Raw genomic sequence first — 576,716 nt, 5'->3', positions numbered from 1 at the left:
TCTGATTGGCTGGCCACAGCATCAGAACAAAATGTTGCGTCCACCATTATAGGACTCATGTGACCTAAAGAAAACAAAAGGGCACATTAAAGAGCATAATGATCACACCATGACCCTTCGGCCCATGAAGTGAGGGATCCCATATGGTATCTCACAAGTGTTTTAATTAAAAGAAATCTGTTTTTGCTGCCAGTAACACCACAGGACCTAGAGAGGGACCTGTGTGGTACCACAGTTTTGATGGCCCCGTAGAGCGTGGCTGCCCCACGAATATGTTGCCAGGTACATATTTTAGTACAAAATCATATTCCTGTAACCAGTATATCCATTTTGCAATTCTTTGACTGTCTCTCCTAGCACCTCTAGTGGTCAATATCTCTATTAAAGTTTTATGACTTGTGCACAACTCGAAAGCGGTTCTCAAAATATATGTTTTGAAGTGGTTCACACCCCACCAACATGCCAGAGCTTCTCTCTCAATTATAGAAAATGTTTTCTCAGCCCTCTTCAATGTTTGAGAAGCAAAGGCCACCACACATTCTTGCTCATTCTTATCTTGCACCAGCACTGCCCCTAAACCATAAGCGCTCGCATCCACCATTACTAGAGTTTAATCTCTAGGGTCAAAGGGTTTTAAAGCTACTGCTCCCACAATTTCACACTTTATTTCCTAGAATGCTTGCTGACACACACTCGTCCATTTAAATTTTATCCCTTTCTTCATCAATTTCCTCAAATCATGTACTTTATCAGCAAAATGCTGTACAAACTTCAAATAATATTCGGCTAGGCCCAGAAACGAGTGAAGTTGCTCCTTATCAGTGGGTCGAGGTGCATATTCAATCGCCTCTACTAATTTTACCTTGGGCTTCGCTCTCTCCCTACACAACATATGACCAAGGTAATCAATTTGTGATACTCCAGATTTCCTGTCTTTGCTTACTGTTAATCCTGCTTTTTGCAATCTGGCCAGCACTTCATTCAAACTAAAATTGTGACTATTCACATCTCTACCCCACACTAAGATGTCATCTTGGAACATAAGAACATTATCAATTCCCTTCAATACGCTGCTCATGAGCCTTTGGAATACAGCGAATGCTGACGCCAATCCAAATGGCATGCATATAAATTGAACTGCACCTTCCCACCGGAAGAAATTAGGAAAGAAGTGAGATGTAGTCAGATTTGGTGGTACGCATTGGATACGTCAATAGAGGAAAAGTATTTGGAATCCTTAATGGTGGAAATCATTTTGTTTATGTGTGGTAGAGGATGGCAGTCAATCCAGATGTTTTGATTGAGGTCTCTCAAGTTCACACACATGCGTAACTTTCCATTGGCCTTACACACTAATACAATGGGACTAAGCCTTTCCGAAGACTCAGTTGATTCGATCACTCCAGCCACATACAATCAATTTAATTCTTCCTCCAGTTGTGCTTAGTGCCAGAGGAACATTCCTCACCTTGTGCACCTTGGGTATGTTTCCTGACTTTAATATAATAAAATGCTCAAATTTCTCCAAATATCCTAGGTTATTAGCAAACAACATGGGATATTTCACCTTCCAATCCGTTCTCTGTGCGTCCTCCGTTAGCAACACCTGATGTAAGTGGTTAGGATAAAAAACAATACCTAACACTTTTTGTTCTCTCCACCCTAATAGAGCTCTTTCCTCCTTTACTACGTACACCTTTCCTGTTTCATGCCTTTTCTTATATGACAATTCGCAATTGAAGTATCCTAAAAGTGGTAGCTTTACTGCACCATACCCCTCAGGTTCGTTGTCAGGTGGTGATAACTTGCATTTGCATAGATTCTCCCATATGTCTTTGCTTACTATGGTGACGGGGAACATGAATCGGCCCATACAATCACATAATTCTTATTAATCTTTAGAATACACTTGGGAGGTCGATAACATTCCTTTATTTCCCCCACCATATATTGCTAATACCTCAATCTCTTTTGCTTCATCCACTGAATAACTTTCGCTTCCATCATTGACCACATTCACTACATGTTTGTTCACATTCTGACTGCCAGATTTACATACCTGTGAAAAGTGTCCACTTTCTTTACCCTTGAAGCACTTTGCTTTCATAGCTGGACTTGTTTCAGAATCTTCAGTATGCTTGTAACTACCACACCTGTAACAATTGTGGTTATCCGTTGATAGAGATTTTTTGGGATACTGACACCTCTTTGTTTTCCGTTTGTGCCACACTCACTTTGTCTTTCTCGCTTCTCTCCTTATATTGTCCCTCATTCAATTCCTTCACATACCTAGATGTGTTCTCTATATGCCTTGGTGTATTACATTTTTTTTTGTGAAAACAGGTCCTTTAATTCTAATAGTCTCTCTTGTATTTTAACATTATTTGTACTATTTATAAACTAGTCTCTTATTATCTCTTCTTGTAAATCTCTGAATTTACATGTTGAGGCTAACGTTCTTAATATTGATACATATTGTTCAACACTTTCAACTGTCAATTGAGCCCTGGAGAAAAATGTGTGCCTTTCTACCACTATGCCAGTTTTTTTCCATAATTGTCCTCACCAGCTTTTATGGCATCCATATATTCATCACTAACTAATTCTTTCGATTCTGATATTTCTTCCCCATCCCCATCTTGATTGGGTGTAGCTTTACGTGTAGATTTTGGTAATGTTTTTAATACATTCCTTCCCTCAACACCAAGATTGTGTTTCAACAAAGCTAATTTGCGCGATGCTACAGAGGTTTCTCCATCTATGGCCTGCAATTGTGTTACAAAAAACTCACACCAGCCTTCCCCAATCATTGCTGGACAACCAGGATTTTGCAAAAACTTTGGAGGTGCAACTACTGAGAATACCTCCATGACACTTATACAGGATGTTGCACCTAAGCTGCTTATACTTCAACAATGAAGTATTATTACCTGCAATTAATTCTCATAACGTAATATGCATGTAACAATTTTCAGATGCTAATACTACACTTCAATTAACTCTCATAACATGTGATTTGCATGTAAGAATTTAAGATGCTCAAATGTGAGAAGCTTCCCAAAAAAAACAAATAAAAACAAAGTAGTCACCATCGTCTTTTCCTTTTTCTGATCCATTCACCAATGCATCCAATAGTACAAAAATGCCGGTACTCCACAATGAACACTTCACAATGAATATCTCTTCCATTTTTGTTTGAGTAATTAAACAGTGTGTTTAATTCAAGTATATAATCAATTCAGCATTGTTTGCTAACTCCTTGCGGATTGTTGATCCAACACTGCCTGTCAGTTCCAAGTTGTGTAGTATCCTCCAATGGCTTCCGCTTCTGAGAGTCACAATTATGACGTTATCTGCTTGGTCCAATCGCAATGCACAATTCGCCCTCCAATAGAAGCACTGTAGAGACTCTGGCATATACACGTCGGTGACGTTGGTACAGCGAAGTCAAAACCAGAAGACTATGGTAGTCATTACAACATTGGTGGTAAAAGCCTCTTACCGCTGTGCAGAAGACCGTTAACACACCGCTGCGGCAGCGGAATTCCGCCACGGTCATTATGACCCACAGCTCGGAATCTGCCAAAATTGAGACACCCACACAAGTCTGCCACACCAAAGGTCAGTGATAAACTGGCGATAACAAAACCTCCACCGTCACACCAACAGAAATACGCCCACACTATCACGACCCACGAATCCATGCGGCGGTCTTTCAACCGCGGTATTCCATTGGCGGTACACACCGCCGCGCTCAAAATACACACACTCTTACAAAACACTACCACATTGAACAAATCAAAATACACACACCTGATACACATACACACACCACTCCCACACACCCAATACAATATAAAACACACACCCACATCACCCACAAACCCCTACGACCACAATTGCGACAGAAGGCCAGAGAGAGACACTACAATCTACAACCAAGCATCCACAGGCACACAATACCATCACACACATAACATCCACGCACCTCACACAAACACACCACTAAATATCACCCCACATATCACAACACACACCACCCCACACATCACCCACACCACCCCATGGCACGGTAAAGACACCCCAGGTTCCCTGAGGAGGAGCTCAGGGTCATGGTGGAGGAAATCATCAGTGTAGAGCCACAGCTATTCGGATCACAGGTGCAGCACACCTTCATAGCTAGGAAGATGGAGCTATGGCGAAGAATAGTGGACAGGGTCAACGCAGTGGGACAGCACCCAAGAAATAGGGATGACATCAGGAAGAGGTGGAACGACCTACGGGGGAAGGTGCGTACTGTGGTATCAAGACACCACCTTGCGGTTCAGAGGACTGGCGGCGGACCCTCACCTCCTCCCCCACAACTAACAACATGGGAGGAGCAAGTCTTGGCTATTCTGCATCCTGAGGGCCTCGAAAGGGGTAGCTGGAGGAATGGACTCTGGTAAGTCAAACCTTAACTACTATATCCCCAACCTACCTGCATGCTATCACCTACCCCCACCCTCACCCCCATCACTCCTACTCCTCACTAATGTACTAATAACACAAACCACACATCCCAACACCAAGCCCTGCATTCAACAACAAAGCATGGACACCCATCACCAATGCATGACCACTGCACATACCCATACACCCCCCTAAACCATCATCACACAAGGTCCCACACAGGAATGCAAGCACTGGGGTACAAGGTCACCCACCCATTGCACACCATAGTACACCCAGATGCAGTAATCATGCTTTTACACCCCTGCAGGACCCCTACCCAACGTCACCGCACAGGAGGGTCTACACATGTCCACACCACCAACAGAAGAGGCCCACAGTGATGACAGCAGCTCTGTCCAACTGGATCTAGACGACCAGCCCGGCCCATCTGGGACCTCTGGACAGTCGGTTCCCCTCACACTGGCACAGGCCACTACAGAGCTTGCCCCCTCTGGAAACACCAGCACAGCACCCACCCAGCGGGCCCATACCTCTGTCCCCAGGACACGTCAAGCAGCAGTGTGTCCACCACTACAGGAAACCCAGGCTAACCCACCACCCCAACAACAACAGGGACCTGGGGGCAGTGGCAGTGGGCACACCGTTCAGGGGACAGAGGCCCAGGGAAACAGGGGAACAGGGAGGGCTGCTGTGCGACAGGGGGAGGACAGGCCCAGGGAACCCACTCTCCACAAGGCCCTTTCCAACATCATGGGAGCGTACCATCATTCCCAGGAGACGATGACAACGGTACTGGCCAAGTTTCAGGAGACCCAGCGGCTGCAGGAGGAACAGTATTTGGGCTTCAGGGAGGAACTCAGATCCATCAATTTCACCTTGGGCACCATCGTAGGGATGGTGAAGGAAGTCCTCAACACCAGGAGGGACACTGTGGCACAACAAGGGGCCCTGACACTAGCCTGGACGATGAACTGCCCACCACCTCTGCCGGCGCTAGCGCAAACGGTCCCTGAGATCCAGGACAAAGACAGAGAATGATGCCAAGACCCCGCCAAGAAATGAGACCTCCCTGAATGTCATCCTTTTGTCCCACCTTTTCACCCTGTCCATCCTCAAACTGCCCCAGCTCCAATTCCTATGCCCCTTTGGACAATGCACTTGTGAGACTAATAGACTGGACTCTGCCATGGACATTCCTCCACCATCACCCCTCACCATTTTACAACCACCTCCAATAATGAGCACTTAAATAAACACCCTTAAAGCACAAAACAATCTGCAGTCTGTCTGTGATTTCGAAATAGTGTATTAGCAATTACAGTGACAACATTCTCTTTCAATTGTAATGTCAACATACCTATGTCACACAGCTCTAGTCCATGAGGAAACAAAGCAGATGTCACACAGTGGGACCCACATCTGTGAAATCGTAAGGGAAAGGGACAACTCAGTGACCATACACTGGGTGAAAAGGACAGACAGTGTAGAGGTAGTAGTGTTAAAGTACATGTAGTAGGCAGGTTTGTATTCTTACCTGTGTCTCACTGGAAGTATTGCAGGATCACAGAGGTCCTGTTGTCGATGTCCTCTTCTTCTGCTTCCTCGTCTTCGCTGTCCACAGGCTCCACAGCTGCCACAACACCTCCATCTGGACCATCCTCCTGCAGAAAAGGCACCTGTCGTCACAAAGCTAAGTTGTGAAGCATACAGCAGGCCACGATGATCTGGCACACCTTCTTTGGTGAGTAGAATAGGAAGCCACCTGTCATATGGAGGCACTGGAACCTGGCCTTCAGGAGGCCGAAGGTCCGCTCTATAATCCTCCTAGTTCGCCCATGGGCCTCATTATAGCGTTCCTCTGCCCTTGTCCTGGGATTCCTCACTGGGGTCAGTAGCCATGACAGGTTGGGGTAGCCAGAGTCAGCTGCAAATGGCGAGGGACAACTGTTCCCACTGATTTGGTTCCAGCTGCTCACCTAATAGCCACACACGGTGCCTCTGGAGTTGCCCCATCACATAAGGGATGCTACTATTCCGCAGGATGTAAGCGTCATGCCCTGAGCCAGGGAATTTGGCATTAACATGGGAGATGTACTGGTCGGCCCAACACACAATCTGCACATTCATCGAATGGTAACTCTTCCGGTTTCTGTACACCTGTTCACTCCTGCGGGGGGGACCAAGACCACATGTGTCCCATCAATAGCATCTATGATGTTGGGGATATGTCCAATGGCATAGAAGTCACCTTTCACTGTAGGCAAATCCTCCACCTGAGGGAACACGATGTAGCGCCGCATGTGTTTCAGCAGGGCAGACAAGACTCGGGACAACACTTTGGAGAACATAGGCTGGGACATCCCTAATGCTATGGCCACTGTAGTTTGAAAAGACCCACTTGCAAGGAAATGCAGCACCTGCACTTGAGGGGGATTCCTGTGGGATGGCGGATAGCTGACATCAGGTCTGGCTCCAACTGGGCACACAGTTCCAGGATTGTGGCACGATCAAGCCTGTAGGTGATGATTTCACTCCATTTCGACAGGTCCACCAGCGGTCTGTACACTGGAGGATGCCGACATCTCCTCACATGTCCCAGCGGACGGTGCCTATAAAGGACAACAGCGAGCACAGAGTCAACCAACTCAGGTACGTAAACACAGCTTACTCAGAAAACCATTCATAACCCGAATTTTGACTGTATGAGTGTTGAGCCAAGGCCTAGGTATGTGTGACGCAGTTCAAAATGAAGCCATGTGGGCCCCTGAAATGGCGGCTGCCTGACCTGTAAAGTGGGACAATGGGATGTGAGGTAACTGCGCTGGCGTTGTACACCGTCGTGGTAGGCGGTCAAAGACCGCAGCGCAATTCTGCATTGGTTAACATTGGACCCTATGGGTCCCAGGAGCCAATGACGATGTACGCCGGCGGTGATGGTACGCACCGTCGCAGACGTGACCGCCATTTTCTATTTGTTCAATCACTCGATACCTGATCTTCGCCAGGAGAGGACCTACACTGCAAGTGCTACTGTGACCTCAGTCTGGAAGAGACAATGGCTTGTGCGTCTGGGGAAAGGGCCCCTGCCTTCAGCACGGAGGAGTTGGAAAAACTTGTGAATGGGGTCCTCCCCCAGTACACGCTACTCTACGGTCCTCCTGACAAACAGGTAAGTACACTGTGAGCATGCTGTATGGGCAATGCCTGTGTGGAGTGGTATGGATGAAAGATAGGGGTGGGGGAATGATGCGTGTATGAAACAACGGTGAGTGCATGTGCCACATGGCAAGGATAGGGATGCGGGCCAATGACTGTGACGGTGCAGTTGGTAATAACTTCTCTTTTTCCCCTGTACAATTCATGTAGGTCAGCGCCCACCAGAAGAAGGATATTTGGCGTGCCATTGCCAAGGACGTCCGGACCCTGGGGGTCTATCACAGACGGAGCACCCACTGCCGAAAAAGATTGGAGGACATTCGCCGCTGGAGCAAGAAGACGGCGAAGGCCCAGCTGGGCATGGCCTCCCAACGTGGGAGGGGAGCCCGTCGCACCATGACCCCCCCGCACCATGACCCCCCTGATGTTCAGGATCCTGGTGGTGGCGTACCCGTTGTTGGATGTGCGTTTGAGGCCATCACAGCAGCAACAAGGGGGTGAGAACACTCTAATTCTGCTGATTCAGCGCGCAGTGGAAGTGTCTGGGTGGGGGAGGTGGGCTGTTGGTTTCCCTAGGCCAGGGCGAGTGTGCTAGTTAAGTCCCCTTTTTCGGTCAGACCCTGTGGCACCCCACCCCACCTGGATACAGTGCCAACTACACCTAGTCAGGCTCCTGTGACATCCATGTGTGCAGCTATCGGCCATAGCCTTGTAGCCTTGAATAGTGGACCCTAAGTGCGCAGCGTAGTGCAGGGGGCTTCTGTGTCTGTCGTGTCCGCCAACGGTAGCGGTAATGCATGCACTCAACATGTCTTTCTTCTCCCCCCCCCTTTTTGTGGTCTCCCTGTACATGTGTGCATTAGCATCATCAGGTGGAGGAGCAGTGGCACCGGAGCAGGAGGGTGCTGCATCCCACATGGCCCTGAAGGGCGACACTACGGAGTCTGATTTCACCAGTGGGACGGAGGGCGAGGGGAGCTCCACGGCGGGGACAGGAGCTGACACCAGCGATACGGACTCCTACTCTGATGGGAGCTCCCTTGTGGTGGCGGCCCCATCTGTGCCCCCCGCATCTACAGGTACAGCCGCCACACCCCCATCCAGCACCGCCCTCCCAGCAGCCCCTCAACCTTTGCCCCGTGCCTGCTCACCCAGGAGGGTGGGCATCTCCTTCGCCCCAGGCACCTCAGCCCCTGCCCCAGTCACCCCTGCTGCCGTCAGTGAGGAGGCCATTGACCTCCTCAGGTCCCTCACTGTTGGGCAGTCTACCATTTTGAATGCCATCCAGGGTGTAGAGAGACAGTTGCAACAAACCAATGCATTCCTGGTGGGCATTCATTCTGGTCAGGCAGCCCTTCAGTGAGCTTTTCAGACTCTGGCCTCAGCACTGATGGCAGCCATTGTCCCTGTCTCTAGCCTCCCCCCTCCAACTTCCTCCACCCAGACCCAATTCCCTGTACCTCAGCCTACCCCTAGCAGACCATCAGACCAGCATGCACACACCTCAACACACAAAGGAAGCTCAGGCAAACATAAGCACCACACATCCCACAGGCACTCACGCAAGCATCACACACATGCAGACATAGCAACATCCACTGCCTCCACTGTGTCCCCCTCCTCCTCATCTCCCTCCCAGTCTCGTCTCAACTCACACCTGCATGCACTACATCTACCAACAATACTTCCATCACCAGCACACCCACCACCACACCCCGCTCACGTGCAGTCACCACCCCCACTACCATTCACACATCCCCTGTGTCCTCTCCCAGTGTGTCTGTGACGCCACCTCCCAAGGTACACAAACGCAGGCACACACCCACCCAACAGCCATCCACCTCACGACAGCCTCCAGCGCATGCACCTTCACCCAAAGTCACCAAATTACACCTCCACAACCACAACCTCTTCCTCCACTCCCAAACCCCCCCCAGCTACCCGTCCCAGTGTTCCTAAGAAACTTTTCCTGTCCACCCTTGACCTCTTTCCCTCACCTCCCCCACCCCGTCAGTCTCCTAGGGCCCGACTCTCCAGGTCCCAACCTAGTACCTCAGCTACAACATCGGCGGGACCAGTGGTACCAGTAGTCACCGGATTCTGGAGTGCACCAGGCAGCAGGGCAGCCAGTGTGGCAAGGAGCCACAGCACGGACAGTCTCCCACCTATCAAGCATCAAAAGTTGGCCAGTGCCCGGCGGGAGAGGAGGAAGACAACAGCCAGCAAAGCCGCTCCCCGGGGTACAGGTGGGAGTGTGGAGTCAGCAGCGACACCTTCCAAGGTGCGGGAAGGGGCACAAGAAACCCGGCAAGTCTGGGAAGATCAGCATGGCGGAGAAGACCGCCATCGGCCCCGCTGCCCAGGAGGCGGCCGCCAGCAGCCCTGCTGGCCCAGACAGGACCGCCAGCATCAGCCCTGCTGCCCAGGAAGTGACCGCCAGCAGCCCCGCTGGCCCAGATAGGACCACCAGCAGCAGCCCCGCTGCCCAGGAGGCGACCGCCAGCAGCCCCGCTGTCCCAGACAGGACCGCCAGCATCAGCCCGCTGCCCAGGAGGCGACCGCCAGCAGCCCTGCTGGCCCAGACAGGACCGCCAGCGTCAGCCCCGCTGCCCAGGAGGCGACCGCCAGCAGCCTCGCTGGCCCAGACAGGACCGCCAGCAGCAGCCCCGCTGCCCAAGACAGGACCCCCACAAGCACCGCTGCCAAAGACAGGACCATCACAAGCTGAAGTGCTGCCCAAGACAGGACCGCTGCCAAGGACACCGCTGCCACAAGCACAGCTGCCAAAGACACTGCCACCACAATCACCGCTGCCAACATCGCCGCCACAAGCACCGCTGCCAAGGACACCACCGCCACAAGTACCGCAGGCCCATGAGCGCCAAAAGCACTGACGCTACTGACGCCGCAACAAGCAGGATGAAGCACTCTGGGTACCAAGCCCCCTCCAGAACCAGTGGAGACTTACATCCACTACCTCTGTCCTTGGCAGGATGAAGCACTCTGGGCACCAAGCTCCCTCCAGAAGCAGTGGAGATTTACATCCACTACCTCTGTCCTTGGCAGGATGAAGCACTCTGGGCACCAAGCCCCCTCCAGAACCAGTGGAGACTGTTATCCACTTGAGAGACTGTGGCTTTGCACTCCCAAGGATTGAACAGTGGGCAAACCACCCACTGTGGAGACTTGAGAGACTGTGGCTTTGCACTCCCCAGGATTGAACAGTGGGCAAACCACCCACTGTAGAGACTTGAGAGACTGTGCTTTGCACTCCCCAGGATTGAACAGTGGGCAAACCACCCACTGTAGAGACTTGAGAGACTGTGGCTTTGCACTCCCCAGGATTGAACAGTGGGCAAACCACCCACTGTAGAGACTAGAGAGACTGTGGCTTTGCACTCCCCAGGATTGAACAGTGGGCATGGGGCCCCCTCGTGGATTTGTCGTTGTGCACTCAACCGGCTGAGGTGCCCACCCTTTCCCTTCCCCCTGAGGTGCCTGTTTTATTTCTATCTGATGCCCCTGCAGTGTTCTCTCCGTCATGTTCGGGTATCTTGTGTGGGCCTCGCCCATGCAGTGTGGGCCCAGTGGTCCACGGACTTTAAGGGTGAAATACCATGGACTAATATTCTTGGTGTATAAATTTGTAAATAGCTCATGTATATTATTTGACTACTGAATTTTAATATATTACAATCGTTCACCTCATTTCCTTTTGTGTTTGCATTTTTCCGGGGGGGTTGAGGGGTGTAACTGTAATATATCATGCTGTATTAGTGTGTGTGTTGTTGTGGGTGAGGGTGGGGGTGTTGCGTGTGTGTGTCACTGTTTTTTCCCTCCCCCCTCCCCTGTGTCATAGGTGCAGTACTCACCATGGTCTTCGCCACCAGCGTTTGTGCTCCTGGTAGAGGAGAAAGAAGATAAACGCTAGTAAAATGTGGAGCTCTGGTTCCATGGCGTCCTGGTTCCTCGTGGGGTGTGCAGAGGTGAGTGTTTTCCCTTCGAAGTCCTGTTTCCGCCGTGTTTTTGTTTGCGGTGAATCCGCCCCAGAAAAGGTGGCGGATTGGTAGGTTGTGATACTGTAGGCGGTACATTGTCTCCAGCGCTGCGCTGTTTGTTTGTACCGCCGTGGCGGTCGGAGTTTTAAAATGGCTGTCTTTGTTGGTGGTTTCCGCCACGGTCGTAATTCCTTTTTTTTTTCCGCCGGCCTGTTGGCGGTCTTACCGCTGCTTTAACACCGACCGCCAGGGTTGTAATGAGGGCCTATGTAACTCACGCAATTGCACAGAACGGTGTGTTCGTTGCGCACCAAGGCCATTACTCAAACAGTGCTCCAACTTTGCAATACATACTCATGGTCACTCTAGGGGCCTATGAACGGTAAGTCTGTCATGCAGTGAGCTCATTATTTAAACAGCGCATCCAACTTTGCAACACACGCACTTGTCCTCACAGGGGCTACGAACGGCAAGCCGGTTGCGTATCGAGCACATCGTTCAACGATATGTCCTAACGCTTCAACTTCCACGGTGCAATACACGTTATATTCAATTACTCCTTAGAACTCCGTCTTCATCAATAACGTGCATAAAGAACAGCACACACAACAGCACTTCCCGTAGGCAAATTATATCCTACAGACGCATGGCAGGCAGCACATCCCGTTTTTTATTTTCCAAAAGGCAAAGCGTATCTACCAAGCAATCACATGCAGCACAACACAAATATTTTCCTTTTTGACTGCTGAAGGTAACTCACAATTTCACTGCAGGCATCTTCTTTTCCATCTTCCAGACTCCTTTTTTTTTTCAAAGAACAGCAAGACCCAGGGGTTGTTCACCAAATGAATTTAGTGTCAGGTCCAATGTAGTCAATTCGTTCTGGAGACAGTCCTTGCCTTGACTTTGTAACCCATCCTCATCACCATTTTTAAGAAGAAGGAATGCAAAATGTTTGTAGTAATCTACTTTTATTAGCTAGGAGAAACAACCCCTTGTGCGTCCTCTCCTTTCAGCAACTGCCTACTTTTCACCTCTTGGAGTACCACAATCTAGACCCCATTAGGAGAAGCATCCAGTTGCTAAGATACAACAATTATAGTAAGGTATAGTAATAATATCTTAAATTACATTAAAAATAATTCACTAAAAATGTTGGTTAAAGCGACATTATAGTCAGGAGATGGAATAAAACAAGAACTAGTGTTTACAAACCAAAAAGCACTGACATTTGACAGCTGTAGTACTTTATTAAATCCACTATAACTTGCACCCTGTCATGGTTCTGTTTTCACATATTACATCACTCATGACATGTTAATGACATCATTTTGACATCGCTGATGACATCTCAAATAACATTGATGACATCACTGATTACATCACCCTTTATACTGATAAGAGGCAGTGGGCAGCACCTTGTAGGCAAAAAGTGTGAATTAATCACCTTCATCCTTCCTACTAATCATTATAGGGAGAGCTTGTCTTAGGGGTCTTCTCACTTTGTGACCTTTATTTTCCAGAGTGCCTCTGATGCAAGTTAGTGTGGACATGGCTACCACGGCATGTCTTAGTATTTTTCACAGTGTGAGTTTGGAGAAGAACATAATTATTATGTGGATAAACCACTGTTTGAAGCCTTTGACGCCTCCTTGCAGGCCTCTGTCCACAAAGCTATCTTTACAAACATGAAGCCAATCAGGGAACACCTCAAAGCCATCTAGGCACCCCAGGGTATACTACTTATACAGGGAAACTGGGCACAACACCTCTTTTTGTGTATGACATGGCCATAGAGCTGGAGCCTATTAGACACTCTAAAGCCTTGAACAAGTCTAAGCACTTTGTTCATTCTTAAACACTTAACAGAGAATTGCACACTTATAGGATTGGTTCATGGGAACGTGACATAAATGATACAGATTCCTCACCGGTTGAGGTTCAGACCAAGCAGTACTCAGATGAAAGGGCCCTGCACTCATAGTATCCATACAGTTCAGGCTCTGACAAACATTCCAGGAGATATTGGTGGTCCTCGCCATCTGTCACGCACTCACCTGACTCCTACAACAGAGATAATGCTGGAACCGCAATCCAGCTCAAGGCAGGGAAGAAAATCAGGTAACCCTAATTCACCCACTGTCTCCTGGGGCGGGGTGATGGGATAAAACAAGAAAAGATGGACTGGATTCACTGTTCTGCTCAGCTGTGTTTACCCCACTGCCTAAAAGGGTCTCAACTCCCTGGGCCTCAATATTTTGATGCAGATGCAAAGCAATAGAAATTACAAGAAGCATAGTTTACCAGCAACTCTCCGCTCATACCATCTTAGCAATTGTTTACAAATAATGTACACTTACAGGTTTCATCATTAATATTAAGTAAGAGAGCAGGAACCATTTCTAAAATAAACTGGAGTTTTCTGACACTTCCAAGAAGGTCATAACATACAAGTTTCTGATCAGAATTCAAATGCAAGTTTGTGCGCTAGAAGCTTCTTCAATGCTCAAAACAACACATCAAGAAATACTGTAGACAAAAACCTTCAGTTCAGGTAGAATAAAGTTTGGAAACCCCCCAAAGAAGAGTCCAGTGTCTGATCTCCAAGAAAACATATTCACACCTTCACAAAACACAGGCCCTCATTACGACTTTGGCGGTCCATGGACAGCTACAGTGGAGGTAGCGGTCGCACTGGCACGCCGTGGCAGAGCATACCACCATATCATAAGCAAGGGGATAGAACCAACAGAACACCGGCAAGTCGCAGCTCGAACCGCCACTGCGGACAGACTGCCGCGGCCGGCGGCAGGTATATCCAGGCTGTCGGTGAGGCTGTTTCCCACAACCCTATTACGAGACTGCACAACGTCAGGATTTCCGGGGCGGACGCACCGCCACAAAAAGCCTGGAGATAACGATTCACTCAAAAGGGATCACTCATCTTCAGGAACAGAGGCACGTCTGCAGGTGCCATCGCACATGAATTGCAAGTCTTCCCTATGCTCCTGCTGGCTATTGAACTCCAGGACCAGCGACGGTGACAAAGACACTGACCGTAAGTACACCTGCTTAGCACACACTGAAGGGAAGGATATCAGTACACACACGCGCACACACAGTACGGCAAGCCACGCCCACACACACACGCAAACACACTTGTACCAAAACACACATACACACACTCACACACGCCCAAACACATATACCCCACACAAACATGTGGGAGGAAAGCCAGGACAAGGGACTTACCATCTACACCAACTGCAGTACTGTATAAAATACATATAAGTACAAAAACAACATAAGCAACAAATAAAACAATGTACAATGGGGGCCCAAGTCCCAGTCCATCTTGTCCATTGTGCCCCTTGCACACAGGGCATAGAATGAGGGCCCAACTTGACTCCTGACTGAAAATTGCTGGCCTCCACTGGGCAAGGGCAATAATGGGGCATGCAGGTACCTCAGGGGCGGGCGGGGTGGTGGTTTGGGTTGGGGTGGGGTCTTTAGACTTGGAAGGGGGGCGTTTGGGCTTGGACTTTGATTCAGGTGGAGTGGGTTTAGGATGGGTGACAGTTGACTTGTTGGGGGTGGAAATCTTAGGCAGGGGTGGGGCAGGGCGATGACCAGGGGAGGACTGGGAGGCGGAAGGCAAGGGTTGTGCGGAGGGTAACATGGTGCTTGGCAGGGCAGGGACAAGATCACTGGTGGGGCTCAGGGAAAATTCTCTTAGGAAACATTTATTAGGGGCACGGGACGGTCATGGGAGTAAGGTATGGGAGTGGAGGTAGAGGGAGTGGTTGAGAGGCGAGTTCATGGAGGTGATTTGGGTGCAGGTGCATGCTTGGATGCCATGTGTGTGCTGTGTGACTGTTGGGTGGGTGACTGTGGGTGCTTAGATGTAGTGGTAGGAGGGGGGAAGACTTGCAGGGAGATGGCAGGGGGGATGTGTGAACGTATGTTGTGGTGGTGTCTGCAGGTAAGGTGGGTGTCCTGCATGTGGGGGTGTAGACAGTCGTGCTGAGTGCGTATGTGGTGTATGGGGTGCATGTGTGTGGGTCTGATGTTGTGGTGACGGTGGCAGTGAGGGCACTTGTGGCAGGATCTGGAACTGATTAGGTGGTGACTGCAGGTGTGAGTGGTGTAGTGCCTGTGAGGGAGGTGGTGGTGGGGGAGTTGGTCTAGAGAGTGGATGTTGTCATGTCTGCATCTGAATGTTGTGTCTGTGCATGGCGGTGGTGGCGTTTGTGGTGCTTATGTCTGTCCTTGCGTACCGTGTCTGTAGATGTGGATGCATGTGGGTCAGGAAATGTGCCTTGGAAGGGTGAGGGGAGAGGGATGTGCGAATGAGAACAGGTAGAGGGGAGGGGGGATGGAAAAAGCAGGGACACTGGCTGCAATCTCTGAGGAGGCCAGAGCCTGAAATGATCTCTGCAGGCCAGCCACAGCCCGTGACTGCCTTCCAGGAATGCATTGGACTGCTGCATCTGCGATGCCAGTCCCTGGATGGCATTCACAATGGTTGACTGTCCCACAGAAATGGACCTCAGGAGGTCAATAGCCTCCTCATGGAGGGCAGCAGGGCAGACTGGGTGGGGAGCTACTGGGAGGGAGGTGCTGGAAAGTGGGGTGGCAGACAAGGATGTAACCGGAGTGGTCCCAGATGGGTCTGCCACCACCAGGGAGCCGCCATCAGAGAAGGAATCTGATGATGGTGGGGCCGATCCTGTCTCTCCTGTGGCACTCCCCTCACCCTCTGTCCCACTGGTCCCCTCGGCTCCGCTGGAGTCAGCCTCCTAGGTCCCGTGGGCTGCAGCTTCCCCACTCGCCGGTGCCCCTTCTCCTTTGCCAGATGATGCTGATGCACACAAAGACAGAGGAGTGCAGGGAGGGAAGGAGGATGGGAGAGAGAGAGAGACAGGGTGCAATGGGTCAATGCAGGCACAACAGTCACCAAAGCAACACATTAACGAGCTGAGAGTGTGTACTTACCCTCTTGTGGCTACTGAGATGCCATGATGCGCCCATCCCCCTGGGGGAAGGCCACTGCCAGAATGAGGGCCATTAAGGGCGTCAGGGTCCGACAGGCACCCCTCCCTCGTTGGGAGGATGTCCCCAGCTGGGCCTCTGCGGTCTTCCAGGCACATCGCTTCAGGTCTTCCCACCTCTTTCTGCAGTGGGTGCTCACCGGGCATGGACCACCAGGGTCCGCACTTGCTTGGCGATGGCCCGCAATATCCCCTTCTGATGGGTGCTGACCTGCATGGGTGACACAGACAGAAGGACAAAGTCATGTAGAGTGACATCACAGGAACAGCGGTGGACAGCACACATTTCATAGCGTCACACACACGTCTAAACACAAATGACTGTCAGACTTCTCACCCATCTCCATGCATCCACTTTATCTGCCACGTCCCAATGCCTTACATCCACATACACATCGCTATCAGACAGGGCGGTGACAATAGACTCACCTGCTGCTCTGGTGCCCCATACAACTGTCCATACAAGTTTAGGACCCCGTCCAAAAGCTCCTCTAGTTCCTCCTGGGAGAAGGCTGGGGGCCCTATCACCTGCAAGACGTGGCATCTGGCTACCAGAGTCAGAACACAGCAGCACAGGAGGTCTTGTGTGCAGGATTGTGAGGAGTCAAGTGAGCATTGCCACATGAAATGGCAGTCATGCCCGCCACAGACATCGCCATCAATGGGGGAGGCAATCACCATTGGCTCCAGTCTCCCGTAGACAACCATGTTATCCAATGAGGAGCTGCATGGCGGTTGCAACCGCCTACCGCCATGACGTCTAACGCCGGCGGGATTAGGCCACTTCCATCTGTCCTGTGCTTGCAGGACAGGCGACTGCCATTTTAGGTGTATGTTGTGAATAGGGGCTGAATGTTAGCAGTGTCATAAGTGAAAATTGTTAGTTATACACAGCTTTACTGTGTCCACACAGTCAATGCACCTTTTTCTGACTTCTCCCCCTTCTATTTCCAGATACGGTGCTATGTTGAGGATAATACATGTTCCGGTGTACCGGCCCCTAGTCGACCTTGCCACCCTGGAGGAGCGACACATCATTCAAATGTATCGCCTAAACTGTCAGACCATCATGGAGTTGGTGACACAGTTGGATCTTGATCTACTGCCTGCCACCCTTCATCCCAATGCCATACCTCCCACAGTACAGGTGTTGTCAGTCCTCCACTTTCTTGCCACAGGCTCATTCCAGACGACAGTGGGCTTGGCCACAGGGCTGTCTCAGCCGATGTTCAGAAACATATTGAGGGATGTACTGCTTGCCCTGTTAAGACATCTGCCCTTTTACATCAGGTTACCCCAACATGCTGATTTAGACACTGTTAAAAGTGCCTTCTACGATTTTGCACATGTCCCTCATGTGATATGGGCCATAGATGGCACACACATTGCCTTGGTGCCTCCCAGGAGGAATGAACAAGTGTTCAGGAACTGTAAACATTTCTATTCTATCAATGTGCAGGTGGTGTGTTTCGCTGACCAAATGATCTCACAAGTACTGTGTCAGGGAGTCCGGATCCTGGGGGTTTGCGTCTGTTCCCAATATGCCCACCTATTGACAGTTCCAAACTCTACTAGCCGTTATAGCACAGAGTTAAAGAATGGCCAAGTTGGGGAAGGGGTTTTAGGTTGGGAACAGCGTGGAAGGAAAAGTTAAGAACACAATAATCAGATTATGCACTTTGACGTTCATAAGCTTTGTTCAGGATAGCTATGGACTGATGACATGAATTATAAGAGCCTTCATTCATCAAACTTATTAGCTCTGAGTACCTGGAAAATAAATAAGGATTATGCAAACATCCATATAAGAGTTTCCTTTGAATACAATCTGAGGCTCAGAACCTTGATTTAAATCAACTTATTTCTTTGAATAGAAACAGTGATCAATAAACATATTAATTTTCAGGAATAATCTGCATTAGGTTCATGAATGACCGACTCTGCAAAGACACTCTCTATCAGTAATCATTGAACACATTGATTGCAAAGATGCACTTTGTCTAAATTTTGAAGATGCAATTGCTTAAGAATTATTATACACTTTAAATATCAAAAATGTGCATCAAGATTTCAATGTCTAGAAATGATCGCGCTTTCCGCTGATCTGAAACACAAGGGTTAAATGCCAAGAATGACTTTCACATTCTGTCATTGATTCAACCATCAGGATTCAAATGTCAAAATATGATCGCGCACTCTGCCGATCCGAACTGTGGAAGTTAAATGTCAAGAATGAATTGCGCACACTGCTGCCAATTCAGCCACCAACGTTTAAATGCCAGGATACACTCGCGCACTCTGCTGATCCGAACTGTGAAAGTTAAAGGCCAAGAACGAATCGCGCACACTGCTGCCGATTCAACCATCAAGGTTTAAATACCAGGAATACAATAGCGCACTATGACGATCCGAACTGTGAAAGTTAAATGCCAAGAATGAATCACGCACACTGCTGCCGATTCAACCACCAAGATTTAAATGCCAGGATACGATCGTGCACTCTGATGATCCGAACTGTGAAAATTATAGGCCAAGAATGAATCGCGCACACTGCTGCCGATTCAACCATCAAGGTTTAAATGCCAAAAATACAATCGAGCACTCTGCCGATCCGAACTGTGCAAGTTAAATGCCAAGAATGAATCGTGCACACTGTTGCCGATTCAACCATCAAGGTTTAAATGCCTAAATAAGATTGCGCACTCTGACGATCTGAACTGTGAAAGTTAAATGCCAAAAATGAATTGTGCACACTGTTGCCGATTCAGCCATCAAGAGTTAAATGACAAGATACGATAGCGCACTGTGACGATCCAAACTGCAGGAGTTAAATGCCAAGAAAACCATTGCACACGCGATGTAACCAAAAGGCCCAAAACTCAAGTATTTCTGAAAATGGAGTCGGGGCCTAACCCGACCTCCGCCTTACCGCCCTGCTTGAAGATCACCAAGGAAATGAAGCCAGGGCCTGGAAATCCTAGGTAGGCCTTCGGAACAGGAGCTCAGGAAAATGCTGCTGCTTTGCACCGGGACCTCTGAATAGTGAGCACGTGGAGCTGGGCTGGGTCCCTTAAATAGACCCAGGCCCCCCCACGTGCCACACCCAGCCAGGCTGCAGGAAGGGATTCTAGAAAGGCTTAGAATAGGGACCACACCCTAACCACACCTTGTAATACTGCATTGAAAATGAGCAATACATAGTAAACAGCATTAATGATATTTTAACATGAATCTCTGCAATGCAAAAGTGTAACATACCTCATTAATACATAAATGCATGAATTATTACATTTCACAAGAGTCAGTTTAATGCATTACGATGCCCATAGAACGTGCACTGTCCTGATGTTGACAAACTGCCAAGTTCCCAGGTTCTGTGCACGACTCCTACATTCGGTGGAACAGCAACGTCCCACACATGATGGCACCACTACAGAGAGACTGAGCCTGACTCATCGGTATGTATCCAAATGTATGTGTGCCCCGGTACACTCAACTCTCTTCACACCATGGCCTATCTCCCTCCTGGTCTTGACATGGTTCCTGCCTCTGTGCACACAGGTGACTCTGGCTATCCCAATCTTCCCTAGCTAATGACACCTGTGAGACATCCGACTACAGATGCTGAACATCGTTTCAATGTGGCCCATTGTAGGACAAGACGTGTGACGGAGAGAATCTTCGGGCTACTGAAGGCCAGATTCTGGTGTCTACACATCTCTGGAGGTACCCTACTCTACATACCACAGAAGGTTTGCCAGATTGTGGTTGCCTGCTGCCTGCTGCATGCTACACAATCTGACCCAGAGATGTCACATCCCGTTGCTGGATGCAGAGGAGGTGGCAGCTGGACCAGTAGCTGGTGAAGGGGACATGAGGAGTGAAGAGGATGATGAGAATGCAGCTGACTCCAGAGCAGAGTTGATACGACAATACTTTCACTGAGCTACGGGTATGTGTCAAGGGTATGCAATGTGACCTGTACTCCTGGCTGCCTTCTCACATTGATCCTCCTGGAGTCTGTTAGCACTGGTGTAACTGGGTTCAGCCCTGCCTCTGGGTGGTTTGGGAGGGTCACATTTCACCATCAGTAGGGTTGTTACTATACACATTTCAGTTCAATCGTCTCCCTGTTGTTGTGTTGCTTCACATGTGACATGTTTGTGCTTTACAATTGCTCCCTGTATTGCCTCTTCAACTGCAATATATGTGTTACACATTGTGGTGTCAACAGTATTGCTGCCCCCTCCTAAGTGTACACATCGGGAGGCAGTGCAACATTACTGTATTGACTGTGGTACATGCCTTGTGTTTAGCTTTGTGTTTAGCTTTGTCTGCTGTGATGGAGGGACCATTGGGGATGGTTGTCTTGATAATGTGGGTCTCACATGGGCACATGGCCAGAGCTGACACTTGCCAAATCACTCTTGGGACTTTGTTATTGTGGTGCATGTGTGTTGTATGGACATTTTTTACTTCTATAGTAAATTTTGTTTCTGTCTTGTTCTACTTGCAGAACATTGGTGTGGTGCACTCTAGTTCATGCATCACCTGTTACCTCCCTTGACACATGTGTCCAGCCCCTGCCTGCTCCACCATTATCTATGCTGCATATTGGTCCTCCTTCTATCACTTACACATACTTTGGCAGAACAGTGGGTTGACAGTTAAACATGCAATACCACAGTAAATGTTACTTCTTGTAATAAAGCACGTAGACAGTAGTTGTGCTCAATAGTGTTTATTTGTGCCTGACACTTTCAAGGGGGAACTGTAGGGTCATGGTGGATGAACTCATCACAGTAGTCTGGCCAGCTGTGTGTAGACCGGGTCCAGTATATGGGGCCATGGGAGAACGGAGAGATGACAGTGGACAGTTAACAGGGTGTCTCTGTGGCATACAAGGGAGAATGTTCAGGAGAGGGTCACTTCCTGGCGGTGGTGTTGGTTTTGGCATCAGATCCTGCAGAATGTCTGGTTGGACGTCCTCGCTTGTGTGGGGGTCCCTCAGCTACAGGGGAAGAGGTGCTGGTGGTCTGCAGGTCCTCAGCATGGCCTCCATTCCAATAGCTGCCGCTGTAGTGGAGGGCTTTGTTTGGATGTGGCTTGTGGAAGGGGTTTGCTGGTGGGTGGAGGACTCATGCAGGATGCTGGTCAGTTCCTTGAGCACCCCTGCAAAGGTAGCCATGGTGGCATTGAGGGCCTGCTACTGCTGCATTGCCTCTTGATGATGTTCCACCTGCGGCCACTGGTTCTCCTGGACGGCAGTGAGTATCTGGCTCATCATGTCCTGGGTTTCGTGGTATGCATCCAGGACTTGGGAGAGAGCTGCCTGGGTAGTCTGTTGTTGTGCCTGCCCAGTCCTTGGACCACATGTCCCCTCCCACTGTCCCTGGTCCCCTGTGCCTGTGCCCCTGGCACAGCGTGCCCACTCCCTTTTGCACCTGGACCTTCATTGTACTGAGTGTGTGCCCTTGCCTCTGGCCCCTGTACTGTGGTGCACCTTTCTGATTGAGCCGTCCCTAGGGCAATGGTTTGGGGAGGTAAGCCTGGCTGAGGTGTGGCAACCACATGGGAGAGGGAGTCTGGTATGTCCAGGGTGGGGCTGGTGGGTATGGACTGACCAGTCGTCCCTGATGGGCCAGGCAAGTCGTCACTGTATGGACATCCACTGGGGCCTTCAGCCTGGGGAGGGCTGTCTGACCCTGGCATCCGCTGGCGTGTGGCAGCCAGACCTGTGGATGGGAAGGGAGTGGGTTTAATATTGTAGATGTCTGTTTTTGGCCACATTGTGTGATGCCTGGTGTAGCCTAACTTGCTTCCCAGTGATGGCAATGACAGCTGCAGTAATGCAGATATTGTTTGAGGGATGCAGATTGTGTCATTGTTTCTATGTGCCATTGAGGGTTGAGGATAGTGGATGACATTGCCATCATTGCCATGTGTTGGAACGCAGTCGAGGCTGCCAGTTGGTGTGGCATGTGGATTGGTTGTCCATGCAGGGGTTCCACTGGCAAGTGTGACTGTCTTCCTCTGATGTGTAGGGAGTGTTGCATTGTGGTAGGTGTGGTGCTTGGCGTTGTGCTTGGTATCCATGCATTTGGGGGTGACTGTGTGGGGATGGTGTGGCATGCAGGGAAAGGGCGTGGTGTGGCTGAGGGGGTGCAGAGGTGTGGGATGGGATTGATTGGGGAGAGATGGGTGGTGAGGACACATGCTAGGCAGTGTCTGATGGAATGCAGAGTTGATCCCTCCAATGATTCCAGTCAGGCCCTCAGGATGCATGATGTCCATGACCTTCTCGCCCCCCAGGATGTCAGCTCAAGGGGTGGAGGTGGGAGCCCACTGCCAGTCTTGTTCAGTGCGATCTGCTGCCTGGACGCCATGGAACGCATCTTCCCCCACCTCTTCCTGATGTCCTCCATTGTGCGGGATGTGTGCCCACTGAGTTGACCCTGTCAACATTTCTCTGCCACAACTCAGTTTCCTTGCCAACGATGTTTGCTGGACCTGGGCTTCGAAAAGGTGTTGATCTACCCTGATGATTTCATCTGCCATGACCCTCACCTCATTGTCAGTGAAGCATGGGTGCTTTTGAGGTGCCATTTTGGTGGGGTGGGGGTGTTTGGTTGTGAATGCAGGTGGGTTGTGGTGTTGGAATGTGTGTGTGATGTGTGCCTTGTGCAAAACGTGAAGTTGCGTGGTGTGTGCTGAGTGTTCAGTGTGAATATGCCTGTGATGTATGGGTTCTGTGTAACTGGGTCGTCGCTATGTGTGCTGTTCGTAGGGTTCGCAAGGGATTGTGGGTGTGTGAGGGGCTGATTTATAGTGCTGTGAGCAGGTATGTGTGGTTTGTGTATGTGTCTCACGTGTGGCGTTTTCTAACTGGCCAATGTGGTGTTGCTTACTATTGGTTGTACCTTTATTGAACTGTGGTGGTGCGCACTGCCAATCGTGTTCTACCATGCATGGTCCCCTGGGCAGGGATTTGACACGTAATAAGGCGAACGGAATGGTGTTGGTGTGGCAGGGCTGGTGGTTGTACAGTCATTCTTTTGCCATTGGTCGGCCTGGCGGTGTGGCATTTATTGCTGAATTTGGGCGTTTTTTTCACTTTGTTGCTCGTAATACGGCGGTCACTGTACCACCGGCACTGACAGTATGGTGGCAGTATTCTGCACAGCGGTCTTGCGTGGATACCGCCGAAATCATAATGAGGACCTCAGTCTTGGATTATATAACTAACCTATGGATTAGTGCGCACTAACCTGAGGATCATGTACTTAACCTGGAATCCAAAGGAAGACAGGAGGTTGTGGTGCAAGAAGCCCAAGAACAGGTGGAATCATAGCCAACCATGTAGAGTCGCAGGATTCAGGATCACAGGTTCAGGAGGAAGGCTTGAAAGACTAGAGTGCTGGAGGTTCTGGGTGACTTGGGAGGTGATTGAAGGAAAGATGATTGCACAGGACTGAAATGAGGCCAAGCCCCGATTCAGAGTCAGATACGGTATTTTTGCTGGAAAGAAAGACTGTTCCAGAAAGACACATGTCTCATGTAGAAGACTGGAAGTTTCCAAGGAACCTCCGGAAGAGCATGTGTTATACAAACATATAACTTTTTAAAGGCGGCAGGTGTGGGTGGCAATTACAAACAACAGTTTAACGGAACCCAAGAGATTAATGGAAAAAGCCAACAGGTCAGGGCTGATACAGCTAATTTTCACACATGGCTCAACTGCAAGTAGCAAGACAGAACAAACTAGCAACAAGGCAGGAGGTTCAGTGGTTCAAGAGCTCTGCAAGACCTGTGAGTTGCATGAGACAAAAAGGTGCCACAGTGGAAGGATTACATAGGCCCGGTTTGTAAAACCCACAGCACAGAGGGCACAAGAGGGGGTTGTCACAGTAGGGTTTGTGACACAATTACAGCTGTAAAGTACCTTTGGATGTCTCAGGAGAATATACTGGGGATGTGGCCAAATGTGCTCTTTTAGAAATGTTTTTGCCTGAAGACTTAATGGATTTTATATCTTCTGACTGGTCCCCTTCTCCTAAAGTGGTGTTGCATGTGCAGTTGCATCGTAGGAAGGCCCTGAATAGGGATGTAAGGAATAAGCTTTAACAGAATGTCCGTGGCATTCCTTATAAAATGTTGGAAGACTGAGGTCCATAACTTTATTGTGGAAACAAGAACATCCCACAATGACTTTTGCAGATCCCGTCAACAACTGACTAGAATCTGGAATCCTCATCAATAGATGCCACTGAAAAATTCTAACACAGACCTCTAGTACTTAAAGTGATAAAAGTAGATACAATACACCATAAACATAACACACCTCCCCCTTAAGTAAAAACAATAGAAGCACAAATTCTTAAGGCAACAATAGAGTACAAATATAAGCACCTATGAAAAAAACTAAGGGGGTCATTACAACATTGGCGGTAAAAGCTGCTTACCGCCATGCAGAAGACCGCCAATACACCGCCGCGGAAATCCGCCACAGCTATTATGACCCACATCTTGGAATCCGCCGAAATTCAGACACCCACACAACTCCGCCACACCAAAGGTCAGTGATAAACTAGCGAAAACAAATCCTCCACCGTCACGCCAACAGAAACACGCCCATGCTATCACGACCCACGAATCCACGCGGCGATCTTTCAACCACGGTATTCCATTGGCGGTACACACCGCCGCGCTCAAAATACACACACATCTCCAAAACACCGCCACATTGGACAATTCCAAATACACACACCTGATACACATACAAACACCACTCCCACACACCCAATACAATATAAAACACACACCCACATCACCCACAAACCCCTACGACCAAAAGTTATTGACGAAGGCCAGAGAGAGAGCACAGCATAGACAACCCCACCACACAGAGTCACAGGACACCATCACCCACACAACATCCACGCACAAAACACCACACACCACTACACATCACCACACTCATCACCACATACACCACCCCACACATCACCTACACCACCCCATGGCACAGCAAAGACACCCCAGGTTCTCTGAGGAGGAGCTCAGGGTCATGGTGGAGGAAATCGTACAGGTAGAGCCACAGCTATTTGGCTCACAGGTGCAGCACACTCCCATAGCTAGGAAGATGGAGCTATGGCGAAGAATAGTGGACAGGGTCAACGCAGTGGGGCAGCACCCAAGAAATCGGGAGGACATCAGGAAGAGGTGGAACGACCTACTGGGGAAGGTGCGTTCCGTGGTCTCCAGGCACAACATTGCGGTACAGCGGACTGGCGGCGGACCCCCACTTCCTCCCCCACAACTAACAACATGGGAGGAGCAGGTCTTGACCATCATGCATCCTGAGGGCCTCGGAGGAGTCGGTGGAGGAATGGACACTGGTAAGTCAAATCTTAACTATCATATCCCCCACCCTACCTGCATGCTATCACACACCCCCACCCTCACCCCTTCCCCTATCACTCCAACTCCTCACTAATGTACTAATAACACAAACCACCCATCCCAACACCAAGCCCTGCATGACAAAACAAAGCATGGTCACCCCTCACTAAAGCATGCCCACAGCACATCCCACAACACCCCCCAACCATCATCACACAAGCCCCCACACTGGAATGCTAGCACTGGGGTACACGGTCACCCACCCATTGCACACCATGACACACACAGATGCAATAATCATGCATTTATACCCCTGTAGGACCACTACCCAACGTCACCAGACAGGAGGGTCCAGACATCTCTACCCCACCCACAGAAGAGGCCCACAGTGATGACAGCAGCTCTGGCCAACTGGATCCAGATGATCAGCCCGGACCATCGTGGGCCTCAGGACAGTCGGTTCCCCTCGCACAGGCACAGCCCAACACTGACCTTCCACCCTTTAGAAACACCAGCACAGCACCCACCCAGCGGGCCCATACCTCCGTCCCCAGGACACGTCAATCAGTTGTGTGTCCACCACTACAGGGAACCCAGGATAACCCACCACCCCAACAACAACAGGGACCTGGGGGCAGTGGTAGTGGGCACACGGTCCAGGGGACGGAGGCCCAGGAACACAGGGGAACTGGGAGGGCTGGGAGGGCTGCTGTGCGACAGGGGACGGACAGGCCAAGGGAACCCACTCTCCACGAGGCCCTCTCCTCCATCATGGGAGCATACCACCACTCCCAGGAGACGATGGCTACGGTCCTGGCCAAGTTTCAGGAGACCCAGCGCATGCAGGAGGAACAGCATTTGGGGTTCAGGGAGGAACTCAGAACCATCAGCTCCACCCTGGTCACCATTGTAGAGGTGCTGAAGGACATACAGAACACGATGAGGGACACCGTGGCACTCCAAGGGCCCCCTGACACTAGCATGGACGAAGAACTGCCCACCACCTCCGTCGGCGCTAGTGGACAGGACGACCCGCCACAGGACCACCAAACCAGCACCCCACCCCCTGCAGACAGAGAACCACCCTGCATGCGGTCCCTGAGATCCAGGAACAGGACAGAGCACGATGGCAAGACCCCGTCAAGAAATGAGACCACCCTGATTGTCATCCCACTGTCCCACTTTGTAACTCTGTCCATATTTGAACTGCCCCAGCTCCACTTCCTATGCCCACATGGGCAGTGCACCTCTGAGACTAATAGACTGGACTCTGCCATGGACATTCTTCCACCATCACCCATCACCATTTTACCACCACCTCCAATAATTAGCACTTCAATAAACACCCTTGAAGCACAAAACAATCTGGAGTCAGTCTGTGATTTTTAAAATGTGTATTAGCAATGACAGTGACAAAAAGCATTTTCAAATGTAATGTCAACATACCTATGTCACACATCACAAGTCCATGAAGGTTGCAAGCAGATGACACACGTTGGTAACCACACCTGTGAAACCGTAATGGATATGTACAACTCAGTTACCAAATACTGCTTGAAACAGACAGACAGGATAAAGGTAGAAGTGTGAAAGTACTTGTAGTAGGCAGGAATGTGTTCTCACCTGTGTGTCACTTTAAATATTGCTGGATGACTGAGTCCCTGTTGTCAATGTCTTTGTCCTCTGCTTCCTCCTCATCACTGTCCACAGGCTCCACAGCTGCCACAACACCATCATCTGGACCATCCTCCTGCAGAAAAGGCACCTGGTGTCGCAAAGCAAGATTGTGAAGCATACAGCAGGCGATGATGATCTGGCACACCTTCCTTAGTGAGTAGAATAGGGAACCACCTGTCATATGGAGGCACCTGAACCTGGCCTTCAGGAGCCCGAAGGTGCATACGATCACCCTCCTAGTCCGCCTATGGGCCAAATTTGTAGCATTCCTCTGCCCTGGTCCTGGGATTCCTCACTGGGGTCAGTAGCCATGACAGGTTGGGATAACCAGAGTCCCCTAATAGCCACACCCGGTGCCTCTGGAGTTGACCCATCACATAAGGGATGCTGCTATTCCACAGGATGTAGGCGTCATGCACAGAGCCAGGGAACATAGCATTTACCTGGGAGATGTACTGGTCTGCCAAACATACCATCTGTACATTAATCGGATGATAACTCTTCCGGTTCCTGTACACCTGTTCACTCCTGTGGTGGGGGAACAGAGCTACATGGGTCCCATCATTGGCACCTATGATGTTGGGGATATGTCCGAGGGCATAGAAGTCACCTTTAACAGTAGCCAAATCCTCCACCTGAGGGAAAACTATGTAGCTCCTTATGTGTTTCAGCAGGGCAGACAACACTCTGGACAACACGTTGAAAAACATAGGCTGGTACATCCCTGATGCCATGGCCACTGTTGTTTGAAATTACCCACTTGCAAGGAAATGGAGCACTGACAGCACCTGCACTTGAGGGGGGATTTCTGTGGGATGGCGGATTGCTGACATCAGGTCAGGCTCCAACTGGGTACACAGTTCCTGGATTGTGGCACGGTCAAACCTGTAGGTGATGATTAAATGTCGCTCCTCCATTGTCAACAGGTCCACCAGTGGTCGGTACACCGGAGGATTCCGCCATCTCCTCACATGTCCCAGCTGACGGTGCCTAGGAAGGACAACAGCGACCACAGAGTCAAGCTACTCAGAGGTATGTACCCACAGCTACACAGAACACGAAACATAATCCAAAAAGTTGTCTGTAAGTGTGTTGAGTCCAGGCCTAGGTATGTGTGATGCAGTTAAAAATGAAGCCATGTGGGCCCCTGAAATGGCCGCTGCCTGACCAGTAAACTGGGACAATGGGATGTGAGGTAACTGCGCTGGCGTTGTACACCGTCGCGGTAGGCGGTAGAAGACCGCGGCGCAATGCTGCATTGGTTAACATTGGACCCTATGGGTCCCAAGAGCCAATGACGAAGTGCGCCGGCGGTGATGATACGCACCGCCGCGGACGTGAAAGCCATTTTCTATCTGTTCAATCACTCGATACCTGATCTTCAACAGGAGAGGACCTATACTGCAAGTGCTGCTGTGACCTCGGTCTGGAAGAGACAATGGCTTGTGCGTCTGGGGAAAGGGCCCCTGCCTTCACTGCACTGGAGTTGGAGAAGCTCGTGGACGGGGTCCTCCCCTAGTACACGCTACTCTAAGGTCCTCCAGACCAACAGGTGAGTACATAGGGTGCAAGTTGTATGGGCTATGCCTGGGTGGAGAGGGCTGGTTGTAAGAAGGAAGGGGACAGAGTTCTACGAGCATGAAGGACTGTGAATGCATGTGCCACATGGCAAGGGCAGGGATGTGGGCCACTCACTTCGACGGTGCAGTTGGTAATGACTTTTCTTCTCCCCCTGTACATGTCATGTAGGTCAGCGCCCACCAGAAGAAGGATATTTGTCGTGCCATCGCCAAGGACGTCCGGACCCTGGGGGTCCACCAGAGACGGAGCACCCATTGCCGTAAAAGATGGGAGGACATTCGCCGCTGGAGCAAGAAGACGGCGGAGGCTCAGCTGGGGATGGCCTCCCAACGTGGGAGGGGTGCCCGTCGCACCATGACCCCCCTGATGTTCCGGATCCTGGCGGTGGCCTACCCTGAGTTGGATGGGCGCTTGAGGGCATCACAGCAGACACAAGGGGGTGAGTACAACATCATTCTGCAGAAGTTGCGCGCAGTGAAGGTGTCTGGGTGGGGGAGGAGAGCTGTGGGTTTTCCTAGGCCAGGACGAGTTCCGTAGACTAGGCCCCTCCGTAATGCAGGCCATGTGGCACTCCACCCCACCTCTGTAGAAAGCCAAGTACAGGTATACATGCCCCTGTGTCATCTATGTGTGCTGATGTCCACCATAGCCATGTGGGGCATTTCCCAGGAACTGCATCAGTATAGCCCAATAGCGCTGCTTAGTGCAGGGGGCTGCTGTGTCTGTATTGTCCGCCAACGGTAGCGGTAAGCCATTCACTCAACCTGTCTTTCTTCTGTCATTCCCCCCCCCCCTTTTTGTTGTCTCCCTGTTCTTTTGTGCATCAGCATCATCAGGCAGAGGTACAGTGGCACCGGAGCACGAGGGAGCTGCATCCCACATGGCCATGGAGGGCCACACCACGGACTCTGAATACACCAGTGGGACGGAGGGCGAGGGGAGCTTCACGTCAGTCACCAGATCAGCAACCAGCGACACGGACTCGTCCTCCGATGGGAGCTCCCTTGTGGTGGCGGCAAAATCTGTGCCCCCCACTTCTACAGGTACAGCCGCCACCCCCCTTACCGCCCTCCCAGCAGCCCCTCAGCCTTCGCCCCATGAACCCGCTCAGCCAGGAGGGTGGGCATCACCTTCACCCCAGGCACCTCAGCCCCTGCCCTTGTCACCTCTGCTGCCCTCAGTGAGGAGGCCATTGACCTCCTCAGGTCACTCACTGTTGGGCAGTCTACCATTGTGAATGCCATCCAGGGTGTAGAAAGGGAGTTGCAACACACTAATGCATTCCTGGAGGGCATTCATTCTGGTCAGGCTGCCCATCATCGAACCCTGCAATCTCTGGCCTCAGCACTGATGGCAGCCATTGTCCCTGTCTCTAGCCTCCCCCCTCCAACTTCCTCCACCCAGACCCAATCCCCTGTACCTCTGCCTATCCCAAGCACACCATCAGACCAGCCTGCACACACGTCAACACACAAGGGAAGCTCAGGCAAAAATAGGCACCACACATCCCACAGGCACTCACACAAGCATCACACACATACAGACACAGCAACATCCACTGCCTCCACTCTGTCCCCCTCGTCGTCGTCTCCCTCCTCCCTCCCAGTGTCGTCTACACTCTCACCTGCATGCACTACCACTACAGCCACTAGGACCCGCACCAGCACACCCACCAGCACACCCCGCTCACCTGGACTCACCACCCCCACTACCATTTACACGTCCCCTGTGTCCTCTCCCAGTGTGTCTGTGACGCCCCCTCCCAAAGTACACAAATGCGGGCACACACACCCAACATCCATCCACCTCACAATAGCCTCCAGAACATGCACCTGCACCCAAATCATCAAAAGTTACACCTCCTACAACCACCTCCTCTTCCTCCACTCCCAGACCCCCTCCAGCTACCCGTTCCAGTGCTCGTCAGAAACTTTTCCTGAGCAACGTTGACCTCTTTCCCACCACCCCCCCTCCAATTCATAGGTCCCGTACTAGCACCTCAGCCAAAAAATCTCTGGTACCAGTGGTGCCTGTTAGAGGTATGTGGAGTGCACCGGGCACAAGGGCAGCCAGTGTGAAACGGAGCCAAAGCACAGCCAGTCCCCCCCTCTGTGAAGCACCAGAAGTTGGACAGTGCCCGAAGGGATAGGGGGAAGAATCCAGTCGGCAAAGCCGCTCACAAGGGTCCCGGGGGGAGTGTCGAGTCAGCTGTGACTCCTCCCATGGTGGGGAAGGGGCAGAAGAAAGCGCCAAGGTCTGGGAAGAGCAGCACAGCGGAGAAGGCCGCCATCATCCCCGCTGCCCAGGAGGCCACCACCAGCCCGATCGTCACTGGTCAGGAGACCACCGCCAGAGTCAGTGCCCAGGAGGGCAGTCCCATCGTCACTGGTCAGGAGACCACCACCAGAGTCAGTGCCAAGGAGGGCCCCGGCAGCCAGAGCCCCGGTGGGCAATGAGGGACCGCCATGGCAAACACTGCTGCACAGGTCAGAGACAGCAAAGTCAAGCACCGCTGAACAGGGCAAGCACCGCTGAACAGGGCAAAGACCGCCATGGCAAGCACCGCTGAACAGGGCAAGCACCGCCAACTCAAGCACCGCTAGCCCATGTGCGGCAGGGGCAGTGACGGAACTGGGACCGTCACGGTGAGAGTGATGCACTCTGGGCACCAGTCCCCCTCCAGAACCAGTGGAGACATGCATCCACTACCTCAGTCCTTGGCAGGATGAAGCACTCTGGGCACCAGTCCCCCTCCAGAACCAGTGGAGACATGCATCCACTCCGTCTGTCCTGCACAGGATGAAGCACTCTGGGCACCAGTCCCCCTCCAGAACCAGTGGAGACATGCATCCACTCCATCTGTCCTGCACAGGATGAAGCACTCTGGGCACCAGTCCCCCTCCAGAACCAGTGGAGACATGCATCCACTACCTCAGTCCTTGGCAGGATGAAGCACTCTGGGCACCAGTCTGTAGGAGGCTGGCCTGGTTTGTAGTGGTACCAAGGGGTACTTACACTCTGCACCAGGTCCAGTTATCCCTTATTAGTGTAGAAGAGGTGTCTAGCAGCTTAGGCTGATAGAAAAGGGTAGCTTAGCAGAGCAGCTTGGGCTGAACTAGGAGACATGCAAAGCTCCCACTATACCACTGGTGTCATATGCACAATATCATAAGAAAACACAATACACAGATATACTAAAAATAAAGGTACTTTATTTTTATGACAATATGCCAAAAGTATCTCAGTGAGTACCCTCAGTATGAGGATAGCAAATATACACAAGATATATGTACACAATACCAAAATATGCAGTAATAGCAATAGAAAACAGTGCAAGCAATGTATAGTCACAATAGATTGCAATGGGAGCACATAGGTATAGGGGGCAACACAAACCATATACTCTAGAAGTGGAATGCGAACCACGAATGGACCCCAAACCTATGTGAGCTTGTAGAGGTTCGCTGGGACTGTAAGAAAACAGTGAGGGTTAGAAAAATAGCTCACCCCAAGACCCTGAAAAGTGGGTGCAAACTGCACCTAAGTTCCCCAGAGAGCACAGAAGTCGTGATAGGGGAATTCTGCCAGAAAGACAAACACCAGCAATGCAACAACGATAGATTTCCAGACGAGAGTACCTGTGGAACAAGGGGACCAAGTCCAAGAGTCACGATCAAGTCGAGAGTGGGCAGATGCCCAGGAAATGCCAGCTGTTGGTGCAAAGAAGCTGCCACCGGATGGTAGAAGCTGTGGATTCTGCAAGAACGAAGAGGGCTAGAGACTTCCCCTTTGGAGGATGGATGTCCCACGTTGTGAAGAAGCTTGCAGAGGTGTTTCCGTGCAGAAAGACCTTAAACAAGCCTTGCTAGCTGCAAGGGTCGCGGTTAGGGTTTTTGGATGCTGCTGTGGCCCAGGAGGGACCTGGATGTCCTCAATTACGTGAGGAGACCGAGGGGGCGTCCAGCAAGACAAAGAGCTCACTCAGAAGCAAGCAGCACCCGCAGAAGTGCCGGAACAGGCACTATGAAGTGGAGTGAACCAGAGCTCACCCGAAGTCACAAAGGAAGGTCCCACGACGCCGGAGGACAACTCAGGAGGTCGTGCACTGCAGGTTAGAGTGTCGGGGACCCAGACTTGGCTGTGCACAAAGGAAATCCTGGAAGAGTGCACAGGAGCCGGAGCAGCTGCAAATCACGCGTTACCCAGCAATGCAGTCTAACGTGGGGAGGCAAGGACTTACCTCCACCAAACTTGGACTAAAGAGTCACTGGACTGTGAGAGTCACTTGGACAGAGTTGCTGAGTTCCAGGGACCTCGCTCGTCGTGCTGAGAGGAGACCCAGAGGACCGGTGATGCAGTCTTTTGGTGCCTGCGGTTGCAGGGGGAAGATTCCTGTCGACCCACGGGAGATTTCTTCGGAGCTTCTAGTGCAGAGAGGAGGCAGACTACCCCCACAGCATGCACCACCAGGAAAACAGTTGAGAAGGCGGCCGGATCAGCGTTACAAGGTCACAGTAGTCGTCTTTGCTACTTTGTTGCAGTTTTGCAGGCTTCCAGAGCAGTCAGCGGTCGATTCCTTGGCAGAAGGTGAAGAGAGAGATGCAGAGGAACTCTGATGAGCTCTTGCATTCGTTATCTAAAGAATTCCCCAAAGCAGAGACCCTAAATAGAAAAGGAGGTTTGGCTACTTAGGAAGGAGGATAGGCTAGCAACACAGGTAAGAGCCTATCAGAAGGAGTCTCTGACGTCACCTGCTTGCCCTGGCCACTCAGAGCAGTCCAGTGTGCCAGCAGCACCTCTGTTTCCAAGATGGCAGAGGTCTGGAGCACACTGGAGGAGCTCTGGGCACCTCCCAGGGGAGGTGCAGGTCAGGGGAGTGGTCACTCCCCTTTCCTTTGTCCAGTTTCGCGCCAGAGCAAGGCTGGGGGATCCCTGAACCGGTGTAGACTGGCTTATGCAGAGATGGGCACCATCTGTGCCCATCAAAGCATTTCCAGAGGCTGGGGGAGGCTACTCCTCCTCAGCCCTGACACCTTTTTCCAAAGGGAGAGGGTGTAACACCCTCTCTCTGAGGAAGTCCTTTGTTCTGCCTTCCTGGGCCAAGCCTGGCTGGACCCCAGGAGGGCAGAAACCTGTCTGAGGGGTTGGCAGCAGCAGCAGCTGCAGTGAAACCCCGGGAAAGGTAGTTTGGCAGTACCCGGGTCTGTGCTAGAGACTCGGGGGATCATGGAATTGTCTCCCCAATGCCAGAATGGCATTGGGGTGACAATTCCATGATCTTAGACATGTTACATGGCCATGTTCGGAGTTACCATTGTGACGCTATACATATGTCTTGACATATGTATAGTGCACGTGTGTAATGGTGTCCCCGCACTCACAAAGTCCGGGGAATTTGCCCTGAACAATGTGGGAGCACCTTGGCTAGTGCCAGGGTGCCCACACACTAAGTAACTTAGCACCCAACCTTTACCAGGTAAAGGTTAGACATATAGGTGACTTATAAGTTACTTAAGTGCAGTGGTAAATGGCTGTGAAATAACGTGGACGTTATTTCACTCAGGCTGCAATGGCAGGCCTGTGTAAGAATTGTCAGAGCTCCCTATGGGTGGCAAAAGAAATGCTGCAGCCCATAGGGATCTCCTGGAACCCCAATACCCTGGGTACCTCAGTACCATATACTAGGGAATTATAAGGGTGTTCCAGTATGCCAATGTAAATTGGTGAAATTGGTCACTAGCCTGTTAGTGACAATTTGGAAAGAAATGAGAGAGCATAACCACTGAGGTTCTGGTTAGCTGAGCCTCAGTGAGACAGTTAGTCATAACACAGGTAACACATACAGGGCACACTTATGAGCACTGGGGCCCTGGCTGGCAGGGTCGCAGTGACACATACAACTAAAACAACTTATATACAGTGAAATATGGGGGTAACATGCCAGGCAAGATGGTACTTTCCTACACAGTCCCCCTCCAGAACCAGTGGAGAACAGCATCCACTACCTCAATCCTTAACAGGATGAAGCACTCTGGGCACCAGTCCCCCTCCAGAACCAGTGGAGACTGTCATCCACTTGAGAGACTGTGGCTTTGCACTCCCCAGGATATGGCAGTGGGCAACCCACCCACTGTAGAGACTTGAGAGACTGTGGCTTTGCACTCCCCAGGATGGTCCAGTGGGCAACCCACCCACTGTAGAGACTTGAGAGACTGTGGCTTTGCACTCCCCAGGACTGAACAGTGGGCAAGCCACCCACTGTAGAGACTTGAGAGACTGTGGCTTTGCACTCCCCAGGATTGAACAGTGGGCAACCCACCCACTGTAGAGACTTGAGAGACTGTGGCTTTGCACTCCCCAGGATTGAACAGTGGGCAACCTACCCCCTGTAGAGACTTGAGAAACTGTGGCTTTGCACTCCCCAGGATACATCAGTGGGCATGGAGCCCCCTCGTGGATCTGGCGTGGTGCTGTCATCTGGCTGTGGTGCCCCCCCCTTCCCTTCCCCCTGAGGTGCCTGTTGTATTTCGATCTGATGCCCCAGCAGTGTTCTCTCAGTTTTGCTCAGGTATCGTGTGTGGGCTCGCCCATGCATTTTGGGCCCAGTGGTCCACGGACATTGAATGGTGCATACCTGCACTACTAATCGTGATGTATCTTTTGTTGAATGTGTATATATATATGTATATATTTGGTTACTGTATTTTGATACATTACAATGGTTGCACTCATTTCCTTTTGTCTTTGCATTCTTCCGGGGTTTTTTGAGGTTGTTACTGTTATGTTTGGATTTGCATTGGTGTGTGTGTTGTAGTGGGTGAGGGTCGGGGTGGGGGTGTTGCATGTGTGTCCCTGACTTTTGCCTCCCCCCTCCCCTATGTCGTAGGTGCAGTACTCACGTTGTCTTCGACGCCGGCATTGATGATGATCGTACAGAAGCAGGTAGACTATCGCAGGGAGTATTTGGAGTTCCGGCTCCATGGTGCCCTCGTTCCTCGCGGAGTGGGTAGAGGAGAGCGTTTTCCCATTGAAATGGTTGTGTCCGCCGTGTTTCTATCCACGGTGAATCGGCCCCGGAAAAGGTGCCGGATTGGTAGGTTGTGATACTGTGGGCGGTACTTTGTCTCCCGCCTGTCTGTTGGCGGTGCTCGCCGCGCTGCTTGTCTGTACCGCCGTGGCGGTCGGAGTGTTAAAGTGGCTGTCTTTGTTGGCTGTTTCCACCACAGTCATAATTCCCTTTTTTTTTCCGCCGGCCTGTTTGCGGTCTTACCGCCGCTTTAACACCGTCCGCCAGGGTTGTAATGACCCCCTAAATAAGTTTAATATGAGTTACTATCTGACATTATACCTTCAAACCCCTTAAAATAAAAGAAAAATCCCTTACATTGTTAAGAGCTCCAACAAACCTTTTAAGCCTCTCCACTAAAATGGCCTTCCCAAACAGTTTTGTCAATGGAAATGTCATTGGAACCATCAGACGAAACATTCATCCAACCATCAAAACCTTAAATAAAAACAGCCTTCACATCACCTTCCCTTATATGATCCTCACCCCAGGGGTTGCCTACCTCACCACTGGTGCCTTCCACCACACTGATCTTTAAGCACCATCAAACTTGTCTACCCATAAGTCGTCTGACGCTGACTAATTCACTTATTCACCAATCTCACTTTCTACATTGGGCTTGTTTAAGTCCCTCTCTGCTTTGACCATACTGCATTCCTTTTGCTCCGCCGCTTACCATTTTCAACTCAAATTGCATACTTTGAAATCTTAACATGTGTACATGGATAAAATTTAGACTTCCCTTTTTTCAAACCAGATGGCCTTTTAATTCTCACAGTATCTCTCACTTGAAAATCAATTTTTTTTACTTTATGTGAATTGTCATATCTCTGCTTACTTTTAGATTGTGCAAATTCTGCTGTATTATGCACCTCACTCATGTTGGTCATGCAGCCACTCACTCAGCATGCATCCTCACCAAGACCCACCCATGAGATAGCTCATTAGTCGAGTGTCAACCTTTTAACAAGACAAGAGGTGCAACCCCTGTGTTAGGATAGGGAGTATTGTGATAATCCCAAAGCCTCTTTAACACCATGTCAACCACATTCAATTCAGACGATGTAGCCAGTTGAATAATTGCTTTCAACATTCGGTTCACTCTCTTGATCATACAGCTGCTTTGGGAACTATACAAAGACACAGTCAAATGCTTGATACCATAAGAAGTAAGAAAAGATTGCATAGCTAATGACCTGAATTGAACACCATTATCAGTCATGATCCACTTAGGGATACCTTCTCTCTGAAACAAATCCCTCAGATAATCAACAACAATCTTCATGGTTGGTTCTCTCATAATCTTGCATTCAACCCACTTGGAAGGGCAACCTATCACAACTAAAGCATAGCTTAAACTCTCATTCAATCCATACACAGACCCAATACAATCCATTTCCAGCTTTTCCAGTAGCATCTTGAGGAACTCCATGGGAGATAGAGGCTACAACTCACAACATAGGCACCAAACTCAGTGTCCATGCCTGGCCACCAATAATATGCACACAGTCTTTTTCGTCTCAGTCAAACTTACATGACCCTGATGAGCAAATTTCACCATTCTTGATCTTAATTCCATAGGGGTATTAAACAACTCCATCTCAGTATTAAGTCATTTGGAATAGACAGATCATCTTTCACTTTGTAAACAATATGCATCAAACTCTCTATATTTCGTTCTCTTTGGATCCATTGGAAATAACATTTCTCATGGATTTCAAACATTTGTCACATTCAAAAATACATGTCCTCTCTTGGGACGAAATCGCATTCTCTGAAAACGTAACCCTATCAACCAAACACATTCTACCTCATCATTCAGAACAGATTCGCTCGAAGACTCCCCCTCAGGGCATCTTGACAAAAAATGTGCTCTCAAATGTTTTCCTCCTGGGCTAGGTCTCACACAGAAAGTAACATCTTACATATTTGATAACAATCTTACCAATCTAGGACTTGCTATTTCACAACTCCTTTCTGTTAGCAAATATACTAAAGGCTTATTATCTGTTACCAAAGGAAACTTTTTACCCAGTAAATACATAAAGAAATGGTTAGACACCCAGACATAGGCTATTGCTTCTCTTTCTGTTGTGCTATCATTAGGTTCTGCCTTGGACAAACACAAAGAAGCAAATTCAGTGGTGTTCTTTTTCCCAACAATGAACTGACTAAGCACAGCTCCTATGCCCATACCACTAGCATCTGCATTCACCACACAATCTACATCATCCGTGAAAGCCTGCAGAGCTGGAACATCAATGATGGCAGGCATCACATCTTCAAAGGAATGTTTCTCCTTGCTTCCCCAAATGAATCTAATTCCACACCTCAGCAATTTTCTCAGCAGTTCAGTTTTCAAGGCAAAATTGTCAACAAATCAAGAATAAAATTCACGTAGTCTTAGAAAATACAGAAGTTGATCGTTGTCTTTGGGACATGGGCTATTCTTAATAGCCTCTACCAATCCTGTTCTATGTTTGTTGCCCTCAGCCGAAATGTGAGGATCCAAATATTCAATTTATTTTAACAGAAACAGACATTTCTCCCACTAGACAAGTGGTCTCGAAACTTTTTTGTGACGCCCCCCCCCACCCCGTTGAAAAATAAAAATCATTCGGCCCCCCTCAGAATTTTTCATAATTATTTTATAAACATGGCAATGTTTAAATATGTTTAGACGTATTTAAACATTGCAGTTAAGTACTGTTACCTTTTAAAGGTGCAATAACATGTTTCTGCTTAAAACAAATCACTGTTATCTGTGTAATGCTTCTTTTGGCCAGAGCCTGGTGCCCCCTCCCCTGGGATCACTTGAGGCCCTCCTAGGGGGGCTCGCCCCCCAGTTTGAAGACCACTGCTCTAGACTATGATACTTGTCTTGAAAAATAAACAATATATCACATAACACTGACAAATGATTCCCTTCTGTGTCTGTAAAAATAAATATGTTTTCTTGATAGACTTACACATTTTCCTGCTTCCAAACAAGGTGAACTCATTGTCTGGAAAACAGACGCACCCAAAGAAAGACCAAACAGCATGAGAAGGAACCTGGAATCTCCAAAATACATAATAAAAGTATTTAAATATCTTGATTCCTTACTTCAACTTGAAGGTAAGCCGATCTCAGGCCAGTGGGAGAGAAAACCTTAGCCACTCCCAACAGCTCTATAATTTCATGAATCTTGGATAGGGAAAAAAAAACAACCTGGATGTTTTTATTCAATGACCTAAGAGCAACACACAGCTTTAAATCGTCTGATCTTTTTAACCACTACAATGGGGTAAATCCATTTCAATGACTGCATGTTCAATCAACTTTTCCTTGCAAAGCATGTCCAGATACTCCATCAATTCCCTTCTGGTACTTGAAGGGACATTGCACACTTTGTGAATTATAGGAAGGGCATTGGGCTTGAAGATATTATTATGTTCATACCCCTTCACCATACCAAGTTTGTCCTCAAGTAAGGGTTTATTGCTTGCCAAAAGACGAGCTAAGCGAGTGGACTGCCCGGACCCCAAATCAACCAGTGAAACAGGACAAACCATCCCTGACAATAAAACCATCTCAAATTCCACTTGATCACGCCAACCTAGCATGTTATACCACCTCTCTGTGTCCTTGTAAGTAACTTGCTCTTGAAAATAACCCAACATGTCTATGTTAAAGCTTCTAAAACCCATAGTACATTTGGTAGGTGGGTAAAACTCAAATTACCTCCAATCCTTAAAATATAATTTATTTGTTATAATGGTAACTGGAGACCCTGAAACCACAGGGACGTCAACTTCAACATCACCAATCTTTATCATACATATAGCATCCTCACTTTTCCCATTAGCAAATGAGTGACTCACCATTTTGATAGACAATGCCACTCTGCTGGCAATATCTCCTCCTGTAGCACTTTTCTATGCATGTAATTCTTGTTCATTCACTAATACTACTTTTAGCACCCTTACAAACTCTGGAAATGTATCCCTCTTTTTTGCATTTCAAGTAGATTTAGCCCAATACAGTACTATGTTTGGAATTTTCTAAATGATATTTTGATCCAGATTTATAACACATAGTGGTCGATGATGCATTCAACTTGTCAACTCTTTTGAGTCTAGATGTGAAGAAGACTGTAAAGAAGACATGATTTCAAATCAAAACTGTTAATACTATCAACATCATAAGCTTGTTTACATTTCCCTATCTCCTTAGAGGCCATAATAGACCTTTCAACACACCTGGCTATTTGCAGTTTTTCTTAGAGGCTGGTATTTCTGTTGCAGAGCAGCTTCTCCTGGATCCCCTATTGAAACAGTTGACCACCAACTGGTCTCTCAAACAATTATCCAAATTTCTATCAAACTCACAAGTTGAAGCCAGAACTCAGAGTTCTGCTAAAAAAAAAATCAATGAATTTTGCCAGGCTGATCTTCACGAATCCGGCTCAGCAGTACCCCGGGGGCACCATCGCGTCTCGGGGGATTACCCGGATGTGCCTCAACCACGGACCAATCCAGAGCCGGCTGCATTACCAGGCAGGGTTTTTAAAAACCAGCTTGTCATACAGGAAGTGAGGCGCGTCGGCAGCGACAGCACCAGCAGAGGGACGACAGAGCAAAAGAGATGAGCGGAAGATTGCCAGGATGGGACCAGAGGCTTGCAGACTCCAGTGGAAGGTGGAGATGAGGAGAAGTGCCAAGACGAGGAGAACGAGAGGGACGACTCAACCATCGTAGCGACGTTCCGGTGAAAGCCCTGGAGGCGGCAAAACTTACAGACCGGCCACGCTCTGGGGAGAGCGTGGCCTCACCAGGTATGGTCCTATAACAGACAGGGTAACACTAGAAGGAAAACGGGAACGGAGGGAGGCGGGACAGTTAAGCAAGGGAAAACATTGAGTTATTTTCCATCGTGTTCGTATTTTTGAGTAGAAAACCTCATATCAGTACTATGACCTGCATCTAACGTGCCGACACAGGGCAAGGAGTGTGGCCACATTTGGTTGTGTCTTTAAAAAAAGAGAAAAAGCAAGAGATATAAATAGGGAAATTAGACTTGGTAACCAGCCAGATAGAGAGCTACAGCGTTAAAATCCTACAAAGAAAGAAAAGGACAGCCAAGACAGGAGAAGAGATAAACAAGGAAAGAAATAAAAGAACAGAAAAGGAAAGAAGAGAAAAAAGAACCCAGTTAGAGTAGGTAAAAAAAAGAAGATAAGAAAGAAGAGAGAGAGAAGAGAGAGACAGAGCAGGGAAAAGAGTAATAGCGCTAAGTTACCAATTCACCAACGATCTTGCCCTTTTCTTTTTCCCCATACGCCTCCTGAGTCGCCATCTGGGAATAAGAAGAAGAAGAGGAACAGAAGATGAAGATCCCATGATTGATCCAAGAAGATGGAAAGCAAAAACACCTTAACAACCAAAAATAGAAAGAAAAGAGCAACCAAAGAACTGTTATTTGATTAACTAAACTTAATAAAAGCATATACAAAGTAAAGCGCCTGCAAGTCTCCATTACTCGGACCCTAGGACAGGATTCTTGTAATCTGCGGACAAGTGAAAAAATCTGTATCTTTAAACAACAATACTGTCATCCTTGAACTGGTTTTGTAATCAATTATTAGCTTCTGTAAAACATGCCATTGAAAAGTGGCCGGAGGAATAAGCTCAGGTAAGTGATAAAAAATTCTTTGATCTTCTGAACCTGAGAAATTGTATAATATAGCAAGTTTCCTCACAGGGCAAAGTTAGTACCATTAGTTGCTATCAATAGCTGGCCAAAGATTTGAATCATTTAGGTTTCTAAGTGCCTGGTTCAGCTTAAAAAGAAGAAGGAATGTTTGAATGCTGCATAATAACCAATCCAAAAATAAGAGTGTAGGCTTTGGTTCTTTGGTCAGGCTGGCAGGAGTTAGATTCAAAAATCCCTTGCAAGAGAACCTAATGAGCCACCCATGGATAAACCAATCCAAATAAAGGTTAAATCATCAAATGAGGAACAACAGAGAAGTACTGGCCAATCAAAAGAAGATTTAAAACTGTGCACCATGTGATCTGTCTGGTTGAAGGAATTTGAAGTGAGGGTAATCATATATGTCAGGGCAGAACAACGAAATCCGAAAGGTGAGCCAAACGTTTCTTTAATACATTCTTATAAAGGCCGGCAATAGGGATACTACCATATAGCAGAAAAAGCCAGATCGAGCACATGTATATCGAAAAAGTTACATGCTGTTCATGAGATAATGCCTCTCAATCACTTCAGGTTCAAGTTGAGCCCGCTCGGCAAACAATCTGCTCGAGCACTCAAGTAGCAGAGAGCAGAATATCGAGCTAACACGACTGTTGAGATGTGACTGCGAAACAATCCACTCAAGGGTGAGGAACCGGGGGCAGGAGCAAATGATTTGCTGAGGTGCCAGTGCAAGGATGGCATTGTGAGGCCAAACAGTCCACTTGCAAGGATGAACATGAGGCCAAACAGTCTGCTTGAGTGCTCAAGGCCAGCAGGCCATAACTCCCACTAATGCCAAAAGCACTGAAAACTCTAAAACGCTCTCACCAGACTTGAAGAAAGCACAGGAAACCTGGGTGGGTTTTCTCACCCAGCAGGCTGAAATATAGGCTGCAGTTATGAAAAGTGGTATTCTTCATTAAAGTAAATCCCATGGTCCTTTCCACTCATCGCTAAGTTCATGTGGCATTCCTAATAAATAAGAGGAGTCAGTGAATGAGGTTCATAAATTTATTGTTGAGACAGGAGAAAGTACAACACACATCCCATGATGCCTCTTCCAGATCCAGCCAACATCTAACTGGAATCTAGAATCCTCATCAACCTAACAATTCTAACATAGAGCTCTGATACTTGAAGTGACAACAGTAGATAAAATGCACCATAAAGATAACAATGTCCTGACCATCTCTAGCAGGGAAGGTGGCAGCAACCCAATAGATCTTTATCTTTATGGGCTAGTTCCCTCAAGACCCAAAGAAAGGTGTTGACAGTGCTGGGGTAGGGGGAGCCTACAGTACAAGCTCCTCGATCTGGCTGGCAACCCTACTTAGATTTTAGATCTAGGCATTACAGTTAGGGACCAGGGCCTAACAATTCACCCTAATGCAGAATGGATACAGAGCTGTGTGCCTCCTTGGAAATGCAAATTGTGCTATATCTGTGGAAAGACAGTATATGATCCTTATTAGGGTTGGCCCTAAACTGGACGACAGTGTCGTCCGAAGGGGGTCCTGTAGCGGAGGATCATTTGTTTGGAGACCACCTTTGTGAAGGTTCACTGCATTTGACAAAGCCCAATTCGATATTAAGAAGGTTTTCAATCAGGGCCTTTTTGGGAAGGCCGGATATGGTTGGGGACTGGGGTGGCTCCTTCGTTAAGGCAGAGGAGCGTCGCCCCCCTGCCAACAGAGGTAAAACATGAAAAATAAAATGATATTAAACCAGGTTTATTATCACTTTATTTTTCGTTCCTGTTTGAGTCTTGGGGGTGGGTTCATCATCCTGATGACAGCCATGGCGGGGTGTGGTGTGCACCCCCCTTAGTGCACATGTGTGTTTGGTTGGCCTTCTAAGGATGGCCAAACCGACATGCGCACTGAGCTGCCTCCAACCCGAGGTGTGTTGCTGGATTGGAGACAGCAGGCACAGTCTCCCAGCCTGCCTGGGAGCGCAAATCAAGGATGCTCAGACCAATTCTGATGCTGCTCTCATGCTGCCAGCAAGTGGAGAAGTGTGGCACAATGGTTAGAGTGGCAGACCCTGATGCAGAGATTTGGCCCGGGACCAGGGTTCAATTCCCACCTCAGTGGGTCTTGGGCTCAATTCCCTTGGACAGATAATTCTCGCCTCGGTGCCTAATCTAATTAATGGGTTCCACTCTGTAACTCTGGGCAATAGCTTGCTTAATCTCCACAACGGCCCTGACAGCGCTTGGATGCCTGGCTTCACTTTGGGGGTTGCCCAGGAGTGGGCACCTCACAGGGAAAAGCCAGGAGGGGTTCCACAGCGGTATGCATACAGCGCCTTGAGACCCTAACAGGTGAGTAGTGCGCTATACAAGTGCAAAGTTTACAGTTGTTTTACAAGTTTACAGCAACATGAGAGCAGCGTTAGGATTGGCGGCGGCTGGGAACCTGTGTCTGCCATGGAGTTGGAGGAGCAGAAAAGCAGCAATCCCTTGGGAGTCAGGTAAGTTCTTCTTTTATTATTTCCGCCCCCACCCCCTGAACCCTCATAATCACCACCCACCGCCCCATCATCCTTCCCTGACATCTTCCGCTAATGTTGGGGACGTTCAGACAACTGGTTCCTGCATCCCAGTGCCGCACAAGAGTGTAGGAGGAGATATGTCTGGGACCACTAGAAGCGGCTTGACAACATCTTCCCTTGTAGGTAGAGGTAACAGAGGCCGTTTCCCAAGAAGGAATTCAAGAGGAGCCAGCAACAGAAGCTAGACCCAAGGCATTACAGATGAGAATTACTCCATATTCACAAGTGTGCCTAGGAGTCCATGTGAGCTTGTTTGTTGATCATTGGCGGGTTCTGACAAAGAATGCATAGATCCTCAAGACGTGCAAGGGTTTTGACTGGAGTTTGTGGGTTCTCCACAGCGGACTTGCTGACCAAAACCTTTAAGGATTCCTATACCAAGAGAACATCATCTCTCAATCAACTCCTGCTCAGAGGTATCATTCAAGAGATGTGGTACTATCCAACAGGTTTTCTCAGCAATATTTTTGTCATACATGAAAAAGAGTGGTGATAAATTTAAATTCCTGCTTAAAGTGCAGACACTTTAAAATGGAGGGATTGAATCCCCTCAGAGACATTTTGATGATTAGATGGTTCATCTCGGCTCAAAAGATGCTTTTCTGACCATACCCATTTTTGAACCTCACCACAGATTACTGCAGTTCCAGTGATGGAATCAGAACTACAAGTTTATGGCCCTCCTGTTCAGGCTGTCCTCTGGCCCATGGTGCTTCATTAATCTGATGAAGGTGGTGGGGTAAGCTTTGAGCACCAACTTGGTCTTGGGTCATCCTTAGATGACATTCTGTGGATGTTACATGGTCGTTGTCTTCTCATTCAGCACCTTTTCATGATGATCAGTCTCTTGCAGGAGATTGGGTTCCTGGTCAATGTTCTGAAATCACAATTGTCTCCGACACAACAACTGATTTTTTGTGGATCCAGATAAACTCAGTGAGAGCTTTCTTTTGGGGTGCCAGGTGCAAGACTCTTTCTACGCTAGATCAATGGTCATCAAAGAAATTGGAATTGCATTCAACTGCCTGGAGCTCTGAGGAGGCTGCTTTGTGGTGAAATCACTTGTGAAAATCAGGTTAAAAAATTTTGTTTTTTGAAGATGGATAACATTTTGGTGTTGAAGTATATAAGCAAATTGGGAAGCATGAATTCCAAGATACTGGCTGAGCTGGCCAAGAATTTATGGTACCACAAGACTACAGTCCGAGTGAGTCATTTGCTATGCAACTCCAGTGTGGTTGCAAATTGGATTTCCAGGTTTCTAATGGACAGCAGCAACAGGGGGTTGAAGAGAGTGATCTTCCTGATTCTAGTACAGTGGTTCCCAACCTGGGGTCCGGGGACCCCTGGGAAGCCTGTGAAGCCTTTTCAGGGGGTCCACGATGACTCAGAAAATTACATAAAATTAAAAGATTAAAAAGGGTATATAAACAAAGACGCTAAATGTATAACTGAACATTTTAAAACATACTGTAAATGTGAAGGAATTTTAAATTGGAGGCTAAAAATGTAAATTAGTATTCTCAGATTGAATCATGGGAGCAGTGCAGGTGCATCCAACAGAATATAGAATGGATGATGAGTGGCCTCAATTGAATTTAGAAAAGCTCTAACCTTTCTACTAAAATTAGTTTTTTTGTGCAAATTACATATATGTCATCATTTGTGCATTTGTTTGATTTGATGAATGTTTTTTTCTGTCTTTTTTCTGTATTGTTTTGCAGTTCAAATCATCGTCAATGCTTAGGCCCAGGTCCCTGGCTTCCAGTAATGATTCACAGGTTCCAATAATAATTAAGTGGGGGTCCCTAGAAGTCAAAAGGTTGGGAACCACTGTTCGCCATCTATTATTGTTGCTCCCAAATCATCTGTCAACTTCTCAGATTCTTCAGTTGGAAGCTTGATCCAGAAGTGATAGTGTTGTATGCCTTTGTTCAGGATTGACCATCAGCTCTCCTTTCTGTCCTTCATCAATCTCCCCCGAGTGTCAGCTCAGGTGTGCAGACAAGCTGCTGAGTTGCTCCTAATTGCACCCCTGTGCAGATCAGAGGTCTGATTTCTGTTGGAACTCTTGTGTGACTTTCCAGTCCCATTGCCAAGTGTTCTGGCTATGCTCTTAGGTCAACGGGGAATTATAATTCCTTAATACTCAAAAGTCGTCTAGTCACTTGGGGGATGTCTGTGCCATATGTCAGGCTTGTAGACAGAGCTGCTGAATACATCTCAGGCCCTTGGGCAGATAGCACCCAGAAACACAACAGATCTTCATGGCAACATCAATGTTGGTGTTTAGAATGGCATTGAAATCCCAATCTAACAGATATTGTTCATAAACGTCCCTTCCTTTTAGAATCTGCTAGTTCTGGTTTGGCCTACAGGTCTCTAAATATTTTACGTTTGCTATCCTGGTGGGACATACTACAATTTTACATGTTCCCATTGAACAACAGCCTTTGGTTTGCAAGCTTCTCAGGGGGATTAGGTTTACAATATACAGTACCAAGGTAGGTGATATATTTGAGGCTTTGGGATGTTAATATAGTGCTCCGATTCCTACAAGAGTAGCCCTTTAATGAGGATCTGTTTCAAGAAGCAATTATCTGCTAAATTGATGGTACTGCAAGGTTTAATCTCATATAGAACAGCTTTGGATGTTCATGATAGAATTCTCCACTAGAAGTTGTCCTTTAAAGTGGGTGACTTTCAACATTGGGAGGCACACAAAGAGTTCCTCAGGTTTGATTTCATACCCAAGCTTCCTGGTACTCTAGTGAGTACAGACCTCGTAATGGAAATAGCTCTTCATCTCTTTTTGAAGCCTTTTTGCCACAATTATTGCGGCCACATTGTTCAAGTGTGTAAGATGGATTCTATTTATGGGACACACTTGACTAGAGGATCTGTGGCCTTAAACTCTGTGATGGCTGGGGTCCATCTAGAGAAGATCATAGATTGTGCAGATTGGTCCTCTGAGTCTGCATTCAAGTGTTTTTACTTTAAATCTGTTTCACACATGGCTGAATTGGGTAATACATAGCTTTAAACAGGCACAATGCTCGTCTCCAGTCCTGCATGGAACATACAATTTCACAGCTTTCAATCTGAAAATTTTCAGTTCTACGAAAGCACTGAGGCGCTGTTTTATTTAAAGAAACAAAATCAGCATGGCTCTGAGTCTTTTTTATAAACATTTTTGAGCCCAGAAAATGCAATCATAAAATCAACCACAAAATGGCCTTGTGTTCAGCTGAAGAGCATAGCTCCAGCTAGGAGTACTTTACAAAAATATGCTAAGTTTTCATGGGCTTATAGATTTAATGACCCCAAAGACTTACTGCTTTTTCCAATGTTGCTGGAGGGCTGCTGAGCATCCTGCAGCCCCACAAAACATTACAAATGTTTAATTATGCCCATGGTTCTTCTAGGAGTACCACCAGCAAGAAAATATTTATTAAAAAAAGGCATAGGGCAGTGGTTCCCAAACTTTTCGGAACCACAAAGCACTTTTCAGAACAACAAACTTTTGCAACCCACCTTCCTTTAATGTACAAGAGAAGGCGCAGATTTTGAATGTAATTAAAGCATCATGTGGCATTTTTAGTTACAGACAACACATTTTCCTATTGAAATGGGCACTAATGATTCACAGACATACAGTTTTACTGATAAAACTACATAGGAATTAAATGATAATATGTGGAACTCCTGTTTCAGTGAATATTTATCATTTTTGCATTACCATGTAAAGTGTCTTGATTTGTTTGATCCTATTAAAATCTAAGTTTCCAGTACACTTCAGAATTACAAAAAATTGCTTCATTTTTGCTTTCCTAACTGCTGACTGCTTACAGTTCATTCACAGGTATTTACATTTTGTTGTGTGTTGCAAAGAAATCAACACCTACAGGCTTTCCTTTCTCGCTACCTGTACTTCAGCAAGATTGTCACATAATTCATATTAAAAACTCCTCTCGGTTTGCGTCAGAGAATGAAAAGTGAACACTAACCTTTTGACCTTGTTGAAAGAATAAGCAGCAGTTTGTCAGAAGTGATAGCCTGTCTTTTTACCTCTGTCTTTGTAACACTGGTGAATGTGACAAGATAAACACAAAATTTAAAGGCATCTTTATTTATTGTTCAGACTTTCCTGACCTACCAAAAATCGGCTTATGACCCACAGTTGGCTGAGGCCCGCAGTTCGGAAAACTCTGCCATGGGGGATTATGGGAAGCCCTTGGTGAGAGGTGAATAATAAACTATTTATATATTATTATTCCCTTTTTCTTTTTAAAATTTTTTGTGGGTGTTCCGCTGCCCATTCGAGACACGCACATCTTTATTTTTGGTTGGGGGCTGTGAGAGAACCTCAGGTCCCCCACTACCCAAGTCGATTAACCCAGCCAACACTCTTCGTGGGTCTCTGTAGGAGCTGGCTTTGTTGTTCTTTATTGGGTGCCCAAGTGCCCTCGCGGGCACCCACAACTCAATTTCTGTTGGAGATCACAGTGGAGCACATGGGCCCCATGCCCTCGTTTGGCTGCCCTGGAGAGAGGTGTCTATTTTGTAAGTTTTAGGCACCCACGATGCAGGGCACGTGTCACTCACCTGGAAACACAGGGATCTGCAGGAGTAAAGACGTTCCACCCAAGCACTTTGAGAACAACCGTCACCTCTACACTGAAAATAGAAGTGCTATAAATTGACCCCCAGGGGAAAAGTGGTTACAGTAGGGTAGTTGGAAGAAAGGAGGGTTGACAAGTCTTCTGGTTTTCTAAACTCCGAGACAATGTGTGGTCAATCAATTGCCTGAGTCTTTTTTCTCCTCTCACAGGCATTCCACTGGATACACTGAAACACAGGTACACCTATTAAGTAGCAGCAATATTTAACACACATAAGTTCCACAGCCTCTTGTCTTATTAACACCACTTTTTCTCTCTTTCACTCATCCGAAATTCTTCAAGGTCCTAACTCAAGTTCCACTAATTTAAAACAGGGAATTAATTTTTTTATTCACTCACTTCTAAATGTCCCAGAATATTTCTTCTTATTCCTGAAGTACTTTACTTAAACCTTCTGTTTTGTGTGTGTGTCCACAAGTTAACTCTAAAGTTAAATTTAGTGCACTGACCTCTATGCAGTCATTAACACTCTTTTCTTTTCCGCGTACTTGTTCCTTACAGGTGGTCATGTCAGGGTGATGTCCAAAGAATCGGTGCTGATACGGGAAAGCTGGATCTAAGAGGTTCACCAAACAGGTACATTGGGGCAGGTTCACCAACCTTTTGGAAAGGAATTTTGAAGCCAATCAGAGGCTTTACGCGTTAGGCGCGGAACTTATAGTACTGCACCCAAGGTGGCCACCAAGGCTCACGAGATTCTCACCTTTTGAGGGATTCCAGCCTTTGTACAAAATCGGGGAGAAAGAAGGAGGGTTGCGCTAGCATGCAGGAGGAAAGGGTGGTCAATGGTTGAGCCACAAGTTCAAAGGTGCAAAGGTGCTTAACATCAGGTGAATCATTGGTATGCCATAACATGGGAAAGGCAGGAATATCTACGGGGTAACTTTCTGTAGTATGTGAGTGAATCGTTCTGTGGATTCCTGGCCTTGAGGGTCACATTGTTTCACACGGCGTTCCAATTCCCCATAGCCCAAATGGCATACTAGGCGTTGGTGGAGTGGAGCGTAACACACTTTGGGGAATGCAGGGGGACCCCTAAGGTTCCCGCAGCCCCGGCCAGCTCCCTGATCAGCACAATGCTGGGTGCTGACAGGAGCCCGCACCCTTCCTTTACTCCTGCCCGGGATTTTTTTTGTGCTAGCGCCAGGTGGGAACAAAGTTCTGTTCCCTGCCCGGGAGAGTGCTGAAAGGGCATTTCTTCACTCTCCTAGACAGGAAACAACACTCAGTGTCCCGTGGTGGGCTTCCCAAGATACTGCAGAGTATCAGGCCCCCGGAGGATGGGGTGCCTGGGTCGATCTCACCTCAAGGAGAGGGAGTCAAAACCAGATATTGTGAACTCTTACCTTGTGGTTCACAATGTGGCCTTTCGAGGACAATATGGATACAACTCCTTGTCCTGACTGTTCCTACTCGTGGTTTGTTAACTGTACAGCGAACAAGGAAAGATCAGGAATGAGGAATAGGATCTGGTGAAGTGGTGCTTCTTTTACTGGTAAGCTGTCAATCTGCAAAGCAGCTGCCACTCCTTCAATATCAAAAGGAAGGATGGGCGTTTGTTGCTTAATGCTGCTCCTTAACACACTGTGGGTGAGTTTTAGATTAGCTTTCTTTTTCTACCGGAATGATAACTTCCAATGTTGACTTTACATTAGAAGATTGGTTTCTCCACCTTATCCCTCTTTGTACAACTAAGGATAGTATTTTTATTATTAAAATTAAGTCACTAAACTGCTCTTGATTTGCTAAATATGTCTTAGACTGTTCTGTAAAGGTAAAACAATTGTCCCTACTTCAGCCCAAGTTGTCTTGAATAATTTTTCCTTTTCCTTTCTTATATATAGTGTGGGCTTTCAGCGGGGGCTGACTGAAAGAGACAGCCTTGAAGCAGGATCAGGCTGTAAGAAGGTGTGCAGTGGGAGACAGCCAAAGTCTGGACGATGAGAAGGGATGAAACACCAATAGGGTAAGCAGAGGTCCTTCTTCCTTCGGATTCCTTTAGGCAAAGCAGACGCACACCCTGATCAACCCATAACAGGAGATGTCCTAGGGCTGAAATAAATCATGAAAAACCTATAACGGGATGTGCTCGGGGGCTGAGATATTTCTCTTTCAAACAGTATACTCCTGTGGAGCTCGGATTATGTGAGGCACACATGGACTAGTAGAGGATTTACGCTTGATTTGTGATGGGGTGAACAGGACCAGTAAGGGTAGGATCATGATAGAGGGGAATGTGGTCTCTCTTCCCTTATTAAACAAAATTGATCTCAGGGGTGGGATCACCAGAGCCGGAAGAGGCTTGGGGGAGGGGGCAGGAAGCCCCCTCCAATTCTTAACAAATCGGTCCCAGGTGATGGGGTCTCTAGAGCTTGAAGAGGCTTGGGGAGAGGGACCACACTCCCCATCCCCTTATTATTTCATTCAGCCCTAGGGAATGGGGACCCCAGGATCTGAAGATAATCGGAGTGCGGGGGCCACATGCCTGCTCCCCTTATGAACTGATTTGGCCCATGGAGACAGGGTACCCGGGGCCTGAAGAAGCCTCAGCTAGTGGGACTACATGCCCCCTCCCTATAAAATCCTTTGCCCTAATCCCTGGGCCCTGACCCATACAGGGATTTGTTTTTTTGAATGTAGGAGAAAAAAAATGTTCCTGCAGATTCGCTGATCCACTGCAAATTCACAGCAAAATTGTTTTAAAAATGTTTTTGGCCACAGGGGGGGCATTCCAGGACCTCATCAAACATGAGGCCTAACGGGGCATGGTATACCTATCCTGTCCCTTATATATATATATTTTTTTTAATTTCGAGGACAAGGGACTAAGGGGGTCATTATAGGGTAGGGGACGGAGGAAGCACCGCCAACAGGCTGGCGGTGCTTCTGGGGCAATTCTGACTGCAGCGGTAAAGCCGCGGTCAGAAAAGGGAAGCCGGCGGTTTCCCGCCGGTTTCCCGCTGCCCCTGTGAATCCTCCACGGCGGCGCTGAAAGCAGCGCCGCCATGGGGATTCCGACCCCCTTCCCGCCAGCCTGGTTCTGGGTGTCGTGGGGCCCCTGGGGGCCCCTGCAGTGCCCATGCCACTGGCATGGGCACTGCAGGGGCCCCCTAACAGGGCCCCACATTGATTTTCAGTGTCTGCTTGGCAGACACTGAAAATCGCGACGGGCGCAACTGCACCCGTCGCACACCAGCAACTCCGCCGGCTCCATTTGGAGCCGGCTTCCTCGTTGCTGGTGCTTTCCCGCTCGGCGGGCGGTCGGGCGGCCTTTTGGCGGTCGCCCGCCAGCCCAGTGGGAAAGTCAGAATGACCGCTGCGGTCTTTTGACCACGGTACGGTCTTCTGGCGGTTCCCGCTTGGCGGGCGGCGGTCGAGAATCAGGCCCTAAGTCTCAAGTCCTAAGATGGCAGCCCCCACATCGTTGTTGATGGGGTGGCAGCCAATCACATCTTATCTTGAGGTCCGTTGGTGATGCTGATCCTCCGAGGAGTGATATATACAGACTTTTTGAGCTTTCATTTCTCAGAATCTACTGAACAGATTTAAACCAAATCACAAACAAGTACTCGTTGTGGACCAGGATTTAACTTTCTGCCAAATTTGGTGTAATTCTGCTCAGCAGGTTTTGCGGTATTACTGTTCAATTTTCCTATGTAAAAATGAATGGGAAAAATGTGTTTTGAGACTCCCCCTTTTCCTTGGCCCTGGCGTGAAGGATCACCCTGAAACTTTCCAGTAAGGAGCTGAGGTGGATGAGACTTTTTTTAAAAAGTTTTGTGAAGATTTGTCAAATGCTGCCACATTGAAAGCAAACCAAAACATACGTTTCCTATGTAAATCATCAGTTTTCTTGCACCTGTAGCATTTTACGGGGCTAGAGACCTAACTTGTGGCTTTTTAAAGTACTTGAGGTTTTTAATTTTGAAAGCAATTACTTTTTTTGAGTTTTGGTTTTTATTGTAGAAGTTTGGAGGCAGACACATTTTCCCTTGCTATGTCTCCTCAAACTCAGAGGCCATCTTGGTTTGTGCTCCAGTCTTTTGCTTATGCCTGGGACCCCATTTTGGTTTGTAATCCAGTCTTTTTCCTATGCCACAATACTTAAGTCTGCCTGCAGCATGACGCAACTCTAGGATTTTCCCTGGAGCATCTGACAGATGTATTAAATGTGCTGCTCCGGCTGCTGACCTGAAGCACATCCTTTGGGGCTGTCTTCAAACCCGGCCCTGGGGATGTCTTTCAACCCGGCCCTTCTGGGACGAGGTCCCTAGCTGCATCAAGGGTGTCACGGAGAAGAGAGTGATCAATTCCTGGGATGTTTGTGCACTAAGCATTGTTCCCTTTCCAAAAACTTGCAAGATGGCGACAAGTTTTTTAGACATAGACCTCATTCTGGCCCAGCACTTCATCATAAGCAACATAAGCAAATGGAAGCGCCCCGAATCGGGCTCGTCACTACCATTGTTTGTATTGTTTTCATTTGTATTAACAATCGATACAAAATGTTTTTAAAAAGTCTGCCTGCAGTGCGGCTACGCAGCAGGTGCCTCTAAACCGCACCAAAGGCAAGCTGTTCTGTGCCCTTATGTGCTCTTTCCACGCTCCTCCTGCGCTCAGCGCCAGAAATGCTGCCTGTATCGCCAGGGAGGATATATCTGAGAATCAGGTAGTAGCAGACTTCAACATTATTTGCACCATAACTTAGCTTTATAAGATCAGATCTGAGTATTTGAGCCTTTTCCTTCCTTTAAACCTACTTCTAGGTATCAATACAATAATCTGCTAGCAGGTGTCGAAACCCATCACCCTAAATTTGTTTACTTCTGCCCAAGTTAAGTAATTTGCCCTTGAAATGCAACTTACTATTGTGCGCTCACTCGTTGAAGTATGGAGTGGAGATCAAACTCGTAAGATCAATGGTTGGCCTTGATATCCTCTTTGTTACAGAAACCTGGACAACCCATGACTCGAATTCTGATATGGGGGAAGTAGGCCCAGAATGGTACAATATTGTTCACCTTCTCCATCCTCTTCACAGGGGCGGAAGATTGGCTATTATTTTCAAATGTCATTTAAAAACTTTGAGACAAATGACCTTACGCAGGCTCAACTATTATGATTTAGCTTGAGTTTATCAGCTTTAAACTCAGTGACAGGAGTAGTTTGCTACCGCCACCTGCCCTCCTCCTACCATACATTGATTTTGTACAGGATATTTGCTCATTTTATCTCGTCTTATATGTTCACTTATCCCACTTTTTTGTACTAGGAGATTTTAACATCTTGGCAGAAATTTTGAATACCTCAGTCAGGGTTTATCTGGTTAATTCTATGACAGGACTATGACTTCATTAATTAGTTATGGGACCCACACAGATTCAGGGCCAAAAGATGTACTTCATTCTTTCCTCCCCTGAGCTGATAAAACTGGGTGAGATATGTCCTGTAGTATGGTACGATCGTTCATTGATTTCTTTTCATCTACGATCAGTGGATAGCACTCAATCAAGTGACATAGACAGGAGGAGGACGTTTATGGGACCAACACATTTTTGGTCCAAATTAGTACCAGAAACAATAGGGAATTTTCTTCAATCCTCCTTCCCAACTGGCAATCCCGAGATGGTGCTGAGGCTTATGATAATTATAAAGGGTAGATCTTAAAATCTCTCCACAATAACCTGCCTCAAAAAAATAGCCCACTCTGTCAGAGTCCCTTTGCTTCATGGTTTAATAATGAACTACAGGAGGCCAGAAGTGACTGTAAGAAATTGGAAAACATATGGCAGGTGGACTTTGCAACTGTCTTAAAATCTGAGTTTAAGCTGGTGTTAAGAAAATATAAAATCCAGATTAAATATGCCAAAATTGAATTCTATGTAAATGAAATTCTGACAGCCTCGAATCCTACCTGGGCAATGTTTTCAATCACACAGAATGTGTTAAATCCAATCTGTGTGTCTCATCAACCGATGCCTCCTCACTCTTTATGTTGCAATTTAGCTGCCTATTTTGAGAAGAAGATAGATGATATTCTTGCAACCTTCTCTAGTGAGTCTAAGCCTCTGAGTACTATCTCTTAGGCAGAGAAAAATTTGCGCGTAAGTCCAAATACAGATTGTACGGTAACTGCACTTGATGATCTTGGTCAACAATCAAATATTGAGCTGCTAATGTTCATCGGCTAAATTGCGTCTGGCTCGCTGTTATATTCACCACCTCCTAGAGCCTGGAAGCTGTCTGACTATGTGCCAGACCCACTAGCAACTGTATGTAATCAACTGTTGCAGACAGCGAAGGTGACTTCAGATTGAAAAAAGGCACTTGTACGCCCCCTTCTGAAGAAACCCTAACCCTATAGTTCTTTGTAACTTCAGACCCATGGCTCTTCTGCCTTTTTCCAGTAAAATTCTAGAAAAGATTGTCAATAATGAAGTTTCAAATTTTCTAGAGGAGCATAGTTAATTAGATAAGGCTCAGTTTGGTCTTCCACCGCTCCATGGTACGGGAGGATAATTGGTTATGACCATGAATGACCTACGCATGGCAGCAGGCGGAGGTAATCATGCAGTGTTGGTAATGCTTGATTTGTCTGCGCATTTGATTTTGTTGATCAGAACATGTTACTCTCAAGTTTATCAAAAATAGGGATAAAGGGAACAGAGCTGAAGTGGCTGCCTTCTTTTGGGATGGAAGAACTCAGGCTAGCTACTTTTGTACATTTCGCTCATTGTTTAGATCAGTTAATCAGGGAGTACCTCAAGGCTCCTCTCTAAGTCCAACCCTACTTAAAATATACTTAAGACCCTTTGCTAGATTGATTAGATCTCACAGCCTTAAATTTGTAAATCATGTTGATGACACCCAGCTAATCCTGAGACTAGACTGTACGTCTGCCATTCTAATTATTTCCTTTCACAAATGTATGAGAGACATTTCTCAATGGCTCAAAATCATTTCCCTCAAGTTTAATGGGGATAAAACTGAAGTAATGATTTGCTTCACTGGAACTCCGGAGTGGTCTCTAACAGTAGACTTCTGGCCTCCGGAGGAGAATGCAGCCCTATCACAACCGGGTCGGTGAAGAATTTGGAAGTATACATGGATAATGACTCATTTGTAAATATAATGATCGTCTGCTTGCTTTGGAATAATGAATGCATTGCACAAAATACTACTTCTGCTGCCCAATCAATAATGTCCCTTGGGGATACTTTGTGCCTGAGTGAACCTAATTACCTTATCCAACACCTACAGCACATTCAGACTGCAGCAGCAAAACGTGTGCTTTCACTGCCTCAACACTCCTCTACCTCAGCTGCTCTTGACTCCCTTCAATGGCTTCCTGTCAGTAAAACATATTATGTTCAAATCCTTATGTATCGTCATCCTCTTCCACTTATAGGTAATTTTTATGTCAAGACTGCAGGCTCCTATTATGCTTCTCTAATCTTGCCTTTATTTACATAGCAGCAGTCAAGAACAGTATAACTAAAAAACCTCAAGAGGCTTAGCAACGGACTGGCCAATGGGATAGAAAAATGCAATCATAGTAACCACCAATAGGTTACCAGTAACATGTACATCCCTTTTTTCTTGTTGCTCGCAGTCAAGATAAGTACCTTGTTTATGCATATTGTCACATTTCTCTTGTAGCATTATGGCATATTGACATATTTAAAACTGTTGTTATTGCCTCATTGTTCTTTCATTTTATTACCATTGTTGAGTGCTGCTTGCTCTCAGCGACTGTTTCCGTTTGCACGCCCCCTGCTACACTTCTCCTCTCAGCGGCTCCTGCATCTGCCATCTTATTGCATTCCTGCTCGTCCTGTTTAGCACTTGGGTCACGTCTTTCCTGGCGGTTTGTTAGGCAGCTAGAGTTCTTCTACCCTCTTCCTCCCTTACGCTATCGGACTGTGGCTCACACTCCTCGTCATTGAAGGGGAGCGACCTTTATTCCTGCCTTTCAGCTATAACTTTGGTTTGCTTGGCGTGTACATGTCTCAGGGGACTGTTTTATGCCGTTGTCTCCGCTGCCTTTGTTTTTCTCCTTTTTAACCCTATTTCTGCCTGAACTTTGTGGTTTGTGCTAAATAACATGGAATAAGACAGCTCTACCTTGATTAATGATGACAAAGATGACGATGATGGGGAAGCCTTTAAGAATGATTTAAGTTACTTCATTCATTCTTCGTTCAAACAGGCCGCTGCGGCCTTCATGGATAAGATGCCTAAAAATATTGAAACTTCTGTGATGAGCATGATGTTTAAAACTCTATTGGCCCGTTGTGCGGGGGGAAGCAGAAAATGTAAGACACTTTCCCTACCTCTTAAAAAGAAACAAGTAACGATCCCCAATCCTGAAGTTTCACTTTTTAACAGTGAGATTTCCTCACACCAGACTGAGAACATCGTTCCTCCTAGGCCTCCTCCCAATGAGGGCAATTCCAAAACTCATTCTAAGTGCAAAAGTAAGTCTAGGATTTTTCAGGACGCTCCCCATCAAATAGTTATTTCCAATATTATGGATACTGATGATGACATGGGGGATCCAGATGGCAATACAGATATTCTTGGGGATAATGATCCTTCTTCTCCTCCTCCACCGAAAAAGTCAAAAATGCTTCCCTCCACGTCTGATTCTTTCCTGCACAAAATAGTTCTGGATACAGAAGGAACTCCTATGTTCGATCCAACCCTTAATCACCATCCAAATTCAATGGAATGGTTTCTCGCTGCCAATGTAGGGGATTATATATCTTCTAGGGTACGTCTTTCCCTGGACAAACAAACAAAAACTAAATTAAAATCAGAATGTCCTAGGCCTTATCTTTCCTCCAACATTACTTCTACTCCAACGATCTATCATTCTTTACTTACCTTCCTCTCAAAATTTGGTAAAGGTTCCCGTAAGGAAGTTGATAAGGCCTGGTCGACTTGTCAGGACAAGTTACTAGACTTAGTAGGTCATTTGGCTTGTATTTTTGGTATGGCAGAAGCAGCCAGGTTGGACAATATGGATGGTGATCCTCTAGCTCTCTCTTTGTGGATACAGAGAGCTTTTTGCTTGCTTAGCAATGCCAACTCCGCAATAACGCATGAATGGAGGAAAAGACTATTATCAAAGTTGGATCCAAAACTGGCAAATTTGGTGACTCTTGACCCAGGCATCAAGGCGGATGGTTTTCTGTTTGGGGACTCCTTTATCAAAGGCCTTTGTCGTTATGTTACAACTCTTTCATCTATTGACAAAGTCTAACAACCTCTCAAAAAAGTGTTTTCCCAGTGTGCACAGGCTGTTGGAGGCAGGAGCCACTTTATCAGCTATTCCTACCATAACCAAGGAACCAGAGGCTGTTTCAATTGAAGCTATGGCTACCAAGACTACAAACCTCAATTCTACCCCCATAGAGGTAGAGGATATCAAGGTAGCAGACAAAACAATTTCAGAACCAACAGTCAACAATGTGAGTTTCTGGCCCTCCTCCTGTAGGAGGCCGTCTTCAGTATTTCCTCACAAAGTGGCAAATTAACTACAGATCCGTGGGTTTTAAATACAATACAAGATTATCTTATAGAGTTTTGCACAACACCTGTTCCACCCTCCTCCAAGGTTTTCATCAGAATTGTCCAATTTAATTTCCATTGAAATTCAGTCACTATCGCTAAAGCAGGCAATTCAAATTTCCATCCCACATCCCTAGGGATTCTTCAGCTCCCTGTTTTTAGTCCAGAAGAAAAATAAAAAGATGAGACTGGTTATCAACCTCAGTTTCTTCAACCAGCTTGTGGTTTACCGTCACTTCAAAATGGAAACTATCATACACCTCAGAGACTCTGCTTCAATAAGACTGGATGGTAAGATTAGACTTGCAAGATGATTACCTCACAATCCCCATTCATCTTCCTTACCGAAAATGTCTTCAATTTCAGTGGCAAGGACACATACCAGTTTTTGTCTCTTCCCTTTGGTTCTTTTTTCAGCACCATGGTGCTTTACAAAAGTAACTAACCAGTAGTTGCATACTTCAGGTCTCTGGATATCAGACTGATCATTTACCTGGACAACATTTTGCTATTGAGTCACAATATAGATTCTACGTTCTGATCTTCATTTACCTTGTTCTCTTCTTTCAGAGGTGGGTTTCCTAGTAAACACAGAGAAACAAATTATGATTTCCACTCAACAGATAGTTTCTAGGTTTTCTGGTAAATTCTTCAAGCATTACTCTTCACCTTCTTTAGCCAAAGGTTAAAGCGAAATTCTTCAGACACTTCACAGTTCTCAAATTTCACCTCACAACTCTGGCAAGGGTGGTAGGCCTCCCATCATTTTCAATTCAGGCCATCTTTCCAGTTCCACTTCATTACCAGGCCCTTCAACACCTAAAGATTCATCACCTGCGCAAAGGTCTCGCTTATTCCGATTCTGTCAGCTTGGATCCATATTGTTGTTTATAGCTTCCATTGTGGATAGACCATTTAGACACCTGAAATGGGAGGACTATCTTTGCGTCAGCCCCAGATCTTGTGCTAGAATCTGATGCAAGTCAGTCGGGATGGGGTGCCGAGAGTGGATTAATCTCGACTGCGGGTGCATGGTCTCTCAAGGAGTCCAAATTGCATATCAACTGTTTAGAGAGGCTTGCAGGCTCCTTTGCAGTCAAGAGTCTTGCAAAAGACAGGGTGTAATATTCCATTCTCCTCCGCATGGACAACGTTTCCGTGGTCTGTTACGTCAGTCATCTGGATGGCACCAGATCCAAGCCTTTGGTGGAATTGGTGAACGTTTTTGGGAATTCTGCCTTCTCAACAAGATGTCAGTCCAAGCAGAATACTTACTGTGCAATCTCAGTCCCATAGCAGACTGGCACTCCTGTCATCTGTAGGACTCCAGCGAATGGAGACTTCATCCCTCAGTGTTCCAGTCTCTGTTCCACAAATGAGGTCTTTCAGCATCAAACTTTTTGCATCCATTCTCAGTTCCCATTTACCTTTTCAGCTGGTGTCCAGATCCCCAGCTTTAGTAATAGATGCTTTCTTACACGATTGGTCCCATTTAGTCAACTACGCCTTTCCACCTTTTCTCATGATCAGCAGACTTCCTGCTCAAGTAAGACGTCAGCAAGCTACTCTGGTAATAATGGTCCCGTTCTGGCAATCACAGGTATGGTTTCCCCCCTTCTGGAACTGACAATTGACTTCCATGTCCTCCTACCGTCCTTTCTGAATGTTCTTCTAGATCCTTTAGGCCATCCTCACAAACTACTGCTCAACAACTCCCTCATTCTCTCTGTTTGGAAAATAGTGGGTCAGCCCAGTCTATCAACTTCAGCTATCCAGACGTTTCAGAATTTATTAGCAAAGCCTGGGCTCTAGGAAACACCAAAGCTTACAAATCTGCTTGGGCTTTATGGTCAAGCTGGTGTCTGGGAAAATGTCTTGATCTCATTTCATACTAGATAATTTATATTGTCAATTTCCTGGCAGCTGAAGATAGTGGAGGTAAGTCTTATAGGACCATCAACCTATATAGATTTGCAATTTCCGTGAATTATTCCTATGTCAAGGGCAAACCAGTGGGAGAGCATCCACTCATCTGTCGAGTAAAGTTTTCTAATCCTCCTCTTCCAAAGTATACCAAGTTGTGGTATGTAAATGTGGTTTTGAATTTATTTCCTGGCCTGACAATGCAAATCTTTCTCTAAAAATGCTTTGGGTATTTAAAAGTTTATCGGATTTGAAGGCGTTGGATGTTTCCTCTCGCCAATACACTCCTACTGGGGTGATGTTCACCATTAACAAACGCACAAAGACTAATTTAAACATAATGTTTTACCCTTATTACATTGATGCACAAAGACTTATTTAAACATAGTGTTTTACCCTTATTTCTTGGATCAACCCAAACTTTGTGTTGGACGATGCCTGAAAGTGTGTGAACAATAGACTTTTGATCTCAGAATGTCCTCTCATTCCCAGTTCCTTATTTCCTTTCAGAAACCCCATAATCCAGGTTCTTCCACTACACTGGCTCGCTGGGTCAGATGAGTTATGTCCTCAGCAGGCATTGATACCTCTGTTTTGGGTTTCATTCTTTTTGGTTGGGTTCCAGTCTAGAGGACATTCTGAGATCAGCTGACTGGTCTAAAAATAACTTATTTAGCACATTTTATTGTAAACCTTTTCATACTGCAGCTTCTATTGTAATTAACATGCTTTGAACAGGCATAATAGGAGCCTTGCATCTTGACATAAAATGTAGATTTTCCTAGTAAATTTGAAGGAAAGTCTTAATTTTATTAAAGACATGGAGGCGAGTATTATCCCACCGCAACACATGGTAATTGATGTTTGTTTCCTTCCCTAACAGCGTCTCCGGCGTTACCACCTGCTTCCTCTTAAGGACATCACAGTACTAGCAGGATTCCCATCTTCCACTGCCTCTTCGGCCGATCTCCATGGTGTTTTTCCTCCTTTTCCATTGGATTCTTCGAGGTGTTTTGTTTTCATGAGCTCTTGCCAAGAACTCTTTACGTTTACGCTAGCAGTTGCTCTTATGTTTTCTATTTTTCTTTTGTTTTCTCGTTCCATCTAACTTCTTGCACAAAAAAAGAGGGCTTTTCGCAGCCAAGTATGGGGGTTATACATATTACTGTTATCCAATCGGTGGTTACTATAATTACGGCTAGTCTGTTACTAAGCCTCATGGGATTTGTAGTTCTACTGTTCTTGACTGGTGCTACATAAATAAACGCAAGATTAGAGAAGCATAATACTCGCCTTCATGTCTTTAATAATATTAAGGCTTTCCTTCATAAATTACTAACAAAATCTACATTGCAACGGTATGTGTTATCCAGACTACTGCGCTCACCACTGCAAATCTGCTGAATGTTTGTTTTGCTTTTCTTTTGACTGAGCCAAAATATACACACTGAAAGGAGTCGAAAAGATTCTCTGGAATGCACTTCTTAATCTGAAGAAGACATTTATTATAGCTTTTTGCAAGGTTTTTGAAGGAAGGTTTGAATAGTAAAAAGTGTACTTTCAAAATGTCCAACAATAACGTGGGACCATGTACAAAGAATCTCCAGTCTATAAACAGCAAATATATACATGCAAGGATACAAACACTTATATTGATATATAGATATATATTCATAAACAGTGCAAAGCAAATAATTAATAAAAATTCATCACCGTAGGGTCTATCAGATGCTTCATCTTTCTCATGCCAGCAAGAAGATGACCCCATTCAACTGCGAGAAAGAGATCTCCACCCTCACGGGACAGGTGTCAGGCATTTGACGTCTAAATCCTGACTGAGGTCTCGGAATTCACGACTGCCGAGCAGGGCCATCTTTTATATCTTAAAGAACTGGAGAAGGGCTTTCTAGAAAAACCCTTCCCATAAAAAAGAAATATTTAAAACTGCTGGCTAATGCAGCTTTCCTGGTACCACGCACATCTAGTAAAAATTCAGATAAAGCAATAGAAGTATGGTTAATATTTGTAACTATTAGACAAGCGAGTTTGTTAATTACCCTAGTATTGTATACAGTTAAACCAGGCACCCCTACAATGGAAAGACTTAAGCTTAGTTACTCTGATTGGGATAATAATTGAATATATGAATCACAATTTTCATCTAGTTGCATATTGTCTCTAGGATAACAAGTATGTATAGAGCTAGATGGAAACATCATGAGTCCTAGGCATGTAAAAGTACACGGCCCGCCGGTTATGTTAGCTGGAATATAAGTAAAGGTCAGGTTTCCACACGAAAACAGCCAGCCAATTGGCAACTTGACATGTTTAATGTGACTGGCAGCAGTCACTAGATGATGACAAACCATATGATTCGACATATTTTTGCAATGTCTGTCCGTTGGGTAAAAGCACAAAACTCTGTGTTCCCACAGTAAGTTTTGAGAGGTTGATGTTTTCTTTTCTAAGCGCAATTGAATGCATTTTCCAATGTCACAAAAATTGCAGGACATGTAGGAACACACATCACCGGTAGTAATGTTGTAGGTAATTATCTGAGTGAGATTGTCCTACTTTTCATCGGTTGTTTCCTGACAGTCCCTGCAATACTCATAGGGACTGAAGTGGGTTCCAACATCATGTTCTTGCACATCTTTATTGCGGTTAGTAGCATTCAACATTTCTAACAAGATGCTTGTTGGCTTTGGTATGGCGATCAAACATGTTGACAAAAACATCCACAGTGCTTCGCATCATGCCCATGCAGAAGTCAGATCTGTTGAGCACGGTTTGCGCCAAATAAATCCAAATATTGTCATTCAGATGCAGTAAAGGTGTTGCACGATGTGGTCGATTAATCAAGTTGAGATTAGGGGGTATTAGGTCTCTCCTGACCCCACACGCACACGCCCAAAAGGAGACCACACAGAATACTCACAGCAAAAACAAGTTGTAGTATGATCTGTAAAAGAAACAAGTATGATAATTCTCGCAAATAACATTTATCAGCTGGAATATGTTACCATTTTTCCTTTCCTGATTTCATAATCAACAGGACATTATTGGGGCCCTTTGCTATAATTTCTGCAGGTTCTGGAGGGCCATTTGGGGATTCCCCCCATACGTTAGCACCAGGGTTTTTATCAGTGGAACCGAAGCCTCCCTCCCCACGTACAGTAAGAAGGGCTGGGGCAGTCCCCTTCCTCACCAATCCTCCATACACTGGAATTATGATAAGTTGGATAATTCTGTCTCTCAATTTCTCCACTATTTAACAGAATAACTTTCATTTCTCCTTGGTAATCTGCATCAATCACTCCCTCTAAAATCTGAATACCTTTGAGGGCCAACCCAGATGTGGGAGCAATTAATCCAAAATGCTCTGGGGGAATCTGTACTCCAACACCTGTTTCACACAGTGCTATTTCTCGGGGTTTCAGTCAGTAAGCTTGTTTAGCATGTAAGTCAAGAACTTCAGATTTGGGTGTGGCTCTGGAAGGAGCTACGGCTCCCGGTTTTATTTCCCAGTAGGTGATGGTATTGGTGGCCACACATGGTTGTATTTGCAAAGCTGGAGTTAACATTCGCATCAAAGGTGTTTCAGCAATTGTTAATGGTCTATTTTTCAGAATCTGGAGGGCTTCATTAAGCAGTAATGAATCTCATTGGTTCACTTCACCCTGGATTAAATTCTACATATATAAAGTTAGATATGTTAAGCAGGAAGTTCTCTCTCTCTAGTTTTTCCATCAGATAATTTTCGCAATTCAGTAAACCATTCATTCTCTCAATCAGTCCTGAGGCCTGTGGATTATAAGGAATATGATATATCCACTCAATATTGTGCTGAAAACAGTAGTCGTGCACCAATGTGCCTTTGAAGTGTGACCCATTGTCACTCTGGACCTGGAGTAGTACTCCATTGTTTAACATTAACAAGTCCAAAGTTCTGATAGTATTGTGCTGAGTATTACGTTTGCAAGGGACGCAATCAGGTATCCAGAATAAGTGTCCACTAAGGTGCAGGGGCATTGACACCCGCTTGGTCCAATGTAATCAATTTGCCATATCTGTCCTGGTAACTTTCCTCTCCCCAATTGACCTTTAACTGTTTGCGGGACAGATCTCTGTTGTGTGTGCTGACAAATAGGACATTGCAAACTTACAGTTTTCATCAAGTCTAGGGGAATGTGCATCCCTCTAATCTCTGCCCACCTGTAAGTGGCTTTTTCTCCCAGGTATCCACATTTTTGGTGCGGACATTTAGCCATCCCCACCAAGTCAGAATCCGGTATTGCCACTTCTGTCTCTGAAATTTTGGCTTTATCGCCTGCAAGGGAATTGAACCATTGTTCTAATGAGTCAATGGGACAATGAGCATCCACATGATAAACTGTGACTTTAATTTGTTCTAACATTTCCCAAATTTCCTGCCACAACTCTCTGCCCCACACCTCCTTTGAGTGGATAAACCAGTTATGTGCATGCCACGTGGGAAGCCAGGTGGCTAACCCATTGGCGTTGGACCAAGAATCAGTGACAAGTCCCAGGCAGCTCTTGCTTTAGAACCTGATACACAGCGTACAATTCTGCATATTGGCTACTATTTCCTTCTCCTGTGGTGGTCAGCAAATTTTTGGTAACTGGATTGTATGACACTGCTTTCCAATGTCTTTTGGTACCCACATATTTGGATGAACCATCCGTGAACCATACATGTTTCCTATCCTCAGGGGACAAGGATTCAAATGGCGCACCCCATCTTACTGGTGACTCTTTTACCTGTGGTACCTCCTGCACCCTCTCCTCATTCTGTATAGGGGCTTGTGACACCTGTTCTTGTAGGGCTGCAGTCCATGCTGGTCCTATTCGAGCCCTATCTTGTATGTACCATTTCCAGCGAATGATGCTAGCCTCTTGTACATGTCTTATATGGTGAGATTTAGGTGACCTCATTACCCACTGCATGATTGGTATTTCAGGTCTCAGAATTACACTATGACCTTGTGTTGTTTGCTCATTATCCACTAGAGCTCAATAACAGGCCAAAAGCTGTTTTTCAAAAGGAGTATAGCGCTCCCCAGAGTCAGGCAGGTTTCTGGTCCAAAACCCCAAGGCTACCCTCGTCCTTCCCTGTTTTTGCCACATATTCCAATTTGCATATTGTCCCTGGACAGTTGCATGTAACTCAATGTCGCTCTCCTGCTCTGGCCACAAGTCTAAGGCCTGTTGAATTGCTTCCTTTGCCAAATCAAAAGCATGCTGCTGCTCTTCACCCCATTCAAACTCATGTTTCTTACTTGTCACTTTATACAGAGGGGCCAAGATCTGACTCAAATGAGGAATGTGCTGTCTCCAAAAACCAAATAATCCAATACATTTCTGTGTCTTCTGCTTAGTGCGGGGTGTGGCAAACTCGAGAATCTTTTGCTTTGCTTGTGGTAGTACCTCTCTGTGTCCCTGATTCCAGTGAATTCCTAAAAACGTAACATTTTGGGATGGTCCTTGTGTCTTATCTGTGTTAATCATCCACCCCTTACTCTGCAAGAGTTCTACTACTCTCTCAAACTGAATCTGCACCTGTTCTTCGGTCTCTCCCTGAATCATCACATCATCAATGTAATGGGTCAGTTGCACACATCTGGAATGACAGATACTTTATCCAGGTGCTCTACCACTAGCTGGTGACAGATAGTGGGACTATGTATGTACCCCATTGGCAAAGATAACATCTTAAATTGCCTGCCTCAGTGGGAGACCGAAAATTGCTCTTGGCATTCTGGCGCCAAGGGTATAGAGAAGAATGCGTTGGCAATGTCGATAGTGGCATACAATGTCCCTGTATGTTTCTGTATCTGTTCAATCAAAGTGATGGTGTCTGGGGCCGCAGCTGTCAAAGGAGGTGTATGTTTATTCAGCTCGTGGTAATCAATTGTCATTCTGTACCGCCCATCAGGTTTACACACGGGCCACAGAGGATTGTTCCATTCAGTGGTAGTTGGAGCTATTACACCAGCCTCAAACATGTCTTTTATAGTTTCACATATGTCATCCTGCCCTCCAGGAAAGCGGTACTGTTTCAAATGCCAAGGGCACCTTCACTGGCGGAATCTTTAATTGGCAGCCACTGAAATGTACCTTTTTAATCCAAACTGATAACAATCATCATCCAAATACAAAGTCATTCCTTTCAAAATGTCAATTCCAAGTATGTATTCCAAAAGAGGCACAATCAGCACAATATATTCTCTTTTTGCTGTTCTCTCTATTTTCATTTGTACTGTGGTTTGTACAGCGGGGGTCTGCATTCCCACCAACCCTGTGATGGTGTAATGCGGTCCGTTAAACTTCTTAGGGTTCCCATAAATCAAGGAGGCCTCTCGAACGTTTTGCATATTTTTGGGTTTCCAATGTATTTCTAACATGAGGTCTGTTATCTTGATGAGCCCAACGTTGTACCGAAGCTTGGCCAGTTTCCTAGCCTGATTTAAACCTACAACCTTTGCCCAAGTGAGATCTGAATATATGCTTTCATATTTGCGAGCAGGCTCGCCCCCTTCTCTGTTATTAAAAGTTAACCAGTCACTGTCCAGGTTTTTCTCACTCTCTCGTGAGGAAATATTTTTCTCCCTTTTCTTTCCTTCCCTTCATATCTGTGACTGTCTCTGCGTTTCACGCTTGTTATCTTGCTTGTTTATCTTTTTGCTGCTTTCCTTTCTATCTGAGCCCCTTTTACGATACTTTTCCCACAAGCTTTTGGTATCTGTCCCATCAATCTGTTCTTTTTTTACACCATCTTTTAGTAGCGCTGTAAACATGTCTTTTCTGGACACTTTGTTGTTATCTGTGCGACCCTCAGACCTTGAAGATCTCTCAAGTTTATCCTAAATGCCTAATTCACCTAACTCGCTGCCTGCTTCTAGTACATCTTTCAAAGCCTGCCCTGTCTGATCGATTAATAAAGTTAAGATTACTTGCTTATGGGCAGGTGGAGCAAGACAAATTATTTTGTTTCCTATTGACACAGTAAGCTGTCCATCTAACAATTGGTGTGCATTGCCCAAGAAAATGGCAGATTTCATTGCTCCTCCTTAATTCTTTGTATTGCATCACGTAAAGTATACCAGGGTTTCTCATTGGGAGGCCACTTTGAATCAGTGGGGTACTTCAAATTACATCCGTCAACAACAAGTTGTAACAAAGTAGTCTGGTGGTCTCTTTGAAAACCCCAGAACTGTTCCTGTATTACTGGATCAGAACTTAGAGTACAGAACTTGCGAGAGTCCCCAACCTCTAACACAACACCAGAAGCACTAGTTTCAAACAGCCTCACAACCCAAGCAAGTAGGGACTCCCCTGTTCTCTGTTTAAAACGATCCATAATGTCATTCACTTCTTGCTGAGTGTAATCTTCTAAAGCATGTAATGCAACCCCTGCTGGATCTTGTGGTGAGTGCTGCAATTTTCGTCTAAAAATTGGCTGCGCACGCACCACATTGTGCTCATGTAGGTCCTCCTGTTCCCCACCTTTTTCACTCTCCTCTTCACTAGAGTTTGATGGCTCACTGCTGGTTCAAACGCTATCCATCCAAGACAAATCTGAGCACCCATCCAAACCAGCATTAGCAATGACTAAATTAACCTTTTTCTGATTTATCCTTCCTCTACGTTTACGATATCTGTTTTGAGCTATTTTGATCGCAGCTCGTTCTGCAGTGGTTTGATACGTGTCTGCCTTATCTTGCAATAATTTATTTTGGCAAGACAACATAGTAACACTATTCTTTGAATCCGCAAGCTGCTTTTCCAGTTGCTCGTTTACCTTTTCTAACTGTTTATATTTGTCACACATTTTTCTGTAGGCAGACAAAAGTATCCACCCCCGTCTGCCAAGAACTGAAAGATCATTCCCTTCAACTGGTACTTTTCTTAAGCAAGATAAAACATCTGCTGGTTCTGCTTCATTCAAACATTCATCCCAGCTTTCTGATAAACCAGCCAAATGTGAAAATTCACCAGCTAACTCATCATAAGGTGCGCAGCACCATCCAGGAATTTGAAAAACACTCTTTTCACACACATTTTTAGAAGCAGATGCTTTAGTCTTCCTGCCAAATATATTTTCACTTTTAAATGTACACTTTTGACCTACAAACCCTCCCCTTGCCGGCCTACACCAAAGTGTTTTGCTTTACTTTTGACTGAGCCAAAATATACACACTGAAAGGAGTCGAAAAGATTCTCTGGAATGCACTTCTTAATCTGAAGAAGACATTTATTATAGCTTTTTGCAAGGTTCGTGAAGGAAGGTTTGAATAGCAAAAAGTGTACTTTCAAAATGTGCAACAATAACGTGAGACCATGTACAAAGAATCTCCAATCTATAAACAGCAAATATATATATGCAAGGATACAAACACTTATATTGATATATAGATATATATTCATACACAACGCAAAGCAAATAATTAATAAAAATTAATCACTGTAGGGCCTGTCAGATGCTTAATCTTTCTCATGCCAGCAAGAAGGTGACCCCGTTCAACTGTGAGAAAGAGATCTCCATCCTCACGGGACAGGCGTCAGACATTTGACGTCTAAATCCTGACTGAGGTCTCGGAACTCACAACTGCCGAGCAGGGTTATCTTTTATATCTTAAAGAACCAGAGAAGAGCTTTCTAGAAAAACCCCTCCCATAAAAAAGAAATATTCAAAACTGCTGGCTAGTTTAAGTAAGCTTTGAAAGAAATGCTTTGGGACCTGGCCAGAATCCCAAGGCACCACTCCCAAAGTCAAACCATTCCCTGCTTGCACTATAAATATCAGTCTGGTACGTTCTTATTGTGCCGACTGCCTAACTCAGTAGTTCCCAAACTTATTTGACCTGTGGCTCCCTTGACCTATTGGCCATTGGCCGTGGCTCACCATTATCTTATGGTTTTTTGGCAGGTGGGGGATGTAACCCTGGCTTTGGGTGTGCTTCCATTTTCCTCCCTGAAAATAGTTGGGATGAAGACGATGAAAGTATTATAATCATTATGCACTGCACCATCATTGAGGCAGTTCGGTTTTCCCCCCACCTGTGAAGGATTGCAGAACACAGTGGCCTTATTAAGGCATATTTTGGTGAAACCTGCAGTTTTTGTTTCAATTTTGCCTGACCACACGTTTTAAAACACCCACCTTCTTTTTCTGAAATAAGTGTCTGATGCCTCTGAAATCACCCTTCAAAAAAAGCCCTTCAAGTGGAGGAAAGAAGCTTGGTAGGATGAAGAGAGAGAGAGAAAGGGAGGGGGAGAGAGAAGGGGGGAGAAAGAGGTAGACAGGGGAAAAGAGAGACATTTTGTGTGAGTGTATGTTTCATCTGTCTTCTAGGTTCCCAAACCATCATGAAGCATAAAAATTGCTTAGTGACGCTATATGGGTGCATTGCTGCCAAGGTGTCAGCCTGCTTATGTGTGACATTTTGGGGTTTTTAGTGTGTGTATGAGTGACATTCTACTGTCAAATGGTTGACACTTTGAGTGACATTTTCTTGCAAGTAAATCAAAGCAGTAAGTAGTACTCAAGTGCTCTCTGTGAATTTTCTATACTTATATCTAGACATATTCCAAAAGTGTACACACGCTTGAAACAAGTCAGACCTATTGGCACTGCTAACCCTTGATAACAGTAGCAACTATGTGAATCAAATAATAACATTTGAAAATATTTAGAGTATGAAAAGATGTAAATGTGATTCAATATTACTAGGATTTGTGAAAGGGCTAGTGGTCTTCGGAGTTTCTCAATCCGATCACTCCTGTGGTCTCTTTCAAATACTCACATCCGCTGTGTTTCACTGTTAGCCACTTACACCCTGTTTTTCCTTGCATCTGAAATCATCTTCTGCATACCTTAGATGTTGTCTCTTTCCTCTTCATCACTGTTTTTTTACTGTGTCCTAAATAACTATTTGGGCGGCCCCTTTCACCACACAACCACCCACCCTCTCTCCTCACCTGTAAACATACCATTTTCTGTTCATGCTGCCAGTATTTCAGCATCTATGTATTACTACTTCAGACACTTTCATATAAAATGAAAGTTGCTATTGCCACATATGTGAATATCACTCTGCAGAAAGGCCGAAGGGTGGACAGGCTGATCACCTCTTTGTTATCCACGGACAGGCACTGTGAGAAGCTCTGGCCATAAGCTTTAACTGACCCAGACACTATAATTACTCCAAAAAATACAACATTGTCTGGAAAATTCAAATGCTTTTAGGGTGCGTTACTGAAGGTTTTTTAAGGTTTGGATTTCCTCGTAATGCATCAGGAAGGGAACCGCCTGAAACCTAGGTGAAAAAAACTTGCAGAGTGCGACAGGTTCATTTCTCTATCAGACCAACCCACCTGGGGAGTGGCCCAAATACCTCGAGTCAGATCATGTGTCTTATCATGACTCTGTCATGATAAGCGGTTTCCATAGCATCTTCCACGCAGGATAAGATCTGCCTTAGTGGAGATAGTGCAGCGCATCCTGCCATACACATACACTAGCAGCCGCCCTACAGGATCATGCAGCTGATGTGAGCACGAGCAGCATGAAAAAACCCCAGAAGTAATATGACCTAAAACATGTGAATATGGAGCGCAAGATAACATAAAAAAAATGGTTTTATTGCTGAGTTACATTACTAGAGGCTGCTGCTGCCAGTTTCAATTTCGTTTTGGAGCTGAATGCAAATATATGTCTTTGACCTGCTCTCTCATCGGAAATTCACTGGGTGTGAGAGGGGCCCCGAGAGGCACTGACCAGGAACACTTTTATAAAATAATTGCAGTACAGCTGGAACCATCATCCGAGACTGGGATTACGCTTGATATTATTAGTTTATCTAACTCTGTCACAGTTTAGCCAGCCCCCAGTCCGGTGCTCCAGCAGCACTTGGTGCCTCAGAGGGGCGGGGCCGCCAGAGCACAAATGATTTTTGCCGCGCAACATAACACAGCAACTGCTGCACAGGCTGCTTTCATTCAGCCTGGAAGCTCCTCTTGTGATCCTCCTCTGCCTTGAGGAGCTGTTAGGCCAGTGGTTATTAAACTGTGTGCGGCGCCCCTGGCTAGTTGTGACGGCGCACCAGGGTGCCGCGGCGCACAGATTGGGAACCACTGGCCTAACTCCTCCATATTATGTACTAGCTCTTTGGTGATAATATGCCCTCGCTCTCCGGTGAGAAAGAGAACATGCGGAAATAGAAAACACATTGCATAACATGTTTGTATGGAAAACTACTCGCAACTCTAACATAGCAGTTAGGCTAAGCTGAACACAAAATGGAGTCTAAGATGAATACAAAATGGAGTCTATAACTAGTGACCACTAAAGTGACAGTGGGCAGCTAAGCCAAGTGCAAAGTGGTGCGACACAAAGTCATGGTCAACACACAAATATCACTACAAGGTTCCAAAATTCAAGAAAACGTGGATGGGAGGCACATATTTTCCTACTCAAGTGGCTATTCTATAGAACAGCCTACCTGCCTTCCTGCTGGACTGATCTGGATTAGGAATCTGATATTTAGCACCCAGGGGCCTTTTGGTAACAGTTTCCCCCATTATTAGCTATGTTAATCACAATAATAATAATAATAATAATAATAATAATATTATTATAATAATAATAAATGCAACCCTAACAATAACTACCCAGTGCCAACTGCAGCTGGGTAATGTCTACTGCCCCTTACCCTTAACCATCCCTGAATTCCAATAATCCATTACCATCTCTTACCCTTACCCATCCCCAAACTCTAAAAACCTGTACTAGGCCATACCTTTAACTATATCTGAATCCTAAAAATCCTTACAACCTGTTACCCTTACCCATACCGGAACCCTAGAAACTTCTTACTACTCATTACTACACCCTACCCTTAACCATTCCTAAATCCTTAAAACCCCTTACACCCCTTTAATTCCCTTAAAACACACTTACCTTCATAGTAAAGTCCCATGTGGTAAAGTGCCAAATAATTGCATGTTTGGTACTTACCTGCATGGTAACAGTAACACGTGGTAATACCAGCTTTGTAAAGTCTGTGTACCGTGCTAAGCATTGTGGTTGTAATGATTTGTTTATTGGTGATTTCTAATTTGTTGATGGCGCAGTGATACTAGTGCATCAGTTGTAATTAGTATAATTTATTGTACATGTGTATACTGGATCATCACTTCATCATTCGTCTGTCTCTCAGAAAAAAAGAGGACAATTGTCTTGTAATTGATGCCTGTGAAGTTTGGAATTGTTGTCTGTCTTCTAGAATCATTGATGTCAGCTGGGTATGTAGGGCTGTGGAAGTTCTAGATGTGGCAGCTGGAGCCTGGAGCTGAAGCTGGAAGCTGCCCTAAGTAGTTGGTGTCTCACTACCACTCAATAAGTCTTCAAGGCTCTTGTGTATTTCCTGGAGTGACCATTGTAACAAACTGGAATGCAGAAAGCCCCTTTATGTACCTCATCATGTCCTGATTGGCTGCTTGTTTATGTCATGCTTCTCTAAAGCCTCATGGGACTTTTAATTTTATTGTTATTTGGATTTTGGATATTGTGTTTTAAAGGCTGCTGAGTATGCAAAATAAAGAAAAGAAGGCATAATCCTGTCCGCTATTGCTTTAATAGATTTGAAAACTTTCAGATATGAACTCTAGGAAATTACATTTCTGTGGTGCTGCATGAGTGAGGCATGGCAGAACTGCAGGCGGCTCTTTAAACAACTTCAATTCTATCTCTTTTGTGAAGAGAGAGCTGATGGAAATATGAGCCTGCACCACACTGTGGTTAGTCTGATCCTCTCTGAAAAATCAAGGCATGTTTTTCTTTCAGCAAAAAGTGTTGGGACGTTGGAACAGTCCTTGCAAAACCAGGATTGTCTGGGATGTCTAATCACCCTAGTTGCTTAACAATGATGAACAAATTCTTAGCTATTGTGAAGGAAAAGTACAGTTCTGTTGAGGATATGGAGGTGAATATTATGCTTGTTTATTCCTTTGCTGTAATTACAATAGCCAATATATATTAATGGTGAACTACATTACCCAGAAGGCATGTGAATAAAGTACTACAAAACACATGGCTGCAAACAACCACTAGACAGTATCACAGCTCCATAAAACTAGTCTTTTATGTTTCCCTCTCCTCTTACTTTGTACAAAGACATGTCCAGAAATCCTGTGCAGATCATCTGTTGTCTTCCTTCACAGCTCTCCTCTCTGAAGCTATAGATCCGACAATTGAGATGAATTAGATATCGAACTTATTGAAAAGAGATACATTCCACCCTCAAAAGCACAACAGTGAGACATGCTTGAAATGTAACTCCTGCTTTCTGCAAGCAACTACGGTGATCAAGTCATATAAACCTCACTGTTTCCACAGGGGACAGAAAAACAGTACACAAGTATGCAATGGGTGGGATAATTTTTTCCTCCATGTGCTTAATAGAAATGAAACTTTCCTACACAATTCTGAGTCAGTACCAAAGGCTTAGATTATGCTCCTTTAAAACACGTTTATGCTTCTGGTTGAAAAACCTGAGAGTGTTTAAAAACGTCGAAAGCCTTGAATGCCACAACACCCCAGGCCGTGTGTGCACCAAAGATGGACCGATTAATGCTCTCTTTTTGCCTAATGTTAAGAGAACAAGGGGTTGGGTCTGTAGATTCAAGAGAGGTTCTACCACTCATATACTCAAAACAAAGAAATGTATATCTTGTGTGATATTCCTTAATAGTATCACCTTATAATGACCAAGACAATAATTTCATGATCAAAAATATCAAATTAATTTACTTCAAAACTTAGAAAAGTTATTGCTACGTATTATTAGACCCATAAACAGTAGTCTATGTTGATAGCATACTCAGGAATCTAATAATTCTAATAAACCAATCACCACCAAGGGGGGCATTCTGACCCCGGCGGGCGGCGGGAGCCGCCCGCCTGGAGGGAACCGCCAAATGACTGCACCGCGGTCAAAAGACCGCGGCGGCCATTCTGGCTTTCCCGCTGGGCCGGCGGGCGACCGTCAGAAGGCCGCCCACCGGCCCAGTGGGAAACCCCCCTCAACAATGAAGCCGGCTCCGAATGGAGCCGGCGGAGTTGTAGGGGTGCGACGGGTGCAGTGGCACCCGTCGCGATTTTCAGTGTCTGCAAAGCAGACACTGAAAATCTTTATGGGGCCCTGTTAGGGGGCCCCTGCACTGCCCATGCCAGTGGCATGGGCAGTGCAGGGGCCCCCAGGGGCCCCACAACACCCGTTCCCGCCTGCCAGGAACAGGATGGCGAGAAGGGGGTCGGAATCCCCATGGCAGCGCTGCAAGCAGCGCCGCCATGGAGGATTCCCTGGGCCAGGGGTAAACCGGCGGGAAACCGCTGGTTGCCCTTTTCTGACCGCGGCTTTTCCGCCGCGGTCAGTATGGCCCAGGAAGCACCGCCAGCCTGTTGGCGGTGCTTCCGCGGTCCCCGGCCCTGGCGGTCATGGACCGCCAGGGTCGGAATGACCCCCCAAGTGTTGGCATAAACAAACTAAGGGGGTCATTCTGACCCTGGCGGCCGGTGGCCGCCAGGGCCACCGACCACGGGAGCACCGCCAACAGGCTGGCGGTGCTCCCACGAGCATTCTGACCGCGGCGGTTCAGCCGCGGTCAGAAGCGGCAAGTCGGCGGGCTCCCGCCGACTTACCGCTGCTCGGGGGAATCCTTCATGGCGGCGGAGCGCGCTCCGCCGCCATGAGGATTCTGACCCCCCCTACCGCCATCCTGTTCATGGCGGGAAAGCCGCCATGAACAGGATGGCGGTAGGGGGGGTCGCGGGGCCCCTCGGGGCCCCTGCCGTGCCCATGCCGATGGCATGGGCACGGCAGGGGTCCCCGTAAGAGGGCCCCGCAAAGTATTTCAGTGTCTGCCTTGCAGACACTGAAATACGCGACGGGTGCCACTGCACCCGTCGCACCTTCCCACTCCGCCGGCTCGATTACGAGCCGGCATCCTCGTGGGAAGGGAGTTTTTCCCTGGGCTGGCGGGCGGTCTTTTGGAGACCGCCCGCCAGCCCAGGGAAAAACTCATAATACCCTCCGCGGTCTTCTGACCGCGGAGCGGTATAATGGGGGCGGAATTTTGGCGGGCGGCCTCCGCCGCCCGCCAGAATCAGAATCACTCCCTAAATGCCCATGTGTGATATGCGGTCAACCGTCACCAGTATTCTTGTGAACAAACAAGTAAGATAATTTTTAAAAGCCCAATTCATTTCCACTGTTTCCGAAGTCTTTGGTACGGTCAATGCTGTTGAAGAAATGCCTTGCCAACTGTGCTATAATCATAGCATAGAAGAAAAACAGGGGGCTGTGGGTCGCCAAATCCTTTTTTATATACTTTTTATTGTTGGCTCTCCTTAAATGTCCTTTAAGCTCAGTGCCACTAGTTGAGAGGGTCAATGCTTTTTGACCTCTCTGTTTTGGGGGTCTCCTCAGGGCAAGGAACTGGAGAATATTAAGTGACTGCTAGGTGTGAAGTTGCATATGATACCTTGTTGATTGATATCAAGGCAACAAACCCATTCCAGGGCCGACCCATCTTGCATAACCCATCTGACCTAATGAGCCTGAGTAGGAGAAGAAACTGCTTTAAATGGCTTCTTGAACAAGATCAACAGTTGATTAACTCCTCAAGGTCTCAGATTCTGTAGTTCGCTCTCAAAATCTTGCAGACATTTCACAACACACAGTTTAGGATTGCCAGTAAGGCTGAATTGTACACTGTCTATGTGTTGGACTTCATACGTTTGGCAATTGTGAAGATCACCCCCTTGGTGGGTAAACAATTGCCCAGCCAAATCCAATGCTTGATCGTCAGACACCTTCCTACATGAAATCAGGCACAGAAGCATGGTCAGGTTCATAAACAGTTGTTTCCATGATAAGTTATCATTTTCTAGTCACTCAAAGAAGTAACACAGGTCCTGATTTATTTCACATAGTCTTTAGTATCTAGGCAAGGGTTGGTTAGAAAGTCTGATTTCTTTAATCAATTTGCACACCATAGGATGTCTGCCCACTGGTATGTTTGCCACTATCACATGACCGCCTTATGTAGCTGATCTGAAGGAACTTACCATGCAATAGGCTTTCCCTTCTCTTGCCAATTCTAGCCATAGTGAATATCATGTGTCTGTGCCTGCAGACCAGGACTGTTTGATATACTAGGAGGCCCTCTGCAAGATTCCCCTAAAACTCCTGCTGCCCTTGAACTCTGCCTCACTAGGAGAGACAGATAGTTGTCTTTAATCATGTGGTATATCTCTTCCCCGGACCCAGAATAAGTTAATGAAAGAGGGAAAAAAAGACAGGTTCGCTGCCTGACCTCTTCAGGGTAACCAGGATCAATGGGTGGGCAGGGTAACCAGGATCAATGGGTGGGCTCTCCACGAAGAATAATTTAGCCTTATGTTTCCTGTCTTGAGCTGCTGCTCGGGTGATCATCAAAAAAGGAGAAAAGGTATAGCTCAACCCTTCCCTTCAAGTCCTGAAGAAAGACATCCACTTGATATTTATTTGGATCTAGTCTATAACTGAAAACCACAGGAAATTGCACACTCAGGCTGGTGGCAAATAAATCCCTCTGAGGGACTCCCCATTTGCTTCCAGCTTGTCAAAGATCTAAGGGTAAAGCTGCCAATATCTGGAATCCCTCAGGAAGCAGAAGTTATGGTCCTTGACTGAGGTGTCTCGATCCGGTAAGTGAACCTTCTTGAATGATATTCCTTTCTCCAGATAAAGGTGCCAGAATTCCTTAGCTAGGTCCGCCAACCTTTTGGAAATGGTCCCTCAAGACAGTTGACATACCTCAAAGCTGAGATGTCCATCCTCAGCAGCATGCAACACTTCACCCTTCTCTTCGAGAATGAGAGGATTACAAATTACCTGACCAGTAGTTCTAAGTAGTTGATGTGAAGTTGCCTCAAGTTAATTACCCTGCTAACTAGCTGGAGGACTAAAGGGCTCCCGACACAATAGTGCCATTGGCCAGTACTAATGCCTGCTCCTAGGAGAGGAGAGAGCTGGGATGGAATATGCATGTGCTAATTAATTTTCACACTGCACTTCGCCAGTAAAGGCTGAACCCCACAGACACCAGCATGTCATAGGTGGGGGGCTTCTCTTTGAAGATGTGGTAGGGACCAGCTGAGGCAGTTAGAGGCATTGCTTAGGCTCTCAGAGAAGGTCTTTCAACAGACCACTCGACTGTACCATCATGGAAGTCCCAAAATGATGTACACAAGGGTTTGGGCAGGGGTGGAGTGTTGTTGTGTCACCCAAGATTGAACAGAGGTGCCTAGGTTCTTGTGTAGTCCAAGCAGGCTGTGTTTTCCAGCACAATTATGATTTCCGCAATCTTTAACTTTGATAAGTCACATCATGCACCGTACACAGCTTTCTCGCTGTAGTTGTCTGTGTCCAACTGCAACTATAAAGAGTCTCTTTACACAAGAAAATAAAGTACCTCTACGCACACCTTGGATGTTTTATGGTTCTTAAATTGGCCAAACCATGACAACACAAGGCCAGATTTTTAAACCCTAAATTTTGGTTCACTTTTTGAAAGAATGTTTCGTTGTCTTTATTACATCAAGTCTGTGATATTACAAATTCCCAGTAATAGCTTGGAGAAGGTCCAAAGATTGGACGAAGCACTTGTCGGCTACATCATTTGTATTTCATCATTATGGGAACAACCATTATTTGCTACTGGCTGAATCATCTGTATCGGAACAACTATTCTGTGATATTGAATGTACCAAGAAGAAGTAAAACCATCATTTGATTACAATATATAACGTCTGGACTTTGTGTTTGTTGAAATAATGTTGCACTATTGAAATCCTGCTAGAATACTGATCACATTGGCTTATGATAGGGTGCTGGTCTTATAGATCTTGATGTGTTTACATGCATTATGAGTGCTCCACTATTATCAATACCCCACTTAGGGTCCTTGATGAATTTACCAAAAACTTTAACCATGTTTAAGTCCAGATCTGTGGTGGCAGTGACTTTGCCCTCGATGGAGTGTCTCAGGCATTTTGTCCTAAACATATTCAGTACCTCTTTATCAAGAGGCTATCTGCTTCTGCTATGTATATAGTATGCAATTTTTGGAGCAGGCTCCCACTCCACTGAGAAGGGTTGCCCAATTTGTTTGGGTTTAAGGAAGCCATACATGAGACCCTGGTCTTTTGTGGGGGTTGTCAGCTTTTCAGACCCTTGTTTTCCTGGGCCAGTGCTCTGAAACATTTGACTCTTTTGTGTCAGTGTTGCCAGGATCCTGATTAAATGGATCCTTAAGCCCCTATCAACACCGGAGGGGAAAAGAATAGCGCTGGGCCTGCCACCTCATTGTCTTGTAGGGTTAACCCATGACTAGAAACTCCCTGCAGATGTTATTGGAAGGGATTTGCACTCTTTAGTTCCCAGATGCCTACTGGGGAACAGTCCTGAACCTGCATGGTGTGTGCTTGCAGGACTGCCTTCCGAACTCTTCGAGTTGGGGCGGGGGCCTCCTGCAATTTCTTCAGGGCCTTAATAGCCAATTCACCCGACCTGGACATAGCTATATCCAGCATTATCTGGAAACCACTATCCAATACTGTAAGACCTCTCTGTAGATTCACTTTGTATGTAATACACATTGTCCTCTGCCATGTGTGAGGTCCACTCTGCAGCCTCTTATCTGCAGAATAACCTCTCGAATAATCTCGGTCAAAACTACTCCCCAGTCTTTACAGGGGAAACTAGCAAATAAAAACTTAACAAAAATATCAGTGAAGAAAAAGTTAAAGGAAATCTGAACTGTAAAATAGCCATGGGAGCCCAGTAGGTTAGATTATTCGGACCTCTTGATCCCCATTTGAGTCCATATTTTATGCCTGAGAGAAAATGGCCAGTGCACACCCAAGCCGGGACGCGGGAAGCTCGGGGAGAAATAGCAACTGAAAGGGCCTACCACAGAGAATTGCCCCACTCTAACAGTCTTCCTGCGTAAGCTCCACCTGCACCCCTCAACCCCCAGAGAGACAGGAAGTAAGAACGCATGAAAGAAGTGAGGGAAAAGTTGAAGGAAGGGGAGAAGGGCTGTCAGAGTGTCCAGAAAAGGTCAAATTGGTGACGAGGACTGAACTCCCAATGCAACAAAAGGGGCACAACCATTAGCAGCACGAGCACAATGATTACCAGATTCCAAGAAATACATCATCAGTTGGAACAAATGTCATCTCGCCAATCAGCAGACATGTCAACTGCCCCGATTCTGTCGAGAAACTCCCGATTTCTGAAGCAAATATTTACTTTATTTTAGGTATCTCCCGACTAAAATTGCCTCTGCTTCAATGTAAGCCAGTGGCAAAATACTTTTCACCGATTTCTTTTTCAAACTAGCCCACTTAGACAATGTTGACGTATGAATCATAAACAAGAGGCCAGCAGCAAATCGCGAGGACCAACATGGCAGACTAGCTTTATGGGACTGTGGTAAAAGATATTGGCTGTTTGTAACTAAACAAAGCAATTTTACATTCTTTCTGCTAGGTGTAGCGTGGAGCATGTTGTTCCATCTAAATCCATAGAGGTCTTAAGTGTGCACGTCAATCCTTCATTTCAGATTTAAAGAGCCTTTATGGCTGTTCGGGGGTGGGGCGTACCGCTGTGTTATTGGAGGCTATGGAGAGACAAGTTGAATCGCTTTCTGACATTTTTTTCGAGGTAGTATGAGCCTCAGCTTTAGCATCTTAAGAATTTTGAGGATCCTGGGTCAAAAGTGTTTTGGGGGTACTTGTTCGGAACAGCTTTGACCTTATAATCCAATTTCAGGTTGTTCATATCCTCGTTGGCCAGATCACGAACACCTCACAGGCACACTGGTCCAAATTCTAAATGAATTCGGGATAGTAAAGTTGTACTATAGCAGTATCTCAGTAATACTACTGCAAATAATCTCTACTACCAACTGCCATTTATCATATGTAAGTTCCTGTTTTGGTCTAAAAGGAACTTTTTTATGGATTTCGAATGGTGTTGAAAAACAAACATTTATCTGCAAAATGTCTGTAATAGATTCCCACACATAACTCCCATTAAACATATATTAAAGGAAATTTATATTTAAAACAATCTTTGTTTAAGAATCATTCAAGGTCATGAGGGCAGGACTCTGTGGAGAACAGAGCCTGCTCTATCGGAGGCCTCCTGATAGGCTGTGGCCCTGAGCCAAAACCCACTTTGCCCATGCCTTAAAATGTCTGGCCAAAATAGTCTCTAGAAGGTTCCTGTACTGGAAAGACTGGCATACTGAATTCTGATGGTTTAGAAGGAGTCAAATTATCTGGGGTCGAACTTGAAGATAAACTACATACATTTTTAAGTTGAAAAGCACTCCTCTTCATTCTGATAACCTGCAGGTTCGGGGTATCCTTTGGTCTACCGCAGGGCTGTTTATGAAGATGATGGTTCTTCTGTTAGCATCTTTATATCTACAGGGCTGGAATGCCTTATTCCTACGTGGGCAGTTGATTCCTTCACGTTCCATCAGAGGAAGGGGAGACACTAGCTGTTTTTCAGGCTGTTCAGAAATGCCATCAGCAGGCCTGGCTGCCCACCAACCTCTCAAAGTGCAAAATGAAGCCGCTCAGGATACAATTTTCATAGCAGCACACCTGAGAATGGATGTAAGAATGGTGTGCATACCATCAGAGAGAGTACAGGAAATGAGACAGGTGTTTTCGAGGATGTAGTCACGGTATCAAGCTCCAGCTCGATTTTGGTTAGGGGTACATGGGTACATGGTATCTTGTGTGTTCCAAGTATTACGGACAAGACTTCATCTCAGACCTTTTGCGATGCATCCTCTCAAGTACTGGAATCCTGCTTCCATGAAAGTCAAGAAGGAAATTCCATTAAGCCTCCATTCCCCCAAAACCTCGCATGCAGTGGTGCTTATTCAGGGATATCTAGAGAGAGTGCTCCCACTTAATTCTCGCCCACCAAGATTGGTAACTGTAGATACAGTGGAAGGGCTTGGAGTGCATCCATGACTCATGTCATACAAGAAAGATGGATTTACGAGGAAAAACTGATTTTTTCAAATCGGCCAGAACAGTTTTAATTACCTTGTTCCTTGTTTCATTTTCAACACTTTCAGCAGCATCAACACTTACATCAGACAGACAATCTGGTGAAAATATCTTACATAGACACAAAGGGCCAAACCAGATAAACTGAAGTCAATCTACTAGCCTTAATGTTTCGGACATGGGCGGAAAAGCGTCTTCTCCCATTGAAGTCTGTATGTATCAAGGAGAAAGGCAGTATTGCAGCATACACTTTAAGAAGTCTTCCTCTCCTCTGAAGATCTGTCCCTCTCTCCGAAGATGTTCAGAATAATGTGTCAAACTTTCAGGGAATATTTTCTGGACCTCTTTGCCTCTTCCTAGAACACTCAGACTCCCAGATTCTGTTCTGGCTTTCCTTTTCATGAAGCTTGGGGAGTGAATGGCCTTTATACACCTTTGCCTCCTCAACGTCTGTGTGCCTTTCCTCCTTCTGAACCCTCAGCTGCTTCTGAAGATTCAAGAAGAAACAGTGGGTATAGCAACTCTTCCCTTCTGCCCTTGCAAAACATGGATTCCACTCTTGAACACCATAGCACTGTCTTCACTTTGGAGGATTCCACTGTACACTTTCCTGTTCGAACACCGGAGTGGCTTTCTCTCCTGCATTTATCCCTGTCGGTGTGGAGGTTAAAAGGCATGGACTTCAGAGCAGGGGTTTTCCAGTCCACTTGAGTTAAGCTATTCAAGATGACCTTGAACTCAGAAGTCCTATTCTGAATAGTGGAGTAACTTTTAGTGCTTACGTTTTCTAAAGTTTCTGTCTCCTATTAACTCTGATGTCTCTGCTGGACTACAGTTTTTGTATGATGGTTTGGAAAGAGTTTGTCAGTGGCTACTCTTAGAGCTTGATGATCAGCAATTAGACCTTTTCATGAGCCCTGGGGGAATATGGACCAAGATGCAAATCTTGCTTTCAGGCTTCTTAAGGGGATTTCTACCTCTAGACCTTTGATGCACCTTGTTTTATATCTTTGGGATTTGCTGCTGGATTTAGAGTCCCTTCTGGAGTTTCCTTTTAAGCCCTTGAACTTATTGATTTTGAAATACTTAACAATGAAGGAAGGTGGCTTTTTTGTGATAATCACTTCCGCAAGGAGGGTTGGTGAACTTGAGGACTTAGGTCCAGATTTACAAAAACCTTGTGCCGCCATTGCGTCACACAAGACAATTCAAGGGAACTCAGGCCTGTAAGTCAGATTTACAATACAACTTATGTGTCTCTGCGTGAAATAGTAAATCAGGAGTATAGCAAGGCAAAGCATGTCACTGCCTTGCTTTACTTTTTTTTGCTGGAAAGACATTCAATGGATGGAAGAATGGGTATTCCCATGCATCCACCCATGTTTTTGGCGCGTTCACAGATTTGCTCACTATATTAATCCTGGGAATGCGTCAAAATGTTACACCTTCCCAGATGCAGCGTAATGAGGAGATATATGTTTATGCCTCCTTTTTTGTTCCTCTTTCTACGTGTGTTGCATTATGTAGCACATATAGAAGGAGGAAAATGCATCAGAGGTTTGTTTTTGTGCAGGAAGGTTCCCCTCAGGACAAAGTCAAATAACAAAAGGGATGTTTTGTTAATGCCAACTCCTTGTTTTTAAAAGACAAGGCTGGGGCTGAAAGCTCCTCTTTTTCTTTTCATCTGAGTTATGAGATGCCTCAGCTGAAGTGGAAAGGGAGGGCATCTCTAGTGCTGTGAAGCCCAGGGAGGAACAGACAGCTAAAAAAGAGGCATGCCTTCTTGCACAGGTGTCTGATGCCTGAAAGAAATATAAATGTGCGCATTCGGTTTTGTCTGCAAGTGTAAAGGCTGCTTAGAAGCCGGTATTGGCTTTAATGGATGAGAGTAATTGACGAATATTGTTTTTGAGTGGTATTGTAAGCTGATGAGCTGGGAGTGAATGCTTTTAATGGACAGTTATAAAAAATATTTGTACTAGTTACAGTCTGCATATTACTCAGATCCACATTTTGGAAGTTGTTTTTTTTAATAAAAAAAAATGTATGCGCTTGGTGGCAGTAATGTAAGTTTGAAATAATGATGTGCCCATTCGCAGTGCTTTTTGCCACAGGCTGGGACCTTGTAACACTAAAACACACAAGTCACTGTTCCCCACTGCACCAACCAAAATGCAATTATGTGGCTCTTTGGTTACAGACACAGATATCTGAGGTGATCACATTGACCAATAGAGCTCTTATAGTGTAAAATAGTGTCTCTCTCTCTAATAAATGTAATTTGAATTTATTTTTCATTTAAGGTTAGTACTATTTTATCTGCAGTTTTGTGAAGGTGAAATACCAACAAAGTAGTTAGAGAACATTTGATTCTTTTTGGCCACGCCTTTGATTCTTTCCCCTCGCTCACGTACTGTTTGTGGGCAATTTTATGGTCTACTGAGCCTGTTTTTACTGTTGAGTTTCCTGATATTCAAAGAAATATTGCCTGCAGCAAGGTCAAATCCTTGCAGTTTTCCATACTTTGTAGAACACTTATTATGCATGTCTTTACAAGATCAAAACTGCCATATTTTACACACATGGACCACTTTTTAGGTTTTGCCTACAACACGTATATGTTGTCAGTGAAAGGTATTGTAAATAAACAAAACCTTTAAAAACAAGTTTAAAGCCTGCCAATCAGTTATCAATACTTGCCATTGGTTGGCTTCCTCATCACTCCCATTTCATTGCTTCTCACTCGTTATACCTCCTGCTTCCTGCTCAAATCCTTTTGTACTCTTTGTGGGGTTTCTGTCCAGCAGTGGGGTATGGACCTAGCACAGCTTCCCATTCAGGTCCAGTGCCCTTCCAGTGACCGCACACTGCACCTGGTACCTTTTTAAAAATAAATTGCCATGCACTATAAGGTCTGTCCACCCCTCCTACTGCCCTTTGTTGCTTCTTCCTCCCCCACAACACATCTGTGTTGCTCCCCCTGCTCTCCTCCTGCTGTTTGTTTTGTTCCCCTCCAACCTCACCCTCGTATCGCTGTCTATTTACTTTCCTGCCACCTCTCCCCCTCCTGCTGTCCATTTTGTTGCCTCCCTTCTCTCTTCCAACTGTCCATTTTGTCCCACCCCCATGGTACTACGCCACTGTCCATTGCAAAACATTGACAAAGCCAGTAGGCAAAACCTAATGGCCTTGCCATTGCTTGTTAGCTGTTGGATTCACTAATGGGGCCAATTTTATTTTCGTGCCTGGGCCTATTTTCTGTCCCAGTCCAACCCTGGACTTGCACAGTCTTTTATTCTATAATTATATTTAATGACCTTCTGCCTGTTAAGGGAAATCTTATTTCTAAAGCTAGTGATCCCTACAACTAGGAGTCTAGTATGTATGGTTTTTAAAGACATTTGAGTAGCAAAACTGTTAATTGAACTTCAGGAACTGGTTTCTGCACAGCAGAACCAACCACGTAGTGACTCTGTGCTGCAAGGGTTTCACTACAAGGATAGATTTACTCCGATTTGACACCAAGCAACATAGCAACCCAGTTTCTGTACTTCACTTAGCCTCACTTGGCCCAACACACACACCCTTCCACCACAACGCAAGGGTGCGTGCATTCCGGCAAGCATGTATTTTCTGCAGGAAGACAACACTTTCAGTACAAAAACTATGCTGCACTCTTTCCCCACTTAGTGTGTGTACCGTACAGTGCAAAACACATGCAATGTTTTAAAAAGGTGGATTCTTTAAAAAGTTGCACAACTGTTATGCCTGCCTCAAGGAGGTGTAATTTGTTAGGCTCAAATCCCTGTTAACAGATGCTAGTAGACCGGGATTTTTCTCTAACCCGTCGGTGGTTGCATGAGAATGCCCATCCACCACCCGTTGTACATTTCCATGTCTCCTACTTGTATGACCTCCCTCATCCTCTCCAGTTGACCCCTATCTCTGCGACCAGATATACTTTGCTATCTCCATGTACACAGGTGATTATGACATTTTCCCCGTGTTTCCTGTCTCGCAGTTCCTGGTTACTCTCCTGCTCCTCGCTCCGCTCCAGCTGCCGCTACTGTTAGCACTGCCTCCTTTTCTGCCAAGCCCACTTCCTCAGTGCGTTCCAGTGACGTCAATGGTGTGCCCTCCTGTCCAGTCCAGGAAATGCCCCCAACAGTGTTGCCAGATTGGGCTATTTCCCACACAAATGGGCGACATTTTTCCCATTTGTGCGAGAAAATAGTCAACTGGCTGGTGGCTATTTTTTGGGCTTCTCTTTCAATGTTGTGCGGATTTTTTTTTACCCTGGGCGGCGCCTCTGCTCCAGTGCAAGTTCATTGCCATCATGGTCCATGAACTTGCACTTCAGTGAGGACGCGTCACGTCACTCCATCACTGTGATGGTCACACGAGTCAGACAGACTTTTGCCACTGTGCGCCTGCGCAGCAGTGCAGCACGCCGCCGCGCTGAGATGACTGACAACATCACTGACACTAAGCCTGCCTCTGAGGCAGCGTGGGCTGCACGGCACAGACAGTGGATGCCTGTGCCAGCCAGGCAGGCCAGGCAGCGCTGCACATTGTGCGCAGTGAAGTTGTTGGGTGGGTGGGGGTCACACGACAACTCACATCACGTGCATCATTCTCTCTTGCGAGTGAGAGTCGTTGCCGTGACTGATGGTGAGTCGTTGTGTGATCATGAAATTGTTGTTGGGGCAGAGGGCCATCAATCTAGGAGTGCGCGAAAGCACTACCAATTGACGGCCCTGCCAAAAAATTATTGGCCTGCCCCACGGCATTATTTAAAATGCTGGCTACGACTCGTGCGCAGTGTCACTCTCTGGCTGCGCACGGGCCACGTGGTGGTGTCTGGTGTGTGTGGGTGGCTCTGCACACGTGTGGTGGAGTGCCCCCCCTGGAAAAGTCTCTTCTTTTCTGCGCTTGGACCCCGAATTAATGCCAGCCCCAGAGTGCGAGATTGGGGCCCGAGAGAGGGGACACAACCCCCTAGCCCCTTCCTGTTGTGTAGGCGCTACCTACAGCCCCTATGTGCCTTTGTGACTTGTGAGTAGATGTATTCCTTATTTTATTATTCAGGGGCTGGATTGAGAGTGCATAGGATGTAAAGCATAGCAGGATTGAATAAGAATGAGTGGCATCCATGGTGGCATAGCAAGTGCTTGATTTGTAAATAAAAATGTGCCGGTGTCCAAAGCTCTCCTCTTAAAAATGCGGCTGCTGCAATTAAATGTGCAAACACGAATACTAGGGCAGCGTAATGCTGAAGCCATGTTGGGCCTCTTTAGTCCATTTTAAGCCAGTCCCTGCCATTTCACCTCACTCCTGTAGCTCTCTGCTCTCTCCCTTTCTGATGCTTTTTTTCATTTTTTCATTCCTCCGTCTTTCCCATATGTGTCTTTTGCTCACAGTAAATGCTTGAGGCAGGAAAAAAGAGTGCCGTCCATCAAAAATAAGTGCCGGTGCTCCGCAACGGAAACAACAAGCACAAATTAAGCACTGGATGGAATCACATGAAGGTTGGTGATGACAAAGAGTTATTGTTTTCAACTCGTAATGCAAGGGGGTTACCAGCTGAGTTGTGCAGTGCGTGCTTTGCAGGGCAGTGAAATAAAAATAAATCATTCAGTTTGGGTATACTTAAACCATTTTATCTGAAACCTTTTTGCACGTTTGGTAGCAGTCTATCTTATATTGCCAGTAATGCAAGTTTAACCTAATGACTTACATTTGCACAACACACAATTCTCCATTGCATCAACGAAGATTTCATTCTGTGGCTTTTTGGTTACACACAGACCTTTCAGTGCATTAACTAATAGAGGTTTCATAATATACAGTGATTAACTTAACTTTTTTATTTTTTAGTTTAAGGCATGAGTTATGTATGTGGCTACCTGAAAAAGAATATTTGTTTTTTTTTTAGCCACACGTTTAACCCCACCCCATTGCATGCAGCATCACTGGTCCCATACTTTTTTAATGCACTTTGAGCTGTGAGCTCAGCTGATTTATTCATTTATTTCACTCCAGTTGCAGACAGTGCAAGCACAAATGTGGTCTCATTTGCTGAGCTAAGCGAAATTAGGGTACATGGTCAGTGCTCAGCCTCACTGCATGGTTCTGTTCGTGATCTTAGTGCCTAAATTATTTACATCACTTGTTGTCATGCTCTGCTCAGTGCAGCCATTGCTTACATTTGACGAAAAACAGTAGCCTTTACCAATAATTTAAGTTCACGGAGTTTGGGTCACTGTGTTCTGGCCTCTAGTAGCAATTTGCAGAAGGGTGTCTATTGCCTCACACAAACAGCCTTTTTCACCTCACACAAGGATATATTTTTCTCAGGGGCCCTGTTGACCTCCAAAGTCCAGGGTAGAGGTAGCCCGCTAATACAGGTGTATGGGTAGTGCATGAGTAGTCTGAACGAGGCAGGAAATGAGTGAAATAAGCATCTTGCGGCCTAGGAAGTGGCTACTGCCCTTGCTTTCTATCTGCAAACAAAAGAAAATGATCGGCCTGCTACAAAGGGCTCCAATGCCAAAACTGGTGTCAAAGGGACTGCTGTGAACTTGATCAAAGCGATGTTCATCTTTCTGTCTCCAAACAAAAGAAAATAAAGTAGCTGCTACAGGCTTCAATGTCAAAAGGTTTGTCAAAGAAGGACTGCTGTGCACATAATCAAAGATTTACGTGTCTCACCAAGTCCATAAGTTCCAATTTGCTGCTCATCATAAGAAGTGAGTGACCGTTTTTCCATGTTTATTTCCATTTTTAGTGTGTAATGCAATGAATAATCTAGGCACTGTGAGTTTCACATGTTTGCTTACAATAGAAATTAGATTTATGCTTTAAAATGTTTGCTTCAGCCTACGAATGCATTAGTTCAGTGTTAAAAGTTTGGGCTACTTTTTGGGCTGGGACCAGTTCATTTGGGCTTACTTTGGGCTGGTCGGTCCACAGCTTTGGGCTTTAGAAGGCTTTTAAAATCTGGCAACACTGACCCCCAAGGTACTGGATAGGTGTGTCAGGCAGCATGATGTCTCTCCCCGACGTGCCTTCCTGTCACATCCAGAAAAAACAGCAGTTGTGGCTATCAATGTCATAGGAGCCAGCAATGACACACTAGGTTTCGTCAGCGTGAGACAGCATAAAATACTGTCTTCACTTACCCCACAATTGTCCTAATTCTCTCAATGCCAGGCATCTTTGGGGGGCTATCAGGCTTAATTTTTTCCAATTCCTTTAGAAGTTCCTTGTTTGGGTGTGTTTTGGTGTGTGGTATGCCGATATGTCAGCTCTTTCATATTATTTTCAACGGTTGTCTGTTTATCCCACGCTTGTTTTTCAGCAATAGCAGTAACTCTCATAATCATATCTCTCACTGTGACTTTTGCTGTGGCCCATAGTGTTAGGAGCATTGGTTGTTTTCTGTGAAGCATTGGATGTGGTCACACATCTGTTCTTTCCTCTTCAGGCATCCTATACTGTTCTAGATTCATCAGCCACCTCATTCACGTTGGTTGTATTCTGTTGATATCTATTTCTAGCAAATGGCCAGACAGGCCATATTCCATGATTTCACACAGCAAGCTCTTGGCTAATATTAAACTGGTGGTTAATAAATAATCAGTCCTGGAACTTGTACCACACGCACAAGAAAAGAAGGCATACTCTATGTCTAATAGATGGACCAACAGTGTGTCTTGGGCAAGGGCCCTTTCTACGAAGTTCTCAATATCAGTGGGTCCTGTTGTATCCAAAATGGGATCAATGGCCATGTTCCAATCACCCCTAATGATAACCCATGTATTCCAAATTCTGTATGCACCGATCTATGGTTGGGTAAAAAAGGATTACGATAAGTGTCAGGGACATATGTAGATCCTATGAGGATGATGCCTATGCTGGCTATCTTGACTTGAACAAAAACAAAACACCCTTGATCATCATTCCCCCACGACTGGAGCTGAAAGGTGTTTCCTACATAAAGTCGCAGCCCCTCTGGTTTTCGAAGATATGTGTGGATGTGGTGAAGTGTCAGGTTCTGGGTTGGTATAACTGCTCCCCACAAGGGTCCCTACCTAGTCCTTTTTCAGTTTATCTGTGTCTGCCGGGTTACATCTTCATTTTTTAAAGCTAAGTATCGGAGTATCTTTTTGCTTTGATATAAAATTAGACTCCTTTAACATGTAAAGATATACATGTTGAGAGCATTGCATGGCTGGTGGAGGATACGCAAAAGCATTAAATATAACAATTGTCTACGGTGACTTGAATGATAAGATCTTACATAATAGGTGTAGTCAAGTTGTTGATTTGGATCAATAGTCAGACTAGAATGCTTGAAATGGTAGTCTAAAGCAGGAATACCTCTTGTTGCCGCAGCAATTGAGTTGTTTAATTTGAGCCATGTCCTTCAGCAGTGGGAGATTTCCAGGTGTGTATTTGTGATAGGGCGCTGCTGCTGTACTTGATTTAACTGGTGCTTCCATTACCTGTGAGTGTGGAAGAGGTAAGCGCAGTAAAAAGTGGGGGAGGGCAATGTGCACAGTAATGTTATTTGTTAAATTAATTATGTTTTTCCAAATGGGTAGTGATAGAATTCTCGTATTTACGCCAGTGGGGCCTGCTTCCTTTCTGAGGGAGTTCCAGTCCCCCTGTGCTTATGCCTGAATGTGAATGTGTTATTTAGTAAGCCATTGATACTTACAGAGGGGTGGTGAATGAGTGGTAGGTATGTGGCAGGAATAGTTGCAGTGACTTGGATTTTTTATGTCAGTAGGGCCTCTGCCTTTCCCTGGTCATTAAGGATATATTCAAGCAAAGGAGCTGGTTTCTGCCTTTATATCCCTCACCATGTGCATGCTGACTGTTAGGGCCTTTCTAGCTACACCCTTCTACGCCTAGATATACTAAGCAGTCTTCGGGTTAGTCTTAAGCACATGCCTTGGTAGAATCTGCTATCTCAGTTTTGGCTTAGCACCACTGAAGCACAGGACATTTAACATTTTACATTACCCTCCAGTTCTATATAAGGAAACATGAAGTCTAAGAAGACGAAAGAAAATAGCACTTGTGGTTTGGGTGGAGTTTTGAGCCACATGGGCAGCATCTGCTTTCAGTGGGCCCTAGACTTGTATCTTTGCTTATGCAGTAAGTCCTTCTATATGTTGTAGGCCTTCCCTGCCTCAGTGTTTGTAGCTGGGTTGTTTAGACCTCTTCTTGGGGTGCTGCATGAAGGTGGCTGATTGCCAAGAACATTATCCTGCGGTTCTTTGAAAGGCTGTGAGTCAATTTCAAAGAGGCAACACGCTTCCAGGTATCTTTCGTCTATTTCTAAGAGTTCCAGTGTTTTCCCCTCCACAGTGATAATCATGATTGCCAGGTCAAAGAGGCCATACGTTATGTTCTTCTGTCATATTTGGAAGTCACAAAGTCAACAATTGTTTACACTTTGAGTTTGTCTCTGGAGAGAACTCCAATGTGCCCTGTATCTTGTGGCCCTCCAGTTCAAATAGTCCATTCTTCTTTGCTGCAACGATCAGCTGTCTAACTTGTGAGAAATGTGAGAAGCCGACAATAGTTGGCATGGGCCACTCAATTCAATCAGTGCATCAAGATTTCATGCTGTGCACTTCTTCAAAATTAAGCTCTAGGAGATTTTCATATTTAATAAGCAGGGGATAAATCTGCATTTCCTGTACATCCTTTACAATCCCTCCAGGCACTCCATGATAACAAGTGTTATCATGCCTTGATCTGTCCTCTAAGTTTATGATCTTGTTGCAGGATGCCGAAATTCTTGTCCCAGCCTTCGATATTACCAGAGACAAGTTTTAGACTGTCAATGTCCGTCTAGTGTGGATACTCATTATCACCTCTTCTTTCACCACAAGTTGTGGTTGATAAATTCTAATAAGTATCTGATCAGTTCTCCAGTATTGGATCTTTCATAGATTCACATGCTTGAATCATCCCCGTCGTCGAGGTGGGAGCCTCACGGTAAACTTAAATACATAAAGCAGTAAGTCAGTAAAAGTAAAACCAGTAGGCCTTAGTAGGCCTCATAGGGTATTTTACAGTCTATCCAGTTTGTTTTGTGAAAAAGACCCAAACTTCAGTATCAACCAATCAGGATTCAGCCCCTCCCAAACACTCCCAACAGAGGCTGAATTCCCTCAGATTTTCTACCGCACGTCGTGTGAAGGGAGTCTCCCTGAGCTCTGCTCAGTTCTTTCCTTATTTCTGACTGAAGATTGTTTTTTCTCTCAGGAAACTAGCCACAGCTTCACTATGTCTGAAAAGACAAAGAAGGGTCTGTTCAGAGACTGTGACAATTGTGGGAAGAAGAGACTGCATGTTGATGACCCCCACAAGAAGTGTATCTACTGCCTCCATCCAGACCACAAGGTGAGAGACTGCAAAATCTGTCGCCCTTTAGTCAAAAAACCCTTAAAGACCGTGAGGGTAGACTTCTCTTATGGCTGCAAAAGCAAAAAGCCATGGAACATCCTTCCTCAGATGACAGCGAACCGTCATCACATACTTCTCGCCCTCATAAAAGAACAGGTGAGAGAAGTAGAGGATCTGATGAACCACCTAGGAAGGTGCCCAAAAAGACAAAACAAGTCTCTACTGAAGCGAAAAAGGATGTTTCCCACTCAGAGACATTTAAACATTTGCCAAAAAAGGTTCATTCAGAACCTACGACGCCTTTGCACCGAAAAAGCACCTCAAAAAAGCCATCTCTGTCTCTGTCACCACAGAAAGAGCCAGAAAAACTCTTTTCGGTGAAAAAACAACTGTCGCCGACCACCCCGTCGACGACGGTGTCGACGACAACAGCGACTACAGTATCGTCGACGTTCACAACACCGGTCGCACCGATGATTATGACGTCGTCACCGTTATCATCGACGACGATAATTACGGCAAAGATTTTTAAGAAAGCTTCGTCGGCAACCACATCGTTGACAGCGGAGGCCTCCTGGGTTCACCAATCAACCAGGGCACTCCCATCTACGAAGCACCTCTCAATGAGGTTTAAAAAGGCACTGCCGACGACGGCACCTATAGAAGATACGTCGGCGAAACGACCGTTGTCTATAAAGGGCCCGTCGACGAAGGGGCCATCGACAAAAGACCTGTTAGCAAAGACGCCGTCAATGTCTGAACCGTCGACGAGAGATCCGTCGACGAGAGATCCGTTGACGAGGGATCTGTCGACGAGGGAACCGTCGACGAGTGAACCGTCGGCGAGGGGACCGTCGACGATGGAACCGTCGACGAGGGAACCGTCGACGAGGGAACCGTCGACGATTATGTCGTCAACACAACTAACAGTGTACAAGCCATCCACCTACCTGGATACTTCGCCACACCATTCCTCATACCATCAGGACGACTCTACCAGATTCTTACCCCTTTCACTTATTGATATGGGTGACAAGGCATCCAATATTCTGCCAATGCATACCTCGCCAAGTAAAGTGTTGCCATATCCACCACAACATCTTTTTGAGGATGAGGACGATGATGCATACTCTCAAAACAATGGAATGTTTGGGGCAGCTAGTAGCCCGTCCTAACTCAATGTCAAATGCCAAGAGTTTGATGAAGAGGAGGATCAACATTACCAGCCTAGTTACGCCTCAACATCTTATCCACAGGCAGAACAACCATCGCCCCTCGCTATGCCTAGCACACTGGTAGCAGATTTACAGTATATGTTGAAGGACTACTATAAAAGGTTTCCACCATCAACTCAGTCCACGCCACCTAGACCTGAGAGCTACCAGACACCTCGTCAGACTCACACTTCTAATTTTTCGGAAACGCTACAGGCTAGTATACCGATAACTAACCAAACTCAGGAAGCTTGCCCCTCGTCAGATGACGAAAGGGAAGAGGGTGAGTTAAGAGATTCGGCGGCTAGTGAATGGGATGATTATCTCGTCCCCACACCATCTCCACCGCCAGCAGGTCCAGTAGATTCTCCTCCAGAGGACATAGGAGGTTTCCATAATTTAATAGAGAGGGCGGCAAAATGTTTTGGACTTGCAATTGTTTCTCATGAAACCGAATGTTTTTTGTACGACTTTAAAGAACCATCAAAGAGATCTGTAAGAGCCATACCCATTGTAGATTTCTTATGGCAGGAGGGTTTGAAGGCAATGAAAAACCCGGCAACAGTGCCTTCTCAAATGCCAAGACTAGAGAAGAAGTACAAGGCCCCAGATGATTCTCCGGCCTGTCTAGTCTCACAGCCAAAACCTGACTCTGTTATATCACAGGCGGCTCAGCGGCGTTCCAAAAACCCCTCCACACCTATTGCGTCTCCCCCAGACAAGGAAGGAAGGAGATTAGACAATATCGGCAAAAAATTCTCCTCTGTTGCTGCAGTCACAGTTAAGGCGGCTAATTCCCTCGCCATCCTGGGACGGTACGATCGCCAAATGTGGGCAGACATGTCTGCCTTTTTAGATTTACTGCCAGAAGACGTCAAGGTGGAAGCAAAAAAGGTCTTGCAGGAGGGAGAAAGGGTCTCCGCGGAGATTATAGACAGCGCAATAGACGTTTCTCTCACTGGCTTTAGACAATTAGCTGGCGCAGCAGTCCTGCGCAGACAAGGATGGCTTAAAGCTACTTCATTCAGACAAGAAGTCCAGAGTCGTGTTCTCGATATGCCTTTCGATGGAGAGAGTCTGTTTGGTAAACATGTCGACAACATGTTGCAGGCTATCAAGACGGATACCGATACGGCAAAATCCCTTGGTACCCTGCAATATAAAAAACAACCCTTTCGTGGAGCAAGGGGTAGAGGTAATTACTCCTTTCGAGGTGGATACCAACAATACAGATCACAATATCAGTCTTCCTCCACAGGATCACGACATCAGTACCATCAGCAACAGCAGCATTATAGATTACCACCGGCCGCAGCTTACAAACATCCAGCTAGAGGAAGAGGAGCTGCCCGAGGAAGAGATACAGGCAGAAAGCAATGACCCGCCGATCATCTCAGCGCTTCCCCACCAACCAACATCGAGGGTCGGAGGTCGCATCACTTCCTATTTCCCCATATGGAAGACTATTACATCGGACAGATGGGTACTCAATGTAGTGGCCAGAGGTCATACTCTGGAATTCACACAAACACCACCAATTGTTCCTCCATCGGGCCCACCGCCTCCGAGATTGAACCAACTCCTCAGGGAAGTAAGAGTAATGTTGAGAAAAGGAGCAGTAGAACCAGTCCCTTTATCTCAAAAGAACAGAGGATTCTACTCCCGTTTTTTCCTTGTAAAGAAACCCTCAGGAGACTGGCGTCCCATCCTAGACTTGAGAGCACTAAACAAGTTTCTAAAGAAACAGTCGTTCAGGATGGTAACACTGCAGGATGTCCTGCGTCTGTTAAATACCGGGGATCGGATGGCATCCCTAGACCTCCAGGATGCTTATTTTCATATCCCCATATATTGCAACCATCGCAAATTCCTAAGGTTCAGAGTGGGAAGTATGCACCTCCAATTCCGGGTTCTCCCATTCGGTCTCAAATCAGCCCCCAGAATCTTCACAAAAATGTTGGCTCCGGTAGCAGCACATCTCCGTCACTCAGGTATCCAGGTCTTCCCTTACCTGGACGACTGGCTTATAAAGGCACCCTCAAAATCACAAGTGACAAGTCATATCTCCTATTGCCTTCAATTGTTACACAGCCTGGGGTTTGTAATCAACTACCAGAAATCTCACCTCCACCCCAAACAGGTATTAAGTTTCTTGGGAGCAATTCTAGACACAGTCCGCAACAAAGCGTACCCATCTCACGAGAGGAAACAAAAATGAACCTCCTTGGCAGACAGCCTCTCCAGAAAAAGGTTTGTTTCAGTCTGCATCTACAAGTCATTGCTCGGGATGATATCATCATTCATTCCGCTAGTCCCAGATTGCAGGCTCCATATGTGACCCCTGCAAGAGCAATTAGACATACAATGGACCCAGGTCAACGGTTCCTTCGAAGACAAGATCCGCATAACGCCTCTAATGAAGAACACCATGAGGTGGTGGGCGACTCTAACCAATTTGTCAAACGGACTCTCATTTCTTCTTCAAACACCAAGTTACATAGTAACAACGGATGCCTCTCTCGAAGGATGGGGGGCACACTGCCAGGACCTGCAAATCAGTGGAATCTGGAATGTGAAAGACACTCAGCTCCACATCAATTATCTAGAACTCAATGCAATACACTTAGCTCTAAAAGCTTTCTTGCCAAAAATACAAAATTCAAGCGTCTTAATCAGGACAGACAACACAACCAGCATGTTTTATCTAAACAAGCAAGGAGGCACGAGATCCCTACAACTCTCGCAGCTAGCACAGCAAATTTGGACATGGGCCATCAAGCACAATATTTCACTCAAAGCGGAGCATGTGCCAGGACAAACCAATGTTCTAGCAGACACCCTGAGCAGGACAGTGATTCCTTATCACGAGTGGGAACTAGACCAAAAAACTCTCAACAGTCTTTTTCTATTATGGGGCAAACCGGACCTAGACCTATTTGCCACTCTCGAGAACAAGAAATACCAGTTCTACGCAAGTTGGCTTCCCCAAAATGATTCGTGGGGGAATGTGTTTTCGATGAGATGGTCCGGAGTTTATGCCTACGCTTTTCCTCCGATCCCACTCATTCCGAGAGTCATCAACAAACTGAAGGTGGAGGGGTGTCGCCTTCTCCTCATAGCTCCCAGATGGCTCAGACAAGTCTGGTATACAGAGCTCCTCATGCTCTCCGAACGACCACATCTACGACTCAGACGGAGTCCGACTCTTTTAACAATGCACCAGGGACAAGTCAGACACCCGGATCCGTCTTCTCTTCATTTGTCGGCTTGGCTCCTGAATACAATGAATACTTGAATCTCAACATTTCCCAGGAGTGTAGAGACATCTTGGCAAAAGCTAGAGCTGACACCAACAACAAAACCTATAAACTGAAATAGAAGCGTTTTTGTATATGGTGTGCAGCAAAAGATATACATCCTTTGTCCTCTACTCCGGAACAGATACTTCCATATCTCCTGCTCCTGGCAAAATCAGGACTTGCATATTCTTCCATTCGGGTACATCTGGCTGCAATCTCCAGATACCGCAGATCTCCAGACAGAGTCTCATTGTGTTCTACAAGAATTGTCAAACAATTCATGAAGGGCCTTTTTCGGGCCTTCCCGCCAGTTAGGAAGCCTCCACCATTATGGTCCCTAAATGTTGTCTTGATGCAGCTCATGAAAGCTCCTTTTGAGCCGATCCACAAGGCTGATCTAAAATTCATTTCATGGAAAACAGCGTTACTGCTAGCTCTTACTTCAGCAAAAAGAGTCAGTGACATTCAGGCTTTCACTGTCAAACAGCCTTTCCTCCAATTCACAAACTCGGGTGTCATCCTGCGAACAAATCCTAAATTCATCCCGAAAGTTCCTTCAACGTTTCACTTGAATGAACCAGTCATCTTAAAAACCTTCTTTCCAAATCCGCAAACAATAGCAGAGAAGACGTTACATTCTCTTGATATTAAAAGATGTTTAAAGTTTTATCTACAGAAAACTCAAGCCATCCGCCAATCTGATCAATTATTTGTAGCATTTGGCGGCACAAGAAAGGGACATGCGGTGTCCAAACAGACTATAGCAAGATGGATTGGCCTGGCAATTCAATTCTGCCATTCAAAAGCAGGAAAACCGCTCCACACCAAGGTGAGAGCCCACTCTACAAGATCGGTAGCCACTTCAGCTGCACTCTTTGCAGGTGTACCACTACATAGCATCTGTAGAGCAGCAACATGGTCCAGCCAGCACACATTTACGAGGCATTACTGTCTCAAGGAAAATTACAACGTCGATACAGCAGTGGGACAGGCAGTGCTGAGGCATCTATTTCGTTAAAGTGAGCCTCTTACACATCCCACCACCACACTCGAGGTATGTTCGTTATTGGTTCTTAGTCTCATTAGTAGCTACGGTGTGTTTTACTCTAATTTTGTGCTTCGGATTGCTCACTTTGTTATACTTGGTTAACTTGTAGTAGACTTCATAATAATAACAAAACAAATTGTGTCAGGAATTTCTGCCACACAGCTTTTATTGCTCTTCTATTCGGATGTCTATGGATATATATATATATGTGTAGATATGTATATATATATATATATATATATATATGTATGTTTTGATATATATAGATCGTTACGTGGATTTTAAAGCTGAACTAAAGTGACACATCACTTATAAAATTCAGACAAAATTACAGTCAATGTAATTCACTAATTAAGAAGACATTACTGCTCGTTATTCTGATTCAAGCATGTGAATCTATGAAAGATCCAATACTGGAGAAGAAAATTAGTTACTTACCTGTAACTGCAGTTCTCTAGTATTGGTATCTTTCATAGATTCACATGCAACCCACCCTCCTCCCCTCAGAGGCTCCCCTATTATACAGATATTAAACTTCACACTCCTACTAGAAAATCTGAGGGAATTCAGCCTCTGTTGGGAGTTTTTGGGAGGGGCTGAATCCTGATTGGTTGATACAGAAGTTTGGGTCTTTTTCACAAAACAAAGTGGATAGACTGTAAAATACCCTATGAGGCCTACTAGGGCCTACTGGTTTTACTTTTACTGACTTACTGCTTTATGTATTTAAGTTTACCATGAGGCTCCCACCTCGACGACGGGGATGATTCAAGCATGTGAATCTATGAAAGATACCAATACTGGAGAACTGCAGTTACAGGTAAGTACCTAATTTTCTTACTTCATAATCATTTTCATCATTAAAATCTCAGTTGCAGGCACTGGTCAGGAGAGAGGAGCAGAACACTCTGGCAATGTTCATCTGTCATTTCTCTGGCGATGTAGTGGCCTTGCCTTGTACACCAAGGGCGGGCTGTCTCCAAAGTCCCACCAGTGGCATATCTTTAATATGGCTGTAATACATTAAGCAGGGAGGTGTCCCCAATGTAACCACAGTAACAGTCTGTAATGCTGAGCGTGCCAGTTAGTGTGGCAGTTGTCTGCATGTCTGAAGTATGCATGCATTACTAGTTCAATCCTATCCAGCCAATGAATGCTAGCGCACCACCCTATTCTCATGCCTAATCATTGGGTTGTCAGCCTTTCACCCAGTTATCCAGCACATGCATGCATCTGTTGTGTGGGACTTACAGTGTAAGATGGACAAATTGGGGATCATCCAAAGAGATACACCTTCTGAGATTTGCAGGACTTCACGGCGGCCTCAATCAGGTCTCATGTTATCAAAATATGGTATTTCTGTACCAGACGTTTTCTGCAGACTGAATTTAATTACAGTGCTCTATGGCAACATCTGGAATCTAGGCTCCATGGACAGAATATTCTTCCCAAAGTTTTCATTCAGTGTTGGGTGTAACACCGCACCCATCTCCTCATGCAGTCTGACTTTCTATAACTGGTTAATGCTGAGCACATATTTCTCCTATTCTTTGTTGCAGTCACTGCCCTTTCTCTTTGGTGACACAAACAGTCCTGGAATGGCATGCCCTCTATCTGGAAGGTCATGCTGATATAGACTAACTTGGTCTCTCCACTGGCCTTGTTGCGTCTCCTCTCCACTTCCAAAATGTGCCTTAGCTTCCTCTCCTTTTCTGATGGTTAACAGGTGTCACGTATGATGCCCATCAAGCCCCCTTGACACTGTAGTTCTGTTGGGAGACATGTATTCCCCAGAGCTCTACAGCAAAGCAACAATCTTTCTTTGCGGCCAGGCTCCTCCCCTTCCCTAATTGTAATACTACATCACTTAGAGGCCAGGTAATTGTCATGGGATCTCATGTCTTATCCAGTCTGGAACAGAAAGCAGAGTGTGATCCAGAATCACCTCCCATAATTCTGGCAATCAGGTCTCATCAGAAGAGTGAAAGAGAACAAAATTTAAAAAAGACTGAGGAGGAACAGAGGAAATTGATTGCCAAAAAGTAGGTCCAAAATAGACTGAAATTATGGAAAGAGCATAATGGACCTTTGTTTTTTTATGCTTGTTCATTACTGACTAGGCAATACAAAAATAAGTCATCCAGTGGTGTCATTATGTTCCAACATATTCCATGTGTTCCGTGTGTTCCATAAATATTTAGGGAAAGGAAGATGGAGGAAATGATTAACAAGCTTTTTTGAAAACCGAAATCCTATTAGATCACGTTTAGAACTGCGTTATTTGTGTACAGTCAAAGCAGAGCACAGAAAATTGGTGGAATCGCTACACCATCTGCCAACAACAACATTACCATTGTACCAAATATTTTTGGATTTTGTTGTGGAGCTACCTAAATCACAAGATTATTCAGTGTAAATGGTAATAATAGATCACTTATCTAAATCACTGCATTTCATCCTTTCCACTAAGTTGCCTATAGCATCAGAATTCCGTTTATAGAAATGGTTCTCTTCAGTATTGGTTTGGACTTTTGGCATTTTGAACAATAAACCATTGTTGGCTACATATCAAATACATTTCTTTATTATAATATTTTATGTCATTATTTTCAATGTGTCCTTGGTGTCCATCAGTTGTTACTATATGAGAACGTATTTTTGGCCACATACAGTTGTTTTCATTTTAAACAGGAATATTGAATATTCCGTTTTCTTGTTACTCTATTGCAGAATAGGTATACAGCAATTACGTGCCATTTTATCAGAACACAGTCCAGTATAAATAATCTTCACAGGCTGTATGCACATTTCTCTTTTGTCAATAAATGCAACCAAAGGTAGTTTGATGGATACAAGCATCATAATTGGCAGTTTACTTCCTGGAGGAAATTGAAAAATGGCATGGGTTGGCCAAAGTATTTTTTTCAGATAGGGACTTTCAATTTATCTCTCGATTTTGGAATGCATTGCTGAATAGATTAGGTTTTATCAGTTTCAAATTATCAAGTTACCATTCACAGACGGATAGGTATGCTGAAAGATTGAACCAGGCTATTGAAAAACACCTCAGTTGTTTCATTGTGGAACATCAGAAAGGCTGGGTATCCTGGGCTCTTCTGGCAAAGTTTGCACCTAGCTTACTGGAAAGTGCATTAGGATTGTCACCTTTCTTCTGCACTTATGCTTTTCACCTGAATGCGTTGCGTCCTCTTTTGTGGCAATGGAAGTTTCATCTGTTCAGAACCCACCCAGTTCATTTATCAAATTCCAATCATTTGTTGTTAGAAATCTATCAACGGCTAACGCAACATACAAAAAATATGCAGCAAGGCATAGCTATCCAGCACAAAGGGGGGGGATAATGTATGGCTGTCAACCACTCATTTAGTCATTCAAGTCACATATCTTATGTTTTCACCACATTTTGTGGGGCCTTTTAATGTAGAAAGGAAAGTATGCATTGCAGCAGTTCAGTTGAAAGTACCTAATACATGGGGATTACTACCTACTAAATGGGAAGTATACCCGATTTTCCATATTTCCATGGTTATGAAAGCTCAAGAATCTCCACAATCTCAATGCCCCACAGGGTTCAGGTACAAGGTTATCCAAAATATGAGGTTGATGCTATCTTACATTCTAGATAGAACATGGGGTATTGCAGCATTGGACAGCATGTAAGACTTATGGCTCATCAGAAAGATCATAGGATCCAGTGTATATTGAGCAAGATTGTTTGATTATGGAATTTCATAAGTGCTTTCCCCACAAACCACCTCCTACAAATAGGAGGGGGATATTTTTGCTTGGGCCGTATTGTCAAGAAACACAGAGTTCAGAAGACTAGACAAGTCAGCAAAAAGTGAAAAAGAAATACCAGTAGTTTGATGTGTATGAACACAGAATAGAAATGGAAAACTTGTAGAGCGAGTCCCGGGCTAAATACGAGAAGGCTGGCAGACAGGCCTATGAAGGCTGAGGATGAGGAGTGACTATCAGTACAAACTCAATAAAAAAAAAAACAATCAGAAACACTCTCCCTGTAAACAGAATAGGCCATTTAACTCCAGGTGGAAACAATCATGGCCTTACAACCTGCTCTATTGTATGATGTTTACTTCATTTAGTTCACCCACTGTTACTGTTTCCTGCATTTTTCTTGTTTTTCTCCTCTCTCTTTGTGCTTCCTTTCTTTAGAATTGTATTACTTTATCTAAGTATTGAGAATTACCTGTATTTACCATACTGCAGTTCACGCTGCTGCCTCCTACTGCCTCATGCGCTCACAAATCTGGAAAGGGTCTCCTGGTACTTTTCTGGATTTGCCACCCACATGTTACCTGAAGCATGGGTTAAGTAAGTTCACTGTCTGATGCAAACAACCTGTCACACCATCCTTATCCCTTATTTAATTAAACCATATCTCTTAAAAGATCACAAACTCATATTGTCAGCCATATTGATTATCTTTTAATGTCAGAACTTTATTCTGCATCCAGTAGAACAAGTGCTGCAGCAGTGTTTTGACTTCTCACTCTCTTTAAATCTCTTACCCCAATTTTCCCCTGGCAAGGATACAGTAGTGAGCCTCTATATCTGTGTTCATTTATCTCTCCTCTGAGAGAGACGATTGCTGGAATATCGCTGAAATGTGTCACAAGTTTACCCAGCAGCCAGAGCAGTGACAGTTCATCCCTTAATAATAAAATATAATAACTATTTTTTTTCCCCATTTTTGCAAATAGTTCCTATTTAATATATCTGCCTTTAGCCCATGCAGGATTGCCATGTATACATCTGTCCAATTCTTTTCATAAAGGATGGGCAACATTAAGCTGTACAAAGGATTCGCCCATTCAAAGAGATGTAGCAGATAAGTCCCTCCAAAATTCAAGAATCCCATTAGGGCTTGTAATTCTCTTACTGTGTTTTGGCAATGAAAAGTAGCACCTTTTATAGGAAATCATGTGCCAGTCTTTTGTCTTCACTGAATAATTCATATTTGATTTACAAAAATGTTTTTTATATCCAGACTGGGCTAAAATAGTCACTGTTTTATCCACTTTCTCTAAATGTTCACCTAAGTCATTTTCAGAGAAATATTTCATCAGTGTTTGGCACCAAGGTGGGTTGTCCCATAGTATTTTCATCATTCTCACTGTGAGAAAGCCTACACTACTTTTATGCCGTATTGGTAATCTCCGATATGCATACTGGATACCACCAAATGTGAATGCCTTCAGGTATTGTGATTCAGGTGCTATGTTCTGACTATAGAAGCCATTAATGATGTAAAGAGTCGTCTTTTATCTTTTTCATAGTAGATTTATCATTAATTCAGTACTATGAACAGTGTGCACTGCACTCGTATTTCACATTTCAATTGTCTAGTACAGTAAGTTTTATCTGGTTTAAAGTGAGCAATTTGCATGGTCAAGTGACAAGGTATTCTGACTCCTTGGTACTGCAGCTGTGTCAGAATCATTTTTATATTGTGCTTTACCTCTGGCTTCAATGGATCTTGAGCCTGCACCTGTGGCTCACTCTGAAGAGGAGTCATATGTGGCACAGAGTGTTTATCCCAGTCTGTTTAATCATGCGAAGCTGGAGCTTGCTTCTTAGCTGCCTCTCATACACATTTGTCTCTGAGATCCTCCGGCACTAGGAAAGAGAATGATTCCAGTATCACCTCCTCCACACCTCCTCAGCTATGATAATATCAGAGGAGTCTGACAAGTATTGACCAGGAAACTACTTGTGTAGTAGTGATATGTCACGCTCATTCTGCATTTCTACTTTATAAACTATATTGGGAGAATGTATGTGATCATCTGGTGTTTCCATTTGAGTGTGTTAACAGTAACAGTCATAACTAGATGATTGTTGTGCATCTGACAAACTATTGTTATTTCTTCAACACTGTCCACAAGAACTGCCTGCTGCTCGCGTCCAGTTCGGTACTTTATATGCAAGTGGCGTTCATATGATAACCAGGTCTCTTCTGTAGATGTTGTGTTACCTCTTAATCTCCATCTACACCTTTTCTTGCTGATATCAGATTCTATAGTCACATCTACTTGAATGAGAAGATCAGTCTTCTGTTCCATGCTATATGTCATGCCTCCATATCATGCAGCCACCACCAGGTCTCTTTTACGACCTTGTTGGACAGTGATATAAAATATATATGTAATTTGAGACTTTCTGCAGGTAACTGGTCTTCAATGGCTTTATTAGATCTTTTAACAATAAACATTTGAGACCTATGGCATCGGACATAACCTTTCTTAGTGAACCAATAAGGTCTGTTGCCTTTAACATTGAAGTTCTAACATAATCAGCTCAAGTCTACTGTAATGAGCATAAGTGTCCCATAGTCACAGAAGTGTAAGTATAGACAAAATTATATTTGGCGAAGCACAACACCCTTTCTCTTAAGAAGGTGTAACACAGTTCAAATCACAGTTCAAATCTTCTATACTCATGGTTTGTCAGAGGGGGTAACCAACACCTAAACTCTTGCCTACTATAGTAATCTGTATGATTTTATGTAACAAATTGCATCAATTGCATCATCTGTACAGGATTTACTACAGAATAAAAACCATCCATAAACGCTTCTTCATTTTAACACATGCTTTTCACAATACAAACTCAAGGCTTACTATCTTTACCGTTATTTTTCATAATAAACAGTTCAGGACTATTGCTTTGATCATTGGCTTGCCACTATAACTAACACAGCGGGACAAGATGGCCACAGCACACAGAGAGTAATGTCCAACAGTAAAACCCAGGGCTGTATCTCCATGATGACTCAATGATTTCTAACACTTACAAATAAAGATACCATCTGCAAACAGGATTTGAGACTCGCTTCAACTTCATACTTCTCCCAACTCATTACGACACCAGGATTACCTATTCTCGTTTTACTGTTGGACATTACTCTCTGTGTGCTGTGGCCGTCTTGTCCCACTTTGTTCTAGGGTACTTCTAGCACCCGTTTGGTGCCTACCGGGTAGTAAGGCACAGGGCCGCTTTGCACCAAACTTCGTTTATACTTCTGTATTCTGTAAAACTTTTTGTTTACTACCTAGAGGTGCGGCGCCTCTCACCCTTACTACCCTCTTTTCTCTTTCATGTTATGTTATAACTAACACAGCATTGGATTGCCACTAGAACTAACATAGTCCTGCTGTATTGAACATGCGCTTTCCTATAATGCAAAAAAAAGTGCAATACAGGCACAATTTTTCAGTGGAAGCACACATCTTGTGCTCAGCAAAATCCTGAACTTATGGCTGCATTGCGCCATCGGGTACTAGCACAACTCTGATCAAACATCGACACACACTGATGGTGAACTCGATGTCAAGTTATAAATGATGGGTCACTGAGCACATTGGCTTAGAGGACGTTATGGACATGCAAAGCTGTGCCTTTGTGTTAATCGAGTATCCCTATGCATAACTTTAAAATGGCATACATGCCAATAGATCCGATTCAGGTGTGAGACTAATGATTTTTGATGCTGATAATGGCTTTATTTTATTAAAATTGCCTTTGTTTCAATTTAAGCCTAAGGAGAAAATATATTCATCTAACTAAGATCCCAAAGTTGGTTGACAGTGAGCTAAAGTTTGCAGCCACAGCTGACACAGCCTCTCCCTTCCTAAAGTGTGGCACCATCCCTTCACCTGTGCTATCTACAGAGGCTTGCCTCACACCAGTGAGGGCACCCCGACTGAAACTGGCCACATCACATTGTGAAGCGGTGCCACTGGAAGACTTGGGCATGCATTTGGTAGCACGTCTCCAGTGCAAAGCCAACACCAAGGAGACTGAAGTGGGCGTGCAAAGGTGGCTGCCGCCTCTTTTGTGTCTGATCAAGAACACAAGACATCAGCATACGTAAGACTGGCCCATGCACATGCAGGCCCCCAATAAAACAGTGCATCAGGCGTGGGGAAGAGGGCTCATAATTATAAAGAAGGCAGAAACAAGAGGTACAGGGAAAGTACCAGTAAGGGGCAAAAGGGTATTCAAACCATCCATTAAAGAGATTCAAACAGGAGCAACTGATGTTGCCGTCTCAGAGAAGGGGTAGTGAAGACACTAGAAAACAAGCACAGAAAAAAATGTTCAATTACGCTCCAAATCACCTTACAGAGCAATCACCGTCTGTAAAACACAAACTAGTAGGAGGCAACACTAACCACCTGATACCTTGCAACAAACTGAGTGGCCGAGCTGCAGCAGCACCTAGGTAGAACTGTGAGTTGCTAGACTCAACAACTATTTTAAGGCCATGAAAGAGACTGATGGCTCAGTAACATGCTGGCTCCTGCTTCTCTTATTAGTCGGGGATCATCAATGTAGCTTTAGAACATTTTTTTATGATTTCTATTTACATTTTCTGTTTGAATTATTTACAGGTGACTTAAAATACTGGCTTTAGGTGATTTTGCTTATTTTAGTACCGGTCAGGGCATGAAAGTACAAGTGGTGCTGGTAGAAAAACGATCAGGTGGCAACTGTAAGGGGAAGCAAAACATATACATGGTGTAGACAGTGACTTGTGGACTTCATTTGACAGTTTAATTCCATAATGCCTTCTAAATTGATAATATCTGGAAGACTCATAGATTTGACAATACTGTGTTATGCTATATCTGAGTTGCTATCCTTCTTCTGCACCCTGGGGTAAACAAAATCTGCTTGCTATTGCTACCTTTAGTGAGTCAAGAATACAAAGTAAGTAACTTTATTATTAAACTGGAATTAAATACAATCTTAGGCCATACAATTTCCTTATTTTTTTGTGGCTTATCGGTAAGCATGAAGAGTGCTTACACACAGGCTTTGTTAAGGTACTGAGGTCTAGAAACTAACCTTGAAATCGGTAGTCTCCTGACTGAACTAGGAGGGTTGGCGTGTATGCCATGATGTACAACAGCACTAAAAGCCATTAACAAATCCAGTAGGTCCCAAAGGGGAGACCTTTTGGCTTTGGCAATGCTTGTTTCTTTACTTGTCCATTTAGAACCATTCAGAATATTAGTGCTTGGTCAAGCAAACAGCAGCTCAGTCCTGCTGTTCACCAGGGGACCACATGCAAAGGTCATGAGGCCCCCAAGTGGTCCCTAGGAGTATTTGGAGTATCCAATCTCCAATCCCGTTAGCGTCACATGACTGACTTGGCCCACTAAGGACTGGCTAAAACCAGGCCAGGAATGGGCATCTTGGTCGGCCAAGTAGTATGGAATGCAGGGGTTACCATGTCACTGGTAACCCAAAGTCACACACACACACATCATCACAGAAGAAGAAAGCACAGAATCCTGGCAAGAAATACTAGTTATTATTCCTTTTGATCACCCCCACGTGGACGGCTACTACTGGTCATCATAGATGCATACAACAAATTCGACGTTGTAGAAATAATACAGTCAATGGCCAATATTTTATTGCTATTACTAGTTGGTTAATAACCGTGTTGGTGGGTGGGGAGGGCGAATTCATCCAGCACTGAACCACGCACCTAGTGTTATCTTAAGGGTCAGTGGTTCCCGACCTTTTGACTTCTGTGGATCCCCACTTTATCCTTACGGGAACCCAGGAACCCACACTGAATTGTTATTGGAATCCGGGGACCCCCCACCGAGTCATTACTGAAAGTTGGGGACCTAATCTGATAATATTATTTAATTTTCTGAGCAGTCGTGGATCCCCTGAGGAGTTTTGGCGACAGATGCACTGTTAAGTTGGACGTAAAAAGAACAACATTTTCACATTTCATTCAGGTATAATACATATGGTTGTTCCTTTTCGAAATATGAGGTTAAATGTCGAGTATAAATATGTGTGTGTGTTGTTGTGCACGTTTACATCCTTATGTGGAACTAGGGTTGTTTCGATCATTTTTTACATGACGTTGGCTTGTTTTCTGGCATGATAATCTAAGATGGCAGCGGCCATGCAGCGGAGCCGGACCTAGAGCCATTGATCAATTTTTCTTTTTTCATTGCCTGGCTCGACACATCTGTTGTACAAACTTAAAGCCAGGACAGACACGACATGTTCGCCAAAGCTTTTAGGGTTAAATCCAACACCGCCATTAAAGGCTCAGACCGGTGAGTTCAGGAGTGCGCTCTCGGGAGTGATTAGTGATTTCTACAGGCGAAAGATTAGAGCTCAATTCATCATCCGGAAATCTCTCGTTCTGATCGTTGACAACAAATGTATCCCAGCTACGTAGGCTTACTGTCAAAATGTGTATACCTGATTTTTTCAGACTGCATCAGTGTCAATTGTCGAAAAGTTTGAAGTGTTTTTGTTTTCAGATAGCTCTTCTGAACGTGACTGTTTATAGACTCCTGGCACTTTTTCTGCCCGTTTTTGGACAATGGTGCCATAGCATGGCTTTTTTTTTTAGGTTTGGCGTTTGCCAAAATCTTTTAAATTTTATATATATATCTATGTATAATACATATGTATAATACACATTTAAATGAGCTTCCAGCCATCTGTCTCTTCACACATTGGTCTGTGTGCGTGCCATTCCCATGTTGCTTCCACCCACTACAGGGTACAGCATGGGCCAAGGGCTCAGCCTACTTTCAGCCACTGGATAACTTTACTTTAAGTGACTGCGTTTGCCTCTCACAAGGAGCACACACACACAGAATGTGGTTCTTTTCAATGCCAGTATTTATTTTTAGTTTATTACTTTAGTGTCACCTTTGTGTTTAGAGTCTGTTGAGATATGAGGGTGCCTTCTACTAGCTCTCGGTGTTAAGCAGGGGACACATTCCAGCTTTATCAGTTCCTGCTGATGGGGGTGGAGTTGTCTTTTTATGTTTTATCTGACTGCCGCTATTTCACAGTGTTCCAAAACTGGGTTAATTTGAACCAGTTCTCCATGAAATTGTACTTTTTTTTTCGTATGCACGCAATGAAGTGCTCTTCTAATTGCTCCCCGTATGCCATGGTTGTATGTATTTTAACTGGGGACTGCGGTTATATTTGTAAACCAATTTAGGCTGTATGTCAGTCTTGCAAGGCCTTCTAGTTTGCTTTCTGTGCTCTTGTATGTTGTTATATTTGAAAAACAATTTTGTCTGTATGTCGGCTTATATGGCTTGCTTTCTGTGCTCTTGTATGTTGTGCTTATATGGACTTTTAACTTTTATATTACTAATTTCAGCTCTGCTGTTTATTTCTGTACTATCTATCTATGCAGCCATACCTGTCTGTCTACCTAATTACCTGTCTGTCAGTCTACCTGCCTGTCTATCTATTGTTGTGCCTGTCTGTCTTTCTGTTTGACTGTCTAGCTTTGCCTGCCTACCTATCTACCTGCTTGCCTGTCTGTCTACCTGCCTGTCAGTCTACCTGTTTAAATATCTACCTACCTATCACCCCCTCTTACCTACCTGTCTATCAACTTGTCTGTATTTCTACTTGTCTGTCTGTCTTTCTATTTGCCTGTCTGTCTATATCTATCTATCTGAGCAACCCTTTCCATCTATGCAATCTTTTCTATGCATGAAACGTTATCTACCTGTCTGTTTAGCGACTTGTGTGGCTGTTTTTCTACCTGCCTGTTTTTCTATCTGTTAGAAATGGGGTCTTTGGTTGGCAGTCAGGTTACCCCCTGTCTAAGCAAGGGCCCTCACTCTAGCCAGGGTAAAAGAGAATCACCCTCAGCTAATCCCTGCTTTCCCGCTTAGTAGCTTGGCACGAGCAGTAGGCTTAACGTCAGAGTGCTAGGTGTAAAGTATTTGTACCAACACACACAGCAGCTTAATGAAAACACTTCAAAATGACACAACACCGGTTTAGAGAAATAGGAAATATTTATCTAAACAAAACAAGACCAAAATGACAAAAATCCAAAATACACAAGTCAAGTTATCAATCAAAAAGCAAAAAGAGTCTTTATGTAGTTTAAAACACACACTAACACTGTTAGTGTGAAAATGTACCTTGGGTGCATCAAAAATAACCCCCCACGGTTGAGTGTGTGTCAGAAAGGGCTTGCGATGCGTCAATTTCACTCACTCACGAGACTTTTCGCTGTTTCTCCTTTCGTCGGGTCGGGCGCGTCATTTCTTCTCTCCGCAGGAGAGCGTTGCGTCGATCCGGTCAGCACTCTCAGGTCTGGGCAGGCCTTGTGTTGTTTTTACACGCCCAGCAGTGTTTGCATCGGAAATCCAGCCGCACGATGATCCGAAAAGCACGCAGCGCCGGTTGCGATCTCACCAGCCTCCGTCAGTGATGCTGCACGTTGTTTCTCCAGCTCCGTGCATCGATTCTTCGGTCGCGTTATAGGCGAGCATCGATTTTCAGCAGGGAAGCCAACTGCACGTCGATTTCATAGCCGTAGATCGTAGTAGCGTCGATCTTTTCCCTGCACGGTGTTCTTTGCGTGGATTTCTTCCTCTTAGGTTGCCAGCTTCTCCTTTCAGGCTCCCAGGACCTGGATGGGCACCACAGGGCAGAGAGAAGTCTTTGATGTCCCTGAGACTTCAAACAACAGGTGGCAAGCTCTAAATCAAGCCCATGGAGATCTTCACAAGATGGAAGGCACACAAAGTCCAGTCTTTGCCCTCTTACTCTGGCAGAAGCAGCAACTGTAGGATAGCTCTACAAAGCACAGTCACAGGCAGAGCAGCTCTTCTTCCTCAGCTCTTCTCCAGGCAGAGGTTCCCCTTGGTTTCCAGAAGTGCTCTAAAGTCTGTGGTTTTGGATTCCCTTCTTAAACCCAGTTTTCTCCTTTTGAAGTAGGCCTACTTCAAAGCAAAGTCTCTTTTGAATGTGAAATCCTGCCTTGCTCTGGCCAGGCTCCAGACAGTCACCACGGGGGTTGGAGACTGCATTGTGTGAGGGCAGGCACAGCTCTTTCAGGTGTGAGTGACCACTTCTCCCCTCCCTCCTAGCACCGATGGCTCATCAGGAAATGCAGACTACAACCCAGCTCCCTTTGTGTCACTGTCTAGTGTGAGGTGCAACCAGCCCAACTGTCAAACTGACCCAGACAGGGAATCCACAAACAGGCAGAGTCACAGAAATGGTATCAGCAAGAAAATGCTCACTTTCTAAAAGTGGCATTTTCAAACACACAATCTTAAAATAAACTTTACTAAAAGATGTATTTTTAAATTGTGAGCTCAGAGACCCCAAACTCCACATGTCCATCCGCTCCCAAAGGGCATCTACACTTTAATCATATTTAAAGGTAGCCCTCTTGTTAACTTATGAGAGGGACAGGCCTTGCAATAGTGAAAAACAAATTTAGCAGTATTTCACTGTCAGGACATATAAAACACATTACTATATGTCCTACCTTAACCATACACTGCACCCTTAGGGGTGTCTGACATGTAAGAAAAGGGAAGTTTTAGGCCTGGCAAGTGGGTACACTTGCCAAGTCGAATTTACAGTTACAACTGTACACACAGACACTGCAGTGCCAGGTCTGAGACATGATTACAGAGCTACTAATGTGGGTGGCACAACCAGTGCTGCAGGCCCACTAGTAGCATTTGATTTACATGCCCTGGGCACCTCTATTGCACTGTACTAGGGACTTAAAGGAGCACTTGCACTTTAGCACTTGTAAGCAGCGTTAAAGTGCCATGAGTAACAAAAACAGCAAAATCAGAGTCCAGCACACATCAGCAACCTGGGAAACAGAGGCAAAAAGTTAAGGGAGACCACGCCAAGTATGAAAAGACTTATAGACTAACACTATCTATGACCTGCCTACCTGTATCTGTCTGTCTGTTTGTCTAGGTACCAAACTCTGTCTGTCTAGCAACCTGTCTGGCTGCCTATCTACCTGCCATTTTTAACTCGCTATCTGTGAAGTGCCTATCTGGCTATCTACGTACCTAACTCTGTCTGTCGACCCACCTGTCTGTCTGGCTATCTACCCATCTGGCTGTCTCTCTGTCTGTCTATGACCTGCCTACTTGTCTCTCTGTCTATGACCTGCTTGTCTGTCTGTCTATCTAACTCTGTCTACCTGTGACTATCTATCTATTTATCAACTCTCTCTATCTGTCTTTGCAAGCCTCCCTTTTTACCTATCCTTTCAACGCGTCTTATCTGTTTGTAATGTAGAATTACCAAAACATTGCAAACAAAAGCATTTGCAAAGAGTCTGCTAGCCAGCAGAAGATCAGTTGTTTGTTTTAGGTCTGGTATTATCCAGGACATTTTGGTTTTACTATGTGTGTAACATATTACCAGGGCCGTAGCTTGGTCAGTAAGATTTGGGGTGGACTTCAGATTTTTGAACAATGACATTGGCATACAATGCTAAAATACATAATACATCAAGCACAGCGCATGAGAGGGACTTAATGGCCATTGAAAATGAATGTGGATTGATAGGGGTATTAAGTGAGAGTAAACACAATATTTGGTAAAATAACCAACAATTTTGAAGATTTTCAAGACAGAGATGGATCACTTGTGTGCCTGTTTGTGTGTAAAAATCTGTGGTGAAATCTGACAGACACCCCACCATACCCTACTGAAAGCACTTGTACCTCATCATTTACCAGAAAATATATTTATTGGGGGCAGTGTAACATGTGTCTCTTCACCCCCCAAAAGCTACACCCCTGGTTAGTATTAGGGCTTTTCAGCCAGACTTCATCAGCCTGTTGTTGTCATTCACATTTTTGTTCCACCCACTCCACCATGTATCATGGGGCAATGAGCCAATACCCTACAACCTTTGGCTGACTTCAGTGAGTTACGGCTTGCTCCCCTTTCACAAGGAATGAACCCAACTCAAAGTAGTTGTCTTTGGGGCCGGTGTCTGCAATGGTAATGTGCCCGTTTTGCAGACTAAGAAATATTCTTGCATTTATTTTTATTTTTTTAGATTGATGAGGGCCTAACAGCATCTCCAATGAAAATGTTGTGCTAAAACTATGACAGAACAAAACAAAAATAGCCCAAGCAAAAAGGCTGTCGGTCAGCACCAGGCTTCTTGGCTTTGCCAGTACTTGTTTTCTATTGGTGGTACTGAGCTTGGTCATTTTCAACGTGTTACAATGGCTATATGTGCTATGCATAGGATACATTTCTGGGCTTTATTTAAAAAATGGCTACATTATGGGGGACTGTAGTTTGCTTTTAGTAGAACTTGCGCACCTCACAACAATGATTTGTAAAAGGAAAGTCCAGAGCTGTATGCTTTGTGTTTAAGAGCATTATAGCAGCTCTACAATATTTGGGGTGATCCCAAATCTCAGAACATTTTATACATTGTAGGAGTATTGCAGTTTTTCATGTTTTATGCAGATTTGGAGTTTAATTTGTAATTTTATCAAGATTTGATGTATTTGTTTTGATTTGTATCTGGAAGGTTAGTATTTGATGGTTGTTAGCCTTGGTCTCAAGGCTTTAGGAATTAAAAATGCACACAGTCAGAGATGTGCTGCAGGGATTTCCACCAATGGAAACCTGTAATCTTGTTTGAAGATTGGGATGTAGCAGTCTGCTCGTCCTGCATTGTTTTGATCAAATCAACGAACTGCACATGCTAACAATTGATGTCATCATTACTATATAATATTTTCTGTAGTGTTTTCCAGTGCAGCCGGAAGATTGTCCCATTAAATAGAAAAGGCATTTTTGGTCCACTTGGATGGGTCTGCAACAAATTTGTACTGTGCCAGCGTATGCTGCTAAGGTCTGGCATGCAAAAGTGTGTGCAGTTCCATGCAGGGAATTTTTTTTTAGAGGGGTTTATAAAAAATACTATTTCCCATTTTAACTCCATAGTCAATTTTGCTTGCAAAATCAGATTTACATTAAGCATGTACAAAAAAAATGCGGTTGTTGAAGATAATTGCTTAGTTGTTACACATTTACTAACCCTAGCCACTTCCTTTTTAGGTTGAGCATAGCAGCACACAAGTACTGCTCTCTTCAGCATGTTGTAATGTATTCTGTGGGCTTTAACCACAACCATCATTTTCATTCATTCCTGGCCTGCCTTTCAAAAATCCCTCGATTTCATTGGTAAATGCTTTACGTTTGTCCCGCCTTGAGGCTGTTTAGTTACACCCTGCAGACAGACCATGTTACATGGATTATTGCACAATGGGCCATATACTTTAGAGTGGACATACTCCTTTTTTTCTTTTGTTTGTCCCTTTTGCGCTCCGTGGTGGCCATGGCACTTTGAAGTTTCATATAGCGAAAAACCCGATCGGAGGTATTCTTCAAAGCTTGCTAGTCGTGCCATTTCCCTCACCTGCCCTGCTTATTTTTGTAGTTGTTCCATAGGTTCAAATGAAAAAGACAAGCAAGCGTTTGATTACGTTGACTGGAAAGTAGGTCTGTGCATGTCGCTTACAACATCTGCAGAATCACAGGTTCTCTGGGTCAAAAATCAGCCGAGGCAACCCAGCCAGTCATGTTTCTGATGTGTAGTAAAGGCTTAATTGGCATTAATAACCCGCTTGTTTTAAATACTATACACGTCCCCAACTTTCAGAGGGCATGAGATAGTGCTCTTTAGAAACAATGTTTCTCAGTTCCACTGGTTCGTTCATTTAATTAGAGCAATAAAATAACTTTACAACTGGCTGTTAAGCTACCTGCGGCAGCCAAGATTTAAATCGGTAGAGACTGGCTGCAGTGTCTTCGGTCTCGCATTTGTTAAAGTTCGAGCTCTTGGTGTTGAAAATGGCATTTTTTTAATATTTACTTTTGTTTTTTGTATGCAGTGACTTCAGCGTCGCAAGGTCATACGAATGGCAGCAGAGTTATGTAAATATCATCACTCCACTGATTACAACAACAAAAAATGCAATTTTCAACGCCAAGAGCTCAGACTTTCACAAATGCGAGACTGATTGCATTTCAAATGCTTGTTAATATTTTCTTTATTATCTGCTACATGTATTCTTGACACTGATATGAAGCATAACATGGGGCTTGGTTCCCAGTTCCGAAGGCAATCACTGGTATACTCTGTTTGTTTCTGGCAACCTTATGTGGATGATTGTTTTCCATTCCTGAGATCAAATCTGGAGTGTTTTAATCTCTGTGTGTTGCATTGTGAGGGTTGTATCCAGTTCTGTGTGCAATATAGGAGCATTATATTTCCAGATTCTGTAGGCACATGTAATTTGTTATGTTCAAATGTGAATGTGATCAAGAAGTTTTTCAACATAATTTTGCTAATTAATTTTAAGACTAGAAATAAAACTTGTAATTTTGTCCCATTGTTAGGCTACAGCTAAATGATTGGGTAGAGTTTTGCAGCCCATATTTGGAATGTTGTGTCCACTTCTAGAGGCAAGAGTAATACTGTGCCTGCTTCTAAAGGCCTCGTGTGGTATAGTGTTAAACCCAATCAAAGAGCCTTATGTACAGTGGCAGAGGTCAAATCTGGAGATTATTTTTTAGGACTTGCCAGACATCGAGAGGATTGTGTCGTCTTCTGGTCATCACGTTTGTAATATTGAGTGGCCCTCATTAGTGAAGTATTATGTTTGCTTCTAGAGACTGCTTCTGTAGGGTACTGTCTCAATTATGTCATTTGTGAATATCACGTCTGGCTTTGCCTGTTTTTTGGATATCACAGCTGGAAGTTTCTGTAAAATTTTGGTTGCTACATTTGGACTATTCTGCCAGTTCTGAAGGTTGTGTTTGGTGGTGTGTCTTTTTATCCGGAAGTTCTGCCTGGAAGATTGTGTCCTTTTCAAAAGGCCGCTGAAGACAAACTGAGTAGCCGTTGCTAAAAGAGCAGGTAAAACGTTGCACACTTTTCGCAGCAGGTCTTGTATGGGAATATTTGTAGAGCGGAGAAAATGCTGCATATGAAAGGTATGATAAAGACATTAAAATTCACCAACATTAATAAATGCATTAGCCTTAAGATACCCAACAAGGTTTTGAAGTGGGGTGCATTGCACTCTACTCTTGCAAGTTAGAGTAAAAAAAATTCAATTGAGTAAGAATGTAACACATTCAAGTTTTATGTATTTTAGTTGCATAGAGGGGTCCTGAAATCTGGGGGCCACACAGATAAGTTTCCTTTGCGCACAGCCAGAATATGCGGTGACCTATATTTGCACATTCCTTTGCTTACACAAGCATCAGAATACAGTCTCCACACCCATGCAGTTCCTGGAGGAATGCAATGCCAATCTTATAGCGTCGTAAATAAGCAAACGCCTTTTATGTTTATCGAACTGAGCTAGCCCTCAGACATTCCAGGTAATCTATTTGCTCCTATTAGCAGCCATACTCTGCACTGCCCAGCAATATACCACTCACTCTCCCACAGCTGTCCATAGCCATACCTCCTATACACAGACTTCATCAGCCTTTTCCATGGGCCCCATTTACACAAAAGCAGTGCCAACTTTCCCAACAGTACCCAAATGAAAAATGTAATACACAAACACCCACTCCCCCTCCAATTCCCCCTCAATGGGCAGTGTCGCCTGCCCACCCGGTCCAAACACAGACAAGATGGGAGTCAACGAACCCTGCCCCATACTTTAAATTAAAGTTAGTTGAGAATAAACACTATAACATAACACTCCCACCCAGCCACTCTTTGCAACCTGTGCTTTGCAAGAGGCTAAGTCGTCGGGGAAGGTGGGAGGCCAAGGCACACAGGCCCCCTCCTTGTGGTTGCTAGCTCTAAGATTTTGGCACTCCCCTCGACGTATATATGTAAATAAAGAAAAAGGAAATTGAACACGGCATCCCACCAACAAGGAAGTTCAAAGTTAACTCACAGAATATCACATGACTAACCCCTACACATCATGTCCTCAGTGGGTTCAAACTGTGCCCCATTACCAGGGAAAAAAAGGAAAGGTATCCGCAGGAAACTCAGGCTTGTAGTTACCTTCTCAGACTCACATTTGGGTCTGTACTAGGCAGTGTTCAGGCTCGAGTTGAATCATTGTCCTTGAGGTCCTGGTCTCCCTGTAGATCCTGGGAGACTTGAGCTGAGTCGGGTACCACCTCCTCAGTTTGTAGAGTGCCATCTGAGCCAACCACTATTTTCTTCGGTCATCTGCTTTCATCTAGGCTTCTCCACTGTCTCAGGTGCATCAACTGACTCTGTGCGGATGGATGAGACAAACTCGCTTGAGATGATTCCTGGATGAATCTGCCCCCTCTTGAGTCTAGCCAGTCATTGGCATCTTTAACAGTAAAAAAGAAGAGAGCCTTCCTTTTGTTTTGGACCCTCAGTTTCACAGGGAACATAAGGCTGTATTTCAGGTTAAGGTCTCACAATCGTTTCTTAACTGATAGAAAAGTTTTCCTTTGTTTCTGTACTCTGAGTGTAACCTATTATATAGATAGGAAAGCCCTCGAACATTGAGGGGGCTCCTTACACAGGCATTCTGTAGGATAGAGCCTCTGTCGTGAAAATTAAACAGATGAGCGATCGCTCGAGGTGGAGTCCGAGGCTTTGGAGGTGGGTGAGTGCTCTATGTGCCTGCTCAATTGTAAAAGGAACTTTGAAAGGCTTTTTGGGAGAAGTACCATGGTAATCCAGTCCTCTAAGAATAGTTCAGCGGACACTGCCTCCGCTCTCTCTGGAAATCATACAAAAATTAACTTATTCCTGCGGGACCGTCCCTCAGAATCCTCTACCTGGTCATCCAGGGGGGCTGTCTGCTTTTGAAGACGAATTACAGTGTCCCTGAGGATACAGACCTCGTGTTATAGACTGCTTAAATTCTGTTCTGTGGTGGTCACCTGTTCCGTCAATTTACATAAGTCGGCCCACAGTAGATTGACATCTGTGGAGACGGCGCCAGCTCTTTGCACGAAGTTTGGATCACATCCATTAAATCCAATAGAGGGGGGGGTCGCCTCAGGTTACTCCTCCACACCATCAGGTTGGGACTTGCCCCTTGTCTGTCCTCCCGAAGAGGATGGCTGCTTGTAGTTTAATTTCTTATTTGCTCGCTCCGCTTTGGTGCTTTTATCTTTCACAATGGTGGGGGTTGACGATATTACAGAGGGCTGGTAAGTTGGGATGTACTTAAAGCGTTGTGGCCATTGGCTGCACTAGTTTACCCTGTAAAAAACGGGGCCTCTTCTCTTCACCGAAGGCAACTCCGTCTCGCAGAGGGGGTCCAGACCACCCAAGATGTCCCCCCCCCATACAAATTTATGACCCCTGAACCGACGGCGTCAATGGGCATCGGGATAATTCAGTTGGTGTATTGTGGGAGCCAATGCCCTGTGGGGCAGGGACACTTTCATGATTTCGCCCTGGCCATTCGTCTTTTGGTGCTCACGGGCTCCCCCAATCTGCCCAGGGGAAGATCATAGGTCCTCTTTGTAGGGGTAGGTCACATGGCCACAACAGTGTCACGCCAGCAGGTCAAGGTGTGAACGCTGCCAGGGAGGCCCAAGTTTTCAAAGGTGTCTTGAGGGGCCCCCGCAAGCAGCCAATGGGTGACCCTGATTCAGTTGGTTGCTTCCTCCACATAGGAACACTCCGCGCAGGTCTCCAGTAGCACCGATCTGTGGACTTCGGATGGAGTTGCCTCTCGCTCGGCACCCAGGGATGCCGGAGAGTGGATACTGCTGGTGCGGACAGGGGCCAACTCCTTACCTCTCTCTCCCCGCAGGGCACTCGTCTCGCTGACATCCTCACCTCCAGCTGCAGGCCAGGTCACGACTGCGCCAAGCTTCACTTTATGCCTCCTCTGGGACCCCTCGGCTCACGTATCAGTGCCTCTCGTGAAGTGGCTTCAGTGGACCGCTCCCTTCAGTCACACAGGGTCATCCGGCCTCTGGGGAGTAATGTGACATTAGCCCTCATTGTCAGGGCCCGCGTTTAAATCGGGACATTGAACGGCACCCATCTTTGTTCGGGGGCCCCCAAGCATGCCGTAGTGGGTCCACAGCACAATGCCATTGAATCTGGGGCCAGATCCCCCAAGGATAACATAGACTATGGGTATGATTATTTAGACGCCGGCAGTAGTGCCGAGAAGAGGGTCTAGTCAGTCATCTTGCTTCGAAAGGTGTTTCTCCGTGGCAAATCGTTTTGGCCCTTGCAAGCTGTGACAAGGGGGAAGGTCCTATGTGGCCAGAAGGAGCTGCTGGTTGGGTTGAGCATTACGAAGGTGCTGGATAGCCAGACTTGGATAAAGTTCAAACAGTGTTTGAGGCATTGGATGTCAGAAGCATAGGAGACTTTCAAGTATAGTTGTGTATCATCTGCATGTTGGTGATTCTTGGTGGGTGTAATCTGTGATTAGAGCACCAATGTTAAAGATGGCAGGAGTTAGTATGGATCCCACAGGAATTTCCTTTGTTGACTGGAATCTTATGTGACCTGGAGGTGCCAGATAGCAATCTCAAGTTGATTGGAAAGGTAGAAGGAGAACCAATGAAGAACACTGCCTGAGAATCAAATTTGGAACTCCATGGTGTATATGAGGGTAAGATGGTCTGCTCTGTCGAAAGCAGCTGAGGTCCAGCAATATCACACAGCAGGGATATCTTCATCTGTGATCAAGGTGGTATCATCTATTATGGTTATGATGGCGATCTTTATGCTGTGGCATGTTCTGAAGCCAGACTGATAGTTGTGGAATAGATGGATAGCATTGATGTGATCTTGAAGTTGAACATAGACTACTTTTTCAATTATATTGGCGATAAATGGTATGTGAATGATGGGCTGATAGTGGACAAGGTCATCAGGGTCTAGGGTGGGTTTTTATTTTTAGGCGTGGGAGAATCTCACCTCTACGGAAAGCTTCTACAAAGATGCCTTGAGTGAATGAAGGAGGCATTGGCAGTGAGAATTAGGGGCAGAAGAGCATCCCCAGAGAGAGCTTTGAAGAAGGACAGTATTAAGACATCCTTAAGTGGCTTTGAGGGAATTGAGCATGTTTATGAGGTCTGGTAGACACAGTGTTTTACAGGCTAATCAGTGCAGAATTCTACAGGAAGAGTTGGGTGTAACATGTGAGGCAGGCTCGATGTCCTTAATGTGCAGTTGGATGTTCTGTATTTATTCTCTAAAGAAGAAGGTGATGACATTGCACCTTTCTGTGGAATGAGAAAGGCTGCTTCTGGTGGGAGTTGATGCTGTGCTTGATTGTCTTGAACAGCCTTCTGCTTTTGTTGGAGGATAAACTGATGGTGATGGTATAGTACTTTTGCTGTTGTGACAAACTGGCTGAGTGTTGCATAGAGTGACTTCACTATCAGGCGGTCCTCTTGAGTCTTTTCTTTCTAAGGACCATGTTAGCAAACTGCTGCTGATTCGTATTTCCAGAGTCCTGCCATTTGGTAAATGGAAGGAATCCAGGTTGGGAATGTAGTTTCTGTTGTGTGAAAGAATGGAAACGTCTGCTTAGAGCCAGCACTTACTAATTGCGGTGAGAGCCACCACATTGGCACAAAAGCTATGTCTGCGTAACATCCAGGAAATGAAATTGGAAGAGAACAGCCCAAATCAGTTCTGAGACCTTAGATGGTAGATTCACATCCCATGTCGGGAAAATAAGGGTAACAGTATAATACAAACCACCCCACTTTATTCCAGTTCCTAGTTCTTTTTGACCAAGGAAGGGAGTGCTCCACCGAGTACTCAAAGGACTGTTGTGTGTTTATGGCTTGTGTCTGCATGATAGCCGGTTTCCCAGATGTGAGAGGGCAACACTTCAAGTCTTCAAGCTACTGGAGAGGTTGAGGGTTAGCCTAAAGTATTTAAAGGCCCTCTTTCCTGTTGAGAAAGGTAACAAGTTCCTGGCCCTGCAGTAGAAGACTGTCCAGGAGCAGAAATGCTAGTGGTGTCAGCATGTGGAACATCCAGAAGTAGCTGACTGTTGACAGGGAGTGAATCCGGACCTGACCCAAGTGTAAGGAGTCTCCTCTATTTCCTGGCACAGTTCTGCTGCGGACTGCATGAGGTTATGTATCAACTTGTCATCGTCTGGCATTTCCACCACTGACCCTGCCTGGTGCTGCTTTTGCCACTCAAGAAGCCAGTGTATCAACCTGGAGGCTGCAACTGCCAGAGACTAGCACCACCTGCATTGGCCTGAAAGTCTCAACTGCTGAGGATGAGTACCCACCTGCATCGCTCCCAGTGACTGCACCTGCAGAAGACGAGTGCCTGCCTCTATGGGCTGGAGGGGCTGCATCTGCTGAATACGAACACCCGCCCTCATTGGCTGGAGTCTGCAAGTGCTGATAAGCCAGCTAATTGCATTGTTCAACCCGAGTGGAGCAGGGAGGTGCCCGACTGCCCTCCACAGTTCCCCATTGCTGATGCTAAAGCACAGAGGTGCACTGTTGTTGAAGGCACTGGCCCCCACAGCTAAGTCACCACACTCTTCGACCAGGGAATGTAGGGCTCTGTCTGACCTAACATACAAAGTAGAGGTTTGAAGGTAGAACACTAATCTTTGCCAATGTAAATGATTTGTGCCTAAAGGATTATTATTGTACTGACCCACAAGTTAACATTTTGGGCTAAATAATGGTGATGTACTCTGTGCCTAGTCTACACCGTTCTTGTATCTTTGCTTGGGGGCTACCTCTGAAGTGTGTATTATTTCATTGTAAGATTAAAGGACTTTCATTTAACAAAAAGATATGCTCTGGGCTGTGCAATATATTATTGTCTCCTTTGTTTGACTAATGACTTCTGTGTTCTTGCTCCACTTCCACACTACCCTTATAGCTTTTGACTGCTTGTCCTCACTACCTTGAAGATCAAGTGCAGAAAGAATGTACTTGGCCCAATTTGCACAGCTACAGCTCCCCAAACAATATCTAATAGAAAAAAGTAATGTAATATATGATCATTGTAAGTACGTTTGGGATGTTTGTTTTAAACCTTTATTTTGGGGCTTTGAATGAAAATCCAGTGTGTTCACAGTGCAAAGAAAAAGTAATGATGTCACTTTAGCAGTACAGGGTATGGTGCAGAGCTGCATGAAATATACATGGAAGCATCAATCCAATAGGCTACTGTTAAACAGAGTTTCAAAGCAAAAAACAGTACATGATAGTTTATCGTCAGAAGCTCTATCTGAGAATGAGAGCCCCCCCTCCATCACAGCTCCCCCCCCCCAATCCCAGCTGGGCCCCCCCAGCCGGGCTTGCTGCAGGGTGGGCGGCATAGTCGTATTTGTCTTCACCTGGTCTTTGTCCCTCTCGATATAGGTTTTGAAAAGTGATCAAGTTCTCTCGAGCAGTCCGGTGTTCCATAGCGTAAACATGCCACACATTGGTCCACCATAGTGTAAGACTATGGGTGGGTGTGGAGCCCGGGTTTTTTTTTTCTCCCAAATATGGGCTGTCAGTAACCTTGCTGCCAGGAGAAGGGATGTGATCAGTCTGCCCCTAGGAGTAGTCTATGGGCAGATCGAGTCCTAGGAACACCAATATGTCTGAGGGGCACTGAGCATATCTGATGAATTTTCTGCAGCACTGCTAACCAAAACTGCTTTACCTGTACACACTACCACCACATGTGTAAGTAGGTCCCACAGGTCCCACATACCCTCCAACAGAGATCAGACATTCCCGGTATAGCATTGAGGCGCACTGGGGTAACGTACCATCTGGTAAGGATTTTATGTGAATTAGCTTTATGCTGCAGGCAAATAGAAGTCGTGGTTGCTCTCGACCAGAGCTGCTGCCACTTGGCATCTGTCAGTGGTGCCTAAGTCCAGCTCCCAGTTTCGACTGGTGGAGGGTGCATGTGTGGTTGTGATAGGTTACACTAGGCTGAATAGAGTCAGGTGATACCCTTCTTCGTAGATCCTTAGGTGAAGAGCTGTTCTAGGGGTATATTGGGTCTGCTGCCGTTAGCCTTTCCTATTGTTGTGTCGCCCAGTAGAGGAGTGGAGTAAGGCAGAACCCACCTGCCCCAGTTAATTGAAAAGTTGTCTGCATGTGGACCTGTCTAGAGTGGTCCCATCCCTGAAAGGATCCCTCCGCAGTGGAGGCGCTAACCCTTCTCCAACCCTCAAAGCTTGAATCCATTGGGCTTTTGAGATGTTTGAACATGTGCTTGATTCTTTACAGACCAAGCATCCTAAAGGAGGTAGAATGATGCACAAAATGACCAATAGCATGCTAGTTGTCAGAGAAATACTCCCCTCACCAGAGACAAATCCCACTGTATGTATATCTAAAGGATTGTAACAATAGGTCTGCAGACAGCTGTGCTACCAAGGCAGACCTAAAAAGGAAACCTGTCTTTATCTGTTTTCAAAATTGCTGTATCAGTTGTCCACGTATGACAAATGGCAGCACCGAATTGTATACAGCGCACTTGGCACTCTGCATCGTTACATACTGTGGTTGGTTTTTCTTGGAGCATTTTTGTCTTCATCATTTTTTTTGATCCAGGTAATCACCCACTAGGGGTACCCAACTACTTGACGGCTAAAATGGTTATCTTTACTGAGAGAGATATTTACCTTTACATTAGTATTCTTGATTTATTTTCCCCTCTATTTAAAAGTATTGTGTGCTTAGGTAATTTTTTTCAATATTGTTGTTATGGTGGTTATTTTTGCCTGATGAATAATTAATTTTGTGTGTTTTTTTTTTTTTTTTTTTAATACGATTGTTCAATACACTTCTTTTGAAAAAATATTTGTACAGGAGATTTTTTCTTTCATTATTTTTGGCTTTTATTTAATTTTAAATGTGCCATGGAGCACTTCTGTTCTTTCATTTTGTCACAATTCGCCTCTCCTTTAACAGTCCTTCTTTTTTATTTATTTTTTAATCAAATTGATTTTTTTTAAATAATCTCAATGAGTATTATTAGAGTTTTAATTAATATATTTTTGTTGTTATGGTGGTTTGTTTTGTACACTCACTAAAAGTATTTTCCTGGATACTTGATTTGTCTCTTGGAGTTAGCTATCAAAGAGGAGTAAAGTTTACCTTCCCTGAAGCTTGCTTATCTGTAGGGATTGATCTGTGGAATAAAAGGCCAGTTTGTTACAGCTGTATCCTTTGTCATGTTTTAATTTCTCCTGGCAATCTTGTGCACGCGCTATGGTTTCTTTTCTTTTTTCTCAAAGGGAAAGATGTGTTGGGTCTTACTACATGTTCATTGACCTCTCCTCCACTGCTCATCCTTCTGCAATGGTAACATAAGCAACAGAAAACAACAAAATGATGGAAGGAATGCTTGAATTAATCGGAGCCACTGGCGAGTGGTAAAAATAAATTCCAGACCAACCCTGTTTTCCAACTGTGCTGCTCTTAAGGAAGAACAGCCAGATGCAAATCAGTGTGGGCCTATCATACAACTCTAGACAATATTGTTTTCATTAAACGTTTGATTACATTTGTACATGGAATTACTGCACCATGGATGGTCCTTTGATCCGTCAGTCTTAATTTGGTTGATACTTCTTTAGCATAGCTACAACAGAGGCCAGATACTGATGACACATTGCCATGAGTCTTGCAGCTTTATTTCAATGAAAAGAGCAGACGTGATTGTGCAGGTGGCCTTCATGTGTATCCATATTTTGTGTTTCTGCAAATCTACACCTGTTACAGCTCTCCATCTGGTAATATCATATGCTTTGTTCATGCAGGAGAAAGCTGAGGTCAGATGTTGCTGCTGCCTTCCCCAGGTTGAGCTCTGAGGCGCTATCCGAACTTGTGTCAAATAAAGAGGAACTGAATGTGGTGAAGGTGTATGCACACAAGGGGGAAGCAATCACAATCTATGTCCGCCAACGGAACCCAGTCTTTTTTGAAGTGGAAGGTCGCCTCTACCCAACAGGTACCCTCCGTGTAATGCATATAAGCCCAGGTGTACACATGTAAATCCTCTAACATGAGGGTTACCATAGGTTGCTATTGCATAGGGTCACACCTTGTACCTATATCTAGCCTTTATTTAATAATGTAACATATGCTGGGATTTATAGCCTATGTTGGCATTTAATTGAATACTTGTGATATGGAATCAAATAATAACCACATAGGATGGAAAACAGTGCAGATAGCCAAAGTCTGCTTTACTCCAATGAGCGCCCGTCTTCAGCTTAAATTCTTCTGGCAAAGAAATTGACCCTTCAGTTAAATGGAAAGTTAGATAACAAGACTGATTCTACCTGGAGAAAAAAAAGAAAAAAAATCACAGTGAAACTTGCTGAATTAACATGTAATGTAAAGCACATAAAATTCTTTCAACATTGGCTTTCCCGAGTTTTCCACATTTTGGTTTTCTCAAAGTATTTTCTCTTATGAAAAATTGACAGTCACATGGTTAGATTAAACTAACAGCAGCCTTTTCCCTGCCATCAACCCAGTGGCATTATTTACTTTTGGATGGATATTTACTATCAGGGAACAAGAATTCTCGAACTGAAAGATCTGTTTGAACATGTACATGTCAATTGGAACCTTCATATCAAGGTTATTGAATTTAATGCAAACCCAGCCAGAGGTGGTCTGGACTATAGTGACCCATGAGGCTTTTAGGAAAGCTGCCCCTAGTAGTGCCTGGGCAGAGTTTGAAGCACGTTTGTGACTGCTTGCTTTTGGCCACTTTCATGGGCACTAATTGTAAGACTTTCTTTTCCATTGCCTTATTTTGTTCATGAGTTCAGTGGGTATTCTAGTTGAGCTTGCATAGCATAAAGTAGTACATGAGATCTGTAACACCTTAACCTAGACTTTTGCAGAACGTATTGATGTTGTGCAGTGTACACACATGTTTATTTCAATTCTCCCTGCAGTGTACACGCTTTGGTCGAATCCAGACCTGTTGCCAGCCTTTATTACATGGCCTCCGGTTCTGCAGAAGCTTATTGGAGGGGCAGGTAATCTTTCTTTCTTTGTTACTCACCACAATCCTTTTGTCTATGGATGGGCCTCCGTCTTTCGTGGTCATCACTTCTGGCCATGTGCAGGTTGTTTCTTCATTCCACTGATTGCGTCTTATAGACAGGGATGGCTCTTTCCTGTTAATCAACCTTTGGCATCCATCCATTACTATGCATGACAACTGTAAAGCATGTCTTTCAGTGTGTCAGTGTATCTACATCTACCATGTTGTAAGTTATAGCGTGTTATATTTTCAATACATTATCGAGGGGTTTATGGTAATGTGCTTTTAAGGTTCAGGGATAGGTAGTGCTGAATGGTGTAAGGGGTGTTTAGGGTTAAGGGAAGGGTAATGTTGAGGAGTAGTAAAGAGTTTCAGGGTTCAGAAATTGGTTGTGTTTATGTTTAGTAAGGAGTTTTTAGGGGCCAGGGATGGGTAATGCTAAGGAAAAGTAAGGAATTTCTAGGGTTTAGGGATGGGTAGTGTTTAGGGGTAGCAAATATATTTTAGGGTTCAGGGAAGTGTAATTTGCACAGGTAGAAGAGTTTTTTTAGGGCACAGTGAAAGGTAGTATCAAGGGTTAGTAAAGGGTTTTCAAGGTTAAAGGAAGGGTAGTGTTGAGGGGTAGTAAGGAGTTTTTAGGGTTCAAGTATCAGACAAGGAGATTTTAGTGTTCAGGGATGGATAATGCTGAGTGGTATTAAGGATTATTTAGGGTTCAGGGATGGATAGTGCTAATGGATAATTTTAGAGTTCAGGGGAGGGTAGCATTGAAGGGTAGTAAGCATATTTTATGCTTCAGAGTTTGTATATGGATATACAACATTTGTGTACATCTGTGCGAGTGTGTGTATATATGTATATAGATATATATAGATATCTCACTGAAAAATACAAAGGTTACAGGGACGTTCTAGTTAGGAAATAGAAATAAAAACAAAAAACCTAGAAAAACACAGGTTACAGGGATATTATAGTTAGACTTACATTTTAGCTTGGTGCGGATGTGAGGTTGATTGAGAGAGTCTGCTATCTCTCTTAGGTGTAAGTTTACTTCAGTGAGTTTGGGAGAGAGTTGGGGTCCTCAATGGTCCCTCTTGGGACACACATCATGACCTCCAAGTCGGGATTGAGTGGGCCGTGAAATTGTATGGAACGGAGGGCAGAATGATTAATCTTATAGGTTTACTGAATAAAGAATCGCAATTTTATTAAAGACAAGTAGACTAGCATTATACATAAACTTGTATTCACTTCTTCTAAGTAGCAACTCTTAAAAGCTTCCAAAACAGAACTCTGTACACATCACAATTAAAAAATAATCTTCAGTCCCATAAATATTCCTCCTCTTTTGTTTGACTCTTCTCTCTAATATTATTTGTTCTCCTCTTGATGTCATTATTTACCTTTTCTAATCTGTAAAGTATAGCAAAATCATCTCTCTGATTCCTAATTGTTTCTGCTGTTTAAATCAATAACTTACTGTTCAATACAAACTCTTCAATTCTCAACAGCACACTTTTATTTATTTTTGCAAATTACACTTCTGTTTGCAAGTCACCTAACCTCCTTTATTCTATGGGAGGGGTGGGCGAGATAACGCTAGCCTCCGTCTTACACAAAATTGCGATTCTAACATTAGTAAACCTTGAAAAATCATCATTTTATGGTAAGACAGGAGGCTAGCCTTATGAATGTTCAAAGTCTTTCAAAGCACAGCTTGAAACCGCTCTAAAATAAATCCTCCTAAATGTATCAGCATTAGACCAATCTGCTGCCTTCAAAATTTCTTCCAGTCGTCCTCCCATCATAAAAACCTACTTGCCATAGCACCCTTGACAAAGTGTGCTGTACATTTTGACAAATCTATGCCTGCTTCACTCAATACAGCCTTCACCCATCTTGCAATTGTCACATTTGTTACAGATTTAAATGGTTTCATATATTAAATCAAAAATGTATCCACTCCATCATATCTCTTATCCATCACCATAGTTTCATACTCTCTAATACATCTCCCGCACACAAATTTGGTGACTTGGCAAATCTTGGATAAAATATTGAACCAAACTTTGCCTTAGTTATTTTCCAAATTTAAAAAATCACTTCATCTGATTGAAAAAAATCTATTGGACACTTCTAACACCCTTTATCAGAAACCCATCTGATTGATATTAAACATAGTAATGTTTGTAATTTCCATGTTAACTTTCTTACTCCTAAATATTTATTGCTTGGCCATCATTCAAATAGCTTTAGTATCAAATCAGTATTCCATAATGTTTGATATTTTGCTCTAGGCAGTCTCCTCAGCCGAATCCCTTTCATTACCCTGCATATCAACAGATGTCAGACAATCCTTACTGTAAAGAATGTCCTGCTGCAACAACTGATCTATAACAACTGTTCTATATGATAGTCATTTTTCAAATAAATCAGTCAAAAAATTTGCCATTTCTGTTTCACCTGCTCCCAGGGCATCCATGTACCTGCCATGCACCGCTGTACCTGTTTTTAGTGCCTGGAACCCATGACTCAATGAGCAAGTTTGTAGCTGTGCGCGAACGGCCTGAGACTGTACCTGAACTCCTGATATCCTCCATACTAGTAGGTTGAGCAAACCCAACTCCACCAAAAGGTGTTCTTCCTTTGCCACTCCTCTTAAAAGTCCTTTGCATCACTTGATCAAATATGGAATCTCTAACGCCATTTCGATAATTGTTGGAAACCATGCTTGTGTTTTCCAAAAAGGTGTGACAAGTACTATTTAACATTTCTGCCTCCTCACCTCTACTACCACTCTCTGAATCATTGAAAATGGAGGAAATGCATAACCTTTCATTCCCTTCTAATCCTTCAAAAAAGCTTCTGCTGCTATTGCTCCCGGGTCTGCTCTCCAACTGTAATAGCATGGTAACTGCAAAGTCAACCCGGAAGCAAATAGGTCCACCACAGATGGACACATAATTTTCTGATTAAAAAAATAATAATAATAACATTCCTTTTATTTTCAATCGCTTTAGTCTGTCAGATTCCGCTAATTCCACTCCGCTACACATTGTGTATTCCTGGTAAATGTTCTGCTTTCAGTCCTATCTTTTGTTCCGCCCACAACTCCCACCTTTCTTTTGTTAAATCTGGTAGTCTCGAGGGCATGTCCAGGATGACCCGCGGATGGTAGTGGATCCTCGGAGCTCTGCCGTCGGCTTGCTAACACTGGCAGAGATCGGGCCACCTGTGCACAGGTGACCAGAGGCACGGTCTTCAGACCAGTGTATGAAGGTGGGGGCACATCTATACAATGGTGAAAAAAGCCTTGTGTTCCATCTCCGAGGCTCAGACGATGCGCTCTGCAGCTTTTTTGACATTAAAATGGCAGCTGCCTGGAGCTAATTGCAGAGTGACCTAGCTGATAAACGGGATGACGCACAGCGGAGTCTCCGATGCCAGTGGCCTTTACACCCCGGAAGATGGGACACGACTGATGCATGACAATAGGGCTCTCCTGGCTGAAACGGTGGACGGCCATAAGTGGCAAAGTGGCCTGCCCTGGGGGACATTAGTAGGGCAAAACACAACTTTGGCCACAATGAGCAGAAGCCTGGTTGGGGTTTCCCCCTGAGGGCCACGTGGGGCAGGCACAGCTATAAGGTACCGCAGCGCCCAGGCGCTCTGGGGCACTGGGTGGCATACTTACATCTGACAGAGGCAACATTGAGGCCCCTACTTCTGCTTTGCACGCTATAGCACCACCTTGCTATGGTTGTGGATGGTTACTCTCTGGGGGTGTGGTAGGCAGCGCTGAAAGCCCTGGAGAGAAGTGCTGCTTAATTGTCAGCTGCGTACTCCAGTTTGGCAGCGCACATTGACTTGAACTCGAGCATAACCGGGTGGATCAGGCATCCTGGCCTGACTGAAAGCTGCATAATCATTTATTGAATGGCTGGAACTTTGCGCTATCATTGGAATATCCACAGCCGAACCAAACCAACCCCTGTGGTGCCATGGAAGTGGCGGACACAGAGATCTATACGTTCCTAATCCTGGGACAAGCTTGGCGGGCCCACGCACCCCTAAGAAAGACACCTCCATTAGAGATTTACTTAGCAAGCCAATGGGCCAAAGGGTGGATCATCACGAGGAAGCCACCTCCCTGGCACTCCCAGCAACTGATGGCGACACTACAGAAGTGTCTGACAGTGCCTAGCCCAACACAAGCGCCTTCCTGGAGACTCTCTTTGGAGCCCTGCACGCGGATATCTCAACACTGAAACAGTACATTACAGCGGACATCAAAGACCTCACGAAAGAAATGAATGAACTGGGAGATCGGGTGTCCGGCCTTTAACAAACTAGCAATGCGCATGGAGAAGAATTGGGCGCCCATCGTCTTGAAATACTGGACTTACAAAACAAAAACGCAGAGTTACGCTACCAGGTGGGGGACCTCGAAAATAGGTCCAGATGGGCTATCATAAGAATCAAGAGGGCCCACTGCAAGCTGCCGGAGGGTATCTGGATGACTACATCCACAAACTCTTCCACCATGTCGTAACAGAACTCGCACCCCAAGATATTGTATTGGACAGAACTCGTTGGGCGGGGAAACCTGCTACATCACCTGTGCAACCCCAAGACATCTTAACCTGCTTTCCACTACTATCAGCAAAAATAAATCATTATGGCAGCAGTGCAGGATCGCACCTACATAGACTTTGAAGGCAACAAGGTCTGGTTATATCAAGATCTCTTACCCATTACTTTGCAACATTGCCGCTAATTGCAATCTGCTACACAACTCCTACAAAAGAAAGGTGTGCGATATCAATGGGGGTCACCCCTCCACCTTACATTCCTCTGGGACAATGAGACAAGCAGCGTGCGCACCTTGGAAAAGGCACAGGCAATACTACCTATTACGAGTCGACAAGCCGAAGACGTATCTCCCTCACCCATGCAGAGTCCCTCACACTGGTCTGCGACCGTCGGGTGCTCTCCAAAGAAGAAGAAGGTGAATTTGTTCGGACCCTCTGAAACAGAGAGCCGGAGTGAAAGAGCAGCCCTTCTATGCCAGTTACAACCCCTTAATCGGGCCTCCGATCCAGAAAACGATTAATAACTGATCACACAGCCATAGTGGTACTGAAGGACTTAACACTGCTATAAATTAACGCTCACTACGTTACACAGAAGGATAGCCGACTTGAGCCCCATCTGCATTGCCCAGGAACGATATCTACTGATCTCTGCATCATCTGCGATGCTCCAACATGGAGCCCAACCTGTTTGTTTGATGCAGTGCTGGGAGAGATTGCTTTCTTCTTATTTCTGGCATCTGCCACTTTTTTCCTTCCCTTTTCTTACTTATCATTAAAGGCAGGAAACAGATGGCCTGTGTCACAAGCGCACACCTCCACACCATTTTTCCAATGGGACACGTTACTTGTTATAATGTATGGGGGAATAATGCACCCGCAAAACATTTAGCATTTGTGTTGCTGCTCCGAGAGTCCAAATGTGATATCTATCTCGTGCAGGAGACACCTCCTACAGGCAGATTGGAAGCTTCTGCGATCCAAGTGGTTTGATCAACAGTACCTTTTTTCTGGCATGGGGAAAAAGGCAGGGGTGGTCATTCAACTGGCCTCTCACTTCCCTGTCAAAGTGGTTCAGACACAGGCTGATATCCACGGTAGGCTTTTATCATTTGCATCACAATACAACAATATACCTTTACGCTCACTACCTTCTACTCACCTAATGAGCACCAGGAGGCTTTTATCCTAGAGGCATTGGGTTGGGTGATGGCCACCAAAGATAAGGACGTACTAATTGGGGGGGGGCTTCAACTTGGTACCAAAACGGGGCTGGACAGACCTCCGCAACGGGTGGGACAAACAGAGGAGTTCTCCACGCAGAGTTTAGAACTGCTGAATAAATATGGGCTCACAGATGTCTGGCGCAGTCGCGACCTCGCACAGAGGGAATACACCCTCTTTTCGGCAGCTCACCAGACGTACACATGAATAGATTTCTATCTAGCTATGCCCCATCTCTTGACATCCACCACTCATGTAGATATATGGACAGCTGCACTTTCAGACCACGCCCCTCTTCACACCACCATACATCTTTCAGGCCTAGTCCTTCAACACCGCACCTTGCGCCTTAATCATAGACTCCTAACTAGTGAAGTGCATGTCAAAGACTTAACAGGTCATTTGCATAGTTTTTGTGACCTAATGATCAACCAGACACACCCATTGCAACGCTCTGGGATACATTGACATCAGTCTTTCGTGGCCACCAGATTGCCTGGTGACACATCTTAACAGATAAAGAAGGGATAAAATGGCTAAGCTTGAGAGGCAGGTGAAAGAGCTAGAAACAGACCACAAGTGGACAGGGTCTCATAAGACATGCCAACAATTGACTACAGTGCGCAAATAACTTCAGGTGCTCAACATGGACTGAGAGGCATACACCCTCGTACGCACCAAACAAAAATTTATGTAGGGAGCAATAAAGCTGGGCAACTCCTAGCACATCTCTTCCAGACCCAAGCCACCCGACAACAGATAGCGGAGCTGGAGGGCTTCCAGGGTGAGCGCCTGGATCAAGATGAACAAATTGATCACTCCCTTGAGCAATTCTATGCCCAACTCTACACTGCTGAACACTAAGCGGAAGGAGAATTTTTGTCATAATTAATGCACACCCCGTTAGAAAATTTATCCTTATCAGAAGCTCTGCGTTTAGACCAAGATAACAGTGAGGATGAAGTGCTGTCTGCGATTTCCTATTTGCAATCAGGTAAGGCACCCAGGCATGATGGTTACACCTCAGAATTTTACAAACTATTTGCCGGCCAATTGGCCTCTATACTCACTCGCCTGTATAACGCCTTCAGCACCACAGGCACCAGATTCAATACACTGCTCCTCCTGCCGGCCAATCTTGTTACTAAGCGTGGACGCCAAGATATTTACCTCTGTCTTGGCGAACCGGCTGGCCCCTTATACGCAAGGCCTTATTGACCCGGACCAAGCGGGATTTATCCCCAAATGCAATTGCAGTGATAACACAAAATGCATATTCCACCTGCTGGATAAAACTCAGCGCTCCCAGATACCAGCTCTGCTGTTATCAGTTTACGCTGAAAAGGCATTTGACTAGGTGCATTGGCCTTATTTATTTGCAGTGCTTCAGAAGGTAGGCTTGGGTGAGCGGTTCATCAACTGGGTACAGTGTAGTTACACTGGTCCTAAAGTGGTGGTTCAGGTGAAGGGGCTAACATCCTCCCCTTTCCAGGTTGCTTGGGGCACTACACAAGGTTACCCTTTATCCCCACTACTTTTTGCTCTGTACATGGAGACCCTTGCAGAACGTATTTGTTGAAACCCCACAATAACGGGCATTCGTATAGGAGGAAGGGATCACCAGTTAACTCTCTATGTGGACGATGTCATGGTCGCCCTGATGCATCCACTCCAGTCTTTGCTCCGGCTAGTGGAGATGTTGGAGACTTTTGGAAGGGTCTCTGGGTTTAAGGTGACCCTACAAAAGCCTCAAATTCTGAACCTGACAGTTCCGGCTGCAGATCTAAGTTTTCTACAATACCACTTTCCCTTATCCTGGGCTATACATGGAGTGCTGTACCTGGGACTTTGCATTCACTCCACTATGGTTCAAACTGCAGTTTCTATGGTGCCGTACTGTCCAACGTGCGCTCGGACGTTCACTCCTGGAAGGCCTGTGCACTGTCCTGGCTGTGCCGTATTTCAGCGATTAAGATGACATTACTATCCAGAATTCTATACGCCATTCAGACGTTACCTTTGCCCCCCCCCACCCCCCACGTACTGAATAAATTACCATGTTAAATGGAGGATTACTTTTGAGAGGGTGAAAAGCCCCCCCCGCCACCCCCCAACTGCTTATCAGGGATCTAGTTATGTGTTATGGCAGCAGGCCAATTGCAAAAGAATGGGTGACTTGTTCGATGAATCAAAGCTTTTAACCTTTGCCCAGAGCCAACAACAATATGGCATCTCGGAAGTTGACAGCATTTAACCGTATGCCACTGGGTCACTTAGCCTTCCTTTTGCCCACACGCTAGCCATCCTCTATTAACATTCGAGAAATGGTGTCTGACTACAGATTCCAATAAACACCTACTCTCAGACATTTATACCTTTATTAACACAGTACAGGCCACAACAATATCCTCAGCACAGCGGCATTGGGAGAAGGGGTGTGAGCTTTCTTTCACACCTAAGGAGTGGTCGGCGGAAATCCTCAAACGGGCTAACTCGTCAGCACATTGCACCTCAGAATAAGAGACCCTTCTGAAGATGGTCCACTGTTGGTATTACACACCGGCACATATCGCCCGATGGAAGAGGGATGGGAATGTCCACTGCTGGCGGGGCTGTAGTCGGGATGGAACCTTAACACACCTCCTCTGCAGATGCCTGAAACTCCAACGCTTTTGGTCTAAAGTCGTGGACACCATTGACAAAATATACGACACAGCGATTCCTAGGTTTCCAAGCTATATCCTTTTAAACTACCCCTTTAAATCTCTACAGGGACGGGCAATCACACTGGCCCTATGTGCTGTCAAACAGGTCTTGATAACACGATGGGCACTGAAACCATACCCACACTGTTGGATTAGCTATACAAATTCTGGGATTTACTAATTATGGAGAAACTGACGGCCACAGTCGAAACAAGATTGCCACAATTTTATAAAACATAGGGGCCATGTTTGCAATAACTTTCGCAGGAATTCTTGGAACTCACGGAACTCACATGCCCTGCTTTTTTTTGCAAATTCTCGCACACCCACAGACTCAGTTCCTGGCTTAACTATATATAATACTGGGGGAGCGCATTGGCTTGATCAACAACATGCTTTGCAACTCAGTTTCATCACTTCAGTCACCTAGCCAGCCTTATAGGTACTTATCCTCCTCTCCCCTGTATCTCTATCCTTCTCTGTTCTTTTGTTCCTCACCGGCCAGTGGTTGTAGGTGAGATGTTTCGTACTGTTTCGTATCTATCTCAAAACTCAATAAAAAGATTTTAACCTCAGTCTGGTAGTCTCTTTCATCTGCCTTCACCCAATTTGTTTATATATGTAACCGCATATTTCTCTAGTGGCTTTCTTATTCTGCTCTTAATATAATCAGCACATGGTCTAAGGGCCACCAAGCCTTACCCTTTGGGTGTCCTATAACCCTTGGGTCCAATAACTTGTCTCCTAATGGGCCCATAATTGTTGTAATTTCTTCATACCTTTTTTCATTATTATCATCTAATCAAAAACAGTCTTTATAATCCAGGTCCTTAATACACTCATCCAAATTGGATGTTTTGCCTGTCATATCCATTTCATTCTCACTTTCACTGTAAACTGACTTTACATTGTGCCACTTTGGACAGTAGCTCTTACTGAGGTACTTAGGACTCCCTTCTTGTTGGATAAAACATCCATATGTTTCTTCTTCTTTATACAATTTCCTCCTGGACCTCTTTTTAGTTCTTCTTCTGACACTGATAAGTATTCCTTACCCTCTACTTGTGTAAACTCTCTTTTCTTGCTTAGTACCTCCTTCACTGTTTTCTGGACTACATCATGCAGCTCCTAAGTTACAATCTTTCTAATAATGCATTCCTGGCTTGCATACTCATTAGCCTTCTCAGTCATAATAACCATTTGAATGTTATATTTTTATATAAATATTGATTTAATACACTTCATAGCCTTTCCTCATTTAATTTCACTCTTAATCAACTCCTCACACCTCCCAACTGCCGCTAGGACTGTTTCCCACAATGAACAGCAAACTGAAGTGTTCCGTTGCCAGAAAACACACCTCACAAGGCTAACTTATTTAGAAGCAACCCCAGTTGTTTCTAAACAAGCACTATTTTCTGTGAAAACACGTTCTGACGTAACACGTCAGACACGTCTTCACAGACGTATTGTAGACCATATTTACTCTTGAAAACCAGTGTTCTAAATTGGAATGTCAGACGCACTTACATGGCGTGTCCAAAAAAAACATGGTTGCTGCTACCTGATCACACCGAAGGTGTAGCTCTCAAATGGTGTGCGAGGTGACTTTCAAACGGCTCCTGCTCTTAAGAGAGTGCCAAAACGGCGCGTGATGGCACTAACCGCCCTTTTTTACAGGGAAAATAAGCCTCTCAACAAGATGCAATACATTTCTTCAAATAGTGTCTCCTTAAAAAAGTGAAAACATACTGACTATACAATTGAATGTTAAAATATTATCTTTTAACTACTTTTTTATTTTAATGGCAAAATCTATAAAGGCAATACTTATTAAAACAGAACCATAATACATCTCTATCAAATGAACAATATTACCCATAAATTGGGTACTGACTATAATTACAGTACAATACATAATCATCCAGACACAATATTAACCTCACATGTAATGATACTTATCTGCTGAGAACCAAAACGGCAAACAAAAGAGGAAGAATATGGGGGACAAGGACTATTTATGGGACTTAAGATTCTTTTTTCATTGTGATGCGTTTTGAGTTCTGTTTTGGAAACTTTTAAGATTTGCTGTCAGAAGCAGTGAATAAAGGTTTATGCATAATGCTAGCCTTCTGTCATGCCATAAAATCATGGTTCATGTGCTTGCAGCAAGAGATGCAATTTCATCAAAGACAAAGGTCTTGTGCTCTTTCATGGCCCACACTTACAACCAGTTGGGTTCAGACTTTGAGTTAATCCCTGTTCTACAGAATGCCGCTCTTCATGCCACCACCACCACCACCCTCCTCTAAGGGTGTTAATCTCACTGTGGTCAAATCTGTATATGGGTTGCATCTATTGTCTGGGAAACTCTTCCTTACTCTGAGTTGCACTCCGTTTCTCTCAGTGGAGTTTGTCTTTTTATGGGTCTGCTCCTTCAACCTGTGGTCCTCTTCTCACACCTTCCTGGTAGTGACTCTGTATTTTTAGGCTGTTTCTTTCTCATGGTGGCTCAGAACTGGGAGTGGCTTCCTCTGACTGCAGGTGGCTGCCACACTCCTTGTGTCTCCCCTACAGTTCTAAAAGCTTTCTGTCACTGCTCTTGGCTCCCTCTCTCTGAGTTATTGTTCCCTTTCTCCGCGTCACCCACACTCAAGAATATATCCTCTTTCAGTTGCTCCATCTAAATATGGTTTGCTCCATCAGTATATATGGGCTGTTCCTTTTTGTGTAGATCCCTCACATCAAAAGACTGCGGTCCATTTATTTCTTACAAGCCTGCTTAGTCATGTTTTCTGAAAACGTTGTCAGTTGTTGGTTTGTTTATTTATTATTTTTTTCATTGCAGATTTGATGTTGCCAGGAGTCGTGGTACCACCATCCGGTCTCCCTCAGGTACTGCCGGATCATCTCTGTGCCATTACCTTGGTGGGAAACAGGTATAGATATTGAGCACAATTCTTTTCTCCTTGCACTTCTATATGTCTTTGTTGTTTATAAGAAACTCTGTGGGCAGGTTATGTTTGGTTAGTGGAAAGAGGGCCATCTAAGCAGTTGCTCTGTCTGGGATGGAACATTGTCATTTACAGTTGCCCACTAAGCTAAAAAAAAACTCTGTTGCAGCAAAGAGCCGTTTGATTTGTGTTTATCTTTGTCACACATCAGTAGTGTGGTCTCGTGTGGAGAAATGAATCCATTTAAGGAGGTCACAATCCAAGTATGTTGTCCAGTTCTGGTGGTGACCTCGGGTGTATTCTGTCCAATTCTCGAGGCTACTCTAGAAGTATTGTCACATTCAGGAGGCCACCTCTGTATTGTGCTTTGTTCTGGATGATGTGAAATTGTGTCCAGTATTTGAAGTCATACCTGAAGTATAGCGTCCAATTCTGTGTTTCATATGAAGTATTACGTTTTGTTCTAAACACCACATCTGGAGCATTTGGTTTGGTTCTGAAAAGTGCTTTTGGAGTTGTGGGTCCTGCTTTGAAGGTCATATCTCCAGAAATTGAAGCATCAGGAGTGGTTGGAAACAGCCCAGACACAAGCAGTCAAAGTGGTGCATACTTGAACCTCAAGATTTTATGAGGAGGGGCAGAATAATCTAAACATGCACTGTAGCTGAATTAGAAGTATAGGGGATGCTTCAGTGACTGCTTTAATTGGCAGTAGAATAGCTCTATTTGAGGAGTCACAATATGTTAGAATGGAAGAATGCTCAAAACTAATTATTCACAGTGGATACAGAATTGCTGATTTAGAACTAGCAAGTTATTTTTCCCAAAATGACATTGATCATAAGGAACAGCTTAACACAGGTGATGAAGACAAAAGCACAAGTGAGCAAAAGTGCTGACAAATTGATGAAATGGGCAAATGTTATGTTTTGGTTGTTTACCAAGCATATGTATAAAAGTAGTTTTCTGTGCTAGTTAGAATCTACTTTAGAACTCCTAAGATTCCTGAGCCGTCACCACTGTTCTATAGCCACTCTTCATTTAAACAACACAAAACTACATTACAGTGCCCCCTGTCTCCCCAGCAACCACTTCTAAGCGTCTGTACCAACCATTGATGTTCACCTGAATTATGAAGTGCTACATGGGCCAAAAGAATGGAGGATGGGTGGGTTTCTGGCTAACTAACTGTTCCAGGAACTCAGTAACCATTTGTTTCTCCAGTAATAAAGTCCATTACATAATTAGTATGCCAGTAATCATGTCCTTTCAGGCAGGTATTATGCCTCTATTAAAGACCCTTAGTTGTAATGCCGTTAGTCATTCCTGATCACACAGCTATTTTTCTCGTAATCCTTTTCAACCATTTTGCTAGTAATAATGTTTTACTAAACAATTATTTTGCTTATAAACACGCCCTAATCAAATAGTTAATACAACACTAATTAGCTTTTATTGGACGAAGAGTAAGTAGGAAGCTGATTCTGTATCTGTTGTTCTGCTTTCATAAATAAATAGAAAAAGAAACGCTTTGAAAAATTGATATGGACAGCGAAACGCACTTCCATCTACTTTTGCCCACTTAAGGTTGAATCATAGTATAGAACACTTTTCTTGTTACTTAAAACATAGTTTAACAAAAGCAAACACATTTCACGTAATACTTTTCCTCCTTGATCTTTCATGGAGAAAGTATTTACGTTGTATGTTGCAGCAGAATAATTTGCTAACGTTTTACCCTGTCTAACACAGAACTTTAAGACTTTTCATTGAGGTAAATATATTTCACAGCAAACAAATTGTCCTTATTACAGTGACCTGTCTAAGCTGACTGCCTCCTGTGTCCTCACTAGCTGGCTTGTGGGCATAAGCGTTCTGTTTCCTGACATGCGGTTAATTTTCTCCCACAGGGCTCCAGTAGCTGTTGGCTCTGTGACGATGTCTACAGCCGAGATGCTGGGTGCGGGCATGAGAGGAAAAGGTGTGACGATTTTCCACACCTACTCTGATCAGCTATGGTAAGTACATAGTGTCCTGGTGCATGTTGACAACAACAGATGCCCTTACTCTTTTGAGATTTACAACAGTAGCTAAGTTTACTGCAGATTATGGAAGTTCAGAGGGTAAGTTAGCTTTAATTTCATTTTGACAGGGAAGAGTAGAATAGCCTGTGCTACTCTGTGTGTTAGAGTGGGATGTGGCCATTGCCAGACTCTCCTTGCTAATGTTCTATGGCAGCTCTTAGATTTTAGTGTATGCTGACTAAGGGTGTGAACAATGTAGTGTTCCTGAGTAGTGTGAGAATGTTAGGACGCATGGACAGAATGTAAGGAGCTTGGGTCACATGGACAGACATTGTGAGCAACGTGGGCTAATAGACCCTTTATGTGACTATTTCTCCATTAGCAGATTGTTAGGAATTTGACTTACCTAACCATGCACAGTGGGGAGCTTGATTACGTGGCCATACAGTGCACGTGTTATGGCATGTTAGTGTGATGCAATGAGATACATGGATGGACAGTGTGAAAAAGTATGTAACAAAGTAACAGATTGTATGAGCAGTTTGGAGTAGGTGGCAGACGAAGTGTGCATGTCATTTGGCTAGGTGAGGGTGTGTAGACCTTGGATAGGATACACGGCCTGGCAGTGAGAGAAGCGATGATCAGAGGGAGTGACATTTGAAGTAGCATGAGGCTCCTGGACCTATTACGGGGGGGGGGGGGGGGTGGAGGATGGGGAAGGGAAGGGAAGCTCAAGGTTCATGGCCTGACAGTATGATGAGCCTGGGACACATGCAGAGCAATAATATGAAGAGTTTACGGAATATGAAGAGACCTTCTGATTAAAAAAGTGGGAGACAAATGGGTAGACTGTGCAAGGTTCGAGGAAATGTAGGCATGTGAACTGACAAAGTAATTAGTTTTTTGTTTTTTTTTACACATTGAAAAACAGTGTCACGAACTTACAGTGCTATGGACAAGATATTTTATTTCACATTAATATTCTCTCCCTCTTGCTATCTCTCGCTGTCACTCTTGCTCTTTTTCTCTTCCTTTGGGGGAGGATGTTAGAGCCACTAAGTCCTGCTCACCATTCTGTGAGGTTAGATTGGATCGAAAACTATAATATCCTACCACCTGGGCACCTCTGGCAGGTACCATGATTCATTGTCCATTAAAACTATACCCTTAAAAACAATGCATAAAAAATGCCACCCCCTATGGAAAGTCCAGTCCGTAATATGTTCATGTAAAATAAAATGTGCGTCCACTAACAGTTTTCAGAAAGTTTTCACAGATTTTTTGCTAAGACAAGAACACCCATAAAATACAATGGAATACTAAATGAAATATTAAAATGCTCCAGATTAAGATTTTCAGTGCTTGTTTTTAATGACCTAAGAAGGTATCTGCAGAAGTGCCTTTCTTTTAGGGGGGAGAATCACAGGAGTCTCCCACTACCCGAGGGGCAAAGTCTGCAAATTTTATGTAATTTCGTGTGCTGCACAAAACACAGGGCCTGGTACTTTTTAACACCTTACTGAGAATACATCTTTGAAAAGTAACTTAATGAGAAATGGAACGCATGAGAATTCTAGAATATTCTAGGAGTGGAGTTAGAATTAGTACAATCTTCCTCGCAGTTTGGGATGGGCTGGACTGCACCTATTGTAGCAGAATGAAGACTGATTTGCATTTGGCTGGTTCCAAACTGAGATAGCATGGTGGGCTGAAAAACGATAGCTTGGAATGCTTCCCTGAGTGATTGTCAGTGGTTATACTTATAGTAAGCTTTCCTCCCACTATTTATTGTGTGTTTAAGAACGTTTTTGTAGTCTGGGTTATGACTTTCCAAACATTTCCTTCATCAACAGGAGTTTGGTTTTGTTGAGGCGTGCAGTTAGGATGGTGAGTATGTCAGATTTTGGGCCTGATTACGACCTTTGCAGATGAGATACTCCGTCACAAACGTGACAGGTATCGTGCCCACCGTATTACAAGTTCCATAGGATAGAATGGTTCTTATGGCCTGATTACGACCTTGGCAGAGGGGATTACTCCATCACAAACGTGACAGATATCCCGCCCACCGTATTACAAGTTCCATTATATCGTGTGGAACTTGTAAAGCGGCGGGTGGGATATCCGTCACGTTCGTGACGGAGTATCCCATCTGCCAAGGTCGTAATCAGGCCCTAAGTCAGTAGTAGGTTTTCCGGCTGGTTAACACAAGTGCCTTTTGCCCATTAAATCTATACGTGGTAAATGGCTGATAATAGCAACTGCTGTTGAAGCCCTACTTTCAAGTATACAATTGCTTCTTGGCTGATTGTTTTTTTGTATTGATTGTTTTTCTATAGTCTCTCTATATTTAAGATTTTAGAACAAAGATAAAGCCAACTTAAAGTGAAATAGGTGCAACAGACAAAAATAATTTTTAATACCAGTTAAAAATGCCACCAATTGATGTTTAACCCATTAAAAGTATTCTAAGAAACAAATACAATTACTTAGCCATGTAAATATCAGGCGTTGTTATTACCCAATGTCGGTTGCACTCATTTTTATCAACATTAAAAGAATAGAAGTCTCTGTAAATCCTGTTGTAATTTGAATATTTGACCAGTATGTTACTTTGTTTTTCTTGTAGCAGCACCAGTAACACAGTAGGCTATATTAGTGTCAGTTTACCAAGATTGTGAATTCTGGTGCATGTTAAATTCTAATGGGATTTGGGTTTCTCTTCAAAGGATGTTTGGGGACAAGTCTTCACCTCCCATCATCGCACCCTTTGAGGAAAGTCCTGCGGAGGGAGATGGTAATGAAGAAGATGATCAAGAGGATTACACCGACAACATGTCCCCAGACTCCTGTCTAGGTCCCAGCCTTGAAAACTTACATCTTAGAGTGGAGGGCACTGCTTCGGCATCAGCACAGTATAATGATATGGTTAACACTGCGTTGACTGAGGATGTGAAACTGGATGGAGAAGACCCAGTAAGAACTGTAGAAACAGAGGACCACCGGACGCCACAAGGTACTACTCTATCTGGTCAAAGACCTGTATTTTACTCTTTGGTCAGTGTTTCACCTGGTCATCCTTAAATGTCCTAATTTGTGCTAATACAAAAGAGTCTGTCTCCCTTTGAAGCTAACTAGTAAGCGTCCCGTCTGGACTGCAGATTTTATTGTAGAAGTAGCACGTGGAAGAGTTAGCCTGCAGACTAAAGTTTTGGATACACATTTAAAAATCTTCCCTCTGATCCTCTACAGACAGGATGTCTAAAGTATATATTATGCACTGTACTGATCGTGCAACAGGCAATGACGAGTAAGTGAACTCTATAACCGAGCCAACACTCCCCAAAGACACTTCACCCACCAAGTACATTTTTGATTAAAAAATATGTGCTATAAAGCATTTTAAAGCACGTTATGCCAGATATTTTGGCTAAAATATCATAGATTTTAGACATGGTTCTCGAGGGAGAACAAAAAAGTTATCATATTCTTCTAGCAACATTTATTTTTCTACAGCTGGAAATAAGTTTAGTAGCAGCTCAAATTATGTGCCTTAAAGAAACGCGTAGTATACAGCAGACAAATATATACTACACCTGAAATTAGTAACTATCTGCTATGGTGTGCCATGAGAAATTATGTCAATTTTTCTGCTGTATCAGTGAACATCCTTGTATAATATCTGTTGTAGACAAGAAAATGGAATCAGATTTGACGCCCTTGTTTTTCCAAGTATTGGAGGAGAGTAATGAAGTGGGCTGGTAGCTTTGGTCCTGCTCCAATAGGAAAATTCCACCCTGAACTGCCAAGCAATGTCCCATCTGAATAGGAACATAAGCAACTACAGATGAGTTTCGACCTGATGGAGCCCTTCAGTTTTGTACAGCTTAAGTCTTATAGCACAGTGAACATGGTATATTCATTAAAACACCCTACCCATTGCACATAGGGCGTTTCAGTGAGTAAAACACAATGCAAATCTCCTCTGAATGGGGAAACGGTTAACTCTAGACTGATTTTGGCATCTGTGGACTTCATCAGTTTGAGATAGGCAGCATGCACATTTACTACAGTAACCGTAAACATGATGGCAGAGGGATTACAGCCCCTCCTGGCATTCCACCAACCAGCCATGCTAAAGCATACTGTACTGACAGTCAGCTATCAGAGATCAGCTGTTCAGAGAGGGACCTTAGGCTTTCTCAAACGTGAAATATGAGGTACACTCTTCCCTTCATGCAGGGCAGGACATCAGGCTTCCCTAAGCTGCTCACGCAGGGCAAGTAGAACCAGTGTCCTGAAACTGAAGAGGTAGAGCATACATCCCTAAACATTTTGGTGCAGGACAGGTAATATATATTTCCCTGTACATAGGTGCAGAACAAGCACCACATAGTCATAGATTTGATACATAGGAAGATTTCTGAAGTTACCCATAGGTACATGGACAGTATAGCAGTTGTCTCTAAACCATAGGTGCAGGACCAATAAAGTATGCTTCCCTACACCAAGTTTAGGATAGCACTTTTACCTAAACCATTAATGCAAGTTAAGTAGAGCACGCTTCCCTAAACCACAGAGTCTCCTTGAATTGGCATATAGGAGGCAAAAGTGACAGAGCAAGCATTGTTAAATCAAAGGTACAGGTCAGACAGAGCAACTCTGATAAACCACGCATGCAGCGCCTCTAAATCCTTGTCACTTTTTCTCCTGAATCTGCTGGTTGTAGGAGCCACCTAACAGTGTCAGATGTAAGGCTGTATGTTCATCTTAGTGGTTTAAATTCAAGACACTAGCTCTGCAGTTGTTCGCCATGATTCTAGCTTACTTGACTATCCAGGAGTACAAATGTGTAAGCTGACTAGGCCAAATACAAGGGAGGTGCTGTGAAGGCTGGTATCAAAAACGAGCAGTCGCAATCCCATATGACTTCCTCAACATGACCTCACTTTTACCTTAACAAATCGTACAAAAAAGCAAAGATATCAACTACTTACTATGAGATGAATTAGGTATTTTAAGCTTTGCAAAGCCTCACAAACTCACTGATCCACAATCTCTGTGAACCATTCAGGTTCACAACTTCATAGGCAGCCACTGAGTCAGTGGTATGCTAGTTAGATGTAAAGTCGCACAAAGTTAAAATAAAAAAGAAAATTAAGTAGCAATAGTGCCAAAAAGCGATAGGTGCAGTGATAGTCTATGGTTATGGTAGACCAGCACCTACACAGCTTCAAGCTGACCGTGATGGAACGCAGGTCGATACACTCACCAGGTTTATCCCGGTCAAAGGTTTTACTTTCCGACTTAGTCCAGGTCCATAGAACTGTGGTCAGATGGGTACTTCTAGGAAATGGCCTCATGCAGCCTGTTGTCTCCCTGTAGCCACAGTGGAGGTCAGTTGACTGACCCTTGAAGTCAACTTTTTTGTCCTGAGCCCAAAAGGAGCAGGTCCAGTCCTTTATCACTCCTCAAGTCAGTAACAGCAGGTCCAGTCCTCTTCTTATGTTATGTAGGTCCAGAAAGTGGGTGCCTGGAGGTGCTCTATAGGATCAAGCAAAAAAACTAACAATCAAGGGTGACCACGCAGAAAGGGCGGATTTTGTACACACATATGGTTGTGCTTCTCATGATTCCAGACATAAGTCATTTTCAGCATTATTAAAAATATTGATGACTCCATAGATACAATGAAGAGAGCTACAGAAGCAGCAATGGTGAAGCAATGGTGAAAGGGGCTTTTCAAGTAGTGGGAAACTTTTCATAGAGCTGACTCTAGCCCAAGATGAAGAAATTCACATCCTTTCTTACTGTACACCCAAGCGCTTAAGGTCAAGGAGCATCATACGTAACATCACAGTGTCAACACAGCTCACTCTGTTATTTACTAAAGCCAGTCTTGTCCCTCTAATTATGTAACAAGTTTGTCAAGATACATAACTTCCATAACTTCAAAATGACAACCCTTCAGGAAGTAATTCCACTAATAGAAGAAGTTGTCTACCTAACCTCGGTTGACTTGAAAGATTCATCGTCTACCAGTGAACCAGCATCTCTCCAACTACTTAAATTTATGATGGGAGATACTTTCAGTTCAAAGAGTTAGCTTATTGAATGAAGTCAGCACCAAGGTCGGTCACAAAATGCCAAGCTGTGGAGAAAGCAGTCAGGTCATGTGTATCCATATGTAGATGAATGATTGGTAAAGAGTAACTAATTTCAACAAAGACTGAACAATATCAGGATAGGGATTAGGCTATTGTACGAATTGGGTTTCAGAGTCCACATGAAAAAGTAATCCATGTTTCCTGCTCAACACAAGATTTTTGTGGGAGCGGAACTACATTTCAAAACAAGGTTTGCAGTACCAACAGAGAAGATGATGCAAACATTGCAGGAACATGTTTTCCTTTACCGGACGTTATGGTATCTTACAGCTAAAATGGTAATGAGGCTGCTAGGGATGTTGGGGTAACATAGCATAAGCAAGGCTTCACAGGAGACCACTTTAGAATTGGGTGGTCTATTGGCTGTTAATAGCATATTACAAATATAACTAAAATGATGGACATTTCACCCTGAAAAGGGGGAAGACTGCTGTATAATCTGTGTATACGATAGGGTCATGCTACAAAAAACACAGTTTGTGACCAGTAACATTAGGTTCGATGGCATCTGTCGCTGTAGATACGCATGTTCTGCAATAGCTCGCCATCTGGTGTTGGGCCGGAGTGTTACAAGTTGTTTTTCTTCGAAGAAGTCTTTCGAGTCACGGGACCGAGTGACTCCTCCTTTTGTCTCCATTGCGCATGGGCGTCGACTCCATCTTCGATTGTTTTTTTTCCGCCATCGGGTTCGGACGTGTTCCTGTCGCTCCGAGTTTCGGAACGGAAAAAATAGTTAATTTCGGAAGATTTTCGTCGGTATTGTTGCGTTCGGGATCGGCGTACTTAGATTCAACACCGCATCGAAGATCGAAGAGCTCCGGTGCCCTTCGGGGTAGTTTTTCGATCCTCCGTCGGGGCCTGGTCGGCCCGACCGCGTGCTGAGGAACGCCGATGGAACGGACCCCGTTCCGTTTCTGCCCCAAATGCCACAATAAATACCCCTACACAGACCAACACTTGGTCTGCAACCTGTGCCTGTCACCTGAGCACAGCGAAGACACCTGCGAGGCCTGTCGTGCGTTCCGGTCCCGAAAAACACTCCGAGACCGTCGAGCCAGAAGACTTCAAATGGCGTCCGCACCGACAGCCCGACGGGAGTTCGAGGAACAGGAGGAGGAAGGTACCTTCTCGATCCAAGACTCAGACTCCGAAGGATTCGACGATACACAAACCGTGAGTAAGACGTCGAAAAACACACAGAGAAACATTTACAAGGCCCAGGGGACGCCACTGCCACCAGGCCATGGCTCGACCCATAAATTCGGTGACCGACCGTCGGCACCGAAAAAGGCCAAAACAGTGCCGAGATCGTCCGACTCCGGTCGAGACACCGGCACGCAGCCTTCTCGGGACCGAGAAAGTGCTGGAGACAAGCCTCGACACCGAGATACCGGTGTGGACACGGCTCGACGCCGAGAAAGCGGCACCGAAACAGATCGACGCCGAGAGGTTTCGGCCCCGAAAAGGAAAAAAGTCACCTCGGAGCCGAAAAAACACGCAGACAAAGTTTCGACGCCGAAACAAACTGCAAGCGACCCAGCTTCAGGCTCTTATACAGAAGAGCACTCGCTAACCTCCCAAATGCAAAAGCATAGGTTTGAGGAAGAGCTACAAGCAACTGATGTGGACCATACGCAAAAGCGTATCTTCATTCAGCAGGGGACAGGAAAAATAAGCACCCTTCCCCCCATTAGGAGAAAGAGAAGGTTGGAGTTCCAGACGGAACAAGCACCACAACCAAAAGTGGTTAAAACAATTACACCACCACCCTCTCCTCCGCCCGTGATTAACGTTTCACCAGCACAAACTCCATCTCACTCCCCAGCTCACACCACCATGAGCCAGGGTGACCAAGATCAGGACGCATGGGACCTATACGACGCCCCAGTGTCAGATAACAGCCCGGAGGCCTACCCTACAAAGCCATCTCCACCAGAAGACAGCACCGCGTACTCTCAGGTGGTGGCTAGAGCAGCACAATTTCATAACGTAAGCCTCCACTCAGAACAGGTCGAGGATGATTTCTTGTTCAACACACTCTCCTCCACCCACAGCTCCTACCAAAGCCTGCCTATGCTCCCTGGTATGCTCCGGCACGCAAAAGACATATTTAAGGAGCCGGTCAAAAGTAGGGCAATCACACCACGGGTGGAAAAGAAGTATAAGCCGCCTCCTACGGACCCGGTTTTCATCACTACACAGCTGCCACCAGACTCTGTTGTTGTAGGAGCAGCTAGGAAAAGGGCCAACTCTCACACATCTGGAGATGCACCACCCCCAGACAAAGAAAGCCGCAAGTTCGATGCAGCTGGTAAAAGAGTCGCAGCACAAGCTGCAAACCAGTGGCGCATCGCGAACTCCCAGGCACTACTTGCGCGCTATGACAGAGCCCACTGGGACGAGATGCAACATCTCATTGAACATCTGCCCAAGGACTTCCAAAATAGGGCGAAACAAGTGGTTGAGGAGGGACAGACCATCTCCAACAACCAGATACGTTCCTCCATGGACGCTGCAGATACAGCTGCACGGACAATTAATACATCTGTAACTATCAGACGGCATGCATGGCTCCGAACGTCTGGATTTAAACCAGAGATTCAACAAGCAGTTCTCAATATGCCTTTTAATGAAAAAGAACTGTTCGGTCCAGAAGTGGACACAGCGATTGAGAAACTCAAAAAAGATACGGACACTGCCAAAGCCATGGGCGCACTCTACTCCCCGCAGAGCAGAGGGAATTACAGCACATTCCGTAAAACGCCCTTTCGAGGGGGGTTTCGGGGTCAAAGCACACAAGCCAGCACCTCACAAGCAACACCGTCCACTTACCAGGGACAGTATAGAGGAGGTTTTCGGGGACAATATAGAGGAGGGCAATTCCCTAGAAATAGAGGGAGATTTCAAAGCCCCAAAACCCCTACTACTAAACAATGACTCACATGTCACTCACCCCCTCCACACAACACCAGTGGGGGGAAGAATAGGTCATTATTACAAAGCATGGGAGGAAATCACTACAGACACTTGGGTTCTAGCAATTATCCAACATGGTTATTGCATAGAATTTCTACAATTCCCTCCAAACATACCACCAAAAGCACAAAATTTAACAACACACCATTCCAATCTCCTGGAGATAGAAGTGCAGGCACTATTGCAAAAGAATGCAATCGAATTAGTGCCAAACACACAAATAAACACAGGAGTTTACTCACTGTACTTTCTGATACCAAAGAAGGACAAAACGCTGAGACCAATCCTAGACCTCAGAGTAGTGAACACTTTCATCAAATCAGACCACTTCCACATGGTCACACTACAAGAAGTATTGCCATTGCTAAAACTACACGACTACATGGCAACTTTAGACCTCAAGGATGCTTATTTCCATATACCAATACACCCATCTCACAGGAAATACCTAAGGTTCGTATTCAAAGGAATACATTACCAATTCAAGGTACTGCCTTTCGGATTAACAACCGCACCAAGAGTCTTTACCAAATGTCTAGCGGTAGTCGCTGCACACATAAGAAGGCAGCAAATACATGTGTTCCCATATTTGGACGACTGGCTAATCAAGGCCCATTCGTTCATACAGTGCTCAAATCACACAAATCAGATCATACAAACCCTCTTCAAACTCGGGTTCACCGTCAATTTCACAAAATCCAAAATTCTGCCACGCAAGGTACAACAATACCTGGGAGCCATAATAGACACATCAAAGGGAGTAGCCACTCCAAGTCCACAAAGAATTCAAAATTTCAACACCATCATACAACGCATGTATCCAACACAAAAGATACAGGCAAAGATGGTATTACAACTCCTAGGCATGATGTCATCATGCATAGCCATTGTCCCAAACGCAAGACTGCACATGAGGCCCTTACAACAATGCCTAGCATCACAGTGGTCTCAAGCACAGGGTCACCTTCTAGATCTGGTGTTAATAGACCGCCAAACTTACCTCTCGCTTCTATGGTGGAACAACATAAATTTAAACAAGGGGCGGCCTTTCCAAGACCCTGTGCCACAATACGTAATAACAACAGATGCTTCCATGACAGGGTGGGGAGCACACCTCAATCAACACAGCATACAAGGACAATGGAACGTACATCAAACAAAACTGCATATCAATCACCTAGAACTGCTAGCAGTTTTTCAAGCACTAAAAGCTTTCCAACCAATAATAGTTCACAAATACATTCTCGTCAAAACAGACAACATGACAACAATGTATTATCTAAACAAGCAGGGAGGGACGCACTCCACGCAGTTAAGCCTGCTAGCACAAAAAATTTGGCATTGGGCAATTCACAACCAAATTCGCCTAATTGCACAGTTTATACCAGGGATACAAAATCAACTCGCAGACAATCTCTCTCGAGATCACCAACAGGTCCACGAATGGGAAATTCACCCCCAAATTCTGAACACTTATTTCCAACTCTGGGGAACACCTCAGATAGACTTGTTTGCGACAAAGGAGAACGCAAAATGCCAAAACTTCGCATCCAGGTACCCACACAAACAATCCCAAGGCAATGCCCTATGGATGAACTGGTCAGGGATGTTTGCTTACGCTTTTCCTCCTCTCCCTCTCCTTCCTTACCTGGTAAACAAACTCAGTCAAAGCAAACTCAAACTCATATTGATAGCACCAACTTGGGCAAGGCAACCCTGGTACACAACGCTGCTAGACCTATCAGTGGTACCCTGCATCAAATTGCCCAACAGGCCAGATCTGTTGACACAGCACAACCAAAAGATCAGACACCCAGATCCAGCATCGCTGAATCTAGCAATCTGGCTCCTGAAATCCTAGAATTCGGGCACTTACAACTTACCCAAGAATGTATGGAAGTCATAAAACAAGCAAGAAGGCCATCCACCAGGCACTGCTATGCAAGTAAATGGAAGAGGTTTGTTTGCTACTGCCATATTAATCAAATACAACCATTACACACAACTCCAGAACATGTAGTGGGTTACTTGCTTCACTTACAAAAATCTAACCTGGCTTTCTCTTCCATTAAAATACACCTTGCAGCAATATCTGCATACCTGCAAACTACCTATTCAACTTCCCTATATAAAATACCAGTCATTAAAGCATTCATGGAGGGCCTTAGGAGAATTATACCACCAAGAACACCACCTGTTCCTTCATGGAACCTAAATGTTGTCCTAACTAGACTTATGGGTCCACCTTTTGAACCCATGCACTCCTGCGACATACAGTTCCTAACCTGGAAGGTGGCATTTCTCATCGCCATTACTTCCCTGAGAAGAGTAAGCGAGATTCAGGCGTTTACTATACAGGAACCTTTTATACAACTACACAAAAATAAAGTCGTCCTAAGGACCAATCCTAAATTTTTGCCAAAGGTTATTTCACCGTTCCATCTAAATCAAACAGTGGAACTTCCAGTGTTCTTTCCACAGCCAGATACCGTAGCTGAAAGGGCACTACATACATTAGATGTCAAAAGAGCATTAATGTATTACATTGACAGAACAAAAAACATCAGAAAGACTAAACAACTCTTTATTGCATTTCAAAAACCTCACGCAGGAAACCCAATTTCAAAACAAGGTATAGCCAGATGGATAGTTAAATGCATCCAAATCTGCTACCTTAAAGCTAAACGACAGCTGCCCATTACACCAAGGGCACACTCAACCAGAAAGAAAGGTGCTACCATGGCCTTTCTAGGAAACATCCCAATGCAAGAAATATGTAAGGCAGCCACATGGTCTACGCCTCACACATTCACCAAGCACTACTGTGTAGACGTGTTATCCGCACAACAAGCCACAGTAGGTCAAGCTGTATTAAGGACATTATTTCAGACTACTTCCACTCCTACAGGCTGATCCACCGCTTTTGGGGAAATAACTGCTTACTAGTCTATTGCAGAACATGCGTATCTACAGCGACAGATGCCATCGAACTGAAAATGTCACTTACCCAGTGTACATCTGTTCGTGGCATCAGTCGCAGTAGATTCGCATGTGCCCACCCGCCTCCCCGGGAGCCTGTAGCAGTTTGGAAGTTACCTTCAATTATTTATATATGTATCATCTCAACCTTAAATAGGTGCATACTTAGTCACTCCATTGCATGGGCACTATTACTACAATTCAACTCCTACCTCACCCTCTGCGGGGAAAAACAATCGAAGATGGAGTCGACGCCCATGCGCAATGGAGACAAAAGGAGGAGTCACTCGGTCCCGTGACTCGAAAGACTTCTTCGAAGAAAAACAACTTGTAACACTCCGGCCCAACACCAGATGGCGAGCTATTGCAGAACATGCGAATCTACTGCGACTGATGCCACGAACAGATGTACACTGGGTAAGTGACATTTTCATTTTGCATCTTAAAACTCTTTTAGATCCGCATATGAAACCCCTGCCTCCTTGTTGAGCAATATAAGTTGGTGATCTAGAAGATTTTCATGCTGCAAAGATATTGTTACAAAATATAGTAAAAGAAAAAAAAAGGAAGAATATGTATTGTTGCTGTATTGTGATGTGCGCTTATAGCTTGATCTAGGTGTGCTTATTGATGCATCAGTCAACTAGATAGCTGGAGCCTTTTGTACGCTTGATATTGCTAGGAGTTGTGTAAGGTTTCTTCTTGGTCTGATGCAGTTGTTCTGTCCACAAAGATCTACTGGTTGTAAAGCCACCCTGTGGGAAAGAAGTGTAGAAAGACAGTTTCTCCAGTATTGGATCTTTCATAGATTAGCGAGGCAGTGTTTTGAGATCGGCGGTACCTTGAAATTGCTTCTACATGCACTCGGATGGAGGAATACGAGAGCCCATATTTTGCCAAGTGTAACAAACTGCCACAGTCTCTGAAAAGTCCTTCTTAGCCTGTTGGGACATTCTGTGCACTGTAAAGCTGGGTTCTCTGAGAGAAAATAATCCTGTCAGAAGAATAAACAGAGCAGAGCTCAGTGAGACTCCTTTCACACGTAATGTGGTAGAAAATCTGAGGGAAACAGCCTCTGTCGGGAGGGTTCTGGAGGGTGTTGACGCCTGATTGGCTGTATCTCAAGCTTGGTTCTTTTTTATAAAAGAACATGGATAGGCTACAACAGGGCCTATTTAGTCCATTGGGGCCTAGTGTGTTTACTGCTGTATGTATTTGAAGTTACTGTGAGGCTCCTGCCTCGACGACGTGGATGGTTCAAGCATGTGAATCTATGAAAGATACCAATACTGGAGAACCACAGTTACAGGTAAGTAACCAATTTCCTTAGTCTCTACAGTTACAGATGCATAGCTTCCATATCAGTTGTATTTTTTAAGTAATAGTAAAGACTAAATAATCAAAGGACTTGATATTGATTGCTCTTCCTTGACTGTGGTGCATTCAAAGTAGGGAAACCTGACATTTGAGACCTCCTTTGCTTTGGATGTGCAGATCCAGCACAGGCCGCTTTCTTCTACAGTTAATGTTTTGTTCCTCATTGTGCCTTTCTATATTCTTAGTCCGGCGACCTGGTACCCATACTGATGTTCACCCATGTTCTAGAGACAATGCAGACAATCTGTTTGACAGCAGGAGCACCCCGAGATACCCATGCTGCCTTCTGAAAGACTTTTAACTTCCTATTTCTCACCTTTTGAATATTCCCCAGGCATCAGACTGGATCTGGTAACTTTCATCACTTCCCTCCAGAAATGACTTGCAGAGCCTTTATAGATGCCACCCCCACATGCAGTTCCTTTCTTTCCACGCCACCAGACACGGATCTGGAGCTACCTCTTGTCTCTTCGATACCTCTTTTAGTTCAGAAATCTTATAGTTTGCAAGGAAAATGCCCTTCCTAAGGCAACAGGTTTTAAAAGCTTTAAGGACTGTCTCAAACAAATGTCTGTGTCAGATCCTCATCGGGTTTGCCTGTGGTGCCTAGGTTCATCACAGCCCTAAAGCCTGCTGTGACTACGTGTCAATGAAACCAAAGGACATACAGGGCGGCAAGGCAAAACTCACCATGCATCAAAATAACTCTCTTCAAAATTGGTCTCCGTCCTGTTTATGGTCCCGTTCATGGTTCAGAAGTCTCTGGAGTTGATCCAGAGGTCCTTCGTCATTGTGCTCCAAATCATCAGGCAAGTCAAAGGAAAAAAATATAAACATTTCAAGAGGTACCCACCCTCTTCCATTATCCTTTGTATTCCCAAAAGGTTGCAAGGGCATCACCATTCTTCTAACTTTCACTCCAGATGTCGGTCAGCTTCGGAGCAAATCCCACAAATTGTCTCTGTACAACCCAAGTTATGGGGTCACAGAGGCAGATCCAAGAGTTCTGTGAAGCCATGGTCCAACTTCTGGGATCCCTTCTGAGTCCTTTAGGTGTGCTGTAGGCCCCAAGAAGCAGAGAGGCCTCCATCTGGGATATTGCATATGGATTTCCTCTTGGTGGCAGTTCGACCATATGACACTCAAACTTGGCCTCCCCCTTCTCCTGTAACCACTCCGCATTCAGCTCCTTGAGCATTAGCACTGATGTCGACTACATCGCTTCCAGAGGATGAAGTACCCATTATACTCAGTCGGTGGTGCCACGATTTCGGCCGAGGCTGCACTCTACTTGGCATAATACTTCCACAGGTAATATCTCATACATTGCACTGCTTATTTGGCACAGATTCTGACAAATATTGTGGCACAGGTGATGACATTGGCTGAACGGGATGTCCAAAGGAGTGGAGACCTTTGGGGAAGAAGATATTTTTTACAACCAATTTTGCACTAAGGTCTGCTAATGCCAGTTACCTGCTGGGCCTCTATTCCCATGCTCATTGGGATTTGGTGGGATTCGATGGTTCAGGTCTTCCCAGGTGTCCCAGAAGACCTTCAGAAGACCTTCAGACTTTGCTGACCCTAGCTAAACATTATGCTCGTGATGCTGTCAAATTCTCACTTCATTGTGATCTAGACGCAACCGATTCTATCAGGTGAGCAATTGTTAGCAATGTTGCCATTCATCGCTATGCTTGGCAGTTGTCAACTGTTTATTTTTTTTAGGTGATGTCCAGCCGTCCCTAATGGTATGCCCTTTGACAGGACTTGCTTTTTGAGGACAAGACAGATTCTGCTCTTAAGCGGTACAAAGATAGCAAGGCCACTGCATGCTCCCTGGGCCTCTCTGCCCTGCCTCGCCAGCTACATCAGCCTTACCATTTTTTTTGTGGTTTTGGCAGAGTCACCCCACACTGGCAGCCACTTCAGCCTCAGCACGGTGCCCAGCAATTTCATAGTCGATGCTGTTGCACCACTGACTCCGTGATCGGAGTCAATGAGCCAGTCAGCCTACTCCTCCGTCCATCCCCCATAGCCCCACTTGTCAAGCCCCTTTAACATACCCTTAGTGGAGCACAGCCACCTGGTTGGAGGCAGGATCAAATGACTCTTGTTTGGTTTGCAGGACATAACACCAGATAGTTGGGTCCTGCAGCTTGTTGAGAAGGAATACAACTTACCCTTTATAGCCACTGTGCTGCACCTTCTACTGACCCTGGACCGACTGATGGAGGACCATCTGTCCATCTTACAGCAGGAAGTCCAAGCCCTTTTGTCAAAGGGACCTTCAGCAGAAGTGGGTTGTGGTTGTTATTCCTGCTACTTTCTTGTCACAGAAAAGGACAGAGGCCTTCTATCTGTTTTAGACTTACGCCCTGTCAACACCTTTCTCCAGAAGGACAAACTCAGAATGCTGACCTTGCACCAGGGCTTGTCTGCCCATGACTCTGGAGACTTGATGGTGGCATTGGATGATATGCAGGACATCTACTTCCATATTCGCAACCTGCCGGCCCATCTGCACTGCCTGCCATTCTTGGTGGGACAGGAGCATTTTCAGATTGCAGTGCTCCCCTTTGGACTCGCCACCGCTCCTTGGGTGTTCAGGAAAGTGGTAATGGTAGCAGCACACCTTCAGGGGTTTGGGTTTCCAGTCTTAATGTACCTCTATGACTGGCTGTTAAAGGCAGATTCAACCCCAGACAGTTGTCAACCACATCAAGACTATGGCGAACCTCCTGTCTTCTTTGGGGTTCACTATCAACGTTGCCAAAGTCACACCTGACTCCTCAGATGCTCTCCTTCCTCAGAGCCTTTCTGAGCATGGTTCAGTTTCATGCCTTTCCCACCTGAAAAGAGAGGCCCGGACATTCAGGGTCTTATCCCACTTTTTCAGCCTCTATCCCAGATTTCAGTGAGATTGACTCTGTGGCTGCTGGGATTGCTGGCCACCTATATCCTGCTGGTCAAGCGCACTAGGTGGCATATACTTTCTAAGTGGGCTTAACATCAAGGGGAGATCTGCAGTGCTGATTGTTGGACCGCAATTGGATCACTGGTAGACCCCTCTTCCCACCCCACCCAGAGTTGACATTGGTCACTGCTAGAATGGGGTGGCCACCTGGGAGAGGAGGAGATCAGCAGTATCTGTTCTTTGGTGGAGTCCTGGCTCCACATCAACAGTGTGGAAGTGAGGGCCATCCACTTAGCATTTAAAGCTTTCCTTCCATCCATCAAGGGCAGCCCGGTACAGGTGCTTACAGACACCACCACCAAGGTATCGCAACAAACTGGGTTAAGTGGGAGGCCCGGTGTCTTTGGAAATAGCTAAACTATCAAGGCATTTTTCTGATGGCGAACTATGTGGCAGGATCCTTCGAGTCCCAGAGTGCATGAACTCTGCAGTTGACACCAAGCGGATCTCGAATAGCAGTTGCACCCAGAAGTGATGTAATGTCTCTTCCACAAATGGGGAGAACACTGGCTAGATTTGCCACAGTTGAGAAGCCTAATGTCAGCAGTTCTGCACATTGGATTTTCTAAGGCGTCTTTCTCTCTCGAAGAAGTGTTCCTCCTACCATGGTCCTCGGTACTCCTGCATGCCTTACCACAGATACCTTTTCTGCCTCGAGTTCTTAAGATCAGGACCGGCCAGCCTAAGTTGTCCTAGTACCCCTGATTGGGCACTGAGAATATGGCATAGAGAGCTCCTGGGCATGGGCATCTGTCCTTTGAACAAGCTGCCCCTTCTTGAGGATCTGCTGTCGCAGCAGTGTGTCACGGTTCTACACTCAGGTCTTCCCAGTCTCATCCTTCATGCATGGAGATCCAGCAGTGATGTCTGAACACCGTTGACTTTTTTCTGGAGGTGGTTGATGTCATCTTGGAAGCAGGGTGTATCTCAACAAAAGCTGTATATGTCTGTTGTTGAGACAAATTTGTGGCTTGGTGCGTCATGCAGCAGATAGAACTTATTCTAGGCAAAGTTATCTGATGTTTGTTTTGTCCCTCACCCAACAAGGCTTTGCTCTAGACAGAACTAAAGACCGGGTGGACAATCAGCTCTTTGTGGGGTTCGCTGGAGTGAACAAAAGACAGGGCTATACAGAAGCGAAGCATCTCCCTCTGGATCATGCTCTGTATTAAGCTCTGGTACGCTTTAGCCAAGAAGCCTCCAGGAGGACTGTAAGCTTTTTCCGCCAGGGCAAAAGTTGATACCACTGCCTTGGCACACGGAATTCCTGTTCTATGCATTTGTAAGTCAGCATGCGTTCACAGAGCACTACTGTCTCAAAACCCAGGTTCACTGAGAGGGGCATTTTGCTTGCTTGGTCTTATATGACTTTATGCTTTAAATTAATTCAAAGATCCACCTCTAAATAGGTACTGCTGTGGTATCTCGTCAAAAGGTGAGAAGTCTGTGGTTAGAAGTCTCTATCAGAAAAATAATTTGCTTACCTTCAGTAATGCTCTTTCAGCTAGAAACTCTACCTAAGCGCAGATTCCTCACTGACCCTCCCATCTTACAAATTCTGTGAATTTGACTCTATCCCCTAATAAGATCTAAAATTTAGGAATCTGCACACTGTTCACAACAAAATTGCTTTTGGGGCTCTGCATCTGGGGTGCGGACAGCTGTGAAAGCAACTGACGTCCGTGAGCAGGAGTGACGCCTTAGCAGGCTGTTCTTCTTACCTTGCAACTCATCTTACCACTGGAATAAGTTTCCCTTTCATATCCTTTCTTTTCACAGCTTTATTATCTTCAAAAGTTGCTAAAGCGTGGCTCTTTTAGCCATTTGTACCCTTTTCTCTGTATTAGGCTAAAGTACTGGGATAGTCCTGTTGGAGTGAGCTGTTTGTGCTTTATCAAACGTAGGTGACATAATATAGGTTCTGCACGTCATTTCCTGAGTTCAATAGCGTTCGTGTGGATCCACAGTCTGACACCTAGGGGAATATTCAAAAGGTGAGGAATCTGCAGTTTAATAGAGTCTCTAACAGAACTTTACAGAGGGTTTCAAATTATACTATAATGGGCTATAATTGCAACTCATAAAGATGCCCTTCATCAGCAACTGGTATTAAAGCTTTTTTCCTCTACTGTGATCCTATATTAGAAAGGAAATCTGTTCTAATGTAGGATTGCAAGAGTGGAAGACTTTTATATTGCCGGTTGTTGATAAAATTTGGTAACTTTTACTTCTCTTTTCGATCTGTTATAACATCGGATCAGCAGAACTTCGCAATTACAATACCAGGAGTAAACACTAAATTCAAATAAGTGACTGGGATTTTTTGCAGACCAGGCTTTTTAATAAGTAATACGTTTTTGGCCCTAAAGAGGAAGATTAAATAAATAACTAACCGCTATTGTTAGTCTGACTGATGCTCAAGGAATGTTAGCTTTGACATAAACCTCAAAACAACTTGACTTCCAGTATTTGAGGAAACCAGCGCTAGGGGAGTGGAGAGCTATATTTGTTTCCAGAGGTCTGATAGTCTTTTAAATAGAACCACTATCCCTCCCACCTTTTTCTGCCACTGTAGCTGTATTGCGAGCCTCATGTAAAAAAATAATAATAATAAAAACACATACATGCAGGGGTTTTCGACCAGCCCTCTTCATCCATTGGTCTGTTAAATTCCAATTCAAATTTTGCTTCTGCCACCAAAGCATACAACATGTGGCAGTGGGTCCACCCACTTTGTCTATTGACTGCTTTGTGCTGCAGATGACAGCAATCTTCCTGATCACATGTGCAAAGCAGCTTAAAGTGCACTTCATTCATTTTTTTGCTTATTGCTTATGTTTGCAGAAAAAAATAAAACAAGGGAAGCATTTCAAAGCCATACCTGTTGCTTTTGCTTTGATTGCAAGCTTGTGTTATAAGTGCGAGTTGACAGCATTTACTATTTTGGTCTGACCTAAAGAATGATTTAACTGTTTTCCCATTTCATGTGATCTAAAAAACTAATAGTCATATTCTAGTTATGCTAAAAGGGCTTTGGCTTAGCATTTTTCATACACTTGTCAGTTGAGACACCATTACAATGTTATATATATATATATATATATATATATATATATATATATATATATATATATATATATATATATATGGAAAATGTCACTTACCCAGTGTACATCTGTTCGTGGCATGAGACGCTGCAGATTCACATGCTTTGCACATCCCGCCATCTAGTTTTGGGCTCGGAGTGCTACAAGTTGTTTTTCTTCGAAGAAGTCTTTTCGAGTCACGAGATCGAGGGACTCCTCCCCTTTCGGCTCCATTGCGCATGGGCGTCGACTCCATCTTAGATTGTTTTTCCCGCAGAGGGTGAGGTAGGAGTTGTGTATTATAGTAATAGTGCCCATGCAATGGAGTAAATATGTATGTACATAATGGTGTTTAAAGTGATATATTTAAAAATTTACAAATGTTCAAGATCAACTTCGAAACGGCTACAGGCTCCCGGGGAGGCGGGTGGGCGCATGTGAATCTTCAGCGTCTCATGCCCCGAACAGATGTACACTGGGTAAGTGACATTTTCCGTTCAATGGCATGTGTAGCTGCAGATACACATGCTTTGCATAGACTAGTAAGCAGTTATCTCCCAAAAGCGGTGGCTCAGCCTGTAGGAGTTGAAGTTGTTTGAAATAAAGTTCTTAGTACTACTTGTCCTACTGTGGCTTGTTGTGTTGTTAACACATCCACGCAGTAATGTTTGGTGAATGTATGAGGCGTAGACCATGTGGCTGCCTTACATATTTCAGTCATTGGAATGTTCCCTAGAAAGGCCATAGTAGCACCTTTCTTCCTAGTTGAATGTGCCTTTGGTGTTATAGGCAGTTCTCTTTTTGCTTTGAGATAACAGGTTTGAATACATTTAACTATCCATCTGGCAATGCCTTGTTTGGATATTGGATTCCCTGTATGAGGTTTTTGAAAAGCAATGAACAGTTGTTTTGTTTTTCTTATTTGTTTTGTTCTATCAATGTAGTACATTAAAGCTCTTTTGATGTCTAATGTATGTAGTGCTCTTTCAGCTACAGAATCTGGTTCTGGAAAAAACACTGGTAGTTCTACTGTTTGATTTAAGTGAAACGGTGATATACTTTTGGTAAGAATTTTGGGTTAGTTCGTAAAACTACTTTATGCTTGTGTAGCTGAATAAAGGGTTCTTGTATGGTAAATGCCTGTATTTCACTTACTCGTCTTAGAGATGTGATGGCAATGAGAAACGCTACTTTCCATGTTAAATATTGTATCTCACATGAGTGCATGGGTTCAAAAGGTGGGCCCATGAGTCGTGTTAAGACAATGTTAAGGTTCCACGAAGGAACTGGTGGCGTTCTTGGTGGAATAATTCTTTTTAGGCCATCCATAAATTCTTTTATGACTGGGATCCTAAATAATGAGGTTGAGTGCGTAATTTGCAGATAAGCTGAAATTGCGGTAAGATGTATTTTAATGGATGAAAAAGCTAGCTTTGACTTTTGTAAATGCAGTAAGTAGCTTACGATGTCTTTAGCAGATGCGTGTAATGGTTGAATTTGATGATTATGGCAATAATAAAAAAATCTTTTCCACTTATTTGCATAGCAATGTCTTGTGTTGGTTTCCTTGCTTGTTTTATGACCTCCATACATTCCTGTGTAAGGTCTAGATGTCCGAATTCTAAGACTTCAGGAGCCAAATTGCTAGATTCAGTGATGCTGGATTTTGATGCCTGATCTGTTGTTTGTGTTGAGTTAACAGATCTGGTCTGTTTGGAAGCTTGATATGAGGCACTACTAAGAGGTCTAGTAGTGTTGTGTACCAAGGTTGTCTTGCCCAGGTTGGTGCTATTAGTATGAGTTTGTTTTGACTCAATTTGTTTACTAGATACGGAAGGAGTGGGAGAGGGGGAAAAGCGTATGCAAATATCCCTGACCAGCTCATCCATAACGCATTGCCCTGAGATTGATCTTGTGGGTACCTGGATGCGAAGTTTTGGCATTTTGCGTTTTCTTTCGTTGCAAATAGATCTATTTGTGGTGTTCCCCATCTTTGGAAGTAAGTGTGTAGTATTTGGGGGTGAATCTCCCATTCGTGGATTTGTTGGTGATCCAGAGAGAGATTGTCTGCTAACTGATTCTGAATCCCTGGAATAAACTGTGCTATTAGACGAATGTGGTTGTGAATCGCCCAATGCCATATTCTCTGTGCCAGGAGACACAACTGTGTTGAGTGTGTTCCTTCCTGTTTGTTCAGATAATACATCGTTGTCATGTTGTCTGTTTTGACAAGAATGTGTTTGTGTCTTATTATGGGTTGAAATGCCTTCAACGCTAGAAATACTGCCAGTAATTCTAAGTGATTTATGTGAAACTGTCTCTGCTGAGTGTCCCATTGTCCTTGGATGCTGTGTTGATTGAGGTGTGCTCCCCACCCTATCATCGAGGCATCTGTCGTTATTACGTATTGAGGCACTGGGTCTTGGAAAGGCCGCCCTTGGTTTAAATTTATATTGTTCCACCATTGAAGCGAGGTGTATGTTTGGCGGTTTATCAACACTAGATCTAGAAGTTGACCCTGTGCCTGTGACCATTGTGATGCTAGGCACTGTTGTAAGGGCCGCATGTGCAACCTTGCGTTTGGGACAATGGCTATGCATGAGGACATCATGCCTAGTTGTTTCATCACCATCTTGACTTGTATCTTCTGTTTTGGATACATGTTCTGTATTACATTGTGAAATGCCTGTACCCTTTGTGGACTTGGAGTGGCAATCCCTTTTGTTGCGTTGATTGTCGCTCCTAAGTATTGCTGTGTTTGACACGGCTGAAGGTGTGATTTTGTGTAGTTGAGTGAGAAACCTAGTTTGTGGAGGGTTTCTATGACATATTTTGTGTGTTGTGAACACCGTTCTTGCGTGTTGGTTTTGATTAACCAATCGTCTAGGTACGGGAACACATGTATTTGCTGCCTCCTGATATGTGCAGCCACTACTGCCAGGCATTTTGTAAAAACTCTTGGCGCAGTTGTTATCCCGAATGGCAACACTTTGAATTGGTAATGTACCCCTTGGAATACAAACCTTAAGTACTTTCTGTGTGAAGGATGTATCGGTATATGGAAGTATGCATCCTTTAGGTCTAGTGTTGTCATGTAGTCTTGTTGTTTGAGCAATGGGATTACGTCCTGTAATGTCACCATGTGAAAGTGATCTGATTTGATGTAGGTATTTATTGTTCTGAGATCTAATATAGGTATTAGAGTTTTGTCCTTTTTGGGTATGAGAAAGTACAGCGAGTAAACTCCTGTTCCTCTCTGATGAATTGGTATCAGTTCTATTGCATCTTTTTGTAACAACGCTTGGATTTCTAGTTCTAGAAGATCTATGTGTTGTTTTGACATATTGTGTGTTTTTGGTGGGACATTTGGAGGGAATTTGAGAAATTCTATGTAATAACCATGCTGGATAATTGCTAGGACCCAAGTGTCTGTTGTTATTTCCTCCCAATGTTTGTAGAACTTGGTTAGTCTCCCCCCCACAGGTGTTATGTGTTGGGGATTTGTAACGTCAAAGTCACTGCTTGTTTTGAGGAGTTTTGGGACTTTGGAACTTCCCTCTACTCTTTTGGAATTGGCTTCCTCTATATTGTCCCCGAAAACTTCCCCGCTGATATTGGCTCTGATAAGTGTGCCTTGTTTGTGAGGTTGAGGGTTCTGTGCTTTGTCCCCGAAACCCCCCTCGAAACTGTGTTTTACGAAACGTGCCTCTGCTCTGTGGGAAGTAGAGTGCGCCCATGGCTTTGGCCGTATCAGTGTCCTTTTTAAGTTTTTCGATAGCAGTGTCCACCTCCGGCCCAAACAACTGCTGTCCGTTAAATGGCATATTCAGCACGGCTTGTTGTATTTCCGGCTTGAATCCTGATGTACGCAGCCATGCATGTCTCCTTATGGTCACTGCTGTATTTACTGTTCTAGCAGCTGTATCTGCTGCATCCATTGCCGAGCGTATCTGATTGTTCGAGATACTCTGTCCTTCCTCCACCACCTGTTGTGCCCTTTTTTGGAACTCTTTGGGTAAGTGTTCAATGAAATGTTGCATTTCGTCCTAATGAGCCCTATCATATCTCGCCAGCAATGCCTGTGAGTTGGCAATGCGCCATTGGTTGGCCGCTTGTGCTGCAACCCTTTTCCCTGCAGCGTCGAACTTGCGACTCTCCTTGTCTGGAGGTGGTGCGTCTCCCGAGGTGTGTGAGTTCGCTCTCTTGTGAGCTGCCCCTACTACCACAGAGTCTGGTGTTAATTGCTGAGTGATGTATACAGGGTCTGTTGGCGGTGGCTTGTATTTCTTCTCCACCCTTGGAGTTATGGCCCTGCCCTTCACAGGCTCCTGAAACACCTGTTTGGAGTGTTTTAGCATTCCAGGTAGCATAGGGAGACTTTGGTATTGGCTATGTGTGGAGGATAGAGTGTTAAATAAAAAGTCATCCTCAATAGGCTCTGCATGCAGGGTGACATTATGAAACGCCGCTGCTCTTGACACCACCTGTGTGTAGGCTGTACTGTCCTCAGGTGGCGACGGTCTCGCTGGATAACAGTCTGGGCTGTTATCTGATACTGGCACATCATAAAGATCCCATGCGTCAGGATCATCCTGACTCATTCCAGTATGAGTTGGGGACTGCATCAGTGGTGGAGTGGCTACCGGTGATGTGTGCATTGAGCGTGGTGGAGATGGTGGCGGTGTTACTTGTCTTGTCACCTTTGCCTGTGGCTGCTTGTCTTTTCCTTGAAAGGCAAGTCTTCTTTTCATCCTAATTGGGGGAAGAGTACTTATCTTCCCTGTGTCCTTTTGGATGTGGAGCCTTCTCTGAGTGTAGTATGGCTCCATTGACTCTAGTTCTTGTCCGAACTTATGTCCTTGCATTTGTGAGGACAGTCCCTGTTCCTCTGTGTAGGAACCTGTTTTCGGTTTCGAGGCCGGATGTTTCGGAATGGAAACTTTTTCTGCAGTCTTTTTCGGTTCCGACGACACTTTTTAAAAAAAATTCGGCGTTCCGGTCTCTCGGTGCCGACTCGTTTCGGTACTGCCCTCTCGGTGCCGAACTTGCTCTGACCCGCTGTCTCGGGTTCGAGTCTGCTCTGTGCCGGTATCTCGACCGGAGTTGGATGTCTTCGACACATGCGTGCCCTTTTTCGGTGCCGATGATCGGTCACCTATTTTTCGGGTTAAGCCATGGCCTGCTGGCGGTGGCGTCCCCTGGGCTTTAGTGGTCTTTCCGTGAGTTTTGTGTGTCGACGTCTTACTCACGGTTTTCGGCGTCTGTTCGGGATCGACCTCGTCCGAGTCCGAATCCTCGATGGAGAAGGTTTCTTCTTCCTCCTCCAAGTGTTTTTGTCCTGTCGGCGCCGACGCCATCTGTAGTCTTCTTGCTCTTCGGTCTCTTAATGTCTTCCTCGACCGAAACGCTCGACAGGCTTCACAAGTATCTTCTTTGTGTTCTGGAGACAAACACAATTTACAGACCAGATGCTGATCTGTATAAGGATACTTGTTGTGACATTTGGGGCAGAAGCGGAATGGGGTCCGTTCCATTAGCCTTGAAGAGACACGTGGTCGGGCCGACCAGGCCCGACAGGGGATCGAAAACCCCGAAGGGCCACCGGGGCTCTTCAAAATTCGGTGTCGATCTGTTGTAACTAACCCGATACCGAACGCAAACAATACCGTCGAATTTTCCGAGATTCTAACTATCTTTCCGAACCGAAACGCGGAGCGAAAAGGAACACGTCCGAACCCTATGGCGGAAAGAAAATAATCTAAGATGGAGTCGACGCCCATGCGCAATGGAGCCGAAAGGGGAGGAGTCCCTCGATCTCGTGACTCGAAAAGACTTCTTCGAAGAAAAACAACTTGTAACACTCCGAGCCCAACACTAGATGGCGGGATGTGCAAAGCATGTGTATCTGCAGCTACACATGCCATCGAACATATATAATAATATATATATATATATATACGCAGTGGGTCATCCCTTTCCATCTTTGACCATGTAAGAAGTTTAGATCAGTCACAGGAGAATCATTTGAGAGTTAGAACGACAATCTTGTTGAGTGATAGCATTTTGCATGTTTGTGTGTGCTTCAAAGCAAAGGAGTCCATTGTTGGGACACCCCCATGGAGCCCACACATGTAGCAGAATCCATCTTGAAACACCATGGCCTCCTGTGCACGGATACAGAGTGACCGAATATCCTTCTCACTCTCCTCTCAGTGTTGGACCCAGTAAAGCCAGTTACTGCTTTTATCCGACACCTAGGCTTATAGTAAATCACCCCACGTCAGCAGCCCTGCATTGTGGGTCCCTGTTGCATGTGTGACAACTGTCACCCCACCCCATGCTCATAATAAATCAGCCAACTGTATTTGTGCTACATCTTAACCGGGGATCCATGTAACTGCTTTCACCCAAGCCTTCTTGCTGATAATTAAGATGGTGCTGTGACAACTTTCACCCAAGCCTCCTTGTTCAGAATAAAACATCTCACGGGCGGTGCAGCATTTAGGCCTATGATGGTGCCCATGTACAGGGCACTATTACTTTGGCGAGTATACCTCTCAAAAACCTTCAAGAATGTTGTTAGTCACTGAATTCAGGAAAAAAGGGGGTCTTTAAAGGGCTTTTCTGATAGACTGTGATATCAGGTAGGTCTTCTGTCATGGAGGAAGTCTTTTAGATGGATTTTGCTGTGTATATTAAATAAGGTATTACTGTTTCTCCTTGGCACTTTAGTGAATAAGCAGACCTCTTGATACCTCACAGCTAGAGCCTCTTCAACTTGGAGACAATTGGCTACCTGGTAAAATATCACAGGTTCATGAGTCAAGAACCATGTTTAGTGATCTTAAGCTGTGTTGCAATATTTTGCTATATACCCAGGTCAGTAGAAACAGGCTTCATGACAGTATCCTGTATGGTTCTCCTGACACAAGAAATCAAGATTGTTCTGTTTTTGCATTCTTTCAGTTTATCACATTTGATCTGTTGTAGAACACTTGGGAAAGTATAGCAAACTATCATCGACTAGCTGATCTGTACACAAAGCTTTAGCAATTTGTGTGTTCTTTGGTAGTGAATAAATCCATCTGGGGAGGATCCAGATGTCAGGGAGATGTCTGTGTACGCTGTTCTTTGGAACCATTAATGTCTTCCCACATGTTAAAACTTTTTTGGCTGTGTTGCCCATCTGAATCCATTTTTTTACTTTCTTGCATCAGTGTAAGGTCCACAGTTTTGTCCTTCAGTAGAATGTCCTTCAGGACCATTACAAGTCTATCTGCGACTCTCTGAAATGTCCTCCCCATCCCAGTCCAAAAGCATTTGTGACAATGTTTGTGCTTGTAGCTTATGTTGGAATCGTCACCTTTGATCAAGTTCTGTCATTATGTCCATGCGAACAGGTGACACTGGCAACACAGAAGGAGTTTTATCTCAAATTCCTGCATCACGCCGCACCTAATGCTTACTCAAAAGAAGCCCAATTGAAGGCATACACATAAATCATTCAGCATAGTTGTTTTTCATTCCTCCTTAAAACTAGGTGTTGGAAGATGAGTAATAGTATTAGTGCTCAAAGAACTCCCTCGTGTACTTATTCATAATTGTGCTAGAAATAGTTTTAGCTCATCTGTATGGCTACATTCACAAGTATGTAAAAGGAGACACTTCACAGTAGCTGCTGTGGACAACACTGATAATGCTTAACCGGTGCCCTGGGCTTCTCATCATTGCTGTTCTCCTGTGTCTTGTCGGTTGGGGAGATTGCCAGTCAAGACTTAATCATACTTTTTCAGTGGTCAATATCTGTTGGAACGCCAGTGTTTTAGGATTGGCATATTTGTTTCTTGCTTTTGCTTTGCAAGGTATAATGGTGTGATCTGTCTAATCAGCAACGTGTTTTATCAATCGTTGAGGAGAATAAATTGTTGACATACTGGATCCACGACAGGTGTCTTTGCCTGTCATTTTTCACAGTCCACCATGGTAAAGAATCCAGTGTTGTATCTAATGGTGTCAAGTTCTGTCACCATTTCCCATAGTGGTTTCTACATAGCTTCTCTAGTCACTCCTTTAAAAGTCATATATGAAGTCTGGTATTGGGAGTTTCAGGAGTCCATTGATCTTGGAGAGCTAAGATCTGGTGCGCTGTTGGTTGCTGTCACTCCAAAGGTGACCCATTTTCCTGCATTTTCAATAGAGGTGTTCCTAGGGACTGTACTGGAACGGCTGTGGATTTTTCATTGTTTATGGGAACAACCCATTCTCTCATTATAAAAATTGCACCTTGTAATTCCTAAAAAATCTTCTGTTGTGAATTGGTTTTCAGACACCAATTATCTAGGTATGGGTAGACAATAAGCCATGTGCTTTGTTAATTCTCAATGAGGTTTCGAGACTGAATTGGTCAGTTTCTGAACTGGAGGTCCGAATTCTGAGTTACTGACCTCAGGAACTTTCTGTGCACTTGGCACATAAAAGTACGCATCACAAACATCCATAGTGCAAGCTAATTACTTAGTTAGAGCTGGATAATGATATGCTGAAGTGTTAACACTGTCACCTACGTGTTGCTACACCTAAAGTTACTCTCTTCTCCATTTCCGGCTTTTCTCTCACTAGTATTTCGAGTAGATAGATGCCACCTCGCTTTTCTTATTTCTTTTTCCAATATAAGGCTATTTGATTGTATAGCTTGCACATTTGGAGTTAATGTTTTAAGCTCCACTCTATATGTTACTTCAAAAGAGGTCGCTTCTGTTATTTTTTGCCACTGTCACTTTTCCACTGTACCAGAGAAAGGAGCGGAAATGCTCCAGAAGTGGAAGTGGTTGTGCTTTTAATTTATTGTTTGGGATTTGCATGAGGGTGCAGGTTGAGGCTTTCCTGCTGTAACCAATGGCTGCTGCCTTCCTCTTCTGTGTGAGGATAGCAGTTGGAATTTGCATCTCAGCTGATATTGCATAACCTGCTTTAGGATGTATTCTCGAATTAGGGTGAGTGAAAGTAATGACTGTGGCTGCATTGTGCATGCCAACTGTACTCTTAATGTTCTTGGTTTTGATTTTAACTAGTGTTTTATTGTCTGCATGCAGTCTAACAAGTGATGCCCCCAAAAAAGGGAAAACTCAGATTCTTTGTTTCAGCATTGAGCTAGTAAGGTAGGGTCACACTGAGTGCTTCAAGGAGAGATCATGTCTGTACCCACTGGCCAGGAATTCCACATCTGCCGATGCACTAATAATTTGGTTAGAAAACAGCTTCCCTTATACAAATTCCAGGAAATCCTTACATTTACCATTAGAAAGGTATTCTGCTAAGTGAACTACAAAAAATGACCAGTCATATATTTTAAAGAGAGCCATTGAAGTAGCTGTTTGTATTGTATCAACGTTTTGGAGTACTTCATACCTCTACTAGCTCCTTAAAGTGCTTGTGGTGAGTGGAGGAAGAGGTCATTGTGCTTATTGGTGGAGGTTGATGAGTTTTGGGTTGGTTGTGTGGCCTCCCTGGGACATTTGTGAGTGAGTTTTGAATGAGGTGTTTGCAACACTTGTGCAATTTTGCTGAGAGCCTTTTTAGTAAGAAGACCCTCACACCCTACTACCATGTTTTTGTGTATTGATTACTAGTCTAATTCAAAAGGCTTCATCTCTGAAAAGACCACTGCAGAGTAGAAGTTACTTACTGGTGTCTGCAGTTCTGCAGCATTAATATCGTTCATGGATGCACATTACAGTTTACCTCCTCTCCAAAATGATGTGTGTTGGTAGTACACTTGTGGTATAAATATCTGTAGCAAAGTTTAAGTCTGTCCACGATATTGACCAGAAGGACCAAGTAGTGCTATTGATAGACTAAATGTATACTTTTAAGCTAGTGTGTAATCACACTGACGATTTAGTCAGAGTTAGTTGAGGCAATGGTAAATAATTGTTGAGCTTGTGAATCTGGGAAAGATACCAATGATGGAGAACTTGTGACAGGTAAGTAACATTTACAAGCAGACGTTTGCTTCCTACAGGAGACTGATTTGTGTCTTAAGTGTATGAATACCTTTTATGAAAAATACAGTTCTTCTTTTCACAAATATTCAATTATTAAAACACAGCATAAAAAACCTAAAAAACAAAAATCTACGAAGTCGGTAAATGACTCATCATGATTTCAACAGCTGAAATAAAAGTGTGTTTTTTTTCCTTGATGTTTCACTCACACAGAGAAAATGGATGAATTGCTTCACCAATGCTTTTTCCACGCTCTGAAATGCAAAGTGAAAAAGGATGATCTGCCACTGCTCACCAGCACCTTTCTACGAAATCACCTCTTTGCCTGCTGGTAGGTGGTGGTGGTGGGTGGTGGTGGTGGTAGGGCGGGCTTTGTTTTTTACCAGCCGGACGGATTTCCTATTAATTTGTCAAGTTTTAAATATCTGCTAAAGTCACAAGCACTTCAGAAAAGAAAAATGACCCTTTGAATCAGGATGTGTAACACACAAGAATTACTTTAATCTTCAGTTTTACAATACGTTTCGTCATGTCCAGTGTCACTAACATAAAAGATATGAAGTCACTTTATGCATTATTGTTTTGAAAAGGGAACTTAAAACATATTCTGAAATGGGAACTGTAGAAGGTGTGCAAAATGGCAAGAAAATACAAAATATCAAGCATGTGCAAACTGGCAAGGGTGTTCAAAGGTTTTACTAACAGTTTCCTTCTCAAGTCTGTGGGACCTGTTAAGGATGTGTGCATCAACTCTCCGTGCTACTTTAGGGTGCGTCTAGCTCAAATGTGCAGGACTTACCATGGTCCCATTTCTGGTTCTTTGATGACTTTCTTTATCATGCACGGATGATACAAATTCATAGTTTTTTTATTACTCTGAATCACCTGTACACTATACTTACTCGCTCACCCAATTGGGATACAATTGGTTTTCTTTCACTCTGTTCCCGTTACAGTTGTTTCACACCATTTGTTTAGATGGACATGTTGCTATTTCGTCTACAGTCTAGCCTTGAAAAAGTCACTGAGTGACGAAACACGTGTTGGCTGTACATGAACACATATATATTCCAAGTATTTGTTGATCCTAATAAATTACTTTCTGGAATACTAAGAAGACCACTGTACTATACACTTACGGACCTCTTACTTCAGACTTTACATTTGTAAATATTTGTGTTGTGAGTACTGTGGTCTGAGCTGTTTTCCTGTACATTGTGTATATTTCTGTACATCATTTTTTTTTGCCTTAGGGCAATTGACCACTGAGCACCATTCTGTTTAGACTTACTCATAGACTAACTTGGACAGGAGGTGCAGTTTTCTGCCATTACTACCTTTGCTCAGTTGTATGCATAAGGATGTGTGCATATAGGAAGGGAGTGTTAAAGCTGCAAGAATATGCAACCATACCCCTACAAGGTTGTGTGATCTGGAAATGGGCAAAAGCGTGTAGACTTGTAGGTGTGTACACAGTGGAAACCAGTAGATGGGTGCCGTCCTGAATATGGCCAGTGCTGTGATAACTGTGAACAAAGAGTGTTTTGCAAACTGGGAAGTGAAAACTGTGTGCCTGCTTGGAACTGGCAAATGTGTGCCTACAAAGAACTGGCTCAGGTTTATAAACTGAAGGCTGGTAAGAGGATAAACTAGGAAATGGCAACAGCACAGTGTTAGACCTTGAAACAGTGTGTGTAAACGGAGTAATGGCAATATTTAGTGTGCTGACTCCGAGCTGTCAAAGATGAGTACCCATGATGTGCAGTTGGTGGAGGGGAGGAATATTGGGCATCTTGAATCAGGAGTTAAATGAAGGCAAGTGCACATCCCCCTCCCAGTTCCTCCATTGCAGATCAGAGGATTGGTGTTTCCAAGGTCATTGATTGTACCAATTCTTTTTCCTTAACCATGCCCACATGCTGATTCTCATTTTTATTGCTGACACCTGAGGAGAGATGATGGGTGATGAGGAAGGAGCTTGCAACTTACGTATGGGGTGCAAATGTTGAAAAGTATGGTTTGGATATGTTTCCTTGTTGCCCCCGTGTTGAACAACTGCAGCAAAATGACAGTAACTTGTTTCTGTAAGTGACTTCTTTGTCTGCATCCGATGTGGTATATAAACAACTCCAAACCCCTGAAAGCCTCTAGAGTAACATATATATGGTGTGCCCTTTGAGTAAAGGAGGTTTTACTTCAGCTTTGTACCAGCAAAGTATAAATGTCAAGAATGTTGGCAGAACCCTTTCAGAGGGCCACGAGGCAAGCAGGATTTACTGGGCCGAACCATGGGGTAAAGGCCTTATAGACTTGATGTCCTGGGGTCTGACCTACTATGGATTCTGAGCATTACTTGACTCTGAGGACTAAGCAGTCCAAGGATCCCCCTGGGGATGGAGGTGTGGATGCAGGGGAGTGAACACAGGCTCACAACTGAAATGTGCATAGCAGCAATAAGTCTTTGTCCTCCCAAAAACTCTTTCTAATGAAAAAAGAAAAGTATTTGATTTTCTACAGCTACAAACTCAAAGGTTAAATAGGACTGCCACAAACAACTACACAATCCCCCTGAAGTCAGGTCTTTAGCATTTCCTTGGTGGTTCCCTGTCCCACTTCCTCCTTGCTTTAGCAATAGTGGTTATTCCCCATTCACTCTAGTCATTGTCCAGGGTAGGCCCCACTTGTTATCCGAGTCTCAAGAGACCACTAGTAGTCTATTTTTAAAGCCAGCAGTGTTCCTGCACTGCAGCACTAATTAGGAGCAAGTCCTTCCGGGTCCGACTGACCTAAAATCAGTATTACCTGCACCTCGCAGGTTTGGCGCGACCGGAGTTTCTTCAGGCGCTTGAGCGGCAGCAGTCGATTTAGGTGAATTTGCTTACACAGGCCTGTGGTCTCTCCTCCAACGCGACAACAGGTTCTCATTGGCTTCTCTGCACAGGGTAAGTTTCTGGTTCCTCACACACTGAGGGGGTGGGGAATGGCTGAAACCTAGGTCATGATGCGATTCATTCATCCAAGGCAGGTGCGAAGGACCAACATCGGCCTCACTCCTATCTGTGATGACTCCAATCAAATGACTAGCTTGTCCCGATTACTCCCCCCTTCTCGCATACCAGGTTACCATATCATCACTGGTATGGACCCATCGCCACAGTGAAGTCATTATAGCTGGCCCCTTCTGGCATATGGGTTTCACGGCCACCTACTGCACCCACGCTACAGCCCTTACTGCACGACAGTCTTCTAACAGCTGCCCCTCCTGACACATGTGGATTCTGCTATCCCACTATGCATGGCCTACAGCCTGATCAGCGGATCGATACACACAAATCAGTTCACAGCGGCACTCCTCTGGCGTACGAGGGCTGCCCAGATACATCTACAAAAGGGGAGTGATCGAATGGGTGCAGCAGCGTCTCCTCAAAGCTTGCAAATGGAGTCCACTCAACAGGGCTTTCTCAATGGACCTCATTCACTGCAACGCTCTACTCTTCCTTACAGGGCATGCTAGTCTTCGCAAGCAGGCAGGCGCTAGTGCACCAGGTTCCGGGCTAAGTGGGCTTGGATTCCCTGAGTGATGTCTCCTCACCCAGCAGTGAGATTAGCAGGCCTTGGCCCCAGTCCCGGTTACAGGCATAAGTCTTGCAGAACTTCCCCTCCACACACAGCTCATCTGCTGGCTTGGCAGATGACAATTTTTGGTGTCTTCACCCCTTTTGAAAATCCTTTTCCAGATACCAAATGTAATTTTGAGTTTGAGTCTTTGAAGGTTATTTTGGGGGTCTGCTTCTTTAGAAGTGCCCACTCCTCTGCTCTCTTCTTCCTCTTGAAAGCAGTCTCTCAGAGCAGGAGTGACTTCAAAGCTGACAGTACCACAAGACAGGCCATGGGAGTGAATAGAGTTCACACCTGGATGTCAGCTAGAATGATGTGTGTCAAAAGGTTAGCCAAGGGCCCCAGCCCTACTCTTTATGATTCTCTCGTCATCTCCATCTCCTTCTTGAGATGTTCCCAGGCCCCTTTCGTGTAACCTCTCACTGAATCAAGGAGCACCCTTTAAAGTGTACTGGGAAAGTTTTGCTCCTCCTTCTTCATTGTGTCTCACTCAGCTTACAGGTATGCAGCAATACACAAAGCTGGGGAGATATATATTCCTCCTATCCATGTTTGAGGCCTGGGTTTCCAAAATGGAACCTAGTACCCCTCCATGTATTGTACCATTCACAGGTACACATACACCCAGCGTGTGTATACATCCTACATACACTGCTCAGTACTGTATCCTTCATGTACTCTACCACTCATAGACGCACATACGTCCAGCACATACATTTAACATGCACGCACGGCACAGTATGTATCCTTTATGCACCCTACCACTCATAGACACACATACTTCCAGCACATGCAGTTAAAATGCATGCGCTGCACAGCACTACAGCAGAACTTTAAAAAAGCATTAGCCTGTAGGCCTTGCTCTAGTGACACAGGTTAAAAAGGACTTGCTAATTTTAACTGATCACTAAACCGTATGCTGCCACCACCATGCTTGTGCTGCTTAACTCTTGGTGAAGGCAGTAGCTTCTCACCAGTATCAAAGTAGTGCTGTGGAGCACCTCTCCCGATCCAGCAAGACTAGAGTCCATGAGACAGGCCTAGGTTATGGTGCACACGCATGATCCGTATTTGTGTCTGCCAACAAAAAGCAGCATTAGAGATCCAGACATCAGTACAGTTGGGCACTCAGGGCTGGGGTGCATGTCCATTACAATGCAGAGACATTTCTGTCCCAACAAACGTCCATTGTACTTTAAGGTTGTCATGTTCACTGAATGAAGAACAAGACAGAAAATGTGAACAGGGCAAGGCAACACAGCATTTCCAAACCTTTCAGAAGACATTCATCCCACTAACTCTGCAAATTGACAAAGTGTATACATTTAGAACTGTAAATTGTGAGTATACAACTGGCAATTGTGTGCAGGTTGGAAAATTGTAAAGTGGTTCAAACTGGGAATGGGCAAAGTGTGCTAATTCGGAACTGGCAAGTCTAAGCGTGTACTAATCTAAAACTAGTCCCCAAGGCCCATTCAATAACCATCACATACCATCACTACCACATATGCTGTGAAAGGTTCTTGGTGCTCAATCAGCAAACATCTAGAAGGTGCCTTTTATGATGTGAGACTCAATGGAAAGGTGAAAAGCTAAAGCTTTTTCCCTAAAGTAATTTACAACATTCTGGGTTACTACAGATGAGACAAAGCGCCAAGGCTGTAAGCTAACCAGTCATTTCTGCTAGCTTTGCTCCTCCCTCTTAATGAACATTACTAATTCAGACCTGGCTATTGCGTCACAACTTCAAACTTAACCTGAATGAATTTCACCTGCTAACCCCACCAAGCACCTCTATCTCGATTCAAATATGACTTAATTCCTGGTCATCATAGTGGCTTCACATTGAAGCAAGAAGCACCTTTATATTTGTTTGCTATCTACTCTGCAAAAAAATGAACCCTCTCAAGTGGACATCACCTATGTAGAGTAGAGAGAACCTGACACATGAAACACTTGGACTCAACCAAAGAAAACTCATAAAGCAGCCATTTTCTGTTTTGGAATTCCATTCCCCTACTCTTTAGAGTAACCTGATCATATAACATCTTTAAAAAATAACTGAACACCCTGTTGTTTCAGTGTTATTCCAAAATTGAGTGACCCTTTTTTTTCCATCTATGAAACATTTGAAAATGACACTTATTTTAGTTATGTTTTGATACGCTATTATTTTATCTTGTCTACTTACCTGATACCTATACATGACCAGTTTCACAGATAATTTACAATACTCGTTCCACTGTTTATTTTGATGTCCTATATATACGAATAACAAAATGGCTAATAAATACACGCTCTAGTCGAGGCAGAATCATGCTAGGTAGAACTAACCATTGATATGATTCACCTACCATTATAACTCCAGAGGGACATAATACATATATCTCCGGAGACAAAAACAACCAGACAAGATTCGGAATATGTTGCCCCAAGGCCCTGATTACACGGGGCTAGAGGTACTTAAGGGTTACTAGAATACAGAGAATCCATAAATAACAGTTAAAAAAAAACTAAGAATGAAAACAAAATTATTCCAAAATAGGTTAACTCCTAAAATTGTACCAGAAACTGTACTAATGAAAATTCATTCTAAAAACAAAAGCATTGTTCAAACAAAGAAGGCCAACGTGAGAAAAAAGACATCTCACTAATCTGGAGCTCCTCTAAGCAATTATCCAGACAGCATCCTATTCACCTACCAAAGGATGCAAATCATCCTCTACAAAAGGTAAACAGATCTTCCGACCTACAAGTGGGATGTCTATATAGGAAGCAAATGTATTCTTAGCAGAAATGTGTAATAAGTGTTAAGGATATAAACAGGATGTAGACAAAGAAATGGGGCTAAGCAGGGCTTTCACAGATCACAAGAATCTAAGAAATACTGCTTTCCTGTTTTAATCAGTGAGCCATATACGAAACATAAACAACACCACCACAAACAAGAAAAACAGTGGAGGATATACAAGGAAATGTCCAAAGTATGTTGAATCAAAACTCGCCGCAAAGTGGACATAGTTGCATCCAGCTTACCTAAAAATACATCTGAAAAGTCTTGCTTAGGAAATGGAAAATCAAACCATCGCTGCCATCCACTCGGACAAAATGCCATAGGAACACAAGCTAATCGGGTATCACAATATATGCAATTAATTCTTAGGCATCCGCAGAGATGTAAAAGGGACTAAGAATAAGTCGTGGAAGGCAAGGAAAGCATATATAAAACTGCGCCACACTGCAGCTGCGCAAATGAAGACGCCATATTAAGAGGGTGACTGATCTAACAAAACCTAAACTCCTCGTCTCATCAGACAAAAACAGTAAACAGGAACCTAAACTAAAACAGACTCCCTCACTTTCAGATTACCTTCAAGCTTTAACCAAAGCTTATTCCTCAAAAAGCAAAGAATCAGTGCATCGCTGCCACCTACATGGTCGTAATGCCGTGAGATCAAGAGCTCATAAAAGATCCCCAATATAATTCATTGGTTGGAACCAGTAACTCATTCTTTGGCGTCAAACAAAAGAGGAAAAAAGACTGGGAGTGAAACATTGGAGCTGAGAGTAGCACTTACAGTAGAATGCCACATTGCACCTGCACAGATGGTAGTGCCCTGTAGGGGGATACCCAACCTTTTCTGCTCGCCTCAGACTAAAAATAGTTAACAGAGACACAGCGAAACCATGCCTAATGAAGAATGCTGATAAACTGTAAAAATAAAAATTATAATACTAAAAAAGCACAAAATCTCACCCACCTTACATCAAACAAACCTTATTTCAGACTTAAGACACCATTTACAGGACATCAAGGAGCTTTTAAGATTCTAACTATCCATATATCTAACCCTATAAACATCAAAATGAACCTCCTAAAAAAACAGTCAGACAGTAATCTAAAGACTAAATCCAATCACACACAACAAAACTGCAACCAAGATAGAGAAGAACAAATAACAACACACCTCGGCGACTATATCTATAGTATTGGGTTGACGAAAGCTGTTTCCTTCGATAAATGACAGGAGGTAAGGAAGATTCACACAAGACCAAATAATATGTACAAAGGACCTTTGAAAGGCCAATAAGCTTTCTTAAAAAAAGAGAATATTCCAGAGAAATGTTTTATGGGATAAGCAAAGAGGTCCCTGAGCTCCATATGTAAAATATGGGACCAGTCGCAAGCTCCCATGGAATCATTTCATTGAGGCCTTTTTCAAAGGTCCCCAATGTATAAATCCAGAATTCTTCTCTCTTTTTGTGTTTTTCATTAATGTCTTTGTCCCGTAGTATGTGCAATTTTTTCAAGGATTGTCCATGTCAGATGTTGGTCAGTGTGGCCTGCTTGTATCCTATGTTGTAAGAATGGAGGTGAGTGTCTGTGGTACTGTATCGCCAACATATGTTTACTGTACCGGATGCAGAACTCTCTGCTAGTTTGTCCTTTGTATTCTAGGCCACACAGACAAATAATCAGGTATACCACATTTGTAGATCTGCGATTCGGCATGGTTGTCAGCTTAATGATCGTAACTTGTTCAGCGACAGTGGCACTATCACAGGCGTGACATGTTCCACATTTGTGAATCCCAGTTATGGGATTCTGTCCTCTGATGGATGTTTGACTGAACTTATTTTGTTCAGGTATACGTGCTTTCACTGATTGCTTTCAAGAGATATCGCAATCTAAGAAATCTAACATACGTTTAGCAAGTGTTCCTTCTTCAGAATTAGTATTCAGAATATGCCATTGTGAGTTTTCTGGCTCACCTTCTGTTCTACACTAGAATGATGTACTGCAAACACAAGTCTGTCTTCTTTTTCCATGAAACATACTGTCTCTGTTATACTATTGTGCACTTTTGAGGGAGTCACTCACTAATCTCTTTGGGTAACCCCGATTCAGTAATTATTTCTTTATCATCATAGCATTCTCCAAATAATCTTGCATGTTGGTGCAATGTCGACGTAAGCGAAGAAACTGGCTGAATGAAATGCTCTCCTTTTGGCAATAAGGATGAAAACTATGATAGTGTAAAATAGTGTTCTTGTCAGTATGCTTGGTATATAGAGAAACAAAAGTTGTTGTTCATGATGTTTAATCCAGATATCAAGCACTTCTAATTGTTCACTACTCAATTTACTGGTGAACTTAAGGTTCTGATCACATACATTTAACCATAAGCAGAATTCTTCCAATTGCTCTTTCTCTCCCTTCCAGATGCAAAAAATGTTGTCTGTATATCTAGACCATTGCTTGACATTTTCGTAAAAAGGAGCCATCTCATTGTAGATGAATTTCTCTTCAAATGGTACCATATACGAGCTAGCCACAGGCCGCACCCATGCGGACTCCTTTTATTTGCTGGTATTTGTCTCCGTCAAAATTGAAAAAGTTCTCATTGAGAATTGGTTCTAAACACTGGATTATAAATTGATATTGAGAATTATCTCCTGACTTAAAAAGGATTTCTTTCACAGTATGAAGTGCTTGTTGTTGCGGGATGTTCGTGCGGGGAGGGGGGTGCTCTATATCCATTGGTACTAAGATTTCTGTTTGAGGTTTGTAATTCATGGCTTACACCTTCACAGTCATGTGCCCTGTGTCCTTCATATACGATGGCAGTTGACTAACAATTGGTTTGAGAAACACATCAGTATACTTTGATAGTGGTTCTGTTACCGCACCAATAGTAGACACAATGGGACGTAGAGGAGGGTCTTGTACATTCTAACGAGTTTCAGAGACACCATAAATAACAGGAACACAGGTATAAGTTCAATTAATATATTCATATTCCTGCTGGTAAATGATGCTTTTATGTATAGCATCCTCAATTAGAGTTAGAATTTGTTGAGTAACTATTTTCCAGGGTCCCCTGAAACTTTTTATAGTGTTCTGATACCTGTAACGTAGCATTCATATTAGCTTTATATGTTCAGCAAGGCACTTCCTCTTCTTTTACCACATGGCTTGATTGAAAAATCTTCAGAAGAAGGACAAAATAACAAAGTCAAGGTTTTCTTGTTTGGATAGATTATATGTAGGTTTAAAGTACATATTGCATCATTTTGCGAACCTTGAAGAGATCAGGCTTCTCAAAAGTCTCCACTTCTGGACCTAGCTTGTCCAAGCTAAGTTGGAACGTGGAGACCTGACTGATTTTCTTCACCAATGTGCTCAGATGTTTCAAAGTATTTCTTAAATCTTTTACGTCTGAAAAACACAATCAGAATTGTGGTAAATTCGAATTAATACAAGCCCACACTCGGTACATAAGATAATCCTTTAGGGAGAGGGTCTCTAGTGGTATCGGCGATATACTGTCCTAAGAGATTAATAAATATCTTTTCTGTTTGTCATTTTGCAGTTGATTGTTTATTGGGTTTTTGAGGCTCTTACATAGGATAAAACAAATGAATGTAGAAATTACATTTAGTAGAAATAATTGAGTGTGCAGGATTTCCTTTTTTTGTCTTATGGTTTCCCCTGGTCTGCTGCTCGTATGAATCTTCAGGGACCATCTGTTTTTCTTGGATACGTCAATTAGAACAGCTATAGACCTGATAGGTTCCCAAGCAAAAGATATTGCAGATCTCTTCAATATTAAACGTTATGGCAAAGGATGTAGACTTTCTTTATTATACATGTAATACATATGGTAAAGCCAGTAGGCATTTAAGGGTGAATTATTTTGCACCATGTTAAAGTCTGCAGGTAGAAATTTTGGTGCATAAAATCTCACAGATCACCTTTGTTTGGAAGGGCTTTGGATCTGGTCGGTTACCCCTCTGACAGACTAGGGATAGAATATTTACACTTTAATAATTAATGCTAGGCTTACTTTCAAAGACCTGACAGGTGTAGCTGTCTGACAGGATCTTGTAATAAAAAATAAAAAAATGCATACATCCATGTATAAAAATATGCATCCACATAGATACATAGAGGGCCTTGGCGTCAGCTGCCTTCAGCCCTACACCTGCCTGTCGTTTACTCTCTGCTTCCATGCAGGGCAATTCACTATATGGGGTAATGGTGCAGCCCACATCAGTCATTGGCTCTCTGGCTCTGTAAAAGAGGGCATTTTCAGATCACATTTGTACATCCACCTTCAAAGGAGTGCACTGCAGTGTCGGGGCTGGTTGGCCAGTCCATTAGTTTTCAGTTTTCTCCTTTTTTATACTTCCTCTTATATGTATTTGCCTCTCCTCTTTTTATTTCAGTTTTTCTTAAGAGGATAGTACGATACTCCAAACGGTGCCAAAGAGCGGCTTGCTTGTCACTTGTTTCATATGCAGTGCGCTGGCTCTCACATGGCCTCTTCCTCTAAACATGACAACCATTTCGGAATGCTGTTTTCCATAGTGTATTGTTGTTTTACTACTATAGGATGGCCAACATATTGTCTCTAAATGTGACAGCCAGGCTGGAACTTTAAAACAGCAAAAAACTATTTGAAATACATCTGCAAGTTGGACATACACTCTTATGTTTAGTTTCATTAGTGTGGACATATGCCTGCGGTTTTTAGATCGTAGCATATTTCTTTTTATTTTTTTTGCAACTTGTATTCTCTTAATGTACCTTACATATATTGGATCACTTTTTGGTGTAAATCCCGATTTTTCCCCTCTACCGTCGTCCGTCTCAGCCATTGTAGGAGTCCCCACCCAAGGAGTCACACCGGTGGAAAGGACAGCTCCCAGCGAACATTCGCCGGTACCGGGAGACCCCAGGCAGCCCCGGTGAACCTACGTCATCTGTTGGTCCTGGCGCTTCCACAGCTCCTGCTTCCCTCAAGAAAGAAGCAGTCAGCCTGGGGAGAGAACATCGCCTCGTACCGGGGCCGGAGCTAAGGGGGGCAGCGCTCCCGGCGGAGAGCCCGGTCTCTTGCGGCGTCCGCAGCTTCGGATTGCTGCTGAGGAAGCGTCCTCACCTGGAGCAGTCGGGCATCCGGGATTCGGCCGGGATCCGACATCCTCACACAGCCTCCGTCCGTCTGTCCGGGGAAGGCACCAGACGCAGTCGAGCACCGGGGAGCGATCAGGGACAGTCCTGCGTCCCAGACACGGCCAGAGGGAGGGCTGGGTTCAGGGAAAGCCTCTCTGGAGCTCCAGTCCTTTCAGTCCTGGGGTGGCAGTAAGGGCTGCCTGGGATTTCACCCCCCTGCCTGGGGCCGTAGGTCCCTGGATCCAGCAGGGCACTAGAGCTGTTGCTGGCCCCGAGTCCTGGTGGAGTGGAGGATCCGCCGTGGGTCTCTGAGAGCCATCGATCAGGGGAGGGCTGAGGACTGCTCCGCATCTTCTCCTGGCAGCCACAGAGGAAGGCAGCTCCTTCGGGTTTGAGACCACGATACCGCCCTGGCGCTGCTTCCCTTCATTTACGAGCCGCCTCTCCCTCCGGCCCTCTGTCGCTCCCTTGCCCACTGGGGAGCCCTCCCTGGATGTATGGTTTTCACCGCAGATCCTGGCAGCTTTAACAAGATTGCCGCCGCGACGGACGCACCTCGAGGAGCTCCTGAGGGTTGGGATCACTTTTTGATGTAAGTCCTGATTCTCCTCCTTCCCTCTGGTGCCCCCCCCTCTACCACTGACCGCCCTTGATCCTCCTGACTCGGACAGGGCTTTTGGGGGTTAGTTGATGCCTTTGAGCCCTGCACGTGAGGACTGAGGATCGATTGACGTCCAGGTCCCCGGCGCCCCGCCCACCCCTGCAGTTGGGCTGCCTTTGCACTGACGCAGCCGTGGGCATTTTTCAGCATCTTTGGTCCCACCGGATGAGACTGATGCCGGACCTGGTCTCCGCTCTCCCGGAGCCTCACCTGCCCCCGCAGTCGGGCTGTCTTTGCACTGAGACAGCTGAGGGTATCTTTTTCAGTGTCTTTGGTCCCGCCGGGAGAGTCAGACACTGGTCTAAGTCTCCGCTCTCCCGGAGCCTTGTCTCTTGCCCCTACCTCTGAGGAGCTGTTATCGCCAGCTTCTGCTCGTGGGAACCTACCCGACGCCATCTGTACTGAGGCGGCAAATGGGCATTCTTCTGCGTCCCTGATCCCGCTGCCGGGCTGCCGGCGTGTGCTGCCCTTGCCGAACAGTTTGGGTCTAAGGCAGGACCGGACTCCCACCTCCCGGAGCCTCATCTCTGGCTCCAACTGTTTAGGAGTCACCTCCCCTGACTCTGACCCGCGAGGAGCCACCTGACTACACCGTCCCTAGAGGCCCCTAACCTGGGTTGGTCTACTGGAGCCCCTTCTCTGGCCCCAGCCTTGGAGGAGCCCCCATCTCCGGCTTTCACCTGTGAGGAGCTGCCCGTCAGCCATCTTTGCCGACGCTGAAGACCCCTAACCTGGGGTAGTCTACTGGAGCTAATCTTGGGCCGACCTAGGCACTAGTCTCCTCGTTGTAAAGGTTGTCTTGCGCCGCCTGCAGCTCGCGAGGAGCTTCTTACCCAGGAGGCGCTGCTTCGCCATCCCTGACTCGCTATTGGGGACATTTAGTTTCACCGCCTGAACTACGGGAGGAGCTATACTTCTAGAAGGTGCTGCTTCACCACCCCTGACTCTAGCTTGGGAGGAATCTTCCATATGGTCCCGCCCGTCCGAGATAGGGAGTGTCCTTGAACTTTGATCTGACTGCTGGGCTGACTCCCCAAGGTCCCGGAGGGGCAGGAGCTCCGGGTTCTTCTGTCCTTCCCATGTGTGTCCTTTCCGCGCAGCGTTTTGCGTGAGGCAAGTGAGTTGGCCCCACCCCTTTCTGATGCTTACCAGTGTTCACCAATGGGCTTAGATCGGGCATCGAGTTCTGCATGTTCCCTGTGACCCTTGGATCTGGGTGATCTGCTATTTGACTGATCTTCTCGTCCACCATCTTCATGCGTTCCTCACCCAACTTTTCTACTAGCAGTGAGGCTGCCTATCCTGACCCTGTGTGTTGGTCCTAAGTGATCCCCTGAAGTGGAGTCCTCTACCCCCTTGCCTGCCCCACCTTTCCTTCCTCCTTTAACTAGTGGTCTCCCTTCCCCACTTTGTGTCCGCCCATCTTCCTACAAGTCCACTCCTTTCTAGATCTCCCCTCTTTCCCTCCTTGTCGCTATCTGCGGAGCTTCTCTATCTCAGTTCGAGCCCCCTACCCTTGATTTTCCTCCTGTCAACCCCCCCTAGATCCTTGGCCTCCTTCTTGACCCCTCCCGCCTTATCCCCTTCCCCTTTTCCACCCTACCCTGAGTCCCCTTTTTAACCCCCTCACGAGCATTAGCCTCACCTCGTCCTCCTGATGTCGCCCCCCCACAGGATACTCCTCCTCTCCCATTTCCCCCTTCCTTAAACCCCATGGGCCCAACTCCTTCTCCATTTCTCCCCCTAATCACCTCTCCCCCTCTGCGCTGAAAAACTTCAAACGCAAACTTTCCAGGCAACATCCGGAGCTACTTCTTGTGGACACCTACTTCACTACCCATAAAGGCTCGAAAAAGACTGATCTCATCTTCTTCACTAAACGCCCGGCTAAATGGAACACCCTCCTCACTACTCACCTCCACCCCTTTAAGACTACTAATATCCCTTACGGTTGCAAACTCTCTATCTCCTGCTCCCCGGCTTTCCAGGGAAATGTCATCATCTCCATCTTCAGAAATGGAACCATCATGATTCAAGCTAATGACTCCAACCTCCGTGCCTTTGAATCCTTATTCCCCTCCCTTAAGTCTACACTCCCTCCCCCCCATCCACCCCCTGCCCATTGACACCCCACCCCCATTATCTCCCCCACCACCACCCCCTGCCCCCCCGGCTCCCAGTGCCGACAACCCCATCCTGTCTGACCCACTCATCCCCATTTTCCCCTCTCACCTCAATCATGCCTCTTACTCCCTTAACCTCAATACCCCCTGTCACTACGCCCACTCTGTCTCCTCCTCCCAAACTCCCTTGATCCTCCCCCACAACTCCTCTCTTTTTCCCCGAACCCCCCTTCGGCTCCCCCCCCCTCCATCACCCCTCATTCCCCCCCCTCACCCCCGGATCCCCTCTAGACCCAACTTGTTGACCTGTAGAGACTTTCATATCAAGCCTGCCCCCCCCTTTCTCCCCTAACCCTTACTCTGACTCTAACCCCTCCCACCCCTTGACAGCCTCCTTTAACCTTCTGCCCAATGATCCTATATCCCATCTGAATCAATCTCCCCAGCCCCTACCTAAGAAGAACTTTTCCTCCCACTCCTCCACCCCTAATTCCTCTCCCTCCACTAATATTAATTCACGACTCTCCAACCTTGAATCCCAACTAAAACTCATCATTCAAGGCATTAACAAATTAGCGAAAAGCCTCGACTCACTGTTTCCCCCAGTGCCGACCCAGACACTCACGCTTCTGTCGGCCAACAACTCTTCACAGAGTATCCACTGGCCCTCCAGACCCCTTCCTCGTAACACCTCGAGACCTAGAAGAACCATCCCTCCTTTATCCCACAAGGAAGCCACCATACTCGCTCTCTCCTATAACCCGTCCCTCCCCACCCTGATCCCCCCCTTCTAACATACAAGTCATCACCGGTTTCAGGAGACAACGTATACAACCTCCCTCTCCCAGACCCCCTGCCCACCTTGTTAATATACCCCCTCTCCCCTCCAAACCTGAGCCTAAGATCCATCCTTGCACCAACTGCATGCTCATAAACTGTAGATCAGCAGTCAAACACGCTACGGATCTTGCTGACGCTATCCTCAACCATAACATTGCCTTCATCACAGAGACCTGGCTAACCGAACTCTCTCAACCAATCTTGGACACCCTTGTCCCTCCCGGCTACTCTATCTACAACAAAGAGAGAAAGAACCGACCGGGGGGAGGTATTGCCATCATCCACAAAAATACCATAGAAATTGATTTCAAAGAAGCTCTCATTTTCAATTCCTGTGAACACTTGAACGCCTCCTTGAAGACCTGCGTCAACTCTAAGGTGACCTTCCACCTTCTCTACCACCCCCCGGGTAATACCCAACCTTTTGCGGATCACCTAGCTGACCTAATAACTCACTGCTCCCTCTCTGACCCCAACTTTATCATCTTGGGCGATCTTAACCTTCGCTGGAATGATGAGAACAATGCACTCATTCAATCCCTACATGACCTCCTTCACAGCAACAACCTTCCCAACACTGCAAGGGCCAAACCCACAGCAAAGGCGCTACACTAGATGCGATTATAGCACATAAAGATTCCCTCAAGGTCGTTGATATCCTTCCTGTCGACTGGTCAGATCATCATATCATCCTTTTCCATCTCAACTATATCCCCAACTCACTCCCTATCCCCAAAAATCCTTTAGTTGGAAAAGAAATGTCAGCCAAATCCCCCTATCTACCTTCGAAGAAAAAATCACCTCTCTTCTTCCCCCCCTTCGACCATCCTCTCCACGACGGACTTAACCACCCACTACAACTCGACTATAACTACCATATTGGATCAGCTTGCCCCTCTGAAAAGACTGCGAAACATCCCATCCAGAGCTTGGTTCAACAATGACCTCAACTCAGAGAGAAGACAACTCAGAGCCATGGAAAGACTTTGGAGATCTGACCCCTCCTCTACACACTTAGATCAGCTCAGAAGTGCACTGAGAAGTTACAAAAAACACATATATAATGAAAAAAATCCTTCTTCCAGAATACCCTTGACAGAGCCATAAACCGCCCGAAAGAGCTCTTTAACATCATTAAACAACAAACGACCAATCCTGCTCCCAACCCCTTACCCACTACTGAGGCCACCTGCGTTAACTTTGCCAATTTCTTCAACGATAAAATCACTGAGATTGAACGTTCCTTAGCAAGGGACTCTCCCCCCAACATTGTGCCCTCCTCCCATCCACTGTCAATCTTATCCCCGCTCTATACCTCCCCGACAACCCTTCCCCCCTAACTGAAATCACTCTCCCAGCCCGAAAGCATCGGCCGGCCTCCGCTAACTGGAGTTCTTTCCAACCCCTCCTGGTATCGGACATCTCCAAACTCATGTCCTCCTCCAAAACCTCCTCCCACCTAGCTGACCGCCTCCCTTCCTCCTTGGCAAAAAAACTCCACCAGTCCCTCTCCCCTACTTGGACAATGATCATCAATAGCTCCCTTCAGACGGGCGCATTCCCAGACTGCCTAAAACTAGGCCAAATCACGCCAATTTTAAAGAAACCAGGAGCAGACCCGAACAACCTCCACAACTACAGACCGGTCTCCAACCTTCCCTTCCTGGCCAAAGTTCTCGAAAAATGTGCTCTCCAACAATTAACCCAACATATTGATTCCAACAGCCTCCTAAACCCTCTTCAATCTGGTTTCCGGAAAGGCTGCAGCACTGAATCAGCCATCCTCAACATTGTAGATGACCTCCTCATCTCTCTTGACTCTGACAGACCCTGCCTACTCATTCTCCTTGATCTTACAGCAGCCTTTGACACTGTCGACCACAAACTCCTTCTCGACTCCCTCCAAAAGAGAGTAGGCATTGAAGGCACTGTCCTCCGCTGGTTTTCCTCCTTCCTACAAAACCGTACACAGCTAGTAAAACTTCTTAACTTGACCTCGCCCAACTCCCCCATTACCAGAGGGGTCCCCCAGGGTTCTGTCCTCTCTCCAACCCTCTTCAACATCTACATGGACCCTCTTACCACTATCCTCACTAGAGCTAATATCCCCTTCCAGCTCTATGCTGATGACACACAACTCTATATTGAACTATCTTCCTTAGATGACATCCACCGTCTGAACAATACCCTTAAAGAAGCCCTATGCTGGCTCTCACATAACCACCTCAAACTCAATCACGACAAGACGGAAATACTCCTCCTCTCGAAATCTAACCAGCTTCCTTAACTGCAAGAATGGCTAAAATCTATTGACGCCCTCAAATGTACTCTCTCCCCATCTACCACGGTCAAATCCCTGGGAATCTTCCTGGACTCCAACCTGACCTTGCAGGACCATATTAAGTCAAACGCTAATAATGCCTTCCGCAGCCTTAAACTTCTTCACAAAATCAAATCCTTCATTCCCCAAGATGACCTCAAACAGGCCACTCAAGCACTGGCACTCTCAAGACTAGTCTATGGGATCTCTATCCTCACTGGCACGGCCAAATCCCGACTCGCCCCTATGAGGTCCACTCTTCATGCAGCAGCTAGACTAGTGACAGGAACTAAAAAATTTGACCACATCTCCCCAGCCCTGAAGAATCTGAAATGGCTCTCGATTGAGGCCCACTGCCTGTTCCGCACTGCCTGCCTGACACACAAAGCCCTTCACACTGGGAAACCTGAATACCTCGCTAACAAGCTAGTGAAAGCTGGTCAAACCAGATCTTTGAGAAGCACAAACTCTCTCCTCCTCCTCCTCCTTCCGAAACCCAACAAGCAAAAAACTCGATCATGCTCCTTCTCAAACAACGCTCTGAGAATATGGAACTCCTTACCCATCCACATCAGATCTAACACCTCCCACATGACCTTTAAGAAACTACTGAAAGAATTCCTCCTAAACCAACCCTCTCATTAATAAGGGTCTCTCCCTCACCCCCCCCCCCCTTCCTCGAATTGCCACCCTTCTATTCATGAGAACCCATATGTATCCTCATTGTACAAAGTGACTCTTGACTCGTGTGTTTCTTATGTTTATTTCCTGTTCTGTTGTAAAGCGCTCTGTTACCCTCTCGGTCTTGCTAGCGCTATAGAAAACTCTCATAAATAAATAAAAAAAATAAAAATTGTACACTGTGCATTCTGTTGCTGTAGTGTCAGAGGGTGAATGCAAGCTTGAACCGGTAGTTTGGTAAATGGATGCATGAGTGCAAAGATTAGTGACTGTGCATGTAAGATGATTTTTTGAGTGCCTAAACCTCTCAGTGACATCAAAGACACTCATTCATGAGCCAGACATTTGGAAGTATCAATGCTTGTTGTATATTTGTTTATATTATTTGCTGCCTGCATGTAACTTCTGTGATGTGGAAGGCTCTGCCACCCTCCAGGTCATGTCCGCTTTGCATACAAAGAAATAAATAGACAAAAACTTAGATAACTAAATGAATCTTGTAACTGGGGAGATGTGTTTTGCTGCCAGTTTTGATCGTCTTGGTTTCCAATTTATGTCTCATTGTGGACCATGCTGCTGCATGCTGCAGGAAATGCTATTGTTTATCTGTCTTCATCCTTCGCAATTCAGCCATATCTTTCACGTATTGATGCCATGTAGGACCTATTCCAGAAAGAGGCATTTGGACTGTCCCTCCTGCTGATTTATTGAGCATCAATTGGTTAAGGAAAGCAATTGGATTTTTCTCATTCCAAATATATATAGATATCTTGGTCTGCTGTAATTTAAGGCATGGGGTCCACACTTTCCAGTATGTGCATCTATAAAGCAGTAGGTGAATAAACTAAGGTCCATTTGTGCTACTGAACTAGAAAGTTAAGTAGTTTTCCCACTTACAATTGTGTATGTATAAATCCCTAACTTTTTGTGGTCATTTATTATTGGGTGCTAAGTAGACACAAGGTAATTTGCTGAGTTAGTAACCTATTTAAAACAGAAGAGGCCTACTCATCTGTCTGTATCTTTCTGAGGTTGATGTTATCAGACGTGTCCATGTTTGCCCTAGCTGCTGTTGTGTGTGTGATAATAATGTTGTCTGCACTACCTCTTTGCTTTCGAGAATGTGATTATTATATCTGCACTTCCTTTGCAGCCTGAGAATTTTTTAGATTTCAGAGATTCCTAGTGTGCTATATGTGCTGATGTAACTCAAACTGTAACAGGCAAGAGCCTTTTGGCTTCAGCTGCTTTACGTTTGATTGGTGGGTGAGTGACCGCTCCAACCCCTGGGTACTGATTTCAACAGGAGAGGTACTGTCGGAAGAGGGAGACTGCCCCTCTTCCATCTGTTCCTCTCCTTAGTTTATCCCTCCTTAGCTGCTCAGAGATCATCAATAGGGTGATCCCTGAGGCAGAATCCACCCACTGGGCAACAGTGATAGTTTGAAGGTAAGGAAGTGACTCCATAGATCTGGCCAGTTTCTGGACCTCTCTGCCCCAACCGATGGGCCTTTACAGTCTTTCTTCCCTCTGAGGGAGAGGGCAGATTTATTTCTTCCCCTAGTTTGCCCCCCAAGGAATCGAGTGCATCACCTAAACACCAGGGGGGGCAGTCCATCCTGGTGAGCCCCGCCCCCCCAGTCAACCCCTGGCCCAGTAGAGTCTTTCTGCCCTCCTGTCTGGGGGTAAATTAGGGAGGTTTATGCCCAATCTTCACCCTATGGAGGCAGAAAACCAGCTAGAAACAGATGAGGGAATAAACACATTTTAAAAGAGAATAGATATTGAGCTTGCCTATCTTGGCATCTGCCCACTTCACTATCCCTGAGAACAAGACAGTCTTTCTGCCACCTGGTGACGATTGGAAGCATTTATCCCCAATATGCTTTCCAGAAGGCGAAAAGCTCATTAGAAATCATAGGAAGGTATTTGAGAGAAAATTAAAAATGTACGAGTGGAGTGGAAGGCAGCCTGTCACATCCTTGCAGTGTATCCCCAGTCTACCCCCTCAGTGACAGAAAGTCCACTACACACCAGGGAAAGATTTTTCAAAGACAGGAATGGGGTTGGGAATTGGTCCGTCTGGCATCAGGCTGACCCCCTCAACCCCTATGCCAAAGATATTCTTTCTGACCTCCTAAGGGGCAGAAAGCCAACTAGATAGCAGCAATTGAATAAATAAAGAACTGAGGTGGGTCGCCGGTCCGTCTTGACATGGTGCTGCATCTCTCCTCCCTGGGCACTGAACTGGTTTGACGCCGGCCCATCTAAACATCATGCTTCACCTCCGGGTTCCAGATAGTCTTTTTTGCCCTTGAGTAGGCAGAATGGGACATTTACCCCCTCTCTGCTGGCCCACATGTCGAAACTACAGCTGAAGCAATCCCAAATTCTTATCACTTGCTATGTGGAGTTGCTGCAGTATTCTGACCGTGTGTCAGTTAGCACCCAGGGATACCTGTCTGCCCTGGTGTTTTCTGACAGCCAGAGATTTAGGATAACATGGGTTGCATGGATCCCAGCACGCTGTCTTACCCAGAAAGTCCTGTGGACCTCAAATAATGCCTGGATCCACTCAATTTCCTTCCACTTGCCATAGAGCATGCAGTATATGGCTCAAGGTCGGCCCACACGCAGAGAACTTTACAAACCCTGTTTATTTCTGAACGCGATTGACCAAGGGAGTTATGGAATGTTATGACTTGCATGGACCAAAACATGTTTTTTTCCATCAAATATCAAAAATATATCTAGAACCACGCAGATTTCCCCACTTTTGTGCAGCAGAAATCTCAGGCATTCCCAGTCAGTGGCAAAAGCCTACCATTCTACGTTCCCACATGTCTCCTGAGAAACAAATTACCCTTTGCTGAATTCAGACTTTTGTCTGCTTTTCTGGTTCAGCTTTAGGTTCAGGCCACCACTTACAAACTCACAAAAATCATGAGGAAAAGCATGTCTGTAATAAATCTGCATTTTTCTGAAAGTAGCTGAGGTAAGCATTGCAAATCTTTTGTTGATGCCATATTTAGAGTGAAATGCACACTGTTTTAACAGCATTTACTTAATTTAAAAAAACAAAAAGGGACAGTTGGGTTATTTTGTTGGTGCCCTTTGCAGGAAACCACAAAGCTGTGTTACTTTTAGAATACTCAGTGTGTGGGGAACAAAGGCACAAGTTTGGCCTGGATATCTTTTATGGGACAAAAAGTTATGAAGTCTTGTGAAGGGGTCACCAATTTGGAGGGGGGGGGAGAAGGGAGGCAGGGTACTTCTGCATCTCCAAAATAAGGGACCTCTTTGAGAATTATATATCCTGCCTGGCCACTTTAATCTCATAGGAACATGTACAGCTCAAAAGGGTCATCTCTCTGCCTTAATGCAACTAATTGTGTCATTTTTATTACGTGTTCAATTGACAATGCAAACAATACCGTGGAGAAAAGACCATCCCTGTCTCTGCCACGAGTACCTGCTTTCTAAAGTTAGAATTGGGTGGCGATACCCACATTAAACATTTGTCCCTCCTGCATTAAATGCTCTTTCTGCATCAAGGGATTGCACTGTGGTCTGGCTATCATGTTTACATATGTGGTGAATGAAGTGGGCTGCTTTTCTGATATTGCCACTCTATTGGCGAGCCCTCACTAAGTTCTGTTCCAGGTGGGACATTTCTCTCTCTGATGGCACGGATCTTCGTGAAGACTTTAGTCTGAATGTTAATTAATTCATTTGAACTACAGAAGCCGCATTGCGCTTGATCTTTGTCCTTGTTTGAGGGGCTATACTTACCGTAGCTCTTAGAATGCTTCTGTTTGCTGTAGTTGTTCCTGAATCTTTAAAGTGATTAAACAGGGAACACAAAATAGAGAAGCACTAAAAGTGTCTGGGACTCATGCTTTTTTCAGAAAGCTGAAAATGCTAGCAATGAAGGCTTTTGAAGTTTGAACACCTTGCTGAGATTGGAATAATCTCCAAAGTTTTGTAGTTCAGTCCATTTGCGATTAAGTTTCTTTCCCGATTCTATAGTTCACACAGGAGAAATTCTGATGTAGGCATCTGCTCCATTAAATGTTGGATCAGGTATCACACGCATGACATGGGCAGCATTGACCGCGTCATAGCATTTTTATTTTACTTTCAGCCATGCTGCACAGCCATTCTGTACAACATGGCTAAAAAATATCATCAAAGCCAATAGATCTTGCGTAGGTATGGCCTGTTGGCTTTGCCAGTGCTTGTTTCCTGCTTTTCTGTACTGACATAGCCTGCCGTTTTCTGGTTTACAGAGAGAAAATGATCTTGAATGTTGGACAAAAAGCAGACACAAAACTTGCCCAACAATATTAGTCTGCACAGGGCTGGTAAGAATCAAATAGGTGATGGCTGATTATGCTACTTCGTACTGTTGCTATAGGTCACTAATGACTACAAAAATCCTTGGTTGAGACGGCACATTGAGACATTTCCCTTGTAAGAAATCATGACTTCCCCTCCATTTGCCCTGAAACTTCTGCAGATAATATTTGTGTTATGATTTGGAATGTTAGGTTTTGTATTTCAGTCACCCAGCTTTGTTACGACATGTATGATGTCATGAATGGCATGCATGAAATGTTGGCACGAGGCTGGGGATAGTTGTGGAGTTGGAGGAGAGCAGTAGAGGGAAATGGTGGTTCATCTCTTATGCTGGTACTTGAATAAAATGATACATTAAATAACTAGATCGGCACTCATTATCATTACAAATTTTGCAACGTGAGCCTGCTCTCCAGCCAGACATGAAGTGAACCAGGACCCACAAGGAAAAAAGTAAGCGAAAATCGTTGGAGCGACACAGGAACTGAGAAAAGTAGCATCCGGAGACCACAAATCAGGAGAGAATCAGACCTGAAGAACCGGTAACTGCATGTATTTCAGAAATGAATGCGTGTAACGTGATACGCCCTCTCAGTGTTTCATGTAATTGAGGCGTCAGCACATGACAGTGCAAAAAAAGGAGTGGTTTCACTTTTGAGGTACAGAGAGCGGCTTCACGTGATGCGAGCTCTCAGTTCACGTCAAGACCATCACGTGACGCGGTCCACAGAGGTTTCAGCTGCCATTTTAAGTGTAACTTAACAGTGATACACCCACCAGTTTCATGTGACGCGGCCTTTCAAATAATGTCAGAGCCATCAAGTGACTGTTTAAGTAGTTTCAGCCGTCATTAAAGTGAACCTGCAAGTTAAAACGCACCAGCTTATACAACGATAGAAGGAGCTGTCTGCACGTCAATGCAACTTTGGGGGCCATTTTAGGTGTATCTTCAAGGTGATACACACACCAGAATATTACGTCCGTATTTTACCTTTGACGAGGATACGCACACCCGACAAACACACACATAGTTCGGCTGAATTTAGGGTCAGCATTCAGCGTGAATTAATATATAGATTAATTTCAACATCCAGCAAACATGGACTTTGCAATACGCAAAGTATAATTTCTCCACCAATGTTTTTAGAACATGCAGGTTCACCACAAATTGAGTGGGAGGAATGGATTATAAATTTTTAGAACTATTTGGAGGTAATAGATGGTCAGAATTTTGGGCCATCAAGGAAAAGGGCATTGTTGGTAAATGCATTAGGGAAGGAAGGCCAACACATTTTTAAATATTTGCCAACAGCAATTGGCGCAGACAATGAGGAAATAGAAAATCCTAATGAGGAAGCTAAAAAAAGATTCAAAACTTATTTTGGTAAATAAGTAAGTATCGTCATACAAAGATCGAAGTTTCATAGACAACCGTAGAAGGGAAATGAGTCTACTAATCACATTGAAACGCATTTGAGAGAACTAGCATTGAAATGTGATTTGTTTATATGACTGATCAGATGATTAAAGGCAATTCTGGAACAAGCGCATGCGCGAAAGGCTATCAGCAGCTAGAAATCAAACGTTACAAGAGGCTATTTGTATAGCTAAAGTTGTAGAGGATGCGGACTTATGTATGAAGGAGATGCAGCAGGTGGAACAGAGACAATTGACTCGCAGTGAAGAAGTAAATGTTGGGTCTAAAAAAGAATCACATATAAAGTTAACAAAGGAGGGAAGTAATAAAGAGAAATACAATACAGAGAAAGGACAACAGAGAAGTAACACCACCCAAGTTTTAAAAGCTGTTATAGATGTAGAAGTTTATCCCATGCTGCTGACTTCGAAGGGTGTTTTGCTTGTGACCAAGACTGTAGAAAGCGTGGTAGGAAGGATCATTTAGCAAGGGTATTTAAATGTCACAGAGTAAAGTAGCATACGTTTAAGAACTCGAGAGTGTCCCTGATAGGGTGTTGTGCATTGAGATTGAGAGTAAAAGAAGTATGTGAATTGACAGACCCAAGGCAGTTTTTAAGGTTAATGGGCAAGAAATCGAATTAATGATAGATCCTGGCTCAATGTATACGATTGTGCCGGGTAGGATATTCAATAACGTGTGGCCTGATGTTAAATTACAAACCAGTGATGTAAAGTTGGAAGGCTATGGTGGAACATATATCAACATAATTGGTTTTATGCATACAACATTTGAGTTTAGAGGGAGATACTCAGAGGGGAAAAGTGTACGTATCAACTAAAGGCCCAGCAATACTAGGGCGGATGCAGCAGTACGATTTACATGTAATATTGGATCCTAGATCCAATTAGCAAGTGTTGGTGGTACAGGAGGAAGAAGGGGTTGACAGAATGCTACAAAAAGTTGGTGAAGTGTTAGAAAACCGAGTAGGTACGCTGAAAGGGTTATGTGAGTGAGATCAAGATGAAAAGTGGGGGGTACCGGTAAGACATAATGTGCGAAGGGTGCTAATAGCTGTAAGAAATGAAGTGAGAGAGATGCTGAAGGATATGCCAAAGGAGGGCATAATTGAACCGGTGGAAGCCTCAAAATGGTTATCGCCAGTGGTGATAACAAAGAAAAGTGATGGACGTTTGGGTTTCTGTGTAGATCTCAGGTCTTTAAACCAGGCTATAAAATTGGACAGTGTCCCTTTACCTAACATTTTGGAGATGGTGTTGCAGTTGAATGGAGCTAAATATTTTACAAGGCTAGATCTAAAGTCTACATACCATCAGATTAAGTTACATGAGAATTCAAAGAATTTAACTGCTTTTATAACCACAGAAGAGGTGTTCCAATTTACAAGACTACCATTCGGGCTGGCATCAGCTTCAATTGTCTTTCAACAGCTGATAAAAATCTTATTGGAGAGTGTCCCTTGTGTAAGATTTTTCCAGGACGCCATTCTGATTTATGGAGCTATAAAGGAAGAGCACAACAGCACCTTAGTGAGGGTTTTGGAAATCTTCAGGGAGGATGGATTGACATTAAGCGAAGGAAATTGACAGTTCTTAGTGGAGGAAATAGAATATTTAGGGTATACCATTTCTAAGCAAGGAGTTAGTCCAGAGGAGAATTTGGTTAAATCTATAAGGGAAGCCTCGACACCCACAGCGAAAGATCAGCTAAGGTCCTTTATGGGATTAGTCGAATATTATTCCAAATTTGTGAGTAACTTTTCGGGAAAAAAACAAGCCTTTGATGGAGCTATTAAGGAAAGATAGAGAATTCCATGGGGGGGGGGGGGTGAACAAGGTCAAGCATTTAAAAGCATTAAGGAAGAAATTGTGACTGCCAAGATTCTAACACCCTTCGAGCTAAATTGTAGGACTGTAGTGACGGTCGATGCAAGTGCACATTCGATTAGGGTCAGTATTATCACAGTACAAAGGTGGGGTAGAGAAGCCAGTGGCATTTGCGTCAAGGTCTCTAAGTAAAATGTAACGCAACTAGAGTACTTTCACACGTATGTGTGGCGTATATATTTTACTTTACGCACCGATCATAAACCGTTGTTAAGAGTGTTGCGACCTGGTGGGACGAATAAGGTATCTGCAAGTTTGGCTACACTAGCATCTTGATTTCAAGAGTATCGTTGTGAGGTAGAAAATATGGCAGGCTGGAAAAATGTTCAGGCTAACTGCATGTCTAGGTTACCTTTGAAAACAACTGACATGCAGCAAGGAGATGATGAAGTAGTATTTGTTGTAGGGGAAGATGCGTTGGAAGGGGACTTTAAAGCAATTACGCGAGCAGAATGGGAAATAGCTGTACGTAAGGATGAAGTGTTCCAGGAGGTGAGGAGAAACATTCGTGAAGAATTTCTTAAGTGGTAATGGTATTAAATATGTGTGTACATCATTGTATAACCTACAGGGAAATGGAATGGCAGAACGAGTGAACCGTATGGTGAAAGGTGTGATACAGATGGCAGTACAAAATAGGAAGGGGGGTAAGTGAAACAGTAGAGGAAATTGTGTGAGCGTACAACACTACAGAAAATGAAGTGACAGGGGACACACCATTTTGGAGAATGAGAAGTAGGAAACAGAAAACAAAGTTGTCACCTCAGTGGATGGATGAGAAAGGAAATGCAAAAGAAACAAGGAAAGAAGGTGGCAGGATAGGCAAGGGTGATTTTGTGAAAATAAAATTGGGTAGAAAAGGGAGTGGTTCTAATACGTTTTCTTGTCCCATGGAGCTACGCGCAGTTCATGACTGGCATGTGGTATTAATGAATGGTCAGGAATGGAGCAAAAGGATTGTGGCTTTGTATTGCAAGCAAGAAAGGGTCACACGAGAACAACGCAAAGCGTGGAAAGAGAGGGAGCTTAAATTTTCAGGTTTCATGTTTATGGCCGACCAAGAGATACCAAGTATGGTAAGGGAAACAAGGATTGCAAATGGAGAAGTGGAGAGGGTAGCAAGAAGTAACGAGGAAGACTGTAGAGAGGCGACTGGGAAAAGGATTAGAGAACACAGGATATGTAGGATGCCAGTTAAATTTCAAGACTGTGATGAATTAAAAATATGTCTCATAATTATATGTGATTATTGTAATCAAGTTTAACTTGTAAAAAGTTTAATGAAAGGTATTAGGACAATCTAAACATGTGTTTCACAGTCATAGAAACTTAAGTACCATATTTATCCTTTTGTTTTTATCATTACAAATTTTGTTCTATGGAAAGAAAGGGGATATGTTATGATTTGAAATGTTAGGTTTTGTATTTCAGTCACCCAGCTTCATTACAAAATGCATGATGTCGTGAATGGCATGCATGGAATGTTGGCAGGAGGCTGAGGACAGTTGTGGAGTTGGAGAAGAGCAGTTGAGGGAAATGGTGGTTCATCTCTCATGCTGGTACTTGAATAAAATGATGCATTAAATAACTGGATCGTCAGTCATTATAATTACAATTTGTAAAACAAAGGCTGCCTTTCAGTACAAATGAAAGCCAGACTCCTGTCTCCCGAGCTTGACTTCAAATCTGGCTCCCAAAATAGTTCTTTATTCTTCCCAAATACTTTTTTCAATAACTTGTGCCATGTTTGAGCATTCCCATTGCTTCTCTTCCTTATAGAGTTCCGACCTCCTGTGGGAAGGCATGAACTGGTTGTTGTTCTGGTGCTGATAAATATTATTAAAGATCTGTGTAGTAACTGTTACATATTTGTAATTACAGTTCATCATAATGACATTTCATTAAATTCCAAAACAGTCCCTCACACCATTGAGCCAACAGAATTAAGGCAGATGTTTTCGTTCTTAAATACATTGTCCTTCAATAGAATTTAAGAATGGACTGTGGAACCATTTGCCACTGTTCTTCATTAAAAAGTGGAAAATATATGGTTAAAGCCAGTAAATGTTGCTGTGTATCTGCTTTTTAAACCAATTACAGGGAGTGCAGAATTATTAGGCAAGTTGTATTTTTGAGGATTAATTTTATTATTGAACAACAACCATGTTCTCAATGAACCCAAAAAACTCATTAATATCAAAGCTGAATATTTTTGGAAGTAGTTTTTAGTTTGTTTTTAGTTTTAGCTATGTTAGGGGGATATCTGTGTGTGCAGGTGACTATTACTGTGCATAATTATTAGGCAACTTAACAAAAAAAAAATATATACCCATTTCAATTATTTATTATTACCAGTGAAACCAATATAACATCTCAACATTCACAAATATACATTTCTGACATTCAAAAACAAAACAAAAACAAATCAGTGACCAATATAGCCACCTTTCTTTGCAAGGACACTCAAAAGCCTGCCATCCATGGATTCTGTCAGTGTTTTGATCTGTTCACCATCAACATTGCGTGCAGCAGCAACCACAGCCTCCCAGACACTGTTCAGAGAGGTTTACTGTTTTCCCTCCTTGTAAATCTCACATTTGATGATGGACCACAGGTTCTCAATGGGGTTCAGATCAGGTGAACAAGGAGGCCATGTCATTAGATTTCCTTCTTTTATACCCTTTCTTGCCAGCCACGCTGTGGAGTACTTGGACGCGTGTGATGGAGCATTGTCCTGCATGAAAACCATGTTTTTCTTGAAGGATGCAGACTTCTTCCTGTACCACTGCTTGAAGAAGGTGTCTTCCAGGAACTGGCAGTAGGACTGGGAGTTGAGCTTGACTCCATCCTCAACCCGAAAAGGCCCCACAAGCTCATCTTTGATGATACCAGCCCAAACCAGTACTCCACCTCCACCTTGCTGGCGTCTGAGTCGGACTGGAGTTCTCTGCCCTTTACCAATCCAGCCACGGGCCCATCCATCTGGCCCATCAAGACTCACTCTCATTTCATCAATCCATAAAACCTTAGAAAAATCAGTCTTGAGATATTTCTTGGCCCAGTCTTGACGTTTCAGCTTGTGTGTCTTGTTCAGTGGTGGTCGTCTTTCAGCCTTTCTTACCTTGGCCATGTCTCTGAGTATTGCACACCTTGTGCTTTTGGGCACTCCAGTGATGTTGCAGCTCTGAAATGTGGCCAAACTGGTGGCAAGTGGCATCGTGGCAGCTGCACGCATGACTTTTCTCAGTTCATGGGCAGTTATTTTGCGCCTTGGTTTTTCCACACGCTTCTTGCGACCCTGTTGACTATTTTGAATGAAACGCTTGATTGTTCGATGATCACGCTTCAGAAGCTTTGCAATTTTAAGAGTGCTGCATCCCTCTGCAAGATATCTCACTATTTTTTACTTTTCTGAGCCTGTCAAGTCCTTCTTTTGACCCATTTTGCCAAAGGAAAGGAAGTTGCCTAATAATTATGCACACCTGATATAGGGTGTTGATGTCATTAGACCACACCCCTTCTCATTACAGAGATGCACATCACCTAATATGCTTAATTGGTAGTAGGCTTTCGAGCCTATACAGCTTGGAGTAAGACAACATGCATAAAGAGGATGATGTGGTCAAAATACTCATTTGCCTAATAATTCTGCACTCCCTGTAGTAATTTTCTTGTGTTTATTGGTATGTGTATGTTGTGCATATGCCTTATTTAAAAGGGAGATAATCTTTTAGATATATTCAGTATTAAAGGTTTTTTTTAAATATCTCACATGATGGAGGCCTTGGATTCATGATAAGTAACCTTTTCATGCACAGTGTTGCCACACCCAGGAGACCAAAGGAATAGCATGTGCCTTAGTCTTTGACACATACCTGCTTCGGCATATGGGCATCTGAAGAAAAATTACATCTTTTAGCAAAATTTGCAGGATGTATAAAAATCTTGATATTCTGTGAGATCTCCTTATTTGCCAATCAGTGATGTAAAGACTCAACCCAAAAATATATTCCTTTTGGTGCAGATATATCAAAAATATGCAATTACAATATTACTCTGTCACTGCATAATTGCCCACAGTTTTTATAGGAAGCAGTTGCTCACTTCCACAACTGCTGCAGTTCAATTCCCTCACTTGCATGGATTGCTGCCATCATGGACGCAAACCAAAGCCTTATGCGTTCTAATTATTCCCTCCTGCAAGTTGTTTATTTGGGGCAGATGAATGAAGGTGGTGTGAAGGCGTGTTTCCATTCTTAGCTTAGTGTTTTAAATGTTGTTGTGCTGGTTTACCTAAAGAACTGACCCCTTTCATATCTGACAAAAATGAACAAGGGTCCACAATGTTTTTAAATGTTTTTTATTAGGCTATGTGTAACAGAATTCTGTGTACATATTGGCTCATTAAATACCAATCTGCCTGGCAGGCATTTCCACATTTTGTATAAGAAAACCAGCTATTGAAGTGAACACTATGATAAACAGGTTCATCACAGTGTTGAAATGAACACTATGATAAACTAAACAGACCAGCCCACCCTTCAGCCCACTGACTCCCGATCTTGTGTCTTGAATCCCAGCCCAGGGATATGCATTAAACCTCCAAGTGTATTTATAAGATTGTATCGCCAACAACATGTGTAGCAAATGTAAGTGTACCCAGTGTTATCCGTGACCTCATGGACAGTGTGTAGCGGATTTGGCTTCCAATTATATTAATATTGTATCCCAGATGCCTGTGGGAAACGAAATAGCACTCCATCTATATGAGACTAGTATTGTTGAAATTCTTGCCCATGTCCATTTAGTTCAATCATGTATCCAATGACCCACATTTGGAGCATGATTTGCCCTCCAGATCATGTGTGTGTTTCTTTATTGGCACGAACAGTGCCATATCAATGAACTGGATATGCTGTTTGGCTGCTTCATGCCTAGGAAATTGTCCCAGTAGGCAGTGCAGAAGTAACATTGTAGGTTTCCATCCAGCTAGTTCTTCAATCACTTCTAACAGCTTTTGCTAGCAACTGTATATGGTTTTCCACAGCATGCGAAAAAAATGCACCTGTGGCTTCTTTGCATCTGGTACAAGTATGTGTGGGACCCTCATACATCCTAGCAAATCTATGGGTGGAGAGATAGGACTGATACACATAGTTTACTTGAGTGAAGCAAAACTTTGCATTCCTCGAAACCAGGTGCACATATGTCAGATCATTATCCCACGTGTGACACCTAATGTGTCTTTCGCCTTACAATGGAGATCCTGCATGTCAGCTCGAAAGACCCTGTTGCCTAAAGCAGCGTGACACATGTTTGCAATTAACCACTGGGAGTATGTGCGGGAAGACCCTGGACACCACAGGTTCTTGGTTCCTCCTTGCCCAGGTCTCCCTCATGGCGGCTAACAGAACCTTATATTCCATAAATGGTCCCACCTATAGCTCTTGCGCTCCACTCATCTCCTCAAATGATTTCAAGACACCACATGAGAACAATCTGCCTATGACATTCAGGTTGGCCTCTTTCGAAGCCTGTTAGTCATGACATTTGGTCAAATGTCAGAACCACAGTAAACACCAACATGTGGTTTTGGGGACATGTACACCCAGGACGTCCATATATGTCTGCCATGAGTGCCTCACTACTTTAAAGGCCCTCAAATGGTTCTTGGAAGATTTATTCCTTCCTAACAGCCATGCGGCTACCAAAGAGTCCTGCGTAGGCACTAGTATCTTTGAGGCGCCTCGATCACTAGGGCCTTCAATCCAAAGTATTGGCCAAGTCAAAATGCTGCGAGATAATGTTTCAAATGTTTGGCACCCCCCATCTGCCCTCAGGCAACAGAAGCATCATCTTTTTTATGGTCAATCCTTTCCGCCATCCTGCCCAGATCAGATCAGACATCAGACTGTTTATCTCGCCAACGTAGGCTTGTTCTAAAATTATGGGTATAGGTATTGCCTGGAAAAAGTACAGTAGTAGTGGTAATAGTATCATGATAGATATGGCATTTCTGCTGATTATGGCTAATGGAAATTTCTGCCAGAAGGGCTGAGATGCTCGCACCATTGCCACTACCCTACCCATCTTACCCCTCACTAACTGTCCATCGTTACAATAAATCCAAACCCCTAAATATTTAAAGGTCTCATATTCAACTTGCATAGGTAGATCTGAATCCATCGCCAGACCCAGCGAGCCCCTAATGCACAAGGGAAATGAAAGCAACTTAACATATTTAACCCATAGCCGAGAATCCACACCGAAGTCAGACAGTAAGATCAGGAGGTCAGTTGTCCACTGACATGGGTCTCTGAGGTATAACAATGTGCCATCCGCTTACTTCGAGATTATTTGCTGTTCATGTGCCAGAGTGATGCCCAAGTCCCAATAAGAGTGCACAGTTAATCTGGTCAAGTAACCTGCAAATCCCAGCATTCAAGAGCATTGGCAGACAGTGATATTTTAGAATGGTGGGTTATCATGCCTGATGGCAACTGCTAAGGAGGTCCTCCTGTCAACAACATTGTGAAAACATTTGGTCAAATATTGCATTTTACTGCACCATTTTCACTTACATTTCCTTAAAAGCTTTAGGCTCTGAACGGGCGCACGTGAAATGTTAATGAGATGTGAAGATCAGAGTCAGAAAAAAGCTGGGAAGTAAACTGAGAAATGAAGGAGAGAAATGGGGCATGGGCCAGTGAGCTCAGCGTCTTGAGTATAATTGAGGAAAGAATCTGCAGAAGAGAGGGTACTATACAGAGAGACACAGAACAGAGAGAGCAAGATGAGGGACAATCAAGGAGAGCCTTGGAGGGAGACATAAAGTAAAGTTTCAAGAGGGAGAGAATATGAACTAACCAGATATAGATGGGAGAGAAGAGACAAGGGACATCCAAGAAAGGGTCTTGCAAGAATATATTGCACAGAATCTCTCCTGAAACCTCAATCAAAATTCCTGGTAAACCTCTTTTACATTACAGCAAGAAAGGCACATCCCATTTAGAGCTCCAACAGCTCCATGTGCGGTCTTTTTTCCAGTTTACATACATTGCACAACTATGAAAGCTGTGCATTGTGTAGAGAACTCTGCTCAGGAATCCACATACAGAGGGAACTCTCTCTCACACACATATGTACAAGGTTGCTTGCCACAATCCTCCGTTCCAAGCACTCTAACAAGTCTACATTCATGAGTGAATTACTAGGCAAGATGCCACATCTGCTGCCATTTGATAACAGTCCTAAAGAACACAGAGACAATTACTCCAGAGAACGACACTAAACCAAATAAGGTTAGCAGAAAAGTATAGCAAACACTGATTTGTTAAGGTCCACACCTGGTTGAAGGTATTGATCACCATGAGAATAAGAAGATCTACTGGTACACCTCCCCAGAATTTGCTACATGCACAAATGCAATAAGGGCCATAACTTCTGCCCTCCTCAAAGCATATTACAGCAACCTCTTCCTGAAAGTTGAAAAAGCAGAACCCATATATTTGCCAGGAATTTACCCTAGATCTCTGTTTGATCCATAAATATGGAACAGAGTGACTGTGTAGAATGTGCAGAGGATACAAACCCTGCCAGCAGCTACAACTGTCCCTGGAACACTATTAAATTAAATATTGTATCAGTCCCACATCTTTTAATACATATGTTAGCTAAAGCCCTTCAAACTGCACCATAGTCAAACAACTACAATTTTTACCCATACCCAACATCTGTCAGATAACCATTACACCCTTAATCTTTCTTGTATTACTCCCTGACTACTTCTCACATTTACTGGGGTTTATGGCTGTAGCAAAAGAAACAATATTTCTGTTGGGTCACCTTCTAATTTAGTTCACTCATTGTCATATTCCAACTGTTACAAACATCATACCTCACAATCTTGAACTTGCAGCCCCACATTAACCTTTCTAACCAGAGGGGCCGATGTATGTTTCTTATCCAGTATTGTCTGTTTACTCCAAGTTAAAAGTGGCTGTGTATTCCTCTCATTGATGGTTTCTATCAAAGACAGTGGGTAGGTGTTTATTACTGAACATTGTAATGCCTATTGACGCTAGCCCGAAATGTCAAATACTGACCCACGTATGGAAGATGCATGATACTGATCAAAAATAGTCCAAATGTGATAACTCTGAGTATTAATCAGCATTTGTACCTGTCATCCTTGAGATATAGAATTGTTGTGTCAAAATGACATCGTAGCGATACTTATTTATACAACATATCCCAGTGTTATTAATGTGGATCGCTTCACAGTTTCTGCGCTGACAAAATTCTGGATACATAGAAGCCTTAAGCGAAAGCTTATTGTAGATTAATTCAGTTTCCTGTGCTTTTCAAATTAACATAGGGATTTTGAAATTCTATACGAAAGGATTCTCTATACTCATGAAACTAATGGAATTGAAATCATGTTGAAATATAATTAACATTTGAAAACAATCTTGAGAATAATGATTACATTGGACATATGTGAAATTATTCAGATGTCAGTTGATTGGTTTGGGGAAAAATGGAAGCCAGACACTAATGACATGATGTATAAGAAACAGGGAGTGGATACTCTCAAGGCCATATTGATGAGACAGATGGGAAAAAGTTACAAGCGAAAAGTCTGACGCAACTGTACACCTTTTGGATTTTAACTGTACACTTTTTTATTTGATCATTTTTTTAAATATTAAAGTACCTATGTGTGCATTATGATATTACTCATAGCCCCGAAGAGGTTAATCAGAACAAAATGCGTGGCTACTAAGCCAACAGTTTTTGAGAAGGAATGCTGCATTGGAATAAAAAAGGATTCCAACTTTTTGACATAACATGGACTCATGCCTCGTTACACTGACGTATCTGAGAACCATGAGGAATTAACTCAGTCAAAACAGACTGCTTGGATCTGTCAGTTTTTATCAGAGATTTGGCTGGTGGCAGGCATCTGCTATTTAGGGGCAATAGACAATTCACTCTGAAGTCACTCAATTGGGGTTTATAAAGGGTCTGAGTTTGAATGCATGATGCTGCAGTAAAACATTCTGATTCAAACATCATAGAAATTATTTGTTTTATTCTTCGACATCAGTGAGAGAATGTTCAGAGAGGTAGTAACAGTTTTTGGTGGGGTTGAGTTGTTCCTCCTCCAGTTTTAGGGTAATCTATAATGTGTATATAGCAAACTTAGCTGGTAAGCAGAGAAGCACTGTACATAAATAGGCACAGGACAATTCAAGATAGTGACCATCAAATGTAGTTCAAAACATTTTCATTATTCAATATTAAAGTACACTAGTAAACATCCGCGTCTGCTGGACATCACTTTTGTTTTGCTAACTCATGCTTTTCTTTGTCTTTTGATAATTTTACTAGCCCACAAGGACAGCAGATTGATATTAAGAAGTCGAGCTACAAAAAGGTGAGCAGTTTTAAAAGAAGTGCCTGGGGCTAAATAGTTTACAGTACAAATACCTCGTTGCTGAATGAACAGACATCTTGCTCCTGCATTGTGCAGATAGCTATGTGTGTGTGTACGTGCCGTGCTGATATCTCACAATTTTGTTGCTCAGATGTCATTGTGTGACTTTTCCCAGACATCATGCCATTGTGTTGTCAATGTATTTTGCGCTTGCCATTGCATTAATCAAATATCTTGGCATTGTGCTGCTGAGAAGTCTTCGCATTGCATTGCCTAGATGTTGTCTCATTGCATTGCTTAAATATATTGTGAATAGAAGGCCCTGTTGTGTATCTTGTGATAATGATGACACACCATTTTTTGCACAGATATTTGTTTGCAATTGTATAGGTCCGATTAGTCACCACAATTGGGGTGGACAGTTGTGACATATTAGTAGTCTTTGCATGTCCTTAGCTGTCACTATTTATAATGCTGACAGCTTGAGTACCTTTGAATATAGTGAGACTTATTTTTTACAGTCCTTGCAAGTGGCAAAACTGCAGTAATCGGCTCTATAGAAACAAGCTATTATGAGTGATATTATATTTTTGTGAGCGTTGTTGAAAGAACTGCAGCACTGGATTTTCTTCTAGTTTTGGTTCAGTTTGGAACTCCTCTATAAACAGCCTACCCTTGGTCAAGCCCCAGCACTAACATATTGCCTTGCTATGGTCTCTACAGCTCTCAAAATTCCTGCATTGTATGCAGCAGAGAAAGGTCCTGCAGGTGAAGGAGCTGACCAAGGGAGTAGAGAGCATTGTAGACATCGACTGGAAGCATCACGAGTAAGTCATGATAATGCAGACATTGCTTAGCAGGGTACCTTTATTTTCAACTTTAAAATGTCATGGTCCTGTGCATTATCACACTATTCTTAAGACAATATTGGAGCTATGGTCCATCACCACCCATCTTTGCATCATTGGGCACAGTCCCTCCTCAATTTTGGGTGAGAATGGAGCTAGGCTACAACACTTTTCAACTCTGGGATAACATGGAGGCAGGGCTCCATTTCCTCTGTCTTTAGGACAGCATGATAAAAAGCTTCCTCACCTTCCATCATTGGGATCACATGAAGACAAGGTTCCATCAATTCCCATTTCCCTCTTTGGCATATTGTGGAGACTTGTATCCAGTACCATCAATTTTTATATAGCATTGAGGATCAGCTCCATCACCTTTAATAGTTATACTGTACTCAATCACCTTACACCTATTTGATAGATAGAAGGCATCTGCCCATTGCATTGAACTTCATCGGACTTAGTGTAAGTACCAGAAATTACTTTAATATGCCTAATTACAACTTTAACATGCCAGTCTTATATCTTGTTTAAGTATCAGATCATTTGTGGTGCCAGATATGGAATCTGCAGGCACCGACTCTTCGGAAAGCAAGGATGGCAGCGGGGATCCTACTTTTCAGCCTCCTGAAATTATACCTCTGTATGGCGTATCACAAAGGGTGGCACCACTCTTCAAGGAGTCTGGACACAGGTACGGCATGGAGAACTATTCTGTCCGTGAATCTTAACAGCCCATGAAGGTCAAAATTTTGATTTGTAGTAGTGGAGATTGATAAACGAAAATGTACATGCAAGGTTCAGTGTTGCATAGAAGGACCCTGGAGGAAGACCTTGTCCATAGAGCAAGTATGAACTTGGAATAGTACCCTTCTAACCAACATATAAACCATACTGCCTGAAATTGGCGGTATCTGCAATAAGTGCTACAATATCTGCTAACGAGTAAAGGTGGACAGGTCTGTGGTGAAGTGTGGAAATTTTGTCATAAGCTGTTTACTCTGTAGGGCAGTTGGAAGTAGAGCACTGTCATTCTCATGTTGGCAACCTCTACAGTGCACCAGAATTTCAGATAGAACATTCTGTCATAATTCCTTTAAAATCATCTTTGGTTCAGACTAAGCATTTCTTAACTGAGTTGTTAACCTACCATTTGCTCTTGTTTCTTTAAGGAAAGGAGACTATCTCTCAGCCAGCGATGTCCGAAGCATTGTCATCAGCTATGTCAAGAACAATGAGCTTGTTGACGAAGTTAATAGAAAGTAAGTGGTTGTAACTTTTAATGTGTAAAAGGTGAGTCTAATGTTTGTCCCCATACATTGTATTTTTCAGAACAAGCTCCCTCAGCTGCTTCTTACCCTGTAGCAGTTAGAGATGTCTCCTAAGCATCATGCTTGACCTGCTGTTTGGGGGTGCAGAAAGGCCCTGTTTTCAACATGTAGATTGCATTTCTAGTCCATGGAAAGTTGACAGCCTTCTACAAGTGGGTTCTCAGTGTTTTTAAGGAAGGCTACACTTTAAACCTACCTCGGGTTCATCCATCATGCCAGCCATATTGCAGATGTTTTATTCAGAAATTCAAAAAATCAAAAGGGTTTAAGGCTTTACTGCAAACACTTTGCTAACTAGATGCCAGACAGGATCGGGCCCATATTAGATTGCTATAACATGAAAATGAGTCTTCTTCCACATCATAAGTCTGGCTCAGATGTTGGAGCTGATGCAATTTTGGGAGTGGATGTCCTTCCTGGACCTCCAAGATGTGTATTTATATTTTTCCATCAAGATAAAGTATTGTCAGGCTTCTGCAGTGTAGAACCTGGGATCAACATGATCAATATTGACGCCTGCCCTTGGCTGTGAACTCCAGCTCCACGGTGTTCACAGTGTTTTTTTCAGTAATGCCAATCCACGATTGTCTTCTTGAGGTTCATCTGCAAATCTTTTCAGAGAAGTATAGATCAAATGGCCTCCTGCATTCATGTAATCCATCTGGCTTGTCTTCACATGAGGACTCTGTAGCCTAATTTTGCGGATAACTGCACAGGGCAAAAGCATTGCTGTTCCAGTCTATGTATTTGAATGTCTTCATTGGTAAACCTGCGAGTCGGACGTTCAATTTCTTGCCTTGACTCTTTCTGTCTTTCTGATCGTAGACCTCGCTTATGTTTGGTGAGCTTACTCTGGAAGTCATTAGTCACATGCTTTCTCAAAGCTCCCAGGCACAGATCTGCACATGAAACTCTTGAAGCTCAATACCAATTTCTGGCCTCAAGAACCTTTCCCGTCCTTGGGAAAATGATTGGCACACCAGTGCAATAATTTACTTATAAAAGCAGCGGGTTAGAGCGTGTTTGATTTGGTCCTGTGCTGCATGCTTCATAGCCAGGGCCAACGGAAATATTTTTATTCAGCTGCCATGGCTTTCTTCTACATAATCTATCTTCTGCTGCATAATTTGCAGTTTTTAACAAAAAATTGGTTTTAGCTCAAATGGGTCAAAGTTATTAAAAAGGTGGTGACGTGTTTGCACACAGTGGAAGGTTACCTGGTCATCTTTCAATTGATTATTTCTGTATTTGGTTCTTAAACTGGTACTAAAGATGTGAAATATCTGCCCAGACAACATCACCATGTGTAAAAATCATAAAATAATACTACAGAAATGTGCTGTATAAGTTCCTTTTTCTTGACAGATAATTTAGTCAACCCTGCTGCTTAATTTGGTGTTCCCCTGACACATAATTCCAGTGGCCCTAGTCATACCTGTTCAGGTTTAGGAATGATCCCTTGACTTGAATATTCTGCTGATTAAGTTCTTCCTTAAAGGAGGAGACATGTGAAAGTTTACTTATTCAGCAAACTGCTGCTCCATATTAGAGGGAGATCAGTTGAGGCATTCTAATGTTCACCAACAAGCCCTGGTGATATTTGCAGGGATATTTTCAACACCAAACCCAACAATCATTGTCTAGAGTTTGCATTGCATCTAGGGCGGGGGAACATCCATAGGAAATGCTGTTCTCGTGGATTGATAAGGGGCATTTTTATATGTGCTTACCCATTTCCTCTGGTTTGTTCACTCTTCTGAAGTTAGAAATCATGTAACTTCTGGCGAATTCTGATGGCCCTGTTTGGCCTCACCATTTATGGTTTGAAGAACTACTTCTCCTTCCAAAGGGCAGCCTTTCTGTTGCTTCCCCAAGTTCCGGATGTTTAAATTCATCAAGGCAGGTTGATTTTTCAACTCTTCTTATGTGCCTGTAAAGCTACATGAAACACTAGCCTGGCACAAGACAACATTGCTATTGTAGAAGTAGCTATGATGGGATTGACTAGGAAACAATACAAATGCTGCAAGATTTTTGTCGCTGAGCATTAAGCAAGTTCTTTGGATTAAATTTTGACCAGTTTTTCAATTTTGGCCTTAACTGGTATTCAGCTTGATTTCTGTGGTCAACACTGATCGGCTATTGCAGCATATTTTAATATCTCTTCTGAAACATTTGCTTAGAAAATTAAGTTGTGATGCATCATTTCAACATTCTCCTCCATCTTTATCATTCTGTTTAGGATCCTGCCCCTCTCTGGGGTGTAATTTTGATCTTACTGTTCCATACACCTTTTGTGTTAATGGCATCCTCTCTTGAAATACGTGGTGCATGGGCAAGCTTGAGGCTCTTTCTAATGAAGAGCGTTATATGATCCTCCATAAGGACCAGAAATCGCCGTTCTTTTTTTCTGAACTTATTTTAAACAGAGTCTTTTAGCCCTAGACCATACGATTTTTTACAGTCTAAATTTATTAAGCACTATGAAGTTTTACCTGGGAAGGATGAAACACTTTAGTCTGTGAGCTTCTACTTGTCATGGATGATGGCGTTACTCAAGGTAACAAAGCAACCAAAGCCGTTATCATGATCAGTAGTCTCTCGTGTTTCACAATCTTAAGACGGGGAGGAGTTCAGGCTCTTCTGTGTTTACTGCTCTTAACACAAGAGAGGATGGCGTTGGTAGCCTTCCAAAGGTGCGTACCTATGGAAAAGAATAATAGTGAGCAAATTCAGAGGCATTACTCACCATAGTAATTTTCAAGAAAACAAATGCAGCTTTCGCATAGAATGTTCAACACTGCTCATTTTCATCAAGCACGTGTTTACCCTCCCAAGCTCTTTACTAATTTTCCCAATCAGTTAGACAGAGTAAGAAACAGTTACCTTCGTGGAGAAACATGGAGGAAATGAGTATAGTCGTAGGTGACTAACCTTTATTTGAGCAAAGTTCACACATGCTGATGTATGCTTGTCTTCAGGTGTGCTAAAATTCTTATAGTGAAAATGTTATTTTAGAGTAGTTTTTTTTGGATCTTGCCGGTGCACTTGAGTTCTAACCTGTTATGAATGAGGGAGAGCCATGGATAAGTATCAGAAACGTTACTTTTTCTATTTGTTATAAAGTAAAATGTTAATGTAAAAGTGTTTAATACACAAAGAAAACCTGCACATAAGTATACATTGGCATCCTGCTGCCTCATGATTGACTACTTGATTTCTTCCCCAACAACAAATACATTCCAGATTTATAACTCTTAGTTTGGAACACATCCGAGACTACATTGTAAACCCAAGAAGCTCACAACAATTGACCTAGTGAAGACTATTGCTTGATGTCAGAACTAGCCGGATGTAAAGTGATCTTGCCAGAATTCGCCAATATTGCCTTATTACAGGATGGGCACCCATGCACTGCCACTGAATCTTGATCTCCTAGAGGTCCACTCACCTAGTTGCATGTTCAGCATCCATTTCTATTCACTCAGTGACAGAAGGTGGATGGGACTAATAACCCAGCAGTGCCATAGGAAAACTACTGGCATTTTGAAAAGTATAGGCGCATCGAGGAAACTGTGCACTAGGAAAGCTTTCATGTGGAAGCATTAAGCTTTAAAAAAATCAATGTGCCTAAATAATTTGGTAGGCTTGTTGCGTTAGCTGGCGTATTTGTCGTTCAATTCAGCACTGTTTACAGATCACTACCTGTACAATTTTGTATTTCTTCTTGTAGAACTGCACAATGTGGTAAGGCGGTTCCACATGTTATCACAATCTGATGCTGAAGTCATGATTCTGAAGCCACTGTACATTGAATGTGTTTAATTTTTGCGAACCTTTGTCATGCCAGAGCTGGCCATTCATTCATTTTTTTTTATTATTTTTTTTTTTTTTCAAAGTCCTCATTCCACCACCCTCGCTTTGGTAGAGAGAAAAAAGAAAAGGCCGAGGCCTTTAATGTATGCCTCCAAGTGCCAGGTCCACAGCACTGCTGGGCCACCCCACCTGTTCTACACACTGCAATTTTCCCCACCGACTGCCATCGACCACATCTTACTATTTTATTCAGGACGTGATCATAACCAAAGCGACACCCAGTTAGGTGAGGGGAATTTTAATCATTGGACTTAACTTTCGAGAGGAGGAAACCAGAAAAACAGCAAAACAAAAATTACACATCTAAACACACTCCAAACTTATTAACTACTGATAAGCATTTTCCCAATCCACCCAAAAATTGTCTCTTCTACTAAGAGGACCACATTGTTCCATTTTGCATAATCGATTTACTGATAATTGCCAGTCCTGAACACGGGGGGGTAATGGGTTCACCAATTTACAACATATTTCCCGTCTAGCCAAAAGCATTAGTACAAACAACAAATGCTCTTGCTGCACAGTCCTTTTCTGACACTTTATATCTGGTCGGCATACCCCAAACATCACCATACGAAGATTTATTCTTAAACTACCACCAAAAATTGCCTTAAGAATACTTCCTATATCTTCCCAGTATTTACTCAAAATTGAGCATTGCCAAAACATATGAACATCATCTGCATTAGTTTCCCCACACCGTGGACAATTTTTATTGGATTTCCTGATAGCCGTTAATCTAGCTGGTGACCAATATACCCTATGTAATGTAAACAGATGATTCTTCTTCAATCCCGCAGGTTTAATAGTACACCACAACTCCAAACATGACTTTTGCCATAAAGACGTGATTTCTAGGGTAGGGAAAATCCTCCCCCATTTCAACACAGGGAGAGAAAAAACATCTTCTATTACTTCCAACTGTACATGATACAATCTCTTTTTTAATACATGTCTGATTCAATTTCCCCTCCTACGAACTCCTCCCTATTTCTCCTACTTGGCGAGACTTGACCCAACTGGATAACTGAAGATACTTAAACTTACCAAGATATTAATTCGGAATCTTCCATAATCTGCCCCCATTTTACCACTCCGCTAATTCTCAATGGAGTTGATAATTTATCCATAAGACAATCAGGGGTACCGGGTGAATCCCAAATGGGAGCAGAACTACAATAATAAGCTATCCCTAACACCTTCCGAAATTGTATCCAAACCTTACAGGCATGTCTGGGGATCTTCAAACGCACCTTCTTAAAGTACTTTGGGTGTCCAAATTTGCGCCGTCAAAGCTCTCCAAACCGATAAAAACTCTGACTTCTTGTTCAATAACACTCTAATATTTTTTAGTTGAAAAGCCAGATAGTACTTATAAAAATCTGGAGATGCTATACCCCCCACTCCTTCTTTCTACTTAGCTTTTTCCATGATATCCTTACTCCCTTAGAAGCCCAAACAAATGAGGATAGGTCCCCCTGTAGTTTTCGAAACCAACCCACCTTAAACTCTAAAGGAATAGTATTAAATAAGAAAGTAAACTTTGGAAGAATGCACATCTTTAATATGTTAGATCTTCCAATTATAGAAAGTGGAAGAGCAGCCCATGCCTTTAGAAGCTTTTTAGTTTCCATATAAGCTCTATCAAAATTAACCCTAGCCACATCACTAAGATTAGTTGTAAACTGAATCCCCAAATATTTAATCTCCTGTTTAACTAAGGAAGAAACATAGGGCATATTCCAACACATAATTTCTGTCTTTTCTGTATTTATGCTATAACCTGAAAATCCACCAAACTGCTCCATCAATGTATTAATAATGGGTGGAATACCCGCCACATCATTAGTATATAGCATCAGGTCGTCCGCATATAATGCTACTTTCTTTTCCCACCCCCACTCCGAAACGGGGGAATATCCCTGCAAGCCTGTAACAAGATTGCCAAAGGTTCAATATATAAATTAAAAAGCAAAGGAGACAAAGACAACCCTGTCGAGTACCCCGACTAATCCTAAATTCCTGAGATAGCAAACCATTAACCAAGATTCTCGCAGATGGGTATCTATACAGTTCCCTAATAGCCCTAATAAAAGGCATTCCCAGTCCACCTATTTCCATCACAACCTGCAAAAAAGACCAATTAACACGATCAAAAGCTTTAGCTGCGTCGAAAGTCAAAACCGCCAATGGAGCCTTTTCTTGTACCGCTAAATCTACTGCGGCAAGTAACTCATGGGTTAACTCCTAAAGTTGTCTACCCTTCATAAAGCCCTTCTGATCTGGATGAACCAGATTACCTATAACTTTCCCCAGTCTTCTAGACAGAATCCCTGTATACAATTTATAATCTGAATTCAGTAATGAGATAGGTCTGTACGATGAACAAGACATTGAGTCCTTGCCTGGTTTTAACAATAAGCAAATTATAGCTTCATTCCATGATTTAGGTACCTGTGCCCCCTCTAATAGCATAGAGTTGAATAATTCCAATAAAATTGGAGTAAGTTCCTCCCCCAGTGCCTTATATAACTCATTTGGTAGACTATCAGGCCCAACTGCCTTCCCTTTCTTCAAAGCTTTTATAACTTCAGCAAGCTCTGCCCCACTTATCTCACTACCAAGTAGCTGCCTTGCCGATTCATCCAGAACAGGGAGATGAGCTTTTTTCAGAAAAGCTCTAATCGACTCCTTTGAATTTGCAAGGTTCTCTGAATACATTTCTTGAAAAAAAGATACAAAGGCTCCCTCTATTTCTGATTGCTCTACACAAGGCTGACTTGCAGAATCCAATTTAATTGATAAAATATACCTATTTGAATAGTCTGACTTAACCTTCCAAGCTAACAATTTGCTACACCCTTCCCCGTATTCATAATGCGCGTACCGACTACTTTCCCACTTTAACCTATTGCGATTCTCCAAGAAAAAATCTAAGTCCATCCGAACCTTTTTCTCTTGACGTGCCAAGTCCTCTAGTTGCCCTTCCTTCCCTTCTCTTAGTGCATTATGCATTAATACCTGTAAGGTATTTAAAGATGTTTCCATACCCCCCAACTTCTCCTTCTCTTCGCGACGTCTATAAGTCGCCAGGCTGATAAGTCTCCCTCTAATATAGGCCTTATGAGTATCCCAAACACACCATAAACTTGCTGATCCTTGATTCAAGTCAAAATACTCTCTTGTATCTTTCTTTAACACCTCTACTATTGAGTCGTCTAAAAATAAAGAGCGATTTATTGTACTCCTAGAACCCAGACTCTCCACCTTAATACCCAGATGTAGTTTTAAAGCTGAATGATCCGAAAGGTGTGCTGGGGTATGGGCTACCTTTATCACATCTGGACACAGATTCTTATATATTAAAAAGAAGTCTATTCTAGATTTATGTCCATATTTTTTATTATGGAATGTATATCTATCTCCTTCACCCCCTTTCCAGTGCCAGATATCTGTCAAACCTAAGTCCAGCATGGCTTGCTTCACCTGTGACCTAGTTTTAGGTGAGTTGACCGTACCCAGAGGGGTCGATTTATCTAGAGCAGGATCCAACAATATATTAAAATCACCTCCCATCACCACCGGATACCTAGCTAAAAGTAAAACATTGTATAATTCTTGAAATGATGTCGGATCGTCTAAATTTGGACCATAATAACCTGCCACTGTAAGCCAGTATCCATATACACACACTTCTACCACTACCCATCTACCCCTGGGATCTACTTGCACATTTCCTACCTTAAACCTTATAGAGTTTTTAAGCAAAATTGCCACACCTTTGACCGCACAAGATTAAGTAGAGCATGCACTATATAACACCCATTTAATTAGTTTAAGCCAATTTTCCCACTCTTCCCGTTGTAAATGAGTTTCCTGCAATATAATAATCTCCTCCTCGGCCAATCTTAAGTACTCAAAAATCCTCCTCCTCCTATGCACCACCCTTAGGCCAATAACATTCCAAGAGAGAAACTTTAATCGTAAATTACCGTACTTAGTCATTTTAAAAAAAAGAAGCCTGGTCACTAACTTCCCCCCTCCTATCTAACCAAATTATGAGGACTCTCTTATTTTTATCCTTTTGTACCCACATGCCCCTACACCCAGTGCCAAACCACCCCTCCACCCACCAAACCAGCACCCGACCAACCCCCCCCCCCCCCCTCGGGGAACCCTCCCTACTTCTTTTAGGATAACCATCCTGCTATCCTTATTTGAGCTCTCCGTCGGACATGATTTCCCATTTCTACTGAGACGCCTTAATTTGCTCTATGAAAACCCTAACCTCCCCCGGATCTCTCATATTGTACATTTTATTTCTCCACATAATACGTAAAGCAGCCGGGAACCTTAACTGTACCGTGGCCCCAAGAGATCGGAGCTCCTGCATGAAATTCCCCAATTCCCACTGCCTAAAATTAATTTTACTCTCCAACACTTCACAAGCTTCCTGGATTCTAACTTGATTATTTTCTGAGATCTCAAACTTCTCCCTGATCTCTTTAGTAAGAGAAATTAACAATTCCTGCACATCTGTGCTATAGGTTGCTGAAACAGCTGAGGGAGAAACCTCAACTTCCGGCAAAGTCAGTATGACAGAGGAGGCCTCCATTTGTCCTACTAGGTCCTTTGCTAACTGATCTGACATATTACTATCAGAGCCCGCAGATTGTTTTGTTAACCCCAGACCCCTAAAGAAGGTTGAACGCCTGCCATACCCTGCGGGGGAGAGTTGTTTTCCGAAAATCTCTAGTGATCAAAGACTCACTTTTCCCCGCAGGGTCAGCCCGACCTTCCTCTGAAGAAAATTGGGGCACTTCCAAGTGTAATACTTTATGTTCAACCCCCCTCACAGCACCTTTTTACTGCAAGTCTCAACACCACTTTCACCTCTGTTTTTATCTATAGTCGTTACTGGTAAATGGGGATTAACACTCGCCCCCAGGGGGCCAGGCTTACCTTTCTTTACACCCTCCAACTCACTGATCTCTGCCCGGGCGCCCCTGGGGCGGCGTTTGACAGGCGACATACACTGTGACGCTCCTGTGCCGTCTCCAACTCTTCTCCTCGAACTTCCACTAAGGTTTTTCCTAATAGAAAACCCAGGGGTTTCTGGTAGTCCTCCACGAAGAGAGCAGCGAGAGGTGTAGCGTCTCCCACGGCGCACACCCCTCGCAGCTTCTGCCCATATGCTGGAGTCCGACGCGCGCTTCCAGCACCGCTCCTCGCCCCTTTTCGCCGGAGCGCCCGTCTCCCCTTTCCTGTCTGCCGTTTTCTTAGCGACCCTTCCAGGGCCGTGCACAAATACGGCTTAAAGAAGGCAAAAACGCGGCCACAAACAACACGCGGCTTGGGAGCTCCCAGCCCGCCGTTGCTCTCAACAACCCGTCCGGGGCCGAGCCCGAGCACAAATGCGGCAAAAAAACAACAAAAAAACACGGCCGCAGACACACGCGGCTTGAGAGCTCCGACGCTCTGCTCCACTTCCTCGATCCGGGCACCAACGCAGCGTAACGCTCCGATGCCTTGGTCTCCGACGGAGAGCTCGCGGACCAGCTCTCTAACTGGCCGCCATGTTCCCCGCAACCGAGTGTATGTCTGTGTCCAGAGCTGGCCATTCATTCATGAGGAATAAAGTACCTTGGATGAACCAAATCTGGATACAGAAAGCCATCCTGAAGTTGCATGTCCTTCTAAAAGTGTTTGACTGTGCACTTTATATATGGACTGGTCCATGTGATACTAGGGATCTTGCTGATGGTCTGGTGCTTTCAGATGTATGGTGCTGTAAGGCTTGGGCAGATATCATCACTTGCCATGTGAATCGGGCTCTTGCTATTGCTGGTATGTTTCTTTTTCTACACTGAAGAACCAACTTTTCTGACCTTAATTATGTGTTCTCCCAGTCTGGTGACCGTGGACCCCATCCTCTGTGACTGCCTGCTGGAGCGCTCTGAACACCACGAAGTGACAAAGCTGAAATGGGATGACCTCATTACCAGGTAAGCCAACCCTGGTTCTGGAAGGTGATGTGGTCTGGTGATTAAGTTGCAGCAGTAGATCTGACTTTTTTTTAGTGTTTTAATTTTTAGTTCTAAACCCAGCTACTCCATTTCAAAATCGTGTGTGAATCTTGGAAAATCAGTTTAACACTGTGCTCAGTTCCCATATCTGTCAATAGTCGGAGCACTTAAAAATAGGAGTGTTAATGGCTATGTGTATCCAGTATGGTGGAATTGAGGGTCCTACAGCTATATTTCCCTTTCACATTGGCATCAGACCCAAATTAATCTCCGTCAAAAAACAGTGAAAGGTTGAATTAGGCCTGCTGGGATTTGAGCCTAACTATTTCTGGCCACACTCTGCAGTGGTTACATTAATCTACTTTATCTAGCCATGCATGTAATGCAGATTTAAAAAAAAAAAAAAAATCTTCAGACTCCTGAGGAAAACTAAAAATAAACTACATTTGTGGGTCGAGCCTACCAGACAGCTAAGCTGTCTGCTTGTTATTGGTTGGCTTCACCACTGCTCTCTTTTGCTTTCTTCTTATTCGATGGTTTGCCTTGTTCATCCTGTGTCTGTCCTTCTCTGAAACATTACCAATTTACTTGTGTACTTACACTGCTTATATTTAGAGAACCATTTTTTTCCTTCTGTCTTTAGCACTCCATGAGAGTACGTGTTTTCTTACTGTCTCCCTAGTGCTGTTGTCTCTCCCCCGTGTTCCATGTTGCTCTCTCTAACCCATTTGCCTTTCTCTACCCTCCACCTGCACCCTCTGTGTTGCTTCGCCCTCTTGCTTCTTCTGTGCTGCTTCCCCCACCATACCTCTATGTTGCTTACTGCACCTGTTTTTGCATTTTATTCTACTTATTTACCGATCCAACTTGGATTGGTGAAAAATAGGGAAGGGAAAAAAGGGGCCTGCATCATTTTGTAGACATGTAAATGTGTAGTGTATGTCTACAAAATGACACTAGCTGCATTTATAGGCTTTTTTTAAATTCTTCTTTGAAAAAGTTAATATGTCCCAAAGGTGAGACTAATTTGCTTTGTAAATGCCTTTTAGGGTTTGGCACTGTCTCAAAGAGACATATTGGAGAGAAGGAGTAGTCAGTGAGACAGAGGAGGAGGGAGGAAAGAGCGAGATTAGGGTTAGGTGGAGAGAGAAGGTTGAGGTGGAAATAGAAGGGTGAAGTGCAGCAAGATTAAGTTTACACAGTGAGAGGATGGCGAGGTCAAGAGAAAGTAATATAAGGGGAAGAGATGAGGGTGAGGTGAGGGAAATATGAGGGTAAAGTGGAGAAAGAAAACACCACTGCACGGGAACAGGTGGATAAGGAGAGAGAAGGATAATCTGAAGAGAGTTAGGTGGAAAGAAGTAGAGGGGGGATGAGTGGGACAGCAAGGTGTAGTGGAGAGAAAGGGGGATTAAGTCAGGAGAGAGGAAGGAGAGACTAGAGACAAATAAAGCAGGCTGAGGTGGAGAGAGCAGAAAAGCTCAAGCCCAAAGTTTGAAGCCTGTAGTAATACATAGTTTAAACTAGTAGATTCTGGCAGTAGGAAGAGTATGCAGCTCATAAACGTTCAAGACCATCCAGCATGCCTAGACCCAGCTTTTAGACACCTAGGAGTCTCTGGACAACCCCTGCATCTTTATGGCCCATGCATGCTTCTTCGTGACCCCTCCCAGATTCCAAGTCTTGGAACCGGGCCTGCAAACCATGCACCCAAAACTGCTGGTGCGACTCTAATCTCTGGAGCCACTGCATTCGCAAATGCAAGTCAGTGCCTCCTGCCTTTTATCCACAACTGTATCCATACAGTCACCACAACATGTCCCACAATCACACGGCCTCTGAGGCCCTCACAAACACCCACCCTCCACAGCAAGCCTCACACCAGCATTCACTTTTGCCATTATTGTATTATTTTATTGTTATGTTGCATTAAACAGCCTAGCACACAGGGCATAAGCTCAGACAACAATCAAAAAGCCAGCCGGTAGTATAATTGGGACAATTACAAACACCATCGCATCTAGCCATGAAGAGTTTGCAACGTACGTAGCACCAAATATTACATATTAATCTAAGCCGTGAGATCTGGAGAAGACATGCATGGTTATCCGAGGCAGGATTTTTGAAGGGTGTCCAAAACAGTCTTGGTGGTTCTGCTGGATTTGTGGGCCGTGATGTAGCAGGCTGCATATTTGCAAAAACTTCAGCATTAGTATTCCAGACAACAGCACTCCTGAACCAGTTCTCCTGTGTGAGGCGCAGACCCTTCTTTCAGTGGAGGTCTATGCCTTCTCCCTTTTCCCAGTAACATAAGAATCGCCACCAGGTAACCTACCGATGTAGTTTTAGCAATATAACCCAGTACTACAGTGTCCAGCCTGACTGTGATCTCACACCCAAGAACATGGAATGTCACATCCAGCAATTGACAACAAAGCAGCACTTACATGCTAAATGGAAAACGTCAGCCCTGCTATTCAACTCGGCTAAAAGACATTGACAACTCCAAAAACTCTTGAATTGCTGAGACCGGTTGGCTTTGTCAATGCTTGTTATGTCACTTCGCTCCTCTTTCAAACTTGTGGATACCCTTCCATCTTGTGGCAAGACTGTAAAATGCTTCTCAACATAGTTAAATTCAGAGCTTCGCTTAGCGCGATTGAGCTCGCATTATCATATAGGTGGCCGGTTATCCTTCACTGCATGTATGTGATCAGTGGATACAATGAAGAGTACCAGTGCACTATGGGTAAGTGCCAGTACCCTCCTAATAGAAATATTGACCACTGCTAAGAAGTACACCTACTCCCTACCTTTGAGGACCTGCCAATTTAAAGCATTCAGTGCGAAAGTTCTCTTTTATTTGACCAATGGGTGTGGACTGCAGCCTGCTTCTTTCATGTAAGAGATTCTGTAATGTCCCCCTGGATTTTCTTCAGTTTCTTCTTGTTGTCTCCTCCTCTTCTTCCTTGGGTACGATGTGCTTCAGCAGTTGAATCCAAAGCCACCTCCAAAATATCGCAAGGAGTTCACAGCACCTATGCTGCACACTTTCTACATGTCTCGCTCATAGAATAATAATTCCACACACACCTGTTAACTAGGCGACCTCTCTGAATAATAATCTGGGTATGAAAAAGGAAGGAGGCACATCAAGAGGTAAATTTAGGGTTCGAAAACTGGATGTGGTCCTGAACACCTTCACTAAGTGAGAAAATGAGGCCGTATTCAAGATGTCTTTCCCTGCCACGTGGATGTCACCTTTACTAGCCCAATACTAGCGCCTCCTGGGAGGGCATCTTTTACTCCGTACAAGCCACAATGCTCTTTTTAAGTTTTGTTGTTGCAGTCCTGGGTAGGAGTGTTCACCATCCAGGTGCTAAAGGGCTTTCAGGGATCAAATCTTCTTTTGTACTAGAGGAAATGTTGCACCATTCGACCTAGAGAAATGCCTTTCTGGGAGCAGTGCTGTTTGTCACCTTTTATCTGTGGCCTCGAGAGAGAGAGACTGTCTTTGGCCAGGTGAGGTTGAGCTCTCCAATACTCCATGAATTATTGTACTTTGGTGACACTTGGGGGGTTGCATTGGGGAGTAGAGCTGGTGCCCTTTATCGAAGTTCAGTCTGGACATGCTTTGTCTTTCTCTTACCGAAGGCTGTTGAGAATAGGGAAGGTGACGATGACACAATGACAAGTTCATGGATACGTTCTGTTGGGTCGACACCAGTTTCTCACCTGCTTATAGGAACAACGTCCTCTCGCTTTCTCAGTACATTCTGGAGAGTCACGCTCCTGCTGTTAGACCCCTGTCTATCCCCATACTTCATGGCAGAAACTCTACAGTAAACCTTTGGTACACATGTTCGTTCGCCACCATTGTCTCCGGGGTTTTCTTCTAGTTTTTCCCCAGGTTGGGAGCTTTTATGACGATCTGAAGAACAAGGCACACCCAGAGACTCAAGCTCCAGTCAATCAAGAAAAGCGACTTCATCAGCTTGTAGTTGTCCCTCCAAATGCCTGTTTGTTTTGGGATGCCTACAGTGCAAAGTTTTAGGCCAGAGACTGTTGCTGTTCCATAGTGCTTGAGCATTGCCCTAATCCTTCCAGCACTGGTACAGGTTCCGTCATTAAACGTGGTACCTGTTCTGTAGGCAACTACAGTTCCTAATCACCCATTACCGAACCTAGTGCTGCTCCCTTCGCAGTGGAATGTCTTACAAATGTTAGGGTTAATTGACTAGTGCAGCTTCTAGTCACCTCTGCATAACAAACCAAGGTTGCTTGATCTGGATAAAGATTGAGACGCAGATTATGTCAATAACATTAAGGTAAGGAATAGTATCCATAAAAGAGAGACTTTGTCCTTCTAGCAGATGCCCTTAAGCTGCTTTCCACCACCCTGTCTGCTGGAGAAAGAGGACAATCGTACCCTTGTGCTGCCGTAATGTTCCCTTTGAAGCGTTTACTCTCTGCTGAGCCATGTGTCTTCTACGGGCACAGGACTTTGAAGCCACAACCAAACTTGTGTTTTCATTGTCTTGACAACAAGAATATCTGCTGAAGCTAAGACCTTTCTCCAAAAGCCCTCCGGTTCAATCTCTGGTGGTTATGATGGCTGCATGCCTAAATTCAAAGGTTCACCTTCATTCATTGACAGTGAACCCTACTATGTAGAACTGAAGAAAGGAGGACTACCAGTACAGTTTTCTCTAGCTTAGACAGGGTAACAGTAGCTTGATGCTGGTGTTATTCAGTCCACAAGTCTGGCACAAATTTTACTGCTTCACCTACCTGTTGCTCAAATATATCCAGGAGCAACATAACATGTTCTGTCATAGCAATGAGGCTGCTGAGTAAGGGCCACTGATGTGTATGGGTCTCCCAGTTATTGCCCTCTGCACTGTAAACATCGAACTGTCCAAGCACCTTAGGGCCTAGTTGACTTCTTCTGTCTTAAAGCAGGAAGTCCAAGTTAAGTTCATGGTATTTCTCTCTAATGTAAAGAACCTTTGCTTTTTCAGCCTTTTAGTGTATAGTAATCTGCAGCAGACAAAGCTTATGTAGTTGCAGCCAAAATAATGAGTTTCATTCAGACATTACCAGCTTGATCCCTGCTGTCCTTCCAGGTATTAAAGGCTTTTCTCTCATGTAAGGTGTGGGCCAACTTTCCCTGTGGTTTCTCGCTTGCACCATCTCCAGAGTCCAAAGGGAAATCATTTAGGGGGAAAGTCAAGTTAGCCTGATAGGGCTTAAAGGAGGCTCATATGTGTCAGTGACTTACTGTGGTTCAAGCAATGCACCGAGGAGGTGCTACATGCTACTCCTATTAGGTACTTTACTTTTAGTTTGTCATCACAAAATGTGGCATACATTCAAGCAAACCCATGTCCAAGACCATACTTACTTGGTGGATTACCTTGAGCATCTGTGGAACATCCCACCCAAAAAATGTGTGCAATCGTTCCATGAAGGCGATGTGTGTGGCATTATGCAGGGAAATATGTAGGCAGCTACAAGGGCCACCCAAACAATTCTTCAAGCACTGTGCTTTGGATGCTTCATGACAAGGTCATGTGTAATTCAGCCAATAGGTCTTAAGAAGCTTATGTGCTAAAGAAAGTGGCTGATTCTATTATTCTGTTGGGGAATCAGCATCCTGGAGAAAGAAGAGTCTTAGGGCCAGATGTAGCAAAGGTGTTTACCCATTCTGTGTCTATGGGAAAAAGTGTTCGTACATATGGCCCTTCGTGCTTTGCCAGGTAACTCCGGGTCCACTCTTGCATTTCACCCTCTGCCGTCTCCTAATTTGTAAAGAGTGCACACACAAGGGAATGGCTGTGACAACTTCTATGTCCTCACCATGCGCAGTCCATTTCATGCAAAGTTATGAATTTAACTATGTTGAAAAGCAGAGTCTGATCTCATCACTAGTTGGCAGTAAGAAGCCCAATTGATTTGAAGTAATGAAATAACCCTAAAGCTTAAAGCTAATACATTTTAACAGTTTTGCATATAAACAAAAAATTGTGTGCTGTGACTTCGATAAAGAGTGTGTAATAGTCTTACCGCCTTGCTACAGGTGTCTGGAAAGGATGCAGGCGTCCCACCAAGTGAAATTCCCTGGGCAGGCACCCATTGTGCGGAAAGGAAACCTTGATCCCATCGATATCACAGTAGCACAAAGGTCCTCAAACAAGAAGGTAAATCATATTTGTGCACAAATGTGTCCCCCTGCCTTCTGTCATTTGTGGATACCGGGAAAAAAAGACCAGATTACAAGAAATCTACTATCATTGTGGAATATTTCCTCTGTGCTTGCTAGTGTCATTGCCCATGTTTCCATGCAGAGTGTGAATCAAACTAGTTGAAGCATCAGTTTTCAAGAGGGAAAAAAACGTAAGTTATTTCATTTCTACTCAGCGGATGCTAGATGAGTTTTACATCAAGCCTTGACTTTCTTCTTTCTTTTTGGGAGAAGGGCTTCAAGCAAAAGGCGGCAGGGTTGTTAATAATGCTTAGAATTCAGGGCACTGTCATCCTTGGGTATGAGCAAGTAGTAGATAGATGTCAACCCATGAAATCATACAACCTGAGCTCTTATCCTGTTTTTTCCCTTCGAATGGTGTGATACTGATCATGTTACTTGATCTCACTGTTCTTGTTACCTGCCAGCATATAAAATACTGAACACCTACTTTTAGTGTGAGAGAACAAATCCTAAGACACCAGACCTGTTGCTTACTGTAGATGTACAATGTATAAGTAAAGAAGACTCATAACTTTTACTGTGTCATCTGAACAGTAGTTAACGGAGTCAGAAGCCTCAGCCTTCCCCCTTGCTTGCTTCAGGAGACAACCTAACTATTCTTCACCTCATTCAGATATCATTTTTGTGCAGGTGACCATGATTAAGAACCTGGAGCTCTATGGCCTGGACCCTCACGCTTTGGCCACTCTACTTCAACAGAGGGTGCAAGCAAGTGCTACTGTCCATGCACTTCCTGGGTCAAAGGACAGAGTTCAGGTGCAGATCCAAGGCAACCAAGTCCATCACCTAGGCAAGATGCTGCTAGGTTAGTCTATTTTTTTGTCATTCAGAAATTGGATAATCCATACATACTGCTTAATCCTTGCCTTCCATTTTGATATTTTACTGAAAGTCTCTGTTTTTCCTCCGCAGGCATTCAAGAACCATATGAAATAGTGTTATATTAAAGAATATTTAGTGGCATTTAAAAATCATCCTGCATCGTAGGATAATCAATGACTAAGAATAATAATAATGCTTGAATAACTCACCACTGCCTGCGCAGACCCCGGAACACCTTTTTGCATGGTTGTTCTTCCACAGAGATTATATTGTAGAATTTTTTTATTCATCAGTTCAAGTAAAATCGTAGACGATGGAAGCCTATCAGATGTGTCATTTACCACCTGAATGTCCATAATATTCCTATAGAGAGTCCAAAATAAGGTGCACTGCAGCATCTGTCATACAAAAATCCCTTTAAGTGCTGTGTACTTGAAGGTAGAAAATGCAGCCTGATATTAGAAACAAGGAAAAATGAGTCGCGTCTCTTTAAAGACCTGGGAGGCTATAGCCAGTGCATTGTACTGGCTATTGCCTCCCAGGGCCTGTTGTTTTATATAAATAAATAAGAACTACTGACCAAACTTAGTCTGCCATGGAGGCAGGTGGTATTTCATGAATTCAATGAAGATTCTTATGATGCAGAACCAGGACTACAGATGCCTAACTTTGGTTTCTGCATGGTAAGATCGTAATATCTACATTGATGGTCATAACACTTGAATAGAGCAGCAAGTTAACAGTATAAAAACTCAGCTGTTGGGAAATATGAAGAACAGAGCGCGTTAGAAATCTATTATAGAGACAAGAACTTTACTTGAAAAGATCCCTATGTGGGATTCAGTATCTAGCTTTAGACAATAGTGCCTAGTGAATGTGTGCACTGATTTATTTGTTGGCACCTTACATATGTCAGATATTAGGACTTATAACCCAGGCTGTGATTGCAGCTTTCCCTCTTGTAGAATCGGCCTTGGGCGTACCAGAGGTCTGTTAGACAGTGGATATCAAAGACATCCAAGCCACTAACCACTTGCTGATAGATTATTTGGAAGTAGCTACACCCTACCTATTATGACCATAATTCACAAATAATTGAGCCATCTAACAAAATTCTTTCATATTATTTAAGTAAAAAAGCAAGACTCTCCAAATGTCTATTGAATTAAGATAGGAAGAAATCTTTACCACTACCCACCCATAAACTCTAAAATTACCCTTATCACCCTTCACCAGTAAACCCTAAAATTACACTTTCCACCAAAATTAATTTGATGAACTAAGTTCTCACTTACGTTCCATACATAAGGGATAACAGTTTGAGGCCCAAAGCAATATTTCCATTCCTAAGGTTTCCTTGTGTTTGCATTTTTAAAAAGACCTGCATTACTTCAAAAATAGACTCCTGAAGTGCCTCAAACATTAATTACTTGCATTGATAGATGAGGAGTTATACATGCGTGGGTGTGTATGAACATGCCTGTTATCTGCAGGTCACTATTCACAGTCTCTGTAGTGTAGTTCAGGGGGTTAATATGACAATTGAAGAAATCTACATGTATGCAAAAACAAGTGTACACTGTTCCAAAGACAAAGAAAACTAGGGGGACACTAATGTTCAGGAGCAAGAGCCCTCACACATTCGAGAGGATGTCATGCTTCATCATTGGGTAGCTCCTCGTCAGACCGGCGCTGCAATGTCTGACGGGCTCCCCATAAAGGGAAACTTTTTGTAACATATAGACAGGAGAAGTTTTGTTATTAATTGGTCCTGAAGAAGCGTAATAGGATCTTGTTAGACCACTGTACGCGAAACATGTGGACCATGTTTTAGGAGACCTGCGATAATTTTCTCAGCTCCAACACTAGGTAGAAAGTGGTTGAGCATTATTTCTCACATTACACTTTCCTTATGTTTTTTAATCTTGGTTCCAGTCTTATCTTTCAATTTATTAAATGTATTTACTCTATTAGAACTGGGAACTAATTTTATGAGTCACTCTCCTGCTAGGAATAGTGCCTGACCGTGATACTAGTGTCCTCCACTACGGCAGCCACCTATAAAGATCTCCGGCAAAGAGCCCCCTTTATGGGGAGCCCGTCAGACATTGCAGCGCCGGTCTGACGAGGAGCTACCCAATGATGAAGCATGACATCATCTCGGATGTGTGAGGGCTCTTGCTCCTGAACATTAGTGTCCCCCTAGTTTTCTTTGTCTTTGGAACAGTGTACACTTGTTTTTGCATATCTAGTTATTAGGGAGACCATACACTGGACCACCAACCTCCCAGTCCCCTTTTTTTGTTGAAATCTACATGTACCCTGAAAGTCACAGATGTTGATCTCAGTCAGACAATAGAGTGGATAAGCATACCTGCTACAGAGATATTTCGGGAATGTCTTCATTGTTACTGACGCACAGTGAAATACATCAGTGGGCTAACGCATCGAATGCAAAAATCCCTATTTAAGCTCTAGATCAAATGTTACAAAATGAGTATGGGATAGCTGACCCCAGTAGCCCAATTGCAATGTGGAATGCTCTGTGTAGGTTGGCCACCTCAATCCAGGGCATCACGGACACTGTCTCCAGTCTTCAGGTTTTCACCTAAGAATCAGTGTTTTTGGGTATGTTAGTCTAATTAGTTCAGCGTAAGCAAAAGGCTACAGCACCCAGAAAGCACTAGGTGATAGCAAAAAATTTCAGAACTGGAAACAGTGTACATAGCCTAGGCGGAGGTAGTCACTTGAGCACTAGTTGAAAATTGCAATCTTCTCCCATTTGAAGCTTTAGGAATAAAGTTGTTGGACTATAAGTAAAGCGTTGAGGTGGTCCAAACGTATTTAACGTTTTAAGCAGCAATTTGTATGTGAAAAGCTGTAGGAAGTTGGCTCTGTATGCACTATTTCAAAGTAAGGAATAGTATGCACAGAGTCCAAGGGTTCCCCTTAGAGGTAAGATAGTGGCAAAAAGAGATAATACTAATGCTCTATTTTGTGGTAGTGTGGTCGAGCAGTAGGCTTATCAAAGGAGTAGTGTTAAGCATTTGTTGTACATACACACAGGCAATAAATGAGGAACACACACTCAGAGACAAATCCAGCCAATAGGTTTTGTTATAGAAAAATATATGTTGGATGGCATCTGTCGCTGTAGATACGCATGTTCTGCAATAGCTCGCCATCTGGTGTTGGGCCGGAGTGTTACAAGTTGTTTTTCTTCGAAGAAGTCTTTCGAGTCACGGGACCGAGTGACTCCTCCTTTTGTCTCCATAGCGCATGGGCGTCGACTCCATCTTCGATTGTTTTTTTTCCGCCATCGGGTTCGGACGTGTTCCTGTCGCTCCGAGTTTCGGAACGGAAAATTAGCTAATTTCGGAAGATTTTCGTCGGTATTGTTGCGTTCGGGATCGGCGTACTTAGATTCCACACCGCATCGAAGATCGAAGAGCTCCGGTGCCCTTCGGGGTAGTTTTTCGATCCTCCGTCGGGGCCTGGTCGGCCCGACCGCGTGCTGAAGAACGCCGATGGAACGGACCCCGTTCCGTTTCTGCCCCAAATGCCACAATAAATACCCCTACACAGACCAACACTTGGTCTGCAACCTGTGCCTGTCACCTGAGCACAGCGAAGACACCTGCGAGGCCTGTCGTGCGTTCCGGTCCCGAAAAACACTCCGAGACCGTCGAGCCAGAAGACTTCAGATGGCGTCCGCACCGACAGCCCAACGGGAGTTCGAGGAACAGGAAGAGGAAGGTACCTTCTCGATCCAAGACTCAGACTCCGAAGGATTCGACGATACACAAACCGTGAGTAAGACGTCGAAATCCACTCAGAGGAACATTTACAAGGCCCAGGGGACGCCACTGCCACCAGGCCATGGCTCGACCCATAAATTCGGTGACCGACCGTCGGCACCGAAAAAGGCCCAAACAGTGCCGAGATCGTCCGACTCCGGTCGAGACACCGGCACGCAGCCTTCTCGGGACCGAGAAAGTGCTGGAGACAAGCCTCGACACCGAGATGCCGGTGTGGACACGGCTCGACGCCGAGACAGCGGCACCGAAACAGATCGACGCCGAGAGGTTTCGGCCCCGAAAAGGAAAAAAGTCACCTTGGAGCCGAAAAAACACGCAGACAAAGTTTCGATGTCGAAACAAACTGCAAGCGACCCAGCTTCAGGCTCTTATACAGAAGAGCACTCGCTAACCTCCCAAATGCAGAAGCATAGGTTTGAAGAAGAGCTACAAGCAACTGATGTGGACCATACGCAAAAGCGTATCTTCATTCAGCAGGGGACAGGAAAAATAAGCACCCTTCCCCCCATTAGGAGAAAGAGAAGGTTGGAGTTCCAGACGGAACAAACACCACAACCAAAAGTGGTGAAAAGAGTTACACCACCACCCTCTCCTCCGCCCGTGATTAACGTTTCACCAGCACAAACTCCATCACACTCCCCAGCTCACACCACCATGAGCCAGGGTGACCAAGATCAGGACGCATGGGACCTATACGACGCCCCAGTGTCAGATAACAGTCCGGAGGCATACCCTACAAAGCCATCTCCACCAGAAGACAGCACCGCGTACTCTCAAGTGGTGGCTAGAGCAGCACAATTTCACAACGTAAGCCTCCACTCAGAACAGGTCGAGGATGATTTCTTATTCAACACACTCTCCTCCACCCACAGCTCATACCAAAGCCTGCCTATGCTCCCTGGTATGCTCCGGCACGCAAAAGACATCTTTAAGGAGCCGGTCAAAAGTAGGGCAATCACACCAAGGGTGGAAAAAAAGTATAAGCCGCCTCCTACGGACCCGGTTTTCATCACTACACAGCTGCCACCAGACTCTGTCATTGTAGGAGCAGCTAGGAAAAGGGCCAACTCTCACACATCTGGAGATGCACCACCCCCAGATAAAGAAAGCCGCAAGTTCGATGCAGCTGGTAAAAGAGTCGCAGCACAAGCTGCAAACCAGTGGCGCATCGCGAACTCCCAGGCACTACTTGCGCGCTATGACAGAGCCCACTGGGACGAGATGCAACATCTCATTGAACATCTGCCCAAGGACTTACAAAATAGGGCAAAACAAGTGGTTGAGGAGGGACAGACCATCTCCAACAACCAGATACGCTCCTCCATGGACGCTGCAGATACAGCTGCACGGACAATTAATACATCTGTAACTATCAGAAGGCATGCATGGCTCCGAACGTCTGGATTTAAACCAGAGATTCAACAAGCAGTTCTCAATATGCCTCTTAATGAAAAAGAACTGTTCGGTCCAGAAGTGGACACAGCGATTGAGAAACTCAAAAAAGATACGGACACTGCCAAAGCCATGGGCGCACTCTACTCCCCGCAGAGCAGAGGGAATTACAGCACATTCCGTAAAACGCCCTTTCGAGGGGGGTTTCGGGGTCAGAGCACACAAGCCAGCACCTCACAAGCAACATCGTCCAGTTACCAGGGACAGTATAGAGGAGGTTTTCGGGGACAATATAGAGGAGGGCAATTCCCTAGAAATAGAGGAAGATTTCAAAGCCCCAAAACCCCTACTACTAAACAGTGACTCACATGTCACTCACCCCCTCCACACAACACCAGTGGGGGGAAGAATAGGTCATTATTACAAAGCATGGGAGAAAATCACTACAGACACTTGGGTTCTAGCAATTATCCAACATGGTTATTGCATAGAATTTCTACAATTCCCTCCAAACATACCACCAAAAGCACAAAATTTAACAACACACCATTCCAATCTCCTGGAGATAGAAGTGCAGGCACTATTTCAAAAGAATGCAATCGAATTAGTGCCAAACACACAAATAAACACAGGAGTTTACTCACTGTACTTTCTGATACCAAAGAAGGACAAAACACTGAGACCAATCCTAGACCTCAGAGTAGTGAACACTTTCATCAAATCAGACCACTTCCACATGGTCACACTACAAGAAGTATTGCCATTGCTAAAACTACACGACTACATGGCAACTTTAGACCTCAAGGATGCTTATTTCCATATACCAATACACCCATCGCACAGGAAATACCTAAGGTTTGTATTCAAAGGAATACATTACCAATTCAAGGTACTGCCTTTCGGATTAACAACCGCACCAAGAGTCTTTACCAAAGGTCTAGCGGTAGTCGCTGCACACATAAGAAGGCAGCAAATACATGTGTTCCCATATTTGGACGACTGGCTAATCAAGGCCCATTCGTTCATACAGTGCTCAAATCACACAAATCAGATCATACAAACCCTCTTCAAACTCGGGTTCACCGTCAACTTTACAAAATCCAACATTCTGCCGCGCAAGGTACAACAATACCTAGGAGCCATAATAAACACATCAAAGGGAGTAGCCACTCCAAGTCCACAAAGAATTCTAAATTTCAACACCATCATACAACGCATGTATCCAACACAAAAGATACAGGCAAAGATGGTATTACAACTCCTAGGCATGATGTCTTCATGCATAGCCATTGTCCCAAACGCAAGACTGCACATGAGGCCCTTACAACAATGCCTAGCATCACAGTGGTCTCAAGCACAGGGTCACCTTCTAGATCTGGTGTTAATAGACCGCCAAACTTACCTCTCGCTTCTGTGGTGGAACAACATAAATTTAAACAAGGGGCGGCCTTTCCAAGACCCAGTGCCACAATACGTAATAACAACAGATGCTTCCATGACAGGGTGGGGAGCACACCTCGATCAACACAGCATACAAGGACAATGGAACGTACATCAAACAAAACTGCATATCAATCACCTAGAACTTCTAGCAGTTTTTCAAGCACTAAAAGCTTTCCAACCAATAATAGTTCACAAATATATTCTCGTCAAAACAGACAACATGACAACAATGTATTATCTAAACAAGCAGGGGGGGACGCACTCCACGCAGTTAAGCCTGCTAGCACAAAAAATTTGGCATTGGGCAATTCACAACCAAATTCGCCTAATAGCACAGTTTATACCAGGGATCCAAAATCAACTCGCAGACAATCTCTCTCGAGATCATCAACAGGTCCACGAATGGGAAATTCACCCCCAAATTCTGAACACTTATTTCAAACTCTGGGGAACACCTCAGATAGACTTGTTTGCGACAAGGGAGAACGCAAAATGCCAAAACTTCGCATCCAGATACCCACACAAACAATCCCAAGGCAATGCCCTATGGATGAACTGGTCAGGGATATTTGCTTACGCTTTTCCTCCTCTCCCTCTCCTTCCTTACCTGGTAAACAAACTCAGTCAAAGCAAACTCAAACTCATATTGATAGCACCAACTTGGGCAAGGCAACCCTGGTACACAACGCTGCTAGACCTATCAGTGGTACCCTGCATCAAATTGCCCAACAGGCCAGATCTGTTGACACAGCACAACCAAAAGATCAGACACCCAGATCCAGCATCGCTGAATCTAGCAATCTGGCTCCTGAAATCCTAGAATTCGGGCACTTACAACTTACCCAAGAATGTATGGAAGTCATAAAACAAGCCAGAAGGCCATCCACCAGGCACTGTTATGCAAGTAAATGGAAGAGGTTTGTTTGCTACTGCCATATTAATCAAATACAACCATTACACACAACTCCAGAACATGTAGTGGGTTACTTGCTTCACTTACAAAAATCTAACCTAGCTTTCTCTTCCATTAAAATACACCTTGCAGCAATATCTGCATACCTGCAGACTACCTATTCAACTTCCCTATATAAGATACCAGTCATTAAAGCATTCATGGAGGGCCTTAGAAGAATTATACCACCAAGAACACTACCTGTTCCTTCATGGAACCTAAATGTTGTCCTAACTAGACTTATGGGTCCACCTTTTGAACCCATGCACTCCTGCGACATACAGTTCCTAACCTGGAAGGTGGCATTTCTCATCGCCATTACTTCCCTAAGAAGAGTAAGCGAGATTCAGGCGTTTACAATACAGGAACCTTTTATACAACTACACAAAAATAAAGTCGTCCTAAGGACCAATCCTAAATTTTTGCCAAAGGTTATTTCACCGTTCCATCTAAATCAAACAGTGGAACTTCCAGTGTTCTTTCCACAGCCAGATACCGTAGCTGAAAGGGCACTACATACATTAGATGTCAAAAGAGCATTGATGTATTACATTGACAGAACAAAAAACATCAGAAAGACTAAACAACTCTTTATTGCATTTCAAAAACCTCATGCAGGAAACCCAATTTCAAAACAAGGTATAGCCAGATGGATAGTTAAATGCATCCAAATCTGCTACCTTAAAGCTAAACGACAGCTGCCCATTACACCAAGGGCACACTCAACCAGAAAGAAAGGTGCTACCATGGCCTTTCTAGGAAACATCCCAATGCAAGAAATATGTAAGGCAGCCACATGGTCTACGCCTCACACATTCACCAAGCACTACTGTGTAGACGTGTTATCCGCACAACAAGCCACAGTAGGTCAAGCTGTATTAAGAACATTATTTCAGACTACTTCCACTCCTACAGGCTGATCCACCGCTTTTGGGGAAATAACTGCTTACTAGTCTATGCAGAACATGCGTATCTACAGCGACAGATGCCATCGAACTGAAAATGTCACTTACCCAGTGTACATCTGTTCGTGGCATCAGTCGCAGTAGATTCGCATGTGCCCACCCGCCTCCCCGGGAGCCTGTAGCAGTTTGGAAGTTACCTTCAATTATTTATATATGTGTCATCTCAACCTTAAATAGGTGCATACTTAGTCACTCCATTGCATGGGCACTATTACTACAATTCAACTCCTACCTCACCCTCTGCGGGGAAAAACAATCGAAGATGGAGTCGACGCCCATGCGCAATGGAGACAAAAGGAGGAGTCACTCGGTCCCGTGACTCGAAAGACTTCTTCGAAGAAAAACAACTTGTAACACTCCGGCCCAACACCAGATGGCGAGCTATTGCAGAACATGCGAATCTACTGCGACTGATGCCACGAACAGATGTACACTGGGTAAGTGACATTTTCATTTCTTAGTTTATTTTAAGAACCACAGGTTCAAATTCTACATGTAATATCTCATTTGAAAGGTATTGCAGGTAAGTACTTTAGGAACTTTGAATCCTTACATTAGCCTGTATACTTTTTACATAAAACACAATAAGCTGTTTTAAAAGTGGACACTTAGTGCAATTTTCACAGTTCCTGGGGGAGGTAAAGTAATGTTAGTTTTAACAGGTAAGTAAGTCACTTACAGGTTTCAGTTTTGGGTCCAAGGTAGCCCACCGTTGGGGGTTCAGAGCAACCCCAAAGTTATCGCACCAGCAGCTCAGGGCCGGTCAGGTGCAAAGGTCAAAGAGGTGCCCAAAACACATAGGCTTCAATGGAGAGAAGGGGGTGCCCCGGTTCCGGTCTGCCAGCAGGTAAGTACCCGCGTCTTCGGAGGGCAGACCAGGGGGGTTTTGTAGGGCACCGGGGGGGACACAAGTCAGCACAAAAAGTACACCCTCAGCAGCGCGGGGCGGCCGGGTGCAGTGTGCAAACACGCGTCGGGTTTACAATGGTTTTCAATGAGAGATCAAGGGATCTCTTCAGCGTTGCAGGCAGGCAAGGGGAGGGCTCCTCAGGGTTGCCACTACCTGGACAAGGGAGAGGGCCTCCTGGGGGTCACTCCTGCACAGGAGTTCCGTTCCTTTAGGTGCTGGGGGCTGCGGGTGCAGGGTCTTTTCCAGCCGTCGGGAAATGGAGTTCAGGCAGTCGCGGTCAGGGGGAGCCTCGAGATTCCCTCTGCAGGCGTCGCTGTGGGGACTCAGGGGGGACAACTTTGGTTACTCACAGTCTCGGAGTCGCCGGAGGGTCCTCCCTGAGGTGTTGGTTCTCCACCAGTCGAGTCGGGGTCGCCGGGTGCAGTGTTGCAAGTCTCACGCTTCTTGCGGGGAGTTGCAGGGGTCTTTAAATCTGCTCCTTTGAAACAAAGTTGCAGTCTTTTTGGAGCAGGGCCGCTGTCCTCTGGAGTTTCTTGTCTTTCTTGAAGCAGGGCAGTCCTCTGAGGATTCAGAGGTCGCTGGTCCTTTGGAAAGCGTCGCTGGAGCAGGTTTCTTTGGAAGGCAGGAGACAGGCCGGTAAGACTGGGGCCAAAGCAGTTGGTGTCTTCTGTTCTTCTTCTGCAGGGGTTTTTCAGCTCAGCAGTCCTCTTCTTCTTGTAGTTTCAGGAATCTAAATTCTTAGGTTCAGGGGAGCCCTTAAATACTAAATTTAAGGGCGTGTTTAGGTCTGGGGGGTTAGTAGCCAATGGCTACTAGCCCTGAGGGTGGGTACACCCTCTTTGTGCCTCCTCCCAAGGGGAGGAGGGTCACATTCCTATCCCTATTGGGGGAATCCACCTTCTACAAGATGTAGGATTTCTAAAAGTCAGAGTCACCTCAGCTCAGGACACCTTAGGGGCTGTCCTGACTGGCCAGTGACTCCTCCTTGTTTTTCTCATTATCTCTCCTGGACTTGCCGCCAAAAGTGGGGGCTGTGTCCAGGGGGCGGGCATCTCCACTAGCTGGAGTGCCCTGGGGCATTGTAACACGAAGCTTGAGCCTTTGAAGCTCACTGCTAGGTGTTACAGTTCCTGCAGGGGGGAGGTGTGAAGCACCTCCACCCAGAGCAGGCTTTGTTTCTGTCCTCAGAGAGCACAAAGGCTCTCACCGCATGAGGTCAGACACTCGTCTCTCAGCAGCAGGCTGGCACAGACCAGTCAGTCCTGCACTGAACAATTGGGTAAAATACAGGGGGTATCTCTAAGATGCCCTCTGTGTGCATTTTTTAATAAATCCAACACTGGCATCAGTGTGGGTTTATTATTCTGAGAAGTTTGATACCAAACTTCCCAGTATTCAGTGTAGCCATTATGGAGCTGTGGAGTTCGTTTTTGACAGACTCCCAGGCCATATACTCTTATGGCTACCCTGCACTTACAATGTCTAAGGTTTTGCTTAGACACTGTAGGGGCATAGTGCTCATGCACTGGTGCCCTCACCTATGGTATAGTGCACCCTGCCTTAGGGCTGTAAGGCCTACTAGAGGGGTGACTTATCTATACTGCATAGGCAGTGTGAGGTTGGCATGGCACCCTGAGGGGAGTGCCATGTCGACTTACTTGTTTTCTTCTCACAGCACACACAAGCTGGCAAGCAGTGTGTCTGTGCTGAGTGAGGGGTCCCCAGGGTGGCATAAGATATGCTGCAGCCCTTAGAGACCTTCCCTGGCATCAGGGCCCTTGGTACCAGGGGTACAAGTTACAAGGGACTTACCTGGATGCCAGGGTGTGCCAATTGTGGAATCAAAAGTACATTTTAGGTGAAAGAACACTGGTGCTGGGGCCTGGTTAGCAGGGTCCCAGCACACTTCTCAGTCAAGTCAGCATCAGTATCAGGCAAAAAGTGGGGGGTAACTGCAACAGGGAGCCATTTCTTTACACAAGCCCCCCCCCCCCCCCCAGCCCACAGGCCAGGAGACTCAGCCGAAGCTGGGAGAGTCTTCCTAGTCTGTCAGGCGAGGAAGAGTAGAGGAAATAGGCTGGTTTGTTGCAGGACCTACTCTGCCTTACATCCTCCTGTCCAGGTCATTCCTTCTGGGGAACTGACCCACTTCCACAGTGATAGGACCTAATCTGAACTGCCTCTTGTCTGTGCTTTTAATGTCTTCACCCATTCTCTCTATTTTGGGGTTAGAGGTATCCACCTCTGCTAATCTTATCTTAGCCAGGGTCACCCCTAGCTTACCCAAAGAGGTTACCCAGAGCTGGAGTAACCCCACCATGACCAACAGGGTCAGGGGGCCTAACTTGCTATGTGGCATGGGGTCTGACCACCATGCCAAGGATAGGGCAGCCATAAAGGCTAACACCCAGCAGAGGCCACTGACAGCTGTCAGTGCCCAGAACCACACCTTTAGCTCTTCACCTACAAGGGAAGGGGCTAAGTTACAGGCTTCTTTGGGTTCAGGGTGCCTGTCTGCTGTATTAGAGTGGGGGGTTACCACATCTTGTAGTAAACACCCTTCTTCCACTCTTTCTTCTGTTAGCTGAGGAGCCACCCACTCAGACTTAACAGTTGCCTGACTAGCCAGGACTTCTTGTGGGTCAGGTTGGACTTTATCAGAGCCACTTTTGGAGTTCTCCCCTACTGGAGCAGAATCTCCTTGGCTTGCTGGAACCTTGGCTAAAGGTTGTCCACCTTTCCTACTCTGTTTCCTTTTCTTTTTCTTCTGGGGCCTACTTGCATTTACTGCAGAGGCAGGAACTCCAGAATCCTTGGGAGAGGACTGGCACTGGACCAGTTCCTCTCTTGGGCTCTGACAAACCTCTGGGTAGTCATTTCCAAGGAGACAATCAAGGGGGAGGTCTGTACTGACTACCACCCTTCTCCAGCTAAAAGTCCCACCCACTTCTATGGGCACAAAAGCCACAGGCCTATCAGTGACCCTGTCTGGGCTAACTCTTACTCTGGCAGTCTCACCTGGGATGTACTGGTTTGAGAACACCAGCCTGTCATGCACAATAGTGTGACTGGCACAAGTCTCTCAGGGCAGTGGCTGGGATTCCATTCACCAGTAGGTGGTGGAAGTGTCTACTTCCCTCTGGAATCTCCAACTCACCTGTTGGGCCCTTTTTCCAGTTGAAGGCTATGAAGACCTCCTCATCTGAGGAGTCATCCCCAATGGCTACACTGGTCACCCCTGGGATTTTGCTAGGGGGTTTGTTTTTGGGACAAGAAGTGTCCTTGGTGTGGTGCCCTGTCTGTCTACAGTTATGGCACCATGCCTTAGTGGCATCCCAGTTCTTACCCTGGTACCCACCTTTGTTTTGAGTTGTGTCTCGGGGCCCACCTACCTGGTCTGGATTTTGGGGGCCTACAGAGGACTCTTTTTCTTTGTTTCTAGTGTCACCCACTTTCTCCTGAGGAGGTTTTGTAACCCCTTTCTTTTGGTCACCCCCAGTGGAAGTTTTGGTTACCCTAGTCTTGACCCAGTGGTCTGCCTTCTTTCCCAATTCTTGGGGAGAAATTGGACCTAGGTCTACCAGATACTGATGCAACTTTTCATTGAAGCAGTTACTTAAAATGTGTTCTTTCATAAACAAATTATAAAGCCCAACATAGTCATGCACTTCATTTCCAGTTACCCAACCATCCAGTGTTTTCACTGAGTAGTCTACAAAATCAACCCAGGTCTGGCTCGAGGATTTTTGAGCCCCCCTGAATCTAATTCTATACTCCTCAGTGGAGAATCCAAAGCCCTCAATCAGGGTACCCTTCATGAGGTCATAGGATTCTACATCTTTTCCAGAGAGTGTGAGGAGTCTATCCCTACACTTTCCAGTGAACATTTCCCAAAGGAGAGCACCCCAGTGAGATTTGCTTACTTTTCTGGTTACACAAGCCCTCTCAAAAGCTGTGAACCATTTGGTGATGTCATCACCATCTTCATATTTAGTTACAATCCCTTTAGGGATTTTCAACATGTCAGGAGAATCTCTGACCCTATTTATGTTGCTGCCACCATTGATGGGTCCTAGGCCCATCTCTTGTCTTTCCCTTTCTATGGCTAGGATCTGTCTTTCCAAAGCCAATCTTTTGGCCATCCTGGCTAACTGGATGTCCTCTTCACTGGAGTTATCCTCAGTGATTTCAGAGATGTTGGTCCCTCCTGTGAGGGAACCAGCATCTCTGACTATGATTTGTGGAGTCAGGGCTTGAGAGGCCCTGTCCTCCCTAGATAGGACTGGTGGGGGGGAATCACCCTCCAAGTCACTATACTCATCCTCTGTGTTGCCATCCTCAGAGGGGTTGGCTCTTTCAAACTCTGCCAACAGCTCCTGGAGCTGTAGTTTGGAAGGTCTGGAGCCCATTGCTATTTTCTTTAGTTTACAGAGCGACCTTCGTTCTGTCATCAGTAGATGGAGGTAAGGTGTGGTGTCGAGTTCCACCACATTCACATCTGTATTGGACATTATGCTTCTAAAAGTTGGAATACTTTTTAAGAAACTAAAACTAGTTCTAGGATCTAATTCAAACTTTTACCAAACTTTTAAACTCTAAAAGGAATGCTAACAGGGACTAACACAAGGCCCTAGCAGGACTTTAAAGAATTTAGAAAAATTTCAAATTGCAAAAATCAATTTCTAATGACAATATTTGGAATTTGTCGTGTGATCAGGTATTGGCTGAGTAGTCCAGCAAATGCAAAGTCTTGTACCCCACCGCTGATCCACCAATGTAGGAAGTTGGCTCTGTATGCACTATTTCAAAGTAAGGAATAGTATGCACAGAGTCCAAGGGTTCCCCTTAGAGGTAAGATAGTGGCAAAAAGAGATAATACTAATGCTCTATTTTGTGGTAGTGTAGTCGAGCAGTAGGCTTATTAAAGGAGTAGTGTTAAGCATTTGTTGTACATACACACAGGCAATAAATGAGGAACACACACTCAGAGACAAATCCAGCCAATAGGTTTTGTTATAGAAAAATATATTTTCTTAGTTTATTTTAAGAACCACAGGTTCAAATTCTACATGTAATATCTCATTTGAAAGGTATTGCAGGTAAGTACTTTAGGAACTTTGAATCATTACATTAGCATGTATACTTTTTACATAAAACACAATAAGCTGTTTTAAAAGTGGACACAGTGCAATTTTCACAGTTCCTGGGGGAGGTAAAGTAATGTTAGTTTTAACAGGTAAGTAAGTCACTTACAGGTTTCAGTTTTGGGTCCAAGGTAGCCCACCGTTGGGGGTTCAGAGCAACCCCAACGTTATCACACCAGCAGCTCAGGGCCGGTCAGGTGCAAAGGTCAAAGAGGTGCCCAAAACACATAGGCTTCAATGGAGAGAAGGGGGTGCCCCGGTTCCGGTCTGCCAGCAGGTAAGTACCCGCGTCTTCGGAGGGCAGACCAGGGGGGTTTTGTAGGGCACCGGGGGGGACACAAGTCAGCACAAAAAGTACACCCTCAGCAGCGCGGGGGCGGCCGGGTGCAGTGTGCAAACACGCGTCGGGTTTACAATGGTTTTCAATGAGAGATCAAGGGATCTCTTCAGCGTTGCAGGCAGGCAAGGGGGGGCTCCTCGGGTAGCCACCACCTGGACAAGGGAGAGGGCCTCCAGGAGTTCCGTTCCTTTAGGTGCTGGGGGCTGCGGGTGCAGGGTCTTTTCCAGCCGTCGGGAAATGGAGTTCAGGCAGTCGCGGTCAGGGGGAGCCTCGGGATTCCCTCTGCAGGCGTCGCTGTGGGGGCTCAGGGGGGACCACTTTGGTTACTCACAGTCTCGGAGTCGCCGGAGGGTCCTCCCTGAGGTGTTGGTTCTCCACCAGTCGAGTCGGGGTCGCCGGGTGCAGTGTTGCAAGTCTCACGCTTCTTGCGGGGAGTTGCAGGGGTCTTTAAATCTGCTCCTTTGAAACAAAGTTGCAGTCTTTTTGGAGCAGGGCCGCTGTCCTCGGGAGTTTCTTGTCTTTCTGGAAGCAGGGCAGTCCTCTGAGGATTCAGAGGTCGCTGGTCCTTTGGAAAGCGTCGCTGGAGCAGGTTTCTTTGGAAGGCAGGAGACAGGCCGGTAAGACTGGGGCCAAAGCAGTTGGTGTCTTCTGTTCTTCTTCTGCAGGGGTTTTTCAGCTCAGCAGTCCTCTTCTTCTTGTAGTTTCAGGAATCTAAATTCTTAGGTTCAGGGGAGCCCTTAAATACTAAATTTAAGGGCGTGTTTAGGTCTGGGGGGTTAGTAGCCAATGGCTACTAGCCCTGAGGGTGGGTACACCCTCTTTGTGCCTCCTCCCAAGGGGAGGAGGGTCACATTCCTATCCCTATTGGGGGAATCCTCCTTCTACAAGATGTAGGATTTCTAAAAGTCAGAGTCACCTCAGCTCAGGACACCTTAGGGGCTGTCCTGACTGGCCAGTGACTCCTCCTTGTTTTTCTCATTATCTCTCCTGGACTTGCCGCCAAAAGTGGGGGCTGTGTCCAGGGGGCGGGCATCTCCACTAGCTGGAGTGCCCTGGGGCATTGTAACACGAAGCTTGAGCCTTTGAAGCTCACTGCTAGGTGTTACAGTTCCTGCAGGGGGGAGGTGTGAAGCACCTCCACCCAGAGCAGGCTTTGTTTCTGTCCTCAGAGAGCACAAAGGCTCTCACCGCATGAGGTCAGACACTCGTCTCTCAGCAGCAGGCTGGCACAGACCAGTCAGTCCTGCACTGAACAATTGGGTAAAATACTGACTCTCTAAGATGCCCTCTGTGTGCATTTTTTTATAAATCCAACACTGGCATCAGTGTGGGTTTATTATTCTGAGAAGTTAGATACCAAACTTACCAGTATTCAGTGTAGCCATTATGGAGCTGTGGAGTTCGTTTTTGACAGACTCCCAGACCATATACTCTGATGGCTACCCTGCACTTACAATGTCTAAGGTTTTGCTTAGACACTGTAGGGGCATAGTGCTCATGCACTGGTGCCCTCACCTATGGTATAGTGCACCCTGCCTTAGGGCTGTAAGGCCTACTAGAGGGGTGACTTATCTATACTGCATAGGCAGTGTGAGGTTGGCATGGCACCCTGAGGGGAGTGCCATGTCGACTTACTCGTTTTCTTCTCATCAGCACACACAAGCTGGCAAGCAGTGTGTCTGTGCTGAGTGAGGGGTCCCCAGGGTGGCATAAGATATGCTGCAGCCCTTAGAGACCTTCCCTGGCATCAGGGCCCTTGGTACCAGGGGTACCAGTTACAAGGGACTTAACTGGATGCCAGGGTGTGCCAATTGTGGAATCAAAAGTACATTTTAGGTGAAAGAACACTGGTGCTGGGGCCTGGTTAGCAGGGTCCCAGCACACTTCTTAGTCAAGTCAGCATCAGTATCAAGCAAAAAGTGGGGGGTAACTGCAACAGAGAGCCATTTCTTTACAAAAGCTTACAAAATAGTTACAGGCAATGTGCTCTATTCAGCCACACACTTCACCCTCTTGAACAGCGCGCCCCCTGGTTGGAGGTGGTCACCTCTAACTTTGCTCTATTGGAAAGCTCACAGCCCCCCCACCCCCCAAACTCCCCAGGAAAGGCACTAACCTTTTTGGGGAATGCAAAGTCATAGCTCTCATTCTTTCAGACAAAACAAAATGGTATCCTCAGCTGGAGGCTTCTAGGGAGGTGTTCCATCTAAAACCTCACAAATTGAGTGTCTGTACTTTTCATAAGCCTTGTTTCTTCAGTCTTGTATTACAGTTGAACCTATAACACACTCCATAGTTGTCAAGTCTTGCAGATCCATGTGACTAGCTCCTCCAGTTTAGGTTTTTATTTGCATTCTGGCATTATTAGTTCTGGTTTTATAATGGAATAAGACTACATGTCCCAGACTGCAAAGGAAAAAAATCTAGATTGGAGCAAGTGGTCGCACATGGAGTTAGGGAAACCTGGCACGGCTGCATTGCATACTGCTGAAAAAAGGAATAACGCCTCACAAATATAAATGTAAGCATTTGCACACAATAGAAGCTCACATAACAGCAGTGTTCGTGAATCCAGCTACCTCAAATCTGATGTAAAATTAAAAGATTAAGGGCCTGATTCTAACTTTGGAGGACGGTGTTAAACCGTCCCAAAAGTGGCGGATATACCACCTACCGTATTACGAGTTCCATAGGATATAATGGACTCGTAATACGGTAGGTGGTATATCCGCCACTTTTGGGACGGTTTAACACCGTCCTCCAAAGTTAGAATCAGGCCCTAAATCCCTGTGAGCTATAGTTATCAACTCTTCAATTGATCAATTATGGTACTTTGATTTTGTAATGTCATAAAACTTTTAGAAAGCGACCCCTCACTTCACCTATTATTTCATGTTCTTGCCCAGAATTACATCTGGTGACTTCAGGGGGTCTCAGTCCGGGACCTGTAGTGGCTAGACGGTAATGTTGAAAGCAATACTACATGTACCATGAAACAACGCGAAAATCACTGGGCAATAGGATACGTGGCTCTAAAAGATAATGCAACTGATTTAGATCTTGCCAGTTTTACCGCCAATCCACTGCATCAGCGGACCAGAGACCACCATCATGTCGATGGTGTTCCACCTGCCGTACTTAGATGTATTGCGGCTGAGTCTCCGACCGCTATGACTGAGTGCTATTCCTAATTTTCAGGCTGGCAGGTTCCCACCTACGATATTTAGATGTTACAGTACTACAGACGGCGTGCTGCCAGCAGATTGCTGACAGAGGGAGGTCGTTGCTGGACCAAATGGACATTGGATAATGGCAGTGGCTTTGGAATAGAGGTAAGACTCTCACACACACACACAAACACACACTGTATCTCGGTCATATGTGTCCCCCTGCACAACACACTACACAACACATACACACTTGTATGCATTGCCATTCCATCACAACAGGTACATGCCGATAACACACATTGACATACATCCATGCCACAGCATACACACACTATTGACACTGCACCCATGCACGACACAACCACAACCAACACAACTACACACTTATCTGCACACGCACACAGAAGCACAACTACACCCATCACGTCGGCGACCGTCACACAATACTCACCTGAATGTTGCACGCAGCAACACAACAACATCAAAGCCATATACAAGTGGCGCATATACTGACACAACCACATCAACCACTCAAGCTCCCTCCACCTGCATTTTGCGCACACACACACACACACACGTACTGACTCACATACACAACTGGAAGCACAACATGACAAGTACAAGTCTACGTGCAATTTGCACACATGGAGACAGTTGACAAGTGTGATTGTACCATCATTGTGGTACCAACATTAATTTGACAATGAATGCTGACACCAGAATGACAGTTGTGTATGTGTACGACATGTGTGATGTACCAGTATGCACCCATCCATGCCTGACCCAGTCGTGTCCCCGACATATGCATGTCACAGTAAAAAGAAAAATTACTGTGACATGTACATGACTGCAGTGGTCCTGAGCTCATATGCGCTGCCCACACAACATACACAGGCAATGCGGGTTCCCTACCTTGGAGTCCGGCAAAAGGGGATGGGGGGCAGGGTGTGTTGTGTTTTCTCGTGGCCCAGAGGCAGCAGCTACGGAAGATGTTGTCCAGACGTATCCAGTCGAAAAAAGAAGTGTAATTGGGGGAAAAGGTAAGTTTTCACCCCTTCCTCCCGTCCCAGTCTGCCAATTTAGATGTGTATATCACACCGCCACAATTGGCTTGGTGGTAAGACACATCCAAATTTGCAAGGTAGTAAAGGTGGCTGCTGTCCCGCCGACAGCCACTATTTCCTATGGTGCTGTTGATGCACATGAGAATCCTTGGAGGAGTCGGACGGACTCAGGCGGGCTATCCCCTATGAGACCACCAATATCTGATTCTGGTGGGCGGACCCCCAGGATTGCGGATGTTTTGTCAGTTGGAAAATCAACGGCAGGACTGTTAACATCAAGATCTAAATCAGGCCCAGTATCTGAAACTAGCGATGTACCAGATTACATTTTGTTCCTCGCTGCAATTGATGCATGTGGACATCCTAACGTGAGATATTATATCTGGGTGTCCTCTGACTGCGTCACTATAAATTTCAACCTGGCTAATGGGCAGTGTACAGACGAAGAACAACAAAAAAAATACATAAACGCAAAATATTGTGTTTCTCAATATTGAACTGTTCTTTTGATTGAACAGTTGTACAGTGTGCTAGCCTCAGGTTCGTGCAAATTTGCTCATCTGCAGTGCAAAGTGAAAGAGGATTAAAATCAATGTTTTAAACAATATTTATTTTTTTAATCCCTAAGCAACCCAGTCTGAATTAACAGGGACAGGATTATATTTACAAATACCTTCATTGTGTGTGCACTTCATCCCTCACCGTATCTGGAAGTAGTCTACCAAACAACTAAACATTGTCAAAGCCAATAGATCTCGCTGTTGCGAAGTGTTGGTTTTGTCAACTTTTTTAGCCTTGTTTTACAGCAGCATGGCTGCTGTGCAGCAAATCCGAAAAAGGCATAGTTATTTGTCGAGAAACCTAGATTTACTGCTTCTGTCATTCCTTTTTCCTTTCCTAACCCTTGCTTCCATGTTCAGGAAGGCTTTTATATTTGCAAGGACTGTGTTTAAAGATCACGTTCCTGTAAAACATTTCAGGATCATCGCAATACGCAGAGAGTCGTAAGAGCATGATTTTTGCAAAAAATCCCATCATGATGATTCTGATATTTTAGCAATTATTGTGCCTCCACGTCTTCAGAGTTAGTCATGGAATTAAGAAGGGGAGAATTTATCTGCTCTCCCTTCTTAATAACTCACTGGGAATGCCTGAACCCTTGACTGGATGTGAAAAAACTTCTATAAAAGTCCGACATTTATAATGTTTCACAGAAGGACCTGCACAGGATTAACTCATCAAGAACTATCTTGACTCCTTACACATCCATCACAATCCAGTTCCCACTTGTTTTTCTGCCATGTATGCTTGGAGCATGGTATATGCATAACAGAGCAATGAATGAAGGATTGTCACAACTATGAGTATCAGTTTTACCACAATGGTAATTTTCCTCATCTATCTATTTTCTTTTTGTCTCACTCCTTCCTCGCTGGTTAGAAACCTGATTCCACGGCCTCAAAACGTTCCAAGTAGGCACAGTATATACTAGTCTAGGCTTAATGCAAAATGGTTGCAGAGTACTTCCTGGTCAAAAGCTACACCTTTGCTGGAGGTTGCCTCCAGTGAGGCATGCAAGGTAGGCCAGATAGGTGTCCAGTATATGTCTGCAGTGGATTTATGCCTCTAGAAAGTCACTCATACTATCTTGTTTGATTAAATAAGCATGACATCTTTGAAGCTTCCCTTATGCCTAAAAATTCAGTGTGTATAAGATCACCTACAGGGCATTTACCTCTTTGTTGATTCAGGTGTGTCTGCCATAGTTGATTGAAAGGAGAGCCAGCGATAGAAAGTCATACCAAACCTAAAGGCTCCCCAAATATCCAGCTTTTGAAGTGCTTTATTAGCAGAGAAAGTATAAGGCCTTGGTTGAGAACAGGAAGAGTAATTTCTTGGTTAAGATGGAACTGCATTAAAGCCTCCAAAATGTAATAGCTAGTAGCATAGAAGCTTTCTGTTGTTAAAATGTCAATGACATAATAAGCTACTGCAATGGTTTGTGCATTACAGAAAAGGGAGTCAAGTTGAGCTCCTACTGAGGAGTAGGTTCTCTAGTCGGAGGATGGAAGATGGAGTCTCTCCTAAACACCTTCAAAATGCTACCGGTTTTGTTTGTAGGAAGAGATAACAAATAGACAGTGTTTGCAGGAATCAACTAGAATTACTGGTTCATCTAGATATGTCATTATTATTGGTGCCTGCAAAGGATCGAGATTGAGCCCAGTAGTAAAATCAAAGCCAGTTAGTTATATTGATGCCTAGCAAAGACTTTCCTAGTTGCACACAACGTAGTAATATGTAATTCTGAAAAATCTTTGTGTATATACTGCATTGTGAAAAAAAAAAAAGACTGTAGAGTTCAGAACTCATGGGGAGCTGGAAAGTAATCTTCTTCAGCTAAACAAGGCGATCTGGGACCCAAGAAGGCTCTACGAACTTGTTGTTTCTGGAGAGGGAGGTTGTGGGAATCAGGAGAGTTGGAGGAAATTAATTTGCCCGACTACTCATACTGCACTGTCGTACTTGATCCAGCGTGCTCATGGACCATTTCAGTGTTCTGCACCTCTCTTGGTTCATTAACCCCGGTTTTATTGCTGAATTCGATTGGAAAGTGTTTAGCCCATAGTCTGCATGCTTTGAGCAGCAGGTGTCCTAGGAGTACACATGAAATGTTTGTTTCTGTGGAAAGTTCCACTTGTCTGCTGCAATAAAATGGGTAGTTGCGATCATTGTGAAGGGCCAACTCTGTTTGTATTCTTGCATAATTCTTTATTTTCTTGGGACAGCGTAGATAAGTGTCAAACGACTTTTGCACTGCCCAGCTGCCTTAGTGTGATTATTGAGCAGGTCACTCAAAGAAAATCTTGGCATAACACATCCCTGTCATAACCTAAATGTATGTGATCTGGCTTTTGGTAAATGTATCTATGTTGTTCTGATATTAAATATGATTCCAAAATACCCTTATTTTGATTTGGTTCCCTACTACAGCAGCCGTTAGAGCTTATTTGAAGGCATGTTAGAATTCAAAGGTTTTATTCAACTATAAAACCAGCCTTCAACCATACACATTGCACAACTATTCATGTTACAACAAATGTGAATTGACTTGCATTCTTGAGTGTTAATTCTTCATGTGAGAAATTGGGTTACTAGTTGACTGGGGTGTGAGCCCTGGTCAAGGAGCAACCACAAGCGTCCCCCACTTTAACCTGTGCTCAAGCCCCTTGTACTTGGCACAGAGGATCCAGGCTTAACTTAGAGGCAATGTGTAAGGTATTTGCACAACAATTCAAATAGTGAAAACACCAAGCAAAAGGATCCCACAACAAGTTTGAAAAGTAGAGCAGAATGTAATAAATAAAACAAAACCAAAACACCAAACATCCAGTCAGTAGAACCGGAGTTCTGAATTTATTTAAAAAAACAAAAAAGAAGTGTAAAATAGCAGGTAAAAGCATAAAGCCCCAACAGCACCTCTCTGGTCACGCTGGACTGGGTCAAAATCAAAAGTTCAGGCGTCACAATGGGGTCCAGGTCAGATACAGTCCCAGGTGAATCCCGCTAAAGACTTACCATCCCAAGTTTTGTGGAAAGAGTCCCATTCGCCTTGGAGAAGGCCAAAAGGATAAAGGAGAGTGCTGCAGAAGGTTGTCAGCATGGCGTAAAGGGCAGCCCAGGTGTTGCAGATGGGTGATTAGGAGCTTCGCTTTGGTGATTTCCCGCATACGAGCGATGTCGCAGTGTGAAGGGCCGAGCTGCTGGTGCTTCCCAGTGATTTTCACTGCAAGAGATGCAATCTGTGTGCACTGGCCCGTTTGCGGTTGTGAAGAGCCCAAAAACTTGATTTCACCGCCCTTAAGCCACACTAAGGGTCCAGGACCTGGGAGGCACCACTTGGAGGGGAGTGAAGGGCGGGGGTGAAGGTGTCAGGAACTGGCTGCAGCTGAGCCCAGGGGCTTGTTCAGGATTTTGGGAGCCTTGTTTGTCCCTGAGGATCAGATCAGGAGGTCAGCAGATTAGCCACTGAAATCACTTTGGGGTCCAGGGTTCAAGATGAAGTTGTAGGTCCATTTCCCCTCCCCCAGGCAAGAGGGCAGCATGTTAGGCCAGCAGGGCAGGGCAGCAGTTCTTTTAGAACAGCAGAGCAGCAGAGTGGCAGTCCTTATAGCAGCACAGCAGTTTTTCTTCCTGGCAGAGTATCAACAGGTCCGAAGTGTACTCAAGATTTTGTGCCTGAGTTTCAGTATTTATACCACGTTGTGCTTTTGAAGTGGGGGAGAAGCTTCTAAAGGCTTCCCTTTGAAGTCCTCAGACATACCGCCTTTCCTGTTCTAGGTCCAGACTAACCACAGGGTGTAAGGAGCAATTTGTGTGGAGGCAGGGCACAGCCTATTCAAGGGTAAGTAGGGCTGTGCCCCTCATCTCCTTCCCATCCTGCTAATGATGGCCCATCCAGTCACACCTAAGCGTCTCATTGTGTATGGCGGTCTAGAAGGAATACACAAAGCCCAACTGTCACCCACACCCCATCATGTGATCCGGAAACAGGCTACAGGCACCAAATACGATGGCTGTGGCAAGAAAATGCCAACTTTATAAAAGAGGTATTTTCAGAACCGCACTTTACAATTCAACTTCATCATAAGTTAGGATTTTAAATTGTGATTCCAGAGACGTCAAACATGAACTGATCATCTCTTCCCACTTGGAAAGTACACTTATATAATAAGGTAATTCCAATGTTATCCTATGGGAGAGGTATCGTCAATAGTACAGCATAGCTGTTCCATCAAATTAACACACAGACCGCTAGTAACCGCTCCTGAAAAGCACAAAATTAAGAGTGGTCATTATCCATTATTACTGAAAGAGGTTCGCTCATTGTTAAGCCTGGGAGTGATAGGAGAAGTGCCATTACATCAGGTTTTTATGTACTTACTTATGCTAAAGAGGGATGGCACATGGGGCCAGCTGTAGGAAAATCCAGCATTGCGACTCGCAAATTGCGAGTCTGAGCGACTCGCAATTTGCAACTCGCAATGCAGGATGGTGTCCCTGACACCATCTGCGAGTCGCCAGGGGATCTCAAAGGCCCACCTCATTAATATTAATGAGGTGGGTCGCAATTTGCGACCCCTTTGCGAGTCGCAGCACTCACAGGGATGGTGGCCTGCTGGAGGCAGCAGACCTCCATGTCTGTGACTGCTTTTAAATAAAGCAGTTTTTTTTTTGTAATGCAGCCCGTTTTCCATAAAGGAAAACGAGATGCATTACAAAATGAAAAAAAGCAAACGTGTCAGTTTCATTTTTTCAGAGCAGGCAGTGGTCCATAGGACCACTGCCTGCTCTAAAAAAATGTTTTCAAGGCCTTTGGATGGTTTGCTGTTTATGTGCATACAACTCGCAAACTCACTCTGATCACCATGGCTCCCCTTGGCAGCATCTCTCTAATGCATGTTTGCAGGTTAGCAAGATGGTCAGCCACACATACATTCACAATACATTACTCTGTTGCAATTCAGGCAAAGGATGAGGCTCAGGTGGCTAAAACAGTTTTAAAAACATGGAGTTTGAGGCATATGTGGCTGTAGATACACATGCTGAGCATAATCCTGCCATCTAGTGCCTGGCTTGGATATGTGCAAGTTGTTTTTCTTTTAAGAAAGTCTTTTGAGTCTCGAAGTAGAGTGACTCCTCCTCTTGCTTGTAATGCGCGCAGACATCGACTCTTGTTAGATTGTTTTCTTCCACTGTTGGGTTTGAAAACAGCACAGGCTGCATGCTGCCGAACCGACTCCTTCTCCATCACAGCCTAGCCAAAGCCTTCCATCATCAAACCTGAAACCCTCAACACTGAAAATACCAGCACTGAAGAGCCGAAATCTTTCACATTTGGCAAACATACTCATGGTTCCGAACCTGTGGAGCCAGTGCTTCAAAGGCTACTGGAAGAGATGGACAAAAACACATCATGATACCCCTCGACACTGACTGTATCAATGCAAGACCTCCTCATTCTGGGGCACAGCAGCCAAAAGACAGTTATCATTCTAAGAAGCATTGGAAGCCCCAGCACCACTAAAGCAGAGAAAGAAGGTAGACAAGTCCACAAGCCTGGTGTGCATAGAATCACGCTCGTCCCTCATACATGCACGGAACAGATATAATGGGGCATTTCTTCTGCAGGATTACTTTAGTGACACAGAATAGGTATAGTACAGATAGTACCAGAACAAGTTTCCCTTGCGAGCACACAATTGGTATGGTAGGGACAGCAACAGATCAGTCTTCCTTCCTGTATATGGAGCATATACACTCACCCACCTTCAAGACTGAAAGGGTTATTATATCCTGTTTGGGATGTGGTTGTTGTCAGTGCTTTAAGTCTGGTGACTTTGAACAGGGTTTCTACTGAGTCCTATATTCATGTACTTAAACTTGCACACAAAAACACTCCTCAGCATGCTGCCATGTATGCATGGCAGTTCATGTTTATATTTGACCTTTTACTTCCTATTGCCTCCAGGTGTTTCTGTGATTTTAGGTTGTGGGTGAGTGTTATGATGGGGCACGAGAAAGAGCTCTGAAACTGAGCATTGTGAGTTTCTCACAATGCCTGGGAGTAGGTCAGAATTCATATATATCCAAACCTTGGACTCAGCAGAGCGCACAGAGCAAGGATCACATAAGTGGCAATTATAACTGGGGAAAAGTGCATGACGGAGGTACTCTTTTGTCTAAGCATACGTAATTCCAAAGGAAAAGAAAAAGCTTTGTTTCAAGGTGAGGGCAGAGAGAGGGTGTCTGTATGAGAGGGCATGGTGAAGGGCTAGTGACACATGGAGAAGGACTGAGTGAAAAGTCAGTGATGAAGAGGAAATATTTGTGAGAGCTACCGATTGTGGATGTCAAAAAGATGTCATGAAAAAAGTGTGTGTCTAACAGAGGAAAGTAGTGCGACAGGGAGAAATGGTGTGATGAGCTACTCCTAAGACCATTCCCCCTTCCATAGACCTTAGCAATTTTGAATTCAACTCCTATTTGCAGAATTGAAACGTTTTCAATTTTAATTATTCATAAACATATTATTACTCATTTACCTAATAATACTTACACTGTCTTGTTTTAGACGTGTGTCCATTGTTGGGTGATATGTCTTTATGCAATAAAAGAGAGGCACCCAAACATCAGTAATGGGCTCTGCTCTGAGAGGCACAGGATTTTAGTTCACATATTGTAAGCCCCAACACTCATTTCATAGGCCACACATCTTGGAAAGTATTCTTAGTTACCCTCTGGTCATACCCCTTTTATAGCCCCCGCCCTGCTTTATTTAGAGCACTGGTTGATTATGCTGGCATTTGTGATTTCCTTTCTGGGTCTTGTGATTATAACTTGCCTCCACAGAGCACGCAGAGGGATTTCCTTTGGGGCAGTTGGAAACTTGATTATCTCTGAAGGCTGTTATATCCTTATTTGGATTGATCTAATTTCCATGGTCTGAAAAGTCCTCTCTGGGAAGGGTCTCTAATGTTGTCCTTTTTAGGTTGAGCGCGCAAGCGCTTTGACCTATTGTAAGTCTTGTGGGATTTTAACCATGCCCACCACATGCCCATCACTTTGACTTGTTCCTGGGCTTGCCTTTTCAAAATCCTTTGTTATCATTGGTAAATGCATTGTTTGTCCCACCTTGGGGCGATTTGGTTACCTCCTTGGACACTGACCCTGTTACAGGGTTAATTGCACGATTGCCGACACGTTTGACTGCGATTGAACTTCTTTTTCTTTTGTGTCTCTCCTTTGCACTCATGCTCATGGCGGCCATGGCGCTTTGAATCGGCTCCCTTATGTCAACTGTTTTACTTTTCATTTTCAATTTATGTGGCAAGAAAAGTCCAGTTAGCAATATACAAGGTCAATCACTCTAACTTGAGCAAATGCAAGACCCATTCCATTGCAAATGCTTGTTTTTAGTTGCTGTCACTTCACTCAGATGTGTCAGTGAGCTTCAGGCATTAACTTTAAAAGAACCTTTCTTCCAACTACATAGAGACATGCTGGTATTATGTACCAATCCTACATTTCCCCCAAAAGTGGTCTCTAAATTCCACCTTAGTCAATCTATTGAATTATCAATATTTTTTTCACAACCTGGCTCACTTGTGAAAAGGGCTCTGCACTCTTTAGATGTAAAACAAGCCCTTATGTATTATATTGATAGAACCAAATCATTGAGAAAGTCCCAACAGCTTTGTTGCCTTTTCAAAACCATGCAAAGGATGAGCATTTCTAAATCAGGCATTGCACATTGGATTGTCAAATGCATTCAGATATGCTATGCTAAAAGTAAAAGAAGTTTACCTATCCCTTCTAGAGTTCACTCCACTCGTAAAAAAAGGATCTTCAATGGCCTTCCTAGGAAATATACCTATAGTTTACATATGTAAAGCAGTTACTTCGTCTACAACGAGTACATTTACAGAAAATTACTTTGTAGATGTGCTGGCCCGTCAACAAGCCGTTGTTGGCCTAGCAGTTCTACGTACACTATTTCAAACAACTGTATCCCACACAGGTTAGCCACTGCTTATTGAGGACGACTGCTTTTCAGTCTATGCTAAGCATGTGTATCTACAGCCACACATGCCTTGAATGGAAAATGTTACTTACCCAGTAAGCATCTGTTTGTGGCATATAGATTCACATGTGACCACCCTCCTCCCCAAAACCCTGTGTTTGTTACAGTTACTTTCATAAGTTATTGGCCATTCATTTAGCACTGACATCTCACTATACTACGCTGTGCTTCACATTCCATCCTCACCCACCTTTCAGAAAAACAATCTAACAAAGGAGCTGATGGTCATGCGTGTTACCAGCAAGAGTAGGAGTCACTTTACCACATGACTCAAAATAATGTCTTTGTAGAAAAACAACTTGCACAGATCCGAGACCAACACTAGATGGCAGAATTATGCTAAGCATGGGAATCTACAGCACTTCATGCCACAAACAGATACTTATAGAGTAAGTAACATTTTCATTTTGTCCACCCCATCTTAACAGGAATCAGGCACTGCAATTTAGTCTGTGAAAAGCATGTGATCTACAACAACACATGCTGCAAACAGAAAATGTTTCTTACCTGTAAATAACGGTTTGCAGCTTGTTTGTTGTGGAATTCCATGTACAACCCACCTCACTTTTGAATGTAAAGCATCACTCTGCACTTAGACACGGGGACGGAAGGCTGGGCTGAATCACACCTCCCAGCTCAACCAGAAGGAGGAGGCCGCCCACAACGCTCCAAAGCGCCAAAGGCGCCATAATTGGGACTCACGCTTCCGCTGTGCGGAACACACACAGGATGCACCCGGGCGCGTGCCCGGGCAAAGACTGGCCAACAGCGGGCCTATCTGCGCCCGTCAGCGACCGACAGAGGCTGGGCTCGGTCCACCCTCTTGGTTTTATTTTTTATTTGTTTTAAGCTTTTATTCCCTTATGCTTTATACTTACATATACGCATTGACTTTATACACTCCGCTATTATTTTAGCATACAGTGTGGCAGGGTCTGAAACTGCAATTAGGGCAGAACTAGCACCATAATCTCTGGATTTCAGGTACAAAGCCATAGATAGCATACGACTATTTAAGGAGGTGGTGAATCTATATCCATCGTGTGTAAGAGAAAGGTGGGGGGTAAAAGGTAGATACGGAACCCGGCCGCACAACAATTGACTCCTTTCTAGTTAGAGCGGTAGGGGTCACCTCAAAAGAAATTGACCTCGCGGAAAGACGCTTATCTCTCGGGACAGCAGGATTGTGGGAGGCTATAGGGGGAACCCTAGCACAACATGAATATACACCAGCTATCCAGCCCCCAGCTGACACAGTGGCTCTGATGAATGGAGATTCCCTGATAGAACCAATGTCCCCCACAAGTAATAAACCCACATCACCTAGTCAGTCACCTATTATAAAAAGAAAGAAACAATGCAGAAGGGGGGCTGATAGCCACCTGGGCCCTATCATGGGTGACAATATTGTACCTACTGACTGGAAAGATCTCACACTCCTCCTTGATAATTTGCTTAAACCTATCCTTACGAAACTGGATAAATTGGAGGAGAAAGTGGAAAACATCCTGGAGATCTGCCAGAAACCCCTTCCACTTAAACCGTCCCCTAACCATATGAACCCTGCGCTACAGAACACCATTTCTAATGCTTCACTCGCATGTTTCATGGGGCACAGATACATTAGACTTGCAAGGAATTGTAATGAACACTAACCTTGGGGCCCCTTTACAAGGGCAAGCTAGGGAAGCCCTAAATATAGCTCACCCTAGCCAACCAAGGGTGACCCAAGACACTGATCACCCTAGTGCGTGGAATATAGCCTCTATGGACAGACCACCAGGTTCCGCCCCAGATGACCCTCATTTGAGAACTAAACATTCAGCTGCAGGACACCCTTCCTCGAACCCCCTGAAATATAGCCCGCCCACCTCCACACAAGAGAAGAACTGCCTATTGTCAATTTACCCCCTGAGTCCTGTCCCTATGTAATCATCATGACCAAAGTTCTCCCTCTACGGACTGACCAGACAGAGCAACAAGGAGACCTGAAGAACAAGGTTATGCATTGGTTAGTGCAGAACAATCTTTTCTCAATGAATGATACCCAGCAGATAATCTTAACCCGGAGAGTAGGATGGGTGCCCCCCCCTAGGGAAAGATCAAGTGGGGGACTGTGTAATCATTACTTTCAGAAACCCCTGGATGGTTAGGGACATCCTGTGCAGGGCCTCTTTGCGCCCCCCTAGATAGAAGCTCCCCGGAACTGTCCCCGCTAGGTGTATTTTATAGACATTTATAACTAGGCCAGTCAGGACGTCGATCCGTGCCCAGTATGCCGCCAAGGATAAACTGACATACCCAGACCCCACTCTCACTAATGATGCACATGCTACCACCCCAATACCCCTAAGCAATAAATATCAGATATCAAGTTCATTATCAGATAATGACTGACTGGTAGGCGAGGGGTCTGCAGACCCTGAGAGGATGAGGTTAAGGTGAAAGGAAACAACCAACCATAAGATGGATCTGAGCCCCAACAGGCTCCCACTGGTCCTGCAGAACAAGGATGAGATGGACGTCAGGGATCTAATATACAATGGGGAGGGAGAACCAACTGAGGTAGCTCCAACTGCAGCAAGGTACGGCAGGGAAGAATCCTAGGCCCAGGAACCTGTCAATAATACAATCGGGCACCATTAACTTGCTACATGGAACGTGCGGGGCCTACGTGGCAAAACTGTGACTGAAGAGTGGGGTTCATTAATCAGTAAACTAGATGTGCTTTGCATCCAAGAAACCTGGTGTACTACACCTGCCTATGTGCATGGATTTACCTCACACTCACTGCTAGCTACACCATCAACATCTGGGAGGGCCAAGGGGGGGGCTATTGGTGCTTATTTCTAATAAACTCCCTGTAGTGGTTAAAAAGGTCTCAATGGAGACCACACATTTTCAACTCTTGTGGCTGAAACACAAGAATATGGTAGATACGGTCATAGTTAACTACTACAATAACATCTTTGACACCACCCGATGTAGGGTTGCCCATGCATTGAACCAAATCCTAGACAAGTTTCTAAAATCCATGAGCTCCAGTCACATTATTATTTGGGCCGGGGACTTTAATATCCAGCCTTGTACACGCACCTCCCCCCGGTCTTGTGGATTTACTACCCCCTATGGGGTAGGATATGATCATTTTTCTCACAATGAGTATGGAGAAGCCCTTAATCTGATGTTGTCCACCGATGACTAACGCTTATGGAATGCAAGGACGGTGTCTCTGACGAAATTATTCCAACTCATAGGGGCTCCAACTCATCCTCAGTTATAGACCACATTATCCTGTCATCTTTTGCATTAAATGGCACAGGCACACCTTATACGGTGCTGACCCTTCTTGGTGATCATGACCCGATTATTCTTCCTATGTCCTTCTGGGGCCTGAGGGATGTGTTTTATACTACCCCGAATCAGATCGAAGTACATAGAACCACAGGGTGAGACGGAAATGGTAGGACATTGTGCCTGCTGATAGTCTGTGGGATGTTATATGTGGCTGCCAGCTGGAAGTAGGTTATTGGAGGATATTGAGGTCCCCAGATTACTAAAATGTTTTGGGACTATTACCGCTTATGTACAGGGGCTGCTGAGCCACAGTCCCCATCATAGACGACCTTTGCATAAAAAGGGGTGGTTCGATCAGGCCTACGCGAAAGCTAGGAGGAAACTTAAACTAACCCTGCAATCATCACCTAGAGACCCGGTAGTCATTAAGGGCCAGATGTAGGAACCGTTTTGCATGTCGCAAACTGCGAAATACGCAGTTTGCGCCATGCAAAACTGCCATCGCGATGCTGATTCACATTTTGCGAGTCGGTACCGACTCGCAAAATGTAAATCCGACTCGCAAATAGGAAGGGGTGTTCCCTTCCTATTTGCGACTCGCACCGCGATGCAGAATTGCTTTGTGACCGCGAAAGCGGTCGCAAAGCAATTTGCAGTTAACACCCACTTGAAGTGGGTGATAACTCATTAGCAAACGGGAAGGGGTCCCCATGGGACCCCTTCCCCTTTGTGAATGTTGCTAAAAATAATTTTTCAGAGCAGGCAGTGGTCCACTGGACCACTGCCTACTCTGAAAAAATGAAACCAAATGGTTTCATTATTTTTTTGTATTGCAACTCGTTTTCCTTTAAGGAAAATGGGCTGCAATTCCCAAAAAAAAAAAAACTCCTTTATTACAAAAGCAGTCACAAACATGGAGGTCTGCTGTCTCGAGCAGGCCAGCATCCCTGTGAGTGCAGGGACTCGCTATGGGGTCGCAAAATGCGACCCACCTCATTAATATTCATGAGGTGGGTCTTTGCGACCCCATAGCGAGTCGCAGAAGGTGTCTGAGATACCTTTCTGCATACAATTTTGCGAGTTGCAAATTGCGAGTCGGTCTGACTCGCAACTCGCAAAATTTTATTTTGCTACATCTGGCCCTTAGTCCCTTAGAATAAAATATAAGACGACACAGGAACAAAGGAAACAGGAACTAAGGGAAGAGGCATGGTCCAAATTAGCCCAGACGACATAGGCTAGTAAAACTAAACTGTTTTGGGAAACCATTAATGCCCCCTTTCTTTCAGAATGGATGCCATCAGATCTGGGATCCAGTGTTGACTGTGCAACATGGGGTGGGTGGCCCATTACTCAGAGGTCTTCAGGGAAGGGACTGGGTTGGTAGATATAATCAGGCAGAACAAACAGGGCCAACCTAACTTTTTAGAGATCACAACAGATAAGGTTCAGTCTGCTATCCTTCCCGGAGTTGAAGGCAAGGCCCCAGGACCAGTTGGTGTTCCATTGGACGTTTTTAAATATAACATCTCTTTCTGGGTACCAATTTTGACTAGAATATTCAACTTGGCCTTATCTGGCGATATCCCGCTGACTTGGTATACATCTATCATCATACCAATTTATAAGAAGGGAGATAAGACCGATCCTAAAAACTATTGACCAATCTCACTGCTGGACTCCTCCTTGAAAACCTGTAGTAGAATAATATTGGAAAGACTAACTGATTGGGTCGTAGAAAATAACATCTTATCACCGGTTCACTATGGTTTTAGGAAAGGCCCAGGAACCATAGAGCAATGTGTTAACCTAGACCTAATTATAGGAAAGTATTTCAAGGCAAGGAAAGGTGCTCTATATTTATGCTTTGCAGACCTTAGTAGTGCTTTTGACCTAGTTGAACATGCCCTTTTATGGTCCACCCTAATTGAGATAGGCGCTCCCAGGTATATCATCAACTTCTTGGCTGGCCTGTATAGCGATCTGACATGTAAAGTCTGATTCGGCCAACTTGGTGAATGTACCACCCCTTCAAGATAGATAGAGGTGTCCGCCAAGGTTGCGTCCTTGCCCCGTTACTGTTTTCTCTATACATTAATGGGGTAGACAAACATCTGCAGGGTTTACAGGCCGACCCCCTGTACGTGGCCAGTCGCCCAGTGCCTGCCCTACTTTATGCAGACAATGCTGTCATGATCTCTAGAACACCATAGGGCTCCAGAAGTTAACGTGTGGTTTTGAACAGTTTGACATCTAAGGATATGATAATCAATATATCCAAAACATTTACTATGGCTTGTGGTAAGAAGGTCAAGAAATGTAGAAACCTTTACATTCAGAATATGGAGATCAGTACAGTTGACTGCTTTAACTATCTGGGGGTATCATTTGCTAGCAACAGTAAGTGGGACCAGCTGGTTTGTTTGGGCAAGATCAAACGTAGAAGAATTTCAGGTGCTATATTCAGATTCGCTAGCAAACTAGGGAGTCGTCCCAAAGGCACCATGTTGGATATCTCGAAAAAAAATATATCTACAGGGCCAGGGTTGTCGCTACGGTTGCGTATGGTGCCGGGGTGTGGGGCCACACCAAAAGTGCTCCCATACGAATAGAAGAGAATTGCGTCCTAAAACACATGCTATGTCTACCCACTTCAGCCTCTAATTAGATTACGCACCAAGAAATGGGTTTACAATATTTGGAAGATGTGCTACAGGTGAGACCTCAGCTTTTATGGCATAGTAAATGGTCTAAGGAAGCGACTGGTTTCACTAAAGATCTTATACTTGACTGTATGAAATTGGATAATGCCATGTGTATACCCTGGATAGCTTTTATTGAATCCTCCAATAAATCTGTTTTTAATAGATCTGTAAAACATAATCCAGAGGATGTGCTGTCATTTAAAAAAAAATCCATCAAGGACACTTTTATGAAATTTAAGGCGGACGCAAGGAAGCTAACTGAATCTACTAAAACCATTGTTGGTTTTTACTTCTCATTCTCTTTGGATGTAAATAGATTTGGCTATCTTTCCATGGTCACCAACATGCAGCACAGGTTGGGTATAGCTCACCATCTAGTAGCATTTCCCCATACTAGGCATTGCCCTTTAGAGTCAGACAGATGCCCTTGTGATGCAGTTAGCAAACAAAGCACCTTGCACTTCGTTTTATTCTGTAAATTCTATGAATTTATTAGAGCCACCTATCTTAAACCACTTCTCCATGTATTTAATATAAGAACTCACCAGGAAGCATTAAAACCCCTGTTAGCCTTAGACTCCCTGAATGTATGCTACAGGGTAGAAAATTTTATCTTAAAAGCTATACATATCAGGAAAAGTTTCATCGTACTCTAAATTTTGTTTTATGTATCAGTCGTATTATAACTATCTAAAATTGTTTATTTTTATCTTCTATGAGCTCACTGTTTTATGTTCTATTGTTTTATTGTATACTATTCACCTGCTTCTGGGTTCTTCCCGCGCCTGTCCTCCTGCTCCTGTCTCTTCTCTCTCCCTCACTCGCCTCCCCCTCTCTAACACCCCCATCTACCTATCTCTCTATCTTTCCCCTCACTCGCCTCCTCTGTAACCCCCCCATCTTCCTATCCTTTCACTCTACCTCTCACCCTCACCTACCTCCACCTCTACAACCCCCTCCCCTATCTTCCTAACCTTCCTCCTAACTCTCTTCCTAAACTCTTCCTAAACTCACCTCCCACCACCCTTAACCCCCCCTCCCCCATCTCTTCTTCCCTCTACCTGTCCCCCCTCCCTCCGCTTTCCCGCCGCCACCTCCTGCACACCCATGCCCCCCCCCGCTCCCATTCGTCGCCCCACTCCCGTCCCTCGCCCCCAGCTGACCCCTCCCCCCCTCCTCCCTCTTATGTCGGCCGCTGCGCGACAGAGCTAGCGACCCTTGACCCAAGGGTAGGTCGCTCCCCCTGCCGCTGCAGCTCCACCAGCCCAGGTTCCTGAGACCTCCTAGCAAGCCCAGCTACCTCACAGTAAGCACCCCCCCCCCCGCCGCCCAGCCCCTTGCCCTGCCCCGCGCTACTCACCTCCTCTCCTGCTTCTTTTCTTCTTCTCTGTTCTTCCTCTGTGCTCTTCTTCTGTAGTCTTCATCTGTACTCTTCTTTCTCTCCTGCTCCCCGTCTTCTGTCTTCATCTGTGTGCTTCTCTCTCTCTCCTTTGCACCGCGACCTGCGTGTGCCTCTTCCTCTCTGTCCCTCTTCTTGGCTCTTCCCTCTGCTGCTCGTCGCTCCTCTTCTTCTTCACCTTCTTCTGTATTCTTCTGTCTTCTGCGCTCCTCTTCTTCTTTACCTTCTTCTGTCTTCAGTCTTCGGCTCCTCTTCTTCTTTACCTTCTTCTGTGTTCTTCTGTCTTCAGTCTTCGGCTCCTCTTCTGCTCCTCTTCTTCTTCTTTCACCTGCTTCTGGGTTCTTCCCCCGCCTGTCCGCCTGTCCTCCTGCTCCTGTCTCTTCTCTCTCCCTCGCCTCCCCCTCTCTAACACCCCTATCTACCTATCTCTCTATCTTTCCCCTCACTCGCCGCCTCCTCTGTAACCCCCCCATCTTCCTATCCTTTCACTCTACCTCTCACCCACCTCTACAACCCCCCCTCCCCTATCTTCCTAACCTTCCTCCTAACTCTCTTCCCAAACTCTTCCTAAACTCACCCCCACCACCATTAACCCCCCTCCCCATCTCTTCTCCCCTCTACCTGTCCCCCCTCCCTCCGCTTTCCCGCCGCCACCTCCTGCACACCCCCGCCCCCCCCCCAGCTCCCATTCGTCGCCCCACTCCCGCCCCCAACTGACCCCTCCCCCCCTTCCTCCCTCTTATGGCGGACGCTTGTGCGCCAAAGGCAAGCCCGTCTGCGCCCGTCCACGCCTGGCCCGCGCCACGACCCCTGTTCCTCAGCACTCCCAAACCCCGCAGCACCGCTACGACCCCATCACCCTCCACGCCCTCAACCCAGGGCGCTCCAGCACCTGCTTCCAAGCTAACCCGAAACGCACCCATGGACCTTTCGTATGTCACACCTGCAAACTTACCTTCCACCACGAAACTACCACGACCACCAGCCCACGCGCCATCAACCACCTCAAATGCATCCTGATCAACGCCCGATCCGTCCACAAGCACGCCGTCGAACTCTGGGACCTCCTGGACTCCACAGCACCAGATGTCGCCTTCATCACGGAGACCTGGATGAACGCCTCTTCGGCCCCCGACATCGCCATAGCCATCCCCGAAGGCTACAAGATTTCCAGGAAAGACCGCACCAACCAAGTAGGAGGAGGAATCGCCATCGCCTTCAAAGACTCCATCAGCGTCACCACCTCCACCGAAGACACCCCCCTCGCCGCCGAGCACCTGCACTTCCAGATCCGCACTGACCCCAGGACCACCGTCAGAGGATCCCTCATCTACCACCCCCCCGGACCGCGCGCCCTCTTCAGCGACTCCATCACCGACTTCATCTCCCCGCACGCCCTCGCCAGACTACATCCTCCTCGGCGACCTCAACTTCCATCTAGAACAGAACAACGACCCCAACACCACCACCCTGCTCGACAACCTCGCCAACCTCGGCCTCAAGCAACTGGTGAACACCCCCACCCACATCGCCGGACACACGCTTGACCCCAACTTCTCCGCCAGCAAACACGTCTCCTTTAGCCACGCCTCCGCTCTCCACTGGACCGACCACAGTTGCGTCCACTTCACCTTCCGACGCGAGACCCGCCACCTCCGCACTCAACCCATCCCTCGTCGACAGTGGAACAAAATCCCCGAAGAACAGCTTTTCTCCACGCTCATCGACAACCAACCTACCTTCACCGCCAACCCCAACGACGCAGCCCTCAGCCTCACGAACTGGATCACCAACTGCGCAGACAACCTCGCTCCCCTCAGATGCCTTCCCAGACAGGCCAACACCAAAAAACCTCTCTGGTTCTCTGACACCCTTAAGGAATCAAAGAAAACCTGTTGCGCCCTCGAGAAAGCCTGGCGTAAGGACCACACCGCTGACAACATGACCGCCCTCAAGAACGCTACCCGCGAACACCACCACCTGATCCGAGCAGCCAAAAGGAATTTCTTCACAGACAGACTGGACAAAAACAGCCACAACAGCAGAGAACTCTTCAGCATCGTAAAAGAGTTCTCCAACACCAACGCCAACACCAACGCCATCACGCCCTCGCAAGACCTGTGCAACTCCCTCGCCGCCTTCTTCCATCGTAAGATTACCGACCTACACGACAGCTTCGGACACCAGACCCAGCCGACCAACACCGAACCCACACCCCCAGCCATCACCCTCAACGCCTGGACCCACATCAACACAGAAGAAACCAAAACCACCATGAACTCAATTCACTCCGGTGCCCCCTCGGACCCCTGCCCACACTTCATCTTCAATAAAGCCGATGACATCATCGCCCCGCACCTCCAGACCATCATCAACTCCTCGTTTTCGTCTGCTACCTTCCCCGAAAGCTGGAAGCACGCTGAAGTCAACGCCCTACTGAAGAAACCTGCGGCTGACCCAAGCGACCTGAAGAACTTCCGCCCCATCTCGTTCCTCCCCTTCCCTGCCAAAGTCATAGAGAAGACCGTCAACAAGCAGCTTACCAACTTCCTTGAAGACAACAACCTTCTCGACCCCTCACAATCCGGATTCCGAGCCAACCACAGCACTGAAACCGCCCTCATCTCAGTCACAGACGACATCAGAACCCTGATGGACAACGGTGAAACAGTCGCCCTCATCCTCCTCGACCTCTCGGCTGCCTTCGACACCGTCTGTCACCGCACCCTAATAACCCGCCTCCGCTCCATCGGGATCCAAGACCAGGCCCTGGACTGGATCGCCTCCTTTCTCTCTAACTGCTCTCAGACAGTCTACCTCCCACCTTTTCGCTCAGACCCCACCGAGATCATCTGCGGCGTCCCTCGAGGCTCCTCGCTCAGCCCGACACTCTTCAATGTCTACATGAGCCCCCTCGCCGACATCGTACGCAAGCACAGCATCATCATCACCTCTTACCCCGACGACACTCAACTTATACTCTCCCTCACCAAGGACCCCACCAGCACAAAGACCAACCTGCAAGATGGCATGAAGGACGTCGCAGATTGGATGAGACTCAGCCGTCTGAAACTGAACTCAGACAAAACGGAAGTCCTCATCCTCGGCAACACCCCGACCGCCTGGGACGACTCCTGGTGGCCCACGGCCCTTGGCACCGCACCGACCCCCTCAGACCACGCTCGCAACCTCTGCTTCATCTTGGACCCTCTCCTCACCATGACCAAACAAGTCAAAGCCGTGTCCTCCTCCTGCTTCCTCACCCTCCGCATGCTCCGTAAGATCTTCCGCTGGATCCCCGCCGACACCAGAAAGACCGTGACCCACGCCCTCGTCACTAGCCGCCTGGACTACGGCAACACCCTTTATGCTGGGACCACCGCAAAACTCCAGAAACGTCTGCAACGAATTCAAAACGCCTCCGCCCGCCTCATCCTCGACATACCCCGCAACAGCCACATCTCCGCCCACCTGAGACACCTGCACTGGCTTCCCGTCAGCAAAAGGATCACCTTCCGACTTCTCACCCACGCACACAAAGCCCTCCACAACAAGGGACCAGAATACCTCAACCACTGCCTCAGTTTCTACGCCCCCACCCGTCTTCTCCGCTCCACCAGCCTCGCTCTCGCCGCCGTCCCCCGCATCCGCCGCTCCACAGCGGGTGGGAGGTCCTTCTCCTACCTGGCGGCCAAGACTTGGAACACCCTCCCCACCATCCTCAGGACCACCCAGGACCACTCCATATTCCGGAGACTCCTCAAGACCTGGCTCTTCGAGCAGCAGTAACCCCCTCCCCCTAGCGCCTTGAGACCCGCACGGGTGAGTAGCGCGCTTTATAAATGTTAATGATTTGATTATTATGAACTTTTATGGCTTACCTATGGTAAAGCCGAATAAAGATTATAAACTGAACTGAATGTTTAGCAAGATTGTTGATAGTTTACTTTAGTATGCATTGTAACCTTTATCTGCGCAAGCAGACATACTTATTCTGAAGCAGAGAAATCAAATTCTCACCCCAATGCTAGATGGGTGGATAGTGCACAGCATGTGATCTACAACACGACAATGTGCAAACAGTTGGTTTACAGGGAAGTAATATTTTCAATATTAAATAGTTGAAGCTGAATTGGTTAAAATTCAGTTTCTTTTGTTTGGTCTCCCACTAGGAATCCAGTTATTTATGATAATTAGAAAAAATTGAACTTGATTGGCATTATTTCCTTGTACAACTTTGCACGTTAAAATCATTTTTTTGTTGATCATGTATTTGTTATTCATCATCCATTTTGTCCTAATATATTACAAAGCCGTAGATCTGAAAAGTATTCCATTACCTATGCCAGTAGTTCGTAGGGCCTTTTCTTTTCGTGACATGATGGTACTCACACATTATACATGCCTGACTACAAGGAGTAGAATTCAAAGTAAAAGCAGGAATCCGCTTGAGTCACTTCCAACAAATATTACACAGCTTGACTTCTTGACAGAGCTACACTTGCAAGCTTTTGAATTCTCACTGGTTGAGGGAGTGAATGCCATTTGTGATAAATTCTAATTTTACAAGTATATGATGGTGGATTTATTAGTTTTTCCAGCGTGTACATTTATTATACATAATGTTTTGAAAAGCGTCCAATGGAAGTAAAATGGCTGACAGGAATCCTTTCTTTGGTGATTTTCTTGCAGATGAATACCACATACCTCGAAAATTCATTCAAGGTCTGGACAAGGCTGCAAAGCCCGGAAAGAAGAACTGAGATGACTCTGAAGCCATGGAGGAATGAGATAGGAATAAATTCTCAACAGGGAACATTTAGAGGATGATCCTGCTGTGGAAATAATCAAAGCTGTGGCTGGCTTGGATGAATGAGATAGGAGCATCTTCAGGAAGATGCATTCTCTACAGGGAACATTTAGAGGATGATCCTTTCTATGGAAATTCTCAAAGCTGTATAAAATAAAGCTATTTAAGAATATGTAATTGCTCCTGATACGTAAGTAACATGAGAAGGACGTGCACATTTCAACTTGGTTGGGGGATATCATAGCCTATCATTAATTTGAGATTTATACTTTGAAATTCACTGACTATGCTGTTTGAAGAGGTCCAACAAAATACAATACATATTCTAAAGGAATTACTTCTTTAAGCATCATCATTACCTTGTACCTCGTGAGCAAAAATAATTGATTACCATACATGAGTGTTAAAATACTGCCATACAACATGGCAGTCTTCTCAACAAGGCTGTGGAATAAACACCAGAGGAGGTAGTCAAGAGGTCATTGTGCTGTGCTGACTAATCACTGGGCAGTGCCTCACAAATACATGGCGCACCTGTAATACAGTACTGCCTCCTTTGTTTGGGAGACTGTTTTAAAGAAGAATTCAATCTAGTACACATTTCAGTTTTACCACTCTTCTTCTCTGGTCCTCCCACCATTTTTTTTTTCTTCAAAATGTATTGTTCTTGCAAGGGAAGAATTTCTTTGTAAGAGCCTGATTCTAGCCAAAAGCAGCAATGAGGTCGGCTGTGCTGGGGACAGATTCTCTTATTCCATGTAAAATAGTCTATTAAAATTTAACTTTTAACTGAATGGTTTCTTTTAGGCAGTGCTCTTCATAAGGTGCCAGTCAACATTTATATTTCCTTTCATTCTTTAATGTTGTAGGAATTTTAACATATAATTCGAAAAGGAATAATTAATTATTACAGTTTCAAATAAAACAGGTTTCCTTGATCAAGTAAAAAATATCTTGTAATATATGTAACATTGATTAATTTTTTTTTTAACACTTTCACTTTTTGTGGAAAAAGTGCATTTAGCCAAATATCTAATCTGATTTTTGAAGTTTTTTGAAGTAGAAATCACTCTTGAAAGAGGCTGTTCTCCTTTTAAGGTGGGGATTCTTTTCTCTAAGTCTCTCTATTCCTGTCCCAGTAAATGGTCACTTCCTTTTAAACTTTGCCCAGCTTTGAAATTCTTAAGTACATACAATTTATCTGGGGACCCTAGTGAGTACTTGGATAGGTGTGTCTGTAAAATCACAGTTGATAGTTACAAAAAGGGATTGCACTTAATATCTCACCAATATTAGTTAATATGAGGTTGAGTTGCTGCATGCACAATTCATTTGTTACAATTGTTTTCTAAAAATTATATATAGTATCCATGATCTCATATATACTATAAAATACAATATATATTTGTGTTTTTTCAGTAGACTTTATAGTTGGGTGAAAATATCAGTCAGAACATAACATTTTAAACTCATAAAAACACTGAAAATCTCCAGTTATATTTTACTTAGCTATACAGATCTTGTGCCCCCACCACGCGCAGTGATGTCATCGGTGATGTAATTTGCAGTGTTATCAGTGATATCATCAATTATGTAATTGAACGTCATTTACAATGTTATCAGTGATATCGTCAATTATGTTATTGAACACGTTGTGAGTGGTGCTGTCTGTCAGGTCATAAGAAGAGCATGGTGGGGGTGCAAGTTCAAGTTCAGTAAATTATAACTGGTAAGCTTGTGTTTTCTTTTACCTAACTGTAACATCACCTTAATCTTTTTGTCTGTGAATTTCTAGGTTTAAAAAAAAATCTAAAGTAAGAGCCTATTAATATTCCACACACCCCAAAGGCTGGCCAAACCACCTCTGCACATGGAGGCCATGCTGTAAACCCTCCATTTCCCTTAGGCAGCCAACCCTTCATGAACACATTGTGGCAGCCCCCCCCACCTATCTTTTTAATGACCCTTTTAAGGAACATTGTTACTTTGGAAACTCTGAATAAACATAATTGATCACCATGTGAGCACCCTGACCACAATGGCTACGGGGCAGGGTATCTCTGTCTTTAACTCTTATGTCCTTTTTCAAAAACCTTTTCAGTACAGTGGACCAAGTCCCTGAGTCCTATAATGGCCACTGCAACTCTTATTTTTATGTTGGCCAGTCAATCAGAGCGTTCACTCTGAAAAAGCCACTCAGCCAATCAGAAGCTCCTGCTGTTTCCGAGCGCTTTTCATGCTGGCTAGTTGCAATGTTCCTATTCGCTATAAAAATCTAAATCTGATTTCTATTGCTGCTCATTTTTTATTAGGTATGATTTTATATATTTTATATGTGATTTTACCTTGATGAACTTGAATTTGCTGCTATTCTAAACACAATGCCTACTTTGCGTATACCTTTTGGGCACTTTATGAGGAGCCTGTTAGAGAGCATGCTTTTTCCCTGTTAAAGCTCTTACCTCGTTGGCGGTAGGAGGATTCCATCTCTTTCCTCTCCCTATCGCCACTTTGGTCAGGATGTGGGATAGGAGCAGGTCAGCGTTCTAGTGGTTACTCTGTGTGCTCACCTTCACACAAAAATTGGGCCGATGTGCAGACGGGTAAGCGTATTTAGTACTCGTGGTCTGAACTGTTGAACTGGTGTCCTAAAGATAGGAGGGAGGGTTGTGACATCTTTAACCTAGCTAATACATTAACTCACTGCTGTGCTTACTGTAACTGGCACACCATGCTAACCATGGATCAGGGAAGGCTCACACCTGCTAGCAAGGAAGGGTGTGAGATCAGGGAAAGGCGAGCTCATGCCCAGGAGATCTCATGTTCTTTGATTATTGCACATTCTGGGGTCAAACATAGTGTGGAAGTGTGTGAGTTGATCTAAACCTTGGACCTTGAATGTTTGTTCATTACTGAAACCTCTGCAAAGAATCACTCTGGACTTGATCTGGTGGCAGCTCCATTCCCCCTTCCCCTTGGGTTATACTATTGCCAGGCTTGACTGGCCCTTTCACAGAGGTGGGGACTGACCATTATAACCAGAAATTCGATTAACTATACCTTAGAGTCCATCAGCAAGACACCTGAGTAGTGACATGGTTTAGACTTAAGGTAAAAATATTCTCTCTGGGCTCCTTGTTTACCTCCCAAACTCACTTTATCAATTTATCAAGGCCTAGAATGAAGTCTTTAAACCTATATTGTAAATCTCAGCTTTACTGTATTGGGTGATTTTAACTTACATTTGGAAGATAAGGGGTGCAACAATTTGGTCACCTTTCTCAAACCTATGATAAATTTCTGATTCACCCAATTGGTCAAATCCCCAACCCATAGAGTGCGCCATATGTTGGATGCGATTTTGACTAAACTACTCGGCCTTGGTTATGGGAAATATTCTCCCTTCAAGTTGGGCTGATCACAAAACTGTGATTTTTAAAATTATTCTGTGGAAGGGAGTAGAACAGGTGTAGTGTAAACCCATATCCTACAGGAATTGGAGCAAAATGTCCTCCAAAGATATGGAATCAGCGCTTAGAGAGGCCTTAGTGAAAAATAATTACTCACAGTAACCTACTACAGATGATTTTAATGCTTGGGTGAGAGCCACAAGTGACCAGGTTACTCCGATTAAAACTAAGATCTGTTATATAGCTAAAGCGTCCGCACATTCATTGTCAGGCGAGCTGAAAGACCTCAGATGGCAGTGTGGAGGCAAGAATGGAAATCGAGGGCTTATTCCACTCCAGAAGAGAAACATAAAAATAAGGAACTGATTTTTATGTTTAAGTATGTCATTGTAGCTGCCAAATCCTCTTACTACAATTACAAAATAAGGTCTGTCAGTAATACCCCTAACTTACTTTTCAAGATAGTTAATGACCTGTCTACTACTCTGGTCCAGCAATCCTTGTAGAGCTCAAAAGGTTTGTGCAACAGTGTCACAGTCTACTTTAGATAGAAGATCTTCCCATCTTCATTGACTTCAACGTAAATTAGGATAGGCTGCCCCTCACGTTCAATGTGGAGGACCCTGCTGATTGGCACTCCTCCACTGTTGTGTCTGCTTTCTCTCCCATCTCCCCCTTGAAAGTAAAACATTTTCTGTTGAACATGAAATCAGGTCATCTGATGACCACCGTCCTCCTAGAGTCATACAGCTTGCCCCAGATCAGATTTTGACTTTTGAGGTTAGGTCTTCATTCAGATACTAACAATGGGAGTGCTTTCCAAACTTTGGAAGGAGGCAGTAGTCATTCCCCTTCATACGAAACCCAGTCGGGATGTAGAGGATCTCAAACAGCTTTGTGCAATGTCTTTTCTACCCACACTAGCAGAAATCCTTGAAAAATACATTAACCAGGAACTGGTTGAGTTTATTTCAGCCCAGGACCACTTGGATCCCTCACACAACGGGTTCCAAAGTGGTCATAGCACTGAGTCTCCGTTCGACGCTGCTGCAGATTCCATTTGTTGCAAAGTAGATCAAGGAGGCGCTGCTATCTTGATAATTCTGGATCTGTTGGCAGCATTTGACACAATAACCACATCCAGCTTGGTGCAAAGATTGCATCATTGGGCCTCCTGTTTTTTTTTTAATGATTATTAGGATTCAGGTAGTAAGTTGCAGTAATTTCAGAGCTGAGGCGTTGCAGCTCCCTTGTGGGGTTCTCCCTCAGCCCCACATTATTCAACCTATATGGTGCCCCTCTTGCTGAACTGATTCTGCTTCTTTCAGGCGGTGTCTTGTGTACAACACCCAAATTATCATCTCCATATCAGATGAACTGCCACTGGTAAAATACAAGTTCAAACTCTGTATGATTGGTATCAGCATGTGAGTGGTCCTTTAACTACATTATTTGTTTCTGAAAAAAATCTAAGGGTTATTTTTGATAACATTCTCACCTTTGACACCTAGGTCACTAGCACTGTGAGTTCCTGTTTTTTCATTATCAAAACTTTGAAAAAGATTCTTCCACTTATTCTAACTGAACTCAGCGCATTCACTTAATTACATTGTGCCTAGACTATTACAGCCTTTTGTACCTGAGCATCAGTAAGTCAATGCTTAACAGACTGCAGTTCATTCACATACTGGCAGCCCGCCTGGTACTGAATAGACCTAAACATCTTTTTAGTAAGGGAAGGCATTATCTCCTTTCATTGGCTAGCAGTTAGGAAGTGTGTGATATATAAAGCGCTTTGCATGGTCCATTTGGCTGTCCACCATCAAGGGCCGTTGCCTATAATTGCCTCACCTATGACAGCCTCATCTACAAATGGCCTCATCTATGAATGGCCTTGTCTGCGAATGTCCTCGTCTGCGAATGGAATGGGAATCGCCTACGAATGGCCTAATTTACAAATGGACTCATCTGCGATGGCATTGTCTACGACACCCTCGTCTATGACGGCCTCGTCTATGACAGCCTCATCTATGAATGGCCTCGTCTGCGGGTAGCCTCATCTACGATGGCATTGTTTACGACAGCCTTATCTACAGTGGTCATCTACTGTGGACTCATCTATGATTGCTGTTGACGAGATGGCCATCTACGACAGCCGCATCTACGATGGTCATCTAAAATGGTTGCCTATGACAGCCTCTTATATGAAAGTTGCCTACGTCAGCCTCCTCTACGATGGCCGTCTACGACAGCCTCGTCTACACTGGTCGTCTGTGACAGTTGCCTATGACAGCTTTGTCTAAGAGTGCATTGTTAACGACTGCCTCATCTACGGCAGCCTTGTCTATTACTGCCTCATCTACGGTGCCCTTGTCTGTGACTGAATTGTCTACGATGAATGTGTTACCGACGACAAACATTGTCAACATCAACCTAGTTGTCTACATCTGCCTCGCCGCTGCCGATCTCAATGACAATACGACTATGAAAGCACGTAGTCATCAACAAGAACAAAACACATATAATACAAAAAAAACTAATGTCAGGAATTAGGGGGACTAATATGAGCATGTCTACAACAGTCAGCAGTATATGGAGAAGCAATATGTGGAGCAAGTTCACTACTTGCTCTGCCTCCAACTTCAAAGCGTAGGTCCAGTCCATGTAGCTCTAGTACTAGACCTACTGGGTATTTTACACCCATAACTGGTGGATACCCCACCAGATGATTTTTGGTGGTTTCCATACTCTTTGGGAACAAGCAGCCAAATGCTTCCAACTTCCAATAGCAAACAAGCAATCAGTTTGTTTTTCATTATGATTTTTAATAGAAGAGCTGTGAGACCTATTCCAATTGTTGATGTATCCAGGTGGAATTACAATAATGGCAAACCCTATCACTCATAACCCCGCCTAACCAGCAAGGAAATGTTCTCAACTTTGTCTGGGGCTACTGTACAGGCTGCCAATTCACTGGCAATATAGGGCAGGTATAACCACCAGATGTGGTCAGACATTGCCACATGCATAACATTTCTGCCGAAAAAGAGAAATGACCAAAAAGAAAAATTACAAAAAATGTTCTGCAGTGGGCAAAACATCCTCTTCAGACAGCAACATAGATTGTGCTACAGATATAGCTTCAGTAGGATTCCCACAACTGGCAGGATCAGTGATCCTTAGACGCCAAGGTTGGTTCAAGGCCACAACATTTAGAATCTGAGGTGCAAATGTATCTAATATTTTTACCTTACCATGCCGACGCTCAGTTTGGCAGGCATGTTGACGACGTCTTGCAATCAGTCAAGTCTGACTCTGACACTGTAAGAACTTTTGGCATATTACAATTACAAAAGAAATGCTTTTAGAGGGACCCCCGAAAGAGACACTTATCCGTATCAAGGAGGATACCAGAGGTATCAGACTTAACAAGCCTCTCAGTAGCCTTTAGGCAGGCTTACCTACAGTGACAATGATCTAGTGCTGTTTATGCCTTCTTGTGGGAGAAACCATTCCATATTTTTGTTATGTAAGGCGGAAAATAGCATCAGGCGGATAAGTCCTGGATCTCATCACATATAGTCAGACGTTCGAGTTCACCCAGATTCCGCCCAGTACTCTACCAAAATAAAGGCGCCCACCTCATCTCCATCTGCTTTGGAAGGGAGTGCTACCTAAGCTAACCAAAGGTTCCATAGAGAAAGACCCATGTTCTCAGCAAGGAACAGGCTACTTTTCCAGTTTTTTCTTTGTAGACACGAGGAGTGGCAATGCATCATAGACCTATGGAAATTAAACCTGTATTTCCGGGAAACAATCCTTTTACGTGGTCACCCTTTAAGATGCCAAAGGACAGCTCTGAATTTACAGGATTCATACTTTGGCATTTCCACCGATGCATCAAAGTTCTCCCATTTGGCTTCAAATCAGCTTTTTTTTTTTTTTTTTTTCTTTTTTTTTCTTCTTTTTTTTAGGAAGGACGGTCATCAGGTATTCCCCTACTTCGACATCTGGTTGCTAAAAGCACCAATGGCATTTCTAGCATCCAAGGCCACTGAGGCTTGCCTGAAGTTGTCTACAAACTAGGTCTTCTTGTGAATTATCAAAGGTCCTCAACTCATCCATCTAAGAAGATACTGTTCCTTTGCTGCAACACTAGATATTGTCCAAGATAAAGATATTCCATCCCAAGACAAGCAATGAAGGCTGTAGTCCTGGTTGGTACATGCGTCCGTTAAGATACCGCTTGCAGCAATTTTTCAAGATATAGATGCTCATCACATTTTCCGCTTTCTCTTCTTGCAGAATCATCAAACAGTTCATAAAATAATTATTCAGTTTTTCTCCAGTAAGGGCTTCTTACCCGGACTAACACCAGAACATAGTTCTGTTTCAGCTCATGAAGAGGTGATTCAAACCCATTCACAGAGCACACCTGATATTTCTCATATGGAAGGTCACCTTGCTACTAGCGCCTACTACGACCAGGAAAGTCTAGGAGATAAAGGCTTTCTCAACTCAAGAACCTTCTTGCGCCTCACAGGCAATTTAGTACTTCTCAGAACCAATCTAAAGATTTAATATCAAGGTTCCTTTTGATTTTGCCTCAATGATCCTATAATACTTTGTGTTTTCTTCCCAAATTCAACATCACCAGCTGAGAGGTCTATTCATATGCTAGGTATCAAATGATATCTAAAAATATGCTTATATCGCACTAAACAACTCATGAGAACTGACCAACTGTTGGACTCCGATGGACACATTTGTAAAGGTGCCCCAGTAACGATGGCAACCATCGCTCAATAAATTTCAGCTGCAATCAAGTTATGCCGCTTAGACTAGCAAGCCCCTCAAAGAGAAAACCAGGGTGCAGTCAACTAGGGCAGTTTCTACCTTAACTACTTTGTTAGTGGAAGTGCCTCTGGAGAAGATATGTCCTGCTGCGACTTGGAAAAGTGTGCGTATAATTCATGCAGCCTTATTACCTGGAATCGGCACAGGGCAGTGATGCAGTGGTTGGACAGGTTTTACTACATCACTTATTTCAATAAGGGGAGCCTCTTTTGGTTCCTTTGTGTTTATATATTTATGCACATTTTAATGTATGATATATATATATTAAATTCCATCTTAATGTTATGTATATATTTTCTACCCACCATCTACTATACGATACACAAATAGTAACTGCTTGCTATTGTGATTCAAGCATGTGAGTCTATGAAAGATCCAATACTGGAGAAGAAAATATGTTACTTACCTGTAACTACAGTTCTTCAATATCACTAAGGTAACTATAATTCCCACCCTCCCCATGCACTGCTAATTATCCCACATATTACATCCATCCTTTTCTGATATCCTTGATAATATCACTACAACATTTGCAATAAAATTATTGATGAAAAAACTGTTCATGGTGGGGTGCAAGTTCTAGTTACCTTAGGGCACGAGTTATAGTTTCATCAGGTAAGTGCCTGTAAAATCTGAACCTAACTATACCGTCCCTGTAACCTTTGTTTTGTTTTTTTGTGAATTTGTAAGGTTTTTTTTTTTTTTATTCTACTTCCTAACTATAACATTGTTGTAACCATTGTTTTTTTCTGTGTGTGTGTGTGTGTGTGTGTGTGTGTGTGTGTGTGTGTGTGTGTGTATATATATATATATATATATATATATATATATATATAAACACACACACATATTCACTTAAAAATCTAAAGGTTAGAGGAACTTTCTAGTTGGGCTCATATTTTAAATGTAGAAAACCATAGAAATTCACTTGTTATAGTTAGTTATTTCAAGTAACTATAACTCGTGCCCTAAGGTAACTATAACTCGCACCCCCACCATGCACAGTTTTCTCATGAATAACTTTACAGTAAATGTTGCAAAGATATTATCAATGTTGTTATAAGAAAATGCCATGAGTACTATAATATCTGGGGTAATTAGCAGTGCAGGGGGAGGGCACAAGTTAGTCACCTTAGGGCACAAGTTATAGTTACTTGAAATAACTCTAACAGGTGAATTTCGAAATTTTTGTATGTTTAAAATGTGAGCCTAACTATAACGTCCCTGTAACCTTTATTTTTTTTAAGTGAATTTCTGTGTTGTTTTAATTCTATTTCCTAAATATAACGTCCCTAAAATCTTTGGGTTTTTTTCAGTGAATTTCTGTATTTTTTTGTTTTTTTACCTTAAAGTAATTTAAATTACTATGCGTTAATCCAACCACCGACGCGCACGCCCTTTAGCCGTGCATGGCGAGGGATGGCTGCAGGACCTGCAGCCAACTCCCTATGACAACCCAACCCCACCCTGACCACGCACAGCAGGGCGGGGGTTAGCTGCAGGGCCTGGCCTGCGGCTAACCCCCTATTACCAACCAAACCCACTCCACGCTTGGCCTTTGGCCGTGTGCAGCAGGGTTTGGCCACTGGGCCTGCAGCCTACCCCACGGCACCCATGAAGTGCTTCTTTGTTTAGTGGAGATGTGATCATATTCCTGTTCATCAAGAATGCGTCTCCAAAATCGTTGGGAAATGCGTTTAGGGGAGTCCTTTTAGTAAGCTGCCATCTTCCTTGGAAAAGGGACAACACAATCTCTGGTCTCAGCAGCAATTGACAAGAAAGAACCCACGCATCACAGTCACTACATGAGATATTGCACTCAAAAAAGCAAGGATGTAAACAAATTCTTCAAAGTTTCCTTGTGTGTCTATATCTAATAAAGATTTCTAGTTGCTGACCCTTACCTTAGAAGTTCCCCCAGGCGTCAGTCTGGATCCAGAGATTTTTCTTTGAGCATTACCCTTGTGTACCATTAGGTGGCGTTGGTTGGCTCCACACCCATCATTGGCGTCGTAGTCACCAGATATGACACTGTGGGTCGTATATAGGCACCACCCCAGTGCACTGACATCAGTTCTTTTCTTTCTGTACCAGCCTATGCACAGATCCGGAGAGAGCTACCCTTACAGTTGCTTTTTCACTGGCCTTTTGACTTTTTGTCAGAGTTTTTTTTACTTCTGCTGCATCCAGATGTCGTCTCGTAAGACCAGCTTCAAGCCCTGCGACTATTGTCACCGCATGATTTTGTTGACAATCCGCACCTGGTGTGTTTGTGGTGCTTGGAGCGCGACTACGACTGGAAGTTGTGCTCCGACTGCCGGGCCATGAACCGAAGGCTTTGAGGAAGCAGACCCTATAGCTGCTCGTGGCCTGGTGTCAGGTTCTGCTTTGCTCCTGGTCTCTGTCGAGAGGAAGGTCCTGAGAGCGCTCACAAAGCCATCACCACTCATCCTCGTCCCACTCCAAATCGTTGATTAATTAAAATAAGCACAAGAAGTCGAAGAAGCACAAGTGTTTTTTGACTTCACTCCATTGGTCAGATGACGCAACGCGGGAGAAGGAACATCCTCATTATAAGCCTCCTTCTTTAGAGCCTGTGTCTGGGTTGGCTGGGAGCCGGAGCTACCCCAGCCCAATTAAAATAATTTTACAAGGCCATGTGCCTCAACTTTGGGCAGTCCGGCCCTATCTAGGAGTCTTTGGGCCCTGCAGGGTTCGAAGGGGCCTCTTGGTTCTGCACTGGCAGCTTCGGCCTTGGCTCCAAGGGGAAACCTAGGTTCCTCTTCTGGATCTGGACCGGCATCGATTGTACCACAGTGTCCTTCCCCAACAATGGTTCCAGCATTGACATCTCCTGGGCCCATAGGTGCCGTCTATCCTTTACTTATCGGCGACTCAGACACTGAACCAGAGCAACATTGCTCGACGCAGATTCCGACTTTGGCGGGGACGTTGGTCCTTAGATCGGATCCTGACCCTTATTCTTATGGGTACAAATTTGATGAGAGTATGGAGGGGTCGCTGGACCCTTTAGAATTCCAGCTTGAAGACCCTATGGACTGGGCTCAGGAACTGGGCACAGCCAGCAGTCTGGATACTTCCCCTGATGCTGGTATGCTTTTCTCCCTACCATGGCTATGGAGGAGGGGGGCTTCCTACTCCATGGTGGTGCAGAGAGTGGCCTAGGTCTTGGGCCTCAAGCTCACTTCGGTGGCTGTTGGGACCAATCTCCTGACTGAGGTGCTTCAGCCTGAGGCTTCCACCTCAGAACCACTTTTGCCCTTCAATGAAGCCCTCACAGGTGTCCTGCTGGGGACCTGGTCCAAACCCAGCAAAGGAGTTCCTGTTAATAGGACAATAGCCCACCGCCATAGGCCTGCGCCTAGCGACCCGGCTGGTCTGACCCAACACCCGAGCTTGGTCCTCCAAGCCTCAACATCCCATGGTGCGTTCCCTTCTGCAAATCTGGATAGGGAATCAAAGAGGCTGGACCACCTTGTGAAGACGTTTTCTTCCTCCTGCCTGGCATTGCGGTCTGTGAACACCGCATGCCTTTTGGGCCATTACACCCATACTTTATGGGACACGGTCGCGTAAGTGCTGCCAGAGGTCCCAGAGGAGGCCTGGGCCATTCTCTTCCAGGCTGTTGCTGAATGGAGAGACACAGCCAAGTTCACAATCAGATGTGTGCTGGATACGACCGACTTTCTGGGCAGATCAGTTGTTTTGATGGTGGCCTTGAGGTGCCACGTCTGTCTACGGACATCTGACTTTTTCAGGTGATGTCCAGTCTACTCTGACGGACATGCCCTTTGAGGGCACCCGTCTCTTTGGAGACAAAGCAGACTGGGAGCTCAAGCGATTTAAGGAGGCCCAGGATACAGCCCAGTCCCTTGGCTTTGCTGCTGCCACTCACCTGTCTCAGTCTGCTTTTCGTTCCTTTCGTAGCAATGGAATGAGCGGCCAACTACGTCCGTTCCCTGCCAGCCAGCATGCTGCGCATGTTGCTCAGCCTATGTGGCTGAGGACGTGGGATCCAGCGTCGTGTGAATCAGGGAGTCAGTGGTCTAGCCAGTTCACTGACGCCCCTCCCTCAGCTGCAGCCTCCAAAACTTCCTAGTCTGGCACTTCCCCATCAGGGACCAGTCAGCACCAGGATTCGCCATCACCTGCCACACTGGAACACCATCACGTCAGACAGGTGGACTTTGCAAATAGTCCAAAGAGGCTACTCCCTCCCCCTTTGAGACTACCCCTCCTGGCTCAGGTCCTCTCTGCCGTGGATGGTAGCTTTGGACTTGCAGAATGCTTAGTTTCATATTCCCGTCCTGCCTGCCAACAGACGATTCGTGGTAGGTCACAAGCATTTTCAATTCACCATGTCCCCTTTGGCCTTACTAGCACCCCTCAAAGTGATGGTAGTGGTCGCAACTCATCTGTGCAGGTTAGGGTATTCAATCTTCCCCTACCTCGACTACTGGCTGTTGAAGGCGGACTCGCCCCAGGCTGTAGTCTCACTCCTGCATTCGCTGGGGTTCACTATAAACGTGCCGAAGTCACACCTAACTCCCTCTCCTTCGCTCCCTTTCATCTGAACTGTTCTGGACACAGTGCAGTTTTGGGCCTATCCTAGCCACGAGTCCAGGCTATGATACCGATGTTTCAGCCTCTAGCCTGGATTTCGGTGAGAATGACTGAGAATGCTGGGCCTCATGGCCTCCGGTGTCCTGCTGGTTAGACATGCCAGATGGCATATGTGGGCTTTCACTGGGACCTGAAGTTCCAGTGGGTCCCGCAGCCGGGGAATCTCTCTCAGACATGATAAAGATCTTGGATGGGACTGCGCAAGATCTCCAGTGGTGGCTTTTGAACTGTGATTGGGTCAGAGGCAGATCCCTCTCCCTTCCCCAACCAAATGCGACTGTCGTGACAGATGTCACTCCTGGGATGGAATGGCCACATGGGAGAGGCAGAGATCAGAAGCATCTGGTTTCCTGGGGTGTCTGAGCTCCATATCAACCTTTTGGAACTCAGAGCGATCAGACTAGCATTGAAAGCATTCCTTTCCTCTCTCAAAGTGAAAGTGGTGCAGGTGTTCATGGACAATACCACTACCATGTGTAACTGCATCAAGCAGGGCGGGGTGGCGTCATGAACCTATTGTCAGGAGGCTCTCCAACTCTGGACATCGCTGGAACATCAGGGCATGTCCCTGGTGGTTCAACATCTGGGGGGCTCTCTGAACGTCAGAGCGGACGAAATCAGCTGTCAGTGCCTATTCAATCACGAATGGCATCTCCACCCAGAGGTAGCACAAGGTCTCTTTCAGCAGTGGGGAGACCCTTGGTTAGATCTGTTCGCCTCCAAAGAGAATGCACAGGGTTAGCTGTTTTGTGCTTTGGAGTTTCCAAGGCGCTTTTCGTCTCAAGTGGAACTCGGGCCTCCTTTACACCTTTCTGCCAATACCACTTTTCAAGATGATCAAGAACGACCAGGTCCAAGTCATTCTTGTGGCTCTGGACTGGGTGCGAAGAGTATGGTATCTCGCGCTCTTGAGCAGGGATATTGATCTTCTGATCAGATTGCCCCTTTGGGAGGATCTTCTGTTGCAGCAGCAGGGGATCGTTCTTTACTCAAACCTGTCCAGTCTCCGCCTTCTTGCGTGGACATTGAGCAGCCGCAGTTGACAGCTTTTGACCTTCTGCCCGAAGTCTGCTTTATCTTGGCAGCCAGGCGTTCCTCCATTGAAACTGTATACACCTGTTGATGGAACAAATTTGTGGTATGGTGTGCAGACAAGTCTGTTGGCCCCCTCTCCGCTCCTCTTTCTGAGGTTCTTTTGTTTGTCCTTTCTCTGGCCCAGCAGGGCTCTGCTCTGAGCACCCTCAAGGGTTATTTGTCTGCCATATCGGCCTTTCTCCAATTGCCTGATCAACCCTCTTTATTTAAATGTCCCACTGTTGGAAGATTTCTTAAGGGTCTTACCCATCTCTTTCCTCCTTCTTCATTTATAATGCCCCAATGGGATTTTAACTTAGTATTTACCTATGTAATGTGGGCTTCTTTTGAGCTGCTTCACAACAGTCCTCTTCTCGTGCTTACTTTGAAAACTGCCTTCCTACTAGCTATCACCTCAGGCCTGCAGAGTGAGTGAGCTGCAGGCTGTTTCTTTGAAGCCACCTTTCTCTCCATCTACCCTGACAACGTGGTGCTTCAAACTAGGGCTTATTTTCTGCTTAAAGTGGTCACGCCCCTTTATGTAGGCCAATCAGTCACGTTGCCTACTTTGTATGCACCCCCACATCCTTCTAGGGAAAAGGAGAGACTCCACTTTCTGGACCGAAAAACAGCATTGGTGTTCAACTTGATTGTACAAAAGAGTCCAGGTGGACGATCAACTCTTTGTGGGTTATGTGGGTGCGAAGAAAGGTTGGGCAGTGCAGGAGAGAACCATCTCTAGCGGGTAGTTCTCTGCATTAACATTTGCTACGCACTGGCTAAGAAGCAACCCTCTGAGGGCGTTCTTGCTCATTCTACCAGGCAACAGCTGCAATCACTGCATTAGCATGCTGAGTTCCAGTCCTAGACATTTGCCAGGCAGCAACATGGGCGTTCTTGCACCCGTTTACTAAACACTACTGCCTGGACAGTCAGGTCAGATGGCACAGGTACATAGCCCATACGGTCCTGGACTTCCTAGCATGATTGTGGTTCGCAGACCCGCCTCCGAGGATGGTATTGCTTGGGTATCTATTCTAAGTTAAGGAATCTGAAACTACAAGTCTCTGTCAGATGAACAAGTTACTTACCTTTGGTAACAAATTATCTGGTAGAGATATATTCTAATTGCAAATTGTTTACCGACCCACCCATCCTCCCCGCTCTGTAAACTGATTTCTAGGGACAGGGACATTCCTTTCAGGGCCCTAGTTCTGGTGCACCAAAGTCAGTGTTCTTCATGGCTCCGCGCTTCTAGTGAGGAAAGTTATGAAAAGAAACTGACGTCAGCACACTGGGGTGGCGCAGTGTATACGACCTGCTACGTCATAGCCGGCAACCTCGATGCCAACAACAGACGCGGAGTCGAGTGAGGCCACCTAACGGCACACAAGGGTACTGCTCGAATAAAAATATCCGGATCCAGACTGATTCCTGGGGGAAATTCTAAGGTAAGGAATCTGCAACTAGAAAATGTCTCTACAAGATAATTTGCTACAGAAGGTAAGTAACTTGTTCAGCTTTCCTAGTATGATTGTTCAACAAGCATCTCCATCAGATAACTTTACAAGGTGGAACTGCGAAGAAAACACACTTGGATGATTTATACTTTATACTTTGCAGAAGTTTTTTTTTTTTTTTTGCCATTAAATGGACTGAGAGGGAGCCTCAAGGTTACTGCGATTCCCAGCTGGCTCCCTGCCTCCTGCGGGAGCCGGCATTGTGCCTAAATGCATGGAGCTGCTGAAAATGCAACTCCCTGTGTGTGGAAGCAATAGTTTCTTCTCTTTTCCTGCCTGGTTTTTAGCGGGTAGGGAAAGAGATGAAAACTCTGCTTCCAGCAAGATGAACCATTTTCACAGCTCCCGCTTGCTGGAAGCAGAGTGTTTGTCTCTGCTTGGCGGGAGCTGTCACAGCTCCTGCCATGCAAAAGCCAACAGCTACCTCCCAAGGGTAGGCACCTAGGGAGGTAGACCCCAGAACCAAATATGGTTCTTGGAGGGTGGGGGAGGGGTGGGATTGGACACATGGCCCACTCCTCCTTCCTAAATATCTATTTGGCCCTGGGGAGGTGGTGGTCCCTGGAGCGGGAGGGTCTGTGCGGACCCCGTCATTAAATGTTACTGTAGCCCCGGTGGGGTGGCGGTCCGCACATACCCCCCCCCCCCGATATATGTTTTTCAAAAGGCCCAGGGGAGGTGGTGGCCCGGGGGGTCCACGCAGCCAGACCCGCATACGTTTAAAACATAGCCCGGGAAGTTGGTGGTGGTCCACTGGGCTTTTAGCAGCCCTAGGAGGGTGGGCAATGAGCCCACTCCTGAATAATAAAAGTAAGCATGGCCCCAGGACCTGGCCCAAATGGGGCCAAAATTAAAAGCAAGCGCGGGAGACCACACTTTTTTTTATTTATTTTTTATGCTCTGCGAAATTTGGGCATTTCACCATGAATTATTATTATATTTTTTAATGCTTTTTTTCCCTGGTGGAGTTCCAGGGGGACTGCTGAACCAAGGCTGGGGGGGGAGGGGGTAGGGTATTCCTGTTTCCAGTCTCTTCCTTTTTTTTTTTCTTTCAGACTTTGCTGAAGCCGAGGCTGAAAATGGGTGCCAACACTTCCTGGTTGAAGTGTTGACAGCCAATCAAATCTCAGCATGAGATCAGGACTATTTATACAAACTTGGCTTTCCTTTAGTATCTCAAACTACTGAACAGATTTACACCAAATATAAAACAAAGTGTGATCTCCGGAGCAAAAGCTACCTTTTTGCCAAATTTGGTGTAATTCTATCCATCACTTTGGGCTGTAGTTGTGTTCAAAACTATTATTATTATTTTTTTATACACCCTCTTGTTCTGGGCCACCGCTTGATGGATCACCTCAAAATATTACATGCACTACTAGATCCTTAGGCACACTAGTTTTGGAAAATTTCAGGAAGATTTGTCAAATGGCACCAAAGATATATCCAAGTAAAAAAAAAATGTTTTAATGTAAACTAGATCCTAACTATAATTACCTACTGGCAAGCACCAGTAGGTTATTTATATATTCCTTCATGGAAAGTTTCAGGGTGATCTGTCTTTACAGGACTATGGGTGGTGGTCCAAATCTGAATGCATTGTAGTGAATGGCAGGTTTTCGGGGCACAAAAAAGACCACATATAAAGATTTTAGTCAAATGTAAATCATTTGCTGGTGATGCATTAGTAAGTTTGTAATTATTGTGTGTTCCAAGGTGATTTTACCCAGTGAAAATGTTGATCCTCAGCTGGGATTTGATGAAGCATGTTTGAGACAAAACTGTTTTCTCTCATGATTTTCCCATAAAGGTTGGTTAAAGGTGCTCCAGAGGCCAAAATAGAGCACATTTTCTGAGTTCACACTATCTTCACCAGTCATGTGATAAAAGTAACTGATATTCTGAGTCTGAGTAAAACTTGTACTTCCAACAAAAGCAGCAACCTGTCAGTTGATTCCCCAGAGTTCTACTGCAGCCTCCACTAACATTCTGTATGTATAGCAAGAGTGGCACACCTTAAACCATCTTGATGGAGGTTACACCACGAGGAGTGGTCAGCCTCCTAAATAACATGCATCACTCTTAGAGATAGATAAAACAATGAATTGTCATTAAATTTTAAAGGGATCCCATTTTGTTAAGTGCCATTAAGTCGCCAACTCCATGGGAGGCTTCATCATAGGGCATGCTGCCAACATTCAGTTGCACTTTTGTATGTAAGATTATGGAGATTGAAGAGATACTGAGCTCTAAATGAATACTTCAGAATTGGTACACTTCAAAATCAGATAAAATTACCTGAAGAGATGCCAAATCTCTTTAATTGTATTTGTTGGCTGTCTTTGACAGGATTGAAAAGTGATACCTGAAATTAAAATTGTCTCTGGGCACTTATCAACCTACCATCTCTGTGTCAGCATGTTTTGCCTGATGGGTCAGCAGGATTTTTCAGGACTCACAAATCCCTATTGTCTTTTACTGCTAAACTAATGTGTAAGTGTTATTAAAAAGGGAAAAAATATTTGCAGCATTGGATGATGAAGTTATCGCAAATCATCAAACTATGTTCCCTTACCTTAGGGTAGGCACAGGTCTGATGTCGCGTCAGGGCTTTGTCATTGCCCTCCAATCTTGGCATCAGATCCTTGATGAGTGTGTGACTACAGGGCGCTGGCACTGTGCCTTAGGGAGCGGGGCAGCAAGCTGACCAGGCGGATCAAGTTGGAGGGGCAATGAGAGCACAATGAACTGTGGAGGGCAGGAGAGGGGGTAGGGGCAGGTGCATGGGCAACAGAGGCCAAGGGGGTATGGGTAGCAAACTGATCTGGCACACCATGGGGGCAGAGGCAGCAAGGCGACCAGGCAAGGTTTATGGATGTGACAGAACGGTGGAGGGCTGACAGGAGGATACAGGAGCACACCCAGGGAGGCAGGTATGGACAGCAAGCTGACCTCGGAGGGCAAGCAGATAGATAACTGAGTACAGGGAGATGGGGGCAGGATCAGCAAGCTGACCACTGAGGGCAGGCCAGAATGGGCATCTGCAGCACAACTGACCACAGAATGCAGGAGGAAGGGAGCAGGAGCATGCACATGGAGAATGGAGGGTAAGGGGAACCAAGCTGAGCACAGGGGCAGGCTGGCATGAGCAGGGGCAGCTAGCTGAACACAAATGGCAAGTGAGAGGCCAAGGACAAGCAGATGGTGAACAGAGGGCAGGCAAGAGGAGGGCAGGGACAGCATGCTGACCATGGAGGGCAGGCTGGCACGGGCAACAGGAGCGATGAGGGAAGGCAGGGGCATGCACATGGAGAGGAGAAGGAGGGAGGGGCATCAAGCTGACCACAGAGGGCAGGCCAGTATGCTGACCCCAGAGGGCAGAAGGGAGGCAACAATAGCAGCACAAAGTACCACGGAACAGGGTCACTCATGGAGAATAATGGGCACGTGCAGCAAGCTGACCAGTGACAGCAAACAGAGGCGCAGCAAGCTGACCACATAGGGCAGGTGGCAGAGGTACAGAGAAACGGAGTGGAGAGCAGGTGGGAGGGGTGCAGGGGAAGTGGCAGCAAGCTGACTTTTCAGTGGAGACTGGCATGGGCAGCTTGCTGACCGCAGAGGACAAGAGGGAGGTGGCAGGGGCATGCAGAAGGAGGACAACATGCAAGAAAGGAGGGCAGGCTGCTTTGATTTGGCTACCAGTGAGGTGAGCCTAGCCCAAACCCCACTGCAAATGACTGTAGACCATGCATAGTTGGGGTGTTGGCTGAATATGATCAACAACTTCCAGTAACTCACTGAAAAACATAGCTAGCTATAGTCATATGATCTTCCCTTTCATTAAAGTCTAGAAATCCACCAAAAATGATCTAAAATGGTTACCACTATTGCAGGATGCGTAGATCCCTTCTATGATCTTGACAAAAAGATAATGAGCCCTAGGGGTGCTGAGGCACCATTCTCCAACTACCTGGCTCAGGTGGGAGTCCCAAATGGACCCATCTACTTCATTAAAGTAAAAAAGTGAATGTTGCCATAGGTTTGTGGACCGCAGTGTGAATTCAAACCCACAACCCCCCAGCACGGGCTCTTGGACATATATGATCCCCATCTCAGAACTGCTAGCCCAAGAGGGGACTCTGCATAGGTCAAAGAGATTCTATGGGATAGCAGTCCCTCTTCCACATAGGGTCCTGCACACCCAGCAAAAACGTTTCAAAAGTTATGAAAAAAATAATAAAAGAACCAGCTAAAGCATGTGCAAAGGGGGTTGACTGCCTGCGGCGAGTAGGGTGCAGGCCCTAGGACAGGCCCACGGTCATCTTCTGGGCGTGTGACAGAAGACCCTGCACAGCCGGTTTTGGATAATTGGAAAAACAAAAATGAATAAAAGCTACAGTTAAAGTGAAGTGCTGGTTATGATTAAGAAGTCTAAAAAAAATTCACAGTTAAAGTGGTTGCAAAAATTAAAAACATGTGCCAGTTATGTTTACCGCCACAATCCATAACTTGCATAAAAGCCTTTCAAATCCTTATTCACACACCAAATGCAATGCTCAGCTACTTCCTGTAAATTGTCAGGGTGATCCATCAAGCGGGGGCTGAGAAAAGGGGTTGTTTTCCCATGCAAATTCTCATGGGAAATTTTGGAAAGAAATGCAGAAAAAACAACAGAATGGTATTGCACCACACTTGGCAGAAGGGTAGAACTTTACTTAGGCCCTCATTCCAACCCTGGCGGTCTATGACCACCAGGGTGGAGGTCGCCGGAAGCACCGCCAACAGGCTGGTGGTGCTTCATCTGGCATTCCGACCGCGGCTGTAAAGCCGCGGTCGCCCAGCCGGGTCTGGCGGTTTCCCGCCGGATTACCCCCGGCTGGGAGAATCCTCCATGCAAGCAGCGCCGCCATGGGGATTCCGACCCCCTTCCCGCCAGCATGTTTCTGGCGGTTTTCACCGCCAGAAACAGGATGGCGGGAACGGGTGTCGTGGGGCCCCCTAACATGGGCAGTGCAGGGGCCCCCTAACAGGGCCCCAGCATGATTTTCACTGTCTGCATAGCAGACCGTGAATATCGCGACGGGCACCCCTGCAACACCGGCTTCGGAGCCGGCTTCAATGTTGCAGGGCCTTTCCCGCTGGGCCGGCGGGTGCTCCCTTGGCGGGCGCCCGCCGGCCCAGCGGGAAAGTCTGAATGGCCTCCGCAGTCTTTTGACCACGGAGCGGCCAATTGGCGGTTCCCGCTTGGCGGGCGGCGCCCACCGCCCGCCAATGTCGTAATGACCCCCTTAGTGTACTTTTTATTACTTGGTGTAAATCTTTTAAGCCATTATAGAGAAATTTGTGTTTCAAGAGGTGCTTGGGGTCGTCATGAAGTGGGGGTCACAAAAAATAGATATATCTGGACAGTTGATCTCACAGGAGTCCATCAGGATTCTTTTGGTACTGTAAATTAAAAAATATAGAATAATCTAATTGGTTGAGAGACTTTTTTCTCCTGTTGGTCGTTTTGGTTGGTCCCGAGCAATCTCATTGGATGGCTGTATCCTGAAAGAAAATGTTGTGTCTAGTATTATAGGACATTGGGACTCTGTCCCTGTGTCCTGAGTTTAGGGGGAAAAAAATGTTTAAGTGGGAAGCATAGGAATACCCTGACCCCCTGGCCTTTTGTTGCGGGTCTCACAGGGAAATTACCCCTGCCTCAGGGGCTAGAAAAAGATCTGTACCACAGTGCTCTCACAAGACCCTCCCATGAGGTATTGCCAAACCCTGCGAGGCCCTCTGTGAACTGCTGTGGTACTCCGAAGGGAGTTGTACTGGGTGGCCGTTGGTATCAAGTAGATCTCTTAGATTTCCTTGTGACATTTTTTCGGCACCACTTGCATACATACAGTATGCCTGGCGCAGGCATAATGTGGCCGAAGGGTTTACAAAGTGGCGTAATGCATGCATTGCACCACTTTGTGAATCTGGCATGTGTAAAAAAACAGTCACTTTCGCGCTGCCTTTGCGTCACAGAAATTATGCGATGGCGGTGTTAAAGTGGCGTTAGGGCCTCTTAAATCAGGCCCTTGGTGCCATAAGTGTACCATGAAAAATATGTAGAAGAAAATTTGAGATGGCAGCTTTAAAAAAACCTTTCAGGACTATCAGCAACCTTTTGGAAATAGAGGTGGAAAGTACAGAGGTAGCTCTGCAAAAGGCACCTCAACTGCACACAGTGACATCCCTTCTTCTACCCCAATCACATCACACCTATCGGTGGAAGACTGAGGCACTTATTCGCTCAGTGGGAAAACATAATCTCTGACAAACTGGTACTCTTCATCATGTGGGAAGGGTACTGCCTCAAATTTCACACAACCACTACCAACTAGCCACTCCGTCACCAGGTCTTGAGTTTAGACAGCCTGCACCTTCTCGAGGAAGAGGTAGAAGTGCTCTTAGCAAAGGGCACCATAGAAACAGTACCTGCATGCACCACCAACGCGAGACAGAGAGGAACTCCCTACACTTTTGGATCCTCAAAAAGGAAGGCTCCCTCTAGTTGATATTCAGCCTCTGGTCATTAAAAACGTTCGTATTACCTGAACCCTTTCACATGGTTACTCTTGGATGTCTTATTTGTTTGATCTTTGGCCCAGCAAGGACTTGCAGTGTACACAGTCAAAGGTTATCTGTCGACCCTTTTTAGGTTCGAGCCTGCGTCGCATGCGCTCGCGCATTCATATCGCTAGCGAGACGCTTTAGGTATTAGAAAAGGGCTCGGAGCCCCGTCGACGTCACGTCTGTGTCTTTCATTGGCAAGTTGGCTTGCCTGTTAGAATACGCTTCTTTTGATTAGTGGAAGGCACGCATACGCCATGCCTTTTCCGTGGTTAGCCCTCCTCGAGCGCAGCAACCAAGTACGGAAAACATGCAAGGCTCGCTGGTGTTGTGGACTACTTTTTCTCTGTTTTCGGAGCGCGATCTCGCTGGGCAGAAGTCGAGCGCTTCGTTAATTGCACTTTTGCCGGTTACGATCATAATTGCACTTTGTGTGAACTGTACAGCGCGATCGTGCTGTTTTTTTCTTTTAATGCAGGGAAAATCCGGTTGGGAGTTTACAACTGTGAACAGTTGTAGCTCCGACAAATGCGAGACCCTAGTGCATTGCAAATGCTTGTTGCATTTAGTGTACCAACCTCCTTGTTCAATGGGATATTTCAAAGGTTTACTCCACGTTTCCTCGTAAACCCTTTGTGATGGCATAGAGAGACATTTGTTTGTTAATTATCTCTCCTATTTGCACCCTTTTTGAACAGTTGTGTCGTGAATATGGTCTTTTTTATCGCAATAACTTCAGCTAATCGTGAGTCCCCTTTAAGCTCTGTCTATACAGCCGCCTTATGCTACCTTCTTTCCAGACAAAGTTTCCAGACACACACACACACACACACACACACACACACAAAAACAAATATCGGTATCTATATGTGTGTGTATATATATATATATATATATATATATATATATATTATATTTGGTACAAGTTGTTTTTCTTTGAAGAAGTCTTTTCGAGTCACGGGATCGAGTGACTCCTCCCTTTTGGCTCCATGGCGCATGGGCATCAACTCCATCTTAGATTGTTTTCCCGCAGAGGATGAGGTAGTAGTGGTAGAGTGAGAATAGTAAAGATGTCCATGCAATGGAATAGATATGTATGTACATAGTTTGAGGTAAAGGAATGTTTATTTACATATATACAATTTCTAATTGCAACTTAAACGGCTACAGGCTCCCAGGGAGGTGGGAGGGCGCATGTGAATCTGCAGCGGAACATGCCACGAATAGATGTAAGGGACACTTTGCGTTCGGTGGCATGTGTAGCTGCAGTTACATATCCTGTGCATAGACTAAAAAGCAGTAATCCTCTTGAAAGCGGTGGTCAGCCTGTAGGAGTTGAAGTTGTTTGAAATAATGTTCTTAGTACAGCCTGTCCTACTGTGGCTTGTGGTGTTGCTAACACCTCTACACAGTAGTGTTTGGTAAAAGTATGAGGTGTGGACCAAGTGGCTGCCTTACAAATCTCTGTCATTGGTATGTTACCTAGAAAGGCCATTCTTGCTCCTTTTTTCTAGTGGAGTGTGCCTTTGGTGTAATGAGTAGTTCTCTTTTAGCTTTTAGGTAACAAGTGTGTATGCATTTAACTATCCATCTGGCTATGCCTTGTTTGGATACAGGGTTACCAGCATGGGGTTTCTGGAATGCGACGAACAATTGTTTAGTTTTACGAAATGGTTTTGTTCTGTCTATATAGTACATTAGAGCTCTTTTTATATCTAATGTATGCAGTGCTCTTTCTGCCACCGAGTCTGGCTGTGGAAGAAGACTGGGAGTTACACTGTTTGGTTTAAATGAAACTGTGAAATTACTTTTGGTAGAAATTTTGGATTTGTGCGGAGAACAACTTTATGTCTGTGTACTTGTATAAAGGATTCCTCAATAGTGAAAGCATATATTTCACTAACTCTTCGTAATGAAGTGATAGCTACTAGAAATGCCACTTTCCAAGTTAAGAATTGGATTTGACAAGAATGCATGGGTTCAAAAGGTTGACCCATGAGTCGTGTAAGTACAATATTAAGATTCCACAAAGGTACTGGTGGAGTTCTTGGAGGTATGATCCGCTTTAGTCCTTCCATGAAGGCTTAAATGACTGGTATTCTAAATAGTGATTTTGTGTGTTTAATTTGCAAGTAGGCCGAAATTGCAGTGAGGTGTATTTTGATGGATGAAAAGGCAAGATTTGCTTTTTGTAGATGTAGTAAATAGCCTACGATGTCCTGTATGGACGCATCCAACGGTGTGATGTGTTTTGCTTGGCAGTAGGAAACAAATCTTTTCCTTTTATTAGCATAGCAACGCCTGGTGGTAGGTTTTCTTGCCTGTTTAATGACTTCCATTCGCTCGTTTGGAAGATTTAGATAGCCAAACTCTAAGACTTCAGGAGCCAGATTGCTAGATTGAGCATTGCTGGATTGGGGTGTCTGATCTGTTGTTTGTGTTGCGTTAGCAGGTCTGGTCTGTTTGGGAGTTTGATGTGAGGTACTACTGAGAGGTCTAACAGTGTCGTGTACCACGGTCGGCGTGCCCACGTTGGTGCTGTGAGTATTAGTTTGAGTTTGTTTTGACGCAGTTTGTGGACTACAAAAAGAATGAGTGGGAGAGGGGGAAAAGCGTAAGCAAATATCCCTGACCAATTGATCCATAGAGCATTGCCCTTGGCCGGAGGGTGTGGGTACCTGGATGCAAAGTTTTGGCATTTTGCGTTTTGGTTTGTGGCAAACAGATCTATGTCTGGTGTCCCCCACTGGCAAAAGTATTTTTGTAGTACCTGGGGATATATTGCCCACTTGTGAGTTTGCTGGTGATCTCGACTGAGATTGTCCGCTAATTGATTCTGAATGTCTGGGATGTATTGCGCTCTTAGGCGAATATTGTTGTGAATTGCCCAATGCCAAATTGTTTGTGCTAGGAGGCAAAGTTGTGATGAGTGCGTTCCCCCCGTTAGTTTAAATAGTACATTGTTGTCATATTGTCTGTTTTGACAAGAATGTGTTTGTGAGCTAGAAGAGGTTGAAAAGCTTTTAGTGCTAGAAAAACTGCTAGTAGCTCTAAGTGGTTTATGTGTAGCTGTTTTTGCTGGTTGTCCCACTGTCCTTGCATACTGTGATTGTTGAGGTGTGCTCCCCACCCAATCATTGATGCATCTGTTGTGAGAATGGCGTGAGGCACAGGGTCTTGAAAAGGCCACCCTTTGTTTAAATTTATGGTGTTCCACCACTGAAGCGAATAGTGTGTTTGGCGGTCTATCAACACTAGATCTTGGAGGTGACCCTGTGCCTGCGACTATTGTTTTGCAAGGCACTGCTGTAAGGGCCGCATGTGTAACCGTGTGTTTGGGACAATTGCGATGCATGATGCCATCATGCCTAGGAGTCTCATCACAAATCTGACTGTGTACTGTTGATTTGGTTGTATTTTTGGTACCATGGTGTGGAATGACTGTACCCTTTGTGGGCTTGGACTTGCAATCACTTTTTGAGTGTTGAGTGTAGCTCCCATGTATTGCTGAGTTTGGGATGGTTGCAAGTGTGATTTTTGGTAATTTATAGAAAACCCTAGAGTGTGTAGGGTATCTATTACGTAACGTGTGTGATTTTGACACTGCTGTTGAGTGTTGGCCTTTATTAGCCAATCGTCGAGATATGGGAATATATGCATGTGTTGTCTCCTTATGTATGCCGCTACCATGGCAAGGCATTTTGTAAATACTCTGTAGGCTGTTGTTATCCCGAAGGGTAATACCTTCAATTGGTAATGTTTTCCTTGTATAACAAACCTGAGGTATTTTCTGTGAGATGGATGGATGGGTATATGAAAATACGCCTCTTTTAAGTCCAGTGTTGCCATGTATTCTCCCTGTTTTAGTAATGGGACTACATCTTGTAGTGTCACCATGTGAAAGTGTTCTGATTTGATGTATAGGTTGAGGGTCCTGAGATCTGATATTGGTCTTAGTGTTTTGTCCTTTTTGGGAACAAGGAAGTATAGGGAATAGACCCCTGTTCCTTTTTGTAGATGAGGTACTAGTTCTATGGCCTGTTTTGTTAAAAGTGCTTGCACCTCTGTTTGTAACAAAGTTAGATGTTGCGATGATGGTTTGTGTGCTTTTGGGGGAATATCTGGTGGAAAATGTGTGAATTCTATGCAGTAACCATGTTGGATAATTGATAGTACCCATATGTCCTTTGTTATGTTTGACCATTGATTGTGGAACATTTCCAGTCTTCCTCTCACAGGGGATGTGTGTTGGGGGAAGGTGATGGCAAAGTCACTGCTTGGTGTTAGTGGCCTGCTTTGTGGTTTGGAATTTTCCCCTGGACCTTGGGAATTGTCCTCTGAAGGACCCGCGAAACTCCCCTCTCTGATACTGTGATTGGTATGAGGGTTTTGTTTGAGAGGTGGATGGTTCTGATGACTGTGGTCTAAAACCTCCCCTATACTGCGGTTTTCTGAATGTCCCTCTGTATTGGGATGAGTAAAGCGCTCCCATCGCTTTGGCTGTATCGGTGTCCTTTTTAATCTTTTCAATGGCTGTGTCCACTTGTGTGCCAAATAGCTGTTGCTGGTTGAATGGCATGTTGAGGACAGCCTGTTGAATCTCTGGTTTGAAACCTGAGGATTTAAGCCATGCATGGCGTCTAATTGTCACTGCAGTGTTCACTGTTCTTGTGGCTGTATCGGCGGAATCTAATGCAGATCTTATTTGATTATTAGTTATCGCCTGTTTCTCCTCTACCACTTGCTGAGCTCTTTTCTGGTATTCCTTGGAGAGATGTTGGATAATCTCGCTCATCTCATCCCAATGAGCTCGGTCAAATCTTGCGAGGAGGGCCTGAGAGTTCGCTATGCGCCACTGATTGGCAGCTTGTGACGCTACCCTCTTTCCTGCCACGTCAAACTTCTTAATCTCCTTATCTGGAGGTGGTGCATCTCCAGATGACTGCGAGTTGGCTCTCTTCCTCGCTGCGCTGACCACTACCGAGTCTGGGGGCAGCTGCTGGGTGATGAATACTGGGTCTGACGGTGGTGGCTTGTATTTCTTTTCCACTCTTGGTGTTATGGGTCTTCCCTTCACGGGAATCTGAAAAATCTGTTGGGCATGTTTAAGCATGCCTGGGAGCATGGGCAGAGTTTGGTAAGAAGCATGCGTTGAGAACAAGGTATTAAAGAGAAAGTTGTCCTCTAATGGTTCTCTGTGCATGCTCACATTGTGGAATGCAGCCGCCCTAACCAAGACCTGTGTGTAGGAGGTGCTATCTTCGGGTGGAGAGGGTTTAGAAGGATAGCACTCCGGGCTATTGTCCGACACAGGGTCATCACAAAGGTCCCATGGGTCTGTATCTTGTTGCGACTGCACAGTGTGTGTGGGTGACTGTTTAGTGGGTGTGGCAAGAGGAGAAACCGTTCCTTGAGGAGAATGTGGAGGAGAATGTGCTGGGGAAAACTGACGTGGCGGAGATTGTTCTCTGGGCACTTTAGCCTTTGGCTGCTCAGTGTCTGAATGTCCTTGGAAAGCCAGTTTCCCTTTTAAATTTGAGAGGAGGTGCTGTTTGGATTTTCCAGTATCCTTATGGATCTGTATCCTTGCCTGTGTCTCATTAAACTCCTCCATTTGGTGAAGTTCCTCCTCGAATCTGTGTCTTTCTTTCATTTGTTTTGAAAGTCCATGTTCCTCAGTGTATGAGGCTTTTTTTGGCTCCGAAGCCGTTTTTTTTCGACACCGAAATCCCCATGCTGATATTAGGCCTCGGTTCCGAAGGTTTCGACTTGACGAGTCAAGTTTTCTCAGACACGGTGTCTCGGCTCGAGTCCAAAGACTTCGGCGTAGGTGTGGCCTTTTTCGGTGCCGAAGATGTTGCTTGGTTACAGTTTGATCTCTTGTGGGTTGAGCCATGCCTTCCGGCAGTGGCGTCCCCCGAGGCCTTTTGTTTTGTCTTGAACTGACTCTGGGCTTGGGTCGGGGCAGGCGTACTCGCGTGCTGGCCTGCTGTGGGTGGTCGGTCTGCGTCGGAGTTGTCCGAATCGGAACCTTGGTGCTCGGAACTCTTTGACACCATTTGCAGTCGTCTCGCCCTTCGATCCCTCAAGGTCTTCTTCGAACGGAAGGACCTGCAGGCCTCACAAGTATCCTCTCGGTGGTCCAGTGACAAACACAGATTACAGACCTGGTGTTGATCTGTGTAGGGATACTTGGCGTGGCACCGAGGGCAGAATCGGAATGGGGTCCGGTCCATGAGGCTTTGACTCTTCTTGCGGTCGGGCCGACCAGGCCCGGATGGGCGCAGGTGCCCCGAAGGGCAACCAAAAGTGTGTTTCGCCGGTGCTGAGGTGTCGATGGAAGCTAGTTCGCAATCGAAACAATACCGGCGCTTTTTCGGTGATTAATGAATATTTCTGAATCGAGTAACCGGAGCGAAGAGGAACACGTCCGAAACCGATGACGTAAAGAAAACAATCTAGGATGGAGTCGATGCCCATGTGCAATGGAGCCGAAAGGGAGGAGTCACTCAGTCCTGTGACTTGAAAAGACTTATTCGAAGAAAAACAACTTGTAACACTCCGAGCCCAACACTGGATGGCAGGAACAGTGCACAGCATGTGTATCTGCAGCTACACATGCCACCGAACACATATATATATATGTGTGTACACACACATAATACCTACTGGCGACTGCCAGTAGGTATAGTTAGGACCATGTTTCCATAGAAAAAGCACTTTTTTTGACTTGCCTACCTTTGGTGCCCTTTGACGAATCTTCACAAAATGTTCCCCCCAAAAAAGTATGCTGGTGATTCTTGTTGCACATGGAAAGTTTTGGTATGATCCGTCAAGTAGGGCCAAAAAAAAGGGATGGCAAGAAAGCAGCGCAAACTGTTGGACGGAATTACACAAAATTTGGCCGAAAGTTAGCATTTGGTCCGCAGATTTTTTTTTGAGTTATTTGGTGTAAATCTGTTCAGTAGTTTAAAAGAGATTAAAGGAAAACTAAATTTGTTTATCTAGGGCCGCGGTTCCTCCCCGATGACTTTGCAAATAATAATGAGCTCGTGCAGAGATCTGCAGAGCTCTGATTGGCTGCCAACACTTCAACCAGGAAGAGTTGGCAGCCATCTTGGGACTTGACTTCAGTCCCTGAAAAAAAGTGGAACAAAAAGAAAAGGCTCCAGGGTAGGGACACCCTGATCCCTTAGCTGTGGTGCTGGGATCCCAGAGGGCAAAAAAGCACTAGTTACAAAAAAAGTTTGCAGTGAATTTGCAGCAAAAATGTAAATAAAAAGCACAGGCTTCTCGTGCTTCTTTTGACTATAGCCCCTGGGTGGGCTAGGTCCCGGTGGCATTTTCTAAAAACAAAAGAAGGAGGGGGGACATTGGGCCCCAACTCCTAAGGCTCCTTGAGCCCAGGGGACCACCACCTCCCTGGGGCAAAACAGTTGTTTTAAAGGGGGAGGCCCTTACGGCTCCCCCACAGCCCCAGTGAACCCCCATCTCCCCGGGGCTGAAGCAAGATAATGACGGTCGTCCGTTGCAGACCCTCGGCCCTGGAGACCACCACATTCCTGGGGCAAAGTTAAAGGTTGGAGTGGGGCCATGTGGCCAAAAACAGCTTGGGGTTGGCCCCCTCCACCATTGAATAGATGTGGGCTCTGGGTAATGGGGTCCCCGGGCTGAAATCAGCTGGGGGAGGGGGCAATGTGGTGCCCATTGAATAGAGGTGGGCCACGGGTGGTGGGGTCCCGGGCCGAAACTGGCCAGGGGAGAGCAGGCGCACGTCATGACATCTATGGCTTCATTGAAATTATCAGTGCAACATTTGCTATAAAATTATTGATGAGGAAACTGTGCATCGGGGGTGTGCGTTATTGTTACCTTAAGGCACAAGTTAGTTACTTGAAATAACTCTAAATATAACTGCTGCTGAAGTTCTGCTGCTGTCGGTTTTTAACTCCCCCCGGCGTACATCAGGTTGAAGTGGAAGTGCCTGTGTGATGAAAAGATGTCATGAGAGCATGTGTGCTCACAAGGAATATACTACACCTAGGGCTAAGTGTGGTACAGTGCCCACATGGTAAATGTGTGTGTGCTTTCAAATAACACTCTGGGGCAGTAAAGAGAAACTGCAGTACTGAACAGTGTGTGTGTCCAATGGAGGAACTCTTTGATATGGCCTTTTAGTTTACATTCCCTGGATGCAGCCATGAGTGAATAGGGAATAACAGTGAACCTGTTGCACTAGAAGTGGGAGGACAGGGAGTGGCTTGACCACTAGAGCCCCAACCTCAAGAGAATTCTGGTGTTGCTTTCTGAATGTTGTTTACATTTGCATGTGTAGAGTTGGAATTAAAATACATCTTTTTATACAAAACAAGTATTTGACTGGACATTCATTTATTGTTGCACTGCCCGCACGTTTAGTTATGAGTCGTGTTCACTGAACTCTATCTTAGCTTCCTCTGAAGGAGCTTTGACTGCTCGAGCTACCCTACCCAACTGAGAGTCGGGTGACAAAGGGAGTACTTGACTTAGTTGAGCAGGATCCATAGTAGGGTGGGCCCTGGGACATCAGAGGTAAATTTAGCCTCAACCAGCTTGGTTGGGCCCAGTAACTCCTGCGTGCCCCATGGCCCTCTGAACAGGGTTCTGACACTGTTTAGAACGGACTCCAGGAAGGGCTGGACTGTAGGAGTTGGGACATTGTGATCCCAGGCTGTGGAACAGGGAGATTGCAGCTTGTGTGGGCTAGACATTGCTGCCTGCTGCTGTACTCTTGGCCATTCATCGAGGTAGGGGGAAGACATGGGTGCCACCCCTTTTGAAGTGATCAACCACCACCAACAGTTGCTTTGCAAACACCCTTGAGGGAGTGGTAACCCCGAAAGAAATACTTTTGCTTGTTTGTGTTGTCCATTTACCCCAAATATAGTGCTGGTGAGCAGTGTGGATCTGTATGTGAAAGTAGCCACTTTTGAGGTCTAATACCATCATGTATTCACCTTGTTGGAGCAGAGGAATGACGTCATTTAGGGATGTCATGGGGAAATGTTCCAACAAGATTTATTTGTTGAGAGTCCTGAAGTCCAGGATTGGCCTGAGGAAGCTGTCCTTTTTGAGAATGAGGAAGCAAAGAGAGTAGGCGCCCTACTCCTGGTGCTGATGGGGCACTCTGTCACCCCCTTATGGAGAACTGCTTGCACCTCTTCCTCTACAAGGTGAGATGAGAATATGTGTGTGGGATGGGATGTTGGGAGGGGTTGTGATGACTTCTATGCAGCAGCATATCACTGCAAGATCCCATTGATCTGAGGTGATTTCCTACCAGCAGGAGAGGACATTGTGTAGTGTCTCTGAAACATGTGATGTGTGATGGGGGAAGTAGGGCAAGTAATGTTTTGAAGTGGATGCCCATTTATTGGAGCCGCCCAATGCTACCTGCATATCAATCGTGTTGTTTTTTTTTTCCATTTCCTTATCAAAAGTTAGTCTGCTTCCCATATTCTGAATGAAAGCCTTCTAGCTGTGGTATGACCATGGAATCTAACGGGATATATTTCTGGTTAATAAAAAGGTAATGCTGGGCAGGTTTGAATTTTCTTTCTGCTGTTTACTCTTATATTATTGGATCTTTGAAATTCTCTGCAGAATTCCTGAGGCTGGTCTTGATTTTGGGTGGGTTTTGATTTCTGTTTTTCAAAGAGATTTCATAAGCAAATTGTCCTCCTTTACTTCTAAATGCAATGGGACATTGTATTGCAGCAATGTTTTTACTATAACAAGGTGGTAATCTGTAGTGCCATCAGATAGAGAAGCCTTTATGGGTTATGGGTCTAGTGGCACTTCCTCATGGGTGTCAACCCAATAAGGGTGGCATGTATACTCATGTTTTTCTTCTAACCTTGTATCCTGATAGTAGGAAAAACAATTTCTGATAATAGACTTCTGACAGCAGATTCCTTACCTTGTGAATTTCCCCAGGCATCAGAATGGATCTGGAAGATTTTCATAACAACTTCGCTTGCGAAGCACGGTAGGTGGCTTTGTGCGGCTCTGCGTTGGACCCGTCCTTCCTCAAATGTGACACTACTATATCTGTGCCACTTCTGCATGCTAACGTTGGTTCCTTTCTCTCCACGCCTCCTGCCGTAGATCCAAAGTTCGCTTCCTCGAGGCTCTTGAACTTGACAGAGATTTTTCTGTCACTGACTTTTTCCACAAGCATATGTTAGTAACGGACCAACACGAGGTCCGTGTCTGGGGTCCAAGCACAATGTAGTGTGATGTAATAAGTGCACCAAGATGAACCCCAATACCATCTGAGTTCGTGAAGTCAAGCTGTATGTTGCAGAGTAGTCAAAGAAGGCCAAGCCCTGGTCGATGTCACAGACAATGTCCCACTCCCAGGGCAGATCCTGCAAGTGGTCATCCTTAAAGCCAAGGTTGTCAGGTAAGTGCAACAAGAGTACTAAAAAACCAAACAGTTTAAACATGGCTAACCCATGTCTCTCCACTCCCATCACTTTGAGTCATGCAATGCCCCAGGTACCACAAGGTTGCAAGCTCGACCCTGACCCTGGAACCAATTCCAACCCTCATTCTTCTTTGACCTGACGTTCCAGGCTCAGAGGTCGCAACAGCTTTGAGAATTTAAAGAGGCTATGGACTGAATCTTAAGTACCCAACTGAACCCCTCTGGCACGCCTCTGGGCCCCAAACATCCGAGGTGTCCTCCAGTTAGACCACCGCTGGGGGGTCTGCACCCTACCCTGACTGTGCCACTCTCCCTGACTTCGAGCCCAGCACTGACCAGGCTGATGCTGGAATGGGAGCTGGTTGTCCTTTCAGACTCGGAGGCGAACCTGTAGGTTAGTGGCCTGAATACCTACCCTGACACTCTCCTCTACCAAATGTAGCTACAGAATAGTGTGTCTACTTTGCCACAGAGATGAGGGGGGTGGCAAAACTGTTGGACCTCACACTACCCATCAGTGAGGTGAAATCTAATGTTTTGACACAAGTGCTTCATCCTGGACAAACAAACCTGGAGCTTCTATTGCAATTCAACGGGGCCCTTAAGGACACGATGTTAGGGACTTGGGCAAAGCCAGAATCTTGCCCTCCAGTCAACATTTAGATTGCAAGTTAGCACTGCCTGTTCTGAGGACCCTGCCTTCATCCTCCAACATCCGTCACCAAAAAGTCATTTGAACCCCAGTGCACTTCTGACCACCCTGCCGGAGTTGAAAAACATGGTAGTATTTGCCAAAATTATGTTCTGCTGGCCTTGCCCTCAGGTCCATCAAAAAAGCTGCCACTTGGGGAGATGCACTCATACGTGATGGGACATGGCGACAGATATCTTGCCCACGGTCCCAGACAATGTATGGGCAAACCTCCAATGCCTAATTCAAGATGAAAAAGATGCGGCAAAGTTCTTCATATGACCAAGCCTGGACACATCCGACCGCCTGGGTACAGCAGCCAACACCAGCATGGTGCCTAGGCACCACGCTTAGATATGTTCCACGAGATTCTATAGTTATGTTTAATAGTCACTGATGGATCTCTCTTGATGGGACCTGTCTTGTCAGACACGGTGGATTCTATTGTAGAATATTTTAATGACGGTATGGCAATGACAAGCACTCTTGGGCTTGCTCAACCTGTGTTAGTTTACCCAACAATATTTTTTCCTTTTGGAAGCTTTGGGGGGAGATATCAACTCAGGCAATGCCAGAATGTGCCTCAACAACAGGCCTCTCAGTCCTTTTAAGGTTGAGGCGGGGTATCGGGCCTAACATCCGACCAATTGGTGGTCCACATTGTGGAAAACTGTTACTCCCTGCCCTTTCCTGTCACATCCCTCAGCTATACCACGCACAGGACATCACTTCTTGAAGACCAGTTGTCCAGGAGCAGCCACTCCAGAAGCAGAGAAGCGTCACTGCACTAAATAAAAATGCCCAAGAGATGACAAATAAAATAGTAGTACAGTTAATTTATAACCATTTTACTTTTCACTGAGTCCATCCCAAGTTGAGTGTCAGGGCGGGGCCATTGCTGCTGAGTGGCAGCAGCAGGGATGAGTGTGGGTTGGGCATTTAAGTTTAAAGTGCACTTGTAACTTTGGCCAGATGTCTTGCAACAGCCATCCAGACATGTGCACTTTGAACATCTCCAACCCTGCTGTCTTAAGACTGCTGGGTGGAGAGCAAGCACAGGCCTAAAGTGCCTTTGTGAGCGCTGAGAGAGCCCACTCCATCCAGTCCTAGTGCTTCTATCATGCTGGTTAACAGAATGATAGCAGCATCTGGACTGGTTAGAGGAGCTGACGGGGGCTAGACGAGAGAAGAACACCAGCACCAGAGCAAGGACGTGCAGCAAGGTGAGTTTAATTTCACTTTTTATTTATTTACTAAATCGCCGACATGCATTACATTAACATTTTAAAGTTGAAACATTTCAACTTTAAAACAATAATGTAATGTATGTTGGTAATTTAGTTAATGTTTATTGCCTGCATGCACCCACCTGTTTGCCCGCCCACCACTTTCATTACTTAGCAGCCGCCACTGCAATTGTCCATACTACAAGGGGAAGTTCAGGCTCTCTTGTCCAAGAGAGCCATAGACAAGGCGCCGGCATCAGAGATTAGGATTGTCTGTTATTCCTGTTACTTTCTGGAGCCAATGAAGGAAAAAGGCCTATGTCCCATCTTAGATCTTCACCCTTAGAACTTCTTGCTTCGGAAGGACTGGATCAAAATGCTCACCTTGTCCCAAGTTCTGTCTGCCCTGGATCCAGGAGACTGGAAGGGGCACTGGACTTGTAAGCCCCCTATTTGCACATCCCATCCTGCAATCCTACAGGCATTATCTGTAGTGTTAGGTAGGCCATGATTGGTACTCCCCTTTGGCCTTATTAAAGCATATTCACAAAGGTGGTGACAGTGGTCGCAGCCCATCTGCAGAGGCTGAGAATACCAGTCTTCCCATACCTCTGCGACTGGTTGTTAAAGGCAAGCTTGCATCAGTCATAAACCACTTGAAGACTCTGGCAGACTTGTTGACATCTTTGGCTTGTCCATCACTGCTGAAGTCGCACCTGACTCCTTCACAATGCCTCTCCTTCAACTAAGCTATTCTGGATATAGTGCTTTTCTAACCCTTTCCTCCACCTCAACAAGCCTAGCGCATTAAGGAACATATTTATGAGCCCCTAGCGCCACTGAGCATCACTTTTTGTGATGCTCTGGTGGTGCTATGCCCTGCGCTGTATTTACAAGGTGGCTTTAAACCACTTTTTGTGGCTGTTAGAAATGGGTTCTTTGGTTGGCAGTAAAAATGTAAATTAGCACTTGTATAGCGCACTACTCACCCGTTAGGGTCTCAAGGTGCTGTACTCATACCGCTATGGAACCCCTCCTGGCTTTTCCCTGTGAGGCGCCCACTCCTGAGCACCCCCAGGGTGAAGCCAGGCATCCAAGCGCTGTTGGGGCCGTTGTGGAGATTAAGCAAGCTATTGCCCAGAGTTGCAGAGTGGGACCCATGAATTAGATTAGGCACCGAGGCGAGAATTATCTGGTCAAGGGGAATTGAGCCCAAGACCTGCCGAAGCGGGACTTGAACCCTGGTCTTGAGCCAGATCTCTGCTTCAGGGTCTGCCGCTCTAACCATTGAGCCACACTTCTCCACAGGTTACCCTCTGTCCAAGCAAGGACCCTTACTCTAGTCAGGGTAAGTCACACACAATCCAAATTATCCTGTGCCCACCCTCTGGTAGCTTGGCACTGAGCAGTCAGGCTTAACTTAGAAGGCAATGTGTAAAGTATTTGTGCAATAAATCATACAATAACACCATATAGCACCACAAAAATACACCACACAGTGCTTAGAAAAATATATAATATTTATCTGGATATTTGCAGGTCAAAACGTTCAAAGATGCAATAAGAAAATGTAAAGATATCACTGAAAAGTGATATAAAGGGTCTTAAGTCTTTAAAAAAAAAAAAAGTCTCTTTCAAGCACAAAGTACCTGGTTTGAGTGAAAAATCTCCGCAAAGGGGCTGCAGAGGAGGAGAAGCGTGGAAACAAAGGGGTGTGTGTCGATTTCTCGGGCCGCACACGGTCGATGCGTTGTTTAGTTTCCACGCCGGGACGGCTGGGCGTTGATTTACGGCACTCGGTCGTGGATCCTCTTCGGGCTGCTGGGTTTTCAGACGCCCCGGGGTCTGTGCGTGGAATCCTGGGCTTGTTGACAAGCTCTGCGTCGTTCCGGTGGGCAGTGCGGGGAAATTTCTCCCTCATGGCAGGCGCTGCGTCGATTTCCCCTCTGGAAGTCGGGCGTCATCGTCCCAGGTCGGCTGTGCGTCGATCTGGTGGGCCATGCGTCGAAGTTCCAGTCGCATCGCAGGCGCCGCGTCGATCGTTTCCTTGCGAAGTCGAGTGGCAGCGGGCCGGTTCGGCGTGCAGTGAATTTTTCACCGTGGGACAGGCTGTGCGTTGGTTTTAGCAAGCTGTGCGTCTAATTTTCGCCGCACAAGGAGTCCAGTTGCAAGAGAGAAGTATTTTTGGTCCTGAGACTTCAGGGAACAGGAGGCAAGCTCTATCCAAGCCCTTGGAGAGCACTTCTTCACCACAGCCAGGGAACAGCAAGGCAGCAGTCATTCATAGAAAGCAGTCAGGTGAGTCGTTTGGGCAGCCAGGCAGTTCTTCTTGGCAGGATTCAAGTTCTGGTTACAAGTTTCTTCTCCAGGAAGTGTCTGAGGTGGTAGGGCAGAGGCCCTGTTTTATACCCAAATGTGTCTTTGAAGTGGGGGAGACTTTAAAGAGTTGCTTAGAAGTGCACCAGGTCCCCTTTCAGTTCTATCCTGTCTGCCAGGGTCCCAGTAGGGGGTGTGGCAGTCCATTGTGTGAGAGCAGGCCCTCCACCCTCCCAGCCCAGGAAGACCCATTCAAAATGCAGATGTATGCAAGTGAGGCTGAGTACTCTGTGTTTGGGGTGTGTCTGAGTGAATGCACAAGGAGCTGTCAACTAAACCCAGCCAGACTTGGATTGTAAGGCACAGAAAGATTTAAGTGCAGAGAAATTCTCACTTTCTAAAAGTGGCATTTCTAAAATAGTAATATTAAATCCAACTTCACCAGTCAGCAGGATTTTGTATTACCATTATGGTCATACTAAATATGACCTTCCTACTCCTTTCAGATCAGCAGCTACCACTTCAATAATGTATGAGGGCAGCCCCAATGTTAGCCTATGAAGGGAGCAGGCCTCACAGTAGTGTAAAAACGAATTTAGGAGTTTTACACTACCAGGACATGTAAACTACACAGGTACATGTCCTGCCTTTTACCCACACAGCACCCTGCTCTAGGGGTTATCTAGGGCACACCTTAGGGGTGACTCATATGTAGGAAAAGGGGAATTTTAGGCTTGGCAAGTACTTTAAATGCCAAGTCGAAGTGGCAGTGAAACTGCACACACAGGCCTTGCAATGGCGAGCCTGAGACAAGGTTAAGGGGCTACTTGAGTGGGTGGCACAACCAGTGCTGCAGGCCCACTAGTAGCATTAAATCTACAGGCCCTGGGCACATACAGTGCACATTACTAGGGACTTATAAGTGAATTAAATAGTCCAATTGGGTATGATCCCATGTTACCATGTTTAAAGGGAGAGAGCATATGTATTTTAGCACTGGTTAGCAGTGGTAAAGTGTGAAGTCTAAAAACCAGCAAAAACAGTGTCCAAGAAGTGGAGGGAGGCATGCAAAAAGTTAGGGGTGACCACCCTCAGGCTGTCAGGTCTAACAGTGGGTTAAAGCCACCTTGTAAATACGGCCCCTTCACATGCAGCACTTTGTGTGGATGGGGCGCGCAATGGGTGTTGCTGTGGGCGTGCCACAGCAAAACCCATTGCATTTTGACTTTGCCTCAGATTTACGAGTTTTCGTAAACCTGAGGCAGCGCCAATGCCAGGGATGGTGTTAGAGTGGCACAACGAGGAGAAATGCTTCCATTTCTCCTCGTCTTTTGCTCTTTATATGCATGCTGCATTTTGCAGCACACATAGAAAGAGCAAATCACCATTTCCGATTGTTTTTGTGCAAGAAGGTGTTCCTTCCTGCACAAAATCAATCTCCCCCTCAACACAGCCATCCTTGCAGTACGTTGCAAGGGTGGCTGCGTTGGCAAAGTTAGCGCTGGTGCAGGGGGAAACACAGAGGTGATCCATATTCTAGTAAATACGGTGCATCCCTATGTTTTGAAAATGACAGCTGCCAAATTTGGCTCAGCGCTGTGCACCATCATTTTCCATTAAATCTGGTCCTTAGCCTGTGATTCCTAATGTTTCAACCTCTGACTCAGAGAAAGCAGCTCTGAGGCTTCTTGGACTCTTTCTCTCCTCCATCATACATGTGGACCAAGCCAGGTGGCACATGCTAACTCAGTAGTGGGATCTGAAGCCTCAGTACGCTCAGCACCAGGGAAACCGTTTGGATCCCCTCCAGGTGTCAGAGGAGACTGTGAAAGATCCATGGTGTTGGATGCTCAACAGCAATTGGACTGGTGGCAGATCCCTCTCCTTACCCCACGCTGAAATATTGGTTGTTATTGATGCATCATTGCTGGATTGGGGAGATCATCTGGGAGAGGTGGAGATCAGAAGTCTGTGGTCTCCATGTCAACTTGTTGTGGGCAATTCACTTGACACCAAAGGTGCACCTGAGCGGCTAGCACCAGGCAGGATCTTATACCAGGAAGGACAAACCCAGCTGACGTTGCCTACCAGATCACAAATAGCAGTTATAGTCAGAGGTGGCACAGAGTGTCTTTCAACATTGAGGAGAACCATGGCTTGATCTATTTGTCACTGCAGAGAAAGTGCAGTGTCCAAGCTTTTGTGCTTTGGAGACGCTTCACTTTGCCTGGGGCTCGGGAATCCTATACACCTTTCCACTCCTACCTCTCCTGCCCACAGTACTGAAAAAGATCAAGAAAGACCAGACCCAAATCGTCATAGTGGCTCTAGACTGGACAAAGACAGTGGGATGCCCAGAACGTCTGGCCATGAGTATATGTCCTCTGATTCGTCTGCCCCTTTGACAAGACCTGTCACAACAGCAGGGTTGGGTCTTGCACCTGTGTGCACATCATGCACCTTCATGTGCGGAGACTGAACAGTGGCAGTTGAAGGTATTTGATCTTCCTACCGAAGTAGTTGGTGTCATCCTGGCAGCCAGTTGTACTTCTAGCAAAACTGTATATGCAGGATGCTGGGAGATGTTTGTTGTCTGGTGTTCCTCCCACAACATTTACAGGCAAAGTTGTCTGACATTTTATTGTTTTGTCACTCTCTTACCCAGCACGGCCTTGCTGTGGACAGCTAAGGGTGATCTTTCAGCCCTGGTACAAGGGTGTCTGCATATGCAGTGGCACATGACAGCCAAATGTATGACAGCACAGGGAATTCCAGACTGCTCTGACAGGGGTCTCGGAGGTGTTTTTTTTCCTTTACATTTGGGACAGGAAGGGGAGGTCATGTCATATAAAGCTCATCTGTGACATCTCTGCACCTGCATAACAGCTGATACCAGGGGTATATCATTTTGGGGGCCATACATGACATTAAATTAAAATGTATAAAATAAATGTTTAAAAAGTGAACAGGATGTTTTTAACCTTGGTGTTTAAAGTGACACCCTGGGCAATTGCTCTTGTTGACTATTTCTCAGTGAAAAACAATCCAGATGTTCACGGTTACCCATCTGTAGTTCTGTATGTTCCTGTATTTTACAAGACAAAGTATGTGTGCTATTTGTAGGACATAATTTTATGCAACAAAAGCAAAAATGTGTTGATGCAAAGTCACTACTTCGTCTGAAGCCATTGCATACCTCACTCTGTAAATATTTACTCTGGACTTTTCATTATTTGTTATTCTGTGGAAAATACAAATACCTTTGAAATATGAATGTGTCTGTAATCGAATAGAAGACTTTAAGAACATCAGTCGCCATTTCTAAATTTTATATCCTTCAACCAAACAATGTGTACTATCAGGACCCGGATTGATACCAGAGCCAGGGTTGCATCAGGAGCATTATCCAAGCATGTGTCATGTTTTTGGGAGGTCAGGGTGACACATGGAGGACACTAGAACGCTCTTGATGCTTCATCTACAAACAATGGACCTGCCATCTTTTTTGTTTTTTGTTCCTTTTGCTCTTTGGAGGCCCAGACTACTTTTCTTCCTCCCTCTGATTGTCTTGCTATGTAACCCAATAGGTTAAGACTCCGAGAGATCAGGGATGAAGGGGTGGGAAAATGTTACCTTTGTAGCAGTGCTTAATTTGCAGTGGAATGAGTGCTGGTGCCCAAAGCTCTGCTCAGAAACCCACGGCCGTTGCTTTTAAACATCGGCGCACAGAATCCGAAGGCTGCACAGTCTTGAAACAACCTCTTCCTGGCTCTACCATCCACCGTAAGGCACCACGTGCCCCTTTATCTCACTCGTGCAAGTTTCTGCTTTCTCCCTTTGCGACCTTTTTTCTGTCTTTCTCTTCTTATTTCATTCTACTTTGTGTGTTTTCCCCCTCTCTTACTCGCGGTCAATTCCTGAAGAGGGGAAAAAAAGTGCCAGTTTCCAAAAACGAGCGCTGGTAGCCCCCAGTGGCAAACACTGGCTCAAATTTAGCAGTAACTCTAACTGCTAATTCACAGGGTCTTTCATATTCCCAGTTTACTTCTATCTGCCCATCCGCAGCCGGACAAAACATCACACGGATATTAGAAATATTTGTGGAGTAGGAATACTCGTTAAGTGTTCAAAGCCAAGTTGTGATGATGAAGCGAGAAACAAGAGAACATCTAAAACGATGTCCCATATCTTACCACTAAGGGGCACCAAGCACAAAGCAATCTGTAAACCATTTGACCGTGATTTTGAACGCAAGATTTTATTTTTTTTAAGTTACTTTTTTAAACGTTACAAACTTTACAGTTTTTTATATTAACAATTCTTCAAAGTAAGCCTTTCTTCTGCAATTTAATAAAAGTCTAGCAAGTTGTAAAAATAAATTAAAAGGCATTTTGCAAAATAAAATGCATTTGACTTTTGCCACAAAAAGCAATTTTTCTCCAAATGCCACTTATATATACAGTCTCTCTTTGTTTTCCCTCTTTTTCAATAGTCTCTTCAAAACAGCGTCATGCGAGGGGCACACTACCAGGTGAAACAAAGGCACTGTCAGCGTTTTTACCCACCCCATCCAGAACTGCACTTGAGCCATCTCGCTGAGGTTGCAAATTAACTGCTGGTTGGTGCACTGGTAAGCATTCCGCCATTTTATGCAAACTGTCAAATCCTCATGTCTGCTGCAATGAACTTCTTTCACTTGCCATCACATGGGCGTTCATTCACGTTTTCAGCCTGGAAATAATGCAGTCTGCGCTTGAAAACGCTTGGGCAACTACCATGGGCTAGTAAAAATTAGAATCTAGCACAGCTCCATTTTCATTGCAGCCAATCATCTTAAAAGTGGGCAGGCTAGTCAATTTTAAGAATGGGCTGCGAAAAAGGAGCAGGGCTGTTGAAGTCGCTTGAGTCTGCAAAATTATATTAAGGTGGAGTACCCAAGCCATGAAATGGAGGGGCAGATTTACTTACATTTCGCGCAACGCAGGGTTGCAAGCAAAGTTGCTGCGTTGCTTTAAAAGGAGACAACAGAAACACACCAAATCAACTAAGATAGCATTCTGATGTGTCCCCACCCTTACCTCTCTTAGTAAATCTGGGAGGGTGCCAAACCCCATTGGTGGGTGCATGGGAAATGCCCATTTTCCATTTATGGAACAACTCCATATCTGGATGTCCACTACATTAACAAAAAGTGGGGTAATTTTTTTTAGCTTGGTGGAGCATTCTTACTCATCTGTAGAGCAGTTTAGTTGTTCTAACGCTCCTCATCTCAACAGCATTGTATCGACAAGACCACTACTTTGCTCGTAAATGACGTAGTATTACCACAACTTGACATTAGCACTCAAAATGGTTGATACTGGAGTTTGAATAGTAAATCTGCCCATTAATCGTAATTGCAATCATGGCCAGTGTAGAGAATCAGTCACTTTTCTATGGTTTGAGGTCAAGACATTTGGGGGTAGATTTAAGAGCCCCTAGCTCCTTCTTGCACCACATTTGCGTATTTTTTTTTTACGCTAATGTGGCCAAACAAGGCCAAAATCGCTGCGCCAGAATTACAAAGTGGGGCAAGGTGTAAAGTATGTAAAGGGGGCGTTCTCTCATTAGGGGGACCGAAAAAATGGTGCATAGAAACCTGAGAGCCTTCTTTGCATCATTTTTTTGGGCACTTTTAACGCCTGCTCAGAGCAAGCGCTGAAAGGATGTACACTATTGTTTACATTGGGCCTCAATGGGCTTTGAAGGACTAGTGTCAACATTTTTGACACTAATGCTGCAAAGCTCAAAACTAGCGTAAAAAATGTTGACGCTAGTTTTCCTAACTACCGCCATGGTGCATCGTATCTTACATACGGCGCACACATGGTAGTGTTAAGGGGGTGCAAGAAATGTGGCGCTGCACTGGGTGCAACGCCACTTTTCTTAAATCAGGCCCTCATTGTTTTCAAAGGTAGCTGTTCCATTCATAAGCTGAACTGGTAACTTGTGAGCAAAAACGGTGGAAAATTCTAGTTTGCAATCTGAAAAGTGAGACGGTGGCTGGGAGGACGTTGATTCACACATTTGTTTAAAAATGTGTGACTGCAAAAAGCAGTGTTTTTGCATATTGTTTTTCACTTTCTGTCAGACCAACAGGTCATTGTTCGCATGCAACAAACAGAACAGATGTGTTTTCCTTTACTGACATACTCTGAGAAGAGCGAGTGACTCAGTAAGTCTAGGTTGGCCAAAGCATAGTACAGCACACATTATGTGACTAGTCTTATTTCAGAACTGGTGTGACTCTGGTAAGGGGTTGTGCAGAGCATGTCTAGGGACCTTCAATATTCCAAATAGCATATCAGCATTTTCTTTCCATAGATGCCTGACCGTTCCATAGCAATATTAAACAACTTCTGTTTTTTAATTGTAGTAATGAATGACCCAATAGTATTCTGAATCTAAACAGGTGCAAAAAGGCTAGTTTTTGATGGTTGCGTTCACTATGTGCCCACCACCAAAGGACAACCTACGCACGAACAAGGAAGTTTGCTTTTTAGAAGAGGGAGTCAAGTTTTTTTTTTTTTTTTTTTTGCTAAAATACCTCTCCTTCCCCACCCATTTCGAGACTATAAAACCATCCATTTATGAAACCCCTGATTCTGGGTTTCCAGAGCATACTGACGCACAGTAGAAGTCCACTATATACGTCAGCACCTGACCATGTATCATAAGGTGCATGTGCTTCTTTGGGCACATAAGTCTCCGAGACAAGGTTGGTTCTTTTTGCACAGTGTGGAAATTGGCTTTAAGGAAGAAGGATCTCGGCCAACCTGAGAAAACTGATTGTTTGTTAACGCCAGGAGAGATCTGGTCACTGTCTTGGAACTCCAGGGCCTTCTACAGTGTGTTTTCCTTCGTGAAAAAAGGACAATGTCTGTGGATATTAAAACCCAATGTATAGGATCCACTATGCACCTTGGCTATCAAAACTTTGCAGTCATTGGTAACCAAGGCTCTTGGTGTAAGACCGTTTCATCGAATTAAGCGGTCCCCTGGTAGTGGTTTAGGCAGGCGCATGGAGAACTCAGCATAATCTTAAACAGAAATAGATGGGTGCTGCCAAGCAGAAGCACTGAAGCCTGAATAATGCTGAGAAAATTCACACCAAAAATCCCCCTCTAGCTAAAACATCTTGTGCAAGAAGGGCTGGTCCGATGTGTGGTTTAAATACAGTTCTGTATGGAATATAATGCAAGATCTGTACAATCAAACAACTTCTGCAAAGGGCAACCACAATTTGTATTTTTTCCAGACTCCAGAGGAGCTTTTACAGATGTTTGCTGCAGTACATTTGAGCTGAGGTTTTAAATTTTTCTTGTTTTTGAGACACTTTTGAGGGGTGAGGGGTGTTCTGAATAGCTAATTTGCCTCCTCCACAAAATCCAGCGGATTTCAGGGACACCAACACTGAAATAGTACACATCTTGTTCCTTGTTTACTAGAGTTTGGGGCACTCGTCTGATTCAGCATGGTGCAAACCACAGCATCAATTTACTAACCATTTCAAAAGCCTGCAAGCACTGGACTAAAGTACGGTATGTTGTGATAATCCTGCACATCCCTTAGTAAAGAAAAGGGCCATTATGTCCCACAAATACATCCTCCAGCGCAATGGAAATAAATAAAAAATAAATACAAAACTCTGCATAAAACGAAATAAGCAACCCTGGAAAAACAAGAACATATGTCAGCTGAAGCGCCATCTTTCAACCAAATCCACTTATAAATCCAGCAACTGAAACATCCCCCCAGCAGACGACACAGCTTTAAGCAAGAAGCTGGAGTGCCTGCCAGATCTGCTCTTTCATGATACTGGTATGAAAGCATTTACCCCAATATATGCGGTGGGACCTGCAGTACCACGTTCTCCCCAACAGACCCATGACACATTCTCAGAGGCGAATGCATTCTCACCAATATACATTAACAGTTACACAATACCTATAAATATATGTATATTACTAATCACAAGTCCAATTCACATATTTATTGCCAAGCACAGCTGCAAGGCACTGACTGTCCGGTGGTAAAGCCAGCATGCTCACCCAAGCACTTGGCATCCTTGCCTTTCCCGGGCAATAATTTGTGCAGGAACCCACTCATCTCTCCACATCATGATCCAGGAGCTGAGATCCGACTGAGACCAGGAAGTCATGCTCACCACTGACAGATTGTCAAATGGCTTCAAGTTAGAACATTAAGAAGACCATGTGTCTCTTTCTTTTATGCAGGGCTGACATAACCCAGCCAGGATCCACTGCAGATGTAATATTAATTTTAATCTGATGTTTTATCCCAGCATTGCCTCCTCTTGTGAATGACTGTTGGGCCCTCAGCAATCTGAGAGAAAGACGCAGTTTGTGTGTGCTTTTTTTGTAACGCCTACTAGCGATGTTCATTGTCTGTAAACACTGTGTTGGTTAGCCTGGCTTGCCATCGGCTTCCCTCAAGGCCTCTTGCAGTTTGTGCTTGAAAGAGCTGAACTTCTTCTGTACTTGCTTGATTTTGTCTTTTTCCTCCCTTTCCAGAATCATGAGGAAGTTTTGCAGCTCAGGAATTGAGAAGGCATCCCACTATTGACAGAAAATGAAAGAAGAAAAAGGAGATCAGCTTTCTGGCAGAATCCATTTCTTGAGCCATCCTTATAAAGTCCCACATGTGAGCTTTAAATGAATCGCTTGTTGCCCAACCTCAATCAGACGTGCAGAGACCCATGTCCATCTATTTTACTATAAAGAGCACGTTCATCGGGCCAAATGAGCACCCTATGAGTGACATTACCTCAATATTTCAGTTTGTGTACATGACATCATTAGAACATAAAGTTATACTGCAGAATTTGAACCAGGGCAAGTTGTTTTCTGCTGTGGCAGAAACAGAAACTTAAATTCAGTAAGTGCAAGGCATGTGAATATGGATTGCATAAATGCACTCCAAGAAACCCTTGGAAAGGAACCCACAGAAGATCAGGGGTACACTCACCTGCAAAACTGATTATGCATTATATGTATTAGAATGCCCTTGTGGACTACAGTATGTGGGAAGCACTAAACTCCCAGTTCACAAAAGGATCTTGCAACACATTAGGACCATCAAAAACAGGAATAAGACTTATCTAGTGGTAAGGCAATTTTCAGAAGTCCACACTTTTCAGAAGTCCACAACAATAACGATAGAAAGTTAAAATGTTTTGTTATTGATGCAGTGCCCAGAATGATTTGAGAGGGAAACAGAAAGAAAAGCCTCAGGAAATTAGAATCCTCCTACATATTGAAAATGGATACAAAGACTCCTGAGGACTCGGCACAGATGAAGAGTTACACACCCACTTATAGAAATTAAGAATGAAAGTTAAGACAATACAATTTTAGTTTAGATTATTTTGCGTTCTTTCCTTACACTTACTTTAACACTTTAACTGTTATTAAGGGGAGCTCCTGTGGAATAAACACAATGAGCGTGTCACAGGATCAGAATTAATTTACAATACTGATGATGGATGTAATAGTTTTTCAAGGGACAGATTATTATTCTTTCTAGCTTAGGTCTCTTTACTTCTTAGAGGGGGCATGCATATTTAGTTCAGATTAACATTGCCCACTTGGGCGTAATTATTTGATGATAAATCTGCTGTAAGTACTTTGCGTTGGAAATTACCTTTACAGGAGATACTAAATGAGCGAAAAAGTGGAGTTTGTTTTACATTACATAAATTTTTTTTATGAGGTATCTAATAAGCACAGTTATGTGGTTTATTGCTATTGTATTCTGCAATGTGAGATCATGGTTTTATCCAATGATGTTGTGCTCTGGTCTACTTAATTTACCTGAGGCATGTGCAATTATTTTTGTTTAACTCTGCCCACCCGGGCTCAATCTAATGTTGAACAGTTTGCACTAAGCATGCTTTTGCACTCATGCACTGTCAGAGGTAATTTATGAGCCCTGTGTGCTTTTCAGCAGAGACTAAGGGGGTCATTACAACCCAGGTGGTCTTCAGACCGCCAGGGTCGCGGTGGCAGTCTGACTGCCACATTACAACCGTGGTTGTTGCGCCACGGTCGGACCGCCAGTTTTCCTCCCCAGGAGGAACTGGAAGTGCTGGCAATCCTAATCCGCCAGGCCAGCGCTGCAAAAAGGGCTGCCCTGGGGATCACGACCCCCCTCTCCGCAAGCTTTTAATGTAAAGCATGTAAAGGCTGGCGGATACGGGGTGCAGGAGGCTCCAGGGGGGGCCCTAAACTGCCAATGCACTTAGCATGGGCAGATAGGGGCCCCCATGGCCAGCCCTGTCGCGCTGTTCACTGTCTGCTTTGCAGACACTGAACAGCACAATGGGTGCGGGTGCACCCTAAGCTCTGCAGCATTGCCACCAGCTCAATTACGGGCTGGCATCAATGTTGTAGGCTGTTTCCCTCTGGACCAGTGGAAAACTCCTAAAGGGGCCCATGGGAAGGCAGCCGAACTGGCATCAATCTGACCGCGGGAGTTTGGCAGACTTCCTTTTCTGTCCGCCAAACTCGTAATGACCCCCTAAATGAGTAAAAATGCAATTTGGTTGATACAAGCGATATGCTGGCTCCTAAAGGAGGTGGAGAGCCAGCTAGGACTGTGGGGGCCTTCAGGCTCCCCCCACGGTCCCCAACATTGAGACTGGTTGCCCTGGGCCCGGGGATGGGGTTACTGAGGCCAAAATCAGCTCTGTGGAGGGGCAGCCATGTGGCCTCTCACCCCCCCGCCCCAAAAAAAACTCTCTCCCCAAAAAAAAAGAGAAAAAAAAATAGGCCGGGCCTCGGAGGATGGGGGAGTGAGATTGTCCTGGGGAGGGGGCCCTCCCCTCCATAAAAACTTTAAATGTTTAGGCCAGGCCCCAGGATGGGATCCCCGGGCAGAGTTCAGCCTTGGGGGTTGGGGGTACAGGGGGAAGTGGTCCACGCAGGCACTCCTTCACCCTCAAAGGAATTAAATATTTAAGCTGGGCCGTGGAAGATGGTGTCCCTGGGGCCAATATCGGCCTGAGGAGGTGGGGGCAATGCGGGGTTGGCCGAAGGCCATGCGCGGCGGTGGTTGGATTAACGTATTAGTAATGAAAATTAATATATGTTGAAAAAAAACATAGAAATTCACTGGAAAAAAAAAGGTTACAGGGACGTTATAGTTGGGAAATAGAATTAAAAAAACATAGAAATTCTATTAAAAAAAACAAAGGTTACTGGGACGTTATAGTGAGGCTCACATTTTAAACATATCAAACCATAGAAAATCACCAGTTAATTATCTCAAGTAACTATAATTTGCGCCCTCTCCATGCACTGCTAATTAACGCAAAAATGACAGCACTCATGACATCTTTGATAACATCATTGATTTTGTCACTGTAACATCTGTTGTAAAATTATTGATCAGATGCATGGAGGGCGCGAGTTATAGTTACCTTAGGGCACGAGTTATAGTTACTTGTGATAACTCTTAATGCCACCTATAATTTTATGTTATGTATGGCTCCCAAAGTCATCTGCCCCTGCCTTCAACTACTGTGAAGGGGCAGAGGATAAAGGGAGAGCTAAACATAACATGCCCTCTCCTCCCCGACGCAAATGTGAAAAATAAATATCTTAGCTGCTATCCTCAACTAAATCCTTTCTTCCCCCTCCTGCAGCTGTGCTTTCTGCTTTTAGTCAAAGCAGAGCTGTGTTAATAGGCTCTCAGAGAGCCCTGTCACCTGGCCTGGACGGCCTTTATGACATCGCAATAGTAGGTATTCAGTTGTGTTATCAACTGTTGTGATGTCATAGCAAGGAGTTATGACGTTCAGAAACTGAAATAAAATATACAGGCTTTCTATGAGAGCCATATATAACAAAGAAATTAGAGACAGGCATGTTTACAGGGATTGCAGAATCACATACATTATAAATAAATTAGCGACTTGCATTTATTCAGGAATTACAGAATTCCCTATATTATAAGATACTATGCCCCCTTCTCAGAACATCAAAGAGAATCTGTGTAAAGCTTCTGCTATATATGTTATCAACAATACTGAATACATTTTTCATTTAGACAATCATCTTTCCTAGGCGGTCTGTGGCTCTCTGAGATCAGTAGAGCTTGGACTGAGTCAGTCTTGCATCATCTGACTTTTGGGATACTCTTGTTTCCCAGCACTATTTTCTGATATTGTTCAAATTTCTAACAATTTCTCAGCTGGTCAAAACTGAATTTCTAGGAACTAGTCTACAAACTTCAGAAGAGCTTGTATAAAGCAGAGGAGAAGAGATTCTACACATCTCTGGAAACCTAGTAATCTTATTCCTGGATAATATAAAAAACAATGCCCTCCCTTCAAAATAAAATGGCTGATTCGTAAGACCCCCTTTTATAATAAGAAGCCTGTTAACATCTGCTCGGAAGAGAAAAGGCCAGAGCCCCCCTCCGACTTACCTCAACTTCCCCGGTTTCGTTTTCTTTCAGTACAAAACTTAGAAGATCTGTGTCCGGACCAGCCAGCAGCCGCAGGTACAAGGGATGTTCTGTGATGGGCAGCTTCTGGAACAGCACTACAAGGACACAGGGGAAAAAGGTCAGGGCTCACTCTCTGACCCCGGGGAAAGCGGGATACTGGCTATGTGTACGGATAATGTAGGAAAAGTCCGTTCTTTACATTATAACACTATAAAGATATAAACAGAATCCTGCAACAGGATTAAAGATTTTCAGTCTTTCACTTTTTACTTTCCGCTTTTAAATGATACCTGACGTGACACAATGTGTAGACAGCGTTGCATTGTAAATGAAAGAATCAATGATAATATTTGTAATGCACACTGCCAATAAGATCTTGGTAGCAATGGGGTAGAATGTAGATGTGACATGTAGTACAAAGTTTATATGTCATATATAATTTGAAATGGTTATCATGTTCTACGTGTATAGGTAAGTTGGACTGTGGGGAACTGTGAAGTACTTGTGTGTGTACTCGTTCACCTGTGTCCTATGAGGTCGCTAAATAAAGAAAAATTGACACAGCTTACCTGAGTCAATCGATACTATAGAAATTAGAGACAAGCAACCGTTGAAAACCACATAGTAACCTGCATTTCGTTTTTGAAGGAGTGAACGTTTTACTTGCTTCTGCATGATTGTAACATTTCTACGGGTGAACTTTGTGTGATTTGCATGTGGCATTCTTCCTTCTGTGGGATTTCTGCGCGACGTGGCAACTCACGTTGGGGTAAGGCTTTCGCCTGGCTGCAATAACTAGGATATGTAGGCCCATATTTATACTTTTTTAGCGCCGCATTTGCGCCGCTTTTTTATGCAAAAATTTCGCAAACTTCCAAAATACATTGGCCCAAATTTATACTTTTTTAGCGCCGCATTTGTGTCGTTTTTTGACGCAAAATCGGCGCAAACTTACAAAATACAATTGTATTTTGTAAGTTTGCGCCGATTTTGCGTCAAAAAACGACACAAATGCGGCGCTAAAAAAAGTATAAATACGGGCCATTGTATTTTACAAGTTCGCGCCATTTATGCGTAAAAAAATGACACAAATGCAGCACTAAAAAAGTATAAATATGGGCCGTAATTTTTGGGCCTTTACCCTTGCGTGGCAGTTAATAGTTGTGGAGGTTGGAGGCTGGCTGCCGCCTGTTACCCAACGTGTTTAGAAAGTTGTGGTGGAAACCGCATGCAAACGCGCGCACCTGACTGAGGAGAAATCGTGGAGAAGCTCCTAAATCGCAGTATCGCCGCATGAAAACAAGCATGATCAAGAATGAAGCTGCACTTTGTTGTATATATATGTTACTGGGGAATGTGGAATGGAATGTAGTAGAAGGCAGGGAGAGTATTTAGGGAGAGAATGTAGAATGTTCAGCATTCTGTTCTGGGGCAGCGCTGGAGATGGATCGATGTATTTCCATGTAATGTCGCTATAGTTTGGAATAAACAAAAGGCCTACAGTTATTCCACTTGTGGTGTGAATCCTTTCTCCACAACATATTGGCGCCGATTGGAGAAGGTTGTGGACGTCAATTATATTTTGGAGGTAACACGGAAGCAACGGTATTTAAGTGTACAAATCCGGAGAAAACGGAGAGGCATTATATGAATCTGGCAAGTACTACGTGGACCCTGCAAGTACTTTAATTTTACTTGTCAGCGGCATTTTCAAGTACCTTAACTTACCGTTTTTTACTTGTAATGTATTAATAATGTTGTGTTATTCTTTTTTTTTTTTTTTTTTTTTTTTTAGTGTTACATGTTTTGTTTAATTGGATTTTGTCGGGAAAGAGGAGATGTTGTATATATGTTACTGGGGAATGTGGAATGGAATGTAGTAGAAGGCAGGGAGAGTATTTAGGGAGAGAATGTAGAATGTTCAGCATTCTGTTCTGGGGCAGCGCTGGAGATGGATCGATGTATTTCCATGTAATGTCGTTATAGTCTGGAATAAACAAAAGTCCTACAATTATTCCAGTTGCGGTGTGAATCTTTTCTCCACAACACACTTGTGAGAAGGCGTGCGGAATCAAGGATAAAGCTGCACTCTTGAGGGGGAGCCCAAGACTTGTGTGTCATTTGGTGGTTGTGCTAATCTCTCTGTGGATTGGGTGAGTTAGCAGCGCAGGATCCTGTGTGTCACCCAGCTTTGCTTCATCCTGCAGAGTAACAGAGGGTCGGCCCGCACACCAGCACACAATGGTACGACCCTGGGAGTGGCCAATACAAAAAAAAGTGAATGCTATGGAGCGGAGTGGAGCGGTTGTTGTAAAGCACAAAGACAACTAAACCGCTCTGAGGAATTCAAGCACATTCCTTTATTAGCACATGAGTGGGACTCCAAGCGGCAGGCTTCGGACACCTTTCTGGACATCTAAATACATTTTTTTATGTGACAATATTAGAATTTTTCCATAAACAGTTTTCCTCGAATTCTTGTTCATAAAGATTTTAACTTTTAACATATCCACAAGTGAGGCTACCTCAGCAACTGTTATTTATGCGTTGCACCTCAGTTTACCTAAATAATTTTTAGCAACTAAAGGTGAACCTGCTGTATAGTGGAGTAAATGGAAAGAGTATTTTCTTAACTACATAGCCATCTCGGAGAACTGTAATGGAACTTTTACACCTGAGAGAAGAAAAGAATCTTAATGTACTGTTTGGGATAGCCTATCTATAACCAACTTCAAAAACATGAGAGAAATGCTGGGGATTTAGATGTTTTTAAGTCAGCTCTATTGGATTTAGATGAGCACTTTTTACCACATTCTGTGTAGCCGTCATGAGGCATGCCTTTTTCCAGAGGAAACAAGAGAAGCATGACTCTGTTGAGGATTATGTAGCAACTTAAAAAAAAAAAAAACTAGCAACTATGTGTAGGTTTGGAAACCTGCATGATGAGTTGTTGTGTGATCAAATAGTTATGTTAAAAAAAAAAAAAACATGCAGGAGAGATAACTGGTTGAAGGAGAATCTAGTTTCAAGGACATCATTGCAACTATGTAAAAAGTTAAATTATCGGAACATTGTGCAAAAGTTACTCTAGCTCAAGCGAAGAAAGAACTGTAAATAACATTTCGGATGGCAAAGCCAAAAACGTGTAGCAGCCAGAGCAACGCAAGGCAGATCATACCATCCCAATGAAGAATCTTAATTTTACGTGTTATTGTTGCGGGAGAAGTACACACTCGGCTAGATCTGACAAATGCCTATCTAAATCAGCCAAGTGTTTGGAGTGTGGTTTGATGAGCCATTTTACCAGGGTGTGCAAACATAAAGAGGAAAAAAAGCAGTAAAGTGTCGTGTGTTAGAGGATTCCCCATAGGCTGATAGTCTGGACAATATGAACGCCACATACTACCACTAAAAGAAGGTGGTTCTGAAACGTTTAGGTGATGGTGATAAAAAGCGCTTTGAGGGGGTCTCATTTAGGGGTATATCATCACAGGTAGCAGCTGATTCTGGATTCCCATATATGATTATTGCTGAGAGTGTGTGGCAGGAGCACTTTTTTTAAGTAACTGGAAACCACTTGGAGCCATTAGATGTCAATCCTGAGAGCTAAACAGGGGATACAATTGATATGGTGGGGTTAAGGCAAATGAAATTGAGGTTCAAGAATAGACATGCACTTTGCAAATTATATCTAGCCTAAGAGGGACCATCTGTTCTTGGTTGGAAGGATCAAAGAAAGCTAAACTTAATTTTAGATCCGAATAGTCCAGGGCAAGTACTAGCTGCATGTGAGGGAGAGGACACCTGAAATGGGGATTGGATGAATTTTCCTCAGTCTTTAGTGACAAAATTGATAAATTGAATGGATTGACCCACCGAATTAGATTAAAGAATAACGTGCATCCTAAAATTCATAAAGCCCGTAATATTCCCTTCATGGTCAGGGAAGAGGTGAAAACGGAGTTACAGAAACTTAGAGTCATGCATTCCTGAGCCAGTGAAGGCATCTGAATGGGTTTCCCACTGGTAGCGCCCAGACCGGAAAACGGCAAAGTGTGGTTGTGTGTTGATTTGAGGGGATTAATCAACAACAGAAGACACTCTTCTGACAGCCCTGCAGGTGGGCCGCGCACTACAGAAACCATAAACCATAATGGCTGGGAAGCCGCTCCTGCTCACCTTCGCGCCCAAAGGCGCTTATCGTGCGGCAACAGACCTGGTGCGCGGGACGCTATTCTAACAGTCCTGTGGGGACCCGCGCACTACAAGCACCAGAAACCCTAGCGGCAGGGAAGCCACTCCTGCTCACCTTTGCACCCGGAGGCGATTATCAGACGGCAAAGGACCCACTGCGCGGGACGCTCTTCTGACAGCCCTGTGGGCGGGGCGTGCACTACAGGCACCAAAAAACCCTAGTGGTAGGGAAGCAGCTCTCGCTCACCTTTGCGCCCGAGGCACTTATCAGGCAGCAATGGACCCGCTGCGCGGGACGCCCTTTGGACAGTTCAGTGGGGGGCCCGTGCACTACAGGCACCAGAAACCCAAGCGGCAGGGAAGCCACTCCCGCTCACCTTTGCACCTGGAGGCGATTATCAGACAGCAACGGACCTGCTGCGAGTGACGCACCATGGTGCGTTTCGGGCAAAGACTGGGCCAAGATGGGCCCGTCTTAGCCCACCATAAAACGTAAGAGGCCTGGGCGTACCATCTTGTAAAGCTTTTTCACCCTGTAAGCACCTGACTGTCTATTTTATGGGTATTCCCTGTGCCCCTCTCCTTGGGAAGCTCGGTCAATATGGGTAAAAGGAAGGCAATCACTGGCTCCACTTCAGCTTTACAAACTAATCCACGGTCCTCCATTGTCAATTTTTTAGTGCGGGCTGTGGATCTGGTATCCAACAAAGTTAAACTAGCGGAGCAACAACTCTCTTTAGTGGTGGAGGATATCAAAACTATGTCTCTTCCTAAGTCATTGAGCCCTGCTGTTCCACGCTATTTTGGCCCTGTGGTAAAAGCACCCTTAGATAATTCTCTAATGTTGTCCCTTAGCCAAACCCCACCCTAAGTTGGGCGGAGTCGTTACAGGTGATTTAGCAGCAGAGGAAGGTTTGGATGTTGTTGACTGTTCCTCTGTCACAGGTGGTTCCTCGGACTCTGGCCCATTAGCAAAAAGGCAAAGAAGAGCCCAGAGATCCAAATCAATTTGGTCAATGCAACCCTAAAAAATTGATGATCCAGATAATTCTGTTTCATCGCACTTACCCAATGTTTACTCTTGGGCTTCGTTGAGGATCTGGTTTAATGACTTGTTGGACTCCATGCTGCAACATATTCATAGTCGATTAAACTCATTAGAATCTAGCTTGGGCAACCTAATGTCTGTGGTAAAGAATAGCCCTGTTAATTTACAGTCTGCAGAGACTCAGACAAAGGTCTTGGATTGGTCCTCCTCCACACTAGCTGCTTCAGGTCCTAGTCACGCTTCTCACGTAGATGCCTAGAGCCTGCCTCCCAGCACATTAGATGGTGGTAGTGGTGATGGCCCAGAAAAACAGTCTGCCACAATTATGGTAAATCCCCAACCACAGGACTTAAACTCAGTTTGCTAATTAAAAAGTCGCATTTTGCTAGTCAATGAAGTTAACGCTCTCTAGAGCATTCTCCGCTTCAGCTCCCGGTCACTGACCTGCCACCAGCTTCATGTCCCTATGTTGGTATTCTAGATAATGTGCCTAGGCTTCAAGGGAATACCATTGAAACTACTACGGCTCTTAAAAACAAAGTTATTTGTTGGTTAAACACAAAAGTATGCTGTAAGTGGGATCTATTTAAAGAGATTTTGTTTGTGCGACAGGTGAAAGGCATAGGTCCTTTGACGAGGCAAGCTCTTGGCGACCTTGTGATTATCAATTTCCACGATCCTGGTGTTGCCGGGGAAGTGATTGCACTAGCCTGAGTTCACATGGTGGGATTTAAGTAGATCAGAATATTACCTTTGGGCTTTTATTTGTTATAGACATCTAGCTTCTAATCATATTGCCGGCACTATTGAAAATTAAATCCCTCAACATGCTCCTGTATTGGCTATAAGGAACTGTCCTCCCCCTACTCCTTTCCCACTTAGTAAAGGATATTCAGTCTTGTTAGAGCTGGAAGGTGTTGGCTGACAACAATCCACAATCCCTATCAATGTGACCAGTGGAACTGTCTGTGGGGTGTCGAGGTGTGGGGGGGGGCACCATTGAGATACCGCGTGAGATTAGTTTCACTGTAAACTCACCTGGAGAGGCTTCAGTTTTGCCGATTGGGTCACAACCTTTTGTTAGTAAGATGTCGAACCTGAAATTTCTTAGCTGGAATGTAGCCTGTTTGGCCTCAAAGTTAGAGGTTGAGGGATGGCGGTTGTTTATATCTAACTTTGATATTGTTTTTATGCAAGAAGAACGAGTTACTTACCTTCGGTAACGACTTTTCTGGTGGATACATAAGCTACCTGTGGATTCCTCACCTAATGAATACTCCCATGGCGCCAGCATTCGACGGAAATCTTCTTCCTAGTCTCTGCACGTCGACGAGGACGTCACTCTAGCCCACGCGACGCCGTCTGACGTCATACAGGCAATAAGAGGTCCTCGACGACGTGCCGACGTCAGTACCAACATTTTTTTATGTGCATGAGAACAACAATCCAATGCAATGAAAGAGCAAGGTAAAATACCATAACATTGTAAAATACACAACATTGCAATGAATAGCTGTAAATTTAATATAACTTTTTTTTTTTTTTTTTTTTTAAAACAACAAATATATGCAAATCATGTATATACACAAGGATATATACATATATATATATATATATATATATATATATATATATATATATACAGATAAATATACACAAATATCCATATATACAACATCTACTGCAGCCTTGAAGACCAAGAGGAGCACACTCAAGGATTACTTGGTAAGACCAGAAAGGCAACGGGGAGGCGGGTGGAACCGTGAGGAATCCACAGGTAGCTTATGTATCCACCAGAAAAGTCGTTACCGAAGGTAAGTAACTCGTTCTTCTGATGGATACAACTACCTGTGGATTCCTCACCTAATGAATAGAGTCCCAAAGCAGTACCACACCCGGTGACGGGTGCCTAAATGGTCAAACCAAGAAATCCTGCAGCACTGACCGTGCAAAATGGCCGTCCCTTCTGACCTCAGAGTCCAAACAGTAATGTTTCGCAAAAGTGTGAAGGGACGACCAAGTTGCGGCCTTGCAGATGTCGACCACAGGAACACCTCTGGCCAAGGCCGAAGTGGCGGACTTAGCTCTGGTGGAATGAGCTCTAATGCCCTCAGGAGGATCCTTCTTTGCCAAAGAGTAACAGATTTTAATGCAAAGAACAACCCACCTGGATAGTGTTCTCTTGTGGACTGCCTTTCCTCTCCTCTTGCCCACGTATCCAATGAACAGCTGATCCTCCAGCCTGAAATCCTTCGTTCTATCAATAAAGAAGCTTAACGCTCTCTTTGGGTCCAGCCGGTGCAGTCTTTCTTCCTCTTTAGAAGGATGAGGCGGAGGATAGAACGTGGACAAAGTAATTGTCTGTGCCAAATGGAAAGGTGAAACAACCTTCGGGAGGAAAGCAGCCTTGGTCCTCAACACCACCTTATCCCCATAAAAAGTTGTATAAGGGGGCTTTACCGATAAGGCCTGCAACTCACTCACTCTCCTTGCAGATGTTATAGCAACCAGGAAGACTGTTTTTATAACCAAATACCTTAAGGGGCAAGAATGCATAGGTTCAAAAGGGGACCCCATAAGGAAAGTCAAGACCAAGGACAAATCCCATTGCGGCATAACGAATGGTTTTGGAGGATATTTATTTAGAAGACCTTTCAAGAATCTGACAACAATAGGGGATTTAAATAACGATGGTTGGTCTGGAAGACATATGAAGGCTGACAAGGCCGATAAATAACCCTTAATGGTAGCCACTGCACAGCCTTTCTGTGCTAGATACAGAGCAAAAGACAAAACATCCGATAGATGAGCTTGTAAGGGATTAATCTGCCTCTCTCCACACCACGCCACAAATTTAGACCACCTATTAGCGTAAATAGATTTAGTGGAGTGTCGCCTGGCCGCTAATATAACATCCACTACATCAGGCGGGAGAGAGAAGGAACTCAGGTTGCCCCGTTCAATCTCCAGGCATGTAGGTGCAGACTCTGGAGGTTGGGGTGTAAAACCTGCCCCTGCGACTGCGAGAGGAGGTCTGCCCTGATAGGGAGACGGAGCGGAGGGCACATTGAGAGTTGGAGAAGGTCGGAGTACCACACCCTCCTTGGCCAATCCGGAGCTATTAAGATTACTAGAGCCCGGTCTTGGAGAATCTTCCTCAATACTCGAGGAATCAAGGGTATGGGAGGAAACGCGTAAAGCAACTGGCCGCACCAGGTTATTTGAAGCGCGTCCCCTAATGCTCCCTGCATCGGATACTGGAGGCTGCAGAATAACGGACAATGCGCGTTCTCCAGAGTGGCAAACAGATCTACCCGAGGAAACCCCCACCTTTGGAAGATTAAACGGACTTGATCTGGATGGAGACGCCACTCGTGGTCTGCTGAGAATTGGCGACTGAGACTGTCCGCACGTACATTCAAGACCCCGGCCAGATGATTTGCTACCAAGCAAATCTGATGGTCCTTTGCCCAGGACCATAGTCGAAGAGCTTCTTTGCAGAGAAGGTACGACCCTACTCCTCCCTGTTTGTTTATGTACCACATCGTGGTAGTATTGTCCGTTAGGACCTGTACCGACTGACCACGAAGGGAAGGGAGGAAGCCCTTGAGAGCCAGACGTACAGCCTGTAACTCCAACAGATTGATATGAAACATCTGTTCCTCTGGAGACCAAAGGCCTTTGATCTCCAGATCCCCCAGATGAGCTCCCCACCCTAGAGTGGAAGCATCCGTTATGACCGTGGCCACTGGTGGCGACTGTTCGAACGGCTTTCCTTGTGAAAGATTGTTGCTCGCAATCCACCACTTCAAGTCCACCGCAGCATCTCTGGAGATCTTGACAGCACCTTCTAGATCCCCTTTGTGTTGAGACCACTGCCTTCGGAGGCACCACTGAAGAGCCCTCATATGCCAGCGAGCATGCGTGACCAACAGAATGCAGGAGGCAAACAGACCGAGCAGACGAAGGACCTTGAGGACTGGAACTACCGCTCCATTTTGAAACATTGGAACCAATTCCTGAATATCTTGAATCCGCTGAGGCGGAGGAAAGGCTCAACCCAATGTTGTATCCAGTACTGCCCCTATGAACAGGAGGCGCTGAGAGGGCTCCAGGTGAGATTTGGGCTCGTTCACCGAAAAACCCAGGTGGAACAACAACTGAGTCGTTGACTGCAGATGATGCGACACAAGCTCCGGAGACTTGGCTTTGATCAACCAGTCGTCCAAGTAAGGGAATACTGCTATCCCCTTCCTTCTGAGCTCTGCCGCAACCACCGACATCACCTTCGTGAAGACTCGAGGTGCTGAAGTAAGACCAAACGGAAGGACCGCAAACTGATAGTGCTGCGATCCCACCATAAACCGGAGATACTGCCTGTGTGACTTGAGTATCGGGATATGAAAGTAAGCATCCTGCAAGTCGACAGACACCATCCAATCTTCCTTGTTCAACGCCAAAAGCACCTGAGCTAGGGTCAGCATCTTGAACCAATTCAAGATCCTCAGGTCCAGGATTGGTCTCAACCAACCATCCTTCTTGGGAATCAGGAAATACCTTGAGTAACAACCTCAACCCCTTTCCTGCTCTGGGACCAACTCTACCGCGCCCTTTGAAAGGAGGACTTGTACCTCCTGTTCTAGCAACAGGAGGTGTTCATCTGAACAATAAGATGGGCGGGGCGGGATGAGGGGCGGGAACTCCCGAAAGGGAAGTAGCCTTTTCCCACAATACTGAGAACCCAAGTGTCCGTTGTAATAGTCTTCCACTTGCGGAGAAAATGCTGTAATCTTCCCCCTACAGGAGAGGAGTGAGTGGGAAATGGTGGAAGCCTAAGGCTGCTTTCCCTGCTGCACCCCTCCAGAGGACGAGAAAGAGGCAGAGTGCTGCTGAGAGGCTCCTCTGGTGCAGGCCCTCCCTCTCCCTCTAAAAGATCTATAGGGATGGGAAGAGGCAGGTTGCTGGAATCTCCCCCGAAAGGAAGAGGAGGAAGAGCCACGCCCAAATCCCCGAAACCTCCTGAAAATCCTGGAAGAGGCAGAGGAAGAAGGAGCTTGGAGTCCTAACGATTTGGCTGTGGCCCTGCTCTCCTTAAAACGTTCCAAGGCCGAATCTGCCTTGGCGCCAAACAGCTTGTCCCCATCAAAAGGGAGATCCAATAGGGTTGACTGCACATCCGCAGAAAACCCCGAATTACGGAGCCAGGCCTGTCTCCTTGCCACCACAGTCGTGCCCATTGCTCTGGCCATCGAGTCGGTCGTGTCCAGCCCAGACTGAATAATCTGGGTCGCGGCAGCCTGGGCATCTGAAACAACATCCAAAAGACCCTGGGGAAGCTCCGTAAATGATGAGGAAATGTCATCCATAAGAGCATGAATATATCTCCCCAGGATACAAGTTGCGTTGGTGGCCTTCAACGCCAGACAGCAGGACGAAAAGATTTTCTTGGACTGCGTATCCAGTTTCTTCGAGTCCCTGTCCCCAGGCACCGTCGAGAAAGAACCAGGCGCTGATTTGGATGAACAGGAGGCCTGCACCACCAAGCTCTCCGGTGTAGGGTGCCTAGAAAGAAAGCCAGGGTCAGTTGGTGCAGCTCGATACCTCCTGGCTACGGCTCTATGAACCGCTGGGGAAGATACTGGTCTCTTCCACACCTCTAGCACCGGATCCAGCAAAGCGTCATTAAACGGCAATAGAGGCTCTGCCGCAGCTGAGGCCGGATGAAGCACCTCTGTCAGAAGGTTCTGTTTTGTCTCTGCCACCGGCAAAGGCAGGTCCAGAAAACTATCTGCCTTCCGTACCACTGCGTGAAAGGAAGCAGCCTCCTCCGTGTATTCCCCTGGAGATGAAAGATCCCACTCAGGGGAAGTGTCCAGCCCACTGGCTGTATCTAGACCATGCAGTCCATCACCCGAGTCCTCTAGTTCTCCTTCTTCCAGGACTCGTTGGTACTCCTGCTCCTCTAATAAACGGAGAGCACGTCTCCTCGAATGAAGCCTCTGCTCGATACGCGGAGTCGACAATGCCTCAGCCGAAGATCGGCGCCGATCTTCAGAAGCCACCGACGCCGCGTCCGGCGCCACAGGTAACTTCGGCGCCGATGAAAGAGCACTCTGAGCGGATGGACCCACCGGAGTCACAGGACGAAATCCCGACGACGGAATGGAAATCTCCGGGACCAATCCCTCCGAAGTCACCGGAGTGGCCACCGGCGCCGAGCCCACTTTCCCAAAAGGGAGAAAGGGCATAAAGGGTGCCGGACGTAGAGGCGCAGGATCACCCAATGAAAAGGCCAAAGGGCCAGCCGGAGCACCCCCTGGAGCCATCTGTTGGAAGATGGTATACATCGCATTTAGGAATGCGGTACTATCTGCTCCAGGGGTGGGAAAAGCCGGATACTGGGGTGCCTGTATCGAAGGCGACCCCGACGCCGGCCTCGACGTCTGCGACGCCGGAGACAACACCAGAGGCTGCACCACTTCAATCACCGACGCCTGTCCAGGTGAAGTCGGTGACGCCGGAGAGGGAAACGGCGTCGATGGATGCGGCGTGACCGTGGGACTGACCTCCCAAGTCCTCCGGCGCCGATCCGAAGACCTGGAACGAGTCTCCTTGCTTGAATGGCGCCGTGATTCTCTGCGGCGCTGGGAGACTCGATGACGCCGATGCCTTGGCGAAGAAGACTTCTTATGATGTTTTTCTTTCTTCGACTTCGCCATAAACAACTTCGCCTCACGTTCCTTGAGGGCCTTTGGATTCATGTGCTGGCATGAATCGCAAGTCGAGACGTCGTGGTCGGAGCTTAAACACCAAAGGCAGTCGGAGTGAGGATCCGTAACTGACATCTTGCCCCCACACTCACGACAAGGCTTAAAACCCGAATTTCTCTGCGACATTATTACTGCAGCGAAGGACTACGCAGCAAAAAATACACTGTAACCACGAAAGTAACAGTTGCTCCCTCGAAGATAACCGTTTCGAATGCACGGAAAAAAGGGAACTGACGTCGGCACGTCGTCGAGGACCTCTTATTGCCTGTATGACGTCAGACGGCGTCGCGTGGGCTAGAGTGACGTCCTCGTCGACGTGCAGAGACTAGGAAGAAGATTTCCGTTGAATGCTGGCGCCATGGGAGTATTCATTAGGTGAGGAATCCACAGGTAGTTGTATCCATCAGAAACCTGGACTGTGTCTGAAATAGTTCTTGATGGGTATACAGGTTTTAGCCATTTTGCCACCCCCTCAACCTCAGGTCGTGCTAAAGGGGGCTTGTTGTCTTGGATCAAGTTTAATATTGGGTGCAAAATTCTTACGCTAGCAACAGATATAGGAGAAGGGTTCAGATGTTCGAGGTCAGCTGGGGTGGTAAGTTAAGAATTTTTTACGGTGAACTATTAATAATTTTGCATCTAATAATAATTATACTTTTCAACAGTTATTAGGTCTTTAGTTGACAGAACGCAGTCTAAAGATGAGTTATTTAATCTTTTATTGGCAGGGGATTTTAATGCCAAGTTGGGAGATATATCCGTAAAAGTGGACTCCCCTTTTGACCCTGTTAGCTGTGCGGTGGAGCAGGCTGGCATGGATTCAAAGGGGCAGCTCTCATATGCTTTTCTGCTATTACATGACTTAGCCACTCCTGCTATTAGCTCAGATGGTATAGTGGCTTCCACTTTTATTGGGGAGTGCAGCTTGACCATCGACTATGAGTCTGTTTCTCGGAACCTCCTAACATTGATTGATGGATTGAAGTGATACCATCTGTCTACAGCGACCACAACCCCCCTGGCTGTATTTGTCAAAGTTCTTCCACAGGCTGGAACAAGGGTAGTTGGCTCTAAACAGACACTAGGGATTTAGGGTAATGACAGGAGGGAGGTCTGGCGTTCTGCCAATTTAGTGCTTACTGTGGTTCAAAATGACTGTTGCAACCTAATAACATTGTGCTTAGCAGATTGTGATGACACCTCCAAGTCATTATCAGGTTTTGTGGAGCTGTTGTCTCGTATCAGGAATATGATGTGTAGACCCGCAAAGAAAGGTCCATTAGCTGTTGTTCATTTGTTCATGGTTTGATGAAGCGTGTAGGAAGGCAAATGCCTCTTTGCGTCAGGCTCTTAGGTGAACTCCTAGGGATCAGGTTGTTGTAGCTGCCTGTAGAAAGGCTTATGCCCGGGCCTTGAAGAAGCGGAGGGATGAAATCAAAGAAGAGCAATGGAAAGCTATTGTGATTGCCTGCCAAAAAAAAAGGATATTTGGCCTTTTGGCAGGTGGTTCGAGCAGGTATAGCTAATGGTAACTCTTTGGACGTCGTTACGACACACATTACCCGTGAAGCCTGGATTGATCATTTTTCCAGCATCTATGGTCAGACGAGGTAAGGGTTGACAATCCTCAGGTAATTTTGCCTTTGAATTTTAGTCCCCCTTTCTCAGTGACAGAGGTATCAAAGGCCACCTGTGATAGCCTCTCCAAGGACCCCGGCCGGATGGAATTCCGATGGATTTTTTTTTTTTTTTCTGGTCCCCACTTTCAACTAATTTTTTTAATTTGGTGTGCAGACTAGGGCCCCCAACGTCTTGGCGGACATCTGTAGTGGTACCAATTTTTTTTAAAAGGGCAGTATCTTAGACTCCAGGTGCTATCGCCCAGTTTCTTTGTTAGATTCCTCCTCTAAATTAATTGGAATGATCATGCTGGAGCGCCTGATTTTGTGGGTACAAGAGAATAAAATTCTCAATCAGGCCCAATATGGCTTTAGAAAAGGTTTGGGCACAATAGAACAATGCCTCAATCTTTATTTCCTTATGGCCAAGTATAAATTTAAGAAGGGCGCCACAGGCCACTTGGCACTCATGGACTTGTCGAGTGCGTTTGACTGTGTTAATAGGCAGAAGTTGTGGGAAATGTTATTGTCAATGGGCCTCGACATTGGGCTGGTTAATCTTTTGGGACTTTTCCATCAGGAACAGAGGACAAGTGTTAGGTTTGGGCCAAATGGTGAGACCACTTTGTCGTTCAGAGTAAATCATTGTGTGCGCCACAGGTGTGTTCTCGTCCCCATTCTATTTTTTTGTATATTAACGGCTTACAGAAAACCTTGGCCTCAATAGGAGTTGATGTCCCACGTATTGGCAATATCGCTATTCCCGCTTTGCTGTATGTGGACGACGCACTTCTGCTGGCGAGAATGGCCAATGGGCTTAAGCAGCTGGTAGACAGCTTTGCTGATCTTATGAAAGATTTGGACCCTGAAACTAATTGTACGAAAAACGTTGTAATGGTTTGTGGACCTAAGAATACTAAGACTTGTCCTGTGAACATTGGAGGGCGTTCACTGGCTAAAGTAAGCTACCAATTTCGATGCATGCCATTTGGCCAAGTGTCAGTGGCGGCTGTTTTTCAGAGACTCATTACATAATTCTTTGGGAGCATTCCTGAAGTAACATTCTTCCAGGATGATAGCTTGATCATGGAAAAAACTAAGAAGCACCATGATGAGATATTAAAGAAGGTATTGAATATACTTCGCAAAAAGGGCTTAATAGATGAAATTAACAAATGCAGGTTTGCTGAAAGAAAAGCCATGTGTCTCGGACATGAGATTAGTGACAAAGGAATTAAACCCAAAGAGTAACTTGGAAAGGCTATTCATAAGGGTCAGTCGCCTAAAAATAAGGATGAACTGCACTTTTTTTTGGGTTTGGTGGAGTTTTTTTCAAAATTGGTTTAGATTTTTTCAGAAAAAAAATGCATGAAATGCATACGTTATTGAAAAATAAAAGCAAATTGCAGGGATAAGGGGCTTGCAAAAGATTATTTCCAGAGATTAAATAAGCAATTAGTAAAGCACCCACACTACAAGGTTTTGACCCCAAAGTAGAAAACTTTGTTACTACAGATGCAAGTGGGAAAGGTCTGGGAATCATACTCATTCAAAAGGGTGAACAAGGTAAAGAAGTTGTGTTAGCGTTTGCTGACCAATCTCTTTCCCCTACAGAGGAGAGGTACTCTGTAATAGAGAAAGAGAGACCATGGCATGTGTGTGGGCACTGAAGCATTCTCGAAAGTTCTTGTGGGGAAGAAAATTTGTAGTAAGTTCAGATCATAAGCCACTGAAGAAGCTATTAACAATTGAAGGTTTATCTAGAGCTTCTGTAAGAACTGGAAGATTGTCCATGTGTTTATAGGATTTTTATATGAAGTCCAATACGTACCTGGAAAGAAAAATGTAGTGGCAGACTTTCTAAGCAGATTGTTATCTCTCAAGGAGATTGATGTGAATCCCTAGAATTATGAATATGTTGCAGGACTTTTTATAATGAAAGAGGTCAAACGCCTGCAAAAGTGGATGGAAGTGTATGAAAAGGATGATACCTTGAAAAGGGTTAGAGAAAAAGTTGTAAGTTGGGCGGGAGATTGTGTGAAGGCAGAGCTACTGGGTGAGATTAAAGCATATTGGGAAGTTAGAGATGAATTGGGAATTGAAGACATTTTGTGGTGACAGGCGATAAATGGATTCCGCCATGTGATATCAGAAATAGAATTGTGTCAATTGGTCATGAAGGGCATGCTGGCATAGCACATACGAAACACAATGTGAAGGCATTGTACTGGTGGCCCAAAGTAGACACCAAGACCGAGAGGTTTATGCAATCATGTATGGATTGTGAACCTTAAGCTTCCCTTAAGGTTCACTAGTTTGTCCCAGTTTACCATGGGAAGATGTGGTGTTGGGACCTGTTATGTGGAGTGATGGATTGCGTAGGTACATTTTAGTGGTGATGAATGTGTTCTCTAGGTGGTTGGAGGCAGAAATAGTTGAAAAGGTGGTAGTGATCACGTTTTTTGGGCAATATATATAATTTTGAGAGAAGGTTATCTGCATCATAATTAATGGAAAATGGAGTACAGTTCAAATCAGAGGAAATGAGAAACTGTATTAGAATCGCGTGTATTCAGCACAAATTTACAGTAGTTTATTACCCTAGAGGAAATGGCATTGCGGAGAGAACGAATAGGTTGATTAAAGGCATTTTGCAGCTGGCCAGCCAAGGTAGGAAAGATTGGGAAGTGGAATTGAGACTGAGCTTTTGGACAGATATATATATTTAGGGCAGTAGGTCCCAAACTGTGTGCCACATCACCCTGGTGCACCGCCAAAACCAGCCAGGGGCATCCCAGTCGCAGCCGCTGAAGAGAATCCATAATCTATGCGACTCTTCAAGTTAGTGTGTTCTACATTACTGTTAGCTAGACAATTTATTCTTCAGCAGTGAAACTTTCAACAAACTGCAGTTCTTATAGTGGCCACTAGATGCCAGTATGAGCACACACACATCAAGGCTTGCTCCCTGTACTCAAGCAAAATATTTTTAATGCCAGAATGTTCCTTACGTTTCAAATGTAATTGAAATCCTAAAGCCACCTGTCTGACTTGGAAGAATGCAAATATGAGAAGTGCATTCCCCGTGCCAGTTTCACAAAACTGCTTGATTATAAACAACCATTAGGGAATAGTTGTCTCATCTTGTGCAGCTGTAGCCAGCGTAGTGCAGCCCTTACTGATGTATCTAATGATTGAGGCAAAGCAGGACTATCTGCGATGACTGTTTCCGGAGAGTACACCTTTGTTTTTCCTGCCCTATTAGCAACGTCATGTTGCCCAGTGTGTAAAGCTAACTGTTTCAGTGAATTTATATCTTCGTACTAACACAATATTTAGGGCCTGATTACGATTTTGGCGGAGGGGATTACTCAGTCACAAATGTGACAGATATCCCGTCTGTCGTGTTACAAGTGCCATAGGATATAATGGAACTTGTAATACGGCAGACGGGATATCCGTCACATTTGGGACAGAGTAATCCCCTCCGCCAAGGTCGTAATCAGGCCCTTAGTGTCTGAAGCTCAACTTGAGCTCTCTCCAGGGGTGCAATTGTGCAGGAAAGAAGCTTTTCTTTGAGATCAGTCACAGCAAATAAGCCCGCCTCATGGGGCTGAGTCTGCCACTCCCATCTAAGTCACAGACTTTTGCCTTTCTGTGCTAATTTAGTCAGCAATGTTCAAAGTCTAGCATATGCACGATGACCAGGGGATATGGAAATATGCATGAACAAATACAAACTGTTGCGCATAATACCATTTTAGCAAGCGTGATTCTGCCTCCAAGAGCTAGGAATAGTCGGATCTATCTCTCTACTTTCAGCCATCAGTCCCTAACTGTCTCTAAGAACTGTTTCCATTGATGATGATACCCAGATATTTCAGTCTTTCCTCTAAGTCCAAGGAAAGTGCAGCACCATCCTAGTAGTGTTATTGGTAAATGGGAACATCTATAACCTGCTCCATTTGATACGAATACCTACATGTTCCTCACATCCTGTATTATGTGGACCAGGTTCTCACCCGGGTTTTTTACAAATTAGAGAATATCACTTACAGAAAATGACAGAAGCAACCGTTGCATAGAGCAGAGGTTCCCAAACTGTGTGAATGACACCCTGGTCCCCCTGGCTGATTTTGGCTGGATGTGTCTTCCTCCGGGCTGAGTGTGCAGCAGACAGATGCAGTCACTGCATGACCTGAGAGCACACAAATATTGTGAAAAGAGAGAGTAAACATATCCTTGCATTGCACGCACTGTTCTCCATACCTTCATCCCAATTTTCTACAATTATTCAACTGGAAGTTCTACCAATGCTGTGCTTACATCGTACCACCCACCTCCCGTCCCCGCCAAAAATAGTAATGTAATGGGAAGCCTGGGCCAGTTGGTCAAGGGAGCCGCGTTTGATAAAGTTTGAGAACCACTGATACAGGGTGACTGCTCATCACTCTGTAGCAGAGTCTGTTTGGGCTAATGAGAGGAAGGGTACCGCCCTCCAAAGTGGAAAGAGGGTAGTTTGGAATGGGGAGGAAATAAAAAAAATAAATGCATTTTAGCTTCTCAAAAGAAAAATAAGGCTTATTTTGATTCCAAGAATGGAGTATGTGAAGAGAAACTGGCGATAGGACAATGGGTCCAAGTTAAGTCTTATAAGAAAGTTGCAAAAGGAAAGAGCTAGTTTAGTACCCCTCACCAAATCGTGAAGGTGATGAATAACACTGTAGAAGTGGATGAGGGCAGTATTTGTCATATGAGTTGTAAGGCATTAGTTAGATGCGAATGTGATAGCATGGAAGAAAGAAAGTACAGTGATAATGATAGCTAGACAAATGCTGGTGGATGAATGCTGATCCAGTTAGTGCACCTGAGAAGGATATAAATGAAGAAGCACATGTTGGTGAGGGAGTAGAAAGTAACATTCCTGTGAGGGACAGTGGAGAGCTGTGAAATACTTGTGTGTGTTCTGGTTCACCTGTGTCCCATGAGTCTGCTCAGTAAAGCAGAATTTACACAGCTTATCGGAGTCCATCATTACTTCAGTCACATGCCACATTATCTAATAGAAGAGTAAGACTTGAACATTTAAGGCCTGATTTAGAGCCCGACCGGAAGACATTCTGTCTATCATTGGGTAAACTTGGGTAAGCGATGGACAGTAATCTACATTTAGAGTTCTCCATCAGATCAGTGAAAGATTCTCCATCGAAGTGGCAGCACCTGCTATGGAAGGAGATGATTTGTGGGTGTATTATGAAGAGCAATGTCTGGTATAACTTCTTCCAATGTCGGTTGGTGGAATTTACTTTACTGCAGAAATGTACCCCAATATTGGTGGTACAATATCAGTGGCCATTTATCTAGTCTCCTTAACATATCCAATCAAGTATCTTTAGATTTTTCTCTGTACATTTTTCTTATGGTGGCTATCACTGTCGGTAAAGTTGCATCTGCACTGTGGTGGATCCGATAGTGGAGCCAGTGTATCCTCAACTGTGAGAGACCATGAAAGCCTAATTTATTGTCCTGCGGGCAAAAGGGAGCTGACCTGCCTCTGCTAGAGTTCCATGCCTGTTTGGCTGTACATTTTTGCCAAATTTAACTCCGCCGACATGGCGGTGAAAGCAAAACTAGATTTGACACTTGGGCCATCATATTAAGGCACCAATGGACACTAGTTAGCAACTGTTTTTTCCCAGAGACAAAACTCCAAAGGGCTCTTTTTCATACCAAAAAAGTAATATCCCTGCCTCGCTGAGAAATTTATCAAAGTAATTTGAGCTTTTTTCCAGACCCGCTAAGACCATGGCATAAATGCCAATCCCAGGCATGAAGTAAATTGACAAGAATGACTTTGGAAAAGCTGCAGTACATGGGCAAAACGGTGCTAAGGTTCTGTTGTCAGAAACACTCTGGGCTTTAATGGAGCAGCCAGGCCACTTGCCCGTTACAGCCTATCTCTAAAGGAGGCCCCTAGGGTTCTATGAACATCTTTCATGGTTTGTTCTGCCCTAAGAGAAGTTTAATCTCACTGCTTTCAAACACATCCCTAGTGAAATCTACTGTATGTAGGATAACTCCAAGTGCATTGCCACTGCGGTAGAAACAGATCTGCTGTATTACAATTATGGTAAGGACAGCTCTCTTTGTGATATCACTGACGCGAGGGCAGATTTCCGGGCAAGGTCACTGTAGTGATGGAAGCTCGCGGAGCGGTGGCGGTGCAGTACTGGGTCCAGCAGGGAAGGCAGCGCCCAGTGAGGTATCGCTGCTGTTCGAGTAGCCAGAGCCGGTGCAAGGCATGAGCAGTGTGGGAAGCTGCCCAGGGCCTCGCCCCTGGTCACAGCTAAAGGTCCTGGAACACAGCACCCCTTTCAAAAGACTCCAACAATATGGAGCAGTTGAGATGCAGCACTGCAAGGCCCGAGGGAGGGAGTGGGCCCCTTCCCTGGGCCTCTCGGACATGGGCTGAAAAGGCTTCAGGAATCATCCAATCGATGCATCTGCATAAAGAGCGATTAAATGACTCCTTGAAGTGCCATCGGGTGTGCAGTGAACTCCTCCCCTGCATGAATGAAAAGGGCAAACAACTCTCAGACGTGTTAGAATCCTTTGAATTCTGCATCCGTGCAAATGGTATTGGCTCTATCTGGACAATGGCACACAACGTTAGCGTAATAGCTTTGTGCACAGGGCAGGATGCTCAAAAACGCTGTTCCATGATAAGGAAATGCGCTGCTAAAGACGGGTACAAAAACTGTTGCACATGATGCGGTGGCTCTATCATTTGAACTCCTTTTTTCTAAAGAAAAGTTTTTCCGTCCCAGAGCAGATGCACCACAAAGTTATTTTATATCTTTTTAAGAGGAAAACATCGAGCAGGCAGTAATTCACACCCAAAGAATTGCCCTTTATTTTGGAGTGCACACACAAGTAGGATATATATTTACTATACTGCATCATTAATGTAGCGCTTGCTGCCCTAACGTGTGGCATTGAAGCGCGTGCCTACATCTGCCACATTAGTTGTTTCAGAACTGTAATGGTACAAATATCCTTTTGTGATGCAAGGTACGTTTTTGGATAGGAGGATTTCACATCTCTGGAATGGTTCCCTGCAAAATAGGTCAACATTGTTAACTATCCCCTGGACTTAAAATTACTCACGACAAATTGTGAAACATATCTCTTAGAGTTTTGTTCAAAAATCAAAATTATCCTAGTGTTCTCTTTCTGTTGATTTGGAAATGAAGGCTTGTGAAAGGTGTTGCAATTCTGAGATACTTGAAATTCTTTTGCAGGCCCTTTTCATTTCTTCTATAAAACTGTCTACTTCGAGGTGATGAATAAGATGGTGACCCCTTTCGGTGCCTACAGCTATGGTAGAAGCTTTTGAAATTCTTTAACAAATTGATTATTATACGTTTGATTTCCGTAAAGTTCTCTTTGACGTTGACTGCGTGTTGCTTCATAGCACCATTAATACCGGGTCTTAATATTACTCAACTGACTTGTCCTTGCTTTGTCAAATTCAGAAGGATGCAAGGTTAAGTTGAGCTTGTGCTACAAACATATCCTGCAGGTTTCACATAGATGTCTGGGGCAGATGTATTAGCTACCTTAGAGGCTACCTCGCAAAAATGTGCAGCTTGTTCATATACATAGGAATTCATCCTCATACAGCCTCAAAAGCCAACAAGCCTTTGTTGGCCCATTCTACTATAGGCAAAGCAGCTACAACCACTTTGGTTAGGAATTTCCCTATTGCTGAAATTTGTAAGTCAGCTACATGGAGATTGGTTCACACAGTCACTAGACACTACTGTTTAGACTCCGATGCTAGAGCAGAGACTCAAGTAGAACAAGCCTCCCTCAGGAATGTATTTGCCTAGTCTGTTTTTTTCTCTCCTCTGTTCTTTCCACCCTGTTATTGAGGATGAGCTTGCTATTCTATTCAAATGCTTATGACTATCAATGGAGATTCCCTATGAGAGAAGGAATAGTATCTTACAAGTAACTCCAGTTCTCTCATAGGGGAATCGCCGTTGAAGTCATAAGCAACCCTCCCTCCTCCCCGGTGGACAGAACAGAGAATATTACTAGACAGACCCATCTCTAGTACTTATAGTCAAAAAGAACTGAAACAACTGCCACCTGCTGAGCATGATGAGATACTGGTGGTCTCTGCTGCCTTAAAGGCACAGTCATTATTTTCCAATCACAAAATAGCAGTCTATGGGCTACACTGCTTTCCTATTCTTCATCTTTACTTTGTCAGGAAAAGGGGTTTAATGGTATTTTAACCCTGTTTCCTAAAAACAATCTGAAGAGTTACACCATCGTAGCCTGTTTACCTAGGCTGCACATTATGTTCTTTCTTAAGTGTCCCTGCAGGCCTTCCTGAAGTAAGGCGAACATCTACACATAAGAAGAGACTATGTAAAGAAGTGTTTTGGGATACACTCGTGGGCGGAACTATTTAAATGCTTATGACTATCAACGGAGATCCCTTATGAGAGAAGTAAAGTAATCTTGTTTGACAAAAAGTACCCATTCCGTACTTGTAAGGAAATGCCTCTTTTTCCATGGCCATACCCACATTTTGGACTGATACTGCTGGTTTTTAGCCTCTGACAGTGCACTGTGACCTGCTAACCAGCCCTCAGTGACAGTGTTCTAACCCTATACAAATTACATGCCGATTTGAATACACTCAGTTGGCAAGGACTGACTTACTTATAAGTTCCTAGTATATGTTACCCAGGACATGTAAGGCAGAGTGGCGACTCACGGCTGCAGCACTGTTTGTACCACTCTGTGTGACAAAGTACAAAATTGCTCCCAACCTCCCACTGCAAACTGGAAATGTTTTCACTGTCAGTGTGACTTTGTCATTCACTCCAATGGCAAAGCCACACTATCCCATAACACTATATGTAAGTCTCTCGTAAGGATGGCCTATTGAGCCCTACGGCAGGAAGCTTTATTTTGTAAAGTAAGATATTTATGTATGTTTGATTTGTCTGAACAGCCGCACTTCAAAATTGCCATTTTGCTGTGGGTAAAGATAGTAGCCTCGTTTGCTAACACAGGGTACCTGATTGGCATCCCAATCCGGCTAACTCCTGAATGGGACTACATAACTTGGTCATGGAAGGTATCAAATAAATTGTGGCATTAAACCCCACCTGATGCCCAGGTCGAATTTAATATCACTGTTAAAGGTAAGCAACTTTTAGAAAGTGGCCACTCTTTGCTCCAGCTAGCCCAGTGACCTCACAAAAGCCGTAGCACACAGACAGCATTATGAACACCTGGGGAGATGTTTAAACGACTCCACAACTCAGGAACAAAGGCAGTAGCCGCACAGGGAGGTGTCAACTCCTCCCACAGGCTGGCCACTTAGGGTGTTACCCAATAGGTGAGCTTCAAAGGTGAAGCTACCTTTGTGAGGAAAATAGCACCAACACCCCTGAGCAGGATGCCTTTTGTAGCTGCAGACAAAGTGGATACAGAATCAAAGAGGGAAAACTCATGCCCAAACCGGTTCTAACGTGGTCATATGGCCCTCTGGTAGCCACACCTCTCAGTAACAACCGAGAAAGGGACCTGCCATCTTGAAAGGGGCCAGAATGTGGAACTCTGGGACATTCAGATGCCACACATCACAGGAAATTTGTTAGTTGATAGAAGGGAACCCAGTAGCCCATTGGCTAAGGACCGCCTGGCCCCAGTCTGGGCACCATCCTTGGATAAATATGGCACTCTGACCCTCATATCACGCTGGAACCAGAGAGAGGACCGAAGAACAACTGCCCAGCTGCTCTTGGACCCCCAGAAAGAGAGGATGCACCATCAAAAACACTACACCCGCTGCCCTTTGGGCTAGCAAAGATTGAACTGTGCCTGAGGCTCTTGGCTCGAGGATAATTTGGTTCCCAACCTACAGCAGTGACTCCAAGGATCAATCGGCTGATCTCCTGGTACCAGGTCCAGACACACAAGAGTTGAAGTTGCCCAAATTGATCAGTTGGTAGCCACAACAGACATTTTGCCGCTACCAGCCACCAGGCACCCAAGAGGACAAATCCAAAATAGCCAAAGGTTGCACCTGAATCTGCCTGGCCTGGGAGTGCTATCCAAATCCAGATTTGTTGCATCCAAAGGATATTAGTCCCACCTAAGGATTTTCCCCCAACCTCGGTACGGACTGAGCAGTAGCCCAGCATTGACTGGCCTGGTACTGCAACGTACAGGACTTCGAGAGACCCTGATCTTTGTGGCCAAGTTCAACCCACTCCACCCCTGGACCGAAGAGCAACCACAAAGACACCCTTGTTGACCACACTACAACCAAAGCATCCATGTGGGGGGTGAGGTGCTACTGCTCCATCAGCCAGGTCTTGAGGCGTTTCCCAAAGGCCAGCAGGGTCTGTCGTAGGTGGACAGGGAGGGTGTTCCAGGACTTGGCGGCGAGGTGGGAGAACTATCTGCAGCCGGCTGTAGTTCGGTAGATGCGAGGGACGGTGGCGAGGGTGAGGTTGGCGGAGCGGAGTTGACGGTTGGGAGTGTAGGAGGTGTATGGTACTGTTAAATGCTTTACATCTTTTTCCTTTGCTAAGTCTTACTTCTCCCAGCCACAGTTCCCTACGGTTGAGCATAAGATTAAGTAAACATTCCTGATTGGACCCAAGATGGTATTTGAGAGTGTTCTGCATGATATGGCCCCACAGCCATCTCATATAGTAAACCCAAATCCTCACATTATTTCAGACTGATGGCATGCAATACTTGCCTTAAGCATGCTGTCACTTCTGTCTCTGTTTGTTTCTTACTTTATAAAAAAAAGTAATTATTTTGAAACAATTTATATAACAAGTAATATTGCTCGCAGTGGGCATCATCGAACAGTAGTAACGCTTCATTATGCTAGTCGGCCACAATGAAGGAGCCACCCAGGTGTACATTTTGTTCTCATTGGATATACTATTATGCACTTCTGTAGTGCCCCGCAACTCCATATTACATGCTTCAAGCTCACTACTCTTGTGCAGAGATCCTACATGATCTTTGTTGCCATTCACTTTGAGTGGCATCAATAGTATTTTCACTATGCTTACCTGTCGCCACTTGCTTCTCATTGTGAATGTTGATGGCAGGGAATTACATAACCTCCTGCTATGGCAGAGTTTAATTGATCCTTCTTTGTAAGTCCTTTCTCTGACTTTCAGAACTGAGGAAGGTGCTAGGCAAGGGCAGTGTGGGCAGCTGCCAAGAGCCTTGCCCCTGCTTACAACTAAGGGGTCCTGAACTAGAGCATCGCCTTTCAAAGGACTCCAGTGTTATAAGGCCCAGGCAGCAGCAGAGGTTTAGCAATGCAAGGCACAGGGAATGGAGGGCCCCAGTCCCCTGGGCCTGCAGCCATGGGCTGAAAGGGTTTCAGAAATCTAGGTGCTGCATCTGCAATGGATGGCTTCTTGAAACGCCTTTTGGTGTGAAGTGAGCGCTGCCCTTGCTTGAATGTAAAGGAGGGTGTCCTGCAGGGCTCACAACAGAAGAAAGAATCATGTCCTATTACCAGTGGGTGTAACTCGCTTAGCATGAAGGGGGGGGGGGGCTATGTCATCAAAATTCAGAAAAGCACATTTCTTTAACACACAGAAAGAGGTATTTTTCCATAGTAAATCTGATTATATCACTGTATTCAGATGTATTTAGTCAAAGTGAGTTTTTAAACATGAACTGAGAAACGTTCCTGCCCCAACCCTGACGATAATGGTATTAGTGAACTAAGAGCAGGGACAATGGAATTATGTGACAGGGTTGGACCAAATCAGGTGGCAGGGTTTACTAACATATGCAGAAAGAAAAGGCTAATTATGTGGCATACTGCGGCTGATTTTGCAATATTATTATTTGTCCTTTGGACCACGATATTACTATCTGGGCAAAGGCTTTATCTCATTAGCACCAGTCTGACTCCCATATAGAGCAATAAGCAACAGAAAGATGACCAGAGAACCTTTGTGAATGGCCTTCCACTGTGCCACAACACGTGTTGCTGCATTTTTCGTAACTTTTGACCAGTTTGACCTAGAAACAAAATATTTTTTGTTAAAAGCTGCAGGTCATGCATCAAATGGCTTAGTCGGCAAATCCATAAATGTGCTGTAAATGCAGCAACCACAAAATTGCATAACTCCAGTGGCCCTGACCAAAAGGCTTGTCAGGGTTCATGTGAACTGTACATGTGTGCTACATTCATATTAAACATGGAACAAAATTATAGTCTATAACATCAAACACAAGAGATGTTGTACAGCACACACCATGACTGCACACATTTGAATGTGCTTTGATGTGTGTTACTGAAAAAAATGGAAGTTGGTGAAGTAAAGCATTTGCCAAGGATCACACAAATCGGTCAAGCAAGGAAGCCTGGATTGATCTACATTTTCCAGCTTCTCACTGTTCAACTCAGCCTCAACATGTCTACCTCTTCATGATATTAAAGCTTAATGCATCATCTTTAATTCTTGGACAATGAGACTAGAGCCTTGGTGACAGGCTGGGTCCATATTGTATTTTTGGCAGTTTTACATAGTACAAGCCTTGCCAAGGACATAAGAGCACTTCACAACTGCCAGAGAACACATACATTTTTTCCAGTGTAGATATGTGTCTGGATTCACAGAATGCTGAGCCGAGGTCACGATGTAGCCTGGCTCCACATGATGCATAGTGGGCAGATGTAGCCACTAGGCCACACTGCCTCATTTTGGCCTCAAAGTTCCAAAAAGACTTCAGCTGAGCAGAGCCAGGCCTCTGAATCAAGTTTTGTGTAGTTTGCCCACTTATAATAGCATGTTGGGAAGGACAGATTCCATTCAAAAATGTAAAAAACATTCAGAGAGGGGGAGGGTGGAAGGAGAGAGATGGTTCTAAAGGAGGAGAACCGCTGAAACAAGGTAAGAGACTAGTGGCCACTGCCTGGTTAATGCAGCAGTAACCATGTCACTGTATTAGTAGTACTACTTAGGGCCTTATTTATACTTTTTGTTGCAAAACTGCACTAACGCAGTTTTGCAACAAAAAGTTTTGCACCGGCTTGCACCATTTTTTTTTAGCACCGGCTGGGCACCATATTTATGGAATGGTGCAAGCCGGTGCAAGGGGTAGTCTAAAAATGACTTTAGGCAGGTTAGAGTCAATATAAATGACTCTAACCAGTTTAGTGTCATTTTCTGATGTTAAGAGGCATATTTATGCTCTGTTTGCACTGAATTAGCGTCATTTTTTTAAACTCCAATTCGGTGCAAATCTAACTCCATATTTATACTTTGGTGCTAGACCCGTCAAGTGCCAAATTTATGGAGTGAAAGTCATTTTTTGGGAGTGGAAACCTACCTTGCCTTAATGAGATGCAAGATAGGCGTTCCCGTGCAAAAAATGACCATGGCGTGCTGCACTGCAGTGACAACATTTCTCAACATTTGCATGAGGATCCCCCTTTCACACACAACTTATGCTGTTCATTGTTCCCTGACGTCAACACTATAAGTACAGCAATTAGCTTATGCACGGTTTCTGTAAATCTTGAATGGTGACAATCAGGGAGGGTTGAATTGGCTGTCAACAGAGAAGGCAGAGATTTCTTTGTATACTAGCAGCAAGTCTTCTGCTTATGTAAAGAAAACACCAGAAAGCACTACTCCTATTGCTGATATTGATGCCTCCCAAATATGCAATGGCAGGCACAGCACATTGCAGAGCCACATTCCCACCAAAATCATTTGTGATGAGTTTCCAGATAATCTGAGTTGCGAATAGAGACCCTACTGGAAAACCCACTCACGCGAGTACAGGTGACTTATGCACTGCTACCGATGACCAAACTACAATGTAAGTGCGATGGATTTGGTCACCATAACCACCAATCTTGGGATCATGAGTTCTTCCCTTAACCAATGCCCAACCTAGGTCCCAAAGCTGATCCAATATCTAGTCTCCCACTTTTAACAGGTCCTCTGGCATGTATATTCCCCTGTAAAGAAACCCAAATTGGACTCACTTGAATGTCCAACTAGAGATAACTACAAATTTCTCATTTCTGTGACCAATGAGAGGATTATTATCCAACAGCTTTAGTGCCAGTTTGACACTCATGGTATGTTTCAGGGTTTCGGATGGGGTCACAGCCATGATTCGGTGCTGGTCAAGATGTCAAACATTCTAGAGAATCTGGTGATGAATCTGAGCCAATATTCAGATTCATTCAGCATCTTGTCCACCTATGATAGCGTGCATTACCAGGTGCTTCTGGGGCGATTTGAGAATTTTATAGTCGGCCTTGCTTGGCATGTGTATTGATTTTGTGAACTCACCTTGCCCATCCTTTGCCTCCTGCTTGAAAAGTGCAAATTTCTGAGGGTTATCAACCACCATAAACTTCTTGAGGAGCCCCTGGATGACCTCTGCAACAGTGGTGGTACTGCTGATGTGAAGCTGACGGACAGCGTCGAGGGGCAGGTAAAAGGAGGTCCGCTTTTCGGTAGTTTTGGCTGGATTTACTTCCTTTAGAGCATCGTAGATAGACTGTGGGCGGATGCCAGCCGGGACAGTGACAGGACGGCACAGTTTCATATGCACCTTGATGAACCCTGTGTATGTTCCATCCTCACCCTAGTAGGAGAAATAGAATCAGATTTATATGTGCCACATCTTAAGTACCTTCTTTTAAATGTGTACTTCTGAAAGTTAAACAACATTGGATTGAACAACATATACCACACTCTTGCGCACTACCATCTACTCCAATGCCTGATATATCCCCAGTAACCACTAAATTTTGACAAAGCAGCCACTACATTTTGACAAATAAACATCTAGCACTATAAATTCCAGTGTCCATAAAAACTCAAAAGGTCCGGAATGTTCACTATGTAGTGATGTCCTTAAAGGTTTTGACAAGTCCTCTTGTCAAATGAACAATATGTTTTCAACCAATGCAAACATATCAAAACATGCACCAAACTATCATAACTCTAAAAATGTCAACAAACCCCTTTAACCTCAAGAGCATTCTCAGAATACCCCAAATCATCTCTCAAATTCAAGACATCGACCAAAATGTTAAAAATATAACATACAATCCCAGCATGTCCCTCAGAGTAACCTGGAACTGCTCAGGCCTAAATTCTTCTCAAATAAATCCCCCCACCTTGCCCTTATATTGTGACACTCCTAAACAAGACATAAATTCATACATTCATGTAATTGTTGATACATCTTCTAAGTCAGAAACTTATCTTTTAGACCTGACAATTTTAAGGTGATCTTTCCTCAAACATTTTGCCTGCCTGCCTTCCATTTTGCTGACTTTGATTTTGTTGGCCTTTGGACTGTGCACTTTACCACTGTTAACCAGTGCTAAAGTGCTTGTGCTCCCTCCCTAAAACATGGTTTGATTGGTATGTACCTAATTGGCATATTTAATTTACTCATAAGCCCCTAGCAAGTATCATGTGCCCAGGCACTTTAAATGAAATGCTACTACTGTGCATACAGCGCTACTTGTGCCACCCACTTAAGTAACACTTTAAAACATGTTCCAGGCCTGTCATGCAGTGTTACACTGCCATGTTAACTTGGCATTCAAAACTCATTGCCAAGCTTTAAACTCCCCTTTTGTTATATATAAGCCAATTACAATGTAGGCCCTATGTATCCCAAAGAGCAGGGTGCTATGTAACTAAAAGGCAGGACATACACCTTTATGTTTTGCATGTCCTGGTAGTGAAAAACTCTTAGATTCATTTTTCACTACTGTGAGTCCTACCCCTCTCATAGGATAACATTGGGAATTCCTTATTACGCTTAAAAAGCTATAATTCCCGATTGGGAAGGAATTGTAATAAAAAATCCCCTTTAATGGTAAAGTTGGATAAATCCCCTTTAATGGATTTATTGTGACAATTTTGAAAATGCCACTTTTAGCAAGTTGGCATTTTTTCAGCTCTTACCCCTATCTGCCTGCAGCCTGTCTCCAATACATGTCTGGGATGGGGTGACAGCTTGGCCTTGTGCATTTCCTCTAGATAGCCACACACAAAGGAAGCTTAGGTCTGGCTGATGGGCATCATTGGGGCAGGTGGGAGGGAGGAGCTGGTCACAGCTTAACAATTACACCTGAATAAGCTGTGTCCTGACCCCACACACAGTACCGCTTAACCTCCTGTAGTGTGTCTGGAGCCAGGGAAGAAGGGGAGGATTTCTGTGCACTTCAAACCCTTCTTTGAAGTCTCCTACACTTCAATATAAGAACTGGACTTCTAGCCCTACTAGCTCAGTACACTTCTGGACTTGTGGATACTCTACCAGGAAGGAGGACTGCTGTGCTGCTACAAGGATTACCATTCTGCTAGACTGCTGCGCTGAAAGAACTGCTTACTTGCTGTGCTGACCTGCTGCCTGCAGCCCTTCTTCCCTGGGTGAGAACGACTAGGCCCACATCATTTGAACCCAACACCCAGAGTGACTGGTCTCCTGTTTTCTAAAGTCTCAGGGATACAAAAGATTTCCAACTCACCTACTACAGCACCTACACTTTGATAACTGTCAGTCTTGGCCTCCCTGCCAGGTTGTGGCAATTCAGTCCTGGACCTTTGGGAGTGGGTATAAAGTGCTGCTCCAGCCAGAACCAATGCATTGGCATTGTTGCGAGGAACAGATTGGGCACATCGCCCCATTACATGGATCAGAAGAGCGCATTGTCTCTGCTGCGTGCAGAAAATCAACATCTCCTCTGCTGTGGGGATAGACACCGGTGCAGTGCCTCCTCTTTACCCAGCTTTACCAACGCAACCAGGATTAAATTATTTTTGTTCAGCAGGCCTCACTGGGTCTCTGTAATCGGCCCATGCTCCATTGTGGTCGGCCTCAACTCTTGACAGTACGACCAGATATCCCAAAGAAGTGCACATTGTTTATAAACGCTACTTCACTTTTATTCTTTAAAACTTCATAACTCAAGTTCTACTCAAGGGACTTTTGTCATTTTGGTCTTGTTTTATTTATTAAATTAAGTTCTATATTTTTCTAACCACATGTGGTATCTTTTTGTGCGATGTTTTTACTGTCTGAAGTGCTGTATAGATACTTAACACATTTTCTTCTAAGTTAAGCCTGACTGGTCTGTGCAAAGCTACCAGGGGTTGAGCACCTATTAATTTAGGGTGTGTTGTGATGTACCCTGACTATGATTGCGACTCCTGCTTGGGCAAGGTGCATACCTCTGCCAACCAGAAACCTAGTTTCTAACATTGGTTGCAGCAGTGGAATACCCCTGTAACTTATTGTACACTACCATTCCACATCTAAGACCAATTCGAGTCAACACTCCATGATTGGCATTTTAGATTTTTCCCAAATCACCCTCCATCAGCCTGTCTGTTGGAGCTGTGATTTCACCTCTAAAGATGGAGTGTGAGCTAGCCAACCTGGAGAGCTCCCAGTGGCCCAGCTCAAGGAGTTTTGTTTAGAGGAGGGACTACCTGCCAAGAGGAGCATTAAGAAGGCAGAGATCCCAAGGTCTTTAAGGGCAGAGGCCTATCAGGCCTCCACAGACAATGAGGAGGAGAAGCGGAATAAAGACTAAGACTCGCAGAAAGGTCTTGGACTGCTACCTTTGGAGGAGGGGGCAACATCCTTCCAGGATTTGAGATACTACCCTCGACAGGGAGCAGAGTGTCATCCAGAAGCCTGTACCCAAAGAAGGGAGAAGAGAAAGTTTAAGTTGGAGCTTGCTAAATTGAAGATGGATTAAGTTCTGAAGGAGAAGAGGCTGGCCATGGAGGAAAAACAAGTGGCCCATGAGCTGAGGCTCAGACAGCGTGACATCAAAGCTATGCAAGTGTAATCCAGCAGCAATAGTGGCAGCATACCTGTAGTATCTATTGAAGAAGGAAGGGTCCGCATACCCAAAGGGTTGGTACCCAGCTCTGTGGGGAGTGGGGGATGACATTGATAAGTGGGTAGCTCTAAAGGTGCACAAGGTTCCTGAGGAGTACCTGTGAGGGAGGGGGTAGCTTGTGGAAGTACATGCCCACAATGGGGAGGACACACTAGTTACAAAAGAGGTGGAGGACCAGGCACAGTATATTCCCATTAAGGCAATAGGTATCAATAAATTTGGGTTAACCCCTGAGACATACAGGCAGAAATTAGGTGCAGGCACAAACTTCCCACACAGATCTGGGTGGACTTCCTAGATTATTCCAGCAAGACACTGAAGGGCCCGGTGAGTGGCGGAAATATAGAAGACTTTGCAGGGCTGTACAACCTAATTCTGATTGAGCACATGCTTGAGATCTGTTTTACAGAGCTGCTCCAGCACCTGACTGTCCCCAAGAAGCTTGTTGAGAAAGTGGACCTCTGGGTCAGCACCAGAATACCCAAGAAGGCATTTGTAGGATTATGGTTCCCACCAGAAGAAGGGGGAGAAGGCAAAAAGGAGATCTGGCAAGCCCCCAAACCAGGTCTCAAGTGAAAGGCTCCCATGCCCAATTTGGCCACCAGAAAAAGAGCTTTCCTGACAAGAGTCAAAACAGGTGCCAAGTGTCCTAAGAAGGCACAGCCTCCCGCTGCAGGAAAGACACCAGGGGGTGGCGAGTGTGACGCTTGGGGAGGAGCTTGTCCCAGTCAGTGGGGGAGGGTGGGAGCCAATTAGGTTATCCTAGTGTTCCTGGATGATGTAGAGACGGTGCCTAAAGCCCATATGCTTTTCAATACTGTATAGTATAGGCAGTGGGTCACCATTAATGGGCATTATTTTGAGTCCTCTGAGGGACACAGGAGCCAGTATGACTATGGCGTGGAGTCAGCCAGTGGCACCTGAGCAGATTTTACCCAATACATTCCACAAGGTTGAAGTAGATGACAACTGTGAGGGTATCTATCCAGTTGTCTTGTTCCATTTAAGTAGGGAGAGGTCTCAGGTTTTCTGAAAGATGCTGTGGGTCCTGCTATACATGTGGACTGTTTATTAGGTAATGACCTTGAGCAGACTACCTGGAAGGAAGTGGAGATTAAGTTACACCTGGAGATGTTGGGGTTGGATGTGTGCAACCACCAGGTCGATGGCTATACTAGAATGGAGTCAAAACAGTCTGCAGCCTGGAAAAATGGCACAGACAGCCTAGAAAGGGAAGCACAAGGAGTGTAGGAAACATACTCCAAATGTCTCCCAGATGAGGTGGATGGGGCACCAGAGGAGGTCACCTCTGAACCCACTAAGGAGGGCATTGTCTCCCTTGGTGACTTGCCTGAACTTGCTGGATGGCAAGATGAAGAAGGACACACCAGGGAAGAGTTCTGTCAAGCACAGAAAGAGTGCCCAACCTTGGAGGGCATGAGGCAACAGGCTGAAGCCCTGACAGCTTGTGTTGTCTCATGAAGTCATCACATTTATTGGGAGGAAGGCCTCCTATTCACTGAGGCACATGTGCATGGGGCAACAAGGGCCTTGGTGGTCCCCCAGTGCTACAGGGCCTACCTTCTGTGGCTGGATCACAATGGCAAGACATCTGGGCCAGGACAAGACCTTTGCCAGGTTTGTTCCCCACTTTTACTGGCCCCAGATGAAGGTTTCCTCAGATGCTTTCAGTAGGACCTGCTTGACTTGCAAGGCAAGTGGGAAGACAGGGCAGAAGCAGAAAGCTCCGCTGAATCCCTTACTGATTATTGGCACCCCCTTTGAAAGGGTTGGCATCAACATTGTTGGGCCCACTGCCCCCCAGCAGCCTCTAGCAACAAGTTTATCCTGGTTCTGTGGGACCATGCCCACAAGGTACCCACAAGCCATTCCCCAGAGAACTACAAATGCACCTGTAGTGGCTAAGGCCCTAATGGGATTTTTACCATAGTGGGTTTCCCTAAAGAAACTATGTCTCACAGAGGCAACAACTTTGTGTCTGCTTATATGCAGTCAATGTGGAAGGAGTGTGGAGTTTTCCATACCCTACCACCCACAAACCAATGGGCTTGTTGGGAGATTCAGCAAGACCATCAAGGGCATGATCAAGGGCCCATGAGGCGTAAGTGGGACATCCTCTGGCCATGCCTGCTCTTTGACTACAGAGAGGTGCCTCAGAATGGGGTGGTTGTAGCCCCTTTGAAGCGCTGTATGGGCACCCTGTAAGGGAACCTCTCAGGCTGGTTAGGAAGGAGAAGGAGCAAGCTCCCTGGAAACCTCCCCAGGATGTGGTGAGCGACATGCTAGCCTTCCGGGGCAAGATGGCCAAGTTTTGGATGCAAGCATCTGAAACATTGAAGACATGTCAGGAGGTAATGAAGCAGTGGTACAACCAAAGGACTACCATTGTAGAATTCCAGCCTGGACAAAACGTGTAGGTGATGGAGCCAGTGAAGTGCAGGGCTGTCCAGAACCGTTTGACTGGGCCTTATGATGTGGTTGAGAGGAAGAGGGAAGTCACCTATCTGGTGGACCTCGAGACCCCCAAACACCACCTACCTTAGGGTCCTCCATATCAACCACCTCAAACCCCAATACGAGAGGCCTGAGATCACCATGTTGTTGATTACAGATGGTGGGAAGTAAGAGGAGAATGAACCTCTATCTGACCTCCAAGCCTCCAAAGAGAAGGACGAGTCAGTGGATTCTCCTGCCACCTTCCAGCAGTTGGTGAACCGAAGTCTTAGCTGTTATGGAGGCCTTCAGTGTTGCTTACTTGGATAACATAGCTGTCTTAAGTAGCAGTTGAAAGGAACACCTGTTTTACCTGCAGGAAGTGCTTCGGACTCTGCGGAATGCAGGCGTGGCTATCAAGTCCAGTAAGTGCCAGACAGGGGTCTGTGATTTACTTGGTTCACCTGGTGGGTGGGGGTAAGGTGCAGTTAATCCAGGCCAAGATAGAGAATACCATTGCTTGAGGGCCCCCCAAAACACAAACTGAGGTGAGACCCTTAAAAGTCTTCACAGGATATTACAGAAGGTTTGTCAAGAGGTATGGCACCATTTTTGCCCCTTTGACTGAGCGGACTTCTAAGAAGCAGCCCAGAAATGTGTTTTGGACTGAGTCATGCCAGAAAGCATTTGACTCCCTAAAACAGGCCACGTGCCTTGCCCCTGTGCTCAAGACCCCAGTCTTTCTCAGGCAATTCATTGTTCAAACTGATGCCTCAGAGTATGGCATAAGAGCAGTACTTTCACAGCTCACTGATGGTGGCCTAGATCTGGTTTCCTTCATCTCTAGGAAGTTATTTCCCAAGGAACAGAGGAGGGTGCTATTAAAAGGGTAGCTTTTGCTGTGGTCTGGGCAATGAAGAAGTTGAGACCATACCTGCGTGGGACTCACTTCCGGATTCAAACAGACCACAGGCCTCTCACGTGGTTAATGCAAATGAGGAGTGAAAATCCAAAATTGTTGAGGTGGTCCATCTCTCTACAGAGAATAGACTTTACGGTGGAACATCAAACTGGGTCAGACCACGCAAATGCTGATGGTCTCTCTAGGTTCTTCCACCTTAGTGGTGAGAACTCACAGGAGGCTGGGTAGTTCTTCCCACTTTCAGCTGGAGGAGTCGCCACTGGCTTCTCGCTCAGCAGGGAAGGTGGCCTGAAGGTGATGAAGCAGAGTTGAAATAGAATTCTGCAGCACATTGAGAGCTGGTGCGAATTAATATGTACAAAGAAAAAGTTCTTTAATGTCTATAGTCCCACTATCAGTGGAGCTGCAGAATACGAGGTGTTTTAAACTGGGGGCAATGTCGCCTGAAAGAGGATCAAAGAATAACATTTTTATACTCAAAGGTAAATAGCATTAGGGAAGCCAATGTCAGGCTTTTTGTCAGAGGAAGACTTTTGTAATAGATTGGCAAAGTATGTGTGTGGTGTCCAGTTGTCCTGGAGAGAAAATTCCATAATGAATCAATATTGTGTGCTACAATAATATGGAACCTGGGGATAGTGTTCCTGAGCTGATCAGTATGTGCTTCCCAGTGTGAGCTGTACCATCACAGTACAGTCTAATGAAAAAGGGTCAGAAGATGAAATTTGCATTGTAAATGTTGAGTCTAAAAAACATGTACCAAAACATTTTGTTACTTCTAACAGTCAGTAATTCTGATGCATCTTTAAGAAACCCTACATGCATGTACGTCTTTTGTGAATAAATAAAAAGCTGAAAATCCAACACGACACTATGACAAAAACTGAAAACAAAGGAAACTTCAACAGCAGCTAGTGAATAAATAGCACTATCTCTTGATAACAGGCATCCACCCAGCAAACATATCCTAAAAAAAAATAATCCACAAACCAGGAAAACAACAATGAAAATGCAATTATGTCTGTAAAGTGAATACATCAAAGAACACACACTGGTTCTAATCTAATAAAAGTGCTATTTGAGCCCCATCAACAAAACCTAATGGTAATGGAGATGGGATAAGGTACTCATCCACTAAACCCAATGGTTTTGATGGACAGCTTAACTAAGCAGTGGCAAAAAGACACAGAAAACAATTGCAGTAGATATATATATTCACTGAAAAAAGGTTAAAGCAACGTTATAGTTAACTGTTGAAATAATAAAAAAAGAACCACTGTTTAAAAAAAACCCACTGAAAATCACCTGGTGCAGTTTGCAAAGCTAACTATAACTTGCAACCTGCATCCACTGCTTATTACCTCACATACTACTTTACTCATGACATGTTACACAACATCATTGATGACATCTCAAATAACATATTCGATGACATAACTGATGACATCATCCAAGATACTGCTCCTCAAATGACCATAAACCATTAGATATCTGTAGGTCCTATTGAGCCCACAATCACAGAGTGTAGATTGACTGTATGTAAATATGTGCATGTTCGAAAGTGAAACAGTGTAGTCTTAAAGACAAGTGTGATTCGTTATAATAAAAGTTATTTGGTGCGCACTTTAGCTACCAGAGAAGTTTTAAGTGTAAACAGTGCTTCATTTAAACAAAGTAACAACTAAGCAGAACTAGTGTGAGTTGAAGAGGTACTTTTCAGATAGATTGTGGGTTAAATCATAACAAAGGCCTCTTGCTAAAAATATGCCAGAAAAACTGAAGTTTCTCCTTAGAATACATTATTCACCAGTGGATTTATGTGTACATACTGATGCTAAAGGACTGTCATGTTGTGCTAGTGACAATTAATATATAAACTAGAGTTTTATAAGGTGCAGATGGTTGTTACTAGAAATGTAGTGAACATTTTGTGACCCTATGCATTGTTAAAGAATATTAATGTTTAAGTGACTCTCCTACAGTCAGATTAAATTCCAGCAGATTTGCAAACATTGTTGCAATGGTGTAAGCCTTCCTGCTCATTTCAGAAATATGTGTAGGTACAAAGTGCGAAGTGGTGCCTTATCATTGATTAGAAGATTGGAATGTTCAGAGCTCTATTGAGGACAATGGAATAGCTCCAGGCGTACAATGGCTGGTATAAGCCTGGAGCTCCAACATTCAAATGTTTGTCTTTATCTTTCTTCCTTTTAAAATTAGAACTTAGATGTGAAGGTTTTGACTTAAAATTTTATATCATCTGAGGTATTCAACAGGCAAACATTATTAAGGTAATTAATGACCAAATTATTTTTTGACCGGTATTCAAGGTATAATAAATTGCAGATAACGTTAATGTCTACAGATACATTACATTTCTTACGCACTTAAATACCAGTAAAAAACGATTTGTCAAATTACATCAAAGTTATTAACAAAACAAAAAACGTTCTTCCTATGGAAGCTCTTACCTAACTATAACTACATAGTGGTGCTCGCCACTGTGTCTTTCAGAGATATATATATATATAAATATATATATATATATATATATATATATATATATATATATATAATGTTATTTGGGGAAAAATTGATGACATGAGGTATTTCAGGCAGCTGGCACTGTTTGTACCCAGACCTAAAAACGACGAGTGTTTCAACAGTGGGAGTGATATCAAAAGAAGAAAGAAGAGGTCAAAGCCTTCTCTAAATAGGTTTCAAATACTAGTACTGCACCAATTGAGAGAGATAAGCTTGATTCTTCGAAGAAACGATCTGAAAGACAGGCCTGAAAATGTACGATTAGAAGTAAAGTTATTCTGAGTTTTGAAGTGAGAGAAACTATGAGTGAATGGGGAAGGATGAATGTGAGGAAGAACAGGACATCCGTTACGTGCATTATATTCCCTAGCTTCCATGAAATTCCAAAAAACATCAATAAAACCAGGATTTCCTTTATATCTCTAACCTTCCTCAAACTTCGTACTCCCCATACCTCAACGTACCAGTTTCATAATCAGGCAGTTTGTGACTTTGGAGTTGAAGGTCTCAATCCTCTGTTTGATCTCCTGCAGAGACGGCTCTTTGGGTCTTTCTTGCACATCTGTTGATCCATTCTGAAACAAGATGAGAGCAATGCTGATTACAAACGTTTTCTGTACTTTTTTTAATTATAGAATTGCTTAGAGTCTTCTCAAGAGACAGAGCTTTTGGGTTAAATACAAGTAGAATTCAGCTTGAAGTGGGCAGGGAGAAGGAGGGCAGGGCAATGATCGCTGGGGGTGGGGTATCCTTTTTAAAGGTCGTACATGCTGTGCTGATCACCAGGTCAAATCAAACATGTATTAGGCATAGCAATTCTAGCCCTGGTTTCCTTGCCCAGAGATATGTTCCTCGTGACTGTAGTGTTTTCTGGAACAAAGTGAACACTGGAGCTTGCCGTTCTTTTAATTCTTACCTTAGTTGTAATGATGTATCTGGAGTTAGACAACTACCTATTTTTGGGGTTTTTTGGGTAAAGTTTCAGATCATATTTGTTACACATCAAACAGGTCAAACTGAATAGAAAGTATATATGTTATTAGCACAGATATATATATGTATATATATGAATATAAATAAATGTATGTGTGTATATGTCGCGACTAGGTAGGTATAGTTAGGACCTACTTTCTATATCAAAAGCATTTTTTAACTTGCCTATCTCTTTGATGCCACTTGACGAAACTTTCCAAAGAAATGTGCCTGTCCCGTTAGCTGCTGCCTGACAAGTTTTCAGGTGATCGGTATTGAGGTGGGGGAGGGGGTCCCAAAACACGTTTTTCCCATTCATTTTTCTATAGGGATTTTGAAAAGCATTAGCATTAGCGCAAAAACTACTGGATGGAATTACACCAAATTTGGTAGGGAGGTAGGTCCTGGTCCAGAAAGCAACTTTTTTTTTTTTTTGGTGTAATTCCGTTCAGTAGTTTTTGAAAAAGTAAGGGGAAAACAAATGTTTATATCTAGGGACGGGAAGGATTCACAACCACTCCCGATCTCGTGCAGAGATCTGATTGGCTGATAATACTTCAACAACAGAAGCCATTGAAGTGTTGTCAGCCATCTTGGGACTCAGCTAAAACCGAGTCCCCCAAAAAGTTTTTAAAAAAGAAAAGGGGCCACGGTATGAAAACTCTGACCCCTTAGCTCTGGTGGTAAGGTCCCAAAGGGATCCCTCACCCCCAGGCTAAAAAGCATTTTTTTTTTTAATTTTAGGAGCAGAGTCGTGGTGGATCTGCAGACTCGCCGTAAAATGTAAAAAAACAAAATGAAGAACCACCAGGCCTTGGGGACCACCACCCACGGCTACACTGTATTCTAGGAGTGGGGGGTGACCCCAAGACCCCGTCCTAGAGACCACCACCCCCTGGGGCGACACTGTATTCTAGAAGCGGGGCCACGCAGCCTGTGATGGCCCTGAGGACCGCCACCCCACTGGGCTGGCTCCTGCTCTGTCCCGGGGTGCCCAGAGCTGTCTGCTGTGGCTTGGCTGCGGCTCTGTAGCTGCAGCCAAGCCTAAGCTAACACTTCGGGTTTTGACAACAGGACCTGTAAAGCAGAAGGGGACATAGATGGAATGCTTCAGGTCAAAGCAGCTCCGTGGTTCCTGAAGCAATGGCACTGCGATGGAATCCCCTCTTTGTCAGGTAGCCCGGAAGGGCTTTTAATTATTATTATTTTTTTAATATTTAAGCCCTTACGGGCTACCTGACAAAGCGGGGAAAACGATATATATATATATATATATATATATATATTTAGGGACCGCAGGCCCAGAAAGCCCAAAAAGGGCACCAAAAAAAAAACCTTTACACTGAGCTTTGGGGGTTCGAGTCCAGCTGGACTAATTTTACTTTTTTTTTTTTTTTTTTTTAGTTTATCTAAAATAAATAGAAAATGTATTTGGAATCAAACACAAATATTTCATTCTAAGTATATGAGATATTAAAGCCTAAAAAAAACTATCCATTTCCCTGTCATTTTCTTTCTCTCTTTCAATTTCTCACACTCGTACACTCACTCAGACACTCACACACCCAATCACAGACCCACTGCCACCCTCATGCAAAGAACGGCAGACTATGGAGGAGGCAAGCAGCGATGAGGGAGGGGATGCGGGGATAGCCCAAGCATCGAAGCAGGAGGGGGTTGAGGGATGGAACAGGGTCCCTCAGAAAACAGTGTCTGAAATTTGATCTCAGTCTTTGAATGCACAGCAAATTGATGAGACAAGAAAAAGACTAACAGGCTTGTGTACAGAAACGGAGCTGAGCTCAGAGAGAGTGAAAACAGGATTGAACGTGTGAATTGCTTTACAACAAAGAAAAAAGTATTTCCTAAAATAGATGCTAAAATGATGACAAGTGGCTTGATATAGTACTTGGTCCCTGCTCTCGGGGAGGGTTAAACACAGGACGAGACATGACAAATGCATGCCATGAACAAATGGAATAGAATAGAATAGAATGGAAAAGAATAGAAGAGTGATGATGGAGCCAGCAAATGAGAAGCCTATGGGTGGGCTGAGGGCCACAAAGTATATACAACATGTCTCAAAGAGCACAAGCACTGTTTAGCCAACACCTAAAAAAGTACAAAATGAAACACGTTCCTTTCGGCCCTATAGTTATATCCTTAACTTTACTCGCAAAAATACTGATTGATTTCTTAACAATGAATGTAAAAATGCTAAGATAATATATGTCAGCGATTTAGCTCCTATTATGTATCACATTTTATTTAGTGTTGAATTTCCTTAGAGTTTTAGCCATTTCCAGTATGTTGCGTTGCTGTATTTTTTTCGTGCAGCTTACAACTCATGTATAATGCATATTTTAAACTGAGTCACCTCCAGGGCCCAGATTTACAAATATTTTGTGCTGGATTTGCATTACAAAAGTGAGACAAACATAAGTATTTTTTATTTTTTACTTTACTGTGCTTTGGAAAGTTGCATTAGAGAAATGCAAAGGAGTGAAAAGAGCTGCCTGTGTTATTCTGCATCAAAAGGGTGTTTCATGGGTGGTACATGGGCATTCCCAGGCAATCACAGGGGTGTGGAATAAAATATCTACTTCTCCATGGGACGGCTTGTTTTTAAATCTACTTGTCCTGCAAACAAAAATGTACTTGTCCCTTTTGTGCCATGTAGTGCGGCAACAAATTCTGGCAGCAATCTCATTATGTAAGAGCTCTGATAATCTCTGATTCAGTTGGCTTTGCCAGTACTTGTTTATTTTCATTCTTCCCATAATCTTGTTGAAAATGGTTACACTGATTTTCCATTAGGAATATTTTGGGGAAATCACGCATCAACACATTTTACTAAATTACTCTTCAAAGAAATAGCACCTAAAATTTCATAACAACAAAGAGTTTTTTTTCCTACTTTCATTTTTTCAGGACATTTTATTTTAAAAGCAAAGAGTCATCACTCTTGCTTACAAGCTTCTGCAAACATTTGCATCTAATCAGAGAGCATACTGGGAGCAAAATACTTAGCCTCATATTGTTAAACTTTTAAAACAGGTGTTTTTTTTTTTTTTTACTGGAACCACTGTTAGCAGTGCAGTGTGGCCTTAAAAACGTTTATTTACAGCGCTCACCCTAATAATGAAGGCTTTTAATTAATTAACCATAAATACAAGTTCAAAAAGTATTAACATATGGCCAAACATATTACCTCAACTGCAGACAGTTCCCTTCTCTGTAAACTGGCAGCTAAAGGGTCCCAAGAACAAAATAAACATGAAAACTTGTTGCCCTTGATCCCCAACAATATGTCCTTGGCGTGGGGCGATAGGAATTCAACATCTCTGAAACACCCGTGGTTTTGGACACAAAAACAACCCATGGTTTTTGACAAAATCCTATCCAGCTCTTAAAATGGACAGGTACTTTCGAGCGCAAAGTACATGTCACTTTTTTGAATTTGGATGGGATAGTGCCAGCACGTCTCAGAACTGCTCTAATGCTTTTAATGGAAGAGTACGGGCACTTTTCAGTAGCAACATAAAACTCTGGGTGAAAGGAGTACCTCCACTTCTATATTTTCATTTTAAGCATTGACCCTATCTACTAACAATAGTAGGCTGAGTTTTACACCAGAAAGTATGCTACTTTGAAGCAGGCATAATAAAAAGAACTGCTTTTATTTCTACTGATCTTTCATGTACGCTACAGTGCATAGCAGTCTAAGCTTAGTATTCCAGTACCAAACCTGTTCTACATTTTGCCCAGATACCTTGCACTGCTGTGCTAAGATGTGTGAATGGCATTAGGCAATCGGATTGTGCGCCTACACTAGGGGTAGAGCAGGATAGTTAGCGATACCTTAGCAGGTATGGAGCTTTAGTGATCTCTCCATCTCGTGCAGTGCAGCACAGCAACTCTGGTTGCTGCCCTGCGATGTGTGACAACTGTATAAATCTGGGTCCACATGTTTATAATGGGCAACAATTGACAGCTCTGGAGTCGAGCTTCTTACAGTGCCTATCAGTGGATCAAAAATGTGTAGTGAAAACATGTTCATCCAATCCCTTGATTCTCTGGGGAGCACAAAAAACAAAGATTACATACTCCAGTAGCAATTGCGATTGTGTGCAAATTTGCATGAAGGAGGTACACAGGTCTCAAAATATGGACAAGGCGAAAGTAAGGGTAAGTGAAGAGCTTTCAGATGAATTGGTGTGTTGTGTGATTGGGGGTGGGGAAGTGAAGGAAATGTGAAGAAGTGCATTCAGATGAGAGTGAAAAGAGGGCGCTGAGGAGGAAAGAGATGAAATGTGAGATATGCAGATGACCAAGATATGGAGATTAAAAAAAAATCATACATGTATAACTGAGTGGAAATAATGGGAGGGATTGAGACACACTGAGGATCACTACCAGTTCCACAGGCCTTAAAAATGTTTAATTCAAAGTGTTACAATTTCAGGATTGAAACAGCTTCCGTGACATTGGAAAGTGGCGGCAGTCAGGCCGCTCCTCAAGAAATCCAGTCTTGATCCCAGTGAACTGAAGAACTGTTACCCAGTCTCGTTGCTTCCTATCCCAGTTAAGATCCTGGAGAAGCATCTCAATCAGCATCTAATGATGCATGTGGAGCAAAAGGTAACGCTGGATAGTTTGCAGTTTGAGTTTAGAAGCCAACATGGCACAGAAATCACTGTGATTTCCGCAATTGACAGGATTAGGCGGCTTGTGAATGTTGGCCAGTCTGCAGTTCTAATCCTTTTGGATCTGTCCACAGCCTTTGACACCATCTCTCCCACTTGATAGGGCGTTTACAGGCCTTTAGGATAGGGGATGTGGCCTTAAAAGTGTTGGCATCATTTTTGAATGACAGATCCCAATTGGCAACCACATGGAAATTTAAATCTGACCCCTTTATTTTGCCTTGTGAGGTGCGCAGCGGTCCTCCTTGAGCCCAACAGTTTTTAATGTATACATCGCTCCTTTGAACAGTCTGATCTAGTCAATAGGGCTTCAGGCAGGGACATACTCTGATAACACACAGATCATTAGGTCTATTTCAGAGGACTTGGAAGCCCCAGCAGCCAATTTTAAGAATTGCATGAAGGCGGTGGCCTCATGGATGAGCAAAAACTGCCCCTGCTCAAAGATGTATGGTGAAAAAACTGAGGTGCTGATGTTTGGAAGTCACTCACCAATATGGAATCACAATTGGTGGCCTGAGAAATTATGGGCATTACCTGCCACTACTAATTCAGAAACAAAAACTAGAAATCTTAATGGACAGTGAACTAACCTTTGAGCGACAGGTCACTCACAGAGTGGCGACCTGCTTCTGCATGATCAGAACACTACAGAAGATTTTTCCTTGTGTCCCCCTTCCGGCTCGGAAACAGGTGGCCCTTGCACTCATTTAATCCAGAACAGACTACTGTAACACTTTGTTATTAGAAGCTAACAAGATCATCCAAGCCAAACTTCAGCTTGTGCAAAATGCTGCAGTAAGGCTGATATCACATATCCCAAAATATATTTCAATTTCAAACGGACTGCACAAACTTCACTGGCTTCCAATTCAGAATCGAGTGATATTTAAAGCCATGTGTAATGTACATAAAGAATTGTATGGTGCCGCGGCGGTGGGGGGGATAAAAGCCATGTGTCAATGGTACTCCCCGGACAGACCTCTCAGATTGGCAACTCGGAACCTAGCTGTCATTTCTCTAGTTTACAGGAAGAAAATGGTGGAAGGGCAATTTCTGTGGCAGCTGTCAAATTGTGGCATTCCTGCCCGTCACCTAGCTAGGATTAAATTGCATCTGCCTTTTAGAAAAGCCTTAAAAACCTGGCTTTTCTCTTCGTCCCGGTTTTGTGTCTAAGTTAGGAAGCCGGGATTCATCTGTATGTTATTTTGGAAAGCTGTTTTATTCTGGTTCCTGTCAGGGGTTCAGGGATGGGTCAGATTATTTTAAGGTCTGCATTTGCCGCCTATATATGCCTTCAGGCATTGTTGCTCTCTACAAAATCATTCATTCATGCAATTTCCTTTACAACCAAATTGTTGTTACTCATTCATCTTAAACACCTAGCAACCAATGAAATAGCCAGAAATCCTGGTTGCTTCTAGGTTCATGTCAGTTGGTGTGTTATATATCTAGATGCAAAAACAGAAAGCTCAGACAGAAACCAAAATACTGGTCGAGTGGCACAATATGGAAATCACAGAAATATAGTTTGTGTTTAAGTCACACCCTTAGTTACATAAGCCACACCCTTTTACGAGACATCTCACTTAAAGCCCTGGGCAGCTAAGAAGGTCATTAGCCTGCAAATTCAAGGTCCAATTGGGTCTTTCGTGGTCCTCATGTTGGTCTAGCTATTAGACATAAAAAAATAAGCTGATGAACTTTATTCAACTCTATTTTCATAGTGACCCTTCAGATTTTTCTAAAATCTAATGAAAGATTAAGTCGAGGCAGTCTTATCATATTGAAAAATTGTATGTAGTTCATTTAACGTTAAGAATACGAATAAGGGACGTTTGGCAACTAAAATGATTCTCTTTTTTATTTTCTGATGAATACGTTACCTTTTATGGTAAATAATGTCTTTCAGTCATTGAGAGGCTTGAAGGAGATAAAGATAAAACACAGAATTCGAAGTATGAGGAAACTTCAGTACCCCTGTTGCCTTACATCATTCCTGCTAGGTCTCAGCAGTCACTGGTCAATCAAAGGGCCTCGGGGTGCCAATCAATCAAAGCTATCAATCTGTGCAGCGTGAGCTTGGCTGGCGGAAGGTGAAGCCCAGCTAACAGCCCTTACTGGACAGGACCATTTATCCTGCTTTGATTCACTTTATTGATTATGTGCTGCTGAGAATGCGTGGGAGCGCCCGCCTTGCTCACAGTCAGCGCATTCCACAGATCCATAGCAGACAGCATGTCGTTAGAAAATGTCAAGCCCAGAGCACGACTATGTTCCCTCTTTTAGGATGTTTTGTGCTCAACAGTGAAAGGTGATGGATGGATGATGGTAGGTGCTGGGTATCCAATGACAAAGCGCATCACTGGCACCTAAAGCTTCATAGATACACGATCAGAAGCAGTATAACATAGCTACACACTGAACGCAGAAGCAGGGCAAGCTTCCATCATATTTAAATTCACTACAAAAACTGTGTTATGGTTCTGGCTGAACCATACAAACTCACTGAAACTTGCTAGTTATGGTTAGCAAGGCACCAACCATGTTGTTCTTGCAGGCACCTAGGCCCGGGAGCCCAGTTGATTGTGAGTCCAGTCGCCTGTGCACATGGCCTCAAAGAGAGATCACGAGTTGCAAAAGAGCAAGCTTCCCACGCATTCTGCAAACTCAGTTAGAGGTGATGGAAGTTTAACTTTGAATTGCAAGCACTGAAGAGCTACAGATGAAACAGAAAAGTGTACGCTTCTTTTACAGGAACAGCACAGGCAGAAGCACATGCCTCCCTCACACAAAAAGCAGGTTCCTCGAAGCATAAAAAGCAACAGTCCCTTGTGCGTCGTAATTCTCAGTCTCTCTGTCTGCCTCTCTCTGCCTCTCTTAAACTAGGACTTGAGTAACATAAAAACATCCCATGCCCCAAATGGCACGTTAAAAAAGGCTGCAAATGAATCTGCCCTGTATTTTGCATTTATGAAATGTTCTGCAATATTGTCACACATAACATGTTACTTGTCTATTCCTGGAAACGTATTCTTTTCCTTGCATTCAAGGTAAAATGACCTATTTCCCTTCTATTTACCACTGATTTACACTCTTGAGTTAGCTTTTCAGTTTACACAACTTTGTCTGTACTTATTTTGTATTGTTATATGCATGCTAATTGCCTCCCTGGTGGGAGGCAGGCTGTTACCCAAACAATTATGATGGTGTTGATGAACAAGTTATTTACCTTCAGTAACGTATTATCTAGTAGAGACTATCTAGCTGCAGAGTCCTTACCTTGACCGCACTAAAGAGTTCCGGTTGGATGACCCACTCTTTGTGGGGTGCGTGGGAGCAAAGAAAATTCAGGCAGTGCAGAAACGAACCATTTCACGCTGGCCAAGAAGCAGTCTCCTGAGGGCTTGAGGGCTCATTCCACCGGGGGCAAGGCTGCTACCACTGCAGTAGCACAAGGTGTTCCAGTCCTGGATATCAGTCAGGCGGTAACGTGGGCATTATTGTACACATTTGCAAGACACTACTGCCTGGACAATCAGGTCCACAGAGATGGACACTTTGCCTGTTCGGTCCTGCAGGACTGTTTGGCGTGAAGAAGATCTGTCCGCAGCCCACTGCAGGAGGTTATGGCTTGGGTATCTATTCTAAGGTAAGGAATCTGCAGCTAGAAGTCTCTATCAGATGAACACGTTACTTACCTTTGGTAATGCATTATCTGGTAGAGAGACTGCCTACCTGCAGATTCCTTACATCCACCCATGCCTCCCCGCTCTCTGGACACGTCTAAATGGGTCAGGGATTGTCCCTTTCAGAGCCCTAGCTTTTCCATAGACAAACTGTGGGATCTTCCACAGCTCTGCTCTTCTGGCGTGGAAGTTAGTGGAAAAGGAACGGATGTATGCACGCCTGGGTGGTGCCTTTATAGGCGACCATGAACTCACAAAAGTCTGCCAACAACGCTGACGATGCCACGCGGATCCAAACATAGCCACCCAACGGCATTTGGAAGGGTATTGCTCAGCAAAACTTCTGGATTCCAAGCTGACGCCAGGAAATTCTAAGGTAAGGAATCTGCAGCTAGAAGTCTCTATCAGATGCTGTATCTTTTTCATGCTCTTCTGTTGGAAGGTATGCCTGGACATTTGACTTACTGAACGTCCACTCCTAAATGTTTTCCTGCTTTTAAGAGTGACAAATATAAGTGGTACGATGGCCGAGTGCTGCCACTTTATAGCTCTTGTGCTGAAAGTGCAGACCTGACTCCATGGGTGTTTAAGGCCCCATAGGTTTGAACCACCAACTCTGTGCTCTATGTTTCTATCATTGGCTTTTTGTGACCAGCAAGTTTCAGCCGCTGGCAGGAGACTTTATCAATCACTTCTTTGTTTGACCCATTGGAGTATTCATCACTCATAATATTACTGTTTGGGAGGGTCCTTCGGCCTCCCCTTCAGTGTCTGCAGTGACCTGCCTGAGGGACTACTTAACTACTACAACCCTCTCTGCCCTTTGCCTAAGTGCATCGTTCATAGGTTGCACGTGTTAGCACATTAAACTTGGGCTTTTTGGCTTTAACCATGTTTAACATCAGTCTGGATCAGTTACCTCGAACATTACAAACTGGGTACACGTGTCCCACTATGCTGAAATGAAGGGCCTATCTGACTGCTGCTTCAGGTAGTGAGGGTCAGCCTTCCGGATATTACACCCCGCCCAGAACTTCCTGTTTATCATGTTGAACCAACTTGAGGAACCAAGATTATCAACTAACAGAACAAGGGAAAGTGAAGAAGCCTGCCGTCATTGCTCAAAGTGCAGTGAGACAAGCATTATAGGAACGGTTATCTTGCGAGCTGAATTAGAAGTGCTGGCACATTAGTTTTAATGGTTTTACTAATAATCAAGTCCATTAAAGAATGTTATGAATACTCACAATTTGTAAGGGACGCGCCATAAACTGAATCGCATTCCAAGCAGGTTTCTTCCATTTTGGGCTGACAGCAAGAGGTTAGATGTGAACCCTAATACCGACATTTCCACAATAAAGCACACTACTCGAAACTTCTGTATCGACTTATAAACACTGTCTGAAACCTAAAATAGTGGTCACTAATAAGGAGGTAAACAGGACAAGTTTCAGCCAGCAGTCTTGTTTTTTTCTACGCAGTTCTAACTTCACACACCTCCTGCGGAAGGCCCACGGTCACTGCAGCGCACGAGAAAGGCTTTGTGGTGCACGCCTCGAGATGTTGAAAAGAACGGAAGTCAGGCTCAGTGAAACCTAGCCATAGACTTCCGCTTCAGAAATACATAGTTTTGTGAAACCACAAAGAGAGGCGCAGTGAGGTAGGGTGATGCTGGAAGTTGCCAAACTGGTGTTTTCAAAAGCAGTTTATCAGAGTAGCTGTATTTCACAGCAACCAACAGAAAAATGTACTCTAATTCGTCCAACCAAACACTTGATTCATTATATAGGACTGCTGCACTGAGCTAGAAAAAGTCGTGATTAAGGTAAGGCCATTTTCTGGAAAAGTTGCTCAAGTTGGTGGAAAATAAGAGAAAGAAGGTATGAGTGGTGAAATGTATAGAAAAACTGATCATGAGTTTTTGAAAAAAGCTTGCTGTGGGAGTTTACCCCCAAGACACTGATTTGCCAGTCTCTGGGATAGTGCTGCCAACTTATACCAACGTTGAGTATCTGCTTCAAAATGCTGGGTTTTAAATAATGCCAAGCATGTTGTCATGCATTATTTGAGTTTAGAGTTGCCAGATTACTCCATGTCACCAGGACACACTTTTGCCTAAGATTTTCTTTGACAAGTTACTATTTTCAGTCTTGCTAGTCCAACTGGAATTTTTTTAAAGCCAGCATTCGAAAGAGGATATCCTGGTGCCATAGAGGCACATGGTAACCCTAATTAAGATGATCATTCTATGGATAAATATATGGACACAATCAATGTGTGGGTACGCTGAGAAGGTGGAACAAGTTGAAGTCATATATCATTATAGGCGTCCGCGGCTAATCCACAAATTGATGGGTCTGGCTGCTGAATGGAGGGACATTGTTGGGGGGCCAGAGGGTCATAGCAAGGAAAGTGGTGGTTAGACAATAAGCTGTAGGTTGGATGAAAGTGGAATAATGCCAAGGTAGTCAAGAATCACCCTATTTGACCTTCATTTATCTATGTGTTGGATGATATGTTACACAGCAGGAGCCTTCTGAAGGGTAGATGATTTGGTTCAGCTAAAACAAGTCAATTAGACACCTCAGTGTACTAATGGGTGAGGGGCTGAAGGTAATAAAATGGTCATCTGAACAGACATATGGACTTTACTTAAATTAAGCATCACCTTCAAGCTGGTCTTCAATTACCAAATACACTTTATTTACGACCTTCCTACACAGTGCTTGTCTACTTCCCCCTGCCCAAAACTGCCCTAAACTCTGGGTATCCGAGAACCAATAATAATATACAACCCTCTGGGAGGGTATCCACTGCATAGGTCTCTGTGTAACATGCCTGGTGCTCAAGGCCACTGGAGTGGGTGGAAACTCAGAAAAAGAGCACACATCAACAACACACAAGTGGACTGCTCACTCAGATCTGTAGCTCCGTCAAAGCGAACAACTTAAACTCAATATCGTAGTAAAAGCAAGATCATAAGGAACTCTACTGTAAATAAGGGGTCGCTCACTTTCAAGGGTTTCTATAGCAGCAGCTACTTCCCTACCCAATGCGTGTACCACAGAGACACCTACATGTTCAGAGAGCAGTGCGGCCTAACCACCATACGTCTGATTCGATGTTTAGAAAGTTCAGCCTGTTAGCGTTGATTCATATGTGCACATCATTTCTGCGACTTAGGCCTACGTCTGAGCAGGACTCCGCTGATGTGAGTAGTCCTCTCTGAATATAGCCAAAGACAAGGCGCAATTAGGTGTCGCTGATGAAGCGCTGCATTGCCACAGCAATCTAGATGGGAGGTGGCCTTGGAGAAAGGAGAGCAGGATAGGCCTGCTGAAATTATTTTTGAACTCTTTTTTAATTATCATAGGTTACCATAGTGTTGTTCTTGATCACAGGAGTGTTGGGAAGAGCACAATCAAAGCAGTTGCTGGGCTTGTCAGTGGTGACGAGCTTACGGGCTTGAACGCTTCTGAGTCTCAGGAAGTGGGAAGCAGGTATTTTCCACAGTACCGGAATATTGTCTCTCATTTAGGGCAGGCAAACGAGCTGTATGCTTGTGGTTCCGTCCTTTCCTCTATGCACATGCACAGAACGTCTTGGAGTCGGAAGGTGAACTTGGATACCCAGCTCCCACAGCATTATATATAGGCACAGTGGCAGTTAGTATCCGGACTACCGGCCACTGAAATTGAAAGCCACACTTCAACTTACAGAGAAATCCAATCAATGTCAAGTGAGTCATCCCAAAGGTACAGTTCTTTTCCATGAAAACCAACATCCCACAATATGCACATTCACTCGGCTTCCACGATAATGGCAGACATCTTTATCATGTCTGCTAGTATGCGAGTCTGCTAGTATGCGAATCTGCTCTGGTGCTCCTGCAGCCAATCAGCTTTCCTTGCCACCTCTGCACAATGAATTGGGGACAAGGGAGGGGGAACTAAGCAGGCATACCTCTCCTCTGTCAAGGTTTTTGGCAGTAGCCTTGCACCTAACCAGTGTCATTTGTTCGGGTGTTTCTCCTCTCCAAACAGGTTTGGCAGTTGGAAATGGAAGGTGTACACAAAGAAGACTTTCTGCCTGATTCAGACTGTAAGAAATTGGGGATTGTTTGAGGGAGTAGGTACCCACCTCAGGTAATAACCACAATCCTTGTTGGGGTAAATCACTAAAGTCACTAAATTATCTTGAGCTCATCCTCCTAATATCTATAGCACAGATAAGACAGGCTTAACTTAGAGGCAATATGTAAAGTATTTATGCAGCACTAAAACAATAACCAAGTTGAAATGCAAAACAATACAAATCCCAAATGTATAAGAAAAATAGAGTAAAATTCAATTTAAAAAATCACATCAAAATGACAAAACAATAAGGTGAACCAGAAGTATGGAACCTGGGTGCAATTTGACACTAGACGTGATGGAGCACGGGTCAGATACCCTGACCAGGTTCATTCTCGTCAAAGAATTTCTTTTGTGACTATAGCCTTTAAGTGCCAATCCATCATAAAACCTCAGGGGTGGCACTTGGAGACTCACAGAATAGCAGACAGAGGCCAACAGGAGGGGCCAATCCAGGTTCATTTGCCACAGGTCACCTGTACAGTTGCAGGCCTCTTAAAGATTGTTGTGTCCCTGGAGCTTGAATAAGAAGAAGTTTCATGATGCTTGGAGTCCACTTCTTTGTTCTGGGTACAAGAGAGATAGAGAAGGCCCAATCTTTTGGCTATTCTTAGGTCTCAGACAGCAGGTTCAGTCCTCTTCTGATATTCCACAGGTCAAGGGGTGCTCTAAGTGGGTGCCTGAGAATGATCCCTGGAGACACCCTAAGTAATGGTGTAATGGTTCCTGGAGTTAACTCTACCCACTTTGGGTGTGTCAAAATGGCTGAAGTATTCAGCCACTCTAGCCTTGGGTTTTTGGGGTGTTATAGGCAGTGCACTGTGGCAATGTTAGTGTCCTCGCACATCTAAAACAAAATCCAGTCTGAGGCACTCCCTTTACTCAGAGCAACTTCAGAGACAGACGGCTTATAGAACAAAGTTAAGTTTTCAGCAACCAGCCAGGTGATACACTAGAATTGTTTTGGCATTCTGTCTTCCTTCTTTGAAGTGCAACTGTCTTATGAACAATCCCAGCAGATCTGTCAAGCAGGATGTGAGCAGATCTGTCATGCAGGATGTGACCTTTAAGCAGATTTGACACTTTACTATGAAAAAGGATCCTCTCAGCCCTACCTACATATTCTGTCTGGTTCAGATGGGTAATCTCTGCTTGTTCAGCTCAACTTATTGATTGCTCCTGGGAATAAGTTCACACCTCAGTGACACCTATTTAGATGCCAAATACTGCCTGGCTGAAGTGGGAGAACAAAATGCACATTTAGGGGCATATTTTCAAGCCCATTGTTCGGCCGGTGAATAATGTTTTGTGACGCTTCAGCGGAGCAGTGTGCAGACCGATATCTCCGAGGCCCCGCAAAGCAACTTTGTGTGGCTTTTCATGGCCACATAGATATGGTGTAAGGTAACGCAGCTCAAGAAGCTGTGTTGCCTTACACTGTTAGGGAGGCATTCCATGGGCATTGTGGTGGGTGTTCCCATGCAACACACATGGGTTGTGATACATTCCCAGATTTACTAGGATCTGTAAACCTTGGAATGCGTCAAAACTGTACGCATCCTTTCCTCTTTCTTTGTGTGCTGCATCGTGCAGCACACATAGAAACAGGAAAATGCCACAGGGTATTGTTTTTGTGCAGTAAGGTGCCACTTCCTCCACAAAACAATCCTGCCAAAAACGCAGATACCCTTGCACCATGGTGCAAAGGTGCCTGCATGGGCGCTAGGCAGCAAATAGTGCACCAGAGGGGAAAGGACAGAAGAACGAGTTACTTACCTTCGGTAACGACTTTTCTGGTGGATACATTAGCTACCTGTGGATTCCTCACCTCATGAATACTCCCATGGCGCCAGCATTCTACGGAAATCTTCTTACTAGTCTCTGCACGTCGACGAGGACGTCACTGTCTCGCACGCGACGCCGTCTGACGTCATACAGGCAATAAGAGGTCCTCGACGACGTGCGGACGTCAGTACCAATCATTTTTTACGTGCATGAGAACAACCAGGCAATGCAATGAAAGAACAAAGCAACATCCATTATATTGTAAAAATACACCACATTGTATGAATAACTGTAAATCTTTTTATGTACATATATATATATATATATATATAAAACTCTCTCTTTTAAAATATATACACACACCAAGTATATACATAAAGATATATACACATATACCTATATATATATAAATATATTATATATATACATCTATTGCACCCTCAAAGACCAAGAGGAGCACACTCAAGGATTACTTGGCAAGACCATAAAGGCAACGGGGAGGCGGGTGGGACCGTGAGGAATCCACAGGTAGCTAATGTATCCACCAGAAAAGTCGTTACCGAAGGTAAGTAACTCGTTCTTCTGATGGATACAACTACCTGTGGATTCCTCACCTCATGAATAGAGTCCCAAAGCAGTACCACGCCCGGCGGTGGGTGCCTAAATGGTCAAACCAAGAAATCCTGCAGCACTGACCGTGCAAAATGGCCGTCCCTTCTAACCTCAGAATCTAAACAGTAATGTTTTGCAAAAGTGTGAAGGGACGACCAAGTTGCGGCCTTGCAGATGTCGACCACAGGAACACCTCTGGCTAAGGCCGAAGTGGCCGACTTAGCTCTGGTGGAATGAGCTCTAATGCCCTCAGGAGGATCCTTCTTTGCCAAAGAGTAACATATTTTAATGCAAAGAACAACCCACCTGGATAGTGTTCTCTTGTGGACTGCCTTTCCTCTCCTCTTGCCCACGTATCCAATAAACAGCTGATCCTCCAGCCTGAAATCCTTTGTTCTATCGATAAAGAAGCTCAACGCTCTCTTTGGGTCCAGACGGTGCAGTCTTTCTTCCTCTTTGGAAGGATGAGGCGGAGGATAGAACGTGGACAAAGTAATTGCCTGAGCCAAATGGAAGGGTGAAACAACCTTCGGGAGGAAAGCAGCCTTGGTCCTCAACACCACGTTATCCCCATAAAAAGTTGTATAAGGGGGTTTTACTGATAAGGCCTGCAACTCACTCACTCTCCTTGCTGATGTTATAGCTATCAGGAAGACTGTTTTTAAAACCAAATACCTCAAGGGGCAAGAATGCATAGGTTCAAAAGGGGACCCCATAAGGAAAGTCAGGACTAAGGACAAATCCCATTGCGGCATAACGAATGGCTTTGGAGGATATTGATTTAGAAGACCTTTCAAGAATCTGATAACAATAGGGGATTTAAATAAAGATGGTTGGTCTGGAAGACATATGAAGGCTGACAAGGCCGATAAATAACCTTTAATGGTAGCCACTGCACAACCTTTCTGCGCCAGAGATAGAGCAAAAGACAAAACGTCCGATAGATGAGCATGTAAAGGATCAATCTGCCTCTCTCCACACCACGCAACAAATTTAGACCACCTATTAGCGTAGATAGATTTAGTGGAGTGTCGCCTGGCCGCTAATATAACATCCACTACCTCAGGCGGGAGAGAGAAGGAACTCAGGTTGCCCCGTTCAATCTCCAGGCATGTAGGTGCAGACTCTGGAGGTTGGGGTGTAGAACCTGCCCCTGCGACTGTGAGAGGAGGTCTGCCCTGAAAGGGAGACGGAGCGGCGGGCACGTTGAGAGTTGGAGAAGGTCGGAGTACCACACCCTCCTTGGCCAATCCGGAGCTATTAAAATTACTAGAGCCCGGTCTTGGCGAATCTTCCTCAATACTCGAGGAATCAAGGGTATGGGAGGAAACGCGTAAAGCAACTGGCCGCACCAGGTCATTTGAAACGCGTCCCCCAACGCTTCCTGCATCGGATACTGAAGGCTGCAGAACAACGGACAATGCGCGTTCTCTCGAGTGGCGAACAGATCTACCCGAGGAAACCCCCACTTCTGGAAGATTAAACGGACTTGATCTGGATGGAGACGCCACTCGTGATCTGCCGAGAAGTGGCGACTGAGACTGTCCGCACGCACGTTCAAGACTCCGGCCAGATGGTTTGCTATCAAGCAAATCCGATGGTCCTTTGCCCAGGACCATAGTCGAAGAGCTTCTCTGCAGAGAAGGTACGACCCCACTCCTCCCTGCTTGTTTATGTACCACATCGTGGTAGTATTGTCCGTTAGGACCTGTACCGACTGACCACGAAGGGAAGGGAGGAAGGCCTTGAGAGCCAGACGTACAGCCCGTAACTCTAACAGATTGATGTGAAAAATCTGTTCCTCTGGAGACCAAAGACCTTTGATCTCCAGATCCCCCAGATGAGCTCCCCACCCTAGAGTGGAAGCATCCGTTATGACTGTGGCCACTGGTGGCGACTGCTGGAACGGCTTTCCTTGTGAAAGATTGTTGCTTGCAATCCACCACTTCAAATCCACAGCAGCATCTCTGGAGATCTTGACAGTACCCTCTAGATCCCCTCTGTGTTGAGACCACTGCCTTCGGAGGCACCACTGAAGAGCCCTCATGTGCCAGCGAGCATGCGTGACCAACAGAATGCAGGAGGCAAAAAGACCGAGCAGACGAAGGACCTTGAGGACTGGAACTACCGCTCCATTTCGAAACATTGGAACCAAATCCTGAATATCTTGAATCCGCTGAGGCGGAGGAAAGGCCCGACCCAATGTTGTATCCAGTACTGCCCCTATGAACAGGAGGCGCTGAGAGGGCTCCAGGTGAGATTTGGGCTCGTTCACCGAAAAGCCCAGGTCGAACAACAACTGGGTTGTTGACTGCAGATGACGCAACACAAGCTCCGGGGACTTGGCTTTGATCAACCAATCGTCCAAGTAAGGGAATACTGCTATCCCCTTCCTTCTGAGCTCTGCCGCAACCACCGACATCACCTTCGTGAAGACTCGAGGTGCTGAAGTAAGACCAAACGGAAGGACCGCAAACTGGTAGTGTTGCGATCCCACCACAAACCGGAGATACTTCCTGTGTGACTTGAGTATCGGGATATGAAAGTAAGCATCCTGCAAGTCGACAGACACCATCCAGTCTTCCATGTTCAACGCCAAAAGCACCTGTGCTAGGGTCAGCATCTTGAACTTTTCCTGCTTGAGGAACCAATTCAAGATCCTCAGGTCCAGAATTGGTCTCAAACGACCATCCTTCTTGGGAATCAGGAAATACCTTGAGTAAACTCCTTGACCCCTTTCCTGCTCCGGGACCAACTCCACCACGCCCTTTAAAAGGAGGACTTCTACCTCCTGTTCTAGCAACAGGAGGTGTTCTTGTGAACAATACGAAGGGCGGGGCGGGATGAGGGGCGGAAACTCCAGAAAGGGAAGGGTGTAGCCTTTTCCCACAACACTGAGAACCCAAGTGTCCGACGTAACAGTCTCCCATTTGGTGAGAAAATGCTGTAATCTTCCCCCTACAGGAGAGGAGTGAGTGGGAAATGGTGGAAGCCTAAGGCTGCTTCCCCTGCTGCACCCCGCCAGAGGATGAGGAAGAGGCAGAGTGCTGCTGAGAGGCTCCCCTGGTGCGGACCCTACCCCTCCCCCTAAAAGATCTATAGGGGTGGGAAGAGGCAGGTTGCTGATATCTTCCCCGAAAGGAAGAGGAGGAAGAGCCACGCCCAAATCCACGAAACCTCCTGAAGAATCTGGAAGAGGCCGTGGAAGAAGGAGCTTGGAGTCCCAACGACTTAGCCGTGGCCCTGCTCTCCTTAAAACGTTCCAAGGCCGAATCAGCCTTAGCCCCAAACAGTTTGTCCCCATCAAACGGGAGATCCAACAATGTGGACTGTACATCTGCCGAAAAGCCCGAGTTACGGAGCCAGGCCTGTCTCCTTTCCACCACAGTTGTGCCCATTGCTCTGGCTACCGAGTCGGTGGTATCCAGTCCCGTCTGGATAATTTGGGTCGCAGCAGCCTGGGCATCAGAGACAAGATCCAAAAGACCCTGGGGAAGCTCTGTAAACGAAGAGGAGATGTCATCCATCAGAGCATGAATATACCTCCCCAGGATACAGGTCGCATTAGTGGCCTTTAACGCCAGACTGCAGGACGAAAAAATCTTCTTCGACTGCGCCTCTAGCTTTTTTGAGTCTCTGTCCCCAGGCACCGTCGGGAAAGAACCAGGCGCTGACTTGGACGAACAGGAGGCCTGCACTACCAAGCTCTCCGGCGTAGGGTGCCTAGATAGGAAACCAGGATCAGTTGGACCCGTCCGATACCTCCTGGCCACGGCTCTGTGAACTGCTGGGGAAGATGCCGGCCTCTTCCACACCTCTAAAACCGGATCCAGCAGAGCGTCATTAAAAGGTAACAGAGGCTCCGCCGCGGCTGAGGCCGGATGCAACACCTCCGTCAAAAGGTTTTGTTTTGCCTCCACCACCGGCAAAGGCAGGTCCAAAAAACTAGCTGCCTTCCGTACCACTGTATGAAAGGAAGCAGCTTCCTCAGTATATTCCCCCGGGGACGAAAGGTCCCACTCAGGGGAAGTGTCCAGCCCACTGGCCGACTCCAGTCCACGCAGCCCATCACCCGAGTCCTCTAGCTCTCCTTCCTCTAGGGCTCGTTGGTACTCCTACTCTTCTAGTACCCGGAGAGCACGCCTCCTTGAATGCAGTCGTTGCTCAATCCGCGGAGTCGACAATGCCTCCGCCGAAGTCGGAGATCGGCGCCGATCTTCCGAAGCCACCGACGCCGCATCCGGCGCCACAGGTAACTTCGGCGCCGACTGAAGAGCAGCTGAAACAGATGGACCCACCGGAGTCACAGGCCGAAATCTCGACGTCGACGGGATGGAAATCCCTGGGGCCAATCCCTCCGAAGCCACCGGAGCGGCCACCGGCGCCGACACTGGCGCCGAGCCCACGTTCCCAAACGGGAGAAAGGGCATAAAGGGTGCCGGCCGAAGAGGCGCAGGATCACCCAAAGAAAAGGCCAAAGGCCCAGCCGGAGCACCCCCTGGAGCCATCTGTTGGAAGATGGCATACATCGCATTCAAGAATGCGGAACTATCGGCTCCAGGGGTGGGAAAAGCCGGATACTGGGGTGCCTGTCTCGGAGGCGACCCCGACTCCGGCCTCGGCGTCTGCGCCGGAGAAAACACTTGAGGCTCCAATACCTCAATCACCGACGCCTGTCCAGGCGAAGTTGGTGACGCCGGAGAGGGCAACGGCGTCGAAGGATGCGGCGTCACCGTGGGGCTGACCTCCCATGTCTTTCGGCGCCGATCCGGAGACCTGGAACGAGCCTCCCTTGAATGACGCCGAGATTCTCTACGGCGCCGGGAGTCTCGATGACGCCGATGTTTTGGAGAAGACTTCTTGTGATGCTTCTCCTTTGACTTGGCCATAAACAGCTTCGCCTCACGTTCTTTAAGGGCCTTCGGATTCATGTGCTGACATGAATCACAAGTCGAGACGTCGTGGTCGGAGCTCAAACACCAAAGGCAATCGGAATGAGGATCCGTCACCGACATCTTGCCTCCACACTCACGACAAGGCTTAAATCCAGACTTTCTCTGCGACATTATTTCCACAGAGAAAGAGTACGCAGCAAGATATACACTGTAACCGCAAGAGTAACAGTTGCTCCCTCGAAGATAACCGTTTCGAATGCACGGAAAAAAGGGAACTGACGTCCGCACGTCGTCGAGGACCTCTTATTGCCTGTATGACGTCAGACGGCGTCGCGTGCGAGACAGTGACGTCCTCGTCGACGTGCAGAGACTAGTAAGAAGATTTCCGTAGAATGCTGGCGCCATGGGAGTATTCATGAGGTGAGGAATCCACAGGTAGTTGTATCCATCAGAAATGCACCATATCTTCTAAATACAGTTCTGTCCTTTCGAAATGGTGTAAGGCAGCACAGCAGAAATATGTGTTGCGCTACCCTACATCCATTCCTTGAAAATATGCCCCTTAGCTTTCCAAGGACTTTAGGCAGGACAAAGGTAACTTTCTGAAAGTTCACTTTCCAAGATATTCAAAATTGACTTCACCAATGAATTGCGTTTGTAATAAATATTTCAAAAAGTCCACAATGAACCTCGTAGTGGTTTCCTAGCCAGAGATGACATTTATTAAATGTAATGTGTCCCAATGCTTTCCTATGGACAGTGAACCCCACTACAGTGAAAATCGCTTCTATGGCTTTCGCACTGTAAGCACATGATTAACAATAAACCTTATAATAGCCTACTATTAAATACCATTCAACCTGACTCATGAACAATAAAAATACAAATAAAAAGGAAGGTTCAGACCTGTAAAAGTTTTTTTTTTAACTGGTCGAATTTTCATTTTTATAACTGCATAGCCAGGCCACAACGGTTTACAGTGATACTACAGTGGATGCCACAAAGAGTGTCGCAGCCCACTGGTGGCATTTTATTTACAGGTCCTGGGTACACTTGGTACCATATACTAGGAACTTATGAGTAAATTAAATGTGCCAATCAAAGGTATACCAATCTCACCATGTTGAAAAGAGAAGAAAAAGCACTTTTCCACCAGTTAGCAGGGATAAAGTACAGTTCTGAAGACAGCAAAAATAGGGGTCAGCCCAAAAAGCAAACACAATTTGGGGTGATCCTGCATAAAAGGCAAATTTCCAACACTATGGTTTCTGAACCAGACACATAACAAGTACAATGGTTCATGCATGGTTAAGATGAAAGTGCAGTGCAAGCAGACATATAGAAAGACAATTTTTGTAAACTGTGGATAAAGCTATGCACTTCTCTACAAATGTGGGACTCCATAAAGGTAGGAGAACCCCCCAAAACAGAGCCTTCCTCTACATAAGCATTCCTCGCACACATGCACCATGTGCTAGAGGGAATTACATGGCTTTACCAGAGAAAGACATAAGGAAATCTCCCCATTTGGGCTGTAGGTAACAAACGTGCTCTTAGCCATCATTTAGCTGCCATCAACTGCCAGGCATGCCGTGACCAGGACAGAGGGATGGTAGCCATCCATTTTTCAGCACAAAAGAGCCAAGAACGATGCTGGGAGCAACATTAAAATAGGTTGTACCGCATGCTGGGGCATTCATGAAATGGCAGACAAGCATATCTGAGCTATGGGAAATGTGAAGTGAGGATATGAACTGGGGAAAGATCGCACATAGCTCCTGTGGTAGGGACATTCAACCCTACTAGATAACCACGCTGCACCACAGAGAACGAATGTCCCAGCTGACAACCAAGAATCTGTGGAAAATATCTGAAGGTGATCATCTATCGGGGCATCACACAATGGAGCAGGCAGACTTGTTCATGCAGAGAGCTCTGCAGACTCTGCTCAGCTGGGCCAAGACTAGAGCCTGAATCGATAAATGAATTAGGTGGGATTACAGTGCACACTTCAATGACCCCCAAGTGAGGTGAAAAATGCTAGACAAATCTCAGCAGCTATTAAAAGCCTCATAACAGACTGTACCTTCTACCAAAGACACCGCCATTACTGCACCACAGGCTGTGATAATTACAAGTAAATCCCCACTCAAGTGTCCCTCAGGAGCCCTTGGATGAGACCTTTTCAGCAGTGTCAGTACATTAAAAATGACATTTAAAACAAATGCCCATGATGGTTAGGCACTCAGAACAGATGTACGTGCTGGGTGCCATATAATGAATGACCAGCGCTAGTAGACAAGGTGTTCATGTAAACACAAACCAACAATTACATATATTCACTTTTAAAGTGTACCTCGATTGTATCATTATCATACACTCATTTGCAAAGTGCTCTAACATCTTTCCGAGATTATGTTTGAGTCACAAAAAATCTAAAAAAAATTCGACATCTCAAAAACTATTTGATAGATCGTTGTTTCACGTTTGCAAATATTTTATATACTCTAGTGGTCTTAATTTTCGGATTTTAATAATTATTTTATAATTGTATGTACAGTAAATATTGTACTGTGTACTGGTTAAAAAGACACAATTGAGGTAAATGCACATAAGCACAATATGACCAACGGATAACAAAAGTTGTCAAAAGGCCACAAAAGTAGCTAGGCTTATTCTGTGAAGCAGGGGAACACATTACAAAGTACGTTTTTACTGCACCAGAAACACTTCAAACATAAGAAGCTGGATATATACATAGTATGGAGTATGGGCTACAGTTGAATTAGGAATACCGACAACATACAGCAGCAATTTGCTATGAAAGGAGATGACTTTTCTTTTTAAGATTTTTTGGGTTTCCAGGCAAGACGTATTTTGGGGCACCTTGTTTGGAACAACGTTGAGCTTATTTCCCATTTCAGCTAATCCAGGCCCTGTTGATGCTTAATACTACTGAATTATACGTTAAACGTTCGAAAAACAGAGGTATGCAAAAACTGACAAATGCCTCTGGTGTGTGCCAGGTAAATAGTACAATTTCCTTTTGCACTTGGAGCTTGGACCCAGTCATATGCAAATCAGTCCTGACCCTGCGCCAGTAGGAACAGTCCAGCCTGAAATGATAGATTTGTCCAAACTGAGGTGGCATGGTGTGAAAAAAAAACAACAACAAAGGACTGGGCTGCGGCCCTGAGTAATTAAAAGCGGCTGAGAATATGTCAAGCATTTTATCCATCATGTTTTTATATACATCAGTAGAACACCATAAGTGCAACCCGTTTGCCCTGGCGTGGGTCCTGTGCTGACTCAAAGCATTAGTGTTAAATCCAATATATTCACCTATATGGCACAAGCACCATACACCCCAATTCTAAAAAAGATCTGCGTTTCATGTACATCATTATTATGACATATATTTTGACTGTCCCGTTTCCTATATCAGGGAACCTCAAGAAAGGCTGGGTCCCAGGGAAGCTGCCCACTTTTCCCATGCCTTAAAACAACTCTGATTTGCATAGAATCATACAATGATTTGGTCAAGTGCCAAAGCTCGGATTAAAACTGTATTTTCCAAGTGCCAAAGTCAGCAAGTTATCCACTAGATCAATGTGAGCATCAACATGGACTCATTCCCACCTCAGATTGGACTCCTTCCCATTTGTGAATGGGTTGCCACCAATTTTTAATTGGTGGTAAGTGCAGTTGTTTTGCGACCTCAACTGTGGTCACAAAACAATCATACATGTCACTGTGAATAGTAATTAGGAAGGAACGCCCCTTCCTAATTGTGAGTCGCAATCCTTATTTTGAGAGTCGGTATTTGCCTGCCTGCTCACAAAATAGGGATGGTACATCAGAAAAGCCCATTTTGCATTTGCAAAAGGCTGAATGTCGTACATCAGGGGCCTTTGGTTTGTGTTTGACTCACCAGGAAGCAGAGGCAAGCGTGGAGTGATTAAACATTAGGTCCTTTCTTTTCTTTTGTAATGCATTCCCACAAGTGGGCCAACCATACAGACATGATGGTGGAGTGATGGAGATTGTTGCATCGACACAAAGTAGGTGCAGTGGAGCAATGTAAAGCTGGTAGCCACAAGTGTCCACACATAATACAACTAGTTCACCTCCTCTTGAATTGTTTTCCCCAAGTACACACGAGGGTGAACGTACTAGACACACTGACAAACTGGCTCTTTGTGTGACTGCACATCTCAAATGCCCGGAAGGCAATAGCTTATGCTCACAAGCTCTAGATGACTGTGTGCTTCCTTCTACATGCTTTAACATACACGCCCTTATGGACACAGGCATCGAGAATCCTGATGCTCACTGGGACTGTTACTCCAGAAGCATCCGTGCCCAGTGTCCACAAACTTGTAGGTTTGTGTGGTCAGCTGCTTCTCACAAGTAGAATGGTCAAGAGGTACCTAGAATCAAATGCGGGTTGCATGCCACCAGAAACTTGGAACACAGTATTGTGCGCAAAAAACTGTCGCTACCCAGGTTTCCTTATGGCGATGAGTGGTGTAATGCAGCACCAAGGCAGGGCTTCAAATGTGCATGGACTCCTGCAAATGAAGCCCGAAACAGGACAGTGGTCAGCGAAAGGTCCAGCAACAGAGAGGTAAGATACTGACCTGAATTAAGGGGTCCACACTAGCAGGAGCTCAACACTCTGCCCCAGGTAGCCACTGACCTTTAACTCCAACACAGAACATCTTGCGAAATAGCTGCAGGAGTCCATTCAGACAACTACGAACAATCTCCTTCTGAGAAAGGCAGTGTAACCCTGTGTGGGTGATAGAATAATGCAAGATCCCTTCTGGACTACGGATTATATAATGTCTCTTCTTGGCCCCTGTGTCAGCGTTGCGTGGTAACTGCTCCATGGTAGAGCATGCCCCCAACTGCACCGCTATACATTAGGATGACGCTGGCATGAAAATGGTAAAGACTGTCGCTCTGCACTGCCTTCAGCACTTTAAGAGCAAATCTCACACCATGAAATATTCAATAGAAGGTGGGAGGTTCTTTGTCTCTTCACAATAGTTGGGTGATTGCTGAGCTCTCAGAGGCCTTGGATGGGTTTTTATTTTTAGCGGCAAATTTTCACAGTATGAAGTTGCACAGCCAATGGTCCTTTGACCTCAGAAAAGGAAATACTTTATTGATTTGGAAACAGTAGGCAGGAGAAAAATCAAAGAACCCTGACAATTTGGCCACCGTGCTTATGGCAGACACAGTAAGAGGAAAATATGGACATGTTCTTTCACAGTCCTAGACGCTGGCCACAGCTCATAATTTTAAGCATCAGTTGTTTCTTTCGTAAGGCAGATTTTAAAGAGGAGGACTTGAGAACAAGGACAGAAGGTGAATTCCAAGGTGTTTGGATGGTCTTTTCGATCAGTACAGAGACAGTCACACATAAGGGGCCATTTACAGATTGACCAGAGCTGACTGAGCACGCTTATACCAGAACCTGAGGAGGTCCGAAGTTTACTCTGCCTGTTTAATTACAATGGGGCAGAGAGTAAGTGGATACCCACACATGGAGCAGACCAAAACCAAGATAAGGAAAGTAACGATACAAGAAATACATCAACATAGAATATACAAAATGTGGGACAGGGAATACACCGACTTCGACGGTACATCAACTGTGAGGCAGGGTATGTATCGACACACACATGGGCAATTATACAGAGAATATACCAAAGCTCTGAGACGGTGAATGTACTGACAATGGGGCACGGAATACATGAACATTCAGACAAGCACATCAAGGCCAAGACAGGGAATGTAATGACAGAGAACACGTCAACATAGAGGCAAGAAGCATACCAACGGTGGGACACAAAATAAACTGACTATGACCCTCAAATACATGGACACTGAAACAGAGAATGTACTGATGCTGACACCAGAAATGCACTAATGAGGCAAGGAGCATGCCAACACAGACTCTGTACGCTGAGTCAGGGAATACACCACAACTGAGGCACAGGATTCATGGACATTAGGACAAGAAACACACCAGGACCGAGACAGTTAATGTACTGACACACATAGAAAATGTGCACTAAAACACCAGGGTGTGCCAGGGGCATAGCTTCAGGGGTGTATGGGGTATGGCATCCCCCAAATAAAAGTATTCTTGATCATTTGGTTGGATAAGGAGCCCCTGAGTTGGGTTATCCCTGTGTCAGGGTTTCTCGCCAGGAGCCAAAAATGACAAGCAAAGCAATTACCTATGATGTAAAACAGGAGAGAGAGAGAGACAGCAGCAATATACATCAGGTGGCTGAATTTCTAAATGTGAAACCAGATAACTGGAATACCTCCTCCTTTCTTTTACTAATTGTTTGATCCCAGGCAAACATTTTATTTCACAAAACCTCCTTTTTTCTTCATTATCACATATGAAAGCACTTTTAAATACTTGAGTTCAAGATGTACACGGTACAAACATCTATAATATTTGTTTTGATAAACTATAAGGTTTCTCTATCTATAATAAGAATCTAGGCCACATTTACAGTTGACATGACTACTAAATTGCATCTTAGTTCACTAATGTTGTGGGGTGTTACTTTTAATAAGTGTCTTTCTTTACAGTGATGCAATCTAATGTTCTATGGTGAAATGCTTCTGCAGGTTAAAGAAATAGTTTTATATATTTTGAAGAGACTGTAACATATTTTTACATGATGCGTTGGCAAATGTTTTCATGGTGGGGCTTATGCACAGACTCTTAGAACCAAACAAGTCCCTTGGCTTGGGCCAGTTTTTACTTGCTCTATTAAGTTGCTGGTGCATTCACCTCTGTATGCAACTTTGGCTTAGTACATGGGACCATCAGTCGCTTGGTAATGTGATTTGTAAAAGGTGACGACTGGAAATACTGATCCCAACATGCAATAATTCAATAACTGTACCATTACGGCTTCTTGTAGCAGAGATGAAGAAGAGTGTGCAGTGATAATACATTTAAAATAAGTGCTCACATGGCCGGGACTCCGTTATTTTGTGTTTTACATGATTGTAGTCACGAGTTTCCAGGGAGAACTGACCGGCCCAGGTGGGGAGGTGTGTTTGGGGTGTGACACCCCCTAAATGCATTCTTGGCTTGTTAGTTGAATCTGGGGGCCCTGAGTCAAGTTTGCTATGACTGTGTTGATTTTTCTTTTAGTCCTCATTTCGCTTAGAATTTTTAACTTGTTCATCTTTTTGGAGTGGAAACATATATTGAGTGGATTACAAAAAATAGTAAATTTTCACCCTCAGAAATACTCCTTGAATGGGTACAAATGTGCTACTTTTTGGAATTCAGAAGCATTGGCAGTAGTAGGCTTGGAAAGTTGCACCACTCATGTTTTAAATCCTGATGCTTCCAATAAAACACCCAAAAGGTGATGGAACAAATGCCTGGAAATAGCCTAACCAGTGCCAATCACTCGAAATAGCATTCCAACCTATTGTTTTTCACCTATTGTGCCACTCCAGAAAGAGGACCACCTAATACAAATCAGTATTGACCCTGTTCATCATGGAAACGGTCTGACCCTTCCACCCTACAGCCCACTGCTTTTTTAGATGGAAATTTGAGATTCACACAGCTCTGACTAAGCTATGCCACTGGTGTGTGCCCAAATGTTCAGTCAGAATCCTCAAGTTATCAGAATGCATGAGGGCAATGGTTCCCGGAATTGCTAAAGACTATTACTGATAGAGGCAGCCCATATCAAAAACGGGCTTTGGGAGACAGTCGACAGATAGGTTGGTCTGTCCCCCAGAGGTATTGGGGGGAGGTAGCAGCACGGTCAATATGACTGGGCTACAATTGGGCTACATCTGTTAACAGAGGCAGCCCATGGGAGTTATAGCCGGCCATTTTAAGGGGCTAGCCACCATTTTAGTTGGGATCATACATCGTGGCAGGCTCCTCACGTAAGAGGTAGTTTATTTTCTCCCTCTGTCCCATCCCTGAGGTTCAAGAGTAGGAGACGTTTAAGTGAGCTCAGGGTGGCATTATAGGAACAGGTGCGTAGGGGTTGCGAACTGCTGTATTTCGTTGTTGCTTGAAACAGGTGTAAGGGTAGGCGGATGCCCATAAAGTTGGCTGGGCCTTTACAGAATGTCATTGTAGTTTACAAAGGGGAACCAGGCCCTAAGAGAGGAAGTCAACAAATTAAACAGAAAGAGAGCAGGTATTAAGGTTATTTACATAGTTAAGCGGGGGCAGTGCTTTAAATTGGAGAAAAAAGTGCAGGTACTCACCAGGTTAGGCTGCTGGTGTGGGAACAGAAGGTGTGGCTAGGAGGAGGAACTAGGGACAAACATTTAATGACATCTAGATGAACTGGAAGTGTTTCAATTCTGAAAATATGACTTTGTGAACTAGACATTGTAAGATCTGGACGGAGTAGACTTTTTTGGAGTTTGCCAATTAATCCGTTTCTCTGCTATACAATCAATCGAATCAATCAATCGTGGATTTGTAAAGCCCGGCTAATCGCCCATAGGGTCTCAAGGTGCTGAACGTAGGTGTGTTGCTCAGTCAAAGAGCCAGGTCTTGAGGTCCTTCCAGAACTGCTTCAGTGATGCGGTCTGCCTGAGCTTGAGGGGAAGTGTGTTCCACTTCCGGGCTGCTAGGTAGGAGAAGGATCTTCCTCCTGCTGTACTTTTCCAGATCTTGGGGATAGCTGCAAGGGCAAGCTGGGAGGAATGGAGGCATCTTTTGGGTACGTAGAAGGTGACGTGGTGGTTGAGGTATGTCGGTCCTATGTTGTGCAGTACCTTGAAGGTGTGGATCAGGAGTTTGAATGTGATGCACTTGTTGACTGGGAGCCAGTGTATGTCTCTGAGGTGTGTGGAGATTCGGCTGTGATGGAGGAAGTCCAGGATGAGTCTGGCTGCTGCATTCTGGACTCTTTGTAGCCTTGATTGATGCTGTAGTTAAGTTTGCTGGGGATGAATGCGTGGGTGACTGTCTTCCTCATGTCGCAGGGAATCCATTTGAAAATCTTTCACAGAAGACAGAGGGTGTGGAGGCAAGATGAGGAGACGGCGTTAACTTGGCGGGTCATTGATAGCGAGGAGTCCAGGGTGATGCCCTGGATGCGTGCATGATAAGTGGGGGCGGGGGCATTACCCAGAGCAGTGGGCCATCAGGAGTCATTCCATGCAGAAGGGGTGGAGCTGATTGAAAGGATCTCTGTCTTGTATGAGTTGAGCTTGAGACAGCGGGCCTCCATCCAGGTGGCAACTGCTCCCATCCCATTGTGGAAATTCCTCTTGGCTTGTGCAGAGTCCTCGGACAGGGAGAGGATCAGTTGGGTGTCATCTGCATAGGAGACTATGTTTAGCTCATATTTGTTGGTGATCTTAGCGAGCGAGGGCCATGTAGACGTTAAAAAGTGTCTGAGGCTGAGTGAGGATCCTTGGGGCACTCCGCAGCAAGGTTCGTTAGGTTCTGATGTGAACGGTGGTAGTCTGACCCTCTGTGTTCTTCCGGTAAGGAAGGACCTGATCCAGTTTAGGGCTTTGTCTCAGATGCAGGCATTGTGCAGTCTGTCACAGAGGGTGGAGTGGGAGATGGTGTCAAATGCAAGGGAGAGGTCGAGAAGGATGAGTGTGGCAGTGCCTCCGTAGTCCAGTATGATGCGTATATCGTCAGTGGCTGCTAAGAGTGCGGTTTTGGTGCTGTGGTGCCTTCTGAATCCAGACTGGGAAGAGTCTAGGATATGGTGTGTCTCAAGGAACTCAGTGAGTTGTTGGTTGATGGCTTTTTCTGTTACCTTGGCTGGGAAAAGGAACAGAGAGATGGGTCGGTAGTTCTTCATCTCCTTCGGGTCGGTGGTCGGTTTCTTGAGTAGCAGGCTGAATTTGGCGTCTTTCCAGTCTGAGGGGAATGTGGTGGTCTTGAAGCAAAGGTTGATGGTTCATCCGAGTTTCAGTGCTATGGTGACGCTGGCCAGGTTGAGGATGTGATGAGGGCATGGATCCAAGGGTGGTCCCGAGTAGATGGAGGTTATCAGTCTTTGGATGTCCTCTATGGTGATGGGGTCCAGGAGTTCAGTATCTGGTGGGGTGCTAGGTCCCTGGTGGTGAGCGGTGCTGGTGGGCTATTGTTCCTGAAGCCTTTGTAGATGTCCTGGATCTTACAGTGAAAAAAAGGTGGCAAGGTCGTTGCAGAGGTCTTGAGAGGGAGGGATGGATGAGGTGTCTGCCCTGGGGTTCGTGAATTATTTGACAACGGCAAAGAGCTCTCTGCTGTTGTGAGGGCTGGTGTTAAGGCATGCTTGAAAGGTGGCTTTTTTGGCGGCTCTAATGTTCTGGTGGTGTGTGGTGACTGCATTTTTGTAGTCTGTGCAGTCTTCAATGGATTTGCTGATCCTCCATTTACGTTCAAATCGTCTGCAGGAGCGTTTGGATTCCTGTAGGTCTGGTGCAAACCACTTAGGTGTTTTGCTCTGTTTATTCCCTGCTGATTTTCTTAGAGGGGTTATGTTGTCGGTCCAGTTTGTGAGCCAGTGGTGTAGGTTACTTGTGGCTTCATTAGCATCCACTGCATTCGGTGGGAGAGAGTGGTTGAGAGTGTTGGTGAGCTGTGCTTCTGTGACTTTGCCCCAGAGTCTGCCGGAGGGAGGGGGGTGTGGTGGTTTCCGTTTTTCTTTGAGTAGGTAAAGTGGCTGCACTTGTGGTCGGTCCAATGGTGTTTGGAGGAGTGGGAGATGGTGATGTTCTCCCCTGCTGAGAAAAAAGGGTCGAGAATGTGTCCGGCTCTGTGGGTGGGGACAGTGATGAGTTGTTTGAGGCCGAGGGTTGTGAGGTTGTCCAGGAGGTTTGACGTGTTGGGGTCATCGAAGGTATCAAGGTGGAAATTGAGGTCGCCGAGTAGGATGTAGTAGGAGGAGGTGAATGCTTGGGGGGGCAACAAAAATGCGATGTCTTTGCAGAACTGGGGTCGGGTGGCCTGCAGATGACGGTGCCAAGAAGGGAGGTGTTTGGGTTGGTCTGGATCTGGAAGTGTAGGTGCTCGTGCATTGACTTAGACTGTGACTCAATGGTGGTAGTCAGGTGGAGGTTGTTCTTGTATATTATGGCAATGCCTCCTCCAGGCTGGCTTTGCGGGGGCAGAGCCCCAGGGGCAGCAGCGGCGCTGGGAAAACACAAAAAAGAGAAAGAGACAGAAAAGAAAAAGAGGTAAAGAATTAGAAGTAAAGGCAGAAGTAAATAGGCAGGAGTAAAGAGAGGCAAAGAGTAAAGAGAGGAAGATACTTGCTTTCAGATGGCCACTAGGCCACTAGGGATGAGATGCACGCAGGAGCCTGCGGGTGGAGGAGGGCCTCAAACTGAGAGTCAGGCAGGCTCTCAGTTCGTCCCAAGCAAAGGCAGCAGCCGCTGGAGGAGCTGCACTGGGAGGGTAACAGATGCTGACCAGGAAGCCGTTTTACTATGAGACATTTGCATAATTTTTCTCCTCTCTGATATCTTTCATTTTCATATTATCTCTATCTTAGTGGCAGTCTTTTAACTCTCACATTATCTCCATCTCTATGACAGTCTTGATTCACCTCATCACCCTGCCCTCTCACACGCACAAACATGCACAAGTTCACTTCTCACCCGTAAATGCAACATTTTATTTTGCTACTGTTAATATTTTATCCACTGCATACCTCCTTCACACACTTTCCTACAGAATCATAATTAAAACTGGCACATATTGAACTACTGTTCTGTAAAAATCCCCTGCGAGGCCAAGGATTGGATGTGCATGTTGTCTGAACACATTTGTGACCCACTGGCGGACACAATAAGAATCTCACACTTCCTTTATCAAGTACAAAAGTGCGTGATCTCATTACACCGAGAAGATGCACTCTATTCTCTCATTTCACGATTCTGCCTATTATCTTCTAACCCTTCTCTACGTCTTTTTGTTCTCTTCCCTCTGTCCCTTATTTTACCCCTTTTCCCTTTGTCACCCACACCTCAGTTCCAACTTGAGCAATGGCTGGTCATCCTACGGAGTGGCAGCCACCTCCAGTGGACATGAATATAGGGCCCCCTATTGCATCCATTTCAAGTCCCTCAAAGCCCTGGTTATACCAGATTTTCTGTACATTTCAAAGCTGCATGAATTAGGAGTGCCACCTGGTTGGATTTTCATTGGCCTGGTCTCTATGACAAAAGGAGTAACCCACCGAACTATCTAAATTCTATGCACTTTTCTATTCTGCTTGTACACATTTCTTTACAGCAGGCTTATGAACCCTCAGTGCTAATTTATGATGAGGCAAACCTTTTATAGATAAAAATCCAATCTCTCTCCAGCAGACCCATTAATCACCAGAGTAATCTCGACATTTTTATTGAAGACTGAAGATTTCTGAAGGCAAGGAATTCCCACAGCAGGTGCTTATAACTCCAGAAATATATTTAAAGTGGCCCCTCCCCACAGGTCAGCGCCTGGAGTGGTGGCCAGGGTCGCACCGCCCTAAAGTCTCGTCAATCGGGCTGCTGCGGTACTGCAGGGGAGAAAGGTGATCCTCCTCAATGCCCCTCGCTGGGCGTAGCTATATAGGTATGATCCTCTTTGTTTGGTGGTGGCATGTGTGCTCACAGCTGCAGTGATAAACGGAATGGCAACTGGAAACCACTCCCTTTGAAGGGATTCCCTTCCTTTCCGCCACACTGCAGCATCTAGGATGACATCACGTGCCACATTTAATGTAGTAGCTCCTCACGGGAAAATTGTCATGAAAGCGTGCACTTTAGGAGACAAGTTGTGCATGCTGACATGACAATTTCACCAAAAAACCAACATGCCCTAATGAGTAGCCGTATTCTTCTTAGTGCTGGAGAAGTTCCGGTACGCATCATGAAAATAATCATAAGTGCCAGTACTCAGTCCCTATGAGTACTGGCCCTTTTAAAGCACTGAGCAGGGGGAAGTTCCAGTGTTCTGATTAACAGAAGTTAGTATTCCATGGTGCATCTCTTGCAAGCTTAAAGGGGAGGGTGGCATTTTAGGGGTGGGGGTAGGTGTTACAGGGATGTTAAATGTAGGTGAGGCCTGTAGTTTTGTAAGGCGGTATGCCAAGGGCGGTGTTGTGATACGCACCTGTTTCAATAAAGCAGCCTTCTCCACTGTCTGTGTGTGCTCATTTCACTCAAATGAAATTAATGGGGTCACACAATTAACACACAAGAGCTACCAAGGAAACACACACTGGCAGGTAATGAAATACATAGAGGTCGGTTTGAATTTATGCCGAGTACCAATTCGATGACAAGCGAGTGATAAGCATGTGATGTGTGCTCAAAACATGGATCAGACAAAGTATGACATAAAAAAACATATCCTCGAAACCGAATTGTAACATTATTGACTTTGTATCAGTTGCTTTCAGATTGCGAGACTTCTTTAGAATGTCTCATAATGTCGGTTCATAAGGCGGAAGTCGGACAGAGTTCGTGCGCCCCAGGCACACCCACTGAAGGGTTCCTGTTTCCGCACAGGCCCTTTGCTCTACCGGCCTTGAGCGCAACCCAGATAGATGCGCTGACGTGCCTTTTCCCCTCGCTGCTTGCAGTGGCGGGAGAACTGACTGGACTGTGAACACTTTCAGTCAATATATCCTCTTTCCTGACCCCCACTTGAAGAGCAGCAGCAGCTGTCACTTAAATAGAGGTTTCATATAATCGTACTCATTCCACACCATTGTGTAATACAATCTTCTCTTCCCCTATGCCAAACCACTGGATTTAATGTCTTTTAAAACACCCTCCTCACCTCTTCATTTTTACCACGTAGAATGTAATTGTGTCTCTTGTAACTTCCCTCTCCACCAGACTACATCGATGTAATCTTCATATGATGTCCGGGTCAGCGACTGTGCCATTTTAGCTACTTATATATATTTTTTTTAATTTACAGCGCTTGCTGCAGAAATGTTTCTGGTGCTCGACTGAGAAATAAATACTGCAGTCTGTTAAATAATAAAAGGTATACAACATTGTACTAAAGGAATCCAAATCAGACAGCAGGAAAACATGAAGTTGCAACTTCTTCTGAAACAAGTGTTTTGAGATTATTCCTGAAGTTAAGAAGTGTGGGACTCGCACAAGCCTCTGGGCAAGTAATTTCACAAAACGGAGACGTAGTACAACAAACCTTTTAGCCCCTTTCCATTTCAGGTATGTATGTGGGACTGTCAGCAGGCCACAGTTGTTTGATTTTACTGCAAGAGTAGGCGAATAGTGGGCAATTTGCTCCCAGAAGAATGATTGTGCCACTGCAGTCAGGCATTTGTACACCGGACAAAGGATTTTTAAAACATTTTTTTTATATACTGGAAACCAATGCGTTTTGTACCTGTTGCAGGCAATTAACTTGAATTTGAAGGAGACCTCAAGCATGGTATTGGGGTATTCCATTTTCAAAAGCATCAACAAACTAAGGGGCTGATTTAAGGCTCTCTAGTGCCTCCTTGCACCACATCAGCGTCATTTTTCTTTAATGCTAATCTGGTCCAAAACGGCCAAAACCTCTGCACCAAATTTACAAAGTGGCGCTATGCATGCATTGCACCACTTTGCAACCTTTTGCGCTACAGTATGCCTGCGCCAGGCATAAAATATGCAAAGGGGGAATAGCTCAGTGGGTTACTGCTTTTGACACACAGCTCCTTTTGTTACAGTGCAGTTCATATGTTACAATCATAATCTAGCACAGCAAGCTATGAACTGCCATCAAAGAGCTGCATGCGAACTCCATGGTACAGGTTAGAACGTTATGTTTTCCCCCCAGTCCTTGAGTATCCTAATTTTGCTAAAACGGTTTGTTTGGTTAGAACTACATTGTTATTAATAAAGTCAACCTAACCACTGTTACATTCTGAATCCGGAGTTTATGCTTCCCCAGACCAAGCACTCCTAAAATGCCTATCAGTATAGATGACATGTGAATCCTACATTGTGCATCCCCCTTTGTCAAAATTTTCTATACACTGATTTATACACATATGATTCATTGTCTGTGTGTGTGTGTGTTGTAAAGCGCTCCAGCACCCTATGCTCGTAAGAAAAGTGCTATAGAACAAATAAAATAGACAGGAGAGCGGGGCTGTGGAGAGATGAAAGGCACTGTTAGAGGGTGATGGTGAGAGAATCACTGAAGAAACCCAATAAAGATTGCTGTGTCCTGGTGCACTGTAAGGTCAGCATTTAATATGCTTTAAAAACGGATACAATTGAACAATTAATGAAAAATGTGTTGTAGAATGCGCTGTTTTTGTAATGTTTTACTAAATTGTCTTGGGAGAGAGAACCCCCCACGCTCCAGTGTAGTTGTCAGGTTCACTCACTATGCACCCTATGGGAGCTGGTCTGCCAAAATTTACCAGGGATGCTTTGGGCTCTCCGACCCTGATGCTGGGATGTTAGTCATCATTCCTGCATAATTAAATCGAAGGTTGAATAGTCCCTAATTTGCAAACCTTTTGCAACCATAAATTTGCCGGTTCACAACTTGCACCAGACATTAACTGCCTGATAACTGGGCCACTAGTCTTCAATCCATGGCAGTGATGTTTAAATCAATCCAAGGATTGACTAAAGCACTACGGGGACCGGTTCTGACCTGTTTTGTCTAAAGTGATGCTGCCCTGCTGCAGTGTTCAATTTGTGAAGGAAAGAGTGCCAGCGCCTGAAACTCTGCATAGAAGCCATCGGCTGGTGCAGGCAAACATTGGTGCACTGAGTACCAAGACTGATACTCTTTAATCCACTAGCCGACACTCCCTGTCCCTTCTTCTCGCTCCTACAGGTTCCTGCTTTCTGTTTGTAACTGTTTGGGATTCTACTTCTTCCTCCATCTTTCCAATGTGTATATTTCCCTCTGTTGCACTCGTAAATATTTGATACAGAAAGATAAGTGCTGATCTCCAAAACGAAGTGCTGGTACCCCCACTGGAAACCACCGGCTCAAATTAGGCAATGGCCTCGAGAAGCTAAGTCCAAGAGTGTCACGAAACAGGTAAAAATAGGTCATTGCCATTTTGGAGAATGCCATCGCCCAATTCACTATACGTCTAGAATTTTCACAAATGTTCGTTTGGGCTGATGTTCAAGATCATCACCTCAGACCTCTAACACCAGCCGCTGCTTAGCGCTCATTAGGGTTGCAGATGTTTAGATATAAAGCTACAGTGCACAAATCTCATTGGCTGTTGCGGTCCAAGATAATCCATCCAGAAATCTCCTATCAGCGGCTTGTTAGAGATCATCAGGGTCACAGATTTATGAAGGCAAAACAAAAAACACACCTCAAAAATACCTTTATAGGAGGCCTCTAGAACAGGACACACTGCTGCACACAAGCTAAGAATGGGTCTCAAAGCTCTAGCTGAGGCCTCCAGAAGTGGACATAATACTGCAGGTGAATTCTCTCCCGGTGCTTAATTTGTGAAAGAAAGAGTGCTGGTGTCCGAAGTTCTGCTCAGAAGTCTATGGTCGATGAAATTAAACATCGGCTGGTTTTATAATTCACTACTAGACACTCCCTATGCATTTTCCCCGCCATTGCAAGTTCCTGCTTTCTCCCTTTGTGATGGTTATGGGGCCTTTCTCTTCTTCTGACTTTCCAACTTGTGTTTTTCCCTCTTTAGCACTGGGTAAATACCTGGCACAGGAAAAATAAGTGCCAGCCCCCCAAAATAAGTGCCCGTGGGCCTCACGACTCAAATTAAGCACTGCTCTCCCCACAACATCTTTGGTTCTCTTTTTTCACCTCAGCAGCAATTACCACTTTCCGCCCAAAGAGCTCTGAAGTGGCTTCTAGTTGAGTGCCAAGGTTCACAAAAGCAGTGAATATGCAAGATGCCCCCCTGCCTCGGTCAGGCCTGTAGCACAGCAATGCGCATGTCTGTACACAAAACTACAGATCCTACTGCAGAACTAGGCGGAGTGCTTTTGTTGAGGTCTGCAGAACCAAGAGCACCCAAAGCTTCAGAGGTGCCTCGAAGTTTCACCACGTCGGACGCTTTGGTTGGAGCATGTGTGCTGCTGCAGTGTGAAATCCCAGCAGCGCTTCCCGGCACACTGCTGGACGTGCTGTTCTAAGAAGAAAAGGCGGCTGCGGTCGGTGACTTGCTGAGTATTAAGGAAGTGCGCGCACTGGCCCAGCTGAACGCGGGCGGCTCGCGCCGGGTGTGCGGCACCGGGTCACGACAGCCCCTTTCCACAATTGCCTTATGTCATCAATCACCGAGTCAGAGGAGATGGGGACTTGTGCAAGTCGCCTTCTGAGCGTCTGCTCTAGATAGAACCAGTGCATGTGAGAGCAGAAGACTGCCGGGCGTTATGGCACCAGAATATGTGGCCTGAATACTGTTAGACAAAAATATAGTGTTATAAATATTGTTTACTAAAGTATCGCCCCATTGGAGTTAATCATACAACATTTACACCCAGTGGAGTGATATTTTTGTATACGATATTTAGGCCACAGATTATATTTTGTTTTCGAAATTCTGCCATGCTACAACAGCCACATCACATTTACTTGTCTCCTGTCTACACAGTCTAAATGGTCCTGAGTTTTTATCGTTGGCTTTTCAGCCCTACTGATGTCACTGTGATGTATAACAGTTAACCCATGTGTCTCTACCAACGCTGTTAGTAGGCTGACCCATGCACCAAGGTCCTGGCAAATATTTCAAGTGTTGCTACTCAATCTTCTCCCATCTCCTCTCCGATTAGTCTCACACTGTGACTTCTATTTCACCTGAGCAAAGCAGTCCATTGCACTCTGTTCATACTTTTAAATGTCAGTGATATTCTGCTACTCCCTGATTAGTCCAGTGTAAAGCTGTTTGAATACAGAAGTATTTTCCTTCAAGGTCTTGTAATTAAACCAAGCACCGTGTGGTCATCTGTCTAGAGGCTGTCCCGTCATCAGTCCTTTCAATTCCAGACATACCCGATTGATACAGCGATAGAGGCAACAGTACTGGGCAGCGTTAGGGATATAGGATACTAGGAAGTTGTAGACAATTAACAATCCAGAGTTCCCAGGAGCAGTACAGACCTGAAGTTTCTTTAAAACATGATACACCAGGCTCACGTTACAAGATGTAATGCAAACTACAATCCTACTATTCACTTTTTTGGACATCCACCATCATGCATAAACACTGCTACAATGCTACAAGCCGGCAGAGACATGATTGGTCCACAGTTCGGAACCTCATGTACAGCACCAAACAAGCTAGTCATACACTGCCCCACAAACAGACAATGTGTAACAAACTATGTAGCTACTTACCTGAGCATTCAGAATGCACTTTCTAGCCTTGTGAGAGCTATGAAAGTACTTTACAAATGCTAATATGCAGAACATGGAAAGAAGAATTAAATCAGTCCAAATGCAGCCCTCATCAAGGGACAAATCTCTCCAAACACAACTTCCGGGACAAGAAAATACTTCCAGTGTGAACACTGTATTTAGGTCAGTGTTTCAAATGCAAACTCTAAAATGTGAGCTATTAATCTAGATGAAGCCTCTGAAATTGAGCACAATACGCCAGACGTCCACCAGAAATGGGTTTAATACATCAACATGGACCTACTCAGGAAACTCATTGCCAATCTACAAAGCCTACAGAACCAGGCAGCACAACAGTGCCTTTGTATCTGAAAATGTGGCCACACCAATCCGCTGTGAAAAATCTTCACTGGCTTTCAGTAGAAGCCATTTTTATATATAAGATACTGTCCAAAAGGTATACAGGAGCAACGGCCCAGAATACCTGCAGAAGCTGGCCATAAACTACATCATGACCAGAAACCTTTGATCATCATTCACCCACTTGATCCATCAATGAACTCTCAAGAGGACACGACATGGGTGCCGATCCCTTAGAATTCAGAGCCCATGAATATGGAACACCTTCAACCCTTCCTTTATACGTAAACTCAATCACCTATCATTCAGAAAACTTGTAAAGACTGAACAATTCATACTTTCTACTAATAGAACACCTAAAAAATGTAGTGTCTCAAGAGAACACCATTGGACTCTAAATAACTAGTTGGATTCCACCCTCTGATGTTGGGTCTCTGTTCAGGTAACGCTACATTGTGACGCCTAGTGCTTTAAAGCAACTTAAAGTGTTGCTCTATGAAAGTTATGATAAATTAACAAAATAAATAAACAATGTTCAAGACCGGACGGCCATTGTTTTGAATAATGTTTCATGTGTGCCACCCAGAAGTGACCAGAGTTCTCTTAGGTCGGCTCAAAATTTGCACACAACTGTATAGATCTTCTGCTAAAGTACAATGTTCTCCTTTAATTGGCCTCTGGATTTATGTCACTCACTCCACTCTCTGTGTCATATAGGCTAATATGCAGCCTGAGTAAGACCCCTCTAACCACCTTTACTGGAGATTTGAAATGTGTTGGTGTAGGACATTTGAGGATATGGCGGTAACCACTCTGTAGTTATACTGAAGGTTACCAGAAGTAGGATTTCCTCAAATAGTTGATCCTTAATAACTTTGCACCCTTTTGACAGACCTCCACAAACCTTTTCAGACCTATTCTTCCTTCTACATTGGCTGACAATCAAAAGTTTTACTGTGATTGGTCAAGGGGGTGCATAGAAGAAAAAAAAAAACAGATTTTGACCCCAATTCATTTTACATAGACTTTTCCTATTGGACCTAGCTGCAAAATGGTTGAACAGGTTGAAATAAAATTTCATATCAATGTACGTTAGACCATGTAAATGATCCTTTTTACTATTGCAAGTGATGTTATGAAGTTGTTTTGAAGTTATAAAGGCCAAAAACATAGTGATACCTGTAGCACAATACTACTAATAGTAGCAAAGAAGCCCAAAAATAAACAATACTGCATATGTAAAGTTTCAGAGTTGCTACATGAACAACTGAAAGACCCATCAAAGACCACATGCTAATGGGAATGAATTAACACATACATAAATAGAAAACAACAATCTACATAAGTTTTCTTTGCATGTTCTCCAGCTCACAAAATAAATCTGTGCCCAACAAAAAACATCTTCTTTATGCACTCTTATGCAAAAAATGGAAAGGTGGCCTAGCAGTGAGCTACACAAACTACTAGATGTTGGACATGATAACTGGCCACTTGGAAAAATAATAATAATCTCTATTTGTATAACAACAACGATTGGCTTTCATTTACTTTGCTCTTCATATGTGTTAGAAATGGGGCCTCTAGTTGGCAGTCAGTTTGCAGCCTGTCCAAGTAGGGACCCTCACTCTAGTCAGGATATGGGAGATACCCAGCTCAGATAACCCCTTGCTCACTTCCTTGGTAGCTTGGCACAAGCAGTCAGGCTTATCTCAAAAGCAATGTGTAAAGCATTTGCACATAACATACAGTAACACAGTGAAAACACTACAAAAGGACACCACACCAGTTTTAGAAAAATAGCCAATATTTATCTGAGAAGACAAGATCAAAATGAGAAAAATCCAACATACAATAATAAGGTTATGAATTTTGCAAGAATTACTTAAAAAAACAGTTCCTTGAAATCAATAGCTCCGTCTGTGGCTATCACGGCATCGTGAACAACAAATCCAACAGTTCAGGCCGATCGCGGCATGGCGGACCAACTATGGTGTCAGGAACACCTGCAAGCAGTGCCTTGGAAATGCAGGGCATTGTGACCTTCACGATGAGATCTGGAGTGCGGTGTCACAGGCGTCGGTCCTGGAGGTCGGTGTGGGGGTCGTCAGGCCCTTGAAGTCACAAGCATTGCAGATCGAACTCTGGGCTGATGACGAAGTCAGCAGCGCTGCGTTGATGGTGTTGGGGCTGCAGTGCAAAGCAGGACGATGCGATGTGCAGTGCTGACAGGTCAGGGTGCAGGCAGCTGCTCGGTGACGGTGTCCTGCGGCGTCACCGAGACCAGGGCTATGGTGTGAAGTTGGGTGCTGCGACATGCAGTGTCTCTAGGTCACGGTGCAGGCAACAGCGTCGTCATTGTTGAAGCTCTGCTGTCAGTAGGCCAAACACACCGGTACGACACAGAGCGGGGTCTGTACGGCACCCACAGGTCACGGTGCAGACTGAAGCGTCTGTTGTCGACGCTAGAGTCGATGGCTCTGGCGTCGGTGGACGAGGACTGCTGTGTGGGATGGGATGGTGCGTTGTATACCTCATGAAGGGTGTCCTCAGGCCACTGTGCAGGCAGCGGCGCCTGTGTCAGTTTGAAGTGGCGTCGTCCAGGATGCCAAGGCGGCTGCAGTGAGAGCAAGGCGATGCAAGGCCCACAGGTCACTGTGCAAGCAGCGGCTCGGTGACAGCATCAGGTGGCGGCAGCGGTGAGACCAGGGTTGCGATGCGACATGGGACATAGCTCCGTGTGGTGGCGTCAGGTCACAGTACAGGCAGCAACGTCGGTGACGGCATCACAGTGGTTTTTATTCTGTTGCAGCACAAAACACACAGTTCCCAGTGCTGTAGGCAGATGAAGCTGAAGTTTTTGCTATGCCTGTGACTATCAACAGTAGGCAAGCTCTACTCCAAGCCCTTGGAGAAACTTTCCAAGCAGGATACACAGCAAAGTCCAGTCTTTGGCCTCTTTAAGGCAGAAGCAGCAACTGCAGGCCAACCCAGCAAAGCACACACAGCAAAGGGGCAGTACTCCTTCTCTAGCTGTTCTCCTGGGCAGTGGTTCCTCTTGATCCAGAAGTGTTCTAAAAGTCTGGGTTTTTTTTCGGTCCACTACTGGAGACTCCGTTGTGTGAGGACAGGCACAGCTCTTTCAGCTGTGTCAGCTCCTCCCTCCCCACTCTAGCCCAGGAGACCCATCAGGTTTTGTAGACTACACCCCAGCTCCCTTTGTACCATTGTCTAGAGGGAATTCACAGCAGCCCAACTGTCAGTCTGACCCAGATGTGAAATATACAAGCAGACAGAGGCACAGAATGGTTTAAGCAAGAAAATGCCCACTTTCTAAAAGTGGCATTTTCAAAATGGCAATCTCAAAAACAACTTTAGCTAAAGGTGTATTTTTAAATTGTGAGTCGGGAGACCCCAAACCCCACATCTATATCTGCTCCCAATGGGAAACTGCACTTAAAAGATATTTAAAGGCAGTTCTCATGTTAACCTATAAGAGAGCTGTGCCTTGCAACAGTTAAAACCACATTTAACAGTATTTCACTGTCATTATCCCCAAAAGCTTTTTCGCCGGCTTGAACTCCATCCTACTACAACTGGTGTGGGGCGAGGGCAGAAGACGGGTTGCACTCACCACGCTGCATCATTCGGTAACAATGGGTGGACTGGGCGCCCCAAACTTTGAGCTCTATGCTGCGGCCGCACAGCTGCAGTGGATCTTAAATTGGCTCCATAGACCTAGCTCGGCAGAAACTATATGGCTGCAATCCCGACTCCAAGGCGCTCCCATACTAGTTTGGCTGTTGGATAAGCAAACTAAAAGCACATGCACAAACCCATTGATGACAGTGGCACACACATATTGGAAGAAGTATATCCAAAAGGGAGTTAAAAAACTACCCTACTCACCGTTTCTCCCATTGGATCGGCTCCCTGGGTGGGTGGAAGCCGGCTCTTCTTCACCTACAACTTGGTCAGACGCGGGTATAAGTACAGTAGGAGACTGTTTTGAGGAAGGGAAATTAATGACCTTCGAAGCTATACAGGCCCTCACAGAGATCAATCCGGGGCAATTCCTGGCATATCACGCGATATGCCATGCAATCAGGAAAACGTCGGCATCTGGCGACGTAGAGCCTGATATCTCAGTCACCCTGCACCACATGCTGAACTGGGACCCCCAAGGAAAAGTAGTCTCAAACCTTTATAAACTTCTGAACAGACCCCCGGAAGACAACCTGCAGAAAGCTAGGGAGGGCTGGAACATCGTATTGCCCACCCCGATCTCAGGGACAGAATGGCCAAAAGCTCTGTGCCACACACGTGAGGTCTCAAGAAACCCCAGATTCCGATATACACAGTTCAATTATCTACATCAGACATACCTGGCGCCGGCCAGGATTAAACGCATGTTCCCCGGGTCGGACCCAGCCTGTCCCAGATGCAAAACACCAGCAGCACAGTTCTATCACATGGTCTGGGAGTGCCCGCGGTTACGGGGGGAATGGGAAGGGGTGGTCACAGCCTTAGCGGAAATCACGGGGCTCAAACTGGACACGAATCCCAAATCCTGTCTACTCGGACTAAGGACAAGGACGAAAAGAAATAAACACCTGCACAGGTTTGTAGATCTAGCGTATGTAATGTACAAAAGATTGATAGCAATGAACTGGAAGGCTCGTAACACGCCTGAATTAAAAGGCAGGCTTGCCCTCACGCTATGCTGGGCTCGCGCTGAGCATCAGGTATTAACAAATTTAGCACGCAGGGGACTGCGACAAGCGGGCTGCGAGGCCTGGGGCGTCTTAGTGTCCAGGCTAGAAGCCAAAAATGATGAAAGACCCCCCTGAACCACAGACAGCTGCACCCACCTGGAAGGCCGTGGGCCCAGCCCCGGCAGAAAGGCAATACTACACTTGGGGATGCATACATATCCATCATCAATGCCTCGTCAACACCGATAGCACAGCAGCCCCCCCCCCCAATGCATGCATGCCACAGCGCCAAAAGGCCTGCACACTCAACCAATAGACACCAGCGCTATGATCCACTGTGCCATTTCCCTCCACCTTGCCCCCCCCTTTCCCCCCTCCCCCCCTTGTTTCCTCTGCCCCCCCACCCTCACCCGTGTGGCGGTGAGGGCCCCTGTTACCAGTGGCAATAGAACCACATGGCAGCTGAACGCTTCGTCCTATGTGGCGACAACTTCGGAAGTGCTGGGTAGAATTAGCGGACCGGGAAGTGCACACAAGTTCTTAGTAGTTTGTTATATATATTGACCTTAATATGGGAGAGCCAGACGACAGACTGTAACCAATGACAAATTGCTATTAATGACTTTTGCATGCAAGAAATGTATGGCTTTTTTTTTAAACCAATAAAAACATGTTGAAAAAAAAAAACAGTATTTCACTGTCAGGACATGTAAAACACTCAGTACATGTCCTACCTTTAACATATACAGCACCCTGCCCGTGGGGCTACCTAGGGCCTACCTTACGGGTGACTTACATGTAGTAAAAGGGGAGGTTTGGGCATGGCAAGTGGGTACACCTGCCAGGTCGAATTTGCAGTGCAAGACTGCACCCACAGACACTGCAGTGGCAGGGCTGAGACATGTTTACAGGACTACTCATGTGGGTGGCACAATCAGTGCTGCAGGCCCACTAGTATAATTTGATTTACAGGGCTCTGGGCACCTCTGGTGCACTTTGCTAGGGGCTTACCAGTAAATCAAATATGCCAATCATGAATAACCCAATCTCCAATACAATTTACATAGGAAGCACTTGCACTTCAGCACTGATCAGCAGTGGTAAAGTGCTCAGAGACAATAACCCAGCAAAAACAGACCAGCATACCATAAAAACAGGTCAGAAGGCAAAAAGACAGGGGGAACACGCCAAAAGATGCCAGGTCTAACAATATGTAGCACAATACTACTAAAAGTAGCAAGGTAGCCCAAAACATAGACTGGACTGCATATGTGAAGTTTCTGCATTACTACACAAACAGCTAAAAACACATTTAGGATCACATGATTATGTAAAAAAAATAAACAAATACATAAGAAATACAATAGAAAATGAGAAAGAAGTCACATTATATCTGATTGCCACTCTGTAGTTATAGTTAGATGATGATGAAGATTTTTATTAGTTAATTAAAACCATAAAACTTTTTCCTTCCACATAAAAATTTAACAGAACAATATTAGTGCGTTAAAACAATTACAGTGCAATAAGATCCTGAGCTTTAAATGAGATGATGTATAAAATTTCCTTTCCACATGAGAATTTGAAACAAAAACAATATTAGTGAAATAAGGCATTAGTAATAATAGGACAACAGAGCCATATTAGTGCAAATTAGGCAATTACAGTGTAATAAAAGTCCTGAGCATTAAAATGAGATAATATATAAAATGTCCTTCCACATGAAAATTTAAAAAGAACAGTGATAGTACAATAAGGTATTAGTAATAATAGGACAAAATGGCAAGAATCCTTCTATCGATTTTATTTATCCCTACTTAAGTCTGATTGTTGGGACCAGACTTTATTACTACACAGGCTAAGTATCCCAGCAGACTACCTAGAGGCCTTCCCTTCTTTAAGGTGTTCAGAATAAATTGAAGGGATTTTGTTATCTTTTCCACCCTCCCCATGACTGGGTATGTTTCGAGAAGCTGAGATTTTGAGCGAGAAAATTTCCAAAAATTGCAGCAGCCTAATGTTCAATATTGTATTTCTCGGATTGAAAGCTTCAATTAATGCTTGTCTGCAGGATCTAATTCTTAAATTGTTTAATTCTTTTTTCAGTAATAGTCTTCTTTCAACCGCCAAAGCTGGACAAATACAGAGCACGTGCATCAAGTTTTCATCTGCTAGATGACAAAGACGGCACTCCTGGGAGCCTACTAGGCACTCCTTCTTCCATTTAGGCATGATGTCTAACGTTGGGACTTCACCCAGCCTGAGTCTGAGAAAAGATTGCTTGATTTTCCGCGAATAGGGGCCAGCCATAAGTAATGATTCTTTAAGTTGTTTATAGGAGTTGAGGATCAACCAACTATGATCCCTTTTAATCAGGGAGACCCTATCTTCTAGCCAACTCTGTAATTTACTTGCTTTATTCACAGCTTTGTTAAAAGCTGGGATGGGTAGAGAGTGATCCCATACCTCATCTAAGTTCAAAAGGCTCTTGCTCTTTTCTAGATACCTTGCGAAGTTGCCAGAGATAGGAATTCCACTGATTTTTACCAATCACCATAACATTTTCTAGACCTATAGCATGTTCTACATTTTGTAAACTGTTGTGTTGAATCATTAACGGGGTGCAGGGATAAAAAGAGGGTCCCAAAATGCATTTTTCCACCAATGAATTTTCCGCAGACTATTGCATTTGATGTAGCGCGAAAACAGCTGAACGGATTCACATGAAATTTGGCAGGATTATACATTATGGTACGCAGATGATTCTTTTTGGGTACAGCAGGTAAGTCTTTTTTTTAAGCTATAAGGCATTTAAACTTAGTGATATCTGTGAATGGGTACTTTTGCCAGATTTTGTGAAATTTCCCAAAAATACCACAGTACATGGCAATCATTGGATAACGACTGTCTTTAAAAAAAAGTTTGAGGCAGCCCTGCTGTTTAAGGCCATTTTCAGTGTTCTGGCTTAGGGCCTTAGACACAAGTATTAAGTTTTATATTTGTCCATACCTATTGCCACTTTAGCAAAGTGGTAATAGATAAGGAAAAATCATTATAAGTTTCTATATATTAAAACAATGTTACAGATTACTGCAGTACTTAAAAATAAAAAAAAACTGAAATAATTGAAAAACACGAATACAATATATTTCACAAGTATAGTCTATTTACAATTTTTAGCATTTTTAAGTCTGTAAAAGAAATGTTTACGTAAAAGTACCTAAAAATAACCATACAAATATCACAGAACTTTAAAAAAAATGTTTTACAAAAATACGTTTTTCTGAAAAAAATACAGTACTTACTAGGTACTAGTGCAGTACTGCGTAAACTTACTTAAAAATATGTGAAAAAATATATAAACACATTTCCCTACCTATTATCACTTTAACAAAGTGATAGGCAGGGAAGTACATTAAACCTACTATTTACCTACACGTAAGACCCCCAACACAGAACACATCCAGAGTAGTAAAAATTATATGGCTGCCTTTTCTTTTCTAAAAATCTGATTTTACCCATTTATATACTGGATTGTCATTGCCACGTACAAAAGTATACCGCAAAGTATACCATGGCCCAAAATATAAAGGCCAACTGTATTATTTTATTGCAGTACCCTTGCATCATGCGTGGTGTTGCATGGGCAATGCAATACTTAAGCCAGATTTACTATCTGTGACCGTGCATTGATTGGTAAATCTGAACAAATGCAAGGCAGCACAATAAGCTGTTTTTCGTTTCTGCACCCAATAAGCTACACTGCTCCTAAATTTCACATAAATCAGTATGCTACTCCACTGTATGCCATCACACTATACACCATTCCTCTCTATGGTATTCCAGTATACGCTATTCCACTCTATGCCATTCCACTGCAGGCCTCTCCATTTTACACTATTCCACTCTACTCCACTCCAAGCCTCTCCACTGTATGAGACTACACTATTCGCCACTCAACTCTACGCTATTACACTGTATGCAGCTCCACTGTATGCCACTATACTCTATGCACCTCCACTCTACATCACTCAAATGTACGCCACTCCACTGGGCCAGGGGTGTGGAATTTAATGAAATATCTTCCTGTTGCTTCATAAATCTACTTGGCCTGTAAAAAATTCTGCCCATCCTTTGGTGCCATGCAGTGTGGCAAAAAGTTATGGCAGCAATCTCATTGTATAAGAGCTCTGATACTAATCTCTCTGATCATGTCAGGGCTAATACTATAGTAGGGCTTGAATATTAGCAATTTCCTTATTTTGCCACCTTTCCACAGATCTACTGACTGGGGCTGGAGGGAGCAGTTAGCAATAGTTTCAGGGTTAGAATGCCCTATTCAGTCTGTGCAAACATACTGACTTGCATGTTTTAAGGGTTGTCACCAGCCCTTCTCAATATTTTCCCATACCGAGAGAGGTTGGAAATTTACTCTAGACTGGGGTCAGAACTAAAATTTCTACCAGTGCTTCTTTCAATGGTGGGCAATAAGTGGTTGTAGGAAAAGTTAATGTGTAAACGCTCAAAAGAATTTCACATGAGAAAATCTACACATGCACATTTGTTCGTGATAAAATACAGTTCACAAATATTTTCTAGAATCACTATTTCCTGGTCTACTTCTGTACATTCTTGTGCAATCTGGACTAATGCAAAGACATATACCATGGGCGCACTTGTGTGACTTTCTTTAGGAATTGGGCACCTAATTGGGTCTGGTGTTAACCAGGACCCTTTTGTTTTTATAAAAAGTCTCTCTCTAGCCATCCATCGACTTGCTTCAGTGTGAATGATCGCAATCTGCACTTTCACAAGGAGCATATCGGCACACAATGTAGTTTTGTCCAGTGCCAGAAAGAATCTACTATGGCGATGTTTGCTTTTTGAGACCAAAAATATTATTGCTTTTTGCCAATGTTTGTTTCAATGGCAGTGGCTCAGCAGCTTCTACAACAAAGTTTCACAAAACCATGTAAAAACAAGACACACATTGACAGAGTCACAAGACTGACCACCAGTGTCAGAATTATTGGCTTTGCCAATGCTTGTCCATTTTCATATTTCCCATAATCTAGATCAAACTGGTTAGATTGACTTTCCGTTAGGAATAGTTTTTTGGAAATACTAGCATGCAGCAACACATATTTCTAAACGATGCTTCAAAGCAATGGTACCTGAACTTTCACAGTAGTTCGGCAAAACGTTTTTTTCCTAGTTGCATCTTTTTGAGAACATTTTTATTTTGAAAGCAAAGAATCATAAATCTTGCTTTCAAGCTTCTGCAAATATTTGCATCTAATCAGAGAGAATTCTGGGAGCATTACACATAGCCTCATATTTTTAAACTTTGCAAATGTATGTGCACATTTTATTACTGAAACCACTGTCAGTAGAGCAGGCCGCACTTACAACATTAATTTAGAGTATCCTAATAATAAATGCTTTGCATTAATGAACCATGAATGCAAGTTCAAACAGCATTAACATATGGACACAAATATTACCGCAACTGTAGACAATTCCCTTCTCTGCTCCATAATATGTTACAGTAAATTGGCAGCCAAAGGGTTTTTGCAGTAGGGAGTTGGGCCTACTTGTGTCAAGGACAAAGTAAACCTGAAAACCTGTTGTCCTTGACCCCAAACAATGTGTCCTGGGCACTGGGCTATGGGAATTTCACACCCCTGTGGGCGCTACTCCATTATACGCTATTCCACTCTACGTCACTCCACTGTATGCTAGTAACACTTTGCCCCACCCCACTCCCCTATAAACCACTCCACTGTGCGCTACTCCACTATACACTATTACACTCTATGGCACTCCACTGTACAACACTCCACTCTACCACACTGTACACATCTCCACTCTATGCCGGTCCACTCTATGCTATTACACCTTATGCAACTCCACTCTACGCCACTTCAGTGTACACCACTTCACCACTCCACTCTATTCCATTCCATTGTATGTGACTTCACTGTACAATACTACACTGTATGCTATTTCACTGTATGCCACTCCTGTGTACACCACTCCAGCCTATACCACTCCACTGCACAGTACATGACTCCGCTATATGATATTACACTAAACCCCACTCCACTCCAGGCAATTCCACTGTATGCTACTGCACTCTATGCCACTGCATTCTACACTAGTCCATTGGAGGCCACTCCACTCTGTGCCACTCCACTGTAAGCTACTCCACTCTACCCACTCCACTGTATGCTACTCCACTCTACACTACTCCACTGTACTCCAATCAACTGTTACACTGTACCCAACTTCAATCTTCTCTACTCTACTGGTATTCCACTCGATCCCACTCCACTGTATGCCACTTCATTCTACACTATTTTGTTGGATGACACTCCACTGTATGCTAATACACTCTACCACACTCCAATGTACACCACTCCAGTGAACGCTACTACACTAGATGCAATTACACTCTACGCCACTCCACTGTGCAACTCTACGCCACGCCATTCGAAGCTATTCCACTGTATACCACTAAACTCTAAGATACTCAAGTGTGCGCTGTTCCACTGTATGCTACTCCAGTGTACACTCCTCCACTTTATAGAACTCCACTCTATAAAACTCTACTACACTTTATGCCACTCTACTAGACTCTACCCACTCTATTTCCATACACTCTACTGTACAAATTTATAATAAACTCTATGGCCCATATACTCTTTTCTACAACACTATACTCCACTCTACGACAGTTTCCAACACTGTACAACACAGCACTCCACTCCATGGTATGAGACACCCGCCAAATTTATAACAGTTTCCTCGACTCTAAGCTATGCCACTTTAAAGTATGCCACTCCACTCTGCAATAATCCACTATACCCTACTCCGCTCTACGACTCTCCACTGTACACCACTTCACTCTACACTATTTCACCCTAGAGTATTCCACTGTATGCTTTTGCACCATAAGGTAATCCACTCTACGCCACTACAGTGTACGCCACTCCACCCTAAGATGCTCCACTGTACAACACTCTCCTCCACTCTATATAACTCCACTTCATAAAAGTCTACTACACTTTGTGGTGCTCTACAAAACTCTACTCCACTCTATCCCCGTACACTCCACTGTCCAACTCTATACTCCACTCTATGCCAATACACTCCATTGTACAACGCTCTTTTCCACTATACAATACTTTTCTAAACTCTACAACACAACACTTCATTCTACTGTAGAAGACACCACTCCTGTTTGTAACAGTTTGCTGGCTATGCTACACCACTCCACAACATGCCAATACACACTATTATACCTTACTCCACACTATGTTACGCCACCCCACTCTACTATACTCTACTGTACGAGCCTTTACCTCCCTCTATGATACTGTACAACAATCAACTCTACTGTTTGACATACAACTGTACTCTTTGCAACTCCACTCTACAGCACTCTAGTACACTGTATGACACTCTCCAACACTTTACTCCAGTCTATAGTCCTACACTCCACTGTACAACACTGTACTATACTGTATGCCACTGTACAACACTCTCCTCCACGCTTTGTCGTTCATTGATGCTCTAGTCCACTATACAACACTGCATGCAACTCCTTGAATGCCAATGCACTCTACTTTGTTCCACTCTACAACACAGTGGTGTTCTTTTTACATGATATTTTGTCACATTTTCTTGCTGCCATTTTGTTTCGATGCACGCACGATTGCCTAACTGGTTCCTCGTTAAAATGGAGAGTGCAGTGCAGGCGATACGAAGGTGCGCCCAAGGTGCACCTAGGCAAGCCCGTCTGCACCAGAACAGGACCTAGGGCTAGGGACTATGCCCCTTCTTCAGATAATAAGGTATGTTACACTGTAGCTCAGTTGCTGACTTTTAAAGGCCCCATAGCGGTTGCCTGTGCTTAGCATATGTATTCTAATCTCCCTTCCTCAACCTGTAAGACATGTGGTTTTCAGTATTCAACCAAGCATAGGGAGTCACATATGCGCCCTCCATTCACTGACTGGCGCTTGTTCATAGTTAACTTCCGTTCATTAGGTGGTCACAAGTTAGACATCTTAAATTTTGTGATGGGTTCTTCCTTAGATATCCCTTTTCTAACCGAGACACAATGGTTCTGCCCCAGATGTGGTTCAGGTTCTTCCTCCAGGCTACTCAGTAGCTAGACTAGATCGTTCCGGCAAAGGAAGAGGTGATGTTGCTATAATTTATAGGGACTCATTAAAGGGCACCTTCTCCTTGTTAGAGGGGCTGAGCTGTGAGTGTCTTCTGTTCTCTGTTACTTTAGACCCCATTTTCACATTTTCCGGTATTTTGATGTATAGACTTTCTGGTCCTTACTCACATTTTATACACACCCTTCTGGGTATCGTTGCGGACTTAGTTTAAAAGAAAGCTAATTTTAATGTACTTGGAGATTTCAATCTTCATGCCGAAGTCACCAGCATTCCAGGTGTGAAATCTCTGTTTCAGGACTTGGGCATGTTGCAACTGACTCAAATGGTGAATGAACCTACACATGAGAAAGGTCATATGATATACATAGTCTTTAGTAAAAACAACCATCTATACGTTCAGGTTCCTATCCCCTTAACCTGGTCAGACCATTTTATCAATCTCTTTACCGCTGACATCCAAACTTCCAACCGCGCGATGAGACCGTTGCTGGTCCAAATGAAAAACCGAGGACTTATCTGCTAGTATTCAATCCACCAGACCCTGCCCTTTAGATTTTGTCACTCCTTTCGCCCACTGCTTTGATGAATGGATTTCGAAGTCCTTCGATTTGGTTTTACCTGGTAAGAGATCCAGATCACTACCATTGGGGAAGAAAGCTCCTTAGTTTAATGCTGACCTACTAGCCCTTAAAAAGGAATGTAAACACCTGGAAAGACGCTGGTGGAAGGACTATGATCAGTGGCACAAAGATGAATATAGTAGTTCTGTTAGACGTTATCATGCTGCCATAAAATTGGCCAAGGCTGCCTACTATTCCGAAAAATTGAGTGTGCCGCCAATTCTCCCACAGAGATTTTTCAGATTTTGAAGGACATTACTGAACCAAAGTCCAGGGATTCGGCTTGGGGAGCGTTGCTGGGATACAGCAATCAATTGGCAGCTTCTTTTCAGGAAAAAGTCTTGAATATTTACTCCTCTTTTTCTAACAATCCCACTGTTGTGGATACCTCAGAATTTGAACCTGTATCTGCACAGTCAGCAAGGGCAGCACAGTCAAAGGAGACCCTAGCAACCTTCCCTCTACTCTTGGTTAATGTCCTCGCTGATCTTCTTCTTTCAGTCAAATCAAGCTTTCCCCTGGATCCTGGCCCGCTACATGTTCTGCAGCATGGCCGTGATAATATTGTTCCTCTTCTGGCAGACCGGTTGAATCTGTCCATCACTGTGGGTGAAGCTCCTTCTCATTCAAAGCACGATGTAGTCAAACCTCCACTAAAGGAAACCAGGCTTGAGCCAGACTGCCTAAGTATTTTTATACCTATCTCTTTACTACTGGGTCTATCAAACATTCTTGAAAACATGTCAACATACATCTCTCTTCTGTTCTTGAGGCGAAGAATACCCTTCACACCTCACAGATGGGATTCAGGCCACAACAATAGCTTTGCTCGCAGTTGTTGAGGAACTTAAATCTTTAATGGACCGTGGAGGTGCAGCAGCTCTGATCCTATTGGATCTGAACAACTCCTTTGACACAGTGGACCACTCTAATTTGATTTACAGAATCTCTAAGGCTGGGGTCATGGGCCCTGCCTTAAAGTAGCTATCCTCTTTTTTGGAAAATAGGACCTTTCAGGTTCTTGACCACTCCTGCTACTCAGACATTCTTCCTTTTAGTTGTGGGGTGCCGCAGGGTTCTTCCCTCAGCCCCACTCTTTTCAATCTATATGTGCTACTGTTAGATGAAATTGTGCACTCATTTGGACTGTTCCTTGTCTCCTGTGCCGATGACACTCAATTGGTGATATCCATCTTGCCTGATTCTCATTCCAGTCATCATAATCTGGTGGCTTGTTTACAAGCATGTCTAGCTGGATGACCTCCAGTGAGCTTAAGCTGAATGAGGTTAAAACTGAGGTTTTGATTTTAGGTAATCTCCACAGCAAAGGGATTCCAACCACCCTTTCAGCCTGTCTAAAAGGCTTGCCGAGCCCAAAGGCTGTGGTAAAAAGCCTTGGAATATGGCTGGATTGTAACATGGATGGACTAAACCCAGATCTGTGACTGGGGCGAGTGTTTGCATTGTTCAGCACTCCGTCCATCATCCTTTTGTGTTGCTAAAGTTGCCCTAAGTAGGAAGGGTATGCCCAGACATGGGTCCCTTGCTCACTGTGCCACTGGATTCAAGCTAGCCTGGCTGATGAAGGGTTATGCCCTGAAACCGGTCCCAGAATGCTTGTTTCCGGTCCAGGGAGGACCTGGCCTGGCAGTTCAGGCTGGACTGTTCCCATGAGGAACAGGGTCAAGACTGATTTGCATATGGCTGGGTCCAAACTGGGGTGGCATTGTGAGCAAAAGAACGATGGATTAAACGCAGATGTGTGACTGGGGTGAGTGTTTGCATTGTTCAGCACTCCGTCCATTATCCTTTTGTTTTGCTAAAGTTGCCCTAAGTGGGAGGGTTATGTCCAGACATCGGTCCATTGATCACTGTGCTACTGGATTCAAGCTATCCTGGCTGATGAAGGGTGATACCCTGAAACTGGTCCCAGGATGCTTGTTTCTGGTCCAGGGAGGACCTGCCTGGCCCGGCAGTTCGGGCTGGACTGTTCCCATGAGGAACAGGGTCAAGACTGATTTGCATATGGCTGGGTCCAAACTGGGGTGGCATGGTGAACAAAAGAACGATGGATTAAACCCAGATCTGTGACTGGGGGTGAGTATTTGCATTGTTCAGCACTCCGTCCATCATCCTTTTGTCTTGGATTGTAACACATCCATGGAGTACCAAGCTAATAGGCGAGCAGCCTATTGTTTTGGAATACTCAAGACTTCTGAGAAAGGTCCTTTTATTCTTCCTTTTTTTGTAAGGAGAATTATCATACAGGCCCTTATCCTTTCACGACTAGACTACGGCAATGTCATATCTTGGTTCACTAGGATATGTCAACAACAGGTTGCAGGTGGTGCAGAAAGCAGATGCCAGATTCCTGGTGGATCTGCCCAGACAGCACTCTGTGATAAAAGTCCTTGCAGCCTTACATTGGCTGCCAGTTCAACAACATATTCAATGCAAAGCCCTATGTATCTTGCAAAAAGCTTTTCACAGGAGAGTTCCTCTCCTATTCGAGCTCTTTTGCTTCTCCTTATATTCCAAACAAAGTACTCAGAACTTCCTCCGCTCAGCATCTCCAGATTCCTATGGTAAAGAAGGCTTGTTGGGCAGGCTGGTCTTTCCACTATCTAGCCCTCAGACTCTGAAATACTCTTCCTCCTGAAACACAGCAACGTTCTAGTGAGCTCTCTTTTCGCAAGGCTTTAAAGACCTGGTTATTCAACAGTTAATGTCTGCTGTTCTGCTTGGTGGCTCTAAACCAGCACTGGGAGGTCTTCAGTTAGCCATGTACTTTACAAATCTTCCAGACTAGACTAGTACGCCACTCTATGCCACTATACGCCACTCCACTCTACGCCACTCTATGCCATTGTTTTCTCTAACACTGTATGCCAATCCACTCTACAACAATGTACTGTACTGTACACTACTCCAATCTACAAAACTCTATTAGACTGTATGGCACTCTACTTTTCTGTAGTCTAAAACACTTTCCAGTACTTTACAACACACCACTACACTTGACTGCATAACACAGTACTCCAATTTATGACACTCTACTTGACTGTAGGCTACACCATTCCACTCCACTGCATTCCACTGTAGTATACAACATGCCATTCCACTCTGTGACACGTTACTCCACTCTACCCTACCCTACTCCAGTGTACTGCATTCCACTATACTCCCCTCTACTACAGTTTATCCCACTCTATGCCACTCTACCATACTCCGCTCTACGCCATTCTACTGTCCAACATTCAACCCCACTGTACAACGCTGTAGTACACTATGACACTCTCTCCACTCTCTACCCTTCCATTCTACACCATTGGGCTATAGGAGGCCTACTTTAGGGGTGACTGACTTATGCCATGGACAGTGAGTACACTCTGCCTGCACCTGGTGTAGACAGATTCAAACTCCCTATACAAACCAAACAAACTACACAAACTTTAGAAATTCTAAAGTTATAGTTATAACTTTCATTTACAATTTATCCATCACCTTCAAATTATTATAAGTAGTGTGCCTACTTATTTAACTTGTTTGTATTTGAAGAATAAAGTATTTCTAACAAAAAATTATTCTTAACCTGCATGTTTTTCTATTGTATGTTAATGGCTTTTTTTTAAATTAAAGATGTGTTTTCAATTGTAGTGCAGCATGTTGTATACTACAGTGAAGGAGAGTGCCGTAGAATATTGTAGAGTGGAATAGTGTGAAGTCAAGTAGAGTGGAGTGTCGTAGCTTACAGTGGAGTAAAGTGTTATACAGTGGAGGGGAGTGATGTGTCACTGAGTGTAGTATCGCAGAGTGGAGCAGCGTGTTGTATAGTGTAATTGCCTGTCAATCAGTAGAGCTGAGTGTTGTACAGATGAGTGCTGTCGATTGGAGTGTTGTGAAACCGAGTGTGGTGTAGTGGAGTATAACTGAGTAGCGTGTCAGAGAGCAGTAGTGTTTTAGAGTGTGGTAGTTTAGAGTGGAGTTCAGTGGAGTAAAGTGTCATCCAGTTCAGTGTTTTAGAGTGCACTGTCATACAGTAGAGCGGAGGAGAGTCCCGTACAGTGGAGTGTCATTATTTGTGAGAACATAGTGCATGGCAGAGTGGTGAGTTATAGTTAGTGGTGTCTGGTTAGCAAGCTGGGAAGCGTATGTACGGAGGTGCACAACGTAAAGGCATCTGGAGGTAGTGGATAAATAGTAAAATGTTAGGATTTCTAGAGTTTGTGCAGTTTAAGTTTTCATTGCATAGGGAAAAAAGTTTCCCTAACAATAATTAATCTTTAACTTTTGTTTTTTTCAGAGGGAGAGAGAGAGAGAGAGAGAGAGAGAGAGAGAGAGAGAAAGAGAGGACTTTGTGTGTGTTGGAGAGGTTGTGTGTGAGTGTGTATTTTTGATCCTGTATGAATTAATTACATAACATTTGAACTGTACACTTTTAACTTTGGTAGGTATGTGGAATTCATTAGCCCAACGCCCAGGGCATATTGTTTGGGGTCAAGGGCAACACTTTTTTATGTTTATTTTGTCCTTGGAACAAGTAGGCCCAACCCCCTGCAGCACAAACCCTTGGGCTGCCAGTTTACAGAAAGGAGAACTGTCTGCAGTTGAGGTGATATATGTGTTCATATGTTAATGGTGTTCGAGCTTGTATTTATGCATGAATGAAAAGCCTTTATTATTAGGGAGATTATTAGGGAGAGTGCTGTAAATACTGTCACACTGCACTACTGAAAGTAGTTCCAGTAAAAATAAAATGTGTACTCACTTGTTTGAAAAGTTTAACAATATGAGGCTAAGTATAATGCTCACAGAATGCTCTCTGATTAGATGCAGATGTTTGCAGAAGCTTGTAAGCAAGAGTGATAAATCTTTACTTTCAAAATAAAATGTTCAGAAATAAATGCAAGTAGGAAAAAAACAATTTCCCTACTATAAAGTTTTAGGTGCTGTTCCTTTGAATGGTCATTTAGTAAAATGTGTTGATGCATGCTAGTATTTCCAAAAAATATTCCTAATGGGAAATCAGTGTAACCATTTTCATTAAGATTATGGGAAGCATTAAAATAAACAAGGACTGGCAAAGCGCACCAATCTAACTTTTGTTGGGAGTCTTTTGGTTTTGTCAATGCGAGTCTTGTTTTGACATGACTTTTGTAACACTTTATTGTTGTGGGAGCTGCCAGGCCCTCACCATTGTAACAAACACTGGCAAAAAGCAAATAAAGTTTTTTTGGTCTCAAAAAGCACACATTGCCACCAGTGGCGTAACAAAGGCCCCTTGGCCCCTTGCTGTGCAGGGGGACACCACCAGGGGCCCCTTCAGCGCAGCACCTGCTCTGAGTGAGTCTGAAGGGGTGGAGCTCCCTCCATATTCTTTGCAGGGGGGCCCCCTCCAGTTTAGTTCTGCGGCTCAATGCCACAGTAGTTTCTGGCACTGAACAAAACTAGTTCTGTGCTAATAAGCTCCTTTTGGAAGAGCAGAATGCAATCGCTCACAGTAAAGCCGACCCATACATAGAGAGAGAAACAGAAGTTTAATAAAAACAAAATGTCTTGGTTACTGCCAGACCTGATTAGTGACCCAATTCTTAAAGTCACTAAAGTACACACCTGGCATATGTAATTGAATTAGTGGCTTTCATGAATTCACTACAACTTACAGAAGTAAATCAGGAAATCATACTCCTAGAAAATATATGTGAACTGTATTTTCGCACAAGCAAATATAGCGTGAGTATATATAGTAAGTGTAGATTTGCTCATGTGAAAAATCTATTGAGCGTTTACAAGTTCACTTTCCCTCCAACCATTTTTTTCCCTAATACTCGAAGAACTTCTACTTCTGCCATTGTCAGGAGTACATTTCCAACCTTTCTCAGTATGGGAAAAAATTAGAGAAGAGCTGGTGAAAATCATTAAATATACAAGTTAGTAGGTTCACAGACTCAAAGGCATTCCAGCCCTGGAACTATTGCTTTCTGCTTCCTCTAGCCCCAGTATTTAGATCTGCGAAAAGGTGGCAAAGTAAGGAAGTAGCTACAGTAGGGATTGACATTGCAAGTATTCAAGCCTTTCTATAGTAGTAGTCCAGGCAAAATCAGAGAGGCTATTATCAAAGCTCCTACATAATGAGATTGCTGCCATAATGTGTAACCGAACTAAATGGCACCAAAGGGACAAGTAGGTTATTTTTACAGGACAAGTAGATTTAAGAAGCAACCTGTCCTCTGATATGGTGATATTTTATTCAATTCCACATCCCTGTTTGGATTTGCCTAACATCGGCATAAGTTAAATGTATTCTGTGTACAACAAGCTTTAGGTTTGTATTGCATCCAGAACTGTGCATGATTAATCTTGTATATTTCTAACGTCAGCATAAAAGTACATTTATTGTGTGTATAACACGCTTTAAGTTTGGATTATAGATTTTTCACAGTGATGATATATCATTGATTTGAAATTGTGAAAATGCATCTTATCTATAAAGGGAACATGCAACATATAATTATTTCTTACCTCACACCACTACCCACGTGCCTCTCTTACATACTTACTTTTAACTATACCCTACAGTACTGGGAATTATACATAAACTTAGACCACAATAGCTGTACGCAATTCTAGAGATGCCGACTACAGAACTGAACAATATCCTCAAGGTGACACCTTTAGAACCCAAAACTACAGATAAGGCTTCTGAAAATTGACCCAGTCCTCGACATGGGACCTGCAGAACCTAGCACAATAAACCAAGTATGACCGAAACAACTGAGAGAGCGTAGCTTATATAATCTATATTAACATGAAATGTTTATGAACTAATGTGTGATAATGCCGCATAGAAATTATATTAGTATATTTTTGTTAAACGTGCACTTGAAATGTGACCACGGGGAGTGGCCACCATTGTATACGGAGACTTGTAAAAATGACTAATGTTCTGTTAAAGAATGGTTTTGTACTAATTATTAATGATTATGTTATTAAAGTTATGCAAAATAAATCTTGTAGGCCTTAGTTAGCATGAGTCGAGGCCTAGCTGCCTGACTTTCATATTAAATGTGTTTTCTAAACGTGCAGTGTGCTGACTCGCAAAAGGACATGAACTCTTGTTTTTTCCTTCAAATTAGAAGTTTCATGTAACTATAGTAGATTTGTTCTCATGAAATTCATATTTCTTGTAGAAATGTAATAACTAAAATGCAACAGTGTAGATTAGTATAATAATGTACAAGGTCGTTCAAACTGGTACAGACAATGGAGCTACTGACCGAAGATGTGCAAAGAAATTACAGAAGGATGAAATCATACCGGACGTGCTACCTCTGAAGACGTCAATCATATGGACCAATAAAATGTCTGAGAACTAGTGTGGGGTGAAAGATTAATGACATAATCTGTTTTTTAATTGGCTAAAGATAGTGGGGTGCAATAATTATCCAATCAGATTTTAGGGGAATGTACAAAGAAAAAGGGATAAAACCTCTTGACACACAGAAATGAGTTAGTTTGTTAGGGAGATGATGATGCGATTTGATATGATCCAGAGACTTTGTCACTTTGCCTAGTGACTTTGCTGATTTTACTTAGAACCATCCTTGTCCTTAGTCTGCCCATTTACACTTTACCTCCTTATGAGGGAAGTGTCCCATTTTCCCCGTGAGCTGAGTCTCTGACTGATGGCGAATCAACTGATGTCCTGAAGACGAAGACTGAACCTGAGTGCTGACCTAAACCTTGGAGGGTAACTATGACAATGAAATTGTGATTTGTCTGTTTGCTTTTCCTTTCTAGGTACCAACTGCTTACTTTTGACAGAGACCATAGCTAGATATTTTCCAAATTGGTGTTCTAAATTGTTTTGCATGAAGCCCAAAATGCCAATGCTAATCAGTGGTTAGGAAAGGGGTTCACTATACCGACGCAAATAGACATATGACTGAATCTATGCTTTGTTGAACTGACGCGGTAATGACACTCTGCTAAAGTTGATCTATGTTGACGCTGTGTTATGCTCTAATAAATGCATTCCTTGCTTTGGTTAAGTCTTATTCGAGTTGCCAAATTATGACAATGATATTGAGTGCTTTGCTTTTGAGATTGACACACCTGCTTTTAGAATTGTAATCAATAGGGAATAAAACTCATAAAATGCTACTAAACTGGTGTGGTTATTCATGACTGAAAGGTCATGGTGGTGTCTTGAGTTGATTAATGTCTTTGACTAAAGTAAAATGCATTGTGGTAATAAATATTGATGACATTATTGACATATTGATTGACATATTGATTAGCTGTCTCGTCCTAAGGTGTCTCTCAACTGGGTGAAAAGATTCATTGGCCTAAAACGAGTCCTAATGTGAAATAATTGATCATAAAGGGACGCGTTAGCACAACAATGCCCTGTTCCAAAGATAAACACCACAGAGCACGATACAATGCTACAATCAAGGCTTGCAGAACAGGACACACTATTACAGGTGAAGCCTCCCAAAACATATTGCAATTCTCTTCAGGAGGCTTCCAGAACATGATGACGAACTGGAGATGAGGCATCTGTAAGAGAACACACTGCTCCAGGTGATCTCCAGAACAAAACACACACTTCCAAGAGAGGCTTCGAGGACAGGTATGGAGCCCGTGGCGTAACTTCCAGGCAAGAACATTTCTGCAGAATAAACCTTAGTAAAACGATGCCCTGCCCCTTTCTCTGAAGGGTACACACCGCACAATAATCATTATATTAGAAGTCTGCCACAAAGAGGACATCACATTAGTTTAAAAAACAAGCATTTCATAAAGTGGTATAACGAGAAAGATGGAACTGCATGTACAGTATGAAGAACACTCTTTTGTACAAAGCACGGTTTCCATGGCAACCAACTAGAGAGACGCTCATACCTAACTTGCCAAAAACATGTTTTCTAAAAATACTCAGTTCTGACACTGTCTTTCTATCCTAGTAATACGGCTATAGACTAAGCTGCTGGGGCCTTATCCTAGAGATTACATGGCACGGCTGAAGGGATTTGCAAGTGAATATCTTTTTGAATCTTCACTCATGGGTCAGGGGCTCAGGCACTGGCGATCCTGACAAAAACGAGCTCAGTCTAAAAAGCAACTTTAGGTCTACATGTTTAGTTTCAGAGTGTTAAGAAACTGCCACTAGGCACTATAGAAACATCTCTCCAACTGTATAAATGCTTTTGACTCTCTCCCGTCCCTGCCTGCCCATACATCAGCATGATATGGCATAAAATAACATGAGGTAAAACAAACAGTTTATTTGTTTCTCAGTGATATGACCTATTGCGTCTGGTTGAATGGGTGGGGGCCAAAATGGGTTGTAACACTATCTGTTCTTTGGGGGGGTACCTCCTCCCTACACAAGTCCCATTTGGGTTCTGGTTACTCTCTCGGTTTAGTAGTTCCTATATGTATCATATCAGCACTACATGTTAAGTCTATGGGCCTCCAGTTCTAGGGGACCAGTTCGTCGTTAAGAGTGCACGAGGCTCCCTGATCACATCCCTTCAATCCGTTGCTATGGCATCCAAAGCATGCTATGGAGCAGGACAGGCTTGTTGTGAACAGAAGCTACGGCTCCTTCCATCTGACCGTATGGGATACAACCTGGAATACACATCTCTTCCCCTCAAGAAGGGGAAGGCAAACAATTGCTTGCTAGATTGCAGTGACTTCTGAGGAAGGTCTCCTAGTGTGCTGTTGCACACCAGCATCGGGTTGCCAGAATGCCATGTTTAGGTCACGTTTCTGATATGCTGCTGCAGTCAAGAATGATGGTACATTCTCAGGTCAGGTTGCGAGGTGAGCAGAACGATGACAGATTCCGAGGTCAGGTTCTTGATAAAATGTTACATACAGGCTTGAGTCAATTTTCTGATGTGAAAGCCTTTAAGTTAGTTTGCTAGAATAATGGCACATTTTGAGGTGTTATAGGTGAGGTGTGAGATAGTTTCTGGTGTGATGAGCTAATTTTATCTTAGGGAGCTAAAATGAGAATGCACCTGGAGTTTAAGCTCCCTAGATGATGTAATATACCGTTTTATGTCAGCCTCCTAGTATGGTGTTATAATCTGAGCTCTGACTCCTTGAGGGACAACACACATCAGATTCCTGGAGTGATGTCACAGTGTCATATCATGATTCTGTAGTGATGTGGAAGTCTGAAGACAGGTTTCTGAATTTACATCACAGTCTGACACCAGCCTCCTTAAATTACATTATAGTCTGACTGGAGTGATCAAATAATCTCATTGGGTTCCTGAAGCTATACCACATCCTCAAGCCACATTACAGAACTGATACAGTTGACTGTCAGTTTCACAGATTTATGTCTGTCCCAGTCTAAATGCTTTGGGTACTCACCAAACCAGCACCCTCAAGAAAACTACGGTTCTCTCCGTATACGTCTTTTGAAAAAAATAGAATATCGTGTTATTATATTTATATGCACAAGGTACACAAGAACGGTTTTGGCATTCTGTTTCTCTTCCTTTCCAGTGTGCCCCCAGGGCTAAGTGTAAAACCCAGCAGACCTTGCAAGCATGATTTGACACTGTGATGTGAAAAAGGCTTGCAGCCATACTCTGCATATTTTGTCAGGTTCAGATGAGTCACCTCTGCCCATTCAGTCCAACCTATTGTTTGTTCCTGTGAAGCATTTTGCACCGGTTCACACCCATTCTAATGCTAATTACTGGCTGGAAGAAGTGGTAGAGCAAGTGCAAATTTAGCTTTCAAAAATGTCAGGGAAAGAAAAAGGTAAATTCCTAAAAGTAACTTTTCCTTAATGTTTATTTAAAAAATCTGAGTTAACTAGACTTTTAATACAAATTAAAAATAGTTGTTTAATTATGTTTCTAACTACTCCAAATCCTGATCCACAGTATTAGGATTTGAACCTGTATTCTGGTTTTCTATACAGGACAGCTGGGCTGCCACAGTGAAAAATATATTTTGGGTGCTAGCCAATGTAAGGACAACTGAACACTGAATTTCTACATGTCCTACATTGAAATACTATGCACCTATCATTGTGGGCCACAAGGCCTACATAAGGATGACTTGTTAATATTTAAAAATGAGGTTTTCATTAGCCAAAAGGGTGTTTATTGACAGATTGAATTGCAGTTTTTACACTGCTATAGTCAGGCTACACTGGTAGACCTGAAGCCATATTTGCTCTTTGACTGTGAAGGCTAACACAATATGTGTTGCAGTCAAATGGTGGCATTTAACTTCCATGCCATAGGAACAACTTGTACCATATACTAGGGCCTTATAGGTAACTTATATAAACCAGTTAGGAATATGCCAATTCAATCACGTTTAAAGGAGATGAACAGGAACGTTACCACTGGTTAGCAGGGGTAAAGTGCATAGAATTATACAACCAGCAAAAATATAGGTTCCAGCAAAAGCTGAAAGATCCGGGGTGACCATGGAGAAAAGGTGGCAATCCTACATGCACCCTGCCCAGCGGGCAGTAATGTGCACTTAGAGTTATTTATTTAATATTCAAAGTCAGGTTTTCCTTCTTGTCAATAGAGTGAATTTACTGGTCTGTGCACCATAATTCAAGCTGCTGATGCTGTCAGGCTACACGGCGTTAGGCCTGAAGCCTTGTTTTCACGGCTACTCTAGTGGATGGCATACTAGGTGCAGCAGCCACAAGTGTCATTTAACTTTCCATGCCATGAGTGTTCTTCTGCACCATATACTATGGCTTTATAAAAACGTTGAATGTGCCAGTCAGATAGTAAGACAGTTTCTGACATGTTTTAGGGGTCAGAGCACTTACATTGGGCACTGGATACTGGTGTCCCATTGTTAGAGTTCAGGTTTCCCAAGAGGTGAAACCCAAAGAAATGAAAAACTGGAGTTGACCACCCAAAAAGGGGGCACTTTGGAAAATACACCAAACAGCTAACATCATGAGGTGACTGAGAAAAATAGTCTTCTCAGTGGAGCCTAGGCCCATTCTATGCATTTTGAAAAGAGTCCTCCATGCATTACAGTACAAGCAATCCACTGGAAGAGGAATGATACACTAAAGAGGACAGAGTATGTAGTGAGACAGAAATACTCCTCTGGGCAGAGTCAAAGCACACTGTAGATTTAAAAGAATTGGTATTAGTACATCTAGCAGACAGCTGTACTGTCAATTCAAACCTAAAAATAACTAATTTTCCATAATACATCAGACGACACTTGCTGTTTCAAGATTTATTTTTTGCCTTTAAGCTTACTTCCTTTAACTCAATCTGTTTCTGCAAGTTACCACAATGTTTTGAAGAGCCCATGATGTGTGAGATAATGCCTGCTGACATTTAAGATGCATAGACTATAGAATAATTCATAAATGACACTACCACCTGCAGCCGCTTTATGGCGCGTTTTTACTGCAGAATCAAGACTAAACCACAAGCTTGGTTATGGAAATTGTCCCTGGGACGTCCCCTCTCTTGAATGAATCCAAATAAAAACTCAAAATAGTGTCATCAACTAAACACAGAACCATTTCAAGAAGACTTATTCAAAGACGGACATCTATCAAAGATGTTCAGCAACGACAGATGTTTTGTTCTGTTTGCCAAGGTGACTCAATTCTGCAGTCAATATATGATTAGGCTGACTGTGGTATGCTCATGTGAGCACGGGCAATATTTCTTTTTTACTGCCCACCAAAATGTGTTTTTGCTTATAATGAATGTGATGTTTAAAATATGTGTTGTATATATCTATGTGTTCAAGTGTAAACTAAAAATGTATATTAAGCACTGAAACGGGAATTGTGTTTTTCGGTTTAAATCGGAAAACCCCTCCCTTCATCAGCCTTTGACGAGTCCAAAATGGACCCCGCACATGCTCACAGTGATGCTGTGTATTGGGCTCGGGCAGCCATACTGGAATGGTTGTAATTTTGGACGGGAGTCGCAGGATGTGATACGTGGGTTGGTGAAGTCTGCAGGGAGAGAGACGGGCTGCTGCTTCCCCCTTACTCTCTGACAGAAGCAGGTTGCCCGGTGTACAACACCTTCTCGTTAGTAGACTTGCAAGTGAAGGACAGGTAAAAGGTCGAAGCATGTGGGGGGGGGGGGGGTTGTTCCCCATTCTTCAGTGCATCGCAGCGGGCCTTCTTGCTGGGCTAGAGGAGGGGGCAAGGTGGCGCTTTACTTCCTATCCTGTGGGGCTATACCTGCTATGCTGGTTACCCCTGGCAGATCTATACTTTGTGCTGGGAGGGTGGCAATCAGTGCTTTACTCCCGCCCATGTGAGAGCCGTGCTTGCTAGGCTTGGCACCCCGGCAGGAGGTTTTGTTGTGCTAGGGTGAGACCAAGAGAAACGCGTGATAGATTGCAAGTAAGATCCTCTGCCTCCCCACCACACACCCTAAGCCACACTTCCCTCGCGGCAGTTCAGCATTGAGCTCTTGCACGCCTAGAGAACTTTCTAAGCACTTCGTTTTGAGGGTTGAACTGACGAAATACGTTTTTTCACCTTCAAAGGTATCGTTGAAACGAATAAGGACAACAAACACCTGCACAGTAGTGGCCCTAAACAAGCTTAGGAGTAATGTGTGGAAGGAACTTCACCTATAATGAACACTGTTATCCCACTGGTTCTTGTGATGCAAACAAAAGGGGAGCAAGAGGATCCCTCCATGACATTTTAAGTATGTGAAAGTGAACAGTGATTAATTGTGTTAGAGATTACATTTTGCGTTCTCAGCAACTGTTGGTGTGATTGGGTGCATAGTGAGGCAGTGAGTGAAAAGTGTGCGGCGGGGCTCACCTGGTGATCCTTGGAGATAACTGAATACTCAACTCTCTTACACTCAAAGTAGGATGTACAGTGGAGCTGAGGTGAAGCAATGGCCTAAGTGTAGCACAGGCAGCAGCAGGTCAAAAACTTTAATCCACGGAGACATCTGATATAAAATATACCAGCAAAAAGGTGCCTTGTTAATAAATACCTGATCACTCCTACGAACATTGCCTTGTGTTAGAGATGGCCTTGCTACAATAAAAATGTTATCTGTGAAGACATTTCACAAACAATAGAAAAACAGTCTCTGACAATTTTCTTTTTGGTAGTCTATACAAATTGATAAGAACTGATTTTCAGAGTTTGAGAAAACACTAGAAAATACTTAGTTTAATGCACAAACACAGAAAACCGGAAACCCTCTAACAGCTCAGGCTGCCACAGTCTTGCAGCGCAGTGAATATCCGCTTAACTGTTGCTCAACTCGGAAAACATGACTTGCAGAGGCCCTTGTGTTGTAGATGGATGACAGGTGTCCCAGCACAGATGAGGCAAGGCATATTCAGAAGACAAATACTTCATTCTAAGTTTGGCCCTTTAGTTACAGGCACAGCCGGATAGCTCGTGACAGAGCCCAATTCTCCCTCAATAACCACTTGACTAGCCCAGCACACAGAGCCCAACATCCCATGCATCATCACATTCTCACTGAACTAGCCAATCACTCAAAGTCGCAGCATCCTCCCCGTTTCTTACACACTAGGCAACACAGCGATGCCACGTAACGACACCGAACACGTAAAACCTGAAAATCACTGTGGCCTAATGGTACGATAGTAATTGCATAAGCCCAAATTGCTTACTCATAGTGACTTAGATGCCGGTCAACTTAAATGCAGGAATGCATTTTAGGGTGCAATCAACATTAAACCAGGGATGGGGTATCTCTCTCTTTGCAAGCACACACACATGTGCATGCATAATATGTAAGGTGCTTGCCCATATATGCTGCCAAGTGCATTGCTGTCATATTACACCTGCAGATACCGTAGGCCAACAACAGTTATCACTTGACATAAGATATACCAGTGCACGTCCCAGAATTCAACGAGTTTTAGTTACATAAAGAAGTCCCACGAGCAGTTAGTCTAATGTTATTTTTGAATAGCTAAGCAAGACCAGTTAAGGGTAAAAATCAGAAATAGCTGAACTTACTACTGCTCCTTTGGGACAACCTGGGATTTCTAAAAGATTAGAGAATGTTTTCTGCTAATTATAAATTTTACATGTGTAATGTCTGTATTATTATCAGTTTTATTATTAACATCACAGATGAGCTTTAGCGAGAAGGCGGGTAAGATGGCTGCTGAAGGCCAGACAGATTGTCAGTGGTGGAGCAGGAGCTGTAACATAGACATAGCCCTAAGATTCTGGTAGCCGCTGATTAATGAAGAATTTCGCACTGATCTGGAAATGTAACATTCATGAACACAGTGCACGGCTCCTACTTCATCTCCATGCCACCCACTTTTCCACTAATGTTTAAGCAATTTCTGCACTTTTTGCACAGCTTATATTTCTGTTATGAAAATTTGGGCGGAACTTTGCAGACAGGAAAAAACAGAATTGTGCTTGTATTACCCAATGCAGGTGTGTGCATCTAAAGGCCAACTACGGCTCCAGGGCCTAGCATAATGGTCTAAGTTTGAGCCTGGTTCCTTTAATTTTAATTAACATCCAAAGGTGTAAGGTCATATTTGGGAAGGTTACCTACAGGTAGTTCTGGCCTTGGATGGGGATGAAATACAGCTGTCTTACCACACTTTCAGAACACCAGCCTATTAGGAAATATCCTGATTGCCCCACGACGCCACCACTTTTACTTCTCTTGCAAGAAGCAGACTCTTCTTAGATGGCAGACTTTGTAAGGGTCTGTCATCCCGTTTCAAAGAATATTTCCCCATTTTAAGGTAGAAACGCCATCAGGACATCCTGTTTGCAAAAGTGAGGGCTGTAGACACCACAAAAGTGCTGGACGGGCTGGACACAGTGCCTGCTTCACTCTAAACCCTCTCCACACCAGCACTCTTACCGAAGAATTGCTTGCTAGAACATTAGTTGGTAGATGGTACAAACTAGTACAAGGAACCCAGAACCTACCAATAAGCTCAGGAGAACTGGGTGCCTCTGAAAGGGACTAGCTGAATCATTCCAACTACCCAAGCAGACTGTGTACAACACAGCTCAGATGGTCTCTTAGCGCTCATTTTTATCGTCTTCTGAAAGCTGAACATTGGAGTCTGCCCCTCTGAAAGTCTACCAAGCAACTTGATCTAAGCAGCAGGTGCACAACACATCCGTAAAATAAAGATCTCCAAAGTACAAGGGTTTTGCCCTACCTTTGCCGGCGACCCTTTGCCTTGGGCCTTGCCGAAGAAGTAGGGTTTGGCCGTGAAGAAGCAGTCGTCCAGTTCCTCCTCGAGGCTGCCATACCCACTGCTCATGCTGCCGCCGCCGGTCATTGGTGGCAGGGCCTGCCGCCCGAGGGCCACGGTGTGACAGAGGCCCGCTTCACCCAGCCACCAAGCCTGGCTCCGGCCGGGCCACGTCCATGGCTGCCTTGAGCGATGGTTGAAGCCTGGCAGAAAGAAGCAGACGTCGCGCCTCGTCGAGCGCCTGAGCCTCAGTGAGCCGAGTCCTCCCGCACCCCCTCTCTTCCTGCCCGCCTCGGCTCAGCCACTTCCTCTCGCACGATTACTGGGTGGTAGGTAGAGCTTCTCTGCCGCTGTTTCTTAGGTGACACGGAGGGAAAATCCATCATTTCGTTCAGAAACGACGACCAATCTCCAGCCGCGGAGAACCTGCATTCTGTTTTTGTAACCTGTACCCATGTTTCACAAGTTTCTTTCTTCCGGTTCGGCCTGGTGCGCTCACAGGCCTTCGACACCTTCGGACTGGACACCTCTTAAGACTGGAATATTGTGATCATTTGAATACATCTCGATCTTTTGGGCTCTGTGACACTAGATCTGTGTAGATCATTAATGTTTGCAACGTTTCGAACAGAAATGGCGAACAGTGGTGACATTTAATAAAACAGAAACGCAAATGTGGAATGGAAAGTGAGGCAGAATTCGTGGATTTAACACACTTACTTGCATAGTACTCAATGCAAATATACATACTGCTTGCAATGTTAGCCGTGACTCACACCTGTCGGGAGTCTCTGCGTCATGCAGAGTAGCGTGTCTGTGGGAACCGAGGCAAAAGGGTGGGAAACAAACGCTTCCAAATGGGCCGTACTACTCCCAAGCATACTCCTGCTGGGATGGTTCATCCATTCTCAGGCATAGTGAAGATCTCTCACCAGCAGTCTGAGTCCAAGTTGAAGCGTGGCTGGGCTTAGGGCCGGAAACCGTGCTCTGGAATTCGCGTGGTGAAAAGAGGTCTGCTGTTCTGCCCTTTACAGTGTAAAACCCTACTCTTGGGCAGTTAAACCCTGGAAGCAGCGCTTGAAATGGAAAAATAGAAGTGCAGAGTACCTGCTTGCTTCTGAGAAGTGCCGGAACTCTCTAATTAAAACTATTGCGTTTTTCCTGAGAAGTGCAGGTACTCTCCCTCTTAAAATAAAAAAGTGCCGCTACTCAGTGCCGGACGGTACCGGCCCATTTAAAGCACTGCCTGGAAGGATGTTTGTTCTTGACATTGCATGCTCTAAGGTATTAGGTAATCTGCATTTGTAGTATTTCTTTAATAAGTGTACTCTCACGGCACTGTTCCGAATCTGGGTGTCCCAGACGGGTATGGGATTTCTTGTGACAAAAGTCAAAGTGGTCTGTGGACACAGATGCCAATTCACAAACGCATTTATGAGTATGGGTAGCAGTACAACAGAAGAATTCTTTACACACTCTTACATGGCATGGCGAATCGCCACAAAATGTCCACCAATCTGCAAAGAAGGCACAGTACTTTCTATTTGTACTGATTATAGTTTGATGATGGATGCTAGATCCCGTAATGGTTCTGTGTGAGGTATTTTAAGTATGTATCTATACCAAATTACTTCCCTTATATTTCCTTCTGCTAGGTTGCATGGGCACTGTTTAGTTTGGATTCATACTTGCTTGTTATGTGGCAACGATGTAATGTCCCTGTGGGTATAGTATATTTAAATTGTTTTCTTTTGAATGATTTCTGTGCAAACTGGTGAGACGATATGATGGGCTGTTGAGAAGGTAATGCTGTGACAACTGTTGTAACATGAAGCCATCTTGGATGCAAGTCTCCAAGCTAACGTGTACTGCAGCTGTAAGGTGAAGTATGGGAATAACTGGATTTGGATGTGCTGTTGAAGTGAAAATATTAACCATCAATATGTGCACAAAATATACCCTACTCAAATCTCAAAACACTTTCACTTTAACACACATTGTGTGGATATATGATTACTGCTGTGAGTGGAAAATGTGATACAGCTCCTCAAGAAGAACATTCCAATAATTTGTTTAGGGTTAAACTGATGCAGCATGTTTCACCTGTTTCCTAAGGGTGCCCATGATCTATGGCAGTGTCATAGGATTGGGGGCATAGCACGTGGCTCGGTGGTACAGTGTTTGCAAGGTGAGTGATTGGTACAGCCTGGATGCTGTGCAAATCTGATGTGCACAATCATGTGCTGTGAGCCTCTGGACTTGGAAGCACATGAATATCATTGATACACAGTTCCCAAGTTTGTGACCCAGGTCTCCATCAGTGTAGCGCGACGAAAAGCCTGAGGCAAAGTACCTGACCTCAGATGCCAGCTGTCTCAAGTCCAGAAATTATGTTTGATGTCAAGAGCTCCAGGACTTCAGACTCCAATTTCGGCTTTTGAGCAATATTTTACCGCCAACTGTGCTGTGAGGTGAACACAAGAAAGGTACTGGGATGCACTGAGCAAGGAAAGTCTATAGATAAAGCCTACTGTGGGCCTTGAGATGTGGCCCAGTGCCTGATCGGAGAAGGAGTAGGCAGCACTACTACAGCGAAGAGCACAGAAAACCTGCTGTTGGGTAATCAGCTTTGTAGACTTCAGTGAGCTGCAGTTTGCCTTTGAGGTAGAAGGTTAATAACGGTTAGCTGTTTTTCTTTTAATTGCCATCTTTGTGGAGTTTGTTGAGTGTAAACTGCAGCAAAAAGAACTAAGGGTATTGGTGCAGTATACTTTTTAGTGCACATAGGCACAAGGTACTGAAACATTAACCAAGAAGAACTGAGTGACCATCAAATGGAAACATTCACACTGTTTTCATTTCAAAGATCCATGATAAAAGCACTGATCTAAAATTCTCCACAAGAGCTCAACTCTTTACTCCACCCACATAAAACACAGCCCTCCTCATCATTTCATCCTAATTGCAGGCAAATGGTCCTCCACAAATACTTGCCTCCTAAAATCCTACTCACCTCTCAATGCAACATCCTACTAAGCCTTCTAGTCCCCTCTCTTATATTCTCTCCTTGCAGATTCCTCTCTAATAAATGCCCACTCCTCCCCCTCGCCTTTAGCCTCAAACCCACCAGAATCCTTCTCACCCCTGTGTGGCATGCCAAACCATCCAACCAACATCAGAGATGTTGGACCTGCCCCTTTTTGCAGGGTTATTTCCAAACTGTTTGCCTTCCTCCTCCTTTCTTTCTGACCTGTGTTTGTTGACTTTAGGACTCTGGGCACTTTACCACTGCTAAAGTGCATATGCTTTCTGTCTAAATTGTATTGGTGATTGGTTTATCCATGATTGGCATACTAACAAGTCCCAAGTCTAGTGCACCATGTGTGCCCAGGGCCTGTAAATCAAATGCTACTAGTGGGCCTACAGCACTGATTGTGCCACCCATGAGTAGCCCTGTAAACATGTCTCTGGCCTGCCACTGCAGTGCCTGTGTGCAGTTGTTAATTGCCATGTCGACCTGGCAAGTGCACCCACTTGCCAGGCCCAAACCTTCCCTTTTTCTATGTGTAAGCCATCTCTAAGGTAGGCCCAAGGCAGCCCCATGGGCAGAGTGCAGTGTATTTAAAAGCTAGGAAATGTTCTTGTGTGTTTTACATGTCCTGATAGTGAAATACTACTACATTTGTTTTTCACTATTGCAAGGCCTATCTCACCCATAGGGTAACATGGGGATTGCCTTAAAATATCTTTTTAGTGTGATTTCATATTGGGAGCAGATAGAGATATGCAGTTTGGGGTCTCCGAACTCACAATTTTAAAATACATCTTTTAGTGAAGTTGGTATTTGAACTGTGAGTTTGAAAATGTCACTTTTAGAAAGTTGGCATTTTCTTGCTTAACCATTCTGTGCCTCTGCATGTTTGCTGAATATGTGTCCGGGTCAGGGTGACAGTTGGGCTGTTTGTGCATTCACTCTAGACCATCACACAAAGGGAGCTGAGGTGTGCCCTGCATATCTTGATGGCTCATCACTAGGCTGATGGGACCTCCTAATCTAGAATGGTGCTGACACCTGCACCTGCATAGGGATGTGCCTTTCCTTACACAAAACAGTCTTCAGCCCCCTGGAGTGTGTCAGGGGCCAGGGCAGGGTAAGGCAGGGTCTTGTGCGCTACAAAGACTTCCCTTTGAAGTTTGCCTACTTCAAAGACAGAAATGGGTACAAGTACTGGACCTATGATACCACATAGTTAGAATCCTTCTGGATGGAGGACATTCTGAAAGTAAGAAGAGCTGGATGCTGTAGGAGGAACCGCCACTCTGCATGTTGCTTTGCTGTGCTGGCCAGCTGGTTGCTGCTTCTGTCCTGGGAGTGAAAGGGCTAGACTTTGCTTTCAACATCCTACTTCCAAAGGTTCTCCAAGGGCTTGGACTGAACTTGCCTCCTGCTAAGAAGTCTCAAGGATATGAAAGACTTCATCTGCCAGCACCCAGGCTAGCTTGCTGAGAGTCCTTGCCAAGCGGTGCCAAATCCAGTCCCTGGGCACTTGTGAGTGAGTTCTGGTGCAACCAAGAAGAACTCAAGCACATCAACCCCAGAGCGACTTTGGAATCAGTGCCGCTGTCCAACAATATGCAGCTGCCTGCACCAGAGCCGTGGTCCCCGTTGTATGCAACAACCATGACCGACGCCACAGGCCCAATACCGCCATAGTGCCTCCGAAGTCCTGTCACAGCGGGAGTCCCGAGTGCTGTGTCATCGACGCCTGTGACACCTGACTCTGACTCTGTCGCAGCACCTCTGGCCCTGTGGTGTGATCGCGACACGATGAAGTCACCACCTGGCATCTTGACCTGCTGGATTCATCTACCCCGCAGGGTCGCTTGAGGCAGAAAAATAAGTGCCAGCCCTCAAAAATAAGTGGCGGTGCTCCGCACCGCAACAACAAGCATAATTTAAGCACTGCTTCCCTGCCTAGCAGTAAGGAACCAACACCTCACCTCCCCGGTAGCAGTAAGGAACTGACACCGCAGCGGGCTTTAGGGATGCCTCACATACCCGACTCCATGAAATGTCTGTTTCCTCATCGTTTTCCAAGGTACTGTACCTGGGGTCCATCGACTTTGTGACCTGGCTGCACTCCCTCATGAGTGGCCTTGGACTGTTGGGAACGACTCCGTCAAAACTCTGTGGTAGTCCCAGTTAGAGCTATTGTGTTTCTAAGCGCTATACTAAGATTCAGTCTTTGAAAAGTCGTATCTTTACTTGTGTATGTTGGATTTTCGTAAGTTTTGTCTTGCTTTACTCAGATAAATATTGGCTATTTCTCTAAACTGGTGTGGAGTACTTTTGTGGTGTTTTCACTGTGTGTGTGTGTGTGTGTACAAATACATTTCACATTGCCTCTGAGATAAACCTAACTGCTCATGCCATGCTACCAAGGAGGTGAGCTGTGTGGCTCCCTTATCTGACAAGATTGAGGGTCCCTACTTGGACAGGGTGCAATCCACTGCCAAAGAGATCCCATTTCTAACAAGAGACAACAGTCACCCATCCACCAAAATAATCCTTTCCAGTGAAACTTACAATCTGTAAGACAATCCCTAACTCTACCCATATCACAATGCCAAGATTCAACAAATCAACAACAGTTGATAGCACTAACAATTCAATGTGCTACACTACCCTACACCTCCTAAGCACCATACACGCCAACCGAACAATTAACAGAGGCACAGCAATACCTCTCTGCAGTGCAGAATGTACAGTCCGTATTGTAGACCCCTCATGCTCCACCACCATTTCCCACTCAGACGCCTTCTACCCATAACAAACCTAAAAGTAAGACACACCACAACATTCACCCTAATTTTGCATCTTTTTGCTACCACACAACAATCCAAAGTGTTGGTCCACCCACCTCTCTATCAAAGACAGCTGAACACCCAATCCCCACAATCTCAACCCAGGTCCTCATCATTCACATATAAGGACCCCACAAACTCTCTTATAAGCCTCTTGGAGCAGGAGAGCATCAACTAGTCAACTGAACATTGGCCTAGCTGTATCTATCATATCTCCACCTAATTCCCCATTCAGCATCCTAAAAAATATTGCACTACTGAATATCAAAGCCATCAAATACTGTGGCATATTAATGTCGAGGACAGAATATCGAAGGACAAAACGTATAAAGGTAGGTACATATAGAGAAGTACAGATTTACTATTCCTAACTCCACATCTATGTGCCGTGAAGATATATGTACCACATTGGTACATCTGTGTGGCGTTAGGTGGAGAAAATCTAGACTTACTTACCTGTAGATATTTTTCTCGATATTCTGCCCCATTCATGTGCTTGATTCGATACTCAGGAGTCACACCCTGAAAAAACAGTGCCAATCAACAATAACCCATCACCCACGACTAATAAAGGTGTGTTCAATGAGAAATAACAAGTACAACATCTTTGACCTACTGATGTAGGTGAACCATACATACTTTCCATAACTGAATCTTGGCTTGGGGAAAACACAGCTCCAACGTTACATGTAGCCTCTCATCAGACTATTACACCATTATGCACAACCTCATTGGTAAAAGGGGTGGTGGGTTGGCCATAGTTTTTAAGAAACCAATTGCTGTCATCAAAGCTTAGGATGTCTCTTTACAAGACTGTGATTCCCTCTCATGGACATCAGTTTACAAAAATGCCAGGGGTAGCGGAAGTGACATCACATGCCATTTCATCTTTACTTTCAATCACACACACATGCTTACAGATAAACACGCGTTCACTCATACACGCCATCTCCTTTAAGCACACTCTTACCTGCAAGCAACACACAATATACATTTAAATGTATGTTTTACTTATCTCAACTACCAATGAGGGTCATATTCCAGCTGACCGTACTCCATTATTTAATTACACAAACAGTGAATAATATTTTATTATCGAAAACAAGGAAGCCCTAAGCAACATCCATAAGGACGAGCTGCCCCTGTGATCCTGGCGCTGATTTTGAGACATGGGGTCACAAAGGCAGTGCCAGGGGTTGTAAGGGGCAAGCTGGGAGTCGCAGCTGCGACCCATGGCGACCCCTAAATTATGTCCATGCTCCCTCCTTGTTCAAAGCAACCATACCCCCATCTTTTCTGCAACTTCCTTCTCCTCTGCAGGCCACCTCCAAGGGATGGAACATTTCCAGGCACCTTTTTAGATTTAGTATCAGACTTATCTACTAAATACCAAAACCTTTACATCGTTGGTGATTTTGTTAAAAAAAAAACTAACATGCTGCACCATAGAAACCATTAATGCTATGCAAAATAAAAATATTCACCTGGATTAATGCAGAATTAAGAAAACTAAAACAACAAATTGCAGTGCTTTATTGGACCTAGCACAAATCCAAGAACTCACTTGAGTTCTTAGATTTGTGTGCCTATATATATGTATACATATATATATATATATATATACACACACACACACAAAGGCAGTGCCAGGGGTTGTAAGGGGCAGGGGTTATTTATATATATATATATATATATATATATATATATATATATATATATATATATATATATATATATATATATATATATATATATATATATATATATATATATTCAGGTGTTGGCCAAAACACGTAGACAATCCAGTTTCTCGTTTGGAGGTGGTGTGTTGATGGCACTCGATTTTGAATAAACAGAAGAGCCTCGAACAATGCCAGAATTGGATCTCTTTGTATGTGTCAACAGTTGTGAACATTTCATTTTTGTTCAGCCGTATTTTGAGTTAACCCTCAACTTTGCGTGAAGATATATATATATATATATATATATATAAAGCAGAATGTACAAGTCACAAATCAAAAAAGCCAAAAAATGCCACTAATCAAAATAGCCAAAAAATGCACAACTCTAGCAGAATTCACAATGCTAAATATCACTATCAGTGGTGTAACAAAAGTCCCCACAGCCCCTGCGTTGCGGGAGGGGGGGCTGTGAGCTCCAGGAGGCCAACCCGGCAGAGTACCCAGGCCTGAAGGCTCCTGAGTAAGTCTGGGGGGGCTCTATGTACTATGCTGGGGGTCGGCCCTGAAGACTTGCTACGTCTTGGATCACAATGAAGATCTTTTTAAAATATTGTCAGAATATCACAACTCAAAGTTTCAAAAGAACCCTTCCAAACTCTCAGCAGCTTAGTAATTAACTGGGAGCTCATTACATACCCTAAACAGACAAGATGGAATCATATTTAGAACACAAAAAAAGCTAGCTGCCTCAATCCATTTGAAAAAAGCAGCCCCGGTGGAAAGACCATCCATCTGTGTTATCCTTCCAAGAACAGTCAATTACCAATTTACAGGAACTACTAATAGCTAGCGGGCTATGTGGCTGCCCTTTCAGCCCTAGCCCCCCCACAAATCTTCAAAAGTATCCTTCTATCAACATCAGCACCCATCCAGTCAGAAACCTGATCCACAGCTCCGTGTCAACAGGAGTTTTCCTAGAAAACTTAAAAAAGGCATACATGCACCCACTGCTAAAGGCAAATGACTTGGATCCTCAACATGTCAACAATTATAGACCAATAGCAAATGTACATTCCTTGGCAGACTCATGGAAAGAGCTGCTTTCAACTAGATTCAAAGAAGATAATTCCCTACTCTCTGACTTCGAAACTGGATTCTGCATGGAAGAGGCACATAATCAGCCTTAATCACCATCTTGGATGACCTTTAAACTCCCTGGACAAAAATAGGGTTGTTGACTTGGGGATCTTACAGCATTAGTTGACACTGTTGACCTTGATATTCTAATCCTTAAGCTCAAGGAATTTAGTATTGAGAATACAACTCTCTCCTGGATCTGTTCCCACCTACCCAATAGAACAAATACATTCATGTGCCTCCCTTTTCATCAAAATCCTACAATATAAAAGAATGAGTTCCCTGAGGTTGTATCATCTAACCTTTCATTTTAAATATTTATATGAAAACCTTACAAGAACTAAGCAACAGTTTTGTTTTCACTTGCTATAACTACGCTGATGATACTACAGATACTACTTAAATTGGAAAACCACAAGCACATTGGAATATTAAAACTTTGTTGCCTCATTGTCATTGACCCTTAGAGGACAAGGAGTCAACTCAAAATAAATGCCTCAAAAAACGATATACTTACCTGTGGTGACTTGAAATCTTGTTATCCTGTATGTACCTGGCCAGATTGACTAGGTCCATCACAACAATATCTAAGGAGGCACGAAACCTTGGAGTTACCATGAACTTTGGACTGTCCATTAATACCCAAATGGATACATTATGCAAATCAGCCTGTTCCAATAACTAGGATTCTCTCATCATCCTCCTTATTCTATCAAAATTGAGCTACACTAATGCACTATTTAATGCTTCATCTTTATGACCATGAGGAAATTAAAGAGAATCCAGAACTCTGCTGCCAGATTACTCCTACATGTAAAATGTGCATACCCATATCCCACCCACCTAGAAGACCCTTCTCAGGCATCCAGTTGCTAGAAGAACCACTTTAAAGCCAGTGCCATCCACAAGGCAATAAACTGTAATGAGCCGGTATTCCTGAAGAAGAAAGTCCCTAAATACATTTAACCAAGGAACCTATGGTCTAGAGCAGCAGCTAATCTAATAATCACATCTAACAAGAAAAAACAGCAGGAAGCATGTCCTTGTCTGTACAAGCAGCCTCAAAAGAGAAAGGCTACAGAGAACCATATAGCCTTTAGAAAGCTGGTTAAGAGCTGGCTTATTCCTACATGATCACAACACTCTTCCCCCCAAAAAAACATTCAAGAATATCCAAACAACTTGCAGCAGCAGAAATAACTTATTACCAAGCCCCCCATATCTAAATATGGACATGTGTCCTTATGTGTGAATATATATATGCATGTGTGAGAAAAGTGGATTATTAGTTGTGGTGGTTGTGAGACCTGACCAATAATGTCACTATTCCGTGTTAAGTCTAGTTAGGGTTCTTTAAAGCTAACCTTAACTCAGTGCTGGGTAGCGGTGGCACAGAGCAGTCAGGTTTACCTCAAAGGAAAGCAAGTGTAGTGTGGCTATCAGTACCTAAAAAAAATCAATAAGTTACAAGACATAATAAAAATTGTACTCCAATTCAAAAAAATAGAATACATGTTATCTTCAATTAGACACCAAATGACAAAAAATTTGATGAAAGGAAACTGAGTTACAATTTCTGTAATGTTTTCATAAATCACTTCTTTTCACTCCAAAAAGTTTGGAAAAGTTTTTAAAAGTTGGTAAATCACTGCTTTTTACTCTTAGTCTTGATCGTGTGGATGCAGAGCAAAGTCAAAGTTTCAGCCTAACTGCGATGGAAGTAGGGGTCAGAGGTGGCCACAGGTTGGTCCAGTTCAAGAGTTTTCCTTCGCATTTAGAAACTTTTGTGGTTCCTTTTCCAGTTGACCGCAAGATCGGCAGGGTCCTCTTCAAATAGAGTCCAGCTTTGGGTTTAATGTTGACAGATCGGGTAAATCCAGGGGTCCAGTGAAGCCTTTGTTCTTGGAGTACAAGGCTACCAATGAACCGGCAGCTAACAATAGTGTATGAGCCTCGGCCTTCAGTGTTCAAATTATTTTATCTCTGGGCTCTGGCTCACAAGTTGCAGTTCTGTGTCAAGAAAGAGTACACTCTAACACTAGCCAAGGGTCCAGACCCTGAGAGGGACCTCTTGGGGGCTAGGACTCAATCTCCTCTGCTACACCAGCGGAGCCCAGGTGGTCAGCTGGGCAATATGCAGGTGCAGGGCTTCTTTAGCTTTGGTGTCCATGACGCTTGTCAGGAGGCTAGCCAGCTAGCACTTAGAGTCCACTCACTAGTACTTGCCTGGGTGGGACCAGGTTCAGTCTTTGTGGTCATTCTCTGCTGGCTCAGCAGCAGGAGGAACCCTTCATTTTCTGAAGTCCTATCTTGACTTGGTAGGTGCAGTAGGTGCAGTCGTCTTTGGTGCAGCCTTTCTTTCTGGGTACCACAGGTTCATCAGGTGAGGTCCTTCTTCTGTTCTTTTCGAGTCCAGTAGTGTCACTTTTATGCAAATTTTGAATTTATTGGTAGGGAGGTGTCACTAGTCAATGGGGCTACAATTCCCAAGGGGCAACCATACCTACTTTTACATCATTTCCTGTGGGGATGGCACTAAGCAATCCCACAGTTCATATCTCTGCCCAAATCCAAGATGCTGAGATCCTTTTTTGCCCTGAGACACAGCCATCGGTACATCCCTGAAATGTATCCAGTATAATTAGCCACCCTTCCTGGGAAACTGGTTCTGCAGTGGATTTTCCACCTCTGGAAGAGATGCCAGCCTATCAACCTACACAAAGGGAAGGGTAGGCTGCAGTGTAACTATCCGAGGTGACAACCCCTTTCAAGGTGGGCCATATCTGAGTACAGCCCCTTTGTCATTCTGAAGAAGACCTTCACACCTCCTCCCACGAATAGTCCTTTTGTTCCCCATTTCTCAGAGCGCTTAATACCTCTTGGTGGGAGTACAGCAGGCTGTCTCGGGTGACAACTGCTGTAGTTAATCAGAAATGGCTACTAGACTTAGGGGCAAAGCAGAGGTGACTTTTCAATGTCACCTCTGTATAAAAAGCTATTTTAAATCCAACATCAGCAATAAGTTTGGTTTATTGTAACAAATAATGTGATACCCTGAAGTACTAAATTCAGCTATCCCAAATGGGAGATACCACTTTAGTACATGGGTTAATGAATCTCCAAGTAAGCCAAATGAGCTACTGGCCTTACTACAATGAAATTGACAATTTTGAGGTTTCACTGTTAGGGCATGCAAGGTTTAAATTCAACATGTCTTACTTTTTATTATGTAGCACCCTATCTTGTGGAGTACTAAGGCCTGCATTAGGGGTGACTTATGGATATTACAAAGGAAGTTTTGGACTTTGCCATGTCAAGTTGGAAGTTTAAAAACTGCTAGACTAGGATATTATTGAAGAGCTAGAGCCATGTTTTCACTCTCACAGCAGAGGTGGCACAATGAGTTTTGCAGTCCACTGGTAACATTTAACATATGAGCCCTGGGTACACTTTATACCTTATACTAGGGATGCAAAACTAAGTTAAATATGCCAATCATGTATTAGCCAATTGCACATATCGTTTTAGGGGGGCAGAGCACAGGCACTGGGGCTTGGTCAGCAGATCCAAGTGCACTTCAGAGTCACAAAACCAGCAGCATCAATCCAAAAAGTGGGGGAGTGATCATGCAAAAAGAACCCTTTCCTTACAAAATATATATATATATAAATTTGCTTTCCCTGACACTGACAAAACCACGTTTTACCCATACAAAACCACAGAAATTCAGCAGTTAGAATTATACTTATAGTTATACTCATGCTAAGAAACTATAACTTGTTGCCCAAAGTTACTTAATGGCACAAGTTATAGTTTCTTCAGAAAAGTATAACTATCAAGATAAGTATAACTGTTGAATTTCTATGGTTTTGTGTGGGTAAAACGTTAACCTAAATATACCGTCCCTGTAACCTCTGTTTTGTCAGTGAATTTCTCAGTTTTTTTTTTTTTTTTAAGTAAAGTAATTTAAAATTACCACATGTTAATTCAACCACTGTCATGTATGGCCTTTGGCCATGCGCAGGGAGTTTTGCTTTGTTAGAGGGTGTAATTATTTTTTTTTGTCCGTGGATCTTCCGAGAGTTTACACTGGGGGGCTGCACTGAGAGTCGTGGGGGATCTGTAGGTCCATGATACGGCCGAGACACCTCCATCTCTCCAATGAGATCAGGATACCTCTATCCTGACCCCTTAAGTCTGTTTTGCAATGTTTTTTTATCTTTCCCGAAGCAAAAAAGAAAATGGCGGCTGCAACTTTCTTATTAGATTGCGGGAGCCAATCGGAGTTGAGGCAGAAGGTCAATAAGCCAATCAGAGCCTTGCTTTGCCACAATATTTGCAGATTCTTTATGAAAGATCTGCGTCCCTAGATATCTATATTTGTTTTCCTTTAATAACTTCAAAACTACTGAACGGATTCACACCAAATCACAAAAAGAAAGCTTTCTGCGCTAACATCTAGCTTTCTGTCAAATTTGATGTAATTCTATTCAGCGTTTCAGGCTGTAGTTGTGTTCAAAATCCTTATGGGAAATTTGCATGGGAAAATCATGTTTTGGGACCCGCCGCCCTCTTTTAGTCAGCCCCTGCTTGACGATTCACCCCAACACTGTTGAAAATTTTGTGAAGATTTTACAAACAGTGCCAAAGTTATAGGCAAAACAAAAAATGCTTCAGCTGTGGGAATTAGGTCCCAACTATAACTACCTATTGGCTATTACCAGTACGTGATATATATATATATATATATATATATATATATATATATATATTTCATTACAAATTAAAATCCAGTCTCTCGACCCCACTTGTCTTCTGCCACCCAACTTTTGTTTGCAATCCCAGTACTTAGTCCTAATATAACCTGCTTTTTCATCCTAATGCTTTCAAGACTTTCATGGCCCTTTATTATTATTAACCACATTTCAAGCTTCTCTAGATCAGTCATCTAACATTTGTCACAAACTGTTCATCAACTATATCATACAAAATGGAGTAAATGCATGAGATTTTCAAGAACACTTACTTGCTTACATAGACGAATTAAACAAACTAGCCCACCATCAAACTGTCAGTAACCTTGGGTTCCGGAGTAGCATGCTACTCAAAGCAAAGCACTTCAACACCTTGTCAGGGGTAATAGGTGCTATACACATGCAATCACAACTAACATTACAATACAGGTTACACTCTACACCACTGTTCATCAAAACTGCATAGGTGGCAGAGCTGTCAGTTCAGACTCAATGTTTACTGAGTGGTTAGCCTGTCTGCTGATACAGATACCAAGGTTGAAACTAGAAACTATTGTAATAGCAGTTTGTTGGAAACAGTAGAAGACAAGCAAAAAAATACTTTACATTAATCACCCCTTGTGGATACAACTCTTAGCTCCTTAAATTGACTATGGATATCAGCCGCTAAAGAATTAACCCAGAAACTTATTTAAATGCCATTTCCTGTCTTGCCAATACTCTAAACATGGTTCAAGCCTGGATGACTATGTGGTTCAAGACGTGGGTCAAGAGTGAATCCCTGAAACAGAATTTCTCCTCATCTCATTCACCACTACCAGTTCAAACCTGGATGGATTTAATAAACATCCTCAACTCAAAACCCACCATTGTTGACAGTACCAAAGCTCTAGGATTGATCCTTGACAAAAGACTCTATCTACAGTCGCAAGGCCACGCCGTGGCCAAAAATGCATGCTTTCAGTGGCATCTGCTCTGGGGTATTTGTTGCTTCATTCCAGAACAAGGTCTACAATTCCGACACAGGCACTGGTGCTGTCAAGAATCGACTACTGCAACTCTCTCCTGGCTGGTCTTTCCAAAATACATCTGGCTCCAGTAAAAGCAGTTCTACTTGCAGCAGTACCGTTCATCTCTGGAACAAAAGGACTTATCATATCTCACCAGTACTGTTAACCCTCCCCGGCTTCCCACTGAAGCCAGGGATGTATACAAAATGGCTTGCATCACTCACAAGACCCTTCACACCTCCACCTCACATTACCTGCTGCCAAGCTAAAGCTATCGGGTGGGTCTAGACCATTAGAAAACACTGAATCCCACGGAGCGCGACCAGCATGTGGCACGCTTTACCTTCCTGCTAGCTCACCACTACCTCCCTGACAATCTCTACATTCAAACTGAAAACTCTTCTGTTCAAAAGACATTTTAGTCCATGTATCTTCTACTTACAAACACTACTATTCTTATTAATAACTCTTGCATGGAGGATTAGCTCCCTACCTCAACAATCTACATTACTTCCTGGGACCTATTTACATCATGTTAATAATCACGACTGTTGAAATGTTTCTATGTAATGTTTCTCATGTAAAGTGCTCCAACACCGTCGGGTAATGCCTGTGCCATTTTACTTAAAACTGCATAAATGAGAATAATAAATGTCAATAATTAGTAGCTTCCTCCTTCTGCAATTGCATAGTGGTAAATGGGCTCTTATCCTAGCCCCACGCATCGCGAGAATAAACTCGGCAACAAAATGTGAAGGCCAATAATATTCTAGTGGAAATGCATCTACACTGCTGAAGTGGTGTGAACAGTTGATGCACACCTTTTATCCTAAAAAAAAGTTTGTTCATATAGAAAAATCAACATTTACCGAAAAAGAGACAGTTTTTAACATATTTCGTGTAGCAATGCCGCTCTCACTGTTAAAAATCGTTGTGTAAAAACACTAACATTAAAATAACACATATGTCCAGGATCTTTGTGCCTCCGTTTCTTCAGCCTATATTTTTACTGGGGCCTTTGTAAACAAAGAGAAAAGAACAAGAGCAACTGAAATCCTACAGAACTAGAATGATAGATTTCGAGCAGTGGTTTTATGTAATGAACAGTAACCAGATAACGAATGAATAGAAAAGAACATGGCAAGACGGGCCTGCCTGGGCGCAGATACTAACAAAGGCGGCCTATGAGGAGAACTGGTTTTTGGTGTGAGATCAGTGCATTGTTCTGTGTGTCGGAGGCCTCCACCTGCACACGGGTGACAGGATGATGAATGGGTCGGACTCTCTCCCTGCATGCTTGTTATTGATATCATTAATAATGTATTGACTGGTGTGTGGCCCAAGATGTAGCAGGCTGCTGCCAGCGCACACCCCCAAGTGCAATGTGCATCCACCGGGCTCGGGACAAGAGACTTTAAATGGGATCCAAGGACATACTGCAAAAATCGCTTCGAGAAGGCGCTCCCCGGCAATACTGTCTGTGCCATGTGCCTGACCTATGCGCATGGATAATGCGGAGCCAGCCCTGCAAATAGGGTTACCAGAAAATCCCATGTCACGGGGACTCCCTGCCTGCAGCCCCAGCCTTCTCATTTAGAAGCCATTATAAACCATTCCCTGGAGTCAGTCAGGGCAACAGCTCGCGCAGTTTATCTGAGAACAGCAAATTTGAGTGTTTCCTTTATCGCGCTTGATTACTTTTTTTATTTTTTTCTACAGAAACCAATTGGGACAGAGTGACACACCGAGACCTGTTTGTGTGTGTAAAAGGCCGCTTTATTGGAACAGGTGCCCCTAGGCCTACCCCCTTGGCCTTTGCCTTACAAAACTAAGACCTCACTAGACATCGAATCACCTGCCCCCGCCCCCACCCCACCCCGATCCCTCCCCCCCTTTTTCTCGACCTGTCTTTTCCTTCCTCTCGTCTCCTTTACTTCTCCCCTTGTTTGAACCTGTCCGCTACTGAGCAGTCTCCTTCCTGTCCTTGTCTAATTAATGTTCCCCCCGTCCTAATACCTGACTTTCCCTGTCAGCTCCGTCCTCCCCCCGAGCTTTCAATAGCTGCTCTGCAGCTGTCCCCGCCACCAGAAAAAAGGCCCCCCTTTTTCTGCACCCCCCCACTAGTGCTCCTGTAGAAGACTCTTCACCTGCTCTCTCAGCTGTAACAGGTATAACTCCATTCCCATGAAAGATAAGTGAACCCCATCACCCCTAAAGAACTTCACATCCTCAAAACGTATGTCTACGTGCTCCATGAATGATATCCCGCGCTCCGCGCAAAAACCCTTCATCTCTTTATTAATCTTACGTCTGGCCCTCTCAATGGCCCCCGGTTTCCTGGCACCTCTCCACACCCGACACGGTATAAACGCCGTAAAAACAATGTGACATCCTTTCCACTGCTCGCTGACCAACTGCAAGTCCCTTTTCATAACCTTCAGCAAGTTCAAACCCGTTGATCTTACCAAATCGTTCTCCCCCAAGTGAACACAAAGTAGATCCGGGCAATGCCCCCTCCCTCTCATGATCTCAAGCCGAGGTACCAGCTCTTCCCACTTCATTCCCCCTTTTCCGCTCCACGTCACCCTATAACGTTCCGTATCTAATCCCAGATTGCCCCCAGCAGCAGCCCTTCAGAGCCCGCCTGACTACCGCTCGGCCACCTTTCCAAAATGGTGCCTGTATTCACAAAATGGCAGTTTAAATATATGACCCTCCCACCTAAAATGACACCCCGGGAGACCAACCATGTCCCCGGGTCGTGCCACCCGTCCCAAAAACCCCGGGGGGGGGGGGGGACTCCTCGTTCCTCGTCTTCCCCCCCGAGGCCCCATTTTCAACCAATTTCGTCAATAATTTTCGGGACTTATACGACCGATGTGAAAGAACTCAAATGAACATTTAACCAAAGTTTTGACGGGGTTTCAGCCAGGACACTGTTTTGTGAAAATGTGTGGTTCGCTGAAGGTCGTCGAAATAACAAATTTTAACACAATTTGCCAACTCCTTTCTTGCTTGTCATCATCGAAAACCTGACAAGTGTTTTCATGTCACACAGTTGAGGGGATTTTTTAAGGATATCCAGTGACATCAAAAGACTGTTTGTGAAAGAATTTTCTTTTCCACACAGAAGTTTTCCCTAACAAATTCCCGCTTATCTGGTTCATAAACCCACATTTAAAAGCCACTCAATGTACTGTTCAAAAGTCTAATTTTCATCCTCTGATGGAAGAGAACATATTATTCCTATCACAGAGAAACATTCACCACTGAGTTTACTTCAAAAGTCTGCTGTGTAGGAAATATTAACTAGAGTGCTTATTATTGTGTATGTAGTGTATTTTACATTCATAGAATTAGTTCTGGAAAACTATGAAATGTGTGTAACTTTGTCATAGGTCTATGTAAGTTTGTCACTCCGTGAAATGTAAATTTTACTTCTATCATTCTCTCCCTTCAATTATGTTGTGCTTTTATTGTCTTGATGAAGTCCCTAGAGTTTCTCTATTCGAAGCAGTGTGTTATGCCGCCATACCAGTGGCAGAATGTGTGTTATACAAATGCCATTAATACAAAACAACGCAAGCATGTGGATAAGTACAAAATAAGTTTGTACAGTGAAGGGGGCTGGGCAGTACTAATAATATGTTTAAGGAACGAAAGGATAAACTGACAGTGTGCCATAGCCTAATTGCCTTTATCAAGCAACACCTCTTAAAATTAGTATGATATATATGCCAATTAAATCCAACAGGTTCTATCACACCACAGTGGTGTTAAGATTCATTTGCTCTCAGAATATAAATGTGTTGCAGTGTGTGTACTGGATCTACCTCCTCGATAATTCAGGCTTTTTTGAGGGTGATGACATTACGAGGTTAAAAATATCACCAATTGCCAAAAGTGGCACATGCATGGATTTGCGCTGGAATGCATTGCCCATTAACAAAGGTAACAACGCGGTGGGTACTGGAGGTGTAGGAAAAAGCACTACAAACACACAGGTAGTGTTTGCTGAGATGGAAGCCCAAAGCTAGGAGCAGCAGATGCCCCTCCTGCATTTTCTCCGTGCAAGTCCTCCTTTTTGATGTTACCACCGGTGGCTCTTTTTTCAACAGACCAGGACACTGACACCAGTGCTCCAACATCAGAGCCCTAGGTTGCTACTTCAGAAGCAGGGCCTGTATGAATTCTATTCTACCAAGAGATGGGAGCTCGCCTGGTCCCCATACATGGGGCTGCCTGTATTTTGGTGGTGTTCTGCATTTCTTTAGGTGTACAGTTTTCAGGCTGTATCCATAGTGGCAAAGTTCTAACCCCCATTTAAAATCCTTGTAGCCCCATTATTTAAAACCTTAACTCCTCCCTCACAACTGTATGGTAATAATGTATAAATGGCTGTGCCCTTTAGAAAAGGGATGTCAGTCTGTAAGGTGGATGTGTGAGTCAAGACAAGCACTAAGATGAGACTCTTCCATCTCTCATCACCACAGCTTCTGCCGTGCCTTCTTCTACAGGCAAATGCACATAAGTTCACACCAAAGGCCTTCTCCATAAAGTGCAAACTGAAACCTTGTGATGCGGGCTGTCACATGAACCAGGTAACTACACAGAAAGAGTGGCATTTTCCGGTGTCTGGCTTGGAAGCTTGATTGAACATACTGTTTCATTTCCAGCTAAGTTCTTGCAGCTAAGCCTGAGAGAAAGCCTTTTGATCGGGCTCTCCCATCCGAAACGCTTGCTATCAAAACTTTCAAAGCTACTCGGTTTCAGGTGGGCATCCAAACGAGAAAAGAAACTCCCAAAGTATCCCCTCCTGTAAACATCCCATAGCTTCTAGTGAGTCGCGTACGAGCCCTGCAGGAGACCAAGAATCTACAACAAAAAGCATACAGGTAAAGAAATCATTGAGTAGTGACTCAGCCTAAAGAGCATGCTCCCTGCATAAACCAAAACTTCATTTTTGGTTACCTGCATCTCAAACACCTCCTGCCTCTGCGTGGTGAGTTGTTGAGCAAGAGCCGTACCACTGTCATATGACCCAAAAGTTGAAAAAAATGTCTGCGTCACACTTGATGTCCCTTTGCAATTGGATTCTGAGCTAAACCCTGGACAGTGAGGTCTGGCATAACTTTTTAGTCTTTCTGGGTGAGACTTACCAAACAATATTGGAAGGTTTGGAGGGAGGACTTAGGGATCAATGGACTTGTGGGGTTGCCAACTACAGCTCGGAAGTTACTACAGTGAGCTGATTTAGATACCTTCTGGCTTTGACACAGCTAAGCCTTTCAGTGGTCTGCAACGTTAGAATGATCCACCTGCAACTAGTGGTTGAAGAATTAGAGCCATAAATAATTGTGTTGTCATCTTAACTGTAACTGGGGGCTAGAACTATTCTCTATTAACATTGACACTTTTCTTACTGATGCAACCAGCAGATCATGAAATACCAGCTGGAGTACCCCACAGACATCTCTGATATCAATCTCGTTTCCTTAGTACCATGAGAATGAAGGAAGTCATAATGTTTGGATTTTAACCAGCTGAAACTAGGGTTCATTCGCTTGTATTCGGTTTTAATACATCAAAATACTGAAATGTGGCTTAGTTCATGGGAAAATTTGAAAATGTGTTGTGTGTGTTATACTTCATTTGACTGCACTTCTTATGATTTAGACATTGACTGCAGGTCCAAGCTAACTATCTCAGGCCACATACCCACCATCCTGGTCAGTGAATACAAGCGGCCTTAACTTTGACACTGGCAGGTGTAACCTACAATCTGTGCTAAAGTTTCAGAATTGGTAAAAACATATCCTGGTGCCTATAATTAAATAACAGGGAACCATCAGCAGCAGAAACATGTGTGCCAGGGAACCAGAATCTGAGCAGTTTGACAAAGTCTTCTCAGTACCTTAGTTGAGTTGCTGTGCCAATCAGAACGCTTAGAAAGCTGGCACTACCTGCTGTTATTTGTGACGTGTGAAGCTTGGAAACTTCTAAAAAACAGGGGTAGAGAAAGTGGAGTCCCTTATGGCAGCAAGTAAATGTTCCTACAACGTCTCGTGCTTTCTTCTTCCCTAGGATTCTCCATTTATCCAGCAGACAGGGACCCGTCATGGAACCTCGGCTTCCTAAGCCTGCCCCAGTGCTACACCCACCTACCGTGGTGCACGGCGAGTCACTCTCGCTAAGGGGTGGGATATCAGCAGTTCACAGAATTCGACCTTTGCCATCCCTGAGTGGAAGAACACAAACCTCCACAACTAGCATCAGTGTCCTGGTTCATGAGAGCTGGAAGTCACTTCTAAGAGGGGCCGGCATTGGTGTGCAGGGAATCAGTGGCCAAACGAGACTGAACTTTGCCTCAGGCAAATTGGGTGTAGTCAAGAAAATCGCCCGCCTTTTGGAGGTGTGACATTTTCCACTTTGATCCAACCTTAGGGGCGAAGTGTAAAACCTAATTCGTGTTAATAACTGTTAATTGCCCTTCCACCTATTAAATGCCCTCACCTTCAGCTCTAGTCCATGACTGTGTGCGGCATTTATCTGTGGTTAATGACCTCTCTGCAGAGGCTGTTGACCTGAGTTGAAACCATGCATAGAGGGCATTAAAGCGCAGTTAAAAACAGAGAACCTAGATCCTGGAACTCTGATAAACCGCTGGTGCCACGAGGAGTTAATGTGTCCTGCACACTTGGGGCTGAATGAGGAATGCAGACGAAAGAATAAAGGAACATAAAGAAATCATGGCAGGTTAATTATTGGCAAAGTACTGAAACCCCAAGAAGCGGAAGGCTGTATTTAATCTCACTTGCTAAATTTTGTGTTCATTGCTTCTCATTATTATTAATTATGAATTAGTGTTAATCATTGGTGTACCCCAGCACGTCAAAAGAGGCGGCCGGGGCTCCTTATTACACGGCTGATGAACAATGACTTCCTGAATGCTGCGGAATTTTATTTTTTTCATGCATGCTCCACAAATTTTGAGTCAACAAGACAAAGAGGCGAACATAATTTAGAGGAGGACTATTTAAACACTGGTATTTTACTCTGTCTTCCTATCGACGGTCTGAGCCAACCTCTGTTTGACGCACAATAAATGCACGTGGGTGTGCAAGGGTGGTGAAGAGGCGGTGTGCCAGCGGGGGTGCAAGGGTGGTGAAGAGGCGGTGTGCCAGCGGGTGTACAAGGGTGGTGAAGAGGAGTTGTACCAGTGAGGGTGCAAGGGTGGTGAAGAGGCGATGTGCCATCGGGGGTGCAAGGGTGGTGAAGAGGCGATGTGCCAGCGGGGGTGCAAGGGTGGTGAAGAGGCGATGTGCCAGTGAGGGTACAAGGGTGGTGAAGAGGCGGTGTGCCAGCGGGGGTGCAAGGGTGGTGAAGAGGCGGTGTGCCAGCGGGGGTGCAAGGGTGGTGAAGAGGCGATGTGCCATCGGGGTGAAAGGGTGGTGAAGAGGCGGTGTGCCAGCGGGGGTGCAAGGGTGGTGAAGAGGCGGTGTGCCAGCGGGGTGCAAGGGTGGTGAAGAGGTGCAAGGGTTGTGAAGAGGCGCTGTGCCAGCGGGGGTGCAAGGGTGGTGAAGAGGCGATGTGCCAGTGGGGGTGCAAGGGTGGTGTAGAGGCGGTGTGCAGCGGGGGTGCAAGGGTGGTGAAGAGGCGGTGTGCCAGCGGGGGTGCAAGGGTGATGAAGAGGCGATGTGCCAGTGAGGGTGCAAGGGTGGTGAAGAGGCGATGTGCCAGCGGGGGTGAAAGGGTGGTGAAGAGGCGGTGTGCCAGCGGGGTGCAAGGGTGGTGAAGAGGCGGTGTGCCAGCGGGGGTGCAAGGGTGGTGAAGAGGCGATGTGCCAGTGAGGGTGCAAGGGTGGTGAAGAGGCGATGTGCCAGCGGGGGTGAAAGGGTGGTGAAGAGGCGGTGTGCCAGCGGGGGTGCAAGGGTGGTGAAGAGGCGGTGTGCCAGCGGGGGTGCAAGGGTGGTGAAGAGGCGGTGTGCCAGCGGGGGTGCAAGGGTGGTGAAGAGGCGATGTGCCATCGGGGTGCAAGGGTGGTGAAGAAGCGGTGTGACAATGAGGGTGCAAGGGTGGTGAAGAGGCGATGTGCCAGTGGGGGTGCAAGGGTGGTGTAGAGGCGGTGTGCAGCGGGGGTGCAAGGGTGGTGATGAGGCAGTGTGCCAGCGGAGGTGCAAGGGTGGTGAAGAGGCGATGTGCCAGTGGGGGTGTAAGACTGGTGAAGAGGCGATGTGCCCACGGGTTGCAAGGGTTGTGAAGAGGCGGTATGCCAGCGGAGGTGCAAGGGTGGTGAAGAGGAGTTGTGCCAGCGGGGGTGCAAGGGTGGTGAAGAGGTGCTGTGCCAGCGGGGGTGCAAGGGTGGTGAAGAGGCGGTGTGCCAGCGGGGGGCAAGGGTGGTGAAGAGGCGTTGTGCCAGCAGGGGAGCAAGGGTGGGGAAGAGGCGGTGTGCCAGTGAGGGTGCAAGGGGGGGTGAAGAGGCGGTGTGCCAGCGGGGGTGCAAGGGTGGTGAAGAGGCGATGTGCCAGTGAGGGTGCAAGGGTGGTGAAGAGGCGATGTGCCAGCGGGGGTGAAAGGGTGGTGAAGAGGCGGTGTGCCAGCGGGGGTGCAAGGGTGGTGAAGAGGCGGTGTGCCAGCGGGGGTGCAAGGGTGGTGAAGAGGCGGTGTGCCAGCGGGGGTGCAAGGGTGGTGAAGAGGCGATGTGCCATCCGGGGTGCAAGGGTGGTGAAGAAGCGGTGTGACAGTGAGGGTGCAAGGGTGGTGAAGAGGCGATGTGCCAGTGGGGGTGCAAGGGTGGTGTAGAGGCGGTGTGCAGCGGGGGTGCAAGGGTGGTGATGAGGCAGTGTGCCAGCGGAGGTGCAAGGGTGGTGAAGAGGCGATGTGCCAGTGGGGGTGTAAGACTGGTGAAGAGGCGATGTGCCCACGGGTTGCAAGGGTTGTGAAGAGGCGGTGTGCCAGCGGAGGTGCAAGGGTGGTGAAGAGGAGTTGTGCCAGCGGGGGTGCAAGGGTGGTGAAGAGGTGCTGTGCCAGCGGGGGTGCAAGGGTGGTGAAGAGGCGGTGTGCCAGCGAGTGTGCAAGGGTGGTGAAGAGGCAGTGTGCCAGCGGGGGTGCAAGGGTGGTGAAGAGGCGGTGTGCCAGCGGGGGGCAAGGGTGGTGAAGAGGCGTTGTGCCAGCAGGGGAGCAAGGGTGGGGAAGAGGCGGTGTGCCAGTGAGGGTGCAAGGGGGGGTGAAGAGGCGATGTGCTAGCAGGGGTGCAAGGGTGGTGAAGAGGCGGTGTGCCAGCGGGGTGCAAGGGTGGTGAAGAGGCGGTGTGCCAGCAGGGGTGCAAGGGTGGTGAAGAGGCGGTGTGCCAGCAGGGGTGCAAGGGTGGTGAAGAGGCGGTGTGCCAGCGGGGGTGCAAGGGTGGTGAAGAGGCGGTGTGCCAGCGGGGGTGCAAGGGTGGTGAAGAGGCGGTGTGCCAGCGGGGGTGCAAGGGTGGTGAAGAGGCGGTGTGCCAGCAGGGGTGCAAGGGTGGTGAAGAGGCGGTGTGCCAGCAGGGGTGCAAGGGTGGTGAAGAGGTGGTGTGCCAGCGGGGGTGCAAGGGTGGTGAAGAGGCGATGTGCCAGCGGGGGTGCAAGGGTGGTGAAGAGGCGGTGTGCCAGCGGGGGTGCAAGGGTGGTGAAGAGGCGGTGTGCCAGCAGGGGTGCAAGGGTGGTGAAGAGGCGGTGTGCCAGCAGGGGTGCAAGGGTGGTGAAGAGGCGGTGTGCCAGCGGGGGTGCAAGGGTGGTGAAGAGGCGATGTGCCAGCGGGGGTGCAAGGGTGGTGAAGAGGCGGTGTGCCAGCGGGGGTATAGGAAGGTAACGGAAGCGGAGACAGGAGACCGAAGAGTCTGTTTTTACAGTTGTATAAGGCGCTTTGCAGATCCTGAAAGGTGGGACACCAGCACGATACAAAATACCACAGCAAAAACACTGGTACAAATAGATAATATGGCATAAATATAAATCGCACACCGCAAAATAAGACACAGGAACAAAAACACCACTAATACAAATATATAAAACATAGATATAAATAATAATAAAATGAATAGTAACAACAAGTATTGCCTGCAAAAGATTCTGCCCTATTGGCTTTTGAGCGTAAAACGCCGATAAAGGCGCAGGTCTCTTGGTGACTCTCACGAATGCCTTCTGACTCTTCCCCAGCCCTACAGACCCGATAATGAAATCCAATGAGGCCGCTGGGCCCCGCTTTCAAAAAGACGGTGGGGTTCACCTTAAATCCAGCGGTTTCATTTTCTCGCGCGGGGGCAGCGCTCCCGGCGGCAGGAGGTGGGCCCCCTAGGCCGTCCTCTGGTGGCGCTGCCCGGGAACGCATGATGTTTGCCATGCGGCCAGATATCCTGATGTGTGGCCTTGTAGCAGGAGTGCCCTGAGCCTCGGGCTCCCATCCAGCTCTCTCTCCAACAGTCACTCACAGACATTCCATAGCATCACCGTGACCTGGAAGTGGTCGGGGCAGCAGAAGCAACCCCCTCGATCCGCAGGCTGGGCCCCGGACACACCAACTACCATAGCTGGTTCACCGCTGGCGACGCCAACATGCCCCTGCCCTGGACCACCAGGAATGGGAAACTGCAACAGCGGAGCATAGGACTGCAGTTCTCCTCCTCATCCAATCACATTGCCGGACCTCAAAGATAAACAACATCCCCCGTCTACTCACAGTGCCTTTCACGGCAAGAGAAGGCAGGTTTTTGTGTCTTCTCCAAGTACAGTGACCCCTTCACAAGGCCCAGGCCTGCCCCTCTCTATTTCTGTAATCGCAATGCCTGATACGGAAGCTGAAATCTTGCTCTCTTCTGCTCGTTTTGTCTGTATCACCGGGGTCCCTTTCCTCCCCATCCTGCGAACTGAGGCCTGTTCTATTTTTTACATCCAATCCCAGTGCCCACTTCTGGGGGTTCACCTGGAAATCCTCCTTTTTGCTAGGCGAGTATCCAAGTATTGGGAAATCCCAATAATCATTATCACCACTGATAGCGGGAAGTCATGCTCAAGCACCACCCAAACATTTTCTCTGGTGATACAAGAATATATGGATTAATTTACAAGAAATATATACCAACATGTAACACTGCTGCCATAATGCATGCTTATCTAACAAGCACTGGCAAAACCAATAGGTTTCGCCTCTGCAAAATATATTGGTTTTGTCAATGTTTTTTTAAGCCATGTTGCTGAGCGACACTGGTTGCTGTACACATAGCTTCAAGTTGGGAAATGAAAGTGTTATGACGCAGACAGCATTGACCGCGTTACAACCCTTCTCTCTTTTTTTTTTTTACATTTAAGCCATGCTGTGCATGGGCGTCCACAGACACTATTCTGGGGTGGAGGGGATAATTTTAACATACTAGTGCAGGCAGCGTAACACTATGGCAGCCGTAGTGTTACGCTGCACTGTGAGCCTGCACACCAGGCTGTACCTAAATCCAGGGGTGGCAAGGCCCCCCGTGAACGACCCATTATACTATGTCATACCAAAACAACATGGCTAGTGCCGTATTGGAAAGCGTAATTGGAAGCATTCCAAAGGAGTGTCAGCCATCTTCTACGCTTATCTCGAAGGGAAAGCATATGGCGTAGGGCCTAGAGCATCCAGCCATGAAGTTGGGGAATCAGGTCCTGGTGGAGGCTCAACATCCTGTGATTCTCCTTTAGTAATTCTCTCGCTAATGAACTGTGGAAAGCATCCCAATACCTTTGGGTCGAGTTTGCGCTACGTATAATTGTAAAATAAATAAAAATACAATGCTAATTAGAGAAAGTAAATAAAAGTAGGTATGAGCAAGCAGAGAAGGGGTATTCAGCAAAGGGAGTGAGGTGGTGGGAGGGACTGGGAAGCGGAATGCGACGCAAATAGAAGTAAATATAATAGTGGAGGGCTACAACGAATGAGCACGAGGGGGGAAGCAGTTAGGTGTGAGTCGGGAAGCGGCAGCAAGGGCATGGCAAGGAGAAAGACGGCAGGCCTGCAGATGCATACATATTGAGTGTTTGTTGGCAAATTTAAAAAAAAGTACCTGCAGAGTAAGTAGTCAGTGGAAGGACACTGGTCAGTAGCCCGTGCCCGTAACTGGAATCCATGCATCGGCATGGACTGCAAAAGCAGATCATGAAGTGAAAGCAGATGATGTGCTGGCCAATGGGAAGCAAGTATATTAGAGTGAAGCTGGAATCCACGAATGGTAGGTTCATATAAATAAGGGATGGGTTGCTAAGCCCCTATTAAGATTTTTTTCGAATTCAAGAGATTTCACAAGCACAGCACAAGCGGTGTGCAGGCGAACCCTAAAAACGGATTGTCACATATGCACTGTCACATATGCATAACAAAATTATAGCAGTACAATAACGTGCATATGTTGATGCCACATTGTATCAGTACAATGTATGCTTTACTGTACATTACCATGTGTGTGTTGCATTTTAACAATAAAGGGCCTGTTTTATATGTTGTCAGAAAGGGAACACCATTGCAACGGCGACACAGTTCCCTCTCTGCCAACATTATGGTCCAGCCACTCAATTTATAATTGATCAGACTATGGTTTGACGACGGTGAAGGCTATTTCATCTCTGTCATACTCAAACCCCTTTGACGATCCGAAAGTTTGACTGTTTATCTGCCCCTCTAATTTAGATGGGTGGATATACAGCCATTTTTCAATGCACGTCAGGGGCGTTGAAATGTGCTTAATGCCCATCTCACCATGTGAGGAAACTCCCACGGTGAAAATGGCATTTTTTTATTTTCAAGTAAAAAGTCCCAAGTTTGGGATTTTCTTTTTAAAAATAAAAAAAACTTAGTAAGTTTACCATATGGCTCGCTGTGATTGTGATTCTTGCCAATGCTAGAAATGTCTGCGTGGCCAGCAGAGATTAAAAAATTTGGCTGGTGGCACCTCCATCAGGACAACAGAGTAATTTACTCCAGCCAAATTATATTTCAGGGCCAGAGTTATCAGTGTATAACTAGAGTACTCTGCATGCATGTTTGCTAAGGTTAACCAGTATTTGCAAAACTTTCCCAAAATACTAAGAACCCCTGAAAAAGCATGCATAGCAGCTTTCTGATCTACCTAACTTTTTAAAATGTGAGTGCGTCATAAGGTATTAGGCTCCAATATAACAAGCACTGACAGAGTCACCCACCTGGCTTTTATTGGTTGAAAAGCTTTGCAGAGTGTTAAAACTGGAGAGTTACCTGCAGTGGGAGGGAACAGTGCTTGCAGATAACTGAGCTGTTTGCCTCTGCAATTGACAGATCTGTGCTGTTTGTGTGCAACAAAGAACTACTTTGCCACACTACCAAAGCCATATTGTAAAGTCAGTGGCGCAATGTAACGATCCGTGAAATACTTTGAACCTGTATTGATCACATGAACTCTTGCAACAGCCTATAGCTAAATGATCAAAAAAATAATTCTCAGTGAATGTCCTCATGCATAAGTTTTCAATTCATCGACGAAATTCCAGAGCTTTCATCCTGCCTTCTACTTGAATTCAACAAAATTGTGTTTTCCTGGGCAAAATGGTATACAGGTGGGTTTTGGTTTACATTGCTACAAAATGTGCATTTTTAGAGAAAAGGTGATGCGTAGAATTAAAACCTGTAGAACAGCTTCCATTTGCAAAATGTCAAGCAACTTATGCCAGGTTGCTTAACAGATTTTGACTTTACTTTGAGGCCCTATGCTCCTCAGCCCACCCGTCTTACCTCGCTTTCGCTCGGCATCAAGATGTTCTCAGGAGACGCTCCGGCACGCTGACTGCAGTCCAGCTGGATGAGACTGCGGCATTCTGGGTGGCAGGTGTACTTACAGTCTGTGGAGAGAGGAAAGGGTGGGGTCAGCAGAGTTTGAGGGTTGCGTAGTGTGGTGAAGGCTGCTGTAGGGAGAGTAGAACTTTTGGACCAGAGACAGTAGGGTGACAATGCAAGGCTCCTCCAACTGTGCCAAAAGCCATGAACATGGCTTCTCTTCTGCTTTACCCAGCTACACAACAGCATTCCATAACAAATAACAACATAAAATATCATGGCATGGTGAAATCAGAAGTAACCTAACAAGGAATAACACAGCCTGCCCTACCGTACAGATCATGCAATATTACAACAGTGGCCCCACTGCATCCACGCCCTAAGGCTTGTCTGGTGTGTCTACACTCACACCAACACTGCCTTATCCTACTGCTCACCTATATTATGAGGGCTGATCAAGACCAGCTCTGCTCTGTATCTCGTCTTGTATTCCAAAAGACATTAATAAAACTGCACTCTACAGCTCATCTAGTAAGGGCGTCCTGAGACCAACCGGACTCTATCCTACAGTTCTGCTGATATTCCAGCCCTGCTGGGTTCAAAGATCTACCTTACAGCATACCGAGCACTCCAGGCCTGATTCTAAATCAGCTCCTTTGGTTCTCACTGCAAAAGTTTACAAACTACATCTTGTCCATAATAGGGCACAGGGTGGCCGTTAGGCGCGTCTGTCTTCAGTCCTTGAGACCGTCTCCTTCATTTACCCACTCACTGAATCTCAAAGTGCTTTGAATCAGTGTTAAAGTGAGGAGTGCTTTATAAACCTGTGAAAAATAAATACATATCTTACAGCTTGACTGGAGCATTGAGCTCAAGCAGCCTTAACCCACAGCTCAACTGGGGTTCGATTACAAAATTACACAGTCTTTTCTGATTGCATACATTGTTCAGCCTCTGGTGGAATGGTACACAAAAATATGCACCACTTGACGTGGGTGAATACAATATTTGCAAAATCGTCAAATTTGCAGATTAGGCAATTCAAATGTCAGTGCAAAATTGCTCTGGCCCCAGTGCAAAGAATGTAATCCCACCAATAAAGCGCCATCTCTCAGCGCACAGGGAGTGTTAGTCTTTAAACCAACTTATTTTGTTGCAAAGCTCTCCTAGGTCCTGATTTATGAAAGGTCTGTGCCGCATTGACGTCATTTTTTGACATAAAAGCAGCGCAAATTTACAAAATATAATTGTATTTTGTAAATGTGCACCTCTTTTATGTCAAAACATGACGTTAAGGCGGCGCAAACTTTTCATAAATCAGGCCCCTAGTATTTTGGGTTTATGGCTTGCCAACTCTTTTTATAGATTATTTGGTGTGTTAGGCCTGAGAACAACAGAACTCTGCCTACGGCTCACCTAGTATCCTAGATCTGTGACCAACACAGCTCTGTCCTAGGGCTAATTTAGCATTCTAGGTCTAAAACCAGCACACCCCTGTTGTGTAGTTCATCTGGCATTCTAGCAATGTGACCAACACAGCTCTGTTGCATAGATCAACAAGTACTCAGGGCCAATGGCACACCTGGCTTTTTGTGGAACAACCCACCTAGCATTCAAAGACATCTAAATTACACAGATCGGTCTTCCAAGTCACCTAATATTCTACACCCATGGATGACTCGGCTCGCTCCTACAACTCCCCTAAAAATTCTGAACCTATGACCGGCACAGCCCCCGTCTTTACCAAACACAGCACTGCAGATGATGATTAACATATCTCTGTGTCCTATAACTAATCTGGCACCTCAGCACCAACCAACAAGGAAGCCCCTTGCATGGTATCAGGCGGGTGCACTTTTAGACCCATGATTTTCGGTGAAAGGTCTTTGAACCACGAACAGATCAAGTTAACCCATTATGCAGCGAGCACTGTATTTTCACTTGAATTAGACGGCAACGAGTGCCTACACAGCTCCGGATAACAAAATATTAACCCAAATTCTGGATTAAAAAAGAAATAATAACAAAAATAAGAGCATTGTACAAAAGTGAGGAAAACACTGTCTGCATATGTATGTACTTAACTGATGGCATAGCGCCGACATGACAACAAGAGCCACTGCTAGCGCTACGTGTTGATAGGCGCAGCCTCGTGTTTGCTACTCTGGCTCCGTAGAGCCCTGGGTGTATAGATTGAGGGTGCAGATGAAGTGCACACGGAATAGCGCGGCCGACCTAACCGCGTGCAGACAACAATTTAGGATAGCCGGAGTAGAGGTCGACAGTAGATGGATGGAGAATACTCTTACAGACACTACTGAACAAACAGACTGGTAAATGCAAACAGGTGCAGCGAGAAAGAGTGCGATCGATAATCATAACGACATATACTGATTGATGAGCTCGATAGCTCCGACATGAGATCGTTCATTGTTGTGGGTACGAGGCGCTCCGGAACGACGGCTTGCTCTGGGCTCAACAAAACAAAATCACTTAAAATACGCAAAGCATTTATCGCAGACATAGGCGGGGATGAGACATAGGTGATGATGGACAGACAGACACCGCTCCATATAGACAGCTCTGTTGTCGAGATTGAGAGCTGCACAGGAAACGAGACAGACAAAAGCATGCCGAGCGACGGGGGCTGCTAGTTACCAAATCAGAGCAGTTCCATGGCAACCGAAAAAACCTCCCCTCATCAGCATCCTCTCCCTTCCTCTTCTGCTCTCTCTCTCTCCACTCGCTCCACCTCATTCTTTCTACGTCAAGCTCCCGCTTTCACAATCTCCTCGACTACCCTTTCTTTTCTGCCATCTCCCACTTTCCATCCCACCTCCAGTCTCTCTTTTATTCTTGTTTCAACTCCCCTTCTCTCGTCCTCCCACCCTTCCTTCAAGTCACTCTTTCCCACCTACCGGTTCTTCTCCATTCACTAGTCCACACCGTTTTGTAGCCCGGGCCGGACTGGGAACTCGGAGTAGCGCTGGCAAATGTTGTCAGACCAGCCCCCATGGGATGCCTGACCACTACAATGGGCAATGGGGCATGCACCCCCCCCAAAGAAAATTTGGGAAATAATGGCAAACACGATGCATTCTACAACACATTTTCATTATATATTCAATTGTATCAGTTTTAAAGCATGATAAATATGACCTTACACTGCACCAGGATACGACACTCCTTACTGGGACTCAGTGATTCCCTCACCATCACCTTCTAACAGTGCCTCTCCTCTCTCCATAGCCCCTCTCTTACATGTATTGAATTCGTTTTATATCTCCTCTCTTACCTGCATAGGGTGTTGGGTCACTTTACATCTCACAGAGACAATGAATCATACGTGTGTAAGTCAGTGTACAGAAACTGTTGCGTAACACAAAGGGGACACAAGGTGTAGGAGTCACGTCATCCATACTGGCAGGCATTTTGTTAGAGTGCTTGGTCTGGGGAATCATAAACTCAGGATTCAGAACACAACACAGTGGTTTGGGTTGACATTATTAACAATAAGTTATTTCTACCCAAACAACCCCTTTTTAGCAAAATCAGGATAATGAAAGACTGGGGAAAAACATAATTTCTAACCTGTACCATGCAGTTTGCATGCAGCTCTTTGATGGCAGTTCATCACTCACTGTGCTAGAATATGATTGTAACTCATGCATGAGCTACACAAAAGGAGCCTTGTGATAAAAGCAGTATCCCACTAAACTATGCACATAAAATACTGTTCTGTAATCTGCATAGTGCATGTTCTTTGCATCGGGTATATTAACCCTCTATGCTACGTTAGATGAGTAAAAACCTGCCACTAAACAAAACTCTGATCTCTCTCCAGTAGTTCTCTCCAGTAGGTACATTAATCTCTAGAGTCATCCTGGCACTTTTGTTGTTGCCTGAAAACTGTTGGATATACAAGGATGTCTGCAGTGCTTTTAAAACTGCTGTACTGCTACAAAACTGGCCGCATGTAACAAAAGCAGCGCCCCCCACCTTTCCAGATTCTCGGGGAAATGCCCGATGCCTGGCCAGTTCGGCCTTGTTTGTAGCCTATCTTCTCTTGACACCCTCCTCTGCCCCTTCACCTGCAATTCCCCTGGTCTCTCTCCACTTCCTTCATCCTCAGTGCAGCTGGAACAATGTTCAAAGTGGGGCTTCTGCCATTAATGATACATCAGTGAACTCATTGGGTTTGTGAAAAATCCAAGTGCTTTACAAAGAACAAGTATAGCAAATGAGCCACACCCATAATGCAGGAAAGTGGTAGGAGTGCAGTTAGTAGCTGGCGGTGAATTTTGGAGCACACAGTTGTAAATATATTAATCAAGAATGGCGAGGTAGTATAGTATCTACAGACAGCATATTTTCCATTGTAAAGGTCACAACATTTGTACAGACTTGCAGTTTTATAGCTAGAACTGTATAGCACACAAATAATGTGTGGACAGTGTGTTTCAGCAAATATCTATCATTTGCAGATCACCAAGTAAAGTGTCTTGACTTGTTTTGATTCTAAAAAAATCTTTGTTTCCTTCACACTTCAGAATCACAAAAATATGTGCTTCATTTGTGCTGTCCTAACCCCTGATATATTTTAAAATGTGTACCGTCATTTGACCTCTGTCTTTGACTACACGTCAAATGTGACAAGATAAAACATAACTAAACGTTATCTTTATTGCTCATTCACCTTCTGAACTCCAGCATGGTTATTTTGGGGGTGCTGTAGCACCTCGCCCCCCCAAGAACCCATATTTCCAACACCTATGTTCATCCTTTTCTCCACTGAGCTCCATCCTGCACTCCTGTCTTCCTCTTCACTCTCTTTCAATCCTTAAAGCTCAAGATGGCTCCCTCATTCTTAAGTTATTTTTGGTATTTGTTAAGCGCACCTTCAGCCAAGAGCACCTATGATACAAATCAGGAGGTCTTATATGGAGAAGCAACTATTCAAAGATACACCAAGGTCTTTAGCCCTTTTTGAAATTTCAGTAGATTCTTTCTCTGTCTCCCTCAAAGCCATAATATTTCTTCCTGTCTCTCATCTTCTTCTGTTTAAAACTTTCACCTTCACTCCTTCCCTTTATGCCCCACCTCCCACTCGTTTGCCTCCAGTTACAGCACCTCATCTCTATTTCTTCCCTGCAACCATTTAAAACATTAAAAAAGTCTTGGTGGTGCCCTTCCCTGTTCTAGGGAGGGCCACCATTGTTGTTGAAGTGGTGGCTATGAATCAGATCTTGTCTCGAGCTCTGACAGCTCTGCTCGACCTCCGTAACATGAAATACACATAGTTTTGAGCATTAATTGCTAAAAAACTACAGAACAGATTTAAACCAAATCACAAAAAGCACTCTTTCTGGACCAATATCTAGCTTCCTGTCAAATTTAGTGTAGATCAGTTTGGACTGTAGCTGTGTCTAAATTTCCTATCGAAAAATGAATAGGGAAAACATGGTTTGGGGCCCCTCCCCCTTTTTCTCAGCTTGATGAATCACTCTGAAACCGTCCAGGAAATGTATATTTTATTTTCTTACCATAAAATGCGTCCTCATTACAGAAATTGACAAAAGAACTGCATTTCATGCAAAAAAGTAGTGCAAAATTGCAAAGTTGGCAGTTTCCATAATAATGTGCAATTTTGTAAACTGTCTTTGGGATGCAGGATAATTTCTGCAAAGTAGATTATGCAAATTTTAAACAGGCTACCCTCCACCAATCCACTCTTCTCTTTCCCCTTCGCAATTGTTGGTTAGCGACAGAGGACAACTGCAGCATCCAAGATCTAAAGACTGATTGTCCCAACTGTTGGCCTTGACCTTTGTATTTGAGACAGCCTCTACAAGAAGATGGGGTACCCACTATTCATAACAATACTATCTCCATCAAAGAACATGAGCCACCCTAAGAATCCTCATTATCATATTTATCTCGTCATCAGAGGCCTACCTCCTCCTTGGTGTCCAATAACTTACCTATCCCCAATATTGCTCATCTCATTCTCCACTGGTCTCCTTGATCCACTAAAACACCTCTCATTATGTATGGATGTGGGTTTTTATAAAGAACCAACCTAACCAGGAACAAAAGAGTGCTTTATAGGCCTGTGGGAGTTTTTCAATCAAAGATCATTAACAGAGATGAAAGGAGCGGGGCTTAATTCAAGTGTAATGTGTCTGAGGCTTTTTAAGGTGTTGCAATAGAATGTTCTTTGAAGAGAGTCTTCTTTTCTCATTTGAAAGAGGGTGTGGGCAGTTCTGATGGTTGCAGAGATGTGTTCCAGTTTCTGAATACATGGGCAGAGAAGACCGGTTTTCTTTTTTTTCTTATTTTTTACATTTCTTGGTCTCCATTAGTGTACTCACTGTAGGTGGGATGTAATCCACCAGAGATGGTTAGGTTCTCTCTCTAGATATGCGCTCACACTATTCAACTAGAATCTCTAGTTTGATAATCTAGCCCTTATGTCCAAGCATGAACAGTTTGGACTTCTCTCAATGTTGTAGAACAACCTAGACATGAAGCAGATCTTAGTGGCCTCGTGATCTCAGTCTATGAATGGGCCTCCAGGTCTAATCACACCATCATCCAGTTCTGTCATTAGAGAGAACTTGGCGCCAACCAAAAACGTTTGGCAGCTCTAGAAGTGCCCATACTTCTCTGCACCCGCAGTATCTTCCTCAACGAGGCATGGGCCTTCAACTGACCTCCAGCTGCTTTACAGTCAACATTATAGAAGGGATTGGGAGAGGAATCAAACAGACTTTAAACACCAGGGGCAATAAATGACTCATGGAAATCTTCTAGGAACTAAATCTTCAGCCACTGTTCTGGAGAGAAAAAAACAAACTGAATAGCAGAGTACACAGTGTGATCAATCCAATGGAAGGGCTAGAAATATACTCTTCTCAAAAGGAAAAATTATATTTTTCAGGCTCAGACCCAAGACGATAACAACTGCTTCAATAGGCTCGTCAACATTTTCTTTGAAGTACTAAAAAGGTTACTTTGAATGTACACAGTTGTTTTTATGTTATTTTTGGACTAAACGTTTTGGATGATGTATCTAGGCCAATAGATGATAAATAATATTAACAAATGTCAATAGTATTTTATGTGTATTTTATTAAATACGTATGAAATTTCAAATATTGTGGTTGGGAAATAAATAGTTACTTTTTTAATATCAAAGTTATATGTGTTGTTCTTATAATGGTAACTAAGCATTCACATAGCGTAAGATTGGATTTGAACAACAAGTCCAGGGGAAAACATTTGTTTTGGTTTGGCTGAACCCTATCTGTGTGCTTTGGAAAAGGGGGCACTCTCTAAATTGTTGATTTGTTCTTTATGTCCGTCAATGCCAGGAAAAACCTGGTGTGAGGGACAGAAAAAAAACAATGGTTAATCCCAAATCCTAGGAGGAAACATAATATATTTTATTTTTTTAAAACAAACTCTCACTTTGGGAGTTTGTTTTAGAAAATCAAAAATGTGAAAGGTTTGATGAATGGCTGTCAAAACTGATGGCTGCCATTCATCAAACTTTTTGTACTTTGAAGGGGACCACTGTCACAGCGGTTCCCTTCAAGGTACAGTTCTTTTTTTTTTTTAAGGGTGCATATGAAGCATCATACAATGAAGTGTTTTGTTGCTGGTGCATGCTGTAGCCTTCCCATCCGTTGCACTATTGTGTGAAGTGAGGGTCGGGGAGGAGATTCTGTGAAGACAAGGTGCTAGTGGCATGACTTCAAGTAAGAATGGTTGAGTCTCAAAGCCCAGCTCACTAAGAAAGTTGTCAGTCTGCACCAGAGTTTACTGTCTCACATTGATTTATGATTTTATAGAATTCCTAAAACTTTCCAGAAGTGGGTACACCTAGAAAGCTTCACCAGTTACAGGATTCCAGGCATTTCAAGTCGTAATTCGAAAAACAAACGTTGCAAATTCTTTTTTTCGCCTGTGCATAGGAATTTCCATCTATACAACTGTACATTCTGCACCCCAGGCAGCCCCTACAGGGTTTGGAGCATTCACACCCTGGAAAGAAGATTACTCCTGCCCTTGGTCAGGAGTGAATCTCTGTTCATTTCCTGAGTGGAAGACATCTGAGAAATACTCACAAAAACCTCTTTGTGGGCTCCTATAATACACAAGGAAATCTCTGCCTCAAAATGCTTGCTTCCACCAACCAGAGTGGGATTTACTGACCACAATATTACACCACCGAAGGGTAACATTCAGTAGTGGCTCGCTGCACTAATGCAGGGCAGGCATGGTGCGCGTGGGTGGCGAAGGGGGCTGGGGTTAGGAGGGGGTACAATTTAATTAACAAAAATAAATAAAATCAAAGCAGGATTGGCTGGCAGTTCCCAGCTAGGGTGCTCCCAGGCAGACTGGGAGCCTGTTCAGACTCTCCAGCCCGGCAACTATGTTGCTGGGCTGGAGAGAGACTACTGCGCATGTGTGTTTGGCCAGCCCAAGACGGTCGGCCAAACATACATGCGAACTGAGGCGGAGTGCTGTACACTCCCCCTCAGTGCTCGTCACAGCCTGTGGTCCGCCCCTTTTACCAAAAAACGATAATAAACACAGTTTATTATCATTTTTTGGTAAAAGGTTTGCAGCTGCCGCTTCTGGCAGGAGACCAACGCTCCTCCGCCCTAATGGAGGAGCCACCCCTGGTAACATTGCACACATGTAAACGGATGCATCATCTCAAGGTCGCGTTTTGAGACTACCTCTCAGTCGTAAAAAAAGTCATTTGCATGCATGAGTCAGACTTACACATGTCCACACTACTTTTTCTGGTCACTAGGTCAGACCTGGTCTTATATTTTAGGTTTATTAACCGGTTCTGTTCCGCGGGCGTAATGGTTACATCCCGCAGCACAGTGCTCCTGTGCTGAGGACGTAACAATTACGTCCTCAGCACCGGAGCTCGGCGGGTGCACTAGTGGGAGGGGAGGCAGGGACATCAAAAGAAAGGAAAGGCTTTTCCTTTCTTTTGATGTCATTCTGAGCATTTCTGCAGCCCGATCGTAAAGCAATCGGGCTGCAGAAATGCCCACTAGACACCAGGGATTTCTTTTGGTTATTAGCATGAAAGTGGAGCGGCTCCTTGGACAAGGGTCGCTACCCTGGAGGGCATTTTTTCTAAGGCCATTTCTGCACGCCCAGGGGCAGATTGGCCTACAGTGATTAGGTCAATCTGCGACCGGGGGGGGGGGGGAGGGCGGAAGCCACTAGACACCAGGGATTTTTTTTGTGTGTTTATTTTGCTTTATAAGGGGAGCGACCCCTTAGGCAAGGATCGCTCCCCAGGGGACAATAATTTTATTAGGCCTTTTCTGCCCCCCCCACCCCGGGGGCAGATCGGCCTGTATTGATTAGGCTGACCTGCCCCCAGGGGGGTAGAAGCCACTAGACACCAGGGATTTTTATAATTGGCATAAAGGGAGCGACTTCTTTGGCAAGGCTCGCTCCCCAGTGGACAATTTGTTTATTAGGCCTTTTCTGCCCCTGGGGGGGCAGAAGCCACTAGACATCAGGGATTTTTGTTAGGTCAGTTTCACGCATGGGGAGCGATCTCTTTGGCAAGGGTCACTCCCCGGGTGGGGAGGGGGGGGACATTTATAGATAGAGTGAGATAAATGGACAGTGAGCACCTGGGAGTGCATTTTAAGAGGTATGACATTTATTTAAGGCCATTTCTGCCCCCCTTGGGGGCAGATTAGTTATTTTAATTAGGCAGATCTGCCCCTAAGAGGGACAGAAACCACTAGACACCAGGGATTTTTTTATTTTTTACAGCTGGGGAGCGACCTCTTAGGGAAGGGTCATTTCCCGGGGGGGAATTTATTTTAGGCCATTTCTGCCCACCTTGGGGCAGATCAGCCTATTTTTCTGAGTTAAATCTGGCCCCAAGGGGTGCAGAAACCACTAGACACCAGGGATTTTTTTTTTGCGCCAATTTCACGCAAGGGAAGCGACCCCTTAGGCAAGGGTCGCTCCCCTGGGGGGCAAATTTATTTTAGGCCATTTCTGCCCCCCTTGGGGACAGATTGGCCTATTTTTGAAAGGCTCATCTGCCCCAAGGGGGCAGAAACCTCACCAAACACCAGGGAAGATTTTGTTTAAAAAAAAAAAGAGGGTGGGGTATGGCCATATCCCTACCCTAAATAAATGGGGACAAAGTTGTTCTGCCCACCGGTGAGCAGATGGGGCAATTACCCCTTGGGGGTGAGGAGAAAGCCTACTAGATGCCAGGGAATTACAAAAAAAATACTGGGGTGGTGGCTACCAACCAGTATGGGCATGGTTATGTCCCCACCCCAACTGAAGGGCCTAACAGTCTCTCCGCTCTCCCCAACACTTTAAAGCATCTTATCCCACGGCAAGCAAGAGGACATTTGATTATTTTGGGTTTTGGTTTTACATTTGGGCCATGAGAGCTTGCCTAACTCTTAAAATCATCCCACTTGGAATGGTGAGATCTGCACTTCTTGGACTTAGGGTCACTGCCATGTAGAAAAATCTACTAGACCTAGACACATCTGAAAACTAGACATCTGGGTGAGTCCAGAGTGGTGTACTTCATATGCACCTGCACCATTTTCTTACCCACAATGCCCTGCAAACCTCCAACTTTTCTGGAAATCACGCATTTTCCCCACATTTTTGTGATGGAACCTTACGGAATTTGCAGAAATCCACAAAATTCCTACCACCCAGCATTGTCGCATCTATAACGATAAAACTTCTGTCAGCCTAAAAACATTTTTTTCCAAACTGCCCTTTTGGACCCACTTTGGTTCCTCCTCATTTTCGACATGTTTTTTTCTCCTCCCTGTCACATTCACTTGGCACACATACACAGGTGAGGCATCATTTTTACTGGGAGACTGAGTGGAACATTGGGTGGTAGGAAATTTGTGCCGGTGATCCCACACTGAAATGTGGGAAAAATGTGATTTTTTTAGCTAAATTTGAGGTTTGACGAGGATTCTGGGTAATAAAACACTGGTGGATCCACGCAAGTCACACCTCCCTGGACTCCTTCGGGTGTCTATTTTTTCTGAAATGTTTGGATTTGGTAGGTTTCCCTATACGGCTGCTGAGCACAGGACCAAAAACGCAGGTGCCCCCGCAAACAAAACAGGTAGTTTTGTATTTGATAACTTTGATCTGTCCACTTTGTGTTTTGGGGGATTTCCTTTTGCGGGCACTAGGCCTACCCACACAAGTGGGGTACCGTTTTTATCGGGAGACTTAGGTGAACGATGGGTGGAAGGAAAATTGTGGCTCCTCACAGATTCCAGAACTTTCTGTCACCGAAATGTGAGGAAAAAGTGTTTTTTAACCAAATGTTGAGGTTTGCAAAGGATTCTGGGTAACAGAACCTGGCGAGAGCTCCACAAGTCACCCCATCTTGGATTCCCATAGGTGTCTAGTTTTCAAACATGCACAGGTTTGGTAGGTTTCCCTAGGTGCCGACTGAGCTAGAGGCCAAAATCCACAGCTAGGCACTTTGCAAAAAATTCAATGTATAAATGTGATGTGTCCATGTTGCGTTTCCTGTCGCGGGCATTAGGCCTACCTGTGCAAGTGAGGTACCATTTCTATTGGGAGAGTTGGGGGAACACAGAATAGAAGCACAAGTGTTATTGCCCCTTTTCTTTCTCTACATTTTCGCCTTCTAAATGTAAGACAGTGTGTAAAAAAAGACGTCTATTTGAGAAATGAACTATAATTCACATGCTAGTATGGGGACCCCGGAATTCAGAGATGTGCAAATAACCACTGCTTTTCAACACCTTATCTTTTGCCCATTTTGGAAATACAAAGGTTTCCTTGATACCTATTTTTCATTCTTTATATTTCCGCAAATGAATTGCTGTATACCCGGTATAGAATGAAAGCCCATTGCAAGGTGCAGCTCCTTTATTGGTTTTGGGTACCTAGGGTTCATGATGAACCCAGAAGCCCTATATATCCCTGCAACCAGAAGAGTCCAGCAGATGTAAGGGTATATTGCTTTAAAAATAAAATTGGCAAAGCAGGAAAAAGTTACAGAGTAAAACGTGGAGAGGAATGGCTTATTTTAGCTGTTATTTTCTGTAGGAAAAACCTTGTAGGATCTACACAAATGACCCCTTGCTGAATTCAGAATTTTCTCTACTTTTCAGAAATGTTTATCTTCACGAGATCCAGCATTGGTTTCACACCCATTTCTGTCACTAACTGGAAGGAGGCTAAAAGCATAAAAAATAGTAAAAATGGGGTATGGCCCAGTAAAATACTAAAATTGTGTTGAAAAATCTGGTTTTCTGATTCAAATCTGCCTGTTTCTGAAAGCTGGGTAGGTGGTGATTTTAGCACCGCAAACCCTTTGTTGTTGTTTCCCCCCCCCCACTTTTCAGGGGGGGTGAACAACCCTTTTTCTGCAGCCCCCTGTTCCCATTTTTCTTTTAAAAAACGAACATGTTGTATTTTGGCTAATTTCTTGGTCTACTTCAGGAGAACCCACAAACTCTGGGTACCTCTAGGATCCCTAGGATGTTGGAAATAAGGACACAAATTTGGTGTGGGTAGCGTAGGTGGACAAAAAGTTATGAGGGCCTAAGCGCAAACTGCCCCAAATAGCCAACAGGAGGTGAAAAGGTCTGGCAGCGAAGGGGTTAACAAACACAAAACTAACATTTTAATAAGGTTATTACTACCACTGTATTTTTGCTTAATATTGTTGACAATAATAACAACACTGAGCATTGATATAGCTTACCACAAACGGAATTTCCTCTAACCGTTCCTAAAAGACATTGCTGAAGTAGATTAAAGCAATGAAGGGTTGAAAAGAAAATGTAGGCTGCCGTGCATGACCTCTGCCACAGGTGATCAACCCACTGAGCTTTCTTACTAAATATCTTACTGTGAAACCTCGTCAGCTCCTGATTCATGGATCAAACGCTTTCATTGTAATAGAATGCTCACAGCTACTGCGATTGTCCATTCGAACGCAGCAGCAACGCTAGAAGACGTTTACGATTACTCGAGGTAATTTGCCGGTTCGCTAGTGCTCACGTGTCCATTTAGGACCAAAACCATTGGCTTCTGACTGATATATTAATAGACTCTTAATACATTAGCGTCAGGGCTCGGGTACGGACCCAGTCATCGAGCAGAATTAATTTAGCATTTTATTGTGCAAGAAGTCTGCTCCCTCCTGCAAAACATCAGCTGCTGGGCCTGTTCGGTGCGAAGGAGGAATATAAGAGGAAGAAATGAAATAATTCTATTTGATTACAATGTCAAAACGTTTTGTTTCATTATAAAGGACTCGGAGTTGAGAGGGACAGGCCCCTTGTTTTAAGCTAACTGTCTAGTTTTATAGTTTTTAAAGCAAGCTTCATAGGTTTTATGTCTCCCCCACTTTACGAGAGAGGTGAACAGTGTAATTGCCAAGTATCACAGTTTGATAGTCCCCTGCGTAAGAGGGTGTGTTATATCAACTTATCTTATGTTGACATTATACTTGCCTTTGACCTTGTAAAGTGCTTCACTCCCTTTGGCTATGTTCACACTAGAGAACTCCCACAAACATACATATACTTTATTTGTTGCTGAAAAGTAGTCCTTAAGGTAGGGCAAATAGATTTTTGCGTTATTTAAATTAAGGGTGTCTACTATGGGTGCTGCTTGGGCGTTCCCACACAGTACCTAATTTGAGCACTTATTTTGGGGGGCCTGGACTTAGTTTTCCTCACCAGTCAGTTCAGGCAGAGAAACATCACAAAGATAGAGTGAGATAAATGGACAGTGAGCGCCGGGCAGTGCATTTTAAGAGGTATGACATAGGATCAAGGCTACGTAGCCTTGGTATTCGAAGCGCCGACATTTAATAGCACAGAACGCAGGGCTATAAGCAGAACTATGGGCACCAGCACTCAAACTTCTACAAATGTATCACTTTTCCCACACTACCATCCATGGCTTTGGACACAAAGCCAGATCTGCAAATATTGTCAGCCCTGGCCTTGCATAAAAAAATAACGCCTTATTGCAGAAGGGGCTAAGTAGGAGAAATGTTGTTTCCTTTAATATTTCAATCTTTCCATCTCTGCTACAATGTACAACACACAGCCGATGTGTAAAATGGTAAAAGGTGGCAATCAAACTAGTTAGCAAGGCTCCAAAGTTCATTAATATGTTCAGAAAAAAGGATAACTTTGAGAGAGAAATGAATAAACCAACTACTATATTGGCTCTAAATCAAAACCTGCTGCTGCTAAATTCATGCTGCTTCTTATTTCGCTTCAGAGACCTAAGAGGTCGTTCCATCCAACTCTGCCTTCTACAAACAAAGCCTGATTGGCAAATCCTTTTTACAAAGCATGCATACCGGCTTCTCTTTCCGAAAAAAACACACACTGGATGCCCTACATTACAGCCAATTATGGACTCGAAATCACCCCTTTGATTGGCCAAGTGACACACAAGGCTGCCGTCTTGTTACCCGTGTCCTATCTGTCCTTCATCGCTGTCTGACACCAGTTACATCTGGATTCTGCTCAAAACATGGAATGACACCAATCTTCTTGGAGAACAGGTGACCTGTTGTGGTCAGTAAGTGTGAGATCTAGGGGTCTCCTAATCTTTCTTGATGGTTCCACGGTGACTAGTGTTATGCGCAACTCAGTGCCCTTCAATTTAGCCTCAGTGGTCAGTGCCAACTGAGAGCTCTCACTGGGGATCACTAGTTTCTAACTACCTAATAGCAACCCATCAACTTTCACTCCTTCCAATCTATTGTGGCCAGTCTGCTTTAAGGGGCACCCAAGTCTCTGTTCTTTCTTCAGCACTGTCCATTGTCTATCTGACGCCTCTTCCCTCCTTACTCCAAGGGTTTGCACTGAAGTGCATTTCTTTGTCTGAAAATATAGAGCTTTGTCTAGGGTTACCAGCATTTCTAGTCCTTCGATCACTCAGACGAAAATCTTTCAAGCTGAGTTTTCTTCATGGTGTATGGTCATTCCTGTTGCGAACCTTAAGCGTTTCTGTCTTGAGCTTTTAGAAACGCATTATGCAATTTCAATGGCAACAGAGGTCTTTCTTGGATTTAGGAGCTTAAAAACGTATTTTTCTTCTGGCCGTTCTCCTGGCATGAATAATAGCCAGCTGCTTGCTAGATTCCGTAAATCTAATTGTCGAAGTGACTACAGGCCACACCCGCATCCAGTGATGAAGACCTCACCCTGCGCTCGGTGCCCACTGTGCATGGGTAAAGGCTGTATGCAGTGGGCTCTTAGGCCAGTCACAGTTGAAAGCTGTCACAGTGAAATCTTGGGACATGGAGATGAGGCCCCATGACTGCATTTAGAGACTACTCTGCTTGATCAAGTCCCAAGAGCAGTGAGCTCGGTGGCCATTAGGACACAGCACAAGTAACGGCGAATCAGCTGTAAATCGCCTTTGGCCATGAAACTATGGTTCAGGCCTCTCGTCACAGCCTGCTGTGCATGGCCTAAGGTCATGTGTAGGGGCCTCTAGGACTGTGTGGAGGGGGTGTGGGTGAAGTCGATACCCTCCTGCCTGGAACGCAATACATATAGATGAAAAACATGCACATTGGGCTCATGGGCCATCGGGAAATGCAATCTTTCTTTTAGAGTCCGCACTGCATAGCCAACGTCCAAACTCAATGTCCTCTAAGGGCTTGGCAACAAAGTGCAGGGTGTGGCTTAATATACCTGCGTTTTCCAAAGTCTGCCAAGCACAACCTAGGCGTATGTGGAAAGGGTGGAGGCATGTATCCAGAGCCCACCACGTACAGCCAAAGGCCATGTGCTATGGATTATGGGGCCAAAACTCCTAGTTGGAGGGCATAATTCAGGGTCATGCCCTGTACCCAGATCCTAATGTGCAAAGACAAATTCCATGGACAGTGTTAGCAAGGGCGAAGGGGACAGGGTGCCTAGCTTGGCTAAAGACCAGCCCCAACATCTTGAGCCCATTGTGTACCGCCAAAGACCACGTATAGTGGGGTTCCTGGTCCACAGAAATTATCACAGTGGGCTATGGTGTGAATGGGACTGTATGCTCTGTCCTACTTCTAAAGCCACTTATGCAGGCCCAAAAGCTCTGTGCAGTAAAGCTTGGTTGGGGCCATGGGACCTGGGGAAATAGCTTGCTATAAGCCCACATTTGCTGCTGTTTCAGAAACTGTGGGACCTTGCGTAGTGAGTGGAGCAGTGTACGGCCTCCATCCAGTAAGGGCACAGTTAAAGATTGTCTGCTGTGGGCACTCATTGACAGGCCCAGGGTGTACAGGTGTCTGAAGGCACCCCCGGCTTCCAGCGCCTGTCACAGATGGGTTAAAGGCCATACAAAGTGGTGTGGGGGCTATGGGGACTCAATGCTCCTTTTCCCGTACGCCTAGAGCTTGATGGGAAAGGCACATTTAATAAAATATTGTACCCTTTTGAAAAAGTATGAGATTTTGGTAATGTTCCATTGCCTCGATACTATTTCAGATGAACTCTACCGTCAAGTAAAATGTAAAGTTCATTGTTAAAGCAGAGCAAATAGCTTGTTTGTTACCGAATAGATATGTTCACACACTGCACCCGTCTATACTGAAATTGAAGGTGCGTGTACCTTCAGCCATTTTGGAAGAATTGCTGGTCTTGAAGTAGCTTTTCTTGTCACTTTTACAATTCTAGTATTTATTTTGCAGCATTTGTTTATGAAAAGTTATTAAAAACAGATTCAAGGATACAAGAAAAGTCCTAAAACGGTATCTGACAGTGGGAACTGAAAAAAAAAAAGAAAAAACAATTAATTAAAGAAGGCACGTCTCCAAATGTGCGCCTATTAATATGTTGTAATTGGACAACGTGCAGTGTACGACTGGAATTGTTGGGAGCAACACAGTAACACTGTACAGATTGTTGGTATCTAAAAGAGCTGTTTTTCTCAAAATTTTCTTCAACAGATTTTGAAATTCTAGTAACCCCAAGAAATTGTTTAGATCGATGTTTCTCCGTACCTGCAGAACATTTCTCCTGGGGTGCAGACTTCCTTAGGAGCTGGTGGTAGGACTGTATTTGCCAGCACTGGAGATGTCTGGTCAGAGTGGTTGTGCTGAAGGACTAGTGGAGCCCTGGTTAGACAGTTGCCAGTTTCAGGGAGACAATTGCTAATATTGTATTGAACATGAGGAGCCACTCTCGCAGGTGGAAAACCTTTCCAGACCAAAACTGACTGACTGCGAAGCCTCAGCTTCAACCCCTTTACTGTGGTCCTCCATCCCTCTCAGTGCAGCAGATTTTGACATAGAGCAGACAAAGAAAAAAAAGCGGGTAAGCCCTGAATATTAAACTTCTATTGAAAGCAGAACCGCCCTTGTAGAACTACCTAAAGATCAGAAAGGCAGGCCTTGCACACCTGACTCCGAAAGTTTGGGAAGAGGTCTATGAAGTGAACTGAAATGAGTTTTGGGGTTTTTGAGTGAACATGTGCAGTTAGCGACTGCATTATTGCGATTGCCTGTTCGAGAATCGCTTCTTGCAAACAGATGCACGGATTCTAAAACTAGCTCTCAAACTTGCACACACCACAGCAATCCTGTGGTTCACAGTCACATAAGCGTGATGAACTTTTATCTATCCAGAATGTGCAAGCACATTATTCAAAATATTTCTCGAATGCACATGGATGATTGCAGGCCCAGGCTTCTTGAACACAGCTGCTTTCACAGGAAGTGTTCAAAGTGACTGTTCTCACATGTGCATGCATGTTCATGAAACACTTGAGAACATGCATACCAGTCCTTGGGAAAGTCCTCCAATTTGACATGGTTCTCAAATATCCATACTCATTCGTGAACCACCCCCCATTCTCGAACCTCAATATGAAGAATTTAAAAAAGGAACCGTAAATAAATATTTTACAGTAACCTACATCTGCATTAAAAAAACTAATTTATCCTATCCACTGTGCTTTCCAATTTGCAGTTTTATCCTTCAAAAATGGAGCTTCTTGTAGATGGGCTGGAAGAAGGTGAGAACTAACCCTTAACTTAACCAAATTCTGAGACAGGTTAAACGCAAGAGAATCATTTAAGATCAAAGTCAAAAGACCGCGATGATGTAAATACTGCTGAGAATTCCTCTGACCTATCCTAAAATCTACTGGTTGTGGGACTTCTTATTACTGCCACAGGGACTGAGGAAATCACACATGCAGAGTGCAACCTACAAAATGGGCCAACTGCTGATTCCGCAGTAGAGTTCCTTTGGTACTAGGGCTTTAGGTGGCCTTTCATGGTCCATTTTAGAATGCAGTACCATTTACAAAGAGTATCAAGAATGGCAGATGGAAGTGGGAGATGAATGTGCACAAGAAGGGCCACAAGCCTCGGCCTTAAGGTCAGTCAAAGATGCGCTTAAGACACTTGAACAAATATGGCATAGTTTGTAGTTATTGTACCAATATCACCAGCACAAAAAAAGACTAAAGAAGCAAACTGGTTCTGGGCAAAAAAGGTGCATAAAAGGACAAATGGTGCCACAAATACTTTTTTTTCTTCCACAAAAATTCGGGGGCTTTGTGTGTCCCAATTTAAAAACTATTTTTTTTAACAAATACAACTTTAAGTTTGGCTTTTTCTTTGCATTTCTTTAAACAAAAAAAATCCAGATAGTGTTAAAAATAAATATTTTTAGAGCTTCTTATACTGGGTAAAAATAGGGCTCAGACAACTGTTTCTTCCATATACATGGGTCAGTCTTTAGAAGAAGGTCTTTGTGTTCAGGGTATTTTCTGGGAATTTCTATTTTTTATCATTCATTAAATTCTCACAGACATGCATGAATACATATGTGACATTTCTGTGATAAGTCTTGCCCACAGATAGGTTTTACTTGTCTGTAGTCATTGGCTGGATTTTGTGTCAATATAATTTGCCTAATCTTTATTGGATGGCTTTCCATTCTCTTAATGTATGTGTTCCTCTACTGGAGCAAGATCTTTTACTATCCTTTTCATTGGATGACTTGTATCAGTCCACTGATTCATTTAATGACCTGCTTTTTTTCTTTTAGCATCGGAGTTCATGTGTTTTCCTGCATTCTTCCATTTCGGTTGCTTCCCTCTCCAGGCATCAGAGCCCCTACGCGCCCCTACCCTCAGCATCTCTATTGCTTTCAGCAGTCCTCCCTCATCCTCCTTGCCTATTTTTAACACCGCCGTCCTTCTTTTGCTCACTGCCACTCTTCAATTCACTCTCCTTTTTTTAATGTTTGCCCTCTAGCTTCTCCGTTGCTCTCCTGTCCCTCCTTCCCCAGCCGCACCTCTCCAACTCCATGCTGGCTGATGCAATTGGCTGTGCCAATGCTGTATGCTTTTGTGATGCGCCAGCTTTGGCAATGCTAGTAATGGTGGTCAGCCATGCTAAAAACATAGAAAATTAAACCTAAGTGGGAATGCAATGAAGTGGCCCATCTGAAAACTAAAGAAAACACGGTTTTCTGTTCTTCACAGATGCTTGAGGGGGTCACCACATTGCACCACCTATTAACACCTGTTAGCTTTGCCAATGATTGCTTTCGAAATATTTCTTAACCAGTACTTATTAGAGACACTTCTTAGTGTTTGTACCAGACTGGCTTATCAAACCCAGAACGTGGCTTCAGGCTGCACCTGGTCCAAATTCTGGAACACCCCCAGATGTTTCACAGCAGGCAGGGGCTGCAATGGTGGAATATTGATAATTTCGTAAAACAATAACATATAAAATAACACTAAAGAATATATCTCAATGTGGAAAAGTCGCATATATTAAAAGAAAAACTATTTAAAGTAGATTCAGAAAGGACAAATTAACAATGTTCTTTTTGCAACTTGTGCAGATTTTATAGATGAGCAAAGGATAAGCTGTTGGGTTGAGTGCTCGCTGGAGACATCTGGGTGAAGCCTATGTGCAACTGATAAAATGATCAAACTTGCATTGGGCAACAACAGTTCTCCATTAAAGGCTAAGACAGATCGATTTGCAAGGTTACCTATACCTTACAACAGTATCAATGTATAGGACAGCAGAGCTACCATTGGAGAAAGGAAAATGTCGTATTTTAGCGCACGCGGAGTAAAAGAGAAAAATGTGTTACCAGTAAGAATGACTGAAAGGGCAATAATTTCCATGACAGCAGCTAGAAATGTGCAACTTGAATCGGAAAACGGTGCCAAAAATACACCAGCTATCAGATTACTGCAGAATATTCATGCAAGCTTGGAAAAAGTGCATCCCCATGGAAACCTGGCAGACAGAATGTGTTATTGCAGCGCACCGAATGTGCTAGACTACCGGGACTCCGGGCGATCCTCGGGCACGCTGGTAGCTCTGGAAAACTACTAAGGTTGGGATAATAGGTCAGGAGCCTATAACCCTCGGGTCGCTGGTTCGAATCCCAACATAACCTCCAACTCCGTCTTGTGGCCTTTCACTCCTAAGAATGAGGGCAAAACTGCGCTAAAACATTTTTTATACAGCTACCATAGGGCAAAGTGTTGGCGCTGTGCACGCTGTATGCCAGGATGGTACTTGGTTATTTCAGTATTTGAATTGCTCTGCAGCGTTCAAAGTCAACAGCCCGTAAAAAGGTCAAGTCCTTCTGTACATTTTCAATGGAAGCAAAGTGTCATTGTTTCAAGAGGCAACCTCAGTTATTTTGTTTAAACTTTATTTTAAAAATTTTAATTAGCCCTTAATAAAACCAAAACATGTAAACTAAACAAACAATTCACGATCACATGTCATAGATAAAGCACAGAAGAGACTACGTCAGAGTTTCAGCTATCAATTATACGTACATCAAGCGCGGTAGGCTAGAGGTGGACCACTCAAAGCAGATGTTTGTAATACAAAAATATCCAATTGTCTCCCAGGCCTCATGTTGAGCTAAGGATAATCCGTGACATAACTATGGCGAATAATGCAGCAACTCATGGAGAGTTCTCATTAGTTACCCTAACCAAGCTAATCGGCAGGACCCCCCAGCTGAGTATATCCCCTGCCCCCAAGGGTCTCTTTTACTCCAGTGAAAACTGAACCCTGGTACCTGTTGCTATGAAAGTGGGGTACCCCGTGATCAGCATTTTACTGCTAATTGAAGATCTGAAAAGGAAGGCAGAGATGCAAAGACAACTCCGGGCCTCACTGAGAAGGACTATTTGTCTTTCAGAAATATTGTTTGACAAACATTGTGCCCTTATTATCATTTACAACAATATCAACCCATAGGGTGTATATTTTCTGTTATTAACTCAAATGCGACAATATTTTATAACCAATATATACCGATATATGGAGCAAGAAATTCTATTAGCAATGTCCTGGGATAAGCCCACTGAAGCATGCACCTGTGTAAAGTTTGTGCCACGCATTGCTACCACACTATAGGCCCATATTTATACTTTTATAGCGCCGCATTTGCGCCGCTTTTTGACGCAAAAACGGCGCAAACTTGCAAAATCCAATTGTATTTTGCAAGTTTGCGCCGTTTTTGCGTCCAAAAGCGGCGCTAAAAAAGTATAAATATGGGCCATATATGTTTATGGGCAAGTACGACTGGTACTAGAAGACAGCTTGCATATTTGTAATGAGAGAAATAGCAAGATGCGCTGATTTCTGAAGCCATGAGTCATAATTTTAGAATATCACGTGTAGCTCTCTTCTTAAAAGAAACTCAAATGATCCCTACGGGGCAGTTCAATTATCAGGCAGGGAAAAAAATAAAATCTGTTTTAAATGTTTTTTTTTGTCCCACAAAAAACGCCACTTATTGTTTGATATATTATAATAACAAACAAACTTCCCAGGAATTATTATACTCTAGATAGAAGTGATGAGATAACAAGCCTGTAAAACTGATCTATGGCTCTGAAACTGGAGGTTCTGCACAAAGAAATTTAAAAAATAAGGGTTAACGACCTCAACAGCCATTTCGTGCTAGATTTTAGTGCAAAATGTGTCCTTCCGACAATTTTTGGTGCGACGATGCATTCAAACGCAAACACACAAGTAAAAGTTGCTCACATTCGATTGTTGCTGTGCATTCATGGCCCGTCTTTACAGTGACTGGCACCGTTTGTGGTACATTTTTACAGTAAAGGGTGTGTAATTGCACAGTGTGGCATAAGGTATAATTTCAGGAATTTCACGTAACAAGCATAACACAATATCCTCAAAATTATGCAAATGATGCCACTTTATCTCTGCAGATTCTGACAGGGATCATTTACATCATGAAATCTATTTATATGGCCCGTTTGACGAAGATACTGTGTCTTCTTGATAAACCAATTTTGACCTCTACGTGTCTTCACGTTCCCTTGTAGCTGGGCCTACTTTTATTTGTAGGTGAAAGTATTATCTCCAGCTGGTGGACCCACTTTGAAGTCTGGGTGAAAACACTTGTAGGCAAGCTCACTTTGACAGGTTGGTGATCTCACTTTCACTCTGACTAGCGGGCAATCCTTATTTAAACTACAAGTCACTCCACGTTGACCTGTTTGTGAGCCCCGTTTGAAACCCACTTTACCTTCTTGGAGAAACGCTGTTATGATCTCGTAATGATAGTATAGCATCTGCTTAACATTGCTTTGACTTTTATGTGCTAACACAAGGATCTGCAGCAGCTGCAGTTTGGTCTCAAAGTGAACCTACTTTTAATAATGAATTCGCTTAGGCCTCTAAGTGACACACTTAGGCCTCTAAGTGACACACTTTGACCTGGGGTTTCCCTATGATGACTTGTAGATGAAACCAGTTTGCCTTGGGGTGACACCCACCATGACTTGTAGGTAAAGCCCAGTTATGCCTGTGGTTGATTGTCCTTTGCGGCCCCCCCACACACTTTGACCTAAAGGTGAACCTAGCTTGTCGTGGGTGTGACTCAACTACTGCTTATTGCTGAACCCGCCTTCCCTTCTAGAAACACAGTTTCACTTCTGGTAACTCCCCTGTAACCTTTAGGCGTTCTCCATTTGACTTCTAGATCACTCCATTTTAAAGTACAATTGATCACACTTTTACTCAGAGTAATTTTATTGCTTAAGTAGCCTACTTATAAAAGTGAACTCAATTTGGTCTCTGGGTGACTCACTTTTTCTTGAAGGTGACCTCACTTTGATCAACTAGGAGAAGTGGTCTCCAAACTTGTTAATGCTGCGCCCCCCAAGTTGAAAAATAGAGATCATTGGGCCTCCCGCAGAATTTTTCACAATTATTTTATAAAGATGGCAATGTTTAAATATGTCTAGACCTACTTAAACATTGCAGTTAAGTACTGTTATATTTTTATAAATGCAATAACATGCTTCTGCTTAAAACAATGGCCTGTTATCTGTATAATGCTTATTTTGGCCATACTCTGGTGCCCCCCCTGGGATCACTTGAGTCCCCCCCCTATGGGGGTGTGCCCCCCCCCCCCCAGTTTGAAGACCTCAGGTCTAGGGAGTGTAATTTCTCATGTATTTGACCTCACTTCGACCTCTGTGGAACTCCATGGTAAAATGTGAGTCAGGGATCTCCAAAGTTCACCCACAAGGGTCAGGGCCCACTGCCAGATTTTTGGGATGTTCACTGACAACATAAACTCCATGTAATTGCATGTAAATGTGTCATATGTGGAAAACTTTAAAAGATGGCCTTGACTTGGCCCATGGGGACCACCACTGTGTGACACCCCTGTCCAAAAAAATACAACTCTGTCTCCTGAAAGACACCACATTTACACACAGGCAGCCTCAGTGTGACCTCTTTGTGAACCTTCTTTTAATGTATGAATATATGCCAGTGTGTATTAGGTATCCTCGTGCTGAGTTTTGGGTAATCTCACTTTCATTTCATGGGAACTCTCATTCGCGCATGGATGGCCCCACTTTGACCTGCAGGTGAACTCACCTTGGGGGGGAGTACCGCGCAACAGTTTGTTGTTTCTGGGCCGCGAGGGCTAAAGCCGGCCCTGCCAAGCCTTTTATGAGTTATGTAGAGATGTACCAAGGGCACCTTTTAAAATCGCTCAGAAGAGCTGCTACTGGCCTGTTCAAGACTAGCAGGGAAGTGTTACTGTTGCCTTTTACAGCCTTCGCTGTGACGTCAGTGAAGTGCGCCGCTCTTTAAGTAAGGTTCCTGCAGGTGCAGCCTCTGCCCTTTACTTTTTCCTGCAATTATGTAGCTGAACTTCCGTTTAAAAGTCATATCTCGCGCTGCCTCTTTATAATTCCTTCAATGTAGGAACTGCAGGAGATGACCTTAAAAGTGTTTACGTTGAAGTGTTGGCACTTTCCAAACGAGGCTGTGCACGGAAGTTCTATTGACACCACCAGAGAACAATATCGAGGATGGCTCTTGAAGCAAGAGCGATTATTGAAAATCATGTAAAGAGAACGAGGCAAAACTAAGTGCAAACAGTTAAATAAGTCAAAAACACTGAGAATAAAGGTAAGAAATGTAAAAAGTAATCACAAAAAGTGCCATATCATGTAAGAGAATGAAAATAATCCAGTTAAAACATTTCAAAAGCTTGTGCGTGAACTGGGTGTCAAAGAAAATGTTGCTCTTTGTGTTTTAGGGGTCGCAGTCTATGAACCTGTCATTTTCTTCCTGATGCACTTTCAGAGACGGCTTCCCGGGGAGAACACCAACGACCCTAGTTTAGAGGTCGAAAATGCGAGAAGACTTGTGAGTTTCTAAAATTAGTTCCTCGAGCAAGTATGTGAAGTGTTGTTCGACGAAGGGGGTGACCGCGAAGGTGTCAGCGTAACCCCGGGCATCGGAGGTGTCCTCGACGGGACCGCGCTGACAGAGGGAGACGACGCGCCATATACGGAGCGGGGCCGCTTCAAGGAGCGCGCGTGGGGTGCGCAGAGGGAATCAGTGCTTTAACGTGCTCCCTCCAGCGCTTAGAAGGTAAAGGGACACGTGAAGGGAAGCAGAAGTGCAGATTTAGAGGAGCTACACATTATGTACGTCTAATCAGTACAGCAGAGGGCCTCAAGTCTCCTCATATCTGCCTAACGACCACAGACAAACAGCGAAGGACACCTCTGGGAAGCTGGAAAATGGACGGCCACTCAGGGGCAAATCGACTATTGTTTTGTCTTATGGCTCACTCCCTCCCATGCCCCAGGGGTCAACATGTGTCTATTTAATATTTTTATAGAGTAAGCAAGACATTTAGGGTCATATGTATGAATACATTTTCCCATAGACACAGAATGCATAAAACCCTTTGATACATCTGGCCCTTAGTGCCCACTGTAGATAGCCTAACCTCTGTTGCAAGTACAGCAGGCAACAAAAGGGCACGTTCTGTAGATTTGATAAAACGCGTCTTGGGTGGTGAGTGCGGTGAACCCCACCAGCTCAAATTAAGCACTGGGTTGAAGTACATATAAAACGTATGGGAACTGTGATCCTGAATACAGAGAGTGCGGAGTCAGTGAGTGTGGGAAAAATATTCTGTGCTATGAGGCCCCTTGGGGTCTGTACCAGAACGCACCCTGAATATGTGTCATTCATTAGTTTTACGACTAATGAATGACACATATAAAAAAAGGTATTGTTGCAGTTTAAAGGACGCATTCCAGAACTGGCCACTGTGTTATACTACATTTCAAAAAGAATACATTTGTCACTGTGATGCTTGAATGTTTCTATTCAAGTCTGTATCGGCTCCCAAACAGCCAATTGCACAAGTTTACATTTCTTTAAGGTATCAGCCAACACCCTAGGGAGAAGCCTTCGTTCTTTAGCTGTATATACTTTATTTACCTCCATGGTACTGGAGACCCTGTCGCCCCTTTGAGGTTGCAGCAACTCAAAGTGGAAAATTTAGAAAAGCCCCGGAACTTAATTTCCACTTTCCTTACCCCAAAACGTGTTATCTTCCAAGCAGCGAGATGGGCTGTGTGAGAAGGGAAAGCTCTGCAAGACTTCTGCCTGTGACTGGGACTAGTGCAAAGGATTTCTAGTTTCCCCGCTGGGAGAGGGGACATCCCACAGGCAAACCAATACCACCTGCCATAGAGCCTGGCACAACAGTGACGGTCTGCTTTTCAAGACCAGTGTGCCCAGTGAGGAAGACGAGAGCATTGCAGGGAGCGAGATCCAGTGGGGAGCCCTACCAAGGGGACACTCTGAGAAAGGTGTGAGGGAATGGCTGTGCACCAGTTGGGTCATTGCCCATGTACAGAAGCAGTCCAATAACCCCTCTATGCCAGGTGGGAGCTGCCGTGACCTGAGCTGTGTCGCTAGCACCATACATGAAGCGTCAGGCCTGCACCACCTCTTTGAGGTGACCCCTTATGCCAGAAGTGACCACTGTTGAGTTATTTGTTGCCAGTGTCTCAAGACTTGTTACTGCCTTATTCGGTAACCCAGTATGCCAGGAAGGGTATTTGAGTAGAGAGGAAGTGTACCAGAGGAGTATGCACCTCAGCTAGCAGTACCGCAGCAAACCTGTATGCCAGAAGGGGATTCTGGTACCCAAATTGCCTGAAGTTTGAGTCATTTCCTGGACGGAAGATTGCAGCTGTGACTGGCGGGTCAAACCTGCACATCACGACCTGCACCCAACTGATTCCCCAGAAGACCACGAAGGACGCTGCCTGGGATGTTGCACCCTCCCTGGGTTCCTGTGGGAAGCCCGAAGATCAAACCTCTCCTTCTCTTAACGCCCCCTTCTCCATGAGCGGAAGAGTGACTTAACTTGTCTTTGTGGAGCAGAACCAGCTCTGATTGCTGAAACAAGCCACAAGTGTGGTTTCAGGGAGAGAGCCTGTGACTGCCAGGTGCTGCCACATGTACCTCTTGACTGTCAAACAGAATCCAGATGTGAGAGAGCCCATGGAGGGGACACTTATTGCACTGCTCAAGGCTTGCATGCTGGAGTGGGTAAGACAAGAATTGGGCCTGTGGGGCTCCGGGTGACTCGCTGCTAATGGTGCTGCGCACCTTAGACACTTTTGACTAATTCCTAAAGAGTCAAAGGGGAACTCTTGAGTACGGCCTATTTGTGAGTATTTCCTGCATGTGGCCACCAGTCAATGAGGAATAATCCCAACCAAGTTATAAGGAGGAGGATGGAAAAGGGCTTTGCCTGACAACTGCTCATAATGCAGATATTTAGATGAGCAGTGAGTTGATGCACCTACTATAATTATGTAAACGCAATCACAGTATGAGCTTTGCATCAGCAGAGAAATAGGAAGATAAAAAACATGAAATGTGCTCATAAAATGCAACATTTGCACTTCCCCTTCAAGGCTGCTTGCATCACTTGCACACTGGCCACACACCTGCGTCTGGTTACAGTAGACCATGTGACCCAGGTTCTTCCTCATGTGAAAGTACCCATGGTCCCATGCGGTTCACCTACAAACAGTACGATGAAATCAGAAGCCTTTGGGGGAAGGAGGGCAACTAGCGAGGAGTCAGAGCCCACAAGAGGCAGACATCACCTCTCACCACCTCCCATGTGATGCACAGTGCTCCCTCTGCTTAACGTGACTGTCTGAATACCACCTTGCTTTGGTCTTTCTATCTGCCTATAGTCTCTCAGAGCTCTGAAGTGTCTGCAAAGTGACTTTAGCACTACTGCAAAAAATAACAAAATCGCACCCAATACTCTCTCGAACTCCTTCAACCCTAAGCACTGTCACTACCCCCAAACTCACCCCACTCAGAGGTTTGTGGTGCTCTTCCCATAGAATTCAGTTGTCGTGAAGGCGCTGCTGCAGTTTTTGTTGTTTTCACAAACCATCATATAATCACACACATATATGTATTACACGTTCACCTTCGAAGGCACAGGGAGATCAGGTGAAGTGCAGTACACGACTTTGGCACTGCAGACATGTCAGTCAGAAGATAAACTACTCCAACATGGCCCCTGCATGCACTGGGAGTCTCACAGCTCGAGAAGTGCTGAGTTTTTTGCGTTCCTTCAGTTTCAGATGTTTGATGATTTTGCTTCTGAACAGGCTTGGAAGCAGGTGGCACATCTTTGGCTCCAGTAGACGTTTTTTTTTGTTGCTTTTTGCTGGCAGCCATGCCTTTTGGAAAGTCAGTTGCACGGAAATTCTGCTTCAAGCCTGGATATTTATGGTCTGAATATAGACGTGGGTCAATTCTTAAACCCAGGTGTTCCGGAAAATGTGTAAAACTTGCAACTAAACTTACATTGATCCAAAAAGCATAAGTGTAATAAAAGCATGAAATGATCAATACTGAGTTTACACCAGTTTCATGGTGATGTAACTAAGAAATCTTAATGTAAGCCAAGGTCAATAGCTACTTTATTAGTACCTAAATGCATATATCGATTGCCAGTAATTGCCCTGATTCTGGTATGCAGTCACACTTCAGCAATAGTGAACGGATTGTATACTTAATCCAATTTCATTCGATCAGAAATAGAATTTAATGTCCAGGCTTTTCCCCTTATCTTGTGGTTTTTTTTTCTGATTACATAGATCATGAGATTGAAACTTGACAAATACCACACACTCACACGATCACACTCGCAAACGCACGATCACACTTTATCACACGAGTATTAACACAACCCTTTTTAGGAAGTGTTTGTTATCAGTTATTCTGCACCTCTAGGCTTATATTGTTCCTCCCATAGCCTTTTCATAACCTTTATCACTTTGAGTTCATCCCATATCAAAGTTCAAAGATGCTCAAGGACAAAAGGAACATGTACGGCTGCTGGGGCTGTCTCTTTTCTTTGTATAAAAACAGAAGCTTGCAGTACTACTAAACATTCTCCGTCTGTTCTGTGTTTGTGTGTACTGCTACCATCTGCCTTGTGCCTATTCTTTTGTGTTAGGGTAGTTTGCACTGTTGTTGCCAATGTTGCACATGTGATGTTCACTAATCAGGTCATGTGAGACCCTTCTTATTATGGAAAAGCCTGAAATATTGAAATTACAAATGCTCGTTTAGCTCCTTTGCCCTTCCCAATGGGGAACATCAAATCAGTGTTAGCCAAACGCCCAATATTAAGCATAAATAAGAACACAAGCAGAGGTTGAAGTGGGTGGGAAGGCAGCAGTCCCAACCCTCCTGGGACCTGAAGGCTGAAGGTAAGTGTGTGTATGTGTTTGTATGTGTGTGACGTTTTAATTTGAATGTTTGGTGCGCGCGTGCATGTTTGAGTGTTATGAGTGTTGTTAATGGATGTGCGTGCGTGCGTGTGTGAAAGAATGAATGTGTGCGATCTTTTAAAATGAATGGTGCGCGCGTGCATGTTTGAGTGTTATGAGTGTTGTTAATGGATGTGCGTGCGTGTGTGTGTGTCCCGCCCGCCCCCCTCCCTCCTAAAGCTGCCGGCCACCACTGCTTGGAAGCCAATGAAAGAATGAACTGGAGTCAGAGCAGTATTCTAACACAACCTTGTATATAAACAGATAGACTTGGCACCTGAACACCATGGGGGTCATTATGACCCTGGCGGAAGGCCGAGAAGCGGCGGTAAGACCGCCAACAGGCTGGCGGTCTTTTTTTTCTTAATTCTGACCATGGCGGTCACCGCCATGGTCATCTGCCGGTTCTCCGTTCCGCCCGCCGGGCTGGAGACCTGGGTCTCCAGCCCGGCGGCCGTCACTATACCGCCGGTGGTATTTGGACCCGGCTGACCGCCATGGATTTCATGCGGTTTGAAACCACCATGAAATCCATGGCGGTAAGCACTATCAGTGCCAGGGAATTCCTTCCCTTGCACTGATAGGAGTCTCCCCCACCCCCCACCCGACTCCCTCCCCTACACCCCCCACCACCCCTGCCACCCCCCAAAGGTGGCAGGGCCCCCCTCCCTACCCCGACCCCCAACATCACATCACTCACTCACACACACCACGCTCGCAGGCACCACCAACACACATACACGTACACACACCGACATACATGCCACCATCCACACACACAGTCAGATATGCACACCCACATTCAAACATACACGCACACATCCATACAGACATACCCACAGACATACACGCACTCATTCCCATACTCACGACACCCCCGCAAGCATACAGGCACTCAGACATCCCCACTACATACGCACACCCCCATGCATGCACCCCACACACAACCCCCCCCCCAACCCCCCTCCCCTCACGGATGATCGACTTACCTGGTCTGATGATCCTCCGGGAGGGGACGGGAGCCATGGGGGCTGCTCCGCCGACACCACACCGTCAACAGAACACCGCCACGCCGAATCATAGGACGTGATTCGGTGAGCGGTGTTCTGTTGACATGGCGGTGGAGCAACCTCCACTTCCCCGCCGCCCGCCAGTATGGCTGTTGGCGGCTCTTCGTCCGAAAAAGGACGGAGAACTGTCAACAGTCATAATACGCCGAGCGGGAAACCGCCACCACTGGCGGTCTTCCGCACGGCGGTCTTCACAAAAGACCGCCGAGGTCAAAATGACCCCCTATGTTTTTTAGGATTCATTGATTAAGGATTAGTAACTTGTTGGGTTATTTTCCTGTAGACACACTACTCTCAGACAGGTTGACTTTATGTACATTTATTCTTCGTAGTAAAAGACAGCACAACAACACTCACAGCCATCGGCTAATGGCGTCAGTCCCCAACTGTAGTGCAGTGGAATCTCTCTCAGACCTTAAGTTTGTACTTGTTTACTTTTACAAACAGTCATCCATCAAGGATTATCAACTCTTATTTACACTTATTCATTTCTATAAGAAGAGTGAAAAGATTCTTTATCTTGTACAGGCTTTGGTAATCTTAATTAGATATGTGTAGAATAAAGCTATGGGTTTAGGTAGACAAATTACTGTTGGTTGACTAGGCAAACTATGTGATATTAATGTAAATGTATTATGTTTCAGTTTATGGACGAGTCATGTTGACAATAATTAGAACCACAGAACGTTATTGCTTACGTTTGAAGGTAGTTATTTTTTACAAGCAATGCACAGAGTATTCTTTGCATATGTTATGTAGATTATATTCAGGGCCACTGGAATCATGCGATTGTGCGGCCACAGCAATTTTCACGTAATTAGTTTTACCACCTTTGCCATATAATCCATAATCTGTCGCATAATCTGCAGATTTCAACATTTTTTTTTTTTAGCTCTAGCAGTTCAAAAGTTATTAAAAATGCAGAAACACGTGTTGCAGCCAAGTGAAAGGTACTTTGTAAAGGTCAACTGGTAACCTTTCTGTCGCTTATTTCTATATTTGGGTGTTAAACTGGTACTACTGAGGAACCCAGGCAGTGTTACAATGTTTAAATGTGATAAAATAATGAAGTGTTACTATTACAAAATATGCTGCATAATTTGACTTTTCTTGCTGCATAATTTTACTTCTGTCTTAAAATGTCACCATTCCTGCAGTTAAAACCAAACCCAGCTACGCTACCAGGCACTGCTAGTTTCTCTCTCCTGTCCTATTCCCCTTCCCTAGGTCTACTTCTTACCAACAGTTTCTGTGTGTAGCTGACAACGGGTTCGGAGAAGTGTAGCTGTGTACAGATTGCAGGGTTAGTGCAGCTTTACTTCTACACAATCAAAGTGCGCTGCATCAAATGTGTGTGTACTACTTAGCTATACTTTCCAAAATGATCCCTCATTTCTTGCCTCCTTTGAAGCCCCAAAGAAGCAATTAACCTTCCTGTCCAGAGAAGAGTGATCCATCTAGGAGCAACATCATGACTCTGAAAGGTCCGTCAACTAGACCTTAACTCAAATGTTACTTTAACATTAAATCAACCCTCTGACTCCTCTGCAGTCAGATTTACAGAGTAGAAATGGCAGAGGTACTTTCCATCAACAAATAGATTCTAAATGCTTACACTGTGCATGTCCTTCTGAAATTCACAGGCATAAATATCTCCTCAACTGACTGTGCTCCACTTGACTAGCTAACAAGCCTTTCTTGGACTGCCTGGCACCAGATGTCAGCTCTCCTGTTTGAAGTTGAATGATGAATGCCTCCCCATTCAGAGTCAGAGATATAGTCTGGTCCAGAGAAGTTCAGAAACAAATTCATAATAGTTCAATGGGTTAAGTATCCATTGCAGAAATCTGTGGTTAACCTGCAGACAACAGACTCAAATTTGGAGCCGTTCATGCTCAGGAGGTCAATAAAATGAGAACCGTTATACTGGCTGATACTAACTATTGCTAAATACCAATTCAGAGAGTGGCGAGTAAGAGTTTGTAGTAACATTTATAATTAAAATGTATGTGGCCAAATAATATGTTTTGTTTGGAACAAGAATACTAGTAAACGCAAGGTCATACATGATGGCCCCCGCTTTATGAATTACCCCCAAACTTTCCAGGAATGAGCTGAGGTAGATGAAACTTTTTTCTGAGAACATTTTGTGAAGATTCATCTAATGGCACCAAAGTTATAAGGAAAACAAAAAATGCTTATCCTATAGAAACCTGATCCTAACTATAACTATCCAGTGGCGACCACCACTGGGGATGGATATATTATATATATACAAAAAAAGAAAAGAGAACTCTGAGTAGTTCCAAGGTGGAGAGCAGCTCCAGTAATGCGCACCCTGCAACACTCTAGATTTGCTCACTTCAAATGTCTGCTTATCTAGAAAAGTTTTTAAGCATAGGATCAGCACAGTGGTATCCACGCCGAGCTAGATAGTGACAAAGTCTTTTGCCATTTGTACAGCAAAATCTTTAAGCATAGGATTGACAAAGTGTCATCCTCGCTCAGCCGTAAAATGACAAACGCCATTTACCACTCCAGGCACAGTATTACAGCTTTGGACTGGTGTTTGGCTCCCTTGTGTCTGGACAAAGCTAAACTCATTTGAAGAGCTCTAATGACAGCGAAACACATGACAGGGGTTGCTTTCACTCATTCCAAGTTGGCTTGGAGTGGCAGGGGGCCCCCAAGGCAACTACCACCTCAATTTAAGCACTGCAGGTGTGTGAATAGCATTTACACCATAAAGACACATGAGTTAGGAAGGCTGAAGGAGGCCTGGGATAGCAAATACCTGCTACAGTGCCTTTCCGAGGACTGGGACTGCAAAAAGCCACTCACTCTTGGTTTCTTTTTTTATTTCTCCCAGTTTTTGCAAACATCCGAAAAGATGTCCACTTTGTCCATTGGCTAACTTCCTGCCTTGCCAGGGTACAGTAAAGGCATTTGCGCCCTGCCTCTCCGCCATTCCATAATCGAGGGTTGCTTTTAAAAATCCGGATTGCCCAATGGCAGGAGAGATATTCTTACCTGGTTCCCCAACCTTGCCAGAGGGTTCGGGGTAGCCTCCCTACCACACCCAAGGGTAGTGAGTGTACTCATTCCCCTTTTCTTTGTCTAAAGACCTTCTGGTATTTTGTGTCTTTCCTTCTGATTTGTCCTGGGGCAGGACAGTCTTTCCAGCCCACCTTACCTATAAGCAAGAGTATGTTGTGCCCTCCTCCACCTTCTGCCTGTGGGCACTCCTGTCTCTGCCCCTGAGAGCAGGAGGATAATTGTTGCCCTTCCTCCCTCTTGCTCAACAGCAGGGTGACATTTTTGCTGTCCTTCTAGATGTGCCCATGGAAGAAGGTGTGTATTTGTTCCACACCCTTCCCCTTGTCTATCCGTAGGAATAATGTTGTGCCCTTACCCATCCGCCTTACCCAAGGGCGGAGGGGATGTTTGTGCACTGTCCACCTTCCCCTTATTGCTTCCCCGTGTTTTTCACATGGATGCCTGGATGTTTGTTAGAGTACGCTCCCTTTCCCAAGGATGGGGGGGGGAATAAAAGAAATAGCAGAAGACCTGATAACTGCCTCGATGCCATCTTTACAGTGGCAAACACAGCACTGGAGTAGCTGCCAGCTACCGCAGCACACCTTGCCCACAAAATAATGCTCTCAGTGGAGAATCAGTAGAGGTGTCAGCTGCCCGACCTCATTCATTCACTCTCTAGGAAACTGACAGCAAAAGGGGTCCAGGACAACTAATCGTGCTACATGCACTATGCTCACAGTAGCGACTGGTATGCAGGGGGTGATGTCAGCAGCCCTTGTCCTTTTGTGAACCACGTATGACTGCGGCACATGATACATAGCCTGTCTTTTTTTATTAATCCTCCTTGTCATGTGACAAGGCAGGTCTAGAGGCTAAAAACACCCACCACCTTCATAAAGACTAGGAGGTGTTTATTTAGGTTTCCTTCTACCTTGTCTAAAAGGTGCGTCCTTGTTAGGCCCCCACACTTTGCGCAAGGGATTGTGGCTAGTTGTAACAAAATAAATGTTGCTTTAGGAAGCCACAAAATGCTAAATGCCAAATAGGATCATAGCAACTGACAGTTGCTATGGCATTAAATTAGAACAAGGCACTGAGGCAGTTATCAAATATCCCGGTCTTCCTTCATCTCCAACACATGAGGATTAAGTTGGCAAAAGCAACGTGGGCGTGAATTCACTTCACTGACTTCAGAAGGATGTCTGTCATCACTATTAAATGGAGAACCATAGCACGTGCCGGGCTGGAACTCATATATAATGAACTGGATCTAGGCCTGTGCACCTCAACAACCATAAAACCTTCAACAACGTCTTCCAAAATCGTTGATAATGCTTGACTAGGTTCTGGCAGAAACCAGTCCCGTTGTCCCTTTAAATCACTTGCTCAAAGTGATTTAAAAGTCAAGGCGAATTTAGAGATTAATGAGAGCTCAGTTTACGCCTCAATTAAATGGAGCCACAACTCCGGAGAAGCCCCCACCCGCTTCCATGGATCCCACTGAAAAAATCAATGTTCTGAGCCGTCCCCTTCACAGCCTGTCTCCCTGCTCTGCAAATGTTGCCTCCACAGCACGCCTGAGACTTCACCTCTGCAGTTACAGAGTCCATTGATCACGAGAGATCTATAGCTCCTCCGAGGGAGGGGGCCTGGGAGATGAGTGCAGTAACCTCTGCTCTGCAGCTGCCCTGTGTACAAAGCGGGTGTATCCCCCCACCCTTTTCCACACAGGCAATGCTGAACAAAAATGTCCTTGTTAACCCTCCTATACAAGCCCTTTCAGCAGACGTTGGGAACTGAAGGAGAAGGTATATGAAATTAGTTACTTATAAATAATTACACATAGGAGTTCACCTTGGGCAGCTGATGTAAACTTAGCTGTAGGGTTAACAATCTAAAAATAATGTATGTAAGTGTATATGCATGTGCGTATTAGTATTTCTGTTGTGCTGGGAATCGTAGGCGCACTACTCAAGGAAAGAGGATTACAGGGCCAGGTAAGGGGAATCTAAGATGTTGTGTAATAATACACCTGCCTGTAGGACTGAACTTTTCCTTCACAGGCAACAGAGGCTGTAGAAGATGGGTGGGTCCTTCCTACATGTCCATGGGGCGACCACCGAGTCTTTAGCTTCTTTCTGAACTGCAGGAGGGGGCAATGAAAACCTGATGTATGCAGCAATGATATTCCAGATCCTTGATGCACAGAGGAGCGTGGCATGAGTCCTGGATTTCTGTTTTTTGAGGCAGTGTTTTGTGTCGCGGTGTTAGGTAGAACATATCGCCTGCTCTGCCTTTACCGTGTCGCCATCTTATGACAGAGACCACCACTACGACACAGGATGGGAGGATGAGAGGGGCTGAACTATAAAGGTGATATCCTGAAGTTCCCCGACTGGTCTAAGAGAAGCCTGAACTCCACATCACCACAGGTACCCCCATTAGAGTTCTACCAGTCAGGCCCCACTGGAGAGTTTATTCTGTCCTGTGCAAATATTTTAAAATGTGCCCTTAACACCTCAAAAACAACTAATCCACATCTGATCCAGATGTCAGGTTGCAAAGAAAACTCATTTTATCTACAAATTATTTTGTTGAGTGTAGTCCTGCCACCTAAGGTCCCAAATAGGGTTACCAGGAGATTTCTCACTGTCATCTTGAACAGAATGAGCCAGTATTCAGTTTTCATGCATTGGCCTAAAAGGGTATTATGCCTTAGTGCACCCATCATCACAAGATGGAGCTTTATCGAAGGTTTCCCATTGGATCTTGAGTACCAGAGCATATGACTTGTAGAAATACATCTTTAGCTTAAACAACAAAGATACTGACTGAATTCGCTGAGGATCGGGTAGAATGAGGAACCTGTGAGAATCAAAGTACTAGCAGTAAGTACTTTACAGCCATCTGCCATTTTCCTCTTCTGGTAACTCTCATGGGCTCCCATGATGCTCTAAGCTTCTGTTGGCTGCTTACAAGCAGGGCCATAACACAGACCCCTGAAGCACAGAGATGCCCACCCTTCAGGCCCCCCAATCATCATAAGGTCTAAGAATATCTGTGAGATACGCAATATACAGTGGCCACTCATCACATTCTGCAGGGATGGCATGATTTTACGGTATGTCAGTGTTTGGAAGCATGCACGGGGTGTTTGTACAGAAGAATCAAGCTGGAGAGCTACAGATGATGTACCAGGTTGTGAAGACCTATGTCCATCGCCTGCAGACCAGGAAGCACCAACAATCATTTTGTGCCCCAGTACAAGAAAGGTGGTGGGCAATCTGCTTCATGAAGTCACTTAAGAAGCACCCTCATGTGTTGAGATAGTTTGCGCTACTCACCTCCATGCAGCTGAACATCCTCTAACGACTGTAATACCCCCTCTGCCAGCATTCCTCTCTACACAGACAATACTGAGTTGGACATCTTCATGCATGGATCTGGGCATGTTGTGTCCAGGAAACTCCTGAATTTTTTGCTGAATATTCACAGCTTCACACCACTGCAGTTCTGCCCAGGTTACCTACGAAGAGGTGAATCATGATGCATTGATCCTGAGCAGTCAGTACTTTTTCTGCTCTAGAGATGAAGCACTGTGAGTTGGAGCTGTGAAAGAGCCACTGGACTAAACAGCCTATTATAACTGCCCCCCCCCCTTGGCCAGTACTTTTGCTGGCTCTTCCAAAGTGCTCAATGATTTATAACTAATTTAATCATGATACGTTTGACCATGCTGCCGTGGCAGTATCAGTTGAGAAATGTAGACTGCACTATGTCAATTAATTAGACATCATTTTATGCTAGCATGTTAATTATTGCTCTTTGTAGTGTGTACATTTTAGTGCTATTTTAGCACTTTCTGATTTTTGATCCATTACTTTATGTTAATCCATGTTCACTGTATAATCAGTATGTTAGACAGTAAGAACAACCATTGCATGTGACACCGAACACCAAAACACTGCAACATAGCCTACAGTTGCACGCCACACCATTTTACCAAACACATCACACCCTTGCAAGAAGACATTTCAATGTCCCATCTCTTCTTCCTCTTCACTGCACTACCCACTGATAAGAGTAAAACTAGGATCATCATACATAACACCAATGCATTTCCCACATATGTCACACTACAAACCTAAACATTTCCAGACAAGCACAATCAACAGAGAAGCGTGTTATCCAGCCACAGTGGTGGTTTGGAACATCATCTAGGGTATGAAGTGCTGTGTGTGCATAACTACAACTACTGTCAATGAGCACATTCTGGTACTGTCTTGATTGTTTTACCTGTAATGTTTGTATGTTGTTTTGATACAGATTGAAGTTAAGCCTAGATGCCATTGTTACACGCAGGTGGGATTATACTACATCACTCATCACGATTCTGTTAGACTGCTCTGCATGATGAATGTCTGCATAATAGTTTATCTGAACGACCTCATTCTGATGGCACAGGATCACCAGACAGTGCTACTCCATCTGTCCTGAACTATCTAACTCTTGCAGGACCTAGGCTTTATCATAAACAAACAAAAGTTCCCACTGCTTCCATCCCAACATATGGATTCTTTTGGGTTCCAGTTAGACTTGGTGCTACCACACTTATTTCGTCCCCCTCGTAAGATAGGATCTATCAAGAAAGAATTGAGGTCAGAGTTAAGCAACCAGACTGTAATTGAGATCGGTGGCCTGGATTGTGGGCTTTGTAGCATCTCTTATTCAGACTATCTTTCGTGGGCCTCTCCATTACAGGACTCTACAGAGGTTCAAGATTCAACATCTGCAGAATGGATTGTTATATGCAGAACAGATCAGCTTGCGGGCGGAAACCAGGAAAGAGTTAGCTTCATGGTCTGATCACATGGAGTCCTGGAACGGCAAAGCGATTTTTTTAGAACTCCCCAGAAGTCAGTATAGAATCGGTTCAATTGTCTAGAGTTTTTGGCGGGCTCTTTTGCACTCAAGGGTTTATCCCCCTCGAAAACGGATTGCTGCATTCTGCTGAGGATGAACAACATTTCCGCGGTGTGCTGTGTCAACAAGCTGCACAGAATGAAATCATGCCTTTTAGCGGAAATTGCCAAAAAATGTTGGCACTTCTCCCTTGAGTACCAGATATCAGTCACTGCAGAATCCTTCTGGGACAGAGCAATTCTGTAGCAGATTGGCACTTACAATATCGCATAGATGCCAGTGACTGCAGACTTCATCCAAAGTGCTTCAGGTCCCTCTATTCCTTGGTGGGGTCCCTTCAGGGCGAACTTATTTGTGTCTCTACTCATTTGTCAGATTCCCATCTTTTTTCAACTGGTGCTCGGACCCGAACATTCTAGCAACTGATGCGTTCCTCCAGGATTGGTCTCAATCCAGGTATAGGCATTCCCTCCTTTCATAGTGATTCCCAGGGTCCACTCTCATGTCAAGCGTCAGAAAGCAGAGATCATTCTTGTGTCTCCTTTGTGGAAGGCACAGCCATGGTTCATGGTAGCTCTAGAGTCAGCGTGCACTCTGGCGGAGAGAATTCCCTGTCATCAGAGTCTGTTCATGGACCCGATAGGGCGCCCTCATACATTGATCCTCTCAGGCCAGCTCATGTTGATGGTGTGGCGAATTTCAGGGAGAGATGGAGTCTGACAGGCATTTCGCACCAGGTTTCTGAATACATCAAACAGGCTTGGTCTGCAAGCACCCACAAACATTATGCTTCGGCAAGGAGGAGATGCTGTAGTTGGTGTAACAAATTGGGTGTTGATCCCAGTGGGGCAGAATGCCATCTGGTGATTAACTTCCTGACCGAGTGGGCAAGTTCTGGCCTTGCTTACAGAGCCAGTAAAAATTTCAGATCGGCTATTTTAGCTGGGCATCTGCCAGTTGAAGAGAAACCTATTGGCGAACATCCTTTGGTATGTAAACTCTTGAGAGGTATAAGATTATCAAGTCCTCCACAACCTAGGTATTCTGTGTTATGGGACATTGAAGTTGTTCTTAAGTTTTTCAAATAATGGCTGAGTAACAGATATATATCATGCAAACAAATCTCTGCTAAGCTTATCATGTTATGTTTGATTTCATGCAAGAGAGTGTTGAATGTCCATGCTCTGGACCTGGCTGGTAGGACATTCTCCCGGAAGGCGTTTCCTTTGCTATTACAAGAGGCATGAAATCCAGTTCACGATCAGTTTCCTATCTGGCATTCCTAGACAATCCCAAGTTGTGTGTGGTTCAGTGCCTCAAAGAGTACGAGGCATACATGTACTAGTGAGGTGAGACAGGGAATGAGAGGACAATTGCTTATCACCTTACAAAAGCCTTATAATCCGGTGACGTCGGCTACATTGGCCAGATGGATGCGTTGGCTTCTGGCAGAAGCAGGAATAGCCATCTCTACTTTTAGTGCTCATCCAGCTAGGGGAGCTATGGCTTCCAGGTCTTTTTCCCTTGGAGCACGCCTGGGTGATATTATGAAAGCAGCAGACAGGCTATCACAGTCCACTTTCAAAACGTTCTATTGCAAACCTATTGTGGATGTTGCATCAGTGGTGGTGGCGCAGCTCTAAGCAAGCATAATTGGAGTCCGGTAATGATATAGAATAGAAATAACGTGTCAAGAATTTTCAATTCTAATAAGGACACAGAGACAAGGATTATCACACTCATGCATGTTAATTTATATATGTATATGTTTGAATTAGGTTGTCTGATGAAACCGCACATGCTGGAACAACGCATGCCTCAACAATGCGGTCGGAACCACAACCGCGTTGTTTCCATGCATGCCTTTACCACGAATTTCATTGAAAAAGCATGCCTAGTAAAGGCATGTGTGGAAACGCATGCGAAACAGCATGCTTGGTTCTGTCATGCAACCCGCCCCGTGGCCCAAAACTAGCCCCACCCATAACCCCACCCGCCTTGAGACCTAAAAAAACACTATCCTAACCTCCACCCCTATACACTAAAATACCCCGACCCCACCACCTGCCCTGAACCCTAAAAAAAACCTACCCCGACCCATAAAACGAAACTACCCCAACTCGCCCTGAGCCCTAAAAAAGAAAAAAAAACTACCTGGCCCCACCACCCCTAAAAACTAAACTACCACAACACCCCCAACCCGCACTGAGCCCTAAACCACCCCCCCCTAATCAGTAAACTATCCCAACCCACCCTAAGCCCTAATTTTTTTTTAAAAACTAGCCCAACTCCCCACCCCTAAAAACTAAGTTACCACGACCCCCCACCCACCCTGAGCCCTAGAAAAAAAAAAAATACCCGACCCACCCACCCCAAAAAACTAAAGTACTCGGACACCCCCACTCATCCTAAGCCCTAAATCCACCCCACCTCTAAAAACTACCCGCCAACTCTGCCCTAACCCCACTTACCTCACAGTATCCTCTCCCGATCTTTCCGCCCTTCCTTAGATCTTCCCCCACCCCTTTAAAACTAAACTACCCCACCCCCCACACTAAGACCTAAGTAAATAAAAATACCCAAGTCCTCCCACCCCGTCCTTGAAAGAAAAAATAATAATACTCCGACCCCCCAAACCTAATCCCTTGAAAAAATACCTAAACGCCCACCCATTAAAATAAAAAATAGCCCGCCGACCCCCCCCCCTCACTCACCCCAGTCCCTTAATCCGCCAGCTTCGTTGGTTCGTGGGCTTGCCTTTTAAAAATTGCTTGCTTTAATTTATGAAAGGCATGCATACGTCATGCCTTTTCTGGTGTTTAGCCCTCCTCGAGTGCACCGATCAACTACTGAAAACATACAAGGCTCCATGTTTTCTGTATGGCTTCTGGACTACATTTTTATTTTTATTTATTTCATACGCAGCGCGATCTGGCTGGGCAGTAGTCCAGCGCTTTGAATAACATTGACCCTGTTACGTGGATAATTGCACATTTCCCTATACGTATGACGGCGAGCAAACTTCTCTTTCCTTTTTTGTATTCTTTCATGCTCATGGCATAGCGCTTTAAATTGGCTCAATTATGTAAACTGTATTACTTTTCATTTTCGATTTATGCAGCAAAAAAAGTCTGATTAGGATTTTACAACGCTAATAGCTCTAAGTCGTGCAAATACGAGACCCATTGCATTGCAAATGCTTGTTTTTTTTTAATGAAGCCAGTAAATTAATTATTTATTTATTTAATGTTATGTAGAATTCTACTGTTTTCGTTTATTACATTTAATATCTGATGTTGGTAATTACTTTATGGACAAGAAGTCTAATAAACGATATTTATAAATTAAATTAAATGCAGATTGAAATGCGAGACTGTCAAAGCTTTGCTGCTGAGAGTGGCACTTTCCTTGGCTGCAGACTGCACTCCAGCATGATGAGGTAAACATGGCAGTCATCTAATCTCTCATCGTGTGCAGTGCCACCCAATCAGTTTCACCCTACTCTTAGTCACATGTTGTCCACTCGCCCGAGTTGAGCCCGCCCTCTTTTTGATCCTCGCCTTATTTGCTGTCTTCACAGTGAGCGCGCATTGCAATAACTTGGCACAGGAGGGCAGCCAGCTTAGATTTAAAAAAAAAACACAATGGCTGAACAAATGGTTTTTACTTCCGTTTTAGCTCCACCTTATTGTTTCATGGAGATAAATTTGTGAAATATCGTCCTCTGGCTTTGTAAGACTGTCCGGAAACAGCTCTTGTCCAATGAACAGGCGTGGCTGTGCCCTGCGTAAGCAGACTGACCTTTTGGAAAATTACATTTCTATATAGACTGGGGTCTCTGAAAAAAGCAGAGCTGGGGCAGTTGCAAGAATAGGTCAGGCATTGTACAGTACAAAGGCCCACGTGCAGAAAACATTGTGTTACTACGCAGTTCAAAGGGTCAAGTCCTAGCGAGTCCAATTCAGTATTTAATTATTTTGAGGCTGATAAAATGAGTATCGTTTAGTTCAGTTTATGAAAATCTACTTAACACCTGCAGTAACCCGAGCTTGAGGCGTATGCTTCATGAAAGGTAATGCATGTATTGCGTTTATTAGTTAGGATAGCACCGCTTTCTTCAAGGCATATTGTTACAAGTCTGTAGAATATACCGAGTCTGGTCTTTGGTCCCTTCCAGAGGAGTACTAATCTCTTATGCAACGGGGTATTTGGAATAACAGTCCACCTTCCAGGAAGTGTTTCCACTGGAAGGCATGAGGGACTATTTTACATATCAAAGTACACTTAATCATTACCACAATTATCACCTTCAATTCGGACTCCTACATATATACATGCACAACTTTTTTTTTTAGCATCCTCATAGCCAATAGGGTAGCGAACAATAAAGTAACAGCAGCATTAAGAACCTTAAAAGCCTTAAATGTAACTTAAGTTTTGTGCTGTCATTTACTGGTGGCTCCAGGTTGTTGCGTTGTTTGTGTGTACGCTGGTACCAAGGTTCAAAGCTCATGGCCAAGGGGTTTACAGTTCTGGGTGGCATCAAATGAACATAAAGGACAAACTGCACCAAAAAAACACATTTTGAAAACTAGGAGAAATGGTTGTAAAGTGGTTCTTTAGGTAGGGGTCTATACAGTCCAGCATGAAAAGTGTTGAGTCATAGTTGTCAAATGGTCCTTTAGGTATGGGTCAACAAATTCCAGCAGCAAAAGTGCTGTTGACTAAAAGGCCTAGAAAAGATAAAGGTGCTCCTGCTGACCTGGAATTATTCACCTTCATCTGGAGCTGTCTCTAATCTTGGTGGTGAGGTATGGTGTATCCTGTTAATGCATATAAAGATATGAAAATCTCTTTCCTGAAGCAGATCCGACTCTCTCGTAGGTGCCACTTCAAAGGAAAAATAGTTCCAGCACTTCTTCCACGCTGCGGGCAATACAAAGACACATCAGCACTTTTGATTTTTTGGAAGACAGACTTCAAAGCGGGGGTCTGTCTTTGAAAAAATAAAACCAATGTCCCTCGTGGGCTTTGGGTTTCCTGGGAGAGAGTGTATCCTTCACTGTCTTGAAAAAGATCAGTGGGATCAGCTTACTGGTAAAACAAGAAACAAGTTAGAAACCCTACTGGGTGAAGCGGCTGGACAGTGTGGTGAACTTTGCATGTTAAACAGGCTGAAGGTAAAATGCGAGAGAGTGTTATGTGTATTTGTAGAGCACGTTATTACCGGCAATGGTTCCTGGTGCTAACTGGGTGTGTATATCTAGACCTTCCTATGGTAGGTTGATTAATTAAAAAGGCAGGTCTTCAGCTTCTTGTGGCATTCAAAAAGAAAGGATGAGGCTCTGATGTGGAGAGGGAGGTTGTTGCACGCTTTAGGAATGGTCTAGGAGAACATACCTCCTCCTGATCTGGTTCTGTGTATGCAGGCTTTCTGCAACCATCTCCTTTCTTCCAGACCAAAATGCAAGTAATCGAGATCAGCTTTGCCAATTTCTTATATCCTATCCCCAAAAAGATTAGGAATGTGCCCACTCAGCATAAACTACCTAATGTCTGCTGTGTCTGTTTTTTGCCTAGTGGCATCTCTTAAATCTATGGCCCAAGTGGATCGATGTCTGGTGCAATTTACCAAATACATTTTATCTTTTGTTCCTCAACAACCTCTGGCTATTGTAAACATTTATCTTGGGTCAGGGATAGTCATATTTTAACCAGGCTACAGCTCCATTGATTAAGAACAAATCTAATCCTGCTAATTTCTGGTCTTTCTCCCCTCTCCTTTCTCAAACTGAGGTGTTTGACTCCACAGTAGCACTTCAGCTTCAGGTCTAGTTAAAATGTAGTAGCTTCTAGGATGGCCTTTGCACCTTAATAGTTGTTTTATATCAAATTGGGCTATTTTAGAATGGTAATGGATAGTGGCGGTGTCAGTGGTATGGTCCTTTTGGATGTCTGGCTATTATTTGACGCCAACGAGTACTCATTTGGCTGAAACCTCTTCAGCCTTTGGGCATGGGTGGCTAAGTCCATGTACAGTTAAAATCATTTCTTACTAGCTATTCTTAGGTAGTTGCTATTCTTTCTTTTACCTCCAAGCTTTGGTGGTGTACGTGCATCCTCAGCACAGGTCTGAAGTTTACTTAACATTCATGCAGACTCATCTCAAGCAGTCTTCTGGCTGCCATGGCTAAAAGTGGACACGGAATACCAGATCCCATTCAAACTGGATGGGAATCTTCATGCAGAAACCTTTCATGCATGCATGTTAGGGGCAAGCAACTGAATAGCACCTGGATACCTTTGAGGTTGCATTTGCGCTTTATAAATATTTGTTCATTCAACTGGATGGCCAACTGTAGGCTTAAACTTTACTCTGATAAAGCAGATGTCACGAATATCAAAGGCCGTGCTGTTTATGAACTCAATCTTTCTAGTCTAAGACACTTGGTGACTGTACTGTCATAGTTTCAATCATAAAAAAATCCTGTATTCAAATCAGGCACGGATCTGCAGTGGATTCTCATATCTATGCTTATTTCATCTAAATTCACTTTGCAAACTAGTTCCGTGCCTTATACACACAGGTAGAATAAATCCCATCCTACATCTAATTGTTTAAAACCTTCAGTCTGGCAAATCTCCTTCCTTCCTTATGAAATAAATTGCTTAGTTAACCAACATCAAGGTCCTTGAGAACTCCAACCATGTTCCTTTGCAAAGTGTTTATATTCAAATATGTAACAAAAGTGGGAGGGCCTCGGACTCTGTTTCCCTGCACCTGAAATAACCTTTCCTAGCACCTCTGGGGAGCTTTTGACCATCCTAGACTTGAAACATTCATGAAAACTTGCTTTTTCCTCCTTCAATGCCTACTGAGACACTGGTTACTTTCATCGCCTATACTGGCTAGTGATAAAGGCTCATTTGCTTGAATGTGTAATTTACAAAAATTAGACCATGTCATTGAAACCCCAACCCCATAAATTCCAGTCTGGCAGTGCTTAGTAACCAGTGTCTATGGGAGGACCACAGTGTGCAGCCGCTCCTTTTTGAAATATGATGCGATTACATTTCAAACACTGAAAATGTCCTTTGACTAAAGATCACTTTTGTCCAAAACCCTTGTGGCCCCTTGACAACCACAAAGCAAGTGTATAGAGGGGTATTTGCATGCATCAACCATCGCAACATTGGTCCTAACTACCTAGCTATCTAGCTACAGTTTGCCTGGGAACTTTCAGATACTTTTGCAGTGATTTCAATTAGAAGTGATGGTTTCTAAGAAAGGAAATTAAAACAAATATTGTTGTGTACAAGAAGAGCAAAAAAACAGTATTTAACAGAGGGTATTTACGGAACAAGAGCATTGGAAGAGCCTAGCAGAGAGGAACTAGGAGAATATTTGTCTCCCTTGCCTCCCAAGACACAGACATCTTAAGATGCCCTCCTGCTTGAGCAGAGAGGGTTTATCAGTGTACCTTTGACACTGGCTTCACAAGTGTCCGAGAATGTGCTCATCAGTGGTGCAGCCCCTCTTGTTTTCACATAGAGCTTGCTGCTTCATTATTGTGGGCTTGGTTTTCTCATTCCCCAGCTCCGTGGCAGCCTTTTAAATAATATTTGAACGAGGAACTGTTGCTCACCCTTTCTGTTCACAGGTTAAAGTTCCAGCACTGTTGACCAGAGCTTTACTGCTTTCGAGAGGGATAAAATGAGTATCAATCAATCATAAAACTTATAAAGCGTGACTAGTCACCCGCTAGGGTCTCAAGGCGCTGGGGGGAGGGCAGGGGGCAGCAGTAAGTGAGAGGCCATTGATGATCAGGTGAACAGCCAAGTTTTGAGGTCCTTTCTGAATTGTGATAGGGTGGGAGATCTTCTGAGGTGGATGGGAAGGGAGTTCCAGGTCTTGGTGGCGTGATGGGAGAAGGATCTTCCTCTGGCTGTGGCCTTCGAGACGCGTGGGACGAAGGTGAGTGCAAGGTCGCAGAGCGGAGCGGTCTGGTGGGCGTGTAGAAGTGGAGTCTATGGTTGAAGTATTATGGTCCGGTGTTGTGGAGGGCTTTGTAGGCATGCGTGAGAAGCTTAAATGTGATTCCCTTGTCTATTGTGAGCCAGTGCAGGTCTCTCAGTAGAGGGGAGGTGTGGCTATGTTTGGGGGTGTTAATGATGAGACGGGGGAGGCCATGGTCCATGAATAACTCTGTCCACCCACACAGTTAAAAAAAAATCATAATGGTCAGTTTCACCTTCTATGGAGGGCGAACGGCTGGAGTTGGCAATGATGGACAGCTATATCCACCCTACTTAATATTGGGGTTATGCCTGTTTCTAGACATTACTATGTTGGTAGGTAAAGATTATGAAACAAAGAGAAAATAAGTGGTAAGCAGAGGGTCACACAATGTGATTAACAGTAGAATCTGAGACTAGAACTCCTCACCTGGTTCCACCAGTAGCATTTGCCCACTAGATCTCATATGCCCAATCAAATTGAAAACCTGATCCTGCAAAGTGGGGGAGGGAGGTCCCACAGGTTCACCTGTTAGACAGCAGAACTGTCTTGCAGTCAATTTGTAATGGTCCAGTACAAATGAAAGCCTACCTTCACCTTTAGATATGTTGTACATTTCCATTTGAAAACAAACGTTCTATCAAGGGTAACTTGGGCGCACAGCTGGACATTTCAAAACTTAAAATGCAGACAATTATACCTTTTATTTAGAGCCCTGTGAAGTTGCACAATTGTGGCGGAAAGATATGTTATATGCAATTGTGCATAGTGCACTATGCTATCTATTACAGCTGAGTATTTGAAGAGGCCGTGGCTTAAACGAGGTGAAGCTTCATGTGCGTCATGATGCCCTCCCCTCCCAACGATGCTGATAAACAGCAAATGATATTCTGTGTGTCTGCATGTATGGGCTATGTCAGTGGTTCCCAACCTGTGGTACGGGGACCCCTGGTGGTCTGCGATGCCTCCTCAGGGGGTCCGCGACTGCTTAGAAAATTAATTAATATTAACAGATTACTAAAGTGTACATAAAGTGGCTAAATGTACAATTGAACATTTTAAAACACACTGTAAATGTCAAGGAATTTTAAACTGGAGGCTAAAAATAAAGTAGTGTCCTCCGATTGATTCATGGGAGCAGTGCAGGCGCATCAAGCAGACTATAGTGTGACAATATGGACAATGTGTGGCTTCATTGGAGTTTAGAAAAGCTCCAACATTTCTATTAAAATTACAATTTTTATTTTTTTATTTGTTTTGCAAATTAAATAAAATGTGTTATAATTTGTGTATGTGTTTGATGGATGCTTGTTTCTGTATCTTTTATGTGTTGTTTTGTGGTTCAAATCATTGTCCCTTGATTCCCATATTGATTCAGTGCCCTCCCCGGGTTCCAGTAATGATAAACTGGGAGTCCGCGGAAATCAAAAGGTTGGGAACCTCTGGTCAATACATAAGCAGTTTTTCAAGCAAATATGTTTATAAAAGTTTTTTAACCAAAACCAAGAGTCGAGGGGTTACATTTGTGCAGTATGGTAAAATCAAGAGGCCTCTACTATGAGGACAGTTGTCTTCCAGTGTGAAGTAATGCAGGATGCAATCTGTGAGACAGTATAACATTGTTTTCCTCTTGTCAGTTTTGCTCTACAATGGCAATAACACTACATTTGCAGTGTAGTAATTAATGTGTGTATGTGTGTTCATTAGCACAGTAGCTCCAAATAACGTTATTCAATCATATTGTCACCACCGTGCATAGACAAAATGTATTATACAACTATTATGTTAGTATATGCATTTATTATTGTGAAACATACTTAATTTGGTTCTGAATACCATGTTATGACACTGTAAATTATCGTCTGCAATAATAAGGATTTTTATACAGTAGAGTTTAATTTGGACACACAAAACGAGAAAAAAATAACATATAAAAAAGCCAAGAAGGAGGCAAGCCATTAGGGTACCTTTGATGGGTCGGAACTCGCGGCTCGGTGATCGCAGCAGCTGCAGACCCTCCGACCAAGACCTGGATTTAGGAAAGTGCCGGAAAATGCTACGAAATCTGCGGGTAACTATGCCAAAGCAGGCAGTGCCAGCATGTGCCTTCCTCCCCGTCATGCCAGCCACCTCGGCCTGGCCGGGTAAGGGCTCTGGTGCTTCAGTCCCCGGGGGAGAATCGGTACCGACAGAAGCATTCCGCACGGCCAGCGAGGCGCCTGCATTGCGCCCAGGGACAGCCGGCCTCAGGCGGTCGCCCAAGTCCCAAGCCAAGGACCACTGCAGAGCGTCACTTGGGCTCCTGCCGAACACATGGCAGCGGTGCACCGGGCGCAGGCCGCATGTAGTCCGTTCTCGATCTCACTCAGGCCTCCCCACTTGACACTGAGCATCCCGTTCAGAAATAAAACCAGAAAAGCACCCCGCGCCCCAACGCCGGGCCCGCATCACCAGTGAGACAATGCGCTCCGGTGGCGCGCGCCCTCGCCAGTGAGCGCCCCGCAGCACCGCCGTCCGCGCCGGAGCAGAGCCACGGGACACTTTCTATTTCTGGGCCTTTTTGCACGATAAGATAAAACCCAACTGCGGCAGAGGCGGTAATTAAATCCGACGCTCTCGTCTCTCCCTCTCTCCTATGTTTTGTTTTTCCGGTGTCATCCGCGAGGAAGGTTCTGTGCCTGGGTTTCTTGATTTCAGATCGATGCTTTGTCAGAAAAAAAATATCCTGAAACAAAGCCAAGGTGAGTGTGGGTCGGAGGCGAAGTTGGTTTCGAAGCAGAGGGGTCCATTGCTGCCAACGAGATTGCAATTCAAGTAGCATCCGGAAGGACACATGAAAAACCTTGACGATATGACATTTGGAGAGGATAAAATACATTTTGCACTATGTAGATGGCAGTGAATTACTTTTTTAAAGAATTACTACAGGGCCCAAAGTTTTGCTCAGACGGCTGAGGTCGGTGCTACCAAATTACTATCGAATGAGCACCACTCCTGCAAACAGCACATTGAGACCCTAGGGGTGATTAGCCGCGCTTTAGAAATCACTGATTGGTTGATTGATCAAATGTGAGGTGCCAAATACCAAAGAAAAGCGGCGCAGTCCAGCTTCCACCTCAGGTCTCTTTCTGCTGCCAGCAGACACTCACTGCCCCTTTATATCACTCTCTCAGGTTTATTTTCATCCCTGTTTTCTTCCTTTGTCACCGTTTATCCGTCTTTCTCTTCCTCTTTCCTTTCCCACTTATGTGTTATTTGCTCTGGGTCGAAATCGGAAGAGGAAAAATATGTGCTGGTGGGCCTCACCTGCATGATGGTCAAATGTGATAACTTTTCAATCACCCCCATAGGAAGGAAGCATGGGAGTGATGTATCATATGGTCCCTTTCTATAGGGAGTGATTGAGAAGTTATCACATCTGACCAGAAAATTGCCCTAGACTGGCAATGCATGGCTTACCTGAATTATGTATGACTCCTCACCTGCAAAGTTCGACTTTTCCGTATGAATGGATTCCTCCCCACCCCCTGGCATTTTGCACAACATCAAGAAACCTAGAGCCATGTCTCCTACCCACGGCCCTACATACAGTTCTAATATGCTGATAGGGCACAGACCTGTCAGACTGCTGCCTTCCTCTTCCTCCAATGAGGTGGTTTTCCCAAGTTGTAAGGGTAGATGTGGCAGACATGCTTTTTCTGTTCTTATAGAGCAATCTTGTAATACATGTCCACTTGGTATTCAAGCAGAACCCAACTTATCAAGATTCCATACATCTTTGTAAACATATTTGTTTCAATAACTCTCATACATTTGTGACATTATCCAGAACTGTCTTCTGCATACACAAACTTATACTTTCAGCCCCAGGACACATTTGGGCATCCACATGCATTATATGTTAAAATAGAAAGAGAAGAGAAATAAGGCCAGATGTACTGAAGGATTTTGTGATCCCAAAAATCCTGAGTTTGTGACTGCAGAGTCCTATTTGTTATGTACAAATCTCCTTGAACAAGTTTTGCATGTTTTTCCAGCTCAGGAAATATGTTTTGCAATCCATACTATATGCCAATTTGAAAGGGGTGCTCCTAAGAATTTGTGAGTCACTAGTGTATCAATAGTTTGCAACAGCAATTCCTGTCACAAACCATTGTCCAGTTATCAACTTCTCAAATGAGTTAGTAACTGATTCACAAAGGAAATTTGGGAATTGGGTTTCCCAATAGGGAAACTTGTTTTTTAAATCAGCTCTGGTTCCTTTAAGGAACTTGGGCTGCTTCCACAAAAGCTTCTGAATTGGAAATGCAAACAGAGTGATGGTGGTCTGCTCTCCTTGCAGTCCACCATCAGCGTGTTTGCAGTCAGTCACAGGCATTTGCAAATTACGAGCTGCCTAATGTATATTTATTAGTCAGATCATTCTACAAACCCTCATAAACCATGATTTTGTGAACTAACCTAATAATATATAGTTCAGTTTGCAAAATCTGATTACATTCACAAAAAATAATTGTGCAATTAGTAGCAATCTTCTTTTCAAATGGAATTGTAGTATCTCAGGCCCTTAATATCTTGCGCTTAACAACGTTCTGCAATTGAAATGGCAAATCCCCCCAGGGGAGGCTTCTGCCCCTGTGTCTTATATTGCTGAAAACCACCTATGTGACTGGGGCCCAGTAACCACATGACTTTTCTCCAACCAGTCCTCATCTAAATACAAATACAATGTTCCCTACCCTGAGGTACCAGGTGACTCCCACTGTTTAGTCTCCAATTTTCTTACCTGTATGTGTGCGCGAGCTACGGCTAGCTGCGAAGAATGAGGGACCCGCTGGACCTCCGCCCACGGAGAGAGTCCTATGCCTTCTGCTCAATGTAGATTCTGTTCCTGCACAGTCGGAAGGCGCACTCGCTGCGGGCACGCTTTCAGAGACTACGCCACCTCTGCTTTGAGAACTAATAGCGTTTCAAGCTCATTGGTCACCCAAGCATGTGGAGGTATGTGGCAGGCACGGCTGCAGAGCACAATGCGCAGAGACAAAAGCCCTCCAGAAAAAGGTCTGGGCGAATTTGTTCTGTTCTGAGAACCACCCACATCCAGTATGAGTCATCAATAATTATAAGGCTGTAAATAGCTCTTTTCAGGCAAACCAAATCAAAGAGAGAGCAAGCTAGCAATCAAAGTATTGGCAAATGTGCCCTATACATGAGCGCACACATTCACAAACACATGCTATCTCTGTAAAGTTCTCATTTGTGTATATATTAATAAGTACATATAATATCTTTGCACTAGATATACTATGTTGAGAAATAAAATATATCAATCTGTGAACCCCACGACAAAAACATGTTTAAAAAAAAATGTGCAGCAGTACCTGTCTCTCCAAGAACCCCTCCACTATCCCTGGGCAGGGGACACTTCTTTTTTCAGGATTCAGACTTCAGTGCCAGGAAACCTACAATTGGCATTGTACAAACAACCTGGATTCCTGGATCATCCAATAGTCTGTGGGTCTTGGTTTGTGAATGAAGAAAATGTTCACTCACCTAATTGGGCTTGGTGATATTTTATATTTCAGTCTTCGAACACCCTACAAATCTAGGCCCTCGAACTGTCCGCAAATCAATGCTGAAAACCTACATATCATTTAACTCTTCCGAGTCCAGCAGATGCGCCAACAGCAAATTAATAATTACACACCAAACCAAAAAACATCCTATTCTGTGTAAAGGTCTAATGTTGACTTTTGTGTAACAAACATAATTCCAGGAACACAACATTTTTTATGCTTTAAGTTTCCCCTCCTGAGGCAGATCTGCAGGAAACGTGACATGGTGATACTTGCTAGTTGTGCTAATTACTAAACTTTGTACACATTTGTCACACTGCATCAAAGTTATTAATACAAATGTTTTTCAATGGAAAGTGGCCTTAGCCATACCTGCACTGTTAATATTACCAATCAAGCAATAGAGAAAGTATACATAGCTTGGAACCATGCAATATGGTACTATATTGTCATCAGAGGTTTCTGGCACCATGATAAACCATCAGGCAGAAGGCAGCAAGGTTAATGTGACCTGAACTCAGAATATTACCATTCTACACGTTTCTCCTTGTATAGCTATTACATGTTAAATTTCGATGCAGGTAGTGCAAAAACTGCTTTTTTCAAGCAAATAAATGTTGTTTTTTAAGCAAGTTAAATACTGGCCTGTTTAGCTGCCTTCAGTAAATGGAAGGGACGCGCCTTTCATTATTAAGTTAACAAGCCGAGGTTCTGAGATTTACGAAGCTACTGCCTGCAAAGTTCAAACAATACTGAGCCCTGATTTAGTTATTTTGTTTCTCCTTACAGCGCTAACAAAACTCCCAACAAGTGTGTTTTGCATGTTGGTGTCAGCATGTTTTCCTTAGGGGATTTAAATAAACAAAAGGAAGGAAACGACATGAATATTACAGGCAGAAAGATCAGGCAGCAGTCATGTATATATATACCTGATGGTTCAAGATTTAAGGAGCAGTTTCCATGAAGATGCGGCTGAGTTTACAAGCAGGGCGGTGCAGACTTCCCATGTGGAATTATTTTCTGAACAGTTATAAGAGGGATAGGGTTCCATTGCTTGGATTTCCCAGGTGCAGGAATATTGGATCCGATTTTCCAATCTGGAATGTCCAGCCAGTAATATTGCTTCGCTGACAGGGCTGCACTCCACACCACTTTCGTTGCCCCTGTCTGGCCCTCAGCCAGTCCTCGGGTGCAGCATGTAATGCTCCCCCCGACAGGCAAAATGCTCCTCTATCCCGCACCCTCCTTAGCACTGTCTACATTGAAGCATGTTGCACACCACAGAATTGGGATTTCCATATGAAATACTAGCTGGAAAACTGGTTTGCCACAGTTGTTCCCCATTCAGTGGGGTTGAACTTATTCCTGCAGAAATTCCAGCACCTATTGGTAACTCTGGCCGCTAGGATCTCCTCATGGAACGCTGCATTGCACTTAATTGAGCACTTAGTGGTCTACTTCCTTCAGAAATGGTAAATTTAAGTGCCATATGTTTTGGGCTGTCCATATGTAGCGCCTTGTGTGTGATATAGGCAGTCTAGTAAGTGCAGTATGTCTCTAGTAGTATCCAGTTCTGTGAGGCCAGAACTGATTTAATGTGGTTGACTTTCCTACTTCTTGGGAAGAGTTTGGCAACTTTATCAAGCACTTCTTTTAGGTGTGCAAAGCAGGCATTAGGAAAGCCGGAGAATAGAGCACTGCCGTGTTTGATTCTTAATATAACTTGACCGTGATAGTCCCCAAGTTCTTTAAGTCAGATTTGGGAGAAGATATCTATGGGTTTGAATGAATCTTAGATCCTGGTGGGTGTTATTTTCTGTTGAATAGGTCTGTTGCAATGTTGCCTAGGGTCCATGACCTTAGAGTACTTATTAATCAAAGGCAGGATCACAGCCAACACCTATTTTGCTCGAAAGAGATTGCCTGTAGCTTCTTCATGGCTGTAAAAAAAAGACAAGTGGCAGTCGGGAAAGGGAATGGAACGAGAGAAAAAAAAAAAAAAAAGCTGTTTCATACCCACATAAATTATACCTTTTGGTAAAACTTGACTATAGAGTTGGTGGTACTTCGAGCCACAAACAATCAATAGGTATATGGTGTAGTCACTACCTGGACTGAGAAATCCTTATATTATAGTAATGTGCCAGGTTGTCTGTCCTGTTAAACACACCCTCAACTGAAAATATTAGTTTATTCATATGCAAACGCTTGAAATGATTTCGCAGACGGTGCCTATACATAGTTCACTAGCAATGGCCCGCAAGGAAAAATAAACTGACACAACAAGAACTGGTAAGCCACTGAAGATGTGTTTAACATCTGTAGTGTTGGAATTCTGTGAAATGTTTCCCCGAGAGTCACCAGGCCTGCATCCAACTATTTCAACCAGACCTACTGAACATTCTTAAAATACTTCAGAAAATTGTGATCATGGCGCCAAAGTGATTTCACAACTTTTAACTGTGCGCATAACGACCTTTACGCAAACTCAATGGTGAAATTAGGTTGACATTCTCCAGAGACAATGGGACTGGATTTTTTTTTCCCAGTTCTAGTCCTACGCATGCTTTTTGCACTGTGTCAGGCTTGGAGAAGAACCTTGCACTACTGCTGAGGACTTTACACCACAGGCCATATTACAGAATGTGGCGCATATATCTTGTTTGCACCGGAACCACCTTTCAAAAGGTGCGCCCGGTGCAAACAATGCTGTATTATATTGAATGCGCTGCCCCCAGGGCAGCGGCAAACTCGTGCTGCCCTGGGGCAGCGCATTCAAGTGGAAAACGCAGCGACTGCGTTAAAGCCACTCAGTGTTTTACTGTGCAGGCAGCAACCTGTCTGCACTTCTAAGGGGGGTTAGAGATCCCCTTGCAGGCGGGTGCAGCGAGTGACTGCACCCGCCTGCAAGGAGATGTATGAGGGGGCCATTGGACCCACTTTCCCCCTACAGAGGGCTGCCATCAGGGGGCCTCCTGACAGCTTCTTTGCCTCTGCGACTGTAAGACAGCGGAGATGCAAAGGAATTCCCTCATTTGCATGGGGCCACACCCCCATGCAAATGAGGGAACACCCTCTGGTGCTTGCACTGGCGTTATATTTGCGCCAGCACTATCTCTATTACAGAAAGGGCCGCACAAGCGCCTGCGGTCCTTGCTGTAATACCAAAGTGCCCTGTGGGTGCGCAAAGAGAGTGCACGTGCCGTTGCACCCCTGGGGCGATTTCCATAATACAGCTCCAGTTCTCTCTATATAGCGTCTTTCACAATTGGTCTAGTACAGTCGTGCTCTGAAGCAACTATCAAAGTGCACTAAATGTGCTAAACAACTAACCACTAGATGCACACTAAATTAAGGAGGGCAATCCAGGAAGCTAACAGAAAAACCTCAGCCAGAGCCAAGCCAGTGGTCTGTCTTGCCCCGAAAAATCAAACGCGAGCCACGCCATGGTAAGATCTGTCATGCAAATCACACAGACATATCCTGCAAAATATTGTAAAGACTATTCAAACTAAAAAAGGTATTTCTTCTGCGTTTGTATTTCGCTTTAATACAATAAATTATCTGACTGCATTGAGTGACATTCAAGAATATCTCAGTGACGCTGCAGATAGTGACCCACGAAAGGCAATGTTGTTCTTATATGCGAGAAAAACAAAAAAGTGATAGATGGAATGTCTGAATTCATCTCAGACATTGGTAATTACAGTATTTTTGCCCTTATACCACCTCAGGCAGAAAACACTCATATGCAAATCAGCCTTGGTCCTGCTAAACCAGGAGCAATCCAGATGAATTGGTAGGTCAGGACCCACCTGAACGAGAACTCAAACAACCTTAAACTGGTTTTGCCCTACTGAGGCCTGTAACACAGCAAATATGGGACATAAGTCTTGGCATACCTGCCACACTAAGAGCATCACACTGAGCAAAACAAAACGATTTACAGGTGGAATGCTTGAATTAAACTTGCACAATGCTAATTACTAAGAGCTACATCCCATTCCATTATTTTAGCCCCCCTATGCGACCTCAGAGAGGAACCAGCCATAGGTAAACCAAGCTTGGTCCTCCTATAGTAGTGACAGTCCAGCCCAACCAGCCAGACTAGGCCCTTCTGACCAGGACCACAAGCAACTTCAGGCAGGGTTGGTCCTAGTTAGGCCTCACCAGTGAGGTATAGCTTCTGTACTGTGGTACAGTGCACACTGGACCCACATTTGAGCATGTCTCCTGCACTTATGGTATTGTACTGAGAAAAAGCAAAAAGTGATGGGTGGAATGCTTGAATTAATCTCAGCCACTGGTGAAGTATGTGAAGCAACATTTTTGCCTGCTAAACCCTATAGGAGTGATGTTTTTGTGTAGTCCACACTCTGAACTGAATTAGGTAAAGGTGCTCTCAGGACGGTCAATATTGCAATTCACATTTGAAGCAGTAAAGACAGTAGACATCCAGGCAGAAGATAGACAGTGACTGTTAGCATCTGTGGCCAATGTAACATCACACTGTAGTTCACTATTGCACCTCTGGCGTAATACTCATTGTTAATGTACCAATGCTTAGTATCTTGAGACCATGAGATTCCCTGATGCCCCTGTGCTGTCAGTGTCTGGTTCCTCTTGTATAATGACAGGTGGGTTGTAACAGGCTGCGAGTGTCTGATGGGCTGGGAATTAGCTACACAGCAGGGCCTCTGAAGGGATTGACCCCCTTTAACCAACATCCACGTTCCCCCTTCATTTCAGTGCCTGCATGCCTGCAACAAGAAGATAAACATCAGCGATACAGCACCTCAACTGACCCATGAGTGGGTACCGGCAGCCGAAGGTGTTAATGCAGGGATGTTTCCCAATGCCAACTCTAGTGGGCAGTGTAGTATCAGACATGCTCTGTAGTGCTGGGCAAGAGGGCTAGTTAGTAATCTTGTGCAAGTGTTAACTCCTTTGTCTGCCCTGACAATTATCACTGCCGAGCACAAATTTTGATTACTCGAAATCCACAGGACTGATATCATACCTGTTAATGTTTTACTTCATTTCTGACAATTACATAATTCTGGGTAACTGCAGAGTTCACCTAAAATGAAGCTTTGAAAATGAGTCTGCGTTTTCATTTCCTGTTCCATAAGTCTCCGAGCATGCCGATGTACTTAAATGATTAAAATATAAAGAGTGCCTAAATGAACTGCTGTTCTCCATACGATGAGCATTCGCTTCATAAAATGTAAGTAAAACAAAAATACTTAGTGCAATCACTATTAGTTTACTATTGCACAAAAGAGCACCAAACTCTCTAATTTCTAACTATGTGAATGCATGATCAAAACCTTCTTCACTAAAGCATTTTCTAGTGAACAATAAAAAACACTTATTGAGATGCTTCTAAGATCTTCTCCAAAAGGGAATTCTTTAGGAGGCACCTGGACACCGAGCCTGCCACTTACCAGTGGCCTCCACTTCCCGCTTGTTCCAGCCTGATCCAGTGACAGTGCTGCTGCCTGGGTTTTTCCGTCCCTGTTTTCCTACTCACTGTTCTTCCTGCCAACAGACCCCTTAAAGCATTCCGCAGAGCAACCATGTAGCGGACGCGTGCAGCGGTGTGCCAAACGCAAACTGAAGGCAAGCTTGGTTGCCATTTGCGCCTGTACCGCACCCAGCGCCATGACCCCTGGTCCTCCTGCCTCCCCCCCCCCACAAGATACACCATTGCTGAGCTCTACACCCTCGACCCTGGAGGCTGCAACAAACACTGCCACCATGCTGACCCATGCTCCACTGTAGGACCTTTCGTCTACACCCACCACCACTTCACCTGCCACAGCACACACCCCAGCCCACTGACCAGCCCAACCCTAAACACATTGCAGACACCAACCGGACAAAAACACCATCTTGCATAGGCCCTTTTCAACATACGCTCACTTTGAAAACACACCACCAAGATTTGGGACGCCATCTCCACCGTCACGCCCAAAGTCCTCTTCCTCACTGAGACCTGGCTCAACCCCACTTCTGTGCCCGACATTACCACTGCAATACCTGAAGGATACAACATCTCCCACTGCGACTGCATCAACAAGCCTGATGGAGGGATCATCACCATACACAAGAAAGTCATCCAATGCACCACCAGGAATGTCAACATCACCCCAACCATGGAACACCTCAACTTCTGACTCTAAAAGACAGCAAAACCACCATTAGGGGCACCCTTGCCTACCAGCCTTCTGTCCCCCTCGTCATAGACTACAACAACTAAATTTTCCTCTGCAACCTCAACTTCGACGACCACAATGCCATCAACACTACCAATCTCCACAACAGCATGAATAAGATCAGACTCACCCAACTCAACCACGACTCCACGCACATCACTGACCACCCGCTAGACCCCATCTTCACCTCCAGTTACTTCATTAGGTACAGCCACACCAAGGAACTCCCCTGGACTGTGTCCACTTCAACATCACCAGCTCATGGGCCTCTGTCCCCAGTCTGCCCTATGCCCAAACCGCAGCTGGAGCAAAGCCTCAAAGAACACGTGGATCAATGCCTTCAACATCACCCAGCCATTCTCCTCCAACAACCTAGACCAGACCATCAGAAACATAAACAATTGGATCACCAACTGCACCAACAGCCACAGAAGGTCCACCAGAAGGCTAGCTGCTACACGGAAGACCTCAGAACCACTAAATGACACTGTAAACAACTGGAAAGGAGATGGCGCACCAGCAAGGACTCTACCAACAAGATCACCTTTAAGACAGCCTTCAACCTCTACCACAAATACAGTTGAGAGAATTGAAGAAAAAGGCCTTAGCTTCACGAATCAAATCAAGCTCCAATAACGGCAAATAACTCTTTAATACCCAAGAATTCTCAAAGAATTCTCCAACCCCTCAGCTGCAACAAACAACATTACCCCCTCACAGGAACCATGCACCAACCTTGTACACTTCTTCCACAAGAAGATCACCAACATCTGCAGAAACTTCAAACCCCAGCCCAGGCCCACCGACTTCTTCAAGAAACACAATGATCCTGCTACCACCACAGACATCCGACTAACTGAATAGAGCCAGCTCACCCCACAAGACGCCGCTACCATCATGAACTTGGTCCACTCACCACATCTTCACCCTAGGCAAAGACAGAATCAGTCATATACTCACCAACTCGTCTAACACCTCAATTGTCATGGACACCTTCCCTGAGAACTAGAAACATGCAGAATTCAACGCCCTACTAAAAAAAACATTGCCAACTCCCTATGAAAAAAAGCATCGACAGACCCCAGCAAACTACCGACTGATCTTGCTGCTCCCATTCTCGGCTGAAGTCTTAGAAAAAGCCATCAAATGACAACTCTCCTCACATCTGGAAATAAGCCTCCTACTCGGCTCCTCTGAATCCAGATTCTGCAGCAACCACAGCACAGAGACATCCCTCATGGCAGCTACGAAGGACATCCGAGCCCTACTCGGACAAGGAGGACTGCGGCTCTGATCCTTCTAAACCTCTTGGCAGCCTTCAATACGGTCTCACACCACACACTCTTCAAAAGGCTGCACAACATCGGCATCCAAGGAGCTGCCCTCAGATGGATCCCCTCTTTCCTCACCAGGGGAATGTAAAATGTCTGCCTTCCCCCTTCACCTCTGAATCCAAAGAAATAATTTGGGGAGTACCCCAAGGATCCTCGCTCAGCCCCACTCTCTTCAACACTGATATGACACCTCTGCCCAACATCGCCAAAACCCATGGACTCAACAACATATCCTATGCCAATAAAACACAACTCATCCTCTCCGAAGACACCACCAACGCCGAGACTTACTTCCTCAACTGCATGACAGACATCGCCGACTGGATGAAGGTCGCTCCTTCTCCTACCTAGCAGTGAAGACAAGGAATGAGCTACCCTTTCATCTATAGACCTCCCCATCTTTTCCAGAGTTCTGAAAGTCCCTGAAGACCTATCTATTTGGCTAATCATGCTAGTGCCTGGATTCCCTCGTGAGTGACAAGAAGCACTCTACAAATTTACTGATTGATTGATTTATTCACCTCTCTGTTATTATAATTTGCATTAAAACATTGCATCCCAACACACCCACCCCTCCTCCCACCGTGAGAAAGAATATATAACATGTAACCTAGTAATATGGTACAGTGTTCCCGTTGAGGAAGTCTAACCATGACAAACCACAAGGCTGAAGGCTGAGTGGTTTGTAGCTGTCACTAGAACCTCAAGATTGCAATGCAGGACAATAGTACATGTTTCACGTTGCATAGTTTTATTACCTGTTTATTTTGGGGTAGTTAGCCTGAAAAATGTGCTTTCTTTAAAGCAGACCTAACAATGGGCACTGTTTAAAATTAGAATGTTTAGCTATACTTTCACAATAATTGGTCAGAATAGAGAATGATGAGGGACAGGGCATTAAAGAAATTCTGTGACAGCAGCATTCACCGCATGAATATGAATTTACCAGATTTGCCACATAATTTGTCACATAATTTGCAGATTTCACAAAGAAATGTTATTGCTGCCTCAAATGGATCATAAATCTGCCAGTAAATGTGATGCATAATTTAAATAACCTTGCCATTTAATAGTTGTGGTTTTGATAATATTAAAGCTATGCAGACCTATATAGGAGATGTCGTTATGATGATAAAAGACATATTTTTGCAGAGAACTGTGAACTATTTCCCATAGATCAACATTCCCTGCGAAATATGGGTTGTTATGCCACTGCATTTTTAAAATACAAGCAACCAAAATCAATCTATCTATCGCATAGCATAGCATTAATAGTAAACCATTCATCACGTACGCGGGTGACAGAAGAATGCAGAGAAAAATATACTGGCGTTAGCAATTTATTGGCACACAGATCATGGCAAACCATGTCACTAATTGTGAATTACTTTCTATTCTGTTTACTAAATAATAGACAGCCACGTAGAATACCACGGTATTAAACTCATTGTGTTCCTATTTGTCTTTTTAACCAGTGTACATCAAAGCAAACATAAAACCAAGACATAATCACTTGTATTGTTATATCATCATATATTCACAGAAAAAACTTTGCAGTATGTAAGTACGCTGTAAAAACATTCCACATAAAAGCATATTTTGAAATGATATCAGGGTTCCGACTTATTGCGTAAATCACAGCTATTTGTCAGCTATGGTATTTAGTCATTCCCTGTGGGTTCTTAATGCATGTGGGCATTTTTTCCTTCCCTAGTACCTGGCAATAGGGCATGGCTTTTAGCTAGACCTTGAACCCAATACCAGGCCCCTTTGGGTATTGGGCAGAGGGCGTGGCTCCTTGATGTGTCGTGCTTGCAGCCGCCCCATCCTAGTACTCATTGTGCAATGACTTTGACCATGCCAAGTGAGATCTGTGCACAGATTCTTTGCCACCACCGATGCCAAGTACCCTTCTCCAACAACCACTGGGCAGATATTTAGCTGAGCCCGGTGCGAACTAGATTCCGGACATGGCCAGTCACACAGCCAGTGGAGCCCACAGACAGCAGTCTTCATCCATGGTTTATACACTCTCGGCTCAGGGCATGGCCCTTGGCCGATGGGGCAGGGGTGCATCAACAACCTCACCTTCCCAGCAGGTGCTGGGAATTCTCACTTTTCAGGGGGAATTATAAAATCATGATTATCCTATATCATCAGTGATTTTTTAATAAGTCAAAATTTGCTGCTAAGTTCATTCTCAACCTGAGAAGACCTGAGGCCGTATCATGCTACCGTTTTCTGTGCTGTGCCAGCGCAGAAGTTGTCAGTGCGCTTCTTTTTGGTGTCTTGAGTGCACACAATAACTTGAAAAATCTCCGGGTTAATGCATGTTTTCCAGACAGCAAAGCTCAGAAACACAGAGAGGCAATTCTTGCCCTCTGTTTCTAAGCTCCGTTTTCAGCAGAAACATGCATTAACTCGGAGATATTCCTAGTTAATGTATGCGCTCAAGATGCCGAAAAGAAATGCACAGTCCAATTCTGCACTGGAGGAACACAGAAAACAGCGTGTACTCCCTTTTATTTCTGGTTCAATTTTGTGTCACATAACATGAGCTTGTAGAATGTCCAAAGGCCAGCTGGCCAGTGCTGAACTTACAATGACCGCAATGTTTCAAGAAATTAAGACATCATGAGGGTAACAACTTGCTGCTTCGCTTGCGATTTTGATTGCATAAGTTTATAACCATGTATAGCCAAGTATGCAGAGCTGATAAATGATTAGAAGAATATTAAGAAATATGTTCTGCTGGGTTATTCCCTGATTGGTTGTGTATTTTTAATGGTTTGGTTTGAAGGTATTAAAGTCCATCAGGATACTACCCCTGATTCCATGAAATCAGCCTCAAAGTTTCTCAGTTGGATTCCTATCCAACAAAGGGATTGATTTTAAAATGTTCTCCTTTGTCCACACATGACTTTTTCCATACAAGGCTGCAAGGCAATGGTCCTCTTAAAATTCTTCAATCCTGGTCCACCACAAGATGGGTAGGCCGAATTTCCAATACCGTTTTAGTTAGTTGCAATCGAGACACAAACTGTTTGGGAAATGGTCTCTCCTCTACCAAGGAGCCTACCTCTAGAATTCACTTCCTTTGCCTCTTCGACTTGACCCATAACTCAACAAATTCCAGAAAGACACACTTTTCACTGTAAGAGTTGGTCCAGAATTGTTGTAATGTTTTATGTCTGAGTTGTTGTCCTTTCCTGTTTCTTACATTTCCACCCTGTGTTTAACAGATGTTCTTCAGCACTCTTCGCTTGCCCCAATAATTCACAAAAACAACAAATGTAATACAAATAAATATAATAAAAGGAGAGGAACACATGCTACCTTCAACTGGGAAGGAATGTACAAAGATATACTATTACGGGTTCAATGACCAAAATGCCAGTCATCACCACCTTCTGCACAGCTGCTAAAAAGCTAATCTCACGGCTGCAAGAGTAGAACTAGGAAGGGTCACGAAACATACACCATGCCCATCCACCCTACAGATGACTAACACCCAGAGATCAACATGAAGAACAGAAGCAGAAATGATATTTAGTTAGTGCAGCAATCTCAGTTGATGATGAGATGGCCTACCTCATTTACACACATCAACAACCAAATTAAGCTTAGTGCTAAGAAGGAAGCCTAAAGAGTGAGGAGTGGGGACCAAAGTAAGATGAATATCTAGGGTTGCAGGAGAAGAAAGTCGATACTGAGCCAAAAGAGTACTAAAAGGATAACAAAGGAAGAGGAACTCTGTCTTAGATAGACTACATTTTTAGAGGGTACAGACCTTTGTCCCTCTATGCCGCTACAGCCAAATTGGCTACTGCTGGAGGGAGATGATGTCTCCAATCTCCTGGTTCCCAGTGGGTGCACATAAATATTAAATAATATAATGTGGGAGAACTCGAGTCTGAAGAACCACATAGGTCATAGACCCATACCAAGGGCTCAACTCTTCACAGCTTGTGATGTATCTGTCAAAAAGGACGAGAGTCTCTCCGGCACCGACCCCTAGAGTCCAGCCCTCTGCCAAGATAAATAAGATGCCCTCATGGCTGGGAGGGGTGAATCTTCTAGCATTTTACCTGCTTTCAGCCCTCCCATCCATGAGGACCTCTTATTTATACATGCAGAGACGATTGTGTGGGGAGGAGAGGGGTCACAGCAATGCCGATTTGTGTTCCTCAGGGCACTTACCTGGCAAGGGCAAACTTATAATGAGACAAATGTCCCCAAGATCTTCAGGATCAAATAAAGGCCTCTTTAGTAAGGGAAATCTTGTCTTCATTTGGAATGTCCAGGAAGAAGCCAGAAGAGAAGGGTGAATTAAACAGAAGTGATAAGAACTGCGCTACGGCCTACCATGTAGAGTTCAAAGGGACTCTGTTGTGAGTATGTATACTCAAAAAAATCGGTGTGTTTCATGAAAAGTAGCAGTACAGCTAACATATATTCAGACACCAAGGGAACAGTATCCCAGAGCGGTTGCATATTTCTACACAGGTATGCATTGACCATTGTGGTTGTAATCCGCACTTTAGATGCATTTTAATGTTCTATCAGGGACAAAATGTGGTGGGTGGGTGTAGGTTAAACAAGAGTTGTCCCTAGTGTGGGCAGGGAGCCTGACGTGACAAAAAACCCTAGCTCAGTCGGAGACACCAACTTTTCTGTAAATCTGAAATCTTGAAATTTGACTGATGTCCCCAGCACCTGCCAAACATTTAGATGGACAGATCGCCAGAATCTAATCGCTTGGCAATCAACAAATGTAGGAAGCCTCAAGGGGCACTCTCTTAATGCCACTGAAAGGATGAAAGTCCAAAGTGTTCTATTTCAGCTGTACCAGCCTGAGACTTTTTGCTACCCTTCTGAGTTCCCTCTGTGATTTTTTCATTAGATGGTCTCTGAAAAAACATCACCCAGAAGCCAATGCTACAGTAATAATAGGCAGAGTTGCTCTTCCTTTTATTTTCCTAGGGAGTAACCCACTGGTGAGCAGAGTGGCATTCTTTTCCATGTTCCTCATTGGGAGACTTCACTCTTGGATCTCATTGGCCCGAGGCACGGGTGCGGAGTCCTTTCATAGCAGGATTACCACTCCTCTGCGTGTCACATTGTTGTGGCAGTAGTTGCCCTTGTTCCTTCTGGGCTCAGGCACAGCCCGTTGATTCATACAATGTCAATGTCATTTTAAGGGGTTTTGGGCCCAGGGCAAAACATATGTTTAGGGCCCCTGTTCGAGACAATACTGAAATTTATTGTGCATTTTCTGCTAATTTAAACATCAATAATCCTAAACTACACTCAACTAAACATAAAACTTTCAGAAACTCGGTCAGGCAAAAATAATATAAGTATGCCTTGCCCGGGACTATAGGAATCCTAAGGATGTCACTGGGCAGAGAGAAACAGAGTAAAAGATACAGGCAGGCGGAGGGGGGGGGGGGGGGGGGAATTATATAGCGAATTTAATATAGTAGATGGACGTCAAATAGACTGTTCAGTTTTCTTGTGGGGCTCTTGGAAGGCAGGGGCCCTGGGCACTTGCCCACTTTGCCTATGCCTTAACCCGTCTCTGGATTCACACTGCAATGCCGCCACAGCCTGCTCCCTCAAGGAGCTTTTGTCCAACTGTATGACTTCTGTGATACTTTGTTATCCTAAAGCGCTTCAGTGCACACTGGTTTGTCATGGTTCCAGGCCGGAGAATATCAGTGAATCAGGTTTTACCCTTGATTCATTTCTGGAAATATTTTCAAATGAAGCTCTCCAGCTCATTAGAGATTGGCTCTTGTCCAACTCCCTCAGAAGATAAGCATTTCCGGGACCCGGGGCCGATCACAGTAGGAAGCAATTGACCTTTACTTGCCTTGCAATAGTGGCAGACTTATCTTTGCATCAATGAAAGAATAATGTGTTTCTCCCTCCCTCGGCCTCAGAACCCTCCCCCAGTTACTGCTGTGTTTGACATTGGTCGGGGATGACCTGCTCCCTGTGAGGTGGAAAGGTGTCTGGAGTCCGAATCCTGGACTTTGAGACTTTTTGAGGTCATGAGTAGCTCCACGTTCCTTTTCCTCTAGCGCCCTAAAGCCACTGGTGGACATAAAAGGGGGCCAAACTGGCCACGGCCCCCATGGCTTGCTTTGTTTTTTCCAAGGTGCCCCTTGCCTGGCTCCCCCTTTGACATCAGGAATATATATATATATATATATATATATATATATATATATATATATATATATATATAGAGAGAGAGAGAGAGAGAGAGAGATAATGGTATATATACACACGGATTTAACATTTGAAATATAAGCATTTAATTTGGTAAAGCTGCCACACAAGTTCCTACAGAGGCATAGGAAGACTGGTTTTACAAATGAACTGTGTGGATTTCATAGTCCAATTCTTCACGATTTAAGCTGCTAGACTTGCTTGAATGGGATCTTGGTAAGGGTTAACATCTGGGACACTGCACAGACAGCCTGAGACTGCGCTGGGTTAGGCTGCGCATCTTGCTGATTTCTCTCCCAGCTGAAAGGAAGCTGTGGGTGCGGTCCAGGAGATCCTTAGTGGGTAGAAAAGTGAATGGAGCTTCTCCTGTGGAGTGGCTATCAATAGTGAAGCAGTGGGACCAGAACCCAGCTGTGGTAGGGACCCAATGTGCCCAAACTGTAGCTGTCATTTACAATCTAACCAGTGGATGGAAACAATATCTTTTACTTTCCCCACAGACATGCAATGAAGCAAAGACATCAGACAGCTAAGATAAAGCCATTGTTGGCTTAAATAAATTGGATGCCTCTTGTGTGAATCTGGTCAGGTGGAATGTACGATAAAATATGTTTTTTTTTTTTTTAATCAATTTGAACAAAACAAGAATGCAAGGGGTTACGTTTGTGCAGTAAGAAAAATTATATGGAGTAGGGCTTGTGACTTAAGAGAATTGTTTCACGTCACTTTAACCTTTTGATTTTTTTAGTGAATTTCTATTTTTTATTTTTTACGTAAAGTAATATGTTCATTGTCATGCGAAGCTTGGGGTTGGGCCGGGGCCTGGCCACCTCACAAGGCTGGCAATGACATCCAACAATATGTGGAGAGCCAGGCAGACCTACTGACTTTGTTAAAGAGTCAGAACACCAAAATATAATAAGCAGCAGCGTGTCGACTTTATCAAGGAGTTGGCACATAAAAATATTTAAGGCAAAAAGTCACCAATAACTATAATCAAATGTATATTTTTCTATGTTCATACATTGCAATGTTTAATACTAGTGACAGTCACAAAATATTTTCGATAACACATTTACAAACAAAAATTACATTTTGAGACTTCTTAAAACATTCTCCAGCCATAGAACCAACCACAAGGGTTCTCTGCAATCAATGACCCAGAAGACTTACAATGTTTTTTTATGATGCTGGGGTGCTGCTACTCTCCCTGCAGCAGTCTACCACATTAAACAAATGCTTGGTGGTGCTCCTGGATTCAAATTAAATAGAATAAAAGGCCCTTGTAGTGCACTATGGGGCTCTCTTCTTGCATTGAGCAGTGAATCATAATTAGTGGCTCCTGACTCTCATTTATTAGTCTGATTTTTATTTAATTCTTTTCACACTTTATATTAACTTTGTGATCAGGGGCGAGACCCAATCCATCGTGATCCTTAATGGCATTATTTACTGTGGGTGCCCAACCCTTTTTGAAATGTTGGGAGCCACAGGGAAGCCCTAAGGCCCCCACAGCACCCACTAGGTAGTTATAGTTAGGACCACGTTTCCGTAGGAAATGTATTTTTTGGTTTGCTAACAACGTTGGTGCCATTTGACAAATATTCACAAAACTTTCCCAAAAAAAGTTCATGCACCTCAGCCTGTTCCCGGAAAGTTTTGGGATGATCCGTTTACCAGGGGTTGAGAGAAATCGGGGTCAAAAAGCAATTTTCCAATGCAATATCCATACAGATTTCTGAACAGAGCTACATCCCAAATGGCAGAAAATAATTACACCAAATTTGGCAGAAAGCTACATTTTCACCATGAAAGTGTGCTTTTTTGTGATTTGGTGTAATTCTGTTTAGTAGAAATCACAAATCAAAATGTATGTATATCTGGGCTGTTGAGCTGTAATTCAAAAATAATAATCCTTCTAGTTGTCTGAGGGGGCTTTTTCAGGGCGAACTCTCTGATTGGCTGGACGCAACATGAATAGAAATGTTCTGGCAGCCATTACAAGACTTGGGGACTTAGGGGGTCATTACGACCCTGGCGGAAGGCGGAGAAGCGGCGGTAAGACCGCCAACAGGCTGGCGGTCTCCCTTCATGGAATTATGACCATGGCGGTTACCGCCATGGTCATCCGCCGGTTCTCCGTTCCGCCCGCTGGGTTGGAGACCTGGGTCTCCAGCCCGGCGGCCGTCACAATACCGCCGGCGGTATTTTGACCCGGCTTACCGCCGTGGATTTCCAGCGGTTTGAACTGCCGTGAAATCCATGGCGGTAAGCACTATCAGTGCCAGGGAATCTCTTCCCTGACACTGATAGGGGTCTCCTCCACCCCCCACCCCCACCCCACCTCCCTCCCCTACCCCCCCACCACCCCTGCTAACCCCCAAAGGTGGCCGGGCCCCACTCCCGACCCCCAACATCACTTCACCCATACCCACACGACACGCATGCAGGCACCACCTACATACTTACACGCACACCGACATACATGCCAACATCCACACACACAGTCAGACACGCACACCCACATTCAAACATACACGCACGCAACCATACAGACATACCCACAGACATACACGCAGTCATTCCCCTACACACAACACCCACGCAAACATACACCCACTCACACAACCCATCTACATACACACACGCACACCCCCATGCACCCACACAACACACAACACCCCCCACCCACCTCCCCTCACGGACGATCGACTTACCTGATCCGATTATCCTCCGGGAGGGGACGGGAGCCAGGGGGGCAGCTCCGCCGACACCACACCGCCAACAGAACACCGCCACAGCGAATCACAGGACGTGATTCGCTGGGAGTTGTTCTGTTGGCGTGGCGGTGGAGGTGGAGAAACCTCCACTTCCCCGCCGCCCGCCATTATGGCTGTTGGCGGCTCTCTAGTCGTAAAGGGACGGAGAGCTGCCAACGGTCATAATAGGCCGAGCGGCAGACCGCCTGCACTGGCGGTCTTCCGCACGGCGGTCCCTCGGCGGTCTTTAAAAAAGACCGCCGAGGTCAAAATTACCCCCTAAGTCCCTTGTCCTGAAAAAGTTTAACACAAAGGATTAAACTAACAAAACCACTGACATTTGCCAGTTACAGCTATCTCTGTAATTATAAATCGTGGCCTATAGGAACTATAACTTGTACCCTTGATTGGGGGAACTTGTAAGCAACAAAACAGTAACTACCCCAAAGTCCTGTGCACATGGAGTAGTGGACAGAAATCCAAACTAAGGGGGTCATTATGACCCTGGCGGAAGGCGGAGAAGCGGCGGTAAGACCACCAACAGGCTGGCGGTCTCCCTTCATGGAATTATGACCATGGCGGTTACCGCCATGGTCATCCGCCGGTTCTCCGTTCCGCCCGGCGGCCGTCACTATACCGCCGGCGGTATTTGGATCCGGCTTACCGCCGTGGATTTCCAGCGGTTTGACCCGCCATGAAATCCATGGCGGTAAGCACTATCAGTGCCAGGGAATCCCTTCCCTGGCACTGATAGGGGTCTCCCCCACCCACTACCCCCACCCGACTGCCTCCCCTACCCCCCCACCACCCCTGCCACCCCCCCAAAGGTGGCAGGGCCCCCTCCCCACCCGACCCCCAACATCACTTCACCCATACCCACACGACACGCAGGCACCACCTACATACTTACACGCACAAACACTGACATACATGCCAACATCCACACACACAGTCAGACACGCACACCCACATTCAAACATACACATCCATACAGACATACCCACAGACATACACGCACTCATTCCCATACACACAACACCTCCGCAAGCATACACGCACTCACCCCCCCTTCACATACACACACGCACACCCCCATGCACCCACACAACACCCAACACCCCCCTCCACTGACTGACGATCGACTTACCTGGTCCGACGATCCTCCGGGAGGGGACAGGAGCCATGGGGGAAGCTCCACCGACACCACACCGCCAACAGAACACCGCCAAGGCGAATCACAGGACGTGATTCGCTGGGCGGTGTTCTGTTGGCGTGGCGGTGGAGCAACCTCCACTTCCCCTCCTCCCACCAGTATCGCTGTTGGCGGCTCTCCATCCGTAAAAGGACAGAGAGCTGCCAACTGTCATAATAGGCAGAGCGGAAAACTGCCACCACTGGCGGTCTTCCGCATGGCGGTCCCTACATTAATTTTCAGAGAAATGCAGCTGGCTGGACATTTATCTTGGTTAATTGTAATAACTCTTATGTTCTATTGTATCTGAGCCCAAGACCCTAGCTAGCTCCTACAAAAGTGATATTCTGTGGCAGGCATGGTGGCTCGGAACGTATGGGGTGATGCAAGCTGTACAGCAGAAAACCAGTAAGGTGGGCTGCAGCTGCTCGTACTGGGTTTAAAGGCTCTACTTCACACTTGAAGCAAAGCATTATTCATGAAAGAAAAGAGCAAGACTGCACATATCCTCTCTTTAATTCCAGTCTATGACTGTGTATGTCCTGGGGTGCAAAAGACCCTTTGTTGGCGCACCAAGAACTGCCTTCCAGTTGCTTATCATTAGTTGACTTTATTGTCACGCTCATTTGCTTGCTTTTTATTTAGTGGCTTTCCTTGTTACAACTTGTACATCTTGAGTCTCTCTCTGCCCTAGAGCATAGCCTCTTTACTATCTCTCAGAATGAAAGGCTTCTATCCTTCCACTGCTCACTATTAGGGAACTATTTTTTAGGTCTTGCCAACCAGGCGAAGCAAGCTGTCTGGTTGTGAATGAGCTACTGCCTGCTTACAGCCAACCCACTGCATACCATGGGTTGATCTTATTGCCCCTCTCATTTGCTTGCTTTTTTATTCAACGGTTGACGGTGTTCGGGACCTAGACACGGCAACACAGGATTTAGGCCGGGACCCTGACCTTACCTGGAAGAAACATATGCTACAATTGCTTGAATTTATGAATATGACAGATTCTACTAAGCAGTGACAAAGCTCCTGGTTTTCAAGTATGTAAGGGACGAAACACGTGTTGCTGTCTCTATCAAATCCTGAAATGAAGGATGAATGAATACTACAACTATGACCACGTTTTTTTGATCTTGAACTTCTGAAATAACTAACTTTCTTCCATACGCATCATCCAGGACCGAGTCTAACTTCTAATTTTGGGTGGCTTCAAATACTCTTTCGCAGTATAAGGGACAAGTGGCCCAAACCTCACTTGGTGATCCACCGTTTGTTTTTAAAGATGGGCAACGTGTGACAGTAGGGGTGTGTTGGACCTTTGGAACATCTTGGATATGTAAATAACAAAAATGGCATCTGCATACTGTTTTAGGCGCACACATCTACACATTAATACACATGCAAGTGCCTCCAGAATGACGCAGCCACTATGGCCACATTACTGCTTCTTTAATTTCTTTTGCTTTTATGTTTTCTTTTTACCATGCTAAACAGTATTTTGCTGATGCTATACAACATTGCCCAATTAGTAGAGGGTGTCTAAAGGCCTGGAGATAAGTAAGTTATCTAAGGACTTAGAGTGAAAGCAGAAGGTAAGCAGAGGTACTTTGGGACATCTCGGGGCTACTGGGGGGAATCTGGGGTCAAGATGGAGTGATCTTTGGGCCTTGATCTAAGAGCCTGTAGCAGTGTTTCCGAGGCTCTAGAGAATTAAAAGTCAGTGATGACAGTTTAGGGTCAAGTGAGGGCCACCGCAGGGAATTTGAGGGACCGCAAAGGGGTTCTGAGTGACATGTAAGGTCACTTTAGGCTAACTCAGGGTCTCTTGGGTTCTCTGAGGACTAGTAGTGGATAGGATATGGTGGACTAATAGTATCTGTAGAAAAGCTCAGGCCCAGTAGAAGGAGTTTACAAACCAAGCTCAAGTGAAATGGTTTGAAAACTGTCTGAGGGTTGCTTGAGGGTGAGTGAGAGATATCTAAGGGTTTCTGATAGTTGAATGTTTGTTCCTAGGGACAGCCTGAAGGGTCTTACATGTGTCTCATGACTGGCAAAGGACCTTCAAAAGTGACTGAAGACCAGATTCTGATTGTTCAAAGGTCTATTCAGCCCTGATGATGGTTTGTGAGGACTGGCTGAGCTAATATGAGGATCGCATAGGACCCTAAAGCTCCAGCTGATGATCTGTGATTGTAAGCGGAGGGTCCTCTGAACATCAAGCATTAAGGTCCTAGCACAGGTCATTGCTGTCACAGCAGGCCTTAGCCTCATGCTGCTACCCGTTCTGTATCTGTTCTATCTGTGAGGGGAATATTTTATTGCTGCTGCCTTTGATGTGCCTGATTTATCTCTGGAAAGCAGTACAAGAAGGAGCGATCTCGAAAACACATGTAGTCTCATGTATTTCTGAATGAAAAAGAATAATGTAGTGCCCTAAATGTGAGCAGTGAAAGGATACAAGTCAGCCAATCAAAAGGATGGTAACAAAGCCACGTTCCAAGGGAGGGACAAATACAAGAAGAGGAAGGTAAGCTATGGAATAAGAAGCGAGTGATAATACCATGGCAAGCAATGGGTGCACGGCTGCTACCTCTTCTGTCCTTGCCCTGCTTTTGAGGCGCAGTCTGTGCAGCTGCGCCTCATGTTCTACTTGTTCTTGGTTGCACTGCTCCTAGATGTGCCTGGCTGCTCGGTGTGAGTGAGTGACACTTGCACTGCTGCTGCCTGTGCTGCATACATCGCTTGAAACACTTTACATTTGATGCTCAGAGGCTAGGGGACTTGCACCACATAAAATCATGTTTGTTCAGCTATGATTTATCCCCAAACACTTCTTAACGTCTAAAGTGTTACACCATCAGTGTTTAACATTCATCATTAAACATTTTAGCAATAAATGGCAACCTGGGGGTGCGGAAGGGGGGAAAATACTTGTTTTTGTTACTCCAAGGGGGCTTGGCATAGAAATGCTTGAAGGCCACTGCCCTGCAGGAAGGTTTGTCTGCTCCTTGACAGACACCACTGGAGAGGGGAGGAGAGGAAGGACCTCTTGGCTAAACCTTACATGCAGCAGCACATGGGTCCTTGGGGCAGTGTGGAGAAACGGCGTATCAAACACTGGCAATGGCCAGTGCTCTCCGCCTGCCCAGCAGCTGCAGAAAAGGACTCACACCCAGGTTTCTTGCCAGTGGCGGCTGGCACTGAATGGGGGTGGAAGGGAGAGACAGGGCAAGATGGGATGGGGGGAAAAGGGAGGTTAAAAAAATAACAATAATAAAAAATAAACAAACACCTTCAAGGGGAGACGCATTTGTCTCCCCTACGTCATCGTCCTCTTCCTGTACCCGGGAGCCCACAGGTTCCAAGCCAATCACAACGCTGCTGTCACCAGCATGACAGCAATGTCGTGATTGGCCTTCGTCGCCACTCAGACTGGGGGTGGGAGCCTGTGCATGTTCTCCACTCGGCACTAAAATACAGCCGAGTGGAGAACACGCAAAGTGCGCATTTCTGTTTGGCCGCCCCAACAGAGCTGATGAAACAGACATGCGCACACTCTAGTGCGGAGCCCTCCTCCAGCCCAGCCCAGCCCGCCCCTTACTCTCAGGAAAAATAAAATGATAACTTATTATTATTATTATTTTATTTTTCCTTTTCTAAAATCTAATCTGCCTTAGTGGAGGAGCCGCCCCAAAAAATCCTTGCCCTTTCAGAAGCGCTGGATGGTCCTGCGCCTCTCCCTGCCTCCAGTGTTATCCAGGCCTCGCCTTTTCACCAGACTCAGCAAACCCCGCTCATCTGTTCTCGTTTGGGCCTGATGACAAGCAATTTAAAAGCGCGAAATCGTTCATTACAAAAAGTGATTAGCAATAGAGAAAACTCCGCCATTAATCACTTCACGGCGTTCCAGGTGACAACCCTGATCGGGAATTTTTACGCTCTAGCGCACGCCAATAAGTTTATCTTTCAAAGCAAAGCTCAGTGACATTCAATTTGAACAACATCAGGAACTCTGAGTCAGCTCGGCATGTTAATGTGCATGATGCAGAGGCCTGCAGGTCCCAGGTTTGATTCCTAGCAAGCCTGAGATAGTCTTTCATCTTCCAAAGGTCGATAAAATGAAAACCACTACTAAAGGTTATGGCAACATGCGTTACCTACAGTGTTTTGAAATGCCAAAATACAAGGCGGCAAACGCTACATGTCCTGTTACAGTGGTTTGCACAGCGCCATATTTCAATCAAATGGCCTCACAGCACTGTCAGAGTTTGAATCATTTACAGTAGGGTCTCAAGGATTCCTCCCAGACCAGCGTCTGTGTTCTGGTAGAGTTGGATCAGAGATAGAGTAAGTGGCTTTATACGTATTCTGTGTAGAGGTGGGCGAGCCAAAGGTGAGGCTTGGCTCTAAGAGCCATAACACGATCCGAGCCCGCAGCATATCTGGTTTGTAAATTGCCACGTTAAAAACGCTTCAGACTGCTAAAAGTGGATTTCCTATGTAGAGGTGTTGCACTTTCATATATGAGAATGTATCATTGCGTTCAGTGACGTCTATGAGAAGTCAGTTTCGAAATGAGAACTTAGAAACATCTGTGCCCGCCCCCCTGGCAAGGATGCCATTAGTGATCTAGAAGCAATTCAGTGTTTCTAAGTACCCTACATGTCACATTACAGACAGAGTGACATTAAAGTCTATTTAAACATTCATGAGAGTTTTTGTACACCACTCATCCTAAACAAGGGTACTGTAAAGGGAGCTCAAATGAGACAATAAGGGAAAAGGAGGCACAGTGAAATAACTGGATAGCCTAGGATCACACAATTTGGTCAAACGGGGAAGCCTGGGTTAAATACAGCTTTCCTGTATTCCCATTGTGCAATTCATTCACTAAATAAAGGAGATGGGGGCTTAGTGACTGAGATAAGCTTGTGGGCAACAGAAGTTACATGCCCCATTTGAACATTGGAATGTTGGGAGCCCCATTGAAAACAATTGAGTGCTCCAGGCTTCTAATGCCCGAGAGAAGCCCGGAGATCCAACATCCAAAGTTTTCGTTTGAACAAAGACCTCACGGAGCCAGAGGGGATCACAATCCTCTTGGGCTCTGATAGGCCTCTGTTTTATTTATTAGAACATTCTGCCTTCTAGTGGCAGAATGTTCTAATCGCCTTATAGCCCTCCGTGGCTGGGCTATACCAGCATTGAAGTCCCGCTCCCTTCTTAAAGGCCCTCGGCTTCGGCACAGGCCTTTAACGCTGGGTCGGACGTTTAACAGCTGCTACAACGGGCTATAAGGCTATGTAAAGGTTCGGCTCATTATTGGCCCAAAGTTCCAAACCCGTCATGAGCTGAGCCAGAACAGAACAAAAGGAAAGTGATCTAGCTCCAACTTGGCTGGAGCCCTCCTAGAGCCCTTGGTGGCTCGCCCACCTCTAATTTTGTGTCTATATTTGTAAAGTCTAAATATTTTGGTTATTACGTGTTTGCATGGCACTCTTTACAGCCTTGTAATTCGTCAAGGAAGGCCTGACATCAGTTCCATTACTCTGTGGGGAGCAGGGACCAAGCATGGATTGATTCAATTTAATTAGTACCCGTCATGATCAAGGTACTATTTTGTTCTTTTTTACTTCTCGTGCCCTGCAAACAAGCTTGTGACTGGCAAAAATATGCCAAGCAGGAAGAACAAAATTGCTAAATTTTAATTTTTTATAGCTAAATTGCTTTTATTTTGCCAAGTCGTCTTTTCTCACTTTCTACTCAGGTTTTCTTTTGTTTTTACTTGCGAGTGCTCTTCTCAAAAGATGATGATTAACTTGTTCAAAGTATTGAAAAGCAACATTATTTCTTTCTTATGTATAATTTCTGAAAATATGCTTTAACACATAACCGTGCAGGACACCTCAATCCACCACACTCCAATCTGACACACTTTACTCCACACCAATCCACCCTACTCCAATCCGAAGCACTCACCCAATCCAATCCACCCCACCCCCCCACCCCAATCTTCCCAACCCACCCCAATCTAATCTGCCCCACTCCAATCCAAAAGAATCTGCCCCAGTCAATCCAAAACAATCTGTCCCACTCAATCCAAAACAACCTGCCCCACTCAATCCAAAACAATCTGCCCTACTCAATCCAAAACAATCTGCCCCACTCCAATCTGCCCCAGTCCAAAACATTCTGCCCCACTACAATCTGCTGCACTCCAAAAGAAAACAAACTGCTCCACTGCAATCCAAAATAATCTGCCCCACTCAATCCAAAATAATCTGCCCCATTTCAGTCCACCTCACTCCAATCTGCCCCACTGTAATCCAAGACAATCTGCCCCACTCCACCCCACTCCAATCTGCCCACTTTAATCCAAAACAATCTGCCCTACTCAAATCCACCCACTCCCATCTGCCCCCACTTCAATCCAAAGCACTCTGTCCCACTCAAATCCGCCCCACTCCAATCTGCCCCACTCCAATCCAAAACAATCCACCCCACTCCAATCCACCTCACCCCAATCAAATCCACCCCACTCCATCCAAATTCACCCCATGCCATCCACCCCACTCCCATCCAATCCAACCCACACCAACCCAATCCTACCCACCCACTCTAATCCACCGTAATACAATCTGCCGCATTCCAAAACAATCTGCCCCACACAGTCTACCCCACTCCAATCCAAACAAAACAATCTGCTCCACTCCAGTCTGCCCCACTCCAATCCAAAACAATCTGCCCCACACAGTCTACCCCACTCCAATCCAAACAAAACAATCTGATCCACTCCAGTCTGCCCCATTCCAATCCAAAACAATCTGCCCCACTCCAATCCAAACCCATCTGCCCCACTCCAGTCTGCACCACTCCAACCCAAACAAAACAATCTGCCCCACTGCAGTCTGCTCCATTCCAATCCAAAACAATTTGCCCCACTCCAATCCAAAACAATCCGCCATGCTCCAATTTGGCCCACAATCCAAAACAATATGACCCACTTCAATCTAAAACAACCTTCCCCACTCCAATCCATTTGAATCTGCCCCACTGTAATCTGTCCCACTTTATTCCAAACAACCTTCCCACGCCAACCTGCCCCACTACAATCCCAAACAACCCACTCCAATCCAAAACAATCCACCCAACTCCAATCCACCTCACCCCAATCCAATCCACCCCACCCCACTCCATCCCACTTCACCTTACTCCAATCCACCACACTACAATGCAATCCACCCCACCCCAATCCAGTCCACTTCACCCCAATATAATCCGCCCCACTCCAATCCAAAATAATCTGCCCCACTCCATTCAAAACAATCTGTCCCACTCAGTCCACAACAATCTGTCCCACTCAGTCCACAACAACCTGCCCCACTCAGTCCACAACAACCTGCCCCACTCCAATTCCAAAACAACCTGCCCCACTCCAATTCCAAAACAACCTGCCCCACTCCAATTCCAAAACAATCTGCCCCACTCCAATTCCAAAACAATCTGCCCCACTCCAATTCCAAAACAATCTGCCCCACTCCAATTCCAAAACAATCTGCCCCACTCCAATTCCAAAACAATCTGCCCCACTCCAATTCCAAAACAATCTGCCCCACTCCAATTCCAAAACAATCTGCCCCACTCCAATTCCAAAACAATCTGCCCCACTCCAATTCCAAAACAATCTGCCCCACTCCAATTCCAAAACAATCTCTCCCACTCCAATTCCAAAACAATCTGTCCCACTCCAGTCCAAAACAATCTGTCCCACTCCAATCCAAAACAATCTGCCCCACTCCAATCCAAAACAATCTGCCCCACTCCAATCTGCCCCAATCTGCCCCACTCCAATCTGCCCCAATCCAAAACATTCTGCCCCACTGCAATCTGCTGCACACCGATGGGAAAACTGCTCCACTTCAATCTAAAATAATCTGCCCCACTCAATCCAAAATAATCTGCCCCACTCCAGTCCACCTCAATCCAATCTGCCCCACTGTAATACAAGACAATCTGCCTCACTCCAGTCCACCTCACTCCAATCTGCCCCACTTTAATCCAAAACAATCTGCCCCACTCAAATCTGCCCCACTCCCATCTGCCCCACTTCAATCCAAAGCACTCTGTCCCACTCAAATCCGCCTGACTCAAATCTGCCCCACTCCAATCCAAAACAATACACCCCACTCCAATCCACTCCATCCCAATTCACCCCACGCCAATCCACACCACTCCCATCCAATCCACCCCATCCATTCCAACCCACACCAACCCAAATCCACCCCACTCCGACCCACCCTCTCTGATCCACCATACTACAATCTGCCTCACTGCCATCTGCCCCACTCCAATCCAAAACAATCTGCCCCACACAGTCTGCCCCACTCCAATCCAAACAAAATAATCTGCTCCACTCCAGTCTGCCCCACTCCAATCCAAAACAATCTTCCCAACACAGTCTGCCCCACTCCAATCCAAACAAAACAATCTGCTCCACTCCAGTCTGCCCCATTCCAACCAAAAACAATTTGCCCCACTCCAATCTGCCCCACTCCAATCCAAACCCATCTGCCCCACTCCAGTCTGCACCACTCCAATCCAAACAAAACAATCTGCCCCACTGCAGTCTGCCCCATTTCGATCCAAAACAATTTCCCCCACTCCAATCCAAAACAATCTGCCCCCCTGCAATCCAAAACAAGCTGCCCCGCTCCAATTGGCCCACTCCAATCCAAAACAATATGACCCACTTCAATCTAAAACAACCTGCCCCACTACAATCCATTTAAATATGCCCCACTATAATCTGCCCCAATTTAATCCAAACAACCTTCCCACTCCAACCTGCCCCACTACAATCCAAAACAATCCACCCAACTCCAATCCAGCTCACCCCAATCCAATCCACCCCACTCCATCGCAATTCACCCCACTCCAATCCACCACATTACAATGCAGTCGACCCCACCCCACCCCAATCACCCTCCCACCAATCTATTCCACCCCAATCAAGCCCTACTCCAACCCACCCTACTCAATCCAACCCATCCTACTCCAATCCACTCCAATCCAGCCCTTTCCAATCTAACACACTCTACTCCAATTCAACCCACCCTGCTCCAATCCACCTCACTCCAATCAAGTCCACTACTACCCAATCCACCTCACTCCAATCCACCCCATTCCAATACAAGTCACTTTAATCTACCCCAGACCACATTAATCCACCCTACTCTAGTCCAATCCACCCCACTCCAGACCACCTTAATCTACCCCACTTCAATCCAGTGCACCCCTCTCCAATCAATCCACCCCACTCCAATCCAATCCACTCCAATCCACCACAATCCACCCCGTCCCAATACAAGCTACCCCAATCTTCCTCACCCCTACCCAGTCCCCCCAATTCAATCCACCACACTCAATCCAATCCACTAAACCCCACCACACCCTAATACACTTTACTCAGTCCATTCAACCTCACTCAACTCCACTTCACCCCAGTCCAATACACCCCATCTGATACACCCTAATCTGATACACCCACTCCAGTTCACCCCACCCCAATCCACCCTACCCCAACCCAATTCGCCCCTCCAGTCAACCTCAATCAACTCAATTTCAATCCACTCAACCATACTCCAATCCACCCCACACCACCCCAATACATCACAGTTCAGTACACCACCCTCCAGTCCAGCCCTTCCAGCCTACCCCACTCAAATCCACCCCACTTTAATCCAAACCACTACAATCCATACCACTGCAATCCACCACAACCTAATCCAATCCACCCCAGTTCAGTCTGCCCCACTCCAATCCAGTCCACCCACCAAACTCCAATCCACCCCACTCCAGCCTACTCCAATCCACCCCAATCCAATCCAACATACCCCACCTCAGTCCAATCCACCCTTACCCACTTCAACCCAATACATCCCACTGCAGCCTACCATACCCCAATCCAATCCACCCCACATTTCAATCCACCCCACTCTAATCCACCTCATTTACTCCAATACACCACACTCTACCCCAATCTACTCATGCTATCCCAATCCAATCCACCCCAGTTCAGTCCACCCCACTCCAATCCATCCAATCCAGCCCACTCCATCCATCCAGCCTAACCCATTCCAATCCACACCACACCAATCCAATTCACCTCACTCCAATTCAATCCATCCCACTCCAGTCCAATCTAATCCACTCACTCCAGTCCAAACAAATCCATCCCTCTCGGCCCCAGTCCAATCCAATCCACCCCACCCCAGCCCTATCACTCCAATCCAAACCACACACCCAATCCAATCTAATCCACCCCACTTGATTCCACACCAATCCCATCCACCTCACCCCAGTTCAATCCACCCCACTCTAATCCAATCCACCCCACTCTATCCCAATCCAATCTGCCCCAATCTACTCCAATCCATTCCACTACCCCAATCCACTACAACTCACTCCACCCTATTCCACCCTACTTCACTTCATGACACTCTGCCACTGAACTCTACTCCCCTCTACTCAACTCTACATTCTAAGCATCCTACTTCACTCTACGACATTCAAACAAATCCATTCTATGACACTCTACTCCCCCACTTCACTCTAACACTCCACACCACTAACTTTTAGCCATGCTGAATAGCATCCACACTTGTGTACAACACGGCAAAACACTTTGCCAGAGCCAAAAGTTCTTATACAAGTTGAACACATTGGCTTTGCTAATGCCTGTTCTTTTTTCTTCCATGCCTAATGTCTTTTTGCATAAAACACTTTTAATTTACACTGGGAACTTCCCTCAAAATTAGACGGTTAGTCTGAGAAATGTCACATACTTAGAAAAGGGGAACTAAAACCAATACCATCTGAGAAAGAAGAGAAAGGGGAAGTTTAACAAAGAATGTAGCTAGAGAGAGAAAGAGCCTGAAATAGGGAAAGAACTATATGCAGAAGAAATGGGAAGAAAGAGTGTTTGAAGAATGGGAATAAAGGGAGTGAGAAGAAAATAGATTTAAAAAAGTGAGGAAGAGAGAGAAAAGAAATAGAAGGAGGAAGAGAAGAGACAAAAATGAAAAAATAAAAAGAGTGATCCTGAGGGAGAGAGAAGAAAGCAAAACAGACAGTGTTTAATTTGAGCCGGTGGTTTCAGGTGCACCACACTGGCACTTGTTTTTGGGGATCAGCACTTATTTTTCTCATCAGAGCAAGAGAGAGCGGGAAAAAGGAAGGAAAAGAAAGTCAGAAAAAACAGAACAAAGGGAAAAAGTGGGGATGAAAAAGAACCTGCAATAGAGAGATAAAAGGGCAGTGAGTGTCTGGTGGTGAATTAAAGAGGCATGAGGTGCAAACATGGCCTAATAACCTTGGTATTTGGCACCCTGACATTCATTCCATAGAGGCGACTGGGAGCTTCTGAGCAATGCTTTGGGCTCTGGTTCATATTATTTTACAAATTATGTGCTAAAGAGAAGAGTATGGATAGGACGAGTGAAAGAGATAGAACGTTGATAAAATCAGCGAGACAAAAAGACAGAAACATACAAAAGGGTAAAAAGAGAAAAGGGGCAGAAGGGAGAGACAAAGTATGTGTGAGACGGCAAGGGCAAGAGGGAAAGAAATAAGGGGACAGGGAACGAGACAGCAGGAGAGTGGGGCCTGGTGAAAGAAAAGGAGAAAGCAACAGAGAAAGGCAAACGTAAAGTGGCAAATGACAAATACAGAGGTAGAAAATAGACTGAGGTGGTGTCAGAGCTGTCAAGTTTCCTAAGTCTAGGCTTGAGTAGACCAGTTTTGTGTTTTTCCCCTTAGAATTCTGGGATTTGTAGTCTTAGTTAAACCAGTATAAATTCAGATTTACTAGTCTCAGAATTCTAAGAAAAAATGGGACTGGCCTATCTAGTTACACGTGGACCTGGGAAATTTGGCAGCTATGTGATGTGAAAGAGAAAGTGGAGAAATGTCGGAGTGTAAGTGCTAGACAGCTTGGCCTTATTGCTGCAATGCTGGTCTCCCACTGCCTTCACAACCGAGTTCATGCAATCCACACGCGCCTGAAAGATCACTCCTCTGCCGTCTAGCTCCCACAGGTAGACACGGTGGGGCCCTGTCAGATGGTCTTTGAAGCTGGTGCTCCTTGAGCCCCCACTGGAAGGGCCTGGGGCTGTGCAGGGGGAGGGCACAGCCAGGCCCGAAGCCGCTTACCACACCCGAGGCCTGCTTTGAAAAAGAAATCAGATGGTATTTGAGCAGGCCGAGCAAACACACAGAGGAGCACTGGGGATCGTGAGCACTCGGCCTCCGAGAGCTGTTCAAGTGGGGCCTTCGACTCCGGGCCTTTAGAACAGGAAAGTGGCGTGGGTGCCATATCAGGCCCTAATGCAAGGACGTAAACGGCCCCCTTGTTCTCCGCAGAGTAATGGAATATAGCTAATATTTAGTTTGCTCTGGGCCCGTCATGACTTGCTTTAAATGAGACTTTTTGCCTTCAGAAGCGAATCTTTGTGCCTCAAGAGCAGCGGTCGAAGTGCATTAAAAAAGTATAGGAATGTGATGCTGCATGCAGTGGGGGTGGGGGGCAGGTCAGCGAGCGCGGACACAGGGTCAAAGATGTGGCTAAAAAAAAAATATATTCTGCAAGTTTTTTCCGTCTTACACCATTAGGTGGCTACATATAAAATAACATACAACTTACATGAAAATGGAAAAAAAGTTACTCATTGGGAAATGCTGTATGGTACATTATGAAACCTATGTTAGTTAATGCACTGCACAGGGCTGTGTGTAACCAGAGAGCCACAAAATTGTCTTGGTTGGTGCAGTTCAGAAAAGTGACCTGCATTTTTAATGCCAGGAGGTCACAGCCTGTGACAGAAAAAACTGTGAATATGGAAGTCAGTATTTTAAACTTTTATTACACACAGTATAAGATAGACTTCTATAAAATGCACATGTTTAAGATAAAATGGTGCTTCCAAAATATATATTTTAGTAATACCCAGAGTGTATGTAATGCTTCCTTTTTACATTACTATTTCTTTAACTCCTTCAGGTGTAGTAAATACGAAATAAATACAGTTACAATAAAAGCACGGCTTTCACAGCCCAGATTGTTGTCCCAGGACAAATGTCTTTTTACAAAATGTAGGGGAATGGTGTTTCATAAATCCTAAAAATATGGGCACGTCATGCCCCTCCGATCCCGCTTACTTCGACCAATGCACAAGAGCAGGAAGCGGAGAACCTCCCCAGCTCTTGGAAAGCAGCCCAAGGGCCTAAAAACTGACTGTAGGCTTTGTAATAGTCGCTTTGACTTCTTGGAGGCTGCGGGTTTTAAAACAGCTCAGAGCACAGTGGATTCTTCTAGAGTGACTTCAAAGCTTTGTGCACAGCGCTCCGGGTCTTTTTTAGAGGGGCAGAGAGGTGGTAACAAAGGGTAGGACCCAGAGGGAGCAGCTCAGTCTTTCTAGAGCGACTGCCTAGGCGCCTAGAGAGGGTCTCCGGGTCTTCAAAGCAGTTCAGGGTTTTAAATAAAGTCAACAGCCCCAGGGAGTGTTTCATCTTTCAATGGCAACTCTTGGCCTTCCTGGGTGGTTCTGGAGATTCGGGAGCATTTATTTGCTTGTAGTATTGATTCTGGGTTGTTAAGAGCAGTGGAGAGTATTCGATAATGACTTTGGACTTCCAAGAGCTGCACATTTAGAAACACTTGACGACCTTTGAGAGCTGTTCAGTAACCTTAAGAGTGGCTTTTGGTCATGTTGTGCTGGTCTGGGTCTTAGATGTGGCTGGGGATACAGAACGCGTCCCAAGGGGTCAAGAACAGCTATGGCCCTCAAGAGCAGTGTTGAGCCTTGGAAGGTGGTTCTAAATCTTCAGACCTCCCAACTCACATGGTGCCGCCACGTGTCAAACGATATTGGTTCCCTTCATTCACTCAGTGAGGGTCTGATATCACATGGTGGCAGGACAAAAGAGCTGGAAGCTACAGCAAAGGGAGGATTTTCCAGCTGGTATTTTGTTGCTTTGAACAGCTGAAGTCCATCAAGAGGTGTGTAAACACTCCAGGACATTGGCACCAGCCCCACTATTTTTTTTAAGGAGAAGGTTTGGTAGGAGGAAGGGGCAAAAGGGCCTCTTAGGTACTTTTGGGCTCGAGGACCTGCCTCGTCCTCCCTCGATTAATAACATGTTTTAGTTGGCAGGTCTGAATCTTTGAACACATTGGCTACCAACTTGCAAATGGGCCAGCACACTCAGGAACAACGCAGGGCCATGAATCAAGCCTCAGGCACACAAAGTTCAACTACTTGCTTTCAATGATGCTCTCGGTCTTTGGATGGGTCTGGACTTTCTAGCCTGGGACTGAGCTTTGGGCGTGCATTGTTGAAGGCAAACGGATGACTCCTATTCTAACACGGCTGACACGTTGATATGTGCCGGGAGCACACCAAGAGGTCGGGGGGCAAGGAGGGATGGGGCTTAGCTGCAATGGGATTCAGGAGCCAAGGACGTTCAGAGGTCTATGCAGGAGGTACAGGCGGCAAGGGAGGTATGGGGCGAAGCAACTGTATGGAGGTACGGTAGGCAAGGAGGTATGGGGCGAAGCAACTGTCACTGTAAGGAGGTACAGGCGGCAAGGAGGCATGGGGCGAAGCAACTGTCACTGTAAGGAGGTACGGGAGGCAAGGAGGTATGGGGCGAAGCAACTGTCACTGTAAGGAGGTACAGGCGGCAAGGAGGTATGGGGCGAAGCAACTGTCACTGTAAGGAGGTACGGGAGGCAAGGAGGTATGGGGCGAAGCAACTGTCACTGTATGGAGGTACGGGAGGCAAGGAGGTATGGGGCGAAGCAACTGTCACTGTAAGGAGGTACAGGCGGCAAGGAGGTATGGGGCGAAGCAACTGTCACTGTAAGGAGGTACAGGCGGCAAGGAGGTATGGGGCGAAGCAACTGTCACTGTATGGAGGTACGGGCGGCAAGGAGGTATGGGGCGAAGCAACTGTCACTGTAAGGAGGTACGGGAGGCAAGGAGGTATGCGGCGAAGCAACTGTCACTGTAAGGAGGTACAGGCGGCAAGGAGGTATGGGGCGAAGCAACTGTAAGGGGGTACACGGGTTAGAGGTTCAGGGCTATAGGCAGGAGGCACGGGGGCCAAGGAGGATCAGGGGCGCAGACGTCAGGCGCAGCAGGGATTAACAGAGTAAGGAAGCAGAGAGGCACAAGGGGAAATGAGATGAAGGGAGTACAAGAGGGGTCACAGACAGGAAGACGGGCAATTAGGCATGCAGGAAGGGGGCCGAGAGGGTATGGGTTTACGGGTGGTAAGTAACCACAGCAGGCTAGGGCGGCATGGATGTTCAAGGGTGAAGGTAACAAAGGGATCCAGGGTGGCTCGTGCGGTTGTAGTGCTTCACGGGCAGGGACATGGAGGGGGAACAGAAGATACAGCCGGGGAAGAACAGAGAAGCAGGGTCAAAGGTGCACGTGGGTCATGAGCGTGGAGGCGTAGGCGTGGCTCAAGGGGTAGACAAAGTATGGACACACGTGAGGAGGTACATGGGGGCATGAGCAGGGGAGCACGAGGGGCACCTGCTGGGCAAGCCCTAGCCGAAGAATGATTATCCCCGGACCCCAGTCAGACAACACACTATTCGCCACCGGGTCATACTAAGAAGTACATGACTACACGCCCAAAGCTGCCAGAGGATGTACCTCCTGAGCTGCAATAACATTTACATTCAGAACATACTATATGCAAGAGGAAATAATTTACAATCGAGGGCCCGTGTTACCGGAGCGATCTTTGTTCTCTACTGCCTGCCCGTGCACACAGCCAGTGCTGGGGCGAAACCGACGTCACTGCTGCGCACTCCAAGCGGCCGGAGGAAACAGCCACTTCCAGTGCATGCATTCTGTATGTAGGTCTTTACTGGTACAATACAACCATCAATGATGTACACCCAACAGGATAATAAAGCAAACGTCACTGCTGCACACCCCATGCTGCCGGAGGAAACAGCCACTTCCAGTGCATGCATTCTGTATGTAGGTCTTTACTGGTACAATACAACCATCAATGATGTACACCCAACAGGATAATAAAGCAAACGTCACTGCTGCACACCCCATGCTGCCGGAGGAAACAGCCATTTCCAGTGCATGCATTCTGTATGTAGGTCTTTACTGGTACAATACAACCATCAATGATGTACACCCAACAGGATAATAAAGCAAACTTCACTGCTGCACACCCCATGCTGCCAGAGGAAACGCTACATCGCTCCCGCACAGCCCTTGCTGTCAGCGTAAATATTACTTTCCAGTGTGTGTCTGTGAATCCAGCTCATACTGTTATAAAACATCCATCAATGACGTACACCCCATAGTATAATAAAACAAGCCTCGCCGCTGCGCAGCCCATTCTGCCAAAGGAAACGATACATCACTGATGCATACTCCACGCGGCTAGAGGAAACAAACGACACTAATTTCACAACCCACCCTGCCAGCGTAAATATATTACTGCTGCACACCCCAAACTTTCATCTCCAGTGCGCGCAGCCCATGCTGTTATAGGATAGCCACCAATGACGTACACCCTATACTATAGAAAGCAAACATCACTGCTGCACACCCCATGCTGGCAGAGTGAAAATACATTAGTGATGCACACCCATGCTGCATCAGTAAACATCAATCCTCAGGGTATGCCTATGGTCACAGTCACTGCAGTTAAAAACCAAGCTTTTGCAATGCAATGGGTCTCACGTTTGCTCGAGTTAGAGCTGTTAGCGTTGTCAAGTCCTAACTGGAGTTTTTTGCCACATAAATTGAAAATGAAGAGTAAAACAGTTGACATAACCTAACCGAATGAAAGCGCCACAGCCGCCATGAGCGCGAAGGGGAGATACACAAGGAAAAAGAAGTTCGCTCAAAGTTAAACATATCGGCAAACCTGCAATTATCCATGTAATGAGGTCCATGGCCAAGGCAGTCACAAAACTGCCCCAAGGAGGGACAAACGTAAACCATTTACCAATGATAAAGTATTTTTGAAAGGCAAGCCCATGCACCAGTGATAGTGATGGGCGTGCGGTGGGCGTGGTTAAAAGCCCACAGATAGATTACAGCAGGCCAGAGCGCTTGTGCACTCGACCTAACAAGCATCGCTGCTGTAAAACCCATGCTATACTATAATAACTAAAAAGATCATTGCTGCACACCTCTAGCTGTCAGAGAAAGTATAGCTTACGTATGCACACTATGTGCTGCAAAAGAGGTCACATTTCACAAGTGTGCAGCCCTTGATGAGAGAGAGAACATATTTCAGAGGTGCACTTCATGCGGTCAGAGAGGACACATTCAATAGGCGCGCATCCCATGCTGTCCGAGAGGACATATTTCACCTGTGCACACCCAAGCTGCCAAGGAGACTGTTACAAAGATGCACATGACATGCAATCAGACGAAATAAGAATCATCACTAATGCAGATACAGTTCACAACGAGAATGCGATTTGTCAGCGTAATAACCTCAGCATACAACATATCGAGGTAATTAAATCAACAGTACTAAAATGCAGCAGTCCAAACAGGTATTGGCAAAACTAATAGGACTGGGTTTATTGTGCAAACACATGCATTTATATTTATATAAGGATATTTTATTAAAAGCAAAAGATTCTGGCTAGCACCAGCCACTAAAAATAGGAAGAGGCTGAGCAAAAACAGAAAGTGATTAAATACGTTGAGGTGAAGGTATGGTGAAAGAGAAGGAGGGTGCTGAGGTGGGCCGGCAGCCCTCTAAATAAAAAGTTAATATAACAAAGTAATAGAAAACCTAAGTAATATAACACAATAATTACAGTAATGAGAAAAAAGGGTAGGTGTCTCTCGCTGTCAAAATACTATAAATGATAATAAAAATACTAAATATAATGCGATTTAATACAGAGTAATGCGCTATCTCATAATATAATGTGTTTAAAACTCCTGGGCTAGACCACATTAAACAGTGTTTATTGAAAAGAAAAAAAGTGTAAAAATATTAATAAAACAGGACCTGGATATAAATCACTTTGATATTAATTGTCCCAAAATAATCTTAGAATTATTAATGCTTTCAGTAAAATCACATATAACCGGTGCAACAAAACAGTCTGTCCAGCCAGTTTTATTAGTCTTGGAAAAATAGGACTTTACAGCCTAATATGCACATAGTTTGGTCACAAATGGTGAAAATATCGCAAACGTTGTACATCCTTCCTGTCATTTTGTGATGTGACCAATGCACTAATAGATAAGATTGTAAAAAAAAATCCATTCAGAGAAGGTGGCAGAAGACCTTCCTAATGAATATTATTTAAGCAGGTCATATTTTGTTACGCCGGGTCAATGGCTGCAAATGCCGGGATGGTAGCCCGCGAGGAACAGAAGACTAACATCCTTGCATTTGCTTTCCATAACAGGAAAATATTGGGAGCTCGCATTTCAAGCGCCAGTTGGGACATTGTTAGATTCTGGTAGGATTGCTCAGCGGTCACGCAAGAGGTGGCGGGAGGGGCCTGAGCCTTGGCGGACATCCATCATTTAAGATACAGGGACGCGAGGACATACCTTCAGTTCACATGGCTAACACATTCCAGGTTGCACAACAGGCAGTAGGAACATGTGAATGCTCAATTAAATCCATACTGTCAAACAGATAAAACAGTCAGGATGGGCGAAGAAGAGCAGTGAGGGGATCCCTTCTATTTATTCATTTATTTATTTATTTACAGTATTTGTAAAGTGCAAAGACTCCTCAGGGGGATAGCACGGCGCTAACTTGCAGTGGCAGCTATGTACTAATGCTATGATGTTAATCTGGGAAAAGCCTGTTTTTTTAAATTCTCTTTAAACCTGACGTGGTTGGAGGCGGGGCGAAGCTCCATGGACAGAAGGTTCCAATGGGCCGCAGCAAAATGGGTGATAGAGCAGCCTTCCATTCTGACTTTTTAAAATACATTTAGCTTTGGCTAGTGCTAACTTTGATGATCTCAGGTTTCGCGCAGGTTTGTCAATTTCCTCCTTTGATTGTAGAATTGTAGGGCCAGTGTAGTAGAGTGCTTTATGGGCATGGGACAGGAGTTTGAATTTGGCTCTTTTGTGTATAGGTAGCCAGTGAAGGGTTTGTAGGCAGGCTGTAGCTGTCTTTATTTCAGATCAGTTTGGTGGCTGCATTTTGTATCACCTGAAGTCGTGTGAAGAGAAAGCACATCATTCCCACAAAAAATGCATTTCCAAAGTCCAATCAGACTTGACCTCTGCCTTCATCTTCTCGACCTGTTCCACTGCAAACTTGCAAAACGTATTGACCCTCCAAAAGGCATTGATTTGTCCTAGAGGCTGTTGAGCATTCTCTGTGTGCAGCAATCCCAGAGTAATAAAATAGAGAAATTCTCTCTCAGAGAGATACTCATGTAGGGTCGGAGACGTGATTTCCAGAAAGGTACATGGATTCTTGGGAGAGCTATGCAGGAGAACCAATCAAATCTCTTGCAGGCTCCATCTTTCATCAGCAGGTCTTCATAGCAAGACTCCAAACAGTAGGGCCATATTGGTTCTTGAGATCAATTTGCAAAGGGTGTGCATTTCTTGATATTACAGCAACACAACACCTCTTCCTCAGGCTAGTTCCTAAGGCCTCTTCCTCAGTTTTACAGACTATACCTGGCTCCAAGGAAGAACTGCATCAGAGTATTGACCCATATCCAGTTCACCCTGAGTGAAGGTGTACAGAGGCTTGACAATGTTTAATGTGAACTAATATTCTTTTTAATGTGAACTGATATTCTGGTCTCAATGTCCAGCCTATGTTGCAAAATTGTGGAAGTTAGTGCCAGGCCAATCGGAAACTTTGCAACAGAACCACTCCTGAAATTGTTGTAAATTCCTTTGACTCCGGTTGCTGTACTGTAGAAGAAACCTTTATGACTATAAATTAACCATAGGAGGAAAAGGACTCTTCTGTCACCAACTCAACAACCAAAACCCTGGGCCTGAAAATTCAGTTACCTCAGTGGAATCAAATGTGCTTTTCACTGATGACATCTAATTCTGCACAAGCATCTCACAAAAGTTGGATGGAGCCAAATAAAATCATGTGTATTGTTCTTTGTTTACAGTCCACTTACAAGGTGACAAAGAATCTAATAACTGATGTCACCCAGAATCTATGGTGATGGCAGATATCACGATAGTAAGAGTGTGAATACAGATGCATAAGAGCTCTGCTAATCAGCAACCGTTAAATGAGCTCTTCAGCTAGAGCTAAACAATGGTGCTGACTTTTCCTCTTCAAGTATCAGTTCTTGAAAGCCACAGCCTAACCTACTTGATCTTGTTCAAATTGATCATGTAACATTTATTGATGTAAACTCAAAGACTTCTTTCTGTTCCAGACCAAACACACAATACCATCTGTGTGTGGATGAAGAGATTAGGAGATGTGCACAACAGGGACATTCATGGTGACAAAGGGAGAAAGCTACCATAAGATCTCCTGTGTCAAATTAATTGTGAAAAAACAACATCTTAGAGATACATATCTCTAATTTTATTTGAGGGAGCAGAACTTTATGGTAGCTTTCTCCCTTTGTCACTCTGAATGGCCCTACAGTGCACATCTTCTAACCCTTCCCTGTACAGAGCAATCTGGTGTGGGGCACTATATATAAATATATTATACATATCCCTAAAATTTAGTTTTGTACATTTGATGTGAGTCAGAAGACCGTATGATAGATTTCCCAATTCGTCACCTAGAAATTACCCACAGGGAGACAAAGTTATAGGGAAAATGCTTTTTTAATGGAAAGTGACTGGTAAGAGCTTGCAAAAAAGGTTATTTTTAGCTCACATGAGTGCAACTTATACGGCCAGAGAACGAACAGCATATTATGCATTTTTATCACTTAATTTAAATAACATTACCACATTATCCTTATAGACATGACACTAGTAAAACTCTGCCGAGTGGCTATCAATATAATGATGAAATCCACATCACACACAAAATATGTGTTTTTACCACTGTATTTTATACAATAAAAACACCCAAACGTGTGTGTGTGTATCTCTCTCTCTTTCTCTCTCTCTCTATATATATATACATACACTGATCAAAAAGGTTACAGGGATGTTATAGTTAGGAAATAGAATTAAAAAACATAGAAATTCACTGGAAAAAAAAAAAACAAAGGTTAAGGGAAGGTTATAGTTAGGCTCACATTTTAAACGTCCAAAACCATAGAAATGGTCCTGTTATAGTTAGATTTATCTCAAGTAACTATAACTTGTGCCTTAAAGTAACATTGATATTATCAATGATGTTATCAAATATATCATGAGTGCTGTAAATTGAGGGTTATTAGCAGTGCACGGTGAGGGCGTGAGTTATAGTTACTTTAGGGCATGAGTTATAGTTACTTGAGATACTTTGTTGCTCTTGCTTAAACTAAGAGGAAATGATGCCAAAGAATGCAGCACTCAGTCTGAGTAATTAATTTGTTAAGGAACTTCTCAGATATCAAATGAAAGCACACAAATATATGAAAATAAGCATTTAACTCAAATGAATTAAAACATGTATATACAAGAAGGGTCATAGCAGTTAAACAATCACAGGAAGAGATGTGCAATGCATCAACAGTGAATATATATATATAAAAAATGCTAAATAATAAAAAGTTAAAATGCATCACCATGAGGGGTGCATCTGTCATCCTAGCCAGTACGACCGGGGAACCCTCTGACGGCCAAGGCAGGAGACCACGCATGGGATCAAAATTTTCCAGAGCAGCGCATCCACTCTGCAGGTGAGTTCCTGTCTTAGCGCCAAGCCCCCTGTCTTTTATACCTTAAACAAGCTAGGAGAGCATTCTAGAACACCCTTCCCCTTCCCCCTGTTACAAAATCAAGTGCTGACCGTACTTGGTCTGTGTCAAAAACATGCAAAAGAACTGGCCGGGCCCCAATGCGCATTCCAGAGACAGAGCTGTACCTTTCTCTGATTAAAACATTCCCAGCTTGCTACTTTCTTATGTCCACATCCCCCATAATATGTTCCATCATGGTATGTCCCTGTTGTGGTGAGAAAAGCAAAAACACGTTCTGTGAGGGAAAACAAGCTCGGTGTGGAAAAACCCTGCACCGCTGCCGTGACTGCACCTGAAGCTAACAAAATGGAGTCAATGGTCAAGATGGATTTGGTGGTTAAATACACGTAGCATTACAGATACCTAACTATAACAGGTGAATTTCTATGGTTTTGTACGTTTAAAATGTGAGCCTAACTATAACATCCCTGTAACCTTTGTTTTTTTCAGTGAATTTCTATGGTTTTTGAACATATAGTAATATTCCTTTGGCAGTGTGGGGCTGGAGTTGGTCGCAGGGCCTAGCCTACAGCTAGGCCTGCAGCCAACCCCTATAACCACACAAACCCGCCCTGCTCATGGCTTTCGGCAGTGCACAGCGGGGTTGTCCGCAGGGCCTGGCCTGCGACCAGTCCCTGCGGCCAACCCCTATAAGCACTCAACCACGCACTGTGCACGGCCTTTGGCTGTGTGCAGCGGGGTTTCACTGCAGGGCCTGGCCTGTTCCCAGTCCCTGTGGCCAACCCCTATAACAACCCAACCCCATACACAAAATGGCAAACGCAACTTTTCTCTTAGGTTGGGGCCTGCCAATCATGGAATTGCTGGTGGTGCATCCCGCAGTGGATATGCAGTGGATCTGCATCTCTAACTATATATAAATCTTTTTTCTTTGATAACTACAAAATTACTGAACAGACTTACACCAAATTACACAAAGATCTCTTTATGGACCAAGATGTAGCTTTCTACCAAATTTGGTGTAATTCCGTTCAGCGGTTCAGGCTGCAGTCGTGTCTAAAATCCCTATGGGAAATTGCATGGAGAAAACGTGTTTTGGGTCCCCCCTTTTTCTTGGCCCCCACTTGATGAATCCCTGGAAGCTTTCCAACCAGCAGCTGAAGTAAGTCTCAAACTAATTTTGAAAATGTTATGAAATTTGTCAAATGGCGCCAAAATTATTAGCAAAACAAAAAAATCTTTTTCCCTATGGAAACTACATCCCGACTGTTAGTAGGTTAAAAAAAAATATATATATATATATACATATATATATATATATACACACACACATATATCGGCACATTTTCCCTACAATACTCGTGGGGAAAATGTGCCGGAATAATACGCGGTGGCGCGCGTATCATGAGTAGCACCTTTGACGTTCTGGTGCCGAAAAGGAAACGCCAAACTTGAGTGTGTGTATATATATATATATATATATATATATATATCTCTGAGAGAGAGACAGAGATACAGAGAACCCCTGGAAACCACTATATTGGGGTACCTCTCCCTTTATGCCCTTGTGTGCTCCAGTATTCAACACATTTAACTGAATAGAATACATTTTCCAGGGTAGATACAGTCGGGAAAGTCTAGTGGGTTTTAATACTGTGAAGAACCTCTCATGTGACTTAAGCCCTTACAAAAACAGAATCCCACACAATGAACAGTGGCAAGCCACTGAGAATTGTTTCTAGTTCACTACAATTATATATGCCGGCGGTTTCATATTTGTATCCCACATTATCTTTCCAATATGCCAGTGTTGAAAACCGAAAACTTCTGCAACTTTTCTGCATTGCTATCCTATTATTTGTGTAATAAAGAAATGAAAAAGTAATTACACCTTGAATAAATTGTGCCAAATAATTTTAATCTGCTCAATGGCCTATATGTACCTGGTATAAATGTCTTTTTGCACTATTCTTTGAATCCTTCGTCTATTTAGAAGCAACATCCATGGGAACAATTGTGGTTTAAATGTTAATAGCCAAATTAGCCAAGAGATACAAGGTTATCCTAAACGTTTATAGCAAATTGGTCGGAGCTTTACTTCTTCCTGCACACTCAGTTTTCCTACACCTAGCAGGAGGCCTGCGAGAGACAAATTTTTAAGGTAATGTTCCTGGGAACAAAGGGCTCCTACTCGAAGTAGCGTACTCTTATTTGTATATAAATGTCATTATACAAAGCTTACACCAGTGTGCGGTATGGCACTTACACAATGTAATGGACACACTGGCACTACAAAGATATGTGAAACTTACTTTAAGTTCTTGCACTGTGCACCAATGTCTTGTAATACCAATAGAGATAAATTATACCCAGGGCTATTGAAGAACCATGATGCCAACATGCAAGAAAGAAAGACTGGATGAGCTATCCCATACGACATGGGACAACTCAAGAGCTATGTCTGTGGAGAAGTTCCACCTTCTGTGTCAATAGCAGGGACTATCCAGCCCACCCTAGAGCCCACAGTGACATACATTCCGGAGTCTGAGTGATGTGTTTCAAGCTGCTGATCTATGTAGAATGTCCAAAATGGAAAGCAATCCCTACGTGCTGCGAGCATTTATTTTGGTAAAGCTGATGGAACCCAACAGATCAATACCAGACGTGCCCAGGAGAGTTTCTGAGATTCTTCCCTGACCAACTCATGATACAATAAATGCAGAATAATGATTGTCCAGTGGGAAAAACATAGACTCTCCAACTGACTAGCGTCTTTGAAAGACCGTCGGAGCGCAGGAAGAGAAAGGCACGGTGAGCAACTCATCTACAGCCATAATAGCCTTCAAACTTTATATTAAATAAAATGTGCTGAGAGTTTTTCCATTACATCCTGGTGGTATAAAACTATATTTCGGTCTGGTGTAACAGCACAATTGTGGTTTTACCTTATGTGATTAATAGAAACAAACTAAGAAGCACTTCTGATAAAGGATTGTTGGGTCTGCCCACATGTTGGTTTCCTTGAGTACAGCATTTGAAGCTGGCTGTTACTAGGGGGCACACCGAAGGCCCCCCACGGCTGTGAGTTAGGTGCACTCTTACTACTCCTGTAACACGGAACTTAGTCCTGCTCTTTCTTCTGATTGCCCTGCCCCTACTTAGCACATGCAGAATCTTGTACCCTTTGTCCTCAGTTTTTAGGCCTCAAGATTGTTGATCAGGAGCTGTGCCAGGAGCCTAAGGTGCACATAGAAACCAGGGACCCAGGTATGTGTATCTGATAGCCACCACAGACCTCTACCATCTGTGTGCAGCATTGCTAGTTTTCTAGCTCTACCTCAAGACTATGTGGTAGATCCTGTGGCCATCGTGATTGTGCAGCTGCTGGCAGTGATAACAGACTGCAGCTTGAGTACCACTGCAGACTACAGTTTTGAGCGATGGACTGGAGGTACATTTCATCTTTGTGTCTATTGCCATGTCTCTCGCTATCAGCGGTTTCCGATGTTCATCTTAAATGCTGCAGGATCAAAAAGCAAACCAACAGTGTTTCCTTGGTTACCGACTTAATCCCCCATCACCGGCAGCCAGTGCCTTTCTCAATGGTAGGCTCTAGTGCAGATGAGGGTTGAGCATCAAGGAAGGGACAACTTGAGCCCAGCTGTTGCCAGCAGGAGGGTTGTTCGAGGAGTCCTCAAATCAGCAAAGAGGAGCAGGGAGTACCGGGGCGAGGTGGGGAGCAGTAGAGACCTTGGTATGAAGGGCCAAGCTGCAGAAGAATGGGGAAAGACGGGAGTCCAAGGAGGGAGTTGAATAAAGGGTGGAGGGTTAGGAGGCTGGAAGGGAGGGTGCACCATTGAAGCGGTTATCAAAGGAAGAATGAGTGATTGAATGAAACATGGAGGCAGAAGTGAGGGCTTGGGATCAGGCCGAAGGAGTGATGGTGCAGTGATAGCAGGCAGCACGGGATAGAGAAAGCAAAGTGGAAAGTGTTTAGAAGTCGGTGTAACAGAGAGTCGTCAGCAGGAGGGGTGTTTCCGTGGAGGGAGTGGTGGACCCTTTTAAAGATCTTTGCTAATTTCCTCCAGTGTTCTAGTAATTACCATTTGTTCTCTCATGAATATGTGCAGCACAAATAAACCATAAAGTGCCGGTCTGGGGGACGGAGAGGACTGCACTCATCTCAAAAGTTATTGGGGCAACGGCCACTTGAAAGGCGGCAATGCAAGAGGGGATCCTAGACTGGTCCAACTGCTAGGAACCTTAGCACCACGTGAAACTTTACCCACCATCAGCTAATTTATGGAGCACTTTCCAAATGCCTTTTTAGGTCTCGAGTGACAGAATTTCTGGGAATGGACTAGAGAGATGGGCCTAGGCTCTTCACACATGTTGGTTACCTTGAGTACAGAACTGGATTGGGCAGAAGTTGTGTGCTTCCACTGAAAAAAGGAGTGCTTGTATTAACCTTTTTGTCATGTGGGAAAATGTATGTTAAACACAGCAGAACCGAGTTAGTTATGGCAGCAAGCCACTGATCAAGGACATTCGACCTTATCTGTTCATTATGAACAGGTACGAAAAAGCACAAGTAAATTCAATAGATATTTTAAAATGGATTGCTATTACACTGCTTTAAAGCCTGTGCTGCAGGGAGGTATTTTATTAAATGGAATTTCATAGATTATCAGTAGGAAAGGGGTTTAGTGTTGGTTACCCCCTCTGACAAATCGTTGAAATCATATTTGCACTGTGATAATTGTTACACCCTTTAGGAGACATTGAGTTTTGCTTTGTCAACTGTAACTTTATATTCATTTGTACTTTTGTGACTGTGTGCCCAACGTTGCATTGTGGGAAAGCTTACACCCAGTACAGTAGGGCTAAGCTTGTTATAATGATAGGACAATAATGAAGGCTATGGGCCTGAATGGTTCACTGGGAAAAGTTACATCCAATGCTAATTGTCTGATCTGTTTATTGTGAATAGTTGCAGCAAGGGCAGTAGGCCTGGGTTATTCATTGTAAAAAGCATTTGATAAAGCCAGTATGCTTTGAAAGGTGGATTGTTATCACTCGGTTACAGGATGCTGATTGTACTTTGTTATATGAAACTTCCAAGATTACAGTAGCAGGCAAAGATTTTGCATTTGTCAGCCCCTCTTACAAATCCTGAGGGTAAAATATTTTCAAAGTGGTGATCCTTGTAAGGCCCTTCTGATCGTAGCTGTATATTGGTTTGCCAACTGTAATTTTGCACATATTTGAAACTTTTAAACTGTATGGTTGATTGTTGCCAGCTTGTCCACACTCCAGGAAACCTGTGCTGGTTGAGGTATCGAGTCAAGGTAAAGGTTAAAGGCATTATGGGTTCAGTGGGAAAGGTATGTCAGATTCCAAATGTTTGCTCTGTGTATTATGAAAAATCATGAAAACGCCAGTTGCCTGGTGTAAAAAGTGTCTGTTAAAGTCAATAGTCACTTAAGGGTGGATTTTTATAAAACTGAGCTGAAGCCTATAGGCATGTATTTTGTTACATGGACACTCACATATTACCTTAGTAGGCAAAGGTTTTGGTGTTGATGACCCACTCAGCAATACTGTGGGGATAGAAGATTTGCACTATAATAATCCTTGTTAGGGCCTCTAAGGAGAGGTTTTTAATTGTTTTAACAACTGTAATTTCCAACACATTTGTAATTTCATTACAGTGTACCAGATGGTTTCCATGTAGGAAAGCTTATAGTTAAGACAGCAGATATGCGTTTGTTATGGGGACAAGCCAGTGCTGAAGGCTATAAGCCTGACTTGTTCTTTGTAAAAAGTAACTTTAAATGTCATAGGACTGCAGTAGGCCTAATTTATTTATTTTTAAAAAACACACGTTAAAGCCTGTAGGCCTTTAAGAGTGGATTGTTATTGCACTGTGTTAAAGCCTGCTGGCATGTATTTTGTTACACGACACCATGGATTTAGATGCTTATTTGCTCCTTTGACAAATTCTAGGGGTTCCACTACAATACTTGTTACACTTTGGAACACCTGGCAGGCTTAGCTGTCTGCAAGCCAGCTCTCTTCTGCCATTGGTCTGCACGACTGTAATTTAGAATCTGCTTCCATCCCAGCATGGGGCAAGGGGTCAGCCCACTTGGGCCATTGACTTGCTTACCCTATAAGCGACAGCCTTTGTGTGATCACATGAACATATGTGCCTGAAAATAAGTATGCTTCAGTTCCACGGCTAGTGGGCCAGACATTGAATTTTCCATGTTCTCTTTTTGGGTTCCCTTTCATTTCTTTCCTTCTTTTTTAAAGCATACATTTCCCCAGACATTGCTAATGCGTTGCAGCTTGTCATTCATTTTATCTTAGTTCTACACATGCTTGCCAAGGTGGAACTTTATAACAATGATACACAATACTTTTGCAAGAGGGCCATCTGCTGCAATGTTTAACTGTTATTGCAATCATATGGGGGAAGGGAAGGGATGAGAAGGGAATGGAAGTTTTAATTGTGTGTTTTTTGTGGTAGTGTAAGTGGAAGAAGGCAAGAACGAGCCCATGGATTAATTGGTGAAAGGAGCGTGACAGAGCGAATGTGGAAAGAATGACGGATTGCCTAAACCCAACAATGACTGAAAAGGTGATAGGTCAATGCCTGTTAGGTCTGGCTTGGCAGTCTATCTGTCAACCGACCTTGAGTGATGAAAAGAAAAAGAGCTTTAAGTACCACTGAGACAGGGGATTACCTCTACCCACAACCTGGTTTCCTTGGGTACAACATTTGATTGGGCAGAAGTTGTGTGCATCTACAAAGTAGAGTGCTTGTACTGCACTTTTGTGGCTTGTGGGGAAGCTTATGCACATTACAGCAGAATTGAGTTTGTGATGGTGACAAACCAATGATCCACATTGTAGGCCTGATATGTTTACTATAAAAAGTTATGACAAAGACAGGTGCCTGAATTATTTATTGTGAAAATAATATGCTGATGCCTGGAGTTATAGCCAGAAGGTCAGTGTTTTGATACATGGCATCTCACAGATTATTGTAGTAATCAAAGGTTTTTGGTGTTGGTTACCTCCTCTGCCAAACACTGGGGATAGAACATTTGCACTGTGGTAATCCTTGTTGACCATCTTAGAAGGGGGTGTATAATATTGTGCCAACAGTAATTGTGTACATATTTTAATTTTTTGACTTCGTGCTTGATGAATGCTTTGTGATAAAGCTTATGCTTTATGCTGGACCGACCACCACTGCATCCACTTCACCTACAAGAAACATACCGAGCACCATCGCACCCAACAACTACCCTGCTGATGCTGGAGCAAAGTTACGGAAGACCAGCTTACCAACGCCCTCGCCCAGAACCCACCCCCCGACTCCACCAACCCAGACATCGCCGCCCACAACCTCACCCTCTGGATCAATGACTGCGCCAACACCCTCGCGCAACTCAAATAATCCACTGACAACCAAGCCAGAAGAAAAGCCACCTGGTTCACCGACGAGCTCCTAAACTCCAAACGCGACTGCCGGAAGCTAAAAAAGGAATGGCTCCTCAAACGCACACCTGACAGCCTCACAGCCCACAAGGACGCCACCCGCAAGCACCACCAACTCATCAGACATGCCAAACGATCCCACTTCAAAGACCGCCTAGACAATAACACACACAACAGCAAAGAGCTCTTCAGCATCGTGAAAGAACTCTCCAACCCCAGCGCCAACATCAACAACATCCCTCCATCCTAAGAACTCTGCAACGCACTGTCCACCTTCTTCCACCGGAAGATCACCGACATCCACAACAGCTTTGACGCCACTCCCACACCAGACCCCACCCCCGAACACTCCACCTGTGCAAACCACCTGACCTCCTGGACCAACGTGAACGACACAGAGACACGCAAGATCATGAACTCCATCCACTCAGGATCTCCGTCAGACCCCTGCCCCCACTATGTATACAACAAGAAGAACAGTGACACTGGCCCTCGTCAGTAGCAGGCTGGACTACGGCAACGCACTCTACACAGGCATCCCAGCAAAAGACCTACTACGCCTCCAACGCATCCAAAACGCCTCAGCCCAGCTGATCCTCAATGTACCCCACCACAGCCACATCTCCCACCACCTGAGAAACCTTCACTGGCTCCCCGTGGACAAAAGGATCACTTTCAAGCTTCTTATCCACGCTCACAAACCGCTCCACGACACCGGACCAGCCTACCTAAACAACAGACTCAGTTTCTACACCCCCACCCGTCAGCTCCGCTCCACTAACCTCGCCCTCGCCGTCGTCCCCCGCATCCGAAGAAAGACCTCCGGCGGCAGATCCTTCTCATACCTCGCCGCCAAAACCTGGAACACCCTCCCCACCAACCTGCGACAGACTCAAGACCTACTGACCTTCAGAAGACTCCTCAAGACCTGGCTCTTCGACCAGTAACACCAGCTCCCCCCACTTGACCCCCAGCGCCTTGAATCCCTCATGGGTACGTAGTGCGCTTTATAATTCCAATGATTGATTGATTGATTGATGCTTAACACAGTAGTCATGGGTTGGTCATGATGACAAACCAATGATGAAGGTAATAGGCTTTTTAATGGGAAATGTTCTCACAGATATTATAGGTCTGATCTGCTTATTATGAAACGGTACAACAAAGGCAGTAGGACTGACTTATTTATTGTAACAAGCCTGTAACAAGCCTTTGTTGCAGCCAACAAGACTTTGTGAGTTGCTACTACGCTGTGTTAAAGCCTGTAGACATGCGTTTCTGTTACATGGATTCTCACTGATTACTGTCCTAGATAAGTATTTTGGTGTTGGTTATTCCCTCTTACAAACCGCAAGGGAAGAAAAGTTTCATTGTGATAATCCTGTTACACCCCCTTGACAGGGGATTATATATTGTTTTACCAAATGTAATTCTGTACGTATTTTTAGGTTCGTGACTTTATGCTTGATGATTGCCTAGTCGAAAAGCTTGATTGCTTCATTGAGACATGTTATGTCAGAGGCCAGGGGTCTGCTATGTTTATTACAAAACATCACAACAAAGGCAGTATGTCTGACTTATTTATTATGAAAATCCTATGTTAAACCAATATGCCTTTTAGGGTGGATTGTTGTTACACTGTGTCAAAGCCCATAGACCTGTATTTTGCTACATGGGTTCTCACAGATTAATGTGGAAAGCAAGAGTTTTGATTTTGGTGTTGGTGACTCCCTCAGACAAACTCTTGGGCAGAGGATTTACATTGTGATCATTCTTGTTAGGCCTCCTTGTGATGAGAAGTTTTTATGTTGTTCAAACGACAGTAATTCTGTACATATTTGTAAACTTAGATTGTATGCTTGATGATTGGCTTAAGGGAAAGCTTAGTCTAAATACAGAAGGGCTGTTGGTTAAAGTGAGTATCCAATGCTAAGGGCTATAGTTTTAGTTGGTTAATTGGGAAAAATTGTACCAGAAACCATAGGGCTCGTCTGTTTAATATAGAAAAGTGTGACAAAGGGAGTAGGCCTAACATATTTATTGTCAAAAGCATATGTACAAAGTCAATAGACATTTAAGGGGACATTTTGGGGCCTAGCAGGCAACAGATCAGCACACCAGAAGGACTGTAATGGCAGTTCCCAGCATCACAATCCCTTCCAGCAGCATCCAAGCACAAGTCCATGCAGGGTCTAAAAATGTGGGGGAATAACCCATGTACTTAAACTCATTTTGCACAGTCTCCACAAAAGGGGGAGACGGGGTTACAAACAGCCCTAACCGGTTCCAGGAATGTCCCCTCTCTTCTCCAGCACTGGATCCAGACATCAACTGGGGTAAATGAGCCCTTTGTGTGAGGCCAGGGCACAGCCTTTACAAATGCAGGTGTGCCCCGCCTCTATCTTTCCCAGCTCCCGAAGACCATTCAGTATGCAGATGCACTCTTTGACACCTTCACCCTCCCTGTGTACAGGCTGTCTGAAAAGTATGCACAAAGTCCAGCTGTCTCTCTGCCCCAGACGTGGATTGGAGTCGAGCTGCAAAACACCAGTCATAAGCACAGAGAAATGCCTGCTTTCGAAAAGTGACATTTCTATAATGGTAACAAAAAATCCACCTACACCAGAAAGCAGCATTTCTCACTACCATTCCAACCATACTAAACATACCTATGCCACCCCTCATAGATCAGACAATACCACTTAGACATGTGTTAGGGCATTTCCAATGCAATCCTATGAGAGGGGCAGCGCTCACAGTAGTGAGAAACCAAATAGGCTGTTTGCCACTAGCAGGACACATAGTACATAAAGACATGTCCTACCTTTTACATACATAGCACCCTGCCCATAGGGCTAGCTAGGGCCTACCTAAGGGGTGATTTATATGTAGTAAAAGCGGAGTTTCAAGCCTAGCAAGTAAAAGTAGATGCCAGGTCCCTGTGGCAGTAACTGCGCACGCAGATCCTGCGGTGGTAGGCCTGAGACAGGTTTGAAAGGCAACTTCTGTGGGTGGCGCAAGCTGTGCTGCAGGCCCACTAGTAGCATTTCATTTACAGGCCCTGGGTAAAGGGATACCACTGTACAAGGGACTTACAGGTAAACTAAATTTGCCAATCATGTGTAAGCAAATCATACCAAGTTTAGAAGGGAGAGTACCTGCACTGATCAGCAGTGGTGAAGTGCTCAGAGTCCTAACATCAACAAAAAGGGTCAGAAAAAATAGGAGGAAAGCAAAATGTTTGGGGATGACCCTGTAAAAAGGGCCAGGTCCAACAGCGAGTGATGTGCGTGTATTGTTCCAGAGTGGTGGACGTGTGTATATGAGTACATGGTGAATAGTGTGCCCTTAGGAGTGGAAGTGGTGTGTCAATGTGCGTGCAGGTGGGAGCAGTGTACTTGTGCCAGTGGAAAGGGCAGCGGTGTGCCTGTGAGTGTGGGGGAGTGGTGTGCTCATATGAGTGCAAGGAGCAGCAAATTAAAGCCAGACCTGTTGGCAATGCCAATGCTCGTTTGTTTTATTGCTGTTAAATATCCTCCTCTCACCGCCAGCCAGCAATCTGCACAGTCACTTCGGATTCACTTCAACTTATAGCCCGAATCCTCTCTTGCATGTTGATATGCCAGGCTACGAGGGGCAGAGAGGGGGGGCAAGCCTCGTCATGGCAACATTTCAACGCGCGGACAGAGCCACACCGGAGGCTCGTCTGCCATCTGTGCTTCAAGACCCTACTGCAGACTGAGCCACTGTCCAGTCAAGTCATTCTCCTCCTCGGCAGCTCCCAGAGGCGGGAACCCCGTCGCCCTCTTCCTTCGGCCTGACTGGAGCCTGAGAGCACGAAGCATCCACACCGACCCAGTGCTGCCTCGGTAACTATTATTAGGTAAGGATGAGAGGGAGTCTAGAGAAGACAGCGGCAGCTGCGGAATGGGAAGAGAGGGCAGGACCAGCAACTCCGTATGGTGAGGTAAGGCAACTCCCCCCTTGCATACAACCGCTAGGTGGCGCTAAATCAAAAAATGGCACAAAACTGGACGTGCTAGAGACAGCAGGTAATTTAGCTAGGAGTGTAAAAAATACTTGCACGGTTCCGTGGGAGGAAAGACGTGTACTGTAAGGATAGCGATGAGAGGAGGATGAATGGATGAGGAGAAAAGTAAGGGGTGAATGATAAAAAATAAATAAAGTTCCTCTGAAGAAAAGCTTCAGTCTGAATAAATTCATTTTTCCATTGCGAAGGTAAGGTTCGAACAGAGTAAAATGTGGACAGTACGGCCGACTCATGATTGAATCTTTCAAGTTGATAATGTGAGTACCAATAATCAGGGTAATATCACCCTTCACTTAAGCACTAAACTACTTTTCATTGTTGTTGAGTGAGTGTGACCTGTATTGATGTTGGATACGACGTCACTGCTTGCGGTTTTACTTTGAACACATGTACCAGGGGACACTCCATTGTGGAATGTGTAGGGAGACACGCGTGGCACTTTGGAGTGTGAGCTGTGTGCTCCACATTCACGAGAGCGGCTGGGGTGGTCCTTGGAGCGCAGCTTCTTGCGGGTGAAGTCGGGTGAGAAGAGGACGGTTTGGAGTGCACCATTAGCACAATTGCTCTTGCCTTGCACATTATCCCGGTGTGAAGGTCCGCGCTTTGCAGGCACCTTTGTCTGTTCTGTCTACCGGGTGGTGTTGGCTACTTCCGCTCTTATACACTGGCAGACACCGGGCGAGCGGGGCCTGTGCCTTCATGTGCAGACTGGAGGTTAGTAGACGGCTACTGTGGCCTGTTGCGTGACACGCTGCAATGTACAGAAATGGAGCACAGCAGGAGCGGTACCTCCATGGCTCTGGCTGCTTCAGTCTACCCTTCTGACACTCTTATCTCTAATTGGTTGGCAATATCCTCGACCAGCGGTTCTTAACATTCTGTGGATCTACTTAATGACTACTGGAACCCGGGGACCCCCACTGACTCATTATTGGAATCCGGGGACCTCCAATGACTCGTTTCAGGAAGCCAAGGACCCCCTGCCTGAAAATGTTTGATGATTTAAAACCGCAAAATAGTACACAAAACATACAGATACACGCATTCATCAAACAAGTACACACATGACGAAATAGTTTTTTAATCCAAACATATAAAAAACAAAAATCATCATTTAAATGTTAATTGGACGGTTGGACCTTCTTTAATTCAATTGAGGCCACTCATTGTACAAACTATATTCTATTTGATGCATCTGCACTGCTCCCATAAATCAATATGAGGATACTAACTCAGTTTTTAGCCTCCCATTTCAAATTCCTCCACATTTACAGAATGTTCAAAATTTTAAATTTTTCTTCTCTATATACACTTTAATAATCTGTTAATATTCTAAGTAGTTATTGACCTCCTGAGTAGGCTCTGCAGGTCCCCTGGTCCCTGGACCACAGGTTAAGAATCATGGTCCTAGACCATCCATGGTTTCTCTTGGCACTCGGTTCATTGTGGGAATGAAGGTTCCTGGTTAACCTTAACTGTGCCAGAGCACTGTTTGCTCAGACAGGAGGCCATACAGCTCACAGCTTCAGCTACTTTCACCTTCTCTCCTGTGTTGTGGGAAAAAACTGTGTAAATGAGTTCCATTTAGGTGTGAGTGAATTCTTACACTCAAACTCTGGTAGCTTTTCAATGTGAGTGAAGCAAATGGACAGCACACTTTCACTCCACTGTATTCTTGCTGCTGCAGCCCCAATTTACTAGGCCCGCGCCATTAACATTCTCTCTGCGCACTTTATTATTGAGTTTGGGTTTTAGCAAGGTTTTGTGAGTCTCGGATTCACAGTGTGTGGAACAGAGGTGACCAGTACTGGCCCAGAGCAGCCGGATTCATGATGGATTTTCAGGATGCCCCGAAGTATGGGAAGGTTTATTTACTGAATACGCAAGTGTCTCATGCGAATATTGTAAATAGAGGGCTGCACCTAGCCTTCCTGCACCCATGCTGGATATCCAGGGCCGGGACTGATGAAAAAGAAGAGTGGGCCGAACCAATACGAACAAACAGTGAGCTTGAGCAAAACCAGCAGCAAAATGAGCTGATGAGTCTGTGCAATATCAAGAGAAGCACATGTCTGAATAAATATCATGACCAGACAATATTTGTGATATCAAGACTGAACATGTCTGAACAATATCGGGAGAAGAGAACCTGTGTGATACGAGGAGCAAACTTATTCTCAACAAAATCAGACTGTCCCACCATCACAAGCCTCTGGGGAGGTTGGACACAGGCAGTGGCACTTGAACTAGGCACTGTCTGGAGCTAAACAGGTATGGACACTGCCAGCAGCTGAATGCATGGGGGTTATCAAGACCTGAGGGCCTGTCCATGGCCAGTGGAGGTTCCTCAGGTGTTGGCGATGTGTTCTCGGCGAGGGAGGCCCAGGATGAGTCTGGTGGCAGTGTTCTGGATGAGTTGTAGTTTTTTGATGTTCCTAGTTGAGGTGCCGGCATAGAGGGCATTGCCGTATTAGAATTTGCTAGTGACTAAGGCATGGATGACTGTCCTGCAACAGTTTGCTGGGATCCATCTGAAGATCTTCAGAATTTTGTGGAGTGCGTGCCCAGTGCTTGCACCAATTGTCCTTCCGGTGCGCCCAGTGCTTGCACCCATTGTCCTTCCTGTGCACCCAGTGCTTGCCCCATTGTCCTTCCTGTGTGTTAAGTGCTTGCACCCATTATTCTTCCTGTGTCCCCAGTGCTAGCACCCACTGTCCTTCCTGTGTGCCCGGTGCTTGCACACATTGTCATTCCTGTGTGCTTAGAGCGTGCACCCATTGTCCTTTATGTGTCCCCAGAGCTTGCACCCATTGCCCTTCCTTTATCCCCAGTGCTTGCACCCATTGCCCTTCTTGTGTCCCCAGTGCTTTCACCCATTGTCCTTCCTCTGGCCTAGTGCATGTGCCCATTGTCCTTCCTGTGTCCCCAGTGCTTGCATCCATTGTCCTTCCTGTGCGCCCAGTGCTTGCACCCTTTGTCCTTCCTGTGCGCCCAGTGCTTGCACCCTTTGTCCTTCCTGTGCACCCAGACATGCTCCTAGTGCTTGCACCCATTGTCCTTCCTGTGCGCCCAGTGCTTCCATCAATTGTCCTGCCTGTGCACTCAGTGCTTGCACCCATTGTCCTTCCTGCGTGTTAAGTGCTTGCACCCATTATTCTTGTGCCCCCAGTGCTAGCACCCATTGTCCTTCCTGTGCGCCTGGTGCCTGCTCCCATTGTCATTCTTGTGTGCTCAGAGCGGGCACCCATTGCCCTTCTTGTGTCCCCAGTGCTTTCACCCATTGTCCTTCCTCTGGCCCAGTGCATGCGCCCATTGTCCTTCCTGTGTCCCCAGTGCTTGCACCCTTTGTCCTTCCTGTGCACCCAGACATGCTCCTAGTGCTTGCACCCATTGTCCTTCCTGTGCGCCCAGTGCTTCCATCAATTGTCCTGCCTGTGCACTCAGTGCTTGCACCCATTGTCCTTCCTGCGTGTTAAGTGCTTGCACCCATTATTCTTGTGCCCCCAGTGCTAGCACCCATTGTCCTTCCTGTGCGCCTGGTGCCTGCTCCCATTGTCATTCTTGTGTGCTCAGAGCGTGCACCCATTGTCCTTCCTGTGTTCCCAGTGCTTGCACCCATTGCCCTTCCTGTGTCCCCAGTGCTTGCACCCATTGCCCTTCTTGTGTCCCCAGTGCTTGCACCCATTGTCCTTCCTCTGCGCCCAGTACTTGCGCCCATTGTCCTTCCTGTGTCCAGTGCTTGCACCTATTGTCCTTCCTGGGCGCCTAGTGCTTGCACCGATTGTCCTTCCTGTGCACCCAGTGCTTGCACCCATTGTACTGCCAGTGTTTGCACCCATTGTCTGTGCACTCAATGCTTGTGCCTATTGTCCTCCCTGTGTGTTGTTCTTGCACCCATTAGTCTTGTGTCCCCAGTGCTAGCACCCATTCTCCTTCCAGTGCGCCTGGTGCTTGCTCCCATTGTCATTCCTGTGTGCTCAGAGCGTGCACCCATTGTCCTTCCTGTGTCCCCAGTGCTTGCACCCATTGTCCTTCCTGTGTCCCCAGTGCTTGCACCCATTGTCCTTCCTGTGTCCCAGTGCTTGCACCCATTGTCATTCCTGTGTCCCAGTGCTTGCACCCATTGCCCTTGTGTCCCCAGTGCTTTCACCCACTGTCCTTCCTCTGCGCTCAGTGCTTGCGCCCATTGTCCTTCCTCTGCGCCCAGTGCTTCCGCCCATTGCCTTCCTGTGTCCCCAGTGTTTGCACCCATTGCCCTTTCTGTGTCCCCAGTGCATGCACCCATTGCCCTTCCTGTATCTGCAGTGCTTTCACCAATTGTCCTTCCGGTGCACCCAGTTCTTGCACCCATTGCCCTTCCTGTGCATCCAGTGCTTGCAACCATTGTCCTTCCTGTGCTCCCAGTGCGTGAACCCAGTGCTTGTACCCATTGTCCTTGCTGCATGCCCAGTGCTTGCATCAATTGTCCTTCCTGTGCGCTCAGTGCTTGCACCCATTATTCTTGTGTCCCTAGTGCTAGCACCCATTGTCCTTCCTGTGCGCCTGGTTCTTGCTCTCATTGTCATTCCTGTGTGCTCAGAGCTTGCACCCATTGTGATTCCTGTGTCCCCAGTGCTTGCGCTCATTGTCCTTCATATGTGCCCAGTGCTAGCACCCATTGCCCTACCTGCGTGCCCAGTGCTTGCACTCATTGTCCTTCCTATGTGGCCCAGTGCATGCACCCATTGCCCTTCCTGTGCCCCCAGTGCTTGCACTCATTGCCCTTCCTGTGTCCCAGTGCTTGCACCTATTGCCCTTCCTGTGTCCCCAGTGCTTGCACTCATTGCCCTTCTTGTGTTCCCAGTGCTTGCACCCATTGTCCTTCCTGGGTGCCAAGTGTTTGCACCCTTTGTCCTTCCTGTGCACCAAGTGGGTGCACCCAGTTCTTGCACCCATTGTCCTTCCTGTGTCCCAGTGCTTACACCCACTGCCCTTCCTGTGTCCCCAGTGCTTGCACCCATTGCCGTTCCTATGTGTCCAGTGCTTGCGCCCATTGCCCTTCCTGTGTCCCCAGCGCTTGCGCCCATTGCCCTTCCTGTGTCCCCAGCGCTTGCGCCCATTGCCCTTCTTGTGTCCCTAGTGCTTGCACCCATTGTCCTTCCTGGGTGCCAAGTGCTTGCACCCTCTGTCCTTCCTGTGCACCAAGTGCGTGCGCCCAGTTTTTGCACCCATTGCCCTTCCTGTGTTCCCAGTTCTTGCACCCATTGTCCTTCCTATGCACCCACTGCTTGCACCCATTGTTCTTCCTGTGTCCCCAGTGCTTGCGCTCATTGTCCTTTCTATGTGCCCAGTGCTTGCACCCATTGCCCTTCCTGCGTGCCCAGTGCTTGCGCTCATTGTCCTTCCTATGTGCCCAGTGCTTGCACCCATTGCCCTTCCTGCGTGCCTAGTGCTTGCACCCATTGCCCTTCCTGTGTCCCCAGTGCTTGCACTCATTGCCCTTCTTGTGTTCCCAGTGCTTGCACCCATTGTCCTTCCTGGGTGCCAAGTGTTTGCACCCTTTGTCCTTCCTGTGCACCAAGTGGGTGCACCCAGTTCTTGCACCCATTGTCCTTCCTGTGTCCCAGTGCTTACACCCACTGCCCCTCCTGTGTCCCCAGTGCTTGCACCCATTGCCCTTCCTATGTGCCCAGTGCTTGCGCCCATTGCCCTTCCTGTGTCCCCAGCGCTTGCGCCCATTGCCCTTCTTGTGTCCCCAGTGCTTGCACCCATTGTCCTTCCTGGGTGCCAAGTGCTTGCACCCTTTGTCCTTCCTGTGCACCAAGTGCGTGCGCCCAGTTCTTGCACCCATTGCCCTTCCTGTGTTCCCAGTGCTTGCACCCATTCTCCTTCCTATGCACCCAGTGCTTGCACCCATTGTTCTTCCTGTGTCCCCAGTGCTTGCGCTCATTGTCCTTTCTATGTGCCCAGTGCTTGCACCCATTGTCCTTCCTCTGCGCCCAGTACTTGCGCCCATTGTCCTTCCTGTGTCCAGTGCTTGCACCTATTGTCCTTCCTGGGCGCCTAGTGCTTGCACCGATTGTCCTTCCTGTGCACCCAGTGCTTGCACCCATTGTACTGCCAGTGTTTGCACCCATTGTCTGTGCACTCAATGCTTGTGCCTATTGTCCTCCCTGTGTGTTGTGCTTGCACCCATTAGTCTTGTGTCCCCAGTGCTAGCACCCATTCTCCTTCCAGTGCGCCTGGTGCTTGCTCCCATTGTCATTCCTGTGTGCTCAGAGCGTGCACCCATTGTCCTTCCTGTGTCCCCAGTTCTTGCACCCATTGTCCTTCCTGTGTCCCAGTGCTTACACCCACTGCCCTTCCTGTGTCCCCAGTGCTTGCACCCATTGCCGTTCCTATGTGTCCAGTGCTTGCGCCCATTGCCCTTCCTGTGTCCCCAGCGCTTGCGCCCATTGCCCTTCTTGTGTCCCTAGTGCTTGCACCCATTGTCCTTCCTGGGTGCCAAGTGCTTGCACCCTCTGTCCTTCCTGTGCACCAAGTGCGTGCGCCCAGTTCTTGCACCCATTGCCCTTCCTGTGTTCCCAGTTCTTGCACCCATTGTCCTTCCTATGCACCCACTGCTTGCACCCATTGTTCTTCCTGTGTCCCCAGTGCTTGCGCTCATTGTCCTTTCTATGTGCCCAGTGCTTGCACCCATTGCCCTTCCTGCGTGCCCAGTGCTTGCGCTCATTGTCCTTCCTATGTGCCCAGTGCTTGCACCCATTGCCCTTCCTGCGTGCCTAGTGCTTGCACCCATTGCCCTTCCTGTGTCCCCAGTGCTTGCACTCATTGCCCTTCTTGTGTTCCCAGTGCTTGCACCCATTGTCCTTCCTGGGTGCCAAGTGTTTGCACCCTTTGTCCTTCCTGTGCACCAAGTGGGTGCACCCAGTTCTTGCACCCATTGTCCTTCCTGTGTCCCAGTGCTTACACCCACTGCCCCTCCTGTGTCCCCAGTGCTTGCACCCATTGCCCTTCCTATGTGCCCAGTGCTTGCGCCCATTGCCCTTCCTGTGTCCCCAGCGCTTGCGCCCATTGCCCTTCTTGTGTCCCCAGTGCTTGCACCCATTGTCCTTCCTGGGTGCCAAGTGCTTGCACCCTTTGTCCTTCCTGTGCACCAAGTGCGTGCGCCCAGTTCTTGCACCCATTGCCCTTCCTGTGTTCCCAGTGCTTGCACCCATTCTCCTTCCTATGCACCCAGTGCTTGCACCCATTGTTCTTCCTGTGTCCCCAGTGCTTGCGCTCATTGTCCTTTCTATGTGCCCAGTGCTTGCACCCATTGTCCTTCCTCTGCGCCCAGTACTTGCGCCCATTGTCCTTCCTGTGTCCAGTGCTTGCACCTATTGTCCTTCCTGGGCGCCTAGTGCTTGCACCGATTGTCCTTCCTGTGCACCCAGTGCTTGCACCCATTGTACTGCCAGTGTTTGCACCCATTGTCTGTGCACTCAATGCTTGTGCCTATTGTCCTCCCTGTGTGTTGTGCTTGCACCCATTAGTCTTGTGTCCCCAGTGCTAGCACCCATTCTCCTTCCAGTGCGCCTGGTGCTTGCTCCCATTGTCATTCCTGTGTGCTCAGAGCGTGCACCCATTGTCCTTCCTGTGTCCCCAGTGCTTGCACTCATTGTCCTTCCTGTGTCCCCAGTGCTTGCACCCATTGTCATTCCTGTGTCCCAGTGCTTGCACCCATTGCCCTTGTGTCCCCAGTGCTTTCACCCACTGTCCTTCCTCTGCGCTCAGTGCTTGCGCCCATTGTCCTTCCTCTGCGCCCAGTGCTTCCGCCCATTGCCTTCCTGTGTCCCCAGTGTTTGCACCCATTGCCCTTTCTGTGTCCCCAGTGCTTGCACCCATTGCCCTTCCTGTATCTCCAGTGCTTGCACCAATTGTCCTTCCGGTGCACCCAGTTCTTGCACCCATTGCCCTTCCTGTGCATCCAGTGCTTGCAACCATTGTCCTTCCTGTGCTCCCAGTGCGTGCACCCAGTGCGTGCACCCAGTGCTTGTAACCATTGTCCTTGCTGCGTGCCCAGTGCTTGCATCAATTGTCCTTCCTGTGCGCTCAGTGCTTGCACCCATTATTCTTGTGTCCCTAGTGCTAGCACCCATTGTCCTTCCTGTGCGCCTGGTTCTTGCTCTCATTGTCATTCCTGTGTGCTCAGAGCTTGCACCCATTGTGATTCCTGTGTCCCCAGTGCTTGCGCTCATTGTCCTTCCTATGTGCCCAGTGCTAGCACCCATTGCCCTACCTGCGTGCCCAGTGCTTGCACTCATTGTCCTTCCTATGTGGCCCAGTGCTTGCACCCATTGCCCTTCCTGTGCCCCCAGTGCTTGCACTCATTGCCCTTCCTGTGTCCCAGTGCTTGCACCTATTGCCCTTCCTGTGTCCCCAGTGCTTGCACTCATTGCCCTTCTTGTGTTCCCAGTGCTTGCACCCATTGTCCTTCCTGGGTGCCAAGTGTTTGCACCCTTTGTCCTTCCTGTGCACCAAGTGGGTGCACCCAGTTCTTGCACCCATTGTCCTTCCTGTGTCCCAGTGCTTACACCCACTGCCCTTCCTGTGTCCCCAGTGCTTGCACCCATTGCCCTTCCTATGTGCCCAGTGCTTGCGCCCATTGCCCTTCCTGTGTCCCCAGCGCTTGCGCCCATTGCCCTTCTTGTGTCCCTAGTGCTTGCACCCATTGTCCTTCCTGGGTGCCAAGTGTTTGCACCCTTTGTCCTTCCTGTGCACCAAGTGGGTGCACCCAGTTCTTGCACCCATTGTCCTTCCTGTGTCCCAGTGCTTACACCCACTGCCCTTCCTGTGTCCCCAGTGCTTGCACCCATTGCCCTTCCTATGTGTCCAGTTCTTGCGCCCATTGCCCTTCCTGTGTCTCCAGCGCTTGCGCCCATTGCCCTTCTTGTGTCCCTAGTGCTTGCACCCATTGTCCTTCCTGGGTGCCAAGTGCTTGCACCCTCTGTCCTTCCTGTGCACCAAGTGCGTGCGCCCAGTTCTTGCGCCCATTGCCCTTCTTGTGTCCCCAGTGCTTGCACCCATTGTCCTTCCTGGGTGCCAAGTGCTTGCACCCTCTGTCCTTCCTGTGCACCAAGTGCGTGCGCCCAGTTCTTGCACCCATTGCCCTTCCTGTGTTCCCAGTGCTTGCACCCATTGTCCTTCCTATGCACCCAGTGCTTGCACCCATTGTTCTTCCTGTGTCCCCAGTGCTTGCGCTCATTGTCCTTTCTATGTGCCCAGTGCTTGCACCCATTGCCCTTCCTGCGTGCCCAGTGCTTGCGCTCATTGTCCTTCCTATGTGCCCAGTGCTTGCACCCATTGCCCTTCCTAAGTGCCCCTCACTCCTATCAACCGTTCCTCCTGTGTACCCAAGGCTTACGTTGTTGTATATCCCACATCCCTCTTGTGTGCCCAGCACTTGATACAATGTCCCTCTGCATCACTTGCCACTTAAGCACGCTCCCTCCTCACCACCATCGCCTACAGGAAGCGTCTCACTAAGAGCTTTCTGAAATCCCCAAAGCACCCCGCAGGCCCTCAATATTGCTTGACAGGACCTCGGCTAACACGAATAACGTGTAGAGTATGACATGTAGAATGACGTGTTCCAAGGACCACGTTATGCCACCCTTTACTTGGGCAGATATTTGTTGATTGCTTCATTGCACAGCACAGTATTTTGTTGGCAGATTTGGTGACTCAGTGTTCTGGATACATTGTATGACAGTATCAGAGTTGTGCATTATATCTTTTGTGTAAAAACCAGCCCTGAAGTTCATTGCTTCTCATGGTACAAAACCGGTGCCAGGCAAAGCTGCTACTGTGCCACCACGCCCCTTACTCCCGCAGCGCCTCAAGGACCCCAATGGGGCCCAGGGTGTCTCTGATTCATGTAAATACCGACGTGGCTCTAAGGGTCTAGTGTCACTGTGGGAAATATTAACCTGCTTCCCAAAATAACAACCTCTCCTTGAGATCTGTCGCTCAGCCCTCTCCCACTTGGCCCACCATCCTCTGGCTCAGCGTACTTCGGAGTAGGAGATGACGTGAACGGACCATACCATTCTTCATTCAATGTAACACATTCCCTAGGCCCGTTTGTTTACTCTCTCTGTAACAAAGAGACTGCTGCCAACCCAATAGCTTCCTAGGGGCCACTAAACAGGTCTTGGCACCAGACTCCACTACAAGGCAACCACGCGCCCCTTGAGCAGAAGCAAAGGCAACACCAAACCTCTTTTTTCCAGGGTTAAGAGTAATTTGCATATGGTTAGTCTGTGCTGAATGACACAAACAAGCTAAATAACTTTGTAACTGAATGCGCCCAAAATAATTGTTAGTGGTTCACACTGATTCAATAATTTCCATCGCCAGTTTGGTGGCAGGGGCTTGCCCAGGTGTGGCACCTGAGCGCACAGTGCCATGCTCACTCTTAGAGCATCTGGTATGGTTTATATCACAAGACACATAGCCTAAGCATTTGGGTTAGAATGTCATATTTTGAAGAGGCAAGGCGAATGTGCACATATTTTGCCCCATGTCTGTAATGACACAGGTCATATAGCAACAGAGTATGGCATCTAGACAACACCAGCGATTTCACGAGTTTTGTGCTGATTTCGTGAGAGACCATAGCAAGAGCTCGTGCCACAGTGCCTTCGGGATGCTTGTGTTGCCGTTGAGAAACGATAAAGAATAGATCTTCAGCCAGGACAAAGGCTTATTTGCATAGGGATATCTTAAATATGAAAAGGAAACCCGCCCGCCTAGTGCGCTTTCTGAACATGGCCCATGTGCTGAGGTGCGGGTCTTAACTTCGAGCACGTTCATAAGGCCGTATGTGCACCTCTGGTTTTGCTGCCGCTCCACCCTCTAGTTTTCGAAGTATTCAGAAGAGATAGGTGCTAATATTTTTGGCAGCATAATTTATTTTTGGGCCTTGGCCAAGCCGGATTTATATTCCATATGGTCGACATCTGTGTGTAATGACACAGGGCTAAAAAACGATGGAATAGAATGCGCACGGACTAATTATCAGTTGTCCAGATGCGTCCGTTAATCTGTCTGGTTCAAGTGTCGGACAGAGAGACAAAGGCACGTGTTGTACGCGACGCAGCGCTGTGTGTAAGCCTGTAATTAGTACAACACACCAGCCGAGGACCCAGCCTGTTACAATACAGCACTGCACGCCCGCCTGCTGGCACCCCGGCCCACTGATTGCGCTACGTGGCAGGATGCCACCTTGCTTTCCACACACCGCCCCTTTGCATACTAATGCCTGATCACTCGCTGGCAGCCCTTCGGTGCCTAGGCCTGGCAGCTGGAGGAGGCAGCTCATGCCACGCGACGCTGCCCGAATACTAATGCCAAGCTGCAGTGTAGCCGGCCGGCGTGAATATTGCCTCCTTACGATCGCTCGCTGCAGTCCTTGGATCCAGGGCCCGGCGGGCGCTAGGCGGCCAGGCTTAAACGCTGCAAGCCACAGTCACCGTGGCCTGGAGGCCTGACTGACAAACCACATCTGTAACGCGTCCAGTACCCATCAGGGTCTCTTGGCGAAGCCTCTGGCGCGCGCCACACAAAGGCGTAAATTAAACTGCAGTGCTGCCGCAGCAACACCGGCTCAAGATGAGTAATACTGGCACTGCCCGCTAATGCCCAAGTAATACCTGGCACTGCCCAGAGTGGATCATTGCTAGCCCGCACCACGCTGCATATTGTGTTAGGTCGCTGGCTGTTAGTAGAACTCTCATGGTCACTGTGTATTCCTTTAGAGGTTCTCCACCCAGCGCTCACTGTATGCACGATACATGTTATGTTATGAGAGGTACTTGAGGCAGTACTTATGCCCGCTACCCGTAATGGGGTATTTGCATTAACTCATACTTGCTGCATGCTCTGTTATGCTGTAGGCTTTTTTGCATAGTGCCTACTATATGCTCACTGCCTGCTTTGTCATATTAAGTTTATTTCAACAGTACCTCTGCTCGCTGTGTTCTATGTTATCGGTTATTTATATTGTGTTTATGTCCCCTAAGCACTGTGCTGTCTGTAATTTCTAAACATGTACGTTTATTGCCTGTCATATCAGGTTTTAGGAAGTTTCCTTGCTAAGATCACTTATGTAGCATTATGCTTGGCATGTGTTTTGCTATGGGTTACCTTTACATCACTTAATGTCACTGCATGTCATACTATAGAATAAGTTGTTACAGTTGAGTTGTGACTTCATAATGCCTGCTGTCAGAGCCGGCAGCCATGGTAAAAGGCAGGCCACCAGCCTAATGCAGAAGCTGTTTAAACACTGCAACTAAAACGAAATGGTCTATTTTTCTAAATCAAACAGCAATGAGCAACAAGCATTTGCAATGTAATAGGTCTCACATTAGAGAGAGTTATAGCTGTTGACGTTGTAAATGATAATGACAACCTCACATTTGGGACCTTATAAATATTTAGCCATGCAGCACATTAAACCTTTATCAGAAATAACCTGTGTTTGTGCATTCCTTCATACACTTAGCATTAGACTGTAATGGTCCGAAGAGCCCCTACAGAGCACCACATTAAAAATAGCATTCGGAAGGAACATGCTCATGTAACCATATAGTCGGCTCCTAGAGGACATAAGCACATGAAAAAAGAATGACAAAGAACATTGCAGTGTAACCATATAATCAGCCCCTTGAGGGATAGTGTATTACACATTTTCAGGCCTAGCAGGCCTTTTAAATATTTAACTGTGGAGTCAGCGGCACAAGGGTGCAGTGCCACGGGTCATTACTAGATCTCCCTGTAGAGTCAATAGCAGAAGGTGCAGTACCATTAGTCGTGGCTAGATGTCCCTGTAGAGTCAACAGCAGAAGGTGCAGTACAACGGGTGGTGGCTAGATGTCCCCGTAGAGCCAACAGCAGAAGGTGCAGTACCACTGGCTGTAGCTAGATTTCCCTGTAGAGTCAACAGCAGAAGGTGCAGTACCACTGGCTGTGGCTAGATCTCACTGGGGAGCCAAAAACACTCATTAGCAGAATTTCTTCTGATGTTAGAAGCTCAGAATTTCCACCAAACCCGGAAACGGCTGGAGAAGTACCTGGTCCTCAATGAGATGGCTGAACTATTTAGCCATACTGTACATTAAACTTTTATCAGAAATAAACTGTGTTTGTGCATACATTAAACCTTTATCAGAAATAAGCTGTGTTTGTGCATTATCAGAAGGTGCAATGCCACTGGTCATGGGGCAATTGTCATCCTTCAGCCCTTGGAGAGCATAGTGCATTATACATTTGCAGGCCAAGCAAGGCTGTCAGAATATTACTACAAATAAGGCCCTTAGAACACAAACTCCTCTCAGCTGTAAAAACAAAAGTTCCAACTATGACAGAATTTAAATATGCATTGAGTGTTGGAAGAGGTTATGATTTTTGCGCCCCCTCTAACCTAGTGTGACCCACAAGATGGCATGGACAGAAAGAGCACATTGTTCTGAATGTTTTGGTGGTGGTCCCATTGCCCTAAGACCATCACAGGCTGAGTTATGGGCAAACATGTGTTGTAAAAGGAATGCCTGCAAAGCCTTATGGGGTGGGCTTCCCCGAGTGCAGTGAATATTGTAGTATCGGCTGCCAAACCAGTTAGGAGGCAGCAAAACAAGAGGGGCACTGCCTTAAATCTATGGTAGGTGGCAGGCAGGAGCAAAGTCCTATACTCAATCCACAGGTCTTGCAGACAGAGTATACACGCTGTCTAGGCTCGACCCAAAAAGGAGTTATTTAAGGAAACATTACATTTTTTCACACTATAGGTCACTAACTTAAAACAGAATCTATCTGTCTTTTTGTACACGTTCTGTGTCAGAGCACGTTTTTACTCTGACTTGCAATAAACTTAGGGTGACCAGAATTTTAAAGCCAAAAACCAGGACATTTCACAAAAAAATAGAAGGACTACAATTTTACTTCAACCTAGCGCACAGAATGACAGCACTCATTAGCGGAGAATTACAGAGGAGACACTAAGAACATAAATAAAGTGCAATTTTTAAAGCCAGTTAAATGCCTGTTAATTAAATTACTTTCTGATAGCACCTGCTTACTATCTGTTCTTCGGAAAACAAACAAAAAAACACTTCCCAATGTTTTCAGGCAACCGTCTCTACAAACCGGGACATGGAGTGAATTTCCCAAAATCTGCTGGGACAGTTGGTGAAAAACCGGGACTGTCCTGGAAAATCCGGAATGCCTGGTCACCTAAATAAACTGATTTTACTATTATAATCCTATTTCTTCGCAGGACTCTGCTGTTAAAATCGCTGGGAGGGTTGTATTAGACTGCTTGTTGTCCTGGGCAGCAGAGTTCAACACACTGTCGGAGGTCCAGTATGGTTTCCGTGAGGAGCTGGGCATGGTGGAGCAGTGTCTTTATTTAGATCTGCTTATTAACAAGTACACCGTCGCTAAGCAGGGCTCCATCTGCCTGGCCTTCTTGGACCATTCCAGTGCTTTTGACTCCATGGTTAGGTAGAGATTGTGGGACATGCTGAGGGATTTGGTGGTAGACCCTGGGCTAGTTCAATTCATTTTTACCCATCAGACTCTGTTAGGTACAGCCCCACTGGCAAATGCACCCCCAGCTTTCTGCTGGGGAAGGGTTTTTGCTAGGGGTGCGTACTAGCCCCTGCACGCTTCCTGCTGTATATCAACAGCCTTGATTAGACCATGTCCGCCTGTGTGGTGGACATACCAATGATGGGCGGGAAAAACATCCCCATGTTACTTAACAACGATGATGCTGTCCTTATGGGCAGAACACATCTGAGTTTAAGCACATTCTTTCAGAAATTCATGACCTTCATAGAATCTTGGGACTTAACCCCAAAACTTATACCATGGTTTGTGAGCCCAAATCCACAAAAAAGGTGTGTTTATTTCCAAGGCCACAAGGTTGCATCTACTTAGGAGTTCTCTTATTAGGGGGTGATTTTCAATGCTAAGGGCAATTGGGCCCCCGTGAGAACAAAACCGCTCAAAGGTTCACCATTGCCACTGGTTATATTTATAGCTTAGCTTTGCGTATTGGTAGAAAGCCTATGGCCACCTTACTGGAAGTTTTAGGAGCAAATGTCTCCTCATTCTTACTTATGGGGCCAGCATATGGGGCCATTCTAACATTTCTGCCCTTCAGATCTAAGAGAACAGGTCCCTGTACGGCCTACTGGGTGTTCCTCTATTGCATGCCTCGTACATTGTCCATCAGGAACTTGGCATTGGGTTTGTTGAGGACTCTATCAAATTGGCCCCCTTTGCACTCTGCTGTGCCATCTGGGCGAACCAGCATGCAAGCATGAATAGGAAGGTGATACAGGACTGCCTTGCATGTCATAGAGGTCTAGCCATACCATGGATGACCTATATCAAACAGGAAATTGCTGATCTGGGGAGACCTGAGCTTTTTTTGCCCCTTCTTGAATCTCTAAAGCTGATTTATCCTGGGTTAGGAGTGCATTTATAGCCAGGAGTCGACTGCGCATAGAGGTGTCTGAAGTAGCCAAGACCTCTGTTAGGGACGACACTAGCTTGCAATTCACACCCCATATGGAACCATAGTCGTCCTGGATGGACACCACATGGGACCAAATCCTGCTAACTAGATTTAGGGTCGGCATAGTGGGGAGGCAATTAGGCTTTCCATTGGGCAATTTAACTTCACTAATGTGTTAATTTGCCCTTGTTACAAATCTTCTCCCCAGAGTTTGCTCCATTTTACTTTTTTTCTGTAAATATTATAGGGTGTACTCTAAGAAGTTATTAGTTCCACTAATCAGAACTAGTGGCTTTGGAAGCAGTGCAGAGGCCGAATTCCCCTACCTTATGCCACTCTATTTGCTCCTTCCTAAAATGTGCTGTCAGCAGCAGAAATATAATGACTTTTTGATAGTTTGCTGTTCTGCTTTGCCTGTACCTTGCACACATTTTTATACTGAGCATTTTACTGTGTTTTTACTTCCCTTTTTTTTAATAGTTGATTGTGTTTTTTTTATTTTTATCAAGGATGTTTTATATGTTTTTTGTTGTGCTTTTAGGGCTGTGTTCCACCGCCGAAATAAATATTTTGAAATGAATGAATAATTCTACTATCATTTGCGGCAAATTACCGATTCCCTTTTGGTGTGTTTAATGTCACATTAGAGTCTACTTTTATTCTCCATGTTTGCAACCACACTATCTCTTTCATATGAATGAAGAGCACACCAAGGATTTAATTGGATGAAGGGAAGGGTGATGGTGTGACCATGTATTGTAAGGAATAAAATACTATCTGACATACATCAAAAGGCTACTCAAGTCACCTCAGATTTTCATGACCCTATAAAGGAACTCAGCCTTTGGTCTTGTTCTTCCATATGGTCACAGAACTCCTCGGTGAGTTGCTGTATATCCTTGTAATGTATGGAAGGGTGTAATTTATCCCATATATGTTTCACCTCTGTCACACAGTGCACCAGGGATAAGGAAACGAAAGGGAGAGGGAATTTGAAAGGGAAAGGGAGAGGACGAGGGAGATAGAAAAGGAATGGTTCCCTCAACCTCCCAAGCACTACATGGGATTCAGACGTGTTTACTGCCCTTCAAACAGGTCTGGTGGAGTCACGGAGGTGAACGGAGGTTCACAAAGGCGAAGTCCATATCAGATTTTCTGGATGACCCGACTGTAGGTTATTTCCACAGAGTTTCATTCTACTAGAACCTATTTTATGGAGCTACCACAGGCATGGATATGACTCTCCGAAACTTACAAAGGACACCTCAACCTATACTGAGGAAACCACGGTCCCACCTACTTTTGGCAACTCCTGGATTGACATTCTGGTACATACTGGGTGTCCAGGGAAAGTACATTTGGTTTGTTCCAGCTGCTCCATCTTGTCATTTGTGGCTTTTTGACCTAAAAGTTTCCTAGGTTTGTTTTCACAAGGTGGTCTCTTTGAGACCACCCTGGTGCTCTGGGATACTACCACAGGAAGATGCAGTTTTAGCCCGGCCATCCACAGATGCCACCATTCCTGGCCTAGGGCTCACAGTTACAGGCTGGTTGATGGCAATTTACTTATATGGGGAACAGACTTTTTAAAATAATATGGGAAGAGGTCAACCGATTCTGGGCCTGATTACAACTTTGGAGGAGGTGTTAATCCGTCCCAAAAGTGACGGTAAAGTGACGGATATACCACCAGCCGTATTACAAGTCCATTATATCCTATGGAACTCGTAATTCGGCTGGTGGTATATCCGTCACATTTGGGATGGATTAACACCTCCTCCAAAGTTGTAATCAGGCCCTATGTGTCTTTACCATGTGTGCACTTTCCGGAGCAGGACCCTTCTCTCACCCAAGTGCATGCAGTGACATTGCATTAGGAATGGGTGAGACTTCCCTTAGAGGTATGACTGAATGCACTGTTGTGTTCCCCAATAGACCCCTTTGGCCACTGCCAACATCTAATAGGCAGAAATGTGGGGGCCTTTTACAGTTTGTCCCACGTTTGCCTGAAGAGAACCAATTGAAGTGCTCTGTCTCAGCACTGCCTGATCACAAACCCTCAAATAAGGTCTGAGGTTTACTAGACATGGTGCGCGGCCCAGTTACCCTGAAAAATAAGCATTTGAAATGCAGTAGGGCTCGCATTTGCTTGAGTTAGAGCTATTGGCGTTGTAAATGCACATCTTGGCTTTTCTTGCCATATAAGTTGGTCAACTCTGACACATAATTTGGTCCTCTTTGCCACAATATTCTAGTGGCCCTGCATATAATACAAGCACTTCCATTTACCTTCTTCCTCTATCTGCAGCAAAAAATGAATCTATTGCCATTATTTACTTTATATTATTATTTTGGGGTCCCCCCCAATCTAGTGTGGGGACCCAGAGATGCCCTAGACAGAAAGAGCACATTGTGTGGTGAGATATGGGCAAAAATGTTTTGTAAAAGAAATGGCCTGCAAAACATTATGGAGCGAGTTTCCGAGTGCAGCGAATGTTGTAGTATGTTGACTGAAATGCTCAGAACAGCTCCTACAGAACACCTCAATAAAAATAGCATTTGTAAGAAACATGATCATGTAACCATATAGTCAGCCCCTAAAGGGCACAATGACATGAACTCAGAAAGTAATGCTGTGTAACCATATATGTAGCCCCTAGAAAGCATAGTGCCTTACACATTTTGAGGCCCAGTGGCCCTACTTCAGTACTATTACAAAGAAGGCCCTTAAAATACGAACTACACCCAGCTGTAAAAACACAAGTTCCAGTCATAATCGAGCTTAAAAAATACAATGAATGGTAGGAGAGGTTACTATTATGGGGTCCCTCCAACCTAGTGTGGGGGTACCAGACAGAGATGACCTAGTCAGAAAGAGTGTGTTGTGATGAATGTTTTGATAGTAGTCCTATTGTCCTAGGATCACCACAGTCCTTAGAAGACGTATTGCCTTACACATTTTGAGGCCTACTGCAATTCTATTACAAAAAAGGCTCTTAAAATACAAACTACTCCCAGTTGTACAACAAAAGTTCCAGCCATGAGAGAGCTTACAAAGACATTGAATGGTGGGAGAGGTTACTATTTTGGGGTCCCCACAACCTAGTGTGGGGACCCAGAGATGACCTAGACATAAAGAGCGCATCATGTTGAATGTTTTGATGGTGGTCCTATTGTAACAGGAACACTACAGACTGAGTTACGGGCAAATATGTTTTGAAAAAGAAATGCCTGCAAAGCATTATGGGGCGAGTTTCCCCAAGTGCAGTGAGTATTGTAGTATCGGCTCCCCTGCTGTGCCAGGAGAACCGCTTTGAGGATTCTATGTTTTTTACTGTTGTAACTGCTCCAGTTTGTATATTTGCAACTGCTAAACTTGTGGTAGTCATGCTCCTTAGAACGAGTTTGTGATATATGAAACTTCACATTCTCATGTAAAGCGCTTCTCCGATTGAGCTTGCGCACTCTATAAAGCTTTTTCCCAAAAATATTAAATAAAATGTGAAATATATATATATATATATATATATATATATATATATATATATATATATTTTTTTTTTTTTATAGCAGCATGCCCAAAACAAGGAAGAGGAAGAAATAACCTACAGCCATGCAGCTCAAAGCGGCAAGTCAAAAGAAAAAAGCAGTGCACCACAATAAAGTATCTCGCCGATCGTGCAATAATCCATGTTATAGGGTCAGTCTCCAAGGCGGCAACAAAGCAGCCTCAAGGTGGGACAAATGTAAAGCATTTCTCTGCAAAATCAAGGGAATTTTGAAAGGCAGGAACGAATGAAAGTGATGGGCATGATTAAAGCCCACAGAATAGATTACAACAAGTCAAAAAGAGCAACGCTTGCTCACTGCTATGCTCAACCTAATAAATAATGGGCCCCTGGGATTAATTAATCAGAAATCCACACATCGGAAGGCAGAAGCTGCCAGAACCTTGAAGTGGTATGATTCCACTCCCTCCCCGACCAGACGTGCCATCCAGTATGAAGAGACCATCAGAGACAAGAGCAAGGGGGACCACCCTCCAACACCCCAGCGACTGTGACACCGTTCTGAGTGAGGATCGGTACACATGGTGGTGAAGGAAAGTTGCTAGTTTGTCCATCAGGTAATGCCAACCCGATCTCGCCATCCAAGAAAACCCTGGGGCATGTCTGGGCATTAAAAACCTGCAACTTTAAAGTCTACATTAGGACTCAAAGTTGTGTGACCTTTAATGGACTTTTAATCAAACACTTCATGCCAGCAGCCTAGCCTGCTGAGTTACCTTGGAATCCATACCACACATCCAGCATCTGTTGGGCTAGCCCTATCTAGCACCCCTAGATACAAACCGTCAGTGCTTTATTTGTGAAAGAAAGAGTGCCAGTGCCTGAAGCTCTGATCAGAAGTTGCTGGCCGGTGCAATGAAAGGTTGGCACACCTGATCCCAAGGCCTTTAGTGTTTAATGCGCTACCAGACACTCCCTGCCCCTTTTCTCATTCTTGTAGGTTCCTGCTTTCTTCCTTTGTGACAGTTCTGCCATCAGAGTAAGTGCCTGGGTTTTTGGGCTCCCATCTGGAAAGTTTTTGTGGTCTAAATTCAAAATATCAGTGAAATAACGTGTGGCCTGAAGTGGAGGCATAAAATAGGGAATGGTAGATTTTTACACTAACAAATAGATTTTAAAATGGCAGTAAAGTGCAATGCCTTCTTTGTAAATATCATAAAAGAGCAGGGGGTACACTGCCTGGCATACCAGCTCACAATTAGTCTATATGCATTGTGGTAAATGCAGTGCATGATAACACCCACTTCAGTCGAAAGTCTTTAGTTTTCATCATTGTTGGTGCAGCCAGTGTTGTGTATCTCTAGAGACCTGTTTCAGGATTGTTGTCCTTTTTCAGTATAGAGTAACAAGTGAAATTTGTAGGTGCTGGCAGTGTTGCTCACAGTCTTCTCAAGTTTAGTACTACTCCCAGAGCACACGTTTGCTCTTTGTAAATAAGTGTTACAGAAGATGTTTTTGTCATTTCTCTGTGAATACATCTTCAACATGTGTTCACCCAAGTTGAAAGTAGGTACCCACCCTGGAAATGCCCACAGATTTACATCTGTCAAGGGAAGAATTAAGCTTGTTTCCAGTGCCCAAGGGGAAGGAACGCCAACAAAATCAAGGAGGCATAGGAAAAGAGACTTCTAAAAAAAAAAAAATGTATAATAATAATAATTTGAGTGCAAAAATGTGAAAAGCACATTTGTGCTGAATTGATGAAGTATGTGCAGTTGTTCAACTGTTCCAATCCTTCATGTAGAAATGCGTAGACATAGACGTACTGAAGAAACCCCGCTGCTGACCTAGATGTCCCTAGAGATGCAAGCCACTTCCTCTGAGTAGGCCTGGACTGTTCATCCATAGCAACAGCTAGACGCTAGGGGTGTAACACAACTACCTGTGACCCAAGGAGCCTAAAAACATTTCATTCCCTCCCACCGATCCAAACCTTCAGGAGGTCCCCATTCACCCTAAGGCAATGAACATCTGTGAGATATGGGAAACTAATGGGCCCCTCTCCACATTCTGCAGAAGTGGGAGGGTGGTGGCACCATCATTCTGTGCTCCACCACTGCTGGAAGTGAGTGGCTAACCTTTGCTCCAAGAATATCCTGATTCTGGGGCAGAGAGAAGAGCTGGAAGTTTCATCTGTGATTCTGCCCGGGGATCAGAACCGGCCCCAAGGCCTGGAGAAGAAGCCCACCAGTAACAGCTACTAGTAAATCTAGCACACATGGTCTAGGGTGGCATTGCTATGGCATGCATTATAGCACTCATCTGTGATTAGGGGGGGAACTGCACAGTTTGGTACGAGTATGGTACTCACTACACAGTGCAGCAAGGACCTGATATGCACAACTATGTACTTTGGGCAGGGCATACAACGCATTCATGCCACAACCACTGAGCAGTGCAATAGTGTCATGGCAAGCACTGTCACAACAAGCGCGACATAAGGTGGTCAGTTATGACACATCTGGTGCAGAAAGCAGTGTTGGCATGTACATTACACAAGTCATTGACATCATGACACCTGCTTTGCAAGGCACCTACGTGATGTGACACTGCTGCGACATTACATATGCATTATATAATGCAGAGGCGGACTGACGTGCAGGGCATCACTCGAGATACACATGGTAGTCACTTATAACATGTGCAATGCATTGTGATGCAATTGCACTAGATTATTGCACGGAATGGACAATTATATTCCTGCACTGCACAGTGCAATGTTGTCACGATGCTCTGCAAGTGAAAGTTGGCAGGGTGTGTATGTGTGATAAAGTGCACCCTAGCTAAGCATGTGAGTCTGGCAGAAGATGGGATGTGAGCACAGAGAAATCGGAGATTTCACATCGGGCAGTGCCTCTGAGGTGCCAGTGGGATGTGCCAGAGTCCAGGGGCTAGCCTGGTGTGTGACTCTGCTCCAGGTACACGACCGTCTCTCAAAGTATTCAGTACCCCCTTAATGTCCTCCACAGTGATTGTATCGCGAGACAAAGTTAGGTTTTACATCGGCACACCCTGAGCAGTGTCACAAGAGAACGTGCAATCACGTGCTAGGTGCATGGGCATAATGGCATAATCTTAATATATTAAATATACAGATAATCGGAGAATAATAGCTGTGTATTACCATTGTTGAGTGTGGGGAGGGGCCACGACTCACATTCCAGCCCATTGTTTTAGTTCGTCTGTGCCACTACAGACGGGGACCACCCATATTCAAATGAGCCTTGGCCCCACTCCTTAGTAGATGGTCTACACTCACCTGTGAGAACAGGTCCCCTTTCAATTCGAACAAAAGCAACCTGAGGCGGGTTAGTTGAAAACAGAGAAGAGGGACTATGCCCCTTGTCACTGACAGTTACAGGGATTAGAATCGGATTGGTTTGTAGGTTGACCTAGTGCCAAACGTGAGTAAAACGTCCTTGTTTCTGGTAGACGTGTTTTCCTTTCCCTACACGACATATTTCCGCAGCGCGCACAGAGAGTGCGGCCAGACACTACTAGCATACACATTCCTTCATCTGCGTGCCCTAGACTTGCCCCTGGAGTGCCCTAAATGCGTGGACCCTTAATAGACGAATTTAAAGTCATGCATTCTCAAGCGCTAGAGGGCGCTCTGCCTGGTACCTGGCTCTGGCGCAGATTGTTCAGTAGAAAACGCTGGTGAAGGAGCTTTGGCTGCGTAAAATATGCCTGCCTCTGAGGACAGTGTACTTACCTGTGGGCCAAGGCTCGAATAAACCAGAGCGACACAGTCAGTGAGCCTCCCAGGACCAATAAACGAGCACTAGTGAGCACAAGAGAAACGTTTTGGGAGCTGTGCTGATGTTGGACCCACCGAGCTGTGCTGATTTAGTGGTGTATGAAAGAACCGTTGTTCTTGTGAACATAACACATCTTTGTCTTGGTACAAGTACGCCGATGGTTAGATACACGAATGTGGCGCTCTAAGTAGCCGTGGAGACTTAATGAGGCCCCTTTGCTATCACCTAATTGAACATCTAGTCGGGGAGCTGAGCTAGCGCTATGGAGTAGCCCTAAGGGCGCCAGTGGAAAGGCATACAACCCCCAGAAATAAACATGATGTATCTGCATAGCCCTCTTACTCCAGGGATTTGGCATAGGAAAGGATGACATATAAAACGCTGTATGGGATGCATCTCACGGCGCTGTACTTACTGGTGCAGCGGAGAGCGCGGCGCTGTACTTGCCCCCCGCACAGGTCACACCAGCCTTGCCAGCTGTAGTAGGCTTGGAAGAGATGGCCCTCGCCCGTCTCCTCCCGCACCCGCGGGTCCTGGGGCTGGTCGAAGATGGTACGGACGTCCGGCAGTAGCCTTGGCGAGGGTCCGCGGACCCTGCGGAGTCTGTGGGGGCCGCGGGTCTTTGGTGGAGCCTGCGAGGGGGCTAGCAGGGGGCCCCCTGGGACCGGGGTGGTGTCACTGCCAGGGTCCCAGCGTGGGTCCGACTCCATGCCCGGGTGGCTGCCGGAGGAGCGTCGGAGGAACTTGTTCCGCTCCCCAGAGCTCAGGCTCTGAAGGAAGCGCTGCTGGTCCATGTCCAGGAGCAGCGGGCAAGGGTACTGCCCCACGGCTGGGGACGCCATGCCAGGGCCCGGCGAGGGTTGGGGAGGAGAGTCGGGTCTCTGTAGACGTCTGGATGGGCTGGTGGTGGGCAGAGGATGGCACAGGTGAGAGGTAGACAGAACACTGCCCACTGGAGGCTGCAATCTTAGGAACAGGCTGTCACAGTTCACAGGTAAGGCAGGCACAGGTGACTGACAGGTCCGGGGTGGTGCCAACGCGGGTCACTTGCAGACTGAACTCTGGCCAGTGACTGGTGAAGGACTGGTCACTTGTGGTCTCCTGCTAGTAAAGCCGCGAGAAGTGTCCACGTGACTGGCACTGGCTGCTGCCCGCTTTCCCATCGGTAAGTGCTGGTTGGTTTTAGGCGGGCTACTCAGTGGCTAGTGAGATGCCAGTCGCTAAGCACAGGCTGGGTCATCACCGGTTCCTGGTATGCAGTTGGACACTGGTCGCTGGTTGGTGTGAAGAAAGGTCTGGCCACTCGCTGGTCACAAGCACGGTGGACACCGGTCAAAGGCAGGCACATCACTTGTCATTGGTACTCAGTGGGAGGAGGCTCACTGGTCAGTGGCTAGGAGGTTACTGTCCACTGGTAGGCTGGAATTTGGTGTCTCGCTGGCCACTCGAAGGGTCATTACTGACGGGGGTTGATGTTCAGGCACGGTGGTCAGCGGCGCTGGTTTGTTATTTGTTTCCACAGTTGCCGTGTGGATGGATGAAGCGATGCTGGCTCAGGGCAGGTCCTCGGTGCGGTACTCGCTGTGGGTGGTACTCGCTTTGGGTGGCCCTGCTCCCGCTGCTCGCTTTGTGCTTCCTCCCGGCTCCTGGTGCAGTGGCCCCGACAGTTCTCTTGGAGGCAGGGGATGGAGGGGAGCCCAGAAGAGGTGGTGAAGTGGAGTAGGGGGCGGAGCCGACGTCCAAAGCGCGGAACCGAAGGAGAGCGTGACCCAGAGGGGGGACAAAGCTCGCGCCGCATAGGACAGAGCGCGGAGGGGAAGCACTGCGCGTGCACGCGGGGAACGGAGCCAGGGGAGGGAAACTGAGGGCGCGCGCCCGACGCTGTGTGGAGCGCGCACCGTGCAGCTGCTCAAACACTGCACCACCTCGCCGCTCTCCCTGGAGTAAGACGAGCAAAGGGTGGGAGGTGGGCTGAGGAACAAGCATTGCAGAGAAAGAAGATTAACACAAAGGGGTCGACGCTATCAAACCAAGGCCAATGCCTGATGTAAGTATGCTTGGGGTCCTAGTGGAAGGAAACTTATAACAGGTAACACACCTGAGCGACCGGGGTTCAAACTATGTTAAAAATGCTGAAGGGGACCCTGGCATTCCCTTTACAAAGGGCCCAGAGGTTGGACTGGCCTATAGGCAGCGCCACACGAATTATGCGGTAGGGCAAGATCAAATTATGTGGCGTAGTATACTAAATTTTACGGCAAGGAAAGGCAACTTATGCCGGTTTATGCGGCACATTTTAGGATAGTATAAACCAATTATTTTTCCGATTTTTCAAATATGAACCCTATCTGGGCAAAGGTTTCACATCAGTACCAGATTGACACTCAAATACAGCAATAAGCAACAAAAAGATGATCAGTCAACCTTTGCAAAGGTCCCTCAAAAGAGCAGAAACCCAGATTTCAATGTTTTAAGTAACGTTGCACCTAGAAACAATTTTTGGGTTGAATACTGCAGATTATGTGGTAACTGCAGCAAATTCACAATTATGTGGAAACACAGCAGCTGCGAAATCGCATAATTCCAGCAGACTGTCAGGTCAGTGTATGGGCCAGTTATTATGTCGTTTGTGGACCTGTTTATGGTCTGGTAGGTCGGTTTTAAAGGCTGATTTCCTTGCTGTCACTACAAACATTGCTGGCAGCATGTAGTCTTCCATACTTTGCAAAAGACCTACACAGAGTGTGCAGGTTCAAAACTACCTCAATTTGCAAATTTTGGCCATTTTTTAAGCTATCTGAGTCGCTTGTGGGGAACCCTTTTGTTTTTGCTCTCAGGCCTGTTTTCTGCCCCAGCTTGACCCGGACCATTATAAATCACACAGAACCCTGTTTTCAGTGACAGTGCAACTCATGTCTGTGGAGAGGGACTGAGTCCTTCAGTTTTAAAGTATGCACTCAACATTTAATGCCCTAGGGAGGTCAGACT

At 45.0% G+C, this 576,716-nt stretch overlaps 2 protein-coding genes across 6 annotated transcripts; one reads left to right on the top strand and one right to left on the bottom strand.

Moving 5' to 3' along the window:
• The first annotated feature begins 107,948 nt into the window (after positions 1 to 107,948).
• EIF2D (eukaryotic translation initiation factor 2D) lies at positions 107,949 to 263,801 on the top strand. 2 transcript variants are annotated; one of them, XM_069238587.1, is made up of 15 exons: positions 107,949 to 108,139; positions 124,616 to 124,806; positions 125,768 to 125,851; positions 137,229 to 137,319; positions 139,245 to 139,352; positions 142,088 to 142,374; positions 169,138 to 169,255; positions 204,201 to 204,246; positions 204,970 to 205,073; positions 205,627 to 205,785; positions 206,264 to 206,353; positions 216,208 to 216,303; positions 222,404 to 222,524; positions 223,223 to 223,397; positions 263,350 to 263,801. In XM_069238587.1, the coding sequence occupies exons 1-15, from the start codon at positions 108,084 to 108,086 to the stop codon at positions 263,418 to 263,420; spliced, it is 1,797 nt and encodes a 598-aa protein (XP_069094688.1). In that variant the 5' UTR covers positions 107,949 to 108,083; the 3' UTR covers positions 263,421 to 263,801. The 2 variants fall into 2 exon arrangements, with proteins under 2 accessions (XP_069094688.1, XP_069094689.1); XM_069238588.1 differs by lacking the exon at positions 223,223 to 223,397 and having other exon boundaries at positions 107,965 to 108,139; positions 263,350 to 263,639.
• Positions 263,802 to 306,826: 43,025 nt separating this feature from the next.
• On the bottom strand, positions 306,827 to 575,678 carry RASSF5 (Ras association domain family member 5). Of its 4 annotated transcripts, none has more exons than XM_069238582.1 (6): positions 574,144 to 575,678; positions 447,770 to 447,876; positions 350,776 to 350,886; positions 340,805 to 341,102; positions 312,769 to 312,884; positions 306,827 to 308,897 (listed from the first exon to the last, which is right to left on the bottom strand). In XM_069238582.1, the coding sequence occupies exons 1-6, from the start codon at positions 574,568 to 574,570 to the stop codon at positions 308,745 to 308,747; spliced, it is 1,212 nt and encodes a 403-aa protein (XP_069094683.1). In that variant the 5' UTR covers positions 574,571 to 575,678; the 3' UTR covers positions 306,827 to 308,744. The 4 variants fall into 4 exon arrangements, with proteins under 4 accessions (XP_069094683.1, XP_069094687.1, XP_069094685.1 ...); XM_069238586.1 differs by lacking the exon at positions 574,144 to 575,678 and adding an exon at positions 498,870 to 499,133; XM_069238584.1 differs by lacking the exon at positions 574,144 to 575,678 and adding an exon at positions 496,051 to 496,791.
• Between the last annotated feature and the right edge of the window lie 1,038 nt (positions 575,679 to 576,716).

This window comes from Pleurodeles waltl, chromosome 6 (genome assembly GCF_031143425.1).
Source record: "Pleurodeles waltl isolate 20211129_DDA chromosome 6, aPleWal1.hap1.20221129, whole genome shotgun sequence".
Taxonomy (NCBI): Eukaryota; Metazoa; Chordata; class Amphibia; order Caudata; family Salamandridae; genus Pleurodeles; species Pleurodeles waltl.
Note: the sequence above shows the minus strand (reverse complement) of the source record. Positions and strands in the feature narration are given on the sequence as shown.

Bases quoted from the DNA above. Each gene is read 5' to 3' on its own strand.
- RASSF5 (XM_069238582.1), bottom strand. From the start codon at position 574,570: ATGGCGTCCCCAGCCGTGGGGCAGTACCCTTGCCCGCTGCTCCTGGAC. The intron at 447,877-574,143 runs GTAAGTACAGCG...CTCTCTCCACAG, and splicing joins CCGCGCTCTCCGCTGCACCA to ACTGTAAGTACACCTGCCAC. The intron at 350,887-447,769 runs GTAAGACGGGTG...ATCTTGTTTCAG, and splicing joins TGATGCCGAGCGAAAGCGAG to AATGGATCAACAGATGTGCA.
- EIF2D (XM_069238587.1), top strand. From the start codon at position 108,084: ATGTTCGCCAAAGCTTTTAGGGTTAAATCCAACACCGCCATTAAAGGC. The intron at 108,140-124,615 runs GTGAGTTCAGGA...TTGTTCATGCAG, and splicing joins GCCATTAAAGGCTCAGACCG to GAGAAAGCTGAGGTCAGATG. The intron at 124,807-125,767 runs GTACCCTCCGTG...TTCTCCCTGCAG, and splicing joins AGGTCGCCTCTACCCAACAG to TGTACACGCTTTGGTCGAAT.